Source organism: Talpa occidentalis, unplaced genomic scaffold (genome assembly GCF_014898055.3).
Source record: "Talpa occidentalis isolate TD23 unplaced genomic scaffold, MPIMG_talOcc4v2.1 talOcc4.15, whole genome shotgun sequence".
Classification (NCBI taxonomy): domain Eukaryota; kingdom Metazoa; phylum Chordata; class Mammalia; order Eulipotyphla; family Talpidae; genus Talpa; species Talpa occidentalis.
The window spans coordinates 84,753,421-85,224,463 of NW_023601543.1; the positions used below are offsets into that span (position 1 = coordinate 84,753,421).

The 471,043-nt window shown below is 44.5% G+C and overlaps 4 protein-coding genes across 9 annotated transcripts in view; 1 reads left to right on the plus strand and 3 right to left on the minus strand.

Annotated features, from left to right (window-relative positions):
* Positions 1-9,993, minus strand: part of MSL3 (MSL complex subunit 3) — a 13,853-nt gene extending 3,860 nt beyond the window's left edge. Inside the window, exons 1-11 of the mRNA XM_037512716.2 lie at positions 9,851-9,993; positions 8,456-8,538; positions 7,960-8,055; positions 7,545-7,642; positions 6,909-6,994; positions 6,233-6,355; positions 5,525-5,685; positions 4,590-4,748; positions 2,846-3,108; positions 2,105-2,214; positions 109-208 (exon numbers count right to left, since the gene is read on the minus strand). Of these exons, the coding sequence (XP_037368613.1) occupies positions 109-208; positions 2,105-2,214; positions 2,846-3,108; positions 4,590-4,748; positions 5,525-5,685; positions 6,233-6,355; positions 6,909-6,994; positions 7,545-7,642; positions 7,960-8,055; positions 8,456-8,538; positions 9,851-9,952 (1,381 nt within the window). The 5' untranslated portion in view covers positions 9,953-9,993. The remainder of the gene's footprint in view (positions 1-108; positions 209-2,104; positions 2,215-2,845; positions 3,109-4,589; positions 4,749-5,524; positions 5,686-6,232; positions 6,356-6,908; positions 6,995-7,544; positions 7,643-7,959; positions 8,056-8,455; positions 8,539-9,850) is intronic.
* Positions 9,994-37,824: 27,831 nt separating this feature from the next.
* On the plus strand, positions 37,825-446,233 carry ARHGAP6 (Rho GTPase activating protein 6). 5 transcript variants are annotated; one of them, XM_054695857.1, is made up of 13 exons: positions 37,825-37,865; positions 377,268-377,427; positions 395,025-395,096; positions 402,132-402,388; positions 403,992-404,187; positions 409,212-409,267; positions 411,656-411,806; positions 412,806-412,954; positions 417,395-417,574; positions 430,016-430,113; positions 439,205-439,473; positions 442,253-442,333; positions 444,157-446,231. In XM_054695857.1, the coding sequence occupies exons 2-13, from the start codon at positions 377,289-377,291 to the stop codon at positions 444,855-444,857; spliced, it is 2,349 nt and encodes a 782-aa protein (XP_054551832.1). In that variant the 5' UTR covers positions 37,825-37,865; positions 377,268-377,288; the 3' UTR covers positions 444,858-446,231. The 5 variants fall into 5 exon arrangements, with proteins under 5 accessions (XP_054551832.1, XP_054551830.1, XP_054551831.1 ...); XM_054695855.1 differs by lacking the exon at positions 37,825-37,865 and adding an exon at positions 65,612-66,568 and having other exon boundaries at positions 444,157-446,233; XM_054695856.1 differs by lacking the exon at positions 37,825-37,865 and adding an exon at positions 231,102-231,241.
* Positions 336,670-342,454, minus strand: AMELX (amelogenin X-linked). Its single transcript, XM_037512720.1, has 5 exons — positions 342,354-342,454; positions 340,431-340,478; positions 339,055-339,099; positions 338,353-338,778; positions 336,670-336,697 (listed from the first exon to the last, which is right to left on the minus strand). Exons 1-5 carry the CDS (start codon positions 342,405-342,407, stop codon positions 336,692-336,694), a joined length of 579 nt encoding a protein of 192 aa, XP_037368617.1. The 5' UTR covers positions 342,408-342,454; the 3' UTR covers positions 336,670-336,691.
* A 4,424-nt stretch (positions 446,234-450,657) lies between the features above and the next one.
* Positions 450,658-458,924, minus strand: LOC119246350 (holocytochrome c-type synthase). Of its 2 annotated transcripts, none has more exons than XM_037512721.2 (7): positions 458,816-458,924; positions 458,161-458,303; positions 455,909-456,057; positions 454,610-454,758; positions 453,745-453,864; positions 452,506-452,592; positions 450,658-452,109 (listed from the first exon to the last, which is right to left on the minus strand). In XM_037512721.2, exons 2-7 carry the CDS (start codon positions 458,270-458,272, stop codon positions 451,911-451,913), a joined length of 816 nt encoding a protein of 271 aa, XP_037368618.1. In that variant the 5' UTR covers positions 458,273-458,303; positions 458,816-458,924; the 3' UTR covers positions 450,658-451,910. The 2 variants fall into 2 exon arrangements, with proteins under 2 accessions (XP_037368618.1, XP_037368619.1); XM_037512722.2 differs by lacking the exon at positions 458,816-458,924 and adding an exon at positions 458,765-458,788.
* Between the last annotated feature and the right edge of the window lie 12,119 nt (positions 458,925-471,043).

Here is a 471,043-nt window from a genome sequence, read left to right on the forward strand (position 1 = left end):
ATATTCATCCAGTGCCCTTTCCTTTGAAGCGGTTCCCCTTCAATGGATGTACATAAACTAACAAGACTCTTAAAACTGAAGCCAAAAGAAGAGAAAACGATTTCCTACCAAACAATCGCAGCAAGTGTTGTGCCCCATAAATATAAGAGGGTGGAGGTGGCTGGTCACTCGGGGGGTAACTATCAGGGACGAGTTTCCAGGAAAGGACCTAGGGAAAACGGGAATTGAATGCCTTATTAGAGCTTCAAGGTGGGCATCATCTCAGCACACAGGAGAATGTAGCGTTCTGTTGAAGAGGACCATGTTACAAAAGAATGTTCAATCTATACTTGCATAAAAGCAACCACTTAACATAATATAATTACTATGTAACAAAATGGGAAAAATATACTGAGTGTGTAAGAAATGCTAAGTGTTTGTTTCTTAGTCTTGGGATGATGACTTAGGGGGCAGAGGAGGGTATATGTATCAGTTTTCCTTATAGGTTACATGTTTGCACATGTATTACTTTTCTTCTGTAATTTTTTTCAGAACACTGGGGCCTCGGTGATGGCACAGGGATTAAAGTCTCAGTGCTATCAAGCTATCGCCAGCCACTGTGGCCTCAGTTCGATCCCCTGCCAGGGAGCTGAGCCACATGGCACAGCAGACCTGCTCACTGCTCTCCTCAGGAGTAGATCCGTGTGTTCTGCTCCCCACTCTCTCTGGTAAATCCTCTCACCCCACACACCTCTGGCCTACACCCCAGTTCTTGTAGGCATAAATAAATAAATTTTTAATTTTTTTTCAGAACATTTTTGCCTTTTAGAATCCACCTTTCTTGGCAACACGGAGACCCCTCTAATCACCTGGAAATTTTGAGACTGAATTGTACGTAGAGGGAGAAAAAATTCCCCTATATCAAAATAAACACAAGCTTACAAGAATAGACAAAAGTGGGAGAAGACAACATTAAGGAAACATTTGATTTCTGGATTCTCAACAGCTACTACATATAAATTGGCAGTAACTGTTTTGGCCATTGTAGCCCTTTCCTTTCCCTGGAAATCCTGCCGTGCGACGGAAGCAGCTTAGGAACCATTTTGACAGCAATGCTAGAAGTGAGCATAGGGCACTGCAGACCCTGGAGGCATGAGGCACACACCCATGTGCAAAGCAGATAATTCACTAGGTACTAAGCGAATCCTCCCTCGCGCCTGCCTTGCAGCGCAGTGTATCACCTCTATATGTCACAGCTAAATGGGAGGAAATAAGGATTCTAGAGGAATTCCCAATGGGGGTGTGAGCGGGAACTACCTCTGGATCATAAGCAAAGACATACATGTCTAGACCCTCCCCTGATGCGGGGGGCAGCAAAGGGCACTGGGGGAAAGTCTCCAGTGACTGGCATGCAGAGCCCTGCTTAAGACTCACCACAGTACAGGCACTTAACATGCGCACTGAATGTCTACTCAACCATCCTCCAGAGAAATCCTACTTTCACTAGAGCATGCAGCTGTTCCTACAACCACTAGATGGCAGGTTTGCACAGTTGACCAGAGTGGGAATGGTCCTGCTGGAATATTCCAACACCTTTTAAAAGAAATATATTCCCTTAAATAATATGTGTATGTCCCTGTCTGAAAAATGGGATGTCAGGGAATGCTTGGACTAGAGATTTCCTAACTTTCCTTCAACGTTACTGTAACACAAATTCGGTTTCCTAGCCTCTCTAATGGGTCAGCCAACTGTAGCCCTTGGGGCCAACTCTGGCCCAAGACACCTGACTGTGTGGCCCACAAAGCCTAAAATATTTACTCTCTGATCTTCTGCAGAAATTGCGCACCAGCAACTATTCTAGAAAATGAAAATACTCACATGGCAGCAATTGCCCTCATTTAAGATAAAAGGTGACTGTCAGTGTAGGGCTTGAATCCTAACAATTTTCTCACTTAGAAACCAAAAACGCAATGAGTGCTGCACAGTGTCATGTGAACAATTTGGTTAATTTCCACAGCAAGAGCAATGTGATGCTTCTAAGGAAGCCTGCTTTCCTCCCACAAGACTAAAGCAACCATAAAAGGAAGGGCTCACTAGGGATGAACAGCAAACACTAACTCTTTACCTCGTTTATTTCATTAGTTCTTCTGCCTTCAAAGCCAGCAAACACAGCGCTCCCCTCTTTGCTAGGGGTCAGAGGGACAGGTGAGGAGGATCGGCTATGCACAGGTGTCTCTTCAAAAGGAAAAGATGTCAATGATTTGCTGTAGATCACAGAGCCATGGACTAAAAGTCAGAACACCCTTATAAACAGCAGAGAAATTATTCATCTTTTATAGTAAGACTTTCCTATTGTAAAAGACAATACCTGGAATAAATAAGGAACTGATACACACTATACAACATGAGGAAGCTTCAAACATGGTAAGTGAAGTAAGTCACACACCAAAGCCCACATGTGCATATGGCTTCATGCATATAAACCCGTGCCCACAAGAGGCAAATCCCCTGGGACAGGAAGTCACTAGTGGTTGTATGGTTGCCCAGAAGAGTGGATTAAGGCTGAGGGGTGGGGAGTGGGGAGAGACAGAGCTAAGCCAGCAGGCACCAAGTGTCCCATTGCAGGGCTGGAGGCTCGGTAGCTCCCCTCTCTCAAGCCTAGGCTGCTAGGGCAAAAGCCTCATCAGCCTTGGTTGGGGCCAAGCTCCTGCACTGAGTTCCCACAGCTCAGTGGGCAAATATGGGGTTGACTATGAACTCGACCTGGTCTTCTCCAGCGCCAGTGCTAACAGGACACTTCAGGAGCAGGAGTGCAGGGCATGAGCCAGACCAAGTCCAGAGGACCCGCCACCCAGAATAGACCTACTCTTTTCCAGGTGCAGGAACAGCTTAGGCATGCTGGCTGATGTGTCCTGCTGCCGGCGCTTGGGCTGAGGCGAGGCGCTGCTCTCGGAAAGTCGGTCGCAGTTGGCGGAATGGCGCGTGGACCGCCTCAGAGACTGCAAGGCTTCGGGCTCTGCTTTGCGCCTCTTCGGGGTCGCTGGTTCCCCTGTGGTAGGCTGGCTCTCGGTGGACTGTGGTGTGGATGGATTCAGTAAAGGTGGGCTCGGTGAGAGCTCCTCCTGGTTCCTATGAAAGAGGGGAGAGTGATGTACCTACCCAGTCTGCACAACCTCCACAAAACCTGGAGGTTCGCTCTTCAGATGGAACAGAAAACATACTCTCAGCTCCACCGCAGGGGGGCGTACATTTTCATATCCAAATGTGCCAGAATAAGTATTCATTTAAAAAGAGTAAGCTAGATGCATTATTTAAATCTTCTCAAGAACTCTGGGAGGCATACTGGCACTGAAGATGGTGGGGCCCCTTTTGTATTTGGCTTAGAGAGGTTCTCGGGTGGGTACGAATCCATCCTGCATGGGATTCTGGCACCATCTCAACTGGTCTAGGTTGTCACACTGGGAAAGTGCTACTGCCATCTGTGGGTAGAAGCCAGGAAGATGACTCCTCAGTCTACACTGCACAGGACAGCCCCATTGCCACCAAGGAGATGGTTCCAATCACCAGCAAAGACAAGGGTGAGAAGCCCAGGCAGAGAGAAAGAGAATACCACGTGATCTCAGCACAGTCCAACTACTGGCAAGATATAAAAAGTGCTGGGTGAATGTTGTGGAAACACAGTCCACCTGACTCCAGGAACCTCGAGGATAGGACAGGATGTGAACACAGTCCTGGGTGACTCACACAGGCCTCTCACCTGAGCTGAAACCAAGGAGAAGGGAAGGCAGGCTGAGGAGAGATGGTAACCCGGTAGGGAAGCAGGGACAGGGGGAACAAAGGGAAGGCACAAGGGAAAGGAGACAATACAGAGTTGTGTGTGAACAGGAGTCAGCGTCAGGGCCTGGGCAGCAGTCAGCAGGCGAGTGGTGTGCAAAAGCAGAGACGAGCTGGCAAGAGGAGCTGCAGGTGAGGAAATCATGAGAACAGACCGCTCTCTCAGGAAGAAGAGACATGAGGGAGACAAGGAAGTATCTTCTAGAGAGGAAGGGATAGACTTCAGGTTGGGGGATAGCCCTCTTCTCTCCCCCAAATAGAGATTTGGGCACACTCAGTCACCTGGGGAAGAACATGGTGGGAAGGGAACTGACCTTCACTTGAAGGCAAAGGCAGTCAGCCCTTCACAAATTTTCTCACTTAACAACTGCCCAAGGAGGCAATGTTCTTGCATCATATGGAGGCAGAAACAAGCTCAGGAGGCACCACCCCCAAGTCCCACGACCAGTGAAGGGAGCTAAAGTCAAACCTCCATCTGCCCGCTCAGGCTGCCTCTCTTGGCCCCACTATCTTAGGAAAGACAGGACTAGCTGTTCAAAACCCAAGCGAGTTTGCCCCAGTAGCATCTTCACTTGGTAAAATCCCTCAAAGACATTTGCAAGTGAATGAAGCCCTGGCTTACCTAAGGGAAAACCCACCAGCATGGGCACTTGGCAAGGGCACTTGGTAACCGTTCCCTGTCTCCAAACATGCTGGCCCCACAGCAGCAGAAGGAAATCTTCACAATCTATTTGACCCCTGATGTTTGAGGTCTAACTGCGAGCTATCTAGCTTACCTGTTAGTGCTAGTGGCACTTTCCTTAATTGGAAGAAAAAATTTGGACGAAGTCACCTTTTTATACTGAACTTGCTCATATGGATAGAGCAAAACCAACGGGAGCGTGTAATCAAAGGTTATTCTTAATCCATCCACCATCTCTTTACAAAGATCAACGCTGGGAAGAATAAAAAGAAAAGATTAGAGAGCCAATAAAATAATAGAAATCTTCCAAAATGTCATATTCTTAATAAATATAAACATTATTAATCACACCTATCCATGTAAAGAATGGAATGAATGTGCAGATGCTACCAACAAAGAATTCAAAGGAAAAAGACCTATAATACACCCCACAGAAGCTCTGCTGGGAACGTTAAGTTACCACAATGAACACAGATGAACATGCTCAGTGCCACCGAGGAGCCCAAGAAGCCTTGCTCCCGAGGTGAACAGACACCGATCCTGAGAGCTGCAGTGACAGCCCCGTGACCTCTAGCAAGCACTTGCTTCATGTTGAACCACCGGCCTGTCTAACCGCACTCCAGCCTAGGTCACGTGAGCAAGGCAAGCTCTGAGGATGAGTACCCTGAGTACAACAAAGACCTGTTCGTAAACAAGCTTTGAAACAATTCTCATCGCTGATTCTGGTGCTACTCAAGGAAGAAGTTATCTCCCTAAATGCTATCACTGAAAAAAATTGGTGTTGATGCTGAAGCAACACACACTCTCAGTGCCTCCAGACCAGACACCTAAGCACAGTTACCAAAAATCTCAAAAAAGGGACAAAAAATTTGATATTAAATGAATTATCAATAGGTTATTTATCAAGTGACATAGTAAATGAATTCCAAATAACTGAAATGGAGACAGTGTGACCAGTTTCTAAGTGGAAGTCACTTCTCTAACATAGAGAGACTCGTGGGACAACACTTCCCCTCCCACCCAACTCACTTCTTTTCTGCTGGGACATAATGCACATTCATGCTGGCGTGTGGCATGACATGATGGTGGCGAGGCCTTTCGTTGGCTGAAAAGGCAGCATTGATAGCAAAATGCTTCACGTAGGATTCCAGTATAGTTATGATGTTGGTCTGGCACGGAAGCTTCACTAACTGTTAACAAAAACATAGATACCTGATGTGGGCACCCAGTGTCCACACCATAGCCCCAGGAAATGGTGGTCTAGTCTGTGTCACTCAAAAAAAAAAAAAGCCAATTCTCTTCAAAGAGAATCTTTCAAATATGCTCTGAGGCTCTTTTGCTTCCTTCTCCTACTGATCATGGCCCCACATAGATGATGGTATTATTTTTTTTTTTAAATGGACGCACTGATGTTCATCTTTGTGACCCACTAGAATCACCTGGGGAGCCACAAAGTCTATATGCACAGGCAGCCCCCACCACAGACCAATTATGTCTTAACTTCTTGGTTGAAGATGGACCATCAGGGCTCCCTAGAGCCAGGGCTGGGAAACCTGTGCACCTCATTTAATCAGCAGCGCAGCCCTGCCAGCAGAGAACTGGAAACCAGACTCTGCAAAACTCCAGCTATAAATTTCATTCCTTCAAGATCCTCAATTGTCTGAGCCTGTGAGTACAGAGGATGGCTAAGCACGAGCTCTATCACAAGCCCCCCGCTTTCTGTGCTCTCCTGTGTACCCGTTTTCTCCTATTGATATAGTAACAATCATCCTCAAGCTTCTTCTTCAGAACTTCAGGGATTTCTATAGTGATTGTTCTTTCTTCCATTTCCCTTCTTATGTGCAGCTCCGGTTCTTCCTTCTGCAAAATCACAATTCCACACTTAATACTTGAAATAAAAATAGTAAGCGAGTCTACAGTCAACGAAAAGTGAATGTATGGGAGCCTGCTGCAAAACCAAGCCAGTTAGCCCTCCACATTTACCCCAGTAATGACGTGGCACATGCCAGTGACCAGCACATTAAAGGCCCAAAGTGAACTTGTAGGGCCCTAACCATATCACAAATACCCCTTTCCACTCCTTCCCTGTTACAGTTTAACAGTGGGATTTATGTTAACTTTGAAGCAGGCAGAAGATGCCAAGCTCTGAAAAGTAACATTTAAAAATGAATCACCACTACATAAATAAAGCTCATCATTTCATTGGAAACAAAGTAACTAGGATTTGTGGAAACATTTTCTGGTACAAAGAGCCAAGTAGATACAATGACTATAAATAGGAGTTCTTTTCCCTTAAATATCAAGGACAACTTTACAGCATTTGGTTTAAAAATACAGTTCTACACAATGAGTCAAAGCAGTGAATTTTACCACTAAAAAAGACCAAAGAGTTTTTATAATGAAAACTTTATACCGCTTCAGTTTTTTCTTCAATATCACTCTCTTCACTTATTTCTTCATCCTTTTCTTCACTACTGTCTTCAGAGGAGCTGCTTATTGCTAGGTGAAACAAAAACATCAGGCAAAGGTGCGGTACCAACGCCCCCTTACACTGCCCACTCTTGGAGGTGGAATGTCTTCCACGCTGGTAATAATAACTGCAGTCCTGCATATATTGTAAATACTTTAGACAAATATACCCTTCAGGATAGAAATTTATTTTGAAAAATATAACACCAATTCCAATGGATGCAAAAATAATACAAGTAAGTAAATGATCTGAAAGTGTTCGGTCACCTAAGACCGATGACTCTCTGGGGTGTTCCCAAGTAGGGCCAAGACCCAGGAAGAGACAAGGAAACCTGGGTTTGGAGCGCCAGGAGTTAGCGGACAGACACTGGCTGAGATGGCAGTGGTCGAGAGCATGCTGAAGAGGTTGAACTATGGACTCAATGACTTCAAGCATCACAACGAAAAAAGGCAAAATTTCTATGGAATGAGTTGAAATGAGTCCCAGTCCAGGATTTTAACAAAATCTCCCTCAATCTTGCAGTATAAAAGAGCTAGGTAATAGGTTTTTAGCATGAGAAGATGAAGTCAGATCACTCACAGTTTTTGTCATTTTCATCTCTTTCTTCAATGGGGAGGCTTTTTAAGACAGAGTCAACACCAGGCAACCTGCAGCGTTTCTTCTTTCTTCCAGTGCTTCTGGAAAAGATAAACACGATGGAAATCAATGTTGATGGTGATGAATGTGGGTCTGCAGATAAAACAAGATATAATGACAACAATTCCTAAGTACCAGAGAAATAAACTTTAGTAGAATATAAATGGTACCATTCATTTCAGAACATTATACAATAACCTCTCTGAAAACACAGCAATTATTTAGAATACACTCTTCACATACTTTATATATATAAAGTTAATAAACCATGTTCGTCATAGTTTTACGTCATAGAAATTCTAATCACTAAGAGAAAACATGTGGAATAACATTTATGTCATGACTTTCGTATTCTTACAGGCGAGCTACAGCTTTTCTTGCCAATTTTCGCTGTAATCTCCGGTTTTCATCAGTGTCACGGAGGACATGATCTTCAGCTGCCCATCTATCCCAGCTACTCAAACAAAAAAAGAAAAAGAATGTAAAATTCCATATTTTAGTTTGATAGGAAACAAATGCTGAAAGCCCATCACAGGGACAGATAAGTCCTAAAAATTAATCACATTTTAAATAGAGAACTATCTAAATATTTTCAGATCACAAAAAGGGTAAAAATAAATTGAAAAAGGAACTTATCCAGACAAAGAAATAAGCAGAGTTTCCAGAATGACTCAGAGAATTCAAATATAATCGACTTAAAAGTAATCATTCTTTAGAATAGGCAAGGTTTGATAACAAAGCAAAAAACAGGAAATGAAGCTTTTCTACAATTGTTTCTACAACTTAAAACAAGTTTGCAATGTTTCTGCGAAGTAAAGATGACTGATTTTCACTCTAGTTTAACAAGTACTCACCTTCTGTTCCAACCATTAAAATGGATCAGATATTCTGGGATCTTTCTGCCTTTTTCGTCTTTCCCAATAATAACATCGACAATCTGAAACCAGGAAATATTGTACACCAACGATAGAACATACAAAATACTAGAAACTGATCTGGGAAACGAGAGCGAGGACTTTTTTTTTTTTTTTTAAAGAAAACTAAGCATTCTCTACTTTCTTAGACCGAGTGCTGGTTTGAAACATTTTTCCTTTCAATTCCATTTTTTTTCCCTGAGTGGATGCCTCAAAATAGGAAACGTGCCTCCAACCATCCGGTGATTGGTTCCTGAGCGTGAGAGCCAGGGAGGCTTCTGAAGCCATTGGCCGGCTCGTTTGTCACTAACAAGAGTCCAGGCCAGACAAGAGAGCCGCAGCCGAGACCTCTGGGAGTTGTAGTCTCCTGGGCTCTGCCGCGTCCAGGGCTAGGCTAGCTGTGGGATTACGCCATCCCTCCCAGCGGTGTCCCCAGAGGCAACATCTGGGGCAAATGATGGGGCGTGTCGCTCCTGGGGAGACTCTAGGCGGGGAGGGAGGAAAGACAGCAAACAGAAAACAAAGACCGGGGCTGCGGGGGCGGGGCCCCCAAGTAGAAGACTCCAGAGCCCAGATGCTTTGGGAAGTCCCCCAAAGGGCAGCGCCGCCCAGACGTGCCTTGGGCCTCGGGCCAGCAGTCACACCCCCCCTCCCCCGGATTTCGATGCCCACTCCCTCTCGCCAACCAGACCCGAGCTGCAGATGTGCCTGTGACCCCGAGTCCCCGAGGGTAGGGATAGGCTGCCCGGCCCTGGACACGATTCAGGGATTTAAAACCTAAGTGCGGCCAGGCCTAGACGGAGGAAGGTACTGTGTCGGCCTCGCTCTCGGGGTGGGACTCGCTGCTGACTGGAGGGGTCAGGCCAGGCTCAAACACTATAGGGCCCCAAGAAACGACGTCGCGAGCCAAAGGCCAGCACTGTGGCGCTACAGATTAGGACCTGGGTCGGTCGGGTCGCCCACGCGCCGCGGGACCGCGCGGGATGAGCAGAGATTGAACGCCAAGGCGGAAACCGTCGGCGAGCGCCTTCGGGACGCGCTGCCCTGGCAGGCGCCGCCGGCGCGCAAACCCGAGCCACCGTCGCGGCCCAGCTTCGCGACACGGGACGCTGGAGGCTGGCGACGGCGCACGCGCAGTCTGGCGCCCGGGGGCGGAAGCGGAAGCGCCCCGGCCCCGACTCCCCCGCGCGCGCCCCCTGCCGTCCGCGCGCCGCCGCGCGGACCCCGCTGCGCCCGGGCCCCGCCGCTAACCAGCTCCGCGCGGCCGTCCGCCCCCGCCTCCCGGCCCGGGGGGTCCCCGGCCCGCGCCGCCTCCCTGTCCCTCCGCGGCAGCACCTTGGCATCGTACAGCACTCGCGCCTTGGTGGGGTCAGGCTCGAAGCACAGCACTTTCTCCCCAGAGTGGAATTTAAATTTCATGCCCTCGCTCGCGCTCATTTGCTCATCGTGGCGGAGGGCGGCTCCGGGGCGGGCGGAGCGCGCGGTGGGGGACGGTGGGGGCGGGGAGGCGGCGCGGCGGCGGGGGGCGGGCGCGGGGACTGGCGGAGGCCGAGGCCGGCCCGCCCTGGCCCCGCCCCGCGCCGCGGCGGGACCTCGGGGCCGGGACGCCGGGCGCGCGCCCTCTGGCCCGAGCGCGGCCCCGCCGATCCCCGCGGGGCTCCGGGTACGCGGGCGGCGGGCGGGGAGAGCCACGGGCCCTGGTGGGAGAGGCTGCGAATGTCACCGTGCCGGGCTCCCGGGCTTCGGCCCGGGGCTGGGGGCGCCAGGGCGGGAGCGGATCTGGGGTGGGCGCTGCCCGCCCCCCTCCCCCAGGCTCCCTAGCTGCGCCGCGTCCCCCCGGGCTGGAGTCAGGTCCAGGCTAGGGCTGGTCTGGGCGGGAGTGGAGAAAGCCTCGGCGGCATATTTGGACCACCTGCGGGTGGCAGGTCTGGAGCCCCTCAGTGACAGAGGGTGAGCAGGGGGCGGCGATGCTGGTGGCCTAACCACGTCGTTAGCATCTGAAGACTCAGCTGCCAGCCCGCTGCCCCAACCCTCTACCCGCTCCTAGTCGGTCTTTCCCACACTGAAAGCCCCTAAAGGCGGGCAGCCCTGCCAAGCCGGTACTTCCAGGTCCCTGCACCGCGGCGGGGGAGGGGGGGATGCTCAGAATACGCTGGATGAACCACGACTGTGTGTTGAGACTCCTGAAGGCTGAACCTCGGGGAGACCGGAAAGGCGGTGCTGGTTTTTTGTTTTGTTTTGTTTTGGGTTTTTTTTCATTTGCGGAATAAAACTCTTTGGGTGGTGCAGTACTGGATTCAGCTTGGAGGCAAGGTCTGAGGTCGTAGGGAACTGTCAATTCTCCAGGCTCCAGAAATTGCACTTGCCGCCCTCTTCGCTGGGTTCCTGGTACACAGCCTTTCACATTTCGGAGTGGACATTGCCAAGAGAAAAATGAATCGTACCCTCACGGGTATTCCCTCCCAGTCCTCTCCTCAGCCCTCATTTGCATTTTCTGCTTTGCAGTAGAATGGAGTGTTCTTTGCAAAAATGCTCTCTCTACTAAGATGCTTGTCTCCTTGGAGCTGGGGGTCGGGGGTAGGAGCTCACCCAGTTAATTGCATGCTTCGGGCACACAATAAATATTTAATGAATGAATGAACAGATGACATATTTATGAAATAGAATCCACAAAACTCAGTGATCGATTCGATGTGAAGGGAGAGGGAAGAAGGAATCTGGGGGACTAATAGATTCTCTGGCATCATGAGTTGGGTGAGAGATCCTGTGGTCAGGTCAACGGGTATCAGAACAGGACCACCCTGTTACAGGGTGACAGTGGCCAGATCTGGACCTGTGACTGGAGTTATGTGTGGGAGTCGGAACTGGAGTCATACTTCCTGTGCAGGCTGTGGTTGATTGGATATACAAAGAGATGTTTTTATTAACTGAACTAACATTACATTGTAACACTCTGAGTTTCAGATGTGCGTTCTTGAGACTCAGCATGTGTATACTAACACTAAGTTCACCACTAAACATCTGATTCTATTCACATACCCGTCCCCTTTTCTTACGCTGCAAATGAAGGTAACGGTGGCTCCCCACATTACAGGGTTGTCTAAGGAATAAGTCAGCCTATTCAGCATACATGTCTTAGTGTAGCGCCTGGTGTATAATGAGTGTTCGGTAAAAGCTTGCCCCTCACTTATTCATTCAACAAATATTTCTCGGGCTTTTTGTGTGCTGGACACAAAATCGTATACGGATAGGCCCCTGGCCATAAAAAGGACACATTTCCACAGGGACAGCAATGCAAGCAAGTGCTCTCTGATAAAGCTGGGAAGAGAGCGGTAACAGAGCTTCCAGGTATGTGCCTAGGCCTGGGGGGAGGGCAGGGGCACTCTTGGTAAATGAGAAACTGAGGCCTTTAACCTTGGTAGAGCGGTATTTGAGCAAAAATCAACTTGAACCGGTCTAGCTGCCTGGGTTCATTTTCCCAGTCGGACCAAGCCCAGTGTCCCAGTGGAGCCCGGTTCTATTTTCCAGTCGGACCCGGCCCAGTGACCCAGTGGAGCCCGGTACTATTTCCCAGTCGGACTCTGCTTAGTGTTCCCAGTGGGACCCGGTTCTGTTTCCCAGTCGAACCGGGTCCATTTCCCCAGCGGACCCGGTTCGTCTTCCCAGTTGGACCCTGCCCAGTGTCCCAGTGGAGTCCGGTTGGGTTCCCAAATCTGAATCCGTTGAACCCTGGGCCCAGCCCGGAAGAGAAAGGCTCGTGGCGAGGACGAAGCGCCCCCTCCCCCCCAAGGCAGAGCTATGGCGCTGGGGTCCTGGAGCCGCGAGGGCCGAGGCCCGCACCCGCACCCGAGGCGGCGCTGCTCACTGGCTCCCAGGTATGCCCGCCTGCGCCCTCTGCGCTCCTCCTGGTGCCTCTTAGGAGAAGAGATCAACTGAGGCCTAGTAAACGCAAACGCTTTCAGGGTTACTTTGAGCAAACACTGATTCCCATAGGGGGGTCCCCAGCCGGAAGGGGTTAGGAGCTCGGACTGACTTATAGGGAAAAGGCAGAAACAAAGCAGGTTGGCGATGTGCCGTGGCGGGGGGGGGGGGGGGGGGGGGGGTTGACCTCGTGAGCGTGAGGCCTTGACAGGTTCAGATTTTGTGGGCTTACTCTTACTCTGGCCTCCAGTCACATGCCCTCTGCGTTTGATTAACTTAACACTCCTGAGCTGAAGTGTATAAGTCATTTCCCTGTGGTTGTGCAGATTAGAGGATTAAGAAAACCATCCTGTCTCCTAGAACGGAAATCGTTCTCATAGTAGAAAGCGGGGGAGGGGGGGACCTGCAGAGGTCCCTTCTCAGCTAAGAGTTGTGTCCCTGAGCGCAGAGCCTGTTAGTTAATTGCTCACCCATGACCTTCCTTGCCCTGTTTCTGCCCCATCATTGCTGGCTGAGCCCCACTTTTATTCAGGTGTTTGTCCTCCCAAGTTCCAGGGTCCCCTCCCCCACCTCCAAGGTTAACGGTAACACTGGATTAGGCTACTGTAGCAAAGCTGGGGTCTGATTTGGAATAGCTTAGAAACTTTTAAAACCTACTGTTGCCAAGCAGTGCAATTTTGTTTCCACAGCTCCCCTGTGATCCCAGTGTGCAGGTGCAGCTGAGAACTCCTTTCCCAGTCACTCCGCTTAGTGCCGCCATGAGATATACCCCTCACCAATGCGAGTTTTCAGAGAGAAACTGGGGGTAGGACATTTGCAGTAAAAGATTCCTCCATCCCCACCCACCCCCACCAAAGGTCCACATGGCATAAACTTTTCTCAGCCTCACTGGGCTTTTTTCTCTGCAAGGGAAGGTGGGTGGGGGCTGCAGAGGTCTTGACAGCATGGTGCCAGGCATCCCAGATGCCCTGAGCATAAGGGTTTGCTCACCTGGGTCCTCATGTGTTTGGAGCCTCTGACTTTTGAATTGACTAATCCAGGTGTCTTGCTATGCAGTATCATAAAACCCTGGTGCAGCCAAAACTGTCCTGATTAAACCTCTTCAGCAGTGGTAAAGCCTTGCATTATTGGCACCGGAGCACTATCTGAACTGCTCATTTTGGTGCTTTTGGTGAGATTGACCTCCCGTGGTGAGAATGCATTTTTTACCTGGAGACCAAAAACATTAGTAACTATGTATTTGAAGTGCTTCACATGCATTCAATTAAATTGGCTTTGGGGCCAGAAAGAAAAAGAAAAATACTGGATTGTCTCACTCATAGCAGGAATCTAGAAAACTTAAATAAGGGACCAGGCAAATGAATAACTATAAGAAAGTGAAAATCAAAATCAACAAAAAAACTATGAACCAGAGACACTTTTTGGGGGTTGGGGGGCGGAGGGGAGGGATTGGGTCAGAATGGGGGGTTGCAATTGTATGGGGAATATAAAAATAAAATTTATTCTTTAAAAAAAAAAACACAAACACACCTTAAAAAATAAAGAAGAAATTGTGCTTTCACTGATAAGTAATTCATATTTCAACATATTATTAGACAGAGATGTTTAATTTTTCTCTCTCTTCAACAACTAACTTCTACATTATTTGTGTTTGTGATAGCTAAGGCAAGAGTGGGAATATCATAAGATGTTTAATATACTTAGGAGAAGATGAGAGGATGAGAGAAAAAGAGAGAATGGAGAAAAGAATGATTACAAGGCATATATGTGAAGAACATTATTTAGTAAAGTCTGCACAGGTTTACACAATATGGCTTCTACTTATTCATGTTGCTCTCTTGTCAAATTGTTGTTAGATATTGAATTGCTTTGGAGTATTTTTTCTTCTACAGTATGCTTTCTATATATCCAACTGCCTGCTTTTAAATAAATTTAATTTCCTTTAAAAAAATAAATTGGCTTTGGGGGTGAACGGTGAACTAGTGACCATTTTTATGATTTGGTTTCAAGTGGAATCTCTATATTGGTGACAAACTTCAAATGCATTTCTGGGATAAGACATCAATAAATGAGGAACAACCTATGGCCTCACAACTTTGACTTTACAACTAGATACTCCCCCCTTTTTTTTTTTTTGGTCTTAGGTAATAATGCATTCTAAGAAAATGTTGTGTGGTTAACAGAGATTCTAATAAAATGTTGTAGTTCTCCTTTTACAAAAGTCACAAAGCTTCTTAATCCTCAATCTGTGGTGGTGCTTCTTGGCTCCCAACCCTAACTTTTCATGCTATGGGGATGCAGTTCAAAGGTGGTTCCATTGTGAAGAAAGCCTTCTAGAGTATTATCATACATGTCTTCCAGTTGAAGACCCACAGGAACACACCTGTCCAGCTTGAATGGAATAAGTGAGATTGTCCGCTTGCTACAGCCAGAAAGAAGGCATGCCACAGTCAGGGGCAGTGAGGCCTTATTGCAAAGTTTGGGCTTGTGTTAGGTGATCTGGGGAGGGGAGGGCTGAGGAAGTGGGGCTTTCTCTGGATTGGATGCTGGAAAGAAGAGGAGATTTTGTAATTGGGTGTTTGAGTATGTCATACCTAGGAGGAGAGTAGTCTGAGGCCGAAGCTGTCACTCATTTGCTCGGAGAGGGACTGTTTCATCTTTCGTGGTTTGGACAGTAACTGTGTTTTGTCTGTGTGCAGCCATGATTACAGAGTGGGTCACTCAGTGGCCACTAATACTGAAGTGGTTTTGTCTGATAGTCTGTGACATTGCTTATGGTCCAGTGAACAGCCAGGCCCAGCTGCGAAGGCCTGGCCAGCTCCTGGATGTCACAGGCTGCTTGTTTCTCTTTTCTCCATAGTGAAGTTTGCGTAACCTTACAAGGTGGAATTATGATCATCCTAATTTAAAAGATACACAAACTGGGACCTGCATTACTAACTGATTTGCCCAAAGCTGGGAAGTGAGTTCAGGCTAACAGCAGAGCCAATGATGCTTCTAGAAACTCCTCTCCACAAAGCCAGAAGGCTGTGCTTGGGCAGTAAGACTCAAGTCCAGGTTGCTTTATAAATAGCAAAGGTATTGATTTAAACAGAGTCGAGCTTGATCTGGAAGCCAATCAGAAATCTGAAACAAATTCTAACAGCATATCTGTATTATGAAGCCATTTAAAATAGTGTCGTAAAAATGATACTTATTGACATGGAGAAGCTGCAAATGCTGTAGTAATAATCAAAAAATTAGAAAACAGAATTTGGATTACTGCTCACCTGAAGAGCTTTTTAAACTTACATTCTAGATCCACTAAGTCAAAATACCTCACAGTGAGCCGCAGTGTCAGTGTGCCCAAGCATTCAAACTCTTATTGTACCAGGCTAAGCCTTGTGTTTTGTTTGTGGGGTAAACTGAGGCAGGTAGTTGGCAAACTTTCCTTTTGCAGGATCAAGCACATTAATGGCCAGCACCCAGCGTATATTGCATTCTGGTGAATTCAGCCTGTTGGGATCTATTTATTTGGATTCTGGTACTCTTAGCTAGGGTCAGGTGGTGCATTTGAAGATGGGCCAGGTGATTATTTCCATCCATTGACATTAAATTTGTCCCAGGTGACAAGTCCAAGAAATGACTTTTGGTTCTCAACCGTGTTAAGGCAAGATTTGATGTCTGAAGCTGAGACATACTCCATGGAACAGAAGTAAATAATAATAATGACAGTGATTCATCAAGTGGCTACATGCCAGGTTTTCCATTTGTCACTATATTTATTGTCATAAACAGTCCTCCCAGGTAGGTATTGTTATCACCACTTAAAAATAAGAAAACTAAGATTCAGGGACATTAAGGAACTTGCCCAAGGTGGCACATCAACAACAAGTTTTCCACTCTGATTCCTCTTCCCATGTCCTGCTACTTTCTCACTTTACTTGTTAACTTCCCAACAAGTTTTACAAGCTTTAAAAAAGGTCCGCAAAAAGGTTTCAGATATCTGTCTTTATACTGCTATGTAATCTGTTCTCTCTGCACCTGTGACATATCAAATTAACACTAGCACAGATATTTACACAACAAAAGGACACTGAGCTTATAGTCATAGAATCATTTCAGTCTTCATGATATTGAGTCATATCAGCTACAATAGCCAGATTAGATGGGTCTCCTTACAGTTAGCTGTCCACACTGCAGCGAAAGTCTCTCTGTGCCCTGGGAACTCCTTGAGAAGTCCTCTGTATCTCCAGGGCCTCACACCACTCCGGCACACCATCATTTCTCTAAAAATGCTTGTTAAGTGCAGCAATGAATTATTCTATCAGTGAATGTTCAGCCTTCAAAAGTTCCCAGGGCCTAAAATCATGCCTGGTACATCATAACTGCCCCCGTGCTGCTTGTGGAATGAAAAACAAACAAACAAACAAACAACAAATGGATGGATCTTTAGTCTTTAAAAGGCATCTTGGTTTCATTTTAGTTTATCCACATGAAATATGTGGATAAGTAACCTGAGTAGCTTTTAGATAAAGCCATATCTATCTATGCAATATGCAATAATAAGGCAAGACCCAAGCAACAAAATAGAGGTAGACCCCCTGAACAGATTTTGGTAAAAGTTACATTGATATTCAAAGTGGAAATCACTTGCCAGAAATTTATCAAATACCCACTGTTCTTTTTTAAAAAGCCAAGGTTACCTTTTGTAAAAAGGAGACTCCTAAATAAGGCATACTACCCATATACTGAATATTAAAAATCCAAGGATAAAAAGCCATTGCAGAACATTGCACTTAACAGTGAATTATGGAAAGCTTTTCCCCTGAAGTGGGGAATAAGACAAATATGCCCACATTATTTCAGACCTATTCAATATCAAGATCCTAGACAGAGCAATAAGCAAGTATAAGGAGTGAAAGGTAAGAGATGGGATAGGAAGAAATAAAACTATCGTTACTCTCAAATGATGTTATTGTCTATGGAAAATTAAAAATCCAAAATATCTGCAGGTAAATTATAAGAATTAATAAGTACATTTAGTAAAGCTGCTGCAAGCAAAGTCAGTTGTATTTCCATATCCCAAGCAATAAGCTAGTAGAAAATGGAATTTAAAATGCCCCTTACAATATTATGAAAAATGTCAGGTACCTAGGATAAATCTAATAAAAGATGTGGAAAACACACCATTGTTGAGAGACAGTAAAATGACCTAAATCAGGAGGGCTCCATCATGTTTATGGAGTGGGAGGCTCAGTATTGTAAAGTTGCCCAGTCTTCCCCAAATTGATCTATGCATGCATAAATACAGTGCAATCATAGACATTTTTTAATGTCTAAAATATGTATGGAAATGAAAAGGACCGGAAATAGTCAAGAATATTTTGACTGCTGTGCTGTAAGATAGATAGGAAGGCGTTGCAGGAGACACTCACTGTGTAGCAAACAGAAAGCTTGTGGGGGGCTCTAGAAGATGAGCAGGGCTTCTAGACATCAGCCGGTGCTTCAGGAGTCACTTATTGCCCAGCCGATGGTGGAGAAGTGGTCCAGGCATCACATCAGCTCACCACATCTCCTAAAGCCTCGTGTCGGATTGTGGCTGGTCTAAGTCGCTTATCCTATGAACATCTTCGGGTAGTCTCACTGAGGATGATGGACCAAACGTACTAACTTCATAGTTTACTATATTGAATCTTTTCTACCATTTTTTCCTTGTTTATATCCCAAAGGAAAAAAATACAAATAATACTGAATTCATTTTATAAACAGAAGTTCCTAGATTCCCTATAAAGACAGTGTCTCTGACCAAATAGATTTGTGCTATCAAACCTTCCTTTTTTGGAAATCTTTTAAAATTTTCATCCAACAATGTTTAAAAAACAATTTTGGGGGTTATAATAAACTGATGTTGTAAAATAGCACTTGGGACAAGCCTTGCATTCTTTACTTGTTTAAACTGTCATTTCAACTAGACCTAAATATTAATTCACTTTTATTAGCTAAATAACATTTTCCAGGCAATTTAAAAACGAGCACTGGTTACTTTTCAGATAGGTCTCTCACAACTTAAGACCAATAGACCTTCCAAAAAGCATGAAAATAGCAAAATATATAATGTTCTAATTTTTAAGTTGTTTCATAAGTGAGGATTATAAAATTTATGGAATGAAAAATATATATGTATAACATATGTACATGTGTTTTATTCTGTAGGCTGAAAAGTATGTGATGTATAAGTATATATTTTGTCAGCTCATATATAATTTAAACTGTATACTGTCTGCACCACTGAATATCAGTATCAGTGGTGTTTTTACTAGCTTTTATATTGCAAAGAGCAAAAGAATGTTGACTGATAAATTACTCTGAGTTATCTAATAAGTTATTTTGGAAGACAAATATAGTTAGCTATAATGTTGACCTAGTGGGAGACATAGAGAGAAAATATATCTAAAATCACTGGCCACACTGTTTCATCCCAATGACCCTTTTCTTTTAGCCTCAAGAACACTTTAATCCTTTGACTCCCATTTTCCAAATACACACTGAAGGTAGCCACGCATGCTGTCCTGCAGGCCACTCGTTGCCATCAAGTGCTTCAAGGCATTATACAGATGCAGTGAAGGACAGGCTCAGAGTGTAGAAGTAAAAGGCCAGATCCTACTGCACAGCCGACTGCTCCCTGGGAAGTTGTGTTAGCAGATCCACCCTAAATTTCCCCGAATAATTGTCCTCTCTAAATGGCTTCATTTCATTTAACAAGCAGTATGTAGGCATTTCAACCACAGCAGTTAATTAGGACAGTCAACCAGTATGCAGGGGGCTCCAAAATGATTGAAGCTTTGGATTCCATTGGAAGTGACTTTGACATTCAAACAAGCAATATGGCAGTGGGAAAAGTGTACTCATGTCTCTTCTTTCAATCCAGTAACCTCTTGGTCTTCCTCAGAAGGATGTCATGTGCATTCCTTTAATATTCCTTTCCCCAAAACTCCGAGGACCTTGTTGGCACCTTGATCCTGAACTTCTACTCTTCAGAACTGTGAGAAGTCAATTTCTATTGCTTATAAGCTGCTTAGTCTGTGATATTTTGTTGTAACAGCCAAAATGGACCAAGACACCACCCAACTCCTTAATTATGCTTTTGTATCAAATAATTTAAAGGTCCTATCAAAATGCACAGTTACCTGAGAATTAGAAATTCATCATCACTGATCGGAGTATAGCTGGAATTGGCTCACTAGCTACACAGAATTGTGCTGGGACAGCGAGGCGGTGAATGTGTATGTGCTGATGCCGAGAAGGAGGAAGGGACATCCCTGTCGTTGGCCCGAGGAGCCGTGCTTCTCCAGACGCAGCCTGCAGAGGGCCAGCTGTGGTCTGGCTGAAACATAGATTCTGACTCTGGGATAGATTCCGGAGTTCTGGGTTTCTAACAATTCTGGGTTTCTTTTGGGTCCTTGATATGACCCAAAGATCACATTTTGGGTAATGATGGTGGAGAGTTACTTAGTGACAATTAAAACTTGTATCTTGGGCCAGCACTCTGCTCTCCCTCTGTGTTGTGGAGGAGACTGGAGTACAAGTCAGAGTGCCCAAGTTCAGGTCAGCTGCTTCTTTTGTGACCTTAGTTATTGAGGCCCATGTCTCTTATTTGTGAAATATTAGGAACAAAAACACATACTTTTTTTTTTTCAAAGATTTACTTATTTATGCATACAAGAGCTGGGGTACAGGCCAGACATTTGGGGGGTGAGAGGATCCACCAGAGACAGAGTGGGGAATAGAACAGGCAGATTGACTGAGGGGAGCAGTGGGCGAGTCAGGAGAGGTCTGCTGCCCCATGTGGGTTGCTCCCTGGCTGGCCGGGGTATTGAATTTGTGGTGCAGAGGCTGCGGACAGCAACCTAGCGTGTTAACCCCTTGCGCCACCAGGGAGGCCCCCAAAAACATACTTTATGGGATGGTCACGAGGATTGGATAGATTGTGTGTGTGATATTTAGTAAGGGCTCCATAAATGTGACTTAACTCTGAACCAGCCACAGTTGCTGGAATTGTAAAAGACTCAGAAAAGAAGCTCTGGCTATTCACTGCTGAAGTATCTAGAAGAAAAATTTTATCAGCCTTCCAGATGGCTGTCTACATGATGCCAAGCATCCAAATATTTGGACTGCATTCAAAACGTATTCGACAAGCATCTTTCTCCCTTTCAGATGGGTGTTTTGGCCTCAAGAAGACAGAGTGAGGGGGTTTTATGTAGAAAGATGTTATCTAACTTCACTGGCTCTTTTGTATACTTTGGAGCAGCTTACAGACACAGTGGAAAACAGTAATGCATGCAACATGGATAATCTCAATTTTCAGAAAGCCTTTGATACTGTTCCATCTAATGGGCTGCTTAAACCCAAGACAGCAGGGACTCTTGATGGAACCCTGGGAAAAAGGAGAAACTGGCTGGAGAACAAAACAAAAAGTTTAGAATGAGACAGAATGGAAAATAGATAGAAGATGGGGTTACATTCAAAGAGCAGGGGAGGAAGTCCAGATGTTGCCATTGTGACACTGACATAGGTTGGTGTGTGGCAGGAGCATCTGGAAGAAAGGCTCTGCTGTACGTGAGCATCAAGCCTGGTGGTGACGTGAACTTTCATTACAATCTCCTGACATTAAATAGGACTACGTATTAGTTAGGCTAGAAAGACTGTTACGTGTGCAATCAGTTCTGATTTAAGAATAAAAATATCCTGCTGCAACATAAGACTTAATAGAAATCTTAGATTTTTAATGAATTGCATCTTTGTAACCCTGGGGAAGAATACATATTCCTTTAAATCAGTGGCTCTCAGCTGGGAGCGATGTTGCCCACTCGGGCATTTGGCAGTGTCTGGAGACCCTTTTGTTTGTCATAGCTTGGAGGGAGGGTGCGACTGGCATCTAATGGAAGAAGCCCAGGGGTGCTGCTAGACCGCCCTGTGGAGCACAGGACAGCCCTGTCCCCCGGGGTCATGTGGCTTTGCTGTGACCTGTGAGGAGGCTGAGATACCCTGTTACAAAGTAAATCACTGCACCCTGAGGTGCACCCTGAGGGGAAAATTCACCAGGGAAGAGCTTTCTATAGAGACCTGTCTGAGAAAAGAACTGCCGTTCATGGAATAAAAGTGTTCCTTGTCCCCAAACTCTCATGTGGCACTCTAAAACTAGAAAGAGGAGCAAGGAGGGAGCAGAAGAACAGAAATTTAAGGAGACAGAACAACTCACCTCTGGGGCGAACTTTCCCATCCCCCTCCACCCCGCCCCTCGTGCACCTTCTGCTCAATACATTCAAATGAATTGGTCTGAAGTTTGCTACAGAACAGGGTCCATAAATAAAACAAACATCTGTTCTAGTCTGGCACCCAGATGTTTGCATCTGTGTATGCCAGCTAGTCTTACAGACATCCCTGAGAGAAAAAAGCAGTTCTACTGAGAGAATAAGAAAGGTAATTGGAATAAAGAATTCCAAAACTTTTTAAAATGTATGAAATTGCTTATTTTTCTTTACTTTCTGAAATACAAACCAGAGAAGAAAACAGTCCTTCTTACGTGCTTCCCTGGGGGGCCATTAAAAACACAAGTGGCCTAGCTCCGTCGCTGCGCTCGAGGACGGTGTAGGCGGCAGCCACCCTGTGGAGTTTACGGCTTGGTGGCAGGGGTTCTGGAAGGAACCGCTGACCATTGTCCACCCTTCCTATCCTCCCAAGCCCCCGCCCACCATCATTTCACAAGACTGACCACCTTCTCCAGAAATTTCACTTCTTATGGTGGCACGAACCTTCTATTCAAGGTTGCTCCTTAAGCCATTGGCTCAGTTAGCTGCATCCGTCAGTTGCCATGGAAGGTGAGCTGGAATGGAACACAGCTGAGTTGAAGAGGAACTGACTGAGAACAGTGAGCAGAAAAAATCTGCCTTGACACGCATTTTCCTGAAAATCTAGACTTATAAATAAGAAGATGGGGCCCTACATAATTCAGAAGTCTCTCTTGTTTAATTTAATGGAAAACAAATCATATCTGTGATAGGTCCTTGGCTCTCGAGTGGTACTTACTGACTTCTGGCTAATTCCACGGAGGAGGTGGTACACACAGTCCGGGAACTTGCTCCAGTGTCCTCAGATGAAAGTGGTTCGCTAGTGAATTGGCATGTCAGGCGTTCGGGACCCTGGCTGCAACCTCAAGAGAGCTCTTCAACCAAGTACATTTCTATGCATAGATATTCAGAGGTGGTAGGTATCGCCATGACCTTCAGCACCGTGGTCGTCATCCTTGGCTGGATGACTTATAAAGATTCACTGATAGAAATCTATCATTGGTTATTTTTTATTTGGTTTGTGAGATGTGTGAGATAGGTGTGAACACCCATGCACGCACTACTGGCCTTACCTGCTGAATTCGAGCATTATTCCCATCCCTTTGCACAGTCTATCTGGACATTAGGAAGGGTCAGCTCTACTTCCCTTACCTCTTGTCTGTGAATCCCAGTTCATCATGAAAACATCTGTATCTTCGTTCCCAGGTGAGAAGGAGCAAGAAGACAGTAGTGAATCAGGCCCACTGGTTAGCCTCCAGGGAGCCCTGGCAAAAACCCCGCACACGAAGGGGGGGACTTCATATGTACTTAATCTACTAAAAATGCTTCTTGAAGGAGATCGCTGGTGAGCAGGAGTCCCTGTCAGCCCCTGACACCAAGCAGCCAAGACCCAGGCGCTAGTCTGCTTGCAGAAGTTGCTTGTAGTTTTATCAGAATGGTGCCGGTGAGGAGTGGACGTAGCTTAAGTATAAAACCAGTTCCTCAGTGGACCTCCCAGTACTGCCTATTCAGAGGTCTGTTCTTAGAGAGGCTTTGGGGCCATTTCCCCCCATTTACCTCAGACAGCTTATGAGGGTTATGCACAGCACTGGCACAATGGAATCTTCATGAACAGAAGCTGCTTGCTTATGTTGATTTTCGTATCACATCGCTTCTGCTTCAGTGTGTGGAGATAGCAATTCAGTTTCCACATTTTCAGGATTCACTCATGACAGAGTCGATCGGTCAAAGGAAATGTAGGAGAATATAGAAAAAAAAACACAGGAATGAAGAAAAAAGAATTACAGATTTCAGGCCTCCCTGGTGGTGCAAGGGGTTAAGCACAGCATTCTGAAGCTATCCACAGCCTCTGCAGCACGAGTTTGATCCCTGGGCAGCCAGGGAGCTACTCACATGGTGCAGCAGACCTCTCCCATCTCCCCACTGCTCCCCTCAGCAGTGGATTTCAGTCAATCTGCCTGTTCTGCTCCCCACTCTGTCTCTGGTGAATCCTTTCACACCCCACACACCTCTGCCTGTACCCCAGTTCTTATATGTATAAAATAATAAAAGTAAATCTTTTAAAAAATCAGATTTTAAGCAGCTTAATAAAATTAAATATTCTAAGCCTTGTTCTTTATAACAGTCATTTTGTAAGTGTGCTGTTGGCACTAACTTACAAATATTTTGGAAGTTGATGAATGCAGAAGTTCTACGGAGGAAAGTATCAGGAACCTACACCTGGTGTAGGGAGGGAAAAATGGTTGATGCAAGGAGTGTTGTTGGGGAGACCACTTCAAGAGTTAAAGTGAGTGGTCCACCTTAGTTGAAAATCAGCTCTCCTCCAAACAGAGATCTTGTGTGTGCTTCCTGGTTGTAGTGATCCTTGGTTGGTGATCCAGCCTGTGCCGATGCTCCCTGCGTGGTGTTCAGTCTTCTGTGGAAGGTATATTGGCTGGTGAGAAAATCAAGCATTAATTAGATTGTTCAAGATTTCAGATTACAAACCAACCCCAAATCTTTCTGGTTCCCAAATCCATGTTCTCAAGCCCTCCATGTACTCAAATCACATTTGTATATACCTACAAACATTTTTCCTGAAATACTGCAGCCCTTATCCCTTCAATTATTGCCTCTGTCCCCTTCTCTCCATCCTTTCAGCTGTAACTCCTGTTTGTGAGTTGGAGCTCAGCATTTCAGCTGTTTTCTTAGCTTCTACTTTGCAATGTGTGTGTCTTGACACTTTTTCACTATGATTTTTTCTCCAGATCTCTTTTCTAATTCACAATTGTTTACTATTTAACTCGTTTATTGAATTCTTTTTTAGAATGACCAAATCAGATTCATCTATTATCTGTCCTTGTTATTTCTCATGGCATTAGATCTCACATGTAAATTTTGTCTGTGAGCTCATCTTTAAAAGAGATGATCTTCTGTAGGGGACCTGGACTCAGCCTGATTATTTGCTTCTCATAGTTGTCACTCATGGAGTTCTACAGGGTTTGAAGTTTCTAGACCAGATGGAACATTAGCTCACACTCCCACATATTTTTAATATGTGGAGACACAAACAGAAGTCACACAGTGCAAATGTGTAGCGGGTGCCCTTTGTGAGCCACCCAAGGGCAGGCAGTGGGTAGGCCAGTCATTAGGCGAGACCAGGAGCTGGCAAATTCTCACTTATAGGCAAATCCTGCTGCTGTCTGTATGGGCAAGGCGCATGAGATGAGATTGTGTTTTTTATTTCTAAATAGTTGAAAAATATGAATAGTATTTTGTGACATGTGAAACTGGCAATGAAACTCAAATTTTGGTGTCCATGAACAGATTTATTGGGCCACACCCTGCCCATTTGTATACATGTTGTCTGTGACTGCTTTCATCCACAAATGACAGCGCTGAGTAATTGCAGCAGAGACCATATGGCCCACAAAATCTCAAATATTTACTATCTGGCCCTTTACAGAAAAAGTTTGCTGGACTAGATCATCAAATTGAAGTCATTCCTGTTTGAAATGCAAGTACACTCCACAGCTGTGTGTCAAAATTCTCTGCTGATATAAAGAAAAATGTAAAACACACAAGATAAAAAAGAGAGACTGCGATTGCCATGTACCTTCAGATACCACGGGAATATTTAAAATTCCCCCAGTTTTAAAAACCTAACGTTTCCTCGCAGCAAGCCATTTCCTATTTTGGCCACCAGATGGCGACTCCAATAATAGTTCAAGGTTTGTCCGCGTTTACTTACCGAGGTGACCTTATGAATAATCTAAAAAGAATGACATTGAAATTTTGATTGGAATAGCATTGAATCTGTATATTGCTTTTGGAAGGATGGCCATTTTAATAATGTTTATTCTTCCAATCCATGAGCAGGGGATGTCTTTCCATTTCTTTGTGTCTTCTTCTATTTCTTTTAACAGTGTTTTATAGTTTTCTTTGTATAGGTCCTTTACCTCTTTTGTTAGATTTATTCCCAAATATTTGATTTTTTTTGTTTCAATAACAAAAGGGATGGTTTTTTTGATTTCTTCTTCTTCAGATTTATTGTTTGTGTATAGGAAGGCTACTGACTTTTGCGTGTTGATTTTGTATCCTGCCACTTTACTGAACTGACTGATGAGTTGAATTAGTATGATAAAGGACTGATCACAAAAATCTGCAAAGAGCTGATGAGACTCAACAACAACAAAGAAAATAATCCAGTCAAAAAATGGGCAGAAGAGCTAAAAAGAAACTTCTCTGAAGAGGAAATGCAAATGGCCAACAGGCATATGAAAAAATGTTCAACATCACTTGTCATCAGGGAAATGCAAATCAAAACTACCATGAGATACCATCTCACACCAGTGAGAATGGCACATATTAAAAAAACTAGCAACAACAAATGTTGGCGAGGGTGTGGAGAAAAAGGAACTCTTCTGCACTGTTGGTGGGAGTGCAAACTGGTCCAACCACTATGGAAAGCTGTGTGGAGATTTCTGGACCTACTAAACATAGAGCTTCCACAGGATCCAGCAATTCCACTCCTAGGTATTTACCCAAAAGACACAGAAACATCAATTCCAAAGAACACCTGCACCCCTATGTTTACAGCAGCACTGTTTACAATAGCTAAGCTTTGGAAACAACCCAAATGCCCAAAAATAGATGACTGGATCAAGAAGATGTGGTCCATATATACCATGGAATATTACTCAGCATTCAAAAAAGATAAACACATGCAATTTGCAGCAACATGGATGGCGCTGGAAGGGATCATGCTCAGCGAAATAACCCAAAAAGAAAAAGAAAAATACCGGATGGTCTCACTCATAGCAGGAATCTAGAAAACTTGAATAAGGGACCAGGAAAATGAATAACTATAAGAAAGTGAAAATCAAAATCAACAAAAAACTATGAACCAGAGACACTTTTAGGGGGGCGGGGGCGGGAGGGGAGGGATCGGGGTCAGAATGGGGGGGCTGCAATTGTATGGGGAATATAACAATAAAATTTATTATTTTAAAAAAAAAGAATAATCTAAAAAGAACACTGTAAGCAGAATGAATTTAGATATCCTATAAATCATGCCAAACTCAGAACAGTCTCTGTGGGGAAACAGGCTGAGGCCCAAAGCTTAGCTTTTGGGGAGGTGGGGACAGCTCAGGAGTAAGTAATGTTTAAAGTAGGGATCACCCTCCCCCTTGCAATTTACAAAAAGTCATCTAGAATACTTGCTAAAGAGGCAAACACCCAAGCCACATTGTTATGGAGTCTGCCTCAGCAATTTGATGACCCCACATAGTTTTACCAGCTTTACATTTGATTCTGATGTCATTTGATTCTGTTGTTAGTGAAGGTGGTTTGAGGATCACAGCTTTAAAGGTAACTGATTTTGAGGGATTTCTTGTCTCTAGGTCTGACTAGAAGGGTAAGCAGTTGTCCAAATTACAAGGTCCACTGGGGGGACAAGGACGTTATGACCCACTTTATGGGCAGGGGTTCAAACTGTGGACTGAAGTAGAAAAAAGAGCACCCTCCAGTTTCAGTGTCCTGGAAGAGGATCTTAAAAGATTGTCAAGTTCCGCCGAAGTGGAATGGTCCGCAGGCTGGCTCCCAAAAGGTAACTGTGGCTAGGAATTCACTTGAGGAGACACTAGAGAGACTGGTGACAGCAGCCACCCTCGTCCCTTCGTGATGCCAGACAAGTTAGGACTGGCCTGTGTAGGGATGGGTGATGCTGAGCTGCCAGCCTGAATGTTCTTTAGCTCTGCAGGATGAGCTAGACAAGATAGAAACTTCTTGGGTGACATTCTTCTCTTGAGATCTAATAGATCTTTTCTCTTAATTCACTGGTTCAAGACAACATATCCACCCCCAAACTATATACCCTCTTGTTTAAACTGAAGAGTGAACACAAATATCACATATATTGATCCTCCAAAGTGCCTTCTCCTTTCTTCTCCAGATGTAATATTCAAAGCAGCTTCTGAAACATGAAAAAAACCCTTTAACTGCCTGGTCTGAGACACTTAACAATGATTTTTGTTGGCAGAACCCTAGATTCTCTATTTCCGAATCACTGTGAGGAACTCATACGGGCTCCCAACAAGTAGTCATTAAAATAATAAGGTTTGATTTTAAAGGGAACAAAATCTATTTTGCCCCTCATCTCTGTTCTTTCTTTTCAGATATTTCCCCCAAGAGCATAGGGAACAGATAGTCTACAAACAGAACTTTACTGCCCACTTCTTTATTTTTTTTAAAACAATGCCATATTATGTGTTTCCTTAAAGTAAAAAACTGTTTATGTATTCCAGATATATTAGTTTTATTGGTCACTTAAATTTATAAGTTTTTCTTGCTTAATTCTATATTGCTATTAATAGCAAAGTAACTCATGATCTTTATACTGCACAAAAAGGTGATTAGGGAGAGAAAGGAGGCTGTGTGTTCTTCATGGATCATTTTCTTTTCGTTCCTTGTACCAGAATCATGAGGTCCAGTCCTGGGTTTTTGATGAGAATGGGAGGGTGTTTCAAGTTCCAGACACGCACACTTTCTGCCAGGTATCTTCGTTATTTGCCTCCTTTGTCCACGTCTGTTTGCTCAGATGTGTCTGGTGACTAGAACTGGCACCGTCCACAATTTTGTATCTCACGAAAAACAGGAGGAAGCTTGAGAGACTTCGAAGGACAAAAGGCCACCTTGCCTCTCTAGAACAGCGATTTTAGGGTTAAACCCTTCTGCCGCAGGCTTGGAGATGACAGGTCTTCAGAGAGAAATTTGTGCTTCACACAGAGTGACCTGGTTCTCCTAGTGGGAAGGTTCTGCCCCCTAGGTTGGCCATGTCCTGGGACAAGTTTGGTGGTGATGGCCATGTGTTGAGGGGGTACCACTGGTTGTAGAGATGGGGGAGCTGGTTAAATGTAGTAGAGAGTATGAGTACGTACAGGTCAGTCTCCAACCTTGAATCACTCAGTTTCAAGATTCAGTGGCTCTGAGGGTGAGGAGCCCCAGCCTGGAGGAGCGCTTGCTCCTCCTGTGAAAAGAATTCGCATTAGTACCCCTTTTGTGAAGTTTCTTTCATCCTCAAAGCTGAAGTTTCAAATTGAATTGTCATGAGAACTGTAAAAAGAAGACTTTCATTGACACCTGACCACGTGCCCAGCACGGAGGTAACTTTTTGCATAAGGGGTGCTTACAAACTCCCAGGTCTCAGCCTTGCTTTGATATAGAAAATAAAGACGAGAACCTAGTAAAGAACATTAGAGACTTATTAAAGTAAATTTTGAACTTAATTTAAAAATCAAAGGAATGCTGAATAAATCAGCAAAGATGCTTAACTTCATGAACGCTAACACTTAACAGGAAAAAGCCAGAAACACTTGCTTGAGCATAGTATTCCTCCAACACGAACACGCTGAGAAGACTTTCTTTCGCTTTTAGAGGCATTTTTAACCTCATGAGAAAATGGACTTACTACAATGTTCCATTAAAAAATGCAGCTATAAAACTTAAAGGATGGTCCCAATTCATAGCTATGCTTTTTTGATAAATGAATACATTGACAAAGATATGGGACAGAAAAAAAGCTGGACAAAAGGGAAATACTGTAATACCATTTGATTTTTAAGATTTGTTTCTTTGCTATTTTGGTTACTTTGTAAATTTTCCACATTGAGTGTGGCTATGGTATGATTTATAAGAAAAATGCATATTTAGTCATTCAGATATTTTTCTCTTGCATTTATTGGGTCTTTCTCCACAGTTCCCAGCTGGAGGCTCCCAAGACCCTAGGAATTTCCTAAGAGATAAGAGTAACCCAGATGTCTCCTGTTATGCTAATGAGGTGACTTTTGGACCCCCTCTAAGGATGGGGGCTGGTTGCCAGGGAACCAACCTGGAGATTAGAGGGTTGACACTGCCTCACCCTCCACCTCCTGGGAAGGAAGAAAGGCTGGAGGTGGAATCAGTCACATCTACCTAATGAGGCTGCCATAAAAACCCAAAAGGCCCCCATTTGGAGAGCTTCTGGGTGGCGAACACTTGGAGAATCTGGGAGAGAGGCGCCCCTGGAGAGGGTGTGGGGGCTCCGCACCCATGCCCCATACCTTGTCCTGTGGCCCGCTCCAATCTGGCTGTTCCTGGGTTATATCCTTTCATGATCACCAGTGATCCAGTAAGGAAAATGTTCCTCTGAGCTTTTTGATCCAGTCTAGCAAATTAAACACAAGTTGGGGGTCACGGAAACCTCCCATTTGTGACTAACACCTGAAGTAAGGGAGGGGCCGCTCGTGTAGGACCAAACCCTTAACAATTGTTTGTTGGAGCCGCCACACATTGAGATAGGGCCCAGGAGCCCATGTCAGCTTGTGTTGGGCACTAGAAATAGAGGAAGGGAGGAAAAGGAAGGGGGAGAAAACACATCTCCTTGGGCAGCAACTGTTTGAACACCATCAGTGAACAGAGCCGTGCTGTTGACTGAACTATTTATGGCTGTTAATACCGGCTGTGTTCATTCATTGTCTGGAACAGCTCTGTTGGGATAAACAACTCTCTTTCCATATTTGAGCGAATTTAAGCAAAATTAGTTATTAGTTTACCTAATCAGATACGCTTGAAAGCCTCCATTTTCCTTGTGCTGTATTTATTTCTGTTGGATTTTCTCTTGAAAGCACATGTAAGAAAAAAAGAGACAAACATTTCAAAGATTAGCTACAATTATTTCAGTCTTAGGTATTTGACTACATAGAGCAAAAAACTTCCTGCATTTTTATTATTTGTATTTAATGTTTCCTTTACTAAAATCTAAATTGTTAGAGAAATTATTTTCTACTTTTGTTACAAGGCAGGGAGAGGGGCAGCCCAAACCCCGCAAACCTGCCTGCTCTAAATGGGTTCTGCCATCCTCCGCATCAACACAAAACATAGGAGACTTTAGTGGGAAGGAACTTCAATACAACTAGGAAACAAGACAGGAAAGGCAAAGAATCTAGTTTCTAAATCCAGCACCCAAAGTGACCTGTCCCCTCGTGGGTAAAACTCCATCCAGATGGGATCGGCCCAGAGCAAGGCCCCAAAGCCTGCCCCAAGTCCAAAGCATCTTCCAGTGGGACCCACAGAAAAGGGTCAGAAACAACCAGACAAGCCCGGAAGGAAAAGAGCAAAATTAAAATCAAGATAAAAGCTGCCATGGTCCCCACCCCACGGGTCTCACCCACATCTGTGTCACCCCGTCCACGACCAAAAGGCAAGCGCAGTTTCCTCACGTGTCTTTCCATTCCATGTGCCTCCTCCAGGTCTCCTTCTGGCTCCATCCTGCTTCCTTCCTTCTCAGTCTCCTCTGCAGCTTCTTCTCTCTGCTCAGCTCCACCCTCCTTTTGGGTGGGGCAGGAAACCTGGAACCTCCCCCTTTCCTGGGGACCACCCTGTTACATTTTCACCTACCTTTTAAAAAAATGTGTTCTACTTTGAGAGTTTTCACAACTCAGACATCTTAGAACTCTGGCTTCCAACCGCAAAAGCCCAAGATAAATAGTATGGGGCAGATAAAACCCATAACTTGGTATTTGAGCTTTGTACTTGGGAATGCAACAAAGTACACTCAGATTCAGAAATCTTCTCTGTCTAGTTATAAGCATAGATGAGAAACCCTACCCAAATATTGGAATGGCCTCCCCAAAGATAAGAAATCATGCCTCCAACATGAAGCCAACAGGATGTGGAAAACCAGTTACAAATGTCCCACAGAGTTAGCAGAGGCTACTCGAGTGAGGGAGGGTAAAAATGAGAATCCCACTTCTCATTTCTTTTTATCATCAAAAACATTTCATCAAGGGCCTCCCCTGGTGGCGCAGTGGTTGAGCACTGGGCTGCGAGGCTGCCCGCAGCTTCTGCAGTGCCGGTTCGATCCCCGGCCACCAGCGAGAGTCCCACATGGCGCGACAGACCTCTCCTGCCAGGCCCGCTGCTCCCTCAGCAGTGTGTTTTGTCAGTCTGCCTGTTCTGTTCCCTGCTCTGGTGAATTCTTTCACCCTCCCGCACTTCTGACTATACCCAGTGTTTGTATAAATAAATAAATAAATAAATCTTTAAAAATAAATAAAGAACACTGATAGTCCTTTAAAAAAAAAGTTTCATCAACGTTGTATTCATGTGATGGTTCTCAACTATGTGAATTGTGATAGATTTTTGTAATTTAGACTTGCAGACATTTGTTTTCTACACGAGAATTTTTCTGATACCTAAACATGGACCAAAACACGACTGTGTGCCCATCATTAGGCTGTTGTCTCTCAGACAACCAGGTCCTCCTCTGCACTCTTCTCTGGGATGTTGGGACTGAGAATCTGCACGTTGCCTTTCTCTTTTGCCAGTTGCCTCCCTGTTAGGATTGGACAAAAGCAGGGTGGGGGAGGGGGATGCTGCTGGGAGACTGCCAGGAGAAGGCAGAAGAGGCTTGCTCTCCACTGTATCTCCACTGTTTGCCACTTGCTCAGGCCACTGTCCCGCTGGCAGCTGCTCTTCACCTGGCCATGGCCATTGTTTCAAGTTTCCATGTTTTTTTCTTCTTTTTTTTCATATTCTCAGAACCAGCCACCAACCATGACCCCTCTTCAAAAGCCTGGGTCCCAGTGCTCTGTAGCTCCTCCCCTGACAACCCCAGGCTTCCCTTTAGTCTCTCAGCCCAAGGGTGGAGCTACTCCCTGCTGTTACCATGTCTGCTCTGAGGGCCCTTCAGTGCTCCAACACCTGGTCAGCCAATTCCCGATATTGAATTCTTTCTGTTAAGATGCCTGGTATGATTTTTTTTTGACTGCACCCTAGATTGAAAAGTTAAACCCTTTACAGAATATTACCACAGAATAGTCTGTTCTCCCCTGCAATATGAAATATAAAAAATGTGATTTTCAAGTCTGCATGAACTTTATTAAAAAACAAAACTATCAGAAAATTAAGGAACAGATGAAGCTGTATTATTTATAGTCTGCTATTTCATACACAGCTACTTCAGGCAGAGTGAAAATAATGGTCCATGTATGGAATTACATCCTGTTTCACTAATGACTACCTTTGAGCCTTCTTCCTTGGTCAACCTTTGGGCCATACAAACCAATGGACAGTTTTTGTTGACATTCTCCAGTTCCCTTTCAGACTTAGCAAATGCTCCCTCAGGTTCAGAAAGGACGGGGCCATGATGATTTTATCCTGCCTCACTGGGTGCCCAGTCACTCTTCCCTGTTAGCTAGACACAAACTGAGAACTCACTATCCTCAGGGCATAGCCCCACTCTGCTCCTGAACATCAGGACTTTGGAGGGAGTTATTTTAAAAGCCTATGAGAGTCTTGAATCCTGGAAGGAACTCAGTGTGTGGTAGGGTCAATATCAATGGAGCCTCTAAGAAGAGCTCATGTTCTGTGCTTCTGTTTCCCCGTATATAACATTTATAAAATGAAGCAATTGACTAGGTGACCTTGAAGCAATCTCCAAATTTATTTCCTCTTTTAAGCTGTGATACAGGTTCAAACCTTTGTTGACTTTAAGGTTTGCTGGAACAATGGAGCGATTTGGTGCCTCATGTCTGCTCACTCGTGATGAATGAAGGGAAGATAGGCAAAGAGAAAAATCTGCAGTGACATTGAGTAAACTGAGAAGAGGGCTTGGGAGGCAAGGGTGGGGGGGGAACTATTGAGATAGGGACTGGGCGAAGAAGAGTTCTATGGTCAGATGTGGGGAAATGTATGCCCTCTCCAGGGGAGTCAACTGGGTGGGCTGTGGCTAGGTTTGGAGGCTCTATATGCTTTGTAAAGGGGTGGAATTGATCTTGCAGATAAGGGGAAGCCATTGGCTGATTTTAATCAGGAAGTTGACACATATAGGTATGTATTTCAGAAAAATACTTCAGGTAGCCATGAAAAGCATGGGTTAGAGAAGGGGATTTGAGGCTCTGTGAAATCCCAGTGAGGAACCATCTTTTTGTCCATGTGGTTGAAAATAAGACCATGGACCAAAGCAATGACTGTCGAGGCGGAGGAAAGTGGCAGCACATCAGTCCAGCATTATCCTAAAAATGCTTAGTGAGCATCCACATGCTGGGAGAAGTGGGAGGTGACAACTGAATGATCCTTGGCCAGATGAGAGTTATGGAAATAGTGACTGGGGGCAATTTCACTCTCTCTTTTGTTCCCCAGGAACCCTCCTCCTTCTCACCACACCTTAAACATGTTAGATACTCAGTAAGTATTTGTGGAATGATTTCCTTCATTAGACTAATCTTCAATTGCCATTCTCACACTTCTGTTTTTGAGAAAACTTTCTAAACTTTGGTTTTATTTATAATATTTTAATTTCTTTAACCAATAGTGATAATGCATGACATGTGAAGGTTCTGACATCAGAAAATCAAGGCATTCTTTTTTCTTTTTTCTCCTATTTCTCTTTCTCTTTTGGAAATTCATTTTGGCATTCTAATTAAAATGTAAAAACCAAAGATGAATAGATAGCAGAGCTTTTAGATGTTCATCATAATGCATGGGTAAATTCCTACGTATGCCTTTGGCAGAAGACAAGAGGAGAACTTAGTCACAGGACTCCATGAGAGCGGGTCAGTCTAACAAGCTGTGTGAAATGGCATGGGAAGTGTCTTTTTGAGAATTGTTTGTTTTTCAGTGCGACCTTTGAAAGGAAATTTATTTTTTTCCCTGGTCTATTGGGTAACACCAGTCAAAAGACAATTCCTCTGTTATTACTACCTTAACATTCCCATATCACAAGGAATTTCTTCCCCAGGCCCTTATAACTGTACCTTCTAAGTATTAGTAAATTCAATCTATTATTCAATTAATATCTATTTTACAAATCTGCTCTATCAAAACCCTGTGCAACTTGCTATTTGAAAAGCAAAGTGAAAAAAAACTATGGATGTCTAGTATATACATGCTAGAACAAAATAGAAAATTGAGATAACATAGTAAACTGATAAGGTGAACTATATCAGTATGAGAGGAGGAGACAACTTCAAGCAGAACATACTGGATTGCCCAGTACATGGAGTGAACAGATACCATGTACAGAGAAGAGCAAGTGGGTGTGGAAGGAGTTGGAATGACTTCACAAAGAAGGAAAGCTGTCAGTAAGCCATAGGCAGGCAGAGAGTAAGGAAGGTCTGCAGGTTTGGGGACTCATGAGAAGACCTGGGTGGGGAGGAAGTCCTATTGGTGGGCCAATGGCAGGGTCAAGTGTGGCTGGGGCCAAAAGCTAGAGGAGGGAAAGAGCAAACCTGGGAAGCTGAGGTAAGAGTCAGCTCATGGCAGGTCTTGATTGTGAAAATAGGGATGAGTTTAGAGTTTATCTTCCTGGTATTGGACATGATTCATTTGTTCATTCACTACATACTTATGAAGCACCGGGCACACCCAGGAGCTAATCATGCAGCCGGGGCTAAGTGTCTCAAAGTCCCTGCTGCCCTGGAGAAGAGGGAAGACAGATGAGAAGCCAGGAGACAAATTATCAAGACCATTCTAGATCAAGATAGTCATGGTGCAAATAATAAAAGAGGATGATGGGAAAGAAGATGCCTGGGGGTTGGGGGCACATTTGGATTGCACTTTTTTTTTAAAGCAAGAAAACAGCCCTATCCAAACAGTGTCTTAGGAAGCTCCATTTATCTTGGCTGAGTAAACACTCAGCTACCAGTGGGAAAGAGAAGTCTCCTCTGAGTTTTATAAAACATTTACTGAGTGGAGCTTTTCTGGGGATGATTCTTCACTCTGTTTTCTAAGCTAGATAAGAGGATCTCTAGTGATGGAGATTTTGACCCAAGTACAAGTTGGAGGCGAGTTATCACCTTCCCAGTGGAGGTCAGCAGGAAGTTTCTTTGTTGGTTTCTGTTGATGTTTTTGCTGAAGGAGCCAAGGTTTTTTGGAACAAGGGCCTCCCTTCATCCACACAGTGTCAGGGACTGTCCACTACATCTGGGCCCAGAAGTTCCCTCACGGTCATCCCCACTGAACATAATCATTCTTAAGGAACAATAAATATGTCCTAGTGCTTGCTGATTCCACTGTGTTTTAGTAGGTTATGTGAACCAACACCGTTTTAGGCAGTTCAGATTGCCCACATGTGGCCAGATGTGCTATGCTAAGCCAATGGCATAGTCAGCAGGACTGTCTATGAATATGAACAAAAACGAATGTTTCAGATAAGAAATGATCTCTTGGACTTTGTGCCAGGAAAAAACAAAACAAAACAAAACAACTGTGAGTTTCGTATTCTGGCTGAGAATTTCAGAGCTAGTCAATTTCATAATGTTGGTTGCTTCTTTATCCTTAGCAGTTTCAGTTTTTCATCCAAATTGTGTATGCCTGTAATTTGCCCTTTACAGTGTAAACTCCCTTCTCCCCATGTTTCCCCATCTTGTTCTCTTTTTCTCCATGAACCTTTGAGCTCCCTTATCATCCAAACTCCGCCCTGAGATGCAGACCTTAGCAGTTCATTCTTTTGGTGCCTCACCATTAAAACACATCTTCCCTTCCTTCGAGTGTTGTATCCATTTCCCACCTCCTTTCAGCCTGTAGCCAGAGTCAGCATGGTATAGCAGGAAGAGATGAACTTTGAAGTCAGGAAGACCACGGTTCAAAAGCATCTCTGTCTGGATGGCTCTGGAAATCATTTCACTTTGTTAAGCCTCCCTTCCTCACCTATATCAAGTGGATCAGTGACTGCATGCTTACTATATCTGAGCTTTGAATGATACAGTGAAGATAAACTGCAATATACATTTAGATGTTGCCTGGTGCATAGAAGGTGACATACAGACAAATGTTTGAGACTAAGCACCCTTCCTTCCCCCCATTTCCCAGTAATTCCTTGTTTGGAAAAATTACTGCTATTCTATATGTGATTGAGAGTGTCTGAGGTGGGCCGAGATTCTACAACTTTATCCTGGGTGGCACTGAGGCTACTGGTGCACCGACCACGCTTTGAGTGCCAAAGTCTTTCGAGGAAAGTTCACAAGTGTAGCGTTCAAGAATGCATTCAGTTGCACATCACAGAACAGCTCAGAGTGTCTTTCAGAATTTTTTCTCACACATCAAGCAATCTAGAGGTGGCAGATGGTTGCTAGCGTGTGCTTTGTGGCTCGTGTCAAGCCCAGCAATGGCTGTGATGCTTGTTGGTGAGCGGCCACCAGGTGAGCCTTTGGGTTCAGACTTCACATTCAAGGCAGTAAGAGGGTCAGCTAAGCCCTTGCCATTTTTATCATGAGCAGGTATTTTTTCAGCACCCCCCGAAAAGAATGGCTTACATAACACACATATAATCTTGGTGTCACGGTCACACTTCACTCCAGGAAGGACTGGGAAAATGAGTCTTTAGGGATAAAGGAGAGAGGGGGTATTGAACAGAGTCTGTTCTCCTAGGTTCATTCTAGGTAAATACCATCCTCTATTAAGTAACTTCTGTGGAGTTTATTCTCATACCTAGCCTGTCAATAAACATTTAATTTTTTTAATTTTTTTTTAATAGAGGCATGTTTTTCTTTGTTTGTTTGTTTGTTTGTTTTGTTTATACATGCACTGGGTACAGTCAGAAGCGCGGGAGGGTGAGAGAATTCACCAGAGCCAGAGCGGGGAGCAGAGCAGGCAGAAGGACTGAAGTACACTGCTGAGGAGAGCAGCGGGCGGCAGGAGAGGTCTGCGCGCCATGCGGGACCCTCCTCCGGTGGCTGGGAAACATCCGGGGATCGAACCGGCGCCGCAGAGGCCGCGGGCAGCTTCGCAACCCAGCGCTCAACCGCTGCGCCACCGGGGAGGCCCTCAATAAACATTTAAAAGGTACAATGTAACCCCTATGGACTGAATGTTTGTATCTCTCCAAAATTCATATCTGGGAAATTCATCCCTAGTCTGATGGTATTTGGGAGTGGGGTGGGGCCCCCAAGGGGTAATTAAATCATGAGGGCCGAGCCTTTAAGCACGGGATTATGTCCTTTAAAAGAGACCCCAGAGAGTTTGCTTTTCCCTTCCACCAGGTCAGGACACAACAAAAGAGACATTTATGAACTAGCAAGCAGGTCCTCACCAGACGCAGAATCTGCTGGCACCTTGATCGTGAACTTCCAGCCTCCAAAACAGTAAGAAATATGTTATGTTGTTTTTCAGCCACTAGTATTCTGTTTTATATATATGGTACTCATTGTGTGGTATTCTATTATATGGTATCGTGTTAGCCCAAGGGCAGTAAGACAATAATCCTTTGAAGGTTTACATACTGCTCCAATGGGTCAGTTGCTTTTTTACAGCTTTTATATCACACAAGGCTAATATGATCTTCAGTATTACACAAAACATAATTGTGGGTAAATAAAGTCAGCTTTCAGTTCTTTAAGAAAACATTCACATTCTTACAAACCATAGACCACATCACTTCATGTAAGTAATTGGATTCTTAAATACTTTAATTTACATTTAATTAGGTCTCAGTGAAGGAATTACATCTTGGGAATAATAGGTCAAAGGGAACATGGGAATGTTAATCCCTGGCTATAAATAGAAGACTGGTGATACACAGTAAACACAGATCAAAATTAAGTTCAAAAGTCATGCCTAAAATAGACTTACAAATGGGGCTTTTAAAGAAGAATTATTTCAGTAATAATAACTCTAGCTGCTATTTTAAGAAAGCATGCACGTTACAGTAATGTATTTAACTAATAGCAAATTAAATTAGTGGTGTCTAATAAAATTATTGCATGAAAAATGATTCTTAACATGCAAGAAAGTTGAATAAACTCTGGAATGGGAGAAACAAAATTCATATCCACATTAAATTGATTTTAATTAATATTAAATATCAATAATGAAATCAGATTTCCATTATTCATGACTATATTGACATTTTCACCAGCTTTACTTAATGAATCAGTCAATATACACAGGACCTGTCAGTAGTCTGCTAGAGGCTTTAAATGAATGTTACCACTGTCATAGGATGGCATGAGCCACATAATAACAACCCATTTTCAGAGATGATGTGTAAAGACATGGTTTTGGCTTTAGATACAGCTTTGGGATTACAACCTGCATCTGTCACCTTCTTCAGCTGCTGGCCTCCAGACTACCCCCCAACCCCCATATACCCCATTGTCAGTGCTGACACATAGAATTGCTCTGAGGATTCAGTGCTCTCACAGATGCTCTTCCGCCTCCGCGTCTCAGAGAACACTTGCTCTGCTTTCTGTGGTTGTTTGTTTTATTTATTTATTTTTTGATATTTATTTATTTATTTATTCATTCATTCATTCATTTATTGATATTAGAGTATCAGGAAAATGCTTTGAGGGAAAGCATAGTAGAGAAGACCATGTAATCCTCACGTGGTTATCCTATTATTTTAAAGTGCTTTAAAGTATTGCAAGTCCTCATGATATCTGAGATAAAGACTAAAGTAACTTCTAGAAGCAAATGCGAATGATTTTATAGTTTGCTGTTCTTTCATCATTTGGAGCTCTTGACCTTTAGCAAACTTTGCCATTGTACTGATAATTAAGAGCTGATGAAGTCCATAGACTACATAGGCTCTATGATAGCTTGTTCTGCTTCATGCTTTGTTAAGTACATCTTTTAAAAATTCATATCAATTAGTGTCTGAGCTTATGCTGCCTTACAGCAGAGAGAACTTGGGCAGCAAAGATTATTTCCAAAGAAAGTGGGTGTCCCGGTACCGTGGAAATGAGCAGCAACTCCCTACTTGTTTTGTAGCAAAAATACCACATTCACTATTAGGGCAATAATATCACATAGGTGGGTTCTTCTGTGATGCAGGGATCATCTTTGCCAGTTGCATGTAAGGTCATATAAAGAACTGATCATATTTCTGATGCAGGATGAAATCAGGCAGGGGATGGAGATTGGCTGACTTATTCATTGTATCCTACGAGCATGTGATTAAGGCTTTGGGGCTTTCAGGGATTTAAAAAATATTCAAGACTTGAAATCAAATTTATGGGCTCAAAAATACAAAGTGAGAACTGTAAAATAGAAATGAATAAATGTTTAATTAAATGTCTGCAAAGCCTAACATTATGTCAACTTTAATAATTAATAAATTTAGCATTCATAAACATATTGTTACACTTGAAAGCCATCCGTAAGTTCTGTTTTCTCACTTTACAAGAGTTGGTGTATGTGCGTGATGACTGCTGAGAAACTATAATGAATCCATAAATCAAATGTTACTTGTAGCCAAATATCATGAAACATAATTATAAAATCCTAACTTTCTTTTTGCAGCAATGAATTACGCTTCCTGTGGGATGTGGGTTTGTTGTAATATGTTTTTTATAATATAGAGGGGAGAATCCAAAAGTAAGAGAATGTTAGTTTCAAGCCTGCTTAGACCAGTCCTGGGAGTAAAGACTTGATAGCATGTAAAAAGCAGAAGTTGGTGAGCACCCACCATATAGAAATCCTGGGTCTGAGTAATAGGATTTGATGTGTGATCATAGTAGTTATTGGCAAGAAAAATCTGTTTTATGCTTTAATGAAAAATTCACCTTTTAAGTCCTCTCTAATCACCCTTGTCCTCTCTCCAAAGTCCATACTGATTATACATGTAATGACTTTTCAAATATAAACTATCTTTGCAAATGTCTAGACTTGGTTTTCATAGTGTCGTAATGTACTCCTGATGGACTGAGTTCTCTGCAGCCTTCTGATGCCCATGCTGGCATCCAGGCATCCACATTGTTCTTTTCTGTCACCCTTCTAAAGAATTTGCCCTAGAATAACACTCCTCGCCCTTACTCCTCATTCATTTGTACATTCATCCCTCATTTATTGAGCCTACTGTGTGCCAGGCAATGTGCTGGGTTTCGGGAATTCTAAGTGAATGAAGCATGAGTTTGTTTTCTGCCTGAGAGAACTACTAACCCATCACTTTGCTATTCACAGTACAGTCTTTGGACACACCAGCATATTACAGAAATCAATCTCAGGTCCCACCCCACACCGACTCATATTCACATGAAAGTCTGAGAAGCGCTTCCGAGGCAGTGGTGGTAGACAGGTCCATAGCCAGCTGTTCAGAGTACGGTGCATGATGCAGCAGAGGAAAGCTATTGCAGTGCTACTCACTGGACTCAGCTTCCGCCCCTCCAGCTCACAGTTGCCCTTTCCGAGCCAGCCTTCTGCCGCCAGCTCAGCCTTACTCACGCACCTTTCTCTTCCTTGATGTTGTCTTGGCAGGGAATGTTCTTTCTGAATAGACTTTCTGTTTACCAAGAACAGGGTTAGGGACTTACACTTCTGTACCCCATGTACCAAATGATACTAATTAGCAAGTGCTTTTGCTTCATCAGTTTAGCAAAAATACTAAGATAAAGTAGAGTTCTCCTGCTGAGAAGTCCAGGGACTATGCTAGCTGATATCACTCATGGCAGTTGAACTACCCGCAAAAGAGAGGTCAGATTGGGCCGACTTACTCAGCTGAATGAGAGGTCAGATTGGGCCGACATACCCAGCTGAATGAATACGAAGCCAACTTTTCTCCAACTGCTTACTATTGCTGTTATGCAAACGTGAGCAACTGTCCAAGCAGACATAGCCCAGGCCCATGGGAGCAGTGTTCATTGGGGAAAGCCCCAGAAGACAGAAGTAGGGCCCAGTGTGCAGGTCTCTAGTTCAGTGCACAGCAATATGGCAGGACCGGCCATCAGACCCTAGGAGAGGGGAAAATAAAATAGGGAGAAGACGTAAATGATCCAAAAACACTGCCAGAATGGAGAAAAGGGTAAAAGAGAAAAAAACAAAACTGGGACAATGGAAAACCATAAACCCAAGTAGTTTGGTAATCCCAATCATTTAACTGTGCTGTTTAGTTAAAAAGGGATGATCGGTGGCCTGAATTAAAAAAAAAAAAAAACGAACAAACAACTTTCTTCTAAGTTATATTGTTTACAAGAAATATATCTAAAACAAAAGAGCACAGAAATGTTGAAATAAGATGGTTGGAAAGGTCAAAAGAAAGTTGGTATATCCATGGTAATATCAGAAAAATTAACTGTAAGGCAAAGTTAATTACTAAAATGGCCATTAACTATCTTTAAAAAGGGTTTAATGCATCAGAAATTTTGACAATTTACAACTTATATATCCTAATAACAGCTTCAAAATGGATAAAGGAGGATATTTAAGGAGAAATAGCAAATTCACAATCATAGTAATTTGAAGAAAACCATTATTATATGAAAGACATAAACAAACTTGGTTTATGGAGAGAGAGGGGGGGACAATACTAAACTAAAAGATACATTTTTTTTTAAAGATTTATTTATTTATTTATTTATACAAGCACTGGGTATAGTCAGAAGCGCGGGAGGGCGAGAGAATTCACCAGAGCCAGAGCTGGGAGCAGAGCGGGCAGAAGGACCGAAGCACACTGCGGGCGGCAGGAGAGGTCTGCACGTCATGTGGGACCCTCCTCCGGTGGCCGGGGAGCAGCCGGGGATCGAACCGGTGCTGCAGAGGCTGAGGGCTGCTTCGCAACCCAGCGCTCAACCGCTGTGCCACCGGGGAGGCCCCAAGATACATATTTTTTAAGCACATGTGGAACTTTAAAAAAATCTGACTATATATGGAGCATAAAATAATTTCAACAAATGTCAAAAAGTTATTATCATGCATCTCATCTCTCCTGATGACAATTACATTAGAAATCATTAGAAATCTAGAAAACACTGATAAGGGACTGATCACAAAGATATACAAAGAACTCACACGGCTCAACAAAAACAAAATAAACAATCCAGTCAAGAAATGGGCAGAAGAACTCAAAAGACATTTCTCCTAAAAGGAAATGCAAATGGCCAACAGACATATGAAAAAATGTTCAACATCCCTTATCATCAGGGAAATGCAAAGCAAAACCACATTGAGATACCACCTTATACCAGTGAGAATGGCACATATCAAAAAAAAAAAAAAAAAAAAACAAATGTTGGCGAGGGTGTGGAGAAAAAGGAACTCTCCTGCATTGCTGGTGGGAGTGCAAACTGGCCCAACCACTATGGAGAGCTGTGTGGAGTTTCCTCAGTCTACTAAAAATGGAGCTACCATATGACCCAGCAATTCCACTCCTAGGGATCTACCCAAAGGACACAAAATCAGTGATTTGAAAGAGCATCTTTACCCCTATGTTTATGGCAGCACTGCTTATAATAGACAACACCTGGAAACAACCCAAATGCCCAAAAACAGATGACTGGATCAAGAAGATGTGACACATATACACCATGGAATATTATTCAGCAATCAAGAAAGATAAACTCATGCCATTCCCAGCAACGTGGATGGAGCTGGAAGGAATGATGCTCAATGAGATAAGCCAGAAGGAAAAAGAAAAATATCAGATGGTTTCACTTATAGCGGGAATATAGGGGAACCCAATAAGACATCGGTGTAAAAAAATAATAATAACAGTACAAACCACAACAAAGCAAAAACAGACAATTATGAATCAGGGACATCCTGCAGGGGAGGAGAAGGGAGAGGGGTCAGAGGGAGGGAGGGAGGGAGGAGCACAGGGGGCTGTGGTGATGGTGCACGGGTGCCTTGGAAAGGAGATTTTATGGGGACTCAATCTGAGGGGGGGCAGCAAATATTGTCTAAAAAATGTAAAAAATGATAAATGTTAAAATAAAAAAAAATACATAAAAATAAAAAATCTAGAAAACGAAAAAAAAAGAAAAGAAAAACATTCCACACTTTTGGAAATTAAGAAGACTTAAAGTGAAAATTAAAAATTTAATTAAATTTCTCAAAGGAGAAATCATTGGAATTTTGAAAATACCTATATTTTTAAGATTGTAAAAAATACGACACATAAAATTGGGGAAATGCTGCTAAAGTGAAATTTATGGGAAGTTTGTAGATGAAGATGCTTACATTAGAGAAGAAGAGTAAAAATAAATTAAGTTTCCAAATTAAGACTTTAGCAAAGAAACACAAAAGAAGCTAAACAAATTTAGGATGAGAATAATAGCGATGAGAACATAAATTAAAAGATAAAACAGAGTGGGTGAAAATAAGAGCCAACTTGTTTATTTTAAAACAAAAACATCAGTGACAAGTAACTGATGCAGTTCATAAACTAGGGAAGGCAAAGAACAGTAAGTCCCCCTGTTCTTAGGAACATCTAAAGGGCTCACTGCAAGTGCATGGAGACTGCTAAGGAGGACCCCTGGGCTGGAGTGCCCTGGCTTGGAGTGCCCTGGCTTGGAGTGTGGATGTCTCTTCACAGAAAGCTTAGTAAGAGGACCAGGTGGCAGAGATTCAATGCTGAGATGGCAAGGTGGAATCTTCTGATTATCTCGATGAAATATAAGACAAAACCCCAGATGAGAACGAGGAGGGCAGGTAGGGAATCAGCTCCTTAACTATCCTCCCACTCACTGATCTTTTCATGCATCCTCACCAGAAATTATGCCTGTAAAAAGAACTACTAGAATTCCCTTTGACAAAGACTCGGGGGGCAGGGGTGGCATTCAGCTTACCATGGAGGATGCCTTGGTGCAGACCATGATGGCAACCTCTCTTCCAAAATCATGCTTAACGCAGTGGTGAGTCCTTTGAAAATGTATTTAAAGTTTTGACTTGGGGGCCTCCCTGGTGGTGCAGGGGGTTAAGCACCGCACTATGAAGAAATCTGCAACCTCTGCAGCACGAGTTCCATCCCCGACCGGCCAGGGAGCAACCCACATGGTGAGGCAGACCTGTCCTGTCTTGCCCGCTGCTCCCCTCAGCAGTGTATTTCAGTAGATCTTCCTGTTCTGCTCCCCACTCTGTCTCTGGTGAATCCTCCCACCCACTGGCATCTCTGGCCTGTACCCAGCTCTTGTATGCATAAATAAATAAGTCTTTTAAAACAATAAAGTTTTGACTTAGACAAAAACCCAATCAATGCTGATAAAGATGAGTGAGAGTGGAAAATATTTTGCACCAAAATAATATGTAACTTTAGAGTAAAGAAACAACTGACATTGGAGGTCCTTTGTTTAAAGGATTTTCACATTTTAAGCAACAACAGGAACTCCCTCAGCTGACAGGTTTTCAAGAAAAAAAATCAAATTACTAATTGTTTATTTAATGTTGTTGGTTTGACGAATCTGATTAATAACTGCACTTAGGTGCTCAATAAATGGCAGTTATTTTATCAGTGTTTAGTGTCTTTAATGTAATAGCTCTTATCTGTTTAAGAAAACATACAGTTCCTATTCTGAAAAGTAGATTTCTCCATGATCTGTTGAAGTTAGCAATAGACTAGGGTACACACTATTTTCTTTAGTTTATTCTTTAAGATTTAGTATCTGAGTGATATTTAAGGAAATTGTACACACCTATAATAATCATAAAAGATTCTCTCCATGGTTCAAGAACATAATTATTCCCTCTGTTCTTTAGTATGAACATTTTCTAGGCTTGTCTTCACAGACGGGTGACTTCTTGTTGCTAGGTTGAATCGAATAGACTGGAACTGGGGGTTTATTGTCCCTTATATTCAGGATAAGCAAGGAATAACACCAGTGGTACTAGAGCCATCATACTTATCTAGCTCAATTTATCTCACCACCTTGCCTTTCCTGATGATTCACAGCACCATTTTTCCTGCTGTCTGAATGTGACTGTGTAAACTGAGTGGAAAGTAGCTGGTTTACTAATCACTTTAGTTTATGGCAACATGAATTTCATGCACAGAAAGAATGAACAGAACATTACACGACTACATTCAGTCTAGAAACTGATTTGTCCAAGTACTGCGTGCATGTTTCTAGGGTAGACATGTCTAGTCCATCTTCCTCTTGATGCCACCACTAGCTCACAAAGCAGTGGTTTTTGACTTTTACACCCAAATCTTATACGGATCTTGAGTCATTTCAACAGTCAATGTTCTCCTTCCTTCAGCGCTTTCGCCACTGGTCACTCACCTGCCCTTGGGGCATGTTATTCAGGGGAATGAGATAATGGTGTGCAGATGGTGCCAGGTTCCTGGAAAGAAAGCTAATGATTCAGGCATTGTCAGTAATAACTCCTGGCAAGGCTCAACGTGGCTTCTCTTCTGTGCACTTCTGGGAGCGTTTGTGTTTTTAACAGAGCAGGCCAAACAATTAATGGTTAAAAAAAGATATTGTTCTCTTTGTCTGAATACAAGTAATTTTAGAGTTCTTTTAAAAATTAATTTTCCACATTTTATAAATATTTGCCTCAGCTCAAACTGTAGGACATGCTAACTATAACTTGTGTCAAAATAGCAATAATATTTAATAAATCCAGATGCACTGTTGTGTATAAAAGAATAAGATTCCCCTTGTTTGTGTTGGCAGATGAGTGAAACAGGTGGACCTTCCGTTTGCCCACAAAAGCAGTTAAGGGTTTGTTTCTCTTCAATCAAAACAGGGCATAAATTGTGAGGGCAGTCCTGTTGCCCGGCACCATTTTGGCCTTCGGCCATTGTCACATGTCCTCATTAAGCTCCGATCTTCAGAGATGAAATATAGGTCAAGGGTGTCCAGTCATTGAAGAGGTTCGGGTTCTATTGGTCATTCATCCCCAGATCCTGTGTGACCCTCTAAAGACAAGCAAGTTGCTCTCTGAGCTTCTACAGACCCAAAGCACAACTGTCAGGTGCTGGGGGTGGTGTGATAACATACATCTGAACACCATGAACCTGTCCCCCTGAATCACATAAAGTGCTACCAGCCAGTTACCTCAATAAAAATAATGCAAGTAAAAAATGAAGTTCTAAAAAAAAAGCTAACAGACACCATGAGGCAAGTTCAGTGGGTGGGTGTTTCTCTTCCTTTGAGCTCTCCCTGCCTCCCAGATTGCTATGCAATGGCTGCAGGCTCCTGACACTGCAGACACCACTGTCACCTAGGAGCTGGAGGCCCCTCTGTGATATCTGGAGGGTGCAAGTTAAAGGCACTGTCCCTCCTGCTTGCTCTCTCAGCAATGTGTGGTGAGGCATCCAAATCGTTATCTGTGACATTCTGATAAGGAAACCAGGCCCGGGGAGTGAAGTGGCCATTGGGATCACCCAGTAAGTCCCAGACAGAGCAGGAACTAGAATCTTCTGTCCGCCGGGGCCTGTTCTACATCACTGCTTTCAGAAAGGAGCCACCAGCTGCTCTTCAGATGCCAGAAAGCGACATCTTACCTGGAGGACGGCCCCTCTCTTTCCTGACACGCCCTTTGCTTTGAGACCAGCTGTGAACATTCTCCTGCATTTGAGAGCTTCTCATGTCATTAGGTGCACTTGGAGCCACAGCTGAGTCACACTCCTCAGCGTGTAATATGCCGTCACCTACACTACCTGTTTAAAACTTTTCCTTTTTCTCCCTTTCTTTTTTTCTCATACTCCCGCACACCAGCAAGCTCAGTACCCATCTTTACGTATAAACGGACCTTTGAAAAATATCCTGTCCTAGTCCACTGTTCGGTCCAGGTGATTCTTCTTTCCTGTGTCATCGTGTGAAATTTCTTCTTCGCTCTACCAGGCCTAAGGCATAGACCCGACTGTGGTTGTATGTCTTTCAGTAAGAATGGACCCTGGAAAAACATTATTGTTTTGTGTTTTTACATTTCATTTGTAATTTTAATTTATACAAATGTTGTCTTATTCTACATTCTTTTTTTTTCTTACGATTTTGCTTAACCCTATGCTTTTAAGACCTATCCATTTTTATGTACTTTAGTTCATTGCTTCTGATCACTGCTTTGATTGCCATCTTACACTTCCATTTTATTAATTTACTCCCCTCAAGATGGATGACTTTTGTTTCAGGATTTTTAATTCATTTTGAAGTCACTGGTTTGAGATAGCAATCCAAATTATTTTTCTTTGTAGAATCAATGTTTCAACATCATCCAGGAAACATAATTGTCATGAGGTTGAATGAAATAAGAAAGTTTAAGTTGAAATTAACTTCAAATGTTTAATACAGTACTTTAACTGTATTAAACTGTATCTCACTGCATTCCTTGCTATGATTTACCAAAAACAAGTCTATTCAGTTCAATTAAATGAATGTTTCTTGAGCATCTACTCAAATGTAAGTGTCACCTTAGGTACGGGGAGGCCAAAATGAATGGAAGCCAGTGTCCCATTTACAGTCTTGTAGGGGAGACTTCCATGCCAACACCTAATGTGGAAAGTATAACCATCAGGGCACGTACTGAAGTGATGTTCAAACTGGACCTTGATTCTCGAAGCGGGTATAAATGTTACATACTTTTAATGAGGTCATAAGTCACATTCTACAGAGAGGAAGGGCCCTTTTAAAGATACTCAGGCATGGAAAGACAAGACGTGTGCTAATAGCAGCCAGGCAATGCTGTTGGGAGAATGGAAGGATGTGAGGATGGAATGCTAAGTTAGGGCTAGATTGTGGTAGATTTAGACCACACATGCTTCCAAGAGCTGGTGATGGTCACCAGAGCTGGTGATGGTGTTTAACAGGGAGGGTGTCATAATAAAAGTTGTATTTTTGAGACAAGACTGTCGTGGCCAGGTGGATAGCAACTAGACAAGACTGATGCCAGAAAGACAAACTTTAGGAGGCTACTGTCAGAGTCAAGGGTGAGATGGTGAGGACTTGGTTCGTGGCAATGACACTAGTGATGGGGAAATGGTAGCTCAATGAGCAACTTTATTGGGAACTTGCTTTCGTGCTTTAGTGTCTCATGGTCTTTGGATATGATCCTCTAGCATTAGTCTTTTTTTTTGTTGAGAACCAAGGGTGAGGTTTTAAAGTGCTAGGTTCAAGTGCCCTGCCGTCGTTCTCTGAAGAGAAGTTACTTCACTTTACAAACCATTATCAAAACTTACCGGGAAGAATAGGTAGGCATGTTTTGATATGTATAAGTATGCCTGTGTGAATACATGTTTGTGTATGTGTATAGATGTATATATGTTCAAAAAACTTAATTGGGACACATTATAGATTATTATTTAGAAGAGAAATCTGTTCTTATTTTTTCTTTTAAATAACCTGGCAGCCTAGGATTAAATCTGTAAGAAATTATTGTAATGAAACAATTATTTTGTTCAGTTCGTTTGCTGAAATTTAGTATGACTCCATTCAAATTACTTTCTTTGGGAAGCTGGCATTAAAATATATTTGATGAAACAAGAGTCATCAAATGTAAATCACTTAGAGGGCCTCCCCGGTGGCGCAGCGGTTGAGCGCTGGGTTGCAAAGCTGCCCGCAGCCTCTGCAGCGCCGGTTCGATCCCTGGCTGCTCCTGGGCCACCAGAGGAAGGTCCCACATGGCGCGCAGACCTCTCCTGCCACCCGCTGCTCCCCTCAGCAGTGTCCTTCGGTCCTTCTGCCTGCTCTGCTCCCCGCTCTGGCTCTGGTGAATTCTCTCACCCTCCCGCGCTTCTGACTGTACCCAGTGCTTGTATAAATAAATAAATAAATAAATAAATAAATAAATAAATAAATAAATAAATAAATAAATAAATAAATCTTTAAAAAAGAAATGTAAATCTCTTAGAGACTATTCAAATGGAAGGTGCAAGAATGCTGGCAACAAGATAAAAGCAAAGAAGTGTAAAAAACGGGAAACTAGTATTAACTTGAAACTATCATTGCTGAAATATGAAGAATAATAAAACAGCTATTTTGCATTTTGCCAAAGCGGTTTTGAGTTAATAAGAGAAGTTTGGCTTCAACAAGGACCACCGGACTAGAAGCTAAAGATAGTGCTAAGAACATACTCAGTTCACCCGACTCGGATTCTTGTGGCAACCCAGTAACAAAGGGAAAGCTTAGGCCATCTTTTATGTTGTTGTGGATGGATGTAGGTCTAGCATTGAGGGAAAGCTCATTTTCCTATATATCCTAAGATCACTGGTGCACATCTTTTGTGGACAAATATATAAATATTTTGGTTTACTTCTGAGAATTTTCCTCATCTCCATGCCAAGTCTTACTTACATTTTCCACAGAATGAATACAGTCAAGTTCAAAAGCAGCACTGTTCATTAGAAAAGTTTCCATAAAATCCCATATAGATTCTTTGAAATCCCCAGTGTGAGAGAAAGTCAGGGTAATTCACAGAGGAGAGCAAATCCTCAGGAGGTATAATGCTTTGTGGCTACACACTGCAGGAAAAAATATTAGGTGGCAATCTTGGAATTAAGCAATTTTATGAAGACCAGTGTCATTTCAGAAAAAAGAAAACAACATTTTTTTTGGTGGACATTTCTATCATAGAATTTTCCCCAGAATTATAAAAAATAAAATAAATGGAAATATTATAATGCTCTTCTCTTTATAAACAGAAGTACTTGAATAGAAAGACATTGAAGTGTGTGCATTATGGGCAATCACAAATACTTCCTGTTTTCTACCAACTGATTAACCTACCAGCAGGGTATCATCGTACTTATTAATTAGAAACCCACCCCAAGAGTGTCTATCATCTCCCAGGCACAGTTCTAAGCTTTGTCCAAGTATTAACTCACTGAATTCTTATAATAACCCAGGAGCAAAGATGGCTGCTGTCCCATTTTTCAGCAGAGGAAATGGAGCACGGAGCTTTTAAGGAGCAAAGCCGGAATTCAATCCAGCTCCAATTCCAGCATCTGCACTCTTCACTCTTTACTGTGTTGCCTGTTGGATAACCCTTTGTTATTTGTATGACTTGCTGGATGGTGACTCTTGAATTGGGAAACAGCATCCACTGTCCAGCCTTGCAGAACTCAACAGCCTGCCATGTTTGTAATAGGAGAGGGGTTCCTCATTTGTCGTCCGTACCTGTGTCCCTCCACTCCCTCCTGCAAGCTCCTTTGCAACCTGCAGGCCTGCAATTTCTGACCTCCCCATGCTCTACTTCCCCCCTTCCATGCTTTTTATTCCTAAGAGCTCTGTTGGGTAGAGAGGGAACTATCTGAGTTGATGGAATTTCCACCCCTCACCCACCCCCTCTCAGCTTTCAGTCTTTATTCTAAACAGTTATCTTTCTGGGAACTAAGAATTTCTCTCTGAGTCTCAGAGATGATTAGGCTGGAGAACCTGGCCTTAGGAGGAATCCACTGATAGGCTTAAACTCTGTATGTTCCAAGAGTCGTATCTTAATTAATTAATCTTGCATGGTTGGTCCCACTTGTCAAAAGCATTCTTCTCCCATCTCTATAGTGCTGCAATACTCAATAAATTCATGAAAAAACTGCTATTTTTCATGTGAATTATTCTTATAACTGCTTATTAGCACTCCTATTTAATTCCCCTGAGGTTTCTGTGGAAATAATGAGGCAAAGGACTTAGAAATTGTGTTCTACAAATTCCCTTCAAAGCCTTAGCAAGTCATGAAAGTTATACTTTGAATCTCTGCTTTGTAAGACACACTTTATTTTCTTTTGAAAAAAGGAGTTCTGTTGCTCCAGCCTTGGCATTCGCTATTGACAACCTGCTCGCCCGTTGTGGCTGGGCAGTGGACAACAGTGCCCAACACCTTCGTGGGCGCTCGTCACTGTTCTTGGCATCAGACTAGCAGGCTCGTGTTTCATAGAGCTTTGACCAAAGCGCAGTGGCCGCTCGGGGTCAGGAGTAGTTCTTTGACTCTTGGAGTCATGTTTAATTGATTCATTTGCTGCTGACCATTTGAGTTCTTTCGGATGATTATAATCAGGAAATCGTGACCTTGGGTCCTATCTTCATGGCCCAAGGTGAAATAGACTCCAGAAAATACCTCAAAAGATTTGGGCAGATGAAGAATTCAGGTAACACTCACCGAGATCTATGTCATAGATACTTCCCTTGAGCGTTTGTTTGTTTTCCCTTTCCCAAATAGAGGGTTTTATTTCCCCCTTGAGTTATTGGGATAATTGTAGCTCTGTTGATCTGGCCTTAGAAAACTGGAGAGGATCCTGACTTCTATTTCAGCACCAGTTTCTGGATCTTGTCAAGTTTTGTATTTATTTAAAAGATGATATATTTTGAGGTCAAATTAGTCTAAACACCAAATTTAGGATTTTGTGAAAGAAAAAAAAAAAGCACAAGGGCAAAGGTTTGCAAAACCTAATATGCACAGAAATGTTTGTGTAATGTTTTTTAAGAATTAATGGAAACACGGGAGGTCAGTGAAACACTGCCCCCGCGGGGCTGTGAACCCAGCGACGGAGTGTCTGAGGCATGAGAACTAGAAAGCGAGTGTGCCCTCAAAGGCCAGTGCAATGCAGAAAGTCAGCCAACAGCTTATGTGCCAAAGCTATATTTAGTTTTGGGAACTATATTTCGAATGTAAGTAAAGTATTTTTACAAAGAATTCTTTTCTAATCACAACAGTACTGCCTTTTCAGAGGGATTCTAGATCTGTGGGTTGCATCAGAACACCTGGCCTCCTTACGGTACGCTCCACTAGATCACCCCAAGGCCACTGCTCCTTGAAAGCCTCTAACAGGCCTCTGAGGAGAAGCCAGGCTTGACTTTTCTCCGAGGAACAGGGGGGCAAGCCTTTGGGAAAGCTCACTCTGCTCCTCCGGCTTGCTCAGGAGTCTTCGCCAGTTATTTACCTTTTGGCTTATTGTCCTGGTCTGCAGGCAGATAGAAATCAAATGGGGCACCACCTCCTCAGAAACCTCTTTTTTCATTACCGCTGCTAAAGCAGCCCACCAGTCCCTTTGTTTTCTCCTTGTTTAAAGCGCATATTGGTTCTAGAAATCAAATCTTGACTTGTTTATGTATTTGCCATGTGCCTCCCTTTACGATCTGGTGAGTTCTTTGACGGCGGGAACACTTTCTTTCATGTTTACTGCTCTGCTCCGGTGCAGAGGAGATTCCTGCCACATAAGCGCTTGCTCAGTAGGTACGCGTTGACTCTGGCTAGTGGCGTGAAGCCGCCATCATCCATTTTGAGGTGAAATCTCTCCATTGACTAGAATTGGGAGACTCAAACCCACCAGCTGGAAATAATCTAATGAGGGTCAGGTGAGTCAAGAGAGCTGTACCAAAGTGTCCCTTTGGCTAGAAAGGTCATGTGGGGAGATCAGTATTATTCCCAGGCACACTGTGCTTGCTACTCCAGAGGGGCTACAGAGTGGAGAAGTCCTGTAGCAGGACATAGCAATAAGCCCACCCCCCAAAAAAGTAATGGACAGAAGAATCTCTCTGAGCAGCAGGTTACTTTTTTTTTTTTTCCCTGTGGGACCCTCGCTGGCGGCTGGGGGGAACAAACTGGCGCTGCAGAGGCTGTGGGCAGCCTCACAGCCCAGCGCTCAACCCCTGCGCCACCAGGGGAGGCCCAGCAGGTTACTTTTATTTGGCTTTCAATCTGATCAAATGAAGGCCTCTCTGAGTTCAATGCCTGCATTTAAAACGTTGATGATGTTTTGTATTAGATTAATAACTTGATCTCCTAGAAAAGAAAGAAACCAGTTGACCATGGATTAAATCTTTTCAAATAAAGAGAGGCACCAACCAAATAGTCCTTGGGGCTCTTGCTGTCCAGGGCTGCAGAAGGGGGCTCCAGGTCACCTTTATCAATTACTCCGCCCCTCCGCGGTAGTTTGGGATTATGTTTTATCTGGCCCTCTCATTTCCAGTGTTTTTAATTTGCCTTAAAAAAAAAAAAAAACTACAGTAAATGTCAAACCAGGACACTGAAGCAATCTGTGAAAACAAATCCTTTATCTTGCTGGAAATCGGTAATAATAAATCCATCTGGCTTCTCCTTAGAAGTCTTAGCCTCTGGATCTGGTCAATCATTGGAAAATCCCATGACTCTCCTTAGGAAGCTCACTTTTTCTAGCAGGATTCGGACTCAAAAAACCACCTCATCATTGTAACGATTTCTCCACTAAGCTCAATAAAAATGTATAAAAACCCACCTTTAGTTCTAGCCAATGTGTATTTTGGAAAATACACTTAGTTCCCAATTGGTGGTCTCAAGGGATGCATTTACAAATAAATCGAGAGATGGATTCCAAAACTAGTTTTAACTGCATATTCACCTCATCTCTCAACAAATCTTTAAGGGGACTTTAGGTAAATAGATGTAACTGAGCACTACTTGGCTAAATTTAGTTACAATGAACTGAGCTGGAAATGGGTAAGTTTTGTGGTCTGAATTATAGCTCAATAAAGATTTATTTTTTAATGGACTGAGCTGAGTGAATTATAGTTGCATTTCAGAGTAGCATTATGGAAGACGACCTCAGTGCAACAGGTGGCAGGACTTCTAGTTCTACTCATCTCATTCATTCACTTGTTCATTCATTTTTTCATTTTAATGAGTACCTATCTTGTGTTAGATGGAATATTCTTGGGATAAACAAATGAATATCATGGACATGTGACTTGCCACTACTATGCCTTAACTTTCTCCATTTTCTTAAATAAATGGACTAGCCTGGTGCTTCCATTTGTATGGATCTCATTGCCAGAAAAGGTGTTCACAACTAGGTCAAAAAGAAAGGTGTAGATTTGAGGACATATTGAATGCATAAAAGATCACCTTGTCAGCCACTGAGATATAAGGACTTATTATCAGTAATGGATATTGTGCTTTTTAAAAAAAAACTCAGGACTTTTGAATAAAAGATTTATGCAGTCAGATCAAAGTTTATTACTTCCTCTAATCAGATTCTCAAGTAGTTTAAACATATTTCTCTGTTATTTTAATGATCTAAGTTGTAGCATATACTTGAGCCAAATAGGTTTATTCGCAGCCCTCCGCTTTATCAAATCCATCTCCACTTAGGAAGAGACACTGCTTGCTCCAGCCTGCAATTTGGAAATGCCTTAAAGGGTCATCTGGCTCAAGTTCACCACTGACTTCCATTGATGAGCACGCATTCGGGCAAAAGGAGCAGTTCTGTACGAGAGAGGGAGTTCAGTAGCGATAGCTTCTCATAACCCTAGAACCAAATTTGTCAAGATTTGTCAGGCCGCCCTTTACTTTATAGGTAACAAGAATTTGACATCTTGCCCATCATGTTAGAATGCTGGGCAAACTATGAAAGATGAATAAAAACTTTCTACTCAACTTCTCATTTAACAAACATGAGTCAAACTAAACACAACTTGAATAGGTCGCTTTTGAGAGTACTGTGTCCAGTTTGGGGCATCAGGGCTTATGAGGAATAGTGGTATACAAAGGGCCCACAAGAACTTGTTTAAAAATACTAGATAGTAAAAACACATGTAAAGATTTCCCCTGGAGCAAAGTAGGATAGAACTCTTTGAACAAGTGGAAATGCACATAAGATGCACAGTTAATGCTAATTCCCAGCTTCACTCACAAAGTGCAAAGGGAAGTCCAAGTTAGGGGTAAGCCACTCCTGCTCATGTTTTAGGATGAGCATGATCTTTTTGCTTTGTTAGTCAGATTGGGTATTTCTGAAGTGTAGTGGGAAGTCGATGGGTTCTGACATTGAACGTATGTGGGTGTGAATCACTGCTTTATAAAATGGGAATAAGAATATTCATGTCACAGCAATATTATGTAGAAATAGTGCATGCAAAGTTCTTGGCACAGAAGAGCTACTTGGGAACTATTATGCCCTCCTTCCTCCCTTCTGCACACCTGATCTCTGCATCCATATACCTCCCAACCATTGTCTAGAGCTGTCTGAATGGGGAGATTAGCATGACATTTCTATTTGTCATACATTTTCCACAGAAAACATATTTCCAAAATGGATTTAGTATAATGTATTAGGATTAGCTTACTCGCTTCGTCATTGACCAGCTAACTTGGCTCAACCATTAACCAGTTCACTTAGGCAAGTTTTAACCTCTTAGTAACTCAGTTTCCTCATTTGGTCAGTAAAGATAATAACTACCTCATCAAGTTGTGAGGGCTAAATAAAATAAAATAAGCCATATAAAGCATTTGGCAAAGTACTTGGTGCATAATAAGGCTTGGCTATTATTACTACTATAACTTTGATCGTTATTAGGTATTTAATTTTATGATGGTGTCAACCTAGACAAACCATACTACATGGCTTAGTTCTATAATTCATGCTACTACATTTCATTGAAAATAGGTAACAGTTGTTATGTACTTGTACTATGTCCGAAAATATACTCAGTGCTTTACCTCTTATAGCTACTAACTCCATGTATCAGAGGGAAAGCTGAGGCTCTGAGTTGGTGGGCCTTCCCACCCCACCCCCTACTCCCGATCACATACACAAATACCTCCGCACACCTCCTGATCAGACAAGGAGATGCCCCACTCAGAGGCCAGGCATTTGGTAAGAAGAGGCCTGTATTGTGTTGCTTAGTCTTCCCACAAGTCAAATCAACAGATTCTCCTACCTCTGCCTGATCATAATTCCAAAGTTTCTGAGACATAGAAGGCAAGAGCCAGCAGGGACCTGAAGAGGCAAATTCCATAAGAATTTGGACTGAGAGGTTAATGTTTGAGTATTGATTGGGCCCCTATTATGTGACCTGAACTGGTGCAGCACTAGGAACACAAGGGCAAACCAATCAGTAAGGACGCTTGTTTCATGAAACTTATGATCTCAGGGGTGTTGAAGCCTAAGCATACATAACTGCACGAACGAATACCATATAGTTACCATTTTGGTAAGTGCTGTGATGAATGGAAGTTCTGAGAACAGGCGACTGTATAACAGGACACCTAATTGAACTGAGCTGGGAGGAGAACTGAGGGGGGACCTTTCAGAAGAGTGACATTTGAGCGGAGATCTGGAGGTGAATAGGGATAGTGATTTATTTGGCACAATGTTAGTTGACTGGGCTAGTTAGTAGCTGACCAGTACTAAAAGATGTGTGATTCTCATCCCTGCCTTTTCCCCACTGCTCCAGAAACCTTTGATGGCTCCCAAAAGTTTGCATTTGCCAACTCCATGACACTGCTTTATGAAGCCATTTCTATTTTATTTTTTAAAAAGATTTATTTATAATTACAAGAACTGGGGTACAGGCCAGAGGTATGAGGATTCACCAGAGACAGGCAGATAGACCGAAGTGCACTGCTAAGGGTAGCAGTGGGCGAGTCAGGAGCGGTCTGCAGTGCCATGTGGGTATCTCCCTGGTCGGGGATCGAACTCGTGCTGCAGAGGCTGCGGACAGCTTCACAGTGCTGCGCTCAACCCCTTGCGCCACCAGGGAGACCCCCATTTCTATTTGAAAAGGGGAAAAATGGGCCTCCCTCATGGAACAGGGGTTAAAGTCTCAGCACTATCAAGCTATTGCCAGTAACTGGGCTTTAGCTAACCCACGTGGCACAGCAGACCTCTGCTGTCTCGCCCGCTGCTCCCCTAGGCAGTGTATTGTAGTAGATCTGCCTGTTCTGCCCCTCACACTGACTCTGTCTCTGGCGAATCCTCTCACCCACTGCACCTCTGGTCTACACCCGTCCTTGTATGCATAAATTAAAAGAATAAAAAATAATTCTTTAAAAAGGAGTTAAGGGAAACCCCTTAAGTTCAGCTCCCTGATCCACAACTTGCTTACTACAATCTCGTGTCTTATTTTCATTCCTCTATCTTTGAAGGGTGGGGGGCGGAGTTTGTTGCTATGTCTCTAATCTGTGTGATGCCACAAAGCAGTGCACTGTGAAAAATACTCGAGGAATTCCCAGTAAATTGCTCAGGAGGCAGGTGAAGGGCATGCAGTGGTGCGCTTTGGATCCCCAGAGGTTTTCTCTGGAGAAAATCTTAGCGGGCTTTGTTTGGTTCTCCATGCCTAGGGATGCCATTGTCTCCCATCCATCCCTTTAAAGGCATTTCTTTTCTGCCCTGTTCTGACATGTCAGCGCTTTGGCCTCTCAGGTGTGCGCTCTACCCTTTTAACGCGAATTGAGTTAAACACCAAAAAGAGTAAACAGAAGCATCCAGTTCTGATTTGAGTGTCTCCCCCTGGCTTGAGCCAGTGCTATTCTTCTGTCTGTTGCTGATCAGTTACTAAACCAAGCCCCAAAGACCTTCTCGAAACAGATGCATGGAAGGGCAGAAGTTCCCTAAACAGAAAAGTGAACTCCCTCTTGGGAGAGGCTAGAAGCTGTGTGCGACCTGCTGTAGCTCAGCTGCTGTTGCTGCCACAGTGATGTCACTGCGCTTAGTACCTAGGCAGGGGGCCAGGGGTTGTGGTTCTTCTTTTTTGATAATGAAACACTGACAAACATTCATTTGCTATTATCTTGCCTTATTTTAAAATTCTTTAGGCTTGCTTTTTGCTCAATGAATCCTTTGGCTCTGAGTTTTGCTAAATTGTTACCAGCCAGAATCAAGCTGTGGCCTGGTATATTTAAGAAGTGTAACAAATTACTACAAATTGGTGGTTTAAAACAACAGAAATATATCCACTCACAGTCAAGTAGGCCAGAAATTTGAAATCAAGGGGTCAGAGGATTGGTTCCTTCTGGAGGCTCTGAGGCAGAATCTGTCCCATGGCTCTCTCCCTGCTACTGGTAGTCACCAGCCATCCTGGCTGCCTGTTCCTTGGCTTGTAAGTGCATCGCTTCAATCTCAGCTTCCATGTTCTCCTGGTCGTCTTCTGTGTGTGTCCACACTGCTCTCTCCTTTCCCTTGTGAAGACACCAGTCCCTGGATATGGGTAGGGCCTGCTCTAATCCCATCTGACCCAGTCTTCATGTGATTACATTCAAAAGGCCCCTAGTTAGAATTTGGACATGTATTTTGGATGGACACTGTTCAGTTCACTACAAGAAGTAAAAGCCTCTGCTCTCCATTTAGCCCTCCCTGCCTCCTTTCTGTAATGACTGAAGGCATAATTCATCGATTATGGGGTGCAAACTCTACTTGCCATTGTTCTTGGAACATTACTGCAAGCATACCCAGGAGGTGATGGGAATGATTGTGTGTTCTTTGTGGTGGTGGTTTCATAGGTATACACAGCTGTCAAAACTCAGTGCTACAGTTTATTGCATATAGATTACTCCTCAATCAAGTAGATGAGAAATACACACACACACACACACACATATGCCCCAGGCACACTCATAGCTTTTCCTTTTCCCTCTCCCTTCCATCCCCCTACACCCCATTCCATTCCACACAGAGAAGTGGACATTTTGGCAGGGGGGCAGGGGGGAATGAAAATTTCAGAGGAAAAAACAAACATTACTGAATTACTTTTAAAAATTGGAAATATTCGGGCCTCCCTGGTGGTGCAAGGAGTTAAGTCTCAGCACTATCAAGCTATCTGCAGCCGCTGCAGCACTAGTTCCATCCCCGGTGCAGCAGACCTCTCCGGTCTCCCCGCTACTCCCCTCAGCAGTGTATTTCAGTACATCTACCTGTTCTACTCCCCACTCTGTCTCTGGTGAGTCCTCTTACCTCCCTGCACCTCTGGCGTATAACCCAGCTCTTGTATGCATAAATAAATTAAATCTTTAAAAAATGGAAATATTGAAAATGTTTAGATTATTGAATTTTTAGAGTAATTAAAATATTTTAAATTATTTACATCATTACATAATTCTTTAATCTCAAATGTTCTAAAAACCAATACTGTGAGAAGATTTTAAAGACTGCTTTAAGTACTAAGTACAGCTGAAACATATACTAAGCTCAGATAAAGTCAAGTGACTTTGAGACTCCAAGTGTACCTTTGCCCACCCAGACAGAAGAAAGTCAAGGTGACCGAGGAGTGCCCCTGGCACCAAGTGTAAGTGCAAAGGCATTTATAAACCGAAACTGAATTTGGTTGTCTGTTAGCTCATATTATTATTCAAAGTCTCAAGATCAAGTTTCAAAGACCAAAGCAAAAGTGAATGAACCTGGTCATGCATTTGGAATCTGATGTTAGACTCTTCTTCCATATGCTGCAGATATACAGTTGCTTGTTTCAGGCTTCACCCTTATGACTCTGCTAAGTGCGTCCTCACTACAACTTGGTTTAAGATTTTTATAAACCTTGCTTTTCACCTGCCTCATTAATGGGTACCATGACAATAGAAGGCTTGACATTTAGAGATACATTTGAGAAATAAACATCTAAGTGAAAAAGTGAAAAAGTAGAACACTGTGCAGAATGACTGCTTTTTTAAGTGGAAGAGAAGGTAACCACGAGACACTGGAAAAGGTAGAACATGTTGCTAGTATTTGCATAGGAGAAGAGAATGGACGGGGTTACAAGTGGCTTTTTTGTGTTCGGTGTAGATGCAACAGAAACAGGAGTTTTTTTCCACTGGTTTTGATTTTTTTTAAGGTTGTGATTGGTGGGAGATGGCAAAATTAGACTCATGGAAGAGGGAATATGAGAACAATGAGTAAGAATAGTCATTTAGGTTTCTGAATATAATGTCAGAAGAAATTGTCACCATTCTGGATATCAACTGGATGGATATGCAAACTTCAACTGGGGGCCAGTTTTAAAGAGAGGGCTCATGGCTCCCATTCTGGATCATGTATAATTGATTCTAAATACTGAGCCCCAAAGCTGTCCTGTGGGTATTTGAATGTAACAGAAGACAACATTTCCTATATTCTGCTCCAAATGCAGAGAATCCCCAATTGATTCCCAGAGCGTGCCCTGCCTTGAAAGACCGCATTGGTGGTCTTCCATGTTCTCCTGGTCGTCTTCTGTGTGTGAGTGTGTGTGTGTCCACACTGCTCTCTCCTTTCCCTTGTGAAGACACCAGTCTCTGGATATGGGTAGGGCCTGCTCTAATCCCATCTGACCCAGTCTTCATGTGATTACATTCAAAAGGCCCCTAGTTAGAATTTGGACATGTATTTTGGGTGGACAGTGTTCAGATCACTACAAGAAGTAAAAGCCTCTGCTCTCCATTTAGCCCTCCCTGCCTCCTTTCTGTAATGACTGAAGGCATAATTCATCGATTATAGGCTGCAAACTCTACTTGCCGTCTTCTCATCTTGTAGTACTGGTTTGGAATGAAGCTCTCATATGCCCCGATGTCTTGCAAAGCATTGTATTTACCTTCCAGAGAGCAACCATGACAATACTTCCTTCTTTGCAAAATGATCACGATCACTCCTCCTCAGTGCCAGGTTGGTATTTAAGAAAGTAAGTTTTTGCTAATCTTACCCATTTGGAATTAAGCTGTGACTCCACATCTATCTCTGCTGACATCCATCAAGTCTACTTTAAGTGCCTCAATAGTTATATTCAGTCAGGAAGATGCTAGAACAGGAATTGAAAGAAACAGTCTTAGTTCAGCTGCAAAAAATTCCTCCCTTACAATCAATCAGGAAGTCATTTACGCATGGGGCAGCCTGGCTGTTTAATGTAATTACATTCTTAAATCTGTAAAAGTTCCCCACACACTTCCTATATATTCCACATCACACAGATTGGAATCAAGTCCCCTTTTTCATGTTTCAGGAGCTTGGGGGCAGAACCCTTGGCTGCTTCTATGGGAGACTGAGATGCTGTGAACTGTTTAGCCCAGATACCACCAAGAATGTAGAAATGATAGCAGAGGGATCGCAATCAGTTTGAGAGACATGGCAGCATGAAACGGAAATCACCGTACGAGTTGAGGGCCAATCAGATAGAAGTCTGAAATATTCTATGGCAGTCAATCAGGAGGTTCAGCGTGATTTGGGACTACATAAGCAATGGGATTATATAACAAACACGGGCAAATAAGATGCCCGATTCCGGAATATTGAATCTCAGGACTGAAAAGAAATAAGCAACTGGAGGGAATCCAGAGGAGATCATCTACAATGATGGTTTTAAAGAAAAATATGAACTTTATAGTGTAGCCAAACCACAAAGTCAGACCCAAGGGGCATGATAAAAATCTACAAATAGCTTGAGGGTCTAAACACCAAGGGGAAAGAGGAATTTTGGCTAGAGATATGAAAAGTTTCAAGGGATAAAGTTGAGAAAAGGGAAATTTAGGTTAAACAGAATATATCCTTTGATAGTAAGAGGTATGTGTTTGTACAAGTGTCTCAAGGGGATAGAAAGAAAACTGATGAGTTTTCTAGGATCCTTGATAAGAAGATACCTTGATGTCAGATCAAGAACTCTAGAACTTTCATTAGAATATGCTTGTGCCATGACCAGATAGAATAGATATTAATTTTTTTACCCTGAATTTCTAGGATAATTATAACAGGGAATGAATATGAACAGAACGTTCTGTCCTTTAATGAAAGGCATCCTGAGGCTTCAATTAGCTTAGGCTCTGAGAAGGGGAGGGAATCCAGAAAGCAGATATGGACACTACTCTTCAGTAGCCCATTCCCTAGTAGGGGATTGATGCCTTAGAAACCTGATTTTTAAAATATGTATTTTCAAAACCATTTATCTCTAGGCTACTAGTTATATTGCTTCTGAAGCAGGCTGATGAATTATAAGAAAGATTCTGGGGTTTGATGTAACTAAACCAACTGTTTTTGAAACTGTAAGTGAAACTGAAATCTTCCTTAATCAAGTTTGGCATAAAATGGCAGTCAGGAAGGCTGAAGTGAGTTGGGTCCACAGAGGCAAAGAGATTATATAACGCACAGGAGACTAGGATGCCATAACCAGGCATAAGCCACGATGAGTGCAAAATCAACCCAAAGCAGTCAGGTTAGAAATCAAAATTGTTTTAAAAAGATCACTGAAAAAATCCAAATAATTTTCTTACAAAGTCTTTCCAGAAGAGTCATTGCATTTTATTTAAAGACTTTTTTTTTTAATAGAGGCATGTTTTATTTATTTGTTTATACAAGCACTGGGTACAGTCAGAAGCGCGGGAGGGTGAGAGAATTCACCAGAGCCAGAGCGGGGAGCAGAGCAGGCAGAAGGACCGAAGTACACTGCTGAGGGGAGCAGCGGGCGGCAGGAGAGGTCTGCGCGCCATGTGGGACCCTCCTCAGGTGGCCGGGGAGAAGCCGGGGATCGAACCGGTGCCGCAGAGGTTACCGACAGCTTCGCAACCCAGCGCTCAACCGCTGCGCCACCGGGGAGGCCCGAGTCATTGCATTTTTAAATTGTGTTTTAAAAGCATTCATACTTACATTGGGTTTTTAAAAAAGGAGCCCGAAGTTAATTTTATGAATATTGAAAACAGTTTATCCATTGTTTCCAACAGAGGCAACCTCCAGGCTAATGTAGGGTCCAGACCTGTTTTATTTAAAAAACATTTTTGCCATTAAATATGACATTAGAACTATTTTATTATGTATGTGTTACATCATTTTTCTTTTCTTTCTTTCTTCATCTTTTTTTTTACAATGTTTGCTTTCTCCTCTCAGGTGTAGTCCCCATAGAATTCCCACCCCCAAGTCACCCGTGCACCATCACTAGAGTCCCTTGTGCTCTTCCTGCCCTTGCTTTGGTCTCTTTCCCTCCCCCACCCTGCACAATGTCTCTGATTTATAGTGGCCTCTTTACTTTTGTTTTGTTGTGTTTTTTTTATTGTTTTTTTTTCAAGACTGTTTTAAACAAGATGATGAATTAACTGGCCGTGTCTGATCTAGCCCTGGTGTGCCCCTAGAAGAGTCCCTCTGCTTACTGGCTCTCCAGCATCCAGGCTGAGGAATGTGTGACTCAGCATTCTTATTAGCCCTGCACCATCATGGCTGGCCTCCACGGTCATCCTATGGGCTTAGAGAAATAGGACTTGTATGGACTGTAAAATACATTTACTCTACCACCTTGAGCTCTAAGTGGTCCGGTGAAGTGTGACTTTGTTAACCATCTACTCCAAATGCCAAAATCCAGTGAGGCATAACCAGTTCCATGCCCTGGTAGCCAAGTGGTAGACACATTACATGTTTTCCTTACTAGTGACAAGTTACCAGGTATTGTTAACAAAGGAAAGGCAGACAAGATCCACCCTCTTAGACTTCTAATCTGACTTGTTTGAAGAAGGAAGAAAGCAAACAGAGCCATCTCCCAAATGAAATTTGGCCTGTGGAGTCAGGCAAGGAGGTAAGCGATTGCAAATGCCTGGTCTCTCCACAGCGCACCTACTAGTCCGCCATGGAAAATACTTAAGTATCAGGGTTATAAGAGCCCCATAGCCACGAGGCTGATGGGAAGTGCGTATCTCCTTCTGTTTTCAGGCAGCAGATGGGTTACAGGAAGGAACTCTCTGGGTGCTGAGTGTTCCCTGCATTTACAGAAATGTGTACATTAGGGGCCCTGGGGTGAAGGCTTTTGTGGAAGCAAGGAATTCTCTTAATTAGATTTCATGACTTACCTCCTCCTAGATAGAGGAATATCTAGAAACAGAGAGCATAGTTTTTAGAAAGTCAAAGTCAATTAATTCATATGCTCCCAGAAAAAGGAAAGTTTTTCAAAGTCGGGCAGTTCTGGCGCGCACTCCCACACGCAACGAACAAAAGGCGACTTGTTGTGCCAAACACCTGTATTTCTGAAGCCGGTGTGGGACGCATTTACAAATTCACTGCAAGTTTTTGAGAACGGTAAAGGAGAGTTTGCATTTGTATCAAATTCTCCTCGCCCTGAGGGGGTGCAGGAGGGCGCGCAGACACTGTTACATGAAGCACGAAGCATTTCCAGCTTCCTCTCTGCTGCGGGAGGAGAGAGCGTAAGATGCGTAGCGAAATTTGAGGGCTTGTCAGAGAGCCCTCGAGGCGCCGGACGAGGCTGGCGCGCTCCAGATTCCAGGGGTGGGGCAGTGGCGGGAGACGCTGCTCCAGGACTCGTCTCCCCGCCGGGGCTATTGACATCGCCAGCGTCTTCCAGCTTCCCAGGCGTGTGGCCGCGCGGCGCGGCGCCCGGAGGCGTCCCGGAGCGGAACCCGGGTCGGCTCGCTGGGTGAACGCCCATCTCCGATGCCTCCCGGCTGACTGACGCTGGCCCGGCGCCTGCCCCCTGCCCGGCCTCGCTCACCCTCCGCCTCGAGTACTTTTACACACGACCCCTACAGGGCGAGCCCACCCCCTCTCCCATTTCTTAGTAGGTCCCCACGCCAGCCCAGCCGTCGGCAGCCTCTGCCTTTGAGCTGAATCACTGACCTTCGTCTTTTGAAACAAAAACAGCGGGGCGGGGGGTGGGTAAGGCAGGAGATTTAACTCCAACCTCAGAGCAACCCTCCTGGGCTGCCCATCTGACACCAGTGGGTGGGGTGCAATCTGACACTCCCCTTCCTTTCCCGAAACGTGAGCGGAGCTGGCGCCCCTCGATCTGGGGGAGGGGTGAGGGCGGAGAAGGTCCGCACTTGGGTGCCCCGGCTTTCTCCCCAGGAGACCCGGCATCCGTGGCGAGCTGCGCTCTGTCTCTGCGCGCCTCCCAGGTTTGGCGCCTGGAAAAAACTCCACGTTCTGCCTTTTCCTGCTCCTGGCTCCGCCCCAGCTCCAGCCCCGGCTTCCCTCCGGCCCTACCCGTCCCGGCCACCTCCTTCCCGCTGCCCGTAGCGTGAGCGTGCGGGGACCTCTCCGCGCCTGCCCTGGGCCCTCCGCTGGGTTGCGAATCTCCAGAGCCTCTCGCTGGGCTTGGCACCCGCCCCAGCGGCTCGCCCTTTAGCTCCCCGGGCGCAGCCGGGGCTTCTCTCCCGGCGCAGCCGCTCAGCCCCTGGAAGGCCCTGGGCACAGCGCTCTTGGTGTCTCCACTTCAGAGTAAGACTGGCGCTTCCAGGCTCCCGCGGGAGCCCGGGGCTTGGAGACACCCTCGCGCGCAGCCAATCGGAGGAGTGGGCGCAGCAGCCTAGCGGAGGCCAGACGCGCAGCTTCAGGGGTCCCGGCGCGGCGCAGGGGCACCGGGAGCGCAGCCGGGGCGCCCAGCTTCAGCGCCGGAGGAAGTCACCCTCGCCGCGCGGAGAGCCGGAGAGCCGACGACGCGCCCTGGGCGCACGCCTGGGCCTATCCCCAGCCCGCGGGACCGTCCTCGGGGCGCGAGGAGGAGCTCGCCGGAGACTTCTAGGCTGTCCAGAGCCGGCGAGCGGGAGCGCCGCTTCTCTTGCCTGGGCTGGGAAGGGGGAGTGGCGCTGGCGGGCTGGAGCTGAGAAGCGAGCGGCGCCCGACCTGCCTCCTCTTCCATCCCCTTCGCCACTTGGGCCCTGGGGTAAGGTTTTGGCAGGCGCAGGAGTCCCCTTCCCCCGACCCCTTTTCCTAGAAGGCTGGTGATGGCTCTCCGGCTTCTGTCCCCGCCGGCGCGCTTAGAGCGCGCTGGTGGCGCGTGAACTGGGCACTGCCTTCCACTGCCCCTCGCGAGGCTTCGGGCCGCCCACCTGGCAAGCTCGTCCGAGCCCCCTGCCTTTCCGAGCCCCAAACCGCTCGCGCTCCGGGACCGGGAAGAGGGTGGCCCTTGGGCACAGCCCCGCCGAGATGTCCGCGCAGAGCCTGCTCCACAGCGTCTTCTCCTGTTCCTCGCCCGCCTCGGGCAGCGCCGCCTCGACCAAGGGCTTCTCCAAGAGGAAGCTGCGCCAGACCCGCAGCCTGGACCCGGCTCTGATCGGCGGCTGCGGGGGCGAGGCGGGCGCGGAGGGCGGCTCGCGGGGAGCCACGGGCGGCCGCCTCTGCCCCTCGCTGGCCCCGGCCGACGGTCTCGGCCCCCGCTCGGCTTTATCTCCCCGAGGCCAACCCCCCCGGGCCGCTCGACTGCCGCCCCCTAGACCTCTCTGCTCGTCCTTCTCCACCCCCAGCACCCCGCAGGAGAAGTCGCCGTCTGGCAGCTTCCACTTTGACTACGAGGTCCCCCTGGGTCGCGGCGGCCTCAAGAAGAGCCTTGCCTGGGACCTGCCTTCTGTACTGGCGGGGCCGGGCAGTGGCCGCAGTGCTGTCCTCTGCTCCTCTGGGGGAGGCCCCAACGGCATCTTCGCATCTCCCAGGAGGTGGCTCCAGCAGAGAAAGTTCCAGGCCCCACCTAACAGCCGCGGCCACCCCTACGTCGTGTGGAAGTCCGAGGTAGGGACCAGTGCCGCGCGTCCTCCCGGCCCTAGGCGGGTCCTCCCTGGCGGTTCCGGGGAGCTGTCTTTAACTCATCGTACTTACAGAGCTAGGGACCCATCGCGGCGTTTCCATGGCGTGGCTGTACTTCCGTGGCTGGTTAAAGGGTGCCTGGAAATGGGACGTGCCCCGTGGCCAGCGGCCGTGTCTCGTGGGATTCTTAGCTCCGTTTTGGAGCAGAGGGGTGGGGGCTGGAAGAAGGGAGAGATGGTTTTATCTTTGTGCTGCAGACAATCTCAAAGGGTGGTCTTATTTTAAACCCGGCGTTGATATTCTTCAGAACTCAAGTGATCTCTTTCGAAGCTGTTTGCCAGGCTTGGGTGGAATATGTTTTGAAACGTCTGCTATGTGGTGGTTGTATGAGAGAATTCAGGGATATTATTCTGGAGGTGGTGCTGAGGGTGTGTGTGTGCTTGGGTGGCAGGGGGAGAATAACTGCTAGAATTCTCTAGTTTTGCTCACTGCTTTTTCCTAAAGGTCTAGAAATCTGTGATATTGAGTACTAGTTTAATCTAAAAGAAAAGAAATCTCTACTTAACGGTGTGAAAGATCATGGAAATGTGCCCAGATTCCACTAAGGACAACAGTAGTGCAATATACGTGACCGGGGACTCGGTCATCAATAGGGAGCTCACGGGGGCTGTTTGGTTTGCTCCTTGGTTAAGATGAATGGGCAACATGGGGGAACTCGGGTTAATGGCTACTTGGGAAGTGCCATGTTTTCAGAGACTAAACAGTCCTTTTAAAAATGAAGAACTCCTAAGTTTCAGTCCACAAACTCTCAGTTTGCTTTAGATCTGTTTCCATGGGGAAGGGAGATGCCATCAGTTGTAATTAAATACCTTAAAGTACAGCTTGAATTACAGAAATGAAATGAAATACCATGTAATTGCTGGAGATTTAGACTAAATAAAGGAAACACCACCAAGAAAAACAGTTTGAAAATAACATCCAAGATCATACCTAGTTCTGTTAAGATGACATAACTATGAGATCTCAGCTTTTGGTAGGCTGCCTGAGAAATATCAATTTTTAATCAGAAGTATTAGCACCCCCTGTTTGTAAAATTGTACTGTGTCAAAGTAATCGCTGCTGTTGGTGGAGAGGACAGATGACAGAAACAAGTGCTGACTGTTCTGCCCATTTTCTTGAGGACGATAGTCTAGAAGGAAAAAATCAGGTCAGAGAGGAAGAGATTCTTTCCACCCCAGGGAACTCAGCATTAGGAAGAAGACCACAAATCTAAACATTGAATTTCTCTTGGTTTCTAGAAGGACTGGATTCAATCTCTGTATGAGAAGTACCCATGAGCAGGTTAATCTGTTGGCGATTAAGAGTGAAATGCAAAAGCAAGCCCTATTCTTGGACTAGAGAGATTCCCCTGTAAAACCAGTTGCATCATTAAGAATGTTCCTGATTTTCTTAGCAGCCGTTCACACTTGGAATATGCTCTGCAGAGGCTGTTCATCGCTGTTGTGAACAAAAAGCATCCAGGAGTTGATCACGGCTGGTTAGAAGTGATCATAGCCCTTCACATCTCTGCAGCAGTGGGCGTGATGTTGACCCGTGGCCATCCCTACTAGCATCTGACTACTCGAAGCAGTGTTTGGCCAGCCAGTGAGCAGCTCGTCCACCATGACATTCACCTCCTGCAGTGGTTAAAACTAAGTACATAGCAATCTAGCAAAAGAACAAAATTTTCTCATAAAATGGGTGTGTGAGAGTGTGTATGCATGTGTGATCCCTTTATTCTTGAGGCAGACATGGAGTGATTGGCTGGAATCCTGGCATGAAGGTCCAAGGCTGGTTTTGTTGAGTGGAGGCCCAGATCCTAATGTAACCCGGGGTCTGGAATTTAATGGCCTGGATTACCTTTCAAAGGTTTCAGGCCCTGGAACCCTCTCAAAAAACAAGGAAATTCATCCTCTTGAGCGCTGCTCATCCTCACTTGCATGCAAGCTGGGTCCTTTGTCCTCAAAGAGAATCATTACTGATGGTGTCTGATGTCCAGCTAATGACACCTTCAGGCCTCATCCAGATGGATTCTTGCGCTTCTCCTGGTTGTTCTGGCTCAGACTCTCTCAGCCTCTGCGGTGTGGACGCTTGTGGTCCGATGGTTCTTTGCAGTGGGGTCTGTCCTGTGTGTTGCAGGAATGTGAACGGCATCCCTATCTTCTGCCCACTAGATGCCAGCAGCACCCTCCCCACTGGCATGGCAGCGAAAAATATCTGTAGACATTGCTGACTGTCCCTTGGGGGTCAAAATTGCCCCGGCTGAGAACCGCTGCACTGGCAGCTGAACGTGGCACCCCATGTTGGGCATAGAGCAAGGACCCATAGAACCGCTTCAACTGGCATAAAGCGTCTCTGGGGCCTTCTTCTCATTTCAGAAACAGGCGCTGGCCTCTTATGTCATGCCTGCAGCCCCCGAGGGCCTCTTGTGGTTTATTCAACTTTTCTTTTTCTCTGAATCCATAGTCAAGTCTGAGACTTCACGTCCATCCAGGGTTAGCTGCTGGTGGTTCACAGCCACTTCTGCTTCATTCTTTCAGCAGATTCTCTGGTTTTAAACTGAATTGTTCAGACTGTGACTCCCACTCCAGACACCGTCACAAATGTCTTCAGCTCTATGACGTGTTCACACAAAGCTCACAGAAGGCCATTTTTATGGCTCAAACTGGCAGGTGTTGGGCCAAGTCAGTTCTGACTCTATTAATATAACATTAATATTAATATGCAGCCCTGTTTTCCTCACGATGTGTCTCAGGATCGCATTAGCAAAATCTGGTTCCTGGGTGTGCGGGGTAGGACAGTTATGGAGGAGGAAAGGGGAGAAGCAAAGGGATGAGCAGCATGTGGTTGTGCAGTTGGAATTCGCGCCTCAGCTTGCTCTGCAGCAGCCAAGCTCCCGCCCTGACTGGGCACGGCCAGGAGGAGGAGGTCTCCTGCCGCCCTGGACTTCGCCGAGTTTTTGGGAGCAGAGCGCCGATTGTGTGCATCGCTTACCTGGAATTTGCCAACTTCGATAACCCATAACAAAGACATTTTACCTGGGACGTGTATGCTCTTCTTCTTTCATTCATAACAGTTCCTGAGTACAAGCATTTCTTGAGGTACCAGAAGTGCAGAGAGGGGGGACTGTGGTGTCGCCCTTAAAGAGCTCACAATCTGAGGAGGGTGGTGTGTCCAGTCAGTACCATGAAGGATGGGGAGGGGTGATGATTCCCCAGGCTCTGGGGAGTCTGACGGCTTGAGTTTGTGCAGAGAAGACTTGACCTTGGTCTTCGAGACTGACTCCCATTATAGGAAGAAGGGAAATGAGCCCTCGATGAGAGAGAAAGGCGTGTGCATACACAAGTGTTGGTGATGGCAGACTTTCCAACAAAGAGGGCTGAGAGGGGCTTAAGTGCAGCCACTTGTTTGAGGAGGAGGTTAGGACATTGTTTAATATACGTAGTCACCACCTGACTTTTCCTGTAATGATGACCCAAGAGACCAGAAACCAGACACATCTTCAGGGACAGGAGCGATGGTGCAGTTAAAATGGCAGGAGGGCAGAAGCGCATCACTCATCCTCCAAGACCCTTTCGGCACGGAGTCTGCAGAGAGGTGAGGGCACTGGCTGTGCCTAGGGGTGGGGTGGTAGTGTTCAACAAGGAGGGAGCCCCACTGTGAAAGTCTTGGGGTTTGGGCTTCCTCTGTGGAGCGGTGAGTCCAGCAACCTGGTTCCCAGGGCACGTGCCGCTGTGTCTCAGGACAGCTTGGTTGCTCAGCTGGGGCGATGATGTAGTGGTTTCCTACTGCTGCTCTAACAAGTCACTGCGGATGGAGTGGCTTAGGGCAGCACAGACGTATTAGCTTACAGTTCTGGGGCTCACAAATAAGGATGAAATGGGCCTCGCTGGTCTAAAGTTGAGGTGTTGGCAGAGCTATGTTCCTCCTGAACGCTCTGGGATGTTTCCTTTTCTCTTCCAGTGGCTCCTTTCGTCCTTCTTGAAAGCCAGCCATGCCGTGTCTCTTTGACCCTCTAGTCCCGTCGTTTCTTCTTCACCTTGTCTTAAGGACCCTTGTGAGCACATGGGCTCACTAGGAGAATCTCCTTAATTGAAGGTCAGTTGGTTAGCAACCTTTGATTCCACCCCCAACCTAAATTCCTCTTTGCCACGTCACCTCACACACCCACAGGTCTCCGAGATCAGATGTAGATATCTTTGGTGGGGCATTATTCTGTCTACTACAGAGGACATGCCGCTGCCATCATGTGGGGGAGAAGCCAGTGATGCAATCCCTCTCCAACAGACAATTATTTGGCCTTCAACGTCAAGAGTGCCCAGACTAGGAATCCCGGTGGTTGAGAAGGGGGAAGCGGTGACTTTTAAAGCATGTGGGTGTAACATGACCAGATGTGTTTTGGAGCAATTCCTGTGGTGTCCAGGGGCCTGCTTTGGAAGAAGGAAGCATTGGGAGGGTAGATACTTAGAAGAGGTGGGTGTGGGGACACCATGGCCAGCATCCTGCAAACACATGGGAGTTGACCGACAAACGCAATACTTTCATGTTTCTCGCTTCTCCCTTTCAGCAAATTGTTCTGTTGCACTACTGAACTACTTGAAAGCAGAACCCCCAGTCAACTTTGCATTCTACAAATGCAGTCCTGTGTCCCAGGGTTTGGGAGAGATCATCTTCTAGACCAGTGGTTCTCGATAGGGGCTGAATTGACACCTGGCACATTGGGCAGTACATGGCAGCGTTTTTGATTTATTGCCAGAGCTGGGGTGGGGGTCTGCTCTTGGCATCCAGTGGGTAGAGGCCAGGGATGCTGCTCCCACAACTGAATGATCCTGCTCAAAATATCGGTAGCACCAGGGTTGACAAGCCCTGTATAATGTGCTGCTCTAGGCAAGAAACTGAATCTAGGTTTTGCATCCCAGTACCATTTTCTCTCAAACTAGTGGCTTCATTCTTTGTCATATTCTTCTTTCCTGCTAAATGTCAAACAAGGCTTAGAAATGTAAAAAAAGAAAAAAATGCTGTTTCAAAAGGCATATTGAAAACAGGACAAAAAGCAAGGGGTGTCTAAATAAGTGTGTGGGGAAGACTTAATGGTAAGTATGGGTGCTGGAATGAAAATTTTGAATGTAGGCAAAGAGGAATAATGTGATCAAAAATAGAGACTTACCCCTGTCACCAAAGAGGAAGTAATGAAAGTAACAGTTTCAAAAAGAAAATTGACAAAGGGCATTTGACAAAGAGTTGTCTGAAATTAGCATAACACAATAAGAATTTATGAATTAGAAAAACAGTTGACTTTTATATGCTCTCAGAGTAATTTTTAACTTAGAGAATAATGTGAAGACAAGTTTTCCTCAGATGGCTTGGAACTGAGCACTCACCAGAATTTTGGGCTTGGATGGTTGGCAAGAGCAGATCTGAGACTTGGAAAGAAGCTCCAGTCACATCCAGCTGCAGCCTCCCTCTTACGCAGTTAAAGAGAAGAACTGAAAGGGTTAAGCTCAAACTCAGACAACAAGCTGGGGACAGAAGCTACCCTGACATTGTCTCCGTCAACATGGGTTGCCAGACTTCTGGAGAAAGTAAGCAACCATGGGCGCCGTAAAGCTGGGCAGTCCCTTATCTCTCCCCTTCCACACAGAAACAGGCCCCTGCAAGGGGCCCAAGTTCCAAGGCTCCTCTTAGACCTATTTTGGCTGGACTTTCGGTAGGAACTGACAGCGCTGTCCCCGCCCCCCTCCTTTCCCAGGCCGTGCACAGTGGAGTCTCTACGCCCGTCTCACTGCCCTCTCCTCCGCCTGCACCATCTTATCCTGCTCTGTGTGCCTGTCCATCCCCACAGCTGTGCATTTGCCCTTCGATCTGTTCTCCCTTAGTGGCCTCCTTCACTTGTGAAAGTGTCAGGTCGTGGACCAGAGCCAAAGCCTGTTTATCTGGAGGTGGTATCTGGTTGTGCCATAAAGCAGAATGGAGCTTTCCATCCGCCTGGGGGGACACTCCTAACTGAGAGTCTAGGTGTGACCTGTTCGTGGTACCCGCTGGCCTCCTTGGCGTCTCCATGTCCGAAGCAGAACAGATCAATGCCTTCCTCTGAGCACATTCCGTGTTCTGCCTTTGATTGGAGTCCCAACTTCCTGCTTGCTTTTACCAGGCTGAAATGTCTTTAATCCCCCCCACCCCTTTCGTTCTCCTGCCTCCTCCAATAAGTCATGGGATCCTGTTGTGTTTATTTCTCCTTTGCTCTATTTTGCAGAGGATTCGAAGTAAGTTGTTCTTACACCTTCCCAGCTGTTCTGTCTCATTGCCACTGCCTAGTGTGGGTCCTCATTTGCTGGGGCCTCCTGCTTGGTTACCATGCCTTCAGTTTCTCCCTCTTCCCAGCTGCTTTCTGGGCCTTATCCTCTAAAGACACATCGTCATCATGTTAACTCCTTGAACAGAAACCTTTGCTGGGACGTGGTGTGTATAAAATAAAATCCAAATGGCTTATCCATTGTATTGCCTTTGACAATGCAATTTTAGCTTCCCCACCTCTTCCCCCAGGATCGCTGGTCCAACAAAGCCAAACTGGCCCCCCAATCAGGTGGCCAAGTATTTACAGAGCACTAGCTGCGCACCTGACGCTGAGATGTGTGTGGAGCAAACAGGCAGGGGCCCACAAGGTGCTTACCCTTTTACAAAAGCAATACTTAAAAAACAAAGAATGCCACACTTATTGAGAATGAGGTGGCATCATGATGGGAGCGCAGTGGCAGACAGAATATGGCGCCCCCAAGATGTCTCTGTCCTACCCCCCAAAACCTGTGCATGTGCCGGCACGCATGCCAGAGGGACTCTGCAGATGTGATGAAGTCAGGATCTCGAGACGGGAGAGGATCCTGGATTGTCTAGGGGAGCCCATGTCATCCCAAAGGTCCTAATAAGTGGGCGGCAGGAGGCCCAGAGGCTGAGAAGGAGATGTGAGGACAGAGGCAGTCGGGGGAGGGGAGGGAGGTAAGGAGGAAGAGAGGTTTTGCAGATACTGCACTGCTGGCTTTCAGAATGTGAACATGGAGGACGGAACCGTGAGCCAAGGAGCAGGACAGCCTGGAGAAGCTGGAAAAGACAAGAAAGTGGATTCTTCCCTGGAACCTGCAGAAGGACAGCAGCTCTGCCAACATCTTGGTCCTGGCGCAGTGCGACGTCTGCCCTCCAGGGCTGTGGGAGAATGGATGTGTGTTGTGTTGTTTTAAGCCTGGACATTTGCGGTCATTTGTTACCGCAGAGATAGGAAACTGATACAGAGACTAAGGAAGTCTGGGATGTCTCAGCTGAAATCAGTGGATAAGGAGGCTTTTGCCAAACAAAAAGAAGAGGTGGCACTCTGGCTAAGAGGGGATGGCCTGTCATTAAGAGGGAGCACGAGCTTCTTCAAGAACTTAGAGGAATCCAACTGGAAGGGAGTGTAGGAGAGAAGGAGAGTCTGGCAGGGCCTTGAGCTTCCTGAAAACAGATCTTACCACTTGCTGTAAAGGTTCCTTGTGGAGATATTGCCCCCCCTCCTCATTCTGTTTTTGATCACCTGGTCCCATATATGAGAAAGCTCCATTTCTACTTTATGGCTCAACCAGGTACCACCTCCAAATACATAAGCCTTGACTCTGGCCATGGCCTGGCATGTTCAGGACTTGCAGACGTGGGAGCTTGTTTTTCCATAGGAGCATTCCTAGTCATGCAATCTGGTGCCTGCAGAAGGGAAAGTGTGTTTCATATCAGAATCAAGTCAATGACTGGGAGAGTCTGCACTCTGACAGCAGTATTCGAAATCCCAGAGATCCTCGGGACCTAACACCATGCCCTAAGGTTTACCAAATCCTCTCTGGGCCATTGCTGTGGCCCAGGCTACAGTTGCAGCTATGTTACAATATTGCAAAGAAACTTAGAAATATAATGTGTGAAACAATGATATTAGTTATTGTGCGAGCTGGTAAAGAACGATGTTTTCGTTAGCTTTTGGGGAAATGTGAATCAAAACCATAATGACATGTCACTTCATACCCACCCAGATGGCTAGAACTGAAAAGTCAGACAATGGCAAGGGATGATGAAGATGTGGAGAAATTAACCCTCACACAATACCGGTGAGGATGGAAAATGGCGTGGCAGCTTTGGAAAGCAGTTTGTTGGTTCCTCAAAAAGTTTAATAGAGAATGGCCACGTGAGCCAGCCATCCCACCTCTAGCTACATATGCATGAGAAATGAAAATATATTCACACAGGGCCTCCCCGGTGGCGCAGCCGGTTGAGCACAGCGCTGTGAAACTGTCCGCAGTCTCTGCAGCATGGGTTTGATTCCTGGCTGGCCAGGGAGATTTCCGCATGGCACGGCAGACCTCTCCTGTCTCGCCTGCTGCTCCCCTCCGCAGTGTTTTCGGTCTGTCTGCCTGTTCTGCTCCCTGCTCTGTCTGGTGAATCCTCTCGCCCTCCCACACCTCTGGCCTGTACCCCAGTTCTTGTATAAATAAATAAATCTTTAAAAAAATGTGTTTGCACATTAACTTGGATACCTGAATGTTCATAGCAGCACTATTCACAGTCCCTCAAACGGTGTAAACAACCAAATGTCTGTCAGCTGATGAATGGACAAACAAAACATGGTCTCTCCATGCAATGGAATATTCATCAAGAAAAAGCAACGCAGCACCCATATGTGCTGCAGTGTGGATGCACCTTGAAATGTGACACTAAGTGAAAGGAGCTGGTCCCAAAGGCTCACATATTGTGTGATTCCTTTTACATGTAATGCCCTGGGACCTTGAACAAATTATAAAGGATGTTTCTGCTTCTGTTTCCTCATCTGCCAACCATGGATAATTCAAGTGCCTATTTTAAAGTTTTGTGAGGCTTTCATGATCTCACTACTTGCAAACTGCCCAACCGCTGGGAAGTACTGAAAGATGCTAAGGAGCAAGACTAAATGAGATGGAGGCTGTGTCCAGGCCACGTGGCTAGGAGGCAACAAAGGACAGACCTGAAGTACTGCTTTAGTCAAAAGTATTTATTCCGCACCTGCTGTGTGCCCCAGGAACCTTGCTCTTTCCACCATGGCATGGAGGAGGGTCTAGGCAATCAACGGTGAGTAGCTGACCCAGCCGAGTTGGACTGCAGCAGAAGCCAAGGGGCAATTTGTTTTGTAAGCTGTTAAGTGAGGGCTACTTTTCATGATAGGCGTTGGAGCCATGTCAGGCTGTCACCCCAGGCGTTTTGGCCAAGTGACTGGGAACATAGGAATTTGCCAGATTTTAGCATTGTGGATTTGGTGTCATCTAAGACATGCCAACAGGCCCAGGGGCAAACTTCATCCCCACACACTGGTCACAGCCACTTCATTGCATCAGAACTTTTTTGAGTTTAGAATACTTAGAATGCTGGAAACTGGACCGTGCTCGGCCCAGCTCTGGTTCTCTATGTGGTAATGGCAGCTGGCTTTCTCACTTCTGCCTGGCCTTCCGCTCACTTCCCATGCCACCACTGCCATGTGAGATCAGGCTGACTTGTTCCTGCCACCGCCTATGAACATCCTTCCCGGGTAGCAAGACAACATCCCTAAAATGAGATAATTCCATCTATACTCAGGTGCTTTTTTTTTTTTTTCTCAAAATCTAATTCCCATGAACAGTTCTAGACTGACTTGATTTTAGCATTATATTGCCAAAATAGAGTATCAAAAGGGAAAAGTCCTGAAAAGTCTTTTGGCTAGTCCAGACAGTTATGTGATTCTTCCATCCTATCTCTGACATTCTCAGTCTCTGCCAGCCCCCATCCCCATTCACTGTTCTGCCTTCAGCTCAAGAGATTCTCCCTGGAATTGTGTTAAAAACCAGCCTCCATGGGACTTTGGTCATGCTGCAAGTGAGTTCTGCTTCTCTTGTTACACAGATAATTAAAGTAACCAACGGTTCATTATTATTGTCAGTACGGAAGAGTGGGTTGGCTTAGCTTTCTTCCTCAACACAAAGTATGCTCATATTTTCTCTTTGGCAGAGAAAAATTGTGAATCTAGCAAACCAGAATTGAAGAATAGTTTCAATCAAAGTTCAGGGATTTGACCTGAAGTTATCTTGCACACTAATTATGGAAATCCAGAATTAGAACTGTCTCCAGGCTTTTGCTGGACCTGATGAGTTAGGTTTCTTCCTTTTGTGAGTTAGAAGATAGCTAAAGATCCTAGAACTGGCATTCTGAAGCATGGGGCGACAAAAAAAAGAAATTTAATTTTTGCTGTTAATAGTTGATCATCAACATCTAGATGGGCTACTAAAGTATTATACATCATCCTTACTGATCACTTACTCGTTAGTCATTATATAATTTAGCACATCTTAAGTGTCAAGCTGGGTTTAGCAAGATCATAGTTCTAATAACAAAAATTTATTGAATGCTTGTCTTGAGTTAGTTGCCCTACTAAATGCTTTAAAAGACATTGGGTCATTAAACCTTTATAGCAAGGCAAGGTAGTCCAAAACCTGTGAAAGGCAAACATAGGACTTGAATTCAGCTGAGAATTCACTCAAAGCATGAACACAAAGGGTCCTTGTTCTGAAGGTCCTCAGTCTAGACACACATGTAATAGCCATAGTAATAGTAGCGATTAGTGAGCACTTACCTGAGCCACTCTTAGATTGCTTTATTTGCATAGATTCATTTAATTCTCATGTCAATGCCACGAGTTGTTATTATTAGTCCTATTTACTAGATAAGGAAATTTAGACCCAGAGAATTAAGTAATTTTCACAAGGTTACACAGCAGGGAAGGGATTGGCAAGGATTTGAATCCAGATAGCCTGGTTTTATGTGTCTTGCTTGTAACCATCACTCCATAGAGGCTAGATTCAGCACCTTATCACATGAGCTAAGAAGGAGCTCTAAGACTAGATAAGAGGAAAGTCAAACTTTGCTTGGGGAAACCAAGGGCAATAACATTTGAGGTCAGTCTTAAAACAAGGAGTATGGGGCCCTCCCTGGTGGCACAGGCGGTTGAGCGCAGCGCTGTGAAGCTGTCCACAGCCTCTGCAGTGCCGGTTTGATCCCCGCCGGCCTCAGAGCAACCTACATGGCAAGCAGACCTCTCTTGTCTCGCCTGCTGCTCCCCTCAGCAGTGAATTTCATCAGTCTGCCTGTTCTGTTCCCCGCTGTCTCTGGTAAATCCTCTCACCCTCCTGCACATCTAGCCTGTACCCTGGCTCCTGTATAAATGAAATAAATCTTAAAAAACAAACAAACAACAACAACAAAAAAAAACAAGGCGTATGTCTGGGAAACAAGGATGGGGAGGAAGGCAAGCAGAAGAAACAGAATGAGCAAAGACATGTAGGAAGTAGTAAGCAGGGCATAATCCAGAAACTAAAAATTGTCTGATAGGATTTGGAAGGTGAATCATGAATTCTGGACTTGTTTTGCATTTGAATTAATTTCACCCAAGCAGCCATTAAGAGCCAAAGAACAGGACACACAGTAAATACACAATAGCCTTTTATTTTGAAATACTTTTAGATTTACAAAGAGTAACAAAAAGGGTTCCCATATGCCCTTCTCCTCCCTCCCCTTAGTATCTTATATCCCCATGGTACATTTATGAAAACTAAGAAACATACCTGGGTAACATTTGTTACCAAAGTAATCTTGGCAACACCTTTATTTTTAATTTTTTAAAAGATGTATTTATTTATTTATTTACACGAGAACCGGGGTACCCAGATGCGCGGAAGCGTGAGAGGACTCAACAGAGCCAGAGCGGGGAACAGAGCAGGCAGACTGACGAAGTACACTGCTGAGGGGAGCAGCGGGCAGCAGGAGAGGTCTGCGCGCCATGTGGGACCCTCGCCGGCCGGCTGGGATCGAACCGGCACTGCAGAGGCTGTGGACAGCTTCACAGTGCAGTGCTCAACCACCTGCGCCACCAGGGGAGGCCCTTGGTAACACCTTTAACTGAAGGATTTTTAACTAAATACAGAAATTACTTGGAGGCGCCCGTTTTTCCACTCATATCCTGGTCCAGTTCCAGGACCCCATCCAGGAACCCACGTTGCGTTTCATTTGTGTGGTTTCCTATTCTCCTCTAGTCAGTTTTCCTTTGTCTTTCGTGACCTCTGTTCTCTGTAAAATGTTGCTCGAATTTGGATTCTTTGACCTTTTCTCAACGGGATGGTGGGAAGAATACGTGCAAACATCCTTTGAACAACAAGGGTCACTGTTTTTCTACGTCAGTAAACTATAATGGTGATACTTCTCATGCTTGCGGCCACACCTTTCTGCCCTCTCTGCCGGGTAACATGGTCACATGCTTGGTGGGCAGCTGCAAGATGGAGGGGGTGGACTGTGGCTAAGGGACTGAAGAAACCTCCCAGAGTGGCCTTACTAGCAACCAAACAACGGGCTTGGCCCTTCAGCCATGTTGTCTGTCTGTCATCTGGATTGCCCACCTTCTGCATCGCAAAAGCAGCTTTCTCACAGTGCCCTGCGTGTTTGCCCCTATTTCCTCCCCCCTCCCATCAGCAAGCAGGGTTCAACCTTTCTTGGTGTTCGAGGCTGGGAGAAATCCAAAATCAAGATGCTCTTTGTCAGTCCCTATCAGCGGGTGGAAGAAGAACCGGGCTTTGAGTAAATCTTCATTTACATCAGCAGCATTCCTCTCTGCCCCTCTGGTGCTTGCTTCTCTCTTGTTCGCGGTGCTAGAATAAACACATAATTCTACTAAAATATTAGCAGTGTGTGCTGTTTTCTTTCACTTGCCAAGATTGTTTTATAATAAATACCACTGGAAAAAATACCATTGGTTAGCATCCCCAGCAATTACGTGAATATCTCTGGAGAACAAAGTATGGATTGGGGAGGTGCTTTGCAAAGAGAAGCAAAGTATGCCTTGTTTATGCTGCATTTCTTAAATATACTAATTGTGTTACCTTTGAGCTTGATTTTAAGTTAAATATTTTTCTTGGTTGACGAAAGTTGATGTCATCATTTCATGATATTCACCAATTAAATATCTTTTAGAAGGTAAATCTAACATAAGGTTTCTTTCAAGACCGAGTAATACTAAAACAGATGTCTGTAATGTGCTTTCATGGTAGAAATTTGTAGATTAAATTGGATATTCATGTTTGTCAAAAACAATTTTAGTCAAATGGAAGAAATGGGTTTATCAACAATTTTGCTCACTTGACTAGTACACATCTTAGTTTCAACTATCACTTCAGTCCTGGGAGGTGCTTGTTATTTTCCTCCCTGGTTGAATACTAGTCCCATATTTCCATTTGCCTACAGGAACGTTCTACTCATAGTTTCTGCTATCACCTCAATGTCTAAAGGTTAAAAATAATTAATGATCCTTTCTCAAAAAAAAAAAAAGTAAAAGAAATGAATAAGCAAACCCCAAGCAGTTCTTTCTCAGACTTTCCCCTTTTCTTTCATGATAACCATCTTCACAGTCTGGGTCCCTTGAAAATATTTTTGATTGTTCCATCTTTTTTATATTCTCTTCTCATTTGACTTCTAACTTGTCCTTCTCCCTATACAATGGTCATATTTACCCTTTCCTTTCTGTCCGTCCTGGCATCGACCCTCATCTCTTACGCTGGGCCTTCTAACTAGTTTTTTGTTGTTGCTGCTTTTTCCCTAAAGATTTATTTATGCAAGAACTGGGGTACAGGCCAGAGGCGCAGGAGGGTGAGAGAATTCACCAGAGACAGAGCAGGGAACAGAACAGGTAGATGGACTGAAAACACTGCTGAGGGGAGCAGCAGGCGAGACAGGAGAGGTCTGCCACGCCATGTGGGTATCTCCCCGGCCAGCCGGGAATTGAACCTGCACTGCAGAGGCTGCGGACAGCTTCACAGCCCTGCGCTCAACCCACTGTGCCACCGGGGAGGCCCGGGCCTGCTAACTAGTTTGCTGGACAACAGGTCTTCCTCATTTTACTCCACACTTTCCTAATCCTCAATCTCACATGGCATCATGTCATTTCCTGTTATGAAGTCCCTGTTACCATCAAGACACATCACCTGTTATGCAGGCTCTACTGTAGCCACCACCCATTAGAAGTAATTTGTTCTTTTTATAGATGAGCAGTAAATTCCATGCTATGGATGTACCGTAGTTTATCTTTTGGCCTGTTAAATGGCATTTGCATGGTTTCCAGTTTGGAGTGACTCTAACTAGAGTTGCTGTGAACATCTGTATCGGGGTTTTGGTGTGAACAAGAGTTTTTGTTTCTCCAGGGTAAATCCCAGGAGTGGATGGCTGGATCCCATGGAGAGTGTACGTTCAACTTGGTGACAAACTGTCAGACCATCTTCCGGAGTGGCTGTGTCATTGTGCACTCCACCAGCAGTGCGCGGGAGTTCCAGTCACTCTGCAGCCTTGCCGGCACTTAGTATTGTTGCCGGGGTTCTGTCTTGTCCATTCTAATAGGGTTGTTGTAGTTTTTTGTCCCGGTTTTGGCTTGCATTTCTCTGATAGCTAATGATGTTAAACATCTTTTCATGTGCTTGTTGGCCTTCCTTATACCCTCTTTGGTGAAGTATGAGTTCAAGTCCTTTGCCCATTTTTAATCAGGCAGATTTAATTTTAATAGGAGGAAATGCTTCCTAGGTCTTTTTAGGTAAGAATGCATCCATTTTCTTGCAACACTAAAGGCAGAATATTCTAGTTTTGCGGGCCAACGGTGGCAGAAAGGCGGAGTTCCTGATGAGAGCGACATCCATCTGGCTGTCTGGTAATAGTGTGGTGGCAGCAAAGTTGAGGTGTTGGGCAGTATCATTTGTAGCCTCTGGAGCTTGAGGAGGCCAAATGTTGTTTAATCACCAGGTCAGCCCTTGTGATGCAGTTTTGGAAATTGTGATGGGAAATTTTCTTCTGGGCCTGTCCATGAGCCTGCTAGCTGCCCAGTGCCCTCTCACCCTCTTTCTAATGAGCTGGAGTCAGCTTCTAGGAATTCTAGACTGCATGGGTTTTCTCAGGTCCCGATAAAACTGTGTAACCACCAACCACAAAACTTGGGTTTTTTTCAACAATGAATAATTATGTTTGCATGTGAGTGTGTAGGTAGGTGGAGTAGTTCTGTGGATGGGGAAGAGCTTGGTCGGTCTCTGGTGGGCTGAGTCCTATCTTGTGGTCCGGTAGCATGGATAACAAGGATAACTCACTTGGGTTCCATGTGGTCTCTCATTTGCTAGCAGGAGAGCTTAGCTTGAGCACATGGTGGACACAGGGCTCTGCAGCAGGGACAGGATGCTCTGACTCCTCTCGAGAGGGAGGGTGGGAACTGCGCACCATCAGCTCTACTGTCTTCTAGTGGTCAAACCACAAGAACAACCCAGACTGAAAGGATGGGAGCACAGATTCCACCCATGAATGGAAATTTCTGCCAAATTAGATGTAAGCGACTTGGCATTTTTGAAGTGAGTGTGTATGAAAAATATCCAGGAGAAAATACATCACAATATTAAATTGTAATATCTCTGGATGAAATTAAATTCCCTTATGAATTTACTTTTTTTTTTAAAAGATTTATTTATTTATGCATTCAAGAGCTGGGGTATAGGCCAGAGTTGTGGGGGGTAAGAGGACTCCCCAGAGACAGAGTGGGGAACAGAACAGGCAGACTGACTGAAATACACTGCTGAGGGGAGCAGTGGGCGAAACAGGAGAGGTCTGCTGTGCCATGTGGGTTGCTCCCTGGCTGGCCGGGGGATCAAACTTGTGCTGCAGACGCTGCGGGTTGCTTCGTAGTACGGTGCTTAACACCTTGCGGCACCAGGGAGGCCCTGAATTTACTTTTTGTATTTTCATTCCTTCTGCAATAAACAGGTATTGTATAAGTTAAAAAATAGTTATAAAAAACTAACAAAATGTGTTGGCAGCATAGAGGAGGGATCCTTTCTTTACTTTGACCTTTGAGGAAGATGCTAACATACCTCCCCTGATAGCAAGAACTGTCAGTAGGAGTGCTCTGGAGAATAAACATGCCCAGCATACTTTTGGGGGGTGCAGAATATTAATGGAACCTCTGCTTTTTAACCAAAACAGTTTTTATACTTATTTCTCATAATAGCTGTCTGCCGAGAAGAATGTAGATGAGGAGTCATCCTAGTGTTCACTGTTGAATGTGGAAGGTGAATCATGGAGGAGAGGGTTGCTGTGGCCGTTTCACTTGTTGTTTCTTGGGCAGCTGCTGGGTGGACCCATGGAGGGGCCCTGGCTCAAACTGCTTTTCTTCCACAGCGCTTTCTGGAAAATCTCAAAGGCATTCTTCAAAGGACGTGTTACAGGAGAACCCCTGCATGCATTAGATTTGTTACAGTCATTGTAACCTTTAATATTTTTTTTAAAAAAGCTTTATTCACACATCATGCAATTCACCCATTTAAAGTGTAGATTTCAGTGGATTCTCTTATAGGCACAGAATTAAGGAACCATCTATTTAATTTATTTTGTAAATTGAGGTCACATGGGTTCACATTGCTGTTGGTGTTTTGGAACTATAGGGTCCCCCCGACCCTCAGGTGTAACTACCACACCACACCCACCACCAACACACCCATAGTCCCACTGCATTGTGCTCTCTCCCCGCCCCCTCCCGCCCCAACACCGGTAGCCCCAGTTCTGTAGTCAGCTTTCGAGGGTTACTTCTTATTTCGGCGTGATCTGACGCTTTGTTTGGTTTCTCTGTATTTCACATACAAGTGACACCATCCGGTGTTTGTCTTTCTCCTCCTGACTTATTTCGCTTAGCATCCTCCCTACAGCTCCATCCACAGGCAGCCATTAAGTTTAGAATATTTTTATCACCCCCAGAAGGAACTGTGCCTATTAAGCAGTCACTCCTCTTTCTTCCTTGCCCCCCGCCCCTGGTGACCGGGAACCTGCCTTCTCGCCATCGCTGTGGGTTTGCCCATTTTGGACATGTCCTATGGATGAGCCACCCAGGATGTAGCCTTTAGTGTCTGGCTTTCGCTTAGCATCATTTCCAACGTTTGTCCACGTTGTAGCACCCGTCAGTATTTTGTTGCTTTTGGAGGCTGAGTGATCAGCCACTGTCTGGCTAGGCCACGTCTTGTTTGCCCACCCACCAGTTGATGGACATTTGGGTTGTTTCTACCTTCTTGGCTATTGTGAATAGTGCTATCAACACGCTTGTACAAGTCTCTGTGGGAAACTTCTTGCACTTCCCTTGGGTATGTATATGCCTAGGAGTGGAATTTCTGGCCACACTAAAGTTTAAACAAATTCATCGCTTAGATTCATTTGTAAATAAGACAGTTGATTTTGCTGGGGATATAATTCTTTGACCTAACTGAGGTGCAACTATAAGGCATGTTATGAGCTAACATCTGATTGAATTCCCAAGAAGCAACTTTACAGATTTTTTTTTTAAAGTGTTAGTGATTCTATTTTTTTTTCATTTTTTTTTCAAAGATTTACTTATTTATTTATACAAGCACTGGGTACAGCCAGAAGTGTGGGAGGGTGAGAGGATTCACCAGAGCCAGAGCGGGGAACAGAGCAGGCAGACTGACGAAGTACACTGCTGAGGGGAGCAGCGGGCACGGCAGGAGAGGTCTGTGCGCCATGTGGGACCCTTGCTGGTGGCCGGGGCTCGAACCGGAGCTGCAGAGGCCGCTGGCAGTTTCACAGCCCAGCGCTCAACCACTGTGCCACCGGGGAGGCCCTACAGATGGTTTTAAGTGACAGCACCAAAGTTGACACAGGTGACTGGCATCTTTAGGTGAGTGTTTTGAAGTGATGTTGTCAAATCTGCCCCTCGTGACCAAAATGGGCTATGTCTACCGTAGGGTAAGGAAAAAATGTCAGGCTTTTCTGCCCTCCCGCCATTAGGATAGATGAGGGAACCCTGTGGTCCTGAATGCATGCCTGATGGCAGGCACCTGAAGTGGGTACACCTGAGTTTATAAGGGAGGCGTTGCGGGGACGCCAGAAGAAGCCAAGAAGAAGCCAAGAACGAGCAGAGAAGCCGAGAGAAGAAGAAGAGAAGCAGAGAACGCCAGAGAGCCCAGATAGAGTGAGGATTTGCTGGGGGCTGGGAGGATTGCCAGCCTCCCGGCCCCCCAGCACCCCTGCCTGCCATATGCCTGGTAAATCTAAATAAAAGACCTGCAAGAGCCACTGAGGACTCTAAATCCTCCTTTACCCGCTCTGCCTGGGATCAGAAAACCTGCTCAGTGCCCAGTTCCTCCCCCTACATCTATACAACACGATGAATCTAACATAGAATCTGTGGTGTGTTGCACATACTTAGTACTCCTGTGCACACACAGGTCAGCTGGAGAGGTTGGAATGGCACTTGGTCCATGGCTAAAACTGAATAAAGGGAGGGGCAAGATTGTGAACTAGTCATCGGTCTGTCAAGCAGTGGTGGAAAAGACTGGATGTTTGGTATTTTTTACAAATGGTGATTTTCTATAGGCAGAGAAGCCTAAAGAGAAAAAAGATGAGAAAGCAAGTGATGTTGTCAAGCTTTTGCCAGAATGATGTGATGGATAATTCCCTGCAGCTGAGCAGAAACCATGTGGGCATGCTTAGAATTTGCTTAAGCAGTTTCTAGGCTTTCCTCCCTGTGGGCTGTTAAAATTCTTCAGCCTAAGAGCATTTGAACAAGGAGAAAACTGCCTTTTTCTAACTGTGCCATCTATCTGGGCATGCAGAATAGATGCTTTGCTGAGACGCTCAAAAGACAGGTTGTGGAAATATTTGTAACGTACAGATCAGGTTATGCCCAAGCTTTCCCTGCACGCTTTTTCCATTTTTCTTTTTCTCTGAAGTCTTTCAGTGTCTTTGTTAGCAAATTTATTGCATCATCTCTTGCTTTACCAAGATGTCACTTGCAGTGTGACCTTCACCACCACGAACTGGTGTGAAAGGAACAGTCCAGCATACAAGTTACGAGGGAAACGTCCTCCTCTTTAACGTTGAGGCTCAGCACCACTTGCCATGATTGTCGGGCGGCTGAGTCCCCAGCTACGTGCTGCTGTTGCTGAAGAACAAGATAAATGTCTGTGGAAGACGTTGTCCCCCATCTGGGCAATCTTCTTGAAACTGCAGATGTCCTCTTCCTCCAGGCAAGGGAATCGATTTTTCTCCCCCTCTCCCTGTGTGTACCTCTCGGCGAGTCCTGTGCTCACTGTTCATGGCGGGAGGGCTTCGAAGTGTGGGCAGAAAGTCTTAAGCAAGAGGCCACACTGGCTGCTGCTTCCCTCGAGGTGGAATGTGACTTTTATGCTGTGACCCTTTGTGAAATCAAATTGTCAGGGGACATATGTTCCAAGGACAAGTCAACTCCCTATACCGCCTGCTCACCAGCCAGGGGAAAATTGGACCATGGCTCCATCTACCAGCGACTGTTTGCCAGGCTTCCCTGCCCCTGTCACTGTCCAAACTCTCGGGATGTAAAACCACCTTCGCCTGCGGACAGCTTACCTTGCTAGTTGGGTAGACAGAGGGAAAATTCGAGAAGACTGCAGATGTATTCAGTTGGAGGTAAAACGGCATGGGGATGCCTGACAATTTCATGAAACTGAGAGAAGGGAGAGTGTGGGCTGACTGGGAGCGACTAAAGAAGACCTCGTAGCTGACGCGCGGCGAGCCCGCTGACTCCGAGGCAGGTAGAGTATCAGCCATGAAGTGGAGATGCTGCCAGGCATTTGAGGTGGGAGAAGAAAGATGCGCAGTAGATCTGCGAGAGAGAAGCAGCCCGACAACAGCTTCCAGGAGGAAGCCACCCCTGCCCACACGACATTGCACTGGAGTCCCAGGTACAGGCAAAGCAGCACCACCAGGGAGCTAGTTTTTTTCTTCTTCTATGAGGTACTTTTTTTTCTTTATATGTATTTTACAGCACTGTTCATTTTTAAACAATGTTTGCTCCTCCTGCTCAGGTGTTGTCTCCATAGAGTTTCCTTCCCCAAGGCACTGTGCACCGTCACCTCAGCCCCCTGTGCTCCTGCCTCCCTCCGTCTGATCCCTCTCCCGCCTCCCCCCCCTGCAGGATGGCTCTTTTTAATCATCTGAGCAAACCTCTTATTTTCTTGATGGATCCTTGTTTGCCCGTCTCACACTTGACAGCAGCAGGTCCTTTGAGAGGAGGGCAGCACCGTTCTGGACTCAGCTCGCATTTCTGTACTTAATTTGTAATGTACTATGACTTTTGGAAGCAAGCAAAAGCAGCGTTAGGATCAACGCCCTGTTCCAGGATAAGAGAATTTTCCTTCTCAAGTTAGTGAAAAGATTCATGTTTTAGGGATTTTGTTCTGTTCAGATGGGAAGTGAAATGCTTCGCAGATCATGCAGATGCCAAGTCTGTTTTCCCAAGCAATGGATCTGGAGTCAGTGACTTTAAGGAGAGCTCAGCGAAGGTGAATCAGAGAGTAGAATATTCATGTGAGCCTCTCCAGGGTACTGTTCTTACATCTCCTTTACATTTTATTGCATTTTAAAAGTGGGGAATCAGAAGCTTATAAAAAAATATTATTGTAACAGACCATGCTGAATCAGATAGTGGAGAGAGGATTCCTTCTGTTGACACTAACATCACCAGCCGGCCAAATGTGTGCTTTTTTTTCTGGCATAAAATTATAGCTGTAGGATGGCCTTCATGTTTACTAAAAAACACTTAAAATTTTAATAAAAATTGGGTTACACTTAAAAGGAGGTTTTTAAAATGTCAAGTATGGTTCCCATCTAATTTGCCCCAGCTCCTATCTACCTATAAAACTCAGTGGTTAAGGCCAGGGGCACAAGGGTTGGGAGTTGGTGGTGGAGTGAGATGGTGATGATCTTTCAATAGCTTCTCTCTCTCTCTCTCTCTCTCTCTCTCTCTCTCACACACACACACACACACACACCCCACACACACTCACTCTGGATTTTATGATAAAAATAACATCCTATGAATATATATTACAAAATTACTGTTGTCCAATCCAGAAGTCATATTTTAAAAATAACATGCTTTTTGGGCCTCCCTGGTGGTGCAGGTGGTTGAGCGCCACACTGTGAAGCTGTCCGCAGCCTCTGCAGTGCGGGTTTGATCCGCGCCAGCCAGGGAGAAACCCACATGGCGCGGCAGACCTCTCCTGTCTCGCCTGCTGCTCTCCTCAGCAGTGTATTTCGCCAGTTTGCCTGTTCTGTTCCCTGCTCTGTCTCTGGTGAATCCTCTCACCCTCCCGCACATCTGGCCTGTACCCCGGTTCTTGTGTGGATGAATAAATCTTTAAAAAAAATATGCCTTTTCCCATAATCTGTCCCAATGTCCTTTTTTGGTTTCAGACTTACAATTCTATTGCTTTCTATTCCTGCTGCCTTGTCGTCTTTCTTTTACCCTTCCACATTCCTGAAACCCTGCATTTCTATTCCTGATTTTTGGCAGAAATCCCTTCAGTTGAGACTATCAATTCATGCTTCCTGAAACCTCCAACTTTCAGATGAACTGACTTATAAACTCTCCCATTCTCAAATGTGGTATTTCTCTGCAGCCTAACATTTGCCTAAAAATAGTATTCATTATGCATTAGATCTTATTCTTTCCAGTATACAAAATTAGTACTTGAACCTCTCACTAGCTAATCATTTTTTTTCAATTTTCAAATTTAAGTCTTTGTATTAAATGGTTAATCTGGGGCCACGCATCATTTTTTTTTTTCATCTGCTGGAGATTAATATTTTGTTCATGGGGTTTGGGGATTAAAACTTGACTTGAATATTGTGGGTAATTTGGCCCTGCCCTGCTTTCTTTGTGGGCCAGCTGACTCCTTGTTCTCAAGACAGACACCAGGAGGAATTACTGTTGCCACTGAAAGCAAATGGAGATTTTAATGGAGGGTGTGGAATGAATTTTAGATGACAATAATCACTAAAAATGTCTAACCAGTTTAGTCAAATTAGTCGTGTGATCATGTAGACAACTCATCACAATGCCTGCAAATTAGTTATTTGCACACAGTGCCTGAATATAATTTTAAGCTTCAGTTTGTGAAGTCTGCCAACTTGCAAACAATCTTCAAAGATGTAGATCTGTCAGATTGACCTCAGACCACTGAATTTGTATTGCTTCCGTGAGTGTTATTTTTCAGCTTTACACTTCCCTCTTTCATGAATTTGCTATTTCCACCAGTCTGAAGAAATGTAAACATGACTCAGGATCAATTTCATCTGGGAGTAGATGATCCTAGATAGCAAATGCCTCAGGCCAGCCTCCTCTTCCCTTTTTTGTTTCTCTTGCTGATGCTTGCTTGCATTTCACTTTCAAAAGTTGTCCCACCACCTTATGGCGTGGTGTTTGTGCTATTAGCTGTCTCAATTTGCCTAAACTTCTGGTTTGCTTCGTTATGGGAATTGAAAATAAGAATCCTCTGATTTCATTGAAAATTGTTATTCTCTTAGCTCTGACCACATTATTTTGGCAGGAAAACAACCTATTTGCATTATTGAACACCCTTCTGTAAGGAGAAATTCATCACTATTTATTACCTGAGCACAAAAAAACCTAGTAAGAAACTAATTTCCCAGAGTCCCAAAACTATCATTTTAATTTAAGCCACCCAGCCACTACCAATTAGGAAGATTTTAAAATGCCAATAAAAGCATTATCAATATTTGCATTTATTACAGCAAACACTTCAGAGGAAAGGATGCATGCAATTATGGAAAATTTTAATTAGGTTTGGGGAAAACTTGGGAAATGGAGAGACTTATTTATACTCAGTCAAGGGGCCTTTTGAGCTTTCCTCACAGAGATACTGGAGTAAAAATGCCACCTTTCAGAAGTTAGTTGTGTCTTTGTTTTTATTGGTTTCTATTAGTTTTCTCTTGAATTGGCATTCCAATCATTAAGATAAGGATTTTTGTTATATATGTTAGAGGAAAAATCCTGATGGAATGAAAGTGAAAGCACAACTTAGAATAGAAAAAAATAAGTTCAGGATTTGTTAAAATTAATTGATGTGGTCCCCACAGAATCTTGGATAATGGCAGGGTTTTGTGTCCAGTATCATTGTTGCCTTTTGCCAGATTTCAGTGGAATTGCCTGCCCTGAATTCAACTTGGCCATTTCAGGGCTTATGCTTGAGGTCTGCTGCCAGCACAGTCAGACCATGATCAAGCCCGGGATGTGCTGAGTAATGAATGCTGTGTACCCAGGACTTGTTTTATCTTAATGACTCTTAAAAAAAACCCTCTAAATTACTGTTAATTGTGCATTTATTAATACATCCTTTTTTCCCTTCGGGTCAAGTTTTTCTGAAATTTGCAGTTTCTAAGTATATAAATAAGGCATTATCTTGAAGCAATGTTTTTATTAGAAGGTAGTTCAATCTTTTATTTTTTTAAAATCATTTATTTATTTATTTATTTATTTATTTAAGCACTGGGTACAGTCAGAAGTGCGGGAGGGTGAGAGAATTCACCAGAGCCAGAGAGGGGAACAGAACAGGCAAAGTGACGAAATACACTGCTGAGGAGAGCAGTGGGCAGCAGGAGAGGTCTGCATGCCATGTGGGACCCTCGCCTGCAGCCGGGGATCCAACCGGCGCTGCAGAGGCTGTGGGGAGCTTTGCAGCCCAGCGCTCAACCGCTGTGCCACCAGGGGAGGCCCAGTAGTTCAATCTTGATATCATAGAGCCTTTTCATTTCACTTTGCACAAGGTAAATTATGCAGATATTTTAAACAAATTGATCTTGGCTTAGAGGTTTCAGTAACATATTCAGTTGACCGAAGTTATTGTTACATTAGGCCTGACCCAAATTTGTATTTCATATTCCATGGTTATCACTGAGCTCTCTGTAACAAGTTGTGATTTTCTTGCCATGGTAAGAATGCTGATGATTACTGCTTTTATCTGGTGCCAGCCATTTCATATGATTTAATACTTCCAGTTCACATTGTGCTGAGAAATGATGATGCCCAGCTGAGGTGTGATCGGATCACCATGGAGATGGCAGCCCCTTCCCAAAATCTCAGTTGATTTCAGACAAGCAAGTCGTTTAATTCTGCGAGCTTTAAACTCCAATTCGTAGGAGAAAACTGAGAAGAAACCTCACCTGGAGAATCCTAGAAAATATCCATAATCTTTTCCGCCAATGCTTCGGGAACCTTTGTTCACCCTACAGCCTTTAGACATACCTGTTATTCTGAAGCTGGAGGAATCTTTCCAGTACCTGCTCTAGTATTCTGATAGCTGTACAGAGAAATCAAGGGAAAAAAAACTATGCAAAAATAATCTTTATTTACAGCCATATATGGACTATAATGCACGTTATTATTCTGCATTGTCATTAAAAAGTTAAAATAAGTTACCCTTTTAAGTTACATTCACGTTGAATAATTCAATGATCGGAAATGAGCATATGTTCTCTCGCTGATGCCAGTAGGAATTATTATCTATTGAGCAGATTGACCTATTTTAGTGAACGTGAATGCCCCCCACTTAGGGCATTGTTATATAAGGTGTTCATGGAATTTATTATCAAAACCAGGACACTTTGAGATGTGAAAGGGGAGCTATTAATAATTACACCAGTATAACAGCATAACCTGAGGTTGTACTGGCCAAGCCTCGCCTGGAATGTCTTCTTCTCCCTTCCACATGTATTCAGATGCTACGTTGGAAGGCCAGGGTCAGGTATACTTCAAGGGGCATCATTGGGGTGCTCCAGCTTTCCTTTGTCTGAATGCTTGATGGTGTATGCATGTCAGAAATGGAATTTTTTTTAAGAAGTGATTTGATTTTTTTAAAGATTTATTTTATTTATTCAAGAACTGGGGTACAGGCCAGAAGGGTGAGAGGGTGACAGAATTCACCAGAGACAGAGCAGGGACCAGAACAGCCAGATGGACTGAAAACACTGCTGAGGGGAGCAGCGGGCGAGACAGGAGAGCTCTGCTGTGCCATGTGGGGAGCTCCTTGGCCGGCTAGGAATCAAACCCACACTGCAGAGGCTGCAAACAGCTTCACAGCACTGCACTCAACCCGCTGCGCCACCAGAGAGGCTCCAGAAATTGAATGTTTTTCATGTACCTTAAGGAAAAAAATCATGTGCTTTACTTGAGGTGTATTTCTTCTTTCTTACCAACTGGAATGTAACTTTTTGAGCACAAGGGCTGTGTCGCCCTGAAGCACTGGGGACATTGCAATGCCCAAAGTGAAGAAAGAAGAAATTCTTGGTGACTTAGCGTCATAGTAACATTCCTCTCTATGGTTGTAGCTAAAATATGGGCACTGGTGTCAAAAAGCTGGTTATTTAATGATATTTCTCTGGGGTTGTAATCTTATACAGTAGAAGGGGTTAAAAATTAAGCCAAATGTAATTAGTCATGACTCAAGTACCCATTTAGCTATCAGATGTTTAGAAGTATTCACTGGGATTTAAATATTTTAACTACAACCAGACTTTTATATGAGTATTTTTATCACAGAAAGGATCATTTGAGAATAACTTGATTGCTGTACTCTGAGAAAAATTATAATTAAATTTTTACCTAGTATTTATTAGAAGATAAAACCAATTTTCTATTTATAAAAGTAATATATGTACATTGTAAAAATAAGTCACAGACTATAGAAAAGTAGAAAGACAAAGCTAAAAATCACCCGCAATTCTTTACCTTAGAGATGAGTACTTTGTGTATTTTTGCATATTTCCTTGCAGTAGTTTTCTGTATTTCTGCACTGATCAGTGCAAGACGTGCATGCGGGTGCCCACTGTCCCTCAGGTGGCCCCTTGTGAGCCCTGCCTTCTGGAATGCACAGTCTTGCAAAATTCCCTCCATGTGAGTCACTTGCTTCTAATCAACAGGATTTGGCCCCTCTGAGGGGGATATCCCTTCATGATTAGGATGCAAAACTGTGTGAATTTTGACTTCTTAGCAGATTCTCTCAAAGTAAAAGGCCCCCAAGGTAAGGAACTGAGGTGGCCCCTGGACAGCAGGCAGTAGGGAGCTAAAGCCCTCTGGGACTGAGTTCAGCGGGGGCTTGGAAGCATGTTCTTCCAGTCAGGCCACCAGATGCGACCTCAGGCTCAGTAGACAACTTGATCACATGAAGCCCTGGGCAGGGGACCCAGCTCAGCTCTGGCTGGGTCTTGAGCACCTCCCCCAAAACCTGTGAGATAACAAATTGTGTTATTGAAGTTCCTTAGTTTTGAGGTAATTTGTTATATAGCGTTTAATAAGTAATGTTATTAGAGAATGTCTCATGTTTTGACATGACATTCTTTTATAAAAATCTATATCATTGAACATGTAATTTTTATGGCTACAAAGAATAACATAATAAGGATATGCCGTATTTTAATTATTCTTATACTGTTGGGTATTTAATTTCTCATACATCTCTCTTTCCCTACACATCTTATTCCACTAAGATTCATTGCTAAAAGAGGCATAATTGACTAAAAATGTATGAATAATAGTGACAAATTACTTTCTAGAAAGGCTAGATAGATCATTTAACATGCCTCTGAGTATTTTACTTACCAACACTGAACAGTTAAGAAAATTGACCAACTTGTTGTTTTAATGTTTATGGCTCTCGTATTTTCACTACAAGTGGGTTAAAGCTTACTAAAACATTTAAATGAAAATCATTAGTTAACTACATGGCTTAAACCACTAGATTTACAAGTAAATTTATAAATGTGATACTTGTAATTTTTATCAGGTGTTCCAAATGTGCTTTACAAAAACAACTTATTATATCCTCATGACAACTCCAAGTTAGGTTTAACTTTAATTCTCATTTTACTGAAATCGGCAAAGGATAAGCACAGGCAGAGAAAGCATGTTTTAAACCACATCCCGCCGTGCAATTGTCTTTCAGTCAGGCTGTTCTAACAAAATACCATAGATTGAGAGCCCTGAACAACAGACGTTTCTCACAGTTCTGAAGACTGGGATGTGCAAAATCAAGGCAGATTTGGTTCCCGGCGAGGACTTGTCTTGCAGATGGCCGTCTTCTCACTCTGTCTTCTGTCCTCAGAAGGACACTAATCTCATCTTGGGGGTTCCATCCTCATGACCCCATCTCAGCCTAATTACCTCCCAAAGGCACAGCTCTAAATACTAGCACATTGGAAGTTAGGGTTTTAACATATGACTTCTAGGGGAACACAAACTCGCAGTCCATCACAGCAATATATGGAGAGGACTGAGTGTCTCCATTTATATACTGCTGCTGTGTACTTGTGAAAACTGGAGCGCTCTTAATTTGACACTTGAGCAGCAGTTCCTGCTGAGTTTTAATGTAGCAGACAGAAGTAGAAATTATACTAAGTTCTTTACGCTGTGATCGTTTATACAGGATCTGTGGGAGTTAGGTTTAGGTCAATTAAAAACATAATTTTGTAAAGGTAGAATAAAGGAGACAAATAATTCCAAGTCTCTAACTTAGAGGGTTAATGTTCAAGTCAAATTGGAGCTTTGCAAATGGTAATAGTTAAGCTGTGGCTGGGGCATGTCAATTGTCTGCCCCCCAAGGCAGGTTTTAATAAGTCACGGAAATAGTAATCCCGAAAGCTTTCTAACAGCAGGATAGGAAATCGTTATGTATTATTTATTATATTAGGAAATGAAATATGCCTTTCCAATTGTCATCACCCTAAAGCACACTTCAACAATTGATTAAGCAGAAGCCAGAAGAAAATTTTCTCTTGTTTTTATTTTTTTTGACCTGACGTCTTTGCTAGCGAACATAGATATTAGCTAATCTGTGTCCAGCAGCAAATGCCTTAGTGTTTTAAGTATTCCCAAACTTCACTGATAGAGTAGTTTGATTACAGTGCTTCATTTGTAGGTAAAATATTGACTATTTGATTTTTTTAACCTTTAACAGTGAATGACTAGGAGAACATCAACATAATATTTCAAGCAAATACTCCTGATGCATGAAGCGACTCCAGTCAAGCATTAAAGTAATTGCTTGCTCTGGACCAGGAGTCAGTAAACTCTGACCCCTGGGTCAAATTCACACATGTTAATGGCCCATGAGCTAAGGATTGTTTTTACATTTTTAAATGGCCAAAAGAAGAATATTTTGTGATACATGAAAATTACATGAAATTCAAACTTTAGTGTCTAGAAGTTTAATTAAAACACACGCACCCATCTACTTCTGTATCGTCTGTGTGCTTTCCTGCTACAGCGCGAGACTTGAGGGGTTGTGACAAAGACTGGATGACTCTCAAAACCTAAAATAGTTACTGTTTGAGCCTTTGCAGAAAATGTTTGCTGACCCCTGCTCTAGACTTTGTGTCTCCCTTAGCCACACTTTGTGATCATTTAAAATAACACTGGAGTACACACAACATGGGGGATGGTACGATGGTGAAAATAAAGTTCGTATTGAGAATTTTCCTTAAGGGCAATACTGCAACATAGACCTAGTATAAGATCTCTCGTCTCTGCACATTGGAAGCGGTGGTAGAGCTCCAGGAGCCTGAATTACCTGAAGCATTATCTTTGTTCCTGAATGCGAGTGGCTTGTTCTTTAGCACAGAGGTGATCATCAACTCGCTTCACTTTACTTCCCTAGCATTTTTAAAACACAGTTCCAAGCACTCCAATGGGTTTGTTCATTATAATTTCATTTCCATCCTTTTAACACCTGTATAAGTAAAATTAACTTTTCAATTTTAGTGATAAGGAAATAAGCCCCAAAGTTGATGCTATTTGCCCAACATTGTATAACTAGTCAACAGTCACTCCAGGACACACACTATAATTCACTTAACTTCAAAATTTTGCTGCTGTGGTGGGAGAACTATGGGGACTGCAGTGGTGTAAGAAAAAGAGATTGATTAAATAATAAAAAATAGTAAATAAGGGCCTCCCCGGTGGCGCAGCGGTTGAGCGCTGGGTTGCGAAGCTGCCCGCGGCCTCTGCGGCGCCGGTTCGATCCCCGGTTGCTCCCCAGCCACCGGAGGAGGGTCCCACATGGCGCGCAGACCTCTCCTGCCGCCCGCTGCTCCCCTCAGCAGTGTACTTCGGTCCTTCTGCCTGTTCTGCTCCCTGCTCTGGCTCTGGTGAATCCTCTCACCCTCCCGTGCTTCTGACTGTACCCAGTGCTTGTATAAATAAATAAACACATAAATCTTAAAAAAAAAATAAAAGTAACATACCAAAAAAAAATAGCAAATAACTGTGCAAATATTGCAGGGAAAAATAAATTTTGCTCAGTGTCTTTTATTGCCAGCCAAAGGAAGATTATCATTAATATGGGTCAGAAATCTTTCTGTAAATCACTGACAGCCACCCATGATTCTTCCTCCACCCATTCAGATGGATACCTGTGCATTTATCCACCTTCCCATCCATCCTTCCTCCCTTCCTCTAATTCACCATTAATTCAAACATTAATTTATTGAGCACCTAGTCCATGCTCTGTGCTAACTTACACTAGCCGGGGGCATGCAGTTGTTGGCAGAGAGGCATGGTCCCTGCCCTCATAGGATGACAGTCCTTTCTCAGCTGCCAGAGTCTCACAGAGGATGGATTTTATTTGCTCACTGATTTCTGGGGAGCAGCCATCTCCATTACACATGGAGTTTGATATCTGCATGGCTTACAGTCTGTGCTTTGGGGAGTCAGAATTGAACTTCTTGCTGTTTTGCTTCAGTAAGTAGTCTGACTAGTGGATTGAAGGTATTATAATTTGATTTTTAAAAAAGCATCAGCTTTTTTAAACTGAATATAACACTTAACCTATGTCCTTCAGAGCTACCCAATGCACAGCAAATCTAATTGACAACTGTGTGTGTGTGTGGGTGTGTGGACATGTACATATATGAAATATTTGGTTATATATTTTCCTTGCGCCAATCACAAAAGATTTTTATGTATTACCTGTGACTTTGAGAGAACAGAAGCTGGCAGGGGATAATTAGTAGACTTGACCTTAGGTTGGACAGATACAAACACTTGTTGGGGCAGCCTTGGATTCTTTTCAAAGGCCTTTTCTGGATGAAATTTGGACATGCCCTGTGGTGCTGGGAGAAGTTTTGTTTTGGTAGTAGTTACTGCTCAGGCTCTGTAAATTTTCCTTTCAGACATCTGGCTAGTTCTCAAAAATTGCCTTTAAGAATTATATTTTGTAAGTTAAGAGCAGATGCTATTATTAGCTGTGTGTTTGTGGTTGAAACATGAGGTCAGATTTGGCAGGGAACTCTTGAGGGTGTGTGAAGGGGAACCTCAGCTCAGCCATCCTGCTGCCACTTGGTGCCTTGAGGAGCAGCTTATTCCTGGGTACTAGAGGAATGACTTTGCCTTCCGATTTGTGGGAGTATGCACTTTAATAATAGATTGTTGCCTTTGGGAATGAGGAGCGACTTAAAGCAAGTTTTTATTCAGAAGTCAACATCCTGATGAGGATGAACATACATGTGTGGCACACGTGTGCGCATCCAGATTTAGAATTGCTTTATTAGGTCAGGGATCATGTTGGTCTCGGTCACTGTTGTACCCCAAGATCCAAGTGCAATGCTTGGCAAAAATAATAAACATTTGTCAAATAAATGAATGAATGAGTTAAAAACTACAATAAAAGAGGAAGTTTAGAGAAATTACAGACTTATGCTAAATGGCAGAAGTTTGCAGCCAATAAACATTTGTAGGTGAAGCATTTGCACATGCTGGCAGCTGTTCCAGGTGAGGTGACTGTCCTCATGAACAGGAACATGGGAAGAAATAGAGCTCTGTGGACCTGAGGAAACTGGGGAGCTGTTAAGTTAAGGGCTGCAGCGATGCTGAAGCTGCTAAGGGCTGAAGGACATAGACAGGAAGTAGGCAAGTCCCCTCCTTTCCTCAGTCACCTTTGGTAGGAATGAAGTAATTTTGTGGATGTATAAAGATATAGGACCTACCAGACCTGCCCTCCAACTCCTGCATGTGAACACACACACACACACATACACACACGTACACCAAAAGCATCTGAGATGGTCACATGGCAGTAATAATCATCACTGCTGGCAGGCAGATGACCAAAATTAGCCATGGTCAGGAGCTGTGAATGATTAGTATACATAATTAATTTCTTCCGATAACAAGACAGGAATTATATGCATATGAAATATTTAAGCAGGAAGAAACCAATTCCAGTGTTGCCAGGCTAACCTTATATCCATTTTGCGGGAAGGGCTTCATGCTAGGGAAGAGGAGCTGGTCTGTTCATTGCCCACTTAATTTGATGTAGCAGATTTTGGGTGGTATTTTCAGGGGAGTTCTGGAGGAAGTGGTTATCATTATTCCAGTTCCTAAAATTCTGTATGGTTATAATTGCCTTAGGCTCTAATGACCAACTTGCTGTAGAATACCACAGAGGGGCGCATAGTCTTGTTGCTATTTGTAAAGATACAAAATACACAAAGAATATAGCTATTTTAGAAGGGAGCTTTCAAAAAAAGCGACTTTCACTAAGAAATCTTTAACTCCTCAATAGTAGCTAATGACTCGGTTCTCTTTTTGCAGATTCTCTTATATCTTTGTTGAATCAGAAAATGATGTTGGAGGATAGTTGTTTTTTTTCAATGTAACAGTAATAGAATTTCCTCTGTAGCTTTCAAATAATTGTCTGTGAAATCATTTTGTGATTTCTATTTCAGAAGCTTAACCATGACAGCACAATCATAAATATTTTCCTCCATGTCAAACATTTTAGGTGACAGTCATATCCACCTAGTACATTTTGTTTTCCTCTACAATCTCAAATATTACACAAGCCAACCCTTTTCAAAGTTTTGAGTTAATAAACAATTGGAGGATAGCAACGTGATTTATTGCAAAGAAAATTGCTCATCCTTCTGTTTTCCTCAAATTTACAGTGACATTCAGTACAATTTCATATTACATTTTTTTTAAAAGATTTTATTTTTATACAAGAACTGGGGGACAGGCCAGATGCGCGGGAGGGTGAGAAGATTCACCAGAGACAGAGTGGGGAACAGAACAGGCAGACTGAAGAAATACTGCTGAGGGGAGCAGCGGGCGAGACAGGAGAGGTCTGCTGCACCATGTGGGATTCTTGCCGGCCGACCGGAATTGAGCCGCGCTGCAGAGGCTGCGGACAGCTTCACAGGGTGGCGCTCAGCTGCCTGCACCACCAAGGAGGCCCGAAATCTGTAATTCTTAATGAAAGTTTTAGTATGGGTCTAAAAGTAGAGATAAAAAACAGTGAGTCGACTGGAAAAGTAACCTTCAGAGTTTGAATTTGGTGGATATAGTAGGGGAAACATTTTCTGTTGTAATAGTAACAATCATCATTTAATGAGGAATAATTACACCCCCCCCCCATTTTCAAAGTAATTTGTAGAAACTGTTAAAACCATCTGGACCTGATTGGCATTTTCAAGGGCATACTTCTAATTGTCAAATTAAATTTCTTTAATGGTTATTTGTTCTGGTTTTCTGTTTCTACATGAGCAGTGTTTAAAGTTTATGTTTCTTTAAAATTATCCAGTTTACTTCAGTTTTAAAATTTATTGCATGTTTTATGACTTAAGGTCTTTACCATATTTGTGTCTTTTATATTATTAATGTTGTATTAGGTATATATATTTTCTTGGTATAACTCAAGGTCTCTCTCTCTCTCTCTCTCTCTCTCTCTCTCTCTCTCTCGCTTGCTCTTCCCCCTCCCCCCAATGTTGCATAGTCTATTTATAAAATAATTACTTTTTAATTAAAGTAGTATTATTTTACAGCATTATAGGTTTTGGTGTGTACAGTGTTATATATGAATATCTGTGACTACTACGTTATGTTTGCTGCCAAAAGTCTAGTTTCCATCCATCACCACAGAATTCACCCCTTTCCCCTTTCCTTCTGGTAACCACCATTTTGTTTTTATAGTTAACGAGTCTCTTTTTTAATAAAAAAACTAACTTTGGTGTGACATACCTTTTATTATACTGTGTCTGCTATGTCATCAAATTCTACATTTCTCTTATATATTTTCATGGAATTTTCTTTTATTTATTGATGAAAATGTTTGAGAAAATGTAACAGGCCAGTTGCTGTTGAGACATTCAGCATACAATAATTAGTACAAAACTTAAGGAGTTAATAGAAATTTTGTAGTTCAGGGTTCATGATTCCTTTGCAATTTTATCAATAAATGTTAAAAGTAATCTAGAACATGATTCTTTGGCTTAATAAATACTAAGATTTTGTCTAAGCTGTTGATAAATGCTTTGTTTCCATTATCTTTATTGAATATCTACTTTGGAAAGGGTTGGCATAGAGTCATGGAGAATATGAGAAATACTTTTTGGGGAACATCTAGATCTTTAATCCATATATATTTTAAGGTTAAGATTTTATACCTGTTACTGCTAGATAATTTTTGCTAAATAATAGAGGAAAAATGTACCTTAATGTCTTTTAGACTAATAGCACCATTGATCAAGGATCAAAGATGTTGATTTTCCCTAAACTCCTATTTTGTAGATTATGTAGTTGAAATGATCTCAGTTTTGTGAGCAAGTAGAGTCTAGGATTCAGTGCTTCCCATTTCAAATTTTACTCTCTCCACCATGTTTAATAATTATTTCATTGAAAAGTCATTTTATTTGTTTGGCAAAGTGTTTATTGTTTCTGTCTATAATTGATTTATTTTTGTCATTTTAAGTTTCCATTAAAGTTTCTAAATGCTTGTTCTGGCCAAGTTTCTTTGTATCTTTGTATCTTGAAATTAGAATTTTATCCATTACTGAAATGAAGAGCTATATTGTAAAGTAGGGAGTATGAGGTAAAACATTAAGATTACTGAATGCAAGGGCATTTGACGTTTTTGAGAGTGATGCAATTTCACCACCAGAGCATTGTCCCTTAATTTTCATTGATAAGAAACACAAATGCTTGTTTTCATTCATGCGTTTCCTCTAAATTCACATTTCTTGCTGAAATAAATCCTCTGATAGCTATTTTAGTGAGTGCTTATGGGTGTTAAACATTCAATGTTTTATATAATATTATTTCACCCTCAATGTGGCATGATAGTTTCTCTGGGAATAAAATTCTACATTAACAGTTATTTCCCCTCATCACTTTAATGTTATTACTTCAAGTTCTACCATCTTTTATTGTTCATCAGAAATCTGCAGAATGGAATAGTCACTTATTTTTAGTTGGAACTGTCATTTCCTGTAATGGCTTTTAAGATGGAAATTTTTCAGTTTTAGTAAAATATGTCTAGGTGTGGGATCTAGTTGTATTTATGCTGAATACTTATAGAATACTTCTAACTGAGGAGTCTCATTTTTTCTTTGATTCTGGATAACACGTGTGTGTGTGTGTGTGTGTATTTCAATGTTTAAATTCTTCTCTTCAGTTGCTCCAGACTTTTTCAGAATTTCTAATGAAAGTTTCTAAATTGCTCATAAGCCTCTAAAGTTGGATTCTCTCAAACCTTCCCTTCTGATTCGTAAATACCTTTTCATAATTTTAATAATTTAATAATTTAATAAATAATAAATTTCATAATTTCTTTTTCTCATCTTGCTGGCTTCTGGGAACATTTTTTTTGTTGGCGAAATCAAATTCACTAACTTACTTTTCAACTATTTTAGGTCTAAAGATTATCCCAGCCTTTTAATTTTTAATTTAATTTTATTATTATTTTTTTAAAGATTTATTTATTATTTATTTATACAAGCACTGGGGGTACAGTCAGAAGCGCGGGAGGGTGAGAAAATTCACCAGAGCCAGAGCGGGGAGCAGAGCAGGCAGAAGGACTGAAATACACTGCTGAGGGGAGCAGTGGGCGGCAGGAGAGGTCTGCGCGCCATGTGGGACCCTCCTCTGGTGGCCGGGAGCAGCCGGGGATCGAACCAGTGCTGCAGAGGCTGCGGGCAGCCTCACAACCCAGCGCTCAACCACTGCGCCACCAGGGAGGCCCTTAATTTTTAATTTTAGCAGCTATACTTTTTTGATTTTTAAAATTTATTTCTTTCTACATTCAGATATCCCTTCTTCCTTTCTCTCTAATTTTGTGTCATAATTACTTTTGGGTTTTTGTAGATGTGATTTTATCTTTCATCTCCCTGAACATCTTTAACATACTTCTTTTAAAATTTTTGTCAAGCAATTTTATAAAATTAATTTCACCAGAGTGAGTTCATATTTCTGAATATGGATAATATTGGCTATTTGTGGCTTTTTTTCTCCCTTGCTCATTTGTTCTTGCATTTTCGTTCTCTTTCTTTTTTATGGACTCCTCTTTGTATCTGACATTCAGTTGATTTCCATGTGGGCCTCATCTTGTATGGTGGTTTGGAGTTGCTGAATCACAATGGTGTTAGAAATAATGCAGAGCCAGTCTCAAACCTGTAGCAACTTGGTTCAGATTCTGGACTAGAGAGACTATGTTGATGCCTTCTGCTTCCATCGGTCTTCAGCTTCATCTAATTTAGGGTTCCTTAAGTGGTAAACTGTTGGCATTTTGGACCAGATGATTCTTTGTTATTAAGAACTGTCTTGCACATTGTAATATGTTTAATAGTATTACTGGCCTCTGTTGATGCCTCCTGCTTCCATAGGTCTTCAGCTTCATCTAATTTAGGATTCCTTAAGAGGTAAACTGTTGGCATTTTGGGCCAGATAATTCTTTGTTATTAAGAACTGTCTTGCACATTGTAATATGTTTAACAGTATTACTGGCCTCTGTTTACTAGGTATCAGTAGCACTTATGACAACCAAAATGTCACCAATGAGATAAATGTCCCCTGGGGGACAAAAAATCTACCCCCCCACCTTGATAACAATGGTATAACCTATAAACTCTGGAATCAGGTGACAATAGTTGGTTTTATTTCTTTTATTTTTTATTTATTTATACAAGCACTGGGTACAGTCAGAAGCGCGGGAGGGTGAGAGAATTCACCAGAGCGGGGAACAGAATAGGCAAACAGATGAAGTACACTACTGAGGGGAGCAGTGGGCACGGCAGAAGAGGTCTGCGTGCCGTGTAGGACCCTCGCCCGGTGGCTGGGGATCGAACCGGCGCTGCAGAGGCTGCCAGCAGCTTTGCAATCCAGCGCTCAACCGCTGCGCCACCGGGGAGGCCCGACAATAGTTGTTTTTAGCTTCTTTTAACCAACATACGACAGCTTTAAGCCTAGGGTTCAGTCCTTCTTAGTAAGTGGAGAACTTTCCCCCACTGAAAACAAATTTCTGCCTTCTGCTGCCTGATTAAGGCTCCAGTACCCAACAGGTTGTGACTTCACGCTCACAACTACTGGTTCCTGAGGATGTATATCTTCTGTGTATTTTGCTGCTATCTTTTAATATTTCCTTTTAGTATTTTACTTATCACAACTATATATTGGGAACAACATGTACTTAAAAGTGTTTCTTACCCAGAGGTCATAGAAGACAATTGTGCAAAAAAACTGGAGTTTTTTTTCTCTGCTGTTCGTGATAGTTTGCCTCTCTGTGATGCTTTTTTATTACCTTACTGCCCCAACTTAATTATGATTTTGCTTCTTCTGATTTTTTTTTCTGTTTATAACCATATCTCTATAATCCTGTTTTGTTTGCAGCCAAATTGTGCATTTGTAATATTGATTAGACTAACTAGGACCAATAAACATGCTCAGTGATGTACACGGACATCTCGCTATGACTTTATATGTTCTCTCTTTGGGACAAAACACAGGCATGGCATGTGGCAATTTAAGACAATGGGGAGATTGTCCTACAAAATAAGAAGTAAGGAAAAGTGCTGCCTAGAGTTATAATGTAGAAGGACAGTGAAGACTGTGAGGGAGAAGAGGGCAGCAGGAGGTTTAGACCTTGCTGGAAAATCTTCAGGAATGAAGCGAAATGCAGCCAAGTTGGAACCTACCCCAGCCCTTTCCCTCCATGTTAAAGTTAGTTAAGTCAATTCCAGCGCCTATTTATAGTTAAGCCTTGGTTTTGATTAATGACGTTGGACAGGGCTAGGAGAAGGGGGAGGGGGCTGCTGGGAGGAGGGCAGGAGGCAAAGCTCTTTAGCTGATATGCTGATCTGTTGTTTGGGACCTGCTCTTTGTAGCACACAGATTTCTGGCCAAGCATAATGAAAATTATTTTTATTAGAGGGCAATAATCCATGTCAACATTGTAAATACAAGCCAAGTAAAGACATCAAATCCCTAAACACAGAATAAATTATAGGACAAATCATGTTCTTTTTCATTGAGTCACCACACACACATTATCATGCACACAACCTAAGATTTAAAAATCTTCATAAGTCATGCTTCTCTATGTTAATGAGTATGAAATCGATTAAACAAACCTACATTAATGTTTAAGTACAGATTGTGTTTGAACTGTAACGAGCCTTAGAGGCACACAACGGATTCAACATTTTAATACTGCAGAGGAGTAAAACCAAGATTTGAGAGCCCAAGGGACTTGCTTAAAGCTGCCTAGTATCTTGGTTCCGGAACAGGGACTAGATCCTATGTCTTCCCCTAATCCAGAGCTCTTGCTACTTCTGCCCAAAAGAGAATCAATTTTAATTTTGGTAGCTAGCCATAAATACTTTTCTGGTTGACTTATGTTCTCAGCTTTTAAAGTTGGAAATAGATTAAAGTTTATAGTTCTCATAAATTAGCTTCAGTTACTAAGGAGATTAGTGTATTATTAATCCCTCCTATTTGATTTTTTTTTTTTTGCTAAAGCTCACCTTCCTTGAAAAGCAATATTATCCAAAGGATTAACCCTCTAGCTATGCAATCAAACAGGATTGTAAAGAAGGGAGCTGTGCATTTTTCAAAAAATCTTCATTTGCCTGGTAATCGTGTGAGTTTGAATATTATATCAATAGAAATGTAGGGCTTACAGTGACTTTGCTTGCACTTCCACTTAGGTGTTCAAATAAAATTTCTTTGTATATGTAACTGTTGTTCACTCATAGCAATTCGCTTTTGTGCTGGAATCGCCGCTGCATGGGTTGGATAACGAACTTCTACTTACTGACCCATGAACGTGGAGATGTACGTGAAAAAAGTATGTTAGATGGAACAATCAACATTTATTTCTTAGTTGTCTCTTCTTTTTTTCTTTAGAGATTTCTACTTGTGATATCGTGTGTGTTGTGCAGATCAATTCACCATGTAAGGGCCTAGCACAGTTTACAGTAATTCACTGGGTGAGGCCATTTCAGTGAGTGCACCGTGTTATAAATGTGGAGATGGTACAGAGCCCGAATATATCATGTCAGTGAGTGTGCTTACCTGTAATCATACAGATTTCTACTTACTAAAATGGAGTCATATATTTTGGTAGAACCTTCAATTAGGAAGGAAAGTTGATGTTCCACACAATCCATTTGTGTCCGTGCATAATGCTGGGTTAGCCTCCTCTTGCTGATAGAATAATTGCACAGACTTAGTGGCTGAAGACAACACAAATTTAGCATCTTACATGGCTGGAGATGACCAAAAAGGGCATCAATGTGCTAAAACTAAGGTGTTGGCTGATCTGTGTTTCTTCTAGAAGCTCGAGGGGAGAATCCATTCCAATGCCTATTCCAACTTCTGGAAACTGCCTGCATTCCTTGACTGGTGGCCCTGTTCTCCATGTTCAAAGTGTATCTTTGGTTTTTCTCAGACACTGCTTCTGTTGTCACGTCATCTCTGACTCTCCTGCTTCCCTTTTTCCTTTGTAAGGGCTCTTGTGATTATATTGAGCCCGCTCAGATAATCCAGGACCTTCTCCTCATGTCTAGGTCCTTCATCTAATTACATTCACAATGTCCCTTTTGCCACATAAAGGAACATATTCCATGGTTCATCTTGGGGGCCAGAGGGCCATTAATTTACCTACACAAGTTGGAAGATTGTTTTTAATTGGCTTATTCTCACATTACATTGCACAGTGAACATGACATGTGTTTCAACTGGATATTTTCTAAAATAGCAATCTCTGTAGCACCAATGTCCAAAGAAATATAATGTAGGCCACAAGAGCAAGCCACATAGGGAATTTAAAATTTTCTTGTAGCCACATTTAAAAAAGTAAACAGAAACAACTGAAATAAACTTTATTATATATTTAATTCAGAAGATCCAAAATATTATCATGCGAACATACGAACAGTATACTAATATTGAGATAACTTATATACTTTTGTCCTGCTGTCTTCAACATCCACAGTTATTATAGATGTGACACATTTCATGTACTTAATACATGCGTGTAGCTCGTGACTCTTGTGTTGGAAAGCACAGCTCTGTGACCTGGGTTTCTCAGCCTCAGCATTATTTAAATTCTGGACCAAGTAATTCTTGGTTAGAGAGCTGTCCTCTAGGTAGTAGGGTGTTAAGCAACATCCCTGGCCTCTCCCACTGGATGCCAGTATCCCTCTCCCAGCTGGGACACCCCAAAGTGATTCCAGTTACTGCCAGAGGTCCCCTAGGGGCCAAAATTGTCCCCAGTTGAGAATCACTGTGCTAGACAGAGGGCTCGAGTTTGAATTCGTTCTCCATACATGTGTCTGCAACCTTGAAGGAGCCATTTGAACTTGTTACAACACTTTCATCCTTTTAAAAATGGGTAAAATGATATCTAGTCTGCCTGAGCTCAGAGGAGACAGTGTAGATAAAAAAACTCTATAAACTATAGGTTCTCTGCAAGAGGAAGTCAGCATTGTTTATATTGTATTTATGTTTAGCACTTGAATTTAAGTACAGCCATTTCAGTATTGATTTATTGTCTCATAATATTTGGCTTATTTAAAAATGTTCTAATTCATGACAATTGGATTATAGCTTGGAAAGGATGTTTCAAGTATTTTATTTTCCTGGCTGCTGGTGCTTGTGGGAGTGCAAAAATAAGTAGGACTGGGTCTTTTCAGTGAATAGACCAACTTGGAAATACCTTGAAGTTGCTCTGTGGCCTTCTCAGGTTGTAGGATACAGCCTGCCCCAAGAACTTGCGGAGATGTTCTGCAGATTGAGCCATCCACCGAACGCCTGTTCCTGCTGGGAACTGTGCTGGGTGCTGGGAAAAGACAACAAGGCTTGGTCCTTCTAGGAGTAGAAGGGAAAAGGCCTGGACACCAGTGGAGAACACTCAGATGGACATGGTGCTCGGAAATAGTCAGGGGAAGGGCAAGAGAAGGTTGGTTTGCAAAACAAATAATAGGTTGGGGGAAGGTCTGAGAAGGGTGCAGAGAGAGAAAGTGCATGGCTGATATTCACAGCCTTGGGCAGTAGCAGGGAGAAGAAGCAGGAAAGGGGAGGGTGGGACATAGCCTCCCGGGGAAGGGCCATGCTCCAAGGAGGCAGCTGACAGTTGCTCACAGCCACTGCACACAGAGCAGAGACCAAACCTCTTCCTGTTTCCTGCCAAGTGCACCTGGCTGCATCTGGCATTAGTAGACACAGACCCTGCGAAAAATAAAGTGGAACCTTATTTTCTCTTCTGCTGTTTTTCCTCCACACACAGTGCTCTCTCAGGACCTGGAGTGGGGCTGGAAGTGGATGGCCCATAGGATTTAGCCCAAAGCTATCAAATACCACCAACCATGGACTCTTCATAAAAGTGTGACTCTGGCCTCTTTTCCAAAGAGTGACAAGCTGGCCGCCAGCTCTGGTGCCAGAAGCGTGAGGGGACCAATGCTCAAAGCCTTGTATGGTCCAGTTATAGAGAGAGAAATGCCAGTTAAGATATGTGGGGGACCCCTCAGTTTGTGCTGATAGGGAGATACTCTGTCAGGACTTCTTAGAACTTTAGGTATTCATTAGGGTTTGGTTGCTCGTAAGCCCTGGGATTGAGCTAGACAAAGACTATTTCAGAATAGTATGTTGAGATACGCGTGGATCCCAAGAGCAGGAGACCACCAGATCTGGGAAAAGGCTGGAACCTAACATCACAACTGCATGTGTATTTTTCTGAACTCTCATCACAGAGCATCTGCTCCGCTCATCTCCCCTGTTCACCATGCTTCTTAGAGCTCAGTTCCCAGGGACCAAACAGTAGCCCACCTTTAGCGGTTATAGCAAACGGGTCCTGTTTCCCACCTTCCTGTCCGTTCATAGCCCTTTGGTCTTACACTTCCCATTCCCAGAGGCATGACTCTTGGCCCTTCCGAGTCTGCTGAGTGCTCCAATATGGTGAGCTGGAGTCCAGCAAGCATGGCTGCTGGAGGCCGCCAACCCCTGATGTGGGAGTAGGGTGGGGGGGCAAGCAGGTGGTGGGTCCCAGAGAAAACAACAGTGAAGGTTGGCTCTTGAAGGCATCGACCACAGGCAGAGAGGTACTCTCACCTTCCCCCCTCCTCCTCCTGCAGTCTGGCCCCACGGCTTCCTCTAGCATCCAGGAGCTTGCTTAGTGGCAGGCAGCGCAGCCTGGATGTGACACTCCAGAGGACAGCCCTCAATCACTGGTGGGGGGAGATAAGTGGAAAAATGCTAAAGTCTCCCCTTTTGTCATGGGTGATTCTGAGGTGTGTTTTTTTTTTTTTTTTTTTTTTTTTTGGTTTCTCAGGGTGTTCTAACAGGATAAAGTACCCCACTCCATGGCTGGAACCCACTCACTGAGGCACCTTTCATTGACTTTTTTGTGCCTTCTCTGTGCACGAAAGTCCAGCCACTCTCCGATGCACTCCTTCCTTTGGGCTTCTTGAGACCACTTCCTGTATAATCTGCTTTCATTCCCAGCCTTCCACGGGGTCTCCTTTTGGCGGAACTACAATTAAGATAACCTGTTGTAATTGCCAAGACTAAGGTTTGGGAGAAGGGGAGCTTGCCCCAGGTCACTGGCCATACACAGTGAAGCCAGGTTTGCTACCCAGGTCTGTTCACTGTAGGACTTTCTGTCTCTTTCCACCGATGCCATGAGTGCTGTTGTCGCCCAGAAATTTCTTTCATAATTTTAATGGAATCGGCCATTTATGCTGCTGCGCCGATGTCCAGCTGTGCTCTAGTGAGCAAAGATCACACAACTGAAAGGACAGAAAGTTGTGATGGGTCACAGCTGGAGTTGTCCGGCCCGAGGCCTGAGTCCTTCCCCTAGGACCACATGCTGCTGGGTCAGTTTGTGAGGTGGAGGCGGTGTCGATAACACTGATGATGGTCGTGGCTGTTTTGACGGTCAAAGTGGACTAACCCGTCAGTGTGCAGTGTCACCGTGTTTTCATATTTAACACATTCCACACTTCAGCTTCATGGAAAAAAAATTAGCCTCTTTTCTATTTTGAACACAAGAAGGTACGAGAACCGTCATTTTCTTGTCACTTGTAATGTTCTGTTATTTGAATTGATTTGCATTTATAGGAAGAATGTTATTTCAGCCACGGTGCTCACACAGTCCTGCTATTTCTGCACTGTAGCCCATTACTTTCTCTAGAGTCATGACTGTGAAATATCACTTTGTAAAATTGAGATTTATTTCTGAAGTGGTAATAAATGGGAGATTAATGAAAACCAGGCTGATCTTTTTTTTTTTTTTTCCACTAAGGACAAAACATCTTTAAATAATCGTCTGTTTTATCCACAAGATATGATTTCATACAGATTGTTGATTTGGTTCTTAAGTCAGTGTTTTTGAAGTCAATATCCTAAGAGAAACCAAAATGTGATCATTTCCCCTTATTTTTCATTGTAGCCTGTCGTGTCAGTTGTGCTGGTGAGCTTTGCACTGGTTCACTCAAAACTTTGTTGAAGGAGGCCAGAAGATTATGAGTTATTTGTTGGCCCAGCTTTTTGGCTACAGCTGAACATACACTGCAAGTGGACCGTAAGGTCACAGGGACAGGCTAGCCTGGTCTACATGGTCTCATTTGACAGCAACCAAGCAGCCGGGCAATAAGAACTAGATTACATTCCTCGCAGCTATTTTTAAAATATATATTTACAAAGGAAGACAGAGATTTTTAAACCCTGAACATAACCTCAAATTGTCAGATACTTTGCCTGTAATTCTCATTCTGTTAGTTTCATGAAAATCTTCTCTGGGCAACTCAGACATTACCTGACCTATCTCGACACTAAATAATGGTGGGAGTATCTTCTCAGCTTGCTTTTAGTTAAACAAAGAAGTGGAATCAACTGTGGGGCTGTAATCGCCACCTGCGATCTTCCTTTTCTACCCCCTCACTTCCCCATCCAGGGTTTTAGAGATAGATAAACATAGATTTAAGACATCATTGATTGCCAGAAGAGGTGGGAACTGCACATTGTCAAAATGCAAGGGAGCAAAAGGCATAGTCTACTGCAAACGCCTTTATACAGATTGTTATACAATCCATGAGTGAGTGTTAAGTTTAAAGGTCATCATGAAGATGTTTCCAATATTTGAAATGTAATCCATAAAATTTATGAGAATTAGGAATGTATTTCATGAATTAGCAACTGTAAGAACAAAGTCCCAATTGATTTAAATATTTACTGAGGCAGTATTTGAGCATCTTGTTATGGGAAATAGATTGGAGAGAATTAAGCACTGAATGAGGTGATTTCAAAGGTGGCATTTTTAATCACTCCATTTTAACTAACATTTATATTTTGCTGTGTATTCCTGATGTAATTACACTATGAAACTCCTGGTAGACAGGTTTCGTCTCAAAGTGAAAGTGGCATGTAAATTAAACGATGACTAAGCTTAAGGTTGGGTCCAGGTGGAATTTTAGATTTTCAGAAGTAAAATGGAACCTCTGAGAGACGTAAAGGCAATCAGAGAAAGGGCATCTTTCACACTTCGGAGGTGTTCCCGCTAGGGTTCCCTGCATTGGGTGGTCCTGGCCACCGATTTCACTTCCACTTTAGCTGATGATAGGACCCCATCAGGGCCCTCAGCCCATTCTCTCATGTTTTACTCATGGATCCTGTGCTCTAAAAGGGCTGTGAAGAGCCTTGGATCTGTGTGACCAACCCCTGTCCTCAACGTGATCATAGAGCACGCACACACTACGAATGAGGGGAAGCTGCAGCCTCTTCTGGGGGTCTCAGAAACTGATAACATAGCAGCGAGTTGTGGAAAGACACTCCTTTGAAAAGCACCCAGTGGACATCTAGGAAGCATTCCACCTCCATCCAAACCTTTATTGACTCTCTCACTTCAACTGTATTTCTTGGATGAAGCTAAGCCACTTCCTGTCCAGTTCAACTGGATGTCACATTCAAATGAACACAGATCCAGCACCCTCCCAAAGCTGTGAAGCAACCTGAATCTTGGTTGCAGTCAAAGAAAGCATGACACTCAAAAGAATCAAGGTCCACTTTAGTTGCGTGACAACAGAAAGTCGTCAATGATCAAAACTTCCAAATCTTACCCCCGACAGCCTAACAATGATTTGTCCATAGTTTTTGCTTCTCGCCCCTTCTCTCTCTTCCCCTCCCCCCTCCTCTTCTTCTTTCTGCACAACCTACTCAAGCTCTCATCTCTCTCACACCGCTGTCCTCCCTCGCCACCTCCTTTCTAGCTCTGTTCTTTTCTCCCTGGGATGGGGTTGCCTTCGGCTGTCATATGGGTCATGCTGTCTTCTCTGGATTCTTTCAGTTCACCTTTCTCCCCGTTGCCCAGAGCAATGCAAATGCCCAGAGCAATGCAAACACAGGCCGGCCCCTGTGCTGCCCAGCGTGCCGCTGCTTTCCGAGCAGAAGGGAGTAAGGGTGGCAGCTCCCCAGTGCTGGTTCAGCCTTGATCATTTTGACCTGAAGCTTGGATATGGAGTGTCTCGTGGGAATCGAAGTGCCTTGCCCACAGCACTCAAGCCCAATGTTAGGGGCCACATGGAGAGTATTCTCCCCATTTTCCTGCAGTTACCGGCTAGTCCAGGTTTCCCAGCGCATCGCTGGTGCCAAGTGGAGTGGGCACTTTGGCGTTCTGTTGAGGCCATGGACAAGCAGATTTGAGGCTACAAAGGCCTGGCCCCTTTGCCTCTGAAGGGTCACCCCAGCTCCAGAGCATCTTGTCTTATCCAATGAAGCCTCCACTGCAATTGCTTTGCAGATCAGTTGCTTCCTTTGACTGCTCCGACCCTCCGCACTTCCTCCTGGGTTTCTCTCTCTGCAGGATTCTCTGATAGACCTTCTACAAGCAACTGACTCCTGGACTCAGAGTCTTTTTCTTGAGATCCTAACCCTAAGACTGCCGTACATGCTGCTCTTTGGTGGGATGGGGAATGTGGCAGGGGGTGGGGGGCGCGGGGAGCCCCACATAAGCCTGGTTTGAGCCAAGTTATCCACTAAATAAGCACTGTGTAGCTTTGGGGCAACATTGGGAGTTTCTTGATGTGGAACCCCGTCTCCTAATTCACACATGAAATTTGCAGTTTGTGATTTAAGCAGCCAGTTTCTCACTATTGGCGAGATTGGCGAAGGAGTCACACTTAGCTGCCTTTTCCATAAAACTGGTCCTGGTGGTGACGTGTCCTCAGTGTCGGGGTGTTTGTGCTCTGCTTGGGTCAGTGTGATGGGCACTTCATTCAGTTGTGGGACCCATGTTTCCAGTTTCCCACCCTTGCCTGTGAGGCGAGCTCTTGGGTAGATGTCTGTTAACACGCTGCCGGTGCTGGGCTGGGCCATAAGGCCATATCGCGTCGGGCTTTAGCCAGTGGAAGGCTAGTGGGTGGGAAGCAAGTAGAGAGCTCCAAGCAATAGATAAGAAATATTTATGAAGGATGCAAGGTTAGGCATTAAAGAAAGTAACATACATTTAATGTGAGAGCAAAATATCTAGTGGTCGGAATATCTATGATGTCCAGATTTGGGCTATAAATATCCCTAGTTTATTTATTTATTTATTTATTTATGACCTTTACTTTTTTGCCCAACCCTGTATCCCTGACACACACAGCACCACTGTGACCCGCAAGATAACAGGCCATTCTAGGTTCTTTCCCTTTTTTAAAAAAAAGATTTATTTATTTATGCATACAAGAGCTGGGGTAAAGGCCAGAGATGCGGGGGGTGAGAGGCTCCATGAGAGACAGAGTGGGGAACAGAACAGGCAGATTGACTGAAATACACTCTTGAGGGGAGCAGTGGGTGAGACAAGAGATCTGCTGCGCCATGTGGGTTGCTCCCTGGCCGGCTGGGGATCAAACTCGTGCTGCAGAGGCTACAGATGGCTTCATAGTGCACTGCTTAATCTCTTGCATCATCAGGGAGGCCCCCCATTCTAAGTTCTTTCTAATCTTTATCTTACTTTGATTTTTCCTATTCCATTAGCCATTTTTTCTTGGTTTCTTTCAAATGCTTTCCTTCTGCTGGTGGTCCCGCAGACGTTGGAGTTACTCAGAAGTCTTCTGTGCTCAGTATTCTTACTTTCCCTGGGTGTCTAACCAGCCACTCTGGCTCCTGGCAACATCTAAAGCTGGTGGAAGTGCACTGTGTTGAGAATTCCAGGAGGGAAGGGCCTTCTTCCCTGATAGTCACCACTACATATCTTTAGAGACCAACACAGTGCCCGGCACTTTAGTGGCTCTTTGAACTCTTTGGAGTTCATTTTGTTCATCTTGTTTCCTATGTTCTGCTGCTGTCAAGTTTTTATCTTCTGCACAGATTGCTTCCGAGCTCCCTCCCATAACAGCTGCCGCCTGTCTCTACTCGAACAGCCCATAGTCCTTAGACCCAATCTGTCAAACAAATGACATTGTGACGCTCGCTCTGGGACCTACACGGTCTGTCACTCTGTCTCTGGCAGAATGAGCAGAGCAGCCATCTGCCATCTCAAGAGACTTCTAAGAATCACCTTGCTTCCAGGGTTCCTCACCCTCACGTTACTTACCACGTCCTCTTAATTCCATCTGCTCCCTCCAGCTCCAGTTCCTCCCCTGGTGTCAAGGCTGCACCAGTTCTCTTTTGGTAAGCCCAGTAGCCCGGCCCCTAGTGGGCCTCCTCCAGACCAATTCTCCGCTCACCTACTGGTCCCGTCGCTCCAAGCCCTACTAGCTTCCACTTGTCCTTGGGACTTACCTCAGTCCCTGGGACCTGCCCCAGGCTCCTCCCTCGGGATTTGTGCCTCTACTTTGTCGGGATAACTGAGGCATGTTCTATGCTCTCTCCCATAGGTTCCCCATCAGGCTTGAGTCCCAATTGACCACAATTAGGATCTCACTACTGCTACCTTCCCTTCCCTGTCACTTCGCACTCCTCTACTCACTTCCAGGGGATACCTCCAAAATGCTTGCCCGCTACTCATAATTGGGTCAATCTTGCCAGAAGACTGGGAGACAGTGTACCATACTGCCAGAGTTACCGCACCAGGGGCCCTGAAGACTGATATATTTGCCCACCGACACCTCACTTGTCACTGGGAAATGCTGTTTCCAGGGACATTAACTTTCTGGTATTTCCAGCTTACTCAGCTATGGAAAGTCTTGCTCCTTCAGCTGGAAAAAAACGCCCTGAGGCAGAGATTTACTGGTGTTCCCAGTCGGCAGCTTTCAATAGGCAGAGGTGAAGGTCAAGGGTGGGGCCTCAACAAATATCTGGTCCACAAGTTTCAATTTAGTAAAAGATTGTGATATTGCTACAACCTGAAGCTCTCAATGTTTTGGACCTAGAGTCTAGGAGGCAGAATGCCAGACTGGCCCCCACGTTGAGCATCTGTTTCATTGGCGATATCACTGAGCTCATCATCCTTGGTCTTTGATCTCCAAAGCCAGATTCTGGAATGTCAATTTCAGTCATTCTCTCTCCCAGGTCCCCAACCCACATCCAGGCATTTATCAAGGGACATGGTGTCCATGTCTTAAACTTCTCTCCAGTCTCCCTTGATCCACCCACCCCCACTGCCCAACATTTGATCACACCACAGACTGTGGCTCTCTCTCCGCTCTGGCCTACCAGCAGTCCATGCTCTCCTTTTGTTATTCCAGTGGTTTGTCAGAAAATGAAAATCTGACATCCACCTGCCTGTGGAAACGCTCTGATGTCCTTCCATTGCTCTTAGAAAGAAGTCAAAACTCCATGACTTTGTTTGTCAGACCCCCTGGGATTTGAACCCACCTTTCTGCTTCTTCACCCCTAGTCCATTAATCTCTATCCTCTTCTCAAATCCTGTTGGAACACAGCAAAGTCTCAACTCCTAGGATATGCTTCGTGTTCTCTCACTTATAGGTCTTTACACATGCTTCCCTCTGCCTGGAACATTAGCACTTGGTCTTCATTACTTGTGTTTCTTAAGAGCCAAGTTCAAGCCCTGACCTGATGTCAGTTTTTGATTCAAAGTGTTGATTTTGGCTCTGTGTTTTATATTAACAGTGATAAACCCATAATTCCTTACAGATTAGAGAATGATATTTGCTTTCTCCATGAGAATTCAAAGTAATTTTAATGAAATATATTTGACAAGGAAAAAAGGGGCAGATTCAATACCCTACCATTACCACCAATAAACGTGGTTGGTGGAACAGATGTTAATTGGTTGCATTGGGTTACATGGCCATGAACATCAATCCAATTCAGGTATTTCATGGCCATCACAGTAAGTTGCAGACCTAGTTAACAAGGATTCTCCTAGATCCCCCTTATTTTTAAAAGGACATTAACGTTTTGGCTTTGAACTTTTGTTTTTCTCTTCAGGCCTAGGTTGCCAGAAACTGACAGACCATTTTGTCTAATTATAACAGTATTGGAACTTATCATGAATTCACAGAAAATCACTGTTATGGAAATGATGGCTTAAAAATGCAGTAATTGTATGGGGAATATAAAAATAAAATTTAAATAAAAGAAGAAAAATAAATAAATTAAAAAATGCAGTGACAAAAATGCATGCAACTGAAATTAATCAAAAATATTTTGGAGTCAGCATTATGCTTAAAACCTGTGGAAAACAGATCAGCTCATAATTTACAACCAAGTTTACAGGATAGCCAACCACCACTGTCTGCCTGTGTTTAGAGGAAGAGGGGTGTTCTGAGAAGCAGGGCTTTCAGGGGTACAACCTGTGATGTCTCAGGCAAACCGGGGTAGCTTGATCACTCTGGCTACAAGGAGAAATACTGGTTACTAGCACATCATCTCATCGGAATCAAAGCGCAGTGAATTTTAACAACAAAAGTTTTACTTAATGCTTAGATCAGAGGAGATATACCAAGATATTCACAAGTCAGGAAAATAGCACCCTCAAAGACAAGTTGGTGGGCCTCCCTGGTGGCGCAGGCGGTTGAGCGCTGCACTGTGAAGCTGTCCACAGCTTCTGCAGCACGGGGTTCGATCCCAAATGGCTGGCGAGAATCCCACGTGGCGAAGCAGACATCTCCTGTCTCGCCCGCTGCTCCCCTCAGAGGTGTATTTCTTTAGTCTGCCTGTTCTGTTCCCCGCTCTGTCTCCAGTGAATCCTCTCACCTTCCCACACATCTGGCCTGTACCCCAGTTCTTGTATAAAAATAAATAAATAATAAATAAAAAAGACAAGTTGGTATCAGAACTTAAAGTATCTCAATAACTCCATTGCCAGGGCTGGGAGGTAAGTGTAGGTCAGGAGACTGGAAAATTAAAGAGAGGGCAATTTGAATACTCTCCAAATCCCAAACCTGGGGGTGGGGGTGCAGACCTTAATCTCTAAGTGCTTGCATACCAATTTTGGGTCATGTTGGTAATTTTGGACAAATCTTATTCAAATTGCGATATAATGAAGGTGGTGTTTTGGAGGAGGAGTCTAAGCCTTTTTTGATACTTCAGTTTTAAGAGTGAAGAAACCAGCAGGAAATTGTGTTCATCCACGAAGGCTTTGTTTTTTTATTTTGTGAACAAAAGCAAATTAAGCCTCTACAACAGTTGGCAATATGACAAGTTCTATATTGAGAACTGCTGTTCTGCCTTATTCTGTGTAAAAACGCTTTGGAAAATATAGATTTACATATACCGAACAAGTGAGAAGATAATTTCTTGTGTAAAAAGGTATTGATCTTTCCTAAATTAAGCAGTGTTTTGTTTTTTACTTTCTTTAAGTTTGTTTTTTTCCAATGATGTAACACTGCTTTACAAAGTTGTGTATGATTCAGAGGTACAGGATCCCACCTCATCAGATATACATCCCCCCACCACACCCACCACCAAGGGCTCCCTAGTCCCCCTCCAGGGTCCATTGGGCCCCTCCTCCATATGCTCTCCCCTGCCCCTCCCCCGCTGATAGCCCTAAGTCTAGTCAGATTTCTAGGGTTTGTTTTGGTTTGTTTTGGTTTGCTCTGTCCTTTTGTTTTGTTTCTCTGTGTTCCACAGATGAGTGAAACCACAAAGTATTTATTTTTCTTTCTGGCTTATTTCGCTTAGCATCACCCCTCTCGTTCCATCCATGTGGTCGCAAACAGCAAAGGTTCATCTTTTTTCCTTTTGTTTGCTGAGTAGTATTCCCTTGGGTGTATACACTGCATCTTCTCAATCCACTCATCTGTTCCTGGGCACTTAGGTTGTTCCCATAACTTGGCCTAAATAGTGCTTTAAATAGTATGTTTAAATATTCCTAGAACTATGCAAAATATTTAAACATTGATGAGCTTAGCTAGCATTTCTCTACTTAACCAAGACCTGTAGTATCAATAGCAGTTGGAGTGATGAAAGCTTGGGGAAATTACATTCCAGGTCTGGGAAATACATGCAAATGCCCTGACACAAAGAAGGCAGGGAAAACATGAACTTACCGGAATAGAGCAGAGGGGGCAGGTGGGCCGTGAGAACTGAAGGGCTGGGATCATCGAAGGGCACACGAAGTCAGTGAAGATTTTGGGCCTCACCTCCACACTTTACAGGGGACTCCTCAGTGAGCGCAGCCATCTGCTGAGGCCAGAGCCAGCTTTATTGACGTGACCTGTGAAGTCACACAGGTCCCAGGGATTAGAGGGACCCATGCTTGGCTTAACACTGTTATTGCTGTATTAGAATTTTCATAATTTTTGAATCAGGACTCCTGCATTTTCATTTCTTGGCCTCAGTAATCACCAGGCTGGCGCTGGCCTAGGCTCCCAGTAAATGGGACATCATGAATGAATGGTTACTGAGAGCTGAGAGGACCATTTTTCTGCACGCTGCTTTTTTTTTTCTTTAATAGACGGGTTTTTAGAGCAGTTTTAGGCTCACAACAAAGTTGAGGAGAAGCTACAGGAAGTTTCCATAGATGCCCTGACTCCACACAGGCACAGCCTCCCCCATATAGCATCCTGAACCAAAGCTGTAGCTTTGTTAGTCTGGGCACCTATGTCAACCCAACCATAGATCTAAGTCTATGGTTGACGTTGGGGTTTACTCTCAGTCTTGCACAGTCTGTGGTCTTGGTACATGTATCCTGACATGCAGTTACCTTTACATATATGCAGTGGTTGCACTGCCCTACAAATCCTCTTCATCGCTGGCCTCTGCTGACTGCAAAGCAAGCACTGATCCTTTGACTGTCCCCATAGTTTTGCCTTTTTCAGAATATTAAGTTGGAATCGTATGGAAAAATTTCAAATCTTTGTAAAATACAGTAAAAAATAAAAACAAGAAAGAAAGCACAGCTCACTCCCCGACTCCAGGAAATCCACTGCCAGTCTTTTCCTATGAATCACAAAAAATTCATAGAATTTTGCATATACATTTTGTGTATCATGTAATTTACACTTTCAAGTGTATATTTCAATGAGTTTATACTGAATTTGCTAAGTTGTCTATCCATTACCACAAATTGGTCTTAGGACATTTTCATTAACAAGAACACCCATCATACCCACAGAAATGACAGTGGTCCTCATTTTCCTCCACCTCAGCCTCTGACAACTGCTAATCTACTTTCTGTCTCTATGGATTTGCCCACATAGACATTTCACATAAATAGTACAAATTTTCTGGTCTTTTGTGTCAGCTTTAATTTAGCATAATGTTTTTAAGGTCCAACCACGTTAAACTATGTATCAGTTCTTCATTTTTATTGCCAAATATGATCCCATTGTATGGATAAACTATTTTTTGTTTGTCTATTCATCAGTCGGTGGATGTTGGGGTTGTTTCCTCTTGGGAGGCTACTATGAATGTGGCTGTTATGAACATTCATGTCCAAGTCTTTGTTTAGATGGATGTTTTCCATTTTCTTGGGTGTATACCTCAGAATACAATCATTACGTTGTAAAATAATTTTATGTTTAAGTTTTTGAGGACCTGTCCAAATGGCTTGCAAAATGACTCTATCATTTTATAGTCCCTCAGTGTTGGAGGGCTCCATTTTCTCTACATCCTTGCCAATGCTTGCGTTTTCTTTTGATTAGAGCTACCCAGGTGTGAAGTGGCACCTGCCTGTGGTTTGCATCTGCACTTCCCTCATGACTGACAATGCTGGGGGTCTTTTCCATGCATGTCTATGGATTTTAACAGAATCAAGATATTACTATGCACATGGTTTTGTTTTCTTCCTCTCTCACTTATTAAGATGAAAGCATCCTGTATCATAAGAGTATTTGTAAATACATTATGATACAACTTTCTGATAGAGGCATATGCCCCATTTTAGGTAGTATCTCCTTTGCAATTGTTTTCAAATGCTTACCTAATCTTTAAATCAAATGATTGCATTTCCTTACCTGTATTCATTTATTTTTCATTTTTATAATTTTCTTTTATTGAGGTAACATTGGTTTACAATGCAGTAAAATTCAGACGTATAAGATCGCACCTCTTCAGATATATGTTACCATATCACACCCACCACCAAGTCCCACATAATCCTCCATCACAGTCCATTGCATTCATTTATTTAACAATTCAGTATTTTTTCTTCCTTTTTTAATTTAAATTTTATTTTTATATTCCCCATACAATTACAATTCAGTATTTTTTCTTTAGTATTCATTGTGCCAGTCTTTATTGTGTTTGGTGCTGGAAATACATGATCTTATTTTCTAAACCCCAAATGAGGGCATCGTTTGAAATCTACATATATATTTATGGACATGATTGAACAGAATTTTGGAAATCAAGACTGGTCCAACAGAATATAAGTCATATGAGAGGGAAGATACAAAGAATTATAGCCATTACCTCTGGGAGACCATCTTTGTGGAGTCATGATCTAAATCTTTCTCAAATTTGAATGGGTTTTAAAACCTCCTCATTGTCATTGAAGTATATGTTAAAAATATCAGCTCTCATTCAGGGCAAGAGAAAGCTGAAAACAGGTTTTGTCTTACTCTGTCTTCACCCTGCCTTCTCGTTCTCTCTTAACTCTTCGGTTTCTTTAAATATGAGGCTGATTTCTTTAAATATAACAAGATAAGACCTTAATTAGTCTTGTCTTCATTTCCTTCTCAACAGCAACTGATTACTTTTTAAGATTTTAATGGGAGCATTGTGTGTCTCGCTGTTTCAGGCTCACGTGCTGGGTTCTCACAAGCTAGCGATAAGCTAACCGTTCACGCAGAGCAAGGGAGATTTGGGAAGTGTGGGCGAAAGTTTTTGCAATGAGGTCAATTTCTTCTGCAAGTCTCTTAATGAGACATCCCCACATGAGTGGGCTAGTCTGGATTTTGTCACTCTCATGTATCAACCTTGCCCCTCCAAACCAGCCTATCAGCTTTCCCACTAGATAATTTTGTTCAGACTCAGCATTTCAGCAGATAGTAACTAAACACCTTCTTTCCTTCACTCAGAAAACCTTGTTATTTTTATAGAAAACAAGAAGAGCTTGCTGAAATACTTCTCAAAGGCACTTTCCAAGTGGGTATATTTTCCCAGGTTTTTTACAATTTAGTCTACTCAGAAACTCCTAGAAACACAGTATGTCTCTTTCTGTGCAGCTTTCTGCCTTCCTGCCCTGCATGAGAAGCTGCAGAAATGGTTGTAACAATTCTTCATTATTTAAAAGGGCAGTAGGACAAATCAGTATCAGTTCCACTTCTGCAGATGAATGTATCTCACTAGCCTGCCTGCGGGTGTCAACGATAACATCACAGACAAATAGCAGAACACAAGGTTGTTTGTGGACAACAGCTTTATCAAGATGTACGTCAAATACTGAAATGTCACCTTTTTAAAGTATACAAAATTAGGATTTTTTAGTATACAGCAGGCCCTTGAATGGCATTATTTCATTATAATGTTGATGAGAGAAAGCAGTCGATCCCAGCCAGGGCCTCTGCAGCCTGTGGAGGCTGCATGTTCTCTCCACGCATGTCTCGGCTCTCTCTGGGCACCATGACTTCCTCCCACATCCCAAAGGTGTGCAGTCAGGTTCATGGCCATGTCCAGTTGTCCCAGTGATTGAGTGTGGCCGTGTGTGAGTGCTCAGAGGCGGAAGCTTTGGTTCCACCTGCCTCCGAGCTGGCAGGTAGGCTCTGCCACCCAAGGCTCTCAACAGGAGCAAGCAGGTTGGAAAATGAAGGAATGAATGCAAATGATTATTTCATTTTAGAAGTATTTGGGGTCTTTATTTAGAATTTGGTGATGTTTTTATGACCAGAAATGTGCTGTAGGAACTGCAAACTCTTGTTTCTATCAGTTAGCATGGGTCAAATTGGCTTCCTTAAATATTTTTTCATCCAGTTTTCAAGAACTTATTGGTGACCTGAAGTGAGGACTTACTTTCTGTGTCCACAGCATTGTGTAGTTATCACTATGTAATATTGGAACATTTTCATCACCTTCTGGAGAAGATATGTGTCCTTTAGCCATCACTCCAGCCGTAGGAAACCACGAATCTACTCTCTGTCTCTGTCAGTTTGCTTCTTCTGAACACTTCACATGGGTTAAAGGTATAGAGCACACACCATGGCCATCATGCTCAAGGGTTTGTTCTGCGCACTGGAGCTAGCTCGGCTCCACTTGCTCGCTTGGTGGGGGTGAGGCAGCCTGTGGCCCGTAGGTTTCTCCAGTGTTCATCTTACAGCGTGTCAAAGAGTTATAGTCTTTTCAAAATCCATTTCCGCTGAAGGACTCACTTTTCTAACACTCCACAGCATACATGCTCTTCCAGCGTTATTCCATTGGATCTCTCCCCTGAGCCAACCCTGTGGGGTGGTCACAGCTCAGCCTTTTTCTTACAGAAAGAAAACATCCCAGGGCCTCTCTGGTGGCACAAAGGGTTAAGCACAGCACTATGAAGCAATTTGCAGCCTCTGCAGCATGAGTTTGATCCCCGGCTGGCCAGGGAGCAACCTACATGGCGCAGTAGACCTCTCCTGTCTCGCCCACTGCTCCCCTCAGCAGTGTATTTCAGTACATCTGCCTGTTCGGCTCCCCACTCTGTCTCTGGTGAATCCTCTCACCCCCCGCATCTCTGGCCTATACCCCAGCTCTTGTATGCATAAATAAATAAATCTTTAGAAAAAAAAAAGAAAACATCCCAGATTCCTTTCCCGTTATAAATTATTGGGAACTGTTGGCTCTGAACCATGCAATTATTTATGCTTATAACTGCATTCCTGTCTTCCATCTTCCTATGCCAGTCTCACTGTTCTTTATCGCTGGGTGTAGCTCTTGAAACCCTTTAATATACATCGACTTAGGGTGTTTGTTCAGGTTACCTCAATGCCTAGAATTTCTCCCAAATTCTTATCTAGCATCCTTTTTCTCTCTGACATGCATGCATTCTTCAGGTGGATTCCCAAACACACTGCTTTACAGTCTGTGTGGTTTCATTCCTTTCCATTACATCTACGCTCATCGCCATGATAGCATCTCGCCACCACACAGATAAAGGACCAGCACCGCAAATCAGTTTTGAAAACAGAATGATCTGAATCTATAGGAAACCCAGGTGGACCCTTGTTCAATAAATGAAGTTGTTTATATTCCTTGAACAGTAAAGGTGATCCAGAATACTCCAGACAGGCCCACCTGCCCAGGGCAGTGTGTACGGTGCCAGGGAAAGCTGACCAGAAAGCATCCTTGGGGTCTTCTACTCTTGAAGGGGCTGATAAACACTAGAGAGGCTGAGAATAAGGGCCCCAGGGATATGATCTACTTGTGACTCTGCAGCTGGCTACACTGGCAACATGTCAGTTACTTGGCAAATTAGATCCAGGCAGCCAAAGCGAGTAATTTAGCTCCTCCCTTCATGGGCTTTTTTTTTTTTTTTTTTAAGTGACTGACACCCACCTATTCAGGATAATCATTCAGCAAAGTAATCCCCAAAATTAACAGAAACAAACAAAACTCTTTTGCAAAACTCTCACATAAATCTGTCACCTTTCTTGTTAATTTGATTCTCAGTATTTTTGAGATTTATTTTTGTTTCTTGGTGTTTTTGCTTATCCAGATGAATCTATTTTTCCATTATATTTTCAGTTTGGTTATTAATGGCATGCAGAAACTCTATTAGCTTTTGTGTAGGTCTTATAGCCAGTGACTGTATAGCTTTTGAATGAGTTATAATAAACCTGAAATGAACCGCGTTGGATTTGTAGACAGGAAATCATTTATCTGCCACTAACTGTTTGTTGCAGCCTTTCTCCATTGTGCTGGGCTCCTTTTTTTCTTACCATCTTATGTGTTGATGAGACTTCAGCTAGGATATAGAATGTGGGTTTCTTTGCCTTGTTCCTGAGAATAATGGGACCACGCCTAACTTCCTATGTTAAACCAGGATCACTTCTATGAATTTCTGGCAGATCCTCTTGACTAAGATAAAGCAGTTCCTTTTGTCTTGATTTATTAGTAGTCTATTTTTTCTTTTAGTCTGGAAAGGCTTTGAAATTTTGTAAAATATATTTTAGCATCTGTTGAGATGACAATGTGTATTCCCCCTTCCTTTAATATAAATACAAAGAGAATTCCATTAATAGCTGTCCTAATGTTGAACCTCCTTGAATTCCTGGGATAAAGCCTACTTGACCATGATTTATTATTATGGAGTTTTTTATTTACTTAACTTTGTAATCATTCTCCATTAAAAAATACTTATTGGCTGAGTATACCGAAATATCTAATGAACCATGAGGTTGTTTGAAATTATAGAAAGGAATACAAATAGGCAAATAAGCTAGTTGGCTATACTGTGCACTCTTTTCCTGAATAAATCCATTCCATGTAGAACAAGCAATGGGATTTGATTGTAAAAGAAGACTGACTTGTTGACTGTGTAGACCATTTTTCTCTTGGTAATTCATCTGGTGGCTAACATGGAGTAGTCCTTACTTTGTGTGTCTAAACAACCTGTTCAAGTTCACCTAAGTTTGCAATAACCATCACTCACTGACCAAACTCTTTTCTGAGTTCGTAGAAATTATTCCCACCATGAAATTCATACAATTTCAGTGTGTTGCTTTTATCTTAATGCACAGTCATCTCCAGTTGCAGAGGCTGTTTCTTTCATCAGTCATCGAGGGCCGTTTATGATGCGTGGAGCTCAGGGTATGAACTGCTTTCACACCCTAGCTATGCCCCTAACTGGATGTGAAACCTTAATTCCTCAGTTTCATCATTGTAAAAATGAGACTATTTAAAGTACCTTATGGGTTATAATAAATATTAAATGAGTAAATATAAAACACTTAAAAACAGTACTGAGGAAAGTGCAGCTGTCCTGCCCACACTTGCCTATGCAGGCGTCTCTCTTTCATCTCCTTTTCCTAATAAACCTGTCCTTTTAAAATTAAAAAAAGCATAGAACTCAGGGCATAGACAGTAAAATGTATGTGTTAGCTGTGATTTGAAATAATCAAGTCTGTGGAGTTGCTAATTTGGCAGTTTTGTTTCAGATGCCAGTGACTTAGGACTGCACACGTCACATGCTTTCTCCCCTTATATATGACTCATGGCAACATCCCGTGTGGAATTTGACTAGCCCTTTACTCATTCAAGGCATTTCTGAAAATAGGCAGTTTTGTTTGACTAAATGTTTTTCCAATAAAAAAAAAAGATCTGGCTGATTTTTCCAAAATATTTTACGTTTGGAAAATTCAGAAAGACCTGATTGAAGCTGATTATCAGAGTAAGACAGTCTGTCTATTGACACAAAATGAAAATTCATTAACCATTGGCCAACTACAGTCAACAAGTAATGGGGCTTGGACAATTTGAGTTGTGAGTGGCAGGGGGTAACCCGCTCCTCCTGTTGCTCCCCACCTGTGTGTTAACCCTGGCAGTTAATAGTTAGCTGATGTGTCTTACAGGGGGACTCCAGAAAGAGAGGGGCTGGGTCTAGACTCTGCTCCCAGACTCCCTGGGTTCAAATTTCAGCTTTACCACTACTTACCAGCCAGTTGACCTTGGGTTTGCTTTCAGTGCCTCTGTTTTCTCATCTGTAAAATGATAATAATAATTATAGTAATTAACTCAGGGCTGTGGGGAGAATTTCAAGGGGAAATCCCTGTACAGCGTTAACAGAGGGCCCCACACACCAGAAATCCTTCATCAGTGATACAGCATTTGGCACCAAGCATTTGTTCTCAGCTTTCCTTCTTCTAGTCTACAGGTCATAGCTCCCTTTAGGCGGCATGTCCTACCTAGAAGTGTGGTAGTGTGGTGGTGAGGGCTGGGGTGGGGGTATTTCAGTGATTTTTTTGGGAAAAATTCAGTGTTTTTTAGTCTACCTGCAGTTTTCACAGGTATGTGCAAGCATCACACGATTTTAGAAGATTTTTTTTAAAGATTTATTTATTTATACTAGCACTGGGTACATACAGTCAGAAGCGCGGGAGGGTGAGAGAAATCACCAGAGCCAGAGCGGGGAGCAGAACAGGCAGACCAACGAAATACACTGCTGAGGGGAGCAGTGGGCGGCAGGAGAGGTCTGCGCACCATGTGGGACCCTCGCCTGGCGGCCGAGGATCAAACTGGTGCTGCAGAGGCTGCGGGCAGCTTCGCAACCCAGTGCTCAACCACTGCGCCACTGGGGAGGCCCGATTTTAGAAGATTGTGACCCCTTCAAAAAGAAACCATGCATGTCCCACCACCCACCTAGCCTCAAGTTACCACTAGTCTACTATCTGTCTACAGTTTTGCCAACTCTGGACATTTTATGTAAATTGAATGAGAATGAGAAATTTGGCCTTTTGTGGCTGACTTTTTTGGTGTAGTTTAATGTTCTCAGGGCTCATCCATGCTGTAGCATGTTTCACTACTTCATTTTTATGGCTAGGTAATAATCCATTGTATGGCTTTCATGTGTTCAGTTGATCGAGTCATCCATTGACGGGCATTTGGACTGTTTCTACCTATTGCCTTTGGTTCTCAGTAATAAAGACGCAGTGGGCATTCATGTCCAAATTTTTGTGTAGACACGTCTTCATTTCTCTTGAGTACGTACCTAGGAGTAGAGTTGTTGGTTTACATTCCACACAAGGACCCGTCAGATGATCACATTCCACACAAAGACCCGTCAGATGATCACATTCCACACAAGGACCCGTCAGATGATCACATTCCCGTCGGCCGTGTGTGATGGTTGCAATTCCTCTGCATCCTCGCCAGTACTTCTTACCTGGTGATTATAGTCATCCTAGTAGGTGTGAGGTGTTGTCTCATTGTGGTTTTGACTTGCATTTCCCTGATAACTAGTGATGTCGAGCCCCTTTTCATGTGCGTATTGGCCATTTGTGTATCTTCTTGGGAAAATGTCTATCCAGATGTCATGTTTTGCTTGTCTTTCCAGGGATTGGGTTGCAACACTGGTCATTTCTATTGCGTTCTTACTCCCTGGTAGATCATGCTGCTCCCCATTTGGGCATAGCTCCCCCAGGGAGCTGGCTAAAATACAGATCCTCCTTCATTATATCCTGTGTGCAGCTTGAGAATCTGCATGTCCCAGAAGCTCCCAGGTAGCAGGGCTGTCCACGGACCCCATTCGAGCATAAAACAAGGTTATATTATTTCCAGGCACTTAATTTCCTCCACAGTGTGAAAGAGCCGTAGGAAACACTAGGTTGAAAAAGGAGCTGGAAATGAAAAGTTGAATTTAATGAGATTAATTGTGAACACTAGAGGTTTGTTCAAATTAGTTGCTTTTTTTGGTAGTCGTCACCCTTATATATTCCTCACCTGCTCCACAGGACATGTTGCTTCGCTTCTGAGGGGATGTTTCTGGGACCTAATGAGTCATAGTGGTGGTTAAGGCTAGTGGCTGTGGCGGGTGGTATCATTTGGAGGCGCTTTCTGTTCTGCTGTTGAGACACTGAAATGGAAAATACAAGGCCAGGAACGATTTCTCTGGAGATGCACATACATGGCTAGAACTCATAATGGACCTGTCAGCATCTCCTCTGCCCCTCCTCAGGGGAGAGATTGTCTCCTGACGCAGTTTTGAATGAGACTTTCACAAGTGCTGAGTCTTGTACCTTTTACAGTAAAATATTTGCCCCAGATGAAGTCATCTTCTTCGGAATTTGAGATTTCTCTCTGAAAATATAGCTAAACCCTCAAGCTATGAAGAATCATAATAATTCATTTAGAGATACCTTTTACGCAGCTGAAAGTCCCGGGAATTTTCTGGATTGTAGGTTTGGGGAAGTTAGAAGGGATATACATACCATGTAACAACTTGCCATATGTTAAGGTAAGAGGGATTATGGGAAATTCGTTCATTTATTGAGTTACTTAACCAAGTTCTTACTTCTGGGACCTTTTAATTATTAAGATTTATTGCACACCCATTGATGAAATTGAAGTCATGTGCTTGTAATTTTAAAATATAGCTTAAATCATACTGTTTTCCTGTATAATGTTGTACTGCAGTAACACTACAGTATTACTGTACAGATAATGTGCTAGGAAGGATTTGTCACCTTACTTTTCAGTTTAGAAGACAAGTTGAGATACATCATAATCTGTCCTTGCAATTGTTTACTTTTTCCAAGTGCCCCCACGATTGTCCAAATGTTTCTGTGAGGAAAATTCCCTTGAATTTTGATCATCAAAGCAGAAGAGCCCCTCCAGTGCAGTCAGAACTGAAGCAATAACACCCCACTGATGAAACCATGTCTCGTTGCTTAGTTGCTGGTGTCTCCATGTTTTCAGCTGCTGACCAGTCTTAGGAGATCGGAGGGTGGGGAAAGCGAAGGCCCTGCCTGGCTGCTGGGGCCCTGGGGTGCCATCTGTCCCGAGCAGTGCAGTGCTGCCTTTACATCTTTTTCAGATGGAACCTCTACTCTATTTACTATTCTCTAAAAATGTGTGGCAATGCCCTCTTCTGCCATCCTTCCCACCCTTTCTTTCCTTTTTCCCTTTGAGATTTAGTGTATATACTCCTCCCTGCTGAAGCGCACACCAGGCCTCAGGACACAGTGGGCCCTTGAGTGAGGACCTTGCTGAGGGCCTGCAGGTGGCCACAGGCTGGCGGCCACAGAAGAAATGTGGGTGTGGGCACAGAGACAGTGAGTGCCGTGTTGGCTCTGTTGATCTGATACAGATCTTTTCTGGAAAGGTCCAGATAGTCAGTATTTTCATCTCTGCACACATGTGGTTTCTGTCGCAGTGACTCAACTCTCAGTTGTAGTATGAACACCCCACAGTCAATGTAGTCGTGAATGAGTGTGGCTGTGTGTCCATCAAACTTTGTATAGACAATGAAATTTGAATTCATATAACTCTCACCTATTGTGAACTATTCTTATTCTGAACCCTTTCAACCACTTAAAATGCAGTATTGCCCTCAGAGGCCAGTCTGTCTTTTTTTTCTTTCCCCCTAAAGATTTATTTATTTATTTGTTTGTTTGTTTATTTATTTATTTATTTATTTATACAAGCACTGGGTACAGTCAGAAGCGCAGGAGGGTGAGAGAATTCACCAGAGCCAGAGTGGGGAACCGAACAGGCAGACTGACGAAATACACTGCTGAGGGGAGCAGCGGGCGAGCTAGGAGAGGCCTGCGCGCCATGTGGGACCCTCGCTGGCGGCTGGGGATCGAACCGGAGCTGCAGAGGCTGTGGGCAGCTTCACAGCCCAGCACTCAACCGTTGTACCACCAGGGGAGGCCCAGGCCAGTCTGTCTTTGTCAGTAGAAGAAAAGGAGAACAAGGAGATCTAAGTGAAAACAGTGCAAGCTCCCATTTTAGGGAAACTGAAATGCTGATTTCACCTTCTAGTTCCTGTAAAAAGCTTGGAAAGTTTATTTTGTTCCCAAGGAAATTCACTGTTGTTTAGCTCCTGAGCCATCAACACATTTTCAAAATTATAATTTACTGCAGCACACTGACTGTGAAATATACTGGAAGAAACTTGAAATTACCTTCAAAAGCTGTGAGTTCGAATTGTGTGTTCGCGGCTTCTGGAAGTCATGTGATCTCTGGCAGAAGCTGAGCTGCCATGGGCTGCATTTGCACAGTAGCTGCTGCGGCCAGCGCCTCGCAGCCCATGTGCTGGTGGAGGCTGGCACGCATGGAAGTTCCCAGCCAGACTCTACTTTAAAAAAAAAAAAAAATATATCATTCCTATGTTGTCTCTACTTTCTAAAAGAGTAACTTTTTCCAACCTTTAAATTCCAACCTTTAAAGTCCCTGTTTAAGTTCTGCTTCCAGAATGGAATTGTCTCCCAAGGACCCCCTTTTTCTTGCAATCTCTTGCTCTCAGTATCATAAGAGTAGTAGACTCGTGCTAACCATTTAATTTTAAAGATTCTGGGTCCAAAAGTGTGTGTGGTCTGCTTTCTGGGTCATCACAGGTGAAAACTCTAACAAGTGTTTTGGGGCTACATGACATGTCATCCATCTTTCATTTTGCATCCTTTTCTAATCCCTGTTTCCTCTTTGCCTCTTACCCAGTGGCTAGGCCAATTAAACACATACAAGGTCTTGGTTCCAGCAGCACCGTACAAGCTTAAAGATCTAGAGTAGGCTGATTGCTGAAACTAAAATCTGGAACAAACAATCTGAATATTTCTGTGAGTTAGCACAATGAAAGTTTATTTTTTGGTGGCATTGGAATGAAATCGGGGTTTGAAGGACAGATGTCATGCAGCTACTCAAGGGCTTGGGCCTTCCCCGTGTGCAAGCTGCGTGCTCCAGGGAATGGCATCAGAGAATGGCAGATCCAGGAGCCTGACCCAAACATGACATGCATCTCTGCTGCCTGCAGGCCGCTGGCCTGAACGTGAACCCACGGCCCTATCCCAGATCCAAAAGGGGATGGGGAAACACGGACCCCACCTCAGCACAGAGCCTTAGTCATCAGTTAGCCATCTCTGCCTCACTGTGCCTACCTTAGAGTGTGGCTATGTGGGTTAAAAATATATAAAACAGATGTGGCTTGTTTTCAGAGTCAAGAGTGTGGTGTAAATGAGAAGGTTTGTTTTCCTCAAAGAACTCTTGGTACACATTGTGATTGGGTTCCCCAGATGGACAATTAGGCACCTAAGAAGTTAAAGGGATTTAATGGACTTGAAATCCCACCACTGGGGAGATGGTATGAGTGGAGGCTACAGAGACAGCTCTGGGTAAATTTCAAGAGCTTCTGCTTACTCACTCTGAAACCCCAAGGTTCAGTTTATGAAGCACTGTAAAATAGGGGAAATTATAGTATCTTACGGTTGCATTGAGAGACTGAAACAATGACACTTACATAATGTCTGTCATCGTTCCTGGCACATGTAAACTCTCGCCTGCTGAACACCATCATCATATTGTCATCACCAACCATCAACCCAGATAGCAACTATGTATTAAACATATGGACACATATTTATAATTTCATATCAGTAACATGTAAAATAAATCATGTTTGTTTATCAAATGAGCAGAAAAATTATGCCCATGATCTCATTTTTAACTTGCATTTACTTCTGAAATCTCAGTTGTGGATTAGTAAATAGTATTTTTTTTTTTTACCTCTTAGAGACTCAGAAATAAGAAAGGAAGACATCCTTTCTCTGCTGTTTCCGTAATTTAGAGTTTGTCCACCTGGTTCTGATTCTGCCAGGAACTTACACGGATATAAATTTAATGTCATGAGACTTAGAGTCAGCTGTGTCGCCCTCCTCTCAACTTGCCCTTCTCCATTTCCCTCTGGATCCAAGACCCATTATTGCAAGGTCTCTAACATATGTTTCATTTTACTTTTACTCCAGACATGAGCTTGCTGTAAACAAGAAATTTATTTTTAGTCTTTTTGCTCTGCAAAAGGCTCTTCTTTTTCTGCATTTTCATCACATTCTCAGGCTTCTGTTAAGCCAGCTTTTCAATTGTGAGAAAAATAAATGCCATGGAATGAAGCCTTTGTGATAGCCAACAGAAATGCCTGCTGAGTCCTCTCCAGGAGGAAGTTTGAGACCCCTGAATGGTTCCTGCAGAAACTTGAATGAAGACGTATGAAGGATGTGGATGTCAGGAGGAAACTCTAAGAATGTAAGCCACAAGCACTAAAGAAAATACGGGGTCCTCCAGACCTCAGTCAGGATGGGGGGCTGTGGTTGGGTAAGACCACCATGGAGCAGACACCCAAACACCCCAGATCCTGTAGAAGTCAGCAAGAGAAATGCTTAATGGTACAATAAGGTTACAATTGGTGCTCGAGTCAGAGATTTGATCGACCACCTCCCACAGGTTCCATGTGTCATTACAATGTCAGGAGAGGAACAAAATTGCTAATGAACAAAATCTCTTGAAATACTTCTAGCTTGCCTACGTTTCCCAAAACGCCCGTTGTGATGCTCTTAACCAAGTAATATGTATTTCCACCTTCCTTGCTAACCTTTTAAGTGGTCTTGTCACGTAAAACAGTAATTCTCAACCCTGCCTCCATCGGCATTCAGGGCCAGGTGATTCTTAGCCATCAGCTATCCCTCTTTACCTGGAAGGCTGCTTATTGTAAATACCAGAAATTCTGCACCCATAGGCTTTTTTCTGATACCAAGACTTGCCAGGAAGTTCATGCACGAGCAGGCCTCAGCCACTGATGGATGGGGAGTTGGGAGAGAGTTGCTCCAGCTTCCTAGTTCCTCAGGAGGACGTCTCTGAGGTGTGCTCGGTGCCACCTCTCAGCAGTCCCCAGTGGGATCGAGCTCCAGGGCCAGCAGAAGGAACATGCTTGCTAACACACCTCTGTCGATTTCTTTCCTTTCTCTGGCTCAACTCCCAAATCAGCTATTTACACTCAAATCCTGTCTCAGAACCGAAACTCTGTGTTCCAAACATGGCAATTCACTGTGTTTAGAGAAATCTTGAGTTAATTCGCAGAGATTTGTCCATGAAATGTTGTTGATCAATGTTGTCACCAAGTCCTCTGAGGCCTCCATTCTGGGTGGGCCACACTGCACTGGGGACGGGTGTGCGCCCATGTGTGTGTCTGTGATGATGTAGACGTTGTTAGTTCTCGTGGGTTTGTTCTGAGCAAAGCTTTTGGAAATTGTGTTTTCCCACAAGTTCCACAAATGTTTCCACATTTTAGAAATTGTTTGAGCATGCTCTAAGCCATGACTTTGAAAATCAAACAGTTTTGGCTGGTGATATTATTTTTAAAGAAACAAAACAGTTTTGTTTTCAATTTTGGCTTTTGTTATGCTTTGCAATCCTTTTCTCCTCTAAAGGCCTTAACTTCCTTTGTTTAGTGCATGGCTTTGCTGAATGCTCGTGGAGGTATTTCAGAGCTAGTTTTATATGGATGTGATTGCAATGAATTTTTACTGGTCATACTTTACTCTCGAAAGCTCTTATACATAATAATGTTTGTTTTGATCTCCACACAACCCCTGAATAATAGAGCTATCACCACAGTTTAATGAAAGAGGAAACCAAGTTCCAGAGAGCCCAAGTGGGTCTCTGTTCACCACTTTTATCTAGTCATGAGTTATCATAAAACTTTCATGACTGTGACCAGTGATTCTGCAAAGACAAACAAGATGGAGAATGGAATCTCCCATGGAGCCTGATGTTTATTAGCAAAGCTGTAAGATGTGGGGAACGTGGGGATGAAATGATACAGCCCTTAGCAATGGCCCAGAGCTTGTCTTCTTTCAGCTTCTCATGAGGAGAGAAGCGTGTATTCTCTTTATGTTATCACTCTGATAAAATTAGTACCTGTCAGTGAGAGGTTAAAGCAGCATTTTCCCAGGTGCTTTTCTCATCTTCCAGGAAATCTCCATTGTTTCATCAGTCTTGTGGCTTCTCAGCACCAATAAAGCTCTAGTCCACCTTTCCTGTACCGCCAGCTAGGGCCCCGTGGCCACCACTGTGTGTGTGGGTTCACACCCAGTCTTTATCTTTCCTTCAGTAAATGTGTAGCGGGTAAAAAGGAAGTGCGTCACCTTTCAAATCTCAATGTTGGGTTTTGAGGTCTGGTCCAATCCTCATGTTCTCCGTGCTTTTCTGGGACTAGGCTGTTGCCTCCAATATCTAGCCCTGAGTCAGGCTCCCCACTGACCGTTGCAACCCTGACGATGGGCACAGTCCGATTTCTTGACCCATTGTCTGTTGCACTCCATTCTAGTTGCTACCACAGAACCCAGTTAACTCCCTTCTGCCTACCCGTCTGCCAGCAGTGAGCCCCCTTATGACTAAGCCATTCTGCACTAATCAGAGTTCAGCAGGGAAAACAAAACCCTTCGGCATTTCAAGAAGTTAATATAAGTGACAGAGGCTCACTGAAGACTTGAAAAGGACTACAAATAGCATTCTAGAAACTAGGAGGACTGAACACTGAGAAAATGCCATTGGTTATCTCAGCTACCTGCTGAGCACCTGGCAGCACCTCTCAGTGGTCATGTGCCAAAGCGCACACACCTGTCTGCTACCACCACGCCGGGCTTTTGACTTTTCTTCCGCCCGGGGAGTGTGTCTTCTAAACTGTGATGGCACGGCATCTGGAAAATGTAGCTCTCAGATTTCTAGCCTCTAGCATATAGGAAACAGCATGAGAGAAAGAACATTGCTTACTGAGAGTTCCGGCCATAGCCTGTCTCTAGAAAATTTCCAAAACTGACTTTTGAACCTGGATCACTCAAAGAAGAGGATGATATTCCTCCAAAATCAAAAGTACTAAGAAAATCTTTTCTGATCTGGGACAATCCAATAAATATAAGGGAGAAATAGCAACTGGGGATGTGATGGCCCTGAAAATTGAGACTCTGTAGTCATTGCTGATGTGAAATAGGAAGAGATTGGGTCCTGTGCTTCAAGCACACATGCCAGGAAAAGTGGACAACTCTGTACCCATGCATAATACATTATAGTTGTATTCTGAGATTTCTTTACGTTCTGATAAAATACGTTGTGCACTTTACTCAGGCTGAGTGTCTACTCTACCCCTGTATGCCAAGTATGCCAAGTTCAGAGTCTTGGCTAAGTCTGCTCCTCCTTGGAACAAGTCTCTAGGAGCTGATGGGAATGACGGGGGGGCAGCGCTGGACACCTGTGCCATCTAGCTAGTTGTGTGAGGCATGGGACTAGCCACAAGCACTAGAACCACTGCTGTTGAGTTGTTTTTAATGACTTATCCTTCTTGCCATCCTACACAACTTTTGCTTCCAGAAGCTCTGCTTTTGGCCTGGGTACACAACGGGAAGGCTGAAGCATCTGTGAAATCGCCCCAGTGCTGTTCAGAAACATCACTGCATATTACAAGTCAAAAGTCTGACTTATTCCTCCCAGCATGCGAGCAGTCAGTTTTCTTTTCAACACAATGCAAAATAGTCTTTGTATTTTCTTATTAGATTTTGTGATGGAGTTTTACTCTACTTAGATTCATTAATAGTAAATATCAAGATATGATTTATGTTTTTCCCTCAAGAACACATTATAAAACCAGAACTCCATAAAGTGAATTGTTCTTTTGGATAAATAAAAACTAAGCAGTTAGGTGCTCTTGATTTAATCCAACGAGAATGTTAGCTTCTAATTTTCTTAATACCTTGATAACTACTGTTGCTAGTACATTTCTTCTAGGAAATTTGTATCAGAATAATAATTAATATTATTCTGAAGATTTTTTACAATTCTGATTAGGAAGTACTTCACAGAGATCTACCTAATATTGAAATTCAAGTATGTTTCCAATCTTTGTATAAAAGCATTGTTGATCTGGCTCATGAGAGAAGCTTTCTGATTAATCAGTGGATGTTTGTACATGCGTGTAAGAAAGAGAAATGCTAATATTCTCAATTAATGTGCTTCTAATTATGTATATCTTGTGGCATTTCGTAAAATTGAAAGTGAACTAAGAGCAATGACACTTAGTTTTCTTCATGGCACTTAGTTTTCTTCATGCCTACTGTATGACCCATGCTACTTATGTATCTGAGTGTCTTTATTCCTATTAAATTGGGTTCTTAGGATTTTAATAAATGGGTGTTCTTACTCTTGGCTCACTTACTGACAGCTAGTAATTAATTTTCTTCAGGGAATTTTTAATATTGAAATTACTTATTTCAAATAATAGTTTCATTTAATGTCCTTTTTGCTTTTTGAGAATTTTCTCATAAATAAATATTTTCTACTCTTCTTTTTTCAATGCAATGTCTTTTTAAAAGGTAATCTAGAAAACTTAAATAAGGGACCAGGAAAATGAATAACTATAAGAAAGCGAAAATCAAAATCAACAAAAAACTAGGAACCAGAGACACTCTATGGGGGGTAGAGGGCGGGAGGGGAGGGAGGGGAGGGATTGGGGTCGAAATAAGGGGGTTGCAATTGTGCAATTGTATGGGGAATATAAAAATAAAATTTATTATTAAAAAAATAAATAAATAAAAGGTAATATCAACCTGTGACTATAAGTATGCATTTATCCCAGGAGCTCAGTGGTCATTACATGTTTTGAAATAACTTTTCTTTGTTGTGGTTTTTTTCCGCAAAGCAGAAAGTAGTCAATCCAGTACTTGTGGCATAGAAATTTCACAATTGGGCAATTAAATTAGAAATATGACAGCTGGCTTGTGTTCAAAGTAATAAAGTTCCAAAAATAGAAAGTGAATCAAATTAACATAAAGGCATTAACTTTTTCTGGGTGGTGTGAGTTTGCAAAAGTGTTGAGCAATTAGATTTACTTATTCTCAAAATAGCCAGGAAACCTTGAGTGACATTGCATTCAAAGGTGGGAGCCAGAGGGAAGGTCGATGTTGGTAGTGCAGTGGCAAAAAAAAGAGATTGCACTTCGGAATCACCTAGGGTAGTACATGCTATTTTGTTTTGAAATTTTTAGCCAGATATCACAAAGAAATTATTTTGTTTTTCTTGTGCGGTAGCAGAAATATGATTTGCAAAATAATCACTGGATTTGCAACTTTAGGTTTTTTTTTTTAACCTTTCTAATCAACCTTTTATTTTTTAATGTAGTTTACTCAGACTTTTTTCTTTTTTTTATAATTTTCTCTTTTTATATATATTTTACATCATTGTTCATTTGTGTACAATATTTGCTTTCTCCTCTCAGGTGTAGTCCCCATAAAATTCCCACCCCCAGTTCACTCGTGCCCTGTCACCATAGTCCCCTGTGCTCGTCCCCTCCCTGTTTTGATCCCTTTCCTCCCCCTCCCCTGCAGAACGTCTCTGATTTATAGTTGCCTGTTCATTTTGTTTTTTAATTTATTATTACTATTTTCCCCCAATCCCTTATTTGGTTCCCCTATATTTCTCCTACAAGTGAAACCATACGATATTTTTCTTTTTCCTTCTGACTTATTTCACTAGCATTATTGAGGTAAAATTGGTTTGGACTCTATTCAGATGTATGTTACCACACCACACACACCACCAAAGCACCCATAATCCTCCACCGTATTTCATTGGATCACTCCCCCACTTTACTCCCTCCCTCCAGCCCTCCCCTTCTGGTAGCCTCAATTCTGCAGTCAGATTTCTAGGTTTGTTTTGTTAGTTTCTTTGTTTTGTTACTTTATAGTGAGTGAAATCACCGAGTATTTATCTTTCTCCTTCTGACTTATTTCACTTAGCATAATTCCCTCAGGGGTTCCATCCATGTTATGACAAATGGTAAGATTTCATATTTATATGGCTGAGTAGTAGTTCAGTGTCTATATCACATCTTCTACACCCAATTTCTTACACTTAGCATTTCGTGGAAAGAGTGTCATACCTCTGGGTGTACATATGCTTTTTTCTTTTCAATTGCTTTATAATATTCCATAATGTGGAATAATATTCCGTAAAATGCAACTTAATTATAGAATAGTGGTCCTTTATTTGATTTAACCGGTCTCCTAAAGATGGACACATATGTTGCTTTGTGTCCTTTGCTTTGGATCAAGGATTGACGATATTTTCTGGCAAGGGCCAAATACTAAAGGTTTTGCAGGCCGTGCAGTCTCTGTCCCCACTGCTGGACTGTGCCTGTATCACAGGAGCCGCCTTAGACTATATGTAAATGAAGGGGGGTGGCTGTGTTCCAATAAAACTTTATTTACAAAATCAGGCAGTGGGCCAGATTTGGTCCCTGTTCTGGATGATCAGAAAATTTTAAGATGCACTAGCATAGCACCTAGCACTGTAATTGGCCTGCAGTCAATTTTTCATAGATATTTGTTGATTGCTAGATGGGTTATTTGTCTGAAGATTTGATGTTGGCAATAGGAGAAAGCTAAACAATGAGAGAGTTGAAAAGGACAGATTGGTATCACTAAAGAGTTTAATGGAAAATGCATGACTTTAAGAGCACTCTACTTTTTGGTGATTTGGCAAAGTTTTTAAAGGTGGTACTTTCATGTCTTTTGAAAGTACAGTGAACAGGAATTAGTAAATTATGTAGTAGAGAAAGGATTGATCTGACTCTTCCTAGCACTATTACTGTCTGAAATTTTGCTTTCTGCCCCATGGGCCCTCGGTCTCACCAGAATCACCCACAGGACTGGGTGCAGTGTCATAGTTCATGGTCACTAAAGCGTTGAAAATGAGACTCGTCCCCATAGTGTCCTCTTCTGCATTCCCTCCATGGCTTTCCTCTTTCTAGCTCTTGCCAGGAGTCCTAGATACCACAAGACAGCACTTCCCTTTTCATTAGACATGACATTCGATACCTTTGAATTATTTGAAATTGTACATCAGGGATCAGCAAACCAAGTCCTGAAGGCCAAAGCCAACCTCCTGGCAGCCTGTTGTGGGGAGTAAAGTTTGGTGGGAACACAGTCACACCTCTTTGTCTATCGGTGGCTGCCTTTACTGTACAAAAACAGACCTGAGTAGTTGAAAAAGATACCATAGAACTCACACAGCCAAAAAATGTTACTATCTGGCCCTTCACAGAAAAGGTTTGTTAACCCTTCTTTTACTTCTATTCTTTGCCCAACTCTGTGAAGTTGGTGTTCTCTGCTCTTAAATTGCAGGCATCGATTCCTGTTGTGCAGGAATGAGACACTGAACTAGGACTGTTTCTTAGCTTTTAAATAGCAAACATGGTCATTTGGTGGCTTTGTGTTTTCAACATAGTGAACTCCTAGGTAAGAAATTGAGCAGACAATTACTGAGCACCTGTTGTGTCCAAACCTGGGGATGCAAAGGCAAAAGATTGACTTCCTGTTATTAGAGACACAGGCCTAATGGTTGACACAGATTAATAAATCAGTGGCTGTCTTGAGTATTGGAAGTATGAAGGCGCTGCTGTTTTAGCAGGAGCCCTTCATGTTACCCTGGAGGACGGATCCTTCTTCCCAGTGCAGGAAGGTGAAACTTGAGCTGAGTTTCAAAGGATGAGTAAAGGTTGGACAAAGAAGGAAGATGAAGGCATTCCGGGCAGGCAGAGGGTATATTTAGCATGTACAAAGCCTTAAATTGCTTTATGTAGCCTGAAGTAATGGAAGAAGAGGTGGCAGAGAAAGGAAAGGGCTTCATTGTAAAGGGCCAAGGGCAATGATGAGGCCAGGCTAAGGGGAAAGCATCCCCTTCTTCTATACCACAGTGGACGATTAGGGGATCATGACCTTGAAACTGATGGAACAAGAAACACTGATGCTCTGGAGGAGCTGTTGTCATCCCTGACCTCTTCAAAGAAAGGGAGGATGAGGATCTGTCACTTCAGCTGAAAAGTAGCAATGACCAGAACAGACAACTTGCCAGAGGCAGAACAACAGGTTCCAGTAAATCCCCCAAAGCAGTTAATTTGGAGGTAAAGGGAGTTTACATGACGTCACTCTAGAATTCTCCATGGGGAGAGGGCATCTTCTTGGAAGAAACAGTCCTGCTTTTCAAAGTCTATTACAGCTCTTTATCTTAGGAGGACAACTCGCGTCGATAAAGTCTTCATAACCCTCTGCAGCCCAGTTCAAGTTAAAAGCAAGCAAGAAGAAAACAAAAGCAAATTAAGTCCATTCTTTTGCCAAGAAGAAGTGTTATTTGATTTTTATTTGCATCCTGAATGTTCCTTGGAAAAGAACATGACATTTGGTCATGTCCAAATGCCTGTTGACAATCCTCCGACATCATTTTCTGTTTCCATTGCCTCACTCGGCACGAGGGTGCTCAGAAGCTTCCCAGTCAGCGATGAAGCCCAGATGTTATGGATGAACCACAGCCTTGGGAGGAGGGGACTAAGCAAACGCCAATAGTAAATAGTGCCTTGAGGTTGTGCTGGGGCCCCTCTAGGTGTCATGATGGTCAGGCTTCGTCATTCTCTGGATTGCTTGGATTTTGATTTTGGCAGCAAAACGAAGGGCTTGGACATGGTAGCTCCAGCCCAGTCATTCCTGGTGGTGGTCCCGTGCCCGCTTTCTTACCTTGGTGATGTGAGTGTGCATTGGGCTGCGTCAACAAGCCATTTGTGTCAAGAATGACTTAGAGTGTTTGCTCCAAGCCTGGGTTCTTTCTCATCCACTGGAAGCCTTCTTAACTTTACATATGACTTGGGATTTAAGATTTACTTCAAAGCAGGTCAGGGGTTAGAAAGGAGATTTTGATCCAAAATTTCCAGTTTATACTGGGTTATCTGCAACATTTTTTGAATTCAGGATAACTTGATGGTACTGACCATGGGGGTGGATGAAGTTCCTTGGGCTTACATGGAACTTTCCCCATGATAATTAACAGCAGAATGAAGCATCAGGGTCGTCTTTGGAAAAAGGCAGTGTCCCTCCTGCATTTACAGGATTATTCATGAAATGATGTTGCTCTTGCTTTGGCTCCTGGAACATCTCCACTTGTTTCTTTTGTGGACTTTTTCCCTTTATGTCTTTTTTTCCCATATACTTTTTGCATTTCAGTAAAAACAAAGAAGAAACTTAAAATTCAAGAGCTTGTTGTGGCTACAGAAGTGAAGCTTACAATCTGTCGGTGCCATTTGCAGCACTCCCAAGTTCTTATATTTCTGGTGCAACATTGGGGCTGCTATCTTTCTCATTGTGAGTAATGTAGCAGTCATACTGCATTCTATTCATAGCTGTCATACTGTCTCTGAGAGCATCATTTCAAAACTTGATCTGCTTCCAGAAGGGACTTTTACATGGGTAATAGGATTTATAGAGGAAACTGTTGACTGAATACAGGTATTAACTTCTTGAAAGGAGCAAAACATCAAACATCATCGCTTCCTCCTCCTCCAGCTCCTCCTCCTCTTCCTTCTTCTTCCTCCTTCCTTTCTGTTAGCAAAGCTTGGTTTGCAATAACGTCATAGTTTTCTTCTTTTTTTAAAATCACAGTGTCTTTGTGTTCTTCAGTCCTACGGTAGAAAAATGTGATTGTTATGGGGAGGGGGAGGGAAGAAAAACAACTTCTTTTGTTGATGATTTAATAAACACCTACAATTGGCCAGACCCTGAGCAGGTTATTGGGGTATAGACATGGATAACACCTGGTTTCCATCTTTGGGAATTTTAGGCCTTAGTAGGATCACAGTGACATGCTCATAGCATAATATAGGAAGCAATAAATGGGATATTCTAGAAGCACTAAAGACTGAAAACAATCATTTTTATGACTTAGAGAGGAAATTTAGGTGTTCAAATTAAATTCCCGAAAATAAGGGAACTCCTAGCATCCTAGCATAGCAGAGTTCGCTGGAGTTAGTCGTCTTGTAAGCAGCTGCCCTGCTTTCCTGGAGGGGCTCCTGTCCTTGTTTCCTCACAGGGTCCCACCCATGGGACACCCAAACTAGAAGCTATAAGTCTGGGTGTGTTGGTATTTTCAAGAAACTTTTGAACGCTTATCTGCAAAGAATGACTCTTTTGTGACAGTTGCCCAATTGAGTGTTGGCTAGTCAGGTAGTAGTAGCCTTAATGTGGTTTGGTACAGGTTGGCCAATTTGCACTGGCACATGATCCAACCTCTTTGGTCTTTCTTAAAACTCAAATCACTTTGTCGGCCCTGGAGGGCAGATGTACCATCATGATGGTGATGATAATGGGGTTGATAGTGTTACCATTGGTGATCTTGATAAGGATTTGTGCTAATAATAATGGAGCAGGGTCTGCTTCTTGTGTTTATATGCCTGATATTCAACACAGAGTAGGAATTTCCAAAAAAAAAAAAAAAATGGCATAAGGATGGGATGAACAGCAGTTTCCCTCTTCAAAGCTACCACAGAGCTTGCTACTTCTCTTGTTCAGCATCCCACCCCCAAGTGGGCCCGCATTTCATACAGTGTAGCTCCTGTATCCCTTGCCTTTGCCTCTTCCCTCTGCCCTTCCTCTGGCAGCACTGGAACTCCATCTCCTTGACACACTGGCTCCTTGGCTTGCCTTCAAATGCCTCTGCATGTTCCCATCTCAGGGTCTCTGTCCATACTCTTCCCTCTGCCTGGGATGCTTCCCCCCGACATCAGTGTGGCTCACTGCTTTACTTCCTCAAATCCCTGCTCCAATATCACCTTCTCAGGGAGATCTCCCCTGACCTCCATGTATATAAACCACTGGGGCCAGGGACTGAGTGTTTACAGCCCCCTGACATGTGAGGAAATGTGCAGGTGGGACCCTCGACATAGTGTTCTTATGAAAAAACAGGAAGAAAGGTCCTCTCTGTCCACCATGTGAGGATAAGGCAAAGGGGCAGCTGTCTGCAAATGTGGAAGAGGGCCCTCACCAGACACCAAACCCATGGGCACCTTAACCTCTGACTCCCCTGCATTCAGAACTGTGAGAAATAAATGCTTATTGTTTAAACTTCCCTGTCTGTATATTTGTTGTCACTGCCCAAACTGACCACTATCCAGCTTTATTTTTCCCTGTAACATTTACAGACCATGCATGTGTTGCCTACCGCTCCTTTCCCAGGCTGTCTTCACTGAATCTAAGCCACATGAGGACAGCTGCTCTCTGATGACTTCAAAGTCATGTCCTCTGAACTTCGAACAATGTGTGTACACGGGCCTAGCCCTAGGTATTGCTGAATGAAGTCGAAATGAACTGATAAATTTTCCATATGATCAGAGGACAAACTAGCTGTTATTTCTAGATATCTTTCTAGGTCTTCTAATCACTCTCCTGGTTGCCTAAGTCTTTTCCGGACAGAGAGCCCATCAGAAACTGTATTTTGGGTCCCAAATGGAGGCTGGTACAAAGATGCATTCACACAGTAGGTGCTCACTAAATACTTATTCATCGGTGGAGTGCCTACCAAGGATTCCCCTTCCTGCTGGCTCCATTTCACCACATTTTCCAATCTGAAATTTGTGTTTTTGACTTGTCCTCAGACAGTTTTTTTCATGGTAGACATTTATGGGAGGGGGGAGGTTCTATGCAAGCATAGGCACCTCCACCCTCCATAATAAATAAATGTGGTTATTTCCATTTCACACTTAACTTTGCAGTATTCATACTACCACACCGAATACCAACAACCAAGAAGGCTATACAAGAGTCGTTTTTCTATTTTTGATGAAATGCAGATTCTTTACAAACCAACTTCCACATTTCTAACTCCAAAAGATTGAATAGGATGCATCTTAAAAGGAATGGCTAGCTGATTACATTTAAGCTATTTTCTGTGATGTTTGCTGTGGTTTTTAGCATATTTCATCACTTGGGAATATAGTTCTTGCTCACAAACTCGACGGCCTTGAAATGCCTTTCTGAAATAGTTAAGCCCATGTTGATATTCACACTGAACTCGGCATCACTGCCTCCCTTACCCAAAAGAGCTTGGCCAGTTCCTTGCCAATTGAAGCTGGCTTGGTGCTTGCTGACACATTTTTTAAGAACTGGTTGTGCAATACATGTTGATATTCTCTGTTCTTCTTCCTTCCCTTATTCATCCATTTGGCTCTTTCCTCTGTTCCCGACTCCCTCTCTTCTCTCCACCTCCCTCCCCCTTTGACTTTTTGGAATCCATTATCTGCTTTAGTAAACTTAATGGTAAATTGCCTCAAGGGTAAAAATGCTCTGCATTTCTAATCAGAAGGGGCTGTTTCCCATATTTCTTGAGGATCTCATTCTGTCATTGGTCTTATTTAAAACATTTCTAAGCAAGCATTTTGTTTGGTTGTTCGAGACTGGATTTTTCTACCCTCTCAAGGCTGGGTTATCACAAATGAAGCTTTAAAAGATGCTTTCTCACAGTGCTGCTCACTAGCATTCTCAGCTGATTATCATGTTTATTAGTAGCCTTGTCTTAACTTTACAACAAACTTCCGCGGGTTTTGATTTATCTATATTGTCCTTGTATTAGCTTGCGAAGGCTGCTGTAACAAAACACTAGATGACTGAAACAGCAGCAGTTTATCTTGTCACTGGAGGCTGGAAGTCTGAGGTGGCAGTATCATCAGGATCAATTCTTTCTGAGGGCTGTGAGGGGAAGCTGGCCTGCGCCTCTCTCCTAGTTTCTGGTGGCTTCCTGGCCATCTCTGGCACCTCTTGGCTTGTATTGATAGATGCATCAACCTATTCCCTGCCTTTACCTTTACGTGGTGTTTCCCTACGTGTGTTTCAGTCTCTGCATCCAAATTTGCCCATTTTGTAAGGACACTGTTCATATTGATTTAGGACTCACCCTAATGACCTCATTTTAACTCAAGTACCTCTGTAAAGGCCTGGCTCCAAATAAGGTCACATTCTGAGGGGTAAGCACTGATCTTAATTCAACCCATCAACACTCATCTTTTGAAACCTGAAACTCTGGGATTAGTACAAGGAACCCATTTCTTCCTTATCACATCTTTAACCTGGACTCTGGGTATAGTAAAACTTCCTGATTTGGATGAAGGGCTTGCAGATGGACTATACCCCACTTTTTGAGAATTACTCTCTAGTGGACATTGTGAGACGCCAGCTCTGAGTCCTCTGGTAGAGTGTGCGTGACTGAAATTTGGATGATTAATGGTCTTTCAGTTTAGTTCAGTTTCCATCCTAGTCTCACATTCCTTATCCAGGTCTACATTCCACTTCAGAGATTTACCAGCCTCTGTGCAAAATCAAGAGACCCTGATGATGTCCATGATATTTGGTTCAGTTCCAAGACATCCTGATGCCTTCTTTCCTTGTTCTAACCTCTCTTCCAGCTCCTGAATCTTGCTTCTCTCTTGTTTTTGGATGTTGGTGCCTCTTCCCTAGTTTTCTCCCCTTACCCTCCCCTGTAGAACCCTGATTCAGTTCAAGCCCCTTGACATCAGCCACCGCTGCCAACACGTCTACCCACCAGCACACAGAATGAACCCCCTTAGTTTCTCTGTGAACTGGGAAATAAGAGGAAGATTGATTGTCACCCGGAGATAAGAATTGCGGTGGTCACTTGAATGGCTTTTCCTGTGGCTGGTGTCTACCTTGATGCAATTAGGTGCAATTCTTCAAATTCTCTTTCTAATGTGTAATTCTGAAAATGCAGCCTGCTGCTCACAATCCATCAAGTTCCCTCCCGCCACTGTCTCTCCAATGGATGTGAGTTCTCTGCTTGATGTTTCACCTTCATGTCTTGCTAGGGCTCCAACCAGATGGTTCTCAGTACTGGCTATGCACTGAAACCTCCCAGAGACATTTGCAAGCCACTGGTGCCTGGATCTCACTTCCCGAGATTACTGATTTACGTGCTCTGGGGTATTGTCTATGCATCAGCATTTTAAAAAGCTCCCTAAGTGATTCTAATGTCCAGCCAAGGTTGAGAAAGACCTACTTAGAGCGGCGGGTCTCCAATTTTGATGTGTGCAGTGAGTACCTTATTCAAAGGCAGCCTGATCCAGCAGGTCTGGGGTCAACTGAGCTTTTGCACTTTAAGCAGGCCACTGCTTTGAGTCCACACTTTGAGTAGCAGAGTGATAAATTGAGTTCACTGAGATCCAGGGCCACATTTTGCCCACCTTTGTGCCTCCACCGCACAGTAGGGAAGCTCTCAGTGAAGGCCTGAAACCAAATTAAATTTAACCTACCCCCAACTTTCCAGTCCTTTCCGCCACATGTTGAAGTCCACATAAATTTAAGCTTATTTCCTTTTGGAACTTGTCCCTAACCACAATCAGACAGCCAGCATTTTATTCATTTATTCACTCATTTATTTTTGACCAACATTTCTAAGTGCACTTTATGGGTAGGTGCTGGACTCTCTGGCTAAGAAGCCATGACTCCGGTCCTGTGGTGTGCATGTGGAGGGGTTTTCCTCTGTGGGGCTTTATAGATTTTCTGTGCAAGGACCAGGTGTTTGTCCCAATCTCTTTTACTTTTGTAAAATACAACGTTAGACAGCTGGGTCTTCAATGTCAAACTGCTAATCAAATTTTTCAGTGAGTGCTCTTGAGCTTTCTACTTGTTGTGGGATGATAGCCAGTAGCTGTTAGTCCACATTCGCCCATCCCCAGTTGGGCCCCCAGACCCCAATTTGTCTGGGGGCTGGCAATATCAGCATCCCAGGAGCTTCTGGGCAATGCAGAAACTCTGGCCCCGCCCTGGGCCCGATGAGTTAGAATCTGGAGATTAACGAGCTCCCCAGGGGATTTGTGTGCACCTCGCAGACTGAGCAGCTGGAGCCTGTCCAGTAGATATTGCCTTCGCCTGTGCCCCTACTTTCCTTGTAGCTTAAACATGGCCCAGTGACCTGGTTCCTACAAGACATGAGGAAGTGGTGTGGAGAAGCTTTCTCTCCCGTAAGAAGAGGCGCACAGGAGAAAGATTATTCAGGTCCACTCTAGTTCTAGCTCAGCTGGGCTTGGCAATCTAGTTTCTGCTCCTGGGGCTAGGATTGCTTGGTGAGCCAATGGTTAACTGAGGAGCAGGGGCAGGAGACAGGCCTCCTGCAGGCATGGGCCTCAGATGGGTAGCTGCAGCCCCAGGTGAGTGATCTCGAGAAATGGAGAACTTCAGCCCCCAGCCCAGACCTGCAGCGTCAGCCAGGCGCCCGGGGGACTACGAAGCACATTGGAGCTGAAAAGTGGTGGTCTGTAAAGGACAGGATTTTCCCTTTCTAACCCCTGCCCAGTCTCCTGTTTGTCCTGCCACCACAGAAGATGGGCATGCCCCAGAGGGAGGGCCACCAGACGCCGTTCTTCACCCGGTATGCATGCATCTGTTTACACGGCCGCGGAGCTGTTGTGACATGTGCTGTGGGAAAGTCACTGGTACCTAGATGCCATCGTGTCCAGACATCAGCTATTTTTAGGTCTGCTGGACAGGCCAGAGATTCTGCTGCCCAAATGACTGCAAAGAACGTGATGCTGATGCGGCTCGGATGTTCCCACAGCCCCTGCGTCTCCAAGTGACATGGGTGTTGGCTCAGTCAGCCCTGTTCTCCGCGCTCAGCAAGCCCCCACGTTCACCCCGTCTGCTGCAGGTTGTCCCTTCCCCTGCCCCGCTGCCCAAGATGTGTCCTGTTTCCTGCCGCCATTTTTCACAGAAGTAGAACCAGAAATTGACTCGCGCTGCATAGCAGGCTATCAGACAGTCATCTCCACCTCAAATTTTTCTTGGATTTTGATATAGGGAGGAGTGTCGGAGGCAGACCTGGACAAGAGGGGGTGGTGGAAGTACGAGTTTCCTCAATTTTTGTTAGAGGAATTTGGAAGCTGCTGGGAATTGATTAGCAAGTAAGCCAGCAGCTGCCTGAGACGGTGCGTGGAGACCGAAAAAGCGAGTGCAAAAAACACAGAGTAACACATGGTCCTTCAAAGAAAAAAAAGGCCACAGGAGAAGGAAATTACTTAAGTCTAATAGAATTAGCTGGAAGTGGTTTCCAAATGTGCTTCTTTGCCCCTTGCCTGGTAACCCTGGGAGCGCTGGACCGCACTGACGGAGCGTGGGGAAGTGCAGGTGGGAATTTAGGTGTGATGCTTCCTCGTCCTCACGCCAGACATCCTTAGTGTTTGAAAGGTACAGATGTTAAGCATGCTTGCTGCCATAATGAAAGTCTGCCCGTTCTGATGATTAAAAAGGGCTCATTGGATGGAGAAAAGCATTTTATACAGTTAGTCATCTTTCATTGAAAACCCAGTAAGTGCTGGGCATTAGGGATATGCATATAAACACAAATAAGATAATGTCCCGGGATAGAAAGCAAAACTAAAATATAAATCAGGAGTTCTATGGAAAATGATAAAATAGCCCTTAAGTCATAGTTCATTTCTGAGTTCTCCCAGTATGAGAAGGCTCGTTTTTCATATTTCTCTTTATTGTTTCAAAGGCAGGATTTCAAAAGAAGTAAAAACAGAAGGTCGGCTGCAGGTCAGGCCGAGTGGCTCCCTCTTGCGTGTCCAGGGCGTCTGTGTTTACCTTCTGAAACTGCAGTCTTAACATCCTTTTGCAAAAACATGACCCGTTATTGTTCTGTTACAGGTCACTTTACTAAACTGATTACAAATTCACTGTCGAGGCTAAGATGCTTCCTCTGGGCTACTGTGGTCACTGGCACCTCATGACACATTCTGAGGTGTTACCTTGAGCCCACATCGGCGCACGCAATCTTTGGGGCAACTTTCAAGAGATGTCCAGATGAAGGTTTAAAGTATTATTTTCTCCAAATCTCAACTTGAAATGAAGGGGAGAGTCCTCTGACCTTCCTGCTTATGTGTCACGTGCCGCTTACTCTGACTGCTCTGTGAGCTGGGGCGGCGGGGGTGGGCGAGTTTGTGGGCCCTCTTGAAAGCCAAGTCTGTGTCTGTTTGTCAAGTCTGTTTGTTCATCTGGGACCTTAATTCCTACCGTGCAAAACTTTCAAGGAAAGAAACTATATGGTTACCTGAATTTTTGTATTTTAAACTTAAGGGTTCTTGAATGAACAAAACTGGTATTCAGTCTAATATTTACACATGTTAGCATAACATTTACTTGAAGTCAACATTGTTGAAAGGCATTCTTGTTTGGAGAGTGAAACACTGGTTTGTCGAGTAGGTTTTTTTCTGATTCCCGAGAATTGTATAGTAGAATCACAGGCCTTTTGGAGTTGCAAAAATCACTCCCAGTATCATGAAGAACCTCCCCCCCACTTCATTGTACAGGTGAGGAACTCAGAGACAGGACAGCATTTGCCTGCCATCACAGAACTTGCTAGTGTCTGAGATGAGACTGTCTGGGCCCTGCCGGGATGGCGCTCCTACTCAACATTTAAAGTAACCATGAGCTATCTATTTTGTGTGGGAAGTTTTGGAATGATGAGCTCATTTCTTCAAAGATTTTGCTTGTTTGTTTGTTTGAGATAATGTTTTCATTTCTGCCAAATAGCTCAAGTCCTATTGGAAAACTTGCATCATTTGAGTCTAGCATAAAATATTTATTATTTCCTCTATCTGCTGAAATGTTTGATCTGCTTACCACTGCTGACCAACAGGCTGATGGAGCATCCATTTATGCACAAGGCAGAAATCATACTATTCAGATGACCAGGATGTCAGTGTGAAGTTAACTTCCACCAGAGAACTGATGACAAGGGGTTGACCCGTGCTTGAGACAAATGAGATGGAGAGTGGCGCAAACTCCTTTCCAAGCAGGGTGTAGGCTAGCCGTGAACACTTAAAGAGATACTTGTTCTTGGTGCCAGATTTTCCAATTTCAAAAAGCGTTTGTGAAGTCCATTTTAGAATGCCAGGCATCACGCAGCCTTTGGGGTTGGTGAGAACCTCTTTTGGGTATGGTGGGGGTCCGGCCAGCTTCTATCACGGTTTAAGCATTTCCCACCTTACCACATACGCATGGCCTGGCTGTGACTTTGGACTAACATCTGGCCCATGGAACGTTCCCCATATGTGGGTTTTAAGTGTTCGAAGATTTCTGTGTTCTCCTGAAGAGATGTTAGTTAGATTTATTGGCACCAGCTGTTAATGTAGAGCCTGTAGTCATGCATTCATTTAAAACCCACTCATTCAGGGTCTCCCCTGGTGGCGCAGGCGGTTGAGCGCCTCCGCAACCTCTGCAGCTCCAGTTCGATCCTGGCCGGCGAGGGTCCCACATGGCACTGTGGACCTCTCCTGTCATGCCCACTGCTCCCTTCAGCACTGTGTTTTGTTTTTGTCAGTCTGCCTGTTCTGTTCCCCGCTCTGGGTCTGGTGATTCCTCTCACCCTCCCGTGCATCTGGCCTGTACCCCAGTTCTTGAAAAAAATAAAAAAATAAAACCCACTCATTCATTGGTTCCCTTCATCTCTTACTGAGCAGTATCTTTTGCACGAACAGCGCTCCGTTCGCCTGCTTCACGTTTCCCTCTGTGTGTTTCGCAGTGATTCCAAATGTCCAAAAGCATTTAAACTGCCCTAGATACAAAGGGAGGGCTGTTGGGGACCTGAAAGCTGAAGGTGCCTTCTGAATTGCCAAAGATTAACTTATACTTGATATGGTTTTGCCATGATGGCCATTCCTTTGTATTCTTTTTCTTTGAGAATCGGTAACCTATCTATGAGCCTATGGCCTTGACTGCATTCCTGTGTTCTTTAGAACATTTTGACATCAACAAGGATTTCAAAAATTAAGCAAATTTTAAAAACTTAGTGCTATAATTTAAAACTCTGTCTTCCTTCTTTTACACACACACACACACACACACACACACACACACACACACACAAGTAATATTTACAGGGCTTCTGGGCCACGTATATTATAGCACACTGTTTAAGAGTATGGTTTTGGACTTGGCCTTGGGTCTAGACTTGGCTTTGTCACTCCCTTTTGACGTTGAAGACTCAATCTTGTGTGAGTAACAAAAGGAGGGGGCTAATTCCCGTTGGCACTGTTGGAATTTACTGAGATAAGATGAGCTGAATACTTTTGCATATTCTGAACTAGGGTCTCTTAAATTTGACACTGTTGGCACTTGGAGATCGATCATTCTTTGTCATGGGGACTGTCCTATGCACTACAAGGTGTTCAGTAGCACCCCTGGTATCTACCCGCTGTGCCAGTAGCTGTCCTCTCCACCTGTATCTAGGGGTTCTGTACCAAGAATTACTTTTGTGGGGTCTGGAGATGTTTTGGGGAGTGCGCCTGGGGTCTGGTGGGTGGGGTCCAGGGGTATTATTACTAAATATCCTACGAGGCGTAGAACGGCCCCCATAACCGAGAATTATCTGGCTCCAGATGTCAATGGAGCCAAGTTTAAGAAATCCTGATCTTTATTTTACATGGAGCAGCTGTATTCCTTTGCAGGAGTTTGTACTAAGACTCAAGTGTCCAGAATATTAAGAAAATGGAAAAATGGTTGTTTTAAAATGAAGTACTTCAATATTTTTAAAATTAGAAACATTTTCTAAAAAGCCAACTGGTTTCTATTTATTGATGTCTGATCACGAAGACTCTACAAAGCTCTCTCTGAGAAAGTCAGTAATTGGTTATTATTTTATACCTTCTAGAAGTTAATTCTTTATCAAGTAGAGAAAATAGTTATAAAAATATCGAGTTTTCCTGACCTCTTCATAAAGAAAATAGCTATTTTGGGTCTCCCCTCTGGGCAATTGATTTTTCTGGGTACAGCATGTGTTGCTCTTCTCCTGGAAATAAAACTTAGCGGGAGTGCTCAACCGTGAAAAACTAGGAAAAGCAAAGAGAAGTAGGATTCAAGATTCCCAAGGCCCCGTTCACAACCAGCTTTGATTGCACTCGACCTCCTCAAACATGAAACCACAGTCTGCTCGTGTTCCAGATGTCCTAGATTAGAGGACATTTTGAAGGACTGATTGCTTTTCTCAAATGATCTCCGAGACCAATGAGCCAGTTCAGGGTACATGTTCAGTATTAAAAATATCAAAATACGCTGTTATCATATAGTTAATTTTTGTCTTTCTCATTTGCATATACTTTGGCACTTAGAGAAGCTCTAAAAAAGAACTCCCTGTACCTTTCAGAAATGACTGGCATTTATTTGCAAAGGGAAAGGCCCCTTTTTGTCACAAAGGCTACTAGAGTATTTGCTATTATCAATGCCCTTAAAGTGGTGGCTTTGATCTCCTGGTTCTCAAAGTACAGTTTGAGGAACCCTGGGGGTTCCTGAATCTCAGGCGCCCCCACATGTCAAAATTATTGTGATAATAATGTAAAGACATTATTTGTGTATTCCTCCCACACCCATCCTCTCAGGAGTGTACTGTAGAATTTTCCCGAGATCACTGGCATGTGCTGATGTCATCATGCTGACAGCTAATGGAACATGTATTTAGGTTTTAAAAATTTCTCAGTTTTATTAATTCAATAAATAGCAATAGATAAAAATGGCAAAAACACAGACATTTGGAGCCTTTCAGTAATTTGTAAGCTTTTAAAGGAGTCCTGAGACCAGACAATGATGAGAACCAGTGCTTCAGTGAATGACAGAGTACATGAATCAAGTTCAACAAAAATTCAGGAATCAAAAGATTTCAAATACCACAGCTAATAGCGAGAGCCAGCAACCTCTGTTATGGCTTTATAGAAGTGAAAGGCGCTTGGCTTCTGTGTAGAGCTAAAAACAAAACAAAACAAAACAAAAAACAACCCAGAAGCAGTTGTCTCTGAGTTCTTGTTTCCAACCCAGTGTCTAATTCATAGTTTTGAGTCTCAGTGCTGTTGTCACTTAGAGTGGGATCATCTTTATCACGGGGCCACCCTGTACAGCGTGGAATATTCAGCAGCATCCCTGGTCTCTGCCCACGTGATGTTAGGAACAGCCCTGGCCGTGACGGCCAACAATATTCAGCCCCTGCCAGACGCCCCCTGTGTGGCAAGGCTCCTCTCTGTTGTTGCGGTGTGACATTTCTGCTCATTGTCCAGAATTCTGTCCTTGGCCATTCCCAACTGGAAAGGGGACTGGGTGATGTCCTTCCAGCCAGGAGTATAGCAGCTAAAATTGGATCCTCTGTCATCCTGGCAGGAGAGGTGAACAAGTATCAGTGCCAGCTCCCAGTCTCCATCAGGTATAAAAAAGCTCCAAATCTCTGTCACCAAGTCTCCATGGCTCAACTACTCACACCGTGGTAGCGCAGCCTCCCAGCCTAAGAAAAGCAAAAACATGTCATTGGATTTGACTCAAGTATTTAAGTCTAGAAATTTAGAGGCACTTCTTTGAAAAATGTTGAACTGGTAAGTTCCTTTTATGCACACTTCTATCATGCTATTATTTGGGAAAGTTGAGACATATCATTTATCCTGGGTAGATATTGCATAGGGCAGGGTTGACATATCAGAAACAACTGTAAAAATAATTGTACAGGCTCCTTCTTCTCTCCCAGTCACATTTGTGTTCAGAAAAAGGGACTTTTATGCCTATTTTTCACACCACAAGTGATATTATTTTTTAGCTTCCTTTAAGGTTTTTTCATCTCTCTGTGATGGTGATTGTTCACAAAGAAGCAAAACATAGCTCTCTTGTGAAAGCGTGGTTTGCGTGGCGTTCTCCAAGAAGCAGGATCTGATTCCAGGCTTCAAGTTCAAGGGGGTTATTTGAGGAATATGAGCAGAGGAGACAGGGGAGGAAGGAATCCAGCAGAGAGTATCCTGGGAAACATTTCCACTTTAGACATGGGCTGCTATCCCACTGGTCACCCCAGGGAGCCCAGGAAGAACAGGCCTCCGTGTTACCCCATCCAAGGGGCAAGGAAGCTGGGGTATTTATCCTTCACCTCTGCTGGGCCACTGGCTCCAGGCTACAGCCAGAAGCATGAACTACCCCGTGATCTCTGGCCAAGAGAAGGCCCTTGGCCAGAGAGCTGCATGTGTGAGCAGTAGGATGTCATCAGTGCTACAAGAACCGCACATACTGAGAGGATGTGGCTGCCTCTGCTCCATTGTATGAGCTGGTTGGTTGGCTTGGCCCACTCACCAGGCTCTGGCCCACCAGCCTTGTTGTATGTTATGTTGTGGGATGATTGAGGTTGACTAAGCAAAGGAAAACAGCTGATGCAGGACCTCAAAAGGATGCTGAAAAAATCCTTGCATAATGAATAAATGAGCAAATTTCAACTGTCTGGCTAGGAAGACACATGCTTTCACAAAAATATGAAGCTAGTTTGCAAGAGTCATTGAGGTATAGTTTGCAATTCCAATGCAAAGGAAACCTGTGGACTGATGGAGGGAACGCTAATGTTTTTGCTGTTGTGTGGCTTGAACATATCGCAGATTCATCTTCTCTGGGACCTTAACCAGGGACATCTTGACACCATACTTACTGTCCGATGGAAGCCAGACTGCTGTGATGAGTGGCTGGAATGCAACCCCAGAAGCAGAGTCTGCTTCAATACAGATGGGCGTGGAGATGAGAGAAGGTGGGTGGGTGTGGAACGCGCAGGACAGTATGGCGCCCCAGGAAGGGCAGATGCCCTGAAAGCCTCCTTTCTTAGCACATCCAGGCTCTTGACCAATGAGGTGAAAAGGCCCAAGGTGGGTCCCCGTGGCCTGCTTATTATGTTGAGCATAAGTCAACCCAGTGACTTCGGTGAAGGGCCAGTGCTCACCAGCGGGCATCGCTCGAGTCCACGCTGCTTGCAGAACGTCACGTGACAGCTGGCCGCCCGCTCCTCCCAAGATGGAGGCGGTTTGCTCAAGGAGCCAGTGGGGCTGCCTTCTGCGTGTAAGTGGAAATGATTCTAGAAAGCAGGTGTCAGTGAGTAGAAAGACATGATGGAGATAGACTCTCACGGGCCACGGGGAGGGGAGGCGCCAGCGGTACCTTGGAAAGGAGGGTGGGAAAACTGAAGCTGTGTTTATGCCGGCGAGGAGAGCAGAACTGGAGACAAGGCCTCCTTGTTTGTGATTTGTTTCTGATGAGGGAAATGACGCCGGCATCATGGTGACAGAAGGGGCTGTCATCCTTCCCGGCATTGATCTCTGTCGCCCCCTCACTACAGTAGGAAAGGTGAGACCTGCGGGATCATCTGGATGTGGTTAAAAATCTGAAACTACTAAGACTGAGGTGGTGAGGGAGAACTAGAGGGACAGAAAAGATGACTCCGTGCGCACACACGTCCCTGGGAAGACCCTGGACCTGCTGTCTGGGACCGCAGCCCTCACAGGACACACCTGGCTCCTGCGCAGTAGCCAATCTAGGGCCTGGGTGTCCACGACTTGTGTGAGGAGAAGACACGCGCCATCATTTGGGTGTCGGGTCTCTGTCGAAATGATGTCTTTGCTATACTGGGTTCAATAGAACATAGTTTTTAAATGAATTTCACCTGTTTTGACTCTTTGGCGTAGCCACTAGAGAATGTTAAATTGCATAGTGCCTCTCAGCTGTGGCTCAAGTTTATTCCTGTTGGCTCTTTGCCATGGCACCCTGTGGCGGTGGCCTCCCCGGAGTGCCCAGGGCCTCTGCTGTGTCTGGAGATGTTTCTGGTGGTCACAGCTGGAGGGGAGGGGGTGCCACTGGCATTGAGTGAATAGGAGCCCAGCTAAACACCCTATAATGCATAGGACACCCCATAGTCCCACCTCTCTGCCATGATTCAGCTCTGAATTCCATAATGCTGAATTTGAAAGACTCCAGCTTAATTTTGGGTTTTATTTCTGATTTATTTTTGTCAGCTTTTTACATAGCTGGGAACTTGGGGGTCATACATTTTCACCCCTCCACATAGGCTGATGCTTCACTCAACTGCCACCAAAACACCCATGTCCGTGTCCTGTCCCCTTCTCCTCACCCCCCTCGAACCCCCCCCTCTGGTCACCAGTGTATTTCCTACCGCCTCTAAGAACTGGGTTGCCAGCACGTGCTCCTTGTTTGTTATATTCCAGAGGTAATTACACGGACTGGTAACTGTCTCTCATTTCCTGACTTATTTCACTTAGCAGAATCACCTCAGGGTACATTCATTTTGTCCCAAGACGCCTCACTTCACCTTTTGTAACGCTGAGTAGTGTTTCATCAGGTATGTAGTGCGCAGTTTCCTCATCCAGCGAAAGACTCGTTCACATGATGCGCGCGTGTTTCACTTGAATTCTCTGAAATTCCAGCAGCTCCCGGATGCGCTGGACAACAGGCTACCAGAAGGGACGGTCAAGCCCCAACATCACCAGTGCCGAGGCTGGGACTGCCGTACACCCCGCTGTAGGGTGCTGGGGTACCCAGTAGGGGCGACAGTACCAACCTGGGCGTGAGGATGTAAGGGGTTTCTCGAGAGTAGAGGCGGAGGGACCTGCTGCCAGGCAGGACATCAACCCCTTACATTGCTCTTATTTCATTGGACCCCCGTCACCCACGGGAGAAGTGGGTGGCACCCCATGTTCCTGGTCATGGTGCTGGTCTTAGGGCCCAAGGGTTGTGGCTGAGCTGTCCTGCGTAGGAAGGGCGTGGGGTCGCAGATCCTTGTGTCGGCCTGTTCACTCCGGCATCAGCTTTACCTGCCAGAGGCCGGCTGGTGGCTCAGATGCCGCCCAAGTCCCCCGAGGCTGCTTCTGTCGCCACTGAGAGGCCCGCTGGCCTAGACACTTAGCTCATCTGGCCCTGGCCACTGGCCCCTGGAGATCTTCCTGCAACCCAGCGATCCCTCCCCACACCCCAAACCTCCCGATAGTTCTTTAATCACCCTTAGGACACAGTCTGCCCTGCCACGGCCTAGGCACTTAGTGGTCGGTGGTCAGTACAGTTGTCTTAGGCTGTACCATGTACTTTGGATAAGTGTGGTAAAAAATTTTTAAAAATCACTGCACCATGTTGCACGTTTGTGATTCATGAACAGAAATGTCTCTTGAGAACAGTGGTAGTGGCCTCTCTGTCCTCTGTGAGCAACGGTTTTGGGGGGCACGGGAATTTGCTTGTGCAGCGTGGCTCTTTGGATAAGAACACCTTTATAATATTTAAATAATTATCAAACCGGCAACAAGTTTGATACTGGAATGAAAGGACTTTAATTTGGAGGTTCGGAGGCTTATATTTGAAACATTTTTTACTTTCAACGGACAAGGTTGTTCTACTGGAAATGTACAGGTGATCGGTGCTTGGGAGGGAGGTTGCTCTGCCCGTCCGGGGCAGCAAGAGTGAACTCACGGTCCAAGGGGAACCTTGCAGAGGCCGAAATATATTGGTTGTGAAAGTGTAAAGTGAAAGTGTAAAGGCTCTGAAGCGCCACCTCGTGGGAGCGAGGTCGAGAAGAAACCACGTCTTTAAAAGTTTTGAAAGTCTGGGATACACTGTGAATGTTTGCTCTCTTAGCCCCCAGTCTACCTCCGCCCCACCCCCCGCAGTCCCCAGGGACTAAAGCATAAAATGCTTTAAAAATCCTCAAACATACGCGCGCTTGCATCTTTGTTCAATTTATCTGCCTTGTCTCCCTCATCTGTCTGCCCCCGCCCTCTGCCCTGAGCATTCAGAAAAAAAAAAAAATATATATATATATATATTTAGCATCTGGGGTAACCCTGTGTGCTGAAAAGGACAAACCACGGAATCTGAGGGGAATGACAAGGTGGAGGTTTCTTTCTTACGCATCAGTTCGCTGCGGCTGTTCGGGCAGCCATTCTTGGAGAGATTCGGGGACCCAGGTTTTCCCATCTTTTCCAAGAATGAATTTTGTGACACGATTGTCACTTTGTTGTTTCTATAATTGACTTTGAGGAATTCTTAGGATATTTTTAGGTGAAATGTAGTCATCGTCAGGAGTGCTAGAAAACCTAATAGATTATTTGAATCCCGACCATGTTCAGAAGTTTGCCATATATTTTTGGACAGTGGTTTTCTCTCGGTGTTCAGATATCTGAATATCTCCCCCATGGCCTGATAATGTTCATGGAAGTTAAAATAAATTCTAACGAAAATCTCTAATAGCAAAGCAGATGTCCTATTTTCAAGCCCATGAAATTTGCAGACACAAGATCATCGGGGATACAACTTCTGTAGACACGTGAGAGGTATTTGCACATTGCAGACTCACAACTGAAAGGAAAAGCGAGCCTCAGATGTGTTCCAGCAAATGATTTTGAATGGTAACAAATTTAAAACCAACAGATGAGAAATGGGAATGAAATATCTGACACAGTTCAGGTTTTAAGGGAACTCTTATGGCCCGGAAAAGGTCATCCCTGTACCATTGTACCGTTGACAAACATGAGTGAGAACTATATCCTGGCAGGAACGTGAGCAGCCGGGCGGGTGGGTTGCGTAGCCTCACTTAAGTCCAGAACGTGTTTTTATGTCATTGTTATTCCTCGCGTTGCCAGCAGGGAGCAGCTAGTCCCCAGCCTGAGGTCATCCTGATTTTTATTTCAACATTGTTTTCCACGTGGCCAGCAGAGAGCAGCAAGTCTCCACCCTGAAAACCAATTCCTGTGTTTGCATCTACCATTTTCAGAAAGCATTGTGAAACACAGTGGTTTCTCTTTTAAAGCTTACACCCACCAGCCATTCTACTGACAGCAATTGGAAATTTAATGCATACAGAAGGCACTAAACCAGGACTCCCACAAGCAAATCTGAATTTGGGATGTACTTGCCCTGGATCTTACAGCTCTGTGTCTGTAAGTAAGCTGGTGAACATCCTAGAAGATTCCTTCACTTGTCAAATACATGTGATACTACCTCACTTCCCTCTTCAAAGGGCGGCAGGTAAACCATGAAGTGATGTTTGCAAAAGCCTGTGTTCGTTCGTTCATGCACACTCGCCTTCCATAACAGAGCTAGATGTCCAAGGACAGAGACGGGCGTCACACCGACTCTGCCTCCCAGCAGTGCCTTGCTAACCACTGCAAATAGGCTGGGACTTGATAATTCAGCTGCAAACAAAGTGGCAGCCAGTGAGGTGGGGGAGCGCTCCCTGCAGCCGTGCTCTGTGGCTCTCATTTCCCACCACAGCCCTTTGCTTCCTCCAGTCCCATCAAACTGAATATTTATTGATTATCTGAAATTAAAATTCACCTAGTGTCATAGATTAAAAAGAAACGGGGACAGGTAAAATGATGCAACAGCACAGTGAGTTAAGCTAACCGTCATGCGTTAAGTGCTGGTTATCTCCCATGTTCTGAATTGACAGCTTTTGACATATATTTCCTGTAAATTTGGCAACACACCCAGAAGAACATACTATTAAAAACATTATTTAACAGACATGGAAACTCAGGCTTAGAGAAGTTAAGTCACTTGTCCAGGATCAGACAGCCGAGTCACTGAGCTTGGGTGTCAAGCGCATCTTTAACTTTGCAGCCTGGACTATTCACTGCCCTCAGTGTTCTCTAAATGGCATTGAATACTACTTTGGAAGCAAATGGACTGAAAGAAATACACTCACATGCACACACACACGCACACACGAATGAGGACACACACATACACACTTGCTTGTAGCAGCAAAATATGATCAGGACTAGTTCTCTTTAATGCTCTGCACCATTAATTAAATCAGTGGTTTCCATACATTTAAGTTATGGAAACACCCCTCCCCTTTTAATGTGTCATGGTTCAAATTATTAATTGAGGTAGTTTTAGTTTTTATCATCTAAAGGAAAGACACACAGTGACAAATCACTAGCAAACTAAGCTGTGCCTTAAGATGAATTCATATATGGCATTTCACAGTAGCGTGAGACAACATAAAACCAGTGAAATATGTATCTTGAAGTGAATTATTTATTTTAGGTTGCCTGGTGTGACGCTGGACTTGAGTCCTTGGTGCAATTTGACGCCCTTCCCACTCCCGCCCCTGAGTGTCTCTGTCCCACTGCTTGGGAGTCTCTGCGTGAGAGAACGAATCCAGTCTCCAAGACACAGCTTGGAGAAGAGCCTACTGAAATCGGGGGGACTTGGGTGGCAAGACTGTGAGTCCAGCCCTACACAGACTCCCGAGGACGGTTGCCCTCCATGGTCGCCGGCTCACGAAGGCACTCTGGGTCGGCACCCCCTCCGGGTCTCATTCTCCCCGTCTCTCAGATGCTTCCTGGGACCTCCCACTAGTTAAACTCTTCGCCTACGAATTCTCACCTCACCTTCTGCTTCTGGGAGAGCCGGGGGTCAGGGTGTGGATGAAGAAATTTTGTCCTCTTGTTCGAACTCTGTCCTAGGTGCCAATATGAGGAAAAATTTCTTCTCGGCAGCTTTTCTGGTACTGGGCACCTCGAGAATCAGTCTAACCTTGTGGGAGTTCGTGGGCCGCAGAGCCTGGTTACTGTCAGCTCTCGGCAGAGGGGCCCGTGTAGTTACTAACAACACGTGTAAACAGAGCCTGATGCCATGAATGATCCCTGTGTAGATTTTTCCCTCTGTATATTTTGGTCGTTGTAAATAAAGAATTGACAGATTTTTATATACAGCACACGGTGAATCACTTGTGTCCTTTGCTGCCTCCCTTTTAGCAACTTTTTTGGGGGGTATTTTCCTTGAACTAAACTATGAAAGATAAATTAGGTGGCTTTCATTGGTGAGAAAGTTGTATAATAATAAAACTGAACAGAGCTGGGTATCCGCTCAGTTTCATGCCAAGAAGAGGGGGCAGCTAGAGCAGAACTAAACTGGGAGCTGGGAACCCTGATTTCTGCCTGACCTTGGGATGCCTTCTAACATCTCCAGGCACTGATTTCCTTGGGGAACTGAATTATGTCTCAGAATCCCATAAATGTCTGGGATCCTTTCAAGCAATAAAAGGTCCAGTGTGAACTGCAGAATTGTAAGGGGTCTTCATGACAGACAGACTTCAACACCTCAGGCTTGCCTGCCTGGCCATGCCTGGAAAGAGACTGTGCATGTAGCATCCTGAGTACCTTGGAAGGTGGATCTGTGCTTCGGCCAGGCTGGTGGTTCTTAGCCAGGGAGACTTTGCTCCCCAGGGGACATTGGTCAATATCTGGGCCATTTTTGGTTGCCACAACTGGAGAGAAGTGCTCATGGCAACTACTAGGGCTGCATGCCTCTGCATATCCTGTAGTGCCTGAGACAGTCCCCCACAATCAGGTGTCAATTCCCCAGCCGCAAGTGTGGTGGTGCCAAGGTTGAGAGATCCAGGGCTAGAGGGTAAATGACCAAAGCATCTGGTGACTTAAAACAATAGAAATTTAGCTTTATTGTTTCCATAACAGTCTCTGGTACTCCCACCTGACTAGGATGCAGTGAGGGGCCCTGTGTGACAGCAGCAGCTCTTCTCCATGGGGGGGTGCCATCTAAAGATGCTCTTATTTTCAACATATTGTTTCCAAAACCACACCAGGAAGCCCTCATTCCAGCTGACTGGAACAGGGAAGAGGGTTGGAGGAACATGTGTGCTTTATCTGGCAAGTGTGTCAAGAACACACAGCTCTTGTCTCAAATTCCATTGCTTAGAAATCAGTCAGCGGCCCCTCAAACAACACGGCAGGTTGGGAAGTATGGAATGACCGTTACTAAGCAAGATAGTTTTCTGAGTATGCCTATATTTCATGTGTTTCGCATGGAACTCATTTAATTCTCCCGTTGCCTGATGGGGTACATACTATTTTATCTCCATTGTACATTTTGGGAACCCGAGGCAATAAGAGGTTAAATAACTTTTCCAAAGCACGTAGGTGTCAAAGCCTGGTTGTTCTACAATCTGACCCCCTGCCCACAGTGCGGCCATTCCCATGGTCCCTAGAGTTGTCATCCCTTCTATTAAACTCAAGTCTGCCTCCCTGTCCACTTCCCTCCACTTGATGGTTCTACCATTACCATTGGTGAGAAATAGCAAAACCTTATTTGCAATTTGCAACACAAGGAGAAGAGGATGGGTAGAAGTCAAGAGATCCTGGCCAGGGTGATGGAAGTGCAGATGGGAAAGAAGCAGGCAGAAGGGCGTGCTCTCTGCAGGAGAATTCGAGGGTCTGTGGTTATTTCACTCAGGCAACTGGTAAGATGATCTACTCTTTAATGAAAATTGGTAGGGAGTGACAGGGAAATTTGGTTTAGACTACGGATGAGTGACTGGGTGAGGCAGATAATGACAGCTTTGGGTTTGGAAATGTTAGGGTAAGGTGTTTGGAGGAGGGAGTTTTGCATGCTGATGTCAGGCCAAACACATGGGTTTGAGGCCAAATGCAGGAGCGAGTGAGGGCTAGCAATATGTGTTTGGACATTATCTTCATAAACATGACACTGGAAGCTAGAGAGATGGATAGGCTTCCTGAGGGAGGAGAGGGTGAGAGGAAGCTAAAACCTCAAGTAGAACCTGGTGAATTCAGCTGTGTTATTGGCCCCAAATCCCCACCCATCTCTGTAGCCACACTTTCATAGACGACGTTACAGGCACTAAAGGGCCAGAGTATAGCATTCCTGGAATCTTGACCTTCACCTTTTTGATTTGCTTTGACCAATAGATAAAACAGAAATAATTGTGTGCCTGTTCCAAGCCTAAGCCTTGAGAGGTCTTGCATGTCTGCTTGCTTTCTTGAGTCTCTTCCCAGGGGAACACACCCAGGCTTACCCACTCGTCTTGACACTTGGGAGCGAGCATGACCACCCCAGCCTTCCTGGAAAGGCATGAGTGAAATTCACGCCTAATGTCATGTTGTTATGGGCCTGTGAGATTTGGGGATATTGTATTGTTGGAATTTCTGTGCCGCCTAGATTTGAAGTTCTGAGAGAGGTCTGCAGACAGGCATTGAGGAGTGTCTCCCTAGCAATGGCACACAACCTAGGAATGCCTACATTTACACTTCTGGAAGAAGAGTGGAGAAGACGACAGAGCAAATGCTTGGACTTCAGAGGAAGTCACTGAAGCATAGGCTTTGGACACAGAAAACCTGCATTTAAATCATGTCTTTACCCCTTCCTAGCAATGTGACTTTGAACAAGATATTTGAACTCCTAGGGCATCAGTTCCCTCATCTGCATAATGGAGGAAAGAAGACATGCTGAGTGTGACAGTGAGGATAAGTGGACCCACCACAGTATGTGGTCAATGTACCATAACAGCGTGCTCAGTAAATGTGACCTGTTACATAAGAGACCCAATAATTATGATAGACAAGTGAGCATGCGTGCTCATGGTCAGATACTTGAAATAGCAGTTTAAGTAAACAAAAAAAATGCATCTCAAAGAAAGGAAAAAATGAAGTCAGAGGCTGGGAGGAGGGCGGAATAGGGAGCTATTATTAAATGGGGATAAAGTTTCCATTTGGGAAGATGCACAAGTTCTGGACACTGATGGTGGGGATGGCTGCAGAAAATATGAACGTATCCATGGGCATTGAGCTGTGCTCTTAAAAGTGGCTAACACATTCCATTTTATGTTATGTGCTCCCACAATAAAAAAGAAAGAAACACAAAAGACGAAGACAATAGTCAATGCAAGGGGACAGGTAAAACATAACTTGTTGGGAAAATGTTATCACCAGGGTCAATGCCAACCTGAATTAGATCTGCAGCAAAGTGAGTGTTCAGTCATTGTTTGTGAAGAGGAAAATGTGGGTGCACAGAGGTCAGCGTTCCCCAGAAGAAGGACTAGAATTCAGCTCGTTAGATCAACAGGAAACCTGTAGTCAATGTCTCTTCAGAGATGGTCAGTCAACAGGACACTTATTGCTTTCCTTTGGGGGAGGTCTGGCAGTGCTGAGACTCAAGGGGTCTTTTGACACTATTGCAATCTTTAAGCTTTCATTTCTTGTTTTAGAAATACCAGTACCGTTTCTTTTGAGATGAAGCCCAACTAAATTTTAGAGAATGTTTTGAGCAAATAAATTGTTTACTGCTCCCAGAAGGGGACGGATTTCTTCCATTACTAATTTGTATGAATCATTTTTTAATAAACCAGATTAGTTTGTGCCCATAACAATGACACATTTCATTCTTTTGATACAAATTATGTTTTATAGGAAAAATAAACGTGAAACACTTAGAAGGCAGATGTCTAAAAATATTTTAAAAGGTGTAAATTCCTCAGGCTGGTGGATGTTTATCTAAGTACAGAAATTTGACCAAGATTATTGAGAGGAGACTTTGGTTGTCAAAAAAGGGAGGAGGCATGTTTTTGTGCCCCGATACCTATACAACATATAGCTGTTGCTCAAACTGATGAGCTAAAGAAATCAAAATAAAGTTCCATAACTGTGTTGGACAGAGCCTGGGGAATGACTGCACCTATCAGCTTTTCTGTCTTGATTCATATATTTATTCAGTAATAAAATTCATTAATAAAAGGTTCAGAAATGACTTCAAGAATTTCTCTGCACCTTAGTGACCTATATACTAACATTTTGTTGTCTGAGCATGTGAGTTTTTCAGTGTGAAATGGTATAAATCTGCTTTTTAAGAAAATTCTAACAGAACCCAGAAAATCAGCAGAGAGCAGCGTGAGCCAGTCTGTGTAGAATGGCATAGGTACCAGTGTTTCACCCCAGGTCTGTGGCAGACATTACTAGTTGATCACAATATACTGCTTTGGAGCCTGTGAACAGCCTCCCCTTTTCAACACTGTGCTTTAAAGTAGCCATTGTCAATTAGTTATAATTTTCCTAGGAGATGAAACCCTTTGTTCACCCCCTATTAGATACCAGTGCGACACTGGGGATTTTCAGAGGGGAGGAATCAGTAACGGCAGGTTGAAAGCTTCATAGGAGTCAACAGTAGGAGCAAAAAGGCGGTAGAAATGTGTGTGGTAAGTGTGTGAGTGTGTGCAGTGCATCAACAAAGGATAGGAGAGAGATGTTGTAAAGGCTCTATTAATGTGTTGGGTGCTAATTGTCAAGAATTTTGGCGGGAAACGGTATGGAAATTCCTCAAGAAATTAAAAATAGAGCTACCATGTGATCCAGCAATCCCCCAAAGGAAATGAAACACACCGCTGTCTCAAGATCTCTGTATTGTCATGTTTACTGCTTCATTGTTTACAATAGCCAAGGAATAGAAGCAACGTAAGTGATCATCAGTGGATGAATGGAATGGAATGTGTGTGTGAGAGTGTCTGTCTGTATGTGTGTTGGAATATTATTCAATTCTAAAAAAAAGAAGTGAATTCTGTCCATTGTGACAACTTGGTTGAACCTGGAGGGCATTGTGCTAAGTGAAATAAACCAACAGAGAAAGACCATGTGTTATCAATTATATGTGGAATCTAAAAAAGGAAATGAGAACTCGGAAAAATAGGAGTGGGTCAAATTAAGAAGATACGGAAAATCACGTAGAGGACTTTAGGTTTGCAGTGATAAAATTAGAGAACTGTTGATGTGCTACAAGAAAGACCCCTGTCCATGTGAAATAGGTCAGAAACAGGGTACATTAGGCAGTGTTGGGCAGTGGTTCTCAAACGGAGACAACTTGGTCCCCCAGCAGACGTTGTAATGTCTGGAGACGTTGTTGGTTGTTAGAACTGGTGGCAGTTCTGTTGGTCTGTTGGTGTCTGATGGTAGAGGCCAGGGCTTCTGCTAGATGTCTTACAATGCTCAGGACAATGAACTCTCCAGTCCAAAAGTCAGTCGTGCTGAGGTTAGAAATCCTGATGTAGGTTAATGTCTCAGGGACTTAATGAAACTATCTTTTCATGACAAGATGAAAGAAAGTAGCTTAGGTCAGGTGGAGATCTTGAGAGTTCTTCGAATAGTCACTCAGGGGCCCAGGCACCCTCCATCTTGTGCAGGCACTGTGGTAACCATGAAGGGGAAGGAGAATGTGTTTGTAGAGAAGTTGAACTTTTCTTCCATGTCTTGGACCCAAAGTGACCATTATTTCCACTTGCGTTCCTTTGGTAAAAGCATGAGTGACATTGCCCAGCCTAGAAGCAACTAGCTGGAAAAGGTAGTTTAACTCTATATCTTGAAGAAGAACTGGATCTCCTTGAATCTTATTCCTCTTTGAAGTCTCAACTTACTTGGACACAGTTCTTGGTCCCCACTCACACAATAATGAATGGATGTGTAGAAATAAAGTAAGTGTGAATAAAGTCTTGGGTTTCTTATTTTGTTTTTATTGGTGGGTTTTTTTTTTGGGGGGGCTCCTGAGGGAAGAGAATGATGATTTATGAATTGGAACATGATGAGTTTTCAGTAATGCTAAAACATTCTGATAGAGCTAGTCCCTAACATAATAGCTAAAAAGTGCAGCATTGGCAATGTAATTGGAAGGTGATGATGAGTTGAGTGGATTTCACTGCTGTATTCCTAGAGCTCAGTTTAGAATCTGACACAGAACAGATAAATAATAATATTTGTTGAACACATGGATCGTTGTATTTGCATATTAGAAATGAATAATTTTTGCTTTCATTAGAATGGTAAGATACCTGATGCTACTATATGAAACAGTTAGCTGCTGGTGCATACACCAGACCTGTTGGTCATATATCTGTGAGTCAACTGAGTGGTCCTTCCCGTCTTGCCTGGACTATCTCATGCCCACACAATCAACTGTGGGTCCTAGAGGTTGCCTCTCTCCGGTGTTTAGAAGTTGGCTAGACTAGGGTGGGGGAACGGTAAGAAAACTGGAAGGCTCCATCAGAGAGAGTGGAAACATTCAAGTCCTCTTAAGGCCTAGTCTGAAAACTGAAGCCCAGTCACTTCTGCCCCTGCCTGTTAGCCAAAGCAATGCAGAGTCAGCTCGGATTCAAGGGTGGGGAATAGACGCAACACGTTTTTTGAGTTGAAGTGTAATTGACATATAACATTTGTTCAGGTGTACAGTATGATGTATCAGTATTGGTGTCTTTGGCAAAATGATCACCACAATCAATCTAGTTAACAGCCATCACCATCCAGAGTTACATTTTTTTCTTGGGATGAGGACTTGGAGATGTACTCTCTTAGCAAAGTGAGGGGCAGTATTACTTATTATGTTACCATGTTGTATGTGACATTCCCCCCACAGCTTATTTATTTTATAACTGGAGCTTTGTCGCTTTTGACTCACTTCACCCATTTCATCCACCCTCCTACCCCCACTACCACCAATTTGTTCTCTAAGTTTGAGTTTTTTCCTCGAGATTCCACATACAAGCGAGAACATCCAATATTTGTCTAACTTATTTCACTTAGTGTAATGCCCTCAAGTTACACTTATGTTGTTACAAATGGCAAGATTCCTTTCTTTTCATGGCTAATATTTCATGGTATTCACATACCACATTTTCATTATCCATTCATATATTGATGAATATCTTAGGTTGTTTCCACATCTTGGCGATCATAAATAATCTATCATGAACATGTGTGCATGTGTATATATTTGAGTTAGAGTTTTCCTTTTCTTTGGATATTCAGAAGTGAAACTGCTGGATCATAGGGTAATTCTATTTTTTATTTTTTTGAGGAAACTCCATCCTGTTTTCCACAGAGGCTGTACCAATTTACATTCTCAGCAACAGTGTAGGGGAGGGAGCCTCTATTCTCCATGCTCTCGCCAACATTTATCTTTTGTTTTTGTGATAATAGCCACCATAGCAAATGTGAGGTGACACTCAACTCTTGATGGGAGTAGTTGCAAAGTTACATTTTGAAGCGTGTCAACACAGTGAGTCTATTAATTGGAACCATCAAATAAAATCACCCACCACTTATGCATGGATGTGAGTGCATTGTACTGAGAGACGGTGCTGGGCTCCATTCCTCCAAGAATCCTGATCTCTAGGGTGATTAATGGGGATCCTACAATAATTTCAAGGTCATTTTTATTGCTCTTGATTATTGAAGATTTAATTTAAAAGGTCTAATGTATTCCCTGCACTTTCAAAATATAGTTTTCAGATTAAACTAATCTCCTTATATATTAATCCTGGCTTACTTGTCCCCAGTGTATCTTAACTATTTTATGTCTTGGCATATAGAGAAAATCATCACAATTTTGTGGCACATCAGAGTAAAAGGACAAGGCTGCTTATGGTTGAGGGGAATAGCCTTGGGGGTTCTGGCTTCTGCAAGTCCCGCCTAGCTGACTTGAGGGTTTCCTACCTCCATTCTCCTAGAACCCACCAGTGGAGTGGGTGGGTTGGGATGTTCTGCAATGGACCGAAATCATAGTGAGTCCAGGGAACCCCACCACTTGCTTGCATGATCAGGCATAGAAGACAATTCCCTTAACGCGCAATCCATGCACTTTCTGTGAGTCAGTTGCTTTCATAGCTATGTCTCCAATGAGTGCCTGTTTATCAAGTGCCCACTGTTTGCCTTGAAATTTGTAAGGTCCTGAGGGGGATGGAGAGGATGTATAAGGCATGGTTCCTGTCCTCCCAGGGTCTTGGGGAGGAACTGGAATCTACCTGTTTCCATCCATCTCTTCTTGGGGTGCAGTGTTGTCACCCAATGTGAAGTCTTGCACTGTGTACGTGTGTTAGTGGCAAGTGGCCTTTTTTCTGCAGTTGCAAGCATTGCAGAGCTGCCATCTTTCTGAGTTTGGGTCATGCATTTGGACACAAAGCAATCCATCAAAACACAGGGAAAACAATTTACTCAAGAATCCCTAGCAATGTGAGGTGTTTGTGCAGCTCATTCCAATAGATTCTCTGGTCCTGCTATTTTTGTATAATCTTAAATATGCTCATTTCCTGTGATACCATTACTACTGATTATTTACTGCTTTACTGTTGGTGTGGGGGAATCACTGACATATCACTACATAGTAAACTGCTTTAAAACTCAGTGGCTTTAAGCAGGGTTGAGAACCTTTTTCTGGATAGCACCAGATAGTAAATATTTTCAACTTTCTGGGCCATATGGTCTCTATCACAGCTGTTCAGCCATTGCAGCACTAAAACAGTCATAGGCAACACATAAATGAATGAGAGTGGCTAGGGGCCAATAAAACTTTATTTTATGGACACTGCAATTAGCATTTCTTATAATTTTTATGTGTCACAAAATCCTTTATTTTTTTTCTATCCTTTAATAACGTAAAGTCCATTAATAGTTGGGTGGTTGCTGAGTTCAGTGGCAGCTTGATTAGGTTTGCAGGTCATAGCTCATGGCCTCCCGGCTTAAAAGGGCCATCAGCATCCCTTGCTAGTCTTCAGGTCTTGCGGGGGTCGGGGGAGGTTGGGGGAGGTCTGGCCCTGTGACTTTTATTCTGGCTCTGGCCCCGGCCGGTCTCGGCATCTCAGCACAGGGATGATAACGTGCGTGGCCCAGTGTGTGCTCATTCCAGGGCTTAGGCCGAGTGACCGCAGCTTCTGCGCGAGGCTCTGTTCTTGGCCCTGCCACATGCGCAGAGCAAGACCCGTCCTCCCGGCGCGTTAGCTGCGTCCCGCAATCATGTCATACGTCGGCCAGAGCAAGTCCCACGGCAGAATCCAGCCAGCGGCAGGGACGGTGCTCCGCGAGGGGAGCGCTGTGCAGTGTGACTCGGGAACTGTGCGGGATGGGGACGTCAGTGCAGCCCGCCACATTCGCCAGTCCTTTCTGGAAAAAGGTGGTGATCTCCATCTTCTTTTCCCTCCAACTCTCTTCGAGGCAGAAAAGGAGGGCATATATAACCCATCTTCGAGCCTTTCCGGAGAGAGCAGCTTCCTGAGACTGGTGCTCTGCGTTGCGGGGAAACGCCGGGTGTAATGCTGCCCTGGCACCATCTCTCTTCCCGGAAAGCGTCGCGGGTTTTGCCAGGGCATCCATTCCGCGGCCTAATCTGATGTGCTGAAGGTCAAGCAGATATTTTCTCTGAGAGCATTTCACAGCATCAGCTGCTCTCTGTGAACAGGCTTTGCTTAGTGTCTGAAGGTTCCCTTTTACCCAGGAGATCCTCTTGTTCCCTGCGCGAGGTGAGAGGAGTTTATTCCTGGAAACAGGCCCCAGGAAACCACGCAGCCTTCCCTCGGTGGTGGGCCTGCTGGCCAGGACTGCCTCACACAGCCCTTTTTTTTTTTTTTTTTTTTTTGCTGTTAGCCACATTCCTTCCACTTCACCATTTGTTGATGCAACTTTTAACACAGGACAAAGTGTCTTGTGTTTTCCTAACCTTTCTCACTTTCTGGATTTCTTTTCTGATAACCTTCTGGGTTTTAGACTTATGACTTCAAATTCCTGAATAGAACATTTCCTAAAACAACACCACCCTTTTTCTTTTCAAGCATGTACCCTGAATTTTAAAAGTAATAAATCAATGAACAGTAGTCTCCCTGCAGCAGACCATCAGGAAGGACAGAGCAGAACCATCTCTCTGCCAGGTAGGGGCCCCGGCTCTGCAGCTCTCAGTAATTGCATGTGAAGATAAAAGTCACTCCCCACTTGGAAGGCTTGTGATGCCGAAAAGCACGGTTCTGTGTAGAATTTGAGATAAAATCCAAACAGTTATTTTTATCTTCTGGATATAGCCTGCACCAAAATGATATAGTTTGCATGAAAAACCATTACTCTTGAGTTCCTGGGCAACCCCTTCTATTCTGTCCCCAACCCTTGCTGCTCCTAGCTACCAAAACCTCACCTTCTATTTTCTTTACCTGGTTAAAATGACATGAATCTTGAGGCACTTCTTATGACTGAATCTATTGGGGTTCCACAAATTATTCTGTTGGAACTCTGTTGCCCAACGTGGCTGTACTTGGAATAAGGCAGTGATTAAGGGTAAATGAAGTCCCAAGTGTGGGATAAGCATAAGCTTACCACACAGACCCAGATGCTTTTATTTGAAGTGTTCCTTACTGATGCCAATGTTGATGTTATCACTACTGGTAAACTATGGAGAGATGCTAATAGAGATTCCTGGGTGATAAAATGTTCAATTGCAACGTGCTCACCCTATTGTTGGCATGCACGGTGTGTGTGTGTGTGAGAGAGAGAGATAATATGAATTGGCTTAGTCATGAGACTGGGCAGGGACGAGAAGGGATGGGGTTGAGGAAATGATGGCCAGCCAATTGAAAAAGAATGAAACATAGGCAAAAAAGGAAGAAAACATAGGCTTCAGTGAGGTTTTTGTGGATTCATCTCCAACAACAGGAAAAACAAAAGAAAATGTAAACAACTGGGACTATATTAAACTGAAAACGTTCTGCACAGTGAATGAAATCATCACTAAAACAAAAGCCACCCTGTGAGTGGAGGAAATATTTGTACACCACTCATCTGACAGGGGTTCATAGCCAATATCCACAACAAACTCATACAATGCAACAAAAAGAAATAACTCAATCAAAAAGTGGGCAAAAGAGCTAAAAAGCACTTCCCCAAAGAAGACACACAGAGGGTCAACAGGCACATGAAAAAATGATCATCAACACTTATGGTCAGGGAAGTGCAAATCAAAACCACCATGACAGACCACCTCACACCTCTGAGAATGTCCTATATCAAAAAGACCAGAAACAGCAAGTGTTGGGGAGAACATAGGAAGAAAGGAACCCTCAAATACTGTTGGTGGGAATGTGGACTGGTTTAGTCCCCATGGAAAGTAGTGTGGAGATTTCCCAAGATATTAAAAATGGATCTACCATATGATCCAGCAATTCAACTCCTAGGTATCTACCTGAAAAATGCAAAAACACAAATTTGAAGGGACATCTGCGCTCCTTTGTTCATTGCAGCACTATTTACAATAATAGCTAAGCTATGGAGATAACTAAGTGTCCAAAGACTGATGAGTGGCAGAAATATATGACACACACACACACACACACACACACACACACACACACACACAGTGGAATACTACTCAGCAATAAAAAAGATCAATGTTTGCCATTTGTGACATGGATGGAACTGAAAGGGACTATGTTAAGTGCAATAAATTAGAAGGAGAATGACAGATACCTTGTGGTGTCATTTATATGTGGAACATAGAGAAACAAAACAAAGGGTCAGATAAAGCCAAACCAATAACAACCCTAGAAATCTGACTCTAGAACTGAGGCTACCACAGGGGCAGGATGCACAATGGATTATTCTGGTGGACTGTGGGTGGCTTGGTGGTGGGTGTGGTGTGATAGCAATACCTGAAGGGGGTGGGCCTATACCTCTAAATCACCAAAGTTATCTTGATTACAAAAATATGCTTGCAGAAAGGCTATTTATACTCGGGGGCTACAGTGGAAGAAGCTAGTTAGTTAAGGGTGTGGAGAGGCCACGGGGCAGGGAGATGAGGCAGATACAGCAAGGATGGAGGGTCCTGGGAGTACCTCCCAAGGAAAGAAAGGATCCAGTAAATAGTTATTTTCTGAATAAAAAGAAGAAAATGTGGACCAGGTGACTCTTAAAATCCTTTTCAATTTTTTCATTTTATAAAATCACATACTGAGAAGTTCGTACATATGACCAGGCAGTTTTCTCCTTTCAGAGTCTTCTGATGCTAAAGATTTTGTTGGAAGTTAGTGTTGCTCTTCCAGTAAGAAATTAAGCAACTAAAACAGCCTATGAGGACTTCTGCCCAAATCAGTCTTTAAGAAGAAAGCTGGTGCGGTAAAGTCTTCTTCAATCAAGATAGTTTGCAGCTGAAGTCACACTTGCCCAGCCAGAGTCCTGGAAGTGTAGGGATGGCCCCATGCGGCAGGGATCCTGGCTGCCCCTTCCTCTTCCATTTGCACCCGGCAATGCCTGGCAGAGCCTGTGGTCAGTAAGCATGAGATGGTGGAAAAGCCAGAACATTGGCCTGGGGGCCAGAGGTCAGGGAGCCCGGGGCTGGAGTAGCAAGAGGTGAGAAAACAGGTCATCCCATCAACACTGAGAAGGGGGAGAAACCTTTGCTCTTGGGAGAGGAATTACTGGGGGGAAGGAATGCAGGGGATCTGTGAATCTTGGAGGCCCCCCTAGATGGGGAAAGAGGAGACACCATTTTGCTTAAAAAAAGGAAAGGAGCGGAGAAGCACAGCACTGCTAGCTCGACGATGATGAGTTAATAGAAGAGTCCTGCGGTGTGTTTAGAAGGAAGAAAATCTCTGCTTGCTGAAGCTGAGAAACATTTTCCTAAATGTAAACTTCACACATACCTTCCGATGAGATGCGTGACTTGCTAAAGATGAGTGACTCCTAAGTCAATTCCGAACGCCAAGGTGATGTCTCCACGGCAAGTCCGCGAGACTCAGGACATGGGAGAAAAGGCTACTAGGACGACCAGTTCTTACAGCGCCGAGTACCTGCTTCGCCTGAATGTTTTAGTTTTCACTTGTTTTGGCATCCTGTAGACACAGCCAGGAAATATTAGGCCAACAGAAATATCTCCTTCCCGGGCGTTGTTTTAGTTCCCGGGACAGGGAAAGGGGCGAGCGCTTTCTCGAGACGGTTGGGGTGGTGTGCGCGCCGAGGACCTCCAGTCTTTCTCAGCTGCCAGGGACCCTGGCCTGACGGCTGCCAGAGGATGCTCTTTTACCAGATGGCTGGAAAACATGGCCAGAAAGAATTGGGCTGGCCTTTTCTAGGTGTGGATAATTGTTTTATTTCAACAACAGGGACAGGTCCTCTTCCCCTCAAATGCTTCACTGTCATCAGACTCTGGCTGGCCATGTCCATTCACTCCGCGAGGGCGAGGGTGGCTACCCCACTGTGGTCATGACGAAACTGAAGTTCAAAAGGCGAAATGCATACGATTTTCAGGCAGGCAGAGCACATGTCTTAGATGGGGTGTAACGGTTCTTCTACCCTAACACCCCCACCAGTCTTGGATCCACTTTTTAAAAAATTAGATAACACAAATGTAGATGTCTGTTTGCATAAGAATGCTATAAAATGGCCTTAATAGGTAGAATCATTTTTCTGCTCGTTCAGGATAATCAGACTGCATTTAGCCAAATGAATCACTCTCACATGTCAGTGCTAATGAAGAACACATGACAATTGTGCGAATCTCTGTCGTTCGTTTGAATATAAAGTTAGTACAGTGCTTTTTTGACAATCTCATAATAGCAGACATAACATAATAAATCTTATAATAAGCAGTGGCTTCTTATTACGCTAATGAAATATTACCAGTTCAAAAAGACAGGGTCTATCGAAGAAATCGCCCCAAGTAGCAGCCACGTTGCTTTTGGCTGTGTCTAACAGCACATAGACTGAAAGCTGCTTGAATAGTAAGGACATTTTTTAAAAATCTCACGTAAATTTTGTATTAATTTTCTATCACGGGTTTCCCTTGCTGTCTGAAAGTAGAATGTTTCTATTTGTTGGGCTTTTTCTTGAGGGTGGGGCTGGGAATGCTATTACCATTAATCTATCTGGAAATTGTGCATTCCCGGAACCAAAAAGTAATCTAACGTCATACCCAATAGGAAACGTACTATATAACAAGGTACCACTAACTTAGTGGCTTAAGACAATACCTATTTATTATCTCACAGTTTCTGGAGTCAGAAGTCCAGACACAGCTTGGCTGATGCCTCTGCTGTTTTTATGAGGCAACAATGAAGATGGCAGCCCGAGGTGGGGTCTGACTGGAGCTCACCTGGAGAAGGGTCCATGTGCAACCCCACCAGGGTTGTTGGTATAATTCATTTCTTCAAGGTGTGTGGGACTGAGAGCCACAGGGTCTCACTGGCAATTAGCCAAGGTCTCCCTCAGTTCTTTGCCACATGGGCCTCTCAGCACACTCGGTGAATGAAAAAGGCCTTTTACACCTTCATTATTTTTTATTTAATTTTCTTTAATTGAGGTAATGCTGGTTTATAATACTGCATGTGAGTCAGGGGTATAGGCTTACCCCTTTTCAGATGTATGTCCCCCCCCCCCACCACCTCCAGGCCTTTAAAGTAAACCTTTCCCAGAAGTTCCCCCTGCTGATTTCCCCGCAAGTCTCATTTGGGTCATGTGCCCATATTTACATTGCAAAGGAGTCTGGGAAAGGAAGTATGACATCTGGCTTTTTTGCCCTTAGAGAGAGGCAAGTCTCTGCCAGCAGGGAAATTCGAGCCAGGGGAGGGGTGGGGAGGAAGTACCAGGGGTTGGGGACTCTCTGCTGAAGAGGCAGCAAGCACCTACCACAGACACCAGTTACTACAGGACAGGTGCGTGCGTCCACTCCCCTGTGTCCCTCGGTGGCTGAAATCGTGGTCTCTTCTCTCTTTGCTCCTTGCTCGAGACTTTGATTCATACAGTGTGCTGTGATACTATGGAATTTTTACTTGGCCCAAATATTATTGTACAAGCAAATGCAAATAGAGATTCTGAAGCTACCCAGAGTTCCTAATTGTTATGTTATTTCATTCCATTGTTTCCTAAATAAATAAAAAATTTTAAGCTAGTTACGAAATCCTTATTCTCAGAAATCTTATCAGTAAATTTCTTTTTTTTTTTTACTTCACATAAAAATAACTGGTTCCTTAATGGATCATTAAATTCTAATCATCTAAGTCATTTCTTTAGACAAGCACAGATAATCATGACAAGGAAATAGGTTATAGTATGAGACTTTGATCTGCCCTCAGCTCCTACCTGTTCAGCAAAAAGCCCCAGAGAAGTACATGAAGGGTGGCGGCTGGAACCCCTCTTCTGTATCAGAGCTAAAGCCTGTGACCATCAGGCTGTGGGGTCGTGAGGTTTCCCACCTCTCATGAGTCCCTCCAAGCATCGTGGCCATTCCCCAAGTGACCCCGTGACCAGCCAACCTCGCCAACCTCAGGAGGAAAATGACTCCAGAAGAACCACTCATTTTGGTAGTCTTATCCCTGTTCGCTCTTGCAGAAATTCTTTTCACACTTGCAGAAGCTAAATCATGTCTCTATCCATCCTGTAATTTGTTGGTGGTAGTCTGGACTCAAGAGAATAAGCTTATATTTATCCCTTTCAAATGGAGTCATATTTATTAGGCCCATTTGCCACGACTTTCTGAATTCTGCTTGGTCATCTCCCTTAATTACTGTGATGCTCAGTGTTGTGTCAACCACGGATGTTTAAAGCTTGTCCAGACTTATTAATTGACTGAGCCGATGCTCAGTTATGTCCCATTTTGTGTGATTTTATAAGAAAACGTATTGGAGGCCAAGCAGTGTTTTTTATTAGTTCACATAATGCAGTGGTTCTCCACCCTTGTGGGAAGGGAGAGTTGCCCCTGGAGGACATCTCCAGGCCTGGAGACATTTTTGGTTGTCACATGGGGAGTGAGGGTGCACTAGTGGCATCTAGTGAGTAGATCTCAGGGATGCTGGTAGAGACTCTAACACAGAGTGTCACTGTCCCTGAAGTGAAGAAATATCTAACCCCAAAGGGCCATGCTTCTGAAGTTGAGAATCCCTGATTTAAAGAAATGGCATCCAATTTTGTATGGAAAATCTTACACAGCCCTTTGGGGTCAAAATGTGAATTCCTATTTAACCTTTTCAGGTTTGAATGTAGAATGCCCTTCACACCACATTTGCCCACATCTTTGTCTCACTTCTCCATGGAACAATTCTCATTGCTATTATAGCTGGACCCCACAGCTGGTTTCTTTGCCAGCCTGTCAGGGCCCTGCACCCTCAGAAACCTGACCCTCTTCTCCAGATTCCAAAACAATCAATATCTGAGCACAGACATGGTCACAGCAGAGTGGTCGGGTAAGGAAGCCACACCTGTAGGCAGCGGCCACCATGTCTGCAGTTGGCCACTAGGCACCAACTCATTGCCTGTGACTGTCTTCCTCTCTCCAGAGTCAAAGTGCATCAGGAGCCTCCGATTGGCTAAGCCTGGTTTCCAGGATGGAGTCGGAACTTTATGCTTGGGGCTCTGGACCAGGGGATTCACGTGTATTACTCTTTCAGTCTGCCCAGTAATTCCCATCATCACCATGTTGATTCCCCAGAAATAACCACAGTTAACCATTTACTAGAGAGCATTGTGAACATGTTCAGTGCACAGACAAGCACATATATTGTATATATGCTTTTATACTACAATGTACATTATACTACAATGTTTGCTGAGCTGCAATGAGAGTCCGCATAAGTCTTTGGCTTAAAGAATAAAGGCCTTGTGTGTTGTAGCTCAGGTGGGAGCACAGCTCTGCTCCAGGCAGTCATTTGGGGCCCCAGGATGATGGCGACTTTGCCATTTCAACACATGATCCTCCAAATCACTTTCCTGGTCATGGTCCCACCTACTGAGAAAGAGGGATGCATAGAATGAAGAAGGCATGTGCCCTGACTTAAAGGCCAGGCTTGGGCAAGAACTGTGTTGCCTGGCTGTAACTAACCGGAAAGGGGTCAGGAATCATAGCCGAGCATCGTGACCTAGCTGCAATTCTGTTATATGCAAGCAGTGGAGAACCAGTTTTGGAGGATAACTACCTCATTGTTTTTAGTCAGTCTCTCTTCTCTGTCTCTGTCTCTGTCTCAACACAAATGGGACCTCATTACACAAAAGCTGTACTTTACCTTGAACAGTGTCCATGTTGGTATGTATCGAGACGCTCTTATTTAGACATCTTCATTAACTTGCATGCAGGGATTATGTACTGTTGACTCACAGGAGGCCAGTGGACACTTTCTTCCTGCGAAGTTGCCCTTTCCAGCCCTTCAGTCTGTCCAACCACTGACAGAATGACAGCACAGATAGGATTTAGTCTATCTGTATCAGTGCTTTTCGAGCAGCTGACTAAGATTTCCTTTTCTTCAGCCATGCTTTCCTAGTATAGATATCTGCATTCTGAAATAGAATGTTTGCTCTGTAATTCTCCAGAATCATATATTAAAGAATTGTTCATGCGTTCTGTTTATTATTGCACTGTTCGGTAACAAGAGTAATTAAGATGATACACAGCACATTGTATTCTATGTTCCAAGGACTGGAGACAAGTCTAAATTCCTCTGAAGTCTGTTTCTGGCTTGCCTTTACACTGTTGACATACCTCAGACAGAGGCAAGGATGGCTGAAGCATAACATGATGCCCAGACCAACTCGGAGTGTGACAGCTCCTGCCCACCTTGCATTGTTCATCTCTGGCATTGCAATTTCAACAGCCAGTGTTCTTCTTTTGTAAAAGTTGACAGTAATGTCGCCTGATGTCTCAGTGTTGCTAGACTGTGAGTGCATCTTATTGTACACAACAAAGTCAAATTCAAGTTTAAGGGAATTAAGTTTGGGCTGGTTTCCTTCTAACACACCCAAGGCATTTCTAGGCTTCAATCTTCCAAAGACTCTGAATAGCCATAAAGTGGCAAATAGGAGCCGACCTGGCCACCGTTGCCACATGAAAAGCCACCACCATCTGGGACATCTTGTTCCTAATCTGTATTAGTTTCCTGTTGCCATATAACCAATGACCACAAACCGAGAGGCTTCAAACAGTGTGCATTTATTAGCTGGTAGTTTTCCTGGCTCAGGAGCCCAGGCCCAACTTAACTGGTTCCTCTGCTCAGGGGCTCACTAGGCTACAAACGAGGTGTCGGCTGGGCTACATCCCTTCCTGGGGCTCAGTCTTCTTGCAACTCATGTGGTTGTTGGCAGAATTCAGTTCTTTGTGGTTGTAGGACTGAGGCTCCTGTTTTCTTGCTGGTGGTTGGCCAGGGGCCACTCTCGGCTTCTGGAGTCCACCCATATTCCTTGCCTCTTGGTCCTTTCACAGGCCTCTAAACATGGCAGCTGACTTCAGCACAGCCAGCAAGGGAGAGTGTCTTGCTCCAGTCAGCTAAGACGGTATCCTCGATAATGGAACATGGTCTTGGGAGTAGACCCTATCACCTTTGTCATCTTCAATTGGTTCAAAGTCAGTCCCAGACTCTGCCCACAGTCGAGGGGAATTGATTACACAAGGCTGTGACTCATGAGGGGTCATCTGAGGATGTGCCACACTGCTTTTCTGCTTTAATTCATTGCCTTCTTTCCATTTCACCTCCAGTGCCCCTCTGATGCCTGACTGGTGCCTGGTTTCAAACCCCCATGTGTCTGGTCCAGACATGATCTGAGCTCTGGCCTGCTTCCTGGTCACCCTTTACCCTGCAGCTCCAAACCTTCATAAAGCACATTTTTTTCAGCTAGCTCCACGATCTTCTCTTCTCTGTGGCCAGGTCCCAGTTCCCTTGACTCCACTAGATCCTGCTTTTAGGGTTCAAGTGCACCATGGGTAGACTGAAAATGATGCTGTTGTGTTCAATACCTCTTCCTTTTTGTCTTTTCCATTCATCTCAGGGCTGTGGTCATTCTTTATTGTGATCATTCTTTGGTGTGATCATCCTTCGAATCACCTGAGATCAAAACCAGAGAATCATCTCTAATTCTCTCAACTCCAGATATTAGCAAACTATGGCCTCTGGGTTAAGTCTGATCCTTATACCAAATATAGGTTTATTGGAGCACAGTTGTGCCTATTTGTTTAGCATGGTCTGTGGTTACTCTTGCACTGCATGGCAGTCTTGGGTAGTTGCTACAGAGACTAACCTCCAAAGCTGAAAATATTTACTAGTTGAAAAAATTTACTATCTGCTCTGAAGAGAACTGAGCTTGTTCCTTGTTCATTTAAAATTCTGGTAGAGGGCCTCCCCGGTGGCACAGCGGTTGAGCGCTGGGTTGCGAAGCTGCCCGCAGCCTCTGCAGCGCCAGTTTGATCCCCGGCTGCTCCCCGGCCACCGGAGGAGGGTCCCACATGGCGCACAGACCTCTCCTGCCGCCCGCTGCTCCCCTCAGCAGTGTACTTCAGTCCTTCTGCCTGCTCTGCTCCCCGCTCTGGCTCTGGTGAATTCTCTCACCCTCCCGCGCTTCTGACTGTACCCAGTGCTTGTATAAATAAATAAAAATAAATCTTAAAAAAAAAAAGTCTTTAAAATTTTGGTAGAATTCTTCTCATTCTGTTCCTTTCGCCATTCCTCATTCCAGTTAGCTCTCTTGTTATCATATACCTGGATTCACACAGTCATCTCCTGGTTGGGGCCCCGAAGCTAATGGGGCTGCTCTCCTTTGAAGCCTTCGATAGGTTGCTATTGTTTAAACTTCTGAAGTTCTTCCCTGTATAATTCCAGATTCTTTTCTCTCTTTCTCTATGTCGTTCAATAGAAACTCATCTTCCCTGGGCAGGCTAATAGCCAACGGGAGCTCAAAGATGCTACCAGGTTTTGTCTGTGTTGGGTGTGTGACTCATTTAGCATGTCCCATAAATTGTCCAGAGGTAATAGTTACTCTTCCCCTATATAAGCCCTAGATCCTCTATAGATGTAAGATTATCACACATGACAACTGTGCCGTACACTTTGCATCTGATAAAATGCTTAGTAGTAGGTTGAGCTGGATAATGAGGTACAGAAAGTACGTGTGACTTGGTAAGTCCGTGTGACAAACTGTTTTATTATTAAAGAAAAAGTTCTGCCTCCTATTATTTCAGTGTGTAATTCTAGAAGCAATATCCACAAGACAACTCATGAAATCAACATTGATACATTGCTTCCTTGTAGCTCCCAGCATCTATGCAAGTTTCACCAACTGTCCCAGTAATCTTTGTACCAAAAAAAAGGGTTCAAGGTTGTGTCTTTTAACCTCTTTCGATCTGGAGCAATTCCTCAGTCTTTTTTGACTTGCAGGACCTTGACTTTTTTAAAAAAGATTTTATTTATTTATGCATACAGAGCTGGGGTAGAGGCCAGAGGTGCGGGGGATGAGAGGATTCACCAGAGCAGAGTGGGGAGCAGAACAGGCAGATTGACCGAAGTACACTGCTGAGGGGAGCAGCGGGCGAGACAGGAGAGGTCTGCTGCGCCATGTGGGTTGCTCCCTGGCCGGCCGGGGGATAGAACTTGTGCTGCAGAGGCTGCGGACAGCTTCACAGGTTGCGTCTTAACCCCTTTCGCCACCAGGGAGGCCTGACCTTGACATTTTTGAAGAGAGCAGGCCAGTTGTTTTGCAGAATGTCCTGAAATTTGTGTTTATCTTATGGTTCCTCATGATCACATTCAGATTATTCATTTTTGTCAGAAATATCACATTCAAGGAGATGTAAATGCCCCGTTCCTCATCACACTTTCACCCATGAGTTTGAGCATCTATGGGTGTTTCTTGGCAAAATTTTTCACTGTGATAATTGCCAGATGATCAGTTTTACTTTCCCTCACTCCTTTTTTTTTTTTTTTTTTTTTTTACAAATATTATTTGACATTTCACCATAGGGAAAAACTTCCTACAGTTCCTGTTTGTTTATTTATATCACTGTGATCTCATGGATCCTCTTTTATTCAATGGCTTATATAATCCATTACTCACATTTATTTGGATGCTCACGGAGTCCCACATTAGCAGTGGCATAGGGTTGCCAGATAAGATATAGGACACTCAGCTAAATTTGAATTTCAGTAAATAGTGATTAATTTTTTAGTATAAGCCTGCTGAGCTATTGCATAGGCATATTTAATATTGCATGGACATACTTAATCTGCCTCTTCTTTATCGGAAACTTAAATGTAACTGATTGTTCTCTGTTTTCATTTGGCTGAATCTGGCAAAACTGGAGCGGGAGCCTCTTCAAGATACATTCTGTGTCTTTCCAGTATTTCGCCATCATTCTTTGAGCACTTCCTTGCTTTCTGGCCCAACAAGCTGTTCCGGGATTAGCTTGTACTTTTCCTGCTCCAGCACTCAAATTAGCCACTGGTTCTGTTTGGTAAGAAATGGTACTTAGAAAAAAGATCTCCCCGTAAAGTATACTCATTGCCATCTAGTGTCACAACTCCTTGGCCTCTTCAGTAGCGGCATCCAGGGGGAAATATGTACACACCTCTAGACACAGCTACATATACCTACTCAGGTCTGTGTATGCATTTATTTCTCTGTCCATCTTTATAGGTTGAAACTCATGAGTTTACACCTATAGCTCCAATTCCAATCTATTGCCTCGTGGATAATTCTACTTTTCTCCTCTCTTCACTTCTCTGACAGTGAAGACTGTGTTTCTCCCACTATCAATGTAAGCAAGTGGATCAGCCCACCCTGTAGGCAGCCAGTCTCCCACTGGCGCCACCCACCCCTCCGCCTTTCCATGACGCCTTCCTCACTTCCCTGAGCTCTGATGTCTCGTGCTGGCCTACCTCTCACTGCCTCTGACTCCAACCTCCTGGCCGAGCTGATGCTTCTGCCACTTCCTCCACATGGAACAATGTCACCCTATTCACCCCTTTCAGGCTCCACAAGCGCATAGCAAGCCAACAGCGCCATCCTCCCATCGCCCATGTGGAGCCTTCCTCATGCCCCCGAGACTCTAATCCCCAGCAGCAGGCTGACTTGAGCAAATGCCTTTGTCACCCTGCTTTTGCTCTGATATGCTCTGCTGGCTCGCAACCCCTCCCCCCTACATCCCGTGCAGGTACCTGCCCTCACTGTTCTTGGATTGGATGGTAAAGGAGGGAAGGGAGGGGCAGAGGGAGGGTCTTCAGGTACATCATGGCCATAATAATTGATTGACTTTTCCGTTGCTCTTTCCCCCTGTCACCTGGCCCCCTCTCTGGTGTGTTACCAAGGCCTAGAGTGGGCCTGCTCTGTAACCGGCTTGCAGACTGTCCATGCATGCAGGCATGAGTGAGTGAATGAACCTGAAGACCTAAAGTTTGTTCACCTTTCAAAGATAAATCCTGACACCCTTAAAAATTTCTTTTCCTTTGTCCCTTGAACTCATCTGACTTTTGGTGTAGCGTTGATCCCTGGTAACACACTGGTTGTTTGGGGATTCCTACTTGACCGAGCATCGAGGAGAGTTTATTTTCAGGGCACTATAACCCAGCCTTCTTTCCCTGGCGAGGGAATGCCCCAAACCTCATTTGCCCTTATTAGGAGGAGACTCGTGAGTCTGTGGGGTCAGTTTCAAGCCTCTCCGACATCTGCCCCCGCCTCTTGTGCAGGTTTAGTAAGCATGCCTCGTGGGGAGCCCCAAACCCGCCCCTGCCTCTGCCCCAGGGTCCAAGTGTTTTCAATAAGGCCTGTTCACGAGCGCCTCCTCCTCACTTGGGAAGAGCCGACGACCACTTCTCTGACTGGCATGAGCAACGGGTGGCGAGGTGCAGCCAGGGCACCAGGCGCCCGGGAATGAGGAGGTGGTGCGCTCGGGTCTCGCGGGAGCGCCCTTCCTCTTAGAGCCTGCGAGCTGGGGAGAGAGAGCAGCTGTGCTCGCCCCCACCCCAGTGCTCACGAGGAAAAGAGAATATTGGTGGCCAGGCGTTGCGATCCACATCATCGCATTCTCCTTTAGCAGTGATCGTAACCCTTTCCCGGAGAAAGGCCCGTCACAACACAGCGCGCAGTGCATCCCCGAGGTCTCTTTCACCATGTGTGTGCAAGAGAGGAGAGGTGGCCCGGGGGTTTAAAAATTGTTTATTTCATGACTGGGAACTGCCTGGGGGATGAGAGGGGAGACTGACTCCATGGGCTGCGAGCATTTGAGGAAGGTCAGCAGCATTTTCTACAATTTTCCTTGTGATGCCCTGAATTGCTCACTTCTCTCAAACACCTTAGGGTGTGCACACCCTTTGGAGGGCTTCCTCCCCGACCCCCCCTCCAAACTCTTCCGGCCTTCCCCTGAGAAATCCTTGCTCCTCTGCTAAGACCTGCGTGAAGGACATTTTCTCGACGAAATTCCCGATGGCTCCGGACCAGTTTATTAGAGCGATTATCATGATGTATTTACATTCTGTCTCCGCCACAGCCTGTGAATTTCCAGACAGGGAGATGTTGCATTTCATTTTGTTTTATTTTATTTATGTTAAGGATCTCAAGTGTACAGATTTGAGGTAATTGCCCTGGCTACCTCCTGACAGTCTGAGTGATGTGTTATGCATCTTTTCATTTTTAGCAACTGGCCTTCAGTGGCATTTTGTGCCAGGATGGCTGAGAACAAGACTGTGCTCTGGGGCACACCTGGGCTGCCTTCCTCGCTTAGCCACTTAGTTAGCCATGTGGCATTTTCTCAAGTGTAACAGGAATAAGAGAAGCCCCTGTTAACTAATTTATCCTTTTTCTTTTGACGTGTTAACTGTAAATAAAAAATTAAATGTTAAAGAGGGTTTCTATGACAGGAAGCAATCTAAAATTTTATTTTTTTTTAGTTTAAAATTGTTTTTCATGGTGTGGCTCTTCCCCATGTTGTCACAGATGGCAGATTTAATCTTTGTTACAGCTGAGTAGTATTCCCTTGTGTATATATACCCCATCATCTCTGTCAGTGGACACTTAGGTTGTTTCTATCTATACCTTGGCTATTATAAACAATGCTTTGATGCCTATAGGGATACATGTATCTTTTCAAATTAGTATTTGTGTATTCTCTGGAAAATACTCAAAAGCGGAACAGCTGGATCATAAGGTAATTCTAGTCTTAATTTTTTGAGGAACCTCCGTACTGTTTTCCGTAATGGCTGTACCAACAATGTGCCAGCGTTCCCTTCCCTCCACATCCTTGCCAGTAACTGTTGCTTCTTGTCTTTATCTTTTCCCTTTCTTAGTGGTATCCTTTAAAGTACAAAGATTTTATTTTGTTGAAATCCAACATATCTATTTTTTGCTGTTGTTGCTTGTGCTTTTGATGTTCTATTTAAGGTTGCTCTTAAGTGTTCTTCTAAGAATTATAGTTTTAGCTCTTACATTTAGGCCCATGATCCATTTGGATTTAAATTGCACTGGTCCTGGTGCAAAATAAAATGTGAAATTCCTTTTGAAAAAATTGTCAGAATTTCAAGATGGCAACAGTTGAACATTCAACCAAGTTCAGAGCCCTTTTAAGGTTGGAGCCCTGTGCACCGAGTGTACAGCTGCGAAGCTGGCCTGGAATAGAGTTCTTCTGAGTCTGAGAATTTCTAAATTGTATCTGCTGTACAGAACCAGCCTATAATTGAAAATACACATTCGTCAATGCTTTCGAAGCAATTGAGCATGGATGGATGGATGCTACCCTTCAGAAATGAGCGTGCAACTGGGCGTCTTCAATATCAAATCTCTCAGACTGAATCTTCGCCATAGTGGTACAAAGAGCTGCGTTGTGCTGTTGCCCTTGTTTGGGAGGGCCCTTGTGATTGTGCCCTCACGGGGTGTCCTATATCCCGATAGCAACAAGAAAATGCCACGGGCCATGTGGTGCTTCTTGGGTGGCAAGCACTGCTTGTCCAAAGGCGTATGAGAAACCTTCTCACACACATGGCCCTCCAAATCAGGACCCCGCAAGTCAGATTAACTGTGACCACAGAGGGCACGGGTTTGTTTTGAGTAACTCTGGGAGAAGGCTGGGTCTGTTTAAAGTAGGCAGAGTGGATTCCAAACGCATTTGAAGACATCTGTGACGACCAGATCACTGTTTCTATTGCCTCGCTGCCTGCCCGAAACTTTTGCATGCATGAGTGTTTCTGCTCGGAAACAGAAAATGTTTGGGCTCCCAATTTAGCCTGCCGTCTGCGAGTTCAAAGATTTTTGTGCTTCCACAGCTCAGCAGGCTCCTGTTTTTGTTTCCTTGGGCCCCCTGAGGATTAGAGCTCTATGTCACTTTGTTCTCAGAGGAATCTCGTTTGTGAAGAATATTCTTGTAAGTAGCATCTTCCCATGTCTAAGAAAATGAAAAGTCCAAATGTGCCTCAGCTCTGAAGAACTCTCCACCCCCTAAATCTTCTTGGCTTTGACTTTGACTTTAGTTTCCATGCTTTGTCAAGGTATAATTTCTGTGCAGTAAAATGTACCAATCCTAAAGTCAATGGCTTGATGAGTTTTGAGAAACCCACACACTCATTGCTCAGATTAAGATCTAAACTATCGCCGTTACCCCAGAAAGCGTGCTCAGGCACTCCTCCTGTGAGTTCCCTTCCCGGAGGCACATGCCTCTTTGGTTTCTAGCCACGTAGATTCGTGTGGCTTGGTTTTTGCAGTCCATGTAAATGGAATCATACTGTAGTATGTCCTCGTATGTATCTTTCCTTAACACATGATGTTGAGATTTGTCCATATTGTTGCAAACAGTGTTAGGGCATTCCTCTGGGGTCCAGTAGTTTTCTGTTATATGAACACAGCACAATTTGTTTATCTGCTCTTCTGTTGATGGAGATTTGGGTAGTTTCCAGTCTTTGTTGCAGATGACGCTTCTGTGAACATTCTTGTACAAATCTTTTTGCGGACATATGTATTAATTTCTCTTGGGAATAAAGCTTGTAGTGGAACTGCTGTGTCATAGGGAAGCTGTTTATTTAACTGCCAGAAAAGTTTTCCATTGATGTAAAGAGTTCCAATTGCTTTATATCCTTGCCAACACTTGACCTTGCCAGGGTTTGTAATTGTAGTCATACTGGTGGGTACACGATTGTATCTTATTGTGCTTTCTTCCTAATGTCTACTCTGTTGGAGTATGATTGGCATTCAATAAGATATAACATTTTGAACTGTACAGGCTGATGAGATTTTATGAATATTTATTACATATATTATATATGTTATGTGCATATTCCATATAACCACACCAAACATCAAGATATCAAGTAGTTCCATCACCACAAAGAGTCCCTCATGGCTCTTCCCATTCGGTGTCTTCTCCCCCAGCACCAGGTAACTCTGGTATCCTTTCTGACCCTAGCGATTGATTTTGTTTGTTCTGGAATTTCTTGTAATTGGAATGATATGGTGTGTGCACCTTTTTGTCTAGCTTATTTTGCTCCATATATTTTTGAGACTCATGAATGTTCTTGTGTATGTCAGCAGTTTGTTTCTTTTCATTGTTGATGCATGTCCCACTGGACGGACTTATCTTTATGTTTATCTGTTCATCTGATAATGATTTTGAGTTGTTTCCAGTTTTGAGCTACTCTGACAATAGCTGCTATAAACATTGTATACAATCCTTTTTGGGACACATGTTTTCATTTCTCTTGAGTAAATATCTAGAAGTAAAATTGCTAGATCATATGGTAAGTGTACATTTAATTTGTAAGAAACTACTATGCAGTTCTCCAAAGTGCTATCACATTTTACACTTCCAACAGCAAGGTATGAAAGTTCCAGTTGCTTCAGATTTTTTTGCACCCATTTGTTATTCTTTCCTTAATCAGACATTATGTTTTCAGTTCTAGTAGGTTTATTGTGATACCACATTGTGGTTTAATTTATATTTCCCTGATCACTACTGATGATAGCCATCATGTCTTATCAGTCATCACATATCTTCTTTTGTAAAGTTTCCAAATCTTTTGCCAATTTTAAAAACATGGATAGTTTGCCATTTTGTTTTTGAGTTGTAAGAACACTTCTCATATTCTGGGAACAAGTCACTTGTCAGAGATAAGATACTGCAGATGTTTCCTCCTACTCTATGTCTTGCCTTTTCATTTCTTGATATCTTTCAACTTTGATGGAGTCAAATTTCTAATATTTTCATCTGTACTTGTTTTTCTATCAAAAGAAGTGGGTCTACTACACGATCGCCTAGATTTTCCTCAAAATGTTTCACAGTATTAGCATTTACATTTAGGTCTATGATTCTATTTTGAGTTCATTTATATATCTATATCTATATCTATATCTGGCATGAGGTGGGCCAATTTCTTTTAAAAACAAACCAAAATATAACATTGTTCTAGAGCCACCTATTGAAATTCTGTTCTTGTTCATTGCTTTATTTTTTGACATATTTGTTGAAAATTAGTTGACTGTGTTATGTGTGTGTTCAAGGACTCTCTATCCTGATCCATTGTTCTACATGTATTACTTAATTCATTATCACCCTATCTTAATTACTGTAACTTTATAGTAAATCTTACTATCAGGTAATAAGCCCTCTGTGTTCTTCTTGCTTCAGTATGGTGCAAGTCTAGAAGACTGTGCCCAGGGCTTTTTGGAGTAGTCTAGGCCTATGTCAAGCTTATGGCTTGTGGGGAAGGGTAACTGGAACATGCAAAGTTTTAGTCAACACCTACTGAGAGTTCCCAATCTACATTACTTGATCTTCTGGGCCAGGAGGGTGCAGATTGAACCTCACTGTGGGAAGAAGAGAGCGCAAGGGCCCTGGGCCCCAGGAACCTGGGCCAGTGGAGCAGTTGTGCAGCGCAAGGGATCTGGAGATGGCTGTTCAATTACAGTGCATGTGCACAATGCAGAGCAAAATTGGAAGGTCAAACTCTGCAGTTCTTCATCTAATTGACCTTCATCTTTCAAATACTCTCTTATAGCTCTTCAGTAAAAAATTCAGACAATTTGGTCCAAATTGTCCAAAGGAGCATTGTATTAGTTCTGTAGTCTGGTCCCTAGGGTTGTCAGCATGTGATCACAAACTGGATGGTCTTTAATATGATCTTCTCTGTTCTAGAGGCCAGAAGTTCAAAATCATGGTGTCAGCAGAGCCACAGTCTTTCTGAAGGTTCAAGGGGAAGATCCTTCCTTGCCTCTTCCTAGCTTCCGATAGCTCCTGGAAATCCTTAGCATTCCTTGGCTTCTTGTAGATGCATCACCGCAGCCTCTGCCTGTGTTGTCACATGGCCTTCTTCCCATGCATGTCTGTGCCTGTGTATGTTTTCTGTTTTTATAAGGACACCAGTCATTGGATGTGGAGCCCACCCTAATCAAATGTGATTACTGGAATTGGCCTAATTACATCTGCAAAGAGCAAAGATCCTATTTCCAAATAAGGTCCATTCACAGGCACCAGGGCTCAGGACTTAAACCTGTCTTTTTTTGCAGGACACAATTCAACCCACTATAAGCACATACAGTAGATAAAATAACTGTTTAACTCTCTCTCCTTGGACTGCTGTGTTGTCCTGTTAAGCTGAAAGTCATCCTCTTGCTTGCATTTCTGATCCTACAACTACCATGTCTTTTGTTCCTAAGATGAGTCTGAGAAACCCCCTAGGCCTTATTCTGGAATTCATAATGGAGATAGTTAGTGGGTTTCTATATTCATAGAAACAGAATGTTCAGCTTTAGCTCCCAAGAGAGTTGGAATGCTGGCAGCATTTGGAGGGAAAGCAGATGTGAGGGAATGGCAGGGAGGCTAGGGGAAGATGAGGCCACTGGACATGGAGGTGACGTGGGCAGGAGTCTGGGCGACCCACTGGAAGATGAGGCACAGAGAGAGATGAAGAACCAGAGACTGAGCCCAAACAGAAATGCTGCAAGTCTGGCCTACTCGCAAGCAGGGGTAGATGTCCAGGAATATGGACAACGAGGCCCATCTTGGTGGATACCCAAGGGGGGTGGGAATTTGTTGCCCACATGCAGTCTATGTTCCAGACCTTTCAGCGCTATAGCTCCATGTACTGGATCTATCCAGTGTCCCCCTATTTCCTCCACTAAAACCCTGTTCCAGCCCCCATCATCTCTTTTTGGACAACTAATTCCCCCTTTGTTGCCCCAAACTGCTCTGCACAGAGCAGCTAAATTATCTTTTTAAAACACAAACTACAAGTTGCTGCATCATCTGGCTCCTGCCTATCCATCCTTATATTGTCAAGTTGATAACTTCCAGTTAATATTTTTCTTTGATTCAGTGATTTTTTTTTTAGAATGTTGGTTTTCCTTTTTAATTTTCACGTGTGGAAGGCCGGCTTTTGGTTTTTGTTTTTGATTGTGTTACAGTTGCTTTTGAAAAAATACTTAGTTTGTTTTCTACATTTATGGTAATAAATTTAGTAGATTAGAGTTTTTATTTTGGGTTCAGTTTAGATTGACAGAAAAGTTGCAAAGATTGCACTGAGAATTCCCGCATATACTGCACCCAGTTTTGATTCCCTGTAATGTGATCATGTCACATTACTGTCTTTTGGTCTTCTTTTTCATCCTTCTGGTGGGCTAACCCTTCAAAGAGACCCAGATGCTAAAAAAAATGCATTATAAATTGAGGATGAATAGAGAATATTGTATATGCAAGTGACAAGAAAGAAATATGTGTAGGGAGGGGCTGGAAATAAAGTCACACTGCTCAGGAGGCCCACTGCAAAATGAAAATGCAGGCCCCTTCTTCAAGACTTACTAAGATTTCAAGATGGCAACAGTAGAGCATGAGACAAAGTGTGGGCCCCTTTGCAGTGAGAAGCGCTGGGTGACTGCCTGGGTGGCAGGCCCAGGGAAGCCAGCCCTTGCTGTTCCTACCAGTACTTCCTCCATGACCCAAATACCTCAGTAAGTTAAGGAAAAGCCTCCCACGTGGCCACGCCAAATCTACTCATGCGTCAGATTTTCCAGAACCACTCAATGTCACCAGCTTTGCCGTTTGCCCACCTTCTAAATCTCAGTTCAAAAGGCTTTGAGGTGAGGACAATGGTATTAGCTACCCTGAAATGGCAGCAAAACTAATTCTAAAATAACATCCACATTAGCTCACACAGGCTGATATTTTCTTTGCTGAAGATCAGGCAAGCGGAGTGTTTGTTTTGAGTGCCTTCCAATAATACTTACAAGTAGCCAAGAATGCCTGGGCTCTTGGAAATTGTACCTTATGCCCAGAGGCTTTTGGTGAATATTTTTTTAACCAGGTTTACTCATTTAACTTGTCCAAATGGGGCACTTTCACAAGGGAACCCATCAGCAGTCATTTCTGATGAGCTCACACAGGTACCTATGAGGCAAGGAACTGTGAAAGCTCTTGGTGAGCTGGGATTTTGAGAGTATCTGGGAAATACATACTTGGACATTGGTTTGATTCATCATTTCTTTACCACCTTCAGTGGCCTTGTCTTTTGAAATCCGAGGGCACCGTGTCCCCTGGGAGTACTTGCTTAGCCCAGCAAGCCAGCACAGCACGAGCAGACTGATGGCCAGTGGGCCACACATCTTGGCGAAGCCTGTTCTCTGGGCTGCTCCCGAGTCCTAGTCACTGTGGCCAGGAAGATATCCTGCATCTGGGGCTGCTTCCTCCCGTGTGCCTCCTTGTGTGACAAATCCCACCAGTTGAGAGAGATGACCCCATCTCTCTACTCTCTTGACACACAGGTTGTGCCCCACTGACTTTTGGGAACTGATTCCCTGTGAGAGCAAATGGGCAGATGACTACTGAGGATGACACTGGGCCAGCCTGTTGTTCTGTCCTCGTTCTGTACCCTGCCTGCTGCACCATATGCCAGCACTTTCTAAAATTCTTTAGAATGCTTTATATGCTGCCGCCCCTGGGCCTTAGTTCCTGCAGGGCAAAGAGGTCACTCCCTCAGAGTTTCAGGCTGCGTTCTAGTGCATTTGAATTGCTAGAAGTCTACAAGGGATTTGAAGCAAGAGACTACTGAGAAGACTATATCAGCATTGTATGGAGAGACTATGAGAAAAAAATCAAGCATATGTTTATACTTAAATAGATACAATTATATGATGCAGTTATAGATGATTAAATAAATAAATTTAAAATGATTACACATATTTATAGTTTATATATACTTACAGTTTACACACACACACATGGTCGTGTGCATGCACATGCACAAATACTACAAGTAGACATCATGTGCTGAAGGTGGATGAATAATGGTGGTCTCCAGCCCACCCTCTCCAAGGGCTTATTCTGAGCTCTGTAGAAATGGACTCAGAGTGTGTACTCTTAGTGGCTCTTCTTTGGTTTTGCTTCTCCTTCTGGTTGCGAGTTCATCCATGATGTTGCACTCGTCTGTAGTCCCATTTGGTATTGCTCTCTGCACATGCCCAACGACACGTACACCCCCTTGCATGGTTGTTGGGAGCTGGGGTGCTTTTCATGGCTGGGCTTGGGCTAAGAAATTTCCTGCTTATGGGGCTAAGAATTACCTGTCCCTCCTGCCTACAAAGATCTGTCTGTTGGAGTTCTAGCTTTCTGGGGAGGAATATTCTAGTCAATTTGCCATCTTGGGCAGACCCTGGAATTTGCATTTTGTCCCATGAGTACCACAAGGCCAAGAAAACCAGAATTTAGGTTGATGGGGTTCAGCGGATGCCTGTCAGGCAAACACTGGCTGAGGGTTACAGTGTCCCATCTGATTCTTTGAGGCCCCAGCGCTTCCTCAATTACTTACTCATGTGTAACCTTCAGTAATTGTAAAATTCCAACATTCCAGTTGTTTTCCATGAAAGGTTGTCTGAATACTTATTGTTCCTCACTGTAAGAAACATATATAAAGATGTACTTTAACATTTTCCGACAGACGTAACATGGCAGTAGAGCATGACATGAGTTTCACGTGTGCATCCTTGAGATGCCACCTCTGTGTCGACTGCATTCATTTCACCACTGAAAGTCTAGTTCCGTCCTCCACCTCCAACTGACACTGTTAACTCCATCTCAACCCCCTACCCTTCCCTTTCTGGTAACCACTCACTAGGTTTTACGTCCAAAGTTTATTTTTGTTTTATTTAATTCTCTCATTTGTTTCTTTTCTTTCTGTGCCACATATGAGTGAAATCACATGGTGTTTATCTTTCTCCATCTGTCTTAATAAATACGTTGCTTTTAAAATGCCCCCTTGGTTTGTGAGACCAATATGTCTGTTATTTAAAAATTAAATTTAAGTTTAAAAATAAAGATTATTTAAAAGCCGGAAATTTCCTTTCCCTGTATTCTTTGCCAGCTTCTATAAGGCCCCCAATGAGATTATAATTTTTTTAAAGTTGTCCTCCTCTTCTTCTGGTTTTGTTTTTGGAGAATAAATATGTTCATTGCAAAGGCTTAACTTGTCTCTTTTTAATACTTTCTTCACAAATCATTTGGGGTGATTCATGCAAATAAAATATTTTGGAGGAGCTGCTTTTTACACAGTTTCGAGGTAGGCCTTTATGGGTTTCCAAAGATGGTAGTACAAGAGACAGGAATGAAAGGAAATGTTTATTCTACAAAGAGAAATATGGCGGTGGTCCTTCAAGAGTTCCTGAGAAAGCGCTCGGCCAGCACAGCCTTCCTTCTGGCTAAATCCAGACTGTCTCAGTGGAGGAGGGGTGTGGACTGGGGCCATGGAGGATGGGCAGGATTCGCTCTCCTCCTGGCTCAAGAGGAGCCGTTGTTGCTGCGGGAACTCTGGCGGGAGAGCTAGCCGAGTTTCTGGAAGGACCCATCCCTCTTGATCTCGAGCCTGGTCCAGGGGCCGTGCGGACCCCACGTGGCTGCTAGCACTTGCCACATGGCCAGTGGGACAATGAACTGAGTTTAATGTCATGGAATCGTCATGAAGTTCAATTTCAACTTTATAAAAAGACCGGGCCCATGTTCACTGTTCAGAAAACTTTTATAGGTTTCATCTAGCTTCGGTGTGTGAATCTTCTTTATGAACTTGCTGTCTTATGAACTTTAACTCCAGATCGAGTTTTTCTAATGGAAATACCTTGTCCAAATAGTGATCCCTATAACAGTATAAACCATCTTACTAATAATTACTTTTTGTGTTGATTGCCTGTTCAAATAATACTATTGGGGATATTTTGCTATGTAAAATATAGAGCTAAAATAAATTTCGCCTATTTCACTAAAATGTTTAAAATGGCATGTGTGGCCTGGATAGCGCGACACAGGCGCTGCGGCACGTGTGCGGGTCGGGGGACCTGAGTGACTTCACTTCTCTGAGACTCACTGTCCATATCACCTACAGTTATTATCTTGTGGGCACTGAGAGGGTGGCATGGGTTTGCCACCAATGCCCCTGTAAACACAGCAACAACCGGCTCACCATCGGGGTGTCATTATTCCTGTAGTTAGAGGGAGAGAACCAAGTTTTGCTGAAAAGGAGAAATGAGAAGATTAGCTGATTTTATAAATACGTGATGGCCCGAGTCGTTTAAGGATTGAAAACCCGGTGATAGGGAGTCGTGAGGAGTGACGGGAGGTAAACTGGCAAGCGAGACTGAGCAAGCTGTGAGATGCCAGGCAAGCCAGAAGGTGCTGCCACCGAGGACTGTTCTGGGCGGGGAAGCTGGTTCTGACTTCGCAGGAAACACTGGGTGAAGGTGGGAGGCCAGCTGCCCGCGGCCTCCTTTAGCCTCCTCAGGATGACAGTTTCCCCCTTGGGGCTAGTCGTCCAATTTGTGGAAAGAAGTGGAGGGTAAATCGATCTTTAATGTTGGTCTTGCTGTGGACCTGAGGTCTGCTGCGGTTCAGTAAAAAGAGGCAGTTTATCCAAAGTGGGTCTACGGAACTTTCGGTGCACTGGGGAAGGAAATCAGCAGCGCATGCAAGGAGGAATGAACTTGTGAAAGAAGGGATTGGCGAATTCTTTTGCTTTGCAGCTGAACTTGGTGGGCAGTTACTGGAGATAAGGAAAAGGAGGGTTTGGCTGAGATTTGGTTTTTATAAACGGGGGAAAAACATCCTGTGCCTTTTCCTATCTAATCAAAATTTAGGGATATTTGTTTGGGTGTTAGGCCCTTGCCTCTTTACCTTTTAATAGATGGTCATGTGTGTTCCTTGTTTATCTGTGATTTCGTGTCAGTCTCCATGTCTATGTGCTTAAGACTGTCAGTAAAATTAATCATGAAATGCTGAATGAGGAAAACTCCGCGAGAAACATTTGCACTGAATGGACAGATTTCTTTTCAAATAAAGAAAAATGATCCCTGCTTACCTGGAGGGGAAGCAGTGGCCACGTAAATATTCTTTTGGGGGGAAAAGTTCCACAGTAGTCTTCTTTTGGGGACAAAATGGGCATGCTTTTTGTATCTTAAGGTGGGATCCACCTTATATTTAAGCAGCGTGTAAATGAGGATGAGAGTGAGCTGCATACTTCAGAGAACTCAGACTAATGACAGCTTACAGAGAGCGGGGACTATTTTCTTATTTAAAGGAGGCTGGGATGGTGCCTCTACCCTTGCTAAGAACCCAGATTCTCCTGATCTCCCTCTTCCATCTTCCCAGTGTGTCTTTCTCCTCAGTGGAACATCATGGTCTGAGATGACTGACTCTGTGCTGGCGTCAGGGGCCCATGTGCCAGGCAATGTGGCAAGTGGTGGTACTGGTGGATTTCTGGAAAGACTCTTTAAAGGACTTTGCCGGGTAAGAGAGCACAGGTCCAGAGGCCAGGACCTTGGCAAGAGTCACAGTATGAGTAGGAGGGGTGAGCTCTGATCCCAGGCTAAGAGCTGTTTGCTCTCTGTCTTGTTTCTACTGCCTGCTGCTAACGGGGATCTCTTTTTCTAGGGGTACAGAGTATGGCTAAGTAGTCTGATAACAATAGCTAACATTCGTACTGACGTCCTACGTGCCAGGTGCTATTGTAAGCATTCTCTGTGTCCTAATGCATTTAACCTTCACAGCAACCTATGAGGTAGCTTGCACATAAGAACTGAGGCACTGAAGGATTAAACCATTGTCAAGGTGTAAAGGGTGGAGGTGGGATTAAAACCAGGCACGTCTGGCTACTAAGTCCATGTCTTTAGCACTCTGCTCTGTCGCCCTCACTGCTCTCCTATCGGTTCCCGGTAGTTAACAGTCAGCTTCAATTCCGGTTTTAGCAGCGCTGCTGAGATCAGGAAGCCCAATAGGAAAAATCAGGCAAGGATATAAATAGTCAATTCCTGGAGGAGAAAATATCAACAACAAAAAGATGATTGTTATTAAGTCTATGAAGAGATCCTCAAGCTCATTTGTTATTAAAAGATGCAAATTAAAACAGCAACAAGACATCACTTTAAATTCAACATATTGGCAGAAAGCAGAAAACTATCAGTGAGGATGTGGGCTTCTTGACTCTTCGGCGCTGTCAGCATAGCGACTGCTGTTCTGGGGGCCCGTTTTGTGATACTTCACCAAGATGAGTTACCCCACCTTATGACCCAACACTTCTGCTCCTGAGCATCCATGTCCAGAGAGATTCTTCCTCAGGCCTGTGAGGGTAGCATGGGGGGTGGTCCCGGTGGCAAGTGGTCAACTCAGGCTCAGATCCGTTGCCTGTCAAACACGTGCCCCGAGCCACGGTGCGGCAAGTTGGAGGCCAGAAGCTGGGCGTAAGTGCAGGAACGTGGATAGATGATTTTTAAAAACGATCGAATCCCTATCCCCTTCTAGTACTCACTTATTGAACTTGACCATTTGTTCCAAAATTTACTCCTTTGGGAGTTTCTCAGTGGCAGAGCCTCTACTTCCTATGCTGACCTAGTCTCTTGGGGACTACAGAATTAGAGACACAGCGCAAATGGTGGGCTCGCCGAGGGCACCAAAACTCATCCGATATGCCACTCGTCCAGCCAGGTGTGTACCCCCACTTCAGAGGGACAGTGCTTTTCAGTGACCCTGTCACCAGCTCAGTGGAACCTTCTCTGACTCCCAGTCTGGGCCACGCACTTCTTTTTCTGCCCTGCACCCAGTTTTCTCACCTCGTTGGAGGGGACTCTCATCATACTGTCTCATGATTGCCTGTTTGTCTTTCCCATTAGACTTTGAGGTAAGGACCATGTCTCATTTCGCAGCTCCTTGCCCAGCACCTGGGTCTCAATAAGTGGTCAATAGATATTTTCTGAATTAGTGCATGAATAAATGAATGGATGAAAACCAAATGCTAGCCCAGCTAGAAGCCTTCCCAGAAATCTCTTCACATTGCCGCTCACATTCCACTGGTCAGAACCTAGTGACTTTGTAATACCCAGGGGCAAGAGAGGCTGGAAGATGAAAATATTTTGGCTGGACACATTATCTTCCCCAAATGGGGCGGGAGGTGGGGCTCTCTCACAAGGAAGCAGGAGGAGTAACAAACAACAATCCCGTCTACATAAATTAATAATGTGCATTTACATCTGAGCCCTCCCCCACCATTGCACACTCTGCCCACACGGGTGCTGCTCACTTCCTTTCTCGGCTCTCTGACTGCTCAACAGCATGAGGCATTCGGTCCTAGCCCAGGGTCAGATGTCTTGTCTCCTTGCAACTAGTCCGGGGTGGAATTTGCTGTCTCCTCTACTTCTAACCATTCTGCTAGTTTGCTTTCTGACAGCGGTGCTCGTCTCAGAGTCTGAGGTTGGGTACAGTCTAATCTAGTTGCCCTCCAATGGAAGGCCATGTTGTATTTTAAAACGGGTGACTTTGAACACTAAATCCAGCCCGGCTTGAGGAGCTGCTTCTTCTGGGGGAGGCATGCAGAGACAGATACCAACCGAATACAGTCAGTGGTTTTGAATTTAGAGCAATGACATTTTCTAAGTTATCTGCACAAATGGAGGGACACGCTCATTGAGTGGAAAGTAGTGTGAAATCAATATTCAAATGACGATGGCACTTTCTCACGGGTGCTCTCCTCTTTCCATCCCTCGTCCCTCTCCACATTCCCCACCCGCATGGTTCAGTGGGAAGGTGCTTGCCCAGATTTCAGCCTGCAACATTTTTCAACCATGGGGCCCACTGGAAGGATGAACATCCTGACCTACTTTGACAGGTCTCTGTCCTACATTTAAAAAAAAACATTTCAGTGATCAGTGGACTTGGTAGAAACATCTTGCTGGTCTGTGTGTTTTTATCTTCCATTGTATCATCATAGGTTTTGTAGCTAGAAAGGGGGGAGAAAATGCATTGTCTAGAGCCCCTGCTATGTAAAATTGCACATTTGAGCCCCATCCTGGTCCACCCTTTATGGTAGATTTGGGGGGCGAGATGGCTTTCTAAGATCTGGGAGATCAGAAAGTCATCCTAAATTTCACTTGAAGATTCACTGAATCAGTTGGGAATGAATCTTCAAACACAGCATGGTGGTGATGTTTTCTTTCTTGATTGAGTCATTAAAACAACACGGTTACTGCTATATTCCTATTGTGTTGTTCCTTGACTGGAGCTGAAATAAATTTGGAAAGTGTTTTCCGAGGATTGGGCAGGAGGAAACACAAGGACGCCATTACTACACCGTACAAATAAAGCAAAAGGTCATTTTCCCACATCATCCCAAGGTTTGATGTTAATCTGGGACAAACACAGTTTGATTTTTTTTTTTTTTTTTTTATGGAGAAGGCACTGCTGTGGGTGGAGGAGAGACGGGGCCATTCCCTTTGAGTCAGATGTGACTCAACCCAGGTCACATCTCTTAGGCTTAAATCTCAGAGCGAATTAGATGTGTATGACTTTACACTTTGGGTTTTCAGTTTTTTAAACCATTCTTAAAAGCAAAAGAAGGAAATGTGCAACCCAGCATGTGCCACAGGGCCGCTAGACACTGTTGCTTTCAGTGTGCCCCTTTCAGTGTGCCTTTCGTGTCTCATAAATAAGAGATTCCTATGAAAATATGGAAAATATCCTTGCCCTAAATTAGGAAAGCAGCTTTGCTTTCATTTCCTTTCCTGCAAGTTGGCAACGGGGTAAAAGAAAATATTTTGACTTCCAGAGATCCTATTGTCGCTTCTCCAGCCTCCCTCCTGGCCCTGAATGGGCGTCTATCGGCGTCCTTTCTAGTCCGTTCCTGGTCAGACCTTATCTGTTTCTCCTTGACAGGGCTCCCTGTTCTTAGCCACCGCACATGCAGCAGGGAGCCTTGCTGCCTGCAGGATGTATGCACTCTACTTACCTGTTTCAGCTCCGTCCTTAGCCTCTGCGAGAGGAATTGTTTCTTGAGAACATCCTGCTGAACTGCCCTGCACACAAGGAAATGGGTTTCATCATCCCTGAAAAGTATTTCCAAAGTCTGCTTGTGATGGTAAAGGTGAGATCTGTACCTTGAAGAGATCTGGAAAGAAATTCAGTGAGGCAGATCTGTCAGCCCCACCGTCTCATTTATTTAGTCATTCAGCAAGTTCTTTTTTTAAAAAAAAGATTATCTATCTATCTATCTATCTATCTATCTATCTATCTATTTATTTATTTATTTATACAAGAACTGGGGTACAGGCCACATGTGCGGGAGGGTGAGAATATTTACCAGAGACAGTGTGGGGAACAGAACAGGCAGACTGATGAAATATACTGCTGAGGGGAGTAGCAGGCACAACAGGAGAGGTCTGCCGTGCCATGTGGGGCCTTCCCTGGCCGGCTGGGCTCAAACCCGCGCTACAGAGGCTGTGGACAGCTTCACAGTGCAGCACTCAGCCACTGCGCCACCAGGGGAGACCCATTCAGCAAGTTCTTTGAACTTCCATTCTGCCCCCAGCAAATAAATGTGCTACACACTTAAAGTAGACAAGTGAAACATACAGGTACTTCCTTCATTTCATAGGTCGTACATATAGTCTAAGAGGCCACACAGACCTCTCTTTTTCTCTCTTGCCAGCTTTATTGATATATAACTTACCATAAAATTCATTTATATTTAGTGTACAATTCGGTTATTTTTAGTAAATTTACAGAGTCATGCAACCATCACCACAACAACTTAATTTCAGAACTCATGCCAATAATGTCCCTCATGCCTGCTCATAGTCACTCCCCTTTTCCTGTCCCAGTTCCTTGCACCCACTGTTCTACTTTGATGCTTAAGATTTGCCTTCCCTGAAAATTTTATGTAAATGGAATCTTACAATACACAGCCTTTTTAGTCTGACTTCTTCCACTACTCATAAGTTTTGAGTTTCAGCATGTTGGAGCATGTATCAGCACTCCATCTCTTTTCATTGCTGAATGGTATTCCGATGCATGGCACAACACATTTTATGTATCTTTTCCCCAGCTGACGGACATGTGGGTTGTTTCAGGGTTTTGACTTCTATGAATAATGCTGGCTATATACATGTGTACACCAGTCTTGGGGGGGCATATCTCTTCATTTATTATATGGGTGTCTACAATGGAATTGCTGGGTGAAATGCAGATATTTAAATAGTATTTATAAGAATGTGAGTTATTTGAGAGTAGGAATATTTAATCCTTCTAGTAATGGGATGAACTTGAAGCATATATCTTTATCTCCTAGGTATCTGTTTCTTTATAAGATGGTACTAGTAATATCTATAGTGCAGCCTTATCATCAGGACATTTTAATAACTTTTTATCTGACCCAGTAAGCTATTTAGTGATGAAAAATAGGACTTTATCTACTCTAGGAAAGTGAATTTATACTAAGCTGATATGAGTTTGAAGGACTTCAGGGGAAGAAAATTTGAATTTCCAAATACTCAAGGGAGTTGGATATACTTTGTGTTGAGGGCTGGCTGTGGCTTCCAGAACTGCTCTTGTCCCCAGAGACCCTCCATAGTAGGTGTGAGACTGCTGTTGGAATGAGACAATGACACTCACTCCTCTGTAGACACAATTCTTTATCTGGGCTGGAAGTTCCATGACATTCAGAAGTAAGAAGCAGAAGTGTGTCATGCTATCAGCTCCCACAAAGAACTAATGTTCTTCCCAGTGACTAAGTCCTACAGGATCTAAGTGGAAATTTTATCTTGAGGAGGACAAGGCATTCCTTAACTGAACTCATCAAATCTAATGTGTAGAAGGCAAACAAGCTAGACATTCATTCATGTAGTTATCCAATCACTCAACAGCCATTTGTTAAGTCTATTAGGTGCAGATGCTGTAATAGGTGTTGAGAATACAGTGAACAAGACAGTCATCTCTGCCTTATAGATTTTATTCCCTAGTACAGTAAACTGTCAATGAGCAACAATAAACACACAATACAATTGCATGTAAGCATAATGAAGGAAATTAAAGCAAGCTAGGGGGTGGGAGTGGCTGGAGAAAAGGGGATGCTATTTTAGATGGGACTGTCAACAGAAACTCTTAAGATGGAGACTTGTGATTTGCTTCTAAAGAATGAACCACTTGCCAGTAGGTCATGGCAAGACCCGGCCTGAGCTCACCCCTCCCTGCCTCTCTTCTGGTTTCTTTTACAACTCTTGTCCATAGTCCCCACACAGCTGACCGATGTGCTTCTTATTCCTCCTTGAATATATTGCCCTCCCTTCTGCAGAGCCTGTATATTGATTATTTTCTCTCCCTGGAACTATTTCTATACAGAGGGTTCCTTATTTGTTCAAATCTCTTCCTGACCAGCTGGAGTTAGGTGGGGCTCTGTGGCTGGTTTTCAAGCATTCACTGTGAGTGGAAGTAGCAGGTGTTACTTCCTGGACAAGGTGGCAAGTGTTCCTCCAGTTTCACTAGGACGTGTGTTAGATGGTGTGGTGGCATCTCAACTTGGAGGACCCACCATTAACTGGAGTCCCTGAGAAACTATAAGAAGCAGTGCCACCTGAAAATCCATGTTGAACACCTAGTGTGTATGAAAATGATGCTTACTGCATTAAGCCACTGAGCTTCTGTGGTTCATTTGTTGCCCCAGAATAACCTAATCTGCTCTGACTAATATGGCTCACTTGCATGGAGTGGTGGAGGACTGTGGGTGCTTGGGTGGTGGGTTGTGCTGTGCTAAGAACACCTGAAAGGAGAGATCCTACACTTCTAAAACCCAAACACATTATAAATAAATGTTACCTCAGTAAAAATTATCTAGCATGCTTTTATTATTGTCGGCATTATTTAATTCAAGTAAAAAGTCACTACAAGATGGCCAGTGGAAATATTGAATGTACATTGAAGTATATTTATGCTCTTTCCTAGACCACTTCCCAAATATCAATGCTCCAACTTCCTTGTCTCCGTCTAGTATTTTCTCCAATCTCAACTGAGATTTATTCTTAGCTGATATTGAAAGCTGCCCCACTCCACTCCCCACCTATGCTTCTCTACCTAGCTGTACTTCTTATATTTCCTTAGTATTTCCTGCCATTTAACATCCTAAAGAGTTTGCTTGTATATTACATTTCCCTTTTATTGTCTGTCTCTTCTGGCTAGAATGTAAGTTCCACAACGACAGGCATCTTCGTCTATTGTGTTTGCTAATATATCCCGGGCTCTTAGGACAATGCCTAGCACACAAACAACACTCAATAAATACTTTCTTGCTGAATGAAAGACATGGGCACCTGTCGTATTATATATATGACATTATATATGCAAATATATAATCTATGTATTTATGCAAATATATATGTGCACATAAGCCTCACAACAGAAGCAAGAGATGTAGATGTCATTACCACCATTTAATAAATGAAGAAAGCAAACAATTAGATGGAGTGGCTTGCTGCAAGATGCCCAGTGCAGTTGCTACAACTCCAGAACATACGTTTTCAGCCATAGTGTGCCACATGGAGGAGCATGGGAGAGTCCTGGGCAAATGTGATGAGTCAGGCCTTATTGCCTAGCTCTCAGGATCCACAAGCAATTTGTATGTTTACACACATTGGGTTTTAGATATACTGGCTTCTGCCAAACCAATTTCTTATCCCCACCCTGCCACATTTCAAAATATTGAAGTGGCAAGAGGCAGAGGCATATTTCTGAAGGATGAGCTCATTCCTTGGCTAGCAGCTTTGCCAAAGGCTTCGGCAAATCTATTGCAGGAGGTTGGACTCCATCAAGTGTAGAATTGTCTTGCTTTACTACAAGTAGGATCTCAGGAGAATCAAGATTTGAGTCATCTTGGTAACTCTGAATCAGGAACAGTCCTATTAGAGGAAATAATTTGTGTTCCTACCAAGACGTTTAAAGAATGACTTCCTTGCATTGTAGAGGCTGTGTGACACGTCACAAAGATGTCAGTTCTGAACACTGAAAACTCAGCAGGTGTTTATGTCTTTACACTCTCTGTCTTGGTATGAGTTTTCCAAACCAGATTCTGAAACCAGGATCTGAGTGCAGGTAGTTCATCTGGGAGGTGATCCCAGGAGCACAATGTGGGGCTAGGGAGGTAATGCAGGTAAAGGAGGAAAGTCGATAGCGGATGTGCCAATGGGCTGATTACTGCTGTGGGGCTCTGAGGCCTGACCTGAGTCTGCTGACAGACTGTGTAGAACACACCACAGAAGTATCTGAGTGGCAGGTAATGAAGCCAGGGGCACGTATACCATCATCTGTTGTCTTTTCTGGACCCTGAGCACCTCTGCACTTTGCATCCACCCCGCGTGTGTGACGCAGGGCACTCCCATGGCCAGAGCCACTGTGGGCAGAGGCAGGGAGCCACCTGAAGTGGCCATGGGAGATGGCCTCACTTCTCATGTTTCTCATCACAGGGGCACGGCACCTTTGCCTAGGAATAGATTTTCAAGAAAAAAAAAATCGTACAGTGAACATTCTGTGTAGGCAGAGGTGATGCGCACAGGGTAGCTTTGTTTGCTGGCCGGTCTAGTCAAGATGGTGTCTCCCTCTGGACAGAGTTCAGGCAGCCTGATTGCCCGTGATAAAAATTTCGGTTCCCTAAGCTCAGATCTCAAGGACCTCTGAAGTGCAGCGACCGGAGATACCCAAGATGTGGTTACTGCTGTGCTTCTCACTGTTGAGCGCAGTCCTGTTCTGAGACTCAGTTTTGATTTTATCCTTTATGTGTCACTTCAGGGCTAAACACTGTATTCTGCTGAGGAGCACTCACCCCGTTTTAAGGATAACAAGATGAAAATAATATTTGGGGGGGGTAATCTGTGAACATGTTAAATATGTTGTCTATTGCATATTCATTGTATATCTCATTTTTTTTTTCAAGACAAGAGCCTTTTTGCAGTTGTGGATAGAATAGATTCACAATTAGTGAACATTGTAATTATTCTTTTTTTCCCCCGAACTTTGCTGTAGATATTGGAAAATTATCACTATTGTCTTTTGTAATGGAGGACTTGTGATGTTCCCAGCTGCAAGGAGTGCGCTCATGTTCTGTGATATGCAAAGAAGGGTTGGCTTCTGCTGCTCTTAGGAGCCATCAGTGGTTTGCCCCACCCTCACCCCCTTGGCACTGAAAAAACTGTCTGGGTGATTGGAGCTCTTTATTCCAGATGTCAGGCCTATCATCTATCAAAATTCCACTTTGAAAATTGTTTCAAAGTTTTCTTTGTGTTTTCTATCATCCTTGCCACCTTCTCTTAATGACATGTAAGGTCTCTGTTTTTCTCCTTAAAGAAAATTTTGGCCATCCATGATCCTTTTTTTATTTTTTAAATCTACTTATATGTAATATTTTCAGTTGGGATTCTGACTGGAATTGTATAAAATCTACTAAAAATTAGGGGGAAATTGGCATCTTTACTGCTCTTTTATCTTCACATTCATGAACATGGTATTTCTCCCCACCTAGTTCAGGCTTCTTTAGTGACTTTCAATAATCTGAAACGTGTAATGTTCTACATCAAGGTCTTGCACATTTTGATAGTTTTTTTGGAGTACTTTATATATTATTTTGCAAATATAAATGACCCAGATTTTACTGTTACTGTTTATAACTGCTGGCTGCCAATATATCAAAATGTTTTTTATATATTGAAATCATGTAGCCATGTTGTTAAATCCTCCTGTTAATTCTGATAATTTATTGGTAGCATTTCTTGGGTTACCTTATCTTCAAACACTTTTAAATATATTTTACCACTTAATTTTCTCAGTACAATTTTGCTATACCCATTTCATAAATGGCGAAATAGACCCAAAGATTTTAAGTGACCTGCCATAAGTGTCAAATGGTAGAAATGGAAAAGTCTAGTCATGTATCCTCTTATTTATTTATATAACATGATGCCTCCTGATATCACTCACCATGAAAAGGAGATGAAAATTACAGATGCAAGCCTCACAGAGTGAAGGTAGACAAAAAAGAGGAAAATAATTTCAGTTACCATGTGAACATCAAAATATCTGGAATTGGCCAGGTCTTGATTTATTGACCATAGGGACTCAAATTTCCTTTTCTTTCCATTTTTTTTTCCAGATTTGCACGGTTCCGTATCATTGCTACATTTAAAAGCTTTAACATTTCAGTTTCGTCCCAAATGCTACTGAGGTAATGAAGCTCTTGGCGAGCTCAGGCTGTCACAGTTCCTGATAGCCACTTCATGAGTGGTAGGAGCTGCTGTCACTAACTGTTCTGCTCTCATGGTGTTTTGGAGCGTGGCAGAGATGTCACCAGCGAGCCTGCCATATTAGTCATTCTAATGATTATTCCAAGTGGAAGGTCACAATATCTTCTTTTGTCTCCACTCTGCAGAATCTGCAAAAGTACTTTAGAGTTTGGATTCGGTAAGAGTATACCCCATTTCTCCCTGTGGTTACTTTCAAAAGAGGCCTGGAAAGCAAATGGAGGAATTTCCATTTGGTAAATATAGAAATATCTTCCACTGCCTTGGAGAATATGTCTCCTTTCCAATGTCAAGTAGGTATATTGGAATCTGCCCATTGAATAATAAGGAAATAGAGTCTAGAAAATCTCATGAAAGATTAAATGTGAGTTTCCATGTTTATAATAAAGATCTGGCATCCTCCCGAGTTGTGAATGAAAAAAAAAAAAAGTGTTATAAAGCCAAATAGTTCCTTTTCCAAGGTAGTGCAATACTGGTTCCGAGTCTGCATCAACTCCAGTCGTGGGCCAAACTGGATGGAGGTCTGGTACTGAAGAACAAATACCTTGCATAGTATGTGGCCTGTGTCATGAGGTTCCTGCCCTGCCAAAATGCTATCTAAAGATTCCAGTGCGGACCAAGACTTCTTAAGTTCCCCAGTTGAATCATCTGTTTCACATGGAAGTGGAAATTGAGAATTTGTAAGCAGGACTGACAGCTGTGACTTACATAAGGCAGGGCTGCACTGGCTGTACGATCAGCGGAGAAACACAGTGTAAGTCTGATCAACTCCAAGGCTGACAACCACACTCCTTGATTCTCGCCAATGCAGTCCCATATGGAATCTTACTACAGGAAATACTCCAGTGAATTCAAATGCCAGATTGTTGGAAAGTCTCCTTAAGAAACTATATCCCTCTTACTCAGGTAGTTATTTTTTATATATATAAAAAAGATGCCCTTTCTATTTCAGGAACTTCAAATTAGGCATCCTTTCTCTTTTTCTGTGATCTGAATGCTTCAAGGGAAGTATAAAATTCAGAAGTGGAATTTTATCAATAAGGAGCTTCATCATGGAAGGTTCCATGAGAGCTCACTGATTTCAGAAATGAGGCTTCAAGAAAGAGCTCACCTCTGAGACTTCCCCTTCTTCTGGTTTCTTTTTTTTTTTTTTTTCCATCGAGGTATGATGGACATATAACATTATATTAGTTGGGGGTACACAGTATAAAAATTCCGCATTTATTTATTTATTTATTTATTTTTAAAAAGATTTATTTATTCATTTTACACAAGAACCGGGGTTCAGGCCAGATGTGTGGGAGGGTGAGAGGATTCCCCAGAGACAGAGTGAGGAACAGAACAGGCAGACTGATGAATGACACTGGTGAGGGGAGCAGCAGGCGCAACAGGAGAGGTCTGCTGTGCCATGTGGGACCCTCACTGGCCGGCCGGGATCGAACCGGTGCTGCAAAGGCTGCGGACAGCTTCAAAGCGCGGCGCTCAACCGCCTGTGCCACCCGGGGAGGCCCTCCATATTTATTTTGTATATGTTGCAATACAGTCCCCGCATTAAGTCTAGTTACCATCTGTGACAATACAGTTTCAAATTCCTTTTTTCTGAAGCTCTAGTCTCTTAACAACTTTCAAATCTGCAATACAATACTACTAACAGTAGTCACCATGCTGTACACTGTCTCCTATTATTTATTTTGCAACTGGAAGTTGTCCCTTGTGACTCTCCCACCTTCACCTCTGCCAACTACCAGTCTTTTCTCTGTGTCTATGAACTTGGCCTCTTTTTCTTTAGGTTTCACACAGAAGTGAGTTCATGCGGTACTTATCGTTCTCTGCCTATCTTATTTCTCTTAACTTAATACCATCAAGTCCATCCATCTTGTTGCAAATGGTAAGATTTGATTCTTCTTTATGAGTGAAAAATATTCCATTGTAGATACCACAAGTGTCCACCATTGATGGACACTTAAGTTGTTTCAATGTCTTGGCTATTACAAATAACGCTGAATACTGCTTTTTCTGTGTTCTGGGGCTACATAAGACAACAAGACACACCTGAAGTGCAAAACCACAGGCTATAGCTTAGGAAGACCTACTATTAAGGCACATTGAATGTAAAGATTATCAAAAGTGAGAACTGACTACATGCTACTTTGCTTCCTCTTTTTTGGGAAATACTTAGAAAATGTGGATTGGCAGGCTTTACATGAACCTCAGTGAGCAGTAATATACCTTCACAGGACTGGGGGTCTGTCACCTAACTCACGCGTGGCTCAGTTTTGGAAGCATCAAAGGAATACAGTTGGCACAACCAGATGTGATGTGATTTTGAAATAATTCAAGGAATTTACTTGTACACCTTGGACATAACACAATATTCACTATGCAGAAATTCTGTTAGTGTCCTTTTTTCCCTCGCCGCTCCACAATCTCAAGCAATGTAACCAGACCTAGGTCAATTTCAAGTGCTCAAAAGCTCAAGAACCACTTTTGTGAGACCAACTTCCGCTTGGAAGCTAGGACAGACACATCCTGAAGGTCAGCAAGCCAGAAGACCTTTAGCATACTGGGGAGGGGAGTATCTGAGAATATTCTTAAGAATTTGTGATAAAGAAATGAAAAACTTGGCCTGTCCCACAAATAACTGCAGCAAATAATTTACTACGCCACAAATCAAATTGTAGTCTGTCCACTTCTAGGTTCTGAGTGCTCCAAGTGTCTCTATTTCTGGGTTTTTGAAGTCCACACAAGCGTTGCTTTATTTGGAACCAGGGCTTTGCTAAGTGCCCAGGTAAGGGATCTCATGGTCTTCCTTTACAGTCTATTTTTGAAGAGTGGTTTTGGAAAACGTGGCTTTGACGTCCTTGCAAGGCTGAGAAAAACTGTAGAATTCATGTAGCTTCTGCTTGTCTTCCATGTGCTGTTTGTCTTAATAACTAAGCGGGCTTCCTCCCTTTGGACAAAGCCCAGGGGACTTTGCGGCCGAGAGAGATTCTTATGTGCAAATGTCTGTTCCTGTGACAAATCTCTTCAGAGTAAAACTCCGATTAAGTAGCATGCTTCTTGTATGAACTGAACATTGAAAAGTGAAAGGTTGGGAAATTTTGCTCATTTGCTTATTGAGGAACATCAAATTGCTCAGAGGTGTTGTTCTGAGAGGAAGTGATTGTACAAAGAACTCAAAGGAGGCCATCCGCTGGGAGATGAGCACCTCTCACTATTGCATTTGCAATGTTTGCAACCACTCGAGGGCCATCTGGAGAATCTTCCAATTAGCCTATGTGGATGAAACTGTGAAATACACCATAAAATCTTATGCAACTATGAAGCAGTATTCTCACCTGTCAGCTGTCTAGCACCTAGTAGACATTCAGTAGCTATTCCTTGCACGCGTGGCACGTAGATGAATGGCATGGGTCCCCGTACCCATTGATGGAGAACTTAGAATTTCAGATGGCATCTATACGAGCCCTCACTCTACTGTCAGAAGTCTTAGGTGGGCATGGTGGTGGCTCATAATTGTGCTTTTTCTTGTTTTTCTAAATTCTTGTGGGTTGCTTTCCTCATCCTTTGATTTTAATCTTATGTGTCAAACTGAAAAGGGTTCTCTCAATTCAGCAGACATTTGGTGAACCCTCATTAAACGCCGGGCAGTACATCACCCCGACATTCCCAGAGTCTCTAGACTAGCAGCAGAGGCAGGCATGCAGAAGAACGTCACTGCCCTGGGGCTGACTAGGAGCGGGTGCACGGGCTGTGGCAGGGGCCTGCCTCACCTTTGCTGGAGAAGCGATGAGGGGAGCCTGGGCAGGGGACAGAAGGCTCTGGACAGAGGTGACAACTGGCAGCCCTGACAGCGCGCACGAGTGGGCTTGGGAGTTCTGCTCCCCAGAACACTTATTTGTGTTGCTCAAGTCTGCCTTCATTTAGAAGTGAAGTGGGCAGGCGTCAGAGAGCCTCCCAGGGTTGGCATTTCCCCTGGGAATATTCTCCAAATCTATGAAGCCCCCTTTCAGCAAGAGAAGCCCCATATTTGAATGCTCATTCTCACCCATAATGCCGGCTCTTATGTCTTGAGTGGAAGCATGTGTGTGGATTCCTCTGTTCAGGCCTTTATAAAGCCAGTCAGGTGGCCCTGGAGCCTGCACTGTGAACCCAAGGGTTATAGGAAATGCAGCTTGGTTCTGTTGCTATGGTAACCGGCGGTTATCCCGAGGTTGGGTTCTAGCCTAGACCACAGTGATAACATTTTTCTCTTGGAGTAATAATGAGGGGAAACATTTGAGAAAGAAATAGTAACCCCATCTTGGCCTTGGTCCCTACATCTAGCAGCTAAAACATGTTCCTGCAGCTTCTGAGCATGGCCGAGTGAACTTTTAGAAGGGGCAGCTGTCGTCGATGACTCTTCGCTGAGTCTCCGGGGACAGTGGCTTTCGGGAAACTTCGCAGGGCTTCTGGCTGCAGGTGGCTGAATCTCTGCGGGGTGAGCTCTGCACAGCCCATCCGTGTGGGGGGCGCCTGTGTCTCGCACCCGGGGTCCATACTAACCACCTTCTAGATGATTCCCCTGCAAGATGCCATCCTTTGGAGCAGTGGTTTTCAAGGGGGGGGTACGATTTCCCCCCCAGGAGACATCTGTCACTGTCAGGAGACTCTTCGGTTGTCACAGCCTGGGGTGGGATGGGTAGAAGTCAGGGCTGCTGTCAAACCTGGGATGCACAGCACAGCTCCCCGTCACCAACAGCCCTGGCACGCAGGCTGGGAAACCCTGCTGGAGCCGAGGACTGTCGGTAGGGAATGGGTGGCCTTCAGGAAGGAACAACAGGGCTGTGTAGGAGTCTGATGCCAGGAAGCGGATCTCTCTAGGGTGAGTTTTCTGTGATTTCTCAGGGACTCGTCAGTGATGCTCCGCCTTGGAAGAATGTGCATGACTAACGGCAGCCCCGTGAGGGCCTCACGGTGAAGGGTTCCTCGCAAAGCTGGCGTGACTCAGAAGCCTGAGAGGCTCAGGTGCTCAATTACAGAAATAAATTCCCTCTTGCCTCACACTGCATTACTTGTTTAGAATTTCACGTAGGTAGCAGAGCACATGGAAACGACACGTTTGTTATACTTTGTTTGAATGCCATATGGTGAAAGGGCTGCAAGAGCAGAAAGCTGTTTCTCAGAGAATTTCCCTCAGCTCGCGACTCATCAACCTGGAGTCAAACACACAGGAGATAGAATAGAAAACACACACACACACACACACACACACACGACCTTTGACTTAGAAAGGGGATTTCAAGTATAAATAATCAGGCTCATGCAAACATCAGCTACACCTCAGCTGACATAATTCTGCAAAACTCTTCTTCATGGAGCCAGGAACGAACTGGCGTGCTGTTGGTGTCTGGGGATGGTTCCGATGACAACCGTGCGCGTACACAGCTCTGGCGTGCGCTGGGTTGTCGCCTGGCTGTCAGGGCGAATGCCTCACCTGTCAGGGAAAGACGATCACACCTGTGTGGACATCTCGGCGTGTCTCCCAGCGGCGCTGTGGATGTTTACCACCTGTCAGTTCTTCCGAGCCCAGACTTTCCAGACCTGTCAGTCCACGAGCACCGGCTCCACGATGTCTGCCCCGGGTGTGTGCGCGCCCTGCTGCAACCAGGTGCAAAGCCCCCGGAACCCTTCAGAATCTGAGGGCGCTTTTCTGCCAATAGCTAAGCCTCTGTGAACACACCTCCTGCGGGTACCAGACCCTGGGCTGGCAGGTGCAGATCTAGAAGTCAGAAGGGCGTAGCCCCTGTTTTTAGGAGAACTCAGTCGGGAGGAAGGTACATGTGGAAAGTAAGTAATGAGCTTGAATCCAAGTAAAAGCGTGTGGAGGGGCAGCCCGTGGAGGGGGGTGCTTTTGACCTGTGGGTGTCAGTGAGAGCTTCCCAGAAGTGAGACTGACAAGCTCAGACCTGAAGCCAAGGGAGAACGTTCGCGGGCAGGAGTGAGGAGCAGGGATGCAGGCACAGAAGCGTTAGAACAACAGGGTGACTTCCAAGAGCACACGGGCAACACAGTGGCTGCCCGGACCTTTGTCTCCCATTGCCAGTGGACGTTTTAGAAAGACAGTTCTGGCAGTGGAGAGGCGGGTGTGCGGATTGGGCTTTGGGAAGTGGGGGAGGGAGGCTGCCACCAGGGAGACCAACAGAGAGAGTAACTGATGCCGAGAGGAAGTGAAAGTTCAGAGGGAATGAGCCGGCTGCCACCTTGCTGCTTGGGATGGGTGGCATCGCCGCTGGCAGTGGTAAGGGAGGACCCATGGGAGATAGGGCTTTTTATAATTTTCACAGGCCTCCTGTTCCCAAACCCCCCCCCCGGGAGCATAGACACCAAGTCAAAACAGCTTGCTCCCAGCTTCTCACCCCCAACCAAAGTGCTGCGTGTAAAATCAGGAGGCCCCCCTGGCCCCGGGCTTGGGGAACGGAGGAGAGGTGAGACTTGCGCTTCATGGTGGGGGAGCGGTGCCAACTGCTGTTGGTATTTCACTGTGTCGAGATAGAGGCTGCCGTGGTCAGCCTCCCAGGGGCCTCTTCCGAGTGTGTCTGCACGTCTCCCCTCCACGCACCTCCTTCCCAGCAGCGCCAGGGTGCAAGTCCGGCCACAGAAGCCGGAGCTCTTCTTCTTTCCTTCCCCATCGCCACCTGCCGCCAGGTGCGAGAGCTGCACTTGGCCACTCGGCCCCGCCCCTTAAGGTGGGCTTATGAAAACCTGGGCGGTCTTGATAGTGCGATGAAGACGGCCATCAGGCTTGTCACCTTCACTTTCTCCAGCACTCAAGCATGTCCTCCCTGGTCCTGAAGGGACGTGAGTGTCTGATGCTGGTGTCATTCCCTTCAACCATGTAACCTGTAGGCCCAAGCAAAACCCGGTCATTCTGGGTTTGTAGCACTGGCGCCTGGGTTCTACAATACTTCCTCGTGGAAATTCAGTGGCTTCTAGGAAAGCTAACTTTGGACTGAAAATCTCTTCCCAGCTTTTAGAAACTCTTCAGGAATAAGCACCTCTTTTTTTTTTAAAGATTTATTTATTTATTGATACAAGCACTGGGTACAGTCAGAAGCGTGGGAGGGTGAGAGAATCCACCAGAGCCAGAGCAGGGAGCAGAGCAGGCAGACTGATGAAGTACACTGCTGAGGGGAGCAGCGGGCAGCAGGAGAGGTCTGCGCGCCACGTGGGACCCTCGCCCGGCGCCCGGGGATCGAACTGGCGCTGCAGAGGCTACGGGCAGCTTCGCAACCCAGGGCTCAACTGCTGTGCCACTGGGGAGGCCCTCAGCACCTCTTTTTAATAGAAAAATATGGCTTGGCCAAAAGTATCTCTGACAAGATGTAAAGACTCAGATTGCTCTTGTGATCTAGAAGGCAATGAGAGGAGACATCTCCATGAATAAATATTCCTTAAAATGTCCACCAGGGTTATGTGGTTCCATTGTCCCTTGAAGTATTTGAATACTTACTACTAAGTTCTATTAAATTTTTCCTACGAAAAGGCTGCCACTCTCAGAGGTGGCTTGATGTTTCCATCAAGGTCCAGAAAGGCTGCTTTTGATCAGTCACTGTTGGGAGTTAAATGTGTGTATGTTGGTAGGACAGGAAAGCAGTGGAATGTCAGCTTTCTGCCAATGTCTCTTTTGGCTGAAAGGGAATTTCTCAATTTTTTCTTTTCAGTGTCAGTCACTTGGAGAATTTGTCTGAAGAGGGCATCAAAAGAATTAGTAAAAGGCAACTTAGGAGGAAAAAAACCCTCCTTATATCCATGTTGGCCCTGTTCTCATTGGGAAATGGATGCCAGGTAGCATGGCTGGTTACCATGGTTTTCTCTTTAAAGCACAATTCCTGAATCATTTGGAGCCTGTCCAGTTGGGATGGGCCTTATTCAGGCCCCATTCTGAAAGAAGATACCAGAAAGCATGATCTGCCTTTTTCGCTCTGGATATGAAAATTCTCATGGGGATGATCTGTTGAGGCAACTTCTGGGAATCACATCTGAAAGGACCTTTCATTGCAGAGTATAGAGCCAAAATAGAAAGACTTCTTTAAGAATGATGAAGCTCTGGATGGAATAAGTGAGATATAGAATTGACTTAGAAATGTTCCTCGAATCTATGCAACAGCAAAGATGTGACACTAACTTCGGATCCGGAACAAGGGTGTGATGGAGAAGTCCCCTGTCTAGCTGGCGACTGGGCCTCCCTTCCACACCTTTGGCTGGGCAGAGCAGGTGGTGTTCTAGATTCCAGGCCAGTGTGCCTTGGTGTGGGCACGCCCCCTCCTCTGTGTTCTGTGTTGCTCTAGCTTCCTCTGGCTCCAGTTCAGGATTTCTTAACCTCCGCAACTGTTGATATTTGGGGCCAGGTGATTCTTTGTGGTGGGGGGACCGAAGTGGACATTGTAGGATGTTTAGCCACATCCCCAGCCTCCACCATTAGACCCCAGTAGCAGCCCCCACCCCTCCCAGCCTACCCACCCCCAGTTATGACAGCCCAAGTGTCTTCTGATGTTGCCTGCGTCCCACTAGCAGACTTTCTCCTTGGTTGAATACCACTGCTGTCATTTGATACCGCACAGCCTCGGCTTTGGTCTCACCTACCTGATGTTCTAGAAAGCGTTGGCTATGTGCCCATAGGACTCCAGGCCTCTCCTCTCTGCACGTGCGATGCCTCCCTGGCCATGAGTGGTGGAGGGAAGGGGCTACATGCGAAGGCTGTCCACAGTCCAGTTCTGTCTAGGACAATAGCGTTTGTCTGTGGTCCGGGCATAAAACCCTGGTGTCTGAGTTAGGGTCAAAGTGATCCGGCCCCTTGTATTCCCTGCATTGTGGCCTTAGAGGATGGGGAAGAGTTTTAAGGGCTCCTGCAATGTCAGAAGGATTTTCTACTCCACCAAGGCCTTTAGCTTCTGTCTGTTGTTCAGGAGCCTGGAAGTTTAGCCATCTTGTGCGCAGGTGAACAGCTTACTTAAGTGTGGAGCCTTCACTCCTCACAACTTCATATTTGGACCAGTCAGGCAAAGTGAGATCAGACAATAAGGGAAGAATGGTGCTTTCAAGAGAATGTTCTTCTCCCAACAGAAACAGACTCTAAAGTTTTAAGTAAGAAGAAGTTGCCACTGAGTTGATAATGGCTTTTATGTTGGCTTTTTACAATCATGCTATTACTAGGATCGGGCTTCCTGCTTGGAAAAGTGCTTTGCCAGTTCTTCAGGCAGTGGACAGTGTGTTTAGAACAGACTTTGCTACAATAGAAGAGAGCTGAAGAAATCAGAGGTGGTTTGAAAAAGCAATTATTCCTCTAGTCTTAAGAATAGGGAAACATTTTTTCCTCCTTCAGTAAGCCCTGTCACATGTAGAACAGATGCTTGTTAAGGCCTTGAGTGGACATTTGGACGATGTTTTTTCTGGCATGTACCTTTGCTTATAAAAACACACCAGAAAATCTACAGGTAGTAATAGGTGTTCTTACTTGTAGCCCAAATTTTCCTCCCACCTGAAAACATGAAGGTGTGTCACCCATAACACAGGCCAAATAATGACATGCGACCACTCTGTTTGAAGGCTCAGCTTTAATTTGTTATCTGCTGATCATACCAGCTCAGCTGGATTTCTTAAGCCATAGAAATTCATGGGACCTAGTTGAAATGGACATACAGTCTCCCTTCTTCCCCATACTTTTCTTTTTTTGTCAGCCCCTCAGAACCACTGTCTTCTCTTAACTCAGAGAAAACCCTCTAGGTCTGAAGGGCCAAATGTGCAGACCCCTGACAGAAAAAGTCATGAGGCCAGGTGGCTTCACCCAGTAGCAATTCCTCATCCCAATCTCCTTGTCACACTGTGATGTGTGCTTTTTGGGTACACCTGGCATAAAAATTGTAAGGAGTAGTGTCTATAACACCTTAAGGAAGGTCATGCCTTCTACTGTATTTCAGTCACTTTTTCAGGTATTTGCTGGGTCTTGTTGCTCTTCCATCCTGGCTGTGGAACAAGTTGGCAAATGTGCTGTATCCTCTGTGATTACCAGTCTAGTCACTTTCCTTTGAAAGCAGGGACTCCTAGAGATGGTCTTTAGTCCCAAATAATAGCCCCTTGTAAGGGCAGAGAGTTGAAGGGAAACTGACTACAGGGCGTGTGCTGGAAGTAAGTGTTTTTAAATCATGGAACTGAATTATGCTCTGGAAAGTACATTTCATGATACAGGCTGAAATTCCTTCTGATTACATAGAGTAGCGTCATGGAGTATAGTGTTGGGGAGAGGGGTGTGTGTGATCAGGAAATGGGCGCCCCCTACCCTGCCGTCAAGAGAGTTTTCTGTGATCACCTGAATGCCTGCTTAAATGCATTTGACCTGTAAGAAATGATTCTCATATTACAGTGCTCCAATGCTCCAGCACCTCCGCATTGTTATGGTGCTAATAAATAATAGGAGAAGAGATACTGGATAGACAATTAGCAAGTTCTGGTATACAACTCCGCTTTGTGCTAATGTTTAAAAATCAAAGCCACATTGATCAGTGTTATCCCCAGATACCCAACAGAAGTGCCTACCTATGTGCAGTGAGAGGCACGTGCTAGAATGTTCATAACCGGCACTGTTTGTTAAAAACCCCAGGCTGGCAGGCTGTCTCAGTGGTAGCAAAGGAAAGCAGTCAGCTACCCTCAAAGGCTGACTGGGCATTGCAGTCTCAGTAACAACTGGAGTGCGTCTTCTATTTGCAGCAGTTTGCATTAGATGATTTCCAATCAGATCACATGGCCGCCCAGATCTGGGGGCGGTCTCAGTTGCGGGTTCCCCGCCCCCCCCCCCCAGTCAGCAGAGGAAGGCTGTCTCTGTGGCTTCACCCACTGAGCTCACCCCCTGCCCCTGGGCTTTCTGACCCAAGTAGAAGGTGAGGGCTTCAAGGACAGCTGAAGGAGGAATTTATGGGTCCTAAGAAGGCAATTTGGAAGGTGCTTTTTTTTTTTTCCCTTCATTTCTGTTTAGTCTTAACTTCATGAAGTTGTAAAGAGGCTCTGGAGTCCCAGAGCTGTTTGTATGCTAAGTGCTGTCTGCCTCAATTGCACTCTTGAATTTTGGCTGACTGCCCACCCTTGTGTGCTCGGCTGCTTAAGATGTATGCACTTCTCAAAACCATCAATTTTTGAGAATTAAAGTATTAATCTGCGAAGTCAGTCATTGGCAGAGGATTTAAAGGAGACGGTTAGAAGAAATAGCCAGGTCTTTTTTAGAAACTCCCCCAATTTTTGGCTGATACATTGTGTATGGGAACTATAACCAAGATGAAAATGTATACATTGTGCAAAAGTGAAAAATGATGTAAAATATATAAAATTTAAAAATAATACATAAAATAAATTTAAAAAGAAAAGAAAAAAGTAAATGCTAAAAATGAATAAAAGGGATGCAGTAATCCAAGCATTAGGGTAGTTGATATTTGTACTTTTGTGAAATAGCCACGACTATCAATGAAATTTAGGTAATTGTAAATAAATCTAGATATTCCATCCCAAAGTTCTGGTACGGACATAAAACGTGCTTTTAAAAATATTTCAGTCAGTTATTCAAGGTCTTTAGTTTGAAAATATAATGCCATTTTTATGTGCCTTACCAAGATTTGAGACTATATGTGGGTATCTCAATACTACGTGTGTGGCTTTACTTGTGCACATATGCATGAGATGTTCATGTGATTTAAAAAAAAAAAAAAACTAACCATTCTCCAAAGAACAACTGGCAACATGAGAAGGAACTAGAGTTGACTGTGTGTAAAAATCTCAGAAGATTTAGATTATCTTGATGCTGCCTCCCGGGTCTGCTTTAGCATCTGAGATGACAATTTTTTTTTTTTTTTCGAAAAAAGTCCAATATTAGTTTAGGAGAAAGCACAGAAAATTGCATGCCTCGTGTTTTTGTGGCGATTAAGATCGGGCAGTAGGAGGCAAAGTGACGCCCCCCAAGCGGCTGCCCACCCGGTGTTAGGATTATTGCCCTTTTGAGGGGGGCTCCTCACTCAGGAAACAAACCCTGTTCTGTCCTTTTCTTTCCTAGGAGTTGATTCCAGTTCAGATTGTTTCTAGACTTCTCGGTGCTGTAACATTAAGTGCTGAGTGTTCTCCTCTCCTGGAATCAGTTAATAACAGCGTTCAGCAAATATGTCTCTAGTGGTTGCCATTTAAGCAGCATGGAGCCGGGCTCTGGGGTGCAAAGATGACTATGACAGCCCCTGAATTTGAGAACAGTATTTTAGGAAGAACAGACACCCTACCCCGGCTCGACCAGAAGGTGAGCAGAGTCTCCTGCTGGTGGGTGGTGGGGTGGGTCGTCGGGAAGGTCCAGCGACTCCAGAGAGGCTGGTGGGCGTTACACAACCAAGGAGAAATGGAGTGTGCGGGAGGACTGTGATGGATGTGATGAGGGAAGTAGGGCGGTACAGGTGGAGGGACTTTACCTCTTGAAAGCCAAGGTCTCGTGTGCAATGTGTGACCTAGAATTTCAGAGGGCATCTCCCCCAGCAAGAAGCCAGGAAGGTGGATGGCTGCCCTCTGGAATGTTCAGAATGTGAAGAGGATTCTGTGGGCATTTTGCTGGTTGCAGAAAATGGGCTGGATTTCTGAATACCTCTAAATCTGACGTCTGAAAATTGTAGAATGCACATGCTTGTCTATACAGTGTGGCGTGAGCTAGAAGTCACAGCTGATTGGAAAGGTAATGCCATAAAAATAAATAGCAATTTGAGTTCACTTCCTCTGATTGCGTTTTTAAGACAACACAAAATTGTTGGACTCCAAAGGCTAAATATAGACATAGATGTTTTCAAGTCTTTTGCTGTTCTGGTCTCAGAGCACATGGCTTGTCCTGTAATTGAATCCAGTGCAGATGGGTGCAAACCCAGTCCAAGTTTAGAGGGAGGGATACCAAGTAACAGCATGTGTTTGAGAGCAGATTGAATTTGCAAGATGAGGGCACAGGAGAAGCTTCACTTTCAGAGACACTTAGGGAGCACCAGTCAGTGCGAAGGAAATGCTTGGTGACGTGGTTTGAGAAGAGCAAACGCAACAGGGCAACATTTGTTTTTTGTTATGATTCATATTGCTTTGGAAGAAAAGTGGGTGGGGTGTCTTCTGTAGATGAAACTACCCCAAGGACATTTATCTGAGCGGTGTCTCTAAAAGCTCAGATATGCGGAGCCGCAGAATCCAGCTCCTGTTAGTTGTCTGTCTGTTTCAAGGCTGTCAATGACAGAAGGGAATTGAGATGTCAATAGAAACTAATATTTGGGAGATATGTCTTTTTCTCTGGACTTGTAAAACTCCAGAAGGGAGAAGATCAAAACTAAAAGTAGAAAAAAAAATGAAATCAAGAGCTAGTTCAGCTTTCCAAATCAGGGATTAGCGAACATTTTCTGTAAATGACCAGATATGTTTTCTGTGCCCCTGTGTTCATAGCGGGGTTATTCACAGTGTCCCAGAAATGGAGTCCACCCCAGTGCCCATCAACAGATGACTGGATCAAGAAATCGTGGTCTGTATAATCACTAGAAAACTACTCAGCTATTAGAAAACACAAAACCGGGCCTTTTGGGACATGAAGGGTGGATCCCAAGGGACCCTGCTCTGTGAAATAAGAGAGAAAGGGAAAGACAGCTACCGGGTGTTGTCACTCACGTGGAAAAGAAATAACCCAAGAAAACACACTGGCAAAGCACAGCAAAGAGAACTGTGGGCCTCTGTGAAAAATGGGTGGGTTAGCAGGGCGGGGGGAGAGGGCGCATGTGGGGGCTGGGCACGGGCCTTTGGTGGTGGAGGAGGGAAGCGCAGGTCTCGGTGTGAAGCTGTCCTCCCAAACTTGAGATCATCTCATTATGTAAAGGCATGATAAGTCAGTAACATCTGAGTTTAAACAAGGACCAGCCAAAAAGAAAAATAAACTCATGCCACTTGCAGCAACCTGGAGGGAGCTACAAGGGATGATGCTCAGTGAAATAAATCAGAAGGAAAAAGAAAAATATGAAATGGGTTCACTGATAGGCGGAATATAGGAGAACCAAATAAGGGATCAGGGAAAAAATAATAACAATAAAAACACAGCGCAACAAACCAAAAATAAACAGACAACTATAAACCAGAGACATTCTTCAGGGGAGGGGGCGGGATCGAAACCGGGGAGGGAAGAATACAAGGGACTGAGGTGATGGCCCACCGGGGAACTGGGGTGGGAATTCTGTGGGGACTACACCTGAGAGGGGAAAGCAAACGTTGTAAAAAAAAAATGAGCAATGATGTAAAATATATATAAATAAATAAATTATTTTTAAAAAAAGGGCCAGCCCCTTTAGGCTCTGCAGGCCTCCGGCCTCTGTTGAAAGTGGCCGCAGACGTGCCAGCACAGGAGTGGGTGCGCCGCTGCCCAGCGAGGCTATTCCCGGACGCTGACCTTTGAAGTTTGAAGTTCATGTCATTTGCACATGGCACGAAGAGTAGCGTCCTGTGATGCTGTTCCTGACCACTGAGAAATGTAAAAATCATGCTCACTGACCCTGGGCCTGGGCCGAGACAGATCTCTCCCCTCCAGCCTTTTCTTTCAGAGGCTCCTGGTTGAAGTGAGGTCGACTTTCTTCCTCAGGCTTTTGACAATTAATCGAAGGTTGATTTTTCACCTTCAGCATTTTCCTGGATTTTTCTAGAATGCTCTGTGCCCCTGTGGCTCTTTCTAACATCAGCCACCATGCATTTATTAAGCGCTCACTGTGAACTGAAATGTTGGGGACAGACGTCAGAGGAAAAGAAAATATTAGCAATAGAAAGTGGCACAGAAGCTCCTCTATTTATGGAATTTCAACTTGTGCACTTTCGTAGATACAAACAAAACCACACTCCGGAGAGAGCCCTGTGCTTCTCTCCTCACCGCCAAAATATGCGTTAAGAGGTTCTGGGAGTTCTTTTTGTTTCTGCCCTTTTTTCCCTCTTGTTTTCCAGTCTACTGAAAATTCACTGTATTTCTGCTCGGTGCTGAGTTTTGCTTTTAACCCTGTCTTGTGTGATAACCTCAGAGAAAGTGGGAGAAGAAAGTGTGAGTAAAAAGCAAGAGAAAGAGGGGCCTCCCCGGTGGCGCAGCGGTTGAGCGCTGGGTTGCGAAGCTGCCCGCGGCCTCTGCGGCGCCGGTTTGATCCCCGGCTGCTCCCCGGCCACCGGAGGAGGCTCCCACATGGCGCGCAGACCTCTCCTGCCGCCCGCTGCTCCCCTCAGCAGTGTCCTTCGGTCCTTCTGCCTGCTCTGCTCCCCGCTCTGGCTCTGGTGAATTCTCTCACCCTCCCGCGCTTCTGACTGTACCCAGTGCATGTATAAACAAAACAAACAAACAAACAAATAAATAAATAAAACATGCCTAAAAACAAACAAACAAAAAAAAGTAACAGAAAGGAAGGTGAGTGGGAAACACTTTTTCAAAATTGAAATTGTTCAGAAAAGTTGCAGGTCCTTTGGCGGGAAGGGCAGATTTGTGGACAAGGGCCGTGTGGTGCCACCAGTTGTGTGCTCTCATGTGACGTTGGCAAAGCTCGATGTGCACTGCGTGTGCCAGGCCCGGTTCTAGCTGCCGGCTGCTAGGTGCAGGTACAGCTAATTGCCACCCCGCAGAGATGATGGGGTCAGGGGATGTCATAAAATAACCAATGAAGCAGGACGTTTAGCTGTGAGGCCAGATCAACATCTTGGAGCTATTTGTGATCATCAGGGAGCAGAGAGGAAATCGGTACATGGTCACCCAGGCATCGCCGCCTCTTTTGGACTCTCAACCTCATCTTAAAGTTAAGCGGCTCAGTGACAGTCGGGCTGCAGAAGCTGCTGAGACGTTGCCCAAGGTGCTGGCGGGCACGCCGACCGCCTCAGAAAGTGTAGTGTGTGACGCGAAGGTGCGCACAGCTGCTGGGCACGCGTTGCTCCAGATGTCAAGTGGGAAAGATGGGCTCACTCCCCCTCGCAGGCCCCACCTGTGGGTGCCGTGGACGGCTCTCCTGCTCAGGACTCTGGGTGGAGTGGAGGGCCCTCAGCCTCAGACCATCTGCTTTTTTTTTTTGCTTCACAAGTTTTCGAGCAGAAAGTTTGGTGCTCGCTTGCCGCTGGGGCTTTGCCGGGGGACCTCGAACCTTGTTCCAGTTCTGTGGGCCGGTCCCACCCCCAGCTTCCGTGCGGTTTGCTTCTAACCACCACCATCTGTGAACTTCTCCAGAGGCCTTCCCGAGCAGTTTCCCTGTACCCACAAGGAGCAGGAAGTGCCTGGGAGTTGACATCACCCTGGGGTACCCCAGAGCTCATGACCCGTGGGGGTGAGAATCTCAAAGCTCAGCTCCTCTGGCTTGAGGTGGGAGGACTCTGAGAAGGAATTTACATCCAGAGCTCCCTGGGGACCAGGCTGAGCCTGGGACGGGGCCAGAAATCACACTGGGACTTGGCTTCCTTCCCGCCCTCCCCTGGGTGCTTCCCCTCCCCAGTTCCTCCTGGGAAAGCTTCCTTGATAAATCACTTGCGCATGAGTCCTCAAGGCAGTGTCTGTTTCTGGGGAGTCTACCCAAGGGGAGGAGCAGCTGCATTATCAAAGGAGCGAACTAGCACAAGTCTTCGCCTTCCGTTAACGTGGAAAGACCGGATGGAGGAAAGAGCGGCCTGAGTGCATGGATAGAAGCCAGTCCCCAGCCTGGGGCTTTCGTGCTGTCGTCGGGCCACAGGGAGAAGATCAAACATGGACTGTGACATCGTAGAATTTCAGGTCCTTGGGTGAAACTGCCTTCCCCGGGCCGCCTCTCCGGCTGGTGGCCGTCCAGGGGCAGCTCAAGGATGGCCAGGGAGAAGATGGCGCCGCCCCCGGGGCCGTTCGCTTCCCTCTCTTGCAGCACTGGCTCTACAGCCCTTCCTTCCTTCCTTCCTTCCTTCCTTCCTTCCTTCCTGCCTGCCTGCCTGCCTGCCTGCCTGCCTGCCTGCCTGCCTGCCTTCCTTCCTTCCTTCCTCCCTCCCTCCCTCCCTCCTCCCTTCCTTTCCTACCCCCTTCCTTCCCGCGCCCCTTCCTTCTTTTCTTCCTTCCTCCTTCCTCTCCAACAACTTCCCAGAGATTGACTTCACATCTCCTGCAATCCCCTCATTGAAGGAGAACCCCGGTTGGTTTGAGTGTGTGCAGCTTTGTGCAAATATCTCCACGATCAGTTTTAGAACATTTTCATCACTCGGAGAAGACACCCTGGACCCTCTAGCTATCACCTCTTCAACTCCCCAACCCCTCATCTCCCCAGCCTTTAACAGCCCTGGATCTACTCTTTTTTTTTTTTTTTTTTTTAAAGATTTATTTATTTATTTATTTATTTATTTATTTATTTATTTATATAAGCACTGTGTACAGTCAGAAGCGCGGGAGGGTGAGAGAATTCATCAGAGCCAGAGGGGAGAGCAAAGCAGGCAGACTGATGAAGTACACTGCTGAGGGGAGCAGCGGGCGGCAGGAGAGGTCTGCGCGCCATGTGGGACCCTCGCCTGGTGGCCGGGGATCGAACCAGCACTGCAGAGGCTGCGGGCAGCTTCGCAAGCCAGCGCTCAACCGCTGCACCACCAGGGAGGCCCCTGGATCTACTCTTGATCTCTGTGGCTTTGCCTACTCTGGGCATTTTGTAGACATGGAATCCCAGAATGTGTGAGCTTGTGTAACTGGCTTCCTGCAAGGCTCACCCATGTTTTATCATTCATTGTTTATGGTCAAATAATCTTCCACTATTGGGCCAAACTGCACGTACTTTCTTGCTTCATTAACTGATGCGCATCTGACTTGTTTCCGCCTTTTGGCTGTTTTAGATAATGCTGCTGTGGACACTTGTATCTGGGTTTTTGTACGGTTGTATGTTATCCTTTCTCCTCGTTCCCCAGGAGTGGAATTGCTAAGTCAAATGTAAAGAGTTCTTCCTTAGGTTGCATCAAAACCTGAGTCTTCAGAACTCCCACTCTGTCCTTCCCAGCCTTCTGGAGAAAGCTGCCAAGACTTTCCTTGTGCGTGACATTCTTCCAGTCACTCGGTATTGTCTTCTTGCCTTTCCTGATCTTTCACAGATTGAATTTTCTTTGTTCCGTCAGTCATTCCGCTGCAAAAATGGAACTCACAAAAAGGCAAACCGTAGCCTTAAAGTTGTCACACTGTCTGTTATGATGTGGAAAAAAGCTTTCTCTTATTCCGAATCTCAGACTTTCCCATCAACATTATGGAACTAGTGACTGATCATCTTTTTTTTTTTTTTTTTTTTTTTTTTGGCCAAGATGTGAGGCAAAGAATTATTTTCAAGGTAGGAAGGTTTTTCAATAGACCCTGAGGGGATTTTCCCTTTAGAAAAAAATCTAAAAGGACTGATAATTTGCATAATTTATACGCATTTGACACTTTCTGACATGTTAATGTGACAAAAGAAATTCCATGGTTTTGAAAAATAAAATTTAAGCAGATCAGTCAGCCTAAGAGCTTTGAAAGAAGTCATATGTAGCTTTCCTTTTTACCCTTAGTCATGAAGACAATGGGGAGAAAACTTGACAAAACCACAAGAAAATATACCAAGATACTTAGCAGGCTTTAGACTTGCTGAGCCGGGCCAAGTGTGATGTTTGTGTCTTCTTCAGTAGCTACAAATGGCTCTGAGTCTTGCCTGTTAGTCATAAACGGAGGGCTATTTCCCGCTGTCTTTTAACATTAAGTCCAGAGCTAGGGATGGGTTCTGACATTGTCTCATGCTAGCTCTGTGACCTTGGATGAGTCGCTTGGTCCTTCTAAGCCCCAATTCCTACGTCTTACCACCACTGCATCGGCAGTTCGCAAACTGTGCTCTGCAAGATGACAATCAAGGGATCTTGCTCAAAATGTCAATCTTGAGGGGTGCTCCAAGAGATTCTGATTCAGTGTGTCTGGAGGAGGTCCTCACAATCTATTTTCATTTTAATTCCACCCCACGGTATTCGGGCACTTGTGGTCTTGAAAGCCAGACTTTCAGAAACACCGATTTGTTGTTTCTTTCTGGTCTCTTTTCTGCTTGTCTCATCTGATAGGGAAAAGAAATCTTATCATCTCTAAGAGTAATATCCTCCCGTAAATGCGATGTGTGTGAATGTGAAGAGCGAAGACAACTAAAGTTAAAATCACGGAAAAGTCCTAATCCAGGGCTTAGATTCTGATGTAGCACAATTATTTTCACCAGGACAATTTCATTCATAAAGTAAGTTCCTCAATCTTGGCACTGTTGACTTTTGGGACCAAGTCATTCTTCGCCGTGTATCGTGTGTTGTGGGTTGAGGGGGGTCGGTTCTTTTGTTCATAGTGGAACGTTCCACAGCATCCTTAGCCTCCACCCACTAGATTCTAGTAGTACTACCTGCTCGCAGTTGTGACCATCAATGAGCTCTCTAGATATTGTCATATGTGCTCTGATGGGCCAACTTAGCCCTGGTTAAGAAAAACTCTCATCAAGCATGGTCCTCCTGGCCCCCACCCCCCAGTGCCCAAGAATCCAACAACACACCTGGAGCAGTTTTCCTGGTTGGCTGTCATGACACAGCAAGGCAAAGCAGGCCACACAGAACTTTGGGTGCTTGACCTTCACATACCAAGCATTCCCTGGGGATCTGGAACTCTCTGGGCCAATTTTTCTCTTTGGTGGATTAATGAGACACAGGCAGGTTAAGTGACTTGGTGCACGAAGGACACTCTTTCAGTCTCCTCATTTTATTACACTCCTGACAACAAATTCTTAACGTTCACCTTATATGTTCTGTTCCTGATCAAAAATGAAAATCATAAGCACAAAATAGATTAGTGGGGGGCAGGGGCCCTGTTATCTGTGAAATTGCTTTGGAAGCTCCAGGTATCCACGTCATACCGGGTGGCATCCTTCATAATACGCTTAAGCCTCAGAAACCATTGCTGTTTGAAGTTCTAACAGTGGTTTCGTTGGGTCGCTGGTCAAGCGTGCAGAGTACTCCATAGCTGTCAGTTTTGATGGCATAAATGGCCAGTTTTCACCCTCTCAGCCTTTTGGCCTGCTGTGTTGAGTGGAGACCCTTCGTAACTAAGTCCCAGAACTCAGCCCTACTCTTCTGTTCTGAGGAGATTTCTCCTTGTTTTCTTGGGTGGCACACAACCCCCTCTGCTGAAAGAAAATGTGTTGTTGGTGGAGATGTACTACTAAGGTGAAATTACCAGAGGATGAGTTTTTTATGTCCATGAAGGGCTTCTCTACCTCAACATCCGTGACATTTGGGCAGGAGAGTTCTTTATTGTGGGGGTGCTGTCCTTTCAATTGTAGAATGTTTAACAGCATCCCTGGCCTCACCTGCTAGATACAAATGGCAATCGCCTCCCCACACATAGCTGTGAAGACCAAAAATGTCTTCAGACATTGTCAAGTGTCCCCTTGGGGGCAAACTTGTCCCCATTGAGAATCGCTGGGCTAGGAGATGTGGACGGGGCACACCCCCCTTCTGTAAGGAGTCTGACTTATCAAAAAGGGTGTCTACTCTGAGATGTACTGAATGACCACAAAGAGATTTGGGCCCAACTTCTATTTACACATCTACCCCACCATTTACCAGATGTGCAAAATCAGGGTAACTCATTACCCTCATGAATAAAATGAGGAAAATCGTACTTTCCTGGCATTATTATCCTAAGGCTCCAGATTTGCTTTTTGCGAAGCTTCTAGTGGAGCAAAATGTGCCCAAGAATGAAGAGACTTGTTATCACTTCAAATAATAACTGGCACCCAGCAGCGCTGCTCTTATCATGGATGTGGCACAGGTGTTAAATGCTTGCAAGGCCTAGTGGGGCGTTGGGGAGGAGGTTGGGTTGGGTTGGGTGAAGGCAGTGGACTAGCATTGGATTAACGGGGTAAAGAAGGGCAGTTTCTTGATTATGAAACTTTTTTGGGAAGTCGCAGCTAAAGGGATGGCAGCTCTCTCCTTTTCGCCTAATGGCCTTGAATAGAAATTTTATTCTAGAAATAGCTCTCCATGGAAACTTTTTAAGGGCACTCTCCCTCGGCTCTCTGGCACTGGGTAGCAATTACTCAGTGAAAATATCAAAATGGCAAGAACAGGACCAACCAGTGATGCCAAACTGACCTTGTTTTACTGGTCAGGTCATCCTCACCCTCCCTCCCTGCGTCCACAGGTCACATTCTCAGTTCTAGGTGACATGATTCCTTAATACGCTCTACTTTGGGGGTCAGGGCTAGGGGCAGTAACAGTACTAGGCAATGCCAGGCATTCTCTCTCCTCGCTGGTGTGGACAGCTTAGAGTTGTCTCTCTTCTAGGTTTTCTCATGGGACTGCAAGGTCGCTGTCCTCTGACACGGCTCCAGGAACCATTCTTGGGGCCCCCAGCAATTCCTCACTCATTGGACTTGATACCAGGTCTGTGTTCAGGCTCGGGGATGTCTCTCTCTCTTATCTGGAGAAAGGGACAAATGGGGTCCTTGATTCATCCTTGGATCCCCCCATATCCATGAAAGGAAAGAGGGAAAGTATTGCTATGGAACAAAATGCTAGTTCTCTAAGTGGCACTTAGGTTTACAGTTGGGGTAATAACCGCCCCCCCCCCCCGCAGTGTGCTGAACTTCTGCCTAGTAAAAGATCCTCCCTTAAAAACATATCCACTCATCCGCTGCTCCTATCTGGGTGTGCAGATGGAGTCAGCAGTGCTATTTGCAGTGCCAGGACACTAGCAAGTCTTGTAGCTCTGTCTTCACTGACAGGAGACATGGGATTTTGGACAAGAAATAAGCTGCTTCCCCATCTCTCCTTCCTGATCCTGGAGTTTGATTTCCTGAATTTTATCTTTGTAGTCCCATGAGAAAACCTAGAAGAGAGACAACTCTAAACTATGTTCAGTCTTTATATAAACTGTGTTCAGTCTATTTATACTGCAGTGTAAATAAAGATTCTAATTGGTGCAATCAGTTTGGGAAACTGTTGGGCATTGTCCAGTAAAGTTGAAGATATGCATGCCTGTGATCCGGCCATTCTGTTTCCAGGTTTGCATCCTATAAAAATGCAGGCACCTGTGCCCAAGGAGATCTGTATGATGATGTTCAAGTCGTGTGGTGTCAGGAGGCCCAAGCTGCAAGAGCACAAATAGCCACGGGCAGTTGACAAGATAAATGATGGCAAGTGCGCACAGTGGGATACTAGATAGCAGTGGGATGGACAAGCTCAGCCACACACCACCACAAGGAAAATCTTAAATCATCATGTTGAGCGAAGGGAGCCAGATGTAATAAAAACACACCTATGAATCATTTCTACAACGTCGGGGCACAGGCGGCGCTAGGTCCCGATGTGTGTGTGTGCATCCCTTCTTAAAAAGCAGTGGTTGTCCAACGAGGGTGGTCTTGCCCCGCCTTTAGGGACATTTGTCAGTGCCTGGAGACAATTTTGGTGTCACATTTAGGGAAGGGAGAGAATACTGGCATCTAGCATGTAGATGCCAAGGATGCTGCTAAGGACACTGTCCTACCCAGCATGGGACAATTCTCCACAACAAAGAATTATTACTGCGACATCAAAATAATAAGGCTCAAAAGCAAAAATGGACTAGAGCAAACTATAAAACAGGTGGGACTGCATCACACTAAAAAGCTTCTACATAGCAAAAGAAACCATCAACAAAATGAAAAGGGAACTATGAAATTGGAGAAAGTATTTGCAAACCATTTGGTGACAAGGAGTTAATATTCAAAGTATATAAGGAACTCATACAAAAAAGGAACTTATAGCAAAAAAAAATCCAGTTAAAAACTTAGGACAGAAGACCTAGTAGACATCTTTCCAAAGAAGGCAACAAATGGCCAAAAAGTATACGAAACGGTGGTCAACATCACTAATCATCAGGGAAATGCATGTCAAAATTAAAAAGAGCTGTCATCTCACACCTGTTTGGATGGTTATTATTAAAAAGACAAGAGATGAGTATTGGTGAGGGTCTGGAGAAAAGGGAACCCTGATGCAGCCACTATAGAAAACAGTATGGAGTTTCCTCAAAAAATTAGAAATGGAACTTCCGTATGATCTAGCAATCACACTTCTGGGTTTTTATTTAAAGGATTGAAGTCAGGATCTGAAAGTGATATCTGCACTGCTGTATTCACCACAATATTATTTTCACATTAGACAGGGGAACATAGTGTCCATCTTTGATGAGTGGATGAAGAAAATGTAACACACAGAGAGGAATATTATTCAGCCATGAAAAAGGAGTCTCCCATTTGCAACAACATGGATGAACCTTGAGGGCATTATGCTTAGTAAAACCACTTAGATAAAGACAAATACTACATGATCTCTTTCACCTACATGTGTAATCTAAAAATCACTGAACTCATAGTAACAGAATAGCATGGTGGTTATTGGAGGGCGGAGGGTGGAGGGTGGAGGAAAGGACATGTTGGTCAGAGGGTACAGACTTTCAGTTAGAAGATGAGTAAGTGCTGGGACTTAATGCCCGGCGTGGTGACGATAGTTAATGATACTGTATTGTCTACTTGAATGTTGCCAAGAGAGTAGATCTTAAATATTCTCCCCTCCAACCCCCACACAACATGGTAACTATATGAGGTGATAGCTGTGTTACTCAACGTATTGTGGACTTCATGTCACAATATCTACGTAGATCAAATTATCACACTGTATACCTTAAAGTTACACATTGTCAGATGTCAACTTATCGGTCCCTTAATGTCAACGGTGCCGAGACTGAGGGGCACTGCTGTGAAAGACAGGGCAGTGTCTGCCACCGGGAGGGGGTGGGGCGCGGGGGGGTTCTGGGATACTAGCAGTAGTCTATTCCTTGACCTTGGTGATGGTTTAATGAGTCTACATTTTGCAATAATTCATTAAAATGCACATCATATGGTATCTGATTTTCTATTTCAAAATTTTAAAAAATGCTCAAGAGGTGGCTTGACAGGACAGAATGGAAGCGTGTACACCTTGAGTTTTGGGGAAGCATTCTCCACGGAAGAGGGTCTCGGAACCATTCGCAGAGTGGTGGGGCTGGGCCTCTGAGAAGGGTCTCACCCAATTTTCTGAAGTGGTTTGTAGTGTTCACACAGGCCCTCAGCTCCGCTTAAACTCTGATGTTGAATTTGCTTGCTTGGATTCGAGTCAGGTGTTCCTGTGAAACGTCATCACCCCTGGGTTGGCACTAAATGTGGAAAATGTTAACTCAACCTATAATCAGGCAGAGCAAATGCAAAGGAGGAATTTAATTTAAATGCACAGGCCACAGGCTTCAGTGCTGGAAAGGCTGTAACGTTTGGGGCAGGAAAACATGGAAATTCCTCCGTTCGCGTGACACGTTTCCTCTTCAGAGGATGCTGGTGGAGGAACTCCTAGAGCCTCATTTTGAGTCCTCTCTGGGAGAAATGATAAACATCAGAGAATATTTTGTTAAATGACTAACCAAGAGAGAACATTAGCCAAGCAGGCTCTTAAACGGCCAATGGGGGGAACTTCAGCCTTCTCTGCAGTGAGATGTTATGAGCTTGCTTTTTATCTCCCTCCATCACCCCAAAAGCCCACACCTGAAATTTGAAACCACCTGTCATGTTAATATATATAGTTTAGATGACTTAAAATAATGCCTGCAAATTGTTCCACACACAAAATAAATTAAAAATTAAAAAAAAAGAGGGCCTCCCCGGTGGCACAGAAGTTGAGCGCTGGGTTGTGAAGCTGCCCGCAGCCTCTGCAGCGCAGGTTCGATCCCCAGCCGCCGGGCGAGGGTCCCACATGGCGTGCAGACCTCTCCTGCCGCCCGCTGCTCCCCTCAGCAGTGTCCTTCGGTCCTTCTGCCTGTTCTGCTCCCTGCTCTGACTCTGGTGAATTCTCTCGCCCTCCCGCACTTCTGACTGTACCCAGTGCTTGTATAAATAAATAAATCTTTAAAAGAAAAAAGAATTTTGTTTTAAAAAAAATTCAAAAAAGAAAATATTTATTGATTGAATGAGTGAATGAATATACAACATGAGAAGGATACTTAAGGACGTGCCAATAGGAAAGGTTATTGGAGGGTGTTTAATGTATGCCTTGAAATACTTTGAGATAGAAATAATGTGTGGAATTCAAACTGTTCAAGGTGGGATAGACCTTCCGAAGCACTGCAGGATCTTCTGGGTCCCTTCTGGAGTCTTGAACAAATGGACCGAGAAGTGAAGAGGTGCAGGAGTCATTCTGTGGGGGATTGCAGTCTTGTGGCACATGCTGATGGTTTCTTTAAATGCTATGTCTTTCTCCCCAAACCTTTCAAACACAGAGAAACAGCCCCGTGGCACTTGTAAACTATACTCCAACTTAGCAATGACAATGTTGCACGCGATGGGCTAGCAGGTAAAAGTCATTCCTAAAATGTCAGTACCCAGTGCGGGAATGATGGGTTATTTTTGGTTTATGATAACGCCCTTTAGTGACTTCCTACATGTTTGGAAGGCGGAATACCAAAAAAAAAAAAAAAAAAAAATCTAAGGCGACTCAGTTTTAAAGTAGAGGTGACTTGCTCAGGGATCACGAGCAAAGGACTATGGTTAAGGGTTTTATAATCCAGGGACCCACCTCAGATGAGTTATTTTAATAATTAAGCAGTTTTTGTAGGGAGAGATTGTTCGTTGGGAGGGCTTAATGGCAAGTATGGCAGAGGAGGAAATTATCAGTCTGAGAGTTCATCTTTCTGAATGAACCGTAGTGAGGCAAAGGGCCCCAGATTGGGGCATTTGCACACTCATGCCCTTCTTGGCTGCCTGGGCTGCATTCTCTGAAGGATGCAGTGTGGTCCAGCTTGGTTCCCTGCCTTATATCCAGGGGCCTTTGATAGCGTAGCTCGAGCTCGAGAGGTCACTGTCAGCAGCCGAGGGAGCGAAAGCCAAGAGGCAACTTTTGTGTGTCATTTTCCCAGCTCTGCGTGGACATGTCCGGGAGCAGGGAGGGCCTTCCAGGGGAATGGGCACGCTCTGTTCTCCCACCCAGCACGGGGCACGGACCCCTGGGCAGAGCAGGCTGCAGCGGGAAGGAGACTTGGGCAAATGATGAAATTGATTTTCTCCGAAGACCGGCAGCACTCTGCTGGAAGTTCCTATTTGGGGCAGGGGATTGATTTTAAATTTATTTTTATTTCTATGTTATTGCAATATAAAAACACATAGGGGAGGGTGTAAATTGTGCAGATCTGACCTGTGGTGCTCATTGAATGTTGATACATGTGTGGACTTGGGTAACCGGCACAGAAATGAAGATAGAGAACATTTTCCGTGCCCCAAAAGGATCCCCTGTACCCCCTTCTCAGTCAATAGCACCATGGTAATCACACTTCTGGGTTGTAAAACTGTTTTTCCCGTTTGCCTATTTCAGTTCAACATTTGAATTCATTTCTCTTTAAAGCTGGGAGTGGACTTGCTGGGCCAGAGTGTGGGCATGTGTCTAGCTTTGGTAAATATAATTTAATAGCTTTTGAGGCAGATGAATTGTCATGAGATTATGTGGGAGATCCTTCAGGATCCCCGAACCCCTGGCTTAACACCCCCCGCTGCTATTTGCAATTGTGCAGCCAGGTGTTTTGAAAATATTCGACTGCCGTGGGTGGTCCATCCGAGTGAGCTGTAGGGACTGACACAAAGGGGCGCATGCAGTTTGGTTTTCCTTCTGCTCTCAGCCCCCAGCCCCCAGATAGAGCAGGGAGAGGCCCCTGAAGAGTTGACACCAGGCACCCACAGACCGTCTCCCACTTGGCAGCCACCAGCCCCGGCCTTGGTTGATAGATTTCACTGGGTCTGGGGTCCGGGGTCCGAAACCCTTTTCCTTGGTGGGGACTTGGCAGCGAAGCCACAGCGTCCCGGGCCCGCGGAAGGGACCTTGGCGCTCCTCTGCCCGGTGCTTGACCGCGCCGGCGTCCGCCAGGGGGTTTCAGGACCCAAGTCAGGTCGGGGCGGTGAGCTGACCCCGCAGCGTGTGCTAAGGACGGTTTGGGTTTCCGGGCAGCGTTTGCAAGTGGCCTTCATCTATTGGTGTTTCCAAAATCTGGCTCCGTCGGTGTCGGATCTGCACCCAAGACGCGAGTCGCGGACGGAGCGCCCGAGGCACGGCCCCTCCCCCGGCAGTGGAGCGCCGCGCGGCTGCAGCCTGGCACCGGCGCCAGGGCTCACGTTCCAGCGGAGTTTCCAGGATCCCCCTTCCGGCGGGGATCCCCAGACGCGAGGTCCTGCCAACCCTCTGGGACTCAGTTTGCCCAAAGGAACCCGGCGGGGCCGGGATCCAGCCCGGCTTCCCTGCGCTCAGCAGCCACCCCCCTCCAGCGCCGCATTCCTGGCCCCGCGCGGCCGGCCCTCCCCCGGGGCTCCCGCCGCGCGGCCGCTCCCCCAGGAGGGCTTTCGGAGCAGCGAAACTCCGCCCTCCCCAGCCGGTTCCGAATCGCCTGCCAGCGCCAGGCCCACGCCCCCTTCAAAGTTAGCGAAAGTCGCTTTCTGGCGAACCTCAGCCTTCGCTCTCGCTGCTGCGGAGGCTCTAGCGGCCCCAGCCTGGCCGCCGGGCGCCCCGGGGCCGGGCAGGGGCGCAGGGGCCGGAGGCGGGCGCGCCGGGCGGCCTGACACCTGTCGTAGGCGCGCTCGGTCGTCGCCGTCCCCAACCGCCGGCGGTGGCGGCGGCCGCACAGGGGCCAGTCAGGAGAGGAAGGAATTAAACGCCCGCCCATCGCATCAGACTCGGCCGCTCCCCCCCGCCCCCCTCCACCTCCTCCACCTCCTCTTCCTCCTCCTTCCCCTCGGCTGCCGCTGCCTCGTCCTAGTCCCCGCGGCTCCGCGGCGGGACGCGAGTGCCCGAGGCGCGGTGCTCCAGGCTGGGGCGCGCAGAGTCAGCCTCGCGTCGGGGCGCCGTCCCGGGATGGCGGTGAAATAGGTGGGGCTCGGCGAGGCGCCGCTACCCAGGTTGAGCCCGCGGACCCGCCAGCCCTTCTCCTGGCGACATGGGGGACCAGGTCTACCACAAGAAACCGCAGCTGCACTACGCGGTGAGTGTCCCGGCGCGCGCGGCGGCGACAGGGGCGCCCCTTGGCCGGCCTCGCAGGGGACAGCGCGGGGTGGAAGGGATTCGTGGCTCCCCAATGCTCCTTGCTGGTGGTGGTGGTGGGGAGAGGGTCTCCTGCGTTTCCCCCGAATGTCACCTGCCTGGGGACTCGACTGCCCCTACGATGGGGAGCCCCCAGCCCCAGTGCCCACGTTCGCTCGCTCGGACGTTTCTGCACCGGGAGTGGGGCACTGGACCTTGCCGCCGCTGCCTCTCTGGCTAGGTGGCAGAAATGGGGCTCCTGCGTCGGGACCTGAGTCACTCACTGAGCTTTGGGTCAGATAAGCGGCAAGAACCGAAAAGCTGCAAGGGAGGGGATGCTGGACGGATTCCTGAGCCTAGTGTGTGGCGGGTGGACCGGCTGCTGGTATGCCGCCTGGCCATAGCATTGGGGTGCAGCCCGTTTGCTGCTGGAAAAGGAGGTGTGCATCTCCTTCCGAGTTTGTAGCGGGACACAACGTTGCACTTTATCTAATACCAGGAGATACTAGCGCTTCTGCTGTCGGTGGCCTCTCCTCTGTGGCTGACTCCAACATACCACCAACATTTATTAGGGATCAACCGTGTGTCAGGCACTAGGCACTGAGCTGGATCCCCCCACCACAAAACACAATAACTCGTAGGCTTTGCCTCCTTTAAAAAAGGAAGGAATGTAGATTTCAAGGTTAATGACCAGCTGACCACACCCGACTTCTGGACTGAGTTTATTTTTGAGGGACAGAAATGAAAGAAAAATGTGTCTGAAGAACAAACACTATCGTTGAAGATTCTAACTGCCGCCCCCACCAAGGGGGGCAGGCAGCCGTGGTAGCTTGCTCCAGTCTTTGGACGTTTATTCTCCAAATTGCAAGAGGTGACTTGAGACCGGACATGGCAGTTGTCCTGTCATATGCCAGTTTATGGAGAACATCAATTTTAAAAAGGGGAGAGAAGCAGGCAGAAAGTTAAGAAAAGAATCATCAATATTTGAAATAAGGCAAAAGCCCTCATCTGTCTAGAATTCGTGTTCTCCAAAATGCACTCTCCACATTAGTAAGGAGGCGAGTTCTGCTACTTCAGCGGTCCCAGAGCCCCCACGGCTGGGTCCCTGTGCCTCCCGGCCGGTCGGGATCCACTGAGGGGTCCTTGGGCTATCCTATCCGCGCACCTCTGCCGCTTCCCTCTGCTCGGCAGGAAAAAAGAGGGCCGGAATTAGAAAATCCTTAAGGTCTCTTCCCAAGCGAACGTTCTAGGAACCTATGACGTCTGTCTCGGGCTTTGCCAGCACTGCTTGCCTTGAAATGCCAGTGAGACACTTGCAAGTTACTAATGCTTGTTCATTTCTTTGGAGACGCTAGCGGCTCGGCTCAGCAAGTTCCCTTTTAAAGTGGTATTAAGAAGTAACCCAGGTTTCGGCAGAGGTGTCTTTGCACTGAAGGATCTAGAGTATGTGCTCATTACGCCTGCTCCCTGGGCATCTCACCCGCCTTCTTTACCAGATTTTGAACTGTGTGCTGGAACCCTTTGATTTGTAATCTGAGGCTTCCGTCTGTTGTCTACAAGGTGGGGAGGGGGAAGGTAGGAGAACTGGTTCCTTAACTGAAAAAAAGAACTCCATTCTGTGAGTGGTTATTGCCTCAATTATGCAAATGCATCCAATGCATCACAAAATAATTTACAAATTAATTTCATTTAGCCATCTCATTCTAAAAGCATAAAGAGTCAAGTCAATCCTCTTGTGCTCTGAATAGCTGCTGATGGAATAGCCCTTTGGTCTAGTGAAGAACGCCGTGTACCTGTGGCTTATGGCTACAAAAAAGGAAGATTGCAGAGGGCATGTGTTGGTTTTCAGGTTGAAGTGTGTCACCCTGGGCCTCCAAAGTCCCCCCCCCATGCATACTTTTGAATGCTAAAACAGTGGCATTCGACAATGCTGTGTCAATTGCAAATCCAAAGAATGTTCTTTTTGAAGTGTGCCCTGTTGATTTTCCTATCAGCCTGGCCTTCTATGTCTTTTTAAAAAAAAATTAATATATTTCTTACATCATTTTTCATTTTTGCACAATGTATGCATTTTCATCCTGGTTATAGTCCCCATACAATTGCACCCCCATTATTTTGACCCCAATCCCTCCTCTCCTGGATCAAGAAGATGTGGTATATATACACAGTGGAATATTACTCAGCCCTCTATGTCTTGACAGCTATGCTAACGCTGTGCTCTTCGTTCCTTTACTTCCCCACATGGGTTTAGATAATTCCAAAAGCTTGTTTACCCTTAAGCACAAATATTTCATTTGCTTTGCTCAATGTGGTTTTGTTGCACTGTGTGTTGTCCTAGAGTCTTGGGGCCTTTTGGTCTGGATCTTCCTGGGAAAGAATTACATTCCATCTATCTACAGCGTCTCTTGCCTCCTCTGGGATAGCATCCAGGGGGCAAGTATTTAATGTTCTCCTTCAGTGTTTTTTTGCACTTGTTCAAGGGGAGACGGCATATAAGAAATCGGTGACTCACATTTTATTCATTCACCAAAACCTTCACGAGTGCCTGTTGCCTATTGTGCTGTTTGGTCAGTTTTCCAAAGAGATGATTAAATATTGAAAGTGTCTAGCGTTGCCGTGAACTTCTTCACTTGTCTTTTCAAATGGACATAATGGTCATGAAGAGAGAAATACAAACGCTGAAGCGGATAAGAACATCGTGCATTTATTTAATCAGTTACCTTTTTTCCAAAGTATAGCACATGTCCTCTTGTTTGATAATCATAACAAAAATGTGTCAGCAGCTCATGTTCTCCTCCCAGCCTTTCCTCCCACGGTTTTCCCACATTCCGTTTATGCTGACTCTGTCCTTCCAGCTGCGTGTCATCCTTGACACCCCTTGACACCCCTCAGGGACTCGATCAGCTACACATTTGAAAAGGCTGCTGTGGTCCCAGGACGGAGTAGATGCCAGAGGACATCCTGGCATTTGGACCAGGAAGATGAGACATGACGTGCACTAGGATGGTCACTGGGTGGGAGGAGAGCAGTTGACATATTTGAGAAATGCTAACTAGCCAGATTTCGTCTGGTTGGCTATGGAAGGGCTAGAGTGTGAAGATCAAGGCTGACATGCCCGCGACAATGACAATGAGTTTCTGCAGGACTTCTAGACAAACTGCTAGTCATAATAATTTGCTCTCGTGATTATTGTCTTGTACCAGTTGTAAAGTGTTTACACACAGTCTGTCAATCTCGGCCTTCAGTCCAACTGGTGAATTTCTGTTTCATGGCTGAAGACATCCAACTTTAGATTGTATAGTTGGTGACAGAACTGAGAGTGTTAGCCGGGTCCCACAGAGCTCAATGGACTCAGACAGTCAAGCTGGATGAACCAGATTATCCTTCCCTCTCCCCCTTTTGTCACCATAATATGCCAACAATCAAATATTCTACCTCCAGTGACTGAATGTGCTCATCCATAATGTTGAATTAAATGACCAAATTGCTCTTTAATTAAACTGTTATACATAAAACCCAAATTTTAAAATATCCATCAAGTTCAGTGCTATATCTTTGTAACTTTATATCTTCCTCAGTGTTGCTGGGATAGAGTAATGAGTTACCCTAGTTTCAATGATCACAGCTTAACCAATGCTTTCTTGCTTCTGGTGACCCCCCAAAATTAGTTCAGTGGGCTTGGGTTAAAGATAATGTTAAATTGCCTTCCCCAATGGTCCTCATATTTTTCCACCGTTCACCACGAATAGAATGTCACAAGCCTTGATTGCATGGTCATGTAACATACGCCTAATGTCATGAGAACCCAAGCAATTTAGCATGACAACTTCCTCAGTAGAATCACTGCCCCAAACCTTAGTTTCAGAGGCACTTTGGAGCAGTTGGTGAAGACCAGCTTCCCAAGCAGCAGCCTGAGTGCACTTTTATTTTCACCCTCCTTATGAAAGGGGAACAATAGTGTTTCATGATATCTCTGCCAGATAAGTCCTTGAGGGGGCATTGTGTGTTGTGTTCACGGAGCCATGGGCAACATGCAGGAAGCATACATAGACTCTGATTTGGACCACTCCCCTGGAGTTCAGCTATCAAATGCAGGTACTCTTGTCCCTTGGACTGGTCTACTTCTGACCAACTCCATTGCTAACCTCACTTCCTGTTTGGTACAGTAGTCCCGCCCTCTCCCCATGCTCTTGACCACAACCTGGTCATTAAATGCTGACTGTTCCTTCACTCTACTTAACACTTCCTGAAAGAACTCTCCAGAAGAGATAAGCTGCTTACTCTGACAAGGAGCCTGTCTTGACACACATGGTTAAGGTGTTACCATGAAAGTTTCTATATTTGCTCTCTATGAACGTATGACATGCACAGGCTTTTAAATCAAAGGAGTTCACTACATGATTCAATGATTACAGGATATTCTCTGCTCTTTACTCCTGAAGAAACCCAGAACTAGGGCATAGTTGCAGGACTGAACTGATAAGAATCAGCTCTCATCGATCAGTGCTGCCACTGTCGGCATCTTGGGAAATTCAGCAGAACTTGTACTGACCTGCAGCCTGGCCCAGAATTCGCGTTTATAAATGCATTTCTGTCACACTGATGCTTGCTGTTTTTCTCCGCACAAAAGTCAACAATTTGCAAGTTACAAATAAGTGGGAGATGATTGAACCCCCTTAATTAACACCTCCCCCCCCCACCATGCTTCTTTCTGCTCCACTTGGATGCGGCCTCTTTGGTCTGCAATTCCCATGTCTGAGGAAGCCACAGCTCCTAGCCTTCAAAAAAACTTCTTAAGCGCCAGTGTTAATTGATAAATAATCTATTCGTTGTGGGTGATGCGTAGCAGAGAGACCTGTCAATCACAGGAAAACAAATAGCCTCTGCCTAATTCTGACTGGTTATCAACTTGTATTACTGACTTTTCCTTTTTCCCACATTGCAATAACCTTGGACCAAGACAGACTTGAGTCTCAGCTTGGTTGTGATGTTATCGTCTAGTCATACGAAGTCTTCACTGGGTCATTGCTCACTTGCCCCCCCATCTGTATCACTCGTGGCCCCTCAGGTCTCAGTGAATGGCCATTTGGGGAGTTGCCTGTACCAGAAGCCTGGGGCTGTCCAGGATTCCTCCCTTTGCTGCATCCTTCACATTGAATCTCCAAGCCAGCCCTGCCCAGTCTATTTGAGAGCACTTTCCCAATCCACCCTCCTCTTTCCATCTCCATGACTGTCACCTAAATCCACACCTTCAGCACCCATTGTCCTTCCTAACGCAACACGGTGACCCTCTATTCCAATCCTATGGTTAGTGAGATAAATGTTTTAAAAAGAAATGAAGTCATGACATTTCAGTGTTGAAAGCTCTCCACTTAGTTTTCAGTACGCTTAGACTAATAGCTTTGTCCATAACCTTGGCCTCCGACACGGCCCTCCCTGCCTCCTAACACTCTCCATCAACTTACTACTGTCAGGCCACATTCTGTCCTTTCTGTTGCTCACATGTGGCCAGCTCTCTCCTGCCTGAAGCCTGTGTACCCACTGCTCCTTCTGCCCGGGATGTGCTTTGTGTGGTGGACTTTCTGTTGTTGTATCTCAGCAGCTGCAGGGAAAAGAACGCCGCCTCTGCCTGCCTTTTCTTAAGTGCTGCCTGCCCCCTCAATTACCACTGATTGTATCACAGTAGCTACTGCCTGGCTTGCATGGCTGCTTGCTGTCAAGTGTGCATTGTTTGTCTCTCCTTATGTGTGTGTAAGCGTATTCAGGGCAGGGACCCAATTATTCTTTCCCACCGTATCTCCACTGCTTAGAGGTAAGGCACCCGGCAAATATCTCTGAGTTGATGAATCTAGCAGCCTGGGAGTTTTTACCTGGGTTACATTGAGGCATCCCTAACTTTACTCGTCATCAGTGGACGGTTTCAAAACATACTGGCTTCAGGGTTTCACCCAATTTCTACTGAGACTCTCCAGGGACTGGATTTGGAGTCGATAGTTTGAAAAATCTTTGCAAATGATTCTGAGATCAGCTGTTTGGAAACCACCAAGTGATTTACATGATGAGCCACTTAGCCTTCAAAAATCCCTACAAAATCAAGGATTTTGTGGCAAAAGTGGATCCAAAGAGTGCAATCCAGTACTTCACTTCAGATGACTGAAGTCATGCAGTGCATGTCTTCAGAGAGGCTTTTGTGTGATAAGCTAATGTTCATTTCACCAGAACTGCTAGAGACGCCAGGAGCCGGGACTGCCTCCTTGGTGTAGCGCGGCCGGCGCTGTGACACTCGGCACTCAGTGGGTCAGCGGTTCGTCACTGGGTCTGAGCATGATTGGTTGTCACAGCTGGCAAGGGGCGCTACTCACAGTTAGTAGGTAAAGGCCTAAGATGCTGCTCAGCAGTCCACAAAGACAGCACAGCCCAACAGAGTCCCCCGACCCGAGTGTCAGTGCTGCCGAGATGAAGAACCTTGACTCAGGTGTCTTCCTGTAGACACCAGAAGCTTCTTGTTGCTGAGCACCATTTTGCACAGTGCTCTTGACTGTGCCCGATACACCTCTTCCCGCTGTCCAGGAGATGGAGCGGACAAAGTGTGAGTTATCTGATCCAGACATGCCCCACGTTTCCAACAGCACATTTCACACAGTGTGAGGATGACTCTGGGAAGGGTGATGAGGATCCTTCCAGAAAGCTCTGTGTCTGGGATTCTTTGCTTCTTCACTCCTCCACTCTGATGCTCCTTGTCATATTGGGCCTGATTTTTTTTTTTTTAACCTTTCTTCTCTTTTCTCTCGCATGAGACTTTAGCTGACTTCTTGGTCCATGAATGTCTACCAGCCCCGTCTAGTTCTTGACCTCTATTCTGATTTGGCCAGAATGCCAGTTTATTGCATTTGCTCATCCTAGGTCTAACTTAGAAAGTATAATTTCTGAACAAGGACATGAGGGTGTCTTGGAAAGCCTTTTCCATGACTGTTGGATCTGCGACTGAATGTGAGTGAAGAGGTGGGTCCATTTCTATCCAGCAACCTGTCACTGAGGGCACGCTGTGGACCAGCCAGCTGCAGGGAATGTGTGCTGAAAGCAAAGCAACAAGAGGGAGGTGGGCATGGCTGCTCCAGCTCCTCTCTCTCCATCCAGATTAAAAATCTCCCAACAGCCCAGGGCCACAGGCGTGTTGGAGGTCTATGCAGCCAGCCGTTGACAAGGGTCCCGGGGCTGTGTCCTAATCCTGCCCACATCACTGGATGTTAATGGGCACAGCCTGTTTTTAGATTGTAAGCTCTGAAAGGGACTAGGAGTAAATAGATTTAAAGGTCTTAGGTGCTTGCAAAATTTTGTACTAACATCACCAACCTTTATAAATTAATGCAATGACTTAACTATGCTGTTGAAATTAGTATTATTTCCTTTCTTTTTTGGTTGGTGAAGTCATATTACATTATATTGTATAAGTTTCTGGTGTTCATTGTTGAGAATCAACGTTTTTATTTACTACATTCAATTGACAGCTGCAAGCCCAAATCTAACTTGATGGCTTTTAATGCACCGTCTCAGATTTTCTGGTTCTAAGCTTATTTTCATAAGATCTATTTTGTCTGATTTATTTTATTCTTAATTAATTATATTCAGAATACTTCAGAGCTTAAAGACTGGTCAAATGATGAAGTGTCCAAAACAGGTGTATGACTTCTCTTTTCTAAGACCTGCTGGGCTGCATCCAAGTGTGGGTTTGTATTCAGTGCGCTTGTGCATTTATTTTATTTATTTATTTATTTTCTAAAGATTTATTTATTTATTTATACAAGAACCAGGGTACAGACCAGATGCGTGGGAGGGCGAGAGGATTCACCAGAGACAGTGGGGAACAGAACAGGAAGACTGACAAAACACACTGCTGAGAGGAGCAGCGGGTGCAACAGGAGAGGTCTGCTGTGCCATTTGGGACCCTCCCCTGCTGGCGGGGATTGAGCCTGAGGGGATCGAACTGGCACTGTGATGCTGTCCGCAGCCTCTGCAGAGCCTCTGCGCGGTGCTCAACTGCCTGCGCCACCAGGGGAGGCCCGCTTGTGCATGTATTAAAAGGAATTTGGAAACCAAGGTACTATATACCTCTGTTGTAGCTAAAAAAAAATTAGAGTTCCAATGAAGCCGCATCTTCAGGGTAACTACTGAGATGTGCATGTGGGATTCAGCTCAATCTCAATAAGTTCTACTTGAATTCTAGCTCTCATTTGTTCAACTCTAATGCGATCGCTGTTTCTAAGGCTTCTTTGACTTACGATTCTGTTCATTTGAAATGAAAAGCAGTCAGAATTTTCTCCCCTTCTCCTTGGCTATTTGACATAGTCTTAGAACTCTTCTAACTTAAAAACATTTTATAGTAAAATTTGAGTGTTTGGAGTGTCAGCTAAATCAGACTTCTGAGATGAAGTTTTCAGGAGAATTTGGAGTTATGGTTTTGGGGTAAAGTTGCCATGGGAACAGCAGAAGACGTTCAGATGAAGAAACTTGAAAATTATTTTTTGAATGACCCCTTTCTGCAGCTGACTGGAATATCTCATAGAAAAACGTGCAAGTCAATCCAATTTCAATAAAGAGGCTAGAAAAGCCCTCGCTGGCATGGGGGGGGCCTCCATTCTGCATCAGCTGAGCCCCCATGCCTGGTGGGTGCATTCCACATGGGCAGCACTCCCTGCACATGGCTTGGGATTCCTTACCTGGGGATACCATTTTGATTGACCTACAGAGTAACATTAACTTAGCAACAGAATGGGATGTTGAATGCTCTGGGAACATTTTAAAATGGTCTCTAGTATTATTTTTGTAAGTTTTTATGCACGTGACTTGGAACAGTTCCGTTATGATGTCGTTTTTGTGGCCTGAGCAAAATGCGAAACATTCTTAACTGATCTTAAAAGGTGAGACATGTTAGCTACTGACTTGCAGAGAAGGGCCTTGGCTTTGGGACCCCAACAGGAAACAGATGGTGGACTCAGGGGCTTAGCTGCAGGAATGCACTATCACTGATGTGTCCACGGTTTGTGGGAACCATGACGGTGAAAGCTGGTACCATGTGGGCACAGGGAGTGACCAGTGTTATCAGAGCCCAGTGATGTCCAGCCTTTGTGGGAAGGACCTCTGGAAATGTAGCCAGAGAGGATCGTGGACAGAGCAAAACAGGGAGCCGCAGGGATGGAGTGCCTGGTACATACCCCGGCCTCATGGACTTCCTGCTCTTCACCTCCCACTGGCACCAAAGCCAACAATCCATTGCGATGCACACCGATGAGGCGGGTCTCACAGGCATCAGAACAGCACAGAGAAGGGCTGACATTTTGTTTTGTTTTGGCAGAGAGAGGCAAGTTGGCAAACGGAAGTAGCATCACATTCAATCTAGCTTAGGGTTTACTTCCACTATGAAAATCCCTGAATTCCTGAGTACAGTTGACCTGGAACATTAGAGTCACAACTCTGTGGGTCTACCTAAAAGGGGATTTTTTTTTTTCTATCTTTGGATTCTACTTTCAGCCAACCTTGTCTTTTGGTTGAATCCATAGATGTGGAACCTTCCAATACAGACCTGAGTGTCAATGGATTTTGGTATCCATGGGGGTCCTGAAACCAGTCCCTTGTAGAAAACAAGGCATCTCCATAGTTAAGTTTTGGGGGAGTCAAAAATTATATGTGGCTTTTCAAGTGTCTGTGGCGGGAGTGGGGGACAATCAGTGCTCCTAACCCTGGCATGTCATTCAATACCCCTCCTGCATGGGGGGACTCCAATCTGCTCAGAATGTCTCTTTCCTCCCTGACATGGGTTATTTTAATCACCACATTGAAACTAATGATGTGTTATGCCAACTCCATCCATACGCAATATACTAGCTTTAAGGCTATCACGTTACAAGCCTATTACTTACTCTTGGCTTACCATGCAGTGATATATTTTGCACATATATTGTGACTAATGTACTATTGAGAAGCTCCCTACTTAATTCAGAAACACTTTGGTCTAAACTTATTAATATAAATCTGGTTTGGGTCTTTTTTTTGTCAATGGGTAAGGAGTAACTGTCCTTACAAGTAAACAGAAATGGGTTAACCTGTGCTGTAATTAAAAGTAACTCTCACTTGTCTCTGTTGGTTAAGGAGTGGCTGTACCTGAGGACTGCAGTTGAACTGCCCTGTCCTCCAGTCAACTTAGCAGAGAGCAAGCTCCCATTTCAGCCTAGCCTGAAGAAAGTGCCTCTCACTTAGAGGGTAGTTCCTCTTTGAAGCCCCTGTGCATCCACTTTCCATTTGCTTCTAATTGTTTCTGGAAAGACCATATTCACTATGAAACTGGAAAATCCAAGGGGGCGGAGGCCAGATCTGGTAGTGATCATGTCTAGACTCTGTACCCTTGACCACATGTAGGTTGTGCTCAATGCTTATTACTACATGGCTGTCAGTAAAATTCATCAATGATTTAGAGCTCTTAGAATTATTTAGGTTGATATACAGTCATTATGCTAATAGCCAGTGTTTGTTCAATGTTTCCACGAGCCCTGGATATTCTGTATATATTATCTCATTTAATCCTTACAGGAACCCTGCGAAGCTGGCCCTATTATTTCCACTTAAAAGATGAGGAAACCAAGTCACCAAGCTTAGGTGTGTTTAAAGGTCACACAGCTAGCTAGTAAGTAGTGAGCCGGGACTCAGATTCTTATCTGTTTGCTGCCAAGTCCGAATGCTTAAGCCACTGAACAATGACTATTGGAATGGCCTTGGCTTGAGATGAATCTTTAGAAATGACACCTTAAAATATTTTCTTTTTTTTTAATTTAAATTTTGTTTTTATATTCCCCATACAATTGCAACTCCCTTATTTTGACCCCAATCCCTCCTTTCCCCACCCCCATAGAGTGTCTCTGGTTCATAGTTGTTTGTTGATTTTGATTTTTCTTTCTTGTAGTTATTCTTTTTCCTGGTCCCTTATTTAGGTTTTCTAGATTCCTGCTATGAGTGAGACCATCCGGTATTTTTCTTTTTCTTTCTGGCTTATTTCACTGAGCATGATCCCTTCCAGCTCCATCCATGAAAATATTTTCATTTTTAATAGTTGTAATAGTTGTAGACTCACAGGAAGGTGCAAAACTAGTATTGTGATCCCGTGTGCCCTTTGCTCAGCTTCCCTCAATGATAGCATCTTACTCAACTGTAGTACAATAGCAAGATAGGGAATTGACAATGGTTCAATATTATGAACTTGACTGTGAACTTGTTCACATGTCACCAGTTTCTTCCGTGTGTGTGCATGCATGCCTGCATGAGAGAGAGAGCATAAAGTGACACCTTTTATATTTTATTTATCTGTCCTTCCTCGCCATGGGAACATTTATGTCTCCGTTGATAATTTATGCGCAAAACCTCCAGAAACATAACAGGAGAAAGTCAAGTGAATTGGAAGCCAGATCAGAGAGGATTTCGGTGTTCTTGTTGTCAGTAACATCTATGCAACCAAAATAAAGAACATCCTGTTTGGTATTTTTAGCTGACTATTGTAATTTTGTAATTCCAGCTCTTGTGTTTTCTCCAGCAAAGTGCTTTTGATTGAAACACTGCGGAGTATTTTGCTGCTGCATGAATGCTCCATGTTCCCTCTTTGCTTGGTTGTTCTAATGGAACATCCATTTCAGGAATGACAACCACGTGGTTAAACTTGCAGCAGCCTGGAAAAGGTACATGAGAGCTGGCACTCTGCCCTCCCAAAGTGTTTATGAACAAGGATAAACACAAGTCCTGCGTGTATTTGCGGTAGCCCCCGCCTCATTGTGCTCTCAGTAGGCAGGGGTTATGTAAACCCTGGCATTCATGGTACACATGCATTTCTCTTCATTCATTTCAAAGGAAGTGGCAGTTCATAAGTCTCTCTTGGGGAAAAGTTTGACCTTATCAAGATTAGCTGGTTCAATAAAACCTTCATTGCTGTTTTTATTCAGGATAGCTGTGGAGTGAAGCCTTATCATCTGGACACAGTTATAAAGACTTCCTGCATTTATTTGGTTCCCACTACTTAAAAAAAGGTGTAAAAAGTGCTTATGCTGACTGATTCTATAAACATAGGCACGCTCTTACTAGATACTTCCATTATTGTCCAGTTTTGCTATGCAATTTGCCTTGATCTTTATTAGAAAGGGAGACTTTAAAAAAAAAAACCAAACTAGACATTCTGAAATAAATAGAACCAACTTATTTTTAAATGATAGGAGAAGAGCACTAAAGCACAAATTTGAGGAGAAAGTCCAGGAGATCATGTGAGACATGTTAGGTCCGAGATCCTTATAGTCATCCCGGAAGTGTTGACTGGACAAAGGTGCATACAAATTAGGTAAGCAAGTAATGTCGTTACCACGAAGGTGTTTTGTGTCATCCATTATTAAAGTCTAAGGAAAATCTGAATTTAAAGTACCCTGGGGCTTTCCTTGAGATTTCTGTACTGGGAACCACTCTTTTTTTGGGGGGGTATGTACAATAAGGAATGGAAAATAGAACTCCTGACATGCATATGTGTATGTGCGCAGACATAGAATAGTGCTTTATTTTATAGCTGAGTTGTCTAAATCGTAGTGCCATGTGTCACTTACCTATTGCCACACTGCTGTGACGTAACAAACTACTTCGAAATTCAGTGGCTTCAAACAACCATCATGTCTTCTGGACTGCAGGTCAGCTGAGATTGGCTTCTCTGGGCAGAGCTCAGCTCAACTGCCGGTCCCGCAGGGTGTGGCTCCATGGCTAATTCTGCTCTGCCAGTGTTTATTCTGGGGCCTGGGCCTGTGGGGCAGCCTTTAGCTAGGGAAAGTAGCAATGACAGAGGCACAAAACAACAAGTGGAATCAACTAAGGATTCTTAACTCCTAGGTGGCCTCTGCACACTCTCATCGCCACCCGCTTCCGCTGGCCAGGACAAGTGCACATCAGGGTTTAATGTCAGTTGAGTAGAGAAACACACTCCTTGTGAGGTGGGGCATGGCAAGGCTGTGAGTCCAAGGAGGGTGGATAAATGGGGCACATCACTCATTCTACTTCACTATATTCCTGATGAAAAATGTTTATCCCAGGGAAAACTATAAAATTCCAAATTATATAATCAAATTCTCCTGAAAATACTGCTGTTTTAAAGAAGGTGCAAAATATATCACATTTCCCCCTGTTTGTTCAGTAAGTTCTTTCTGTCATTGATGTCAATATATGGTTCATTATGACTCAGTTAAACAGGATGATGGGTCATCCTGCAGATGTCATTCCCTATCAATCCACATTAATTCAATATAGACAGAATAGATAAGGGGATATTCTAGAAATAGACTGAAGGATATTAATGTTTGACAAAAATGGTGACAGTCTTGCCTTATTTCCTTGTGCTTAGCAGCCTGGGCTCCTCAAGATATCAAGCAGAAAACATTCAAAATCACCTCTCAGGAGATTTTAAAAATCGGCTTCAATTTACTAGTGTCATTTTTTAAAGATTTGTAAATTTAGTCCCTGTTTTAAAACCTAGAAGAAATTGTGGATGAGACCATTTACAAACAGAAGCAAAATATATTCATCCTTTAGTCCAAACAAATCAGAGCCAGCATTTGGAAATTAGCTAATTACGTTGATGGATTTGGGCATGTAAATGGATCAGCTAAATTATTTTTAATTTAAATAATTCATACTGACGTTTAAAACCTATTCCCTGTCTTCCTCCATCTTGTCGACTCATTGGACAGTTGCCAAGTCCTCTGGATTTTTCAGTTTGCTCTGTCGGTGCTCGTCCCCAGGAGCGCACCTGCCGTATTGTTGAAATTCAGGGTCAGTAAACTGTGACCACCGTCCAGATCCACACCCACCTCCTGCTTTTACAGCTGGAAAACTAAGAATTGCATTTTTAAACAGTGGAAATGCATTTTTAGAAAGATGATTTAATGATGTGAAAATTCTAGGCAATGCCAATTTTCATGTCCAGAAATTAAGCTTTATTGGAAATAGCCACACCCGTTCATTTACATGTTGATCACTGTTTTTTTTCCTACCTGCAGAGTCTCACCTATTTGCTATGTAGCCCTTTACCAAAAAAAAGTGTGCAGCTCCTGGCCTAATGTATATGTCAGAGTATCAGACACTGTAGCCAGGTCTGTTACCTAGAAATGAGGGCAGGTTTTTAGTGGAAGGGGATGTTGGGTATATTCAGATAAGGGCAGGATATCACAGCCATTTAGTCACCAGTGTGTGTGGAGAACTCTGTATGTGGCCAGTGTTAAGGGAAAGTTCGGGAATGGAGGATAAGTGACGCATGAGCACGTGATGGAGGGGTGAAATTGGAATCTCCAAGTTATATAGCCGTGTGAGTGCTTAGCAAGTCAATAAAATTGGGAAAAGAATAAAGGAACAACTTCAGACATATGAAAAAATGTTCAAAATCACTTGTCATCAGGGAAATGCAAATCAAAACTACCATGAGATACCATCTTACACCAGTGAGAATGGCACATATTAAAAAAACTAGCAACAACAAATGCTGGCGAGGTTGTGGAGAAAAGGAACTCTCCTGCACTGCTGGTGGGAGTGCAGACTGGTCCAACCACTGTGGAGAGCTGTGTGGAGATTTCTGGACCTACTAAACATAGAGCTTCCATAGGATCCAGCAATTCCACTCCTAGGTATTTACCCAAAGGACACAGAAACATCCATTCCAAAGAACACCTGCACCCCTATGTTTATAGCAGCACTATTTACAATAGCTAAGCTATGGAAACAGCCCAAATGCCCAAAAATAGATGACTGGATCAAGAAGATGTGGTACATATACACCATGGAATATTACTCAGCATTCAAAAAAGATAAACACATGCAATTTGCAGCAACATGGATGGCGCTGGAAGGGATCATGCTCAGCGAAATAAGCCAAAAAGAAAAAGAAAAATACCGGATGGTCTCACTCATAGCAGGAATCTAGAAAACTTAAATAAGGGATCAGGAAAAAGAATAACTATAAGAAAGTGAAAATCAAAATCAACAAAAAACTATGAACCAGAGACATTTTTTGGGGGGTGGGGGCCGGGAGGGGAGGGATTGGGGTCAGAATGGGGCATGTGCAGTTGTATGGGGGAATATAAAAATAAAATTTATTATTTAATAAAAAAAAAAGAATTTTGGTATACAATTTTCTATGAAAACGTTGCTACTCGCAGGCATCCTCTTGAATGAAAAGCAAGGGGCATCTACACACAGCTTATAGTCCGAACCCTACTGGCCTTGTTTAATTATCTTAAGTCACCGGGAAACCCTTTGGAATTTTTCAGTTAACTGTGGTGATGGTGCACAGGTGCCTTGGGGAAGGAAATTCTATGGGGACTCAACCTGAGGGGGTGGGGGGAAGCAAATATTGTTAAAAAAAATTAAAATTTTAAAAATGGCATTTTTGTCAATAGCTATTTTGTAAATATGCCAGGCAGAATAATTTCCACGAGCATTGCTAGTCTTACCCGCTCAGAGAGAATGGCGCTGTGGAAGTGTCACGTGCTCGTAGGATGTCGGTTCCTCTTGTTTTGCGGGGGAGAATTTTGCGTCATGAGTTCGCAACTCCCTGGGAGGAAGGAATGTCAAGGGCCGGCCCTGCAAACACCGCTGCCCTGTTCCTCTGCTCTGATGAGATTGGCGGCGAGCGAGCGCCTGGTCCTGCCCGTGCAGCCTGTGTTTTGCTAAGGGATGTGGCCCCGTCTTCTGCGTTTTGATGTTTCTTTTGGCAGACTCCTCCACATTCTTGTGAGCATTTGAATGGAGACGTCTTTACAGCTTTAGTGCTACAGCGGCGTGACCCCTGCTATCATTTCCTGCAGGTCTCGTCTTAGATCCCAGCAGCTTCCTGAGTAAATGTCACCTTGGTGTCTCTAAGAGACACTTGGGAGGGTCCCCAAACCATGTTCCCACCAGATTCCTCATCTAGTGTCTGTGACTCTGCTTCTCGTTGTATTCTGCAGGAGGATGAGCCTGGAACTCTGTTCAGTCCCAAAGCAAGGGTGGGGGTGGGGGCACCGAAGGAGCAGAGTGTCAGGAAAATGCCCCTGAGGGTGGGGATCAGATGACCCCAGAGGAGGAAATTCCAGTTGAAAATAGAAACCAGCCAGCAGCACCCTGGTGCCAGCCCGTGTCCTGGACTGGAAATAGGCAGCCTGTGGCAGGGTGGGCTGCCCTGAGCCATGCCCTGGCCTGGACCTCACCGTCGCATTCTGTGGCCATTGTTGGTAGTGAGAACACACGAGACATGATTTACCTGCTTTCACAGTCGTGTTGGGTGGGAGAGTCGGCCGAAATGACTCAGTTTCATACATTGCCGCGCTGACCAACGGTGGCTCTCCAGCCGAGACAGGCAGTCGGGGACACTATTTTCCTGGGAATCTCGGGTTATATCCACATGGGGAGGCAACTTCCAGCGTAGCAGGAAAAGAACGGTCTCCATTGGTTGTTAGGGGAACAAAGGTTATTTTGTAGAAGCTTTCTATAATAGCCCCTATTGATTATAATATCTCAATTAATGATTTCTCATAGTCCTTAAAAAGCTGTGAACAAGATGTCATTTGGGGAAGTTTTGTTTGCTTAAATCAGCCCATGGTCCACACTTGGAGGTGACTAAACATCTCCAGGAATTTGTCTACAAAGAAAATAAAGAATACATGCTCTAAGTAGATTTAACTTTAATTAGAGTTTGACTTTTTGGAGGGGAGGGGAGCGTGGAAGAGGGTGAAACCCAGACTTTTGACTTAAATAAGTCAAAATTATTGCATAATGATAAAATGCTATCTGTTGGTTGTTACAAGCTTTAAAATAGTATTTTGCAGTGGGGAAACATGTTGTATGTGGAACTGCTTTTCAGAGGTTTCTTTGCAAACTTGATTTATTTGATACTTAAAAATGTTAACTATCACACACACCAAAGTCTTGGTGTAGAAGTAAGGCTTTGTCAAAGGAAAGATATATTTTGATCTATATTCTGTACCTGAGTGTGAAAATAGGATGCCTTCCATGGGTCTATGGAGGGGAAAGTAGATTTGTGGTTGCCTGGTCTGAGGCTAGGGAAGGGGGTGGCTGCTGATGGCACCAGGATTCTTATTAGGGAGCAGACGTGTTCCGAATCTGGATAATGGTAGTGGTTGCACAACTGGGTACATTTACAGCTGGGTTTTATGGTACAGAAATTCCATCTTGATAAAGTTGTTTTACAGAGTGTGCATTAATGAGAGAATCAAAAAGTATTTATTTGCAAATGAGGGCTTGTAATCAATCTTATGCAACCAAACTTGAAATACTATAGTGCTGGTCTTTTTCCTTTCTGTGTCACTATCTTAGAAAAATCAAAGTCTGAGAAATGAGAGAGAAAACACTATTTTTTTACTGCTTAACCAGGATTCACAGTGACCTGACCAAGCATCCATTTGTCATTAATACAGAAAAATGCCACTGACTTAGACATCCGACTTTTCAGAAAGTCACTGTTTTAAGAGCAAAGGCAAAAAACAAACAAACAAACAAACAAAAAACGCATCTGAGTAGCTATCAGGAATTTCTATATAATTTGATGAAAAAGTTTCATGCTGATGTGTTTCACAACTAAAATTGGATTAGAGTTATGGTGACACAATTCGGTGAATTTATTACAAATCTTTGAATTGTCCACTTTAAATGGGTGGGTTTTTTGATGTGTAAGTTATGCTGTTATATATAATGCTACATATAATGCTTCCTGTTGACAAAGCTTTCCGTCTAATAATGTCACAGCCACGAGGCCATGGTTTTATCCTCCATATCTTATTTGGGACATTTTGGCCTTGACTGTGGGAGATTGACGTTTGCTTGGGGCTTTTGAATCATTCCTTTAGTTTAAAGAGGTTCTACTAAAAACACCTCTTCATCCATTTTTGTTTCCCTTTGGTTAATTTTCTAGCACAGTGGTAATATCGCATTCCAACTTTAACTTCTGTTCTTTCCTGCTTTTCTTTTTTCCTTCTAACTTCTATTTATCATTTCCTTGCCCTTATGGTCAAGGTTGTTCAGACCCTGTGGATCCATTCATATGGGTTTTGAGTTTCATAGTAGGCCTGTCTTGTGATAGCTGGAGATGTGTTCATTAACCCATGGGGTCCGTGTGCTAATGGTCAACCATGGACTCACAAAGTCACGCAGGGTCACCTTCCCCCTTAACCTGAGGCATAGCATGATTATGCTTAATGCCACTATCGAGATATAAATCACACATGTACGATTCATGTATTTAAGGTAGAAACAATCCAGTGGGTGTTAGTATGTTTGTAAAGTTGTGCAACCATTACTGGTAGCTAATATTAGACATGTTTGTCCCTCCCCCAAGTGACACCCGTGTCTATTAGCATTCACACCACACTCACCTGCACTGCTGCTGCCTTCCGGCTGCCTGACTGGTTTCTCATGCTAGATTTGCTCGTTCTGGGCATTTCAAGTAAACGGAATCATACTGTCTCCTTTCACTTAGCGTGTGTGTTCAAGGGTTGTCTATGCTTAGGACGTATCAGTGCTTCATCATTTGTATTGCCACGTGATATTTCGCTGTATGAAAACGCGTCTTATTTATCCATACATAGGTTGAAGAACATTTAGATTGTTTCTACTTTGTTGTTATTATGAATAATGCGGCTATGGACATTCATGTGTAGTTTCATGCTGATGTGTTTTCATTTCTCTTGTGTCGATACCTAGGGGTGGAAGTTCTGGGTCATTCTAGAAACTCTAGCTATGTTTAATCAGTGAGGAGTTGCCTGACTGCTTTCCAAAGTGGCGGCACTTTATTTTCCCACTAACAGTGTCTGAGGGGTCCAGCTTCTCCACAGCCTCACCAACACTTGTTGTGATCTGTCCTTTTGATCCTAGCCATCGTAACGGGTGTGAAGTGCTATCTTCCTTTTGTTACAATTTTTCAGTTTTAGACAGACAACATCAGAAGGTGATTCTTTGTTTTACCACATTGTTTTCTGTAGTGCTATCTTTAAAAATCACAAAACCACCTATGTATTTCAAACAGGATCCTTTAAAAATCATAATTCACTGCAGCCTGAACATTCCAGCAGTATCCATTACAAAAAGCAAAACACACACAAAAGTCTCCCTCCTCCTCTCCCTGACTGGAACTCTGTGCCCCTGACTCTGGAGGCCCTGCACCACCAAGTTCTAGGGGAACCTGTCTGGGGGCCTCCAGTCTCCAGCTCGCCTGGCCCTGGACAGCAGGGCTCTGAGAAGTCCATAGGGTATTTGGCCACATGTCCCTGCTTGACATAGATACGCAGTGAATCATGGGATGCAGTTCAGAGAACCCCTCCTCCCTTTCCCCGAGGGCTGTGAAACCAGATGGGCCTGGCTGTGGCCCTTATCAGGTATCTATTATGCCTAAAGAAGTGATGTTTAAGCCAAGATAGATGGGCCAAAGAGGCATTAGGTTGGCCAAGAGACAGAAAAAACAGTTCAGAAAGAAGGAATAGTTTGTGCAGAGACCCTGAATAGTGAAGAGGCATGTTCAAGCCACTGTCTGAAGAAGTAGCAATGTGAGGGAGGAGAGATGCACAAGGAGCTTTTAGAGACCTGGGTAGGGTGGGCCAGAAGAATTGCAGAGTCTTGCAGGCCACAGAGCAAGGATATTGGCCTGGAACCTAGGAGCAAGAGGAAGCTATTGAAGTATTAGAAGCAATGTGAGGGCTGGAGGTTGTATCAGTTAATTCATTCACAAAAATGACACAATGAAATTGTTACAGCCTTTTGGACACTTAGGATAGGAGCTCTTTTATTGTCAAGATTCTGTAGGATCTCTTGCCCCAGATATCTTGTCAACCCTGCTAGGAAGAATTCGTGGATGACTACCGTGGGATCACACCACTTTTAAACCCACTTCTGTCTGTTCCTGGCTCCTGTTTCCGCCCCCGCTGAGCAGCAATTACTCTATCTCAGCTATATTACTATATCTCGGAGCGCATCCCATTGGTTCCATTTGGGCGGTAGCATCATGATGGAAAAACTCCCTCACTAGGCCACCTCGTAGGCCCCTCCTGATTGGGCTACAGTTGGATTAGTTGCCACTCCTAGGCCACTCAGCTATGACTAAGGGCAGGATGGCGTTTTATCCTTAAGGAGCCCCTGATGACTGCAGGCATGGAAGGAATTTTGTTGTTCTACTCAGTTGCAGGCAAGCAAACCACCACTAAGAGTGATAATTTAAAAACACCTTATAATTATGGCACCGGTCGCCAATACTGTGGGTGAAACGTATACAAGGCTTGTTACACTATGTACAGCAGTACTTATCATAGAGAATGTATTGAGAAGCCGGTGGCCATTTTTCTTATTCACTATCCCATACCTCTACCCTCCCCAGCACACACTTACACACATCACTTCAGTAGACTCTGCTTGACAGTTTTACAGACGGGGCTCTTAATCTTTGACACAAGAGCCAGTGACAACCACCTTTGACCAATGGAGAGATGACGTGTAGTTCTATTTTCCAATTTTGTTTAAGTCATGATATTGAAGTCATTTGATTTCTTTAGTTATTAATCTTACAGCTTTCTCCCGTGTTTTGTTGAAGAGCATTTCATCATGTTTCGGTGAAGTGATTTATGGCTAGCTCACAAATTCCAGTCTCAAGATTAGAGTTGCTCACAAATTCCTTAAGACATTCATTGTGCCCGCAGAAACTTAAAAAATTGAACTATAGGCTATCATTCCTGTATCTGATTCTTCCATGATTCTATTGCATAACATCACATTCTACCCCATTCACCTCCAAATGCCTGGTAAACATGTGAAACAAACATAAAGATGGCCAACGAGGACATGAAAACATACTCAAATGATTAGCCATCAGAGAAATGCAGATCAAAAATCACAAGGAAATACTACTTTGTACCATCTAGGAGGTCAGTGATCAAAAAGACAAACAATAACAAGTGTGGGGAAGAAGATGGGCAAATTATAACTCTCTTACACTACTGGTAGGGACGTAAAATGGTTCAGCCACTTTGGAACCGCAACCTAGCAGTTCCTCAAAAAGTTCAACGTGCACTTGTCCTATGACTCAGCAATTCTACTTCTCCGTATTTACCCCCAAAAAGAAACTTGTCCGCATACAAACTTGTACATGAATGTTTGTAGTAGCATTATTTTGGGGGCAATAGCCCCAAAGTAGAAACATTCCCAATGTATGTCAATTGATGAACAGGTAAATAAAATGTGGCATATCCTTACCAGGGACTATTATTCAGCGATAAAAAGATTAAAGCACTGACCTGTGCGAGGGATCTGCTGTGAAGACATGCTAAATGAAAGAAGCCAGGCACAAAAAGTCATATATTATGAGATTCCATTTGTATGAAATGTCCAGAGTAGGCAAACCCATAGAGACAGAAAGTATATCAGTGTTTTCCTGGGGCTGGGAGAGAGGGAAAATCGGGGGTGACTGCTAATAGATAAAGAGTTTCTTTTCAGCTTGATAAACGTGTTCTAAAATGTATAGAATATACTGGATATATATACTGAATATACTGGAAACCATGGGCTCGAAGTCCTTCAATGCATGAATTGTATCATGTGATTTATATCTTAATAAAGTGGTTATTAAAAAGCCACAAAGAAAGCCAACCAGTGCTGGACTTGAGTGGTGCATTCCTGCTGAAAGGGAGCTGTCGAGGCACACTGGCTTGTGAAACACAAGCGCCTCAGTTATCTATTTCTGCGTCGATTGGCCATATATGTACTTCAGAAACATCTCAGTTTACTTGCTGGATGTGGGAGCCAGTTTCTTTTATGTCGTGGGAAGGCGTGAGGTTGAGTGAGGGAGCACAGTCTGGCCTTTCGCTAGAGACTCGGAGATATTGGGGCGTCCCAGACCCACATCTGCCGCCTATCAGTCAGGACCACCATGTTGGGGGCAGCCGCTGGCCAAGCACAGGTGGCTGCTGCGCTGTGTGCGGACATTTGGGGGCCAACCCAGCATTGTCTGTTTAGCCGGTGCCGTCGTTGTGGGGTTGATTTTGTGTATGTGTGTGCATGCCTGTGCACGCATGTGTGTCTGCATTGTGTGAGTTTCTGTGTGTGTTTACAGCAAGCACAGTCAGAGGGCACTAAGCCAAGCCGTGCTGTGAGCCCCTGCGAAGGAGGGGGGTCTGTGTGCTTGGAGCGCACTCTCGCTTGCTCTCAGTTGAGCGCAGATGGCTTTCCCCAGTGGAGGCCCCGTTTAATCTGTTGCCGGAGGATCAGGGAGAGGAAGAAGAAGCTCCTCCCCATGCTCTGTAGCAAACATTTTACTCGAAGCCTTAAGTATTTTCTAACCCTTAAGCCAGTTCTCTAGAGGGGTTCACTGATCCCATTTTATAGATGAGGCTTCCAGAGATGAGGTGACTTCCCTGGGGTCGCAGAGGTGCTCAATGGTCTAGTTGGGTGTTGAAGACCATGTCCCGACTCTTTCATGGCAAGCTGTGTCCTACTTCCCCAAGGAGAAACCACATCCTGCGCTCTTTCGCGGTGGACTTAATTATAACCATTAATAAGACGGAGTCAGAAATAGATTATTTGAAAAAAATAGATTATTTGAGTAGAAATTGATTCTACAATTCAGTCCTTAGACCAGGGACCCAGGATTTCAAATTTTTGTGCTAGACCATAAACACCGAAGTTCTAAAAGTAGTTTTTTTTCCCCTGTGAATATATGAAATAACAGAGTGAACACTTAGTTTATAGGATACCAACCTGCGGGAACGGCAAGTGGTTTTTTAGGAAGGAGAGCCAGAAGAGAAGCAGGAAGAAAGAAAAGAGGGAGGGAGGGGGGAGGGAGGAGAGGAGGGAGGGGGAGGGAGGGGAGACAGACAATCCAACCCATGGGCTTTGGGTGCGTGCGAAGCCATCTTGGAAGCACAGGCGTGGGGCGCGGAGGGGAAGCCCAGAGGGGCCGAGTGGCGGGGCCCCAGCAGTCTCCTGGGCTTCCGGTCTCCTGGGATGCCAGCGCAGGCGCTCGTGGCCACTTGGTGGTGGCGGGGGTTGAGCAGCGGGCAGCAGTTTGGCCATACTGCCGGCAGAGGAAAAGTGAGCGGCCAATAACCGGGTAGAACCAAGAGCTGCTCTAACCTTTGCAGGAGCGAGTCAGCAGCCCTCGCCCTTGGCCCAGGAGGCCGTTGAGCACCGTATCGAAAAGACATCGTCGTTCCTCACAGGCGGCCAGTGTCATGGCCAGAGCCACATGTACTTCACGTGGTGACATGGACAGGTGTGTTCCCTTCTCCATCTGCTCTGCATTTCACCTGTCATTCTGCCTATGCGACAGACTGCTCCAGTGGTTTAAAAGGACAAGGAAATGTCTCCATTAGAAAAGTCAAAGCTCTTTTAAGACGGTTATTTCGAGCGTGAACTTGGGCTCCGCAGGATGTGTGCTTGTCTGGAATGACTATTCCAGGGTGACCCAGGGTGCTGGAACCTGATACTGCGCCTGGGGAGCAGTGACCTGCTCTTTTCAAAAAATATTCTTGGGGACACTTTTCCTTCCTGAGGTTACCCACATCAGCATCCTCTGATCAAATTTTCTTTGAGCTCTAGATTAGAAAAACTCTGTAGTCACCCACAGACACAAATTTCTTAAGAGGAGGTTTCCAGGGGCACACAACATGAACTGAAAAGAAAATTTGGTTCCTGTTGGCATATGCGCACTTGCATTGCATTCTAATTACATGGAATAGTTTTTAGATGAATTAAACAAATGCAAAGCAAAAGAACTCTTGATTATTTTAATGTCTATGTCGCATTCAAAAGACTGCAGATCGACTTGAATAGATGGGAAGACTTAACTGTTAATGAATCACACACGCAACCTTTTGAATCTCTTGCTTGGGAGGGTGATGTGGCATCAGATTCCATGACCTTGATGCGAGGATGACCTTGTTGCTGACCTGAAGACTTCTTGCTACTACGGAAGGCTTTAGAGCCACGGGTGAAGATGTTGTACAATGGTGGGGCTAACCACAGCTTAGCAGTGGGAGGTGCTGAGAGTGGAGAAGCTCACAGAGAGATGAGAAAGAAGGCTTTGGCCTCCGACCCAGGGGTAATTCAGGTGGTGGCAAATATGGAAACTCAATGCGGAGGAGCACACTAGTACTGGGCAAGCTCAGAGCAGTCGAAGTCAGATGTCTGTACCATGTTTGCATTCATATAATCAGCGATTCCTTCTCTCGTGCCTCGTGTAGGCCTGGCCTTTCTCCATCTGTGCGTCTTTTTGAAACATTGCAGGAGATTCAACATTAGCACCTAATTATGAGCCCATTTTGATGTTGGAGCCTGTGTCATCTCTGCTTAACATGGTTAAGTATGTCTGCAAAGGAAGAAAATTTACTTACATTGTTAACCAGCCCTTTTCATGTCTCAAAACAGCAGATTTGTTTATCCAACAGATTTTGCCCAGAAGACAGTGAATGAAATTTCAAGTGCGTTTGAAGTTAACATTTCATGACAGAGAGCCAAGCTCCATCAAGCAACACTTTCCTATGAAAGCTGAACATAAATCATACCTTCAAGTAACAGTCAGTCTTGAGGCTGGCCCTGTCCAATAGAAATGTAACCCCAACCACATCGGTCACTTGAAAGGTTCTAGCAGCCATGTTTAAGTGAGTGGGAAAAAAAGCAGTGAAAAGAAACTCATATATTTGATTTTACCTAATCTATCTGAAATACTATCATTTTGATATGTAATCAATAGAAAAATAAGGATATACATTAGATATGACGGCAACAAATATATATATATATATATGCTCATTGCAAGTCTTTGAAATAGGCCATGTATTTTGTCCATCCAGCACATCTTCATTCCAGCTGGCCATTATTTTAAGCACTGAGGAGCCACATGGGCTAGCGCCTGCCATATTTGACACCTTAGCTTTAGAGCACTGGACAGGGAGCCAAAAGATGACAGATCTGATCCAGTTCTCTGAATTGGATTCAGTTGTCATGTCAACTGGCGGGGCTCTGCACTCTCCCCCACACTCTGGGCACCCCAGGACTGCATTTGTTTTCTCCCACTGGCACAGTCAGGGTCTCGCGTCGCCGTCGGTGGGGTGTGCAGGGAGCCATGTTTTCTTGTTGCTTGGTAAAATCCAGCTGCTGTTCTCGGCTGGTGTTCTACACAGCTTTGAATTCCAGCCCTTTGGCTTTCCCACACTGAGCAGCCAACGCAAACTATTGTTTGCAATGATACCTGTTCCTTTCTAAGAAGATGAAGGCAGTAATCAGATTTGCACTTAGTACAAGGTGTTCAAGTGAAATTACCCACTTGTTTTGGCGATTTTCCCCTCCCAAATTGCTGGGGTGTATCTTCATCGGGGGTATATAAATAGGAATTGCCCACCTCCTAAATAGAGTGTGTAATACTCGAGGTAACCTAGGCATCCTCCCACGCCCTGCCACACTTGATGCCCAATTATTCCCCGAACACCTAAGCCTTTATGTAATAGGGCCCTGGGAAGAAAGGGAAGTGGCAGGCGTAAGTGGAATAGATATTTCAAACATTGCTCATGTGTGAAACCTCCGACCTGGCATTTAGGCGCAAGACTTGTTTTGCCTCCAGTTTTGGGGTTTGTTTCATCGCATGTGCGGCTTGGTGTGGCCGGGGCTGCGTCGTGGAGCTGGTACAGACAGAGCTGGCCATTCCTGGGCCATCTGCTATAAGCACAATTATGGGCAAAGCCATTCTGGAGGGGAGGGGACTCCTGTGTGATAAAGCCCGAGTTGTTAGGATGCATTTCCCCGTGGAAAATGGAGGAAACACTCTTCCGATTTTGTTAATGAATCTGCTATATAAAGCTTTGCTTAAATTTGGCATGGGCTTAAAGCGTGACTCACTGACAGTCTTTAATTTGAAAATGTTTGAGAAGATGGAACCAAAATGGTTGGGAAAATTATACGCATATTTGGGCTGTTCTCATCTGTTCTTATTTGAAATTCTACATTAAAATGAGATGAACTTAAGACATGCACAGTGTGATCATGAGGTCAAGAGCTGGGGAATAAGACCCCAAATTTCTGGCCCATGTCATCCTTTGGGTTTGTCTTTGAAATCAGGCCTGGTTCCATATCCTGACTCTGAAACTTACTGACTGGGTGACATTGAGAAGTTCTCTGAGCCTCAGTATTAGCATCTCAGAATTGCATCATCAAAGCTGTTTCTCAGGGCCGGAGTCAGAGTGAAGTGGGATCATGTAGGTAAAGTGCTGGGATAGTGATCAGGACAGAGTAAGCCCTGAATAAATACAACCACTCAGTCTTAAAAGTTAACGTGTTATTGGATACTTTTCAGTTATATGTATGTATATATATATATATAATGAAGATATATGATGTACTAGCTTTTAGACTTAATTGTTCTTATTCCAAAACAGGAAATATGTCCAATCATATTAAGTTAAGTCAACAAACATTTGCTGAGTTTGGATAAAGTCAAAGAACGTGCTGTTGGGTGATGGGCTACATTATTGTCAAATTATGAGTATCTTAACATCCTGTCAGGCCACAGCTCCCTGTAGTTCTAGCCCGGTGGTCCTCCATTGGGGAGAATTTTCCATCCCCTCCCCCAGGGACATTTGGCAATGTCTGGGGACAGTTTTGGTTGTCACTTCTGGGGGATGGGTGCTGCTACTGGCATCTAGAGGGTAGAGGTGTCAAGGATGTTGCTCGACAGTGTACGCTGCACGGGAGAGCCCCCCTCACAGAGAACTGTCAGGCTCTACAAGTCAGTGATGCCAAGGTTAAGAGACCGTGTATTTGACCCCTCCCACTCCACCCTCATTCCTCTGAGAGAAGAATCACACACTCCAAATGGCCAGTGGGGTCAGTAGCATTTGTTGGCCAATGAGGATGAGTAGCCCACACAATGAATGCCTTACTGCCTTGCCTCTCTCCACCTCTCTCTCTGGCTCAGGCCATTCCACTTCAGGCAGTTCATTATCATGCATAACAATCTCATCCTTCTTCCCCCTCCTTCTTCCAAATGTTGTGGAGTTATTTTTAAAAGGTATGTTGTTTGACTCCTGCGCTCTCTGTTTTATATGGAGACCAAAAAATGACTTAGATTATAATCAAAGGTATGTTGCTAGTAAAGCACCATATTAAGGCCAATTTCCATCAACTTTCAGGCCCTAGAAATTGCCCCAAGTCCTTTAGCTGTGTCTTGTCAATTCTGTTTGTCCTGAGGCACCAGGTTTCAAGGTAAACACAACAGTTTTATTCAGTGTTGTTTTACAACATGTGATCAAGTAACATTACTGCTTCCTGTGGTGCTTTACTGCATGTGTAATAAATTTAATGAAATGTGGGTTAAGTTGATTTTTCAAGTTAACCTTAGAACACTGGTCATCTTTTATCATATGGCTTTCAGAGCAAATGTTTACTGAGTTTCTCAAGAACTGATTTTTGAAATTTTTGAAATATCACCCATCTGTCAGTGAGGGGTATCTGTTTATTGTCGTCTTACTCACAGTGACCACCCACACTGTCACTGCGGGTGTGTGCAGATGCAACCCCAAAACATGATGATAACCCCGTCACAGATAGGTTAAACTGTTCATGGCTTTGCCGTTTTGCATTTTTTTTTAAATAGGAAGTTCTGTTTGTGGTCGGTCAGGACATTGGCATTGCAGAGGATGCCAATTTAGAAAAAAATACCCTGAGAAAAACACTCAAAATTGTCAAGCATCAGAATCATGCGTTGAATAGCTAGTGCTGTGTGCCTAGTAGATGTGCTCTGGTAAATGTGCTCCCCCAACATCACGAACACTCTTAACCATTGGTTCTGGCCCAGGCGGTTTTGCCCCCAGAGGACACTTGGCAAGTTCGGGAGACATTTTTGGCTTCGTATCTGGGGCGGGGGTGGTGTGCTGCTTCTCGCCTCTAGTGGGTAGAGGCCAAGGATCCTGCTGAATGTCTGCAATAATGCACAGGACAGCGTCCTCCACAAAACACTATCGAGTCCTGGATGTCAATAGTGTGAGGCTGGGGGACCTGCTCTCAACGTGTATTTTGTTAAATTCATGCTATCTCTTTTCATTTACTGTTCGCTTACTGTTTTGGCGAGGCCAATAGGACTAAGTAAAAACTGTCCAGTCATGAGCTGACTGGACATAAAGCTGTGAGTGTGAAGGTCAAGGTGATACCTACCCTAAGAGGTTGTTGGAGCAGATTTGCTTATTGGGTGGGAGGCTGGAGTTGGTGTCTTCGCATGTCTTTCTGATGCCACGAACCCCATGCTCGCTCTCCTCTGTCCCACCCAGCACTGTTTCACCAAGAATTCTGTTTCACCAAGAATTCCTCCCAAAGTTTGTGCTCGTCATGACCAGCCTGTTCTCAGCTCCCGCCATCAGAGCCAAGCAGAGTATTTTTGGAATGTTGATGAATGTGCTGAGAATGTTATTTTTAAATAGCATTCTGCTATGCAACACCATGCTACAGTCTCCTGAATGGAGCTGTTTCCAAGCGGAGGCATGACCTCTGCTGTCTGCTAGTGAATTATTGCACACCTATCATGAAAAGTACCATCAGGGCTTCCCAAAACTAGCCACATGACTAGAAGAGGCCATTGCTGTCCCCCAGACGCAGAGACAGCCCCCTCCTTGAAATTCAGACCCCCGGATTTTGAGAGAGAAATAAGATACTGCACACTCATAGGACAAGTATCGGTAGACAGTATGAGATCAAGCTAGGTTAATGTTAAACAGTGACAGTCTAATCTTGAAATATTTCTGGATGAAATGATAGGCTGTCTGGGATCTCCTGCAATATAATCTGCTGGGGTGGAAACCTAAAAATTAGTGTTTTATAGGTAAAATGGTTAAGCCATAGAGTGAATGTGGAGGCTTAAATGGTTTGCATTTCAGCTGCCTGATTTTCAGCTGCAAGTTCCCCCAGAATCAGAGGCACCCTTGCTTCTCAGCAGGGGCAGGCACAACTTCATTGACAATGAGAGCACAGTTTGTTGGTCTTTCCATTCATCGCTGGTCCAATGACCACCTTCATCTTGCCGTGGTCTTCCTCTTATCTGAATGCCTTCCCTCCTCACACCTAAGCCCAATGTGTTCCTGGGACCTCACTCAGTTCTCACCTCCTACTGAAGCCTCTGAAGGTCTTCTACAATTTTATTACTCTTGCTCTCTACTCAACTCCTGCAGCCATGCCAACTTGGGCAGCTTATGAAAAATAAGCTCGAATTCACACGCCGTGCAATGCAGTGGTTTGCAGTCCACTCAGAGAGTTGGGTAGCCGTCACCCTGTGTTTTAGAACACTTTCTATTCTCTCGAAAAGCAATGCTGTACCTATTAGCAATCCAGCCCCTCCCCCCGCATTTCCCATCAACGTCCTCACCCTGGCCCCCAGCCACTTCTAATCTACTTTCTGTCTCTAGATTTGTCTTTTCTGGCATCCCATAAAAATGGAATCATAAAATGCGCGGCTTTTTATGTTGGGCTTTTTTCACTCAGCTGCTTTCGGGGTCATCTCTATTCTATCACATAGCAGAAGCTACTCCTACCGCCGCTGAATTGCTTTCCCCGTGTCACTGTGCTGCTAGACCACACTTTGTTTACCCACCCATCGGTTGATGGGCATCTGGGTTGCTTCCACTTTCGGTCTGTTATGTATAATGCTGCATGGGACATTTATGTGCAAGACTTTGTGTAGACATGCTTGTGTTTCTCCTGAAGTGATAGGTCCCTAGGAGTGGAATGCTGGGTGACACAGTAACTTGATGATTAACTGCTTGAGGAGCTGCCGGACTGGTTTCCAAAGTGGCTGCATCGTTTTATGTTCCCCCCGCAGTGGTGAGGGTCCTCATTCCTCCACCTCCCCTTTGACATTTTGATCTGCACTAGCCTGTGATTTCATTATTTGTCTTCAGGATGGATTATGTTAGTCTCGCCTCCCAAATTTGACCCTACTCAACTTAAGATGGTGATCCATTTGTTCAGTCTTTATCTCAGCAAGCGATTGTTGGGTGCCTGCTGTGTACCAGGAACTATGAAGTACTAAGACTGTGAGCGTGAAAAAGTTGTTTAGCAAGGAAGGCACATCCAATCTCACCAGCCCACTCTGATGACGGGTGCAGTGATGCCCTTCTGTTCAAGGAGCAGCCTCTACTTCCCAGAACTCATATTGATCGTCTCCTTCCCACCATGTCAGACTTACAAACAGCACTCAAGCCTACTATTTAATACATTTTATTTTAGAGAAAGAACAAATCTCTGTGTGTGTCCTCTTTTCTGTCCAAATGTAGAAGCTCTGATTTTGCTCTTGGTCTTTTGTGTTTCAGTACCACTTAGCAAATATGCTTAAGGAAATAAATGCCAGCAATATTTCTAGCAGTAACTTTGGAAGTACAATGTGAGTTATTTTGAAACAGTGAATCATCAAGAATGTTAATCTGTTGACTTGTAAGTATAAAAGCTGCTTGAGACTCTAGGCTAAAAGAGAAAGGAAACCTAAAATTTGAATTCCTTTGAACTCAAAAATAGATTGTCCATATGTTGCTTTCACCTGCAGTCAGTCGGGCTTTGTGTGTGTCTTTCTTCAACTCCCATTCAGTGGTCAAGAGAAATGAAGATATTTGGAATCCTTCGCGATGTCAGGACGAAAAGACTCACATTACTAACTGTTGAAATGAAAGCCCTCTTATACCATATGAAGGTACCGGCGTCCAACTATAAGTATGTGATCATTAACATATATCGTATGCTGTGTCTTTTAGTGATTTGACAATACTATCAGTTTGTTTTCATCTGTGTTCTTAATTACCCAATATAAAGATGCCAATGTCAGCAACGCCAAAGCAGGTACATAAAAGAATTTCTTGTATTTAGGAAAAGGCCATTGGATCACCTGATGATTCAAGGGAAGAGAGTGGCGCTTGCATTCCAGTTTGTAAATCACATCGATTTTAACAGTGACTTAAATATTCTCTGATTTGTTTGAACTCTGAAAAGAGTTTTGTTTATGATGAAGAAAAAAAAAAAAGAGAGAAGCTAAGGACAGGTTTTGTGTCCATATTGTCCATATTAGAGACTCTGAACGAACAACAAAGAACGATAAGATTCTTCCACGAGTTGTTAATTTTCTAAACATTTAGAGTACTTACTACCTACCAAATACTGGTTTAGGATTTTCACAAATACTGACTGCTTTAATCTTTGCAGCAACCCTAGAGAACATGTAATTATTCTCCCCATTTCACAGGGGAGGAAGCTGAGAGTTTGTCTTGCCTAAGGTCACCTGGGTAATTACTGTAATCCCATGTGATTTGGCACCAGAGCCTGTCTCTCAAAGAACACCGTTTCTGAGGTGATACCAGTGCAGGGATCCTGTTGGCCTGACATCATTCCAGGTTTCAGAGGGAAATTGGCTGCATATTTTTTCATATAGCCTAGCAGAGCCATGAAATTAAGTGTGGGAGATAAAAGAAATGATACACCATAACCTGTATTTTCTATTGTCTATAAAATACAGTATCCATGCCATATTTTTCACATTATATATCATATATATTGCATGTTTCATGTTACATACACTGGCACTGTACAGAATGTACATCTGCATGTACATGTGTGTGCTGTGCACACTTACATGCCTAGCCCCTCAAAGGCTCTAATTTCCCACATGTCCCCTCAGCCTACGTGGTGAGGGAGGCTCTCTGTCCTGCTGCTCCCTTTTCCACTTTCAGCAACTGCAGCGTCACTAGTATTCTTGGAAGTTATTCCTTCTTCATGGCAAGGAGTCTGTTGAGAGATTAGCTGTGTCCATTTGACTCTAGAAACCAAGGTTTGCTCATGGGAGACGCATGGAAAGACCTCAGTCATGTCTAAGCTCGTCAGCCTATCACTGTCGGTTCTGCCCTGGGGGTGACCACCTGTACTCTGCTGCTGGGAGACGGCTTCCCAAAGATGGGCTCCACTGGTCAGCAGCACCTTCCAGCGGTAGCTCCCTTGCATCTGGCCAGGTAGGGTCTGCGCGCACGTGTGTACATCAAATGGACCAAGATAGTAAGAGTTATCAGATCTTATCAAACCTTCTATTATTCTGCACCTACAGGATCTTGAACTAGCTAGGATGCATGTGCTTCAGAGGGCAAGTTATATGGACAGAGAAGATACTGGATTAAAACTAATAATCTCTACGTAAGCTCTGAGAATTTTTTTTAAATAGAGCTCATGTTAAATAGAAGTAATGAGGATAATCACAGTTGCTTAGGTTTCTTCAATGTAAGTCTGTGTTTCTCAGCATTCTTTCCAGAACCTATTTTTATTTTATTTCTTTAAATTTATTTATTTATTGATACAAGCACTGGGTATAGTCAGAAGCGCGGGAGGGTGAGAGAATTCACCAGAGCCAGAGCGGGGAGCAGAGCAGGCAGAAGGACCGAAGTACACTGCTGAGGGGAGCAGCGGGCGGCAGGAGAGGTCTGCGCGCCATGTGGGACCCTTGCCTGGTGGCCGGGGATCGAACCGGCGCTGCAGAGGCTGCGGGCAGCTTCGCAACCCAGCACTCAACCGCTGCGCCACCAGGGAGGGCCCCAAAACCTGTTTTTAAATGGGCTGCTCTGTGCATGGTTTATTGCCTCTCCTCCAGGACTTTGTCCTGGGGACAAAATTTGGTGTCGGAATTTGGTCCTAACTAGAATTACTGTTATTGTGAATTGAGTCCCCAGTTGGTGCCTGGGTATAATAAGCACTCATAAGTACTGTGGGAAAAAACAAAATCAACTATAAAACTATAGATTTATCAGGTAATAGAAAAAGATAATCTTAACCGCTGCCCACTTGGGTGGAGAGCAGCTACCTAAACATGGGCTGTCCCACCATGCTCTCCTTCTTGTCTCTAGGACAAGAAGCCCAGTTGAAGAAGACTTGAGGAAACTCAGGGCAATGCTGCGAGAGCAAGATGGCTACCGCCTTAGACACCATCTGGGAAGTGTCTCGTGTGTGGTCATGTCCAGAGCCAGAATGTACTTGACTGCTTGACCTTTAAGACGTTTTAGTTCTCCTGAGGTCTGAGCTGTGGTGTGGGTTAGCGATTCTCAGCATAACCTATGGTGACTTGAAGACTTTACATTTCCACATTCCCTTTACCCTCATTTCAATTGGGAGCAACTAAAACTTGTAGTGAAGTCGTAGGCTTTTGCTGTAAGGAGCAAGAGCTGCCTGTCTCTGGTGTGCTAGTACTCCTACGGAGTGAGTCATAGGTTAAAGCATTACAGCAGAGGAGAGGAAACATTTTCACTTGGCCATGCACGCCTTTTCAAAAACAAATATTACTATTTTTTAAATGCCAGATCACTGGCATAGTTTTAATTTCTTTTCACAATTGGTTGTTCTTTAAGCATACAATCTTTAAGTGTGAAGTCATTCAGAGATAATTATTTTGGGAAGGAAAATGCCAAGGGAAATAGTTACGTAGTCAGTTTTTTATTATCCCTGATGATTTTGCCACTGGAATTAAGATCCCGTTCTAGTCAACAGCACCAGCTAGTTACCTTCCCTCTTTGCTAACTCTTGGAACAGAATGTTTTATTAGGAAACAGAACTGAGTTTCGTTCCTCCTCCTGAGCCTGGGGCCTGTTTTGTGTTTTCACCGCCTATAGCATCGAGGGCCTTCCCCGTGTCCTCTGTGTGCCGGAGCTGTGACCCTGTTGAAGAGCCCCGTGCGTGCCTCTCTTCCCAATGCCATTTTCCTTCCCTTCCCTGGAGGCCTTGAGATCTGTCAATTGGGCATTTACACCATAGAAATGGACAAAGGCTACAAATCAGGGCTCTCCCCGCCCCAGAGTCAGTTATTAAACTTCTTAGTAGCACACAGCTACTCAATTCAGTCCGTACTTTGTTTTGGATAGATATTCTCTAAAATGTTTGCCACCTCTTGGCAAACAGAAGTTGTAAATGAAAAAGGCTATTCTCTCTTGGTCTCATTTGCAGAATTCATGTACCTGGGTCTCCTTACTTCTTTGTTTCACTTTTCCTACTGGATTTTTTTTTTCCTTCTTTAAGCCTTGACTCTTCATTTCCTGACTTTAATTGCCAACCACTCATGGTTTAGATAGCCAAGTCCGCTAGGCATGCGCATAATGAAAAACAGATAAGAATTTGGGTGTTATGTTTTAGAATAAAGTGCACAGCCTTGACCCAGAGCTTTTGTGACGGCTGGTTCAGTTGCCAGGATGGGCTTTGTGGGCATTTGATATCAGGGCCCATGCTTGGAAGGGCCTCCTATAGGACTCAGTGCTCTACGGTCACCATCTTGAAAGTTGGAAAATGGTTTTTTTTGTTTTTGTTTTTGTTTTTTTAAAGATTTATTTATTTATACAAGCACTGGGTACAGTCAGAAGCGCGGGAGGGTGAGAGAATTCACCAGAGCCAGAGCGGGGAACAGAACAGGCAGAATGACGAAGTACACTGCTGAGGGGAGCAGCGGGCAGCAAGAGAGGTCTGTGCACCATGTGGGACCCTTGCCTGGTGGCCGGGGATCGAACCGGCGCTGCAGAGGCTGTGAGCAGCTTCGCAGCCCAGCGCTCAACCGCTGCGCCACTGGGGAGGCCCAAAAGTTGGAAAATGTTTTGAGTGAGCTCTGCATCTTCCTTTTGCTCAGGGTCTCAAGTGATGTCACCAGCCTGACAGTTGTGCTGGTCTCTTCTTTGCTTTCAGCTTCTGATTTTAGAAACATTCTTAGAAATCTGGCATCTAGATCAATGGGATTTTCTATATTAACTCCTGATAGTTGCTTGGTCAGATCATCGTGAATCCTGAGCAAATTGTAGAAGACATAGTCTGTTCTCCTTTATGATATTTTGATTCTTCTAAGAGGACAACCTGGAAAGGAAAAAGATACCATGATGTTACTCTTTTGAGTGTCTTAGATTGACTTCGGTCCTTTATGTGCAAGTAAGTACTTTTTGATTTCTTAATGCATACTTTAAAAATAATTTTATTGATGTATTAGTTATAGATCATAAAGTTCACCCCATTTAAGTGCACCGTTAATTCAGTGTGTGTGTTTTTTGTTTTTTTTTTTTTTAACAAATGGACACAGTTGTGCAAACGGATATCCCCACAGTCCAATTTGGGACATTTCCGTCATCCCAGTGAGATCGTGTGTACCATTATTTCCCATCCCCATTCTCAGCCCAGGCCACCACAAATCTACTTTCTGTCTCAAAAGATTTGCCTTTTATGGATTTGGCATATAAATGGAACCATATGAAATGTGACCTTTTGTGGCTCGCTTCACTCAGCACCAGGTTTTGACTCTACCCGCGGTGTGCCATGCAGATGCACACTTGTCAGGTATGTGTAAGGTTTGTGCAGGATAAAATAATGCTCACCTGCTTATCTGTGAGTACACTTTGACCTCAAATTTCCATCTGAAGTGGAAAGATAACCCCCATGCATTGGAAAGGATCCCCAATTCTCAGCATCTGCCAATATACCACGGTGGCGCCTTCAGATCAACCAATCACCTACCTCCTGAGAATGTTTAGATGCTATTTTTGCAGGTCTCCGTGAACTTGATGTTTGATACCGTTATTATCAGGTACACTTGGTAATTAAACTGCAATTAGCCCTCTGCCACGAACATATTCTGGCAGTTATCAGGACTTGCTCTTGAATTCATGTTCATCAGTATCAAAAATGCATTTTTCAGAGCTTAAACCCAAAGTGAAAAATGCCATGGGATAGAATTCAGGCCCTGGGCTCAGTTAGCTTTCAGTTGAAATCCTGACTCTAGCACTCAAGGCTGCGATCTTAATTAAGCTCTTCAACATCTTCAAGATTTGATTTCCTAAACTAAATCATGAAATGATACTATATCCTACCTCAGAGAACTGGGAGAATTAAATGATCAGTCATGAAATGCACTGAACACAGTGCTGGGCATAATAAATGTTTACTCAGTGTAAGCTGCTGTGAGGCCGAGGCAGATTATTCTATGGCACGTAGTTTATCTAGCCCCATGTGGTAGGGTATCACAACAGAATAGAACAGGTCAGATAACATGATCAGGGTTTTATTAATGACCTACAGATTTTATACATATATATTTGAATATACATTAAAAAATAAAAAAAATCAATATCACAGTATGTGGCCCTGTCTTGTACTCAACAAGCATTAACTTTTTTCACATCTTTTTATTCATTTTTTTCCAGCTCTGGTTGGGGGAGAGGCTGGGTGTCTTTGAAGAAACCAAAGCCCCAAGCCCTTCCCACTGGCAGGTCCTCGATAACTGATAACCAACAGGTCAATTGGCTTCATTCATGATTTAGAGTCCCAGTCATGTTTCATGTTTTCTGACTTAAATAATCCTAATAATTTGTCAATCTCAGTCTAATATAGTCTCTTGTCCCGTTTCACATCGCTGTTCTCGCACGTCAGGGACTAGGGCTGAACGCTCCTTTTGCTTGTCTCTAATCCAGATGAGACTCTTTATCCAGCTCCAGCAGCACCTGCTTGCTCATGTTTGGGTGTTACGTTACTGCTCACCGTCTACTTGTTTTGCAATTCTGAAAAAATATCTTCATATCTCACTTTTGTTTTGATTTTCATAAAATGAGTCTAGTTACTAAATGATTTGGTAGAAATGAATGTAACTGTATAACTTAAATGTTATGTGGTTTTTTTTTTACAAATTTTTTTTACAAATATAAGATTTGAAGGGTAAAAACATAATATTCAGTGTGGATATTTTATTTGAGGCATCATTTATTAAAGATTAATGATGAAGCACAATCTTTAGGCGTCTTCATTTAAAGGACACCATTCGTTTGAATGTAAACCCAATGCCCGCAGTCAAGTTCAACTTGGAATCCATTTCTCCCGTCAGTATGACTGGTTGGCCAAGGCTGTGATTCTCAGTCCTTGTTCTCTCATTGTGGTAAACCCACAAAGTAGTTTTATTAGTTGTTAAACTTTCTGTGAGAGATCTTTTTATTTTTCTTTAATTCGTTATACAATTTGTACATGTTGAACTTTGTCTTGTTTGTGTCGAGGGGAGCTAAAATATCAGTTATTTTTGCGGGAGTGTTAATTGTTTAGAGTGGCGTTTCTCAGCCTTGGTCCCACTGACATTTTGGACTGGATCGGTCTTTGCTGCAGTGAGGAGGCTGTTCTGTGCCTTCTAGGCTGCTCAGCAGTGCTCCTGGACTCCACTCACTAGATGCCAATATCACGCCCCCAGTTATGGCAATCAAAAATGTCTGAGACATTGCCAAATGCCCCCTGAAGGGGCAAAATGCCCTCAGTTGGGAAACGCTGGTAGGACAGAGATGAAAGCAGAAAAGGATCTGTAGCTATTGTATGATCTAAATGAGACACCCAGTGTTTCCTCTTTCTCGGTGTTGCTATTTTTCATTCTGTGGCCAGGTGAATTGTCATCAGTGTGAAGGACACTGATACAATAGAGTTTTATTTATAGCTGGTTACATGTATTTCATTAGTCTAATCAACAACAAAAGGAAAACCACAAAGTTCTAACAAAACTAAACCACAGTAACCCCTAGAAATATGACTGCAGAATTGAGGCTACTAGATGAGGAGGGTGGGAATATAGGTGGGAGGGAGGCCCAGGGATCCCTGGTGGAGGACTGTGGGCCTGGGATGTTGGGGGGTGACATGCATCTGAGGAGGGGTGAACCTATCCCCTAAATCATGTACAGTGTTGGAAACCAATGTTACTTCAATAAAGGCAAAATAATAATAATTAGTTGAGCAAACTTTCATCCTTCTGAATTTCATAGTTCCTGAGTCAAGTGGAAAATAAGTCATTTATGTCAGGTTCAAATAAGGAAATGACTGGCCACAATTTGGGGCATGCTTCAGGCACAAGTGGCTGTTCTGGCCTGATCATCTGGCCACACAGGACCTCAGGCTTTCACTCTGTCCCTGCAAAGCAGCGACTGTCCACCCTGGCCTTGCCCTGCTCAGTGCCAGCCCCAGTGATTCCCACTCACCTGTGCAGGGGCAGGGGTGTGGGGCTACCTTTTCTAGCTCCCTGGGTCATTCCAGAGCATCCCCAGTCATGTCAGCTGCCCAGGCCATGGGAGCCCACGATAACCCTGCCTCCCTCTTCACGCCTCACCTCCCCCGCTCCCCATGGCCCTGGCTTCCTATCTGCACAGTGCCAGCCAACTCTCCGGCTTTCCTTCATTGTTATTGTTTTTTTTTTTACCCAGTAGTGATTTCTGTCAAGCATTTTTTCCCCTTGCTGAGACCTGGGCTTGCAAGGCGACTGCTGGCTGTTTCGTCCTTCTGCTCCGGGACCTGCCTCTGACTGCCACCTTTGTGTCAGCCTAACCTCTTTCCACCTGAGAAACCCTTGTTATCTTTAAATGGGTCCTTGTTTCTTCTTCGGCCAGATCATTAACCCCAATTCCCATCTCTGTTGCCCATCATCACTTGCCTAGATTTTCTTCTCCTTGCTACTATTTTTGCTTAACTTTCTTTCTGGTCTTTGCATGCTCTTACTTGTTTTTCTATCCCTGGATGGCACATCCATGTCTCACAAATCCTGTAGCTTCTTTCAAGATGCTGGGAGACTTCACTTCACTTGACGCTGAGCCCTTGGCTTTTTGGATCTTCACCTGTCACTTGTTCGTAACTTGAGACCAGCGTGTTTTGTTTGTGCATTAGTTGTTTAAAACGCCTGTGCTGGTGTCCCTCTATGCCCCACCTGCACATTCAGATGCGACACCTCATGTCTGCAAGGCCCCCATGTTCTACTGTGGCTAGTGGCTCCCGGCCAGGCAAACCACCCCAGCCTCAGGCATCTCGTCACGTCTAGATCACCTCTCCAGTCCCGCCAGACGGGCCTTGTCACCCGGTAGCTGGCTTCTCCTTAAGCCTCTCTGCCTCTAGCACGCTTTGCCCTGCTTAATGAATAGCTAGAGAATCTCCATCCTTGGCTTGCTTCCGAGTACTTCCGCTAAAGCCCCAGCGGCCACTTGCATCCGGCTTCTGCAGGTCGTTCTTCCTGGGGAAGTCATAAATGGCCTCATTGCTAAAACTCACATCACATGCTCTCAACCCAGCGCTGGAGTCACTGCACAGAGGCCCCTTGGATCCACCCCAGGGATGTGGCCGTGGCATACCCGCAGTGCAGGGAGAGCAAGGGCCCCACCGCCCCGCGTGCCACTAGGCAGGGATGCACTGTGCCCTCAACGTCCTTTGCCTTCTGCCACTCCCCAGAAATTGCCTTTGTTCTCTGCTGTCCTCTGGGGCTGTGACACCCACCTGTTCCAGAAACCTCACATCACTTGTCTTTCTGAAAACCGGAGCTTCTGTGTGTGTGCGCATGTGCCCAAGGCTGCAAACGTGGGCCCTCGCGACGCGAGAGACTGTCTGTATGTCGTGTGGAGCCATACTTTGAACAGCACCTCTCGGCCTTCTCACAGCTCGACTCACAGACCTCATTTTATTTGTGCATCTTAACGTGTCTGCGTGACCGCAGGCAACCACTTTGCTGCTGATCCTTTAAATGCAGTCAGATTCCCAAATCTAGCCTTTACAATTTCATGGAGGATGTAAGTATTCCTAAAGAAGTCTGCATTTCCAGGTTTTTAATATATTAGATTACCTTAAATATTTGAATGGAAATTACAAACAAATCATTAAGTCCTAAGTATTATAAATAAAGCATATGTGGAATGTGTTAGATGCTTCCAGACAATTCAAAGGCCTTAAACAACAAGTAAAATTTGTATTCTCTAACACGTTTCCAGAAGTTATAGGCCGCTGTTATTACTCATGCAAAAGTGTTATTTCTGCATTAGTTTCATATATTTTATTCGTATTTGCATTAATATTAATGTGTTACTGTTGGTAATAGTACCAACATTAGCAATAACATTAATATCTACAAGCTGACATGGTGCTTTTTGTACTTTTTTCAAGCATTAAAATTTCCTCTCCTTTAAAAGTACGGCTGTGTTTGAATCAGGTGAAAGACGTCAATAGGCTTCATGTATTTTCTCATTTACACTCTGAGGCAGGGGAAACACCCTGGTCTCTTTTTTCAGGCACAAGCTATTTAAAGTTTGATCATTTCTTCCCTCTCTCATCCTCATATTTCCTGAGGTCTCCTCATTCCTTTACCTCTTTCTTCCTAAGCCATAGCTAACTGAACTTTCACACCAGGTGGAAGGTGGACTTTTCTCTGAAATGAGAGAAAGGGGTATTTTGCTTCCATTTTAAGAGAAGTGGAGATGTGTGAAGAGGGCCACCCTCTCAGCCAGCATATTTATTGATTATCTGTATCTGAGGTGACAGACCCAGAATATGGGCCGCAAGTCTGGAATCCAAACAGCACAGTCATTCATGACAGGGACCACAGACCTGGAATCAGTGATGAAACCCTTGCAACTGTCATTTTGAGAGAATTTTATTCTCAACCTGGGTTGTTTTGTAGGGAACATGAAGGAAAAGGGAACATATCTAGGAAGGCTCTGTAGCAGTCTTCTTGACCTGATCTTAGAATAGAATGCCTTTTTGTAATACAATTTTTTGGAGGTAGCATCGGTTTATGTATTATATACATTGCTAGGCATACAGCATTGTAGTTCAACATCTGTATGCACACTTCATGATTACTACCAAAAATTTGGTCTTCATCCACATCCCCATACAGTTGACTTCCTTTACCCATTTCACCCACCTCTGTACTCCCTGCCCCTCTGGTCTCCATCGGTCTGTTCTCTGTATCTGAGAGATTGGTTTTGTTGTTGTTGTTGTTGTTGTTGGTCATTTGAGAATTTTTCTTAGTTTTAGAATTCACTCTGAGAAGACAGTAGGCAAACTCTCACTATCCAAAGGACTTCCCCTCATTTGAGACTCCAAATTTCATCAGGTCATTCCAGATCAGCAATAACGCCACCCCGCCCCTTGAGATTTTCTAGATTTTCTCCCCATAGATCCATGAAGCAGGCTGTTTATTTGTGGAACTCCTAGTCCTAGTTCTTTGGAACTTCTTCCTTTGCTGACCTAAAGATAGACAGCAGAAAAGGTTCTTAAAAATACCTGCTTTATTGATTTTGGAATGTTCCGGTAAATGCTAATCTGACTGATGCCTTTTACCTGGGAGTGGCTTTGGCTCAAGCCCCAAAGTGACATTAGCCAAGAGGAAATAGAATAGCTAATAAATAAAGTGGGATACTGAATAATCAGACACTGAATAATAATTGTTCTTGCTAATAGTGTGACTACAGACACCACACCCAACTTTCCTTTTATTATTGTATTTTTTTTAATTGAGGTAACATTGGTTTACCACACTGTATATGATTGAGAGGTATAGGCTCACCCCTTTGCTCCCCACTCCCACCCTACCCCTCTGCTAGCCTAAATTCAAAAGTCTTATTTCTATGGTTTGTGTGGTGTAGTTTTCGCTGTTCCATTTGCACAGATAAATGCAAGTGTAAACTTCTTTGACCTCATAATGTTCGACTTTCATTACAGGTGCATTTTCACTTGTATATTTTTTTTTTTGTTGGTTTTATTTGTACATTGACTTGTTTGGGCAAAACCTCCATGACTCTCTAGTGACTTAGGAAACATTTTAATAAGTGTGTGCATCCATGCTTTAGACTCATAAATGCAAGTGATTTTTGTCTTGGGACTAGCTTTGGAAGCTACGTCTTTTTGTGTGTTCAGTGATGACACAGCTCCCTACTTTTGGTTGTACACATAAGACATGTCCATAGTAAAAAAGTTGCAACTGTAGGAAAAATGATAAGTGGTTTGTGGTTAGAAAAATTCCCTGTCTATGGCAGGATCCGTGGAGGGTGTGCATACTTTTTTCATTTCATCTGGACACCAATGAAAAAGGGGCCAATAGCTCATAGGATGACAAGCCAGACTTCACAAAACACAGCTCTGCTCAATTTTCCGTGAATGCAAAAGCATCCTCTATAGAATAGTCAATTTAATATGTAGTTAACAATAACCTTTACAGCTATCTGTTTATGTATTTGTCTTTGTGTCTGAGGGCATTGAAAGATTTTTGAGAATGGTCTGGTTACCTTAACTTTAAAATTTTAATCATGATATGAAGGAAAGCTCCATATTTTCCTCCCAGCATGGGGAGAGGTGTTAGTTAGCTACTTATGTAAATTGCTTAGCCAGAATCTGTCCTGTGATGTCAGGCTTTCATTCAACTTAGCTAAAATCTCCATCACCTGTATTATCATGACCATCTTCTTCATCATTACCACCAGCACCACCACCACCAACAACAACATTGTCATTATCCTCATTCTTCTCACTATTTTGCTTTAGTAGACAGAGACTCTGAAAATAATTTCAAATTGTTTTGTGGACATAGGCTCTATCTGGATACCATTTGAGTTCCTCCACTTAAAAGTTTGTTGTTCTGTCTTGGAGTGCTTCGTTATTAATTGACGAGCCACACCAATCACCACGTTGTTAAAACATACAATAAAAATAAAGGTGTTAAGAGTTTTGCTCACAGAATTAAAAGGCGCCCACTACTTGCTGATGGAATAGATAGAAATCACTGCGTGGGCACGTGAATGGCACCGTTTTGGGCTACTTGGTTCAGGGAGGCTCGAGTCCATCTCTTGTCCATTTCCGTCTCCATCCTTCAAGTCACCACTTTCAAATGCCCTCTTTCCCCTGAATACAGTACTGGTCACTGGCCGTGCACCTTTCTCATCTTTAAATTGCAGAGCTTCCTCTTACATAGCATGCATTGTTATTGTTATTGTTGCTAATGCCTAATCTTAAATGCAAAGAAGGAAAGCACCAAGAGACAGTTAACTTTGTCATCCTTTGCCTCCCAGAATCCAAAATAGCTGTTGCTGCAGTGTTTGGAATAAAACAGCTTAAAAGAGCCTTATATACAGAAGGAGTTCGTACAGCCTTCTCTCCTGAATCCATGCCAGGAGATATTTTTATCCTATTAGGACGTAACTAAAGGCTTTATTCAACTCTGGTCCACCAGCCTCCATACAGCACATCTGAGGAATGCTTGTAACTGGGAGAGAAAGTTCCATGCTCCTCCTGGTGGCGAAAGCGTAGAAGCAGCAATGGTAATGGTGCTCCTTGGTGGAGCGTGTTGGCAGGAGCTTGTGCCTTACCCTTTTAGCCGGTTTCTGTGAAATGTTTCTCTCAACCCCTTTGGTTGCTTTTGCTTTTTGGACAGAAGCTGATTTTTATCTTCTAAGGTCATGGGGATGGAAGGGGATTTGACAAATGGCATAACATTTTGCTCTAGAGACAACTGGAGAAACACATCTATGTCTGCAATCGAGATTATTCCAGATCACAGCAATGTGTTCAGCATATGAGTCACAGAACTGGGTTTGAAGTCTTGATTGTCGAAATAGATGTTAAGTTTATTTTGTTATTGTCTCTGAACTGACAAAGGACTAGACTTTGAAATAGAATGCACACGCAAATGTCTCTAACCAAAGCGACAGCAACTTAACCTCATGTGAGAAACAGTTTGGAGGAGGTTGGCTCACACAAAGACTGTCTTTTTGACAACTGGTGACTGTCGGTGAGCCCTGCTTTAGGGCTGGGGCCCCCTGGTACCTGAGCAAATACATCCTTGTTTAATTGGCCCCTATACCAGCTCTGCGGGGGAGGTGCAAGCCCTCTTTTGATTTGAGGGTTTGGACCTGGCTACCTTGAACCACAGGAATAGTAAGATCATTCAACCAGACGGCCAAGTCTGATCTTTTTTATCCAGAGCCCATCCTCCGGCAGTGGTTCTCAATGGGGTCAGTTTGCCCCCCGCCCCCCTCGCCCCCGAGGACATGTCTGCGCGTCTGGAGATAATTTTTTTAAAAATGTGGTTTTTTTCATTGAAGTATCATTGCATTATAACATTACATAAGTTTCACGTGTGTGATTTATGGACATTCAGTTTGGAGACATTTTTGGTTATCATAACGGGGCATGGAGTAGAGAGAGGCCAGCAATGCTGCCAAATGTGCCGCAGGGCCCAGACAACCCCCCTTCCCCCACCCCCATCACGCCTGGCTCCTCTTGGCAGTAGTGCCAGGGCAGAGCGCCTTGCTCTAACCACTGCTGCTCCAGATGTGTGCCCTAGACCAGCAGCACCCGCATCTCTGGGGAGCTTGTTAGGAATACAGGATCATGGGCCCCATCCCAGACCTAGCTACCCCAAAGCTCTGGGGGTGGGTCCAGGAATCTGTTCTAACAAACCCCATAGGACCTTTGTCCACACTGAAGCACTGGCTCTAAAGCGCCCGGCCAGAATTCTGGCCAGTCGAAGCTTCTCTTCAGGCCTCCGAAGGGGAAGGTGCGGTGTATACGAAGAACCAGTGTGACTCATGGGAAATCGGCACACTCACACATCCAGCTACCATGCCCAGCTGCAAGTCAAGGGCCCTTTTTTCTTGTTTTCTCTGTCTAAGGATGGAAGTCTTAGAGACTCACTCAGTCCAGGTTTAAAAAAGTCACTGTATACATTGGTTTGGTTTGGGGTTTGATGACATAAAATTAAACTTAGATTTGACTTTAGTAAGACCCTGTTTGAAAGGGTAAGAGTAGCAGAGCACTAAGTTGCAAATTACATTGGGTTTCTGATTTACTGACAGCCGGCAAATAAATCTCTCTATGTGCAATCTTTGAATCACAAATTGTCTTTTGGAGAGCCAGTGGAATAATTATTTTGCACCAGGTGTCTCTTCCAGGAATTGCTCATTACTTGCTATTTTATGCAATCTTTGTAGGAAAATCTTAGAAATAAGGAAGTATTTAAAAGAGTAAAAATGTCAGGTAATGTATGTGTTCATGTAGATTGTGCTGCAGTTTCGATGCTACCCCTTTCTCTGCCTTTTTCTGTAAACACCGTTGGAATATAAAAAAATGACATTTTAAAATTTGCAAAAAACAGTACCCCCTAATCTAGAGTCATTCTATTTATTGACTTCTCTGAAGGGGTTAACTTTCTGTAAAGCTCAAGAAGGGTATTTTAACATGTCATTTACTCCTTCACCATCTATATTGTGATTAGAAAAATGACTTTTCTTCCAGAGTATTCAACTTACCAATTTTTCCCCCTTCACCTCCTAAGTTATGGCTAGAAAAAAATTGAGTAGTCTAGAATATTCTTCATAAGGTTGACTGTATTAAAATTACGCAGAGTGGTAGGCCAAATTCCTGATCCCCTTCTAATGGGACCCAGATTCAGTAGCTGGGATGCTCAGAAATCATAAATTAAAAAACAGTCAAGATTAGGAATCAGCGCTAGAGCACTGGTCTCTAGCGTCAATAATTTCCTTCACTGAGGAAATCAAACTGACATCTAACTTATGATTTCATTATTTTGGGGGTAGAATGTTTTTTGGCCAGCATTCTACCCTGTTGTATAAATCAGTGAACCTGTGGGCTGAAATATACGTAAAAATACATTAAGTTATTCACTGGGCCATTTGTGTCATCTCTGGATGAGGCTTTGCTAAGTGGGGAAAAAAAAAGAAAAGTCAAACCATGTTGCAGGCTGAGGCTTTGGGAATAACAATATCACTGAGGAATTTAATCTAGACTGGTCTTCCGTTGACCAGACACTGCTAAGGAAGGCTAGAAAATAGATGCAGGGGATTTGCAGATAATTGAAGTCTTACCCTTTATGTATTAACTTCCATTGCCCTCAAAATTATTACAGTAAACACCTTCAAATGTGTGAAGTATCAGTTTAAAAAGTCTGAGTTTGTGGGTCCAGCCCACACCAAGAGCTGGGAACAGCCACGACAAGCCACACACTTCAGGCCTTGAGAGGCCCACGTTCTAGGCATGAGTCTCATCACAGCAGCATGGGGGTTTGCTCTGGGTGAAAGCCAAGAGCAAGAAGCAGCAACAGGTGGTGGCTTCTGAACACAGAGGCCTCTGAAGAGCTTGCTTCTTCTTCATGTATCTGACTTTCCACCGGCACCCTCCCCAGAGCCTCGAGGTATGCGAGAATGTTCTGCTGTCCCAGTGGCTTTAGACAGTGAACTACTCGCTGACTTTCTTTTTTCCTTTTATCCATCACAGACTGCTCTGCTTGGCTCCAACTGAGGGCAGCATTTAAAGTTGCTGTAAGAAACCTGATAACCATGCTCATTAAGTAAGCCCACTGAGAAACACAATCTGAAGCTTGTCAAGTCTGGCCAGAGGGTGTCTGGCGCTTCCCTATCTTGAGAGGCAAGTTCATGTGAAATCTTCAGGGTGACTTCCGGGTTTATGATTGTCTCCCAGATAGCCCAAGCCCTAAATGACCAACAGGCAAATAAGTGGAGGCATTTCTGTGCTAAGTTTTTCAAGGGCCCGAAGGAATAAATACTGCTGTTTATTGTTACGGGATTTCATTTGTTAGGTCTCATGAGACATATTTTTTACTTCTGGTGAGAATTCATACAATCTTATGTTCTTCAAGAACTTAGTTTTTTGGCAGATTATGTGTCTCCATGTTTGAAGGGTTCTGGTAGAGTCCAGATTCCGGAAGGCTTTCCTATCGCAACTGAACAGTGGGCTGAGGCAATACTAGGGACCCATGAGACAGAGTTGAGGTAAGAGCCCCTCTGCTTAGGTCTTTGGTCCAGTGTGAAAACAACCTATTGGGGTATCATGGCAGTGAAACAGGACTTCTCCATGAGGTTTTTAGTATGTTCCAAAGCTCTGTGGTAGGTAAAAATGAAATTCCTCAGGGACACTGGGAGAGGCGCATTGTCATTGGTCACGTGGGACATGGTTTAAGATGATCCAAGGAAACCCAAATTTATTAGAAGGGTAGGTAGATTGTGGTTTTCTTATTTCGCTAAAAAGAATTACTGACTTTTTTTTTTTTTGAAGGACACATTTCCCCTTCAACCCTCAAATAATTCATTAGAGATCAGAGGTCATTTGTATGGAGGTTACAAGGCAGGAAAAAGGAATGGTAAGACGTTAGCAACATTTTCTCATCTCTGGTAAAGTGCCTCTGAATGTGATGATCTAAGCTAAGACAGGGAATGCTCTAGACCCAATGATTAGTAGTGAGATTGTACTTTCCTCCAGAGCCCCAGAGATTAGAGACTGTAGGATGTAACAGTCACAACAACTATCCCTGCCTTGGCTGGGGAGGCCCCAGAAGCTTTATTAGCACGGATTTATAGAAGAGAATGATTTAAGGGTTTACCCTGATCACACCAGACAGCAAATGACACAGCTGGGAAATGGGTGATCTTTGAATCCTTTGAAGAAGGTTAAAAACACGCACCTCAACATACCTTTATTTTTTTTAAAGATTTTTTTTTAATTTATGTATACAAGCACTGGGTACAGTCAGAAGAGCAGGAGGGTGAGAGAACTCACTAGAGCCAGAGCGGAGAGCAGAACAGGCAGACTGACCAAGTACACTGCTGAGGGGAGCAGCGGGCATGGCAGGAGTGGTCTGCGCGCCATGTGGGACCCTCGCCAGCGGCCGGGGATTGAACCGGCGCTGCAGAGGCTGCGGGCAGCTTCGAGACCCAGCGCCCAACGCTGTGCAATGGACGAGGCCCCTTAACATACCTTTAATCCACCAACAACTGTTTCAGATTTCTCATATTTGTAACATTTGTTTCCTTCTCACTCTCAAATGAAGACACTCTTAATAGGATTTTAGTACTGGAGATGGAGCTGCATGTGAGGCCATGGTCAAGGTTGGCAGCAGAGCAAGGGATGGGAGAAAATACTGTGGATTTGGGTTTCAAGGTCAGCAATATTGCATCTCTCCATGTCTTTGTGTCTTTTTTCCATCATCGCATCTCTCCCTGCCAGATCTGGGCTGGGAAAGGTTCTCACTTTCAAAGACCCACTGGATTAGATTGGGGTCCCCCCTTCATAATCCAGGACCCTCTCTCCATCTCAAGACCCATACGCTTAACCACATCTGCGAAGTCCCTTTTACAAGGTAGGGTAACATATTCACAGATTCCAGGGTTTCGTGTCTGGACCTCTTTGGGGGACTGTGATTGTGCCCAGCACACCACACTGGACGCGAGACTCTGATCTTGCTCTCCCTGCCACACTCCACTGTGTTCGTGAGTGTGTGCAGGTGTGATCCGCTTTAATTTCTCCCTTCTGTCTTTGTTACTTTTTTTTGTTTGTTTTTTCTTTGCATGATCGATCACTATTTACCCTTTTAAAACCTCTTTTTCTTTGGTTGCATATTATTTCCTTTGTGATTCCAAGTCTTCCCCCTTCACCATTTTGTTTGTATTTCTTATTCATTTAGCTGTGTATGTTTTTTTGAACTAGTTTGATCTTCCTGTTCTTTTCTTTCTAATTTAATTTTCTTATCGCTTTCCTTCGATCCCACTTGGTCTCTATTTTTGCACAGCATTGACCCGATCTCTTTTTCTGTCCTTTTTCAACTTCCGCTCCTAAGCCTTGTTCTCATCCAGAATTCTTATCTGCATGCACACATGTTGTTTCACTTTTGTGGCTCCTTCAGCCTGACTGTGCAATTTATGTCTTAACAAAAAGGGGAGGTGGGGAAGCAGACAAAACAGGGAGAAGCCATCGGTGCCGAGAATCACAATCTAGGCTTGTTTAGTTCTGCCTTACAAGGCCAAATTCTGTAGCCAAACTTGACCCTCTGGTGCTGAAACCTCTCAGGGAAACCTCGACAGACAAAATGTACACCTTCACTGATTACACGTATGTAAATATGTGTGTTTGCTCACTAAGAAAGGTCAGAATAGAGTTTGGGGTGATCTAAATCATCTAGTATGGATTGATATTTGTTACTACTTTTATAATAACAATAATCTTTACAATATTGTAGACATTCATGTCATTGAGTCTTGATTGATTCTAGTAAAATGAGCGTTTTCTAAATTGCAGAATTTTCACTTATGGGTATTGCCAGTAATAAGGTTACTGATAATAAAATGCATTATGCTTGCATAATTGAGGGTCTTAACTCTTTTTAGACCACAGACCTAGTCTGTACAGAGTAGATCTAAGTTAGGCATTTTCTTCCCAGAGAACTGCATATGCACAAAAATTTGTATTTGTTTTTAGAAGGACCCATTCATAAATTTATTCTAGAAACAAATACTGAGCATATACATAGTGAACAAAACAGAAGGACTGTTCTAGGCATTTTGGCTATATCAGTGAATAAAATAGCTAAAGTACTTCCTTGTAAAGATTTTGCTCTGCAGTGGAGAGAGAATGACAACACATCAATAAATGTACACTACACCAAGTGGTAATTATTAAGATAAGAGGACAGAATGATAGAGCGGGCTTGGTAGGATGGTAAGGAAAGCTTTCTGAAAAGGTGGCATTTAATCAGTGACATGCCATAAAGGGGGGGGTGCTGATATTTAAAGGATGAGTCAACCATTGTAACAGCTTGCTATCACTTAGGTTCCTGTGTGGGAAGCCAATTTAGATAGTCAGACAAAGGCCTTTTTGTCAGTTAATGTGAAAAGCAAGTTTCAGTTTAAATTCTTATACATAGCCATGAGTAACTAGAAATTAGCACATTCCAGGGAAGACATACTCTTTCAAATTTATTTGGTTTTCCAATTTGACTAAGCAAACATATGATTATCCATTGAAACAGTAGCTCCAAAGATGGTATTAGATTGCCCACTTCTGGGGAATTGAGAGAAGAAATCGTTGTAGATACATTTTAAAAAGGAAATATTAAAAAGCTGACACCATACATTTTTACAGCGTCTAGATACACGGCATTGTCCAACAGAAATTTTTGTGATGCTGAAAATATTTTAGGTCTCCTCTGTCCTGGTAAATCATCTTCGTTAGAGGTTTTCTTTTAGAGTCACCAAGTCACTGTTTTTTGAGGTGCTCCAAAGGGCCAGTGTACGGCCAGGACTGGAAGGACACAGTGCAGGTTTTCTGATCCCATGCAGACCGGGTAAAGGAGGACTCAGAGTCCTCAGTGGTTTTTGTAGGTCTTTTATTGGGGTTTACCGGGTACACAGCAGGCAAGGGTGCTGGGAGGCCGGGAGGCTGGCAGGCCTCCCGGCCTCCAGCAAGTCTTCACTCTATCTGGTCTCTCTGGCCTTCTCTGCTTCTGCTTCTTTGCTTCTCTCCCAGCTTCTCTTTTGGCTTCTGCTAGCGTCCCCGTGACGCCGCCCTTAAAAGCCCAATCTCAGCCCAGGTGAATCCCATCTACCTATGCTCACACCCTATTCCAGGTGCCCGCCATCAGACATGCATTCAGGACCGCAAGGATCCATCATCTATCCTGATGGTAGGAGGGCAGAAAAGCCTGACATTTTTTCTTTACCCTACAGCCAGGAAGACAGAATCTCCACTCTAGAGACCGGCCTCCTTAAGATCAAAATAGCGACACCCAAACACCTGGCCACAGTCCAGTTCTCCTGGATCCAGTTTTTAATTTAAAGCTGCTCCATCTTGGGCTTACCCCATACCTGGCACCACGGAGAGGCTGTGTGGATTGTGGTCATTCTGTGGAGTAAGCACCCTTCATGAAACCCTGACTCCTTTGCCCTCAGCTGGCCAACCTGTAGAGCTGTCTCCTCAGTATTGTGTTCCTATTGTTGGATGGGCTCCGCAGGATGTTGGTCTCGATTCTGTTATGTTGTATAGACAGATATTTGCTTTGTTTCAATTAACAATAAGAAATTACTTCTGCTTTGGAATAGTAATCAGAAGGGTGGATATTGCCAATCAACCCAATCCTATTGAAATACATTTTGAAAACAGGAGAGAAAATTGGTTGAAACCACTTTATTTTGTTTTCATCCCTTAGAGTTCCACTCCAAAGAAAAGAAATCATAAATCAAATTTACCTCACTGATGCCACCTGTGCCCACCAGGAACTCCCAGCTGTTCAATCATTCCATTTCAGTGAAGGCCAGTTGAGAAAAACTGCTTTGACTGGATCTGTGCCCTTTGCTGAGATTTCATCCCCAATGTGTGCCCTTCAGAATGTCCCTTTTTTCCTATTTAAATAGCTTTTCACAGGGAAGGCACTTATGTCAGTTATGTGCTGAAAATACAGATTTTTTTGTTTTCCAAATCCACAAAGGCAATGATTTAATTTTCAATAGTTAGGAAGTTCTTGGGTCAAACACTAGCCATTGTGCTTTCGAAATCTGGATAAACATTGCTCTCGTTTGCTTTTCTTTCTCTTTTTTAATTGCCTTTATTATAAGCTTGAGAGGGTCTGTAATGGTGTGTTGTCATTTTTCTCTCAAAGTAGAAAAGACAAGTTCTCCTGTTTTATGTTTTACTTTTTATTTCACTTGCCAAAGAGGAATTTGTTGGGCTGATTTCTTACTTATGTACATTCAGAATTATTGAAGCCTTTAGATTCATGTTTAGAAATTCGTTTGAATAATTTTTATTCTTATATATCCATATGGCAAGCCTTTCTTGAGTAATTTTTTGCACCTGATGAGGAAGAAGGGAATAAAACAATGCTAATTGTCTTGACTTTTGAATTTCCAAAGTCTTTTCTTAGCCCTTCAGCATAATTGGAACTGTAAACCATTGTCCTGATTAAATTATTAGCAATTTCTTAGCTATTATTGGAGATGCACATGAAATGAGGACTATAAAATCAGTACTCTAAAGTAAACATGGAGGTCTTTAAAAATAAAGTAATTCTTTATGACTATCCACTTAGTGTATAGTTAATCAATGACTCACTAATCAAAAAGTGTTTGTAGTAACAAAACTAATCTCTAGTTTTACATGTTGGTATCAACAGGCTAGTCATAAATAAACAGAGATAATAAACATGTATGTCAGGTACCTAGAAAAATACAATGTTGTCGAATTTGCCATCTGATTGTATTGACACATCTGGTGTAAAATAAAGCTATGAAAGATACTTAAGGGTCTTTGAAAGGAGAGCGTGGGGATTATATTTCAAAAGTAGGGATTATATTATGTTTGGACATAAATTGCAAATTATTCACGGCTGAAGGTCTGATCTCTCCTCTTGTTTTATCAAATGTAAGTGTTCAAATCTTAAAATTAAGTAAAGCATGGTCAAGGATAACTTTCTTCTCCATTTAGATAGAATTTTGCCTTATTGACTTGAGGTCTTTAAATAATTACATATTTGCATTGTTTAAAATATATTTAATGAGGTAGAGTAAATCTAAATTAAGATATACTGTCCTTTTACAGAGACGTTTGCTGTGTTACACACAGAGGAGTCTTTTGGATGAACTTGTTTTTTCTAAACTATTGTGTGGACAGAATAATGATTTGATTTACATTTATTGTGAAATGATTGCACAATAAATTTAATTAACATCCAGCATATAGAAACAAAAAAGGAAAAAAAAAATATTAGTCCTTGTGATAAGAACTCTTAGGATTCATATAAACCATATAGTATGTTAACTGTAGTCATCACATTGTACACTACATCCCTAGAACTTACTTATTTGTAAGAGAAAGTTTGTGCCTTTCGATCACCTTCACCCACTTTCTCCTCCCACCCCACCCCTGGGAACCAAACAACTGGAGTCATTTTCTATGAGTTTGTTTGTAGAGTTCACATACAAATGAGATCATATTGGCTCTCTCTATGAACCTATATTCTATTGTAGACTTTTTTTGAGAATAACCTGCCATCCAGGTACCCAGATAGTTGTCTCAGGATGGAGCACAATTAATACCTAGATAGTGATGGGCCTCAGGAAACATGCGCTGGGAATTATTTCAGTAGGAGAACCATTTTCTTAGGCTCCTCATGCCATAGGTACTGTGGCCCAGTCGGGTGTTAAGTAAGTCAGTAAGTGCATTGATGGGAAGTTACAGTGAGCTGTGATATTTAGGAGGTGAAAACAAGACATGTTGTGGCTTCAAGCTCAGCATCCAGAGATGAATTTTCTAGTGAGTTTCTGATCTCACTTTTCCCTTCTGTTGACCAGTCTACTCAGGGAAAGAACGCTGGTGCTACCTCAGGACTGGCATCAGCAGAAAGAGAAATGTTTATTGCTGGAGAGGACCTGGAAGAAAAGGAGGAAGAGGATAATAATTTTAACTACTCAAAAATGACTGGGACCCCACATATTTAAATAGCAAGTTACTGTTTACAAAATGTTATTTCAATCCTATCACTTTATGATAGTTCAAACAAAGGTTCCGGTTATGTGGCTTTTCAAAGACCAAAGGAAAGAAAGTGAAACTGAAATACTTGGAACTTTGCCTCTTGATACCCAATTAGGAAAAAGAAGAGACAAAGTCTAAAACAAGACCTATTTTGAATAGTTTGTTCAACGTCCCTATTTTTCTAATATTCACTTCATTTCTTTGCTGGTATTACTGGGTTTTAGAACAACATCCATGGTTGAATTGCTCCTGGCTGCCACTGTTGACACAGGCAAAAGAGGGGGGCAGACATGGCCCAGAGAATTGAGTCTGCCCAAGTGACAAGGGGGCATCTGTGGACGGGAGTTGTCACCAACTTTCAGCCAGATGTTTTTCCTGCCTTTCCTGGGGGTCTGTCCAAAGTCTACTTATGACTTGTGCACCGACTGACAACGAGCATGTAGCTTGCCTGAGTGACTGTGCTTCGGGAGACACACTTCAGAAGATGGCACTGCCATTGCCCTCTGAGGTTAAGCTTTGAATAAAATGGGAAAGTGGCTGGGAAGGGCCCCACAGAGTGGGAGGGGGGACGTGCAAGTGTGCTCTCTCGAGTCGGATGAGGACGATTTCAACTGCCGCCATTTTGAACATTTACCATGGGTAGGGAGGGTCCTGTTTTATATTGATCTCATTTAACCTTCACATCATCTGGACAGATAGTCTTCTCTCTATCTTCTATATGGACACTGAGCCCTAGAGAGGTCACTTCATTTCAGGTCACACGGGCAGTGAACAATGGCGGCATGCTTTGCCCTCGATGCTGGGTGTCCAGCATGTCTACTATTAAGCACTGTGTGATCTTTTAGACTTTTCCAAGACCACCCCTACCCAGTAATCTGAAGGTCCATACAAACACTGTCCCCAGGAAAGGGGGCTGGGAGCCCAGACAAACTGAAACGACTGCAGTGTACTCATGGACAAGAAAGTTCCACCTGCTCCTGAAATCCACGTGTAGAATAGTTTGAGGCACGCAAGGGAACCCAGGAGAGTAGTGGACACAGGCCCATCCAAACATGGACACTTTTAAAAGGGGAAAATGGTGACAATGACACTGGGCCATTCGGCATTACATGAGCTGCCCTCCAGAGGCTGGGCCATAAGTCTTCCCCCTTACAGCACCCGAGTCATGAAAATATTAGGTTTCTCTGGTGTGTAAAAAATGAAGGCCAAGAGATGGGAAGTTGAAAGCCTAATAATTAAAGAGGATGAAGTTATTTGCCTATTCAATTATTTTATGGTACAAATATTTATTAAGCCCCTTCCTTCTTGGTCAGCTAGTTTATAGGCTATGGGGGTTCAGAGGTAGGCTTAGGACAAGAGAACTTAATAGGACTGGAAAATGCCCTTTAAGCGTGACAGCAGCGAGAGAAGGAAACGTGATTGTAGAATGAGAACTGCCCTCATGGAAATCATAAATTGAAAGCTGCTTTCTTCTCTTTTGAATCCTGTATCTTAAGAAGTGATGTAGTTTAACATTTTTTAATTTGGAAATTTTCAAACAGTTTGAGATAGGTTCATGGAAGATGAATCCAGATACAATAACTAAGGCAGTTGGGAAGTGACAGATAGGGAACCCTGGTCCGAAAAGGGCATCGGGGAAATTGGAACACATGAGCTTTGGAGTTCATTGTCTTTTGTGGGGTTTAGCATGGAGTATTTATCTTAAGGGTTTGTCCACCCTGAGCTGTGCCTCATAAATGAAAAGTACAACGTGTGCATCTTCCATGCTGAAAAATAAACAGCAACTAATCTTTCGTAAACAGTAATGTAATACGCTTGGTGAGATTTACAGATGCATCCGTTTAGATAAACAGTAAGACTTATTAATAATTAGTCCTTCTGCAAGGCCCATAGCCATGTTCACAGCACAGGAAAGTTATTTTAGGAACCCCACTCTTTCTCATTGCCTAGAACAGCGCCTTCTAACACACAGTAGGACCTCAGTTAAAATTCATGGGATCAGTAAGTGAATCAGACAGCATTTCCGAGATGCCAAAGAGGAAGGCAGTTTTAGTCATTCCTGTTTCAGTCTTCTGCTCGGAGGGCAGAATTGCTCCAAGGCAGCTCCTGTAGATAGTCCCAGGTCAGTGCAGGAAACCAGGAAGGAGAGGGCAAGGACTGACCTTGTGGCTTTGACAATTGTCTCTTCTATTCTGGTTTTGTTTCCTTCATCTGGAGACACAGATGTGCCGGCCTGATAGGCAGAAGCCTGGAAGCCCCAAAGATCTGGGGGTAGTAACATCCGGGTCGCTCACATTTCCGGGGTGATTCACTGGCCAGCCGCCACTGCAAGATTCATCCCTCCTAAAAACCCTCCCCTGACTGTGCCCTTGTGAAATGGGCTTACAATCCGGAGCAAGTAACAAAAACTGGCAAAGTATAGACAGCCTTAGTGTTTACACATCCTACTTTGTGAGCTTTCCTTTTCTTTCCCTTGGTTCATTTGTGTCGTTGGCTGCTTCCTGGTTTCTGAGCTCACTCTTTCACTATCCTTAGTTCCTTGGGTATATAGACTTTATTCTATAACTTAAAACATTGCTATGGTTTTTCTATTTGCCTTCTGCCTCCTTTCAGTGCCTTTTTGAACTAGGTGGAATGCAAATTTATGCAGGTATGTACAAGTGGATGTAAGAAGGAAGGGAAGGATGCAACTTTGGCCCGATCTGCTCACGATCTGCTCACTTCGTTGTTGTGTTCCTCAGTGGCTGCTCAGGACCTAGTTGTTGCCAGTGGTTGAGCACCTACTATGCCATCTGACATTATGCCATTTACATATAAGGCAACTGTGGCACTCAGACTAAATTGCTCGCTCTATCTAGGTCAAGTAATGGTGAAGCCAGGATTTCGAAACTGTTATGATTTGAATACCTGAGTAAATGAATACAATACAATGGTCCCACAGTAGATTCGAGGGATTGGCTCCAGATCTCCTGAGGACACCAAAATCCATGAGTGCTTCAGTCCCTTCTGTAGAATGGCATATGGCCTGCTCTCACATTCTCCCGGTGCTTTAAGTCCTATCTAGCTTCCTTATAGTACATGGACGTTGCTATAGTGTATGCCTTATGGAATAATGACAAGAGAAAAAGTCTGTACATGTTCAATACACATGCAACCATGACTAGACCCGCCTACATAGGATGTGCTTTTGATCCGTGGATGTGGAACCTGAAGCCATGAAGGGCCAATCGTGTGGTTTTCTGCATTCATTTTTAAATAAAACAACATACAAGGTATATGTTGATAATTGTGATTAAAAGAAAAATTGGTGAACTTTTATGTCCCTAGAATTTTTAGTTTGTGAAAATAGAGGGGAAAATAATCATCTTCCAATTTGGAAGACCAGCTGGATAGGTCAAATGAATAAGAAAACATTCAGCTGCAAATGACAGAATAACCCACCTCCAACAGAATTAAACACTAGTGAGAGTGCAGTCTATCAGGAAATCCAGAGTGGCATGTGACCCACATACAGAATGTTTAGGTGGCTGGTCTCCATCTCTGCAGGATTGCAGGATCCGTTATGCTCTGTGCATTAGCCTTACTCTCAGGCTGGGAGCAAGATGGCGGCATGTGCATCACACATAACATTGAGATGACAGTGACCAGATGCAGAAATACAGGCTTTCTCTTCCTTCTCCTTCTCAGTAGGAGACTCTTTCTAGAAGCTTCTTCATATGTCATCAGCTGGAATTAAGTCAGTGCCTTGACAATGACTGCTGGTTGCCGCCCCTTCCTCCCTGGTTTCATGCTTTTCATAGCACTGATTTTGGCCATGAGACTAAGTCCCCACCAATGAAGGCTTCCTATTGACTGAAGTACAGATAATTGCCAGAGCTCAAGCAGCCATGTGGCAGCAAAATGACAGACAAGTGGGCTAGGGAGTCTCATCCTTGATGCCACTGCAGGACCCTAGGTGTCTTACTACCTCACACCTTTTCTCCGATCTCCAGTAAAATACTGGCATCGTATTTAAAGCCACTTATTTTTATTGTTTGCTCTTTTTGTAATTATTTTTTTAAGATTTATTTATTTATTCATACAAGCACTGGGTACAGTCAGAAGCGTGGGAGGGTGAGAGAATTCACCAGAGCCAGAGCAGGGAGCAGAGCAGGCAGAAGGACCGAAGTACACTGCTGAGGGGAGCAGCGGGCACGGCAGGAAAGGTCTGTGCGCCATGTGGGACCCTCCTCTGGTAGCCTGGGAGCAGCTGGGGATTGAACTGGCACTGCAGAGGCTGCGGGCAGCTTCTCATCCCAGCGCTCAGCCACTGCGCCACCGGGGAGACCCTCTTTTTTGTAATTGTTATGCAACTAAACTTAATCTGATATGGTATGCATTTTCCTTCTTAAAACTGTCCTGGTAAAGGAGTGGTATAACCCCAGTTGACTAGAAATGAGGAGCCAGGGACAGGTCATCTACCTTTCGTTACATGGGGTAGGTTGAATATCCAAACAGCATCAGACTTCTGTTTGGAAGGAGGAGGGAAAGGGAAATGACTGTTGGGTAGGCAATTAATAGAGAATGCTAAGAAAGTTAAGTAACTTTCCCAAGGTCAAATGGCTAATCATTGGTAGAAGAGAAATTTCAACTCAGGGTGTATAAAAGCCAGTTCAGTAGACTTAGCTTTACCAACTGAGCTTAGCTGGTAGTTTATCATTGATATTACATAGGAAATTCCCACATATCTGGGACAGGACATTAATCCTGTTGGGGCAAATACTAAACTATTGCCTCATTATTTCTCTCCTATTGAGATACAGATGGTTAGCAGTTATCTCCGCTTCTGTGACACTCATTTATATATAGATAAATGTTACACTCACATGGGAAAATAGCAGGCAGAGCAGAACAGCTCAGCGTTGTATTTGGCTATAGGTAGTAATGTGAGAAAATGTGTGTTGCTAATGTTGTTCGCCTGAACCAAATAATAAAATAGCATGTGAACTAGGCAGGGGGACATTGTGCTGACCTCAGACATTTTGAGGGGTTGGAAGAAGGACACCCACGTATGTGTTTGGGGACTTTCTGAAGTTTGGGACCAATCTGAAAAACAACTCCACCGCTCCATGCACATGGCTGTGCTGACCCAAGAACATTCACTTCCCTTTTTTTCTTTCACCACAGATCCTTTTGGGGATGGGGCATCACACTTGGACTTCAGGGGCGGAGGCCTTTTCAGGGATTTGTGGAACTTGGTATTCATCTCAAAAGAGCAACACCAGCGAGAATGACACTGCTGGAAAGTCTCGTACCTCAACTTTACATGGTTTCATTTATTTCTTCTCGTTTTAATGGGGCCTTGGAAGTGAAGCATCAGCAGGAAACAGTGCCTTTTTTTGATTGATACTAAAACATATATATATATATATATATATATTTGTTGATAGCTTTTTTTTATACACACACATTTCTTCAACTGAAAAGGTGCATAAAACATTTTATGTTTGTAGACAGTATTTGTATACAGTATTTGTTTAAGGGTCAAAGGAAGATTCCATCTATGTGATTAATTAATACACTGCCAATGGACTTCAGGCTTAGTGGATTTTGCAAAATGACTTCATGGATGCTGAAGGAGGCAAGAGAAAGAAGTAAAATCTGAATTCTCCAAGATCCTTGGAGAAGCATCTTCTTAGATGGTGCTTTTTTAGTGTGAAGCAAATGTAATTGAGACTTATGATGTTTAATGATGCTTATCCTAAAAGGATTAGGAATTTTGAATATACTGTAAGGTGGTGATAGGGAATCTGGTACTGGTATACATTTTTAACAGGCCTTTTATTATAGGCTACATAAGGTTCAGAGGTTTTACTGACCATACTTATGAGCAGGACTATTTGGCTATTTGGCTATCTTTCATCTTCCTTTAAGTACTTCTTCTAGAACTAATTTGTCAATTATAAATAATTTTCTCTTGTTATCAAATGAAGTTTCATTTTTGAACTGTTATTCTGAGTAATTATGTGTTCTTGACTATAAAGAAGCTTGTTAATAATAAGTTAGTTTTTTTTGACATTTCTAATTCAGGTTTGTCTCATGGAAGATGGGTTGACACTCCCACATTTTGGGGTGAACCGTGATTTGAGATAGACTCATACCATCAGCTGTTGGAGCACTTGACCTTCACATAAGCCAGGGTCTGGAGAAGAAGGGAGTGAGGGGTAACTGATATTGGGTATGGCTTCCTTTTTGAAGTGATGAAATATTCTAAAATGCGTTGTAGCAATGGTTCTATAACTCTGTGAATATACTAAAATCCACTGGACTGTAAACTTTCCAGTGATGAATTTTATGGTGTGTGAATTATATCTCAATTTTTAAAAAAAGATACCGTTTAGGACCCAAGTTGAAAACCTCAGTCCTAGCTGGTATTTCTAGCTCCTTTGTCCACAAAGAAGATACTTATTAAGAACATCACTGTCCCTATGGCTGTGCTGGTCGTGACTTGTAAGGTACCCACCATAACCCCAAGAATTTAAGTAACTTATTAGCACAGGGGAGAGAAGCTGTGTGTCACTCAGGCCGAATTTTTGCTTGAGGGACCCCATATCTGAGAACTGCTGAGACTTTGGGGGAAACTACTCGAATGCCATGGGTAGAATAGAAGTCTGATCAACTGACCCCAAAACATAGCAGATTAGAGACCAATTAAGACCTGAGCCCCATCATGAGATGGTGGGACGCAGATTCCCTAGCCCTATCCCTCGTCTAATTTAAAAAGAAAGAATTTCCCACCAGCTGAATGGGAGAAAAGCCAAGAATCCTATGAATCAGAGCCCCTTGGACCTCATCCATCCCTATGGCTCTGGAAGTGATTAAGTCCAGTGATGAACCAGTGTCTATAAAGGTGACGCATTGTGTGTCTGTCATTTGGGGATTGATTATAAAAGGTAACAGTGACTTCCCCATGCAGCTGGGGGGTTGGCTCATAAGCACAGCACCATTGTAATTAAATTCCACAATAAAATACTCAGAGACTGCAGGAGAGAAAGCTGTGGCATTCTCAATTGACCTGACCTATCACCTGCTGGCAGGTAATGAAGCTACGCTGCAATTTCCCAGCAATAAAGGCGAACGTGAATTAATGAGTGGCTCAGGCTCAGTTAGTATGAGGTGCATGGCCAACATGGCAGCACAGAGGTCAGGGGGTATTCGAAAATGTCCTCGCCTTGCTTGAACACCGTAACATCGCGTGAGTCACAGTACTGTGGCTATTTCCTATTATCTACTTATATGATAAATTCTCAGTGTGTCTTGGTGGAATTTAATTATCTGGTGATTAAATGGATGTAAACCTTCCAGAAAGCCGTGTTAGATATTAGAGGATACACATATATTAAGATATATGCTATGTATCTCACAATATCCTATCAAATAATTATATTAAATCATTATATTATTGAAGCCCAGTCTAACAAAATTCACAAATGTTCCACCAGACTAAGAAAAATATAATATTCTAAAAAGACAAACTAGAAAATTAGCAGTGATCAAAAGATTTGAGGAAAAAAACCCACATTGATGCATTAATATGCTGTTTTGCCACTAAAGTGTAAAAATCATGTGTTTATCGCTCTGACGTCAAAGTCTTTGCAATTAGGTTAGGGTCATCCACCCTAGTGAGAGCAGTCAAGCGAATAGGCCCTTTGCCATACTAGATTTTTCACTGTTGACTAATCATTCCTCATTTTTTACCCTCTGTGATCCCCTGGAGGAAAAGTAGGAAGTTAACCGAGCAGCAAGCAGCTGGTGAGCACCCGCACTTAGTGCTAAGGTGTTGTGGGGAACGGGGAGAAGTGTGAAGCACCTCATTCTTCAGAGGGGATGGACTAGCCCAGAGGGCTCTGGGAAAACTGGCTTCTGCTCCACTGTCTCCAGAACAGGGCCAGCCTAAAGCAGAATCTAAAATCTGGCGTGGACCTTCGTTAATGAAGCAGCACGAATCTGTTTGTAGTGGAGCCCAGGATCCTGCTACGAGCCTCAGCCACCTGAGCTAGTGGCAGTCTTCTGGTCTCCCACTTCTAAGCACCCCCTTCTCCTTCAGTGAGCCTCTCCCTCCTCTTCCTATCACTGGTTGAATATTGACATAGGAGAGTTGGCTCACAGGAGTGGGACTTCAAAGGTCCTCTTTGCCCGCTCCCCCACAGCAGGGGCCCTTTATACCACACTGGGAATGAGTGACCCCATGCTTATCAGCAGAACCTCTGAGCATTGAGTCCCCTCCCCCTAAGTCATTCACACTCCCTCAATGCTTCCTTTAGAAAGGCTCTCCTTGGGAAAGGCCCAGGCCTGCTCCCTGGAATTCCCATTCTGTCACTTGAAATCTCTCTTGAAAGCTAGGCCACATCTACTACAGGATCCACCTGTCAGCTCTGCAGAATTCTAAGCCAGTGTTTCTGGTACTCCAGCCTCCACAACTCCAGACTAAAAAGTCTTCATTTTTTTCATGGATTTTAAAGCTCTGTTAAATGATGATGTTTTCAGAAAGTTCACCTCCCATCCACACTGCTCTCCTTAGGGCTTGTGGGAGGCAGCAGTGTTCCTCAACAGCATGCCTCTGAGCGGAGTTTGGGGCTCTGCACGTGCTCTGGCCCCGGGGAGCCCCTGCCGTTCTCCCTCTCCCTGAGCTGGACTCTAAAGTTCTTTTCATGCAGCCCCAGTTTCTTTCTTGTCTGGTTTAGCATGTTTGTCAGACTTCATCTGAACTTGGTGGGCAATCTCAGAACTCTGCCTCTTCCTCAGGTTACCTCTCGGTCTCCAGCTAATGGTGTTATAAATGAAATGCCAACTTCGCTCTGATTTTTTGAATCTTTTTGTTTTAGTCTTATTCTAAACTTTTGATCTAAGTAAGTTATATATGTAAATATAAACTGCATTTTAAAACCCTAATTCTCTCTCCCATAATCTGTTCTTCCTAGATTAGTGTCATCTGCAAATTTGGTAAGTATGACCTATGCATTTATGTAAGTTCTCCATGAAGATATTGAGCAAATGGGACCAAGTACTCGCCATTGTAGATTCACCCTCTTTGTTAATTAGTGCCTGATTTTCATAGTTCTTAAGGTCATCTGAGTGTACAACCATTTCTGCTATATTTTGCTGACTGGCTCACAAAGATTCCAGAAAAATGTGCACAGCACTTCACTGAAATTAATTATTTATGTAAACCTTTTGGAGTCAGACTCTATGGTAATGGAAGAAAAGTGGATCAATGGTCTGTGGGGAAAATATATGGAGTCTGATGCTCATGGCACCTTTAATATAGAAGGATGATATAGTCTTGTGTTTACTTTTGAGTTACTCTATCTCAGATCACATTGTCTCCAAACTAAAAATCTATAATCACAAGTGCCCATTTCACAGTAAATGATGATGATGATGACGATATGATGGTGGTGATGGTGGTGGTGATGATCGTGGTGGTCGTGATGGTGATGATGGTGGTGGTAGTGATGGTGGTCCTGACAATGGTGATAATGATGGTCATCATGGCGGTGATGATGGTTATAATGATAGTGATGATGATGATGATGAGGGTACTTGTGGAGGTAAACTTATATATAATAGCTTTTTCCAGGTTCCAGGGGCCATCTTAAACACTTTCAAATTCTTGTCTCATTTAATCACCAGAGAAATCTTGTGTAGACTGATCCTGACCAGTCTGGACATTCATAACTGTTAGGTTGTCTCTTTAGTAGACAATGGAAGCCACAAAAGAAGTGCAAACCGGGAAAGGTTAACAACTGTTCTACTATGTCGATATCAGGCATTATGAAAGACCAAAATCTCCCACACATATAACCATTTATTAGGCAGTGGGCACCAAAATCCAACCTGCTTTGTGAGTGTGACGACAACAAAAATGTTGGGTTCTCCGTCCTTTCAGGTGTTATGAACATCTGTTTGCATGAAAAGTTTGCAGTCACAAAAGATTGTTGGCTCATTAAAAATCCTAGGCAATGACTTTTCTAGAATATGGCTGTATCCACTTGATAGGCACACCCTTTCTAACAGTGGCTTCAAGAACATGATGGTGCCCAGAACGTGTTAAGAGGAAGCAGAACAATTTGGGAAGAGGGAATTGAAACAAAGAGTGAGAGGCCAGATGAAAATTCATTTGGGTTGATTGCCACATATTCAAACTCATTCTCCTATACTCCTGTACTGGATTTGCTCAACTACTGAGAAATAGGTGTGGCCCTTGGGACAACTTAGCCCGCGTGGCTTATCTACCATACATTTTTTTTTAGTGTGAGGATTACCCTTGCCTATGACACATCGCCTGTGGTTAAGACCCCGTAACTATCTCAATCCTGAAGACTTGTAAGCAACAGTCAAGATTGGTCATTTCCTGAAAAGGAGTTTCCTTCTCAGGATGACTTAAAATTAGAGCTTCTTCCCCAATTGTTTTATTTTAAAATATTCTTACCTGGGAGAGAATGCAATGAGAATTAATCCCTTCTTCCCTCTCCACGTCACTGGACAGGTTGACCTAACTTGGGTTGAGGTGCAGCGGTGGCGGGGGGTGGGGGGGCTTTTTCTTGCCTTCTTTCCAAGTGCCTAATAGGGAACAAAAATTCCTGAGACTTAACTCTATTACTCTATTGATCAGACCAAACATTTTAAGGAACTGGCTGGACTGGAGGCATATTTTTATTGAGATTTCTATAAGAGTGCACATGATGATTCTTTTCCCAGTGGACGCAGATGTGCGTTCTTGCAACTTCCCTTTCGTTTGGGAAACATGTTAGTGGGGCAGTAGTTCCTAGTAGTTCTACTCCAGAAGAATGTGCCACAAAGTATGCTTGAACTTGATCATACATACTTGAAGGCATTTTTAAATGTCAATTAGCATTCACATTGTCTGGAAAAAATAGTATGTATATTATACACACAGACACTTTGATGTATACATATATCAATCTGGGTTAACATAATGTGTATATATATATATATAGTATATCAATATTTTATATGCATACTAAAAGATAGTTTTCAAAGTAGTTTTTTAAAGAAATAAACCCAGATCTGCTCTTGTTTCAATTCAGATTCCTCATAGGTGCTAAAGTATCTTATCTTGGAGATGATTAAATAAGAAAGATATAACACCAAAGCTCAAGTGTTGTTAATGGCTCTGTCCAGGAGACCTGAAGGCAATTGCTCAGACTGGCTGCAATTTCCTTTCTGGTCCCCTCATTGGAGGACAAGTTCCTATACTGAGCTCAGCCCTTATCTCTGCCTTTGCCCTCTGATTAAGGGCTCTGATCAACTGACTTAAGGAGACACCAGGCCTTCTCCCCTTTCATGCATGACTCTGGTCTGCAGTGCTGTCTGTAAGTAAATAACAAAGGCCTTGGTTTCCTTTGGCTTAGCCAAGTGAAGCTCTGCCGCAAATACTTGCTTCAGCATGACAATTGCTGCAGCGGGGCTGGCTAACTCTGTTCTTTAAGGATCGTAGACAGTGACGATCCTTCATCTACTAGCAGACTATAATCTGCTAATAAAATCATCCAATATCCAACATGTCCTCTGTGGCATTGTTAGCTCTGTGTGTCTATGTGTGTGAGAGTAGAAACTATTTGAATTCTTAATTCATCAGCCTGTGCCAAACGATCTCTTTGCCATTGGTGAGAATAGTAATTTTGTACACAAAAGTCCCATTAATTTGAGAGGACTATTATGTAACAATGAGTCTCTCAGTTGATTTGAACATGATGTTACTGAGGTCCCAGGTCTAATCTTGATTAAAATTCTTTCATTTCCTGTCCCATGGCTGAGCATCTCCATGCTTTAGCTGGAGGGCCAGTTGAGAATATGGAGGAACCAGTATAACTCACTCCTCAGAACAAGAGCACACAAGTACTCTTTGTACACAGCTCAGGCTGAGGCCATGGCTCAACTTTTCCCCACGAAAAGGCAAAGGGATTTCTGTTTAAATGAAAATATATTTGCACAGAGCATTGTATGGGGGAGGGGTGTGGTATGTGTGTGCTCATGTGCACATACATGTGTGTAATGTGTCTCTACCCAAGTGTACATGTATGTGTGTGTCAGGGAAGGGGTAGATCTATTGCCGTATGAATGATGACAGCAAAATATGCCCGTTAGTTAGCAGGTCGTATGCTGAGTGCTAGACCTGTTATAGGTTTGTCTGTGCAAGGCTTTACAATAATGATCACGCAAGCATTTCTGGAAGAGCAAGGTGGGGATTGATTTGTCAGTGCCCAAGTGTCTTCCAACGTGTGGTCTACAACCATGTTTGTCAGAGTTGTTTGGGCCTCAGCAGGAATTTTCCCACAGAAAGGATGTTCTAACTGGCAGGATCCCAAGACCGCCCACAAGTCCATTTAACTATAACAGAGCTGACGAGCACTGTCAGGGCTGGAGTTGGCTTCCAAGTGGGAAGTCAGCCTAGTATTAATAGCACGATTGCAGCTGCACTGTGGGGCCAGCGGACTTCTAATGGACCGGCCTGGGAAGCGAGGCACTCTGTGTGACTTTCATGGGAAGTGGCTTCCTTGGTGGGAGTAGAGGGAAGGGAGTCTGGCGGTGGCATGAGAACCATGGCTTCCCGCTTGCCCCTTCTACTCTAATCGCTGCCAATGCCAGGATCCTGCCGCAGAGACCGAGGTGATCCTAAGGGAACCTTTCTCCCACCTTCAAGTCTGGGGAGAGCCTGCCCTCGGGTCCAGCTCACTGGGGTCGCCTCTTCCCTTGTACAGGATATTTGTAAGTTGGGTATTTCTAGGTCACATGTCATTAATTCTGTGTTATAAATGTTTAACCTAGCAGCTGTTCATTCAGGTAAAATTATACTAGAATTTTATGTTGATGTTTTATGTAAGAATTGTATTCATGTTGCCTAATTTCAGCACAGATGATGTTCTTATGTTTCTTTAATGGGTTAAAGCCATTATTTTTAGACAAATGGAAAGGGTCTGCATAGTTGTAATAAAGCATTCTGTTTTCTGCTTTCAGGAGGAAATGGGAGAAGTGGGTGGTGCAGTGCAAGTGTGTGCGTGTGTGTGCATGTGTGTGTTTGAACATGACCCGAGGGTATGTAATTTGAATATGACCCAAAGGTGTGTTGTTCACACTAACACATGCTTTAAGGATTCAAAAATTGTATTTGTTCTAAAGGGAGGTCTTTTCCACTAGTGTATTTGGAAATATTTCAGACCCCCGTTTTGTGTCTCACAAGTATTAGAGTTAAAAGATTCCCCGTCCCCTCCCCGGGAGCTCCTTGAATACATAACTTAAAAAAATTTTTTTTTACTTTAAAAAAAAATTTGAAAAAAATTCTCTTCAGTTTGAATTGCCAAACCATGGAAAACCTTTCTACTGGAAGATTTTTTAAAGGACAGTAACATTTTGGGGTTATAATATAGAATTATAACATAGACAGTTCATAATATTAAATAAGCCTCCACTGATAAGTTTAGTTAGATTCTCTCTAATATATCACATTATTTCGCCCATCCCCATAATTACGTATTCAGGAAAATAAAACTGAATGTTCCCCTTTTCAGAGTGGCAGGTCCATTTGGAATCATTCTAACCCAATAGTTCATTCTGTAGCAAGGGAACTGGATGCCAGAGAGGTTAAATGACTTGAGCACTTAACCTCACTACTGCTAGTGAGGACAGAGCTGGGAGGGAGATGGTAAGTGACAGTAAGTGATCAGCAGTTTTTGAAGGTCCTCTATTTCCTGGATTTACTTACCTCTTTTCTTTTGATCCTCAGAACAGCCTTGCAAGGTGGTGGGTCATATTCTAGTTTTATGAGTGAGAAAACAGAAACATGGATGGTTCTTTAACTGCTCAAAGTCAGTAGGCATTATCAGGCACAATCACTGATTCTGAAGGTCTTGTGTCTCCATTCTATTGTTGTTAAAGATTTATTTATTTATGCATACAATAACTGGGGTACAGGCGAGAGGTACAGGGGGGTGAGAGGATTCACCAGAGACAGAGTGGGGACCAGAACAGGCAAATCTACTGAAGTACACTGCTGAGGGGAGCAGCGGGCAAGACAGGAGAGGTCTGCTATGCCATGTGTCAGGTCCCTGCCTGGGGATTGAACTCATGGTGCAAAGGCTGCTGATAGCTTCATAGTGCTGCATCTTAACCCCTTGCACCACCAGAGAGGCTCCTTGTGTCTCCATTTAACAGGCTCATTCCCAGACCTCAGCCTAGCCCCAAATTTAAGCAGCACCCCTTCTTTATACACATTTGTGTATAACATGTCAAGAGCATCTCCATCTACCACCCTGGTTACTGAATTTGATGGGTAGTAGTCTTGGGTTTTGGGTCCCCTTACCTTAATTTTTCTGGGAAAAAAATACTGGCCTTCTTTACTAGACTTGATAATATTCCAGAATTTGTATATATATAATGCTTCTGTTTGCCTTTCAAAAATATATACTTTGAAATGTTTGACACTTTGATTTAGACTTAAAGAATAGAATAGTACACTTATTTCTCTCATTCAGTGGTTCATTCATTCATTTATTTCTTAATTCATTCAGTAAATATGTATTAACTATCTGCTATGAGCAGATCCTGTTGTAGTCTTTGGAAATTTAACTCTGAATGAAACAGACACACATCCCTCCCTGTCCTGGCGATACTTTCATCCTAGTGTGTCAGAGGATACCTGATAAATAGTAGAAAATGAAGTGAGTGAGATGATGTGGTATCAAATAACACACAAAAATAACAGAAATCAGAGAAAGAAGATATCAGAAAGATGGGGTAGGGCTTCTCAGAAAGGACTTTATTGAGAGGGTGACATGATATCACATTGTTGGTTCAGTGAAAATGCTAGTAGGTGTCCATTTTGCCAGCAGATTCCTTTCCAAAAGTGTAGTATCTAGTCCCGCACCAGTGATGAAATGCTTATCCTCACTGTCTCCATCCTTCCATCTTCTTGATGACATCTTCTTCTCTACCACCTGTGGAAAGCATTGTTATCCCTGTAATAGAAAAAAACAGGAATAGAAAGAGTTGCCCAAAACTCTAAGGGGGATAGGAATAGAGAACAAGAGAAGCATAGTGCCTGGACTGCTTCCCCCCAAACAACTGATTTACAGGGGAGACCATCTCAGAAATGTTGAAATGACTATCCCGTGTTCATTATCCCATGTATCCAGCAAGTAGTAGGTTGAGTTCCTACAAGCTGCTGAGATGGATCCAAGAGATTCAACAGGACTCACAGGCACTGTTCTCTCACCTAGAGGCACTTACAGGGACACCTCACCCCATCCCAATGACTAGAAGGAGAGTCTCCTCTCTTTTCCAATGCCCGAGAAGAATGAAAATGGTGTTCTCATTTATATTTCCCATCTGTACTTCAAGAGGGTTAAATGAGACCACATCAGCTGGCCTGGAGACCAAAACCACTATGTGTATCATCATTCCTATGGGGAAATCATTGAGAAGTTCAGACATCCAACCATCTTTACAGTTTTAGAGCGAAGAGTGTCTCAGTTGGAAAATGTGAGCAAAGACTGTGTAGGGCCCATTGAGGCAGCTATAGGTTTCCCACCTCTAAGACGCTGACCATCTCTTGAAGTAAACAGCATTCTCTACTCCTGAAAGCAGCATCAAATGAGATGCAAATGAGTAGTAATAGTTTCCTGAAAATTCTATGAAAAAGATTTTCTCTGTTCTATGAAGACAAACTGGTGATCATAAATATTCACCTTTAAGGAAGAGGTCCACAAATATGAAGTGTGCACACTAGCCTTCTCTCATTTTTTTTTAAGATTTATTTATTTGTACATACAAGAACCGGGGTACAGGCCAGAGGTGTGGGGGGTGAGAGAATTCACCAGGGACAGAGTGGAGAACAGAACAGGCATACTGACTGAAATACACTGTTGAGGGGAGCAGTGGGCGAGTCAGGAGAGATCTACTGCGCCTAGCCTTCTCTCATTTTTCATGGTTTTCTAGGTACATGGGGATCTCCATGGGGATTATAGCTCACCTAATCTGTTTTTCTTCTGTTATCTTTGGGCTCGACTTATGTTTCCGTACATGCCAGTGTTTGGCATAGTATCAGTTGAATGGACTGGAGTGGAAGGAAAATTCTCTTGGCCAGTCTGTGCCCTAGCAAGTGTCATTTTCCAATCTCCCTTCCATAACGGGAGTTCCTTGGGCATTCCAGTTCCTGTCTTACGTCCCTATTATCACGTTCTTGATTAGAATCATGCTGCTGTGGATAATAAGGACTTTGAATTTAATAAGTTTCCTAAGGAAACATGAACGTGGATTGAACTGCAGTGGAGGTGCCGCTGAAGTTCAAAGGAAATAAGAATATGGTTGCCTTGGCAACCATAGCTTTGCACTCTCTTTGTTTCATTACTTACTATTTTCCTATTTTGGGGTCATTTGAAGGGAAACAAAGGAAAGGATACTAATAAGGTCCCGTTATCAGTTTGTGAGGCTGCCGGAAATGATAGTTCTACAGAGATACAAAAGCATATCCTTTTCTTAAAAATTTGGAAAGTCCAGGTTTATGAAATGAACTAAAAATTGGCTACTACTTATGTTGAAACACAAATCTCATCTATGCTCTCCATGGAGGTAATTACTTTTAAGGACTGAAAGAAATGATTATTTTTATATTTCTAGCATACAACTCTGATTTGTTTCTTTAAAAGGGGAAGAATTCCCTGTCAACGAATTTCCATAAATAGTTTTATTCTAGGAAAGGGCCAATTCCAGAGACTGTCAGTGATATTTTAACAAGATGTTAAATTATCAATCATCAACACATCCTTTGTTAAATTTCCTCACATCAATAGCTTTTTTAAGAGAAAAAGGGACAGTTAATATTGGTTTATAATTGCTTTATTGGTATTAAAATAAAGAGATAATGTAAAAACATACATACATATATAATAACAATACAAAAAGTCACAGAAAAATATTATATTTTGTCCAATCACTTATTATTAAGTTCCTAGGGAAAATTTTAGATATTAATGCACTGGGAACAAAGTTAGGAAAGTTTTTTTTTTTTGTAAAGGGCCATGTGGTAAATATTTTAGGCTCTCATGGCCAGACAGGTTTTGTCACAGCTACTCAAGTCTGATATCATAGCTGGAGGTCATCGGGGATGATGTGTAGGTGGACAGACCAGGCTGTGCTGAATTCCTACTGTACACACAACAAAAGTAGCAGACTGGATCGCACCCGCGGGTTACAGTTTGCCAGTCCCTACTCAAGAGAAACTTTGCTCTGCCCACTTACCTGACTTGATCCATATGTGATTGGTTCCTTGAAAATATTTGTCTAGAAGGCAAGGTTGCTCTCATACTGGTTTCTGGAGGTATTTATTAGACAGTTTGAGAGCAGAGGCACAGTCCAGAGACATGGCAGGGCAGGAGGGAACAAGCAGATATTTTATAATAGGTTGCTTAGTTTCAAGCTAGTAGAACATTTGACAAAAAGAAACCAATAAGATTTCCTTGCATGCCCCAATGGGGGATATTTAGCAATGGGACATCTTCCCTTGCCACGACTTGGGGGAGTACGCTACTGGCATCCAGTGGGTAGAGACAAGGGACACTGTTCAGCACCCTCCAGCTCCCGCCGCCCAACAGAAAATTCTCTGGTCCCCAATTTCAGTAGTGCTGAGATGGGCATACCCCAGTTAAACCTGTAAGTGCTGAACTAAAGTCTCTGTGACTTTAAGCCATGGTTCTTTCCCAAATTCTAAGTTGCTAGGTTGTTCAAATTAGTCATCTACTTATTGGTGCTAGTGAAATATATTTTAGATAAGTTGCTTCTTGACACTAACATGTTTACAATGACTTTTCAGTTTATCAGGAACTAGGTGATCTTAAACACACTAGGATAGGCAGGAGTCCACGTTTCCAAGTTTTCCATCACTTCTGTCAGAATACCAAAACTAACACACAGCAAGTGAACAGACCAAAAACATCACAGCAGCAAAAGAAAAGAGCCATTTCGCAACTGAAATGTATATATCATCTCAAATAAGAATGTGGGTTACATAAAGCAGTGGTTCCCAAACTTGAGCTTGCTTTGCAATCCCCTGAAGGGCTTGTTAAAAGGCAGACTGCTGGGCCCCACCCCCGGAAGGTCTGATTCCAAGTCTGGGGTGGGGTTTAAGTACTTGCATGTCTAATCAGTTTCTGGCTGAGATGGAAGTTTCTGGCCTTAGGACCACACTGTGAGCATGACTGATGTCAAGTATGTTTCTGGGTTAGCTTTGCAAATGTATATTAACCTCGGGGCCAGCTATTAAACCTACAAGTTAATATTCTTAAAATTACTCCATGGTAGTATACAAATATCTTAGAAATATGATGCAAGAAGTACAAAGAGTCTTCTAGTTCTATTACAGTCAAGACTGACCCATGGAAGGGAATCCTTCCATCCACTTCTAAGAGCAGGAGGTAGATGCAGAAAGCTTTGTGATTGGAACAAGTCTCCTGATAAGAATGCACAGCTCCCCACCTGCTCGGCAATGTAGAAACTCTGGGTCCCTGAGACATTTCAAAATGCATGTGGTCAATGAGAAAGTCAATACACATTCTTTCAACTACAAGTAGATGCTGAAATGAAAAATGGCTTAAACAGAATATCCCTGCCTTTGGATTCAAGGATAGAGGGATAGCTAAAATTTCTTTGAAATACATTGCCTAGTTATAAAATAACAAACTTTATTCCTTAATGAATTGGAATATTACCACAGGTGGCTAAATAATTTTGGAATTAGGTGTGGAATCTTCATTCTGAGTCAAGACTAAATCAGTTATCCGATCAGCCTGGGACACTTTACCGACAGCGATAACTTAGATGGTGTGTTTTGTGATTTTCCAAAACTAGCCTAAAGTTAGACATTACAACTTATTCCGTAGGTGAAGAACCTAAACCCCAAAAAGGCAGAATTCAAGCGTTACCTCCTCCTGCCCTTATTTTCTACAACAGGATTCATAGGAACCAGAATATGTTCTCATTTCTGCCTCTTAGGTTTTTTTCGAATCCCTTGAATGTGAAGGCTTTTCTATTTCTTTCTAGGCCCTGGCACACTTCCGGGCACACCTCCTAGCACCTTCTGAGCAATAATTAATTATGCTTTCAGTGAATTTACATAGCTAGGTCTATAAGAAGTCTATGCGTTTCTGATTTCATGAACTGGAAATCATGTATTTCAGTCCCATTTAAATGTAGGGTTGTCTTAAAAAGAATCCTAAAAAGGATCCTGTCTCTGCTGTCCAAAGAGCAAACTTTTCATTGTGAGCTAGCAATTCAGAAGAATCAAGTGACACTATGGGGGCATTTTACAAGAACTAAGCACTTCTGCCCTAGTGGATGGATGGTGTGCCTGGCGGTCCGCAAGGGTAAGCCTTCCCAACAGATAACTAATAAGTCTGTAGTGTAAAATGTAGTCTAAAATTTAAACTAATAAGAGAGCAAATAAAATCTAAGGGTTGAAAAATGTACCTATTAACATCAGCCTGCTGTTGTGTGTTTAAGAGCAAACTAGGAGGTTGCCATGGTGTTGACTCGTGCGTGCATAGCAACAGAGGGAGGCCGTGAGTCAGCTTGATAAAAGAGGAAATGAGTTCACCATTTCCCTTTCCCCACTTCGGAGCCAGATATCCAAGTATTTCATTTTGAAATGGTGCGTCCATCAACATGTTCTAATGGATAAAAGTCCATAGTGAAGGTGAGGGGGGGCGGTCGCAAGATGAAATTCAGTGTCACGTGCTTACATGAGAGAACGTAGCTCGTGTCCAAAGAATCTATTAATATCTCTGCATCTTATTTTGCCCTGATAGAATGGGGTTTCTCAGTGACATGTTGGGTGAATAGACAACGATGACTAATCATTTGGCGAAAGGCAGCAATGTATCAGCCCGTATAACTTTGTTCTAATGAAAATTGATCGTGCTATCTTTTGAGAAAGAAAGTGCTGTTCGGTGAAACTGTAATTCCCAGTGTGGAACAGCCCTCCAGGGAAGGGGCAGATTTTGCCAGCATAATATGTGAAGTTTAGTCATTAGTCATTAGCAACTGCACAAAGTAGAGGTCAGCCGTGGGTGTATATGTGGGAGGCGCCATTATGAAATCAGCCCGAGCCACCGCACTGCTGGGGTGAGCCAACACAAACAAACGGAGCTAAATGTCAGCAATAAATGCTGGCAGCTTGTCACGTGATTATTTTAAATATTCTTTTACCGCTGTGTCTTTTCTCGTCTTTTCTTGTTTATTCTGCACATCTTTATTTTGTCTCCGGTTTCCTTTCTTTAAGCTGGTAAGTGAGAAATGGGGAAGTGTGGCTGAGTCAGGCCTTGACCATGAACACAGGAAGTGAACTGGCCCCCGCTGCCAAGACCCCCACCACCGCGGGGCTTGGATTCTTTGATTTCTTTTGGGTTGATTTGGGTTTTGAAAACCCAAGAGTTTTGCTTATTAGTTTATTTGTAAATTTGCACACAGTCAAATTCATCTTTGGAGGGATACAGTTCTATGAGTTTTGGCAGAGAGAGAAAGTTGTGTCACCCGCACTACTATCGGGCTGCAGAAGAGTCCTGTCACCCCTCGTTCCCAAATTCCCTCATGCTGTCCCTATATAGTCACACCTCCCTGCACCCCCAGACCCTGGCAACCACTGATCAGTTGGAACCTTTCTCTTTCGACTGTTTTTCTCCTTTTCCATTCACTTACGCAGCAACCGCTTAGTGAGTGTCTGCTACGTACTGGGCTCTTGAGGAGGTGCTGGGGATGAAATGGGGAACAAGGCTGACTTGTGGTGTTCCAGGCAGAAATAAGATAATAAACAATAGTAAATCAGTAATTGCAAATTGTGCTAAGTTCTGTGTAGAAAAAAAAAAAATGTCCTGCGATAACAGCTGTCAGAAAATGGAATCTGATTTTTGATAGCGCTAGAGAATATTGCTCTGAGTAGATGGCATTTAATCTGAAGGCCGAGAGGAAGCCGGCTCTGTGACGCGGGCAAAGGTTAGGGGTGCAAGCGCCCATCATTCCAGGCAGAAGCAGCAGCATGTGCGAAGCGGGGGCCAGGCGTCTGGCGGGAGAAGGGAGCAAAGGCACGAGGCGCTGCGGACAGAGAGGCCGGCTCAGCCCGGGGGGTGCGTGTGTTCCATCACGCGAGAAAGCCCCTGAATTGGGCTAAGTCTTTCTCTGGCGATTATTCCATGGGCGTTTTGAGTTCTGTGTAGAAAATTGATTGTTGCAGAACAAGAATGGACTCTGAGCGGCCTTTGGGCCACGGCAGCCATTTGCTTGCCTGGTGATGAAGGATTGGCTCTCAGTGGCAGCCATGGACACGGAGAAGGGATGGAGCTGAAATTGATTTTAGGGGGCGAAGAAACAGGGCTAGGTGTTCCATTGGATATGGGGCAGGGACGGGTGACGGAAAAGGACGAATCAAATGCAACCCCTCAGTTCTTGCTTGAGAACTGTGTGGGTGATGCCATTACTGATACACACAGAATATTGAGAAGAGACCAGATGAAGGGGGGCTCAAAGGCTTGGTTCTGGGCCATTTTGAAACAGAGAAACCCATTAGACATCCACCTGGAGATGGATGGGTAGAGGTGCTTAGAAGTTAGACTATCTCCATGGAGCTGGAGAAATGTGTCATGATTTCACTATAATTATTTGCTATAGCATTAATATAGAATTGAAAGATCCACTACATAGATATTTGTATGTAAATATAAATATATCTCATATATAATTGAACATACAGCTATTTGGTGTGAGGTGTTTTTTTTTTTTTCATCCAAAAAGAAATGCTGTGAACATCACAGAGTAGCGGTGGGGTGGGTCATAGATCAGGAAGTATCCCAGGACATAGCAAGGAACCTGGGGACAGGTGGTCTCTAGGAGTCCTGGAGAGAGCTTGAAAACTGTTACCCCTGAGAAAAAGGGCTGTGAGAAGCAAAATAGATTTATTCTTTGCTCCTCTCCTGGAATCTTGCTTGCTAACTCAGAGGTATTATCTAGGAGAACCATGTGGAGAATGTTCAGGGATTACACTGGGTTCCATTACTCCCCTGCAATGGCAAGAGTGGCCTGCAGAAGCTGTGCATTCTGGGTCGTCACTGGAGTCCAGTGAGTGTTGCTTGGGTGCTGTAGAAGGGAATGGAACCAGACCACCCCCAGGTTCCTCCCCAAATCTCTTGGACTGAGCCATTTGAAATTGGCACTATAGGCTCCCAGATGGTTGCATATTAACCATTTCATACAGTTCTTGACCAGTTAGTAAAGCTTCTCAGTTTGTGGGCCAGAACAAAGACGTGCTTGTTCCCGACTCTGCTTGACTAGTATCTTGGATGAGAGCGCGCCAGTGTCATCCATTTATTACCTTCCTTTCTCAGCGATTATGTGAAAAGAAAGGAAAAGACCTTCAAAGCTGGGGTGATTGTCTAGACAGTCTTAAAATAGCTGCTTCCAGGTGGAAAGGAAACAATAAAATGCAGACAAAGCATGAGGGTCCTTTGCCAAAAATACAGTGTGTTTGAACTTTCATAGGCTCCCTGGGGAAAATGGTCAGAAGACTAAATCCTGATAATTATGACCCTGAGTAATTTAAAGTTACCACCACTTAACTTCACACAGAGGCATTCTCTGGGTGCTAAATTAAATTTCAAATTTTTGAGATAATTATTTGGATAATACAGAGCCAAAATAGTCCAGGATAAAACATTTAGCTGACAGAAACACCTGCACATGTTTTGATTTAAAATGTACAGAAAACGGACTTCATTCTTCACTTCACAGTGGGTGTCAAGTAGTAAAGATGATGGCAGCGTAGGCAAATCCCCGTGCAGTCACATTGCATTCGATAGCATTGGTGCAGTGAATACACTTGCATTGAGTCAAAAATGCATTTCTGGTTAAACAAACTGTGGCATGGTCCTAGCGTAGAGTATAATTTGGTAATAAAAGGGATGAACAGTTGATATAATCCACAACTTGGATGAATTTCAAGAGCATTATGCTGAGTGAATAAAGCCTGTCGAGAAAAGGTTCCATGCTGTGTGATTCCATTTATATGACATTTTTGAAATGACAAAACTATAGAAATAGAAAACAGATTAGTGATTTCCATATTTAAGAAGGTTGTGGGTTGAGAAGGAGGTGAGGGTAGCTATAAAAGGGTAGCATGAGGAATCCGGGTGGGGATGGATGATTCTGTGTTTTGACTGTTGTGAAAGTCACAAAAATCTACCCGCGTGCTAAAATTGCACAGAATTAAATACACACAGATTCACACACACAAATGAGTGCGTGTAAGACTGGGGAACTCTGAATAATGCCGTAGGATGGTATCCATGTCAGTTTCCTGGTTGTGACAATGTACTCGTGTCACCGCTGGAGGCACCATGTGAAGGGTACAGGAGATCTCTGTGTTATTCATGCAGCTGCATATGAAACTGCCATTATCTCCAAATAAAAAGTTTAACAGACTCATTTGCTCCAAACCATTGAAATTGGGTCAAACCTTGGATGTTAATGTTGGAAGAGAGGTTTGAGCTATTCATGCCACTAGGTATCAGGATGCAGGAGACTGCCAATGTCACTGGCAAACCAAGCAACATGGAGTATCTGTGGGTGGGACTGTAGACAAGGGAATGCATGTACCCTTTCACCATTTTACTTGGCTCTGTGATTGTTTGTGCTGTGATATTTGCAAATGAAGGTGCATATATGCCTGTGTCTCTGGGAGTCATCAGCAAACATAATATAGGTGTTTACCACACATCACGGGAGGCTCCATCATGGGAAGTACAAAACAAGAACTGGGTAATTGAGTTCATTCAGAGAAGGCACAGTTCTGGGGCCTACTTCTAAGAGGAGCTTGTGCATGAAAATAGTGGTAGTGGAAGAGCAAGCAATGGCTCTATTTAGGTCTGTTGAGAACACCTTAGCTAAACTTTTAAAATCAGCTAAAGAAACTGAAATGAACAGTGACAAAGTAAGCATATGGTTCGGAAATCCTCCTGCACGTTGGTGCTTTGTTCTCGGTGATTTGTCAATATGCTTGATTGTGTTAATTGTTTACATGGTGCCTCGCAACTCGGTTTGCAGTAAGCCCTAGCCAGTTACTGCTGGGGTTGTCTCTGATCAGCTTCATTTGTTCAGGGAAGTCTAATAAACAAATAGTTTCCCATTCTCTTTCCCTGGGCACGCTGGGCGGGGGGGAAACCGGGATAAGACCAAAAGTGCTCCTCGAGGATGGCTTCAAACCTCCGAGGTGCAAGGCAGAGGAATAACACAAGTACTCAGCCCCAGGCAGACAGCGTGTGAAGGTAACAACCGGGAGGCGGAGGCGTGACCCCAGCTCCTCACCAGAGGCTGGGGATACCCTTCCCTTTGTGGCTCAAACCATCAGCTTGGTTTCTTCTCTTCATCTTGACTCTGCCCCTTACTGACTGTGGGTCTGTGGGCAAGTTTGTCCATCTTTCTGCCTGCAAAATGGGAAGAGTGGTGTCGCCGTGCTGACTGAATGAGGGGGTGTATCTAGAGCATGGACATGCCGGAGGCCCTCAGTTACTTGGGGAATGCGTGATGGATTCTGCTTCATTTTCTTTCCATGTAAGACCACCCCACTCAGAGATGCCAAGGTTGTGGCTGCCATGCTTGCTGGCATTCCGCAGCCCGTGTGTATCCCATCAACCCTTGAGACCCTTGCAGCGCTCCCTTGGCTTCTTCACGCCGTGCTGGAGCTCCCTGGGCTGTACACAGACAGCAGCCGGCTCACTCGCTCTTAACTTTCATTGCTGTGATTGTGGTGATGGTGATGTTTGCTCGTGTTGGAAAAGATGGCTGGAGTCCGCTTGTGAATATATTGAACACAGACGCAGTTCTCAAACAACTTGTTGGAAGGAGATGGGAGAGAGAACAGGAATAAGGATGAGCTACTTGAAATATTTAATTATTAAATTGATTGATTCCTTAAAAGAGCCATCAAATTTATCACTTTTTTAAATTTTTAAATAGATTTATTTTTTTATTTATTTGTGCATACAAGAACTGGGGTGCAGGCCAGAGGTGCGGGGGCTGAGAGGATTCACCAGAGACAGAGTGGGGAGCAGAACAGGCAGACTGACTGAAATCCACTGCTGAGGGGAGCAGCGGGGAGACAGAAGAGGTCTGTTGAGACATGTGGGTTAGCTCCTTGGCCAGGGATCGAACTCATGCTGCAGTGGCTGGGGATAGCTTGATAGTGCTGAGACTTTAACCCCTGTGCCACCAGGGAGGCCCAAATTCATCACTTAATTTCAGGTTGGTGAGAGAAAAATGGATCCAAAGTTTCTAATCTGTCATTCTTCTCTTTACCCTGGCTAGAAAACAGCTAATGACAACAAGAGTGTCAGATTGTTGAAAACCCAAACCAGACTTGAGACCTATTGCAAATGACTACTTCGCTGTGGATCCATAATATCTTCACCATCTAGGAGAGAAAGAATGAATCATTCCTTCCATCAGTGGCAGGAACTTCCCGTAATGATCTCATAACCCTGGTGTCAACATTGCCCGGCTCTGTCAGCCTTTCTGAAGTTCATTACTGAAGTTTGGAATCTGCTTGTGTAGGTGTAGTGACACCTACATTACAAAGATGAACTCAGTGACAGAATCGCAGAGATGGCACAGTTGCCATTTAGAGGAAAAGCTCGTTCCTAACACTTGCCTGTTTGGATGAGTCACTGCAATATCTCTCTGCTTATCAAATGGATTGTCTTTTACAGAATTAGCGATCTTGTAGCCCTGGGAGAATTTGATTAGAACATTCAGTATTTGGTCTGGAGAACAATCTAGCTGTGGGTTAACATTCTTTAGATTGAATGTGTGGAAAATTACATAGAAATTAAAATTATTTTTCACCAAAACCTCAGGTGCTTTTTAGCAACGTCAGGGCATCAAAATCACACAAAATTTGGATATAAGTCACCCTAAAAATATTTTATACTGCCCCCACTCCATCCAGTCCTGCGCTGGTCCACCAAGCCATTGGGGCACAGTCCTGTCGCACATAAAATAGTGGTACTCAGATGTTTGGGAATGAATGTCCAGATTGGCAATGGTTTTAGACATCCTTTTATTCTTTCTGCCATAAAATGAGAACGTTATCGCCAATCTAATACCAAATATATTAATAATGTCAATAGCATTTACAAAACAAACGTGATTTTCTTATAAGAGGTTCAATATAAATTAGCAGCGGGCGTTGTTTGAAAGGGCACCACATGCATGCCAGAGAAGCAGGCCAGGTGCTGACCGAGTCCACTGCGCTGTGTCGATGCTTTTGGCCATTCCTGTGAAGTGCCTGCCTTCTAATGGAGCAGATTAGCCAAAGATTTGGGATAGCTCCTGCCACCATCCAGCCTGTCGTAAATGAAGACCTAGTCTTCCTCTGGTGTACTCAGTAGCAGCTTCTCTTTGACTCAAAACTCCTAGGTACCAGTGTGAAGTTAGACTCAAATACAATTCTTCATACCTTTTGCGCCTGTATCCCTGGCACCAAGCAGAGAGCTTAGTAACCAGTCACTGAATGAACTCACAATAACTACGATTGGTGGAGTGATATTTCTTGCTTTTCCTTTGGTATCCAAATGCCATTCTCTTTACCAACAGTCCTCTGGATTGTGGCACTCACTTGGTGTGCCCTTTCCAGAGGTGTTTACCATTCCAAAATCATTTAATACTTCGCAAAATATCTAAAATTGTCAAATCATTCCCAGTTGCTAGAGGGCCGAAGTCAGGCCTTGGAACACAAGAATTTGGTTAAAGTAATTCACACTAAAAGGTAACTGACTGATACATTTCCTGGACTCTTTGAAATTCAAGAGTAGCTTTTCTTCTTTTCAAGTCTTTGCAATGGAATGTGTGAGCAAGATTTTGTTTTCTTTCTTAACAGGAATGAACACCAGATGTCCTTTGCATAATTCAGCTTCTCACTCCTAACCCATTCAGAAACTTAACACCTAGCTCCTGAAATGTTAATGATCCATCATCCGAAGAATATCAGAGACACTCAGTAAAGGCAAACACATGGGAAACATTTTTTTCCTTCCTAGCATGAAGTTTTCTATTTTTCTTTCCTTTGGGTGGGCTAAAACTCGGGTAATTTACACGGTGCTAGTCCCTCATGTAAAATTATAAAGTCATTTATGTTTAGGGACAGAGGTTCTTTTTTAGTTACTGTGTATTTATTGTGTAATCAATGGATTATTTGTGTCAAGTCTATCCCATGATTTAATTGAAGGGTCTATCATGCCATTAGTTAGTTAATGAATTAGTTTTTTTTTTAATTTTTTAAATTTTTTTTAAAAAAAATATTTATTTATACAAGCACTGGGTACAGTCAGAAGTGCGGGAGGGTGAGAGAATTCACCAGAGCCAGAGTGGGGAACAGAACAGGCAGAGTGACGAAGTACACTGCTGAGGGGAGCAGCGGGCGGCAGGAGAGGTCTGCGCACCATGTGGGACCCTTGCCCTGCGGCCGGGGAGCAGTCAGGGATCGAACCGGTGCTACAGAGGCTGCGGGCAGCTTCGCAACCCAGCGCTCAACCGCTGCGCCACCGGGGAGGCCCTAATGAATTAGTTTTTAAAAAATGTTTTTATTTGGCAAAGATCCTTTAAGCCACTAAGAGGAATTTTAGCCAAGGTTTAACAAGTGCTTAGTTCATGATGAGGCATTTGCAGCTGTAAGCAATCATATTACTCTGCCATCACTTATTTTCATGGAAAATGAAGATGTTTACTTAGGGCCATTAAAAGTATGATTTTAATAGCAACTCCTAAGCAATACAGAATATCACTTATGGTTGACATCAGCTGGGAGACAGGATAGTTATTCAAACTTGCAGCTTAAGCTTCAGCTGTATAGATTTTTATGATGTATTTTGCTAAGCCTGTCAAGTGATTTCTGTTTTACAGTGAGGGCATGGCCTTGACTCAGTATCAACACACACACTGGCTGCTCAAATAAGGTATGTGCCATTCGGGAAGAGCAGTGCAACGATGGCACACGTGGGGCTGCTTCTATTGTCCCCTCAATCTTCCATGGTGTTTCCTGTGCCATGAAATGCCAGTAACAGCAAGATGTGGTAGTTGAAATTGTGCTTCCCACGGAAGACAGAAAGCTCTTTGGTAAAATACCACATGCTCTCCTAACAGGGCTTCTTGCCACATTTTGAATTGGGTGCTTCTTGCTTTGTTGCACTGGCTCAAGCAGGAAGTCCTTCTGTCTAGAGCAGGCTTGCTCAACCTCAGTGCTGTTGACATTTGGGCCCAGGTCATTCATTCTTCTGAAGGGCTGCCCTGTGAATGGCAGGGTGTTTAGAACCTTCCTGGTGTCTACCCATTAGATGCCAGGAGCCCCGACTTCATGCCCCCTCACCCTCCATCATGACAACCCAAAATGTCCCCAGACATCTCCAAATGCCCTGTGAGGTGCGACGTCACCCCATTTGAGAACCACTCATCTAGCAAGAGCTACATGAACTGTTTTTTGAAGGAACTTTGGTTTGGGGTGTTTTTCTCCTTCAAATGAGATGTATTTTTGATCATTATAATTTCAATAATAATTGTCAAGTAATTACAAAAGTTAAAATGTAGGTTTGTGTTATTTATCTGCGTGGGAATGTGAATAACACGGTGATAATATTTTCTGAACCAATAATTTCGATGTACAGGCTAACAAAGATATTTTTCTGACTGGTGCATTTAATTATATGAAGTATCTTTTGGTGATATGATAATATGATTACATTTAGTGATAAATGAATCATCTTCATTAGATAATTATAAAAAGAAAAGAACAATTTAGAAAAAATAATAATTGCTTTCATACTTTGTCATTTATTATTCAAGTAGGCATGTTGCCCCCACTTACTTGCTCAATAATTAGTCTTAAAATTTTCCAACATTTTCTAGCAGATCTGAGTAATTCCTCAGTATTGTCCATGAACGTGCTACAATTTTTATATTACTGATGAGCATTCTGATCTCTCAGATGTATGACCATTAAACATTTGTTGCATGTTTTTAAATAAACTTAGCCAAGAAATTCTGCTCTTTTTCCTTATTTGTGATATTCATTTCTCAGGTTAAAAAAGCTGGAGAAAAAGTCGACTGCCTTTGACCTGTGTGTACTTTCTCTTTGTTTATTTTATTAGCAACTTCTACTTTGATAGGCAGAAATCTCACTTAAGTGTTCATTTTAGTTGAGTATGTAATAATCTTCCCAAATTGGATTTTTTCCCCAGCAGATTCCTGAGTAATTGGTAAAAACTATTGATATTTATCTAGGTTAATCTGATAACTAATACCCAGATCTTTAGACTTTCAAGGGTATACCATCCTCAGCAATTTTATTTGGAGATTCTATTTAAACAAAACAGATTGTTTTCCTTCGCTTAGAGTTTCTGGTGCTAACACAAGCCACACTCTGCTTTGGTGAGAGCATTATACAAAGCAGTGGTAACGTTTCACTTGAGCCCAAAACTACAAATTCTGGATGAGAATCCTTGAAAATGTTCATAAAATTGTCGGAAATATTTTAGTGGATTTAAAACTGTTTATACCTAAGGAGCAGTTACTCCAGATTTGTCAATGTGTTGTAATTCAGCGTGAAAAGTTGTATGAAGCGCTTTGGCAAAATTCACAGAGTGAGTTCTGCATGATTATAAAATTTTGGACAGTTTGATAATATTTACCACATCCATTGATCAAGCAAATTTATGTAAATGTGTGCTATTGGGGTTTTTCACTGGGGTATAGAGTCCCCCAGGACACATTTACCAAGGAGACCTTTTATGTTGTTACAATTGGGAGGGGGTGGTTTGCTATTGGCGTCTAGTGGGTGGAGCCTGGGGTGCTGCTCGGCATCCCACAGTGTCGGCCACCATGGCAAAGCAAGATCTGGCCCCAGATGTCCAAAAACCACCAAGGGTGAGGAACTATGCTATAGATGATTCATCGAGAAATTTTCTTTCTTCTCCAATTACTTGAGATATTCCTCAGACCTGGGCCATTTTGCAACTCTGAAGTTGGTATCAGTGGTTGTGCCCACGGTCTGACTCATGTGTGTCCACGGTGCAGAAAACAGATAGTGTCCTCGTTGGTCCCGCAGCTCATTTTCCAGGGCTGTCATTGTAGCTCCAATTCCTTCATAAAGGTTTCTCACTAAGATCCAGGCAGCTCTCAAATTGGCGGTCAGTTTATTTATAGTAAGATGGGAGTAAAACGTTTCCCTCCATTCCTGTGCAAATGTTATTGAATTTCTGATGCAAATGTGTTCAGTATAACTCTTTGTGTTTTATTTGTGCTTTTAAAAATCTGAATTTGAACATTGAGGAAACCAGTTTTGGGGTGGTGATAGGCAGTTACAACTTCTTGATCCAAGCTTGTTTTTAATAAGATTTCATTTAATTTGAAAATGAGTGTGTGTGTGTGTGTGTGTGTGTGTGTGTGTGTGTGTGTGAGATACTGTTGAGGTTCTGGGAACTAAAATCTAAGAAGCAGCAGATTTTCTTAATGTATTATTTTGTTCATTTTATTGAGAAGTTTCTTGTAAGTAGCAATTTATTTTGCCTTTTTTTACATACAAAATATATTTCTTTCAGAAAAGATGTTCATTTTGAAAAATATTCACTTCTCCTGTCTTTTACACTAGCTTTTACTTCAAAATACCATTTTGAAATGACATTTGTGACTAATTGAACAAATTTTTAAACAAACTGGAACTGCAGGTCTGTTATTGCATCTAAAATTTCTTGGAGGCACTCATCATTCTTCTATTGTAGTGTTTCAGTACATTCTCTTTGTAGCGCATTTGCAATAAGTTATCTTTTTCTATTGGGCCTGCCTTAATACCAAACACCACTGACATGCAGATAACAGCTGCAGCTGTTAAAATGCAGACTTTCATATTACCACTGCCTGTGAGTTCTCTTCTATGATATATTTGTAAATGACAGCTGTAGCTCAATATTTACTAACTATATCATTCATTTGGTGACTATTTGCTGAAACAGTTACAATTACAGGCAATTTGAATGCTGAATAAAAGCAAGAGGATCTTATAAATGAGTTGAAATTAAAATCTGAGTGTATGTTTGTGTGTGCGCAATCTATATCTCAAGTATGTATCTATTTAATCCCAGAATGGATCTATCTATCCATCGATGGATCAGTCAAGAAAGCGAGAGAGGGTTTTCATGCACTGACCAAAACTCATGTCTTTATTTTCTCCATTAAGGCACAATTTTCCCCCTCTTCTCCATGTATCCTATTCTCCTACCCTGAAAGACATCTGCAGTAGGTTGCAGGTGACCATAATTTCAAATCATGGCAGTAATGAAATCCATCATTCTTGGGATTGACTCCTCGCTCCAGACTTTCTTTGCTTAGACTTCATTAAAAAATATTGCCTCCCTTTCAATGTCTGCATTTCGCTTTCTAGAGAAAAAAACTTCATTTCTCAAGGATTTGAACAAATGGAATATGAAGTTTATCCCAACTGCGCCAGTGCAAAGTGACCTCTCTTTTCTCCATCCTGCAAGTGTTTACTCATTAAAATTACCGATTACATTTCCTTGTGTACATGTCCTTGTCTCCCACTAATTGGTACCCGCTGAGGTCTGAGACAACACAGCCAGTATTCTTTAACTTGACCCTGAGGAGATGCAGGCCTAGCTTTTATTTAGCTTAAGGTTGGCATCTGGGGAACTGTGTTCCCATTGCAGGCTGCAAACATGAGCCAACACAACCCTTAAATCAAGTGCTGTCAAAGTAACGTAAGGAAGCAGGCCACAGAGCTATCTCTGGGAAGCTTTGTTCTTTGAGCCACATCTCGAGTATGGCTAACTTGGTCAACATCCAGTTAAGCCAAAATTTACTTGAAGTCATGTGGCTGGTTTGGTACTGTAGACAATGATTGTAGAACTGAAAAAAGAAGTTAGGAGAATAACATCTGCTTTTCTGTGTGATATTTTCCCCCAACTGTTTAGAGAATTATAAATTGCTCCGTCAAGAGCTTGTTTACAAAAGCCTGGCCAATTTCAAAATAGAGCTGCCTTTGAGTTGTCCCTGTTTCATCTCACTGTTTGGAAAATAAATCTGAATCGTTAAGATGTAAATACATCAAGTTAAAAGCCAAAGGCAAGAAATGTACCACAATTTATTCTCCTGGGAGGAAGAAGAAACATGGTAATACTTTTTATATCTTATAATTTTTCTTATTAAATTCAGTGGACAGAATTTGAACAGCACCACAGTATCTGTTTTGTATAGTATATAGCACTCTGGTTTACTTTAGCAATTGAAAATAGTAAGTGAAAGTTAAATTATGTGGGGTTAACCATATATTCATTAAATATATAGGCTGGTAATGAGATCGACCTAAAGAGATAGAGGTAGAGGTGCAGACAGAGGTTCTCAAACTGTAGTCTCCAAATCAGCAGCAACTGCATCACCTGGGAGTTGATTAGAAATGCAAATTCTTAGACTATATTGAAGACATGCTGAATCCCAAACTCTGGGGCAGAAGAATCTGTTTTTATAAGCCCTCCAAGGAATTCTGAAGCACAATTCTGAAGTTTGAGAACCATGGATGGATGGATGGATAGATGGATGGATGCATGGATGGATGCATGGATGGATGCATGGATGGATGGAGGATTGGATAGATGGATGGATGCATGGATGCATGGATGGAGGATTGGATAGATGGATGGATGGATGCATGGATGGACAGATGGATATATAGGTTATATATAGATACGGGCATAGGTCTAGGTATAAATACAGATATGAATACAAATATAAATAAAGACATAAGGACAGATGTGTGGATGTGTCTGTGGATATAGATAATGGAGTTGTTATCACAGGACTTTTGTAGAGGAGCAAATTATTTCTTTTTACTAATTATATGATCAGTGAAAACTGTTCTCTAGGCAATGACTCTATTATAAACTAGGCAAATCTGTTTGGAGTCTAGTTGTGGAGCATTTTTCCATTGGGTTCACTTAGTCTTGGCTCCGCCGGTCTGTCGGGGGTAATCTTTCTTCCTGCAAGATCGTCTTGCTTCCCCTCCCCTTTGCCGCCTCTGAGCTGCTCTCTGCTCTTCTCTATCCTTTGATGGGTCAGCGATTAGATCCACAAGTGAATGATAATAGAATTCTGAAGTCAATGAGATCCTAAGCCATGATCTATTTTTTTAGATTTTGTTTTCGTTTTTTCACCTTACTTTTTTTGTTTTAGCTTGTCTAATTTTTCAGTCAACCGTTCATATGCAGTGCCATTTGCAATGACTAAAGGGACTTTCAAAATATACTTCAGTACATTTCAAAACAATTTGATACTATTTGAAAAGAAAATCTCAATATGCAACAAATATTTGGGGAAAAATTTACTAAGGTATAATCATTGATTGCTTCTCAGATTATAAATTATTTCAATATTGTTCATTTTGCTTATTTCTGTTTCTGATTTTTTAATTATAAACTTGCATTGATTTTGTAGTGAGCAAAGATAATACAAATTAATCTATATCCTCAATTTAGTAGTTCACCAATTATGCCAGCTTTATTTGTTCATCAGTTTTCACATGAAAAGAAAAATACTGCTAATGGTATAATTAAATGGCAGTTCTGCCCACGGAGATGGCAGGCAGGCCACTGCAAATAGATAATTGACGTAGAGATTAAAAACATTTAGAATTTGCATTTTGGGGAAGGGTGTGTTTATGAGGAGGTGGCCACAAAGAAATATCTTCCTTTGCCCTTCACACAAGTATGGGGGGGTTGTCACGCCAGGGGAGTGTTCTGAAGTGGGTAATGGCATTTCCCCTGATGTTTGGATGCACATGGCTTAATCTTCCTTTGAAGACCTGCCTTTGAAAATCAACATAGACATTGACTGGTTTTTTAGCTTAACTCTCTTTCCCTAAAATCCCTTTCTGCACTAAAACTCTACAATTCCATAAGCTTGCATGAGCGACAGTTAACGAATGGGGTAACGAGCCTATTTATACCTGTCCTGCACATAAAACATAGAATATGCCCCAAGGTGGGCTTGGGTCATTCCTCCAGATTGTAGATGCCTACAGTTAAGCAATAGGCTGTGAACTGTGAGATCACTCTGATGCCCTTGGCAAATCCCACTTGAACCAGCTTAAATAATTAGGAGTAATAGAGGCTCATGTCACTGAAACCCCACAGGTATGGTGGGTTTCGTTCAGTGTCTCTGGTTCTTTTTTTTTTATTATTTTTTTCTGGAAATCTCTTCACTTTATGTTGCCCTAGGTGTCATCTCCAAGCTGATGTCAGAAGCTGTGGAAGTTTGGCAATAAATCTGACAATGTTTAGTTGAGTGATCCTCAGCTGGTGCAATCCTCTCAATCCCGGTGATGTCTGGAGACATATTTGGTTGTCACAGCTGAAGAGATGCCACTGGCATCCAATGGATAGTGATCAGGAGTACTGCTGACCATCCTCCAGTGCACAGGAGGCCCTCATGACACGCAGTGACCTGGCCCAAAATGTCAGTAGACTGGGGCTGAGAACCCTAGCGTACAGCAAGTGAAGGTTTCCTTTTCCTGTGTCTCTTGCTTAAGTTCAAGAAAACATTTTGCTGAAACTTCCAGGCTCCTTTTCTCCTGTGCCTCTGGCTGTGATGAGGGCCAAGGGCTTTGATTCTTGGCTCCAGGATCAATCATGGGCAGGAGGAGTGGTATCCCCAAGATCATTTCCTGCAGCTCCAGAATGCGTGGGGAATGGTCACTCTTTGCACTGACCCCACAAATAATAAACACATCTTGTAATGGTGTTATTTTGTTATGAGCAAGAAAAGTTAATTCAGGCATCACCAAGAATCCTGTGAACCACTAAGAATAAACACACTCTTCACAGCAATTCAAGTCCTCACTGTGAGATTTGTGGAAGCTCTTCTGTACCTGTGTGGTTTTTTTGTTTTTTTTGTTTTGTTTTGTTTTTTTTCTGAGTCAACTGCATTTATACTTTTCTAGGAAAAATTATGACAGGGAATGACTCACTGGCAATCCAAGATTTTCTCAAGAAAGATTATCCAAAATGAGGAGAAATGACTATTTGATGAAGGGTGTCACAGGGCCAATCTCTATATGAGTCATCTAGCAATTTTATTATTAATCGAGGTGAGAGATGATGTTAACTTGGACCAGGGTGGAAGCAGTGGAAATGATGAGGAGAGGCCATATCTGGGCATGTTTGAAAGTCCAGCCAATGGGATTTACTCATAGATTGGCTGTGGCATGTGACATGGAATCACAAGTGACATGGAGTTGAAGTTCTGGCCTTACTATTGACTTAGATGGGGAAGACCATAGAAGAGCATGTTGGGAGGAAATTAAAGAACTTGGGAGATTCAAGGGAAAAAGGTCCTGCTTGGAGACAGAAATGAAGGATCATAATGTCACTTGAAAGCTGTAAGATTTGTAAAATCACCAACAGAGGCAACAGATAAAAAATAAAGGCATTCCAAAGACTGAGCCATGGGGAGGGCCAACATTACATTCGGGGAGGGGGGGAGGAAGCAGCATAAGAGACTGAGAATCAGTGGCTACTGGGGTGCAAGGACACCGGGAGACTGTGGCATCCACAAGGCCAGGTGAAGACTGATTTAAAAGGAGGGAGCAGGGCCCCCCTGGTGGCACAAGGGGTTAAGCACCACACTATGAAGCTGTCCGCAGCCTCTGCAGCATGAGTTCAATCCCCCGCCAGGGAGGTGACCCACATGGCGCAGCAGGTCTGCCTATTCTGCTCCCCACTCTGTCTCTGGTGAATCCTCTCACCTACCACACCTCTGGCCTGTACCCCAGTTCTTGTATGCATAAATAAATAAATCTTTAAAAATAAAATAATGAAGGGAGGGAGGGAGCAATGTGCTGTTAGAGGTGGGTTTTATACTTCTGCTGAGTAAGTGACTGTAGGTCTCAGTTTGCCACATACGGTCCTTGGTAATGCACCATTAGCAATTCGTATCATTAGTATTTGACTCTTAAATGAGTTCTGGTTTGGGTAAGTTACATGGTTACTCTGCTGGTGGGTCGAGAAAGATGAAGACCGAGACTTGACCTGAGGAGTAGCAATATAAAGGCCTTGATAATCTTCATAAGGGCAGGAGGCACAAAAGCCTGATGAAAGTGGGTTCAGCAAAGACTGGGAGGAGAGGAAATGGATCCTTCCTTGAAGGATTTTTTTTTTTCTGTTAAAAGAAGGGAGAGAGGGCCTCCCCTGGTGGCGCAGCGGTTGAGCGCTGGGTTGCGAAGCTGCCCGCACCCTCTGCAGCGCCGGTTCGATCCCCGGCTGCTCCCCGGCCACTGGAGGAGGGTCCCGCATGGCGCGCAGACCTCTCCTGCCGCCCGCTGCTCCCCTCAGCAGTGTCCTTCGGTCCTTCTGCCTGCTCTCCTCCCGCTCTGGCTCTGGTGAATTCTCTCACCCTCCCGCGCTTCTGACTGTACCCAGTGCTTGTATAAATAAATAAATAAATCTTTAAAAAAAAAATAAATAAATAAAAGAAGGGAGAGAAACGAGGCAGGGACTGAAAAGGGAAGTGTTCTCAAAAACGTTTCTTCTGTGCAGCGGGAGCTATAACGTGTGTCTTGTTTTAATGTTGATGGAAATCATTCAGTTGAGAAGAGACCATTGATGCCTAAGAGGATGGCGGGAGTGAGGTTCTTGAGTGGGCAAAAGGGGATGGACCCTCGTCCAGTGAACACAGCAGGATGTAGCAATAGAAGCAAAGATAGAGAACCCCTGAAATATGGAAGTAAACAGTTCTGTTCAAGTTTTCTGGAAAGAAAGCTTCTTCAGAGATTTCTGGATAGAAGCGCAGGAGAAGGGTTTGGAGAGGTGTGCTGGGGTCGGATCATGGGAAGCCTGAGGCCTCATGTTGAAAGGTCCTTAGGATTCTGAAGAGCAAATGAAAGGTTTTGAGCAGAGAAGGGTCATGTCAAGCGAGAAAGGTCACAGCAGGCCAGGGAGGAAAGCATCTCCAGTATCTGCCTGCTAGTCACCCATGCTGAATGCCCGGATGTGTCAAGGAAGACAGCAGAAAGCCTGTGGGTGAGATGGAGACCAAACAAAACTGCCTTTTTTTTTTTTTTTAAACTGCCTTTTGCTTTTAGGCAGGGGCACAGTTTTCAGTACATTTATTTACTGGACATCAAAAGCATGTCCGGACGTTTCCTGTTGTTGCTCATTCTTCTCCAAGGTGAAAAATGCCTGTCCCTTTCTCTGCTAACAAAAGGTATTTATTGAAGGTGATTTATTTTACTCCCAAGATTACTTATAGATAATCTGCATTTCTGGATACTTCGTGAGCTTACCATAAATTAGCACTGTATGTTTCTCCTTTATGTGAAACATCTTAGCTTTCTCAGAATTAAACCACACATTTTAAAAGTGGCCTCTGGATCTCCAGTGTATATATTTCTAAAACAATAGATACAAGTCTAGATAGAGAGAAAAAATGGCTTTCAATTTTTATTTTGTGTAAGACTTTCTCGGAAAGTGTCTTAAAATACAGATCCCTGGGCCCCGGAAGTCCTAGTGTGGTTGATTCAGGATGGACTCCAGCTGGTCCGTTTCATCCTTTACACGCCATTGTCCCATTTTACAGGGCCCAGGACCCACAAGCCTTCGAGGAACCCTACAGATGTCCACATGCTGAAAAGAAATTATTGGCTCCCAAGGCAGTTATGTAAATCCCTACCTGTATATCTGAAAACATAACATGTACCAGCTTCATCATCAGCGAGTGTTTGGAACGGTCTTATCACAAGTGAAGTTATAACCTACTTCTCCCTTAGCAAGTATTCCAGAACATGCACACTGATTACTTAAAAAATCATACAGTCAAGCAAGAATTCTGTGAGTTTCCCATGGCCAAATCATGTCAAAATTATAAAAACCCGGGGTTTCCCCTGGTGGCGCAGCGGTTGAGCGCTGGGTTGCGAAGCTGCTTGCAGCCTCTGCAGCGCCGGTTCAATCCCCAGCCACTGGCGAGGGTCCCACCTCTCCTGCCGCGCCCGCTGCTCCCCTCAGCACTGTATTTCTTCGTCAGTCTGCCTGTTCTGCTCCCCGCTCTGGCTCTGGTGAATTCTCTCACCCTCCTACACTTCTGACTGTACCCAGTGCTTGTATAAATCTTAAAAAAAAATTATTAAAACCCTTTCAAAAGCCAGGTGATAGGCCTTAAAAGTAAGTGCTTCAAATAAGACAGAGCCCCAGGTGCATGTTTCCTATCACCAAAGAGTTCTTGTCTTCATCGCATTATTTCTCAAATTTTCTCAGGCCTAGTGTGCCAGGCATAATGCTAGGTAGTGGAAATAGAGTGACAATCTTGATCATTATGAAAATTTCAGACTAGTGAGTCCATGGACAAATGGACAAGCACAAAAAGTGCTACAAGTTGAGATCCAAGCTAAGAAGAAACCCAAAGGGTGTTGAGGTCAGGGAGGGCTGTTCTGAAGGGGTGGCCAACTTGAGAAAACACCTGGGAAAGCAATTTAGATGCCGGAAATGGCACAGGCAGCCCCTAGCAGGACCGAACTTGCCCTGTCTGGAGAACAGAAGGAAAGAGAGAGGCCTGAGGAGAGGCTTCAGGAGCAGGACCAGACCCTTTGACAGAGGGCAGTCCTCTGCAAATTGGTTTTATTCTAAATGCAGTGGAGGCCCAGATTCGGTCTTCACGTGCTTGTCAGTTGCTTTTTGAAGTTCCCCGATGGCATAGTGCTTTGGGTAGCGGTTCAACACACAGCTCTGAAGCCAGACCATACGAGTGTGAATTCTGGCTTGCTTCTTAGACATGCCTCGACCTTTCTTTGCTCAATTCCTCACCTGTAAAATGGGGGTAGTAATAGGACCCATCTTGTCATGTAGCAGCTGTAGTAAGTACAGAATAAGCAGCTAACTATCTTAGTAACGAAGATTTGTGTTTAAGATCATTCTGGCTTCCTTGATAGACAATTTACTGTGCAGGAACAAGAGTGGACATGATCAGGCTGTTCACTTTGCTCAGGAAAAACACACTGGAAGTGAGCTGGAGTTGGAGGAGGGGTTTGAGTTTTGATTTATTTTGGAGGTAGCCAGGAGTGGATTAAATGTGGGACGTGAGGTGACGAGAAGAATAAAGCAAAATAATTAGGCTTCTGGCTCAACTGATCGGGTGCATAAAAAGCCTTATCCTCATCATCATCCATCATTATCAATATCATCATCAACATTTACTGAGCAGGTCTGCGTGCCAGGCCTGAGATAAATGCTTCATAAACACCTCTTAAGATGCGGGAGGCTTAGGTACAAAGACATTTGCCAGAAGGGAAAGTCAAGAGTTCAGTATTGGATAAGTGAAGTTCGAGATGACCCTGAGATACCAGATGGAAAGGTCAAGAAGGCAGTTGAAGAGCCGAAGCTATAAAGCTCAGAGATGACTGGTTTGGAGATAATATTCACGAGTCATGAACTTTGCAACGGAATTCAACACCGTGTTCTTTTATATAATGATTTGGGCTGTTCCAATAATGTTTTATTTCTTTTGGCCTAATCCTTTTTTTGAGTTCAAGAACTACTACCACTTCCTAACAATTTTCGTGTCAATTGAATTTTCAGTCGACTCTCCGTAGTGTAAAATTAAGTGCATTAACGTTTCAGACTGTGAGACAAAACTACGCTGAACTCAGTTTGCCTAATCTGAAGTTCATGTTCTCCGTGGAACATTTCCCAATTAAAACTCATAGAGACTTTAGTTCAGTTATGGTTCTGAAATCAACAGAATTATATTAATTCAAATGAGTACAGAAAATCATTTATGTACAGTGTTTAAATTGACATTTAAATAGTTTTTCCAATCCCACGTAGTTAGTGGCACAAGGTCTTGAGAAAGCATGAAGCATTTTTTTTATCGGTCTCATATTTCATCAGGCTTGCCAAGCACAGTTCATTTTCCATAGAAATTCACAAACCTGAGCAGTGGCCAAATTTTCAGAGTCGCTGAATGTAAGCCAGTGAATAAAATTGTTAAACCCTTTGATTTCCCCCCTTTTTTTCCCTTAAAAAGTAACAGAGTGTGTGCCTCTTCGTTTTATTATTTGACATCTATTACCCACAGCACTCAAGTGTGTTTGAGAAAAGCCTGGATGGACATTCCAGCACAGAATGAGCACAGGCAGGTCTTTTGGGAACGTTTGTTTGCAGCTTTGCTTGTCCTCAGATGGGAAAGCCTGCCCTTTCAGCGTCCCAGCGAATGTCCGTCAGGGGGCGTTGGTATCAACTTCTTAGAACGAATAGAGGTAAGGGCTTTTAAAGGGTGAAAAATTTGAAGACAAATCCAAAATAGGCAAAAATTGCATGTGGGTGTGAAATGGGATGGATTGCAGACACCGTGCAGTGTAGCTAATGAGGTCACTAACCTGTCTCTTAAGACAATAATCCTAAAAGCAGAATGCACTGATTCAACCAAAATCTTGAGCAGGATGCAACCAGTTAAAAAGAGAATGCCTGTGGCCATCTGTCCATTGGGCTCAAGTCGAATCTGGAAAGATAAAGGAATCAAACATTAATAATGATGCAGAATATAAATAGCTAAAAGGTATCGGTAGCCTTCATGTAGTTCTCCTAGTGGATGATAAATTACATTGAACTTGGATTTTTTTAACCCAGCGGTCACTGTGCTGCTCTCTTCACTGGACTGCTGCTTTCAGCTGAGAGCCAAGCTAAGCAGTAACGAGTGTTACATCCCTTGTTAATTTCATTTACTTATCTAGCGAATCTGCACAATGGCCCCTTATCCTTATAAAGAAATGCTCTGAAGAGTAGATACTTTTGACTCAAAAAGGGTGAAGGTAACAATGAGCTACTGAATTTCAGTTCTGACACAGTCACTGCGCAGGGGCACCATGTGCTTACATCAGATGCGGTCTCTTCGGAGAGGGCAGCCACACAGGGCACAAGCACAGCTGTCTGTCCCAAGGGGCTCCCACAGGCAGGCCCTGGGGGGCTGCTGATCGGGGAACTGCCCCTGGGGGATGACGGCAGGGAGGAGCACTGGGAGCAGAGTCCTTGTTATCAGAGGCCTGGCTACAATGCTGAGGGGAGTTCCGCGGTGCTGGCAGCCTTGGGTGCTCCTTGCTCTTGGCAGCCCTCTCGCCAGGGCCCCTGCCATGCCACGTAGGTGACTCCATTGCAGTATTTGTTTAATAGAAGTTTTGTTGGGATATAATTCACATGCCATGAAATTTCCTCATTTAAAGTGCATCATTCAATGATACATTTGCAGAGTTGTACGACCATCACCACCATCAAATCTAGAACAGTATCGTCACCCCAAAAGGAAGCCCTGTCCCCTTAGTCATCACTGACCTCCCATCCACCTCAGCCGCTGGAGACAACTCATCTTTTGTCACTGTATGCATTTGCCTCTTCTAGATACTTCGTGCAAGTGGGGTCATTTAAGAGATGGTCTTTTGTGTCCAGCAGTCCCTCGGCACCATGTTTTCTAGGTTCTTCTGTGCCATAGCCTGGGCCAGCACTTCTTTCCTTTCTGTGGCCACTGTTCCTCCATCAGCTGATGGATATCTGGATCATTTCCATTTCTCTGGCCATTAGGGACAATGCTACCGTGAATATTTATGTCCCAGTCTTTATATGGGCACATATTTTTGGTGCTCTTGGGTAGGTACCCAGGAGCTGAATTGCTGGGCCACATGTTATGTATGTTTGTTATATTGAGAGATTGCCTATCCATTTTCCAAAGCATTTTGCATTCTTTCCAGCAATGTATGTGAGTTCTGATTTCTCCGCATCCTTGCCAGCATAGTCTTTCACTCATTCTAGTTGGTGGAATGTGTTATCTTATTGTGGTTTTGATTTGCACTTCTCCCAGGGCTAATGATGTCAAGCATCTTTTTATGTGCTTATTGCCCATTTGTGTATTGTTTTCATAGAAATGGCTTCTCTGAGCATTTGTCCATTTTAAAATTGGGTTGTTTTATCTTTCTATTATTGAAATGTAAGCGTTCTTTATATATTTTGGATACCAGGCCCTTATTGGATACATGAGTTAGCATTTAATTGAAATGATTTGTTTCCTCTCCATTCATTTTGCATCTGTGCCATCTACTGTACACTGGCTTGAATCTATGTAACCACTTACCCCAACTTTATAATGTTCAGATTTTTGCCCCTACGAAGTGCTCTGTGTCTCTTGGCCTTGTGTGACAAAGCAGGCCTTTCAGAGCTGAGAGCTCCCCAGGGTGGCTGACTCAGAGCATCACAGTGACCCCAGGCCTTCTCCCTCCCAGGGCCTCTTGCCGGCCATTCCAGCTGGGGAGTCTGCCTGCTGGCTCCCCTCGCTCCTTGGGCAGTATGCGTGTTTTGGGCCTCCTTCTCCATTCCCACTCTGGGCAGTGTAGTTCCCACACCGCATGGGGAGGGTGGAGGGTCAATTCTGCATGGACCTGCTGCTATGCTGAGGTGTAAGGCCCCCAGAGAAGTAACAAGAGGTGGCTGTGTGCATTTCAGCTATGTTTTGTGCCTCTTGCTTAAAGCAAGGCAGGACCCAAGCCAGTCAGGTGTAGAAGACTTCAGGGGCTCCTATCCGGAACATCTGGGGAAGGTAGACACAAGCAGAAAAGTGAGAGAGGAGAGGGGAGAGTGAGAGCAGCCATGACTTAGGAGAGATTCACTTAGCTGGTTTCAGCACATGAGTCTCTTTCAACTTCAAAGTTCAGAGGGTTCAAATGACACTTAAGATGTCTCTGCCTGTTGCCTTAGGAGAAAGTTCAGAGCCTCAAGCCAGGGTGACTGGAATGTTACATATCATGACTAATATTTTTATTGAAAGCCTAGAGCAAATCTTAGTTAGTAAGGACCTGCCATTTTTTCCACACCTCTCCTTTTGGTTAGCTTCTTGTTATTTTAAAATGGATGTAATTTGACTTTAATGATGCTTGTTGGCTTGTAATGTTACTATTTCGTAGGTCTTAGTGGTCTCCAAGTATAATTTTTTCTGTGACAGATAAAGAAGCTGAGCAGGACAGCAGATCAGGCTCTGACAGGGTCACCTGGCCAGTCCATACAGAACATGGAAAAAACACTATCGCCATTGAGCCTCTCTTTGGGTCTCAATCACTGGGTTCTATAAAATGACTGACATTTGTAACAAACAGGGTGTGTTCCCTTCCTCTTGGTGTGATGAAGGATTAAGCTTCTGTGACATCTACAAATAATAGGGGCACTGATGTGAAACTATGACATGTGGTCAACTCTCCTTGGAACCGCTGCATGCAGCAAAGACAAATGATGGGTTGGAAAAATCAGAAGCCTCGGTTTTTCTGCTTGCATACAATAAATGCAGCCTCTCTACACACCTTCTTTTGTTTTTTAAGATTCCAGATTTCTATGATTTCATAGAATTTCAGAATCCATCTTTTCTTATTATAAATTTTAGATTATTACCATAGTGTTCACAGAGCTTCAATACCTACTGGCTTCCTATAGCTACCATTAAAGGTTTCTCTGAATCCTTCCTAAAAGAACAGACAGTATAATGTTAAACATTACCTTATTTGGTGAGTGTTATTTAAGTGAAGTCACAAGTTTTTCCTGCAGATGGGCAATCTATTACCTGAAACTGTGTGATCCTGCCACTTCAGTTCATCTGCACACTTCTGCCTCTCCAGCATGCACGTGTCCCTATATGCTCAAATAATTTACATGTATGGTAATTACTTAAATTGTTAAAAGCCAAGTTGCTTTTGGAAAAAATTTACTGCTCTTAAATCTCCATCATTTACAATCTGTTGAATGATTCTATTTCATAGAAGGGCAGAGATTTAATAGAATGCTTCTGATTATTTACAGTAATACTGATTATAAAATACATCAATTCGGGTTGCAGTGATTACAGGTTTCTGGATGTGTATTTCTGTTCATAAGGAACAGTTTTTTGGGGGAACATTTTTTCCCTATCTGTGGGAAAATGAGCCACAAAGGCAGTAAATTCCTCTTTGTTTTCCAACTGTCTTTGTAAATCCTATTGTTAGGAACAGCACTTTTAAGCAATGTTCAACAAGTACTTTGCAAATCTACATGTCTTAAAAAAGAAATAATTTAGAAGTAGCTCTGTGGTGCCTATTTTCAGATTAAGAAAAAATCATCTGTGGAAACCAGGTTGAGCCCAAGTTCCCCATCAGGGGGAGAAAATGGGATTTTGCAAACCTTCTGAGCCTGAATTTATTATTACATGCAGCTGTGCAAATTTGCAGACATTTCCTTCTCCAGTCAGGACCCTGTGGAAGGAGCCAGTTTGGACTGCCACCTTGATAGCTAACATTTGTGGAAGCAGCAATGCAGGAAGCTATTGAGATATTTGAACCCTTCATATATTTTAATCCACACGTCAAACGCCCGGCCGAGAGAGTATGCCAGCCAATTAGTTCGGATTCAACGTCATGCTGAGAACATAGCAGCAGTCCTAGTCTTAGCTTGTTCTCAGTGAACTTCAGCTTGTCACTCGAAACGGCCTTTCTTTATGTGTTGAGGATGTGTAGATTGGGTGACCTGGGGAGGAAGATAATGGAGAGCCAAGGGCTGGACTTTATCTTAACAGGACATCATTAGTTCCCACTGTAGCTGCCTGTAAGCGAATTCGTCAGAGAAAGACAGCACCTTGCAGTTGCTGGGCAGGCTGAACTTGCGGTCATGTTTGCTGTCCAGCTTGGAAGCAAGGAAGGAGTGAGGGTCATTGCCTGCTCAGTGGGTGTCTGCTGGTGCCAGGATGGGGCCGTGCTCTGGGGACACATACCGCCCGTGTTTGCAGCGGTCTCTCCCATGGCCGTTTACCACAACTGCGGGGAGTTGCTGGGTTGCGGGTTTTCAGCTTTCTTTACAATTAGCTTCTTAGTGCATCCTTGGGAGGTCAAATGGGCAGGGAAAATTAAGTGACAAAAAGAGACCAGCTTTGTGACTCTGATGGAGTTGAGTTCCTATTTGCGGTTAGAAATATCTATCCATGCAGGTTGTTTTAAATAGGCTCCTCGTGGCAGACGGTAAACCAGTTACCTCTCAGATGTGCACTTAGCAAAAATGGGGCAGGGTGTATATGCACTTAAGCGGTGCTTGATCTCTTTCTAAAGTTTAAAGTTCAGACAACTCCTTATCTGTAAGATGGGGATAGAGACGGTTTTTATTCTAAAACTGTGAGAATGAAATGAGCGCATATATATCACTTACTGAGGACAGTGCCTGGAACTTAAGGGTCCTGTAAGTCTTCAATAGCATCAGCATTACTTGCATATTATGATATGGTGGCCTCTTCATGCCAGTGATGGTTCCTTCAGCAGATACTAAGCACACCGACTAGTTTCCAGATATTTGTCCAAATCTGCCTCAAGGAGCTGGCCAGCTAGTGGGGAGTCCAAAGTGTAAACCAGTGCTTGAAACAGAGGTGTGCCCAGCATATGGTGAGAATCTCATGCCTGGGCACCACAGCCATGTGGACCAGTTAAGAGATCTCTAGACAAGGAGGCAATGGCTGGAGCTCACCAATGCCTGTTCTCCTTTGTGGTGTACAGGGGCCAGTGGGAGGGGTTATCTCACTTGGAGGAGGGGCTTGAGTTTAGCGTCTGGACAGGCTACTGCACATCCTTGATCACTTGAAACCTGAGGTTGCCCAAGCTGTGTGCACAACACAGTGGATTTTCTCTGCTCATCGCTTGTTGCTTTAGATTCTCCATGGATATCAGGGTTTTCCTGGTATAGTTTGGTAACAAAAAACCTTATTATATTCATTAGGTAATGTTATTTGGGCAGTGATATTGTAGTTCTGAATATTGTGAAAATTAAGGTGTCTTAAATTCCCGCCCATTCTCTGGGTGATATTATCATTTTTCATTACTTCCCCAAATTCAAGCAAATCCTCGAGCAAGACTTTTCCCAGACAAGCTAAATGAGCTCTAATTCAGTTGTTACACTAATGGCTAATACAGAGCTTTTCTCTATTAGATTCTCTTTGTCACTCACTCAGGTAACACAACCACTTTTAGGTAATCGCCCAAGAAAGAAATAACATGCACACTTTTAAGGAACTTCTAAAAAAGCAAATAACTTCTAATTTCTGCAGTATGGTTTTGATTTGGAGACATCAGCTGACTTGATTCTGGGGCAGTCATCTCTTCATCTTGCAAATTTTCTTTAATATCCCAGCCTATCCCCAACCTGTTTAGATTTTCCTGATGTAGTTGGTGTGGGTTGTGAAATGAACATTGTATGTAGTCCTATGTCGAGTTTACCAACTTTAAGATTTGAAGCCTTGCTTTTTCTTTCTCAGTTATGTAAAACAATGCACACAGACTTCCATATTTGTTCAGTCTCCCTTCTATAAAGTTCTGAATACACAGCATGGTTCAATGTTGACATTGTTTTCTAGTGCAGTGTTTCTTAACCTCAGCAATGTTGAGTGGGGACCGGATCGATCTTTGTTTTCCTTGTTGTCTTGTGCATTGTAGAATGATTAGCAACGTCCCTAGTCTTGCCCCACTACCATCCCACTGTGAACCCAGACATCGCCAAATGTCCCCTAGGGGGCACAACTGTCCTGGTTGAGAACCACTGCTCTGGAGGAAACAGTTGGATAAAAATATACTTAAAGTAGAATTAGTTGAGCTGTGACCAATAACAGTGACAAGGGAAGGGTCAGAGCCGGAAGTCACAATACATGGGAATCCAGTCTGAGCAGAGCAGGTAAGAGGAAGACAATCTGAGGGAGGTGGTCTCACCCTCTGCCTTCAGTGTGCCTTGTGTGGCCCTTGACACCCTCCCTGGTGGAGTTACTCTCCTATTTACCCACAGGGTGGGGAATTGAGGGCGTGGGGTGACCTTGTAGGGGGAGAGGACGAGTCTCTGGAGATGCCAGACAGGGGAATCAAGAATCATGCCGAAGTGGCCCTTGGTGGGGGAGGTGCTCAGGCATTTGTCAGAGGTGCACATTGACAGATGACATGCGTGTTTGGCCTTGGAGCCTTTGGCATAGAAAACCTGTATGTATGTGCAAATGTTGTACCATCCACTTACAACTGTGTAATGTTCCCTTTGGGGGTCTACTGAGCCAGGAGAAGGCTCCCTTCCTGGATGCAGAGCCATAGCTAACACTGACTGAGCTTGCGACTCTTGAACATGAAGACTCAGAGATGGATATTAGCGCACTTTGTAGATTCAGTAACTGAGGCACAGAGAAGCTAAGAAACTTGTCCAAGTCACCACAGCAAATAGGTGAAGGTCATGAGTGTGAACCCGGTCTGGCTTCTGAACCTGCTTGCCACCACACCAGGAGCTCTTTGCCTTTGTATGAACACACACCCCAGAACTCCACACTCCACAAATTCAGTCTGGAGAATTCTTTAGAGAGGAAAACTAAATTTGGCTGTTCTGTGGAAGATACTTAACATTGTTAAAAATTGGGGTGGGGAAGGGTTAATAAGAAAATAATGCTGGACCCTGGGCTGGTTTTTGTTAACCTCAGGGCAGTGATATCGTGAGGAGCTTCACTTGGTGTTGATTCTTTTGATAGATTATTCAGGTGTGATTTATTGAGGCAAATGTTTTGGGACCCAAACGAGCACTCCTTTCTTTTCTGCTCAACTTCACTCGCCACCACTTCCAGCCCCATTTTATTTGTCAAGTATTATTTATTGTCTAGAAGATTCAGGTGTTTTGCATGAGGCCAGGATGAATTCTTCCAGCAGGGAAGTCAGCTGGTGACCCCGACTGATAAGACTCTAGACCAAAGGGGGTATAAGAGTTAGAAGCCCAATCACAAAACAGTAAGTAAAAACTCTAATTAATAAGAATTGCACAATAAACATAGGCCGATGACTATTTTATTAAAGCAATATGGAGCACAACTAGAGGCCGCTGTGTTCTGGAATGTGGGAAGTTGGTTGAAATTGTTTTTCTCTTGTGATTCCCATGTTAAGCTGTTCACAGCAGGATTGCTCCGTTTTTGTTATTTAAATGAGTAGGTGTTTGCTATGTTATATTCTTTTTAAATTCTTGACCTTAAACTCAATCTTGGTATTTTCAGCAATTATTTACTACGCAGGGGCAAACTTTAGATTTAGGGGAGAAGTCAGTATTTTCATTTTATGTGGTGTTGGGAGGGGAAGTGATCATTTTGCATTGCTTTAAAGAAAATGAACAACTTAACCCTTTTTTGGATACAATTTTCTATTAGAATGAAGTGTGGTGTGTTTTGGTGATGATAATTAATATAATAGCCATGGAGTCTCTAGACAATTAGAAGGACAGAATTTTTCTTTAAAAGTTCAAGTAGCTTATGCCTGCAGCCTCAGCAGTGCCGGTTTGATCCCCAGCTGCTCCCCGGCCACGGGAGGAGGGTCCCACATGGCGCGCAGACCTCTCCTGCCGCCCGCTGCTCCCCTCAGCAGTGTCCTTCGGTCCTTCTGCCTGCTCTGCTCCCCGCTCTGGCTCTGGTGAATTCTCTCACCCTCCCGCGCTTCTGACTGTACCCAGTGCTTGTAGAAATAAATAAATAAATAAATAAATAAATAAATAAATAAATAAATAAATCTTAAAAAAAAGTTCAAGTAGCTTAAATGGTATCTATCTCCACACATGTCCTTTTACTGCAGGTAAACTCAGTGGGCATGTGTGTGTGTGTGTGTGTGTGTGTGTGTGTGTGTATCTACGCTGGTGGTTTGAACTCAAAATAGAAAAGAATGTAAATATTTTCAGTTGTTTATAGGCAGTCATCTGCTATGGACAAGAGTTTGAAGTTTTCTTTCTTACTTTTATCTTTCCATCACCCTAAACTTTGGCCTATTCCTGGCCAAGCCCTAAGTCAAAGCCAGCCCCTACGTCCAGTATGAATGCAGCTGGTAAAGGTATGAAAATTCCTTTGGAACTAGAATAGTTTCTCTCCCAAGCAGAACAATTCATTGATTTGAACTCTGTGTCCATCTGTTTTAAAAGAAACCAAGAGGAAAACCATTTTGGTGTGTGTGATTCAACCAGAGGAAAAGAGGGACACTTCAACCATTCCTAGAAAACCCCCTTCCAAGACCATGATTCCTGGAATGCCTGGGCATAATTGATCTTTAGCTTGGAATCTATGATTGAATTCCTAGACATATATTTATGCCCCAGGGGAAAATTATGCACACTGAACCCCTCACCAACAATGACAGAATAAGATCAGAGCCTATTTCAGATGTATTAGTGACGTGGCAATGGTTCTGGCGAGATGAGAGCTTCTGGGAGATGGTTTGCACCACTCCATCTGTTTCTTTAGCTTAATTTTAAAGACATAGCAAGCTTTGTAGTGCTCTCCTTTTTTCTCACTGATCTAAGAATTCCTTAGCTTTAAGCTTGGGTTTCCATCGTGGTCAGGGCTGCTACTTGTTTCAGCCTGGACTTTGACTCTTAGTCATTACCGTTTCCTGATTTTCTTCCAGATTTGGTGCAAATATACAAACCATTGGACAGCCAACTAAACCTGGGTCCCGATGAATCAGAAACACTCTGTTTTATTCAGTTTGCATCACCTGTGTTGCACTACGTGGTGTCAGCCACTCACATTTGTCTGTCAGAATTTCCTCAGCTGCAGCAGTTTGCCACAGTTGGGAGAGTCTGAGGTGGCTGGCTATGAAACTTCCAGAATAACAATCTCAACGCCAGTGTAACTTATTGATATGTTGTTAGGGAGACTATGTCTACATATTAGACATAAATATAGGTTAACAAAGAGAAGTGATAGCCAAGAGCAGAAACGAAGAATTAGAATAAGGCACAAGAGCCTTATTTCCTCCAAATTGCTAAGGCAACACACCTCACTGATGAGGTGAGTGTAACTATGTGCCCCATAGAAGAATACCATGAAATGATTGTATTAAAAGCACATGCTTGGGAATTTAAGACACAAGTTTCAGTTTCTCATAACTCCCGCCTTTGCAGTACCTCTCCACAGCCAGGAGTCTTCAGAGCGCAAAGCCTTACTTGTTCTCTGTACATTAAGAATGTGATTTGACAGATCATGTGCATATAGTTTGAATTTCTATAAAAGGAGCATTGTTTTATCAATGACTTCCTCAAATAAGGAATCCTCCTAGATCAGAAAAATTGAAAGCAAACCCCAATCTGACTTCAAAGTTTGTGTTCTTTCCAATATCACTCCAAATGACATCAGTTATATATATATATATATATATATAAATGTATATATATATTTATATATATTTATATAAATATATATGTATATATATATATAAAAATAGAGAGAGAGACAGAGAGAGGAGAGCAATCTTTCTCCCCAGCAGCTCCTCCTCTCTTAGCAGACATCCTTTTAGTTCTATTCCTTGTCCGGTTCCACCACCACCCAGCCCTAAAACAGCCACTGACGAAGGGAGTAGAGGTATGGTCATTGGCATGAGCATTGATGGGTTTTGGGGGGCAGAGTAGAGGACTCTTCTCTCCTGAGTTCATGGAAGGCCAGATGCTGGGATTGAATTCCAGCTCTGACAACAGCTAGCTGATGATGTCGCCATAGTCCCCAGAGCACTTTGACTCTGCTTCTGTCATAGTGTCACACGATCAGGCCTTCTCTTATTGTTTGTGAGCTTATTGTAGGATTCTAGACTCTGTAAGGATGGGAACTTACTATATTTACCAGGACATGGAACAGTGCCTTGCCCTCAGGGATGGTTAATATATATTTACTGAATTGATTAGAATTGGTCCACATCAGTTGATTAAAAGTTTTACCTTTTTGATTGAATCTGTGTTCTTTAAAATTAAATTGTTTGTTTGAATCTCGACACCCTCCTAGTAAAGTTATGTTTATTCATTCCAGAAAATGATTAAGGGGCCTTCATCCTAAAGGTACTGGAATAAAGTTACTGTGGGTGCTTTGTAATATAAACCCTGCAAAGACTGTTTACAATTCTGTGTGGGTGTAGGAGGAAAAAAGGATTCAAATGTAAATATGAGTGGGAAAGAAAACTTGTTTTGAGTCCCTTTTATGCATCTGTTACCATTTTGAAGATTGCATAGTAGAATTTATCATGTTAAAGATTATGAAGTAAAAGAAATGACTTGTATATACAATCACTATGATTCTCTATTTGAAGATCCATTTAATAAAAGATTATTTTAGGAAAAATAATTACTTTGATAACATAAAATTCAGTACATCACATAATTTCATTAGAAAAATCTTTTTCAGTAGGGTGCGATCAAAAGACCGAATTTTGGTTACTAATGTGGTATAAAGTTTAAAGCCAGTGTTTCAAGTCTTAATTTGTTTTGCAGTATAAATACTTCTCAAGAGCTTATCTTTTCGATGTAAAGAATTCTTCATATAAACTTCCCTTGATTTGCTTCAGGTTCAGTGACTGTACATGTTCATAATTTTCTTTTTTTTCTTTTTTTTTTTTTTTATAGAGGCATGTTTTTATTTATTTATTTATTTGTTTGTTTTGTTTTTTGTTTATACATGCACTGGGTACAGTCAGAAGCGTGGGAGGGTGAGAGAATTCACCAGAGCCAGAGCGGGGAGCAGAGCAGGCAGAAGGACCGAAGTACACTGCTGAGGGGAGCAGCGGGCGGCAGGAGAGGTCTGCGTGCCATGTGGGACCCTCCTCCGGTGGCCGGGGAGCAGCCGGGGATCGAACCGGCGCTGCAGAGGCCGCGGGCAGCTTCGCAACCCAGCGCTCAACCGCTGCGCCACCGGGGAGGCCCTTCATAATTTTCACTTTATGAATTATTATAAGTAATGCCTAAACTTCCATTTTTTAAGATTTGAGATACTATCACTAAAATTTTCTCTAGAAGGAACTGTAGTCCTCCATTGCCTGCCAAATGGCCAACTTGTAGGTGCACACGAGCAGTTCCTACCTTTTCAAGACTAGCCATTTATAATGTGTTCTCTCAAGTGACGTGACATTCGAAGTTTAATTCAACACAAACACAGGAATGATTTTTTAAGCATTTTTATTATTTGCTAATGGTACTCATTTTTCATTACAGAATTTACTAAGTAAAGTGATGGTAGGCACAAGTCATTATGTTCTTGTGTCTTTCTGAAAGCAACTGGAATATCTACTTCTGTTGTCTTCTTGCTTTCTGATCTTTTAGTCCTGAAAAAAAAATAGAAAAGGGACAATTAAAATGATTGACAAATATTTCCGGTACTACCATTTACAATAACACATATGGTTTCGGTTTTACCAAAACAATGTACAACCATTTAAGTGGAACCCTGTGATTTTCAAAGTTTTTTGGTCATCACTTTGTCTTTAGATGCGAGGGGGCCCCTAAGGGAGGGGGCTGCCTTCAGGACTCTTACAATTTATTAGTTAATAATAAAACAACTATCAACAATTGTTACCTTTTATTGTGTTCTTACTGCATAGCAGGCTCTGAGCTCATTACTTCTTTATTTTATTTTCCAGAAAACAACTGTAACAATCTGTCAGTACTTATATTTTAATTTTACACAGGGGTTTTAAAGGGTTCAAACTATCTGCCTGAAGTCACCTTTGCATAAATAGCTCTGGCAAGATGTGAACACATTGTAAAGTTCATGTCCTTTATTACTCATAAAGAGATAAACACATTTTCTGTACAAAAAGGGGACATGTCCCTTAGGCTAGAATAATCAACTCTAGGTACCAAATTACTTAAGATAAAGTCAGTTTTCAAAAATTCTTATGAGCATAACTATGTCCTAATGATGAAACCATATATGACATATAGTATCGTTTATTATTGGGAAACTATGGTATTTGTGCTTGGACAGAGGCTTGAAAATTATCTGATATAGTGATTTTCTTTTACTTAAAAGAAGGGAAACACTCATAAATGTGAAGTAACTTGTACAATACCATCTTCATTTTGGGACAAAGCTAGAACTGGATTCCAGGTGTCCTGGCTCCCCTTCCAGGTCATTTCCACCTTACTGCTTTTCAGAAGCAAATTATCAATAGCATTTATAACCTGGAATTACATTTGGACACATACATCAAGTAGAACTACATGATCTCAGACACACAGAATTAAGGGTCTATGCATACAGATAAGGGTCATTTGTCTTATTGACTAGTCCTCATTCGTTGGGAAGAGTTTACTCTAATGTAAGAGGATTTTGTGTGTAATTAGGAAAACTTCTCACTAGAAAGTTAATCAAGAGTCCCAGCACTGAGCAGGAATCTAATGGTCTGTCCAGTTTAGCTTCCTCCAAGTTTAATTAAAAATCACTTTAGGCAAGAAATCTTCCTGTAAGTGTTTTAAAAAGATTTCCCACCTGCCTTTGGTAGCCTGTTCAAATATTTGCATCCCCTCAAATATGATTTTTTTTTTTTAGCTTCAGTGCAATTCTAACCTATTCCTGTTAGTTAAACCCTTGAAAGAGGAGGGGAACTGATAGTTCCTTATGCTGCTGCCCTTGAAATTAGTGGATTTTCTATATATATAAATGTAAATATATATATAGATAGATAGATATAAAATCTGGTAGAAATTCAAAATAATTGTAGAATTTAAGCCCACTCTAAAAGCTGTGTTCCTAAGTACTGACCTCTGTAGATAAACTCATTTATTTATCCTATCCAGTTTAACCTTGAAGTTATTATATTTAAATTGTATTATTTAAAGTTATAATACAAGCACATGCTTGGGCGAATAGAGTCATTGGCCTGTAGCTATGGAAACTCTTGCCCCTGGATTGCTTGAGAACTTGGGGGTCAATTTTTGGCATTTCACAGGAGTTGTAGTGGCTTCAAGGTCTACTCACCACTTCTTCGCGCTTGGTCTTGTCCGTTGAGGGCCAGGCTTCCAGAGGCAGATCAGGAAGAAGGGGGGGCATGGGCTGCATGGGGAACATCGGATGCAGAGGTGGCTGTGGCGGCAGGGGCTGGATGGGGTGCATGGGTGGTTGGGGCTGCATGGGCTGGTGAGGCTGCGGCTGGACGTGCTGGGGCTGGTAGGGCTGCTGGGCGGGTGCGGGGAGGTTGGGCTGGTGGTGTTGGGTTGGAGTTATGGAGTGTTGGCCGGGAACGGGCATCATTGGTTGCTGGGGGACCACGGGTTGCTGAGCTGGCACCATGGGGATGTGGTGATGAGGCTGCAGGGCGTGATTCGGGGGATTCTGCTGGGACAGCACGGGAATGATTTGGTGGTGCAGCCATCCACCCATGGGTTCGTAACCATAGGAAGGGTACTGGTGAGAAACAAAGAGTCAGGTTTTACCATCGGCTCCATCGACTTCCAGCTGGAGCACCAGCTGTGTCGTCTTTGTCATTATGGCAACAGGAACATCCATTTTTTTTCTGTGCAAGAATTTCTAACTGCACAGAAATGGCCCTTTCCAAACTAGATTCCCATCTGTGTCTGTATGTGGCATAGGCGTGCTACTTCACTTAAAGGGGAGTCAAAATGCTCGCTTAAAGGACTAAGAACAAAATATTTTAAAGGACTAAACGAAATATCTACATACCGGAGGCCTTATCATGTTCTGGTACCACTTCAGCGGGGTGAGCACCTTAAGAAAAGGAGACATTAGAATATATTTGTGTTGATTCCGTTGCATGAAATTGAGATCCACTCACTCACTCACTCACTTTGCAGTCCTGGCAAAGTCGATAGCCTGAAAGTTGATAGCTCTACAGAAGAAAGAATCAGGAACACATCTGTCACATGCTTCCTGTGTGTGAGGCACTTCATTCCAGCCGTCACACACACTTTCCATGTTTTTGCACACTCTGAGGCCAGTATCACTGCCCTCACTTTTACAGGCGAGGTCGTGGAGTTAAAGAAGCTCATGAGCATGACTGAGGTCATAGAAGTTGTAATTCTGTTTTATTTCACAGTTCCTGCTCCTCTTTGCGAGAGCAAAATGAAGCAGAAATAGCATGACTTACGTTCTTTTGTATTTGATACCACCGTGAAAAATGAAAGGGGACACAAGACAGTCCCTCGTCCCACAGATGGGTTTTCTGGGCAAATATGTCAACCTTTGAGGGTTTAACAGGATATCTGGCCTCAAATTCTCATTAACATTTTTGTCCCAGCTTGGATGACTGAGCAGACTCATAGGGCATCATGTGAGCCTATGGGAGAAACGAGCTTCCCTCCTTTCCAAGCAGTAGGTCAGCCTGGGTCTAGCGACTCCCTTCATAGCATAGCAGAGCATTTGGAATCAACACGACAATCACTAAATTTGCTCATGCTCTATGTGACAACGCACCTCTTAGGGTGCTTGACTCTTTTGTTCCCCAAACAAAATTTTGAAGTGTGGGTATTACAATTATTTCCCTTTTCCAGATGAGGAAACCAAAGTTTCAGAGAGAACATCATTAGCCCGAGGTCACGTGGTTAGTATGGGATAGAGGAGATCCTCAAACAGATTTCCAAGATTCTCTGCTTTCTCTTGCTCTGCAGGATGCTGCAAGACCACTTGCTCACCAATCTTTTAGTAAGGACATGGGAGGGACAGACTTAGAGTGTGAACACCATGGACTCGGTTGTTGGGAAGGATCTGGAATGACCTCTTAGCTGATCCCACACTTCGTGGCTGGGGTAGAGCAACGCTGCTCAGCCACAGTTCACCTTCTGCTCTTCCGGCAAGCCCCGGAAGTGGTGGTTCCCGGCAGATAATTTTATAGCCATATAAAGAGAAGAGACTGAGTCAGAGAGACCAGGTAGGAGTGTGCTGGGGCAGTGTGGGCTTGAGGTGACCCCTATGGCTTAAAATAGAAAGCTGGTTGAGGGACTGAGAAACATCTTGAATGGAGAATCAACACACTATTCTTTAGAGAGCTCAGGGCATTGTTCACTCAAACAATGGTCAAAATGAGTAAAGAGAAAAATTACCTCATAGCTGAAGTTGATATAACCAGGGTGCCCAGGATGAGGTGGTAGCTTTTATAGGAAGGAGAAAAGAGAAGAAGATGAGAGAAGGGGGGAGAAGGAGAGGGAGAGAGAAAGAGAGAAAGGAAGAGATTATGTCAATACGCAATTGTTCACATCGAGAGAGACTAAAGCTACTTAAAAAAAAATCATCGTAGTGCAGAATATACCTGAGGTCTACTTTCAGTTTGAATGTGTACCCTGTGTAGGAGAGGGACCCTCTTATTTTAAAGAGGTCCAGAACAACTAAATGACTTTCTAGGGTTGGGGGGGGGGGGTTATGGTCTTATGGTAGGAGACCTGTAAACAGGAACCAGCACTCTTATTCTCCAGTGGTCTCTGGACTCCCCCTGTGCCGTGTCCTTGATTCACCCTGCCCTGTCCCAGCCACCATTTTACTTCTTGATGAAGCTCACTCCATGTTGGGGAGAGAGGGGTGTTTCTCTTACACGATTATGAAATACCAACAAGAGGAGAATTGTCTCCTATACCTTCCCTTCTAATCAGGAGGTGCCTACCTATTCCTCGGGATTGCATGCAAAGCACCTCGACAGCAACAACAGGAGCAGCTAGGTCTGACTGAGGGGGAAGGTGAGAACAGGCTGGGGCAGTGCAGTGGAGATATCGTAGTTCCCACAGACAGTGAAAGAGTTATGTTTTGAAGTCTAAGCCAGTTCTTTTTATTATTCTGTCAACATTTTTACGGCAGAAGAATTTAAAATTTCAAAGTCAAAAACAACCTGAATAATTATCTAAATCAGGACTGAATGTCCCTTCAAACGTGGAGGCTAAGTGACTGATGTCTGCATTGTGGAATTCTAGAAAGGGGGAGAGGGAGGAGAGCAATCGGCAGCACTTCTCCCTGAGACACCGAGCTAATTAGGCTCTATTCTTCCTAAACGCTTGTGTTTTATCAGAGGGCTTGTTCACTCTCATCTGATTGTGAATCATTTTAGTCAGGAACTGCCTTTTCTATGCTGTCTTGATATGCACCCTCGGAGAGAGGGCATGCTGAGTGGAGGAGGGGAGTGGAGTAAGGGCTGCATTTGTCATGGGGCGGCCCCTCCGGGGACTAGGAATTGGCTAGTGCAGACCCCCGTGCAGAGTTTCAGGAAGGCTGAGCAGAATCTGGTTGTTGTGGGCGAGAGGAAGAAAGAGGCAGCCATGCAAGCTTTGCTGGCTTCTGGTTGTATCAGCTGCTCTCCGTGCCACTGAAACGCAGGTGGAGCCTGCCCTGCCTGCCTGGACCGCAGCTGTGTCTAGAGAGAAAGGGTCATGCTTCCTGGTGGTACATCTGCAGGTAAATTCTGTCCGTAGGTATTGGGCGTAAGCCCAGCCATCCAGACAGAAGTTGTGTGCTTAGCAGGTGCTCCCAAAGGGCGAGGCCTCTGACAACAGGGGATGGTTCGAGATGGGACTCGGGAACAGAAATTTTACCCTCTGGCAGGTAAAATTTAGAAACAGAGACTTGGAAACTGGTGAGAAACTGGGTTTTAGAGAAAACAGGTAGTTTGTAGTATTTACCCAAGGCTGATTAAGCACTTGGTCCGGAGACCTTTCAAGGGTCCCTTCTGAAAGTTTCCTCCATCTAGAGATGGGCAATGAGTTATACAAGCTAATTGTGCCCACAGAATCTGCTGGGGTGATTGTTAAAATGCATTTCCTGGGCCCCACCCCAGCTCTACTGAATCAGAATCTGGGAACCCACTTTAAAAAAAAAAAAAACAAAAACCAGCAAGCTCCTTAAGCATTTCTTAAACACAGATATGTCGAGGACATCTCATCCTATGCTGTTTAAACCCTAAAGTTTAGCAAAGAAAGGGCAGAATTTTCTTTCCAAGCATGTGAAATGGAACACTGGCTTCTGCAGGGGGGTATTCTACTTACAGGCATAGAGAAAGCTGCTCCTAGCAGGCAGGCAAATAAAATCCAGGTCCCCATATCTCGACAGCCCTGAAATAGAAGAAATGGACATTATATTCCATAAGACCCACATAATCCACATTAGTCTGCTGTTAGTAGAAAAGACGAGGCTGTCCTCTGTGAGATCATTTCATCCCTCTGTGATTTCCAGTTCTCAGCCCATGTCCTGGCTCCTGGCATGACGATAGCGATTAAGGTGCTTTCTGTTTAGGTTAGAGCCGAACAAGCTCTAAGGACACAACCCATCAAGCCATCGCTTTGCAGGCCCTTTCCCTATACCAGTCCCTTCTGGAGAGTTACAGAAGCTCAATGAAGTTTAGAGTAAATGATTTAAAACACAGAAAAAACAGAGCCAGCTCTGAAAGTTGAGATCATCAGGGAGCCTGGTATTTTATACTTTTAGAATCAAGAAGCAGGAAAATGCTTTTGTGCAGTCATCTGGACACGACTACTGCTAAAATCAAAGACTAATGAAATCATCTGAGAAAAGACATTAGGTTGCTTGCCAAAATGGAGTAAGTGCTGATCAGTGGCACTTCAAGTAGTATCTCTGCAGGAGTGGAGTAGAACACCGGCCGAATGGAAGGGGGCGGCTGGTGCTGATAATCTGATTACTCCGTGAATTTTGAATACCTTCCACTTAAAAGAGCCCGCATGTAGTCAATAGCATCTTCCTTTCATTTGATGCTGCCGTTGTATTTATTCCACTAATAAGACCCTTGGGACATGAAGCCAAACAGGCCAGCCTAAAATATGCACATTGCTTTGGGCTGCAATTATTGACTAACTTTGAAAACTGTCAGAAGACCTTAAATTGTGCATCGATGGTGAGCATCCTGTGTGCACCGGCTCTGAGAAGTACACTGAATGTTCCTACCCATTTAGTCTGCTTTTTTAAAGGTTGAGTTAATGAGAAAATGCATTTTGTTGATGGCTCTATTGAGAAATTAAATAAAATGCTTTTCAAAGGAGTGGCTCGCAGCCTGTGCAAGAATTATTTTTACTTAAGCTGGTAAGTAAATAAAATGCTTTGCAGTGAGATTTGGCCCCCCAAAATGCTTGGGATTCTGATCTAAAATTTAAACAAAACAAATATAGACAAAACATTTCACTGGCATTACAAAGTGAGATAATTCATTTAAGTAATCAGAGTCTAATTTAATTCTGGCCCAACAGAAGGACTAACTGAATATCGACAGCAGCAAGTATTAGCAATGCAGACTACATGTGCATATTTTGAATATGAAATGCAGAAAAGGAAATAAGGATAACGAAAAAGAATACCAAATGATAAATAAAATCCACATACCTGTGAATGCTCGTATTCAGAATAAGTTTCTGTCTGAAACTCAGGGATGTTTGATCCTATAGATTTCTTCCAACTAAAAGCTCAATTTATATCATTCATGGCATCTAGAACAACCAATCGGGTTTCTGAAAGTAAAATTGTTGAGTAGAGTGAAAAATCCCTGTATCATGAATTTTTCGAAGCTGCGTTCAAGCATGAGGCCGTATGTTGTCATTAGTGCACACGGAGCCTTTCATTACGGGCAATAATAGGTTCAAGAGGCGAAAAGTTTCATCAGGCTGTTTTGAAGTCAGCAAGATATTTGACTGCACATGCTGATTCAAATGGACTCTTCAGAAGTGGCAATGGCATTGTCTGATCACTGGTCCTAGCAAACATAATATTTTTCTTCCTCTCCCCATTCCAAATGTTAGATGGTTGAGTTTCTCTGGTGTGATCAAGATGTCCTTGAGCATTCTCCACTTGTTTCGGATCTGGAAAAATTGATTGAAACCCCGATTCTGGTGAAACCTCAAAAGGACTCCCCGATATCTATCTGAGGGTTTACAATTTTGGGATCCCCACTGCTCTACTTTCTACTTCCACTGAAGGTAATCTCTCCATTTCCTGTGGCTATTCCTTTGTCATCATTCTGGTGTCTAGCGAAAGAGGGGACACAGTCCCTTCTCCTTAGCCCCATCCTGCAACCCATCTGCCATCCATGCAACCATGAATTCAAGGTTGTTACAGTAGCTCAGGTCTTATTGGTGATCTGAACAAGGAACTACCTGAACAAGGCAAGGAGCATATCGTGTGCTAGACTGCACACCTAAAAAAGGTACTTCAATTCTTGCAAACAAAGATGCGTCCCAGGAAATATTGCCCTGGCTCCCCCACCCCATAAAGCTGCCCAGCCTCTCACCATAGGATGGCCCTTCGTTGTCCACATCCTTCTGGCACAACCCCACTGTCTCCTATAAGAAAATCCAAATTCCTGTGTCATTCTTTCTCAGCGCCTCTTAACTGTCAACTAAGTTGAATTGTTCCCATGTTCTCCGCAGCCTAAGCAGCAACAACTGAAACGCTGCCCTAAGGGGACCTCTGATCTAGCTGTTAAATTTGCGTGTCTTTTAAGGCTTTCCTTTAGTAAAGCACATGGACTTTTTTCTTTCATTCAACTAAGAAGCCAATTTGTAATTAGTGATGAGGTAGCCGATGAGTTGTCTATTAATATTTTATCATTGAAGGAAATACCGACTCTATCTCCAGATGCTACTGGCAGCATAACTGGATTGCTTTGACTGCCTAACCACCATTTTCAAGGTTTGTACATGTACCTATACCTATACTTTTATATAGGTGCTCTATAGTGGCTGCATTAAATTCCAGAAGAAAATATCCCTGACAGGTGATGCAGTATTAAGAGCTAGAGCTTAGACGTCCATGGGCCCTGACCACAGCTTCACCAAGGCTTGCAGGACCATTGACAAGATACTTCTTAGCCTGCCTGGGCCTCAGCTTCCTCCTCAGTAAAATGGAGATAATACTAGAACCTACCTAGAAGATTAGTGTGAAAACTGAATGAGAGATGAGACCTCTCTGGGGGAAATGGATTTACACCCTCCTCAACCCCAACACTTGGCACACAGTTAAGTGTTTAGAAGTACTGATAAATACAATTTTAACATGCTCTATAGGGATGAATTAGTAGAGAATGAATAATCATTGCAAAGAAAGGTAGACCTTTGGATCAGAGAGCAGGAAAAGTTGAGGGAGAGGGAAGCGGAAGGTGATGGCAGGTAAGATATGTATGAATGAAACTGAACACAGAGAAAGGTTTCAAAAACCAGTTGTCGCCAAGGTTTGTATTTATTCATGAGTATATTTAGCGGTGAATTGTATGTCAGAGACAAGAAGGAGTCTCTTTGAAAGAAGTTGCAAAATTAATTCTAGAACTGGCATCTGCTTCATTGGAGGAGGTGGGACTGTACAGTAAGCTGGTGAAGGAGGTTAGGAGGGAGAGGAAAGGAAATGTAGATCATATTATATTTCAATCTTATTTCCCATTTTATTTAATCACATATTGGAATACCTGAAAGGAATCAGGGTCTATTTTCCCTACAAAAGTGTGGGTAATCTCTACTGGGATGTCGTTGATGAATTTCTAGTGATCTTGTAGTTTTACAAAATTTATCTCATTATTTTCTCTCCCCTTTCAAGCAGACTATTGTATTTGGCTGCATTCAGAAGCGGAATGCTTCCTCACTGTGGCAATAATCCCCCTGGTCCACTGGATTGTGAGTTACTGCTAATTCCCTGTGTCAATTGTCCATACTTTGATGGGAAATAGAATAGAGAGGATGTGAATCTTCCATTTATTTTCTCCCACTGTGTAGCCAGAGTCATGGGTGTTAAATATGGATCTCTCTGTGTAAATCTCTTCCACTAACTTAGCTCCTACTTGTGCAGTTTAAAAATCACTCAGTGTCTTGGGGGAAAAACCAAAATTTCAATTGCAAAATGTTCCTGTAAACAGTTTTTTCATTTATGAATAAGCTGACTTTATAAAAGAAAACAGAATTTAGTAGATTGACTACTTATTGTGTTATGTAGAGGCTACAGCAGTTCCAAAGCATTTGTGGTCTTATTTTTCTTGCTCTTTGAGGTCAAATATTTCCTTCTCTTTATAAAAAAAAAAAACATTTTAAAAATGGATCATAAGCATAAAACATTTTCCTCGATGGCAATATCTTTACCACAATTGCCAATCTTTACCACAATGAAGACTGTGTCTTCATTCACTTAGGCATTCATTCTAAACACGCATGGCAAATACCTGTTATCCTGACACCGTTTTTGTGACTGTAGGGGACACATACTGTTTCTGAAAGCTTTCCTCCAAAACGATGACTGAAAAAATGCCATTATGAATCATAGCTTCCCATTCTTGCTTACTGGGAAGGAGGAGGGGCCAAGAAAAGGTTATAAAAATATCACATTCAGGGTGCTTTCTGGCATAGAAACCACTGCTCTAAGTCCCTCCTGAGGCCTGGAGGCTCAAGCAGGACTGCAAGACCTGGAATTCATGTGGAAGGACGTCAGGTTGGGGCATAAACGAACAACCAGAGAATTCCTCCCTCCCAGTGGTCAGATGAGAAAAGCATGCTTAATTCCCAGGCAGCTAGAACCTGACCCATCACCATTACACCTCCTGGCCTTGGCCCAATCAAATCCTTCCCATGAAGAACAGCTCTGGTGGGCCAGAGTCACAGCAGTCAAGAGCTCTGAGAAGGAAGCGTATCTTACATGCCCTCCACCCCTGCAGGGCCTGGCCTCAGACAAACAGTAGGTGCTCCACAACAACCACCACAACAAATTGGATATACCCCCTTAATATATATATATATATTTTTTTTTAACCATTTAATATATAATTTATTATTGTAAATAAAGACTTTTATATGGTGCTTTATAATTTTACAAAAGTTCTTCTGACCATGTTTTTGGTAATAGTGATTCCTTTTCTTCATCCCATTTTGCTGCTCCCACATTGTTTATGCTAGCAACTTCTCCCTTCTAAATTGCTGCTTCTGGTTTACAGAAAATCAAGTGTTGGAAAATCAAGTGCCAGGCTTGAGAAGTATGTGTGGACTGCAGTAAGGGATGTCCCATGCAGGGCTGACCTGGGAGGATTCACCTGTGAGAGAAGCTAGGACATTTCAGTTCTGTTTCATTGACTCTTGGCTGCTGGGAGGATGTTTCATTTTGTTTTAGGTTTTTTTTTTTCCTCCTTTTCTTAACTTCCTGGTTTTCGAGACTGGTCAAGTTATGTGGGTGATCTTTAGATAAGTCAGATGTTAGGAGTTTCAAAAGCCTTTCTTCCCATCTATAGCAGCTCAACTCTTGCATCATCTTTTAAAGTTGGTCCAGGGTTATCCAGTATTCTGGAATAATCTCAAGACTAGTAGTATAATCTTGGGCTTTTAGAATCACTTCAGCCCGAGGAGTAATATGAACAGAATAACAAGAAAACCCCTGTCACCCACATTCACAGACTTTAATGATTACAGGCCATCAGTTCCTGTTCCAGAATTTACTGGAATAAACTCTGTTTTATGGCTACGTATTTGAAGCTATGAGAAAAAAAGAGGGATCTTCTACAAGTTAACAATATTTAATAACTGAGTAGACTTGAGAGCAGAAGCATAAGAAAAGCAGTAATGAGGAAGGAACCAGAAAGAAGAGAGGTTTGTGTATGAAGCGGGAAGTGCATTGTGCTGGCAATCACAGGTGGTGATAGGCTCCTGAAGCCACAGGGCCCTGAAAAGAAACAAGGAAACTTATTAACAATGCAAGAGGAAGTAAAAGGGCAATGCAGTAAAAAGAGATGGTCCCTAGGCCCTGCACATGTTCCTCAAAGTCCAACATTGTGATATCATTCAAAGGCCATTATCAAGCACTTAGTGCATGCCTAACCCGACCACTGGCCTTGCAGTACAAAAATGAATAGGACAGCCGTCCAGTTCTCAAGTGCCATGGCCTGTAGAATTCTCTATTCTGAGCTGGGGCAGCTGATACCGGAAGTGGGTGTTGGGACAAACCATCACACCCACACCTTCAGGAAGATAACACACTCTGTGCCCATGTCTGGATTTATGGATGAGAGAGGAGGGGGGCGAGGGAGAGAGGTGACCCCAAAAGGCCTCAGGTGGCTATGGCAAAGGCTGGCCATCTAGAGCATTACAATAGCGCTTCCCAGTAGAGTGGGAAGGGGCATGTTAATTGCATGCAGGACCACTTCAGTCCTGGAGCCTGAAGGCCTGTGCTTTCTGCCTCTGCAGTGACTGTGCACTAACTAGTGCACACGCTGAGTCCTCAGGAAAGACTAAAGTGGAGCCTTGGAGCTGGGCCATGTTGTTGTGAGGACGGTATCAAGTAGATGTATGTGTTTGTGAACCACCATTTAAAACAAGGTATCTAAGGCCTCCCTGGTGGCGCAAGGGGTTAAGCACCACACTATGAAGCAATCCGCAGCCTCTGCAGCGCGAGTTCTATCCCTGGCCGGCCAGGGAGCTACCCACAGGGCGCAGCAGACCGCTCCTATTTCCCCGCTGCTCCCCTCAGCAGTGTATTTCTGTCAGTCTGCCTATTCTGCTCCCCACTCTGTCTCGGGTGAATCCTCTCACCCCCCACACCTCTGGCCTGTACCCCAGCTCTTGCGTGCATAAATAAATAAATCTTTAAAAAAAATAAAACAAAGTACCAGTTGGGGCTGGTTCCAATGAATGAGGGCACATAGAGCATTCACAATAAGTGTGTCAGGCTGTATTTGTTGACATCAAAAGATGTTTGGGACACATTGTTTAGTGGGAAAAAAAAGGTTTTAAAGCCCCCTTTCTCTAAAATGATCCTTCTCCTCCTTCCTTCTCCCTTCTCTCCCTCCCCATTTTGAGAGGTTTACACCAAAATATTACCAGTAGTTATATAGAGGACTCATTCCTGATAGTCGCTGAGTAGCCAGAATTTTGTTTTATTTCTTTTACAAATCCACCAATGCAAGTAATACAGGGGCGATACAAGAAGTTTGGGGTATAATAGAGCTCATTCATCTTCAGCAGGAGTGGTGAATAAGTGATAGTGCTAAATCCCCCATAGGCTGGGTTTATTTAATGTTCCAGGGAGGGAGTGGAGGGGGTGAGCCTAAACTCCTATCAAAAAAGTGGCAACTATACCTTTTAAGAGATAAGGGTCCTTTTTAGATCACTAGTACAAAAGAGCTAAATAAGATAAGCATCCACAGAAAGTTTGTACAGCTTATAATTTGAAAGGTCTGTAAAGCATTTGCTAAGTATCTGGTGGAGCAGTTTTCAAAAAGGGAAATTATATGCACATGGATTGTATGTTGTTTGGGTTATAATTAACTGGTAACTGTTAGGAGTGAAAATATTACTTCTGTGTTAACAGAGGTAACACAGTAATGTGAAAACAAGCATTTTTGTTTCTGCCTATTGGACAAAATAAACCAAAGTAACTTGCACTTTCCTGCTGGGGTTCAAAGTCTACATAGACAGGTCGGCACTTTCCAAACAAAAGCACTATGCTGCGGAGGGGAGACCTTGGTCTTTGGGCAGAGGACAGTCTAGGTCAGGACTCTGGGTGACCCAGGATGCCTGACCTTAGCCAACATGCTTGACACTTCAGTAGCCTTACCTTGCTGTCTGGAAAATGGGACATCAGTTAGAGGAAGCTAGTAGTGTCATTCAATATACATTTGACTCTTTTAAAACATGATTTGCAATATTCATAATGATAATTTTAGTAACTGCTAGAGGAGCAATTTTCAAGAAACAAAGGGAATAGTTTGCTACCCAAAGGCTACAAATGATCCTTCTTATATATTTGAAATACAAGATTTCTTCTATTCTGGGACAGAAAAATTTTAGTGTTGCAATTCAGTAAATACCTTTAATCTTCATCTCTTAGGGAACTGCCCAGTTTCATAAATGTAAAATGTCAGAAAGCCCTTTTCATGTGATCTGCTAGTTCTGCAGGGAACAAGAAATACATGGTGGGACCTAAGGACCAGTGGTGTCACCAGTTCTGCCTGTGTTGTCCTCCTTAGTCTCCATTCCAGCTATCACTCTAGCTAATGCCTCTTCTATCATAGCCAGAGTCCTGAGCAGCTTTCTGGCTAGTATATTTTTCATCCTGTCCATAAATTCTATAAAAGTCAGTTATAACAGTTACAAATCATTTTCTAGCTTCCACAAAATATCACATCATGATTAGTATGTCTGGAACGCGGATTGACTTGATCTGAAGCAGAGATATTTCTGAAGGTCAAAAGAAGTCAGAGGGAAGACTAGAAGCTGACTGAATGTACACACATAATCTTGATTTTTTATGGGAAAAGAAATGAAACCGATATGTTACAGGATTCTGTGGAGTGGGTGCAAGTTCGTTCTCATTGTTGATGACTTGTTACCCCAGTCTGATGCTAAGGAAGCTTTAGAATCATAAACTCTCCATTTTTAAAATCTTTTTTAATGCATCATCTTCATCATCGTGCTCTTAGGAGCATCATAGTTATGCACTAAGTCTCTCTTTTTTCCTAAGTCTCTTTTTCAACACCACTCTGTACCATTTCCTGAATTTTTTGAATCATTAGGAGGAAATATTGATTGGGTATCTGTAATATTCAAGACCTAGGACAAGTGTAAATATTTGGCTTGATAGCCATATAATGCAATATTATTGACCACAAAAAAAGAACAAAGTACTGGTATACACTACAACATGGATGAACCCTGTGAACATTAGGCTAAATGAAAGAAGCCAGTCACAAAAGACCATATATTGTATGTTTTCTTTTCTAGGAAATGCCCAGAAGAGGCAAATCCATAGAGACCGAAAGTAGGTTCCTATTTCCCAGGAGCTGGGGGCAAGAAGGAATGGAGAGTCATTGCTAATGGGTTTGAGTTTTGGGGGGTGGGGAGGTTGATGGGAATGTTCTGGAATGAGAAGATGGTGATAGTTTCATAGCCTTGTGCATAGCTTTGTGATTATATGAAAAGCCACTCAAAATACACTTTAAAGTGGTGGATTTTATGGTATGTGAATTATATCTTAATAAAAAAAAGGCTTCCCAAAATACATATCATGTCTCTGCCCTCAAGAAGCTGCAGTCTTTATATATGATATGAAATATGGAAACGTGAAAGGCTAAACATAGGTCAGCAGTGTGGAGTAACACAAGAATGATGATCCAGTTGCTGACGATGATGATTATGTGGATGAAACTAACACTCATCAAGTGTCAACCTCTGTTTTAGCTTTTTACTTGGTTTTTTTAAAATGAAATTTTACTGATTTGCCATTTGCTTACATCGCTACATGATTCTGGAAGTACAGCCTCACACCTCCGCAGATGCACATACTTCACTCACCCTCCACCAAAGCTCTGCTGCCAACTCGCCGTCGCATTATCCCCGTTCCCATCACCTCCTCCCGCCCCTCCCCTCTGGTAACCACCATATTTTTCAGAGTTATTTTTGTTGTATTTTGCTAGTTTGTTTTCTTTGCTTATTTGTATTCCACAACTGAGGGAAGCCATCTGGTTACTGTCTTTCACTTTCTGACTTATTTTGCTGAGCACAATTATCAAAGCCATCCATTTTGTCCCCAAAGGCACTATTTCATCTTTTTAAATAGCTGAGTAGTATTCCTTTGAGTACATATGCCACAATTTCTTTCTCTGGTCGTCTGTTGTGAAGCATTTAGGTTGATTTCCTATCTTGGCTGTTGTGAATAAAGCCCCTATGACATGGCGGTACATTTCATTTCAGTGTTCTCGTATTCTTTGGATAAATACTCGGGCATGGTATTGCTGGGTCACATGGTTATTTCCATTTTTTGTTTTTTAAGGAACTTCCATACCATTTTTTCATAGAAACTACACCAATCTACCCACCGAGAACCAATGAAAATTTCCTTTTTTTCCCCACACCCTCCCCATCATATGTTGTTTCCAGTCTTTGATACAGGCCATTCTCACAGGGGGAGGTGATAGTTCAAATTCAAGTAGATCACTATTTAACTCCATAGGCAAAAATTAATTCAGAATGGATTAAAGACCTGGGCAAAAGACCCGAAACCACAAAATGCATAGAAGAAAACTCTTAGACATCCACAGCAGGGATGTATCTGGACACAACTACAGCGGCAAGGAAAACAAAACACAAATAAACAAAATGGGGACGACATCCAACTAAAAAGCTTTGGTACAGTGAAAGTACCAAATATATACTTTGCTGTGGGGAGGTGTCCAGTGCACAGCAGCATCCCACTAGATGCCACCAACACCACCCTCTTCTAGTTGTGACCACCAAGAATGTCTCCAGATGTGGAACATATTCCCTGGGGGGAGGGGGAACAAAACTGTCCTCAGCCTAAAGTCACATATCTACAGTTCTCTGAGAACTGAGCTGGGTATAGAGGTGTGGGAACTGGGGTGGGCGCCTGGCCCCAGGAGGCTGTTGGAGAAATACCACTGTTTCAGGGTCCCTAAAGGGTCAAACTTTGAGCCCTCGAGTCCATTATTCTGTGATTCCTTTTAGAAAAGAGTGAAGAAATGAATAGGGAAAAAAACACCAGAGTTATGTAGTTGAAATGATTGTTCAAAAAAAATCACCAATTTTTCAGGTCATAATAAATGATTGAAATTGATACTTAAAAATTAAAATAAAATGGTATATGCCAGGGGTCGTTACCGTCATTATAAAGGATTGGCACCATGGTGTCAAGAATTCCAAAAGTGCATGAATTTCGATCTGATACATTCTATGCTGCCACCTTAAGAGTGGATTAATGATTCTCACGGAGTTTTACTTAAGTCAACTTAGAAATAATTCTGCAGACTATAAACACTCCTTGAGCAACAAGAAGAAGCATGAGATTTGATTTGTACCGTGGCTAATGGAAACAAGTGGGCAATCACAGTTTAATCATTTCCTGCTCATCTAAGCTCGTCTGAGGAATGGAGGCAGGAGAGATAGCACGGGCCTTTAGAAAGGCAGAAATGCCAGAAAGTCAGTTTCCACGCCTGACCTCTTTCTGTTCAGAAATGTGTGAGAGGAGGAAACTCTTCTCCCTGGCAGCCATTTCTAGATGAATGGGCAGAAGGAAATCGTGTCTGTGGCCCATTCGAGGTCTCGAGAACTGCTCTCCTAAGAGTGAAACAGCCAAAAGGACTGAGGTTGGGGCTGGCACAGTTCCTGTTCTCAATTTTAAGGAAGTGTTTTCTGAAATCGCCTTCATCAGTGTGACCTTTGACAGTCTGGGACTTGGAGCCCAGCATAAGGCAGGCTGTCAGAGTCCAGTAACCTGCACTTGTGTTTACAAGTAACTTGCCATGTGATCGCTTCTCCAGAGGTAAATGTCCTTATTTCTCATGGACTGTAGTAGCTATAGAAAGCTACTTTTAGCTCTTGTTTATGTTAGGGCTATTACTGAGTCTCTCAAACTCATGATCACTTAAATTTATTTAAAAATGTGTCCCAAAGATGATTTCAAGATTTTAAAGTAGATATTTTTAAGATGTTCCCCTTTACCTATCCCTACCCTGTCCGTCAGGATGTGGACTAGATAGAGCTCCTGACGGAGGCTGCGTCTAGCTTATCCGCTATAAAACTGGGGGAGCAAAACTCTGGAATAAAACAATCTGTGTCGTGGTGTAACGGGGTGGTCCCCAGGAAAGGGGGAGGTCTCTCTGCCCTATAACAGTGGTTCATCGGGAAACGCCTGTTCCCCACTCAGTTTTTCATGGAATTGTGGTGGGGACCTCGTGAAATGATCTAACCAAACACGTGGGATGGTGGGTGTCATGGTAAAGGTTTGATTGATAGAGGGCTAGGGATGGGTGGATGGATGGATGATGGGTGTGTGGCTGAGTGGATGGATGGATGATGGGTAGGTACATAGATAACTATTAGCTGAAGCATGGTAGAATATCACTTTGTGATGACTTTCTAGCAGAACTATATAAGCAGTATTGTGCCTCTTTACCAAATGCTTCTTAAGGCCTACCTCTGACGTCTTTCATAATAGAAATTTAGAGCAGTGGGTCTTAACGCAGACTACACTTGAGAACCACTTGTGTAGTTTTTAAATAATACTCATGTCTGGGTCCCATTCCACTTAGCTCCTGATTGGATTGATCTGAGCAGTGACTCCAATTCTTACTGTCCTTGCAAATCACCTGTGGAATTAAAAAATAATAATAATCTATGCCCAGGTAGTGTTGCAGAAATGAATTCTAGCCTTTTACCCAGGCAAGGGACGAATAAGCGGTACTTCAGGAATGGTGAGGTCGGAGATCTCACGCATGAGGTCCCAGACCTGGGTAGCCCCTTAAGGTCTGAGCACCGGTCTGGAGACAAAGAGTTTCTTTTATACACAACCATCTTACACTGATATCATTGGTTAGTTAGCATACAAATTCTTGACACAGGAAAAAGGGGAAGGATGCACATCTTTGAGGATGGCCTGGGAGCTCAGTCAGCCTAGCAGGCTGCCAGACCTTGTTTAGATATGCTTATTAAGGAAGCAAATTTGTTATTTACTTTACATTTCCATGTCTATGGCTCTTTAACAGGGAAAGATTTCCTTTTCTTAGCAGTTCCCTTTCAGTAGCACCTCCAGAAAGTCTCTTTCTGTTTCATGTAATGTACAGCCAGGCTCGAGATCCTTGGGACATGTCCTATTCCACCTGATCAGTGAATTGAATTGCTGTGTAAGTCTCGCAGACATTTCCTGTATATGAAAAGTTGCGGTTTTATCAGCTGTGCCAAGTCATTGGGATTTTTTTTTTTCTTTTAAGTGAATTTCCATTCAGTATCATGGGTGGAATTAAGGATGCTCATGCCAGTGACATTTGCAATGGATCCCGAAGCAACACTCTCAGACCCAGACTTGGGGCATGGTGGCCGACCCCCGGTGAGCACTCTAAAGATGTTCGCTGATGCTGGGCAAAAAAAGCAGTTTTCGTGGTTTCTTGGTTTATTTCCAAGTATTTCATTTCAGGCTGAATTTCTCGCAGAGTCCCCATAAGGCTGCTAATGTTGATTTCGTGAGCCACCCAGAGGAGCGGGTTACTTTGGGTGGAGCTGTTTTGATTTTTCCTTCCTCCAAATACTTGGTTTTGTTCATTTAATCAAACAAATCCTGTTGTTTTGCCAGTTTGTAGACACATTCCTTGTGTGGCCAAGATTTGAATGTGGCTGGCCCAGCAAACACGTGCTAATTTGAATCAATTGTTCAGATTGCCAGCAAGAAAGCAAGGTGACCTCAGGCACTCACTCAGTGAGCAGCCCTGCAGACAGGGCCCAGCTGTATTCTCTTATCTTTCCTTCATCCATCAGAAAGCCTCATCTTCCTGAATGATGAGACAAAAACAATCCCCATTTCTCAGCACGGGGAGAGGCAGGTGGGGGAGGTAGTCCTCTGTGAAACTGGAAAGCTGCTCAGCGGTTATCTTTTTTGTTTATTTGCTTCCAACTCTATGAACCCTTGCAGTGTGGAATGACTATCTTGCAAGAGGTATTAAGTTCTTTTGGTTTTTCCCTCACCCAAAGAGCAACAAAATGGAAGAACACGAGAGTAATTAAAACAAGGCTATTGAACTATTTTGTGCAGCATTTTATTTTTAGCTTTTCCCCTGATGTAGACAAGAATATCTCCTTGAAAGGAACTGTACTTTGTTTCATGGTGTAAATTTGCCAGCTTTAATATCAACAATTAGTCTTTGGAATTAAAATATGAACATAAAGAGATGAAAAGAATGTATTTGCTCTTCTTGATATGGACATTATCTGGCTCCATTACTTAAAAAAAAAAAGAATACTGCAAAGGTTTATTTTTTTCAAGCCACTCATGATCATCAACTCGCAAAAAGAAAAGGAACTAAAGGATCAGGTCTCTTCTTTGTGCTTGGTAAAACTGATGGACAGTCTATATGAAGTAGAAACATGGTATGGGTTAGCTCATAGTTGTTATTTGTATCTCATATGAAAGAAATGAGATGAAAATGGATTTTGCACTAGGAAGTATTTTCAAATCCTGGCGTTTGAAGTTGTTTAAGTTTTTGTTTTTGTTTGGCTATTTATAGAGTTATACGATGTAGCAGTTCCACGCCTAAGCATATACCCAGGAGAATCGAAAGCATGTATTCACAGGCAAACTTGCACATGAATATTCACAATAGTTTTATTTATAATGGCCCCAAAGTGGAAACACCTGAATGTCCATCAACTGATGAACACGGGCAAAGAAATTTTGATACATGTATGCGATGAATATTATGGGCTCTGAAGTGGCCACATAGAGGGCCATGAAATGAATATCCATCACCCTCAAAAGGAATGAAGTACCAATGCATGTCGCAAAACATGCTAAGAGGAGGAAATCAGAAACAAATGACCACATGTTCCACTTTTATTTTCCATATATTTTCACTAAATTAAAAGTCAGAAACTGTCAAGTCCATAGAGACATAAAATAGATTAGTGGTGATCAGGCCTGGGTGAGAGGGAGTGGAGGGTGAAGGCCAATTGATCAGGGCTTCTTTGAGAAGTGATAAAAATATTCTGGAACTAGATAATGGTCATAGCTGCACATATCTGTGAATATACTAAAAAAAATACTGAATCATACACTTTAAAATGACAAGTTTTATGGTATATAAATTTTACCTCAAAAAAAAATGCGTGTATCCTCAGAATTTGGGTATCTGGTCCAGCATGGAAGAAGTTTGGGAGTCACTAACTAGTCTGAAAAAACTGAAAAATCAGCCAGCACAAAATGCAAGTGCTCTTTCTTTGAAGTGGTATGACGATTCTTCTGGAATGCACAGTCTAGACAAGGAAAGAAGGCACAAACAGAAAATATTTTCAAATGACACAGGACTTTTTCAAATGATAAAGGACTGTTGTCCAAAATATACAAAGAACTCTTAAAACTCAACAATAAAAAAGTAAAAACATGGTTAAGTAACACCTGGCTGAGACTTCTCACCAGACAAGACATACAGATGGCAAATAAGCCCATGAAAAGATGTTCCACATAATATGTTGTCAGGAAAATGTGGATTAAAACAACAAGGAGATGCCCTGTGCACCTGCCACGCTGGCTCCGATGCCAGGACACTGGTGACACCGGTGCTGGGGAGGACATGGAGCAACAGACATTTTCATACATTGCTGGTGAGAATACAAAATGGCCAGCCAATTTGGAGGTAGTTTGGCAGTTTCTACAAAACCAAATATACTCTTACTCTGTGACGCAGCACTCACATCCATAGTGTTTACTGAAGGGAGTTACAAGCTTATGTCCGCACGAAAATGTGCGCATGAATGTTTATTCTTAACTCCCCAAACTTGGAAGCAACCAAGATGTCTTGCAGTAGGTGAATGGGTAAATACGCTGCAGCCCATCCAGACAATAAACTATTATTCAGCCTAAAGGAAATGAGCTCTCTAGCCCTGTAAAGACATGGAGGAAACTTGATGCATATTACTGTAGGATTCCAACTATATGACATTCTGGAAGAGGCAAAGCGGTGGAGACAATAAAAAGTCAGTGGTTGCCAGGCATTGGGTGCGGGTAGGGACAAATGGGAGAAGCACTGAGGGTTTTTAGAGGTGTGAAACGACTCTGTATGATACTGTACTAGCCGATACCTGTCATTACACATCTGTCTACACCAGCAGAATGTGCAACACCCAGAGCAGACCCTGTTCTAGACTCTGGACTTTGCTTGATGGTGATGTCTCAGTGTAGCTTCATCAGTTGTAACAAGTGTGCCACTGTGTTGGGGAAGTTGGTGGTAGGGGAGGCTGTGTGTGAGTTGGACAAGGGGACATATAGGAAATCTCTGTATTTTCTGCTCAAGTTTGCTGTGAAACTAAAACTGCTCTAAAAATAAGTCTAGTTGAAAAGAATATATCCGCTAATTATAATCCTCCATGCCCCTGTAATATTTTACTATAATTTATTTTTAAAACTTAAGTTTCTCTGCTTTCTGTGCTCAAAGGCAGCATTATATTCCATATACCAAAGTGCACACATTGAGTCAACTCTGTGAAACTTTAATTTACTGGTTTAACAGTAGGATATTGAGGAGAAAATTTTCTGGGAAAAAAGTCTAAAAATGGCAACTGAAAAGATCAGAGCTGTGCCAGTAAGTGCAGAGAGTTTGTTTTTATGTCATACCTGGCATTTGTGTTATTCTGCAACTTTTTAAATCTCTGTTCAATTGCTCATTTTATGTGTTTTGACACTTAATAAGAAGAGCTGGGAAGCAAGATTTTTTTTTTTATTTTTACTGGAAATGATTTAAGCTACTTTAGAACAAATGTCCTAAATATAAATATTACCCACTGGTCGTCTTGTTTCCATGTTAGCAATCGTAAGTGGTTTTCAATATAGGCAGGAAAATGTACTTTCCCCAAAAGCTTTCCTTCGACCAGCAGAAGCACAATTTGCAACTGCTTTTTCCTCTAAATGCTGTACTCATCCTTCTGGAACACGCAGGATAGCCCCATAGAGAAGGCACACATGCAAAGATCAAATAAATGCCCAATGTTTAAATAAAAATCAAGAAAATAGTGGAACACCAGAAGAAACAATCTCTAAAATGAAAAGGCAGCCTGCTGAATGGGGGACAATATCAGCAACCATGTATCAGATGGGGTGCTTTCATCAAAAATACCTAAACTATTCCTACAACTCAACAATAACACAAAGACAACCCAATTAAAAAATGAGCAGAGAATCTAAGTAGGCATTTCACCCAAGAAGACATCCAGATGGCCAACAGCCCCATGAAAAGATGCTGAACATCACGTACCATTAAAGAAATGCAAAGCAAAACCACAATGGGATTTTACCTCGTACTTTGAGAATGGCTGTTATTGAAAAGTCAAGAAATAATAAGTATCAGCGAGAATGAGAAAGCAGAACCCTTGTGCATTGTGGGTGGAAAAGTAAATTGGTGCAGCTACTCCGGGAAACAGTATGGAGGCTCCCCATAAAGTCAAAAATAGAACTACCATATGAGCCAGTGATCCCATTTCTGGGTATTTAATGGAAGAGCATGAAAACGCCCATTTGAAAAGATATCTCTACTATAGCCAGCTATGGGTGAGTGGATAAAGAAGATATGGAGTGTATACACAATGGAATACTACTCAGCCATAAAAAAGATGAAACCTTGCCATTTGTGACAACATAGATGGGCCTTGAGGGGCTTATTTTAAGTGAAATAAATCAGAAGGAGAAATACAATAACATGTGATTTCACTCATTTGCAGAATATAAAGGGGGGGGGAAGCAAATGAACAAACAAAACAAACTCTTAGACTTCAACAACAGAATGGCGGTTACCAGAGGCGAGGGAGGGGGATGGAAGGGGAAGATATGGGTAGAGGGGGCTGATTGGTGGGTGGCAGATGGTGAATGGACATTTGGTGGTGGGCATGGTGAGAAAGTGTAATCTTGGAACCTCTACAGTGTTGTAAACGAATGTTACCACAAAAACAAAAACAAAAAGAAAAGAAAAGAGCAGAAATGTGAGGGTGGGGAGGTGAGTGGGGTGGCTCAGTAAGAGGGAGGTGTCTTACAAAGTCAGAGCTTTATGGGAAAATAAAATTCAAACATTCCCAGCCTCTTCCCGCCTTCAGTGAGACATCACAAGAATCCCTACTAAAACCTGACACATTTTAAGTGTCTCAGGTTATTTGTGATCTTAAAAAACACAAAGGAAAATAAGTCATTGAGTGATCTCTGTGGGCCCCTCTCTCATCATACCTACGTACATGTTGTAATGATCGTCGTAAAAAGTTGTGCTTCCTTTGCTGTTTGCAATAATGAAATATGCTCCATGAAACTGTCATTTCTGTCTACACGGCCAGTAATTTCTTTACAGTGGGTCCAGGATGGGGTCAGCAGTCTTTCCCGGGCAGTGCCAGACTGGGAATATTGCAGGCATTGTCGGGGGGCACATCTCTATTGCAACCACCGCAGCTGGATCCAGGTGCAGCCCCTAAACAAGTCGTCAGTGAACTGCCTGGCTGGGCTCTCGTTTACCAAATAAATGCGTAGGGGCCTAAATCTGACCGGCGTTTGGAGCTTGCCTCTCCTTGCTTTAGATCAGCAGTTGCCACCTCAAAGTCATGCCCCAACCCACGTGTTAGCAGTAATTTTTTTTTGGCTGATAATATATAATTTATAAATTTTAGAATGTTATTTTGTAAGAAAACCAAGGAGAGAAGATTTAAGGTGAGCCTAGAGCCACTGTCTCCCTCCAGTCATTCTGATGTACTTTCTTGAGTCATACCACGCCACACCTTGCCCCACCTGGAGACGAAGCCATACCTTACCATACCTTGAAAGAAAGGCATGGCACTGATAAGGAGGTGGCATCGGGTTGGGATTAAGGTCCCTGAATTTGAAGCTCAGCTCTGTCACTTGCAGTTGGTTTCCTTGGACTTAACCTATCAGTGCCTTGGTTTCTTCATCTGTGAAATGGGTATATCTCAGTAGACTTTCCCTCATAAAATTGATGGACGATTAAAGCAGGAAGCACACAGTAAGGGTTAGGATCACCACAGGTACACATTTAATCCACCAGAATGTTCGCAATCCTTACATAGCTTCCTTCCCATCCCCAGAGAAAGGAGCCCAGCCCCCGCCTGTCCTGTCTGTGCTGTGAGTGCTGCTGAACAATCCTTTACCGTTGTGTTGTCAGAGTTGTGTTGTCTACAAACAAAGCTAATGCACTGTAATTTGACCTTTTCTTACCTTAAAAAAGAATTCTACCTACAGATGGCTATTTAAAAAGAAATAAGGCAGCAAACCTTATTATAGAAAGTGTGAGCATAAATCAGTAGTGCCTGCGAGTGAAAAAAAAAAAAAATTAGAACGTGTTGTTCGGCTACAGGAGCTGAAATCACTAAACGGCCAACATAGTGATTAATTGCCTTAAGATTGCACAGTATACTCTTTGTGAGATACCACTGAGTGCTAGAATTGTGAGTCTTAACCATTTTTAGGAATAAAGCAATGTTTATCTATGCTTATTAGCACATACCTCCTTGTCCCATTAATATTAACTGTTTAGAAGTCAATAAAAATGAAGGCTCATTAAAATAAACAAGTTCGGTATTTCAAATATATCATATTAGCATAATATTTATTTTCCTTATAACCATTTTCCAAATGGTCTTCTTATTGCCATGTTAATTAATCATGTGCTTGGAACACGATTTTATGAATTCCATGACTTCCTCCCCCAAAGTTTGCCCTGCTGTTTGCTTTGCTTACCAGAAAGGTGTCTGTTTGTGGAGGTGCCAGGATCAAAAGCTGGGTCTGGGAGAGTGTATGTGTAGCACGTGTCTTATGTTTCATGTGTGTTATATGCATCGTTCCATCCTCCCCACAGGACTATTTTTAATCTCCATTTTATAGGGCAGGTAACGGGAGGCTTAGGATGGTGAGCTACTCACATAAGGAGTTATGGACTGAGCGGAATGCAAAGCCAAGATATGGGAACACAGAGCCCTCCCTGCAAGCTCTGCGCTCTCCCATTGTATCCCGTTTGAAGGCAGCAGCCTCAGAGAGCAGATGAGACCTGCTTATCACGTTGTCCCCAAGATGATATAGCTGTTCGGCAATGGCACCATTCAAGTATCTCTCATGACATCCGTGGCAGAAAGAGGCATGTGGATCAAACTTGTGCGAGTGAGAAACATTTAAATTATGGGTGCATGAGTCTGGGGTTTAATTCTTGGGGATTTAGCATTATTAGGTTTTATTTCTGCTGCCAGTGACAGAGACGCCTAAGGGCAAAGGTCCGAGCGTAGAGGTGGCAGCGTCAGGTAGCAGGGTCATCTGCACACGGTATGGCCTTGGCGTTGGGGAAATTTGGCCGAGCCAGTGAAGGAAGGAATGCGTACATCGTGCACCCATCCCACGGAAGTGTGGGGGGTACGAGGAGAGAGGAATGGAGTCAGGAGGGAAGGGGCAAAGACGCATGGCAAATACTTAGTGGGATTTAGAGAAGAGTAATGCCTTACAGGGAAAGTGCAAGGGATTTGCCACCCCCTGATGGTTCCTGAGTCCCACACCACTGTGACTGATGGTTCTCACTGTGCCTTGCGCATTAGAATCCACTGCAAAACTTTGTAAACCCACTAATTAATGTCGGAGCCTGAACCCTAAAGAGTCCAAGAGATTTGGTCTATACCTGCCTTGTCCATTACAGTAGCCGCTGGCCACTGGGGCTATTTACATTGAAAACAATGAAGTTTAAATGAAATAAAAATGCATTGATTCTGTTTCATTTGCCACAATTCAAGTGCTCATTAGCCATGGCTAGCAGGCACCGATTAATACAAACTATTCAGGTACCAGAAATTTCCATCATTATAGAAAGCGCTCTCTGACCATGCTGGGGGCTGGGGGGTGGGGGTGCGTATTTTTGAAAACTGCATCAAGGAATTTTGATGTGCAACCAGATCAGAGAACTGCTTATCCTTACAGTTTGTTCTCAGCTGCATCACCACTTGTAGCTGAACTGAGTTTACTTTGAAGCATATATTCCAAGAATTTTATGAAAGCTCGGCATTTTCTGCAGTCTAGCGGTGGAGCTGCATATCATTTTATCCAAATCTGCTTCTTTGCACATTTGCCCAACAAGGGAAGGTTTAGATGAGTTCACTACCAGCCTGCGGCTGAGAAGTTCCAAGTTGTCTTTTCCCACTTGGCTGCAGTAGTACCACAGAGCATGCCGCTTTGAAAATCATCTCAAACTGAAACTGAGAGGCTCATCATTTCGGCAACAGATTAGAGGTGATTGATGCTCGTATACTTGGTGATATTCAAAATTAATTCAAGGGATTAAGCTTAGTGAGTCTAGTATGATTTTTAGGAAGTTGAGGCGACTTTTGCAAGTGTTAAGTGCTTCATGATTCAAAATGTTGTCCAATGTAACATTGAAATGAGAAAGTGATAAGGAATTCACTTGGGCATTTTTGGTTGTTGTCTGTTTTGTTTTGCCTAAGAGTTTTCAGTATAGAGTTCTCTCTCCTGAATGATAGTCATCTCTGCTTAAGGCTTGTTTTATTTCCTGCTGGTTTGTAAATATCTGATTTGGGACTGGGTTTTCCAGTTTAGAGTAAAATGACTTCAGCGTCCCTGTATCCTTTAGATAATCTCGTTCCAAAATCCATCCCTTGTTTAGTGAGCATCGAATCTGTGCACATCTGAATAAATGTCCTGCTCGGCAGAGTTCTCTGGGCAGCTTACCCTAGTGAGTGTCCTCTCATCTGGATGCCCTTTCTGGGCAAAAGCTGCAACAACCATCTTATAACTCAGCTTTTCTCGCTACATGACTGGAAAGGGCAACCTAGGAAAGAAATGAGTGCGTCCCCTCCAGCATATCGGTACTAGCGATGTCACATCCGGGACGGAATGGTCACCTCCAGATCCAACACCTGAAGTGAGATGCAGATTTCTCACTCACTCCCCGCTGCCCCCAGGGTATTTCTCCAAGTATAATATTGACTCTCTGTAATTCCAGATTTAGTGGAAAAATCAAGGGGCTCTCATAATGAAATCATCCCTAAGGACCGCTTGTTTTAGTGCCTTCTGTCATTGATGCCAGGCATGGAGGCTCCCTCGCCCACTGGCAGGTGGGCCTCACCATTTGCTTCCTCTCCCTTCCCCCTCTCTGTTCTGCCCCACCCTGCCTCATTCATTGTTCCTGGACACCCTTTCGCTGTGTTACACTTCTTCCCACTTGTGAAGAACAGGACGCTTGGGACGTTTTCTAAAATGCCTGTTGTTTTTGCCATGAAACCCACTCCTCTGCCTGGCTGGGCCTCTGCTCCATCCACAAGGGTTCAGGCACCGAGCACCCTCCAGGCACTTGCCAGATCCCTCCCCATCAGAGATGCCTCCTGTCCCTGTTGGGTGTTCTGGGTCATACTCGCTCTGCACGTGTGTCTTCCAAGGGACTCGTGGAAGGAGAAGTCCCTTCTTCCTGCTGTGCTAGAGCCTAGAGGTCAAACCCATTGCATTTGGAAACACACTGTGTGCATTTGGCCCCTTAGTTCCTACTTGTGTGACTTCCAGACAAGCCAATTATTTATGTTCCCTTTGTCTCAGTTTTCTTGCCTGCGAAGGAGGAGTAGCCCTCCCTCCTGCCTCCTGGAACGTGGTGAGCACTCGAGACGGCGGTCCGTGGGTGCTGATCGCCCATGTTCTTTTCTGTGGTTTGGACTACTTCAGGTTTGTGGCCCTAAGTCACTTTCCAGCTGCCTAAAACTTTGCTGTGATGGTAGATTTTAGATCTGATGGGTCTTCAATTTCACTCTCCCTACAACTGGATCACAGCAGCCCTGCAAGCACCTGAGAAATTAGACCAGCATCAAGACCTGGGCTTGGGGTGAAAACAGAGAGCTACAGTTAAGGAAGCAAATGGCAGTAACAAGAGAATGCAGAGTCCGCCTTCTGTGCTTTCGCTTGTCACTTTGCTTCTGGGAGTTCCGAACAATCCCGAGGTAGAGTTTAATAATTAAACTAAAAAATAGTGCATTGTGACTGAGTTCATTAAGACTCAGACGGACAAAATGTTCTTCTCTATTTGCATTTTCTATGTGAAATAAGAAATATTGAGACCTTAAATGCCAATTCTAAGGTCCCGGTTAAAAGAGGTTAATTGGATCACGGAAAGGCTTGTCGGGAATGAATGTCATCTGAGTGAAATTTCACTGTGCCATTTTATCAGAATAAGTCACAATTCTGAAAGATGAAAGTATCATCTATTTATCTTCTTGTTCATGAAGACCTTCTACATGTTCTGCAAAGTGACTTGTAAACGAGATTTTAGTTTAGCCCTCAGGCCATCCTCTCTTCTCTTGCCATGTGTGTGTGTAGAAAGCGAAGTCGCCTTGGAGTGGCCGTGTGCTTCCTGGGGAGAGGAGCAGAGGGCCCTAGAGCAGGAACTCAGGTGCACACTGTTTGTTTGTTTGTTTGTTTATTTATTTATTTATACAAGCACTGGGTATAGTCAGAAGCGCGGGAGGGTGAGAGAATTCACTAGAGTCAGAGCAGGGAGCAGAGCAGGCAGAAGGACCGAGGTACACTACTGACGGGAGCAGCGGGTGGCAGGAAAGGCCTGTGCTTCCTGGGGAGAGGAGCAGAGGGCCCTAGAGCAGGAACTCAGGTGCACACTGTTTAGGTGTGTGTTTTCTGTGTGCACACGGGGAGTTCATGAGGGTGGGGTTACCTGCTATATCGCATACACCCCTGATCCCTCCACACCAGCTTATTCCTCACTCACATTGTCAGTGTCTCCGATTGGGGGACAGCTGCGCTCCAAGCGGGGATTCTAGACCCAGGCTCTAGTTCCTGTAGCTCTGCTCTCTTCAGCTTAAGAGGATACTGATTCTGCTTTCTGTGGCGGCATAGCCAACCCTCCTGAAATTGAATGTCTTAAATCGGCCATTTTACTTGCTCGTGGTTCTGTAGTCTGGCCTGGTCAGATGGAATCTTCCACCGGCCTTCACAGGGTTCTCTCAAGAGGCTTCATTTGACTAAGAGGTTGATGGGGTTGGGGGGACTACAGGGGGTTGGATTCAGTCGAGACTTCGGGCCACCTGAGCTTTTCTCACTCCTCATGTGGCCTCTTCCCATCTCTCCCCGCATGTTCTCTTCAGTATCATAGGCAGACCTAGGACATGGTGGCTCAGGGTCCCAGAACTGCAAAATCAGAAATCGCCAGCCAACTTAAGCCTTAAGTCCAGAACATCATTTCTGCCACACTCGGCCTGCCAGATGGAGGGCAGGGGACACGAGGGCATGAGTATTGAGAGAGGCAGTCCACACCTGGGGCCACCACCAGTGGTGCTGGGAGGGCTTATCCCCAGGCTTTTGTGGGCCAGGGCTAGAAGTGAAGTCTGTCACTTCTTCTCACAGTCCGTTGGCAAGACCCCAGTCATATGACCAGTACCTGCAAAGGAGGCTGGGAAGTGTAGTCCAGCAGAGTCGCCGTGTAAATGAAAGTCAGTGAGTCAGTCATCTAGTCTTCTGTTTCCGTGTCTCCATGGAGGCTCTTATGGAAGGGAATGGATGTGTGACTCCTGTACAATGTTTAGCGCCTAGCACATGCTCAGTAAATTGCTGCTATTATTATCATTTGCTCGCGTGCCATCACTGTTTGAGTTTATTCTGTTTAAATCAGCACAACTGGGCACATGGCAGTGGATACCATGCTAAGCATTTCGGACTTTGCCCTAAAGCTAAAGAGGAGACATGAAGGGGGCTAAGCAAAGAGTGCTATAATCAGAAATGTGTTCACCCCAAAAGTTAGGCAGACTGATTCTATAATATTTTTGCCATGATGTGTAACTTGTCCCCGGTGGTACAAACAGAAACAATCCAGAATAAGAGTCAAGACAAAGCTAGAGTGAAAGCTTGATGGCCCAGACGCTGAGACTGTAAGTTGTTACTCGGTATCCTTGGCCAGTAAAGGGTTAAATGGGTAGGCTGACTGTGGTGTTCTCAGCATTTTTTTCTGGTTAGCAAAACCCATACACCAATTGGACCTTTTCATTGAGTCCTAGTATTTATTTCTAAGGTTGCGTGAGTGACCTTTTGGCCTGCTGTTGGTTCTACTTAAAGAGCCGATGTTTAAGTCTTCAAGAAGATTCTTTTATCTTCACTCTTTGTTTTTCTGGCCTAATTGCATTTTTCCAAAGAATGCCAAAGATACACAACTTCTCCATTATTTCTGCATTTCCTCCTGGGCCCAGACTTGGTTCCACACTTAAAACAGGGAGGAATTTCACAAGGCATTATCTCTTGAGATTATTTACTTAAATAGACACCTTCATATGAAACATTCCTGGCCTGACAGCATATGTCTATCAAATAGTCGACTTAACAGGCTGTTCCAGTCTTAGGTGATGATTCTTAAGAAATCACTGTCTCTCGCTCACACACACACATGGCTTGGCTCTCCTGGTGCTGGCCGCGAGCTGTGGCTTCTTGGAGTCCAGGTTCAAGCCTCATTGTTGTTGGATGCTCAGCTGCATTACTAATGAGCTGTGCATCTTTGGGCAAGTTACTTAACCTCTCTGAGCTTGTTTCCGCATCAGTACTATGGGGCTAAAATGTACCTACTTTCCAGAACTCTTTTAGTGCCTTTAGAATGCTTAGAATGAAGGCTGGCCCTTAGTAGACTCTCCGCTGGAACTACCCTTTGCTCTCGTCTGTTCATAGAGTAATTGATCTTTTGCCTAACAATGACAAATGAATCACATACTTATCAACTTCATGCAAAATATTTTATTAAATAAATGAGGGTCAGAAGTCCATTCATGAGCAGCGGGATGGCGTGAACTAGGCTCACTAACCGCCAGAACGATCAAGACCTTCAAAGTCTCCTTTTCGGGGGTTATGGAGGTGGAGGTAAATGCAGTAACATGCTGCTTTCCACTCTGGATTTCTCTGTAAGTGTAATTGTTCTAGTAGAGAAAACCATCTGACATATTTTATTGTTTTTAAATTCCTTCCTCTTGCTAAATAAATACCAGCAGCAACAGAAGCTGTGTGTGGCTTACATCAAGTGGTGATTAACCTCATGGAATCCTAGTAAAAAACATACCGAGTGCCTACATTTTGAGTAAGATCTTCCATGAAATCATTTCTCAGCTTGTCCAGTATAATCACAGTGATTCTTTTGTTGGGGTTCACATGAGACCCTGAGAGAACCGTAACTTCCTATCAACTGGGAAACAAAGATGTCTTTTGGAATTGGTTTTGGTTCCGTGCCATGTGGCGCACATAGAGACCAAGGTAATTAGTGATGAGGACGGAGGATGTTTTTCCTCTTGCCTTTTCTCTCTGCTCTTCATGCAGCCCCGGCCCCCAGTCCCCAGCCCCACCTGCACCCTCTTAAACATGGCCACGTGCCTACAGACACTGACCTCCACACCCTCTGGTCAGGAAATGAAGAACTTCTCAAGGACTGTTGTTCCAGAAGGGCAGAAAATTCAGAGCATGTGTTGTGCCCCAGTATAAAAGGCAATGAAACCTTTTTGTTTTTTAATGTTTGTGGCTAGCGCTAGAAAAATGAAGTCAGTGGTTTTAAGGTACACTTTAAGAAATGAGAATTTGTCCTAAACAAAGCAAGTGCCCTATGTGCTTGATCGTGCTCTGGGGGTTTTACCCGAGGCTTCCAACATTCTTTGCTTGATTCCTAATAAGGTCAGTTTGCACAGTTACAATCCAATTACCATTTGTAGATCCCTGTGGAAAAGGGATGTTTTTTCAGAGGAATCCTTTCCTAATTCCAGAATATCTCTTCAAAATAGTCTTACTCAAATAAAAAGCAGGAAATCCAGTTTCAATTTCTCTGCATTCTTTTTGTCCCCCCCCCCTTCTCTCTCTCTCTCTCTCTCTCTCTCTTTCTCTCTCTCTCACACACACACTCACTCTCTCACTCTCTGTGACACAGCCTGCCTGCATTCTGAAGGGACAGGAACTTCTCAATGTCCCGATGAAAAGATTGCATTTGGGGTCCCAGGATACATGGTAGCGGAGGTGTCTGGCCACGAAAGGTATTGTGGGAGTCACAGCTATGCCAGTCGGGCTGCTTCTCAGACCCTCGATACAATCTGCCATTTCAGGATGCATTTTGCACCAAAAAAAATTTTTTTTTGAAGCAGACAAGTTCCTACTCCAAGCGTAGTTCAGTTAGATTAGAGAGGACAGCAGAGACTCAGCCGAATATAACTCATGGGTAAGCAATATAAATGTCTGTTCTTATACTTCTTTGCCAGAAGACGATTGTGATAAGATGTTGTGGTTCTTCCACATTTATCTTGCGATGGGGCAAGAAAAGTGGATTGATCAGCGTCTGAGATGTGTCACAGCTAAATACTACCTGCGCCAATAGACATTTCTCAGCAGGGTGTGTTGAGATTGATTGATAATGTGGGAGAAGCTGGAAATGAGCAACTGGAGTGGGGTTGGGGGGGAGTGTGTCCAATGAAATGGAACTGCGTATCTGCGCTGATTTCTGCAAAAGGCTCAGCCCAGGAGAGTTGAGGTCTGAAAGGGTAAAGTGACTTATCTTCCCCTTTGGACTTCTGGAACTCAGTGCAACACTTTAGTCGCCGTGGCTGCCGTGTTAGACGGGTGTGTCTCATAATGGAAAGATTCGGTGGTCAAAAGAGGCAGAACGTGACCCTTCTGTCCCAGATCTGGCTCCACTACCGCAGGAGTCACTTAACCACTTTAGACCTTGCTTTGCTCCTTAGTCTGCAGGGGTCCGGGGTGAGAGCCCATGAATTAGCTGGTGGTTGTGAGTCTAGATTCCGGAGCCTTCAGCCTGGCTTCAAGTCCCAACTCTGCCACCTCCTAAGTGTGTGATCTTGACTTCAGACCCGTGCCTCAGTTTCCCTTGTCTGAAATATGATGATAATATGGTCACAGAGGCCATAGAATTGTAAGAATTAACTGCGTTCACATAAATGAAGGGCTCGGAACAGTGACGAGCAGAGAGCCGAGCACGTATGAATGTTAGCAGTACCTTCGGGGGCCCATCTACCCCTGCAGGTCTGTCACTCTCTTCAGTGAAGGAAATTTAATTACAGAAAGACAAGTAAAACCGCCAGCTGCTGGTCCTGTCACCGAGACGTTTCTAATTCTTACAAGGGTTTCTGTTTCCCCACCCCTCGATCCAGCAGGCTCTTCTACCGCCTCTCCATCCAAGAATCAAGTGAAGCTTAAAACTCAGAATGAAATCAGTGGCCGGTAGACACATCCATGACCCGACCAGGGGTATACGGGAATGAAATTGGCCTTTGGGTCTCACGTTCTTGCCTTTGGGGTCTTCCTGTGTGGCCGCGTCCCCTCCATGCTATTAGAAAACTTCTCTCCGCTGGAACCAGACGCGAGTGACAGCTGTTTTTGTGAATGATGTCAGCGTGGCACCGAGGTTGACAGTATTCCTTTCTACCTGTTTTATTTATCAGTAATCCAGAGGAATAGGCCATTTGCATATGACCACTTTTATTTCGCCCTCACTTTTACATTCTTTCCAATATCCCCATTTCTTACTATTTTGCGTGGTTTCTTTACAGGTTCTTGGGGTGTTACCCAGAGCATCAAAATCTTAGGGGAGGAGGAAAACGTTGATCCCAAAGACAAACCCACATCCTAGACGTGCCTTTACTTTTATCCAAGTCCAGGGGTGAGCAAGCTTGTTCTCTAGTGGGCCGGCTAGTCAATATCTTCAGCTCTGCAGGCCAGACTGTCTGTTGCAACCACTTGACTTTGCACTGTAGCGTGAAAGCTACCATAGACCACACCTAGGGGAGTCAGTGTTGCTGTGTTCCAATAAAACTTTATTTACAAAAGCAACCAGTAGACAGGATTTGGCTCATGGCAGTAGTCGGCTAGTCATCATCCCCATTTCATAGATTAGAGAAGCGAAACATGGGGAAGGAAATAGCTTGCTGATATTCCCGTGACTGGTAAATGGCAGGACTAGGATTGAAACCCAGGCAGCCTAGCTTACCAGATCTTGCTTGTAACCACTCATCTCTGCCTGGGCTGGCTCATCTCCTGAAATCTGCCCGGCTCTTTCCCTCTTCCATGAAGATTGGCTCAAATATGTTCTCAGTCATTTTGCCCTGCATACCCTCCCAGACTCTTGCTCTGCCTTCTCTTTTTCTCTAGGACTTATCACCTTGTAATGTGCTATGTAATTTACTCATTTTTTTTTGTTTGTTTCTTATCCGTTTCCTCCACTAGCCTGGGAGCTCCGTGAAGGCAAGGCTTTTGGTTTTGTTGGTTTTCTGTCAGGCTACTGTGACATCTTTTGACACTCCTTGTGTCACAATAAAAAACTAACAGTATCCCAAGGCAAAAGATAAAAATGATCCACCATCCCTACCAATTGTTCAGAATTTTCTAAAAATCCTGCTTTAAAAAAAGAGCACAATAGATCAATAAAACATATGCTATAATAGACTATTAAATCTTGAAGATCTGTTTAGAGGGACTGGCTGAAGAATCAAGAGAGGAAGAATTAGCCAATGTTGTTCTGTTGCATTCAGAAGGAATAACCTCTTCTAAGAGTCCAAATGGGCATGTGACAGCTACGTAAATACCCGGGGCTTTGCCCGGAAGCCCATGGAGAAGGGAGTTCCTTGTCATTGGTGATGTGTTTATTTTGGAGTTATAAAGAACTGGGCAGCCCTTTTCAGAAATGTTGGTTGTGAGCCTGGTATTTAAGCGTATGCCATGCTTCAGCAACACATTGTGGTGATCTGGGAACCTTGGCTGTACCACCGATTATTAATAAGTGACAGCTGGCCACAGGAGAAAACAGTTAAGAGCAATCCAGCCTCTGGGCTGTTATCTACATGGCGTGCCATTTTTCAGGCCTAACCTTACTGATCTGCTCTTTTCTTGTGCTTCTCACCCACGTGGAACCACTGTCCAGCTGGCTGGCTGACAGGTACCGAGGAAGGTGTCTTAACACCGTGGAACCATTCAGCCAAGAATTCAGCACACATTTCTTAAGAGTTTTTGGTGTCACTAAAACCACCAGATTTTATTTAAGTATTTTATTTTATATAATTCTTACATCTTTTTTCATCTTTGCACAATGTATGCATTTTCATTTTGGTTATAATCCCCATACAATTGCACCCCCCCCCTTATTTTGACTCTAGTCCTTCTTTTCCCCGCCCCTCCCTCACCTCCACCCCCCCCCAAGTGTGTCTCTGGTAAAACCACCAGATTTTAAAGGGGGATTAAAATTTGGAGTAGTGACATTAATATGAACAACTTTACCACTTTTTTTCAAGTCTTGCTGGGAGCTCATAGGAACTCTATGAAAAAGTCCCTTGCATTGTTTCAAATGATCCCTACAAACCTGAGCATTCATGTCATGTTCATTGCTCCATCTTATTGATGAGGAAACTGAAGTTTAGGGATGTTCTTAATTTTGCCAAAGACCAAGAGGGCACATTAATTTGAACCCGAGTCTTCACCATCATTCCTGTGGATGTCAGCCTTTATTGTACAAAATTAAGAGTCATCTGGGGCTGCTGGTTGACGATGAAGGTGCTTGGGCCAAATTCCTTACTATCCTAGTTCCCCGAGTTTGCCTGCATGTGTCCCAGGAATCATTGCCAGGGAATTCCACTGCCTGGGTCTCAGGTCATATTCTGAACAGCCCCGGATCACTCCTGGCTGGCTCCCTTGGCCTTGGGAAGTTTACAGTTGAGTGAGGTTAAGGAGATGCTGCAATTAGAGACTAGTCCCAGGATGTAAGAAAACAATGTGGTATAGACCAAAACCAAAATTATTCCAATCAATTTTATTTCATGGGAAAATCACGTCTGTTTGTAAAATGCAATTTAGCTCAAAAGAATGACCTTTTTGAATAAATCACAGATATTAGATTGTTGGTTTTTCAGTTTATCTTTTGCTTCTTTTTTCTAAATGTGGAGACGTGCATTTCTGGTGGGAAAGAAATCTCTAGTGAATGCTTTCAGTGAGTTGTTCTCCAGTTAATCAAGATTCTATTGTATTGAAACATTTCTTTGTTTGCCTCTTTGAAATTGGTTGTGGTGTTTGTGCTTCTTAATGCTACTTTTAAGTAACTTCTGTGATTCTGTATATTTGCATAATTTGCAGGCTAATACAGTATAATATACATAGTGATGCACAATACACATAAGAATATATAGTGTGTGCCTCTGATGATAAACAAAACTCTTAAGTGATTGCTGTTATCTCCTGACACCATCATTTTAAGAGGATTTTATGTAATTTGGGCCTAACGCAGACCTCACTTCAGCTTGCCTGGATTCTCGCTCAGCCTCTGCACGGCGGACAATCTGGGCCTCTGAGATAGCTTTCCATTGTGGGGGGCTGCCCTATGTGTTGTAGTAGGTTGAGCATCTCTGGCCCCTACCCACTGGATGCCTGTCCCCAGAGTCAGGCAGCCAAAATTGTCTCCAGACATTGCCGCTGTCCCCTGAATGGGCAAAATCACCTCCAAGAACCATCATGCCAGATCCTTCTGTATCATATTGTTAGCCTTTCTTAATATATCCCAGAAGAAAAGAAGGTTTTACGACTGTCTATCCAGAAACATTGGTCAGTTTCGACTTCGGTTACATTATGAAATTGAAGCAAATTTGAAATCCTCCATTTTCAAATTTTCAAAAAAGAATCCTATGATGACCACTCAAAAGTCTGGATCTGGACAGCCTTAAAGTGAGTCATTCGTTTATGAGATACACAATCACCAAAGAAAAATGCTGGCTCGACGTGCAGTCTAGGCTGTGCTGCTGAGGTCTGGTACTCTTCTGGGTGCTTGTTTATCACTGTGTGACCCATGTCGTAAGGGTCACAAGGTGACACTGACCTTTGTGTGCATATCTTCCTGCTCAGAAGGGGTCTGATGAGGGGGCAGTACTATGAATCTGGCTTTGGTATTATTGTATTTATTTTTTGTCCTTATAGTCTGGCTTTTTTTTTCTTTTGTGGCTCATTAGCGGAGTCTGTTTCAGAGACTGTTTCTCTAGCAGTTTACTCAAATCTAGAAGACATTCTTCCAGTATTCCATGGGATTCAATATGACATGGGTTGGTTAGCTTTCAGTTTCATGCTGAAGTCAGGATGTGATTCATTTAACCCCTAAATTGACAAACATTTATTCAGTGATAATTAAGTGCCAAGTATTGTCTTGGATACTGGCAACACCAGGGTGAATAAACCAGCCAGGCCCTGGCCCTCCTAAGCCCAGCGAATAGTTATTGGTCATCATGCAGGGTCCAAGGACGGGGTCTCGGCGTTGGCAACCCACAGTCAGTGGGCCCAATCCAGTCTGCCGCCTGACTTTGTGTGGCCAGTGAGCTCACAGTGGTTTTGCCACTCTCCAATCATTGAAAAAAAAAATCAAAAGAAGAATATCTTATCATGAAATAGTTTGATTTGAAGTTTGGTGTGCAAGTGCATTTTTATTGGCATTCTGGTTTACCTTTGGTCGAGACTGCCGCACTGGCAGGGCTGAATTGTCAGGCAGAGACCACGTGACCCCCACGCCTGCTATCCGTGCCATCTGCAGTTCTCTCCACTTGTATTTTGGGAGCAAAGTGCTTTGAGAATTCCCATCTTGGAACCTCCCCAAGTGAAATCATCAGTAGTGGCAGCTGTATTATAGGGCAGTACCTCAGCACCAGGGAGTGGGGAGATAAGAATCTAAAGGGAGGTCAAGACCTGCTTTTTAAATTGAGGAGAACACTCTGAGCTGAACTCACTCCCCTTCATTCCGCCAACCTCCTTTTCTAATGTTCCCTCCTACTCCTTCTGTATTAGTTTCCTATTGCTGACGCAACAAATTACCACAAACTTAAAATCTCACAAATGTAACTGTCTTCCAGTTCTGGAGGTCGGATATCTGACAGGGTCACACTGGGCTGAAATCAAAGACTGCATTCCTGCTGGAGGCTCTCGGGGAGACTCTGCCCTTCCAGCCTTCAGAGGCCGCCTGCGGTCTTGGCACGTGAGCCCTTCCTCCACCTTCAAGGCCAGCATCCTGGCTTTTTTTTTTTTTTAAGATTTATTTATTTATTTATACAAGCACTGGGTACAGTCAGAAGTGCAGGAGGGTGAGAGAATTCACCAGAGCCAGAGCGGGGAGCAGAACAGGCAGACTGATGAAGTACACTGCTGAGGAGAGGTCTGCGCGCCATGTGGAACCCTCGCTGGTGGCCGGGGATCCAACCGGCACTGCAGAGGCTGTGGGCAGCTTCACAGCCCAGCGCTCAACCGCTGCCCCACCAGGGGAGGCCCAGCCTGGCAGCATTTTCAAATCTCCCTCACTGGCCTCTGCTTCTGTTGTCTCACTTCCTTCTCTGACGATGCCACCCCTGCCTCCCTGTTGTGAGGACTCTTCATTGTGATACTTTAAGTAGCAGTTAGCTTCCTGAAGTATCTAAATTTCATGTGTGAAAGTCACAAACTCATGTGGAACTTCCCATGGGGGTACGGGGAGCAATTCCCTGACACAGAACAGCGTCATGCCCAAAGCTTACAGGGTGTGAGGGCTACCCCCAAAGCCTGAGTCCCCACCTCCTTACTGTCTAAATTGTGCTTAGTCTAGTTCTACCAAAAGGAGAAAGAGAGAATAAAGAAAAATCTCTCCACTGCACTGGACCTGGAAGGAAATCCTTTTCACCGAAAGCGACTACAGTCTGCCACTCTGAGCAGGCTTGCTCATTCCCGCCCTGCCCCAGACCCATTCCCAAAGCTCTCTCCCTGACCCCACCCCCCTCCTGTGGGTCTTCGTCATTACCCGTGATGTAAATTCCTACATGGCAAGACAAACAAACACCAGGCCTCCACTTCCTTTAACTCCTTTTCAAATGTGGCCTTCTCTGGAAGGCTTTTCCTGGCCACTCAATCAAAACTGTAAATCCTTTTCCTCTACTCACACTGCCAGCCCCGTCCTGCTTTTGGTTTCCTCCCTGGCCATTATCATTATGAACACACAATCCCCTGCACTAACCTTGCTCATTTTCTGCCCCTACTAGCATATGATATCTCTATTTGCTAAACCGATCAATGAATAAATAAATCCCTGGTAAAGTGGGAAAAAATAAGAAAGATTTTACATCAGGCCGTTCCGTCTGTGGAACGAGCCATCCGGGTAAGTGGGCTCTGGGAGGGAAGCTTCAGGCCAGTCTTCCTGTCTCCTGTTTGTAAGACGAGGGATGAGGATGGGAAAGTCTTGTGGGGTTCCTTACACATTCCTCCCATCCGTGACCAACCCTTGGCGGTGCCTGCATGGGCCAGCACTTCTTCCCCCCGGAACTTTGTTGATGGTTGAGGAAACAGTAGGTGCATGTCAAAGCTTGTGTTCTGCCCGCTCTCTTGATGCACAGAAAGTCCTCCTCGGTCAGGGGACATGCGCTCACTTCAGGGCCATGTAGTGCTGTTTCTCAGCCATCCCATCGCCTCTCCTCTGCACTGAGGACACCGCTGTTCACTCGCTGCAGCCAGGGGAGTCCCACATGCGTGCACACAAATGTGCTCCAGACTGGGAGTGTTCTCTTTGAGTCTTTCATGTGAAGTCTGTTTGCATCCAACGTCTCTATAAGTACGTGCTATTCTTACTGATCATCATCGATATGGCTCATCAGAGCGCTGTCGGGAGACACTCAGAGGTTACAATTAGGGGAGAGTTTCAAGGTGTACGTTCTTAGCTTCAGTTCTGGATAATCCCAATGTTGTAAGATTTATGATTTGTGGGGATTACTTAACTTCACTGTCTCAAGTTTCATCATCCATCTATATTAGGTTATGTTACGTTACCTTACGTTATGTTGTGTTATGTTGACATGACATATATTATTATAACACTAGCATCATGCAGCAGAAGTGTCTAATATACTAAGGCATCATGAGTCTTTATCGTGAGCATAGCCTAAGTTACAGCATTATGCTCTGTATTATAAACACGCTAGGTTATATTATCACAGGATGCCACTACACTATTAAATGTGGTCGCCGCCCTGCGGGGTGGCTGCAGGGAGGAACTGGACGCCCTCGGCCGGCCGCACTGCACACGTTCGCCTCCTCTACCTAGATCCAGTTAGCAGCAGTTTTTCCTGTCCCTGAGACACAAAACTAAAAACTTCCAAAATGTTCTCCTGAAGGGAGGAAGTAGGACCCCCCGAGCATCTTTCCACATAGTTCATAGTTTCCTGTGGTCTGTGCACGCGTTGTGACATGGCATCGGGTGGCCCCACAGGCAGGTGAGATTTTGAGGTCGCCGCTGCCTGACAAAAGCTGCAGTAAACAGAGTTGGGGGTAGAGGTGTGGGGGGTTGAGAGTCAGTGTTGGAAACCGAGATGAGGTTTGACTTATCGCTGACTAGGGAGGATGAAAGCTGTGAGAAGTAGATGAACTGTGTCACTCTTGTTTTTCCCGTTGGCCCGCAGGGTGATTTCACCTGGAACAGCATGTCGGGCCGCAGCGTGCGGCTGAGGTCAGTCCCCATCCAGAGCCTCTCGGAGCTGGAGCGAGCCCGGCTGCAGGAAGTGGCTTTTTATCAGTTGCAGCAGGACTGTGACCTGAGCTGCCAGATCACCATCCCCAAAGGTAAGGCCACTCAGGGTCCACGGGGAACGGCGAGGCAAGCATCTGCTCAGCCAAGCCACAGGCCGCGGTCTCATCTCACGCCTGACATGAACACAGGAAGGAAACTACAGTTCTTGGTCGCCGCTGGCATGAGTGTCCATTCTGAAAGATACATTCAAGTGGGGTGATTTCCATGTCAACCGATATGTTGATTTAAAGGGAAGGTCAGCTTGGCACATTCGAGAGGGAGCCCTGTGTACCTCAGCAGCCTTACAAGGCTTCACAACACCCAATGACAAAGAACTTCCAGAAGGTCAACTTAAAGGGTTAGGAGAAAAACCGCGTCTATTTCAACATGATTTCATAATAACCAGCCGAAAAGAATGTTTTAGCAATAATAACATTTAATAATATAAAAATATTATGGAAGTTAAACTTGTCATTTGAGCTCACATGAACCCAGGCTCAGGGACCAGCCAACATGAACCCGTTCTGACCAGCCTTTCACCTGCCATGCCTGTGCTGGGCTTTGCCGGTCTGACGCCGGCGCTGGCACATGCCTGTTTTCTAAGGGCCTTACAAACACAGATCCTAATTCCAGCCAAGATGAGAAGCGTGTATTTGAGATCCTTTAATCTATAAAAGTCTGTCTTTGAACATTTGCTGTTTTCTATGAGGGTATGTTTAAATTTGTATTAGTAGTTTGAGGTGGAGTGAAAACTATGACATGCAAGTAGGGTGAGCCTGCCGTGAAAGCACCTTTGGCTGGCGTGCCTGAGACTTGGGAAAGTGGGGCGGGAGCAGCAGCCTTCTTCAGTCGTCAGGCTGGAGGGTTTCAGTCTCTGTGAAATTTTGATTATGTCTTCTTTCATGAGGAGGTGGGAGGGGATGCTTCATGATTAATTCATAAAATAGTCCGAATTATATACACCACCCACATACACGGATATGTGGTTCTCAGGCTGGGATGATTTTGCTCCCCTTCCCTGAGTGAAATCTGTCAATGTCGTTGTCACACCTTGGGGGAAAGAAGCCAGGGGTGTGCAGGACCTTCCCCATACCGAGTGCTGCTAACGCCAAGCGCCCAAGTCGAGAGGCTGAACAACCTTGATCCACAGATGAATTTTCATGCTATCTCCCACATGGAGGCTCTTAGCCAAGTAAGAAGAAAGCCGCTGTGGCAGTTGGTGGAAAGTGAGTGCCGGTCCCCGCCAGGCTGTGCTCTTGTCCCTGGCAGCGCCCGCCCGGCCTGGTCTTGGTTGCAGGCTGGTGATGAGGCCTGGAGCTTCCTCCCCTGCTTGCTTGCAGAGTGGCCCAGGTGGGGCCCGAGAGGTCTGTCTCATTTTTGCCAGCACAGATGTTCTTTCAGTTCCGTAGAAAAGAAAAGAAAGACACGTTGTTGGCAAGCACCGCCTGCGGCCCTCGGAGTTACGAGACCTGGATTGAATGCACATCAGATAAGATATCAGGAACAAATATTCTTTGTAGCTTTGTTTTGAAATCCAGTTAATTTGATGTTTCTCTTTGTTCCTGCTCTTTAGAGCGTCCACTAAGTAAATAACCTTTACTAAACAGACAGTCTTATAAACTTGTCTGCTAGAAGCTCTGTCTCTGTTGCTTGTTTCTGAAACGTTGTGGTTCCCAGCACATGCCGAGCAACATTTGCACTGCCGAGATGTTTGAAGATGTTCAGGCTGCAGGAGTTATTTTGATTTTTTTGATATTTTCTATCAAAATGGAACAAACAATTTACAAATAATGTCTGTGCTTATGAAGGAGGGAAGGATTTCTGTAATGGAGTGGAAAGAAACACATCACCCAAGAGTTCTGGAGCTGTTGTTTTGGGCAGTGATTATAGACATGGAATAGTCACCGAAATCCTTCAAATGCACGGCCAGTGCTGGTTGTATGACGGCAGCTTTGGTCTGCGAGTGGCCGCTGGTCCTATGGAAACTACCAAGTGGAAGTTCTAAACAGAATCTGATTAACCGTGTGAATAATTCACTCCAGAAAAGAAATACGGCAGTCAGAGCCAGAACACAAAGTGGCCAGCGGGTATGATGAGTTGGAGACATAGCCCAGCTCCCGTTTCTGTTCTTTGTCACTTTAGGACTCAGGGTTGGTTATGGGTATCCGGAGAACCCCATCCCTCTGTGAGACCGGTGCTGTAGGGCCCCGATGAATGACATTTGAACATAGTCATCAGCTGCTGCAATCCACACTAGAGATGGGAGAATTGAGGGTTGGGGGTTGGGAAGTTGTCGGGGTGATTCCCAGAGCGGACTGCAAGCATCGGGTCCAGAGCACAGGAGGGGCTTCGCCTACTCGAACTACAGTAATAGGTGGACATCAGTGTCAGGTATGTGGGTAGGGACGCAGAGAGTCAGGGAATGGTGGAAGAGCATGTGGAATTGCCTCTCCACTCACAGAAAAATAGGAAGCAGCTCCATCCACTCGGAGGGAGGCTGGAAGGAGGGTGAAAGAGGAGTGGAAGACAGCAGAGCTCCAGCAGCAATGTTACGAGCTTGCAGAGCAATCCAAAAGGTCCAGTCGATATTAGTAACTGGGATTTTTAAAAATAATTTATTCTTTTAATTGTGGTAACATTTAAAAGAATAAGTCAGGATTCTCTCCATCAGGTATCACCACTGTAGATACCCACCACCAAATTGCACGCAGTCCACCACCTTAAATGGCAAGGTAGACATCTTGGTAGCTAAACACTGCTAAAGCAAAGCACATCATTTTGCACTTTAAATTCCCAGCCCAGGTTAAACTAAATCTCCTCTCACCGGAGTTAGGGTTTTCTACTTGAGTCCATGGAGGTAGAAAGGGACACGGCAGTTCAGAGCAGAGCTATAGAGGACAGAGTAATGGCTCTCCCAAAGAGGACCCTGTCCTAGTCCTGGGGCCTGTGGATATGTTGCCTCACTAGCCAAAAGGAATGTTGCAGCCAAAAAGGCCCTTGAGATAGTGAGGTTATCCTGGTTTCTGTGGGAGGGCCCAGACTGATCACATAGGTACTTCGAAGCAGAGAAACTTTCCCAACTACAGTCATAGAAAGACATGACTTTGGAAGAATGGCCACAGAGATGCAATGTTGTTGACTTTGAAAATGGAGGAAGTGGCTAGGAGCCAAGAAATGTGGGCAGCCTCTAGAAGGTAGAAGAGGCCAAGGAACAGATTCTCCCCTAGAGTCTCCAGAGAGGAATGCGACCCTCTGATGATCTGACTTTAGCCCCTGAGTGCCCTTTGGGACATCTCCTCCAGGAATGTCAGATCATACATTTGAGGCGTTTGAGTCATTGAGTGCATGAGCGTTTGTTGCAGCCGACCTAAGAAATGAACACAGCCCCCAAGGGAATGATTCCAGCCCTGAGCCTTAGAACCCAAAGTGGATAAAAAGGGAAACTAGTAATAGGTATAAAGACTTATATTTTACTTGAACAAGTTAAATGGTTTAAGAAAATAATATAAAGATGCGAGTGATGTCATTAGTGATCTATAAACTGAATGTGCCTCCAGAAAGCATAGCACTGGCTCTTGTCTTTGGAATATCACTGAATTGACCTAAACATCATCTGGACAAATTATTATGTGAGAGTGGGCAGGGGAAAGTCTGATAAAGAGATCGAATGGAAATGATCCTACCCATTTATTACAGTAGGTCATAACACTAAAGCAATTAAAAGAGTATTGTACCACTTCACAATAAACAGTCAGCGAGGCAACTAGCATTAAAACATGAACTGAAATAAACATGGGAATTTATGACACGTTAATATTGTATTTCTTGTCAGAGGACAAAAGATGGTTTATTGGTGTATTTGTAACAATGTGATAACCATTGGGAAGAAAAAGCTAGATTCTGACCTTACTCCTTATACCAAAACAAGTTGATACAAAAGATATGTCGATCGAAAATGAAAGCAAATGCACCAGTAGAAAACATAGCTGGATGTTTATATATATTTTTACATCAGAGAAGGCACTGCCCAGAAAAGGGAAAAAGAGCCACACATTTCATTTCACTGAAAAAACAAATCATCTGTGCTGCAAACAAATAGATAAATAGAAATGTATATATAGCACATTTGACAAATGAAAGGCTAACTTCTCTATAACGCTTTATTACAAATTAATATGAAAAGAGAAATATTAAAATGCAAGCAAATTACAGGTAGCTCACAGAAAAAGAAATACAAATGGTTTTATAATTATTCAAAAGAATACTCGCCCTGATATTCAGTAAAGAAACGCCAGCATCAAGGAGAATTTTTTTCGTCTTAGATTGACATGGATCCAAAAGCTAGATAAGAGATTTTATGGGGAAACAGATGTTCAGGTTCTGTTGGCAAGAGTCTAAAAATTGCCTCAGCAACTTACAAGGCATTTGGGCAACATCTAAGCTTTAAATGACCCAATAATTCTACCCCAAAGACTGCATGTAGCTGCGAGACACTCATTACTTGAGGTAGTCGAGCCACTCAGTGCCTTAACCATCAAAGTTTCTTTCTTTTTTCTTAGCCACCATCCACCACAGCTGACCATGGGGTTCCAGACTTGGTTCCACAGGGGCCTCTGCTTCTTGCCTCTTGTGGCTCCTCCCTCTCTGTATCCTTTCAGTCAGGAGATAAACACATTAAAAACTAGAAAGATTTACATCAGTCTTTTAAGATGACTAAGGAACTTCATTTGTCACTCCCGACTTAAGCTGTTTTGGAAAGGGACCTCTGAGGATGCTGTAGAGAACCTTGAGATGTCTTTAGAGGTAGAAATTGGGTTGCCTGCTGTGGGTGGGTCCAGTCTATCTGTAGGGTTTTCCCCACAAGCCCACACTTGCCCCATGGAGCCGGCCAGGGACGGCTTCTGCCTGATCAAAAGCCTGCTCATGGCACAGGCTCTTGAATCAGACCCTGTAGTCTCTAAATGGCCCAATCTCAACAGCACAACCGGCCCCCAAATGCAGAAATCATGGTCGAGAAATGAAGCAAAACCTGCTGGCCTGCGTGACCTTGTCCTCTATTCAGAAGACACCAAGAGAGTACGTCTGTTATATCAGGCAGTGTGCTAGGCTCAATGAATGTAACTTTGGTAGCATTTTAATACACACGGTTTAAGGCAGGGTTCTTGAACGGCCCTGCTGATCAAGCCCAACTCACCTTCAGTTTTTGTAAACAAAGTCTCCGCGGGACGCAGCTCCTTTCACATGGCAATGGCAGTGTGTCTGTCTCACGAGATCTCTAAAGTTTCCTGTCTGCCCTTTGTAAGAAAAGTTTGCTGATCTCAGGTCTAAGGTAAAAATGAAAGAAAGTGGCTGATTTCTGCCGTAATTAGTATAGCAAGTTGGTGGCAGCAACGTGGCTTAACCTCATCGTGTTGTAAAGTAAGTGTTTAAAGGGGAATGGTTCCCTAAGAGAGAAATACATGTTCATGTTTTCTCCAGTGCTGTTTTTCTCTTCTCCATTTAACTTCTGATATCACAGTTGAGAAAGACTGTTTATGTATTTTGAAAATAATATCGTGGAATGAAGGATGACTGCTTGTAGAGGCAGGAACAGGGCACTGAGCAGGTTTTCTAGGATCCAGCAGAGCGGGTCAAGGAGGAGTCAGAGGCCTCAGTGGCTTCTGCAGGTCTTTTATTTAGATTTACCAGGCACATGGCAGGCAGGGGTGCTGGGGGGCCGGGAGGCTGGCAGGCCTCCCAGCCCCCAGCAAATCCTCACTCTATCTGGGCTCTCCGGTGATCTCTGCTTCTCTTCTTCTCTCGGCTTCCATTCGGTCTTGGCTTCTGCTGGCGTCCCCGCGACGCCGCCCTTAGAAACTCGGTCTCTCAGCCCAGGTGCACCCACTCCAGGGGCCGCCATGAGGCATGCATTCAGGACCACAGGGTTCCCTCATCTATCCTAATGGCGGGAGGGCAGAAAAACCTGATACTTTTACCTTACCCCACACTGCTAGTTTAAGAAAATGGGGACATGGTGAAATAAAAGAGTGTCCTGATGCCTCAAACTTGCTCAATTCTATGGCCCCCTTATCAAGTCCCTCACCATTGTCCCTTAGGCCATGTGAACCCAAGCAAACAACTCCAGGAAATCAAGAAAAATGATATTCTTGGTAGGCTAACACTTCGGCAATCTTGGGTTTGTGATTTAAATGTTGATTTCACAAACAAGAGCCACCTGGTGGGCAAGGGACTCAGACTGTTTATGGAACCACCTGAGAGAGAAAATATAACTGTCCTAGTTCTGTTGTCATTGCTGGCTGTGTCCAGCTGAAGAGGTGATGTGCTGGAACTGTTTGTCGAGTAAAATCCACAAATTCCACTGTAGAGAGAAGTGCTGACAGGAAGCAGCCACCACCAGAGAGGGGAAATCAAGGAGTAATGCTGGAGTGCACTGGGCTCCGTCAAGAGGAGGAGACCAAAATGGTGGTGTGGAAATCTCTCAGGCGTTCTCTGCTGGGGCCCTCATGGCGTGGTAAAGTAGATGGGGAGTGCTTTGTGGGGGCCACGAAAACGAACCTAGGCTAGATAGACCCTTAGTCTAAGCGAGTAGTGCCCGCTCTTCAGAAACCAATCGTGGGGGTTTTCTGTGCTGCTTTGCCACTCCCTCTTACCCCAAGCTGGGTGTTCGTCTGGAGGAGGTAGATACAAGGGGCTTTCGGCTTTAAAGAGGTGGAGTCCGCTAGAACAGACGACAGTGTCATGTCAAAAGTAGTCCACATGCTCCAGGAGGCCCTGGTCAGTCAACAGAGCAACACACGTACATCAGTTAAATGGAAATGTGGAGCCATGGCTGCCATCCTTCTGTCACCTTCGCTGACCCTCATGAGGGAAGCTGCCTCATCTACCTATTCCAGTAAGAGCTAGCATGACACTGAGCTTTCCCTGAAGGTTCTTTTGTAATTTTCTTCTTGGATGCCTTCTGCTGTAGCCCACGGCTTCCACCGCGTTGGTTCTCAAGCGGTCGCTCTGCTGTGTGGTTCTAGGCGGTGCCGAGCAGGCGGGCCAGGACAGCACTGCGTGACTCCCAAGCCATACGCTCAGTGCTGTCGTAGTCACAATTGTCTTCTTTAATGTTCTCAGACAATATAGCTTCCTCTCCAAGGTCATGTCCCTACTGGTCATAGTTACACATATTTATATCTCTGTCAAAGCAGCAATTAGCATTGCACAAGGCTTTGGCATCTTGAACCAAAGTTTTGTCACTGCCATTTCTGAAAATATTCTGGCACCTTTCAAAGATTCCAAGACTACACTATTCTCTCTGTTGGGATCATGGCCCCAAAGTAAACTTGGTCATTACAAAAAATGTCCCATTCTTGAAATAGGAATAGAAGCTTCCATTTTTGTTGTTTTTCTTTCCCCATGGGCTAAACATAGGTCACTAAGTATCATTGCAATTAAATACTGTTTTTTAAACCAATCAGACTTTCAAGATAATTTGAAATCAAGCCCTCAAGATTATTCAAAAATTTGGCTAGTGGGTGCCTATAAAAATTTTCTAAAAGGAAAACTCTAAAGAGGTAGTTTAAGGAATCTTCACTTAACATGGGAGTAGGCAAACTACAGCCCAAAGGCCAAATCCAGCCCACTGGCTGTTTTTCTCAATAAAGTTTTATTAAAATCATTTGTTTCTGCGTTGTCTGTGACTAGTTTTGTGTTACGACAGCAGAGCAGAGTGGTTGTGATGGGGACTACCTGACCCACAAAATCCAAATGATTTAATGTCTACAACTTTACAGAAAAAGCTTGTGACCTCTGATTTAAGAGATTAATATTAACTTGATGTAGTAATTTGTAGTTATTATTCATGTACTTGATCAACTCTACCATCCTCTTCATTTCAATTTCTTATTTTTCTTACCTTTGTGTTATAATAGAGTGTTTTAAACAGAATTTTAATGTTTTCAATGTTGAAACTTTTGTAACTCTCGGATGTTTTAATGCTTATATTTTTCGTGACCAAACATTTTTCCAAAGTTGGTCATTAATTCCTTTAGTAGCACTAAATAAGAAGGAAAAATTAATATTTTCATGAGCTACTTATGTAACCAGTGTCACCATACAGTTTATAGGGATGTAAGTTTTGCATTAAATGGGCAACCTTAATGATAAGTCAGTCTCCCATATGGGTTGATTATTAGCTTTATTATTACTCTCTGGGTTGGTAACTGAAAATTTAGCAATATTTATCTTTAAGGACTTTACTGATTTACATTTCTTTGTAATCTGATCTCCCTCCTCTTATCCTCCTTACCTTAGACTCATCCTAACACACATCAATTCATAATTTCTAGAGATGTCTTTCTTAAGGATATCTGGCACATTATGACAAGACTTGTGCAAATATAAGTAGAAAACATGTCCTACAACACAGGTTTGGATTATCCACTGTTAAAATCTTTTGTTGTAAATTTTGCAAGCCAAACCAAAATTGGCTTAAATTATGAAGAAATTGATTCTATTGCTTTACAGAAAGGCTAGTCCCAGTGACCTTCCATCTTTCTTCTTTGCCATCATCAGTGGGTCACTTTGTTTTTTGGATGGCTTCCCTCATTGTCACAAAATGGCTGCAGTAGCTCCTGGCATCACTGCTCCTATGGTAGCATGAAGAAGCAGAGAAAAACAGTGACTCTTCAGTGCATACCTTTTTCATAACAGAGAAGCATTTTTATTGCTGCCTCCCAGTAGACTTCCCTCCCTTCTCACAACACTTGCCAGTACCCAAATCAATACTGGCAAACTGAAGTAAATCATCCCAATCTGTTTGACCGCAGAATCCTTTCCTGAGCCTGGGATGAAGACTCATCCCAGGATGCATGATCACGTGGAAAGTGAGCACTTACCTAAGCAAATATGGAAGGGGCAAGGTTAGTAGGATAAAGATGCACTTAGATGAGAAACTGTTGGTGTAGGTAACAGCAGTGTCATCTTCCGCCATTGCAAATGAGCAGTAGGAGGAAACATTCATTTGCCTTTGTGTCTAGCACAGTGCCTTGCATACTCCTGCTTGCCACTCAGGACATTGAATAGAATGGGTTAAAAATTCAACCATAGCATATTTATTCATATACTATTTCTATTTCATAAAGACTTCAAACAGTTCAAGGAGTAATCAGAAGCAAGCATGGAAGGTGAAAGAAGGAGGAGCCTAATAGGTGTTCCTCTTTTTGTATCATCTGACCAGCTGCTGAACCTGAGAGGACTATTTTCATGGAAATGGGCAGAAATTTTGAGTTCCTAAGGTTTAAAGTCTATGGCTTAAGAATATTCGATTCCTTATTTATATAAAGCAGAGTCTGTCAAAAGAAAGGAGATCGCACTAGCCCCTTGCATTGTCTGACTCAACCTTCTCATCTTAAACGACAAGCTTTGGCTTTAAACCAATGATGGATGAAATTCCCTTAATTTTCAGTTTCATTTCCTTGAGGGTTAACAATCCTGGGTATTTCTTTGGGGGAAGTGATTTCTGTTTCTTTATTCTTCTACCTGCTTCATTTCCCTTATGCTCCAGGAAAGGAATATGGCATTAGGAAATGACGTGACAAAGGCTATTTATCTTGCTGGGATATTTGAAAACTCCTGTCTCTGCAAATATAAAGCCTACCCAGACTAAGTTAAAAATGTTTGCAGTTTAAGACCATGCCACAGGGGATGCAGATTCAGGAGCCTGGAAGAACAGACTAGCTCATAGCTTGGGGGAAGAGAACAGCAGGACTCCCCCTTTGAACATGAACTTATAGCTCTCCTCCCCCCCTTTAAAAAAAAACTCATAGCACTTGAATATGGAAAAAATGACAGCAAGTACAAGATCCTTGTAGGGCATAATTTGATCCTGACCAGTTATTACAGCAAAGCAGTGATTACAAAGAACACCCGGTTGAGGAAAAACCATAGTTGAGCGTTTAAACCCATGGCATCCAAGCCATGCGATCAGTTTCCCTACCTCACATTTTGATAGAATAACGAGACGTGTTCCACAAATCAAACATCTCAGTGATTTTCTGTAATACAAAAAAGCATTTGTTTTGAGGTTCAAGAATCTCCAAGGATTTTTTTCCCCTCTTGAGGAAGAATTTCAGAACGAATTACCTTGCCAAAATAATTTACACAAAACGGAAAAGCTTTCTTAGTGTTGAATTTAGCTGGAAGCATGGTGACCTATGAGAGCCGACTCCCTTTATAACAGTGAGAGACTCACAGAATGTTCTTATTTTCTGACCACAGCTTTGATAATTTCACCACCACTTCAACATGTAAACTCTGGGGATTAGTACATTTCACAAGTGCTTTGGGGAGCCTCAGCTCTGAGGAGAGGCATCTGTATTGCTTAAGAATACCATAAATATTTCCCTCCATGAGAAACATGGATGCTTTGGAAACGGATTTTGAAAAATCCAACCCACAAGATGCTAACAGGATAAAGAAACAGTGTTTAATTCATTGGGATTTACACCAAGAAAAATGACTTAGTCACTCTGTTTCTACCTGCCTTCTGTTTCAATCAAGGCTGATGGAAGAACTACTAAGGATAAGGTGATATAAAAATGGAAAGTTTGACCTGTCGATTTGATTAAATAACTAATAGTCTATAGCATGGATGATTTCTTGAAAATGACATTAGAAATATATGTATACCAATACCTTAGGTTGAATGAGTGGTGGGACCAGTTTGGACTTGAATACATTGCTTCTTACTTTCTCCATGTAGGTTGTTTTCTTTCAGAATTCGTATTTGTCACTCTCTTGAACTTAAAAAACTATCAAACCACAAACCACTCTTGAATTTTCTCATCTTTTTTTTTAAAGATTTATTTATTTATTTATACAAAGCACTGGGTACAGTCAGAAGCGCGGGAGGGTGAGAGAATTCACCAGAGCCAGAGCGGGGAGCAGAGCAGGTAGGAGGACGAAGTACACTGCTGAGGGGAGCAGCGGGTGTGGCAGGAGAGGTTTGTGTGTCATGTGGGACCCTCGCCTGTGGCCGGGGATCGAACCGGTGCTGCAGAGGCTGCGGGCAGCCCAGCGCTCAACAGCTGAGCCACCCGGGAGGCTCTCTCATCTTTTTTTTTAACCAATAGAACTTTTGCTTGCTAAAGGTTGGATTACTATGAATAAAATATTAAGAGGATACTCTTAATTATGAATAAAATATTCAGTTATGAATAAAATACTGAGGATACTCAGGAAGAAAAAAATTTCCTAGACTAAGCAATCATCATGGGATGTAGTGGGGGAATGCCCACTAAAATCCAAAGAAATTCCCCAAGAAGGGTGGCCTTATTTATTAAGACTGAGCTCAAATATTAACCTTCCCCAGCAGAGTTGGGAGCAGCCATCTTGCTTCTGATGACCTAGAAATTGTCTCCACTGAAGCATTTCTTCCTTTTGCTTTAATGAGATTTCCAAGTATTTGTATCTTGGAGTTTAGCAGTAAACTCTGAGTGTCTCAAAAGCAGAAATAGCACCAATTCATCTGGGTTCATAGCACCTAGCTCCGTCTCACCTACATATGCTTACTTGATGGGTGGGTAGACGGATGGATGGATGAATGGATGGATGAATGGCTGGACCAATGGATAGGGGGTGAGCCCACTCTGATAAAATTTGTGATGACATTTAAACAGAGAGCTATTATAGTGTAAATAATATCCCAAGTCAAGGAGATTCATTATTTTCTATAGACATAGAAAAGACATAGAATACTTATTGTAGGAATGGAGAAGAGCTCTTTGCTCCAACTGCCCTCCATCTCTGGAGTCTAATCTTAGTTGATTGAAATCTTAAATCAGAACATTACACTGGTTCCGCTGGATTCCCTTTCCTGGGCATGCTGCCACAGCCCCTGTCAAGCAGAAGTGGCCATTTTCCTGGGCAATGACTTCTGCCTTTCTGTCAAGGCTGTCTCTCTTTCATTTCTTGGAATGGACTTTGAATATGGAGCAGGCAATTCATAAAAACAGGGGAAATTTTGAATTCTTTCTACTAAGAGTGGTGATGGTGGCAACTGACTTCCTTGTACACCTCAACTTTCCTTGAGATACAATTTTGACTAGTTGGGTTTGTTTGCTCAATTCTCCTCGGTCCCTCTGTTTGCCAGTGTTGGCTTACTGGTCCAGATGAACTCACATTGATGGAATTAATCATTAGAAAGCACCAGACTTGGAGTAGGGGTATAATGAATAGCCCCCAATTACCAGGGACCACTAATGCTATTATTACTTCTTTGATAAACCTTTGTAAATAAACAATCTGGTTTCATTCTTTTCTTGCCTGATTTTTGTGAGGTCTGTGGCTAGAGAGCCCTGAAAAAACAAAAAAGTGAGACTGAAGCATGAAAATTAGTTGTAGCAAAGGATAAAATACAGTTTTAGTAAACATTTTTATAAGACATCCACAGATTATATAACTCACCCAATTCATATATATTTATAAAATAACATTTTAGTTTATCAAGATAGGCATAGGAAATAAAAAAAATAAAGATTTCTATTCCAGTCAGTATTCTTGAATTCTACATGACAAACACCAAATCCAGATAACTTACCCAGAAAGAGACTCAGTGAGCCTAAGAAATCAGAGGTCTCGTAAGACAGTCTAATCAGCTGCCTATGAAAACAGCACCAGGGCCATAAAAACAAAGCTGACCAGGTCTCTCGTCTGTCCACTCCCTTGCCAGCAAACATCTTACACCAGAATGGCATATATTCTGGATGCTTTATATTGGCCTAGACACATGTTTTCTTTCAGATCAGGGAGATGTGAATAGGAAATGATTTCAGTAGTTTCAGCCAGATTAGAAACTTCTGCTGTCAAGCTGACCTCCCAGTTCTGTGAGTCTCAGAAGGCCTTCAGCAAGCAGAGCCACTGCCATTTTCTCACATACTGACCAATGTACACATTGGCTTGAATACATTCAGTGCCTGAAGAAAGGATTTTTTTAAAATATTTTTTAAAATTGTGGAATAATTTTTTAGATTTAAGAAAAGTTATAAAGCTAGTAGAGTTCCCTTGGCCCCCGCCCAGTTTCTCTGGGGAGAACGTCTTCTCTCACCTTGGTATGCTTGTCACAACTAGACAGCGCCTTTGGTGCTTTACTGCAGAATTGATTCACATTTCAGGGCTGCCTTCTTTCCATTCCAAGACTCCATCCAGGATGCCAGAGTGCATTTAGCTGGGCACTTTTTCTGTTCTTCCTTTTATTTTTTTTCAACAACAAATGTTTCTTCTCTCACATAGTTACTGGAGATATCGTAGCCCGGTTTTCTGGTGCTGATTCTGGTTCATGAGGTTGCCACGAAGCTCCAGCTGGGGCTTTGTCACCCGAAGGCTTGACTGGGACTGGAGGGCCAGTGTCCAGGCTCACTCACATGGCTGCTGGCTGGAACTGCTGGCCAGTTCCTCACCACATGGCCCTTTACACAGGGTTTCTCACGGCACAGCTCTCCCCAGAGTGAGGGATACAAGACAGTGAACAGTGGTTTGTTTTTTGGGTCTTTGGTGTTTTTTTGTTTTGTTTTGTTTTTTTTTTTTTTTTTTTTTTTTTTTTTTGAGGTAGTTCATTCCATTGCTGAACGCTTCCATTTGCTGACAAACTGTCTTTCTCTAATCCTTTTCTGAATTCTGTTCTGGCTCATGGAGGGCTGGCCAGTAAGTGTTTTCATCCGCCCTATAAGTCTCTAAAAATTATGAAATCTGTGCGTGCTTAAGGCGCTCCAGTCATACGGCCTCTCAGTCTGTAGCCAGACCCTGAACTCTTCTGCTCCCATCTGAGTCCATTCACACAGCTGCTCGGGTGCTGTTCCCCACGTGCTCTTGCCCCCTCAAAGGAGAAAGCAAGCACTCCATTCAAAGGAATACAAGGCTCTTTCCTCAATGAACTTGCTTTATTCCCCAGCATGTAGTGGTATGAGTCTGGTAGAAGGATAACCTCGAGCAGACTCACATTTCATTATAAATGGCAGGAAATTGTTATCACGGCCCCAATTCAACCTGATAGATAAAGACCCAACAACATTTTTATAATGTTCTATTAAAAAAAAAAAGGGAGATTGCGGGCCCTCCCTTGTGGCGCAATGGCTTAAAACACAACCTATGAAGCAATCCGCAGCCACTGCAGCACGAGTTCAATTTCTGGTCAGGGAGCTGACCCACAGGTGCAGCAGACCTCTCCTGACTCACCCGCTGCTCCCCTCAGCAGTGGATTTCAGTAGATCCACCTGCTCTGCTCCCCACTCTGTCTCTTGTGAATCCTCTCACCCCCCACACCTCTGGCCTACACCCCAGTTCTTGTATGCATAAATAAATATATCTTTTAAAAAAAAATGGAGATCGGTTCTATGTTGTGCCTTGTGACCAGTGGGAAAATGGAAGGTTTTGTGGTTTGGATGTCACATGGCTTGAGCATGTGGCTGTTCTCTAGGTAGAATTATGTAAACCAGTGGTTCTCAGCCAGATCGATTTTGCTCCTGCAGAGATGTTATTGGTCATCATGGCCAGTGGTGGGTGGGTAGGTGGAGACCAGGGATGCTGCTAAATATCCTGCCATGCATAGGACACCCCCATGACAAAGAGTTATCCACCCGACATCACCAGTGCCAAGACTGAGAAACTGTGTGTGCAGTTTCTAAAGGGCCACCTTCTGTTCATCCACCCAGATCTCTCCTCTGGTACCATCTCGCCTCTCTTTGTAACTGAACTACCCTCGCTGAAGTAGTTTGGTTTGTATTCTCTGAGTCTATTTTTCTGGTCTAAGTAAATAGTGAGGCAGCTGTGGTTGGGAAAAGCAGGGGAAGTGACGCCAAAGAGCATTCCTTCAATCTTTTCTCAGCAGGAATGTTTTCAAGACTTGAAACAAACTAGAACCTTCTTTTTAGGCTAGGACGGTGTTACCAGCTCCAAGGCCTGCCAGGTAATGAAAGTGGGTGCAGTGGCCCAGGGCTGGGTGTCTGCGGCCTGAGGTGTGCAGCCAGTGAGGCCCATGCTGCCACAACCTCTGCCTTTCCCAGGAGGTGAGTGTGCAGGTGTGTTTGTGACCTCCCCAAACTTTTGCAAAATAGTGCATGTTCTGTCCATTACTTTGTGGGCTAAACCCGCACTCTTCCCAGGGGCCATGTTGCCCCCACCCCCGGGTGAGTTCTTGACCTGTGTCTCGAGCAGCATCAAAAGATGGCTTTATCCAGCAGACACTGAATGAGTCTCAGCCTGATTTCAGATGGGTGCAGTCGATTTCTTCTCCTCTCCAGCCATGTAGTCTTTATGGAGCTCTGTGAGTGAGGGGTGGAAAGGCCTGCAATGTCGATGGCCTGTCCCATATCCAAGTGCACCCCATTTCCTATGACTGCCTCACTAAGGAGTGAGCCTTGTCCATCACCCAGGCTTCTGGAAGGGCAGAGTCTAACTGAACCTCACAAATGGGCACCCACCGCCTTACAAACACCAGAACCGTCTGCCATGATGTGGCAGAGCATTTTGCAGAGGCAAAGTGACTTTAAAGATGAGATTTTCAACTTCTCATCACACATATCTGGCTTCTGCTCCTATTCACCCCTCTCAAATGCTGATTGATCACAAGTAAAAATGCATCATGACTTTTCCAACAACCCAATATTATTTAAATTGTGTATTTATATTTATACACATCTGCGTATATGATCCATCCCCTGATTTAGAAGAAGCTTAAAAATCATTCCATCTTAAAGGAAAATGACTCCTATCCTATATGTATGCTGGTACTTTGACAACTTGTTTTAATTTTAGGATCAGCTCCTGGTTATGAAAACTAAATCTCTTAAGTTTTATTACACGGGCTGGTTATTCTTTTGGGTCAACTGTTAAGGTGAAGGGGTGATAGGACTTTTTAAAGAATGAACCCAATGGAATATAGTGGAGGATGGATGTTTCTTGATGGTGGGCACAGTGTTGTAACATACATATGAAGATGTGTGAATACTTTCCCAAACCAGAAACAATGTTGAAAATCATTGTTACTTCAATAAAAATAATACAGTTTATAAAAGAAAAATGAGTGAATAGAACATGTGCATATAGGAAGAGCAAAAACATAACTCCAAAATTAAAATAAAAATATGAAGTAATAAAGAGAAAGGAATGGACTCCTGGTGATAGAAAGTAGAAACAAGCAAAGTGTTACAAAGTGAAAGCATCAGCTCTATTTGGAGAACAGACTAGAATCTCAGCAGTTGGTATGTTTATTGTCTGCATGTGTTTATAATAGCTTGTGGTAGGTACTGCAGTTACATGTCTTTGAGAAGATGATGATAAGAATATACACGTGAATGATTGATGGTTCTTTGCAGCATTACAACTGATGGACATCATTCTCCCCTACAAATCTCACATCTGCAAGCATGAAGATTCTTATGAACTAGTTCCATTTTTTTGAGAGGAGAATCATATTTGAAATATTTCTTTGCCTTTTTTGAAAAGGAGAAGTGATTGAATGTGCCCATGGACTATTGTAATGTCTTTTGCCTCCGAGAATTCAGAGAGCAGTTGGAGCTTGAAGCAAGATGGCTCATTTCTGTTTAAGAATGCTCACTCTGTCTTTCCCTGATATCAGAGTCTTGTTTTTGAATTTTATTAGACTGAGTTTATTTCTTGACTATACTATTGGTGTATCTTGTTAAAAAAAATAGGCCACTTTTACCCAACTTGATCACCACGTGAATTCCCGATTCATCCCCCTCCCTACTTGTTACATTGACAGCTGCATAATCCTGAAATGCATTCTTGCAATGACTGCCAATATTTTATGGTGACATCCCAGGAATTCAATTGCAGCTGCCTACTAATATGGGCGGTATCTTTATTATTTAGCAAGTTAACCAGATGTAGTAAGTCTATTTGTTCAAAGTACATGCCACTCAAAGGATATTTGCCTTATTATTGTAGTGAAAAATTGGAAAGAACCCAAATGCCCATCAATGGGGAAATGATTAATTAAATCATGTTATAGCTATACTATGAAATACTATGCAACCCCCGAATGAAAGTGAATCTGAATTTATGGACATGTGTTCCACTTTCCATTAAGTATTTTATGTGCATGATGTCATTTAATTTTCACATCACTCCCATGAAATTTCTATTTTATATATGATGACTGATTCGTGTCCAAAGTCACACAGGCAGTAAATGGTGCAGCAATGGTTAGACCTGGGTTCCGTGGAGCCCCAAGTTCATTTCCTTATCTAGTTGCACTCTACTAGCGCGTGAATGTCAAAGCCACGTACTGTTGACTCTCATGTCATGGCGATCCAATTCAAGATGGACATTGTTTTGCATTGACATGAAGAACAGAGACTCATTTAACAGCAAAAGCAAACATACCTACATGTCAAAGCTAAATTATTTCCTACGGAGGTAAGTTTCCTGTACTTTCCATGGCTGAAACAAAATTTAAGAGCATACACCAAGAGCATACGTGCAGTCCAAGTCAGAGATTTTTGTGCATTCTCAGAGTCATTGCTCGCTTTGAAATACCAAATTATGAATGAAGTGAGAATACTGTCGCTCAAGTATAGTTATAGACAATATAAACTATCACTTATATGCTTGTTTTTACAACTTTTCATTCTCTTAATATTTACAGATGGACAAAAGAGAAAGAAGTCTCTGAGAAAGAAACTGGATTCACTAGGGAAGGAGAAAAACAAAGACAGAGGTAAAGGACAGAATGAACTAAAGCAAATGCATCTTCCGTGGAACATAATGGTTGAATTTGGTGGGGGTTTTGAATTGCATAGATTTACCCCGTTCAACTCTGTTATGTAAACTGGATCTCTACGAGGGAATGTTATTAGGACTGTTTTGGTCTACTCTTTTGTGTTCGAGTGGCCCTGTACTGAATTGATGAGTTCAACTGGTTAGGGCAGAGTGTAGCTTTGGCCAAGTTTATGGTTCCAATTATGATTCTGGCCAATCAGCTATGCATAAAGAAAAGCTGGGTTGAGTAGCCATGGACAGCATCTCTAACGCTAACCAGCTGTCTGGCAGATCCAAGAGTTAGGCAGGGCTAGTTGAATGAGAGTCTGGATTTGCCTACCATGACTCCTAGAAAGAAACTGTCTCATCCTCATGGGTTATGGAAAGATGGGCCGTTCTCGGCATTCTGATGTCAGTTGACAACATGCTTATTATTGCCCTACGTGTTTGGGGGATTCTTGACTCTTTTCACATGGGCTTGTGTCCCAGTTTAGGAAACTGACACATTAGTCACTCTTCTGCAGGGTTTGTAGCCATTTTCAATGAATATTTATTGAGCCACATCATGGGCACCTGGGCCCCTTAGCATAGTAGAACTTCCGGTGGCTTGTTTCTGTGGCCCCACATGAAATAACTGCTGAATGATGTGGTTTTATGGATGAATTTTCACTTTATGTGACACAGTACATGAGTGTTGAGTGAGGAGAGCCTTTTGTCTCACCTTGGAGTTCCTTTGTACTATGAATTTCTGCTTGAAAAGTAATGAAGGCAGTGAAACCGAAGGCTTATGGCAGAAACACGCTGCCATCAGTATTGGACGAGACCTAGTTCACACCATCGGTCCCAGACTCCACACCCAGATCTTGAACTGCGCCTAATGGGTCACGACAATGGGTTCTTTGGACTGAAAGGAGATAAAGAATTCTAGTCACAAACACAAGACTATGTTTTTCTCTTAGAGCGTTCTCTCTCAACCTTTTAGATGGGATGATTGTTTTGTTAGGAGGGGGGTTGTCCTGCAGTTTGTGTGAGGTGTTTAGCAGCCTCCCTGGCCTCTTCCACCAGATGCTAGCAGCACCACCCCCAACCAAAATACCCCCAGACATTTCAAAAGTGTAACTTCATCTGGAGAAGAGGAGATGAAAATGACAGTGGCCCCCACCCTTTGCTGTGTGGTAGAATCATTCACGGGACCTTTGAAAATGTCAATGCCTAGAGCCCCAGAAAATCTGATTCCATTGGTCTGAGGGCAGCTGGGCATGAGGACCTTTATAAGCTACTTTTGTAAGAGGAGAGCTCTGGTCCTTTTTAACCTGCATCCTCATCCGGACAAGTCCTGTCACATCAAAATCTGCTGTTGGAATAATGACAACAAAGGGTGTTAATTCTTTCTTCATTGTCTGATAAAGCATGGTTTATGGAATTGGTTCATCAATTGTAGAAGGGCTTTTTGCCCTTACTTTTTTTTTTAAAAAAAGATTTATTTATTTTTATACAAGAATTGGGGTACAGACCAGAGATGAGGGGGGTGAGAGGATTCACGAGAGACAGAGTAGGGAGCAGAACAGGCAGACTGACTGAAATCCACTGCTGAGGGGAGCAGCGGGTGAGACAGGAGAGGTCTGCTGCACCATGTGGGTTTCTCCCTGGCTGGCCGGGAATGGAATTCAAGCTGCAGTGGCTGCAGATTGCTTCATAGGTTGCGTCTTAACCCCTGCGCCACCAGGGAAGCCCTGCCCTTACTTTTTAATGAACATTAGTAGCCAGCATAACTCTTTTAAAGTAGAGCATTGGCTCATTCTGCCCCTGCCACGGGATGCTTTGCCTGGCTGGGTGAGGGGAGTTCTCGGTGTTTATGGTAGAGAGAAGGTACGGAACCACTTGGGCTGCATTAGCAAATGTTATCTTTCAAGTTGCTTTAGTCTAAGACCATGATCCTGGGATTTGAATACTCGTAATGTAGACTTTAGGTGATTCTTCCAAAGTACCCTTTTGGGCTGGACTAACCAGCATAAGCATTTTTGCAAGGAAAATTTGCATTCCCTCAGCAGAGCGAGTTATGTGTGTGCTTGATTCTGTTACAAAACAGCAGGAAGAATGCCAAGGACCTGGCAGGACGGGCCCATCGGAGCCCCCTGTACAGGGCCAGTATGCAGTTTTCAGACCAAACCATTTTTACATAGTCTCGGTGACACTTGGTGGCGATCTCTGAGGCTGCACAGGGCACTGACTGGGAACAGGGAAAGAGGTGGCTCCAGAGAAAAGACACATCGCCCGCCCAGCTCGGGAGGCCTATCAGGCTTCATGGTGATGAAAAAATTAAAAGGTTATTTTTAAGCCTTTTATGCTTGATGCTTAAAAAGAAGACGTCCTAGGCTTATAGGAAGCTTAGTCCCAGGGCATCGTTTGTGAACACGAAGTCCTGTCTGTGGCGACACTGGCTGTCCTGGGAAGTGGGGTTCGGGGGGGCCTTCGCCACCCCCACAGCAGTAGTCAGCTCACGTTGTTTCCTTCCAGTCGAATGTTAGCATTGGGGTTTGTAACAGCTGCACATGTGAAAAATGATAACCACTGGAATCCAAGAGCAAAAGAAGGAAAACAGGAAGCTCTAAGAGACCGCTCGGGTTAGGTCATCTAAAAATAGATGGTAGCAGCTTTTTAGAATCGAATTGCTCTCCCAATAAAGAGTGATTCATTAAAGAGTTGATATGCTGGTCTATTAATTGATTCAATCAGAATGAATCATGTCCTGTATTTTATTTCATTGTCTTGACATAATACACAGCAGATCACGTGACGTTCTTGTGTCCCTGCTGCCGTTTAACCATACGACTTCTGATTTCCATGTGGAAACGAATTCAAAATTGATGCTGGTTCAGAAAACATTTTTTATACAGAATAATACAAATTCTTCATATCTCTTAGTTAAATTGCATGGCAACCCAAAACTATTTTTTTAAAGCTTTCAGAACTTCGTAAAATTTCCTTCTTGTGTCAAAGAGAAGTCACTTTTGGGGGGAAAGGTTTAGAAATAGCTCCTTGGTTCCAGTTACAGTTAATGTGGCTCCTAATCAGAGCACCCTGGGAATAAGCTTTACAGTGACATAAATCGTCTGGGAGACAGATTTCTTTTCCACAGGAAGTTTTCAGATTATGCCATATATTTACTGACATCAAATCTGGGGATATTTCTTTATGCCGAAATCACATCATGCCAAGTGTTGTTCTCTCTCTGAGTCTGTTACTCTGTGACAGCTGTGAAGTTGCACTATATGGAATAGTCGATACAACTTGAGTTTGCATCACAGTAGAAAAATCAAGTATCAGTTCTCATGGGTGGAATTCGCTAAGTAAATGTGTTGAATGAGAGAGAACCGAGGGGCTGGGTCCCAGGGCAAGAGGCGGCAGGGGCTAGCTCCCCCGGGATGGCGTGGGTCACAGCACAACTTTTGGTCTGCTTGCAAAAGCAGTGAGCTGAGTCAAAATGTCAGCAAGCAGCGGGAAGTGAACGGTGTCCTTAAAGAGACTGCCGTACTGCAGTGGAAACCATGAGCTTGGGGTGGGGTGGGCCAGGAGTGGAGAGAGGAAGCCCGGTGCCAGAGGTGGAATTACTTTGGGTGAGGATGAGGGCCAGGGCGGAGCTGGGGAGAGGCCGGGGATGGTGGCATGTGGAAGGAAGAGGGGAAGCTTGGGGGCCGGGGTGGGGGGTTCTGTAGCTGGTGTATCAAATTAAGAATCTGCAGAGGATGGTCTGCTGAAGGAGGAGGCGCCAGCCCCCCACGTGGGGCCAGCGGAGAGCTAGCTCCCTCACCTTCGGGCAGCCCGGGTCATTTGGATCCAAGGCTTGATTTCAATACCCTCACACAGAGGAAGTCAAGTCACAGGGTTTATTACTTGCAGATCCCAGAGAGCAGCGGGGATGGGGGCATGTCGCCGTGAGCCTCGGGCAAGGGCAGTCCTCTGTCCCCAGGTGTGAGCACGCAGGGGATGGGGAGCAGGGGGCAGACCCACGACCGACATGGTGGTGGGGGCCGAAGTCACTAACCATCCTCAGGCTGGGTGCTCAGGGTTATTTTAGCAGGTGCCCCGAGAGGAACAGAGCGGGAACTTCTAGTGGGACAAAGTTCAGGCCCTTATCTAGATGTCCAGACTGGGGGGCGTGAGCAGGGCTGTCATGCTGCCAGACGCCCAGGCAGCAACTCCAAAGAGATGTTTTTTCACGGCAAGGGAGGACAGAGTCGGATGGCTCATTGCCGCGGACATCCTGGTCGCCCAGGGTGAGGGCAGCCTGGGACTCGGCTCGTGAGTCGGGCAACGCCAGCGGAAGACAGCCACGAGCAGGAGAGCGGGCCCTTGCGGCAGCGGGTTCCTGCCGCCTGGGAAGGTGAAAGTCTGGAAGTGGCAGTCGGGAGCAGAGAGGATGGCCGCCACCCCCCAGCCCCACTGTTCCTGGGGAGCAAGAGTAGATAGTCACTGCTGAGCACAGCAGGCGAATAGCCTCCTTCGTGAACACCCTGGGAGGTGTTCAGAGATTAGAACACAAGATACCTTGTCCCTGACCCCAGCACGGCGCTTCTTGGCTAAGGCCTTATGGTTTTCAAATCCTATCATTGACTTTATTGGCCACTGTCAATGGCCTGTGGGTTCCTTTTTCCCTCCTGATATAAGAGCTTTAAACCTACAGATAAGCTTGGGAGCCTAAGACTTATGTGCACATCAAAGGAGGTCTGCTCCATAGACCTGTGGTGAGCCCTCAAATTCACAACAGCCTTATTTTGAGCAGCCGTGCTATTCAAGGAATCCAGCCTTGAATTTTAGAGACGAGACACTGCACTGTGTGTTTAAAGCCTGGAGAGATCTCCCTTCTGAAGTTTGTAAAAGACCTCAGGAAAAAGCAACGAGAAATGAAAGACACGATATTAAGACATGGCCAACAAAGAAGAGACAAACTCAGCCCGGAAAAAAAAAAGGCCGAGAGAGAAATAAAAACCTGGTAGAGGTGGCGATCTCTCTTGAATGGAAGAGAAAGAAAAGCTGGGGGGAGAGTGACTGGCTACTGTGTGTTCAGTTATTCCAGCAGACAACGAAAGTGAGACTTTCAGGTATTAAACATGACAGATTGCAAAGGACGCTAGTTTTCTCCTCTTTTTCCCAGGGATATTGAAAATCTGTCAACAAGTCTGGTTGGTTTTCTTTATATGGAAAAGTCAGCTAGGAGAGGAATCAATAGTCCCCATCTCCTAAATGACATTTGCAGTGTCACTTGTGACATTCATCAGTGTCCTCCTGCCATTAGTGTCCCCTTACAGTTTGTCTGTTCCATGTGGCTGTCAGCCTCACCGCCCACGTTTCTAGCCATTCCCCCAAGTAAGTAAGAGGATGTGACCCCCAGACATGAGAGTGCTGATCCACATAACCAATCCCACCGCCCCCAGCTGCACAGCAGGCGGTCTGGTGGCTACCCCTTTGCTTCTCATTTTGCAAGTGGAAGAAAAGGCCTTTTGGCAGTACTGAGTGGTCAACTGGACCGGGCTACACTGTCCACGTTGATTACAAAAAGGAGAAATGCCTAAGTAGTCTGTTCGTCTGATCGTGTGCCACCTAGCGTGTTCATAGAATGTTGTAAACATCCCCTGAAAATCCTAAAATGCTGAAGCTTTGATTTTTCACTTGGAAACAGTCTGCATGTTATGCTCGAACCATTTCTGCTTCTCCTGTAGACTCAGCCTTAAACCCAGTGAAATTAAAAGTGTTGCCATGGATCAAGGAGGAAAACCTTTTAGAGCCTCTTTCCACCTGATTTACTGTTAGCTTTTTTCTTTCAAAGAACAAACAACCTTAGAATTGTTTTCCTTTGATCATCCTGGTTTTATGCATAGGGGTTATTACAGCGAGGGGGAGCCTGGCCTCTCATTTGTAAACCTAATGTTGAGTCTACAGGAAATAATGCAATTATTGTCATTGAGTATAGTTATTAATGCTTTTCAGCACAAACCTACCGTAGCACCAATTCAGGGTCTGGCCCCGAGGGTGGGCGTGCGCAGTGTCAGGGATTGGCGTGCAGTTGCACATCTCCAGACAAAGCTCTGCTTTGCAGCGCAATGCTCTTGCCTCCAAGTTGTCCTTCCGGGGGGCTTAATGGATTGTAATCTGGAACGTCCCCTGGATATTTAGTGCAAGCATCCCCTTCTACATGCAAAATGGAGAGTGTGGAAAGGAGGCTTGACTCTACTAAGGCCTTGAGGCTGGCAGCCTCAACCCAGCTGGCAGGAGGCTGCATGGGGGCCCAGGGGCACAATGAAGAAAGAGCAGATTTCTTCCCAAGGGAATCCTTGGTCTTTCAGATTATCATTTCCTGTGCTGATTCTTTTACTGGAAGCTTCCAAGGGTGTCCATCTAACTGAATTTCAGTCTTCACTTCATGTCTCTCGATGATCGCACATGAGGGACACTGTTCTGCTTATTTACATATCTGAGTGTCTACTCCCCCCACACGCTCTGAACCCGTCAAGAGCAGGTACTAGATCCGACCTAAGTTCCTCCCCTTCCACTGCGTAGCTTTACATGGCACACAGTAGGAGTTCAATAAATGTCTGTTGGACGAAGAGATAAATGCAGAGGCTCAGGTCCATCAACTCTGGGGGCTTTCGAGACATGTACATCAAAGACAGTTGGTCAAACTGCAGTCAGCAGGGTCTATTCTAGCAGAAATGCCTGATGAAGTTCCTTCCTCTGAAACGTTCTTGCGATGCATGGAGAGGCGCTAGAGGCCTCCGCCTCTAAGCCCCTTGCTCCTTGTCCATGCAGGCTTGCTTTCTGGAGACAGAAGCTTTGACCGCTCTGTACTCACGGAAGTCATCTGTGTGTTTGACCGGGGAGTCCGTTCTTCAGAGAGCAAGTCATGTGCCTGGGTCTGGCCTTCGATCTGTAACATGACAGAGTCTGCACAGCATCGCTCTTTCTCTGACAGGGAATGTTTCTCTTTTGCTTGCAGAATTCACCCCGCAGGCATTTGGGATGCCCTTATCCCAAGTCATCGCCAACGACCGGGCCTATAAACTCAAGCAGGACTTGCAGAGGGACGAGCAGAAAGACGCATCTGATTTCGTGGCTTCCCTGCTCCCATTTGGAAATAAAAGACAAAACAAAGAACTCTCAAGCAGTAACTCATCTCTCAGCTCCACCTCGGAAACACCAAATGAGTCAACATCCCCCAATACCCCAGAACCGGCTCCTCGGGCCAGAAGAAGGGTGAGTTGGCCAGTGTTTTCTCTGACACCAATGCTAGGACAACTATAAGGTCATTCTTTGATCTGTGCTTGCGTGAAAACTGGAAATGTCCCTCTGTCAACAGCCCCATTCAGGCAGCATGTGCTCTGGCCGTACGGCATCTGGCACAGCCTCAAAGCCTTTCCCTGGCCCCTCTCAACGCTGCCAGTGCCCCTGCTTGGTTACCCTTGCCCCACGATATCCTGAACATTCTACACCATCATCACCATCGCTCCTGCAGGAGGCTTTCAGGCTGGGCCAGGTATTTTTGTTCATCTCTTCATCTCCCAAGGGGATTTGCTCCTGGCTTTCGCACTCCTTTAAATCGATGCTAAAACAATACAGCACCGTTTGTTAAATGAGTATGTTGTTTGGGGCACTGTGCTATTATTTGGTACTTTAAATTTAGCATTTCAAGCCAGGAAAGCTGAGTTTTCAGGCAAACTGTGTCGATGATGGCGGAGTCCATTGTTAGGCAGTTCTAGAACTTCCCAGGTTGCTGGGAGAGCGTCTGTCCTTTGCCTGTCACTTGGAGGTCATCTCCAGCCATTGTCGACCGCCACATTTAAACCCCAGACACTTCTAAAATCCACACTTCCCAAGCAGCCTCGGGTGCTCAGGACTGCTCCATGGTGAAGGGGGAGCAACTGGTGTTTTTTGAGGCTTCAGCTGTATCTCAAAATGAACAAATGACACCATGATGGAACATTCGAATTTGCACGACAGAGTTTTCCTTCCAGTCCTGTCACTGGCTCTGAGACTTCCCAGAAGCTGAGGCCAGACAGCACCTCCCAAACAGGCTGAGGCGTGAGGGGCCTTCACCATCCCGAGCTGGCCAGATGGCCAGCACCCCCAAAGATGAGAGGTGGCAAGTGCTTAGGCTTTCTTGTCACCTCCCTGCCTCCTCCAGAAGCTGCCCTTTGTCAATGATGCTGGGACTTGGGGTACTGACAGCCCAGCTGCCTCATACCTTAGCAGGGATAGTTAGTTCTGAGGTGCTTGATCTGCATTTTCTCCCAGAGGCCCCCAGGCAGTTGAGCCCACAGGGGTCACAGGCCCCGGGGTGCTCTCTTCAAGGGCTGCCTTCCCTACCATTTTTCCTCCCCTGCCCCCCACAGGTGTCTCCTGGGACCACTTCTAATAAAGTCTTCTGTGTTGCTTGGGGCGGGGGCAGACTAAAACTGTTGTATGGAATCCTCCTATTTTAAAATATACTTGTTAGAGTCACAGGTTTTTTTTTTTTTTTCTATTTACTAGATTTCTCTCGCTTGACCTCATTTACAGTGTATGTGATTTTTGTCATGTTTCTAGAAATGAAGTGGTGGGCCAAATATGCTAATGATGCGTTTGCCATCTCCTGTCTCCCATTTGGGAAATGTCTATTGTTGAAAGTAACTGCTGTTACCTCGCCCGCTAGTCTGATTCTTTCCAAAGGTGGTGTTTTTTTTTTTTTTTTTCCTTTTGATAGATAAGCAGCATAAATCAAGCAGGGTTAAATCAAGCAGGCAAAAGCACTTACTGGATAGCAGCTGTTTTTTCTTTACTCCGTCTGCACTCGTCATTCTTGTGTATGTATAATTTGCAGGGTGCAATGTCAGTGGATTCTATCACAGATCTTGATGACAATCAGTCTCGACTGCTAGAAGCTTTACAGCTCTCCTTGCCTGCTGAGGCTCAAAATAAAAAAGAAAAGGCCAGAGATAAGAAACTCAGTCTGAATCCCATCTACAGACAGGTCCCCAGGCTGGTGGACAGCTGCTGTCAACATCTAGAAAAACACGGTAAGCAGACCTGTCTGTCAGCCACCCAGCACTGAAGTCTGTCATTTCTTCACGCATCACCCATTTAAGCTCCTGATTTCGAGTCTGTGTTCACTTGATCAGGCTCTGGGCTGAAATTTCCTTCGTGAAGAAACTTTACAGATGTGAATATTTGTTTAAGAGATCACTGAGCTAACCGAGATCGGAGGGAGGGTTCGACTTGATGGCATTCAGACTGCTCAGCCCCCAAGTGTCCTCAGAGGTGACCCTGGAGGCAAGGGCCTGGGGAAGGGCCAGAGCCGGTGGCCTGGGTCTGTCCTCAGGACTCCTGCCAGAGCTGAGCCACTTTTCTCTTTTATTACACACTAAGGTTACCCGCGGGGCTTCCTTTCCCAAATAAGAGTCCAGCTTCTTAAAAAAAAAGAAAAGATTTGAAAACCATTCCTTGCATGAATAGGAAATACCTTGTGTTTGACAGCAGGTTTTGATCTTGCTGCTTGCGTTTGTGTGGAAAGGTGTTCATTTAAGCTTTCTTCTCAACCCTTTTGGTGACTCCATTACAATTCGAATGTTGGTTTAAAAATGTTGCATAGTTTCCTAAAAAATATCTCTGAAATTGAGACCCCTTTTTAGATATCCAGCTGCCATTTCCACACTCTCTGGCTATAGTGTGAGCATGCATTTTATGGACGCAAGAAAAGTTTGTTGGTTGCTTCTTTACTATAAAAATAATGTGTTTGTTGTAATAAAGAAAAAAGCAACAGAAGAGCAAAGAAAATTCTAAGGCTGCCCTCTAGACATAACTACTATGAACATTTCTCATCTATGTCTTTGTACTAAAAGTGGGGTTTGATTTAAAAAAAAAAAAAACTACACCTCCTAACTCATTGCAATCACCAGATAACATCTGGGTGACTTCATAAAACTACTATGTATTGAAATTTTATTTGTTTATGCAAAGTTTTATGTGTGTGGATGTGCACATTAGTCTCTGCCTCTTCTCCTTGGAAGGTAAACTGGAGGTTGAGAAAGAGGTCTTAGTCATTTTGAATTCCCAACACTTAGTATCATTACAACACAATGGGGCTGTTCAACCAGCATTATTTGAACAGAATTATTCCTAAAAAGAGCTTAGCAACTGCACAGTTCAGGTCTGTGAATCCAGCCTAGATGTCACTGAGATAGAAGAGACACATCCTTTTATTATATAACTATCATCTTTCTCTATAGAGGGTGCATGTTGGTGGTGCGGTGTGAAAATTCGGTTCCTAAGAGCTTATTGGTAGGAAAATCCAAAAGGAAGAGCTCTATACCCACTACACATTTGTCCAATTTAAAATAAAGGGGGAGGGAGGACAAATGCAGAGAGGCAACTAAGTGTTTTAAAGAATAAATGTAAAAACTCCCATTCCAAACATGCAACAACCCATGCCAGGTTGAGTAACTTTTTGTGAAAGTAAACTTAGTAGGTCCTTTTTATTTCCTTTTTAAAAATAAATTTTCATGATTCATAATTTGTAAAATAGCATTTCCTTTAAGTTTGTTGAGAAGCAGGACAGTTCACTTTCGTTTTTGGAATAGTTACAAGGCTACTTAGGACCTTTGGGGAGATAACCTGGGTAGCTTGAGAGACCTTGATCCTATTCCAAGTTTCTGTGGTTTTCCACCAAATAGCTCTGGGAAAATCAGAGACAATTTGAATTCAGACAGATATTAATTATGGTCACTTTCAACCAATGAGGGAAAAAGCAAACTTCAAAAACAACTCTTTCAGATGACTTTGTTGGCCAGTTTCAAAATGAGAGCAGATCATTTCATTCTCTCCAAAATTCGTATTGGTCGGTTATCTTGTTCACCACCATTCATGGTCACCACCCTTACCCACTTACATTTCACCCAAATAAACGCTCTCTATACCATCAGGTCAGAATTCTTCAATTTCCCAGAAACACACACTTCAACCAAAAGAAAACAGACAACTCAACAGAAAGTCAAATTCCATTATGTTTCTGGAATTCAGGCTGATTTTAGGGTGGGGCCTCCTGCTTATTATGCCTGCCCTCATTACTTGAGTTCCCCACAGCCAATTTCCATTTCAGTTTCTGATGAAAAGAAGAGAAAGGCAGCGATCTTGTTGATTCCAGGACAGGACACAGCACTGTCACGTCTCCTGCCTTTTTTGATGTACACCTGTTTTTCACCAGTGACTATCTTAGGTTACGGTTCCTGAATCCCTACACTGTTTCTTTTTGAGGAAAATTCTGGAAGGCATATATTGGAGAACAGCATTGGCTGTCTGAAAGGTATCACTTGATGTGCCTAAATGTGAATTAATTACACAAACATAAAACAGCTTAAAATCAATTGAGAGACATGGGAATTATAGCCATCGATTATTAAGTGGTTATTTTTTTAATCACTGTCACTTTTACTGAGTGGAAAAGTACTATAATGGAGGAAATAATGTCACAGCAATTGGGGCGTTTCTTAACAGCCTAGAGGAATTCTGCCAAACGCAGTCCCACCTGTGCAGAAAATGCTTCCGTGCGATATCTCACTTCTGTAGAAATTTCAACTCTTCAGAAACCAACCGAGAATAAGAAAATAAATGCTGCCAATATTAAAATGTCTATGACCGGCTATTATATTATACACAATTTTGCATAGAAGAAGACTCATTTGGTTTGGTCGGGGCCTACTTCTCTGTATACAATAGTAGCTGCCCTTGGAGTCTGCGTATTTTATATGCATCAATTAAGCGAGTCGCTGCACAACTTCTGAGGCCCATACTTAGTTTTGGCTCATTTTGGAAGTGAAGAAATATGTTTCTGTATTTGATCCCAGATAAACTGGCTATCCTGTTCCCAAGCTCCCAGAGAGGTAGCAACAATACATTTGACTAAGGGTTGGACTCAGTTGTGAGGCAGACAAATTGATGGCAGCAAGAAAGAGGGTACAAAAGTCTTTTGAAAATAGCTGTGAAGCAAAATCCCAACCAAGGACAAAGCACCAATGCTTGTGAAATCAGCCACAGCGAGGCTCTCACCATGATTCTCTCCAATTATTCTGGAACTTCAGGACAATACTTATAAGACAGAGAACTGGTCAGTTAGATATCTATGGATGTTATCTCTTCTAACTAAAAAGTCCCAGGAAACCAAATATAAAAGTCTTATACTTAATAGATAACCTGGCAAGACCATAAAATAAATATTCAAAAAAATACACATTGGCTTTGTGAGAGCAATAATCAGTTTTGTCCTTTACAACAGAATAAGGCATTCATATTAATATCAAAACTATAATCCCCCAGAATACCTGCAATAAGAAGTAAGAAACTGCAATGATTGAAAACCGCAACACTCTACCAAAAGACATAAAACATGACTTAAACAAATGAAGATGTTTGCTTTGTTTCTGCATGGAAAGAAATAATATTATAAAGACTCAAATTCTTTCCAATTTTAGTGTATATTATACTCATCAGTGGCAAGAGAAAAGAACCAGATAAAACAAGATTGAACAAAACTGCCCCCCTCCCAATCCCATTTACCTACGGGAAGTCTGAGAGTTATGCCTGGATTCAGGCCCAGCTGGGTCCAGGATGTAAGTGGCGCCGGGAGCTTGTACGTCCTGTTGCCGGCCTTACGTGCACCACCTGTCTCGTGTGGCTTCAGAATGGCCTTTGGCAGCTCCAAGCTGGCATTGTCCTCCTGTCTGGGTAGCCGAGTGAAGAGAAAATGAAGCGCCACTGGAGATTAAGTGCAGCCGCTGGCCATCAGCAGACGGCCAACGGCTTGCCTAGGAAAGGGGGGCGCACAGACATTGTGTGACCCTTCCGGGAAGTGCATACATGGCAGCTCTGAAATTTCCTTGCTCCTCAAATCAACCTGTATCAGAGAAAGCCTTGGTCCTAACTATTTCTTCACAAGAAATAAAGGGGAGAGGGGAACATATAAATGCCCCCAAAGAGTGTCCAAACCCAGACTGTAGGGAAATCTGCAGTAGGAAACCAGTGTCATTTCTTCATCAAACTAATTACAAAGAAAAATTATAAACAGAGAGGGGCAAACATGTAGCTTGAGGAGCTGGAAGGCATACTGACCTATCACAGCTTGTAAGCCTTATGTTGACTGGAACATTAAAAATATTAAGGGGCTATTGTTGAAATGCAACATGTACAATAGTGATAGGATTTGTCTTAAGACACCTAATTTTTTAGAGCAGGGTTTCTCAACCTGACACGACTGACATTTTAGGTTGGATAACTCTTTTTTATTCATTGACCCCATCATTCTACTTCTAGGACACGATCCTAAGAAAATCAGGAATGTTAACTAAGACCTGTGTGCAGAGTTTTTCATTAAGGGGTCACTTAAAATAGCAGAGCGACTATGTGGCGGGGGGACCTATTCACCATTCCGGGGGGACTATGAGGTGAATCGTGGTACATTCATGCAATAGAGTATTTTGAATCCATTTTAAATGACATTTACAAGGAATTTTTACTGGCAGAAAAACATTTGTGGCGATAATGTTGAGCAAAAGCAATAGTATTCTTTCTTATCTGTCTGTCAATACACATGAATACTATGATTTCAGCTTTACATAGAAAAAAGGCAGGAAAGAAAGAAACCAAAATATTAAAAGCAATTATTTCTTCATCCAATATTTTTAAAAATATATTATTTTTCTGCATTTTATAGACATCGTTTAAGAAATACAAGTTTTAACTGTGATCAGTAAAACTAGAAATACCTATTTCAAAATTTGATGAAGAACTAAAAATTCATATAACATTCACATTTAAGTAATTATTCTGAGTAATGAAGGAAATTTTATTTTTCACATGGAAGTAGGTGTAGCAATACATATTCTCACATAACAGATTTTTCTTTTTTAAAAATTTGTAGTAATTTTTGAGGTCAAGTTGCTATTACCTTGTGTGTTGTAGAGCACTGGCAGCATCTGTTCTGCTTCTATTTGATTTCCTGCAGGGTTTCAAGTCCGAAAACAGGATTTTGACTTTGTTTGTTTATTTGCAGGCCTCCAAACAGTGGGAATATTCCGAGTTGGAAGCTCAAAAAAGAGAGTGAGACAAGTAAGTGGAAAGTGAAGATTGCATTGGCCGTTCACTAAATTTTCAATTGCATCACATTGTGTAGCGTTCCAGCTTATGCAGATTCATGTCTGAATATCTTTTCTGTACCCTTCAACCAGTTATAGTATAATTGAATCCCAAGAGTCAAAGGCACAACTCAGAAGCTCAAAAAGTTGTGGTAGAGTTAGGATCAAACATTTGGTAGCAAACTGTCTGGGGCTTTCCATGTTGTTTACAGCCATACAAGATAACTTATAAACCTGCTCTTGAAACTGTAACAGCAGGAGAATCAGAGAGTGTGAGGATATCAGAGACAACTGCATAGCACCGTCACTCAAATGCCGGGTGATTCATTCCGTTACCAGCCTCTGCCTATAAGATGCAATTTTATAGCTTTGCTTCCTCAAATAACTCTTAGGAAGTTTCCATGGAAGTATTGACCCCCCAATTTATTTTTTCCTGTAGACTGTCTCCCCTAGTTTCTGTCAGCCCTGGCAACATTCTTGCAACAGAAGTTTGACATGAGACCTTCAGGAATAGGTGCCTTGACCTGGCCAGGTGCCTGTGTGAGTGGTGACTTCGTTAACAGCAAACTATCCTTTGAGAAAGGAATTCATTTGTGGGCTGAAAGAAAATTAAAATGTTCTTTTCCCTCATGGATTGAACAGAAGAAAGTAAGGAACTCAACTTAAAAAATGAAAATAGTTGTTAGTTGGGATGAAGCTGAAGGAATGACAGTTGCTCCTATGATTGAAACAAACTGAAAAAAAAATCTGCTCATATAGCCTTTTTGTCCAGATAACACGGGCTTCGAGAGAAGTCTATTTTCTGTTGGGTTGCTTGGTTTTTATTTTTAATAGTCACACCGGAGACTATTGAACAGCATCTAACATTTCACAAGAAGGCTTGCAGGAAGGAAGATAGTGTGGTAGCATTTCTAAGGCCTCTCGCCTGTGTAGGAGTGCAGGCTATTTTCACCAACAATACCTCACCGAAGCTGCCCGCCAGCATGAGTCCCCCTTTTACCTACTTCTTGCAAGGCATAGAGTGATCCAGGAACTTCGTTCAAGATCACACACACCCTTTAACCAGTGATGCATTCAAGAGAACATCCTTTGGAGCAAGCTCTTTGCACTGTCCATTCTCCCACATGTGTGGGGACTCAGAAAAGCAACATGGTGTCCTGGATGGTTCCCAGTAGGAGTGGTGTTGATGGAAACCATGAGCTGCTGAGTCAGTGAGCCATCCAGGGGGTCGTGGCTCTTCTCCTCAGGTAGAGGCGGTGCGTGTCAGCTCCAACGTGTCAGTTTTATCTATATCCAGCAAGGGGGAAACCTTTGCATGGAAATTTATTTGATTATCCAATGAAAATGTAATTGATGGCTACTGGATTTCTAGTATGAAATAAGTTCCAGTTCACCACTCTATCCAGTCATAGCAGCCCCTGTTGTTCCGCAAAACAGCAGTCACGAAATGAAGAGGTAGTCACTTGTGAGAATACCAGGTGATCGCCAGCTCCTTTCAGCCTCGTAGCTGGGCATGGGCAAGGCCCTTGCCTCTTTATTCACCACCATCTTGGAGAACCTGGACCAAGGCCTGGGACTCAGAAAGTGTCTTTGGAATAAAAGGATGAATGAATGATCCACCAAGTAGACTCTTCTAGAAGCTTGTTGTATAGAGTAGATTCGTAAACACACCTAATTGCTTCTACAGCAGAGAACGATAAGAGCAGTTGGGCTGCCAGCGATGAAGGTAGGGTGTAGAGTTAGGATGCCCCTCTTCATGCTGTTGTGGTTTCCTGTTGCTGTGAATGCTACTAGGCAAAGTATGATGATAGAGGCAGGGAATCCTGGGAATTGTTCATAAGGCTATTTGAGCAAGTCTGAGGTGCCTTTTAGTCATTGTCATCTATTGAGCCACAGTCACAAATGGTTTATCGGGCCTTTAAATTTCACTGTTTGCAGGAAAACCTCTTTGCTTTCTTGTTGAGTATTTCTGTAAAATGTCAAAATTCCAGTGCGGTAGGATTGCTGACACGCAAAACTGCTCTATAACAGATTTGGTGCCCCCTCCCACATTTACAGTTGACCTAACCCCTGAGCTCTTCCAGCATTCTGGAGGTCGTCATCCAGCCCCTTGCTTGCATCATTCACAGGAAACCCGCGGAGGCTTATTTAATCACACATGTAAACATATACATGAACACGTTCATATATGCTGGGGGGGGGGTGCAGAGCTTCTGTGGATGGAGGCGAGGTGTGTTTGCGTCTCCACAGGGTCTGCACAGCTTCCCACTGCTGCCCACTGCATGCTGGGTCCCCGCACTTCTTGGGTGGGCCCTGAGGCTGCGGGCGGTTGTGACTTCCGCTCAAACCTTTCTCTTTCCAGTTACGTGAGGAATTTGACCGTGGGGTTGACGTCTCTCTGGAGGAAGAGCACAGCGTTCATGACGTGGCTGCCTTGTTGAAGGAGTTCCTGAGGGACATGCCGGACCCCCTTCTAACCAGGGAGCTGTACACGGCCTTCATCAACACGCTCCGTGCGTACCGTGGCCTCTGGCGGGGCTCGGCCTCCTGGGGTCCCTGCCTCCGCAGAACCCTGCGCTGGTGTTTCCCCACGACTTTTCGGTCCTTATTTGTTGGGCTCTAATGAGTGGGCTGATTTGGAGAACTGTCTGAGGTTTACCCTGGGGAGAGTTAGCAAGAAGAAATTTGCAATAAAATGAGTGAAGTCACCAAGAGGACCCGGGAGGCTGTCAAGTGACCCCAGCAGAGTAGAAAGCGCTATAAATGGCTGCTTTCGAGTAATTTAGAGGGTTCTCAGTGAGTCGGTGCCTAAATATGACTTTGAATTTCTAGGACAAGAAAGGCGAGGGCCCTGGGCCCCCCGGGTGAGACAGGGAGGCAGGCCGCAGGGCCTGGAGCGGGCCGCAGAAGCCATCACCCGAGGCAGGGCTGTCGATGTGGCTGCCTCAGAGCTGTAGATACAGCTCCTGGGGAGGGGAGAGAAGAGCGCAAGGGAACGGAGAGTACGCCACAGCCCTGTCAGCCTCCAGATAGCGCTTCCTGTGATGCCAGGATTGCAATAGGGTCACGGAAGAGAGAAGACGCAGCCGTTGTGCCGTGTCTCGGTTCTTGCCCACGAAAAGTCTATCCCGTGTGTGTTTATTGCTCAGGAAAAGAGCCTCAAATCTGTTAGTAACTCAAATTTTAGCACGTTCCCCATTTCCATTCTTGTTACCAAGTATTTTCCAAGAATGAAAGGCTGCAATCCTTGAAGCCATGAGTCAGGGAGCCCGGGCGCTCTGCCCGGCTCCGACGCCGCCTCTAGATGGCGCAGCTCCCAGGTCTAACTTCCTCCTTCCTCGTCATCCCCCGCAGCCCAACAGCTACAGAGGTGGGAGGGTGGGCGCGGAAATGTGATATGACCTGCCTTGAGAACCCCTTTCTGAAGACAGCTGAGAGTGGGGCTCTCCTCAGAGCTTGAAGAGGCGAGTTCCCCAGTTACTAACCGCGAGCCCCTCTCTTGCCTTGCCTAGTGCTGGAGCCAGAGGAGCAGCTGGGCACCTTGCAGCTCCTCATCTACCTGCTACCTCCCTGCAATTGCGACACCCTCCACCGCCTGCTCCAGTTCCTCTCCATCGTGGCCAGGCACGCCGAAGACAACGTCAGCAAGGACGGGCACGAGGTACGCACCCTCGGCTGCTTCCCCCCCCCCCCCCCCCCCCGTGACTCTTCCTTCTTCGTGTTCTAAAAGGGCCAACTGCCCGTCTGGTCACATTTCACCTGGAGGAAATGACACCTCCCCTGTCCCGACTTGTGTGTGTGGGAAGAGTAGTGATGAAAGCGGGTTTCCCCAGAGGGACAGCTCGCAAGAGAGCTTAGGCCATTCCCCTCCCTGTATGTTTCAAGGGCACTTCTTGAATAAGGCTGCCATTTTCCAGGATGGTGCTTTACGCAAGGCTGCAAATTTCCATTTGTGAAGAGGACAATGAGCAGCAGAGGTGCTTCTGTCATAAAACAACAGCGTGATGGAGGTGGGCGGAGACTGCTGTCCTTGTCACTCTGGCTGCTGCTTTAACTTAGCTGCTGCATCTTATTAACTCAGTTTATCCCAAAAGCTTCCACCTTCCCAATAGCTAGAAATAGCTTCCATGAAGTGGCAGAAGCTCCAGGAAAGCAAAAAACCACACAGCCGTCTTGACAGAAGTGAAGGTTACCAAGTGAGGAAATACTGGTGATGTACGACGGGGAATTGGCTTTGTTCATAGGATACTGATGCCTTGTAAGGGCCAGGGGGGCTGAATCTTTTCAGCCATGAGTCTTTGGAAGTGTCAGGGTGCAAAAGAAGTCATCCCATACTCCCTGGATTCTTGGAAGCTGGCAATAATCAAACAAGCATCAGACAGATTGATAAGAGAAAAAGGCAAAGGATGTTTAATGGTCTCGCGGAGACCCAGCAGGACTTGAGCAACTCAACCATGTGGCTTCAGACCCCATCTTAAACAGCTGAGCTAGGACTCGGGAGGCTGCGGGGATAAGGGGAAGGTCATTTAGGGAGGCTAGCAGGGGAGGCACAGGAGACACAGGCATGCAGATAAGTTCTGCCCTCTCCACTGCAAAGAGACCAGGTTGGGTCTTCCATTAGAGATCCTTACAAAAGTGTTCCTGTAAAGGTGTTTTTCAAAAGCGACCTCTACCCAGCGCTCAGAGCCCCTCCCGTGAAATCAACCTTTTGCCAAAAATATATTTTGGGATAGCAGAACTTCTGCACTCTTACAGAAAGATTCCACTAGGGCGATACAATCCATGCTGTGGATTGATTAGACAGGAAGAGAGTGCGTGAGGAGACTTTTGTATGTATAGCAATATGGAGAGCAGCAATTCACCTAAGTGTTCCTGTGTAAGAATGGCCTTGGCAATTAAAGCATGTACGTCCTGAATGCCTACCCCGAGTTCCTCCAAACGAGTGAGTATTCTTCAGGAATGTTCTAATTATTGTTCCTGGGATGTGGTGGCATCTAGGAGATGGAGGAGGTGAGGGCACAAAGGCAAATAGAGAATTAGGGCACGCAGTGTGGAGTCACTGTAGAACTTTCGAGAAGATAGGATGAACACAGCCCAGAAAAGTTAGAAATGGCTTCACCTCAAAGAGTGTGTAAGAATTGAGCAAATGGAACGATAACCACAGCGTAGGGTTGGGAGTTAGCTAATATCCCTTCTAGAAGAGAATAGTAGAGGGACAGGAATGAGAGAGGTTTTTTGATTTGTTGTTATTTTAATTGGTTTGGCTTAAGCAGGTACAGACAGAAGACAGCATGGGCAGAGTGTAGGGATGCAAAAATCCAATCAGAAAATAGAGTGAAGGAACAAAACAGTTTTCAGCTTTTTCTCAGACCTGTTTATTAGTCGATGCTAGATGTGTTCTCTTTGTTGGGTGGTTGTTAGGGATGGCTACAGAGAGGCGAGGCAAGCCGGAGTCCCGAGAAGTTCAAAGGCTTATGGGTTCTGCCAGCGCCTTGCTGTGTGACCTTGTGGTAAAACAGAGGAAGAGAAAGGAAAACAGTGTTGGGGGAGGGGGAGCTGAACTTCTTCCTCCATAAAATGAATATAATTATTTCCTGTCTACTAGGTGCTTAAAATTTAGTGCATCATTAACTAAAGATGCCTAAAAGAAGGGCATGAGAGAAATTGTTGACTAGTCAATCACTGCTTTTCTTGGGGAAAAAATGGTATTTTATCAAATTGTGGTGTTTTGCTATCTTGTGTTTGTTTTGTTTTGTTCCATTTTGTTTCATTTGCTATTTGCTTTGCTCCTTAGGGGAAAAGAGAAATTTGCAAATGTAAGAAAGATTTCATTTCTTCTAGAAAGAATACTGCAGGAATGTAATTGGAACCTCTTGAGCAGTGGTTTTACAGGTTGCCCAAGAACCACCCCCCCTGCATTGCATGGCAAATGTGGTAGGAATATGCATGTTTGGAGTGAGAGAGCCATAGTTGACCTCCAGTTCTTCAAAGAGACTGTGAGGCAAAAAAACAGAAGTGGTGGCCCAGCCCCAGAGAGCCATGACCCCGAGCTCGGAAGAGGGGTCTGCCTCCAGGCAAGGGGAGGTGGGCTCGGAATCCAGGCACCACCAGGCCTCGCTCTCCTCACCTGGTGCCCCCCGGGCTTTAAAGCTCCTTTTCCTGTTTCCCCAAGCGAGGAGGACAGGGGGGGCCAAGCGAGGGTCCACAGTGGGGCGCGGGGTGTTGAGGACGAGCACAGGGCTCCTTGGCTTCTCAGCTGCACCACCTGCTGCGTGCGGGCTCCGCCATGGCTTCCCTCACCTGTGAGACAAGAAGTGCAGCTGCTGCGTGAGCTTAGCGTGAGGAGGAATGGAGGACGCTGTGGGAGCCCCGCGGGCAGCACCTGTCCGTGCTCAACTGCTCATAAAAGATCAGGCTGCTTGTTAGGCCGAGATCAAACTCTGCCTGGCATTGGCTGGCTGACAGCTCAGCCACGACTGGCCCGTGCGCCTTCCGTCACCTGGGCAGCGCTCTGGGCCGGAGCGCGGGAGCAAGGGCGGGAGCCGTCTGGGAGCAAGTCTCCGTTCCGGGTCCAAACACCAACAGAAACGCCTCAGCCCAACACAGCAGCGTGGCCTGCCGCGGGGGGCTCTGGGCAACTGGACGGCAGATTGGGTTCCCTTCCCAGAATAGCAGCAGGAGGAGGGGAGAGCGGAAACAGAGTTCTGGATTGTCCTTGTACTTAACATTCCTTTGAAAGAAAACAAAATCTTCTATTTGTTCATGTTGTGAAAACGAGAAAACCCTGACAGTGCTTGGAGAGGGCCCGGGGAAGCGCCCCACGCCCCGGTGTGCGCTAAGGGGAGGATTTTGAAAACAACACCTACTGGATTTTATCCTGAGCCCTGCATCTCCAGGAAAAGAAATGAAAAATTAAATGAGAACTGGTCAAGTTTCGTATAAAACAGAGAAAAATAATATCTGAACAGTCAGACACCAAGGGCACCGTCTTTATCTTCCCCAGTGTTTACCGCCGAGTGAAATCATTTCACTCGGTCACAAACCTGAAAACTGCCTCACCTTCTAAATATAATGCACCCCATGGCCCATGCTGGGCTCCCCAGGACGAGGGTGGGGCTCAGGAGGCTTTGTCTCAACTGTGGATCAGAACTCTTGAAATCTGTGTGGTGCACCCAGGTTCTTGTCAGAGACGAGGCCGATTTTCCCAGGCAGAGAATCCCCGCCCAGCAGCCTCGTGCAGTACTTTTCCAGACATTCCTAGATTTGCGACTAATATTGGCAAGAGAAATAAAAATCAGCCTATGCCAGTGGTTCTCAACCAGGGGCAATTTTGCCTCACAGAGGACACGTGGCAGAGATTCCCGCCGGGCCCTCACCATCTTTCCTGGAGAAGCCTGTGGACAGTGAGTTTCCTAGGACACCTTCTTGCATTTTACACGTTTCAGTTCTTGCAGATGTGTTCCCGCCACTGTGAAATTGCCCCCAGCCCCACAGCTCTGCTTTGCAGCCTAGCAAACTCTTTTCCTCCCTGCGAGTTTTTGTGCAAATAATGCCACCTCTTTAGAGTGTCCCTGGGGGCCTCCAGAATGGACGGCTTCGTGTTCTGTTCTCACTACTTGTAACTGAGGTTTATTTTCCCTCAGAATGTGAACCCTTGAAGAGAAGGACTGAGTTGTAGTCGTTATTGGAAATTTTTTCAGATAATTATAATCCATGAGAAATGTCTAGCCTGTGGTAGGTGCTGATGGAGTGATGGGTGACAGGATAGATGGGGAAGAGGTGGATGGATGGCTGCTTGGATGGCTAGACATCAATTTTTTTTAAGAGCCTACAGGATAGAAAGTTCCTATCATACCACCTTCACCATAAATAACTTAGAGTTGGAAAAATCTACTCATATGCTGTTGAGATGACTGGTGAGTTAAGCCCTTCAATCCAAGATACAAAAGCGAATGGGAAATGGTGATTTTCTTCATCTATCTAAAAGAGATGATGTGATCCTTGCAGAAAACCAAAAGGAGCGGGAAAAGTTTCCATCGGTTATGGAACCACCCAGCATTATGAAGAGCAAAAATAACCATTCTTGTGTTCTCTTCTACAGGTCACTGGGAACAAAATGACATCTCTGAACTTGGCCACCATATTTGGACCCAACCTGCTGCACAAGCAGAAGTCATCAGACAAAGAATTCTCGGTGCAGAGTTCCGCCCGGGCAGAGGAGAGCACAGCCATCATCGCCGTGGTGCAGAAGATGATCGAGAATTACGAAGCACTGTTCATGGTAGGTGGCCCTTCCTGCGTGACAGGAGTCTCGTCAACTGCCGCTTAATGGCCTCTTGGTGGGATAATGAAATTCACACACACACACACGCACACACACACACACACACACAATGCTCGTTGACCTAATTCAGTGAAAGCCAAGCGTTTCAATAGGAACAGAAATGTCCCTAACTATGATGTCACTGTGAGTTCATGATCCACATCTAGACAAAGTATCCAAATTATCAATTTCATCTTGTTCTCCCCTAAACAACAGTCATGTCTCAGAGTCATTTAATTATTAATAGAGCAGCGCCCTTGACCAAAATATGGCCAAAACCTTTCTTTTGGGCATTCCATGTGACGTGGTGAACTCATAGCCATCCTCAGTGATGACCCCTCCTCCAAGGTCAAGCTTCATGTTTTCTTTCCCTCCTGCATGAAACCTCACCCATCCTCCCCGTGTCCTTCTCATGTCCTTTTCCCATGTCACTTCTCTGTCCCTTGAACCCCATTATTGTTTATTGATGTGTGTATTACTCAACATTGTATTACCATCATTAGGACTATTTCCCCTTGTGGATTATAAATGCATTTAATAAAACATGGGCTCGTGTCCTTGTTATCTCCTCTCTGTATCCTCTGTACACTTTTGGAAGGCCCTCCATCTGGCAGGCACTCAATAAATATTTTTTTTGATTTGTATTGAATTACCAGTTCCTGTTTTCCTTCAGAAAACTGCATTGCTTGCTCCAACTTCCCTTGAAACATCAGAACAAATGCCAACTCTCTTTCATTTCTGCTCACCACCCATATTCCATGTCAGAATTTACAGGAACTTTCTCTGTGTGTCTCCTCCTCTGTCTCTTGTCATTTTTGCAGACACTCACCATAAAACAGACTGGTTCCATTAGAGCTTTCAGGCTTGTCAAGTGTGCTAGATCCCCATTTTGAATCTCCTTAATATTTTATCTGCACTTTTCAAGTACCTTGCCTTTGATTTGTTTCCATGCTGGTCTTATAGCAATTATGTTTGGTAAATTTGGTTTAGAATCTTTGCCTTCTATGTCTTACCTATGTGATTATAACCGCGTCATTCAATACTCAATAAGCATAATTTCAGCTTCTGTGAAATGAGAAAAATAAAAATAAGACCCATTTTCCAGGCTGGTTCCCAATCTGATATGTGAATGCATTCTGCAAAGTGTAAAATTCTATGCAAATGCTAATTAATATATTAACTGGGCAAAAAGACAAGAGTTGTGTCAAGTCTCAGCAATTCAGCGCTGTAGACAGAAAGGGCCTGTTGACAGTCTAATCAGATGTCTGGCGGACAGCCTGCCGGCTGGTGGTTCAGGGACTCCAGCTATTTGCATCTGAAACTGTGCCACCCTTTAGGATTTTGTGGGGCAAATCTAGAAAGAGCATCTTTTATGTCCAGCAAGTCCGGGGGCCAGAACTCAGCCATAAGGCACACTTGCCTTCAAGGGATGCTGGAAAGTGGATTCCCACGGGATGCCCAGGAGGAAGAGCAAGCGGCTCTGCTACCTGAGTGAAAGCCCACTGAGGTAGAAGGGCATCTGGCTCCACTCGGGGCCTCTGTGTTCATGGCCCACCTTGGCCCACATGCTCATCAGGACGAAGGAGGTGGCTGAACTTACTCACCTCTTCATCAAGTCTGAAGTCACATATCGTTGTGCCGAGTAGTCTTGGTGTTATTTCATGCTCTCCGCATTTTTTTTTAACTACTACCTCTCATCAGTCTTACTCAATTCTGTTCTCTAAATTCTGTGTCCTAAGCAGGTTCTTCATGTGAAAGCACAAACCTGCAGGCATTTCTCTCCCCCTCAGGTAACAGCTCTCTCCCTGGCCCCCGGAAGTACAGGCACTGCCTTTTGCGTGGCGGCCTTCTCCTCCCGGCTCCCGCCGCCGGCCTACATTCTCCAAGCCTGACCTGGGTTTGCTGTTCTCTGTGGAGGCTGATTCTGGCCTGCCTTTGTGCCCCCCACTTGTGCTCTTTACTTCTCTTGAGACCTTTCCTGGCCACCTTGTCTAAAATAGAGCCCCTCCCACCACCCTCACACACACACACACACACACACACACACACACACACACACTCACACTCACACCCGCGCTCCCTTTCCTGCTTTTTCCCCATAGCACTCACCTCCTACCATAATGTGGGGTTTCTCTGATTCCTCTTGTCTGTGGTGCATATCTCCACTCGAGGGGAAGCTCCATGACAGGACGAACCTTCCCAGCTGCCCTCCTCGCTGCATTGCGCCGTGCCTGGCATGTGGGAGAGACAACGGAAATATCGGGTGAACTCGTTAGCTCATGAAGGACTCAGTGGTGGTTCTGTGACATCTGATTTCCATACTTCCACTCCTTACTCTTTATACCAACAGAAAGGTCTGGGCATAGGAGAATTAAAGATACCTTTTACAGAGCAAGTTCACCGTTAAGCATCCTTGATCTCCTTCGATGATGGAAATTATATCTCTATGTATCGAGGGAAGGACAGTGAAGTGGGATAAAGATCCCCCAACTTGGGTCAAGAAAAAGACAACTGGCTCACAACCACCTGGTGGTCGCTGCAGTCCCAGTTTGCTGCACACTAGCTTCTGAGCTCCCCTTAGGCTTCTGTTTCTTGCCTTATCAAAGGACTAGGTTAGAATGAGTAATAACCAACATCCCCGCTCTTCCTAAAATCTGCGTGGTTCTCGGCCCTAGCACTGATGCCAGCTCTTTCTTTCCATGATGCACAGAAGATCATTTATTTCATAATTCTGTGGATTCTCTTGGTGTATTTAGAATTTCAGAATCGAATTGGTTTAGATCAGAGCCGGTGGCTTCTTAGTAAGGCTGGTTCTGTGCAGTGGACAAGAATTCAAGAGAGAGAGATGTTTTAAGAAGTGTTCAGAATTACTGTGGTTTCTTGTTTATCCTTTTTTGCCTTAGTTGGACTGTAATGTATGGTCTGTCAACCTGTGAATCTTTAAAGTGTGGTCCAGGAATTGTATTATTTACTGTGCAATAAAAAAGTTGAAAAAAAAAAGAAGTGCTCGGAATTAGTGCAATAATTCCAAACAAGGAAGATGAAGCTAGACAGTCCCTGATGGCTGAAGAAGCTAACGAGCCTGCCGTTTCACGAGCCCTGGAAGGGTTCATCAGCTCGGAAGGGAAACATGGCTTCCCACGGCATGAGAAAGGAAGACTCATTAGAAAAGGTGGCTGAGTTTGTCCTTGGAGACAAGAGTGCACCCTGGAGGCAGTGATTCCGCAGAAGAGCTGCGGGGAAGGCTATAAAAACCCACAGAGACCTGGCAGAAGCCCAAGTTTGTTCTGAGTGCTAGAATGTCCTTCATTTCCTGAGGGTGAGGACGCCTCTCCCAAGTGGCCAGGATCTGAGTTAATGGGAAAGGGCAGAGAGAGGAATCTGGCTTTTTCCCACCCTATGCACGAAGTGCCTCCATTCTGAGGCCGACACGCGGTCGCGAGACTGGCCAGCCCAGGCCTTTGCAGTGGTCATTTGCTTCTCAGGTGCCGGTCTGGACCTCCTAAAGCCGGGGACAGGCCATGATAACTGCTGTCACGATCACTTGTGCAAAGACCCTGGCAGCAGCTTGTAAGAGGAGCTCCCAAACTTGAGCGCACAGATTTGCAAAGAGATTTGTCAGACATTCAGATTCCTGGGCTGCACTCCTGACGATCAGCTTGAGTGGCACTGGGTTGGGGCCCCGGCATCTGCACTTTCTGAGGACTACCTCCAGGTTATTCCAGTAGTTTCCCAACCATATCTTGAAAAGCCAGCGTAGGAAAACATTCAAGATGGTGGAAAGACCATGTGCTCTAGAGCGGGCTCCCAGAATTCAAATCCCCGTTCAACCATGTATTTGCTGTATGGCCTTGGCCTCAGGTGTCACTTTCCTAAGCGTTCATTTTCTTGATGTGGGGTCGGGGGCAGCTAGCTACTTTACAGGATGATTTTGAGAATTAGAAATGACATTTTTGGGCACTTGGGATAGGAGTTGACATATAGTAGGCACTTTGGAAAAGAGATTGCTGCTATTATTACGTAAAATGGATAAGGTGCCTGCCCTCCCCAAGCCCCTCCGGTGACACCTTTGTGACCACGCTGAGTGACACTGTCACCTGCTCCCGCACACACGTTCTCCTACTTCATCCCCCTGCTCGTCTTGTCTTCTTTCCACAGTGCTTCTCACCTTGCCGCCTGCCATGTAGATTTATTATGCTTCTTGAAACTTAGCAGGATGCAAACTTTATGAAGACAGGGAATTTTTGTTTTTGGTTTTTTTTCACGGACACCCACAGCACCTCTAAAGTACTTGGCAGAAAACGTGAGCTCAGTAAATCGTGGAATGAACACTGCAGCCGTGTGCTGTAGGGCAGTAGCATTTCTGTTGCTTCTTTGCTCCTGGTTCTCTGCCCGCACCCCTTAGAGCCCCTGAAAGCTGGAGGGGGCAGGGCAAGGAAAGGAATAGGATATTGGCTGGGAGCTTAGTGGGGGGTGAGGGAAGCATATGCCCCTACATAGGGGTCCTCCAAGCATTATCTAGCTATGTAAGTGGTTGGCAAAGGAATAAAGCTTGAGAAAAAAGTTTTAAAACATAAAGGGATAGTCTCCAGGAATGCAGGTCATGAAAGAGAAGAACCTTTCCTGTCCACTTGCCGTCACTGGTGTCCTAGTGAGCAGAACCCGTCACCATTCAACCACGAGCACCATGCTCGCTCGCCGCCTGGTGGCTTCTGGAACTGAGGCACTGAGGGGGGCGGGGTTCCAGGAGAAACTCTTTGGGGATGAATAAGAGTTCCTAAGCAAAGTGGAGGAAGCTGCCAGCAGGTTCCTGCAGGCAAATATCTGCTGCCGACGAGGGTTTCTCGTTTGGAGAAGGGGACAGCAGAGAAGGCCCCCTGATAGGCTGCCGAGACATCCCGGGCAGAGACGTGGGAACGCGCGCCGGTTCCCACCCGCTGGTTGGTCAGCATGGGCGGGGCCTGCGAAACGCGCGTGGGAAATTTCGAGGGAGAACTGCTGGGAGCAAGGGTCAGAGGCCTTCGTGAGGATTCCAGGCCGGGAGGCCAAGCTTTGCCTTGTGTTTTCTTCATTCCCCACACAAATTGCATTTTCTCCAAGCCGCTCGTGCATGCCAAATCCAAAGGAGTCAAGCGGTCGCTTGGGCCATCAGACAGCAGCGCAGAGCACCCCCGCCGGCACACCAGAGATGCAGAGCTGCTCTTGGTTTCCTTTGTGAGAGAGCCATTCTTTTTGAAGTAACCACTGTCCACATGCCAGAGTCAGGCTGGCCGTTGCCGTTACGGACATCGTCGGCTTATCCACACTCGCCAGCATTTCACCAGGATCAAGCCCGGGCCACGGGCCCAGGCGGGGCAGCCACCCCACATGAACGGTGAGATGCTTTAATGTGACCCCTTGGCGGTGGAGTCCATCGGGGGGAGAAGAAGAAGGATCTTTTAGCCAGTTGGGAAATGGAGAGCATCTCTGGGCTCATCACGACGCTGCCCACGCTTGCTGTTCAGGCCAGCGGGCGGCGGACGCGCCTGTGTGTGTTCCTGGAGCCTGCGCGCTGCTCCCTGGGAGTGGTGGCAGGACCCGGGGACCACTGGCGACACATCCAGGGGACGGGACAGTGTCTATTACACCTAAGCTGTCGCCGCTTCCCTTCACCTATTGCCACAGAACAAAGACTCATCCCTTTTCCTCTTCCTTCCTGACCGGAGCCAGCTCCCAGCTCCGCGCCAGGAGGCCCGGGCTCTTTTGCTGCATTTGCTTACTCACGTGTCCAGTTGCCAGAAGCACTGCAGGGCCTGTATCAGGCCCTTGAGAAAGACTTCTTGAAACGAATGCCTTCTGACCCTCCCAAGGCGCCCAGACCCTCCTGCATAACTTGAAACCCTCCACCACCGCAGAGCCACACAAAAGACTCCAGGCTAGGCCTGCCCATTTTGGAGCTTTTGTTCCCATAAACAGCCAAAGTGATTGCTTTCAGTGTGTTTGTTAATGCACAAAACTGTCATCATGAATCCCAGTAATATTTACTTTTGCTGGGGAATGTTCAATGCCAAAGCATCCTTTTTGGTCCAGAGCGAAGTGGTGGGTGGGTGTGAGCGCCAGGGACAAGTACGGGAGGGCTGGGTCCCAGCGATGGCTCCAGATGCCCCGGGCGGTTTGTTATGGTGACTTAGTAAATGGAGAAAACACAAACCACTTTTCCCTCTCCGTGGTTTCTGGAATAAACTACATCATAGCAGTCGTACCCTAGGCAATCATTCAAGGTTTCATTTTTAATCTGATAGGGTAGATTTTAATTATGACAGTTTTATTTCTCATATGTGCAGTGTTTACATTTTTTTCTCTGAGGCAGGAGAGTCCAAAGTTCTTTTGATTTTCGAAATAGCGTTATGCTTTGAAGGAACACGCGAAAACCGAAGGAGCTGAGTCTCCGGATAAACACGGCCATAATGGTCCCCTCAGAAAATGTCTAAAGTGACTAAAGAGTTGACTAAAACCCAGTAGAGACTGTGATGTGAAACAATAAACTGTAAGTGAAGAAGGCTTTGGGGATGGCTTTTGTTTCTTCCTTTAAACGTGCAGAATCACTTGCTTATCAAGAGAGTGCGCGCTTTTCACCATCCAACCCCTTCGACTTCACTCCCTTACATATAAAATCCCAGAAGAATGTAGAACACAGATTTGTTGGATGAATATAGAGTATAGAATATAGAATATGGATTTGTTGGATGATTGAGTCATACTTTTCATCTCTGAAGTTTGTCATTGTAGCTGATGGGAACATAGTTCAAGAGCATGTTAGAAAATCTCTGATGATCCCCAGTTGGGGTAGGAAATGTATTTTCCAATGCGAGAAATGAATAGCCAGAGCACGACATTGGTACTCCTGAGACGTAGAGAAGAACGTGTAGGCAGAGGCCACGAAAGCATCCCCCGAAGGCCAAGAATCCTGAGTTGTCTTCAGTGACAACTCAGAGAAAAAAATGTAAACACTGCACATATGAGAAATAAAACTGTCATAATTAAAATCTACCCTATCAGATTAAAAATGAAACCTTGAATGATTGCCTAGGGTACGACTGCTATGATGTAGTTAATTCAGTGATTTGTAGTCATTCCACCATTTCTTCAGCATTCGTTGGGTGGAAAACTCCCCCCTCACTTGTGTTCTGGAAGAGCACAGATGTGATGGCGTGGAGCCAGCCTAGGTAAATGGGCGAAGGGTTATGGATGTGTAGGTAAGAGTTTCATCCGCATGGAGAAGAAAAACCAACTGCAGGTCGCTGCAAACGTCAGAATTTTTTATCTCATGTGATAAAAAGTCAAGAAGGGCACAGTTCGGGCAGCTCACTGGCGTTGTGGGGCTCTGTTCTGCCATCATCCGTGAGAGACTGCAGTTGTTTCCAGTCTCCCTTGGAGCTGCCGTCACATTCCGTGATGAAGAGCAATGTCTCCCCTCAGGTGTTTCTTTTCAGTATGGAGGAGAACACTTTCCAGAAGCTCCTACAAGACGGGCCTCAGGGTACCTTGGCCAGGATCTTGCCGGAGCTTCGGAGCCCACAAAGAACTACAACCGAAGATGCCCGTGCCAGTTCGGGTGGACCAGGCCAGTAATCTCTGCCTGCCGGTGATGTGGTGACCAGCCCATGGCCCTGAGTCTGGCAGAAGTAAGGAACCAGATGGGAGGAGCTCATAGAGCCTGGCTCAGGACCGTGGCAGCCGAGGGGCTAAAGGTCACAAACTAACTAGAAATCCGGGGCCGGGGGTGGCAGGAGCAGGGACATATGCAGAGGTGAGCCCACAGCTTAGCCACCTGCTGGAAGTGTCAAAGGAAGGGGAGGACGAGGAGTTTCTTCGCGAGTCTACAGGGTAAGAGAGTGAGGTGGGAGCTGCCAGTCAGGGAGAAGATCTCAGAGTGAATATTGTCCATCTCCGTGTTCTTGGCTTTTACTTTTGCTTTTAAGTATTTGATTTATTAATTATTTTGTCTGTTTCTAACAAACAGTCTTGTCTTCTAAACGTCATTGTGGCTGGTAAGGTATTTTCGTCTGTTCACTCTGCGGATCCCTGTGGCACCTTGCTGGAGGCAGAGGGGGCAGGTCGGATGTGCCTGGGTTTTCAGATGCAGGAACAGAATGCTCATGAGAAGGGTTGATGTGTCCAAGTTGACGTTAATGCTCAACAGCAAACCCAAACAGGACCTCAGGGGCTAGCAACTCTTAGCGAGACATTGTTTTGACCCCATCCTAAGGCTCGAACAGGAATGTTCATGGGAACGGCCGCCGTGTGCATCCCCTCTTAGGCCGCTGTTGCCTCTCACCTCATTCCCTTGACTTTTGTTTCCCCACCAAGTATCTAAATTAATAGAAAATGAATGTTCATCCAGTTGAACTGAGCCAGCAGTTTGAAATTGTTATTAAATAGTAGGAAATGAAATGTGCAAATATGGACAAAGATTAGAGGACTCACCGGGAGGACAGCGCTGGATGCCTTTGGGTGAATATTCCAAGTCGGTTCCAGGCAGCCTTTCACATTCTCCACCCTCACTTCCCCACTGGTCCCAATTTTCTGAACCATTCCTTCTTTTAAAGAATGTGGTTTTATCACAAGAATTTTTATTTAAGTCATGTTGTAACGAGATAGGCTAGTAAATAAATGAATCAAAAGAATGGATTATGCCCACCGTAGTCCGGCTGACATACGTGATCCTTAGGAAAATATTATCTGTCCTTCCGGCAATACTTGGATCCACTTTTCTTAACTAGGTCCTTTCACTTGTTTGTAAATAGCGTCTGCAAGCCAGACTGGTATCGTGGGTCTTTTAAAAGGAAACTATAGATAGATTTATAGCCCTGATACTTTCTATTTGCATTTGTTACCAAGAAAGAGTCACGTATGCGACATAAAATAAACCTCAACCATGATATAACTGGTGGGGAATCAAGTCTAGTTGAATGAGTGAAAACTCGGAATTGCAAAATAGCTTAACCAAATTTTATGGGAAGTCACTTTTTAAAGAATGATACTTCCTGTTACCTACTCTGATAATGTGTGCACGTTAATCATCTGTCATTAGACACACCATCTCCTCTCAGAGAATCGCCCTTGTGATCTTGCACCCTGCAGAGGACACGCGCGCCACTGTTTACTCTCCAGTGGGAATGGATTGGTGCCTGGAGCAAAATTTTTTATTACATGTCTAAGCATAGACATTTTTAAATTAAACTAACTGGATGAAAATACAAATACTTTTCCTAATTTGCTCATGGAAATTTCATTTAAAAAGAGTTCAGGATATAGATTTTTTTTTTTTTGCTCTTCCGTTCACTTTTTCATGCGTTCTCTTTCTCATACGTACCTTTAGGTAGTACGCTTTGAGAAATTGATCTAATAGTGCACAGCTACTGGGTTATGTTGTTTGCAAAAATGACAGTAGTAATGATCAGTCTTTTTATTTGTTTAATTTCTTCAATAAAGTAAGAGAATAGATGGACTCAGCCTTGACCTGATAGTCTGGCCCCTTCTCTTCGCCTTCCAGTCTCATCCCCAGGCCGTTGCATTTGGCCACAGGGCTTTGCCTGCCATCTCTAGGAAGCTCCCGAATGTCTCTGTGCAACCCAAGCCTCTCCCCGAACCCCAGTTCCTTATTCTCCATTGCCTGCTATATCACTCCTTCATGTGGGTGTCCCGCAGGCCTCTCCCCCTTATCAGGTCAAAGCCACACTCCTAATTTTGACCCCCAGCCTGTCTCGCCCCTGTTCCCTCTCCAAGCCAGTCAACACCCCCATCCTCCCAGTTGCCTAGGCCCCAAATGCCAAAGCCGTCTTTGCTTCTCATCCCGCCTCAGCCAACCCATTAATGCTCTCATCTTTATCTTCACCGTCTCCAGGATGCCAGAGACCTCGCCAGCTCCCCGTCCTGGCTTCACACTGGCCATCTCTCTTCTGGCTGTGTCTGCAGCCCCTCTCTGCCCTCCCCGCCTCACCCCTCACTTCCCTGCAATCTGCTCTCAACACAGCCGCCAGCGTGAGGCCATTTCATGTTAGTCTTCTGCTCAAACTCGCCAGTGGGAACCCACCCACTCAGACCGAGAGCGGTGGTCCTCGCTGCCACCTGACCCCTCTGCAACATCAGCCTTGGCCACCTCACCCGCTTGCTTCCTTCAGCTCACCCCCCTCCTCCCTGGCCTCTTCCCTGGTCCTGACTTGAGATCTTCCTGCCTTTTTCTTCCTTCTAGCTGGAATGATTTTCTCCAGCTCTTTCATGGACTTCGGTTCTCTGCTCACATGCCAGTTTCTCTATCACCTGGCCATCCTGTTTAAAATTGCATCTGCAACCATCCCCCTGCCCAGCCGCCCACATTCTCCATTGCACTTGCTGGCGTTGTTCCTCTCCCTTTCGGTGTCTTCTTTGGTTATTGGTTAATGCCAGTCTTCCCATATTCATCGTCAGCCTCACAGGGACGAGCATGCTTGTCCGTTTTGTAGCTGAATCCCAGCATCCACTGTCTGGCATGCAGCGAGCGCTCACTGCTGAGCTGTGTAATGAATGAAGGAATGAAGGGGGAGCAGGCCGGGGTGAGAAGTGCAGCAGTGCAGAAGCGGGCAGTATGTGGGGACAGCTGCTGGGGGAGTGGACTGCAAATGTGGATTGCAGCAATCGAGCAAGAGCTAAGGGTTGGGGGGCAGTTGGTTCTCCAGAGGGAAGTTGGGGTATAACTGTTAGAGGTAGAGAGACATGGAGGCTGGTAATCACCACCAGATGGCCCGTGCAGAGGGGTAAAGAGAGGGCTCAAGCTTGGCGCTGCTGTTGGAATGGAAGAGAGAGGAAAGAAATAACAGGCATCAGGAAGATGGCGCCAAGTAGATGTGACTGACCAGGGCGGGGAGAGGACACAGAGACACCTGAATGCAACCCAGATTGCGAGCTGGTGTGGAGGGCTTGGCAGTGTCATCAATGAAGATTCAGGACGAAGGAGGAGGAACAGATTTATGAGAGAAGGAAAGCATTGTGCTGCTTTCTCAGCCCTGTTTTTATTAATAAAATTGCTTCCAGCTTCTCAGCACTCAAGAAGAATTGAGTTCTGCAAGAGGCAGGAAGAAAATTCTTCCACCAGCCACTTATCCTCTGATGTCTTGTCCCCACCGAGTGTAAGAGTCTTGTCTGAGCCCACGTGCAAGAGAATCTGACTGAAAACTAATTTACTCTCCACTGTTGGAGTGGCCTTGGGTTGAGCTCCCAGCTTCTAACCGAGCAGACAACCCCGAGGGCAGAGTTGAGCCTTTGCTTGTAGAACGTTTCCACACGAGTGATGTAGGGTCCCAAGACCATTTTCTAATGCTCTGTGGATGAGGCTAGAAAACACTGGCGAGCTCATCCACCGTTCCTGTGACAGCTGCAGCCAGTCACCTTTACAGTGTTCCTCAACCAGAGGCAGACTTTGGGCAAGAAGGCGACATCCGTAAATGCCAGCATGTCTTCTTCGAGTGCTTAGTATCTGCCTGGTACTTTCTAGGTTCTCAGCATATAATAGGTCATTTAATCACTACGGAAACCCTTTGTGGGCCTCCCTGGTGGCGCAGGGGTTAAGCACCACACTAGGAAGCCATCTGCCTCTGCAGCACGAGTTCCATCCCCAGCTGGCCAGAGAGAAACCCACAGGGTGCAGCAGACCTCTCCTGTCTCCCCACTGCTCCCCTCAGCAGTGGATTTCAGTCCGTCTGCCTGTTCTGTTCCCTGCTCTGTCTCTCGTGAATCCTCTCACCCCCCGCATCTCTGGCCTATACCCCAGCTCTTGTATGCATAAATAAATAAATAAATCTTTAAAAAAAATACCTTTGGGGTGAGTACTGTCATTACTCCATTTTACAGATGCGGAAACTGAGACCTAGAAGGGGTAGGTCTTGGCTAAAGGTCCCAGAGCCAGTAGTGGAGCAAGGACACAAACACCCACAGTCTGACTCAGTGGCATGTCCACATCAACCCACCACATGTGTCAGGATGGCCCCAGGGGGTTGTGAGGGGAGCCTGTCGTTTTGGCATGATTATAAATATGAGCTCTAGAACGTGACTCCATTTGGACAATAAATTATGGAGACTATTCCTCTTAACCCTGACATTTTGCTTACTCACAGCCACACAAAAAAAATCTAGCCTGAGCCACAGAAGCATTCGAGTGACTGGGCTGAATCCTAGGAGGGCGACGCTTGGCTTTGAATTTGGTTCATTTCCTGATTGTCTGGTTTCTCCTAAAAATTCAGCTGGCTGCGCAGTTGGTGTAGATTAGGTGTTAACCGAGCAATCACTGTCCTCCTGGCTTGTGAGGCTCCGTTTTGTGCTGGTGTAGAGTCACCAGTGATCGTAGTTTGCCTCTTTCTGACAGTTTGGCATTTGGCCTTGCAGGTTCCCCCAGATCTCCAGAATGAGGTGCTGATCAGCCTGTTAGAGACGGACCCCGACGTGGTGGACTATTTGCTCCGCAGAAAGGCCTCCCAATCATCGTGAGTACACCAGCTTTTCCATCTTCTAAAATCATGTGGAGGAGCTTCTGTTTCTATGCTAAAGAATCAGAAAGGTTTACAGAGCCCCGTGCAGGGGCACGTGAAGTGGAATTTGGGCAACGTTCTGGCAAATCTGCTTGGTCCACCTAACCAGAAAATTCTTCGGTCTACCAATCCCGTTAGTGCTGTAGAAACTTCCTGATGAGACTTTTCTGAGTCACTTCCGCTTTCTCTAACCCCACAAAGTCCTTTTGACTGTGTATACCAGGGGACAAAAGCGCTAAACCACTGGCAAGAAGTTCAAGAGAGTGACTAGGAGCTGCATTAGCAAATCTGCCTCCAGAATCCTGAGTGCTGTCTGTGCTGAGGGGCCCCCGGATGCGTCTTACTTGTGTAGCTTTACCAAACCCTGAGCCGGGCCTCAGAACAACCCATGCACCCTCTTGCCTCGCCTGCTCTTTATAACTCGCATCCTTCTCACATGAATGTGGTCTGGGCTCCATATGCAGCCAGAGCCTCAGTGAGTAAAATCAAGCCATCCTGGAGGCTGTGTGTGACCCGTTGTCACCCCAAAGGAGGAGCACCGTGTTTCCTACGAGTCAGGGGCTTAGTCTCGACCATTGCTGCAGAGGCAGAGTGTATGGGGCTGGGGGGCGGGGTCATTTAAAGGGGTGCTACTGCATCATTAACAGGGCTGGTGTCACTCACACGACACTAGGCCTTCAGTCTGTGACAGGCAAAGTCGTCGTCAGTCTGTCGTGGAAGTGTTGTGCTGTGTTTGGACCGACTGAATTCCAGCAACTCTAAGACACATCTCCCCCCCACGCCCCCACCCCCGTTTCATCCCTCGAAGTGGAGATGAATCTCATCCATGGCCCAACCTAATTGAATTCCTGGCGTTCTTTCTTTCTCAGTCCTGTATACAAAATAACGGTCTGTCTCATTCAGTGGTGTCTTAGAAATAATGCATGTCCTTTATAGTGATGTTGAATTTGATGTATTCGTTTTCATTTCAAGCTGTTTCACATTGTTTAAAAATATATTATTTAGAGAAATGTGGTCAAAAGGAATTCCTCAATGCTCGGGCCTTCTTTCCTGGTCATTATGTGTGTATTGCTGTGAAAGTCAGTGAAACCCGTTTCCTGCAGAGCCGGGAAGAATTTTGAATTGGACCATCCCTTCAAGCCTCTCTTTTTAAAATCCACCTCTGTGCCATTCAGTATCAGGCTGCATCCTGGTTCAAGTGAGACATCCTGCCCGGAAGCCGTCAGAGCCATGACTGAACAAAACTATTCGAGTTGTGTCAGCAGGTGGCATTTTGTATTCTTGCTCCTCCTATCGTAGGATTGGGCTTGATTTTCCTCTCCATTTCTGTCATCAAGGTGTAAGTTCTAATTGGAACCAACACGTGGTGTGTCCCCACAGTATATCATGTCGTAGCAGACTATAAACTCACTCCCCTTCCCTGGGCAAGCGACAGAAGACAGACATGGCCGCGTTCCTAGGGCCAGGCCCCTGTCAGCTGCCTCGACTGGGCGCCCTCCAGAAAGGGTAGAAAACATACTGCAAAACCACCAATCCTGACAGGCCAAATTTCAGCTTTCAGATGGCATTTAAAAATATATAAATTGTATACTTAAAGCATGGTTGATGGAGGTTATTTTTATGTGGTTTTCAGGCATGCTGAGTGCAGATAAATGCCAAGAATCTGGCCTTTCTTTGTCTATTCTTAGGGAAAGGGAGACATGCCCAGACAATGCCCATGCACGCTGTGCAGCAGCCTCGCTCCAGTCCCCTCACCCCATAATGATGAGAAGTGTGAGGTCTGGGCGGCTGGCCCCAGTGCGAGATCTGAGGCGGGTGTCCAGGCTGCGCGGACAGGGAGGCAGCTGGCAGGGGCTCCGTGGCTATCGACAGCCAACCGCGTTCCCAGCAAACATTTGGAGAAGACTTTCTTAGGCAGGAGGACTAGCTACAGGTCAAAGAGCAGCCCAGAAGGTGGGTGATGGTGCCATCCAGTAAAAATGCATACACACATTTGTTAAATGTCTATTTGTTTATAATTTAGGCAATATTTATTTATTTATTTATATGGCCTTTTGAGGATTGACAATCATCACCCTCAAGCTATAGCCACTTTGGGCCTTTGAACACATGCTTCTCAAACTTTACATGCATACAGAACCCCAGGAGACCTTCTCAAAATACTCTTTCTGAAGCAGGTCTGGGTTCAGACTTGTGAGAAGCTGAATTTCTAACATGCCCCTGGGTGCTGCTGCTGCTGCTGGTCTGTGGCCCACACTTTGAGTAGCAGAAGTTGAAACAACAAGGCCTGATCGTGCCCTTTCAAGCTGGCAGGCTCGCTGCCGGAGGGCCCACAGAGTGCCGAGAACAGGAGGCCCGTTGAAAGTGCCTCGCAGGCAGACACCAGCCCTGCGGGAGCTGGGCTACTTGTCACCCCTCCCAATGACCTGGGGGGCTTGGAAGCACACCGGGCTGGGTGCCATCCCTGGAGGTGCTGAGTTCTGGAGTGCAGTCTGGAGATGGGGACTTTGTAAAGAACTGAATGCATCTAGGCTGGCGTGAATTCTCGACGACGCACGGTGGAGACATGTAATGTGCTATGTGATGTCCCTTCAATACAGAAATCGATTAATTGAAAGAAGCATTACTCAAAAAGCAGGTTTATAAAAAGATGCCAGAATGAAAAACAAAAAGCTGCCCGTTTGATGCTAACGAACAGAGCGGGGAGAGGCACTGAGGTGGAACAAGCTGGGGGCCTTCAGGGGGTTAGGGGCGATGGCGGGTCATGGGGTGTGAGGTTGGAGACCAGCACAGGCCGGGCCCCGGACGAAAGTTCTTGTTCGGATGCCTTTATTTAGTGGACACTCCACAAAAGGCTGCTGGCCAGCCTGGGGAGGGGGAGAATGGCCAGGATTTGCGGGAAGATGACAGCCGCGGCGGCGTACGTGACCTTCACAGCCCGAAGCCCATCATTCTCCTCCAGCCTTTGTAGCTTCTGTTCTTTACACAAATTTCTGCACCCAAATAGAAAGCTTTCAGCTCCCCTTCCCGGAATGACTGCTGCACGAGATTTTATTCGAAGGTGAAAAGAACTTTCAAAAGAGTGTGTGCCCAAGATCGAGAGCGTGTTTATTACACTTTCTGTTCTGAAAGATCGAGCATTTAGTGATATTTGGTGTCATTTTGATTTGAGATTTTTCCCTCGTTGTGCAAAAACAGAACTGGGGAATGAAAGGAGGAGTCATTATTTTCTCTTGTGCTTGTCGACTTGCATTTTTGGCCCCAACCAAAAGGGAATGCCAAAAGGAGATTAGGAGAGATTTATATTATTAACAATGCAAGATTTCCAGTTTCTTAACTGCTTGTCTGGTATATTTATTCGAATTCTGTGTTCTTTTCTGCAAAGATATTTAAAACAGATCTCCCTCTTTTGATTTAAGGATGCACGGAAAGAGGGGGTGAGGACAGAAGGTAAATCAAAGAGGACAGAGCATGCTGCCCACAGGCCTCTGCACTAGAACAAGGAAGCAGAAGAGGGCAGGGACTGGGGGAGTGGGGAGGGGCATGCGCTCGTGCAGAATGTTCTGGTGTCCCCAAAATGCCATCAAGTGACCAATAGTGTCATATTTCCGAGGTTCGGAGTTGACACCAAGCATCTACGATGCACAAAATATCAAAAATTTGGAGAAAGCCAGTGCCTTTCGGGGCCCACAGCAGGGGGGCAGCATGCACCCCTGCGTGACTCAGAAGCAGCTCGTCAACAGAGACCAGAACACGTGCTTCTTGCCTCATTTTCACCCAAAGGAATTACTCTGTTGGACAATTTCTCTGAGCCAAGTGACAAGTAAATTTTCATGCAGTTTAAACTGAAGTGAAATAATAAATTAATTTTTGACATAAATAAAGTATTGAAGCTTAATATAAGTTCTAAGGTACCCACTTTTCAGTGTTGTCATATTTTTGTAACTGTTTTAATATCCTGGGGAGGGGAATAACCATAAAAAGAACACACAAAACCTCTCTCTAGAGGATATACTTTCTGTGTGAGGTGCCTCAGCTCCCTGGGGTGCCGCATCAGGGCTGTCTGGCAGAACTGAGCATGATTAATTAAGACTCCCCATCAATCCAGACTCCAGCGGAGCTCAGCAGAGTTCAGGTCACCTGCCACATAACAATCATTCTGACAACCATTCTCGACCTTTTAAAATACAGATTTGAAGAAAATGTATAGGGAGGCTTACTCTTGTTCTGTCATGTTCCAGAGGCTCCTCGGGAAGACAGTGTTAATCAAACAAGGCCAGATAAAGCACCTTTCCTACTATATTCCATAACCAAGACCCAAATGAAACAAATTGAACTGCTTTTGGGAGAAGGTTGAAAGGGATGAGCCAAGCCCATAGGTGTATATTTTTAAATGTTACTGTATTTCATTCTGTTTACCATTCTGTTTACCTTCACAAAGTTTTCCTGAAACTGCCTCCTCCCCAAATATTAAAACTGGTGACCAGCCGATTTGGACTGTAGCTGAAAGCCCATAGTTGTCTGAGGATACAATTTCAGAAGGGGAAAGTAATTGTTTTCGAGAGCGCAATGGGCCTCATCTTGAGTGCCGAGTTACCTTCTTCCTCAGGGAAGGCACTAGATCAATAATTTCAGTCTTTCAAAGATTGTCATTAAAAATGCCCTCTTCCACAAAATCATGGAATGTTGCAAGATGGACAAGAATTAGTTCACCTTTTACTAGGATTTGTAAAATCAGAAAAATATCCAGCACATTTTGAGAGATGAGAAGTCACTCTTTGCCAGGATAATGTAACAGCAGTGAAGCCTGCTGCTGGGTTGTGGCTCATGCCCCCAACTATCATTCTGTTCCAGTTACCTGGAAACTATGAAGCCTTAAACACTCACTCCATTTAAGAAGGTCTTTCATCCAGACAAGTTTAGGTAGTATGTACGTGGCCTAGAGAATTCTGTAATGAGAAAGTCCCCAGAGGGTGAATGTGCCTCTGCCTCGGATTCAAAGGCAATTCAAGATGGCGGGAGAATTAATCGCATCATGCTTTCCCCCAACACCTTTATTGTGACTTACAATTTCCTTGTAAACATCCAGATATTCATCTGGTGATGTTTTATCAGACCTACCGTAAGTAAAATAGATCAAGTCAATATGATTTTATCTTCACCTGTCACAAAGGCCTCCCGCCCCAGGACTATCGGGAAGGAATTAATAACGGCCGAAAATGAGGGGAGAAGTTTCACCAAAGCCCTGGGCAAGTTCCAAGGTCCAGAGTGCTTGGCTTCATCTCCTGGTGGGGAATTTGAGTGCATGTCAGTCTCTCTCGGGATGGGGTGTCCTTGTCCCTAGGATTTTGCATAAGCGATGCTTTGCAGAACTGAGTGTGATGAACGTGAAAACTGCCGTGAGGGCAGAGCTTGCTGTGGCGGGCCACTCCTTCCTCAGTTTGATGAAGGGCGTCCGAGATGGTCATTTGCTTCGAGTTCCCATAGAGCAAGGTGTCTCGGTTGAACGATTGCGCCCAGGATGATGCCAACACTCTTTGGAAATCTCCAAGCACGTTTCTCAAGGCATAGCTTGGTGAGGGGCGGGGCCAGCCACTTCCGGGGGTTGAACCAGGGTTTTCCATTTATCCACAGAACAAGTTCTGTGCTCCCGGCTGCAGTGCGGGCCTGCCCACAGTGCCCTGCCGGCGTGCTCACACCCTGACCTGGAGGGACCAGCCAAGGGTGAGAAAGTGATTTGGTCTCCATGTCCATCTCATGCTTACTTGGCCAGCTGAGACTGGCCCTGCGTGCTCTTGGTGGGCCTAGAGTTTTCAGGTTTCATGGGAAAACCCATCATCCATGGAGGCCCACCCATGTCAACAGCACCTGGCCACCCAGCATTCCCAGTATCAATCCAGCAGTCTCCCACATAGAAAGAGAGGCCACTACGTTTTCAGATCACTAGTTAGAATTTTTTTTTTTTTTGTGGGACCCTCGCTGGTGGCCGGGGATCCAACTGGCATTGCAGAGGCTGCAAGCAGCCTCGCAACCCAGCACTCAACCGCTGCACCACCAGGGGAGGCCCTAGAATAAATATTTTATATAAATAAATGCATAAGTATTTTGTTGCCTTGGCGTGCTAAATGTCACATTGGCTCCATACAGTTGAATCACCTTAGAGGCAGATCCTAGAGGAGACACAGGTGGCCGCTCATCTCATTTTTCAGAATGACCCAGAGGGGTCCTGGATGCACTTGCAATTGATTTAATCATGACGCGATGGAAAGACCCTAGTCTCCTAGTTCTGAACTGCCTGTGTTGTCGTGAGAAGCTCAAGGAGGGAATAAAATAGGCTTGCTTTGTTTTTTAATTGGCAGGCTCTCAAGTGACGAGACAAATCTTAGACGTGGGTTCTTAGGCAGATTTGGCCACTGCCTTACTGACCTCTGCTGAGAAAAAAATGATAGAAACATCCCTTTAAACACTTCAAAGGGCCATCAGCTCTAACTCTGTAGCGCTGTGCTACTGATGCTTAACCATATTGAATACTCTTTATCAAATAACTTTTAGAAGGTCTCAAGCCCTGCTCCCTCAGGGCAGAGTCCACCCACAGGACAGCGGACAGGCACAGGGCCTTCTCTCTCACCTCCATTTTGATCCGAGCCAGTCAGAGCCATGAAAATGGAAGGGAAGTCGTGTGGCAGCTTCCGTACTTTTGGTTCTTCGTTTTGTTTTGACCAAAGTTAAGTGTTCTCAGGAAGCACTCTGTCCTTTCAGCACCCCCAACAGTGAATGTGGTCGTGAGCTCCCTGTCTGTACGTCAGTCCAAAAACAATGTGTTGAAGCAGTTCGCAAAAAGATGCAAAGTGGAGCAAGATCCTAAGTGACTTGAGAGACGAGAGAAAGAAAAACAGTGGAAAGTGTGATAGAGAAGATGTAGCCGGGCGTGGAACCCGGAAAAGGCACACCAGTGGCTCCAAATACCGCCTTGAGGGAACCCCCTGTTCCTTGGAGCCTTTTAGCAGTCTTTATTCCACCACACGTGCTCCAGAGGGTAGACATATATAACTGAGTTGCTTGGTAGAAACATAAATGTTCCTTGTGCTGAGACTTACGAGAAACGTCTTCCATAGCTTATTTTCCCTCATGCCTTTAACTCTTGGCTGAATCTGCTACTCCTAACATTTTGTTGAATGCATTCTCTTCTGGGTTTGTAAGCCAGAGGAGCAAGACATGGGACAGAACTACTGAAGTCCCCTGAGTTAATATAGGACCTTTCCAAAACTCTTCCCATTGTAAGAGGGCAAAAAAAAAAAAAAAATCATAGTTCTGATAGTTATTTGGTTTTGGCTAATGAACTCACTTGACTCTCTTGAAAACATTCCATCAGATAAGGCAGGGGGCACCCACTATTGCTGACAGAACAGCATGACTTCTTGCTGGGGAGACAATGAGACAATCCATTGATGACTGGGAAGATGTCAGCTTAGCAGAGAAAACAACTGAAATTAGCCCAGAGATCTGATTTCTAGCCCTACTCAGCCCAGTGAGCCCTGGCTCTGAACTGAGCTCGGTTGCTCCCACTCACCAAGTTTGATTTTTCTCTATTTTCATAGTACAGTGTTCTCAGCCAGAGTCAAGCCCCCCAAGGACAGACAAAAATCCGTTTGTTTTGTTTTGTGTTCCCTCTGCTAGAACCAGGAAGAATGTTTCCTCTAATCAGATTTAGAGGGTGAATCGTTTTGCCTCACTTTCCAGCACAAGTAGTCAGTTCCTTTTATTTTTCCTTCATTCCTCGGAGACTGAAAGTTCCGGAAGAGTCATCCTCATCCTCGCGGTGGGCCTCTGGCCCCTCCCCACAGGTGATCTGTCACTGCTGTAAAGCAGCAGGGAACGGCTTTATTTATTCCATATGAGGAGGTAATTCCTGCGGCAAAAAAGCGCTGGAGGCCCTGGTTGCCTGAGGGAACCGTGAGGCTGCCGCAGACGCTGACAGGCTCTTCTCCTGGACGCTAGGTGGGCGACCCGCGTGCAAGCTAGAGCGCCTGCGCACACATCCTCCATTCTGCATGCACACCACTGCGGGGTAGGCAAGGTGACTCGGGAGCGTGGCTAACGTCTTGAGCATCACCAAGGACTTCTTTTGAGAACTTAAACCAAAAGAAAAAGAAGTGGCGTGGCTGAGGGGGGTGGGGAGAGCGCAGAGGCGGGTTCTGAGCATGAATAATCCAGCTGTGATCATTTCCCTTTAAGATGTCAGGGCCACTGTTTTGAGGAGGGTAGAAAATTCAGAGGTTCCCAGGTAAGACTTGTCCTTCTCGTGTTTCTGCCGTCCAAGTGTCCATGTTCCGCTCACATTCTCACCGTGACTTCTGTGGCTGTGACTATTCGTGCACCCATAAAATGCAATGGATATGCTAATTAGTATCTGTATGTCCATTTGTGAAAGCACAATGGATTCCAGCGACGTAGCTCTCTTCCCTGCCACCGTTTTGTACCTGAAACAGTTGTCCCCAGCAGTAGCATCATCGCCCTGGTCATCGTCATCACCGTCATCATCGCGGGAAGCATGGATTCCCTTATGCTAAGTACTCGGGTGGAGAGGAAGGTATAACGCCGTAAGGAACTTCAAGCGAAGTTTCAATTCATCTGAATTATTTTTAATTCAGGCTGCTGAGCAAGGTGAAAGAGCCTTTGCCACTTCTTCTCACTTCATAGGGACGGAGCATCAAACGTTAATTTCGAAATGCAAGCAGGGATGAAACCAACGGGCGCCTCCGCCAGGCACCTAGGACAGTTAGGGGCCGCAGCTCCCTCTCCTCCCCACCCTGGGCCTTGCCATGCCTGTGACATCTGTGGAGTTTCGCTGTCCTCTGCTGGCCATTCTGTGGAAACGCTTTCACCTCATCCATGCAGAGGCCGCGGAACATCTTTCACAAGTTCTGTGGTTCAACCCCCATGAGCCTGCGTTCTCCTCCCATCCTTTGTGTAACGGTCCTTTTGTTTGAACCTGGTCACTGCTTGTTCCCATGTTCACGCATCTTTAATTGTCTCCTTGTGCCAGAAGCCCTGACATGTTGCCGTCGGAAGTTTCCTTTTCCGTGGGAGGAAGGCACTCATCCACAGACTCCAACAAGGCCTCCAGCGGAGACCTCTCCCCTTACGACAACAACTCCCCAGTGCTGTCTGAGCGCTCCCTGCTGGCTATGCAAGAGGACACGGCCCCAGGGGGCTCGGAGAAGCTTTACAAAGGGCCGGAGCAGTACTTGCTGGTGGGTCACTTGCCACTTTCGAAGTCAAGGGAGAGTTCTCCTGGACCGAGGCTTGGAAAAGGTAACTGGGCCCGGCTGGCCGGCCACATCGGTGGCTGGCATGGCCCGTGGCCTGGCCTGGGGCTTGGGACTTTCTCTCCCTCTCTCCCTCCCTCCCTCTCTGCCTGTGGTTCTGTAAGTGCTTACTGAGTACCTGCTGGAGCCCGCCTCCTCTGGGCAGAGGAGGGGAGGGGGTGACGCCCGGCTGGCGGAGGGCCCCTGCAGCCCCAGCTATCTGGGAAGTGGTCCTGTACTCAGGGCTCCGCTGACTCTCGGTTTCCAGCAGCAGCAAGAAGCCCCCATCAGCTTGGCGCGTGCAGGCCAGCGGGTTTGCTTGCACGTTTGCAGTCTCAGGTGTCATCCAGTTAGGGCCACACTTTCAGAAAGAGTACAAGCTGACCCTGCTACGGAATGAGACAGCCTGTTCCAAAGAGTCTCCGTGGGGGATTAAGATTCGAGTCAAAATAAGGGTTCCGTGGTCAAAAGCCATTTGGGAAATGCTGGGTTCACAAAGCGATGGGTTTTCCGGACAGTTTCTCAAGCTCTTGGCAGTGCTAAGGGACACCACTTGCACAGGGGAGGGAGGCTGCGGCTTGCAGCTATTCCCAGATGTATTTGACCACCGAATGTTCGGTTCTGTTCGTTCCCTCTAGAGTCATTCTTCAAGGTCAGGACTCAACAGAGTACTCTCTCAGTAGTACTTGTACAAATTCTTGTTATTTTATCTTAAATTTGTAATTTACTCCATTCTGAAGAGGACTCTTGCGGGGGGGGGTGTTTTTTAATCACAGCATCTTTATTTTTATTTCACAAATATTTGTATCAAAACATAATTTTTAAATTGATACTAAGCACAGTAACCCACGCTCCCATCAGGGGTAAACATCACTTTTCTAAATTTCAGACTTAGTTTTCCCCATCCTTCTAGTGCATTCCGTAGCTGTGCACACCTATCTGTCTATAGTAGTCGTAGCATAGTTGCCTTTGAACTAAGCTCATGTTACTGAAAATCATGCCATGAGCATTTTTCATTTTGCTAACAGCTTTCATGGTCATAATATATTCCCACCAAATTGAGATGTCATAGCTCCTGAATGCTTCCCTTTGTGATGGATGTAAGTGATCTTTCATTTTTGCTTTTAAGTTAATAACAAGTTTTCCATATGCAACCTTCTCTGTGACAAGAACAAAAAGGCAATCCGAGCAGAAGCTTGCTGTCATCAAGGCACAACGCACTTGAGTGTCTAGAGATTCAAAGGGATGTTTTCTGACAAATTCACCCCGTGAAGCCTGACTCTTTCTTCCCAGGGTCAAGGCCCCTGCCTTGCAGTTCTGCAGCTGGTGGGCTAAGTACACATGCCTCTAACTTATTAGCACATGGGCCAAGTTCCATATGAGCTCTTTCCATCCATTCAATATCTGTGGCAGAACCGGAATGTCGTGGCTCTCAGCTTCGTCCCCCACAGACGGGTGACAATATCTGGAGGCATTTCTGGTTGTCCCTACGAGAGGGGAGCTACTGGCGTCCAGGCACTAGAGGTCAGGGATGCTGCTCAGCAGTGCACAGGATGCTCCCTGCACCCCGACAAAGAATGCACTCACCCCAAATATCGGCAGTGCCGGTTGAGCAGCCCGGTCTAACTGGAAATGTTCTCCTGGAAATAACCTGACCCTGGGAAGCAGCGACCAGAGCGCCGATAACCTGCGGTTCCGCCTCCTCCTGTAGCGCCATTCATGTGGGGTTGAGCCTCTTGGAGATCCTTGTCCCCCTCCCGTGACAACTGGGGGTGAGAACAGAATCATCCCTAGGTTTTAATGATCTAATCCTTGGCAAGTCCTTAACACAGAACTTGGCATGTGGCGAGCCCTTGATCATACCTGCTGGGTGAGCCCATGTAGCCTGTGCCAGCCCTTCTCCCTGGTCAAGAAAAGGAACTGGGGGCATCTGCTCTGGATGAAGTGAGAGAATGGGTATAGTCTGCTCAACAGAGGGAAGTACCGGGGAGACATTTGCTTCTAGAAGTAGTCGTTGTGATCACATGACAGAATTGTGGTGAGGATTAAATGAGATGGTGCCTTACCCTGTGGACGTGTATGGATAGAGCAAGGGCACATCTGAATGAACCTGTTCGTTCCCGAGGGTAGGACGAGAGAGACGATGGGCTGCTGCTGGCCTACCTGTCATCACTGGAGTCACTTCCTGTCACGGCTGTAACACGTGACCGCAGACTGGATGGTTTACAACAACACACATTTATTCTCTGATCCCTCCATACGGCAGAAGTCTAAAACAAGTTCACAGGACTGTGTTCCCTCTGGAAACTCTAGGGTGTCTGTTTCCTTGCCTTTCTCTGCTTCTAGAGGCCACTGCCATTCCTTGGCGCATGGCTCCTTCCTCCATCTTTAAAGTCAGTGAAGTTACATCTTCTCTGCTGCTTCTAAGGCCCCTTGTGACGACATCAGGCCTACCCATATGGTCTGGGACCATCTCATCTCACGGCCCTTCAGCTCATCACACCTGCAGGGTCCCTTTTGAATATAACATCTTTGCAGGTGCTGGGGACACCTACACAGGCATCTTTGGGGCCCCTTATTCCGTCTGCAGCCACTCTGGTGTAGAAAGGGCCCTTTCATAAATCCCAGATGGAATAAGCCTCCTGAAAGGAGGTCTGGCGCCTTCTTGGGTTCCTCACGGGTTGAATATAGAGCGTCTCACAGAACAGATGTTACAGAAAAGCTTATTGATTTTGCCTTTCAACTTTCCTTGAGTTACATCCCTTTTTTAATACACTTTTTCCTAGATATGTCAGAGGAGCCTTTCAATATCTGGGGAACTTGGCATTCAACATTAAAAAGCGGATCCAAAGACCCTGGAATGACAGGTAAAGTATTATTTTGAAAAGACTTTATCGCATTTACTTTTAAAATTAATTTAAATGTTTGTCTTAGCATGCCAGCGCATGCTTGTCACATATTGTTGCTGAAGGGGGGAGGAGACTGTGCTGAGCCTTTCCACAGAACACATCATTCTCTGACTACATTGCATTTCCGTTCCTTTGCCAGAAATTTTAGCCATACTTATATCCTTTCTGTGTGCAGCTTCGTGCTCTGCTTAATTTTGACTTTCCATGACCACTTTTAAGGGTCCCTTAGCGTTCCACTGTGCACATTCCTGGGTTCAAACCCACTGCTTGGGCAACTGTGTCCATTTTTTGGTTGTTTTTGTAATAAGTTCTGCTAGCAGGAACCGCTTTTAGGTACATCTTTTGTCTTTTAAATTATTAATAGGGTCACATATTTTGGACTGCAAGTGGCCTAGGGAAGTAGGCCACTGTGAGCCTTTCCAAGAATTCCGAGGGACAGCAGTTGCCCGTTCCACACAGACACCCCGCTGGGCCTCGGGCAGGTCGCTGCCCCCCCCACCCCCCATCTTCCCCCAGTCACTTCCCATCATGGGAATTGCACACCATTGGCTTTGCATTTCTGCTCATTTCTGAAGCAAAATTGTAGTTTTTGATTTTAATTGCCTTTCTTTCTTACCAGCCCTTTATAATTTTTCTATGAATTAGCTGGTTCCCTGACTCTAATCAGCATGCTTGCCAGTGGATACTTCTGGAAGCCGGTCAGTTGTTTCTTAGGGACGCTTCCTCCAATGAAGACATTGACCCTTTGTCCCCTGACATGACCCCTTTTGTCGTTCCCCCCGCCCCCTGCTATGTGAAAAATTTTCACATATCTATGTTTGTGGATTTGCTCACAAAATTAATCTTTACTTAGCCATCGGCTTGTCAGTCACTTGGATGCTTTTCTCCTTCCCAGTATCGCATTGATTAGGCCCTTAACGCTTGAGTCCCTCTGGAGTATATGTTGATTAGAACAGAAAGTGTGTAAATTGTTTTTATTGTTCCAAACATATAGATGGGGGCAGAAAGAGAGCGAGAGAGAGAGAGAGAGAGAGAGAGAGAAAGCGAGCGTGAGAGAGAGAGAGAGCGTGAGCGCGCGCCCCCTTCTCATGTTTGGTAATCCCTCACATAGGACAATTGGAAAGGACAGTGCATTTTTAATTAATGCCCCTAATCCAACTGACTTTAGTGGGAGCCATGATCTAATCAGACCTCGTCATGGGCCTCCCTGGTGGTGCAAGGGGTTAGGACACAACCTATGAGGCTATCAGCAGCCTCTGCAGCGCAAGTTCGATCCCCAGCCAGGGAGCAACCCACAAGGCGCAGCAGACCTCTCCTGACTCACCCGCTGCTCCCCTCAGCAGTGGATTTCAATCAATCTGCCTGTTCTGTTCCCCACTCTGTCTCTGGTGAATCCTCTCACCATCCAAACCTCTGGCCTGTACCCCAGTTCTTGTATGCATAAATAAATAAATCTTTTTAAAAAAAATCAGACCTCATCATGTCCTGTGAGATGCACGAGTCCCTCTCCCCCAGGACAGGCTGTCCCGCCATTTCTGCTCCATTTCCTTCTTCTCAATGCTGCTCTGTCTCCGGGCAAAGGCTCGTATGCCTCTGCCCCCCGCCCCAACACCATCTTGTCTCCCCTGACTACATTTTCAGCAGTGAGAGGACAGGGCAGACCCATGGAGAGCAGCCGTCTGCAGCCAGGAAGTCCAGTGCTTTTCAGTGGCGGAAGTCAGCCATGGGTGGGGTTGCCCGCCCGGCCTTCTGCAAACGAGCTCCATTTCTTGCCCTTCCAGGTTCCTATGGAGACATCTTTGAAAGCAGCTCCCTCCGACCGGGGCCGTGCTCCCTTTCTCAAGGGAACCTGTCCCCAAACTGGCCTCGGTGGCAGGCGAGCCCCACAGAACTGGACAGTGGGAGGCAGAGCGTTGGCAGGACTCAGACCACGGCCACCAGGGCCCCGTGCCCTGCCCACCCGGCCGTGTCTCGCGTCTGCAGCACGCCTCCCCTCCAGGGCGGCCGCCGGAGAACAGAGTGGGGCCAGCTCAGGGCCGAGCAGTACTTGACTCTGAGTAGTGCTGAGGACCTCACCGAGGAGGGTGAGCTGGCTGGGGCCTGGCTGCCCGGTCCCACTCGGCCTGGGCCCCAGGGACCTCGGGAGAGGGCCAGGCCTGACAAGAGGCCTCCTCCGCCTTACCCTGGGCCGGGGAAGCCAGCTTCAGCCTCATCCCACCTGCCCACAGAGCCCCCCTGGTGGAGGCCTCAGGGGCCAGAAGAAGGCTCTGGAACAGCTTTGCAGGAGGGAAGCCAGGCGGCCCAGCCAGAGCAGCCAGCGGGCCCACACAAAGGGAGCAGTGCCTACTCCGGTCCCACCAGTGAGGCCAACAGTAAGACCTTGGGAGACCCCAACTGGCTCGACTGGCAGAGAGAGCGGTGGCAGATCTGGGAGCTGTTATCCGCCGACAACCCCGATGCCCTCCCAGAAACGCTGGTATGAGCTCTCCACTCCGGCCCTCACCTCCCAAGCAGCCTTCTTCCACTCGGTAGGGAAAAAGTTGGGGTTGGACCATTGGACACTTCTTTTTTTTTTTTTTTTCCTTTTACACTTTGAAAAACAACTCGAGAGGAATTCAGTTCACTTAAAACATATAGAGCACCCGTCCCCTCGCCGTATACATTAAGGTTCTGTTGCATAGCCAGCCTTAGGGATCAAAGAAGCAGCCCGACGGCAGTGTCCAGTGTAAAGCCTCCTCACATTGACTCTGTATAAGATAAAACTCTTGCTTTGGTATCGCTTCACTGTATTTATGTGTCTCCAGTTTTGACTCTTGTATATTCTGTAACAGATTATGTATGATAATCGTATATGATATATTCACCGAAAACAGAAGGAACAATTTAAAAAAAATCACTTATACTAAGCAACGAGATTCTATAGAATGTCCTAGAATATGCACAAGCGGGTTTCTGTGCTTTTGCCGTAGCTTTGTCACGGGGGACAGCCCTTCCTTCAATGCTTAAGAAAAACACTAACAAAACAAAATAAAACAGAATATGTGAAGCCATATTTTTATATAGTAGTGAGATACAGAAAAAAAATAGTCACGGAATGCTTTTTCATAATGAATATGTTTTGTTGTAAGAGGAATATTACATTTGATACATTATGGAATATATTTTTAGAATCTGCTTAGAAAGGATTCAGTTCATTCAACGAGAGAAAGGCCATGCCTGACAAAGAAAGAATAATTAAGAAGTTGTCTTTCCCATTTAGGCCCAACTCAATTTTATGTAGACCATATATAATATATATTTATAACATATAATTTTATGTATTTTTCAAAACTACAAACTGGAACCCAGCTAGAACGTGTTAAAGAATCTAAATAGAGTATTTAAATTACAGAACATGATTTTTCCCTCTTGCCCCATAATCAGTATTAACCAAATTATTTGCCATGATTTGTTAAGTAGATCGCATGTGGGAAAAAGCTACAGCTTTGTATTTACAATGTGCCAAAGGCTGAGGAAGTGATTTCATCGGCAATCTTCTGTGTGTTTCATCGTAATCTTCTCCTACCTACTCCTCTACCAGGTTTGAAGTTTTTCAACCGCGAAACCATTTTTGACTGGCAGGTGGCGATTCGCTTCAGTATTTTCGGAGTTTTGTTGTTTTTTTGTTTGTTTCACTTCATAAGGGAATGTGTATTATAGAAAAAAAAGAATTTTTTTTTTTTTTATAAAACATGCTACTCTTAATTTCCATGTGGGTGATGACATTCTCAGTGGTGTTTCTTAAAGCTCTGTCTTGTGCCATGATGAATAAAAAGTTAAGCAAAGATTTTGTTCCCTGGCATTGAATCTAATGAATGAACTCGCACCCCATTCCAGACTCTTCGATATTCCTAGGTCCCGGGGTTATAAATCATGGCAACTCCACACAGGCACAGCTATGGCTTGGGGACATCAACCAGTGACATGGATGCATCAGACATTTATAATAACTTTGTCGCAAGTGAAGCCTGATTAACTAAATTGGGGGTGATTTACTGCACGACCGGAACCGAGGTGTCCTCCCCGGCCGGCACACTTCCTGCGTTCCAGCTGCTCTGTGGGCTGAGGCCTCGTGTTCTTCAGGGAGACAGAGCAAAGTCTAGACATGGTAGCCAGTGCTTCTTACTGGGGAGCGCTTGGGGCCTCTTTGGCTTCGGGTCCGGCACCCCTGCCACTGACACCCTGGCTCTTCCTGGCCACCCATGCGCAGCCAAGAGTCTGCAAACCAGACCGGAGCAAAGAGCACTTGCTTGTGGGTCGCGGGCTGCCCTGCCGCCTGCTCTCGTTCTGCCCCTGCTCACCCTGTGCTGTCTTGGTTTTGAATCAAACCACACCCCGGCCATTCTCTCCATCCTTTCTGGACTGCACCGTCTGAAATAGGGGACCCCCCCACTTCCTGCCAAATTCTTTCCTCCAGTCCTGTTTCCCAAATCTTCCAGATCAAATGGCCCTGAGGTTGATGTTTGTGCCACAGGCTACAAAAGTGGTGTCCGCCTGTCCCTGGTCAGACCTAGAGTAGTTAGTCCAGCAAATAGGGCTTGGAATAGTTCAGCCCCTGTGACCTGTACTGTGAGAACAGCAACTGAGACTGCCAACGGCGCTGCGGACGCCGCAGGATCCCAGCGGTTGGCACAAGGTAGGTAATCAGTGAATGGTGCAATAAAGGAATAGATGAATCCATCCCTCTAGCCATACCCACCTGCCCACCCACTCATCTACTTTGGCGAGACAGTGGTTTGTGAGAAGGCTACAGTACCGTGATCGAAGTAGATCTGCCATATACCCTTTGCCTTGGTCTGCACTACCTGGCTCACGGCTCTCAGAAGCCTCAGAATTTCCCAAGTGTTGAGGGTGTTCAAAGTGCCTCCTGCTGAGTTGATGAAGGCAACTTCTGGAAAACACCTGAGGGTGGGGCTGGTTGCCAGTTGATTAGAGGGCGGGAACGTGCTGCCCCCAGCCCTCCAAGGGGAGAGGGGCTGGAGGGTAATTCACGCACCCCTGCCGGTGACTTCATGGATCACAGCCGGGCAAGGAGGCCTCCGATCCCAAGAGGCGGGGCCTCGGCGAGCTTCTGGTGGCGAGGGAGGAATTTCCGCAGAGTGGCCTGCTCGGAGGGCGCAGGGGCTCGGCACCCTGGCCCACATGGTGCCCCCACATCTCTCCATGAGCCTGTTGCTGATTAATCTCCTTGGCAATAAATCGGCGATCTAGTGAGTAAACTGATTTCCTGCCTTCGGTGAGCTGCTCCAGCCAATGAACTGAACCCGGGGTTGCCCCTCGAGTCTGAAGTAGGGGGCTGTCTTGGGAGACTGAGCCCTTAACCCATGGACTCTGACCTGGCCTCTGGGGAGAGGCAAGAAGCCAGCTGAGCCTAGTTCCTGGGCGCCTGCTGGAGTCAGAACTGCTGGATGCGGGGCGGGGCGGGGGTGGGGGGGCGCCACGCTTGAGTTGGAATCGGGCTGCAGGACGCCAAGTCCTCTCCCTCCTTTGCATGTTTCTATTTCTGGATCACGCGTTTACTCTACTTCCTTCCAAGTCAGCATGACTCAGGCCGTCCCCCCTTCAACGAGTCTGGTTCCCTCGCCCGGTTCCAAGATTAAGATGTGAGGACGGTGCCTCCCGCTGCCCACTAGAGGGCGCACAGCTGCTCCTTGTTACCACGCAATGAGCCGCCCCCCCTGTGCTCACAGGGTGTAGGGGAGGGGGAAACCTTTCCCCTCTGACGTCCTGTGAATTAAGCTGGCCAAACCGCTTTCGAGGAGAAAGGGGTTTATTTCCTGTGCATGAGAGAAGCCAAGAGAAGAAACTGCTGGCTCCTTAAACGTTCCAGGTTAAAGGTGTCTCTATCTAACGTAGTCTGGAAAGGGGCGAGAGGAAATGGCTTCTACCAGGAAAACAATAGGTTCACTGGAGAAAGATACATTTGTTTCAGAAGACAGATGGGACCCCAGGTTACATCCTTGGCAGAAAGTGCTGTCGCTGTCCCTTTAAAACGGGAGCAGAGGACACAAGGAAGTAATGTGGCACCACTGGTACGTGGCACCACTGGTGCGGAGGGCCTGGCATTTTACTGCAGGCCGGGCCGCTTCAGCTCCAGGCAGAACAGATGGTTCCTGTTGCAAGGGGAGAGGGGACAGCACTCCACTACCCTAGGCCTAAGAAATCACGTGATCTTGAAAATGTAATCTTGTCGCAATCCCTGGGCTTGGAAATAATTGTGGGTGTCCTTTTATTCGCAGTGACATTTCCTGGTCACATCCCTTTTGACTTCTGGATCCATCTTAAGTGTTCATGGGGTGGGATCCTGAGGACACAGCGGACTGTTTTGCATTAGCAGGCGAGAGCCTAACTATCCTCTTTGCTTTTGTCAAGTGGGATGCGCATATTCAGTAAATGTCCTTGCCCCACCATATTTCTGTTTTATAAAGGTCCAAGACCGCGACCTGACTTCTTTCTGTAGTGGTTTTTTTTTTTTTAAGATTTATTTATACACGCACTGAGTACAGTCAGAAGCGCGGGAGGGTGAGAGAATTCACCAGAGCCAGAGCGGGGAGCAGAGCAGGCAGAGGGACCGAGGTACACTGCTGAGGGGAGCGGGGGGGGGGGGGGGCGGTCTGCGCACCATGTGGGGTCCTCCTCCGGTGGCCGGGGAGCAGCCGGGAATCGAACCGGCGCAGCGGAGGCTGCGGGCAGCTTCACGACCCAGCGCTCAACCGCTGCACCACCGGGGAGGCCCCTGTAGTGGTTGTAAATAACAGGTACTTGTTTGGAGCAAGCAGCCAGGCACCTGCTGCCCCTTGCTGCTGGGGGGAGCGGCGGGCGGCGGGGGGGGGGGGGGTCTGCGCACCATGTGGGGCCCTCCTCCGGTGGCCGGGGAGCAGCCGGGAATCGAACCGGCGCAGCGGAGGCTGCGGGCAGCTTCACGACCCAGCGCTCAACCGCTGCGCCACCGGGGAGGCCCCGGTAGTGGTTTTAAATAACAGGCACTTGTTTAGAGCAAGCAGCCAGGCACCTGCTACCCCTTATAATTAACTGAATGGGGAGGAGACTGCTTGTCCCCTACAGCCTTCTTGAGGAAGGGGCAGAGGAGACTGTATTGTCTCAGTACTTTTGTCCCTTTCCTTGCTTTGACTGTCCCTGTCCTTGCTGATGACGTGAGGCTGACAAGCCATGACCGTGAGTTCTATGTGCTTCAGTCACCATCTTGCACCCTCAATATAACTAGTAAGTCAGTGCTATGGTCTGAATGTTTGTGGTCTCCCTCCCCTCCCAGTTCATGTAGAAATCTAACTCCCAAAGTGATTGTAGTAAGCAGCGGTGATTAAGCCATGGGGGTGGAGGCCTCACGAATGGGACTAGTGTCCTTACGAAAGAGTCCAGCGTCCTCCCCAGTCTGTCGCAGGAGGAAGATGGCATCTATAAAGCAGGTGGAGTCTTACTAGACACTGAATCTTGTACTTCTTGCCGCTGGCGGGGGAAGCAGATGCCTTCAGCTCACACAGGTAAGGAAGGGCTGAGCGGGCCCCCAGGGCGGCTGTCTGCCTTCTCAAGCGCCATGCCCAGCCTCGAGCCTGTCCACCGTGGGTCTGAGTTCCTGTGGCGGGGCCTGAACCTTTGACACATGTCTGTCAGGGCATGAGGCACAGAGTGGACATGAACATTTACTGAATGCAGGTCCCTAGGAAACCACTGGAAATATTACACTTTAATATGCAATCCCAGTTCGAATCCCCGACTTGTCTGCTAATACTTAGCCTAACCTACAGTGGTTTGTTCTGATTCTGAGGTACTATGGTGCTATTTCCATAATTAAAAGACTTAATTTGAAATTAAGACAATATCCACAATGAATTTGAAGTCATAAGATGAAATCTCTCAGAGCAGACTCCTGACCCCTGCATGCAATTAAGTTCAACCCCACACAACGTGGCTTTGAAATCTAGCTACTCTAAGCCTTTCCAGGAGGGGCAGGAGGGTGTGTAAACTGTGACCCTGTCATCAGCTCGGCCTGACGCTTTAGAGGTGGCTTTTCTCATGGAAAACTTTAGTCCTGTGAAGGGGTGAGTACCTGCCTGGACTGTCTCCATTTTCCGGTTATGCCGCTTAGTTTCTCAAAATTTCCTCTCAAACGCTTGCTCAGCACCAACCAGGGGAAGCCACAGCAATCCTTCCCTCAGAAGCCTGAGAATGTCTGATGACGAGGAGAAAATAGCTGCCTCCAGCAGCAAGCCTCCAGCCTCCTGCAAAGATTTCCTCTGTCTGAAGAATCGATTATTAAGTGTCAAGTTACTCTTAAAAGATCTGCAGAACCTAGTATTGATCAGCTTTATTTTATTTTAAAATACGCAAATAGTTTGAAATGTATAAGTTTCCGGTTGTGATTTTTAAAGCTCCACACAAGACTGACACGACGACAAAATCTACACCATGTGAACCACTCCCGACCATCAAATGCCATCCGCCAATTTAACGCTCCGGCCTTCAGGAGAAATCAGGAGCTGGTACCATACTTTAACACACAGGCCCCAATGGTCCCTGGCCACACGCGCTGCACGCCAGCTTCTGGACTGCGGGCACAGAGTCTGGGTGGCAACCAGAGCCCCCTAGGAAGCCTCTGCCCCGAGACAGAGTTGACACAGACATTCATCCCTCAGCCAGAAAGACTCTTGGGAAGCCCAGCAGTCACGCCAACCCAGGTGCACTCAAGGGCAGGACCATCCCTGGGCGGCGCTGGAGCCAGCCAGGCCTTCCAGGTTCAGACTAGGAGAGAGGGGAGGCTTCAGGCAGGAGGAGGGGGACTCGAAGTTGGGGGAACTTGCCAAACGCCAGGCACAACGAGTGAGACCAGCCAGCGGCCGTGGGACCACGGGGATTAAAAGGAAACTATCTCAAAAGTTGCAGGCTTTGAAGTGCAGGTAAAGGGGAAAGCGGAGCACTGAGAAGCCTCAGCCGTGAGAGCGTCCCGGGGCCCACCTCCGCGTTTCCTCCAGGGGCCACTCCTGTTACTGCAGGGACCTCAGAGAGGCCGCTCACTTGGGAAAGCCCAGCGACTCACTCACAAGGAAGAGCGTGGGTTCAGATACTTGACCTGGTCACACCGTGTGGGCCCTCGGGTCTGCTCAAGGGCCCTGCCGTGGCCAGGAGGAGGCAGCAAGGGAAGAGCGGCTCTCTTCTCAAAAGTCTTTTTCTGAGGCTGTTCAGACTCCTCGAGAGGAAATGCACAGGCAAAGCTGCAGTTAAAGGGGAAATTTCAGGACTGCTGCCCACTCGGCTGGGAGGGCAGGAAACTTAAACGAGTTGCTCTTAACTGCCAGGGGCAAAGCGGGGCCTGGAGGGCATGCCTGGTCTCCATTCGCTAAGGAATATGAACACGGTGCCATCACCCACCTGACGTTCCCACGACACCAGGCGTGCAAGTCACTTTGGGGGAAAATAGTTTAATGTATGGCTCTGCAGAAAAATAGCTGGTATTTTCCCATCTCCGACAAAGCACTGGCTACGAAGTCCAGCGCCACCAGGCCACCTTCATCCTGTCCCACACGGCCGACAGTGAGTCCAGGGCCGGCCGCACGTCCAGGATGGTGAACTGATAGTCCTTGTTGACTTCGCCGCCGTCGTAGTAGTCGATGACATACCTGACTTCTGTCCCGCAGCGGTTGACGATCCAGTCGTGCCTGTCGAAAGGCAACTCATACCTGGAACGAAAACATGCGAGTGAGCACTGAAGGCTTGGCGGTGCCTTTGGCTTCCATGGAAGTAGTGAGAAAGGCCGAGCAGCAGCACCTGGTAACACCTGCTCCCAGGCTGGGGATATGTGGGGGCAAAGCCCCATGTTGATAGGTCCAGACCAGGGTGGGCCAGCTCCTATCCTCACAGAAGACAGCTCAACCCCACCGCACAGGACTAGCTGGGAAGCCACCCCCAGACATGCCCATCTGCCCCCCACCCTGTGGAAAAGTGCAGGGGCAGGAGTACTGGAAGGCAGGTGCTGGAACATTCTGGAAGAAGGCACAGTTGCTCTGAGGCTGTTGGGTTTGCCTGCCAAGAGAAAGCCGCCCCTGCTGTGAGCTAACACGTGTGCTGCCACTCACCCCATCCAGGAGCGAAATCTTGCCCGTGGTGAATACTCTTTCGATTTACCTCCGAACCGGACCAGCGAGGGCCCACAAGGGCACTCCCTAGAAATGCCAAATCAGGAAAGCCGGCGTGAGCTCTCTTGCCTCTCTCTGCACACCGCGTGCTGCATTTCTCAGTAAGAGATGCAGCGTCCCCGCGCAGGGAGGGGCCTGGAGAACAATTCCGAGAAACAGCCCTACTGGTCCCAGGCCTTTATTCTGGCCGGGAAGGCATGTTCCACTACCCCCACCTTCCAGCATGCAGCTGGGGACCAGGGCCCTCCCCGGGCGCATGGCCGAGGCACAGTCCCGGCAAAGCAAGATGAGGCCTGGGCGGCGCCCTCCTCAGCCTAGAGCAGCTGGGACTTTTCAGATAGCAGCATCTTACCCAGGATGCCCTGCTATCTGGAAGTAGGGTGTTCCATTTGGTAATTTGGTAGATCACTTTGGATCGGAATATGGTAACAAAATTTCCATACAAAAGGTGTTAGCACCCCAGGCCCAAAGCATAACCTGCCCGGCCACACCGCATAAGAGCATTCTCTCTCGGCCGGAGGGAGACTGGACTCTCCCTTCACCGCAGCCCGCGATGAGCGCCGTCCCGCAGGAAGGCCAGTGCTGGCCGACGACGCGGGGGGCCAGGAGGCAAGGTCCCTGCTAGAAAACCCGCTCCTCCTCTCCGCAGACCCTTGGTGAGGGCTTACCAGGTGCCAGCTACCCACGCCCCGCCTCTGGGGACAGCACGCCCCCGTGAGCCGTGCCCGATGCAGGGGCAGTGGCACATGCTGGAGGGCCCCTCTGGCGAGCTGCTGTCTTGGTCAGACAGGCTTCAGCCTTGCTGGGGGTCTCGAAGGAGGTGGGAGGGAGACACCAGGCAAGTGCAAAGGACCCCAGGGGAGGCACTCTTGGTCTCCTTTTTGGGAAAAGCTCATTAGCATCTCTTGTCAAGGGGTCACAGAAGTAGCCTGAACCCAGACGGGGGCATGCGCTTCTAAAAGGCTGACTTCATTCTGATGAAACTGGCCGCTGACTGGAAAGGGAGCTGACACTGACAGGTTTCCTCTCCTCTCCTCTTCTGTGCCAGTCCCGCCACGAGTCACCAGTGGGCAGCCTTCGGCGTCAGTCGCTGCAGACGCTGTGGCTGCGGCTGGTCGTGGGTCAGGGAGATGGGGAGACGCTGGGAGGACGCGTTTTAAAGGTCCCGCATATACTTACTCGGCATGGAGGGCTTCCCACTTCAAAATCTCCTTCCACGCCTGCTCATTATTCTGATTGTGGATCCGAATGATGTTATACATGTCCTTCTGGCTAATATCCTCCTCCTTCCACTTCCACCTAGGGGAGAACGTGTGCTCGAGATGACAGCTGCCAACAATGCCACGAAGCGAATCCACTTGCCCACGTCAGTGAGTCCACAATCCGCCATGCATCTCTCAAGGCCTAGGCCATGTTGACATGACATGTTTTCAGTGAGCACCACCGGTGCGTGACTCCCTAACTGCCTCCAAGTAGTTTATCCAAGAGCGTCTTTCCAAAAATTTTTCCTGAGTTATCCTGAAATGGGTTCATATTTGTGGTCAACCTGACGGGCCACAGGATACTCAGACATGGGGTCAGGCGCCACTCTGGGCGCCATGAACACGTGAACGGGAGCACCGAGTGAGGTGGCTTGCCCTGGTGTGCTAGAACAGAAAGGCTGCATCAGCGGGAGCCCCCCACCTGCCTTCCAGCTGGGACACTGGGATTCTCCTGCCCTCGCACTAAAATGCGGGCTCTGCCTGGGTCTCCCGGTCCTCAGCTAGTGCCTGGAGATGCTGGGGCTTCTCGGCTTCTGTAACAGTGTCAGCTGACTCCTTAAAATAAGTCTCATGTACAAAGTTACACAAGTCCCGTTGGTTGTTTCTCTGGAGAGTCCCAAGCAATACACTGGCACTTACATTCCTGTCAGTTGCTTGTTACAAAGTGATTAACTTATATAAACTTGCTGTGTATTTGGGCGATAACAATCTGTTTAACATGTAACTGTTAGATAAATCTGATGAGCAAATTTGTATTCCCCTGAAAATGCTCACACACTTACCCCTTCTTTAACATTGCGTTCCAGAACATCTGTTCTGAAGGGTACACCCACTTTTTCTCTGAATCAGCCCTGGGGATGGATGACTCCTCTCTGGCAGTGGACAGTGCAAATGGCTGATCGGGGGCTGGTGTCTGATTAGGAGGCGGCATCTAAATAAAATAGGTGGAGTTTGGTTTTAATGGTGGAAATGTCTAAAGTAGACACAGGCATGACACGAACCACTTCCCGGCAAGCAACCCGTCACGCATGCCCCATTACACCAGCGGCATTTCAGACCCCTCAGATGATTGGGCTGTTCTGAAGACAGAGCACTGAAGAGGCTCTTCCCTGTTGTGTAAGTTCTCCCTGTGGTAACTACACATTACGGTTAAATGTCTGCTGTCTTTCTCCTCAGGGAGTAAGAAGAAGCCATCATCCGTTAGCTTAGCTACAGATACAGGATCTGTACACACGCGAGAACTGAAAGGCAGAGGAGGAAACTGCAAGCCTGACGTGCTGTCACGTCATTCCTGTTTATTTAGTGATACACGGCAGGCTTTGGCCTAGTTGCTAGTAAATAAAAGCACAGCAAATAAAATCGAGTCTCTATTCTCAGAAATTTTGTTATCAGAAGACCCCAGTGCGGATCCCCCAGTCCCCAATTTCTCCATCCACCTTGTTTTATTCATGTCTCCTGATGCCAGGAGGCTGGCATATGTTCTTGGGAGAAGTTGCTATAGTTGGCATCTTTTCATGCTAAGAATCTCTGGTCCTAAAAAGTAGTTGGTAAAACCATCACATCATTAAGAGTTTACAGATTTTGTTCCTAGCCTGCTATATACTGAAGGAATAAATGAGAAAAGGTAGCGACCAGTACCACGAACTGCAGCTTTTGGCCGAAAACATGCAGGTGATACTTACACACGTTACAGGACACGCGCACATACAGTGCAGTGTGTGTACCATATGTTAACAAATGTAAATGTCTGCTGTCCAGAAGCTATGGTATTTGTGTGTTTGCCCGTGTGTGCGCATGTGGGATCTCCCGCTTAGCACTTAGCACCTCTAGCCCAAAGGGAAACACGCCTTTGGCCTGGCGTATTCCCCCTCAACCTACTCGGGCACTTGCTGGTCACTGTTTCTTCCTCGGGTGCTCTCTGAAACTACACTGAGAAAGGTGTTCTAGAATTTTTTTCTCTGAGGATGTCTTGGTTTTCAGAGGACAGGAGACAGTCCTAGCGGTCTGCAGTTTGTCTTGAGTGTCTGTAAAAGCATCTCTGCATAACAAGTTCCAGGAAGTGGGGGCCGAGTGCAGATTACCAGATTCGAAGGATCTAGGTTCGTATTCTCAGCCACGGCGCCTGTAACGGGGCACTCCACGTACTCGTAGGCGCGCTCTTGGTGGGCAGGCACAGAGTTAGCTTTGTGCTCCCAGGCTGACTGAGACGGTGCTGCGCTCACTGGACAGCCTGGAATCAAGCAGAAGAACAGCATGACCACAGAGGCAAGACACCTGGCTCTCTCATCCGGGCCCTAAGGAGCTGCACTTCAGCCCAGTGGCCCCACTACAGGCAAGTCAGCTCTCCACTGTTTCAGGCTGCCAGGAGCTGAGCTAGCTACCCTGCTCACACCCTGAAGACCAGCAGAAGGGCCTATGAATTTACTTTCCCTTTGGCTTGAAAGACAAAGGAGAGCTCATTCTCTTACCATGTCATGCCCCCAGCAAAAACACCCCCCACCCCACAACCTTAATATTTTCAAGAGAATGGATTGTTCATGCCCTGGGTTTAGTAACGGGCTGAAGTTTCCTGCCTGGACTCGCAGCTGTGAGCCAGTACGGAGGAAGCTAAGTGTATGTGTGTGGGGTGGGGGGGGGGTTGGGTACATTTCATTGGGTATCCCTGACTCTGCTCACCAGTTCCACACAAGCCCCAGGCCCAGTCAGGACAAAGAGTCCCAGCTTTGGTTACTGCTGCCTCCTCTCGGGTACTGGGGACAGATGACCGTGAGCAGGGGACCACTCAAAAAGGCTCGTAGAGACAAGTCTGAATGCCACCCTGCTTGTGCTGTGCTCCGCAAGTAAGACAAGGCACAGGAAACCCTAGCCCAGGTTCTCCCCCATCTGTTGGTAGCAAGAGCATGGCAGGAAAAGGCAGAAGTAAAGGGAATGTTCCACACTCCACCTGGGTCCTGATGCCACTTCAGGGGGAAGGGCTGACCCTCTGAGAGCTGCAGCAGGAAGGGCAGTCAAGGTCCAAGGAGCCTGGGGCTGCTGCAAGCAAGTGTGGGGCCTGTGAGGCAGGTCTAAGACTCAGGAAAGGGGCAGGTGTCAGGAGAACCTCGGCCCAGGAAGACAGCTGCTGGTAATGGGATCCTTGTCTGAGGCAGCAGCAGCAAGGCCAGGACTGCACAGCATGCTGGGTGCCCTACACGCAAAGACCAGCCCCTTTCCTCTGCTTCTCCTCCCAGCCCCGCACTCCCTAGAGTCATCTGTCCCCTTTGCATGCAGGGGGACTTGCTCTACCTCTTCTCACTGCCATTCAAAGTGCCAAGCCTTCAGCCACTGGTCCGAGCTGGGTGTTGGAAAGAAACTACTTTACATTCTTCATATTATATAGCCAGTAGCCCCTTCAGTCGCCTACGAGTGAGTCTGAATGAGAGTGCACAGCAAATGAAATTAAACCAGAAAGAGGGCTTTGTGACCACCCCCGGGGACGCTCAGAACTGGCAGACACCTGCTTCATCTGAATCTGGCTTGTCTCTTCTTGTATGGAGAAACCCCTGGAAGGGTGTGGATCTGTCCTTGTTCAAGGTCATAGAATCTTCACTGCCTTTGCCACTTAACAACTGTGTGATTTGTTAATTTCCTAACTATACGCATGAGAAAACCAATCACAGGATTATGACCATGAACACGTGAGCTCCATTAGGCAAAGAATTCCTGTCTGTTATATATGCTACTGTTGTCTCAGTGCAAAAACAAACAGTACCCACCAGTGCTTGGCACCAGCGGGCAGCAGGTGAGTTCTTGCTGACTGAGCATGGGAATGCAGGACTACAAGGCAAGGAAGTATCAGCCCTCAGGAAGCAAGGTGAGTTGGTTCCTCCCTCCAGGTCTTGAAACAAGAAGTCACATGTCAGCCTGTTTCAGACCAGACTTTTACATGAACAATCTAAGCAGATGTGAATCGCTTCAAAATGAAAGCGGGTCTTCCATTGTGGCCTCTACCCCTCAAGAACGAGGAGCAAATGCACCGGGAGCGGGCTTATTTTTACACAGATGAATACCCCTGAGGTCGACAACCGCTGAAGGAGACACAGGTAAAGTGTGGGGGTGGGAGCTCACCAGCGGACCAGTCACTGGCTCTCAGGCTTATCTCATCTTACAGATGATGGGGTAAGACTCAGAGAAGTAACCGTCTACAGTCATGTGCCTCCCGAGACCCACCCCAGGTCTCCTCACGCCCAGGCTAGAAGCCTCACTAATACCCTTTTACATTAGCCCCTGCTAATGTATGCTGCCTCTTCCTTAAAGACGAATTCGCTTCATTTTCTGGACAAAGGGGGATTACCTTTTGTTTTCCCTTCATGCATTGGACATCCGGAGGGCGGGGATGCTGTCTGACCGTCGGAAGCACTTGCAGTCTGAACTGCAACAGCAGGGGTAGATGCAGACAAACCCATGGCCGAAGTCGCGGTGTGCAATCCAAACAGTCTAAATTCACACGTAGCAAAGCAAAGAGAAGGGTGACTGCTGACGCCTGGGCTCCCACTTCTCCCCTGAGAGCTTAGTCTCGCCAAGCCTTGTCCTTCTCCTTGTCACCCTTATGGGCAGGACAGTCACGTCGAGGGGCAGCCTTACCATATTCCCTCTTTTGGGTAATACAGGACCCAAATCTACACCATCCTTCGGGGGCACGTCTCTAAGGCTGTGAGGTGAGATCTCTGAGAAGCCACATCCCAGCGACGGGGTGTAGGCCGCCCGGGAGGGATGGAGGGGTGCTAAGGGCGTGATGGGAGAAGGGAGGCCCAGGCGTCCAGACTCCCCACAACCCCCGCCCCGGGGCTTAGAGAGGGGCTGCGGATCGGGTCGGGGACCTAGTCGGATAAGGGATTCGAAGGACGGTGAGGGCAGGGCGCCGCCTGGCTTCTTTGCACCGTCCCCGCGCATCCCACCTGCTCCAGCCCCCAGAGCCCAGCGGCCCCAGCCGGCCAGCCCCTCGGCACCTGACTGCTGTGCCTGGCTGCTCCGACGGCGGCTCCGCCTCTCACAGCACTCGAGCCTGCAGCGGCAGCGATGCGCCGCCGCCTCCCCCTCGCTGGGTCACCGCTGCCGGCCGGGTCACGGCCAGCGCTCTCGGCCGCCACTACTTCCCCTTCCGAAGGCGGGACTTCCTGCCGCGCGGGAGGCGGGGCTTCCTGGCGCGCGGGAGGCGGGGCGCCGGCACCAGAGACGGAGCTTTCGGCCCTGCCCAGGAGCGGCCCCGCCCCCATCCGCCTCGGCCAATCCGCTCTCGACCCGACCTCCGGGTCCCGCCCCCAGGCCGAGCCCGGGCGGGAGCGCCGAGGCCGCGGCTCCGGCTTCCAGAGGGTGAGGCTCTGTGCGACCCCTGCCTCGAGCCTCCGAGGGCCTGCTTTGCAGGAGTGTTTACGTTGCTCGTGCACACTGTGTCCCGGGCAGTGTACATGGGCGCGGCTCCCGAAACTTCAGGCGTGTGCAGAACCGAGGGCGACTCTGGAGCTCCCAAAGTGAACACTGCAAGCTCGCGGCCCTCAAGGCCCTCTTGGCTGGGTGTGCGCGCTTGCAGGTGTGTATGCTCACTCCCCGCTCACGCCCGCCCACTCTCTCCTTCCATCAGGGCGCAGGCGGCAGGTGCTGCAGCGCCAGCCCTCCAGACACCCCTGGCCTGCGCTGATGCCGAGCACGCAGGAGCGGCCGCCCCAGATAAGAGGGCGGAGCCTTCGTCGGCCTCTAGGCGAGATGCTGGGCCAATGGGGGCCGTACTGTGTTGTGCAGGGAGTGAGAAGTAAGGGCTGTGCATGCCCCCCGGGCCTCACCGCCTAGGCCTAACGATGGCTACACAGCCCGATTTCCCTCTGAGGTGGGCTGAGTCCGCCAGTGCGGAAGCCGCAAACACACAGGGTCCACTGTAGGCGGCACTAACAGAAATCACAGAGCCACGCCGGCACATGCGACACTTTCTGTCTCAACATTGCTCATCGCTCCTTCTGGGTCAGGACACTTGCGTCTTGTTACTTAGAGTGCTCACAAAGACGCGTTCTGTCTGTGTCACCTACTGGGTCTGTGACGTTTGTCTGGAGGCCCCTTCAGGGCCGGTCGGCCCCTCCCAGGAGGCTGGGGCCTTGGCAGCTGACAGTTCTGGGCCGACTCACTCTTCAAGAATTGTCCGGACCCTCTCGGGGCAGGCGGCAGCTGATGACTGCTCCCTGCCACGGACCAGCAGTCCGGGCCCCTGGCCTCAAGGGGTCACCTCCCTTCCGAGCTCTTATAGGGTCAGCGGAGACTCCCACAGCATCACAGCTCACCCCCCTTCGTTCACGCTGGCCAGGCCTTTTCACATTGCTCTCGCCCAGGCCCAAATCTTGGGAATTGACTGTGTTAATAAGTTTAATCATTATTTAGGCTTGTGAAGACTGACAGACCAGGAAGTGAATGCCACTGGCAAGATAATCTCTTATACCTCCAGGACCCAAGGGAGGGGGTGCACATGACAGCAGGGGCCCACAGGAGAGGCGCTGGCATCCACGGCAGGTGCAGGGGGAAGGGGGTGAGGTGCGCCAGAGCTACATTGAGGTTTCCATGGGAAGGTTTAGAATGGACTAATTTGAACAATTTCAGCAGGCTCTGCAGCAGGGGCTGTCCCCAGGTGCCTGGCTCTGAGGCCATTGGGACAGGGGCATAGTGGCCCAGAGTATGAGGACCCAGTAAGGGACATGGTTAGGGGGTGTACCCTTAGCTGCTTGTGAAGGGGAACTGACCAGCCTCTAGCCAGGGCCTGGAAACTGGGTCAAGATGGCATTTGGAAAGCTACGTGACATCAGTGTCTGCTTCCCAGGGAGCCTGGCTTTTACCAGTCCAGGTTCTGCAAGCATTGTTTTTTAACATGTCGATAACTGTATTTCAATATAGTTGGTTCTTCTTGTGATTTCTTGTATTTTGTCTCATGCATGGAAAATACACTATTCTGAGAACATACTTGTTCTTCCCAGCCTTCCCGAGAGCACAGAGGGAAGAGGAAGAACCGTCCTGGGTGATGGAAGACAGGTGAGCGAACAGGAGTTACACATTGTTTTTGCATCGGTGACCCTGCATGGGCAGACTCTTCTGGGGCCGAAAGGAAGAAGTGGCTATGCAGAGGGGCGTGCAGGAAGTGGCTAGAAGAGAACAAGGGAGGAGGGAGCTTCTTAGAGAGGGAGCTACTGAAGCAGGGTGTTTACAGGTGTAGTCGTGGGTGGGCAAGAAGACGGGGGGGGGCACAGTTCCCATTCTCCAAAGGCAAAGACTCACTGCTCTCCGTTGCTTCTAGCTTTTACTTGCACATTGCAAGCAACCTGCCAGCGCAAACGTGCACCCCAAAAACAGACAAGGCCCTCCCCGTGCCCGTAGTTAAAATCGAACTATAGATAAACCACAGTTTAGTATTTGCATTAATCTGACTGTGCAAATATTCGTGATGACAGATGGTTTTTTCTGGTATAATTTTTTGCTCGAATGTAATACTCGCCTTGTTTCCCCCTGTTGGCCTTGTGACGAGTGATGATCCCTACATTCCCGGTCATTCCTCTTGATGCCTTCAAACCTATCAAGGGCTCCGTGCGTTTCATTGTTTTGCCTTGGAGACCTCACGCCTGGATAAGCCCCTCCCCTCTGCCTCTTCTTCTCAGGACTGTTGGGAAATGACTCCGCGGGTGTCTTTCTGGGACTGCTTCCAGCCCCCACCCCCTGCAGTGACTCTCTGGCTCCCGGTGTCCCTGGCGTTGGCTGTGCATCGTTTTCGGAACATGCTGGGTTTTGAAGTCTTGGAAATCAGGACACGTGTGTGTTGTGTGTGTTTTATCCTGCCACTTGATTCACCGTTTGGGTGTACAGTTCTGGGTTGAGAAGCTCCCTCAGAATAGTCATTGGTGGCTTCGTGGTCTTCTAGTTTCCACCATTGCCGTTGCTGTCATTTCTTTTCTCTTTCTCAATATTAAAAAATATAAATATCATTTATTTTCTAGCTCGATATTTTTAACATCTTTTCTTTTTTCCAATGGCCTGAAAAGATGTGCCCTCTGCTCTCATTGGCCTGACCCTTGATATGTCTCTTTTCCATGGTATGGTCTGGGCGCATCTGTCACAAGCTGATTGGCATTATAGGGTGGGTTTACTCGCGGACTGTTACACGCATCTACGTGTCTGTGTTAAAGCCGATGTGGTGTTTGTATTACTATAGTTTTGTGCTATACGTTGAAGTCAAGGACTACAATGTCCTCAGCTTTGTTCTTCCTCAAGAGGTCTTTGGCTTTTGGGGGGCTTTGGTGGTTCCGTACAATGTCTACGGTTGTTTGTCCCCCACCACTCCCGCCCAAAACTCTTTATTCTTCCCCTCAACACCCTACCATACCTCACAAGTCTCTCCTCTCCCTAATACTATCCTTGCTCCCACAATCCTTTGTTCTCACTCATATTGGTCTGTTTCTTCATTCTCCTTTTTCACCTCCGTCATGCCCACAATTCCCTGTCACCTGCACAGTTCTGTTCCTTTCCATCGTGCCCCATTCTCTCCACAGTCGCCTGATTGTCCCATAATGTTCCATTCTCCGATAATTCTCCCTTTCTCCCGGAATTTACTGTTTTCAAGATTCCCTTTGTCTTTCACAATTCGGTTATTTCCCACTATGCTTTATTCCCTTTCACAGATCGCCATCTCTCCAGCAATTATCTGTTCTTTCCTAGAATTTTCCTCCTTTCCCACAGTTCTGTTTCTTCCACTGGTCCCTGCCTCTCCCATAATACTTTATTTTCTCCCTCGACACCCCATTTATCTCACATTTCTTTCTTCTCCCATAATACTCCCTTTTCTCTCACGACTACTTGTTCTCTCGCAAATGGCCTATTTTATTTCTCTTAAAATTGAAATTTTCCCTTTGCTACCAATTCATTTCTTGTGCCCTCCACATTTATCCTACCACACTTAAAATTCCCAGGCTGTCCCATGATTCCCTGTTGTTTCTCATGAGTCCTCTTGTCGTCCATGATTCTCTGTTCTTACCCAGACTTCCTCAAATTCCCATGATTCTGTTTTCTCAGAATATTCTTTTGTCCCATGATGCTTTGGGCTGCCCAGAGCTCCTATTTCCCACAGTTCTCTGCCTTTCCCACAGTGCTCCTCCATCTTTCCCACAATGCTCTGTTCTTTCCATAATGGTCCAGTCTCTCCCACAATTCCTCCTTCCTCCCATGTTGTTTCTTCCCAGAATTCCTCTTGTTTCTCACAATTCCTTGCCTTACCCACAATGCTTCGCTCTCTCTCACAGTGCCCTCTGTTCCCACAGTGCTCTGTTAGTCCCACAGTGCTCCATTCTCCCATAATTTCTTCTTTTCTCATGAGGCCTGTTTTTCCTAGAATTCCTTTTGTTTCCCACAATTCTCTGCTTTATGCACAATGCTTCACTCTCTCCCACAATGCCCTCTGCTCCCACAACACGCTGTTCACCCAACAGTGCTCTGTTCTCCCAACAGTGCTCCATTCTCCCACAATTCTGCATTCCTCCCATGTGTCTGTGTTTTTCCTGAATGCCTCTTGATTCTCACAATTCTCTGCTTTACTCCAATGCCCTCTTCTCCCACAATGCTCCATTTTCTCCCACAATACCTCCTTTTTCCCAGAATTCCTCTTGTTTCCCACAAGTCTCTGCTTTACCCACAATGCTTCACTCTCTCCCACAATGCCCTCTGCTCCCACAATGCTCTGTTCTTTCCCACAGTGCTCCATTCTCCCACAATTCTGCATTCCTCCCATGAGTCTCTGTTTTTTTCCCAGAATTCCTCTCATTTCCCACAAGTCTCTGCTTTACCCACAGTGCTTTACTCTCCCACAGTGCCCTCTGCTCCCATAATGCTCTGTTCTTCCCACAGCGCTCCATTCTCCCACAATTCTGCATTCCTCCCATGAGTCTGTTTTTCCCAGAATTCCTCATTTCCCACAATTCTCTCTTCTCCCACAATGCTCTGTTCCTCCCATAATGTTCTGTTCACTCCCACAATTCCTCCTTTTCCCCCCCGTGAGGCCCTGTTTTACCCATAATTCCTTTTGTTTCCCACAGTTATCTGCTTTACCCACAATGCTTTACTTCACTCTCTCCCACAATGCCCTCTGCTCCCACAGTGCTCTATTATTCCCACAATGCTCCAATTTCTCCCACAATTCCTCACTCCTCCCATGTTGTTTTTTTCCAGAATTTCCTTTGTTTCCCACAGTTCTCTGCTTCACTCTCTCCCCCAATGCTCTACTCTGATATTCCCACAATGCTCCTTCCTCTCCCACAAGTCCTGGTTTCTCAAATGAGTTTCTGTTCTTTCTCGAATTGCTCAGGTTTGCCACAACACTTTTTTCCCTACAGTGCACCATTTTTACCAATTGTTGTCCATCTCTCCCACAGTCCTTTGTTTCCTGTAATCGTCTTTCTGCCCCAATCCTCAATTCTCTCCCATAAGTCTGTCTTGGCTTACAATTCTTCATCTCTCCCATAATTTGTTCTTTCCAGAATTCCTTTTGTCCCACAATTTTTATTCCCCCTCAGTGTTCCCTGTTCTTTCCCCAAAGTCCTTGTGTCACCCACATGTCTTTTTTCCTATTATGCTCTACTCTTTTCCAGTTACCTGTCTGCCCCATAATTCCATCTTTCTCACAATTCCGTCTCACCAACAGTTTCATCTTATTTTGAAATATTCTGTATTTCTCTCACAATTCTTTATTTCTCTTTAATTCTCCATTTTGTCTCATAATTTTCCATTCTTTCACAATTCTCTCTTCTTTCCCATAATTCTTTCTTTTCTGCCACAATGCCTGGTCTCTTCCATAATTCTTTCTCTTCTCTTTTTCATGATTAAATTTTCTCCTATAGTTTTTATTCTCTTCCACAATTTTTTCGCATCCATAATTCTCTGCTCTTTCCCGCCTATAATTCTCTGCTCTTTCCCACAATTACATGTTTCTCCCACAACTCCACTAATTCCTTCACATTTTGCTGTTCCTCCATAATTCCCCTTCCCCCCCCCCAAATTCCTCATATCTACCATAATTCTCTTTTATAATTTTTTTGAAAACTGTAGGATGAGGACACAGGTGCTGCTTCCCCAATGCACAGGAAGCTCTCAAGCAGATCCAACTTCAAATGTCAGTAGTGCCAAGGTGGGGAAACCCTGTTCTAGGCACACCAGAGTCAGAGCTGGCTGCCGGTAATGTCTGGCAGCTAGGGCAGAAGCTCCAGTCTCCTCAGACCAGCTAGTGTAGTACATGTGTGTGCGGATGTGTGCATGCATGTTGTGTGTGTACACTACGCATCTACATTGGAACAATTTAACTTATTTCCCCTGCTTTCCACCCCAAACCAACATAACAGTCATTTATGGGGAGGGGAGAAGGTTAGTTTTGAGTAGTAAACTATTATTTTTATTGAGTTTGTATTATTATTTTTGAGTTTTTGTAATTAGATTATCAAACCAGTTGTTGCTGCAAGTGGGCCCTTCTGGGTGACCTGATTTAACATGGTGGACTGAAAAAAGGTGGGACCATGGCTGGTAGCAGTGAAGTGAGCACTGCTCAGAGGGGGTCGATGCAGAGTACCCAGGTTACCACCCACCCGGGCAGGGAACGTCGCACGAGTCCTGCCTAGAGGACTGGGAGCCTGCGTTCTCTCGGCCCTGTGGAAGCAGTTAGTAGTGGGTCTGGTTTGCTAATCACCAAAGTGAAAGAAAATGGAGCAACAATAGGGTTGTGTTAATGAAATTTCCAGCAGGTGTTGGGATTGCCTTTCATCTTTGAAAGTATAAAATACACTCAAGGACCTTCCAACATTTTTCTCTTTAAAGCGAGGAATGTGGTAGACAACTATAGTTGCCTGAAATCACCATCTTACTGCATAAGGCCAATCTGGAGCCGTGAGAATGAGGGAGTTAAAAAGAAATGGCAGGTGGTTTGGAGAACTAAGCTGTTGCGGCCAGGGATTGGGCAGTGACAGCCAGGAAGCAGTTCAGAACACAGCGCTGAAGCTCAGGAAAGAGAGCATTGATGGCAGATGAAGAAATCGTTAGTAAATCGTGAGTTATGGTTGGATGGCCAATCCCCAGTATAAATGGTGGCATCCTACAAGGTTTTTATTTTTCCCTTGTTTTGTTTTCCCATATTTACCAAAGAATCTCCTGACTTCCGTTGGATTTCACTACAAGGAAGAGAATGCTTGACTAGCCAGCCTAAATATATTGCTGCTGCTTTGGCAGTTTTATTTCTTATTGTGCATTAATAAATTGAGAGAACTGAAAATGGAAGGAAAGTCTAGAAGGTGAGGTATGAGTTGCTGTAGAGGAAGGAGGGGAAGCTCTCTTGAGTGGTTTGGCCTCACTCTAAAGTGGGATTGAAGAATTAAAGCCACAAAAGACAAGTTGACATACCACTCTCTACCACCACCACATCAAACTCAGTTTTCCAAGAAATATGCTTTGGGGGATATTAAAATTCATATTTTAACTCTTGAATCCTAGTAGGTACAGATGTTTGTGATATTATTTTATTGTGTGGTCTCCTTATGCAATAAACCCCAAAGATACACAGGCTCAAATGTAGAGTTATTGGTACAAATATTTACAAGATAGAATGTGGCAAAAGTTTAGATTTCTCTCTTCTCTCTCTCCCTCCCCATCCATCCATCCATCCACCCATAGGTTTATTTTAAGGAATTGGTTCCCACAGTTACGGGGTCTGCCAAGTCTGCAATTTGCAGGGGAGGCCAGCAGGCTGGAAACCCAGCAGAAGTTGATGTTGCAGTCTCAGGTCTGACATCTGTAGGACAAGCTGTCAGACCAGCACGTCTTGAGCTCCTGCCATGTTCTGGATCCAGAGCCAGGCTCAGAGGCTAGGGCGGGTGGGCCCTGTCATTCACTGCCTTACCAGTGCTCTAGGTAATGCAATGCAGCTTTAGATGATTTCAGTTATCGTGGTTCGTTTATGAAGATTCTGCGGAAGCAAAAATAAAATGTATTTTGCTCTGGCCTTAGCTCTGGGGGAGATGACCTCTGAAGTGACTTTTTCCCTTACACATGCTGTTAAGTGTAACTCAGCAGCACTGAGTACAACACTTAGGACGTTGTGCAACCATCATGTTGCTTGACTTTGAAAGGCTAAGTCAGGCTCTTCCCAGCGCAGCAGACTATGTTGGATACTCTAGAACAGCGCTTCTCTCTCTGCCACCATGTTTTTGGTTTTGTTTTTACAAAATGGCATGCTGCAGTATTCTTACCCTTGTTCTTCTTCAGCTAAAACATCTTGGAGATTTTCTGTACCTGTACCTAGAGTGTACTTTACGTAATAGTTGTCCACTATTCCATTGTACAGATTAATATAACTTATGTAACTAGTGCCTTTATTAAGGGGACTAAATTTAGACGGTTTCCAATACTTCCTATTACAAACAGTACAGTAACATTGTACATATCATTTCTTGCATGTGTGATTACATCTGGAATACCTAGAATAGAAATGACTGGGTCACTGGGAAGTGGTTCTCATCTCTGATAGACATTTCCTTATGACCTCTGATCAGTGGGTGTAGCAATTGACACTTCCCTCAAGGAATGTATGAGTGAGCATGTTTCCCCACAGCTTCTTCAACACAGAGTATCACTCTTGTTATGGATCTTGTAGGACCTATTTACCTTGGAAGGAAATTAGTTCCTTTTCTAAAGTATGAGCATATTCAACTGCTTGGGCTACCATCACAAAATAACATAGACCAGGTAGTTTAAACAATGGGCATTTATTTTCTCACAGTTCTGAAGTCCAAGGTCAAGGTGCTGTCAGTTGGTTTCTGGTGAGAACTCTCTTCCTGACTTGCAGAGAATCGCTTTCTCCCTCTGTCCTCACTGGGCCTCTTCTGTGCACACACGGAGGGTGACTGTGGTGTCTCAACTAGAAGGACACCAGGCCTGTCAGATGAAGGACCCTCCCTCCCGCTCTTAGGACCGTGTTTCACCTTGCCTCCCTAAATAAAGAGCCTGTCCCTGTCCCTGATATTGTCATTCCTGGTGGAAGGACTTCACTCATGAATTCAGGAGGGGGCACAAATCACTTCATAACAATGAGTTCAAAATTTGTTTTTCAGTTCCTCATTTTTCTTTTGTTTTCGATTGTGGTAAATTTTGATTTATTTTTATGCATCTTCATTTTATAGTCTTTCTTTTATGGTTTCTGTGTGTTGTGGCATAGTCTAAAGTACTCTCTTTTCAGCCCTTAATAAATTCTTTGAAGTTTTAACATTTTTTAAAAAAAGTTCACTTTTAAGTTTAATCATTGGTATATTTGAAATTTACCCTGTTGTAGGGAGTAAGGTACAGCTCCAATTCTCCCCTTTTCTTTCCCAGTTATACAATTTCCCTAGGACTCGGTCTTCAATAAATCACCCTCAGGGCCCCCTACACACATGCACAGATTTTCAATATCACCTCATTATTAAGACACTGATTCCCACGTGTACTTGGATCTGTTTTAGGTCTCTACTCTGAGCCACGTTGTGTCTGTGAATATACCAATACCACATCAGTTAAAGTTCGAGACCATTTGGCAAATCAGTTTCTTCTCATTACTCTTCTATTGCAGCATTTGTCTTTTCTATTTTTAAAAATTCAGGTATGATTGGCACAAAACATTCCTTTCAGGTATACAACATGATTCAATATTGTGAAATGATCACCATACTCTGCCTGTCATATAGTTATTTTTTTTCCTTCTCTTATGAGGAGAACTTCCAAGATCTACTCTTTTAGCAATTTTTAAAGATGTGGTACATATTATTAACTATCATTTCCCTGCTGTACATTATATCCCCATTGCTCATTTATTTTATGACTGGAGGTTTGTGCCTTTTGACCCCCTTCGCCACTCATGACCCCTGATCCTGCCTCTGGTAGCCATTAGTCTTCTCTGTGAGCTTGTTTTGTTTTTGTTTTTTTTAATTGCACATGGAAGTGAGATCATATGGTGCTTGTCTTTCTCTGTCTGACTGGTTTTACTTAGATAGTGCTTTTAAGGTCCATTCATGTTATGTCAAATGGGAAGATGTCCTTTTTTATGGCTAATATTCCACTGTAGATATATACCACACTTCTTTCTTCACTTGTGCATTGGTGGGCACTTAGGCTGCTTCTGTCTTGTGAATACTGGCTGTTGTTAATAGTGCAGCAGTGAACACGGAGGAAAAGATAGCTTTTTCTCCTGCAGATAAATACTCAGAAGTGGGATTGCCGGATCATGTGGTAATTCTAATTTTTGATTTTTTGAGGAAACTCTATCCTGCTTTGCCCAGTGGCTGCTTCAGTTTACACCCCCACCAATGCTGTACAAGGGCCCCTTTTTCTCTACATCCTTGCCAGCATTTTTATTTCTTGTGAATGACAGTTACTTAATTGGACCAGAAAAATGGAAACCCAGATTCTCCAATTTCAAAATAAACGTATTTGCATATGGCAGCTATGATAGGGGTTTTGCAAGCAGCACCCCGTTAGTGAGACCTGGTAATTGCGTGCTGCTTGTCAGCTGTGTAAATCCACAACCCTGTGGCCCAGCAGCTAGGAACCCAGCACGGCTAACATGCCACCACGAAAGCCTGTTGCGACCATCAGTGAGAGTGTTTTTAAAATGTTCAAACAGCTTTGGAGGGAAGATCCGTACCCCACATCCCGGAAGAGGATCCCTACCACCGAGACTTCCCCACCACTGGGGGGCGATCGAAGCTCAGAAACGGCCCTGCGAGTCCCCGAGGCGGCCGAGCACTTCAGCAGGTTTATTTATCCAACGCTGGAATTTGGACGTGCAAACCACCAAGCTCAGGGAAATTCCTGGATGAGGAACACAGTCCTGGGAAAAACCTAGCAAAGCTGGAATTAGCACCTTGGCCGACCGCCTTTAAAACAAAGAGATTTCCTTCATTGAGCGTCTGAAGAATTGACTTCAGTTCTCCTCGGTCTGAAAAGGAGGAAGTCAAATTAAAGGGTAAAGAAAGGAGACCACGATGGAGGGCACTTGTCACCACCTGCACAGTGGGGGTGGCAGCACGGTGTCTCGCAGGCACTGGGGCTGAGTTTGGGCTGGTGTGGGTAGGCCTCAGGCTCACCTTTCCTGGGGGAGCAGGGAGGTCAGAGAGTTTATTTTAAGAAACTGAGTCATCGCTCACCCTTGTGTGGCAGGAGGCATCCGGCCAGGCAGAGTTTAGATAGGGCTGGAAAGGTGGCCCATGAAAACGGGGGATGTGTCTTCACTGCTGCAGGCTTCGTTTCTCCTTCCTGATTGCCCTGCCGTACTTGGAACCACTGCTAGGATTGTGGGCCAGCCCTGGCACCAGCGTTGTCCAGCCAGTCCCTCACGCATTATTAATGTTGGGGGTCCAGCCAGGAATCTCTCTTGGTCTTATTATTTCCCAATATGGATAGCATCAGAGTGTCATTGGCATGAGAACTTTTGTCCTGCCTACACTTCCAGAAGGGCCAAAGGACAGGAGGCTGTGGAACTCAGGGAAGCCAGTCCAGAATGTGCGTTTGCGCACAACAGAACGCCTGAACCAATCCAGGAAATTCCGTCGCACCCTGTAGCGGCAGGAGGGCACACAGGGCAGGGTCTCCATGATCCAAGCAGACAGGCTCAAGGAGGAGTCCTGGAGCCCTCGGTGGCTTTTGCAGACTTTTATTGGGATTTTCCAGGCACACGGCAGGCAGGGGGAGGGGGTACGGGGGGGGTTGGGGGAGGCGGGAGGCTGGCAGGCCTCCCAGGCCACAGCAAGTCTTCACTCTTTGCGGGCTCTCTGGTGTTCTCTTGGGGCCTTTTTCTCCTTCTTGGGGTTCTACTTCGCTCTTTCACTCTGCTCTTTCGTTCTCTCTGCTCTGCGGGTGTCCCCGTGACGCCGCCCTTAAAAGCCCAGCCTTAGCCCAGGTGTACCCACCTACGTCTGCCCACACCCCAGTCCAGGTGCCCGCCATCGGGCATGCATTCAGGACCATAGGGATCCATCATCCATCCTCATGGCGGGAGGGCAGAAAAGCCTGATACTTTACTTCCCTTAACCCCACTCCCATAGGCACTCCATTTCTAAAGCCCCCAACCTGGTGACAAAACACCCTGAGAGTTCAGAGATTGCAGCTGATGTGAAGACTTGTGGGCCCCAGTCCTCAGCTCACCCTTCCCC

Coding starts and splice junctions, on each gene's coding strand:
- AMELX (XM_037512720.1), bottom strand. CDS start 342,407: ATGGGGACCTGGATTTTATTTGCCTGCCTGCTAGGAGCAGCTTTCTCT. Junction 340,479..342,353: donor GAGCAGCTTTCTCTATGCCT/GTAAGTAGAATA, acceptor TTCCTATAAAAG/CTACCACCTCATCCTGGGCA. Junction 339,100..340,430: donor ATATCAACTTCAGCTATGAG/GTAATTTTTCTC, acceptor CCTTTTCTTAAG/GTGCTCACCCCGCTGAAGTG.
- LOC119246350 (XM_037512721.2), bottom strand. CDS start 458,272: ATGGGTTTGTCTGCATCTACCCCTGCTGTTGCAGTTCAGACTGCAAGT. Junction 454,759..455,908: donor ACCTAGATCCTTCGAATCTG/GTAATCTGCACT, acceptor TATTTTATTTAG/ATGCCGCCTCCTAATCAGAC. Junction 452,110..452,505: donor AGATTTCGCTCCTGGATGGG/GTGAGTGGCAGC, acceptor TTTTCGTTCCAG/GTATGAGTTGCCTTTCGACA.
- ARHGAP6 (XM_054695855.1), top strand. CDS start 65,990: ATGTCCGCGCAGAGCCTGCTCCACAGCGTCTTCTCCTGTTCCTCGCCC. Junction 404,188..409,211: donor TCAACATCTAGAAAAACACG/GTAAGCAGACCT, acceptor GTTTATTTGCAG/GCCTCCAAACAGTGGGAATA. Junction 412,955..417,394: donor TCAGCAAGGACGGGCACGAG/GTACGCACCCTC, acceptor TCTCTTCTACAG/GTCACTGGGAACAAAATGAC.